This window comes from Dermacentor silvarum, chromosome 1 (assembly GCF_013339745.2).
Source record: "Dermacentor silvarum isolate Dsil-2018 chromosome 1, BIME_Dsil_1.4, whole genome shotgun sequence".
Classification (NCBI taxonomy): Eukaryota; Metazoa; Arthropoda; class Arachnida; order Ixodida; family Ixodidae; genus Dermacentor; species Dermacentor silvarum.
The window spans coordinates 42,946,989-43,361,622 of record NC_051154.1 but is presented as its reverse complement, the minus strand read 5'-3'; the positions used below and the strand labels follow the sequence as shown (position 1 = coordinate 43,361,622).

The following is a 414,634-nucleotide window of genomic DNA, read 5'->3' as shown; positions in this document are numbered from 1 at the left end:
GTGTTTTTGCTTTTGTGTTGCTTCCGTCATTATCAAATAGTTTTATTCATAAGCATCAGATGTGATTAATAGGTACGAGCTTTTCTAACGACCTTATTCAGAGCGGCAGGTTTCGCCAAGCTTCGACATTTTCTGCTCTATTTTTGCCGTCTTTGGAGACTGTCGATCTCCTTTCATTGGGCTGAGCCAGAGTCGCTGTAATTAACTTAAATGAGGACGCGTGAGGGTGCATCCCGTTCTGAAGATATGTGAACAATAATGACCTAGAGAGCTTATTGTAAACTGAATTCATGTTGTATCGTTTTATTCTGTGAACTTCCTTCATGCTGTACACAGATACGGATCATGTCGAGAGAGTAGTTGGTAGACAGGAAGCAGCAGAAACCCGGACCATGCGATAAACTCGCGTCGGCGAGTTTATCGCCAATGTCAGCTTTCTTTGGTAATTTTCATTGTCTTGTTAAATTACCGTAATGTAACTCATAAATTTGTTTTGAGATTATTCTTCATTGTTGCGCTTAATAAAAAGTAATTCTATAAAAACATACTTCGCATAACTTACTTATGGCTTCGTAAACTTGGCTTGCAGTAGGCTCTGTGACTGTACCATCCCACGAAAAAAGGAGCTCTCTGGCGCTCAAACTGAGCGCCATCTGGCAACAGTGAAAAAAAAAAGCACCTTAGTGACAATTTAGAAAAAATGCCTAAGCTTTCTAGCTGTTTGTCAGCGACAAAAGCCCGGCCAGTAATTCCGACCAGTGAGGCCTGTGAAGCTGACCAAGCAGACCATGCGCTCAGTGAGACTGTTTGTGCTGAAGCAGACGCAAGCGAAGCACTCTCGTCAATGGCTTTAAAGTCAACAACCTCAACGAGCATGTTCGAAGAACCAACTCATCGCACACTACGATGAAGCCTGTTTCTCCGGGGACGAGCAGCCCGACCGAGACAGACTAGTCATTGCATGGTGAGGGTCCTTGCATGTCTGTGGATCCCGCTGACTGGTTTGCCCTGCGCGCAGGCACTGTCAACTTTTGGGTAGCACAAATCAACGATGTGTGTGAAAATGCTAGAAACATGCAAGGTGATTAATCTCGCTCGAAGAGGTACTTTCAGCCAATTGACGCGGCACCGAAGGGCTACCACCGCCACTTCAAGCAAGAAATTTTCTATGCTCAGCGCACCAACGGCGAAGTCGTCTTGCGCGAATGGCTGCTGTACAGTCCCTCCAAAGGATCCGTATATTGATTTCCTTGTACTCTGATGTCGGCAAGAAAGGACCAATTTTCAGAGCCAGATGGGTTTAGCTTATGGAACAAGGCATTTGTGAAGTTAAAGACACACGAGGAAAGGGAATGTCATAGACAATGCGTGCTTGACACATGTGCAAGCGACGTTCTCTTAGAACCTCAGTCATTCGATTCTTTGAAGAGCACTACTCGGAGCTGGCAACTTACTGGAGAAATGTCCTTCAGCGCGTAGTTGCGGTTGTAATGTTTCTGGCAGAACCAGGGTTTTCTCTCAGGGGATCTACCGATTTAATCGGGTCTTCCCAAAATGGCAACTTCCTTGGGTGTCTTGAACTGATCGTCAAGTTTGATCCTTTCCTTGCTGCCCACATAAAGAACTTTGGGAACATTGGACGTGGCAAGACATCCGACCACTCCTCAACCATTGTGGAAGAGGTTATGGCAGCTCTTGCAACTGAAGTCCGAAAAAAAATCACTTGCGATATTGCAATTGAGTGCCAAGTACTTCTCTCTTTCGGTTGATTCTACACCTGATTCGAGTCACAGGGATCAACTTACAGTGGTCATTTGTGGTGAGCCTGAAGAACATTTTCTCTGGTTTTTGTCCATAACCAGTCACAAAGGGGAAGATCTCACAAAGGGGAGCGAAGTCAACGCTCGACTTTTTAAAAAATCTTCGAGTTAACTTCCAAAACCTGTCGCGGCCAGTCATACGACAACGCGAGCAATCTGGCTGGCAAATACTCCGGCATGCAGGCTCATTTAAAAAAAATCAATCCGCAAGCAAATTTTAACCCTGGCGCTGCTCACTCTCTTAACCAGGTCGGGGCGCATGCTGTAGATTCTTGTGGGCAAGTCGTTAGTTTTTTCGGGCTTGTACAGCGTATATACACTTTCTTGCTGCGTCTACTCATCGCTGGGCTGTACTCCAGGCTCACTGGAAACAAACCGCGACAGCGGTAATCCCAAAGCATCTCTCAGGCACGCGGTGGTCAGCGCGAGCGGATGCAGCGAGAGCTCTCGTGGCAGGTTCTAAAGAAGTCAAAGCCGCCTTGATGGAACTATCCGAAGATCATGATGATCGAGCAGAAACGAAGCACGAGGCAAATTCTTTACTGAAGGCAATGACAACGTTGGAAACTGCGCTGATGGCCGAGTTTTGGGATAGAGTTTTGAAGCGCTTAAACCCCATCAGCAAGGCACTTCAGAGCCCAACACAGTCATTGAATGCTGCCGTAAGCCTGATGAAATCGTTGTGTGATTATGTATCCGGCTTAAGAGAGAGGTTCGATGAAATTGAAAAGCTTGCGAAGGAAGCGTCGGACAATGCTTTGTACAAAGCAAGCACCCAGAGAAAGCGAAAACAATCGACAGGATACGACAGCACTGAAGGCACGAGCACGCCAGAGCCACAAGATCCTTCAGCTAAGTTGCGCTGTGAAACCTTCTTCGTCATGATTGACAATCTCCTGCAGGCTCTCACAGTTCGCCTGAGCGCTTGCACCGAAGTCTGTTCACAGTTTGCTGTTATTACAGATTGGAACTGCTTTTCCCCAGCGCAGAAGCGCCTGCAGGCAATGGACCTCGTGAAAAAGTATCCTTCTGATCTGGCTGGCACATTTCCCGATGAGCTTGAACAGTTTATTTCATTTGCGAGCAACTAAGGCTGTTCTTCTCTGGCAGACATGCTGAAACTTCTCATTCGTGAAAAGTTTGAAGGTTCATTCCCAGTTGTTCATGTTGTTGTTAGAATTTTTTTTGTGCTTGATGGTCACAAATTGCAGTGGGGAACGATCAATCAGAAAACTGAAATTGATCAAGAACAGACTTCGATCAACGATGACTGACAGCTAGCCGCCTCAGTGATTTGTCGCTGCTGAGCGTGGAGACGGAGATTCTTAGAAGGGTCAATGTTGAAGATCTCATCGACAAACTCCCAGCAAAAGGCACGAAAACGCTTGTAGAAACGTACATACCTTTCTTTCTTTTCTTAAAAGATGAATAAAAAGAGAAAACGTGTTATTACGTATACACGCCCCATTTCAAGGTTGAATTTCTGCGAAATGCATAAACTATTTTCTACGCTGTGTTGAAGTAGAAAATTTCTGTAAAAATGTAAATTCATTCCACAATTTAATAACAGAAAAGGCGTGTGCAATATGAATGTGTTTCCTTCTGTTATCAAAGTTGACATTGCCTGCAAAAATGTAAATGTATTACCTGGTTAAAAGTGAAAGATCTGTGCATAAATGAAAATATGTGTGATTGTTTATTCTAGTGTTATTAAGACATTTTTGTGAAAGTTCGGTATCGATCTCATTTTCTATAGGTGCCACCATTTCTAGAATATTTAGCTCCCCGCATGATGAAAACATTTTAGTAATAAACCATTTAAATTATTTGTTGTGCTCAGTCGATCAGCATATACAATATACATAATATCACTGTTTGTATGGAAACGCTACCTTAGGAGAGCTTACATTAGTGTTGCTGGATGAAATCACAAAATCACCAGACGATTGGTAGCGTATTTACTGTAAAGATGTGCGAACAGTTTCTGAAAAATGCCCACCTGTCTACTTCGACAGTGCTCACACAGGCAACCAAAGCATGCGCTGCCGAATTAGTGAAGCAGATAGAGGAAGCCATTTTTCACGAATGTGCTTCCAGATTTTCGAGGGAAGATGGTATCTATTGAAACAAGGGTAAACTGCTCTAAAGGTTAAGAGGAATGAAGAAACACATACGACACTTAGACTGGAGTTCTGAGTGTCGTATGTAGTTCATCCTTTCGTCTTAACTTCTCGCGCAGTTTACCCTTCTTTCAGTATGAACCAACTAGCCAGATAAATCTTAATGTTGCCTATGTCTGTTCGTCTCCTGGTATAGTTCAATTTTAATGACAATGTCTCCACGTGCTCTGCGAGAAAGTAGCCCACGAAACACAAAACGTCTTAAAAACTTCTCGGAACGGCTACAAACGGCTATAGACGTCTTGGTCTACGCGAAAACGTTAAACAGATGTTATTGGAAACAGGGGCGGATCCAGGTTTTTTCTGAGGGGGGGTCAGCTTTTGATGATGATGATGATGATGATGATGATGATAGTAGCCTCTCTCATTTACCGAAATTCACCGTTTCTGCTCACGATAAACCCGCGTTTTATACGGCTAGAGCAACACCTGTAGCCCGCCGTGGTGGCTCAGTCAGCTCAGGCGTTGCGCTGCTGAGCACGAGATCGCGGGATCGAATCCCGGCCGCGGCGGCCGCATTTCGATGGAGGCGAAATGCAATAACGCCCGTGTGCTTACGTTGTAGTGCACGTTATAGAACCCCAGGTGGTCAAAATTAATCCGGAGCCTTCCACTACGGCGTGCCTCATAATCAGCACTGGTTTTGGCACGTAAAACCCCAGAAAGATGAAGAAGCCCTACAGCGAAGCCAGGTATCGGTTTCTCCGAGCTTATAGGAAAATGACATTACCCAATACAGCCATGTGTTTGGCGGCTGTGCCTGATAATACAGGGTGTTCAAAACTAAGCTTGATGCTTTTCTTAAAATTAGGCACTGGGAGGCACGCGAAGACCACCTGTGCAATTAAGTTATGTGGCCAGGGGGGCACAAAGTGAGATGATAATTATCGCTGTGAGCAGCCCAATTAACTAAAATTGAACAATTATTTTTTGTCGACTGCAGTAAGTGGGTATGTTTGTATTGAAAACTTAGAGGCAGTCGTGTTTCTACACAGTATCAGTCGGAAGAATTATTCTAGCGGGTTCGTGCTTCGAGATATCCGACTCCAAATTTCCATTGTACTGCGCAGAGTTATCGACTCGACGCAAGAGCGGTTTATGCTTTGCGTTGCTGTGGAAGGGAGTCATTTTGAACATTTTTAGGACATTGACATCTTGATGGGTGAAGTGTTGTCATGAAATTTGTGCATGACAACACCAAATTTAAAGCGGCAGTATGAAATATTCTGCTGGTTTCTGCTGTTCATGGTACCGTTGTTGCTTTTGATTTCAATAAAACTTTCAATACTTGGAAATCGGCAGTCACTTTATTTGCGTAGCCCAGGCAAGGACCATGCCCGGTCGTCTAGTCACCATTACGCACGCGCACTGCCCTCCGGCTTCTCTGCGCGCGCCATTATTTCGGCATGGCAGCTGCCGCCATCTTTACAGGCTGCGCGGTCGCGTGTTACGAAAGCGGTTACGGGTTCTTCGATTTTTATTGCGATAGCAATTATATGGACACTTCAACCGGATTTCTGCCGTCGGCGTCGCCGTCGCCGTCGCCGTCGTCGTCGCCGTCGCCGTCGTCGTCGCCGTCGCCGTCGCCGTGAGGTTCCGTATAGATAATATCTTCACCGCGCGCCGTATGCCCGAGCGCAAGCGTGCTGGGACGCACGCTATCACGGAGAGCGAACGCACTCAATCCCCCACGCGCAAGCAACGAAGCGGGAAGCCAGCGCCGGAGGGAGCGGGGGGGGGGGCACTTCTACTGTGCCAACAACCGCGCTCGTCGCTCGGCCGCACGGTCTCTTATCTCTCCCGCGCGCAAGCAAGGAAGCGGGAAGCCAGCGCCGGAGGAAGCGGGGGGAGGGGGGGGCGCACTTTTCTTCTGCCAACAACCGCGCTCGTCGCTCGCCGCACCGTCTCTTATCTCCACACGGCTCTGACCTTTATGAGCCGTGCATTCGCGGCTCAGTTCCTGTTGAAGCGATAGACCGCACGTACCTTCGCCGGCAGCGGCGTATGCTTGCTGCCAGCGTTTTGACAGTCGTTGTCCGCAGTCATTCAGTGTGATCTCTACATGTTTGTTTGTGCGCGCTCACACCACGCTTGTTCATTCAGTTAGTAATAGTCGGGTCACATTGTCCAACGCACGCTACACATGTAATGCTGCCCGGATCGGCAGTGCAGCGCTACAGGTGTGTCCCTTCGCACGCGCGCTGCCCACGGGAATCGCTTCTCATCAACACCACCGTTTCACACGCGCCTTCTCGTGGTTATCGAGTCTCTCTTCATGTCGGTCTACTTACGCCGCAGCACACCTGCTTACTTAATCAGCTCATGTTTACTACAATTCATATTGTTACCAAAGCCGCTCACCTTACTTCGTATGACATTGCTGTGTTGCTATCGCATTCATTGCTTCGCCCTTAGGGCGAAACTGTGACATTTTTTTTTCTTTCGCCAGCCGTGAGGGGAAGGGGGACAGTTATTATCTTTGCCAATGCCTCCGCCGCGTTGTCAGACTAAGCGCCGTACCCAACAGCCGCGGCACATCAGGGAGGAGCTTTGCGCCGATCCTCACTCTCTTGCATGCGTAATCATGCAAACGACAATTAAAGTTTGTAGTTGGATATCTCGGAGCATAGACACGCTATACTCGCGGACAACTTTCTGTGGCAATGAAGGGAAAGCTACGGGCGCGTGGATGCTGCACATGTGTTACCGCGCCAAGTAGTCCGGCAGCCTTTGACAGTGCTTTTGGTTGCTCGGAACAGACGCTGAATCGACGCAACTTCCACGTGCGACGATTTCGCGTTTGCCCAGACGCGGAAGGGAAAAGCCGCAAAATGAGTAAACTTTTACACTCAGTGGTGTGTTCTGTCTTATTTAACTGTTACTAATAAGCTGTTTATGTTTACTCTTCGCCAACATAAACCAACGTGGATTAAAACGCGGGACTCTTTTCAGAAGCACCCTCACTTGTGAGCGCTTTGCCTCCGTAGCTTTCCCTTCATTGCCACAGAAAGTTGTCCGCGAGTAAAGAAGGATTCTTCGAAGTGAAACTGTGTAGAAACACGACTGCCTCTAACTTTTGAATACGAACATACACACTTACTGCAGTCAATAAAATGTTAATTATTCAATTTTAGTCAATTCGGCTGCTGACTAGCGATAATTATCATCTCACTTTGTGTCCCCCTGGCCACATAACTTATTTGCGCAGGTGGTTTTCACGTGCCTCCCAGCGCCTCATTTTAAGAAAACCATAAAGCTTAATTTTGAACACCCGGTATATCTAGCCTGTATTGTTTCTTAAAATAAAATTTGGGATGATCTGTCGCAGGTTCGTTATAAACGTGTAAGCACGGGTCCATCTTTGGAGTTCTGTTGGGACACCTTGATTTCCTTAAGAAGATTCCTTGTGTTCGGCTGAGACACCTTCGTTTGCTTTGGAGCAACGCTCCGCTCCAACGCGGCAACCACTACGCTGGTTGTTTACGATATGCGAATCACCGCGTATGAAGACTCACGACGGCACCTACAGGAAGAACGATGTGGCGTAGTAGCCGTGAGTGCGAGCCAGCTAGCGTCTTGATATTTTGTTTCCCACGCGACGTCATCCTTTTACACAAGGCGCGCATCTGCTCCCGTTTCTCTAACCACGCGACGCCATCCTAAGCCCGCGCAATTCCTTTCTCTATGCCCGCGCGCTGGCGTTGGCCGCTGACGTCATGCTCCCCCATTTCGCAGCCGCTGCTCGAGGTTTCGCCCCGCTCCGCGAGCACGGCCACTCAGATAAACGGATCTGGCGGCTTTGAGCCTCCTATGCTTAATGTATGACAATACAGCTGCGAAATTACAATGAAAAACTTGTAGCATACGAACGGTATTGTGCTCGTACTGGATATTGTCAACGTGTAACTGTGATCACAATTGGTGCTACAGTTTTTAAAAAATCGCTTATGCGTAGTCCTTAGTTTAGCTGTTAGTTGTTATTATTTATATATGAACACTTCAGCGAGAGAGATCTTTCATTAAGCAGGTTGGTCGCGGAACCGATGACAGCCAATGAGGCAACCGTTGACACCCCAATGGGGAACTAAGTTGATCAGGCGCGAAGGCGCTCGCGCGGACATCGGCATGCTTGGCAAAAGGGACGTCCGCTCGTTCATTCGACGCCACCGACGGTACGAGTAAGGCACGGCCGGCGCCAGGAGGTCCAAGGTGTGCATGAGAAAAAATAACTACGGCAATCTCGCGACACCACACCCCTACGGAATACAACTAAGCTTGTGAGCGAGCTAGCTTTACTTTTACATGGCTGTTACCACTGGTACTCGCGAAAAATAATTTTGAAGAATGCTGGTGGCCATATTTTTTGCGACAGGGCCATCCCCCTGTCAGCGCGGGGGCGATGCAGAAATCTGAGGGGGGGGGGGGGGGGGTCAGGACATCCGGACATCCCCCCTGGATCCGCGCCTGGTTGGAAACATTATGTAGCAGGAAGTACGGTTAATCAAATATGCTATTGTGTTTCAGCTGTGGTAACAGCCCACTTCTGGCGTCACCGGAGTATACTTTGGTGAAGGCCTTGAGAGCGTATAACTCAAGAACCTTTTTAGATGCTTTTGTCGGAAAATGTGCGATATGCTTGGGCGTGCGCGTGAAAGTGAAAAAGATTTAAAATGCGCGTGCCCAACGCGCAGCGTTACATTCCGTGCGACTTTAACAAGCTATATGCAATCCGTTAACGTCGCATCATATATAGCCTTTCGCTGCTTTCCCCCTTTGGGTGAACAAGCGGAAAAAGCCTGCGGGGTTATTTGATTCCTTTCCGATTTTTTCACTCGATGAGTCTGTCACGACAGTCAAAGTTTAGAAAAAAGAAAAAGAAAATGGCCGGGCGCACACGTGCGCGTCCGTTCAGCATCCTTATCAGAGCCGTGTCTTCCTTTCCCTTTGCGTGAACAAGCGGTGAAGAAGCCGGAATTGCGATACCAGCTATCGTCATCAACATATCTGGCCACGCGCAGTCGCAAACGTGCGCTCCGTTTGAGCGAACTGCTATCTGCTCTTAGACCACGTGTCTTGGACCACACCAGGGGGGCGCGCTGAAGTTTCCGCGAGCGATTCAAAGGGCCGTGCGTTCGCTCGCCAGTGCTCATGCTTCTCTTCCCAAGTCTTTTGCTCACGTTCAAGCCTTGACCAGCGCCTGCAGATACGGTGCAGTTCCTTACGGTACGTATACGTTTACCTGCTACAACTTGCACGCCACTTTTGTTTTGGCGGGCCCGTGCTGGCGCGAAGTTTAGACTCGAATATATTTGCATGCACGGTATGTAGCAGAACTTTCTTTTGTGATCTGGGAGGTAAAGCCGGAGTTTCACATAATATTGGTTGAATGATTACAGAAATTCTAGCTCTGTGTGGCCTTTAAGATGGCAGCAGCGTGCTGCATTGCGTAGTATATATCGGGGCTTTGCTCTCTTGGCTTAATTCTCCTCTGTGTAGCTTCCAGCACGCTAGCAGGCAGGAAAATAGTCTTGCATTGGTGTGGTAACTTCACCTATAGTTGGAGGAGTGGAAAACTTTTTGCGGCATGAGATTCGTGAGACGACGTCCTTTAATATAGTGAGGCCATTCTATGATTAGTTAAGTGCTTTGGGTCCCTTTAGGAAGAGAATGGTTTTATTGACATGTGGTACAATAACGCAGGGATATTGTAAGAGACACTCGGAAGGAGCAGAGGCCGGCCTTGATAGTCAGGCTAAGCCCACCTGTTGCTACAACTCACCAACACCACTACTTAAATAAAAGTAGCAGACTCTTGTAAGAGATTTGTTCGCAAACCATCTAACTGCTAATGCCCTACTGCAAGTCGTGTGTGGATCAAACCAGTTGCCAGTTGAATTTCACTCTACATTAGCTTTTTCATATCATATCTGCAACATAATTCTGAACGTCATCGTACAGCATAAGATTTTGAGAGAAAGTACTGCTTAACTATAAAGTAAATGTGACCGAGGTAAAACAATGGCACATATGTTGCTATTTGAAATACCGAATCGCACTTCTTTATTGTAAATCAAGTGTGGCTTACTCACTTTTTTCTTCACTGTTGTATTACAGAGCGAACTTCTGTGGGCAGCCAGTGGTATCCAAGAGGGAAGGGACCTGGATTGCTGTGGTTACTGCAGCTACGTCTTATTTTCTGTGGTCACCTTTTCTACTGTATTAAAAAAAATTGTAAAATAATTCTGCATGTCCTTTAATTTATTAGTCAATAAAGCCGCGTTCTCACAAGGTCAGGTAATTTTTTTCTGCATGTTGTTATGCTCATTTGCTTTGGATGTGTATTGCACATTTGATATATGTTAAACAATTTTATGCAAGTTATTATAAATAATATAATGTAATGCTTCAATTTAATTTTCAGTTATATATAGTAACATGTGTACTATGTAGCTAGCATACGGATGCATGGTATGCGGAAGAAGTGGCCAATAATTTTGCTTACCACGGCACTGTAGAATGAATCTATAAATGCTACTTTAAAGACAGTTATAAAAGCCTGCATATTGTTTCTGAAGCCATTATACGTTATGACTTCGGAAACAATATGCAGGCTTTTATAGCTAAAGAATTTTGTTAGACGTCCCCAGAATTCTGTTATAATTTACAACAGAATTCTGGGAACGTCTAATAAAATCCTTAACTTGTTCTTGTCAAGATGTTTTATAAAAGCCTGCATAATGTTTCCAAAGTCATTATTACAGAATTCTGGGAACGTCTAATACAATTCTTGAAGTTGTTCTTGTCGAGATGTCTATTAGCCAACTTTTAGCGTAACGTTAGCAGGGCTTACTGAAGTACCTGTAGACGTCCACGGCTAGAAAATGTCTTGACCAGGACAGCTATTAGACTTTTGAATTATCCGTTCAAGACATTTTTTAGACATCAAATAGCTGCTTGTGTGTTTCGTGAGAGATGCCCATGGGCGATGTTCATACACCCTAGGCCTGCAGAGATTCTTCGAGTAAATACGGCGTGTGTTCTTTGTAGCGAATTCTAAAAAGCGTCAATTCTCAAGAATGACGAGAAGGTAAGGCGGGAGGGAGAGGGGGGGGGGGGGCTTTTTTTTTAACCAAGCCCTCAGCACTGTTAATCCGGCCCTGAAGGTAGTGCAGCGTTCGTGCAGCAGGTGCGTGCTGGTTCCGCATGCACGAGCAAGGACTGAAGGATTGGCGGGAACTAGTTCAAAAAGTGCAAAGTAAATCGAATGGACCTGAAGTTCTACTGTATATAAACCGGATGCCTTTTTTTTTTTTTCAGTGGATTTTTAAAAAAATCGCATTGAGCATATAACACTACTCGGCCTGTTCAAGTGGATTACCTAAAGAGACGGAGATTACTTGCACGCCACATCGCAATGTCCAAGTATCTAATTAAAGATATTAGCTAATGAATTATTTTAATTATTCCCTTCAGGGAACTCGTAATTGCAAACACTGAAGCCGAACAGCAGTGAAATCATTATTGCTTAGTAGAAATATTAACACTCTAGCTCCACTTTTGATATATTCGATTTCGTCCCCATAATCTGCTAAAAAATGCATTGGAGTTCCAGCTAAGTTTGTCTCAAACCGCTCAAGGGGCATTTTTGGAAAACTAATTGGAGCTAGGGCCAGTATATCTTAGCACATTTTAATGACGGATATCTTGAATAAGTAAAAAGTTACTCATTGAATCTTTTTAATTAGCTACCTCTGATACATACCTCTTAGCTACCTCTTATACCGGATGTTTCAGCGAACACTTTCAAAGATTTTTAAAGCTTGCCTGTGGCAGATAGCACAATTCTAGTTCATGAGCTGGTCTACTCGAAGAGGCGGGCATTACTTGCACGAAAAATTGAAATGCATAATCGACTAATTAACACAAAATGTGCTAATTAAGTTCTTAACTAACTACCTTGCGGCCCATATTGCAATTTACAAATTGTAGCCTTGGAACGAATCCTCAGAATGACACCAGTTTCGAGATATTAATTCCCGAACTTTGCGGAGAAATGCATTGGCGTTCCAGTTACTTTCTTAACAAAACGTCGTTTTATGCATTGAAGCACAAAAGTAACTAGAGCGCCAGTGCACTTCTCCGCAAAGCATTTCCCCTCTTATTTCACGTAATTACCACGTTTGCAACGTTCAATATCGAGAGTGCGCACCGTGACTTATTATTCTAGTACCTTTCCCCAATCGATCTGCGTGCGGAAAGCCGACGGAATTAAATAAAACGCATTCTAGGACGAAACAGTAACTGCTTTATATTCAGCGAGTTTGCTTGAGATTTGTTTCCATCGAAATAGAAACCTGAAATGATGTGCATATATTTTACTTCATTCACGTCTTCGTCGCTCTGCCATCACCATCTTCCATTGCAAAAGCGAAAGCGCCGTCTTTCGATTTTCGGTTTCGTTTCTACGGTAGCCAATCAAAAACTACCAGCAGAACGCTCTTGAGGTGACGCCACTCTCTATTCTTACCCAGCATTCACTTTGATACACGTGTATATCACAACAATGGCGTCACCGGTGCTCGGGTTGCTGACTTGCTGCGTTCTCTTGCTTCTAATTGCTCAAAGTTTAGCCGGGTAAGCGTTCAAAACCCAGTGTTCTGCGTCGATTAAGCTTAATTCATGGTAGTGCCCTCAGTGCGTTCGCTGATTCGTCTGTTTGAGTTCGTACTGTAACTTATTGGAATGAATGAGATGGTCGGCTTGTTCTCGCCCCTAGCGATGGTTTGCTGTCAGATCATATATTGTTCTCAAAAATTAGTGCATGTACCGAAGCAACTGCACATTCCGCAGTAATATTTTGTGCGCCCCTCGGCTACGTGATTACCATTTCCTTGCGATATCGGCTTGATCTGGTCGCTCAAACCTCCCACTACACTTTGCTTCTGGCTTCACACCACGTCAACATTTGCAGCCGACTCGGTGGCTTTTATCAGTTCTTGAATATGCTGCTGTTGTTTTAGATAGTATGTTACTGAAGACGATAGGATGGTGTTTTGTTGGTGTATCGTACACGCGTTAGTAGCAAATCCGTTGCAGCAGCCTTGTTTTACGTTGTCTACACGGAGGGTGTTATGGAAAGTTATGCTCGAATTTTACTACAGCTTGCTTAGGAAGGTGCGTTGGCAATGTTTGCGTGTACTGGTCCTGCTATAGGTTTGCCAAGAAACAGCGCGGAGAACGCGGACATAACGAAGTGGCACGCAAGCGCTGCTTTAAAAGCTTATCTCTTTTGATAGGTATTGGTAGACGTTAACACATCCATCTTTCGTTTCAGGAGGGACTTTTACAGTATTTTGGGTGTGTCACGTAACGCTAATACAAACCAAATCAAGAAAGCATACAGAAAGCTTGCCAGAGAGTTGCATCCTGACAAGAACAAGGATGATCCCCATGCACAAGAAAAGTTCCAAGATTTGGGAGCAGCGTATGAAGTACTCTCAGACGAAGAAAAGCGAAAAACGTACGACCGGCATGGCGAAGAGGGATTGAAGCATGATTCATTTGGTGGAAGTGATCCGTTTGCAAGGTGACATCTCTTTTTTTCGTATCTTTTCGTAAATGAACTTTCTACAGTTTGTAAGCAGCAAAAAATTGCTTCTTCTGCTGGTTACAAAATATGTTTATAATGTTTGATTACCGTTCTTTGTAGGTTACAAATATGTTTATAATGTTTGATTACCGTTCTTTGTAGGTTACAAATATGTTTATAATGTTTGATTACCGTTATTTGTAGTTAAATACACATAGCAGTTTTGAGTTGTTGCAATCCAGGAAATTAGCATTGTGCGAGTTCTCTTGGGTGTGACAGCCTTGGATGCTATGTTGGAGATGGTGTTCTAGCGAAAATAAGTAATGTTAGAGCTCCAAGACAATGCTTTCTCAACCTCAACGTTTTGTGCCACTATGAGCATATGATTGCTATTCTTAGCACTACTCCAATTGAATGCTTCAAATTTTTTTATGTGCTTAGAATGATGAGCAGTATGTAAGCATACTTTCACATATTATTTCTTGTTTTCTTGTGATCATGTCAAGACTATTAAAGAAAACTTGACTTTGATACCCGGTCTTAGCAGTTATTATTATGCTTTTGATACATGTTGCCAGTAGTATATACAGAATTGGTGTATTTGTGGTTTTGTGTAACTTGTTTGTGGTGTACCTAACATATGACACTCCAAATTTTGGCAGTTAGTTCAAAGTCATTTGTCTACTTGTGCTTTCTGCAGCAGCAATGAATATACTGTAAGGAAATTTTCTAACAGTATGCTCTTGGTGCCTAGTGTATCAATTTTGCTTTTTCAGAACTGTAGTTTTGGTTGCTTCTTGCTGTGCTTTCCTCTCACTTTATCGTTGTTTCACTTCCTTTGGGCAGTTTCTTTGGAGATTTTGGCTTCTTTGGTGATGGACATCGGAATGAGCAACGGGAGATCCCACGTGGTGCTGATGTGGTTATGGACCTTTGGGTCACTTTGGAAGAGCTGTATCAAGGAAATTTTGTGGAGGTTGTCCGCAACAAGCCGGTGGCAAAACCAGCCAAAGGCACTCGCCGTTGCAACTGTCGCCAGGAGATGGTTACACGACAGCTGGGCCCCGGACGCTTCCAAATGATGCAGCAGACAGTCTGTGATGAATGCCCCAATGTCAAGTAAGTTTGTATGTTTATGTTATAGTTAGCAATTTTAAACTGGGAAGGTGGACAATCGCATAGTGTGAAAGCTGAATTTCAATATAAGACAACCAGAACAATAGGGCAGATAACTTTTAATTTTATTGTGATAGCAATTATACAGACACTCCAGCAGCACTTACAGGATTTGCGTCATGTCCTGGCTTCGTGCAGTGAAAGAAAACAAATTGTGGTTCTCAACATGCAGTGAGCCCTCTCTCCCCTTCTCGTCTCATTGCCTGCTACCCATAGTCTGTTTGCAGTTACTGGGTCTTTGTACATTGAGTAATGCAACATCCCAGCGAGCACTTGATGTCGGGCTGTGTGTGTGATGAACAGTGCAGCTTACTGCCGGAGGCACCAGGACATGGCAGTGCAGGAACATAAGGCAAAGCAAAAATGCCGACAAGGCCCTGTAGTTAGGAAATGGGAAGTCGATGCGCATTGTGCCTGGCATGCCGCTGCAAAAGTGCCCATAAAGAAAGCAGCCTTACTTCGTGTAATATTCTAATACTTGGTTCAATACTTATCGCTGTTATGCTTCATTCACCCTTTGAGAGAAACCGCGGTGCTTTACAGAATTTCTTCCTTGCTTTTTTGAAAAGCCCATATGAAGAGCAAGTGATGTTATTAAAGTGGTATTGACATGCTATTTTCGACTTAATTTTTTCTTGCTAAGTGAAGGTCCTAGAGCTCTAAACTTAGGAAAAAACAGTGACAGACCTCAGAGCGCCTTATTATACTACAATTATTTAGTATAATTGCTTTTCTACAGCCATTCTTGATTTAGCTTCCAGAAGGATACTGTGTCGTACTATCACAATACAGTATTTGGGAGCAGGACGTTGCAATGTTTTGACAGCTTGGTCCGGCTTGCTAAGTCTTCGCTTTGTGAGCGCTGATGTAGCAGCCTAGTGGACGACCGAGCAAGCCAGAGTGAGTGTCAAAAAGTTGCAGCGTTGTGCTCCCACGTGGCCACATACTGTGTCATGACGTCGCAACACAGTATCCTCCTGGGAAACGAAAAAAGAAGAAGAAAGGGCCCATGTTTGTTTTAGATATAGGCTAACAGTTTACATTTGAAAATTATGAATTATTATGGTACAGCTGAATGATATCTCTCTGATTGGGAAAATTAAAGGGACACTAAAGAGAAACAGGAAGTTGAGCTGGAATAAAAGAGGGACCTTCAGGAATGCATGCAGTTTTTGTTGGGTGCAAAAATATGAGTTATTAGTGGAGAAATTCGTAAACAAAGACCAAATATCTCTTCGTCAATTTCTCTCACCCCAGATTCGGCGCTGAAGCAGTGTCGGCACGTATTTCATTGCTCTCAGCGAATCAGGGCGCCATTATATGTCACCGCTTGCGTAAACGGTCGAGGCGCTGGCTCCATCATAGGCTGCATGGCCACTGTGTTTGCGTTCGCTGCAACTTTTGCTTAGGTGTTCTGTGGCCGCGATGGATACCGTGGCTGATGCTGAACCCTGCAACGAAGAGCTCGCCTGGGAAGCAGGAGTGCATTTCAGCGACTTCAGTGAAACGGAGCGCGAAATGATTCTCCGTGCTTAAGCGGCAAGTGTTTCCGCGTACGATGGCGGTGAGCCGCCTGCTGCGCCGACGGAAGGCAAGGCGTCTGGTTCGCCAGGCAACGATCTTCCCGACAGAACAAGCATAGGAAGTTACGCGCATACTCGGTGTAGCTTTTACGTGGCTTTTTTTAATGACATTCAGCACTCACCGAGCCACCAGTTCACTGCTGCACGGGCACCAGTAAGGGATATGATGAAGGCGACATTGAGGGGAATAGCTGCTCGAGAAAGGACTGGTCTCTGGGGAACGCCAAGAGACTTTCCGAGAGCAGGATTGTATACATAATCCGAGGGCGAAAAATGCAGAGAGCACACCATCGGTTTCCCTGGCTCTTTTGTCATTTTATCATCGGCAGAGCACTGAGCCATTGCGAACGCCGGGGCTCATCGCGCGGCACCACATGAAAGGACAGTCAGGTCAAGACTGCCGCTGCCCCTGAGCAAGCGCCTTGGGCTGTTTATACAGCCCTCAACACTACACACACGAGGCATTTTCTGGCTGTTTCCCGCAAAGTCAACGTTTTTTCGAGCCACTGCAACACTGTAAAGCGGAACAGGCGCGTGTGATGATGCATAGAGCAAAAACGAAACTATCACGACTGCATGTAGCGCCATGCCATTTTTTTATTTTTATTTATTTAATTTTGCGTTAAACTTGTATTTCCTCACCTGAGACGGTTTTAAAAGTTGGCAAGTGCTGTTTATGTACGTTTAAGGCGTATTTCATTTTGCGTTTTATTAACTGTGATAAATCGCTCTCGACCAATCGCGACCGGGCTGCGTTTATGATCTCCGACGTCACGAATGTGTAGTGCGGGAAATACGAAGGGGCGTCAGCACCTATCCTTCAGTTTTTCGCTATTTTCTCGCTTATTAAACCTCTGTTAGCAGTAAGAAGGATATGACTGTGATCATGAAAGGATAATCTACCATTAAAGCTCAACTTCCGGCTTTTCTTTAGTGTCCCTTTAAGCACCGAAAGGGTTAGTCGCCATGTCTCTTCTTAATGCTATTATGTGTGCCGTTCTTTTTCAGGTTGGTGAACGAAGAGAAACTTTTGGAGGTGGAAGTTGAGGCAGGCATGAGGGATGGCCAAGAGCAAGTCTTTGTGGCAGAAGGTTAGTAACAAATGGAAATGCTTATGTAGAAATTGTGCATATACATAAATACCCAACAATGTGGACATGGGAATATTCACCGCTGTAGCACCATTGGTAGTGCAACACACTCATAATGCGGAGGTTATGGGTGGAGCTCCCATCAGCGACAGGTTTTTTTTTTTTTTTGTCCACTTTCATTTCCCTTTAGCTTGTCATTTCTGCACTTCAATTAGAACTTTAAATAATTTCCTCTTTGTTTTCCTTGGCTTCATTATCTGTTGGCTTCATTTGTTTGTGACTGACAAACATTGGGCGCTTCGATTCCCCTTCTCGTTCACATGTAGAAGCAAGGCATATGTGAACCAATTACTGCTCAAAGCTTCTCTTTGGCTTTCTTTTTTTGCCAACACTCCAACAGCAGCATTAGCAATTTGCACTTTCCAGCACCTTTCCAGCAATGGTGCTGCAGAAGTTCCACATGACTGGAATAGATGTAGTGAAGGGTTCAAGGAAATGCACACGTCTTGAGAAGCAGATGACTTATAGGCCTTTAGTATCTCTCAGCACAATGCTTGGTATTGATAAAGAAGCGCAGAGGGGTCTCCTCAAACGTCAAATTGCAGTTGATGCTAACCATGTTATGGGTTGCAAAATTAAGATGACTACGAGCACCGTAGTCTAAGGTTGTATCTCTTTGCTTAGATACAACGAAGGTTAAAGTTTGCAACATAACTATTTTCTCGTCAAATGTGGTGCATTTGAGAATTAATAGAACGAAAGACAGCACATTGTGCAAGAAAAAAAGTGACAGGCAATCACCCGATGTCAATCTAGATGATAAGTGAGCTTGAGTCACAAGAGTGCACATTTGATGTGGCAAGCGCCATCTAAAACATCAAGAGTTACTGAAGAACATGCAGTGCTTTGCTTGTGGTCATCTTAATTTCCAGAAAACTCATTTTCGCGACCTTTTGGTTTGGTTATCAGCTTATATTAGAGTAAGTATGTGCTTTGGCTCCTAACACAAATAATAAATGCATGAAGTCTGGAGGGTCTTATTAGGATAGGTGATTTATTATTTTACTTTATAAAAACGTTTTCATTTCCTCTTAGTGTGTGTGTGTGTGTGTGTGTGTGTAATGAGGAAGAATAATCAGGAGCCGAAGGGCTTGATTTATAGTAACCACCAAATGAAGCCAGCAGATAATGAAGCTGAGCCTTCATACAGGAAATTAACTGTTTTTAATTGAAGCGTTGAAATGTGTGTGAAATTGAAATGTGTGTGAAGGAAAAAAGAGGGTCTGCAATGACAGGGACAATACAGTAGTTGCAATGATTCATAACATTGACCTGGCATGAGCCATATGTTAGTTATTTACCTTCTTTTTCTTTGTCATTAAGTGTGCTTTTAATATGTTTGATTTTGCACCTTGATAGTTTATAAATATTTTTTTAAAGGTGCTATTGAACTGAAGTCAGTAGCTCATTCCTAACTTATCTTTTCCTATGCAGGTGAACCTCATATTGATGGCGAGCCTGGGGACCTCAAGTTGCGAATTCGAACTATGCCGTAAGATTATTCACTTATGTAATGTTGATATTTGTTTACTTTAGAAAATCAGTCTGAACATAATTTACATTCCAGAAAGTGGGGGAAAAAGAATATTATACTATATAGGAAAAATACCATGTAGCTACAGACCCACACACAAGAGATAGCAGCACCATCAAATAGGTTTTGTGGGAAAGCAAGCTGTTCATCTGTTACTGGGCCGAGCGGCAGCAATAGCGGCATGATAACCTAACCCAAACTGAACTGTCAATGAGCGCAACTGTTACGTCCTTAGTAGACATCCTTGAGTGATCATAATGTTCACGTCTCACTGTTGAGCTAGCATGAAGCGGGCAACATAGCAACTTGATAAATATGCTTGTCCAACGGTGATAAGGATGCTTGTCCAACAATTATTGCATATTGCCTATCTATATTTAAGAATTCTAACGCATTTTCTGAAACCCTGTATACAATCGCACGCACTTCGCAGGTGGCAACTAGATCGGTGAATGGGAGTGTTGATGCACAGAGATGCTTTGGGCTTGGCATAAGAATTCAAAGATGACAACCAAGCATCTTAGAGGGGATTGGTTAAACAGAAGCAGCTGGAAACAGATTCAAATGAAGGCACTTGATCAACAGGCTGTTACAATGTTTTCTACTTCCTTCCTAACCCCAGCACTGATCCCCATTCTTTTACTCTGTTGTCATGGCCTAGTGTGCTGACATAGCAGTATTGATGGTAGTAACGAACTATGTTCCTTTCAGGCACTACCTTATTTTTTCCGCATTTAACCTGCGCTCCTAATTACAACAGCCCGGAAAGAAAGAAAAATTTGCGCGTATAACCCGTGGAAATAACTGCATACAACGGTGCTAAAATCCTTGCATTAAGTCTCCATTCGCGGATGCACGACTCGTCCATGTTGTATCTTCGGAAAGCAGCTCCTTGCCCCCACTTTTTCGGCGATGCTGATAATGCTGGATTCGCACAGCGGACGTGATCATGGACAAATCAGTCACGTGACATGCTACGTGATTAGGGTCACTTTGCAGCTAGCATTCGTGTGACAAAGGATGACAGCGTGGACAGAGCAGCCTTCACATAAGCAGCGGCGACGGAGCAAACGCGACTGAGCCGTATTGCGAAGCGCTTTGCGCAGACTGATCCAGCACCGCAGGCACCGGTGACATAGGTATGATCACATAATAGGTAATCAGCAAGCTCAAATAGCGATTTGCTTCATTGTGTAAAATTTTTATCAACGGCTTTTGCTGCGGTAGGATGGCCATTGAGCACAGGTCATCGTGATCTGAGTTCTAGTTTGCCGGTGCCACGTAACTATTAAACGCAAAATGTCGATCTTGTAAAGATGAGGAAAACGGGTGACCATGGAAGGGAGAGGGGAGCTTCAACACGCAAGGGTGGGTAGAGGGTGGGATTCTTTAGGAGATAACGAAACTAAATGGCGGTGAACCTGGCCTTAAGGGGCAATGTTTCTCGAACAAAGTTTTCTTGCTATTATTATTTGTACTAAAGGTTTAAAAAATTGATCCAGTTATAAAGTTCTTCAAGCAGAGTTCGAATATCTAATTTGTTTTTGTCGAGCTACTATATTTCGTGAATTATGTCCTACACAATGGCAAAATATAGTGACCTTTGCGGGCACTTTCCTGTGTATAAATTTTCACAAGAAGTATCATGCTGTAGCTTATTTAGCTCCTTGTAGTTTTCAAAGTGCCAGTATCTATCCAAACAACATGTACAATTGGAACTATACAAACCCACCGGGGTGGCTCAGTCAGCTAAGGCGTTGCGCTGCTGAGCACAGGGTCGCAGGATCGAATCCCGGCCGCCGCGGCCTCATTTCGATGGAGGTGAAATGCAAAAACGCCCGTGTGCTTGCGTTGTAGTGCACGTTAAAGAACCCCAGGTGGTCAAAATTAATCCGGAGCCCTCCACTACGGCGTGCCCCATAATCAGAACTGGTTTTGGCACGTAAAACCCCAGAAAGAACTACTATACAAAAAAAAAATTGTACACTTATAATAATTTTTTGCATAACCCCATGAAAATATTTACCTTATGCACTTATAACTGTCTCATACTAACGAATTTGGCCAACAAACTCTTCAAGATATGTACAATGCTGATATCTACTTGATATTGCTACATCTCTCAGCAGTAGTTGCGAAAGTAGAAGGTGGGATTTCATGGAATTTTGAAAAAATTGTTAAAATGTCCTAATTTTTTTGCATGATTCCAGCCATAGTTCAGCACGGTACATGCTGTTTAGATACATATCGGCACTTTGCGGTCTACAAGCTAAATAAGCCACAGCACAATGCTTTTTGTGAAAATTTAATACACAAAGTGCATGCAAAGATTACTATATTTTGCTTTTGTGTAGGACGTAACTCAACAAATATAGCAGGTACACAAAAGCTAATGACATATTTGAACTCTGCAATAAAAACTGAATAGGAGGCAGAATTGTCAAATATCTAGTACACATAATAATTTTAAAAAGTGTGCGCTGCCGTCAATCCACACTTCAAGGCGAAATTTGCGTCCCACGCTACCTTGAAGCACACTTCAAGACGAAATTCGCATATAACCCGCCTATAACCCGCAGCCAGACTTCACTGTTTAATATTTTGTGTTTTTGTTGCAGGTTATATGCGCGAAAATACGGTATGTGCAAGTTGTGCACTCGAAGATAGTGCGTCAAAATCAAAAGCACTGATTAAAATTACATTTAAAATGTCTCAAACATATCGAAACACTTCTGATCAGACCTGTGCTGCAAGTTTGAATAATCAGTATAAAATGCTTCAGTAAGTTGAGTTGGAAGCTGGATATTTGCCTTCGGTGTCACTTTGCCTTCATGAAAGGGGAAAGTTGTCATCCACCCGAATATAACACGAAGCTACAAAGGAAACCCTTCTAGGTTTCTGAGAAAGCTTTGCAGTTGAGACAAAATTTGTGCTGGTCCGGAATTCGAATCCAGGACCAACACCTTTTCAGGGTGGTCGCTCTACTATCTGAGGTAACCATGAGGCTAGCAGATAGCAGCGAGAGGGTGAATTAATCGACAACGCAAAGCACAGGGACACCGAATAAGGCAAATCATTCTTCATGTAGTGAGTTCACTTCTTTCATTGTTTTCACAATGTTTTACATCATGCGTATATTTTATGTCTGGATAGGTGCTTTCCGAGTGTGCTAGACATGAAATGGTTATTCTCATATCTGACGTTCCTATAGGGAGTTCTCGCATGGAGTCCTCGTTCTGTAATCTTGACAAAACTTTCACTCAAGAATTGAAAATTCCTAATTCGTTCGGAAGTTCTGCAGTTTTCATGATTCGGAAAGTACAAGAAATGGGATTAAACTCAATTTTAATCGGACAGAATAAATTTGCGACTGAAGGGGATACATGCGGATCACTCATGGCCGATTGCATATGTTTGTTTGCAGTTATAGGGCAGTTACTGTATAGGGAAAATGAATCTATAAAAAAAATCATTGACCTCATTGAAGTTCCAACTCATTATTGTTCACTTTCGAGCCAGGTTTTGATCCACGGACCTCTGGGTTGTTGGCTCAGCACGCTTCCACTGCTTTGCTTTGAACCAGGCATTACAAGCATTAGTAGATTATACGCAGCAGTGGAAAGGTCAGTGGCAATGAGAAATGCCACGTCATGCCTGCTTCGTGAATGACTAGAGCCTATCATTACAAGCACTGGAACGCTATGCACTGTAGTGAAAAGGCAAATTTATTTCTATGTGCAGCAAGGTTGCTCCCGTGATGGATAAACCTGAAACAGTCGGAGAATGTTGGTGAATAAACAGTCTGTACGCATCGCAGTAGGGTGCTAATATATTGTAAAGGACTAGCGCATTATGAAGTGCTTTTATAAACACAGTTATCAGAAGAAACATGGCTGTCCCTTAGCTATTAAAAGCAGTCCCATATTTTATGTTTTTGTTTTTTAAAGATAAATTGAGTAATTTGCTGCTTATACAAAATAATCCAGGAATTATTTCATTTGGAATATTGTTTATCATATGTACAGTCTGCAAAAATTCTGCCATTTCAAGCTGGGCATATTTCACCTGACTTGGATCAGCCAGTTTGCATTGTTTGGCATCAGAAGCAAATTATATCTGAGTTACACTGCCAAACTCCATCAAACTCGAAGGAGTTGTGTTGCTGCCACACAGCAGTTTTCAACAGTCAAGAGTTTAAAGTTACAAAGGAGTGATGCGAAGGTCGCCATACCAAAGCTGTACAAAAACACTGTAAAAAATGAATTAATAATTTGTCGCGCTATTGGCACATATATTAACTCGATGCTAATATTTTTTAGAGAATGTTTGGTGGCAAATGTTTTATTTTTCGTGTTGGTTAAAAAATGCTGCTACGAGAGGGCGTACACCGGCACTTAAGGGCCTTTGAGGTTTTCAGAGAGTTCCATGAAACTCTGTCGACTTTTGACTCGATGGCTGTCAAATCTGCCCATGTGACAACGGTATTAGTCTTGCTTTGATGCAGGGGCATTCCCTCAACACAGCAGCAAATAGTTATTGGCACTCTAGGTTAAAACTTTAGGCTTAGTCATCTACACCAAGTTGCTCCCATTTTTGCTGCGGTTGAGAAATATACCACAAATTTCCTTCGACATTATACATAACCGAATGGAACTCACTTCCATCTAACATCACTGACATAACAAGTCCATCATTATTTCACTCTGCATTACTAGGCTAGTTACAAACATAAAACATGGTGAGCCTGACATCCTTAGTCTGTCTTTGTCTTGTTTGCTTTGTGCATGCTCAATTTTTGCATTATTTTCAATGCTGGTATACAGTTAAACCTGGATATAAAGAAATTGACAAATTCCCTGAAAAACTTCGTTATAAAGAGGATTTCGTTATATGCAGGTTCGGCCCGAAAATTCGAAACAGAAACACTTACCGTAATTAGTCGATTCTTACCGCTTACCGATGGCAGTCGTAGCGTCGTATAAGGCCCGTTTACAGTCCGACGTTATCGGCGCGTGGGCCAGCGTCGTTTGCGGCCAGTCGCCCTACATCCAGTTGCGCTGCGCCAGCCGAAACGCCATCTCCTCTATACTCCGACACGTGCGCCGTCGGCTGTTATCTTCAGAGCATGTGCAGAACGATCCCATGATCGTCGGCGAAGAAGTATGGTGGCTAGCCGTAGAAGCGTCGTGGGCGCCTGTATTTGTTCGTGCGAAATGGCATTGTGGATCGGCGCGAATGGGTCAGGAGCCAATTCGGCGCCGGGCGCGTCGGAAGCCATCGCTTACGTTGGCTGCGCCAGTGCGCTCGACTATAAAGGGGGTTCTTTTCGCCAACGTGACGTGACGTAGCGTGCTCGCGTTACGTCGAACTATCAACGGCCCTATAGTGTCACCTAGTGTCAGGTTAGTGAAGTGAAGCGCAGAGTCTTGCGCAGTAACCAAAGAGTGGCACTGCCAGCACGTTAGGAAAAAAAAAAGGTTTTTTTTTTCTTCGGCAACATCAACAGGAAAAGGAGAGTGCCGGATTGGTGGGCTAGGCCAGCTGCAGCAAGCGGCTGGATCAGGTTTGAATGAAGGGAGTGGGAAAGGTCACACCTGCGGTGGCAAGATCGCCGGGTCGAGGGATGCAGGGCCGCCTCGCACACGCACGCACGCATGCACACGTGCACTCGCTTCGCATTCCGTCGCGGCGGAGAAGGTGCTTCCGGTTGCTGCTCGCGCAAAAATGACAGAATTTGGGGCGAAATCTCTAGGTTGTCGGCGGGGAAAATTCGTTATTTCGAGGGGGTCTCCCGCTGCCACTTCGTTACGTAGAGGTCTTAAATACATGTGCTTCTATGGAGTATCGGCGGGGAATAGAAAAACTTCGTTATAACCAGGAATTCGTTATATGGAGGTTCGTTATAAGCAGGTTTAACTGTAGTAGAAGTTTGCACTGTTTTATTGCCTAATTGTTAATATGGGTTTGGTCTGTGCCCATATTTATTGTGTCCAGTTGCATGAATTTTTGTTTTCCTTTCATCTTTGCACTCCCAACTGTAATGCGTCTTAGCCCTGTATTCTGAAACGATCCCTGACTTGAAGCTGTTCCTCCACTCCGCCGAATTGAGCACGGCGCCACCCCCTTGAATGAATTACACTTCTCGCAAATTTCTGTGGTGCATCATTGAAATGCAGTCGCCACTTCTGTTGAGGGGCAGTGCTGCCATCCACTTTCTCAAGCCGAGGTTGAGTAGAGGAACATTCTAGAATACGAGAGCTAGGGTTAGCAAGCACCTTGAAGTTCTAGTTCTTACATTTGCTTCATTGCTCTGTTACAGGCACCATGTTTTTGAGAGGAGGGGTGATGACCTTTACACAAACATAACCATTTCACTGACTGATGCTCTGGTGGGATTTGAAACTGAAATAACCCATCTGGATGGTCACAAGGTAAAGCAATGTATTTTCATAGCGCTCATTGCTGTTCCCTTTTGCATTTGTGGCCTGCCACGGTTGCGCTGCTGAGCACATGGTCGCGGGATCAAATCCCGATCACGGCAGCTGCATTTCAATGAGAGTGAAATACAAAAACTCCCGTGTACCATGCATTGGGTGTACATTAAAGAACCCCAGGGGGCCAAAATTAATCTGGAGTCCCCCACTAGGGCATGCCTCATAATCATATCATGGTTTTGGCACGTAAAACACCAGAATGTTTTTTTCGCATTTGTGTAATTAGTAGTGTTGATAACAGCACCAGCTTTATGTACAAGCACATGCAATGCATATGAAACTGAATGCATTTCTTTTGTTGTTTTTTTCCTTGCGATGTGTGAGCCTTGCACAGTTTTTTTTTTTTATTATTATTATTGTTATAACAGACATAGTGAAATCATGCAACAATAAGTGGGCATTTGTAACATTGGTAATGTCAAATTCAGAGCAGTCGGGCAGTCCTTATTACACATTCAGTAATTTCACCATCATACCCTTTGTCTGCTTTACAGCTAATGACCAAGTGAGAGTTCTTGTTATCCAAAATACTGTATTTGTGCATATATTGCTTATATAAAAATTCAAGAAGTGCTAGTTAAAAGTTGGTCTGTGACTTCAACATGTATTTTGCCTTGCCATGAGGCCTTAAAGCTGTGCTGTGTACTGTGATCAGCAGCTGTGAAAGTGGCGATGACTAATCATAAAAACAGTTGTTTATGGAGATTTTCTTCGTGCCTATATTGTGCGACATTGTTTCTAGGGAGATATGTGCGTTGTATACAGTTATATGGCATTTCCTCCCTTTTACGAGATGTTAATTGCAATTGAGGCTGTCGGTTACATTCCAGAGAGAGTTCATTGAGCTGTACAAAAACATCAGTTTCTGCTTAATGTTGTGCAGTCAGAACTGAATCAGGTTCTATTGAGGCTTGCATGAACTGTTGGAATAGGTTAACTTAGCCTCAGTTTAAAAAGGACATATGCAGTGCTCACTTCTACCTGTTAAGGAGTGTTCCATTGCCTGTTTCATAAATATCCTCCTGTGGTCTGGCAAAACTTGTCCAATATATTGGACAGGGGATGTTTGGGCTCTGGGGCCACAGAAGCCTTGACCATGTAGGTAATTTGTCGGGTACTACTAGGACTTGCACTGCAATCTAATGAGTACAGCCGAGTCTTGTTCCTTTATGCCAAGGAACTTGGCATAAAGGAACATGGTTATTACTGGCATGGAGTCTTTGTCATCCAAAGTTGAATCGCTCGCGTCTACATCATCAGGCAAGACAGCAAAGCGTGGCCAATTCAATGCCAACAAAGTACGAGACCATCGCAACACAGCAAAATGTGCAAAGCGAGTTGCTGCAGTGAAACAACGTTCACCTCCCAAGTTCCCGACAATGTAAAAGGCAGAGCGAGCATGGTGAGCTGCAGCGAGGCAACACTAAACTCAGCGGCACACTTGGCGACAAGTAATGCTCTTGCATTTACCCATCGTAAGAGTTGCTTAGGTGCCCCAATAGTTTTGTCTGCAACTAAGCTGGCTCTGCATAGAACAAATGTTGATAATTTTTCAAGAGCAAAGTGCAACACTGTTTTTTCATCTTTGGCTTCCAACTCCTTGGGTCACCGTGCGCATCATCTCGCCCTTCATTGAACCACCCAAACTATAAACAATTGTTATAACTCTAAAGCTTTATCAGTACTCTTGCCACTCTCTGTGCAGAATTTGATGCTGTCTGGATTCCACCAGTGCCAGAGTACAAACCCGGCACATCTTTTTTTTTCTTCTCGATCACGAGTGGTGCGTCAGTTCTGCATTTTAACTACACGGACACTGTAGCATACCTAGACATCGTCATGTATAGGTGTTCCTTTGACTCATTACTGCCGAGCAACATTATGGCCATTTTGGGAACTCACTTGTCACACCTTGTATTTTATTGTAGTAAATTGTTTATCTGGGTTCGTATGTCTAAAATTGGAGGCATGTGAGCGTACAGTTATGTCTCTGAACATGTGGCTTGCCTGCACAAATCATCACGCAGGTGAGCCGGGTTTCACGTGTGCTTTTCCAATGAGGTCAGGAAAATTGACTAATTCGTTTTAAAGTGGTCAACTTATGGCTATAAGTAAGCCTGCTGCCCATCTGTACATTGCATTGGTCTTTGCTGCTTCCGAGTAGGTGTAGTTCGGTACCAAAGTTTGTCGCATATTTTTGTGTGAAGCTGTATTCTTCAGATCATTGTGCTGTATGCATTATAGATAAATACATATATATATATATATATTTTTTTTTTTTTCTCTGCAGGTACCAATCACACGTGAGAAAATTACATGGCCTGGAGCAAGGCTACGCAAGAAGAATGAAGGCATGCCAAACTATGAAAACAACAACCAGAAAGGAACCTTGTATGTCACCTTTGATGTGGACTTTCCAAAGGGTGACCTTAGCACTGAAGACAAGGAAGGTATGCCTTCCAGTTATTCCCTGCTTTTTCGAAAATGGGCCTGTTGCATGGTGTATCAAATGCCATAATGTAGAGCTAGAAGACTTGTTGAGCTTTGATTGAAACATAGTGGATGTCACGCAAATGGGCTTGTATACTAGCATCATGTACATCCTTCTCATTTAATTTATGTACAGTATTTTCATAAGTGTCAAGGTTAATGTAAAACAGCGTTTTGTTGCAGAGTGAATGAACAAGCAAATTTACTGAGAGCTAGTGCTTGCAAGCTCTTAATGATTGTAAGAGTAGGCATAGAGCCATAGACCATTGTCAAATCAGCATTGTCTTTTATAAGCCATGTTACACCAAACACATATACGGTATAGACCACTTATAACGTAACCACTTATAGTGCAGGACCGGATATAGTACGGTCTTTTCAGACTCCCGTTAATTTTCCCATAGAACTCCATATATACGCATATCGCTGACAGTGCAGCCGCGTGAGACGAAATACCGGTTATAATGCGGCTTCTGCGGGAAAATCTCACCGGCAAGGACGGCAGCGAGCACGCTTCTCAACAAGGTGCACCCACCGATGGGAGAGGAGATCAACGAGGGCGATGCAGAGGAGGAGCATGAGATGCGGAGCAAACGAACGGAAAAAAATACGCGCGTAGGTTGTCTAGGCGACGGAGAAACCTAGTGCTCGGCTGGTTATCAGCGGTGCGTTTTGCACTGAACGCGGCTTAAGTTTCTGTGCACCCGTCGCGATGCGTGTCGTGAAGTGCAGATATATCACGCCAGCGACGCTGTCAATTTAAGCAGTGTTCCGCAAATTTAGTTTGGAGCTACAGTAAAACCTCTTTAAGTCAACCATCGTTAATTCGGAAAATAGGTTAATTCGGACTACTTTCGGAGCGCCGCAAATGTGCGACGCAAAAGAGCCAGAACGGTGCTAGCGTCCAACCGAAACGAAGCGGCAGAGTCCGCATCGCCACAGCCATTAATACAATATCGTACGTGAATGACAGCAACGCCGGAACGCTTCGAGCCTATTTGTGTTTTTAAAGCCTGTATTCTTGCATTTGCCGCCACGTGCTTTCGTAACTGCATAGTCGTAATCCACGATCGCGTCGATAGCGGCCGCGGTTTTCTCCGCAGCAGTTGCGGGGAACAGTAGTTTCGTTTTTACACGGTACACGCGTCGGCCGCGTGCCTAAAAAAACTGCGTAGTCGCCATCGATGATCGCATAGATAGCGACCGCGGTTTCAACTGCAATTGTTGCAGCGAATGGTAGTTAATTCGTTCAGACTCGGTGCGTGCGTCGGGCGCGTGCCTTCAGCACTGCAAATTTGTCGCCGTTTATAATCGCGTCGATAGCGCTCACGGTTTTTTCCGCAGCGGTTGCGGCAAACAGTTGTTTCCTTTTGACTCGGTGCAAAGCTGTCGAGCTTGATGAGCACCGGCTACATCGCGATTATGTTTTCGCCAGCTCAATGGCGAAATTGTAATCACGATGTGCGCGCGATAGTACAAAGCGTGTCTACATGCTTGGTTTACATGTTCTGCATACGTGCAGGGCTTGAAAATCGTTGTTTTGGTTATAGTGCAGTACCGCTTATAGTGCAGATATTCGAAACTCCGGCGACTTACGTTATAAGCGGTCTACACTGTACTTCCACTTCATTTAAGCACGTAGTGACAACAGGTGCAGTGCAGGAAAAAAAAAGCTGAGAAAAGCAAAAAGAAATAAAAAGAAAGAACACGTTTGCCATTCCTACTTTGTGAGGTGAAGGCCTTGCAAGGCCTTGGCAAAATCCAGTTTGACCCTAATCTTGCTCCCTAAGCAGGTTTTATGTCTACTACTTTTTGCTGTAAATTTAAAGGGCAACAAATATGCGCTTCTTGTCTCCACTATAAATATTGTATAGCCAAAGACGTGTGTGACTGGTGCTGCCACATATTTGAGCTGATTATACCACATTTTTATAATATTTTTTCTCTTTTTTGCAGCCATCAAGAAAATACTTAAAGAGGAAAGCAAGACAAAAATTTATAATGGGCTGCGGGGATATTAGTGTTTCCTGGTGGACTGCTATAGTTGTACAGATTTTTTTTTTTTTTCACACATTTCTTATCCCTTCTGTGGAGGGCACCAAGTGGCATGCCAAGCATGGTTTTAACATGCAGTGTGCAAGTGTACAGACTGTTTGAAACTGGCCACATTGTTTGTATGTGAGCATTTTCTGTTTTTCATCTTTTGAGTGGTTGCATCTAGAGGGGGAGAGTGAATAAAATAAAGTGAAACCTTTGGTTTGCCTGTTAAAATTCCTGCGAAGTCCAGTGCTGGGGGGGCGTATTCTGTAAGAGTCCACCTAGTGGACTGTCCACTTCGGCTGTCGCCATTGGCTTCCACTTCACGAGCGTGAAGGTGCCAGCCAGTCTACTTCGCGCTCTTGAAGCGGGAGCCAATGGCGACAGCCGAAGTGGACAGTCCACTAGGTGGACTCTTACAGAATACCCCCACTGTTCTCTTTTGTATACTCAAGCAGGTAGAAGTTTCTAACCAGGAATATTAAAAAAAAAAAATACTGGTGAACAGTACTCTTGGCATTATGATATGAGGCAGTGTCATCAGAACTGTGTTAGCTCAGGCAGTCATCTTAAGTTATTTGCACTAATTTTCCTTTGTCAGAACGAAGCATCATATTTGCAGGTGTGAAGCGAAATGGTATTATTTATATGAAAGCCTCTGTACCCCTACTCTTTTCCCACTTTTAAACTTTTTTCTGGCAAAATTTTATGCAATTTAGGATATTTATCACATCATTCATGGCATGGTTTTGTGCCATTTACAACACAAATGGAGCAGCTGGAACCCTTTGTGATGTCCGGTGAAGGGTTCCCTTGACAGCTCTGTGCAGGATTGGAGCGTAGCTCCTGTTGTACAGTCAGAGTTTTTGCTAAGTCGCACAACTCGTGTTCATCACATTTTTGAGCCCATTGTTTTGTATTGTTTCACACGAGTGTTTCATCACAACTGCAGTGTGTGTTTAAAAAGAGTGAGGAGTATGTACTATGCCTAGGAATTCCAAGTCATGTGAAATAAATTATGCTTGTTATACAGAGGACCTGTGTGATAAGGACATGAATGCTTCAGTGCATTTGTGTGTGTGTGTGTGTGGTGTTCTGCATGCCAGAATAGCTGCAATATTGTGAAAATCAGTGGTGCTGTCTGCGTTTCACTTGGAGATAATGAACCAGCGGGGCTATGGCTAAGTTTAAAGGCCAATTGCAACAAAATTTTGGGCTGTGTAAAGAGCCTAGTTTCAGAGAGTGCAGATATAAAGAAGCCTCAGTGCAAAATTTTGTGTTTGAATTACCAGTGAATGTGTCATGAAAGGCTCGCAAAAGTAGATGTTTTTGATACCGAAACTGAAGAAAGCACTACCATTACTGCTCACCGGAAGTTTTGCATTACTCCGAACACACAGTTCCGCAGCATGGCCTCAGCAAGATTTTTCAGCACACCCACAGCACGCTGAAAAATTTGTGAGGTGACATGCTGGGACTTGCGTCATATCTGCTAACTACCAGGGGCACACATCGTCTGCTTATGTGCTATCTAAAGGCTGTTAATAAGAAAATTAGACAAGTGCCAGCCTTGTAGCTTTGCCTAGGCTGCTTCAGTAGCATGTACTTCTCATTTACTACCTATTTTTTCAAAGCGACATTTTGTTCAATTGGCCTTTTATTGTAAAGAGCTTGTTCTCACCTTGGGGATGTTCAGAAGGCTGCTTTCAAGTTCACCCGTTTCACTCCTTGCTTTTGGGAAACAGCGCAGCAAATTCCTAGTGTACAGATTTTAAATTGAATGACTGATACAGTCATGATGCTTTGTAGGCCCCCAGGGTTTTCTGTTTTATCACCTGCAATGATGGACTTAATATTAAAAGCTGTCTGCTCTGCTTAGCCCTTGCTCTGCTAGCCCTTGCTAATGGTATCATAAATCTGGTGGTCAAAATGTAATGCTTCTCCCTCTAGAAGTTCGTTGGGCCTCGGCATAAGCAATTTGTGTCTCCCTTTCGAGCACTTATGAATGGGACTGCATTGCTTACGCTCCTATTTTCAGTGCCTATCAAAGCACACAATATACAGTGTGTGGTGACGATAACAGTAGAGAACTTGATGATGCTCAAGTCAGCTTTGCAAGCAATGTTTGGTCATCCATGTATAGCTTGTAGCAATATATGACGAGGCCCTATGGCCCATCGATACAGATACATTGTGCATCACTATAGATTGCACATAGAAGTGTGGAAATCTTGGTGAGTTGGCATGTAATTGTAATGCAAGAACAGTGCAAAACTCTCAAAGTGAATTTTGCGGAAATTATATAGAGAGATGGCTTTTAAAAAAGGAGTGGCAGTTTCCAAAGAAGTTCCTCGGTCCAGGGTTCCAGCGGGCATGCCTTGCAAGAATTAAAGGAGGGCAGGACAACAGTTTGTGGGAGGAGACCCATTGGGATGACCACAGCACTTGGGGCATCAGGAGGTGGTTCTTCCACGAATGTGTGAAGATGTAGATGAGTGGGAGAAAGAGACTCTGTTTGAGCTTTTCAGATAAGGACACTGTGCTCAAGAAAAGCTGGGTTGTAGAGGCAGAAACACGTGGCCAAGTTGTCAGGGCTAGTGAGATATTCGAGAAGGTTAAGAATCGTTTGGGCTTGGACTGGGAAAGTTGGGATCTTGGCAGAGTCATAGGTGAGTAGGTTAGCTTGTTCATTCCCTTACAATCCCCGAGATGACCAGGTATCCACATGACCTTAGCAGGTGTGGGGAAATAAGTTTGGAAAATGTATGCTAGAGAAGGTGACAAGCAGCCATAAGTTCGTAAAAATGATAGGCAGATGAGGGAAAACATTGTGGAAGACAGCAACAAGCAGCTGTGATGGCATGTAGTTCAGTAAGCATGGGGTCTAACCGAGAGAACTTCCCTATGAAGGATAGCGTAGGCGTTCGAGAGAACCACTATGGCAGAATTGAGTGGGGGCATGCTAGTGTTGGTGTAGTAGAAATGACTGTTTGCATGGTCACTGATGAACTGCATGTAGTAGCTGGTTACAAGGTCATGCAGCATTGTGTGTGCACATTAGGGTTCATGTTACGAGGTAATCGCACAATTTGGAGAGGTGCTGCGCCGGATGACAAGGTGCAGTAGGGGAGGGGAAGCCAACACTTGCCAGTATGTGGCGTCCCCGAATGGTGGTGCTGAGGTGAAATTCTTGATTGTGACGGTGAGTCAGGATGACTTCTTCTGTAGCATTGTAGGCACCCAGCTGCACTATGCGGTTGTTGCTGGCACTGATTGGGAGGCCCAAAGCAATTTTTCTTGCTTTTTGCACAAGAGGTCGAGACGATTAACCCTGTAGGGCCCAATGCAGTTCCACATCAAGGAAAATTCAAACATGTTCACCTTTATCTCTGTACCAAAAAAAAAAAAAACACAATTACACGTGTTTTTGAGTTATAACTTAATTATTACAGTACTTTGTAATTGGTACTGTCACCGAAGGGATAAATAGGGGAGCTGGTAGTGATAGCAACAAGAGTGCATCCCAAACATGAGGTTCAGGTGTGTGTAGGCCTCTAGCATGGTTAGTGACAGTGCATGAGGTGTAAAATTTGTTCAACTTGTTGAAAAATGTGGCCACCATCACATTGCATGTGGAGGCCAAGAATTTTTAGGGATTTGACCATAGAGGTGGGATGACGATTCAGATAATGATCCAGTGTTATGAGAGGTGGGTGCTATCAAGGATGATGGACAAGGAGGAGAACAGATTTAGCAGGGGAGCACGAAAGCCCAATTGTTTGGCTGGTAGTCCTGTAGGTGACCTTGTATATCCTGGTGAACCTAGAAACGACCAGATGGTGATGTCATTGCATAGTGTTGTGCATGGAGGTAATGGATGACTTGCATGGCGAGGTTGAAAAGTTGGGGAGAACTGAGCCTTGCGGGTATTGCCCCATTACAGGTGCAAATGTACAGATGACGGAAGGAGTCAGTGAATCATTGGTGGAGCATCCACGTAGGAAGGAGTGAACATAATCGTAGTACGTGTAAGCGAGTGCCTGCAACATGGCATCATGTTCACATTTTCAAAGGCTTTTCTAAGATTGAGAGCTAGCATGGGCACGCAATTGTGAAGTGCTGTGTTCGAAGAGAATATTATGTTGAAGTTGTTAAAAGGCATCTTGCGTGGAGATATGTGCACAATATCCAGTGAGAGTAGAGGGTAGGTAGGATGCATCCTCTAAAAATCGTTGAAGAAGGTGAAGTACTAAGCATTCCATGAGCTTACCGATGCAAGAGGTGAGGAATGGGTTGAAGGAATAGCAGTGCAAGTGGTTTCCTTGGTTTGGGTATGTAAATGATTTCCGTATGGGGGGGGCTTCCATGCCGCATTACTCCAATTGTTATAACAGGGAGTAGGAAATTGTAATTTGAATTGGAGAGATTGCGAAAGTGACAGTTAGTCATTTACATGCTAGTCCAAGTGTTGCATATAACAGGGAGTAAGAAATTGTAATCCGAATCAGCGAGATTGCGAACGTGACGATTGGAGAACCTTATCCTGACTCGGACAGGTATTTATTTGAAGGGCCAAAACAGCTGCATGGAGTTCGTGAAAAGTGAAGGGATATGAAAAATAGGGATTCTTCGAGGGGGGGTTCCCGTACGTAATCAAGATATGTTGGTTTATTGTATGGAGCAATATAGTTGTGGAGACCTTGATAGAGAGCCTTGACTGTGTCGTAGGACTTGAGGTTAAAACGTGCTGGCTGGCTGTGTGTGTGGTGGCAGGATTAAGAAGAAAGCGAAGGAGACACCATGTGGAGCTGAGATGCCTGGTAGTGGCTCAACGATTGCTAGTTGGAAACCAACTTTCCCACATAAGTGTGTTAGGACAATCGGCAATTTTTTTCATTAAGTTGGTTAATTCGAGCACGTAGACGGCAGTTACGTATGTTGCAGCGCAATCATTGGAGAAGCACGCATCCCATAGGTGATTGAGGTGAGTATGACGAGAGCCCAGGAAGAGTGAGAAGTTGAGCTGGTTGGAGAAAACATATATGGTGCTGATCGAGGGTGTGTGTGTGTGTGTGTGTGTGTGTGTGTGTGTGTGTGTGTGTGTGTGTGTGTGTGTGTGTGTGTGTGTGTGCACGCGCGGCGTGCTATATAGGAGGAGCCCCTGCTTTCGCGCGAGACCCCTATAGTTCTACTCGTACATGATTAAATCCGATGTCGTTGTGGAGACCGCGAATTCAAAAGTCGTACCGCTTGACCCATAGATATGGGTGTGTGGCAGCGACTACGTGCACGGCAGGAATGATCTGTGTTACAGGAACAGTGTGCCAGACGATCGTCTTCGCGTGCATATGAGATTCAGAATAGTGGTGATAGCTATATACGGTAGACATGCAGTGGCCAACGCAGTCTCGACCCTATAATGTGGTTTTAAAGCATTTTTAGAGTTGTATCAGCTTTCACTTCCATGAAAGCAGCAGGAGTGGCGAGAAGAGGGCTAGCCTCAAGGCAATACTACTCGTATAACTCTTAAGGCAGGCCCCAAGATGAGTGGCGTCTCCAGAGCAGATCCATCTGCGTGAGCATATATATGTGATTTATAAAAGGGAAAGTTAATTGGCGCATCCAATAGCACATAGCTAAAAGGAAACCCATACGAATTCTTGGGAGCGAAAGCTTCAAAGTTGAACTTGCCCTTTTATGGTGATTGAACCCAGCAGATAGATATGAGCCGTGTTCAATTGAATTTTTTCTGTTGTTCGACCCTCTAATCTGTACGATCGATTTACGTAGCTAGTATATGACCTAGCGATTTTCCATAATTGTGTGTGCTGTAATTAAATTTAAGTCAATACTGAGCTGTTTCAACTACAGTAAATTGTGCACAGATGCAGTAACAGTAGAGCAGTGGACAACTTGAAGACAGCATGCACGTACGTGTCACTCCTTGTGTATTCTAGCAGACTAGGGAACATGGGCACGCTTTAGCGTGCACTATCATGTGGCGCTTTCGTTTTAAGAATTGCCAGCCTGGCGAAAACAGCCCACGTTGCATTCAGAACCATGCCCGCAATGTAACACGCAAATTGTTTTCTTTTGCGTTTCAAAATGGAACGCTCAGTCACTAGGCAACTAGGCTAGGAGGGGAAGCCGACCGCTCGGCGGCAGGAGGGTCTATGCAGTATACAGCAGTCAAAAGGGGGGTGTGGGGATTGCAACTCAGCGCCAAGAGGATAAATTGATGGATCAAAGATGCCCAACAATAGTAAGAAGGTTTATTAATGTACCCTTGATTCAGTTGTGTCGGGATCGCCATATTACGCATCGTTATAGATCTCATTCTGGGCGAGTTGTAATTTTGTACGGATGCAATATAGCACGAAAACAAAAGAAGAAAAAAATAACATTTCTTGCTTTTGTTTTTCGTGGTGTTTTGGCATTATCGGTCATTACGCGAAGAGATTTTTCGCTGAGTGTTCAAATTTAAGTGTCATTTTGAAATGTTGCCCTTATAAATTTTGAAGAGCATCCTTCGTGAACTATATATATAGCTGTTTTTTGGCTAAAATATTTGCAATGAAAAAGAGTATGGGATAAGCGTGTGGATTAATTCTCATAAGACTCAACTGAGGCAGCGAACGTGAACTGACCTCTGATATTATCACGATTACATGAAGTGCGCATATCTGTGAACAGATTTGCACCAAGTAGCTGCAATATATAGTAGTTTTATTTCTCAACTATAACACTGTAGCTAGATGTCACCTAAGCCACATATTTTATTAGCTAACCACTCTTTCGGGCAGAGAAATCATATCGAGCCTTGCTTTCGGGGTAGCGATCGCATGCCGCGTGTGCTCGTGGTGACACGTCGATATGCACGTACGTCACTAGGTCGTCGTCGCTCTCTCATTGGTCAGGTGCAGAAGTCCGAAAGGTCCGAACCGCCGGCCGTGTGGTCCGAATTAGCAGTCTGAACTCCGTCACATCGCAGCCAGCTGCCGCACAGGGTCCGTTTCTGCTAAAGTCCCTATATAGTAAAAGTACCGCCATCTATTCTTTCCTGCGCCGTCTCCTCTCGTAAAGCGCTTGTTTTTATTGCGATATATATGGACACTCCAAGCGCATTCCTGCTGTCACCGTGAGGCTTCCGTATAAAATCCAACGGCGATAAAATCGTCGCCGCGATCCCGGCCACGGCGGCTTCCTTTCGATGGGGGTGAAATGCGAAAACACCCGTGTACTTAGATTTAGGTGCACGTTAAAGAACCCCAGGTGGTCCAAATTTCCGGAGTCCCCCACTACGGCGTGCCTCATAATCAGATCGTGGTTTTGGCACGTAAAACCCCATACTTAATTTTTTCAATTAAAATTGTCGCCGGGCACCGTATATGCTGTATGTGTGAGTGACAGCGCACGAGCTAGGGACACGCGCTTTCATGGAGAGCGAACACACTGCGGAGGGCAAACGCGACATATCCCGTCATGCGAAAATTCGTGGGGGGATGGGAGGGAGGGAGGGAGGGGAGGCGCCGTTTAGCACCAAATGCGTATCTTGCAACCGGCGCAAGGGGAACTGGCGACTCAATCTCCCACGCGAAAGGAGGAAAGCGGGAAGGCAGCGCAGGAGGGAGGGGGCGCGTAGCCGTGCCCCCTCCCTCCGGAGATAGTGCCAACCTTTCCTTTCTCAAAACGAACCAGTTAGTAGGGCTGCAGAAGATAGCGGCAACCTTTCTCATAACGAACCACTGCCACCAACTGCATACATGTACTTTGCGCGGCTGAGGGCTGTCGCGCGCATCGTATATCTTGAAAGCGATCTTCACACGGCTCTGACCTTTGTATGCGCTTTGCTTTCGGCCGCTCAGCTTCCGTTGAAGCGATAGACTGCACGAACCTTCGGTCACTGCTCCTGCCGCGCTTGGTCACGCCAGCGTGTTGACAGTGCTTGTCTGCGGTCATCGAGTGTGATCTATTCATGTTTGCTTGTGCGCGCTGACACCACGCTTGTTAATTCAGTTAGTAAGCGAATGTGTCCAAGTTTATGCAGCCGATAAAACTACTATCCTTACTCCGTATACTCTACTAGTAAATTTGATATCGCAGCTGATGCTTCGCCTTTCGGGAGAAACTGCGGCTTTTTTTATTTACTTTTTGCTTCTGAAAGCAAGTCGACGGTGGTGCTCTTCGAGAGCCCCCTTTGAAGCTTTCAGGCCGGGCGCGCGCCGCCGACGACGGCGGCTGCGCAGAGCGAATTTCAACATGGTGCTGAGGCGGAAAAACAAAACAAAATATAAAGAAGTGAAAGCCCGCACTATCATCGTCCAATTGGAGATACAGGAGAGAGAAAGCGGCGTTGTTCAAAGGATGGCGGTACTTTTCCGAAGGTATAGGGACTTTAGTTTCTGTGGCTCTGCGATCGGAATATATCTTTGTGAAACGGGCTTATCACGTGAAAATATAAGAAGACGGGGGTCGCCTGTCTAAGTTTGCCTGCGATATCATAAACTATACTGCACGTGCCATATTTATTTTGTTCCATACGTACCGCAATACTTTAGGCAGGTTTTTTTTTTAATTATGCATGCATACTCAATTACCAAATGCATGAACTTACTGCACGGAAAGGTACACGAACCATGAAGACTTCGTAGCCCACATGAAAGGATATATATGCTATGCTATGTTAAGCTATGCAGAGAAGTCTGCTCTTCGTAAGCAGACTTCTCTGCATAGCTTAACATGCACATCCGACCATTCGCTTTAAAATCATGCAAGAGGCCCCGGACTGTGGGATCGAGTCGGTCTTAGCGATGATGTGGTGCTACGGCACTGATACAAAACGGCGCATCTCGGCAAAATATGCGCAGCGGGCTTGGGCGACGTACGCGCCAGCAACATTGGTTTACAGCTATATGTTTTAATAAAAGAAAAGGTCGGGAGCTAGCTGCTATCCAGATTAATCCAGATGGGAATATCAGGTTTGCTACCCTGCACTGGGGGAGGGAAAATATGAGGGATATAAAAGGAAAGGGAAAGTACGACACCATCCGGGCGTAGCCAACACAAGCGAGTGGAAAGGGATAATGATGCCTTAATTGTTGACGTGTGATGTGCAGGTGTAGGACTGTGATCTCAGCGGGAGGGAAGGTGAGGCTGTGCTCGTCTGAGTAGATCTGGGGATGACGGGCGCCTGAAGGTGAGTTGCTCCGGCGAGCAGATTTGTCCCTTGCCCTCGGGCATGCCCTCATGTCCTGAGATCGACGATTTCAGTGGGTGAGTTCACTTCTATCGAGGTATATAATGATAATATAATATAATATAATATAATGATATGATGATAATGACCGATGAAGTGGAAGCTGAGGAAACGTGGGTGACGACACAAAAAAAAAAAGTCCCATGGACGTCTCAAAAAGACCCACACGTCCCAATGAAAATGTCCTGTGGGACGTCTTATGTCTGCAAGGTCTGAAAAATGCGCCATCATGGACATGATTTGGATGTGTAATGCGAAACATTTTCTGCGAACGTGCATCATGAGACAGCCTGCCAGATCCATGGCTGTGTGTCGGCTTCCCAGACGGGCGCTCTAGAAAATTTACTTATTATTTTTGTGCGATAGCAATTATATGGACACTCTAAGCAAATTTCCACCCTCGGCGTCGCCGTGATGTGCGATAATTCATTGCGGCCACGCGCCGTATGCTGTATAGGTACGAGAGAAAGCTTCCGAGGGTGAGCCGAGAAGAGTAGTGGCTTGATGCGTGTTCTATGGCGGCGTCTTCTCGCGTGCGCAAGGGACGAAGGCAGGGGGAAGGTGTGCGCTGTCTTCTCACGCACGTAAGGGGGGGGGGAAGGGGGGGGAAGGGGGCAGGCTAGTCTGCAAAACCCCTTCTACTCTGGCTGAGCCAGGTGTTGGCCGAGCGCGCGCCCTATCTTGGTGGTAATCTGCGGTGGGTTCGAAGGCTAGGCAGCCCGAGGATATGTGATGGCTTCGCGTAAGCTGTGTTCTCGGTTACCTAGTTTGCATTGAAGCAAGAGACAACACGAGGGGGAATTCTCTCGCCATTGCTGCCGCTCTTCATCACGCCAGGGTTTTGACGGCGAGTGTCCGCGGTAATCGAGCGAGATGTGTTCGTGTTTGCTTGTGCATGCGTGACAATGTGCTTATTAATTTAGTTAGTAAGCCGATGTATACAGCATTTTATGCAGCTGATGAAACTACACACTTTACTTCGTATAGCTGTTTTATAATTCGCTGTCGCAATCAACGCATGCTTCGGCTTTCGGGAAGCGATCGACACTACAGAGCGCTTCCTAACGGACACGGGACTCCGGTGCTCCCCAAAGAAATCGGAACTCCTTCTCTACAGCCCAACTAGAAAGGTCCGCAAGCCACAGAACTGGAGACCCCCCACCGAAATCGACATTAATCTCTACATCAAGTGCGGAGATCCGATTCCCAAAGTCACGTCCATTCGAATCTTGGGAATGACACTCGAAGGGGCGGGCACAAATAGCATCACCATTCACAAACTAGCAAAGAAGACGGATAGCGTCATCGGTCTAATCAAGCAGGTAGCTAACAGAAGGAGAGGCCTGAGCGAAGAGAATCTGATAAGGCTAGTCCACGCTTTCTTGTTATACCATTTCACGTACGTAGCGGCCATGCACGTCTGGAAGGGGGCCGAGCGAGACAAGCTAAATGCCATGATAAGGAGGGGGGTCAAGAACGCACTCGGACTACCAAACTACACACGCACCGACCGACTTCTGCAGTTGGGTATTCATAATACACTGGAAGAAATTGCAGAAGCACAAGAAAGGGCACAGATTCTCAGACTCTTCGGCACCACGGCGGGCAGACGACTCCTAACAGAGATGGGCGTCCCCACGGCTAAGGTCGAAGACTCCTACCAGGGCCTTCCGAAAGAGCAGAAAGACCACATCATCATATCCCCCGCCCCGCGCCATATGAATCTCGAGCGAAACGTGGAAAGAAGGAAGGCCAGGGCCGTGGCACTCCTACGCCGGGCGACAGAACTCCCTGGCGGCAGCTGCTTCGTTGACGCGGCCCAATATGGCCACAGCAAAAATTTCACCGTAGTGTCGATCAACCACAGGGGTTCGACCGTTAACGCAGCTTCAGTACGAAGCACGTCGTCATGTGCGGCCGAGCAAGTGGCCATTGCCTTGGCCCTCCTGGACGACAAACATGCCAATATCTTCAGCGACTCCAGGGCAGCCATGCATCCGCGCCTTCAGCATTGGCGCCGTGTGTAACGAAGCCTGTCGCATCCTCGACGGCAAAAGCATCGCCACCCACACTCTCACGTGGTTCCCCGCTCACATATAGGATCCATCATGGGAGGCCCCACAAACCTCAACGAGCTGGCCCACTCCAAGGCGCGAGGTCTCGCTTTCCGGGACCATGGAGAACTCCCCGGCCGGCCCGCAGTGGTGGAGAACAGAGATCAACCGACCACATATAACGAAATTCGCAGCACTTTTATCTCGGGAGGAGAGACTTTCCCCTTCCTCACAAGAAATTAAATAGAGCGCAGGCATTGACCCTCAGATTATTGCAAACAGGCTCGTGTCCCAGCCCGGCTTTACTACACAAGCTTTATCCCGACACTTATGCCAGCAGTTCTTGCAGGCACTGCAATGACTTCGCTAGCCTAGACAATATATGCTCTGGCGTTGCCCCTCGTTGTAAGGCACGGAACAAATTAATGAGGACAAGTGGCTCTCCGCTATCAAGAGCCCCGATGCTGGGGCGCAACTATGGGCTGTCCAGAGGGCCCACGATGCGGCGGTCGGGCATGGCCTGACTGTCCCAACGTGGGAGCGGCCCGCTGCGCGCTGAGTCGCGTACCACAGGACTTTCATTAAAGTTTTACATCCATCCATCGCCTTTCGGGCGAAACTGCTTCGTTTAGTTATCCTAGCAGGGACGTCCAAAGAGCATCCCACCCATACCTTTTCTTGGCTCAGAGATTTTTAGTCAACCTCCTGTAGGTTCGGCCGGTGTTTCAGTCTCCGATAACGATTACATATTTTCTGATATGTTCAAATTAAAACATAAAACTAGCGTTCAGTCCATTCAGTGCATGTCTACCCCGTGCGCTGCGCATCTCTGAAGTGAACACTGTAAGCAGACATTGCGAAGCTATTTTTATACTAAATTCTATGCACGTTTTGGTGTATCTGTGATGAAAACGTAGGACAGCTTCGCTATCTTTTGTTGTAGTATGAGAATAATGGAGACATCTAACATCCCAAGTAGCTAGGTGCCACATGCAGCGACTTTCGGACATCCTAGGAAGGTCGTTTTTTGGTATATAAAAAGCTCGATTTTACGATCACGGCTAATACGAATTTCCGGATGCTACGAATTTTTCTGTAGTCCCGGCCGAGCCCCATTACTTTGCAACGTGCTAGAGAACGGTTGTTACGAATCGATTTTCAGCCTGCGTCGGTTGATACGAATAAACGCCGCTTCACCGACGGCCGCGAAAGAGAAGAGCGCGCAGTCACGCGCTTTCTCTCCTTCTCTTTTGGTGCGGAGGCGTGGCGCTGGACAGCGCGGACTCCGCGACTGGGCTCGAAGAGTTTGAAGCGGTGGCGCTTCAAGAAATAAATGCTTTTTACGTGAATGTGCCTAAGTGAGTTCACCTCTGACTCTTTAATTTAGCTACAGTCGAATCTCGTTAATTCGAACATACCGCGCACCGACAATGCTCTTAGCAGCGCTCCAAATAACGCGGCGGCGCCTCCGACCGGCATTGCTCCGACACCGCCGTAGAGCAAACGCTCAGGAGAGACCTCTCAATGCCGCGCGCGAAGGAACGGGGGAAAAACAAAGAAAAAGAAAAAGAAAAGAACCCGCGGCGGAAATTTCCCCCTCTCTCAAATTGCAAGGTCGCCGTTTCTGCATCGCGCCGGAACAAGCGTGTACGTGCCGACTAGAGTGTTCTAGACAACCGTATTCTAGCACACACTAGTGCCGACGTCTCAGCCACGCGGATAAAATGGCAGTGAACCCTTCTCCTCTATTTTCTAGTCACATGTTGACCTTGCACGCTGCGGCAGCAGCGCAGAGGGAAGCAGCGGCGGAGGTACAGTCGGGCCAACGAAACTGCCACGCCCACAAACGCCCGCTTCTCGACAACGGCAGAAAACGAAACTTCAGGGGGCGGCTTAAAAAAATGTCACAGTTTCGCCCTAAGGGCGAAGCAATGAATGCGATAGCAACACAGCAATCTCATACGAAGTAAGGTGAGCGGCTTTGGTAGCAATATGAATTGTAGTAAACATGAGCTGATTAAGTAAGCAGGTGTGCTGCGGCGTAAGTAGACCGACATGAAGAGAGACTCGATGACCACGAGAAGGCGCGTGTGAAACGGTGGTGTTGATGAAAAGCGCTTCTCGTCGGCAGCGCGTGCGAAGGGACACACCTGTAGCGCTGCACTGCCGATCCGGGCAGCATTGCATGTGTAGCGTGCGTTGGAAAATGTGGCCCGACTATTACTAACTGAATGAACAAGCGTGGTATGAGCGCGCACAAACAAACGTGAATAGATCACACTGAATGACTGCAGACAACGACTGTCAAAACGCGGGCAGCAAGCGCATATATACGCCGCAGCGGGCGAAGGTACGTGCGGTCTTTCGCTTCAACGGAAACTGAGCGGCGAATGCACGGCGCATAAAGGTCAGAGCCGTGGGGAGATAAGAGACCGTGCGGGCGAGACGAGCGCGGTTGTTGGCAGAGGAGAAGTGCGCCCCCCCCCCCCCCCCCGCTCTCTCCGGCGCTGGCTTCCGGCTTCCTTGCTTGCGCGTGGGAGATTGAGTGCGTTCGCTCTCCGTGATAGCGCGCGTCCCCGCACGCTCGGGCGCGCGGCGAAGATTTTATCTATAGGGAACCTCACGGCGACGGCGACGCCGACGGCAGAAATCCGGTTGAAGTGTCCATATAATTGCTATCGCAATAATAAGCTGGCGCCAGCACGGCGGCGGGCGCGCACGGAGTCGAAGGTGAGAGAGCTACGAGCATGGAGGAAGGAAAAAAACTGGCTACGAGGGAGTTGAGAGGGAGGGCGAGGGGAGCCACCGAAGCGGCGGAGTTGACGCGGCCAAATCCGCTTCCCAGCCGCCCTCCTCCTTCACCTTCGACGGTCTCCGCGCGCACCCGTGTGCAATGTCATACAATGTCATACGCTCGCTCCCTGAAGCTTCGTTTTCTGTCGTTATCGGAAAGCGACCGTTAGCCGGCGTGGGCAGTTTCGTGGCCCGCGCTTGCTATGCGCTTGCGCGCCGCGATATTTCACGACTCGCACCGTTCGTGCATCGTGCTATGGTGCACGAATACTTCAAAATACGTCCTTTTAATTCGAACAAATTTTAGGGCCCCTTCGAGTTCGAATTATCGAGATTCGACAGTAGTTTTAATTGTGTTTCGATGATACGAATTTCGGCTAATACGAATATTTTTCGTGACCCCGTGAGATTCGTATCATCGAGCTTTTACTGTAGTCTCGACCATCACAAGGACAATATCCCGTAGGGGAGATCCTTTGAACATCCCTAGGATTCCTGCGTGTTGTTGGGGCAGTGTGCTCTCTAGCTCACCCCCATGGGATGCACGGTCTATAGGAAACCAGAAGAAAAAAAAAGTTCACCGACTATTACGATACTCCCTAATGCGAAATTTGAGCGCAGCTCTATACGTTTTTTGATTTCGCGATATATTGGCTGGCGCGGACAATCTGTTTCGTGCGGTGCATTGCAAGCCGAGCGAAGTGTGGCGCGGCTGCCTCGCTAATCGGGTGATCGCGAGAGGCAGCGCGTGGGTGCGATTCACAGCAGCCGCCGCAGACAGACCTCCGCTCATGGAGGAAAGAATGTCTTCGCTCATGCAGCGCTTTGTTTCCACATATGGTATCGCTGGACGCGCTCGCCGCATGCCATCGGTGAACAGACGACAGCGGTCGTCGCCGCAGAGCCCGTCTCGCGCGGCACTACGCTTTTCTTCTCACGCTTTCGCCATATTCTCCGCTTTCCTCCTCGCGCTCTCTTCGCTATCGCCGTATTTTATCCCCCGCGTTCGCTCTTTCATACTTCGCTGTGCTCGTTCGCTCGGTTACGCCTAGGGACGCCGCCGCCGCGAAATGCAGAAACGGACACCTAAGAGCTGTGCTCTAGAATTTCAACAATTCAAAATAAATTCTGTAGGATTTTACGAGCCAAAACCACGATCTGATTATGGGACACGGCTTAATGGGGGACTTCGGATTAATTTTGACCACCTAGCTGGAGTTCTTTAACGTGCACCCAATGCACGGCACACTGGCCTTATTGCATTTGTCCCCCACCGAAATGCGGCCGCCGCGACCGGGATTTGATATCGTGCCCCGGACTTAGTAGCAGAATGCCACCACGGCGGGGATTTCAACGATAGATCAGCAGTTGTTTTCCATATAAAAGTTATCAATTGCGCCTAATGAAAAACATATGGTTATAGGTTTCATTAATTTTTTTTTCGCGTTATATGATCCCTCCTCGCCCTTCACCGTAGAGCTTTTTCTTGCCGCCATGGAAAGATGCGCACTTCGAGTTGTGCTCTCCACAAGTGTGCATCCGCTCACATAAGTGTTTGGGACGTGGGATCCTGCAAGAAGATATATGCTTAATTATTTCAAACGTGCTGTCGGGATCCAAGAGGGGCGAACTCTGGACTTGTGACAAGCACATATGCCTCGACAATTAGCCGCGAGGAAATTCAGCTTCTGTGAAGCTGAAACCAAAATTTTTTGTAAGCATGCAGATGCACACATTATAGTAGGACGAAGACAAAAGTGGGAGTAGTAAAAGTATTATTGAAACATATTAATTATAAAGATCTAGAGCGGTATACTTGTGAAGAAAATGTATATGGTTTACACAGGAAGAACAAATTTGGAGGTATTAAAATAATTTCGAATACATCAAAAAATTTGGAAGGATATCGATCCAATAACATTATTATTTCATGTAATTAACACGAATAACAACATGGTAACCACCGATTTCTGGACTCCCCAACTGTGAGTTTTCGTTTCCATTAAAAAAAAAAAAAAAAAAAAAAAAAACATGATTTCGTTTACTGACCCATATGAGCTCAGGATGCATGCTGACCACGGTGGAAGAACTGAGCACTTTTCAACGGCATCACGTACGTTTTGAAAGCCGTGGCAATGTTATGGACATGATCTGTAACATATGCTGAGCAAAACCTTCTGCTCGGGAGACGCATCATGAAACACCGAATTTTTACCTTAAATCAAAGCATCCTTGAATGCAGCCTGCAGGTCACTTCCCGAGGTGCAAGGAAAACAACGTAGCAGTTCCGCAAGGTAGCTTCTCTGCACGGTTAGCATTCAAGTACCTATCGTTTAATTATTTTTTTTCCCGGATGCAGTTGCTTATAACGTGTATAAGTGGGCGAGGAGTGTTGAAATTAACAAAATTTTCCTGTATAACGATTATGATAGCAAACAAATATAGCTTTAACAAACACGTACTGTGGATTCCCGCTTCGTGCGTGCTCAAACATTAGCACGTGCAAATAGGCTGTGCGGAGAAGCTTAACTTTGACCAGCAGCAGCTCGATCGTCTATGTCCGTGCTCCACAAGCGAACTTGTGAAGCCGCGCAAAAAAAAAAAAAAAAAAAAAAAGCGGCACGAGCTCTAAGAAAATCAAAAGACGAGGAGATGGTATTCATGATATTTTTTTTGGGAGACGTTAACGTACGTTGCGCTTAATCACTTGTGCGCGCGGCATGAGTCGCCCACCGCGCGAGTGCAGTATAGCTAGATACTTGGTAGATATGGCACAAATCTATCCACGGTACTTAGTCTGCGTACTTCGTCCAGCATTTGTGAAAATTCTTCCAAGTCTCATTTTGCAGCATGAAAGGTACGTGTATCGTACTAGCGCCCCATCCCAAAACGCCCGGGTGACGTTTTTCGATGAGGATGCTGTTTCTGTTCTGACTGGACGCAATCGCTAGATGCTACTATCACGGCGATGGTCAGTCGAATGTGTTTTGAAGCAAACCACCGACGATCTGCCTATGCGACTTTCCATATTCTGGACAATTAATTGATTTATACAACAGGCAACTTCACAGTTCAGAGAAATAAAGTACAATCGCGAACACGGTCAACAAACATACAGTTCGCGCAATCCGTGCCGTCCACTTTTTTTTCCCTCACCAGACTTTAAACTGTTTAATATTTCGTTGCAACACCTAGAACAGGCATGGAAAGCAATGATAACAACAAAAAGCCAGTGGAAACGCACCCAATTCATACAGCTGCCAGTGATCAACGCGGCACTAAGGCATTCAAAACACCTAAAAAATCAAGCTAAATGTGAATAGCGTTCATATGAAACGCTAGAAATGTAAAACGTCCGATTATACAGCGGTTAGAAAGGGTTGAATGCCGATAAAACACAATTACAGCTGCACTAGGACCCGCATCACAAGTGTTTGGTATTTTTGGTTTCTGATGCTTATTGCCAGCAGCTCCGCACCTAATATGAATCGTGCTTCCGAGAATATGGGATACCGAGACATAAAAATGCGTTTTTACTGTCTAATTATTTAACAGCAGTATTTAACACAGTTTATTGTTTTGATATTTGCTTGGATATAAAACAAGTCTTTGATTTATCGACCAATGGTGACAGGAGCGGCGATGGATGTAAACATGGCCGATTAGTGATGCTGTATTTTGAAGTGCAATATTGGAGCTCTCCCTATTTTCACGCGTCATCATGATGTTTTGGTTAACATAGATAGGTGATGTGTGCGACCAAGTCATCTACTGATGGTCCAGTCGACAGCGACGGAGCTTTTCGCTACAAGCCTGGTAAGGATCTTTTGTACAGTGAGGAGTAAGCGCAGAGTTCTGCTCTAGCCTAACGGTACTACATGTCAGATCGATCCTTCGTAGTCTGATTTGCCTTCCGATGCAGAGGCGAACTGCCTTCTTAACAGGCGTGCAGAAAAGAAATGTACGAGAAGTTTCTACTCGCTTATTTTCTCTGTACAGTTGTTGCCATCCATTGTAATCACATCATGCATTTATGGTGTTGACAGCGGTAAATACTTAGCTAAGTTGCACATGACGAGAGAGAGAGGGGGGAGAAAAAAAATGCAATAGTCGCATGAACATTTTACACCGTCTGGCGCAAGTACTGACGCATAAATTGTGGTATTATGAAGGTAATGTAACGGCTAATGGACGTGTAGTAGTTAATATTAAGAGGTTTCTTGTGGCGCGTTGGAATACCGTTATGCGCTTTTACTGCTGCTGCCGTATCTTATTTCGTTCAGCTGTTCTGTGGCTTGCGTCTGTCGCTACATTGCTCCTATGTGTTGCGCCTGCTCTTGACACACATCTTGTATTATCGTGTTGCTTTGCATTTCACTAGTATATGTATCTGGCAAAATCGTGCGTGCAGCTTTGTGCTGTATTCGACTTTGCAAACGATTAAATTCAGCTGTCGTGACGCAGACGACGGAGCGCGCAGCGTGATTAAAATTAATAAAATTGACACGTGCGTTTTTCCGTTTGCAAAATGTCAACTGCTAGAGTATTTATTAAATGACAGGCTGCAGTTAATACTTTCGGCAACGTTGGGTTGAGGTGCAGTGTTGTCCATGTGACGTCTGGCATTGCCCGTGCAGACAGTGTCAAAGCGCACCTGTTCTTGGACAGTTCTTGAAATTTCTTTTCATCTGTTGATAAATAGCTAAACGATATCTACTTCCTCGTGAGCCTGTGACAATCTATATTCTTAGTGTTCTTCCAGGAATAAAATTTACATTAACAGCAGGGAGTATTTACTCATTAAAAGTTCATTATGTCTAAGGCTAATGCTGAAGAGAAGACGCACCGGTTTGTGCTTTTCTCAGGGTCCTCAAGGATGATGGAGGGAGCACATGAACTACTACCCCTCTTGCAGGAGCGGCTCATCATATTATCTGGTCAGTGTTCATAGCTTTCATTTTCTCCTGATGAAAACAAACTTTGAGACCCATTTACACCTTTTACTGTGTTATGCATAATATGCTGCATTTGACTTGAGCAGTTTTTGTTGCAGACAGGTTGCAGTTGACCTTGTGCAACCATTTCATTCTTGCCTGTGTTGTTGGTCATCATAAAAAAATCACTCTGTTATACCATTTCACAAGATTGATGAGTGCATTCATAATGTGACATGCCAGGCCAAGGAAAGTGTACATAGCAATTAGTGAATGGTCCACAATAATAGTATCTAATTGTAACATATTTTTGCACCTTAACAACATTCAGGAGCGTACATGTGTGACGATTATGACTGCACAAGGGGGCTGCTTTTCAGCAATGTTCCTGTGGGGCTTTTGTTGCTACTGTCATTTGCAAATCTTGTATGATGGTGTTGACCTGTATGTAACTTCTGTACGGAACTGCACATGCTTTACAATTGCATATGTTGGCAAGTTGTGCCTGAGTGGTTGCTTGAGGAAAACTGTGACAGCATTTGATTTTTGCTGCTTTTAGCCACTATGGCTCTGCTTTTAGTAGTGGCATAAAGTGGCTTATTGATAAGTTATATCGGTGTCACATTGCCACTTCGAGCCAGATCCTCATCGAAATTCTCGACCGCGATTGGCTCCCCCCTGCAGCTTGCATGAAGCAGCCAGTCGTGACTGAGAAATTCGATCCCAATTGGGCTCAGTTGTGATCGAAATTGTGCTATGTGTCACCCATATTAGTATAAACTCTGGCAAAATTTGAAGTTACGAAATTCTCAACTGCGATTGGCTCCCTCCCACAGCTTGCATGAAGGAGCCAGTCGTGACTGAGAATTTTGATCCCGATTGGGCTCAATTGTGACCAAAATTGTGCCATGTGACACCCATATTAGTGTAAACTCTGGCAAAATCTTAAGTAACAGATTTCGCACTCCATTCTAACTATGCACATCAATTTTAGTCACTTTGTAGGGGCAAAAATGGGTGTGTATTAATGCTGCATGACAAAGCGCCATTTTCACTCAGAGACACGGCAATTTCCGGTGCTCCATGACCATCGAGTGCTCTCCGCGTCTGTTATTCAGCAAATGAGTCGCTGAGTATCAGTGAAGTTAAACTTTTTTTTTTTATTGATCTGGAATAAATGTAATATATTGAAGCAATCTTCATCCTTGAATGATAAATATTTCTTTTGAATGCTGACATTGAATCCTCAAAGTTTGGCATTCGGTAATTTATCTTTGCTGTCTATCAGCAATTACACTATTGCACCTTGCTACTGCCAGACATAGTAGCTTGAGCCAGGTAAACATCTTTTGACCCTTTGGAGCCTTGAGAAACGTATACGATAAATGTTTGCTTTTTATTTTTCTATTTCATGGAGTGAGCTTTTGTCACTATTACGTTTGCTGTTTTCCTTTATGTGCTTGGCTTCCACACTGTCAAATTAAAACTGATGGTTTTGTGTTGCGTACATTCACTGCATTTGCATAACTAATTTCTCTGTTTTTGAAGGTTGGGTTCCTTATGGATTATTGGAGGCAGTTGAGATAAAACACATTGTTCAGCAGGTTGTGTACTCCCAGGACTTCACCATTTGAAATTGTTGAATGAAAAAAAAAATGATTGATAACAATCTCGAGGAACAGAGATTGATACAAGTGAAAACTGTTATGAACGATTCTGTTGCAGGAAAGCAGTGGTTGCCATGCAGAGGCACCAGTTTCTGAGTGAATGCATGGGGCAGATAACTTCTGCTCAATAATTTCCAGTCATTCAATAAAATGGCTTGTGTTTAGGGAGCCTATATACAAATTTGTTTTCTCAATGTATTATTTGACCAGTCTCACCATATTTGCATCCTCTTTTAGCCATGTTTTTCTTGTTGGCTTTATTTTATTATGAAGGAGTTGTATTGATTGCACCTCTTCATCGACAAACACAACACTGTACGTCACCTGGTGACGTGCTGTACCCTTTTTTTCATTGTAGCCGTCATGGTGGTCTAGATAACTGAAAGTAGTTGTTTCTCACTTACAAACTCCTCAATCGTCTGGATGTTCAATTGTGAATGGTATTGCATACATGTGTCAAATAATGCATATAAGCCTCATTTCTTACCAAATGGACTCCATGAAATGTGTCAAATAATGCGTATAAGCCTCATTTTTTACCAAATGGACTCCAGGAAAAATTTATATTTCACTGTGCTTGTAAGCGAGAAAATATTCTGTATTCAATTCTGTATTTGAATATCAGTGTTCTGAAATACTCATATTTGATCTGATTAGGAAATTCCACTATTCGAACATCCCTAATGTTTACATGTCGGGTTTGAATCTACACGTCCAAGCAAGCTTGATGTTCCCATTGCTAACGGGTGTACCAAATGCTGACAAATCTTATCCTATGTGTGCCCAAAAAGAACATTGTGGTCCAGTGAATTTAGCAAAGGGCTTAAGTATTGGATTGACCATGTGTCAGCTGAAAGGGTGAAGGCTGGAGTTTTTCAGCATTTCTCATGAACTAGGGCTTCTTCAAATTTTGTCATTGTGATTAGCATGTGTGTAGAACAGTAATGAAATTCATGCTGTAACACTGTGCAAAATTTTTGCTTAGCTGATATCAGTATGTTTAGTTGTGAGCATTATCAGATGTAACAAAGGTATTTTTGTGTCAATTGCAACTTCATCATATCGAGGTTCAACTATTGACCAGTAAGAAATGTGTGTGTTTTCACAGAGTAAATTGGTTGGTGGCATTAACAGTTGCTGTGCACAGAATGCAGGTTAATGCATCTATTGTCTATCAAAGTTTTCTTCTGCGATGGCTGTTGTACCCTAATATTGTCACATACCTTCTCATGATCACCTGTTGGTGGTGGCAACAGAAGGAGATAAGCTCAGAAATGCAGTAAGGGCTATGTGTGGCTTGGTGAGACAATCTATCAGGTGATACTTGTGCCAGCCTGTGATTTGTATTCACATGCTAGTGGTCGCTGATTTTGCCATTTATTTTTAACCGTAAGGTTCTGCCTCGCTTTCTGGCTGGTGCTTGCATGACACAGAATAAAAGAAAAGAAAAAAAGAAAAAGAAAATGGGAAGGTGGTGCATCACCTTGGTGGTCGTGCTCATGCCAACAAAAGAATGTGGAATGCATGTTGTGCGCATCATACTTGCCAAATAGGGCATGTTGCTTTATATTCTACTTTTATTTACTGTATCGTACCCCTCAAATTACGAGCATACTTGTTTGAAGCCCTTCTTGCTGTGTTTTCATTGTTGACTTTATTTTATCATAAAGGAGTTGTATTGAACTTGTTTATTTCGACATGATTGTGCTGCATGTGAGGTGGCTAATCTAAGGTTAATGAGTGTTGGACTTAATTTCTCTTCTTTGCACCTTGCTTGCTTTTTCCAGGTGGCCGAGACCTTCGAGGAGGCCCAGTCCTCACCTTCCCAGCTAGGTCTAGACCGGATCGGCTAAAACCGGAAGAAATGCGCAAGGTTTTAACCTACCTGTCTAGCATTCCTTGGTAAGGTTGACATGACGCTGTGCTCACCATACATGTTTTCTTGAAAAGGGATTGTTTCTTTCTAAAGTCGCATCTCTTGCTCTTTTTCAGTGAGGAAGCTAGAGAACTTGGCTTCTCTGTAGTAATTGACATGCGAGGAGCCACCTGGGCTACGGTGAAACCAATCCTTAAAGTTCTTCAGGCATGTATCTGTGTTGGTACATGTACAGGGTGTCCCAGATAACATGCATGAAGTTACAAGAAGCCTCCTATCCTGACGAAACTAGCCGTATGTTGTTAGCAGCCACCTGAAGAGGCCTGAATTATTTTTTGTCTTCTCCTTAATTCTAATTTGATGATGAACTGACTTTTTAATGGGGAAATTTACAGTCAATATGTCAATGCAAGGTATTTAGAGCACTTTAGAAAACATACATTTTGATTGTTTGTGGTGCTTTGCCTTTCATAGCCCTTTTTTCTGCATCCTAAAAAAAACAAGAAAAAAGAAGCCTACAAAGTTTTTGAAAAACTCGATGCAGCTTTCTATTGGCATGTCACAACAATGCTGTCATCAGATGCATTGTAAACAAACTAATTCAGTCTGTGCGATGGCCAGTCTCATTCATAAATATGACATGTCTCCTATTTTTGAGGTATCCGCAGCATTTGTGTCGATATTTGGGTTGGTTTGATGGCAGATCAATTGTCTCTGCTATAGTTCTTGAAAACGTGGCTTTGATAGATTGCTTATCACTCTCACCAACTGTGCTATGCTCAGGTTAAACGCAAAGCTTGCCACTAGCAAGAGTTTACTGACCATACCAATATAAATGCGCTGCCAAATTGATTTTATCCATCCAGTTCGGCATGGAACACATTTAAGTTAATTCATGTGTTTGAGTGCAATACTACTGGGAGGTGCAAGAGTGCAGCCACGTCAGTGTATGCGAGATTTTGTAGGCTTTATTTCAAAAGCAGAAGAAAGGGCGACACTAAAGATAGTGCACCATAAACAACTGAAAAATGTTTCCAAATGCTCTCTAAAAGACTCCTGTTGACATATCAACCATAAATTAAAAAATTATTAAGTTAACCAATGATTATGAATTAGTTAATTGACGAGAAAAGAAAAATTACTGGAGGTTTCTTAGGTGGCTGCAAGCAACACACACTGACTGCTTTGAATGTCAACATAATTCAGCTGCATGTACTATCGACCAAAAAAAGTTTACGGACCACGGGATCTCAGAAAACGCTAAATATCTGAGCAGCCTTTAAAAGTAGCCAGTAAAACCGTACATTACAATGTTGTTCGCATATACCAGTAGAGGCTCGAAATGCGAATACCAGGCTGCGTTTTGAGGCTGCGGAGATATTCAGCTATTTGTCAGATCCCTTGGTCCGTAAAATTTTTTGGTCAATAGTACATGGCTATAATTTCCAAGTTCTCTTGTCTATTCTTTTGTGCTCACTTTCAATATTGGGTTCTAACATATTTCCCTGTTCTCTTTTATCCCAGGAATACTTCCCTGCAAAGATTCATGCTGTGTATATAGTCAAACCTGAAAACTTCTGGCAAAAACAGAGGACGAGTATGGGTAGTTCAAAATATAAATTTGAGGTATGTAGCATGTCTGTGCCCTGCATTAAGTTTGGAAAGGTGGCCTGTGAGTGTTTCACGTTGATCTTCTAAACCAACAGAACTCGGACATGGATTTTGTTTTCTTCAGTGCAGAGACTTCTTTTACTTTATAATACCGACTGTTGTTTTTATTTGGTACAATGTCTGGAGATGAACCTTCATTAGTGTAAGTGTGCTCAGCTATAAATTTGCAATATATTTTTTGTTTTATTTACAGACTAATATGATATCTCTAGAAGCACTGTCAAAATATATAGATCCATCGCAGTTGACAGCCGACTTGGATGGGATGTTACCGTATGACCATGGCCAGTGGCTTGAACTTCGAATGGTAAGAAGGGCAGTCAAAGTTCTGTGCCACCTCCTGTGCTTGTTATTATTCTGGTGTTTGCGAATAATTTTAAATTTCTGCAGTCCGTGTAATACATAGCACTGTGTCAGTACTTTGCATGTTAAAGCTTTTTTTTTTAACAAGAAAGTGGGGCCATTATCAATTATTGTGGGTTTCAGCAGGTGTAGTTAAGTTGGTTGTATGCGCAAATATCAGCGCTAGTATCTTCACAAGTGCTATTATCTTCATTATATCTTTCATACATATTCTTGTAACATGACGAAGGACTGTGCTTGTTAGAGAAATGTGTGTCAGCATCTATTTCACACTCTGTACAAGGACATTTATTTTAATAATACTTTGATTAACATCGTCGAAAATTCGATGTATGTGTGATGCGGAATATGCGAGTTTTGTTTACAAGGATCCTAACTTACGTTTAGAACTTGAACAGCTCATACCGTTGGCTGCATTACACCAAAAAGTGAAATAGCGGCATGAAAGTAGCAAATCATCTGGCTTTGATGACGAGCTCTTGAGGCATTTGAGATCAGCCCAATTATGCTTTAAAATGTTGGTTATGCATTGGTTATCTTTGGGAAAGTTGTATTACTGTTTTATCATTATTCATCGCAGCTGAGTTCCTATAGCATTCTTCTGCTAAGCACGAGATGGTGGGTTCAATTCCTAGCCACGGCTACTGCATTCACTTTGGGGCAGAATGCAAGAATGCTTGTGTACCAAGCTTTCAATTCACATTAAAGAACCTCAGGTGCTAGAAAATTATCTGGAGTCTTCCACTACAACTTTGTCTCTTATAGCATGCATGTTGCTTTGGTACGTTACCCACCATCGATTCATCAATCAACCTTGTTTATCCTTGTAGCGTAATTTGAGAGGATTGTGCCAAGTCATTTGTTACTGTGCTAAATGCATTATTAACTGATTGACCTAAATGTGGAGTCTAGCTGTCTGATACAAGCAGGACTGCATGCGCAGCGCAGGATAGTGTCCTGCACTTTATGCAGTATCTTTTGAGGGATTTTATTTTATGCTGCATGCCAAATGTAGCACTACTAATACCAGTTGGGTTACAATTAGTACCAGTAACCATTCTACTTCTTTATGATGGTACCGAAAGCACATTCTTTCACTACCTTGCCCAAGCATTGAATATTGAGCCTGGCAGGCAATACTTCAGCTGTGAAGTGCATGCGGTCGTGTTCAAAGATGGTAAAGTGGCATCTGCGAAAGTTTTCTTGGCCCTTTTCCTTTCGAAACGCCAGTTTTTCTTAATCATGGTGTTTGAATCTCCTCAATTAGTGACATTCTTGGGGCTTATTAATGGTTCGATAGTCCAAATTAAGACATTAAACAAAGAGGATAAACAGTGACAGTTGTGGTAACACTATTTTCCTGTCTCATACTCATCATGCCTTATTTATACACACTGTAAAGTATAAGTGAGGAGATAATGAGAGTGGTTATCTTCCTCACTATCAGTTTCATGATTATTTGAACTTCTGCTAACATAATTATCGGGAGAGTCAATTATTGCGTGAGTAAATTTTCAGTCTCTTCTACCTCATGTATAACATGAATGTATATTTATTAAACAGTTGGTTGGCTACAATATTTGTACTTGTCATGTATTATTATTCTTTTGCTCTGACTGGCCGTATACTTTCATTTAACCCTCATATTACTTGTTGGGAGAAAAAAAAAAGTGAATTGTCATCTTTAAGAAAGTCATGTTTATAAATGGTACTAGTTGTAAAAAATCACAATTTATAAATGGTACTAGTTGTAAAAAGGCTTTCTTTGTGTACAATATTTCACGTTTTTTTCCTGTAAGGCAAATTGTGTCAAGGCTAACCTCTTGACTCAAGCTGAACTATTTTTGACTATAGGCTTTGGAGAAATTTCTGTGGAAAACTAGTGAGCTGCTGGAGCGGCTAGAAATGATGAAGGAAGACCTGGTGAGCACGAAGTTCGCTGAAGATGTGGCAGGAGCTAAACGCATGATTGAGGACCACGTTAACGCCAAGAAGCGTGTGCTACAGATTCCTGTGGATGAGGTGGACCTAGAAGGCCAGCAAGTACTGCATAGGTGGGTCCTAGTTCCACTTGGTGTCACTGTACTGTGACTTCTTTGGTTATGTATGCCTCACTGGCTTCTTTGGTTAAGCATGCCGCATGCCTCATGCTTGTGGAGTTGGAGCAGGGGCTGTTGTGTGCAATAATGATTGAATCTTGCGGTACCTGTCATAGTTTCTTACAAAAATTATAGAGAGGACTCTCACGCTAGTGTCAATGGGAGCTGAAAGCATGGAGCTTCAGAAGAACTTTCTGTGGGCCTAGTTGGTGCATACTTGATAAACTTTTTAAAGCGCAAACAAGGGACAAGGCACAAAAGGAAGGTAAAACACAGGACAGGCGCTACTTTCAACGTTTGCGCTTTAAAAAGTTTATGGAGCTTCAGCCAGCACGAAAACGATGGCTAGTACATGGATTCGCCTAAACTTTGTCCCTGTGGCTGCAAACAGTTTCCGTCTCATGCAATCACCACACATTAAAATGTGTGTTGGTAACTTCAGAAAGAAAGAAAGCAAAACATAGCCTTGGTTGAGCCATATTTGGACTTTATAGAGAAATATTAGTGAAGTGTGGGTGCAGTAAACGAAATGCATTGATCTGCGGTGTAGTTGAGACGTACAGTCAATTTATTCCTTCTGGGGGCTTTTTTTGGAGGCCAGATTGCAGCCATTTTTGTTTTGAAGTTCGTGTTTAGTGTAGTGTTAGTTGTCATGGTGACAAGTGACAGATGACAGCAGTGGTGTATTGTTCTTCCTTTTTTCCTGGCTCTTGTGTGCACCGTTTCCATTGAAGAACCCCCCCCCCCCCCCTGCTCTTGGTAAACGGCAAATGTTTCAAGATGTGGGATCTAGCTTTTAGCATTCTTTTAATGTGGTCAGCCTGATTGAGTAGTGTGTGCCATTTTGGGCCTACAGGTTGGGTGTGAGCAGTGGGGGCAGTGGGAGCAGTGACTCTGGCTACTCTGGTGGAGGCGACCCAGCTGGACCCCAGGTGGGCCGACTGCTGGAGAGCTTGCGGCTAGCGCGGCAGCATGTGCTCCAGCTTTGGCATGTGCGTAAGGTGCAGCTTGACCAAGCCTTACAGCTGAGCCTCTACCAGCAGGATGCCCACAAGGTAAGTGCCAGTGCTGGCATTCTTGTGATGAGGCGACTCACTGATTAGCTTCTGCACCTCATTGTGATTGATGTTGCTGCCTGATTTGTGGGTACACATGACCCACCGTGGTTGCTTAGTGGCTATGGTGTTGGGCAGCTAAGCACGAGGTTGCGGGATCGAATCCTAGCCACGACGGCCGCGTTTCAATGGAGGCAAAATGCGAAATCACCCGTGTACTTAGATTAAGGTGCACGTTAAAGAACCCCAGGTGATCCAAATTATTCCGGAGTCCTCCACTACGGCGTGCCTCATAATCAGATCGTAGTTTTGGCTCGGAAAACCCAATTTAATTTTTGTGGGTACATATGTCTGTAGCACGTTACGTGAAGCTAAGTGCAGCATGATAACTGCTACTGCTACATAGCTGTGTTTTGCCTGAGCATCATTACATTGTGATAAATTTTATGCAGAGCTGGGAAATTTTGAGTGCTGATGTTGATGTAACTGGGAGGAGCAGAACATATGCATAAGAAAGGTGTGTTTTGTGTGTTAAACTTCATTTGTTGATGGCATGTTTATTGCATTTTTGCCTCACTCATGTTTTGACTTCAGCAAGCTGACCTCCACTGAAGTCAGACTTGAGTGAATGAACCTGATGCTACCTAATTTGAGAAAAGTGACTTTAGCAACAGTTTTTTTGAGGCAGTTGTTGGAAGTGAGCCTGTGTACTTGTGATGCGCTTTTGCAGTTTGTAGATTGTGAAGCAAAGGAAAGATACAAGGCTTGTCACTTCTGTGCTTTTATCAGCTTTGCCATGGCAGTGTTTATGACAACATAAAGCTGCCACCTGAATGAAAAGAAAAGATGGCTTGGTGTGAAGAATGAACAATGCAGCTTGTGTGCACAGGGGCTGATTGTAGAAATATTTAACCACCAACCTGTTGTGTGAAATTCTGCCCTTCATTAGAAGACATTTTTGTAACTGTTTCATGCTCCTTGCTCTTCCGTGCAAGCAAAACTCAGTGTACTTTCTTTTAGCAACACTATTTTTGTGCAGCTGAAAATATTCATAGTGAAGGATAATTTTACACGGCAGAATTTTAGAACAGAAAAGTGCTCAAGAAATTAATTGAACTACTTGTAGCAAAGCTTGAAATCCTAAGCCATGTTGAATTAACCCATGCTGAATTAACATTGCGCTGCCCACATTCTGTGATTGTTGCTTCAGGCTCAAAGATATTGCTGAAATTCCTCTTGATACAAGTTCTGAGCAGTTCTTATTATGCTTTATGCACAAGCAGTCATTTTTATGTAACAAGGTCATGCGAACCGTTTGTGCTTCGGGAAAATTGATTACTATAATGCTTAGTTAAGCATGATTTGCATGGTGAGCCATGTATAGTAAACATTTGTGATATCAGTGGGACACCTGCACTTCATATTATGGTGAGATGAGAAACACACTCCATCTCTGCGCAGTTTTTCAGAGCAGACATTGAAACAAAACGACAGGCATTTGATGGGTGACATGAGAGAATTCTTCGTTTGCAAAAGAAAGTGCAAGTAACTACCAGGCACTACTGCCAGGAGATTTGATGCACTGTATGTCTTTATTAATTAATTTGTTTATTTCATTATTTTTGTCATTTTGTTACTTTTTTTGAAGTAAGCAATGATTTTTACTTGCTGATGATGGTGCATACTGTGTTGCCTAAGATAAACACAGCCACCCTGTTCCTGTCTTCATGTTTATTTTTTTGCATGTACTCCTCTCTTCATGTCAGATTTTCTGTTCCATTTACTTGTTTCTTGCGTTTGTCTGACAAAACTGAAATCGTGCAGACATCCGTGTCTTAGCCGCAAAGAAATGTCATGACTTCCCTCTTCCTACTTCAACCTTGGTTATCATTGGATGAGACAGTTACTCTGCTGCTCCTTATTGTGGAAGGAGAAAAGTTCAAGAATCTAATATTGTGAAACTGCGTCTTTTTTTGAAATGCTACTTGTCCTGCCTGTGTGACATGAGGAAAGGAAAAGGATCACATATGCAGGGCTTAGCTTGTTTATTATTCCGACTTTCCTGCTAAGAAGGGTCTGCTGACCACTTCACTTCATATAACCCAGCAAGAAACTGTTGCACTCACATATCAAACTTTCAACAAAATAATAATTTAACCCTTTCAGGGTCAATGCCGTACATGTACGTCCTCCGCGAACACCTTCAAAATGGTCAATGACGTACATGTACGTTATCGCTTGTACATTTAAAGAGCGCGCCTCTTTCGATCATTTCTTTCACTTGGTATGTGCCGCCACTTGACGGGAACACGGGGAATTTTTTACTTGCGCCAATGCCTCTCCGTTTTTTTTTTTTTTTTTTTTTTTATGGCAATAGCGCGTCAGCTATCACTTGCGCACCCGGGCGCGCGCGTGTCACCGGCGGCACGTTACGTTTTTCTTCTGCGGCGGATCCCGCTTGTTGCACACGCTAAACTGATGGCTATCTGGTTTCAAATCTCTCTAAGGGTGACCACTTGTTGCTCGATCATTTATCGCCCACTGCGGCGCGATTACACCTGTTCCCAGGCAGGCGTGTTTATACACAAACGATGCTACCGTTTTTGCGTTTCCTTTTTTGGAGACCACAAAAGCTCTATCGCACCTTGCTGGCGATAAGAAATTAGGTGACTTCATTACTTGACACTTCATTTTTGCAGCTGTCTTGTAACCCTTTGAGGTGATACTTATTTCTGCCCATTGAAAAATTTAGTTTCACCACATCTCTTGCATCATCAGAATCATGAATAGCTTATAGCTGCAAAAAGAATTGAGCATCTTCATTTCTTCAATGAGTTTTGTCAACTTTGCAGAATGTGGACTCCATGTGAGAACTCTCTACAGGAATGTCATATATGAAAACATCAATGATTTCATGTCTAGCATACCTGGAGAGCACCTATCTAGCCACTTGAAAATATTTATGATGTAAAACATTGTGAAAACTGGTTAAAAAAAGGGAAGCCACTAAATGACTACATACTGACACCGAAATCAATCACCCAGCTGTCTTACCTTCCGGCATGTTTTACTAAAACGGCTTATACATGTTATTCACACTTGCAGCACAGGTATGATAGATGAGCTTCAAGATGTAGGCAACATGTTTTGCATATCATTATTTTCATTAGGGATTGTACTTATCATGAATTACCTTGGTGTGCACAATAGTGTACAGAGCGCCTTAAAGGGTTAATCTAGTGTTATGGTTCGAAGCAAATGTTTACAACACTGCCATACTTCAAGCATGTATGGGAGTCTTCCCGCTATTGATGCCTGAGCCCTATGTGATTAAAAGCTGAATTCTAGCATTTGTAGTCTTTTTATTGACGGGGAGAAAGTTGGGGGATTTAGCAAGCCCTAACTATGTTTCTCCCAGTTACTCATCATATCTGGAGAAAGGTACTGGTTGTTGCTAAGTAATATTGATGCCTGAGCCCTATGTGATTAAAAGCTGAATTCAAGCATTTGTAGTCTTTTTATTGATGGGAGAAAGTTGGGGGATTTAGCAAGTCCTAACTATGTTTCTCCCAGTTACTCATCATATCTGGAGAAAGGTACTGGTTGTTGCTAAGTAATAATGTGTGTAAAAGCAGAGATAGGCATGTGCACAACACACAAAATGTGCAGCAGCTTGGTAGCTTTCTTGACGCCTTACTCGTCATGTTCTTGATCTGCATTGTCACTATGTCATGTAATATTAGACTGGGCTGCAAGCATAATGGCTTAACAGACACAGTCAAATATCAGCGACGCTAGCTTGCAAACTTTGTTGTGTTAGAAGTGGCAATTTTTACTTTTTTATTTAGTATTGTTGGGTTATGTTGAGGGGGGGGGGTGGATATGTTTGACTGTTTCATTGTCTGCAGTAGTGCTTTCATGCAATGCCTTTATGGGAAAATCGCCAAACTGGTATTCTTAATTGTGCATTCTTTACAGATGCTAGAATGGATTTATCACAATAAGGAACGGTTCTTAATGAATTATGTGGAAATTGGACATTCCATTCAAGATGCAAAAGTTCTACAAGAAGAACATGATCATTTCACGATGGCTTCGATGGTGAGCATGTTGCAAATTGTCTAATTTGTGCTTTTGTTTCTGCTTGTTGGATCCTAATGTGAACTTGTTATTTGCAGAATGTCTATGTGAACATTAATCGGATCTTGGTAACAGGATCGCGGCTAATTGACGGTGGCCACTATGCTGCTGGAACTGTGCAGCAGATTGTGGCTGCACTTGACCATGCTTGGAAAGAATTTGCAGCAGGCCTTGATGAGAGAACCACAGTATTGTCCCTCTCTGTACTTTTCCACCAGAAAGCACAGCAGGTTAGTAAGAGATAGGGAAACCTCTTTCCTCACCTGTATTCGTTGCAATGCTATGTTCACGAAATACTAGTGTACACTTGGGCTACGGGGAGGTAATGATGACGAGCACAACTGCTTGTTTTCACCTCTCTGTTCTGTGTCTTTGCACTCATTGGATATTAAGCCTGTCATTGAACACTGCGTTAAATGACTTCCAAGTAGGGGTGTGTGAATATACTCAAATAATTCACATACAAATCAAACAGTGAACGTTCGAATAATTCGAATGCACAAATTTGTTTGATGTGAATTATGAACAATTAATTCATATTCACGTACCATGGCTTATGATTAATATCTTTCATTTTTTAATATAAATACATATAGAATAGTGCACATAGGGGAATCGTATTCATCTCCCTTAGTTTTATGGATATCCTTGTTTCTGTTATTGGAGGACTACATACTTGTCACAAAGGCTGTTGTAACTTGTATTGTGCCTGTTTCACTGCTTTTTGTTTTCTCTAGTATTTGGCAAATGTGCCATCTTGGAGCAAGTCTAGTGAAATATCCAGTATTCCACGTGAAGTTGCTGACTTGGAAGAGCTAATCCATAAACACCAGTCCCTCTATGAAGCCATGTGCCAAGCTTATACCGAGGTAAGTGATCTGGTGCTCGGCTCATTTGTTTCTCTTGTTGCTGATGTTTTGGTTAAAAGGAAGCATGGGTCTTGGAAATCAGGGATTGGAGAAATACTCTACTGTTGTTTGGAAGTTTTTAATATTTACAGATATTAGTCCTTGTCTAATGGATATACTCCAGCCAGTAACGCTCGTGCTAACTGCCTGTTTACAGTTATAATGCTGGAGCAATGCCTTTATTTGTAGCACCCTTCTTTTCTAAGGTCAAGGGGGTACACAGATATGCCATGCTGGAAGGCAGTGAAAATAAAGATGGTGGTTCATGACAAACGTGGAGGAACGACACGGCCGTCAGAACGGTCTTGGGCAGCTAGCAAGTCACACGACTGTTCTCACAGCATATAGAACCATTCCTTGTTCTGCAATAGACCTGAAAGGGCAAGACACAGCATTAATGCATATACTTGTTAGCTACTGCTTTGAAGATATTTTAATTCTGTAAAAAATGCATAGTGCTTTGGTATAAAAACAAAAGGGCTGTGCTTCAAGAGGCACAGGCACCATTGCTGTACATAGTGCGTGCTGGTTTCTGAGGAAATGTACAGTGCCAGCATTTTTTTTTTTTTTCAGTGTGCTATCTTGTGGTTACTTGCTCAAGGATATTTCATTTTTATGCTGCCTACTGCTTCATTATCTCAATTCATGTGAAGTATTGTCTTGTTTCCTTGGTGGCCCTTACTATTGACACGTGTATGAATTGTTTTTGTTTTCGACGAACATTTTTTTACAACGAGCCAATTTTTGTTGCAATGTTATCACTCAGTGCAAGATGCGCCTTTCTGTATCTGAAGCTTCTCAAATGCTATTGCTGGTTCTATTCGTTGTCTGTTGTAGGTCACAGAACCTTGTGTAATCAGATTGTATAGGGGTGTGTGATTAGTGAGTTTTGAGACCGAATCAAATACGGAACAAATAGTGCCAGAAGCGAATCAAATTGAATATCAAATACTTTTCGAATAGTTTTAGAATAATGAATAGCCATTATCACAGTTATAATATAAATGATGTTCACATTCCAGTATTCTTAAAGTTAGCAAGTTTCTGTCAATACATAGTAGCATACCTGCCAACTCTTCCAAATTTTCCCTAAAGTGTACGAATTTGGACCCGTCTTTCGATTTTATGAATGTCGGCTCAATTTTTACGGAAAAGTGGTTATATTCGCAAAATATTTTAATTCCTAATAAAGTCACATTGTTGCTGGTGGGCGGGGGCGCCACTTACATAGGAGATGGGGGTAGCGCCGTAACCTTTATTGTCTGCAGAGTAAGGACATTTTTCACTCTGTGACGTTGCCTTTGTCATCAGGTCGTTGGACGTCCTGACGACGGCCGTAAGTCACTGGTTGTCGTTACTTCAATGCCCCCAGAGACGACAGCGATTTCGGGTCGATGCGGCAGGCACTGTTTCTGTATTGGAGGCTGTGGCTTGTCGTCTCGCCTGTCACCTTCACTAGGCTTTGGTCGCGAGTATGACCTGTTTTGTGGGCCTCGCTTTTTTTTTTTGTGCGACGTGCTGCTGCATTGGGCGCAGTGCGACTCCGGCACTCTGGTGTTTCGTAGCCGTAGCGGCTGCAAAGTATGATGGCGTGCTCGAAGCCTCATCAGTACTAGACTCTATCAGTACTTTCAAGTGTGTTTGAAGTCGTACTCCTTGGCAGAATTCCCGTGCCTCCCCCCCCCTCCCGGTCGCGAGTTTACGAATTCGAACGTCTTGAGGTTGGCAGGTATACAGTAGGCTACGAAACGTTGTTTATTAAAAGCAGAAATGGAGCATTATGAGCAAACAAGTCGTTTCTTTGCATGCACAGGGCTCTTCAGAGAGTGCGAATGATTGCTATACAGCCTGTAAAGTATGGCTACCTTTGTGACATACTAGCCTGCTGCACTACACAAGTTCTCCTGTTTTATGTCTGTATACTATGCCTACGGGGGGGGGGGGGGGGGGGGGGGGGAATTTACCATGCTTTTGCTCCAATTTTATGTTTATTTTGGCACACTTTAAGTTTTGAAATATTCGAAAAGGATTAAAAAAATATTCGCATTTTCGAATATTTGATTCAAAGACCGAATTGAATAGGACACTATTTTATTTGTTATTCGGAAATTTTGAATACTCCCACGACCCTACATTGTATGCGCAACACAAATTGTGCAGTACTCTCTGGAAAGCAAGTGGGCATCAGTGTTTGCACTGAAACCTTCCAAAAGTCATGTATAAAAGTCGACGCGCTTGACCCGCAGATCAGATTTCACCGATCGCCGACTGCACTCGCTGCTATCATTGTGCATTGCCACTTGCACTTCTGGGCACAGGTGTGCACAATAAATAATAATTTTTTTTTGCCCACAGTTTTCACTACGGTCTGCTTCTTCACCGCCACTACAATATGACACTATATTGGCATCACTGAAGTGATGTGTTCTTTTCTTTTCTTTAGAAACGAGGCAATATTCTGTATATTTTCTTTAAAAGTAGAAGCCAGCCTTCTTTCTTTTTTTTTTCTCATTTTTCAAATATTTGTTTAATATAAAAAAAAATGTCGCCATTTGAACACCCCTAGGCAAGACCCATACATGCTAGGATTTACGTCTCCCGTCTCAGCCTATTCAGCCAGAAATGCCTAGATATTCTTGCAATTAATGTTCTTAGTGATACTTTTCTGCCACTGAATGGCATTGCTGCTGCACAGAAAAATTGGTTGTGCAAAACAGTCTTTGGTTACTTTGATCCAATTCATTATTAAGTGGCTGTACTATGGATCAATTGAACCCAGTTATATCGAACTCGAAGATGATTGCGAAATAGTTTGATATATCAATAATTCGAAATATAAAATATGCCTATCTGAAAACTCCGCACGTCTCAGACAGTCTCTTGAGAATCTGAAAAGTGGGAATTTACCGATTGCATGCCCAGAGCCACTCATTGAAAACATCCGAGTGCCATCCATTTCTTGTAGAACACATGTATCGGACTGAGAGGCCTTTTGCGATCAGGAAGCAGCGTGGCGATCCTCTTTCCGATAATGAACGGCCGCAGGCAGTATGCTTCACTGCACTGCAGTTAGTTTCTTTCGCTATGAGTATGCTTAATTGCATTACATGGGTGTAACACTGTGAAGATTACTAAAGCAAATTTGGCATTATGGAGTGCAAATAAACCCTTGCTGCATGAGCCCTTCGTATTTTGAGGCATACACCTTGCTAATTTTTCTTCCGTGGCATCTACTACTACCTTTCATATTCAATGTCTTGACGGCATGTGCCAAAGCAGTTCCCTTTCATCAACATGAATATTTCTGATGACATGAGAAGTGATGTGAAAGGTGATCGCAGTCTTGTTAGGCGAAGCACACTTGCAGGGGCACAGCGTTCAATAATTAAATGTGGCGGTGAATGGGAGTTCTACTACCTTTCATATTCAATGCCTTGACGGCATCTGCCAAAGCAGTTCCCTTTCATCAACATGAATATTTCTGATGACATGAGAAGTGATGTGAAAGGTGATCGCAGTCTTGTTAGGCGAAGCACACTTGCAGGGGCACAGCGCGGCACAGCGTTCAATAATTAAATGTGGCGGTGAATGGGAGTTCGATATATGCATAGTATAGTACAGTGCTATACTTTTGCATGGGATTTCCAAGGAGTTGTTACAAATGTTCGATATAAACAGTAATTTGATATACCCGGGTTCAGTATATTCAGGTTTCACTGTACCTGATGTTTAGGCTGTCTGCAGATTTATGTTTATGTAAAAACAAGTTTTGTTTGATCAATAGGAGCTTGCCATACTCGCAGAATTAACAATAAGCACTAGACGTACTGTTGTACAGTGGAATCCCGATGATACGAATCTCACGGGGTTACGAAAAGTAGTCGTATTAGCCGAAATTCGTATCATCGAAACACAATGAAACCTAGCTAAATTAAAGAGTCAGAGGTGAACTCACTCAGGCACACGCACGTAAAGAGCATTTACAGTACAGACCACTTATAACGTTACCGTTTATAGTGCAGAACTGGCTACAACACGGCCTTTTCCGACTCCCGTTTACCCTCCAATAAAACTCCATGTATATGCATACCGCTTAGAGTGCAGCCGCGTGAGATGAAAAACCGGTTATAATTCTGCTTCCGCGGGAAAATCTAGCCGACTAGGGCGGTAGCGAGCACGCTTCTCAACAAGGTGCGCCCAACAATGGGTGAGGAGATCAACGAGGGCGATGCGGAGACGTGCAGCATGAGTCCAAGGGCGATAAAATTGTCGCCGCGCGCCGTATGTGCGAGTGAAAGTGCGCGGGGGACGCGCGCCTTCACGGAGAGCGAACGCATAGCCGACTTCCGTCGTGCGAAAGGTATGGGAGGGAAAGGGGGCGACGCTGTGCTGCGGCACCAAATGCGTATCTTGCACGGTGTAAGTGGTATCTTGCAACCGGGTGCAAGGCTAACTGGCGACGCAATCTCCCACGCGAGAGGAGCAAAGCGGGAAGGCAGCGCGGGAGGGAGAGAGGGGGGGGCGGCTTCTAGTCTGCCAACAAATGCGTTCTTATACACTTGGCCATAAAATATTGTGGGGGGGGGGGGGGGGCGAGTGTGTGGCGAAGCGGTCCTCCTCTCCTTCTAGCGGCGCAGCCCTGGTGTCGAGACCGACGCTTGCACGAATGCGCGTCCCTCCGTGACTGCAAGCGTGCATGTTCCCGTGCGGGAACATGCAGGCTTGCTCAAAGCGCCGGTGATATGCGAGTGTAGTCGCGAGGTGGAGGCTTCGATGGGCATAACTATGTGAACAGTGAGCTGGCGTGCGTAGCTGTGGCCGCTTTTTGTCGCGTCACGAGCGCGGATCTCCCGGTCGCAAACGCAACACCGCAGTTCTTGTTTCTGCGCTGCGCCTTTTCGTGGCCAATCTCCGTTCTTTTTCTTTTTACGAACGGGGTGTTCTCCCACAGAAGAGCGTGGCAGAAAAGGCGCTCTATAGAAAGTGACAGGCAAGATGAAAATGAACCTATTTCCGTTACATCAGCTAAGTTTTGCCCGTCGAAGCCACCACAGTGCCAATCGCAAGAGGGGCACCTCGCGGCGACACTGGGATATCGTCGGCGCGCAAGGAACAAGCGTGGAAACATGCGTGCTTGCCGTCACGGAAGGACGCGCATGCGCGAGAGCATCGGTCTCGACACTAGGGATGCACCACTAGGAGAGGATGACCGCTTCGCCACGCGCTCGTGCTCCCGGCAATATTTTGTGGTCGAGTGTACTTTGCGCCTGTGCCTGCTGTCAGTGTTATCGCTCGCACCGTATCTTGAAAGCGATCTCCACATGGCTCTGACCTTTGTAAGCGCTGTGCTTACGCTGCTCAGTTTCCGTTGAAGCGATAGACGGCTGTGCTTCCCCACGCCTGCGTGGGGAAAAGCAAAAAAAGCGTCACCGCTTCAAGCTCTTCACGCCCAGTCGCGGGCTCCGTGCTGTCCGGCGCCACGTCCGCGCCTCCGTACCAAAAGAGAAAGGGAGAAAGCGCGTGACAGCGCGCTGTTCTCTTTCGCGGCCGTCGGTGGGGCGGTGTTTATTCGTATCATCCGAAACGGGTTGAAAATGGATTCCACTGTATATGATTCCACTGTATACAGATTCCACTGTATATGATGCCATATGTACTGAGAGATGTGTATTTGCTGTGTTGTCCCTTCCATATTTATTCTACATTTAGAAACTCATTTGAATTTGATAAGCAAAGCAAGCTTATTCCAAATATTATGCCCATAACTTGTAGTTATCTCTGAATCCATTGACTTGCTGTGGAAATACAGTAAAACCTTGTTAATTTGACTCCCAGTTTGTGAAAAATCGGATAATTCAGACTTGCCATCTGATCCCAACAAGATTCAGTGGCATCATAAACTTGTTAATTGATATGTATTTGGCCATGCACATTCTAATTTGGGTGAGCACAGAGCATGATGAGCTGCCATCACTCGGAAAGGAAGAAATTTGCGACAAGAACTGTAGGAACCAAGAGCAAGAGCTGTACCAAAATATATTTAGCTTTTTTTTTCTTCCACATTTTATGTTGTGCATGACTCGGTGTTTGCTATGTGCCTGTGGAGCACCATAGTTGCTATCATCATGGTCGCATATTCTTCTACTGGGTCGTGACACACATCTATTATGATAAAGGTGCATGTGTCCGGTTTGCTGCCATTGCTGCATTGTGGAGAAAGTCACGAGGCCCTTACTACTGTGAATGTTCATCATTTGTATGAGATGATGAAAACCATAGTTTCTGTGCTTTTCTTGTGCAAAATCTAAATGAAAGTAATGAATTTCTTCAATAAGTATAAGCATATTGATGCGGTAAAGTTTTCGTTAGTTTTCTTGGTCCATTCGATAACTCAACATTAAGATAATTCAAGCATATTTTCTGGTTTCATGAACATTTTTTTTGGTTCTGAATTAAAAAGACCTAACTACAGTAACCACGTAGGTCAGATCAGCGTGAAGAACCTATGCCTTGGTTACACTCTGCAAGTGACTATTACTGCTAATGTTCGACTTCAACAGCTGCATGAATTGTGTTGGGCCGTTCGTTTTACAGGTTCACAGTGCCAGCAAAAAGTTGCTCTATCAGCTCGACCATCTTGTTCAGGTCTGTCATCCATCCAAGACAGAGGCACACAAGCATGTAAGTTACCTCTCAATTCATCATCACCATAATTTATTTTCCCTTCAAGGGCCCATTGAGGGGTATTGCATTAGTGGGAAGAGGTGGGGGGAGGGGGGGGGACAATCATCAAGGAATGTAAAATACAATAAACGTCACATTCTGGTGATATTGCATGACAAAACAGAAACACACTAGGACATGCAATCGTGGTCACATTCTGGTGCTTATTGGTTGTCAAACAGAAACATGCTTGAACACTTATACGTAAACTAGATGCTGCATTCAAAATGTACCGAATAAACTCGTGCAAGAGCTGCACTTTGTTTTACACAATTTTGACCAGGTGTGGCCCTTACGCGGGACCTCCTGTGTAAGGGCCGCTACTAGATGGCATCTAGATAGTAGATGCCGCTACGGTGTAACGCGGAAGTACACAGTGCGCAAGAATTCGCCACTGCGCGCTTGCGGCGTTGGGGTACCGAACGCGATTGCTTCTCCATTGGAAGTTTTTTTTCCCCCAAATTTTGGGCTGCCAAGTTGGGAGTGTGGCCTTTTCATGTGTGCGGCCGTTACACGAGTCTATACGGTATTAAGATGTGTCAGTCACTGAAATATATAAAAAGTGGTATTCTAAATTTGATGGTGTCTTGTTTGGTAACTATGTGATTAGGTTAGTCATTCCAGTCCTGGGTTCCGTCTGGCAGGGGACGATTGGTTAAAAGCATTAGTTGAACTGTGAAGTTGTACATTGAAAGTGTTGAAAACCCGATGGGATGTGTGATTCTATGGAAGCAGTAGTGTGCTATAATGTTTCGGCAAATTATACTATTGCTTATGAAATAAACAAATCCTAGTATTCTTTTACCACAGTGACAATGTGTAGAAAACAAGGAATGATTTTACATTGCACGTACTGATAAGTGTAACGGTGTACAGATGGACAGTAGACGGAAGGCAAGGAAGTTAGTTCTGGCAACCATGTTTGTCTCTGTCTGCAACCTCCTGTTCGCGTCACATACGGTTATTAAATGAGGAAATAATGAACAGGAATGCAAGGTTTTGAGAAGCCTCTAACATTTTATCTATTGTTGTGTAATTGTACCATTATTTTTGTTCCCACACTAGTGTGATTGAAAAATTAAATTTTGTTGCAAAGATTACAGACGAACACCTGCATAAATCTGCACAAACTCCACCTGATCTACCCCACGGCATACAGAGACATATGCCCGTGGTGTGGAGCAACACCAACACTCTTTCACATCACGTGGGAGTGTGCAGAACACGAAACAAACGGCACATGGAACGAATGGGAGGTGCTGCTGTCTAGCCCGGCCCTGGAAGATCGGCTACGACTGATCCAACGAGCCGAGCGGATGGCTTGTGCTTGTGGGGCCTTGGAATAGAGTGTTGCCCTGCTGGACAAACTCTGTCTTTAACCCCCTACCCCCTCTGGGGGACTGGGGTAGGAGCCTGTCTGGTTTCTGAATATAATAAAGTTTTACTACTACTACTACTTTATGACACTGGTGTTGTAGCTTTGAACGGTTTGGGCTAGTGCCACAGTCACATGCTCATAATCACACTCATGGCTCTGCGAAGGGAGTGTGAGCAACACATGAATAATTTTGAATTTTCCAGGGAGCAGCTGAAGGCAAAGGCTTGCTGTTGGGCTGCCAGGCTGGCGACTACTCGGAAGGGGCCAAGCACGTCCTGTCAGTGATCCACGAAATTCTGGGCCAACACCGGGCACTCGAGTCCAAGTGGCACACCAAGAAGCTGAAGTTGCACCAACGGCTTGCACTGCGTCTCTTCCAAGAGGATGTTCGTCAGGTGGGGTCTTCCTGGCTACTCCACACCTCCTCCATGAGTGAAAGTCATATTTGAGTACAATTTAACTTTGTTGCAATAAAGGTGTATCCAAAACAGAAATACCTTCATGGTATCCAATACTCATTGTAAGCGTACACGCTGAAATTGGTGGGAAAAAAAAATTCATATCGAGCCCATGTGAAAGAAACAGAAGCTTGATGCCTTCAATGAAACGGCAAAAGTCTCCTGTCAATTTGTGTCGTCCATCAACACACTGCTGTGACTACACATGACTTGCAAACGTTAAATTACAAACACTAAAGCGCATTTGTAATTTAACATTAGCTTGGTTTGGCTGGCCTCCAGCCAACCAGCCAAACCCAGCCATTAGCCAAAATGTGCATGCACAACCAAAATTGCCCGCTTCAAGTTACTTTGCCGAGTGACATTCTTGCACTATCGGTATACATATTTTAAGCTGCGAGTGAACTAATATTCACTTAGCTGCAATCGATATTGTTTCAGATCTTGCATTTTCGGTATCGTTATGAACAGCAGAATACTCATTGCAATTTAATATTGCCAACCAAATTTTAGATTTACTTCATTATATTTGATAATTTTTTATATCCATGTTCACTATAGGCTGTTTCAGCAGAGCGTTTATGGTCTGCTCCGCTCAGACTGGTGTGTGTTAACAATTTGCATTCAGCTGTTCTGCAGAATGCTTGCGGGAGGGAGCACTAATGCGCATGTGCACAACACTCATACCGACAGCGGAATGTAGAATGCTCCCCACGTTCTGCTATGAAACTGATTGTGTTGAGCGTTAGGGTGTGTCTACGTAGTTTCTTCATTTTACAGCCAAGCTGAGAGCGCGTTGCTGGTGCCTTTGGGAGATGCGCTTGTAAAGTAAGCGAAATCAACACAGTTCATGCAGCCACCGGTGTGCGTGGAATGGGAGTGGAGCGTAAGCGATGCTTTGCTAAAACAGTCTTATATTCAGGTCTGACTGCACGGCAAGATAACTTTCATGCTGCAGTAAGCTCTAGATACTTCTTAACTGAATCATCTGTAGCTTTGGACATTTAAGGCAAATCTGAAAATGTAGTTGACCGATTTATACTGGGCCCCTGGTCAGTAGAAGCTTTTTCATTCTCTGAACAAAACAGTACCAAAGTTTTGTAGTTTCTGTGGCCAGAGGCAGCTAAAGAAGAGGCATTTGTAGAGTGCTGGACAATCAAATTAAGACATGCATGGAAGACCTTGTGGTGAAATGTGTGTTGGCACAGCATTTTGCTAACATATTTAGAACATGTCGTAGAGGATTTTTGCGGCTATCATTACTTTTATGCATGGTGTTAGTTATCCCGAAAGCAAGCTTTGATTGGCCATAAAAAAATTTATTACATTTAGTGTAATTCGCTTTTTGTTATACTCAAACATATTATTCTGCGCTGTTTCTACCATTATTAAGGCACCTATCATTATGTGGCATGCAGCACTGCATCATCAAATGGTGCTACTCGTGATGAGTGCTAGTGACCATAGTGTTTTTGATGTTATTGTTTTTGTGGCTAATGCTGTTAAATGCTGTAGGTAAAAGATTTGTGAAAAATGTTACCAGCAGGGAAATTGAACAGGACACAAAGAGCAGACACAGCCACCACAAACGCTTGGAAAGCCACAGAAAGTAGTGATGATTTTGATGTCAATGTTCGTCCTCATAGACTTTCTGTTGAGCTATGTGCAATAATTCAGTGTTGGCAAATGTCACTGTCAATGTTGTCATTGTCTTTTCTGGTTATCACTGAATTGCTCATTAATACCCTAAACACATTCCTGATGAATCTTTGGTGCATTCACATGTTTTTGTATTTTCATAAAACAAAGGTTATCTGACATTGAGACACAGCAGGCTGTTCTTTAAGACATTCTATGTTGTAAATACAGTTTGCTATAATGCAATCTGATTATCATAAGATGGAGTGCTTGGTACTTGCCACTAGATAGATTTACAGTTTGTGTAAAATTATTTCGCTGGTGATGCAAGTTTTGTAAAAGTTATGTATATAAATTTGTTTAAATTTTTTACCATTTCAAGATGGGGAGAGAAGGGGAGGGGTGGGTGGGGGTGAGCATGTGGTGTGATCAAGCGTGCGCTAGGGGATGCGGGTGAGCGCGTGTCTCCTCTACTTGCCCGGCCGTGGTTGTTCATGGCTGTCCGCGTGGCTGAGCACATGCGCCACCTGTGCCCTATCTTGTTGGCAATCTCCGGCGGGTGAAAACTTTGGGCTCGCTGGGATGGCTGGTGGCTGCATGTGCGCTCTCTCTCCACACGCCTAGTGCTAAAGGTCGCGTAATCTCAAGTTTTGGAGTAGCAGAAGCATTCACCCTCATTTTTCTGTGCTTTCATCATGCCAGCGTTATGACTGCGATTATTCGTGGTCATTAAGTGAGATTCTTGTTCATGAATGTGTTCATGTTTGCTTGTGCATGCGTGATACTGTGCTTGTTAATTTAATTAGTAACTGAATGTTTACTACAATTTATCTGGCCGATAACACTACAAACCTTACTTTGTGTAGTTGTCTAATACTTTGCTATCCCTATCAATGCTTCGGCTTTTAGATGAAACTACAACCATTTTTTTATTTTTTACAATTTTCATATCATGTTTTTGACTCTCTGCGGTGGTTCAATGGCTGTCGTATTCTGCTGCTGAGCACAAGGTCACAAGTTTGATTCTCAGTTACAGCGGCTGCATTGCAGTGGGAGCAAAATGCAAAAATACTTGTGTACTTATTTTTAGGTGCACATTAAAAATACCCCAAGGGGTCGAAATTAATCTGGATTTCTCGAATACGGCGTCTCTCATAGCCCATGTTTCTTGCTTTGGGACGTTAACCTTTCAAGTGCCCCCAAAAAATGAAAAAAAAAAAAAAAAACGTTCAGAAAATGATTTTATTTTAAATTGCACATCTGAATAGCAAACTTTTTGCAGATTCGAAATTACATATATTACACAATTCACAACTTGTGTCTGAAAATACGAAATAACAAGAACCATGTCCGTTGGCCAGAAATTTCAGAGTTGATGGGAGTTCAGTTATGTCACAACCGCTTGATGTTACAGGTACATTTTAGAGCAAACATTTGTTGAGAAAGGCTTCAAAATATGAAAAGTCAGTTTTTGAAGTGTGGCTATGGAGGATTAGAACATTGCTTTCGTATGAGAGATCTCAAAACACGGTATGAGGCAGTGTCCCAAACTGCTGCGCCATATCAAAACTATTGTTGTAGTTGGTGACACCAGAGTCATTGGATGCATCTACAGCACTAAAAACACTGCCGTCACTGTCAATGCTTTCATGCAGAAGCAAAGAGCAAAGCATCTTTCGAGCTTGACGACTCAATCAAATGAAAGCCGCGCTTTCACAACGGGCGCGGCAACACTCGACTGGCTCCCGCTATTCTTAGAATTTCTGCTGGACAAATGGAGTCTGTAGGCCCAATATAGGGTACCAAAGAGGGAACTCACCAGTGTGTCAAAATGAATTGGATGAGCCCGGCCACTTACCGTCCCTTGAAAAGAGCTCCCAAACATGTGGATGAGACAGACTCATCCTTAAGAACCCCACTTGGTCAAAATTAATCCGGAGTTCCCCACTGCGGCGTGCCTCATAATCAGATCATGGTTTCAGCATGTAAAACCCCACAATTTTTTTGATTTAGACTTGTCCTTGGCACTTTTTGTGAAAGAAATTGTAACTGAGTAAGGCTCGTCCACAGCACTTAAAGTGTTAAACCCCATAATTTCACTTTGAATTTCATGTTTTTGTGAAGCATTAGCTCGGGGGGCTAAAGTAGTGGTGGCAATGCTATTTGCATGGTCTTGGTTTTCTTTGTAGGCGCGTATGAAGAGCCAGGCAGCTTACCAAAACACTGGTTCAATAAAATATGTTCATCCTCTTTCTCTCTATGGGTGTATAGGTGTGTTGAAAAGTACTTGTAAGTGTGCATGCAAGTAACAAATGCTGTTTGGTCTTAGGTTTTGGATTGGTTGGAAAAGCACGGAGAGGTCTTTCTGCGGAAAAATCCAGGAATAGGGCGGAATTTGGCTCGTGCCAGAGTTCTGCAGAAGAGTCATGAACACTTCGAGAATGTTGCTCAGGTAGGATAGTTTGTAACCTCCGTTGTCATGACAGTTCTGTACATTGTAAAACTTACCATGTTGCTATATCTACTGCCTTTTTTTTTTTCATTAACAGGATAATGTATGTATTGGTTAACTTTTACTGCTTGATGTGTGGAAATGAATATGGTGTTTGCAGTCTGGCGGTGGTGGTTCTGGTGGTGGAGTGGGAAAGGATGCATTTATTTTTCACTTTTGGGAGCCTACTTTTTGGTGTCATTACATGATATGTTGCATGTTTTGCTCTTTGTATAATGAAAACTATTTAATTAGACTACTGAGATTGACATAAAGGAAATTGATGCTATGAGTGCTGTTGGGAGTGCAAGTGGTACTTCTGCTATGCTAACATGTCGCATTCTGCCAGTTGTAACTGAATGATGAATGGAAACATTGGTGCCATCCTGTTATTGCTCACGTTTGCTTAGCGAGGGTTTGCATTTATTTAATTAGATCACCAATGCCAATACTGCACTGCTGAGCACATTGTCATGGATCTACTTTTCAGCCTCCATGGCTACTTTCCATTTGGGGAAGAATGAAAATGTGTTTGGGGTGCAAAGTTCTAGTGCATGTTGAAAAATATTGGTATAAATCTAGAGATATCCATCATGATGACCCCTGTATTCCAGCTGCCGCCTAAATGTGAAAAATCAATTGCTCGGAACTTGTACTAGAGTTGGTTATGCTTTTGCTTTTTCGCTACAAAAGTAGGGTACAAGTAAAAATGAAAGTGCAGTTTCAGTACTAGATAAATGGGAAAACTAGTGCTGTTTATGCTCGGATTAACTAGAAGTTTATTTGGGTGTGACCGTTGCATCTATTTAATTAACGTTCATTGGCTGAACTGATCTACAGCTGTCCTGTGCCATATATGTTTTAAGGCAGAAACAGTTTGATGGGGGGGCAGCCTGTATTAAGCCTGGACCGCTCTGCAAGTGCAGGAAGTGCCATGAATGAGTAGATCTGTGTGATGCCTGCATTTTTCTGAAACAAGCCTGATACAGGTGCCGCATGTTTTGCCACTGAAACAAGCGGTGACCTGGAGCACTTTCGGAACTAGTCTGGGAAGTGCAGGGCTGCGATTTTGTAGCGATGCCTTCCGCTCGATTATATGCCATCTTATCATCCACCGTTCACGGCTGGCTGATCGCTCTGATAATGCGGGCGGGACGTTGATCTGACCACTGACAAAAGCGCGAAAAGTGCGAAAAGGAATATCATCGGAGAAGGAATCGCTACAAAATTGTGGCCCAGGCATCATCTCTTTTTATGCTCAGTTAATTCACACTTAATTCCTGGTATTCCCATGCTGTGCCTTTTATTTGGATTGTCATTCTATTCATTTGGATTGCAGAACTTGGTAAAGAATGTCTCATAATGACATGATGGCTAATTTTATACAGGACTTGTAAAGTTCCTAGGGGTCACTGCAGTAAATGAACAATTGATTTTCGCCAGTAAAAGATGCACTGCACGAGTGTGCAGTAATGTTTTATTACAGGTGATTCTTGGAATTTGCACTTGCAGTGTGTTGGCATGTGGTACGGGATATCTGTTTGTGCACAGTGCCTGGGTCCTGCATGCTTTGAAGTTTGACTGTTGTCTGTAAAGGGGAATAAAACATTTGTTCTGAATAAATTTTTAAGCCAATATAAAGGGACTAAGGAACTGCGGCACTTGTTGGTGATGTTGACAGCGTTTTTTGTTCTTTTTTAACACTTAAGGGGCTCCTGAAACACTCTTGTTCTTCCTTTCGCGTCTTTTTGTGGCTTCACAATATTTCAATGATCCTGCTGCATAGAAAAGTGAAAGCCGCCAGTGGTCAGCTTTCTTGACAAAATGAAGTGCATTTGCACTTGTATTAGTGAAAAAGATTGAAAAGGCATAGCATTGTTGCACATTACTGGCTGAGCATTACAGGCATTATTTCCCATTTTGCACTGGGCCTGTCCCTCTACAGCTTGGCGCACTTGCTGTGAATAAAGGAAGTGGGAAAGCCTGACAGACAAGTCGCAGCTTTGTAGTAAGGTGCTTCAGGGCCCCTTTGTCGTAGAGGTGAAGGGAGTCGAACAACAGGTGTGCTGATTAATACACATTTATCCAGAACACGTACACAAATGCGGAGAAGCTGCTGGCAGCTGCAGAAGAGCTGGCACAGACGGGGGAATGCAATGCAGATGAAATATGTGGTGTGGCCCAAGATTTGGAAGACCAAATCACCAGCTTTGCGACCCGTGTTGAGCAGCGGCGGCAGCTTCTGCAGCTGGCTGTTATCTTTTTTACACATGACAAGGAGGTAAGCTGTCTCATGAATCTATCGGAACAGTAAGAGTTTGTTGGAATTGTGCTATTAGTTGGGCTTGCAGATAAGCCATAAAGGTTGACGTGAATGCAAGGTGAAAGCTGTAATCGTCGATCTTAACTCTAACTGCTTGTGCTGATATTGTATCTTTCAGCAAATACTGAATATGTACCTAAAATGAGAGCACTAAATTACTTAGGTGCTTGATTTTTTATCTGAATTAACTGTTTCATTTCTGAGCTTTCCATTTTCAAGGAAGTTCCTGCTTCCTATTGTTATTCCCCTGGCCATACTTCTGCATCACTGTGGTCCTGTACTTGAATGAAATAACATGATAGAGGACTGCTGCGTCAGCACATAGGAGTTCAGGTTGTAGTGCTAAGGGAGGCTATTTGCTTGTCAACACTTGAGTGTTTACTTTTCATTGACAGTGTTTTTGTGTATCAAATGCAGTTGAGCAGTTGGTTTGAAGAACTAAGGGCAGAGCTTCATAGCAACAAAGTGGCTGACTCTGTGGAAGCTGCAGAGCAGCTGATGGAACAGTTTACTCAGCAACGTGATTCCACCATTGATGCTGCTGTCAGTACCATCAGTGAAGGAGAGACACTGCTTGAAGAGCTAAGGTTAGTCAATGCCTTAAAATTTCTAGACAGCTTCTTATTTCATGTGAAAGATGAAGATCCTCTTGAAAATTGGCTGCTGATTTCTTTTACTGGCTGGAGAACCTGCTATACAATTTCTTTTTGTCATAAAAACATTCCCAGCAAATGTTAAAATATTAGCATTTTGTTGTTGTAGCAGCCAAGGGCTATATCATGTCTATTTGTGTCTCGAAATTCTTCACAGGAGCCTTGGCATGAATGCTGAAACTGACACCACCGGGTCATACGTGGCGGTCGAAGGAACTCTGGAAGCTCTCACACGAACTCGGCATGAGTTGGAGGCACTATGGAGCAACCGAAAACTTCAGTTAGACCTGTGCCTTCAACTACGCCTTTTCGAACGAGATTCAATTGAGGTACAGCTCTCAGCACAATTTTCACCAACCAATTGTGCAATGAACATAGGAGGGGTCATGAATTTGCACCTTCATAATGGATCCGCTTTGGAGCATTCGATTAGTGGTGTACTGTCTGCGGCACAGTATTCACTGCATGGGTTGCTGTTTCTCTGTTTCTGCGGAAGTGTTGTTATTGATCAGGAGTGTTAATTTGGTATTTTGTGGTCAGGTGCCAGTGGTATCTTATGCCGCAGCTCGTTTAAGAGAATTTATATACTGACCAGGTATAAAACCGAATATCCCTGGGTTTCAGACTAGTGAATTATGTGTGTGCCATCAGTTGTAAACACTTTCATGTATGTTGTTCTGACTGAACAACATCTTTGCTTTCTCTTATAAAATTATGTGGCGTGTTTATGCACAATGCATCAAATATAGGTGATAGGATAATTTTTATTGTCTACACACCATAACTCCAGCTTTTCTTGTAATATTACTTGGTAACTGTGCAACAAACATGAATAAAGAACATACAACATAAGTGCCAAGTAACAACAGGCTTTTGTGTGAAACGCAAGGAGTGTACACAAATAGTGGGTGCTCCAGTGGTGCCTAAGAACAAGCTTGTGTGCAGCTGAAGAGACTCTGTCTGGCACTAAAACACTGTGAACAAAGAGAACTGAAAGCAGAAGGAAGAAAATTAGACTGGCGTATAACATAACTACCCAAGTAGGCCATCTCTTTGTCAAGCTGATCAAGGGATGGTTCGCTAACCCGTGTCGGGCTCTTCTTGTGAATTGTGTAAGGTCTGAAAACTTAACGTGCGCTTCCTATGCGTGAGACATGTGGGAAGCAATTGTCTCATGCATTCTCCTGTTCTCACTGGATGTTAATTAGTGCCAGCAAGCTCAGTTCTTTACCCTATTGCTGTTCTGCCATGCTTTTATGGCATTTGTCTGACCCAGTGTTCCTTGTTTCTTCTTTCGAGTGCAGCTGAGCTCTCAGTTTGAGCTGTGGATGAAGGAGCTGAACCAGATGGAGCTGAGCCGGGAGCTGAGCCAAGCAGAGCGGCATCTGCAGCTGCATGGAGACAGTGTGGCCCACATGCAGCAGGCGGTTTTCCAGCTGTTGCAGCGCGGCCAGGAGCTGTCACAGGCAAGGCTCCATGGCTTGTTGCTCAAATCTGCTGCATGGGCGTTGCAACACACTGCCTACAATGGATCCTCTTACAAACTAAATAATCTCTATACTTCTTAATGGGCAACATACAAATGTGCACATGTTTTCCTTTGCCATGGTGCAGCAGAAGTCAAGAAGCACTATACTCTGTTTCAGTAGTTTCATGCAGCAGAGCCAAGGCTACGCGAATCGCGAGCGCAGTCTCTTGCGCAGTGAGATGTAGTGCCAGAGTTCGGAACCCATTGGACAACTAAATGGTTTTGACGATTAGTTTTGTCGGCAGGTGTTAACTTGGAAGCATCTCTGCAGGTCACAGGGCGATTTATTGCTCAATTTTGCTTCATTCTCTGATAAAATATTTATTGAGGCTCTATGATACTAAAAATAGAGCTCTCCACTTATTCGAATGAAAATGAGCAAAAAACAAAAAAATTAATGCAGCGCTGCCATACAGGCATTAATTTGCATTTACGAAGTACAAACAATTAATTGCTAGGTAATTGCTACGTGTGCTGTCTACACGAATGAATCACATGTAGACAGCACAGCCACAACGCCGCGGAGAACTCCCTCCTTGGTAGTGCTTCGTCATTCGCAAAAGTGGCGTCCGCAGACTTGCTCGTGTGGTATTGTTGCAAGCTGCTCTTTTATGTGAAAGGAACGAATAAGTCAGCGTTGAACATGCTTGGAACATTGCGAAAGGAGTGCGGTAAACATGCACAAATTCTAATTAAGAAAATGGTGGCACTTACGAATGTCGGCGAGCGCACCATGTGCAAATGGATGTTACAAGAGGGATCAAGGGATGTTGCCACCATCCCGTGCGAGACGCTGGCCGAGTGCTCCTTCTGAGCGCTCCTGCTTCCACTGTCTATGCAACCCTCCTCCTCCTCTGTATCTTGAAATATCTTGAAGACTCGCACCTTTTTGGTGTCGGTGCAAATATGGAACGAAATTTGTACTGCTGCTATCACAACATCTGATCTCGCTGCACAATTGCAGTGTTAGTAGATGCTGCCGGCGTAGGCCCTGCAGCGCTCGCCACTAGCAGATGACAGGGTGGGGGAGGGTAGCTTAGATGGGTTCGCCCCCCTGAGTGGTCGAAGAAGCCTGTAGCTTCCACAGTGCTGCACGGAACTACTGAAACAGAGTATAAGTGCATTCAGATGAAATTGCCGATAGGGTTTCTAAGCATTCAGGGCAGTTGGTGTAGAGTGACCTTTGTGATTGAACGAAGGAGAAATATGGGGACATTTCGTTGCTCTAGATTTTGGATTGAAGGAGGCTAATGTGGTCTTAGTGTGTACACCTGACATAAAGCATCTTTTAGTAGAATTGAAAGTTGGGTAGTTGGTAATTATTCATTGCTAAACTGCAGTGTATAGAAAAGACGAAGGACACAGGCAGCGCCTGTTTTTTAATTTGCCAGTGTTACTTGTCTTTTGTGCCGACTGCAGTTGATCAATGAAAGCATCTTTCCCTACTTGTTCTGTGCCCTGTGCATCTTCAAAGCCTTTTAGTGCTGTGCTACTTTTGATTTCATTTGACATGCCTTTACTATATTCTGACTTGCTTTCAATATCTTTTGAATTGCTTTTCATGTAGTCATTGGCACATCTCCGAGATTCTTGCAATTTTCATTTGTAGTTTAGACAACCATCAAAGCTTTCTTCAGACTCCCTCTGCATGCCTGTGGCTGACTGCGACCACCTTTGCTTATTTTGGTTACCATCCTTTCTAGCCTCTCACCTCTTATGTCACTAAAATGGTGCGATACATCACATTGCCTGATCTGCACCATCTTTGAACACTGCTACTCTTTGCTTGCCTTGCGTGGAGTTCTGCTGTCATGATCTTCTTGCCTCTTACCTCATTGGGAACAGTGGCTATTGGCTTGGCGTTATGACCAGAGGCAATTGAGAGCTGCCTTCTATAATGCACAAACAGCTGTGCATGAGTGCACGTACAAGAACAGGTGCCTGTGTGCGTTCATGCTCACATGCCAGTGCTCTATCTCGAGTAGTTGCACATAGTACACAGCTTTCAATACGAGCTTAAATCACCCCATGTAGCCCAAGCAAGAATTTTCTACTGGTATTTCAAGTGGCATCTAAGAGGTTTTAGTCTAAATGGTTTATGAAAATAATTTTCTGCTGCAGCTGGGACCAGTTGAAACTGGTTGAAACAAGTGAAACTGGAAGGAAAGTAGGGTAGGTCCATTTGGGACTCGCCTACCCGATGCACCTTCGTTTTTCCTTCCTGTTTTGATTAGAAAAGCAGACAAGATGAGCATTCAGTTTGTTTGCCTCTCATTTCTAAATGTGTGTTTGTGCTTGATGTCCATTTATCAATATTTTACCAAGGCTCACTTGGAGAGCTCTTTTATACAGAAGAGCTTTAGTACGGTACTGAAATGGCTGGACGAGAAGAACTTCAACAGACCACTACTCCTGTTTGCTGTTTGCATATGAGGTTAGCAAACTGAGTAAACTGGTTGCTTCCTGGCTCAGTCAGGCTGCAAACTGTATCTAACCAGAATTCACAACATGCATAGAGGCAACATGTTTAGAAAGTGAAACTTGCCGAAATGTTTATAGACAGTGACGCCACACCAATAGTGCTAAGTGACAAGTTTTACAATACCAGGGATGAAGAGGCGTGTGCAACACTGATAACAGAAAAAAAGCTGTTGTTTGACAGCACCAGCAGACCACTTATAACGTAGCTGCTTTTAGCGCGGGACCGGCGATAGCATGGGTTTTTTTGACCACCGATATATCTTCCGTAGAACTCAATGTATAGGCGGACCGTTCATTACGTAGGCGCGTGAAGCAGAATACGGGATATAGAACGGTTCATTTAAGCGTGTGACCATGAAATCGGCGCACGGAGCACAGCTTTTTCTAGGAGGCGTTGAGCACGGCTCGCACGGCCGCACGGTTGCCGGGTGCACAAACGTGGAGGAGTGGGAGCACGGGCGCGCGTGTGGAGACCAGTGGCGAAAAGTGAAACAGAAAGTCGCAGTTTCCCCCAAAAGAAGCATCAATTGCGATAGCATATTTACTAGTAGAGTATATGGAGTAAGAATAGTAGTTTTATCGCCTGCATAAACTTGGACACATCCGCTTACTAACTGAATTAACAAGCATGGTGTCAGCGAGCGCAAGCAAGCATGAATAGATCGCACTCGATGACCGCAGACAAGCACAGTAAAAACGCTGCCGTGAGCAAGTGCGGAAGGAGCAGCGACCGAAGGTTTGTGTGGTCTATCGCTTTAACAGAAACTGAGCGGTGAAAGCACAGGGCGCATACAAAAGTCAGAGCCATGTGGAGATCGCTTTCAAGATACGGTGCGCGCGACAGCCCTCAGCCGCGCAAAGTACAAGTATGCAGTGGCTTGCAGAGTAAAAGCTGCCTCCCCTCCCTCCTCCCGCGCTGCCTTCGCGCTTTCCTCCTTTCGTGTGGGAGATTGAGTCGCCAGTTCCCCTTGCGCCTGGTCGCAAAATATGCATTGAGTGCCGCAGCATCGCCTCCCCTCCCTCCCATCCCCCCCCCCCCATCCCCCCACGGCCTTCCGCACGACGAGAGTCGTCGCGTTTGCTCTCCGCCGTACGTTCGCTCTCCGTGAAAGCACGCGTCCCTCGCATGCTTTCACTCGCACATACAGCATACGGCATACAGCATTTTTTTTTTTCAGGAATGGGAGCATGGGCGTGTGCGTGGGGACCAGCGGCAAAAACCGAAACAAAAAGGAGAAGGGCAGTAGACTTTGGAGGAAGGAGGGCGCGTGTTTTCATCACTATAGCAGTGTCCAATAAGGGTGCGCGGAGTGCGGGGTCGAATCGTAGCGCACTCCTTTTTTTTTCAGGAGTGAGAGCATGGGCGTGCGCGTGGAGACCAGTCTCCAAACGAAACAGCATTCCTCCGCTGATGCCGCACTTGTCAGGAGAACTTGGTTTCTGTGCTGTGTTGCGATTGTGTTGCATGTGCGTGTGGGTGAAATATGTAATAAATTGTGTTTGAAAGGTGGGTTGCCCGTTTGGCATAAGCAAAAGCCGAAAAAATAATGCTTTGGTTATAACGCGATACCGCTTATAGCGCGGATTTTTACAACTCCCGCGACTTAGGTTATAAGCGGTCTACACTGTACCAAAATCTATTCTGAATGTATTTGCCTTGCAGTGCCATATTGAAGAACCCATGATGGCGTACAGTCACCCACAAAATATGGCAGGGCATGCGAATGCGTGGCTGCACTCTGCACAGGACCAGCGCAGCTGCAGCAGCCATGCATCATCGAAGCAAATCTGTACAGACAAGCAAATCTGTACCTCGAGGCGTGGCTTCGTGTCGTCTGCTACAATGTTTGGGCATACAGATGGAAATGTTTACTGGAGATAATGACACAGTGTACTGAGCTTGAGGCGGTGAAACTGACATCTTTTCGCATGCGGCACACAAATGCAAGGCTGCCTTGCTGCGATGGCAATATGCTACTGAAAACATAATTTGTTGTGCTTCACCGAGACAGCCTTGGTGGGCCCAGATAAAGTAGCAGACTACATTAAGCCACGCCTCTATGTTGATATACATTACTACTATTACACTGATATAAACTGTATGTCTGAGAAGACTGCTCTGTGCAAATTATTCAGCATGTATTAGCTACAACAGCTTGTAAAACACTGTTTATTTGATGCCATGGAGCTATGACAGTTTGAGTACAGTTAAAGCATTAGCACTCAAATTTTTTTCAGTGAACTACTACTTTTTTCTAATCAAAACCATTGCCACGCAGCGTGCGATGGAATAAAATGCACACTTAACTCCTCTGGTATTTTTACTATTGCAGTCACAAGAACAATTGGTTGTCAGTGATGTGTTGGTCGCTCTGTAGATGCACAATGAATTTCACCTACAGGAAGAATTATATGTTCATGACATAACCCTGACAACCAACTAGTTCTGGTAAAATGTTAAATCTGTCCAGATGGAAAGTTTTCAGGATCCACATCAAGCTAGTGTGGGCCCAACTGCCAGCCAAAGGGTCCTAAGTAAAATGTTGGCTTTGTCCAACTGGTCTGACCCCAGGTTAGCTGGTCTCAGCTAACGGTAAAACGGTCCTAGGGATGATGTCAGCTGGGCCCTTTTCGCTAGCAGCTTAAACTCGATGAGCTCTAACTGGTCTAGCCAAACGAATTTTATTCCTAACTGGTCCCAGCGAAAAGCTTTCACTTGGGAAGCTGTTATGTGCAAAATTGTCCGGGTCATATTGCTGCTTATTGACTAGTTGTGACTTGGTGCTCCCTTATGTACACCAGGTTTTGGAGTCATCAGGTGTCCAGCTCATGGCAGACAGCCAGTATGATGCCCAGAACAGGATCCAGACCTTGCTAGAATTCCTGCATGAGCGGGAGATGGATATTGAAGACCTGGCGGAGGTGAAACGAGTTCGTTTGGAGCAGTGCATTCAGCTGTGTCAGTTGGAGAAAGATGCCAATCAGGTAAGAGGTTTTTATTGTAGGTTGTCTGACATGCTTGAGCTGATAATTAATTCACAGCCTTACATTGTATTTTGATCACTTGTATGTCATGACAGTTTACAGGATTTTATAGTTGCAAGTTTTGTATGTTGTAATTTCTTAAAGCGAAGCTTTCTTCGTCTCTTCCCTCAATTTTTCCACTGCTGCTGCTGCTGTCGCTGTCATGCACACCGTGTCGGGCTGGTGGTTGAGAGCGTGTAAATGTACATAGTAGAGACGCAGGGTGAGGTGTCCGAGCCCTTTCTAGCGAGAACTTTGTGGGCATCGCCACAATGCCCTCTGGACGGCTGTAATTACACGTGCAACAGCCCAGAGTGGAGATAGTATGGTACAAAGAGGAGACAGAGAATGCGTAAAGCTAACGCCCTGACGAAACGGGTGAATAATAGCCACTTTTTGCTTGGGGCAGCTTGCATACATGGGATGATCGTGGGAGAAGGGAAAGGCGCCATCAGAAAGCGTGCTTCGTTTGAAAAGAAACGCTACTGCTTGACATGGCAACAGCTGCGGACAAAGTGTAAAAATTTTAATTCTAGATATGATACAGCATGTTTCTGCGATTTCTGAAAAATAAACACTATGCAAGTTTGTACACGAGAAGCCGCACTAAAGCACCTCGTATTTAGCGTAACGCTAAGCCACCTCGGTGAGTTCGTATGTTTGCTGTTTCAATAATTCTTGTAATCATGCACAGGAGGTCCCAATTCAGTTTCTAACTATGGGACCTCCTTCTGTATGTACAACTCTTGTAATTCTTTCTTCATTACTGACATGAATAAACTGATCCTGGTTCTGACGGACCATTCTTGAATAACATCTTTGACAGCTGCAGAACACTGTTCCCGACAGCCAATGCGAGATTGCAGGTTTACAATTCCCACTTTTTGCGACCTGTTTTAAAAGCCATGTCTATTGTTTTAGGGATTGTGTTGGTCTTGAAGGTGTAGTGACTATTTACTGTGATTTGGCCAAATTTTCTGTTATGCCTGAAAGTGCTACTTATAGTGCAGTGCCATCAGTAGCCAAGGTAGACAGTGTGAATACATGTATGAAAATGTTCTGAGGATCTATATGGGTACAGGAAAAGTGAGGCATTCAGAGAGGATTCGACTTTGCTGTCTACATCATTTTTTTCTTCCATAAATAATTTCCGTTTCAAAGGCGGGAAATTCTCAGTGTGTCTGGAGGAAATACACGCAGAACGCCATTGATATGTTTCTGGTCAATGGATGCTCCCAGATTTTGTATTGGTGGCTACATTTCATGGAGCAAAATGCTGGAATGTTTCTGTACTGAGCTTTCAGTCTGTACTTAAGGCCACCAAGTGATGCCCTCCACTAATATGTCCCTCATAGCCTGTGTGTTGCTATAGGACAGTGGTTCTCAAATGAGGGTCCGCGAAGCCATTTTTAGAGGTCCCCGAAACCCACGCCCGCAAAGTAGGGGTGTGTGAATATTTGAAAAGTTTGAATATTATCGAGTATTATACTTTAATATTAATATTCGATTTGAAAAATAGATATTCGAACGGGGGGGGGGGTGGGGGGGGGGGATCGAATATTCGGTAGGATACGAATATTCGAATCAAATTGAATATATTGCTGGCGGTGCGGGAGCAAACACAGTTCTTGGCATTTGTGTCTATCTAATATAAAAATATTGGGGCGATATTGGGCTGAATTTTTGTGATAATTTCGTGCTGCTGGCGAAATTTCGCCTGTAAAGCATACTTAGCCACTAAATGTCTAAACTATGCGAGAAAGCCAGTCTCTCAGTAGCAAGGGCACGGGTTTGCAGACAGCGGCGCACTTTGTAACATTTTTTTTTGAGCGTCACCCCCAATTCTGAGCTTATTGCTTGAAAATAACTGCGATGAGTGACGACTGGCACAGGGTCAAGTGCCTCCGAATTTACGAGCATTTGATGCGATATAATAAGGCCCAGGTTAGCAAGGACAGCTAGTGGGAATTATTTAATTTTGCAAGTTAGCATGAGCCAAATGCACAATGTTTTAGCATAATGGCTTACTAGTCTAGTTTTGTAACAGTGAAAATGTAATTGCAATGTTCCAACATATCAAATTAACCCAACTTACTAATAAATGCATGTGCATGCTATTATTTGATATTTGATTCAATATTCGAAGCTTAAGTGTCCATATTCAATTCGTATTTGAAAAGTTTGATATTTGCACACCCCTAAGAAAATTTTTTTTTAATTGCCTGTTTTTTGGAGCACAGTTTAGTCTTGACTTATTCCCAATTCTGGGACCTGCTCCCGGAACTGCGGCAGCAATCCGCACAAGATAATAAAAAAATAAAAGACATCACAGTGTTTGTTGCCAGTTTTGTTCGTTGAAAAGAAAATAAACCTTTGACCCCCCCCCCCCCCTCCCCCCGCCCCGTCACTGCAAAGGGTCCTTTCCCCGAAACATCCATTGCTGAGAACCACTGCTATAGGACAATAAACTCTATCCATCATCATCATCATCATCATCATCATCATCATCACTTACATTGTTGGAAGCTATATCTGTTAAACACTGACATCCTCATGGATTCTGCCCCTCCTAACATGTTGGTGTACCTTGCTACTGTATTTGCATAAATATAGTGTAAACTTTTCTTAATGTAAATATTGTACTTGCTTTAGGAGAGCTTGCAGTTTGGCTTGTTGGTACATGATGTTTAGAACAAAAACATCATTTTTGCATCAAAATAGTGACCTTGACTACTAATACTTGACATCAATATAGATACTAATACTTGACATCAGTATAGATCTGACCTTGACTACTAATACATAGAATGCGAGGTGGAACTTTAGGCAACTCGAAAAATTGATAAATATTATTTCATTTCATTATATTACCTTAAAATAAGGGATGGTTAACATGTATATACAAGAAAAGACAGGTGTTATGGTGAAATACAACTTCGAACAGTTTCAAAAAATTCTGAATGACATGTGATGGCAGCGGCATTGAAGGGTAGGTCATTCCAGTCTCATTTATATTGTGAACCAACAATGTGTAATGCAGCCATGACCATAGGCATACAATAGCATGATGGGTGATTTGTTACCACGATGTGATCGTGTGGTGTCACCTGTAAATGTGCTGGAGCTGACATAGGCATGCATTGTGGTAAAGGGTTACCCATACCGCTATGTGTGTTTAAACATTCGAACAGAAGTGCAATGCACAGCACCAAGCAGTCATCTGTGTGAGCGCATCGAGGTTGCTGCTTTTGTGCATTGAGATGGTGTGGTCGCTTATTATTTTAGTGGATCAATTCCAAGATAAGCTCTTTTGCAGTAGTTTGGCACCTCTGTGTCATCACTCCCATTCCCTTTCGTTGTGCTGAGCGTCACTCTCATTTTACAAACCCACACCATCTATCATTGATAGGTTGGCTATTCCGCAAAACTTAAGCCACTTGGTAGCCGAGTTTGCCACATGCTAAAGCACAAAACTGTGAGAAAGAAAATCTCATGTTATATTTTAAGCATGGTTCTAAATATAGCACATGGTGCTTTTACAGGTTGGTAATTCTGCAAGGACTTGTCTTATTTGTTCAAACACGGTTCAGCTTGCGAATCCTGCTCACAGGCTTTTTATTTTATTATTATTATTTTTTTTACAGCTTCGTGTTTCACAAGGAGAAATGCAGGTGCTTATACAATGAGGGTGTGCAGGTGTGCAGTAAACTAAAGCACAAAAGTAGGAAAAGGCAGAGACATTGCAAAGTAGTCCCATTACTGGATACACTACCGTGATGCATATCTGCGTAGCATCAGCATCTGCCTGGACGTGATAAAAACTGGCTGCATCTGGCCCCTGAGCGCAGTGCATTGATGTTCTTTCATAAAATTTTGTCATAACACTGTGCTTCATCTATAACTACAATGTGCCTTATGTGAGTCCCAGCCCTTGTACAGCTGGGAATAGTTTATGGCACATTATTTTATGCTAAAACATTTTATTTTAAGTTTGTAGCTATAGTTGCATCACACATTGTAAGTTTGCACAATGGTCATACATTTGGTTAAAAAACATTAAACTTGTTCGAATACGCCAGTTGTGCATGTTATGTGCTGTTTTAGATTTAGGAATTACGTAAAGTTGTTAGTGAAAATCTAAGAAAAAACAAAACATATTTTCCCTTCATAGGGGTGTGCTTCGTTGCTGATGTTGTTGGCATGTACTATGTGACACCACATGACATTGTGTGGCTTGTGTTTTCCAGGTGAACACATGGATCAGAAATGGAGAGGCGATGCTCTCTGCCACGTTTGCGATTCCAACTTGCCTCACTGAAGCTGAGCAGTCACGCTCCCAACATGAACAGTTTCAGCTGGCAATAGAGGTGAGCAACTCATTGTTTACCTAATGGCATCAAACTTTTCAAGGGCCTCCAAATAAGCCTAGGCATTGCCAGTCAGCACGTGTGCTGGTCAGAATACATTGTCTTGTTCATTTTAGCCAAATATTCATGCTATGTGAGCAGGGAGGAGGCCGTGTAAATTATTAAAAGCTTCGGGTGCCCAGTTGCGCTGTTGCTGATTTCATTATTTCCCAGCAATGACATCATTAGTATTATTGTCATATATTGGTAGCAGTGCACTGCTGCAATAAGACACCTTGCTGAACTGCGTAGATCTGATGAAGAACGGCTGATTCGGCGAGTTGGTGGTTTTTCATGTTATTTAAAAACAGCGCTACCGACACAGAACATGGAAAAGAGAGTGGACACACACTGCGCTGCGTGTCCTCTCTCTTTTCTGTGTTCTGTGTCGGTAGCACTCTTTTTTAACAATGTAGATCTGACCTTGACTCACTTGAGGTCATTCAGAAGACTGCCATGCCACTGTCAAGTTGAGGGTGTAATAGTGAACGCTAAGCTTTGTTTTGATACTGCAATGCAGAATGAATGTCACAAGACAATACATAAACAGTGCTAACTTTCACCTGTTCTTAATTTTTCATGTGAACTATTCACTCTTTTGATAACATAAAAAGCAAATGATAAACAACGAGCATGCACACAGGAACTGTACAATCGCACTCAATATGAGTTGCAACACGGTATGCTACACCTGCCAACATTCTTCTAAACGTGGGTGCTACCAGTAATTGAAATGGTGTTCAGTTGGTGTTCAGTTCACCAATTTTTTGTGTGTTGGTACTCCCGTGCAGCTCTTTGGGCCACAGGCTCCCTTATTTCAACTCGTATAGAGCATGATGGTACACCACAATTCAAAAAGTTGAAGAAACCACTTACATTATGTTTGTAAAATAATAACTACGAATGTAAATATAATTTGGCTGTGTTTATCCTTTTAGTGTACTGCTGTATTTTTGTTGCTTTATGAGTCTGCTAGCCTGTGTTGCAGCAAGCAAACCAGGGGAATGATGTCATGCCGACCCAGAAGCTGCACGGACGATCATCATCATCGTCATCCTATTTTTATGTGCAGGCTGCAGGCCGAAGGCCTCTCCCAGCAGTCTCCAATTACCCCTGTCTTGCGCTAGCTGATTCCAACTTGCACCTGCAAAATTCTTAATTTCATCACCCCACCTAATTCTGTGCCGTCTTCGACTGTGCGTCCCTTCCTCTGACACCCATTCTGTAACCCTAATGGTCCACCGGTTAGCTATCCTACGAATTCCATGGCCTGCACAGCTCCATTTTTTCTCTTAATGCCAACTAGAATATCGGCTATCCCCGTTTGCTCTCTGATCTACACGGCTCTCTTTCTGTCTCAACGTTAGGCTAACATTTTTTGTTTCATTGCTCTTTGCGTGGTCCTTAACTTGTTCTCGAGCTTCTTTGTTAACCTCTAAGTTTCTGTCGCATATGTTAGCACCGGTAGAATGCGATGATTGTACACGACAGTGGTAAGATTTCGTAATGCCTGCCGTATGCACTTCAACCCATTTTTATTCTTCTGTAAATTTTCTCATGGTCAAGGTTGCCTGTGAGTAATTACAGGCCTAGATAAACCTAGATAAACATCCTAGATAACAACAACTAACCTAGATAAACATACTCCTGTACAGACACTAGAGGCTGACTGGCGGTCATGAATTCTTGTTTCCTTGCTGGGCTATTGAACATTATCTTTGTCTTCTACATATTAGTGATCTTACACTCCACTCTTGCACTTTCTCGGTTAATGTCCTCTTTTATTTGTTGCAATACATCTTCAGTGTTGCTGGACATTAAAATATCATCTGCAGATCGAAGGTTGCTGAGACATTCGTCGTTGATCCTCACTCCTAAGCCTTCCCAGTCTTAGAGCTTGAATAGTACTTCTTCTAAGCATGCAGTGAATAGCAGGTAACTTTCTACATTTCTTGTGGAGAACCAATGTAGCTGTTGATTCTTTGTAGACATTTGCCAAGATATCCACGTATGCCTCCTGTACTCCTTGATTACGCAATGCCTCCATGAGTGCTGGGATCTCTACTGAATCAAATACCTTTTTATAATCTATGAAAGCCATATAGAGAGGTTGATTGTTGGATAAGTTGGACAATAAGCATTTCTACCCGAATGCCACTTTTGTTTGCACTTGTCACATTGTGAAATAGAAAGTACTTTGCTTTGCTGCTGCCAGTGCTGTGTGTGTGCTACTTTGTCTTGTGACCTACCTGTGCTACATTGTCTGAATAACACTATACAACTAAGCCTTGATATAATGAAGTGATAAAAAAAGGGGGGTACTGCGCTATAAAAACACAGACAGCAGAAGTATAAGTGGACAGGACGCGCGCAGGACAGGACTGCACGTGTCCTGTCCACTTATACTTCTGTTGTCTGTGTTTTTATAGCGCAGTACCCCTCTTTTTTACAAGATGAACATCCACCAACTAGCCCAACTTACCGTTCTATTATAATGAAGTGGTTAAAAAGCTTGCTTCGTTATATCAAAAATTTTTTTATATTGAAATTCGATCGTTTATTCAAATAAGTACAGTCGTCGATGAATTTTTCTTACTTGGAATCTGCCGAAAATGTTTTTGCATTATCGGGCAATCGGCAGTACGAATTGAAGCCAGCCACGCTTTCGCATCCACTCCGCCCCCACGGCTGATAGCGTCGCCCGCAGTGGGACGACGCTATTATGAAAAGCGCTGGCAGTGGGGAGCGAATGCTTCGTCTGCCTCTCTCTTCAAAGCTTCACGGAAATTCGACATTACGCAATCATCAGGCAGTGTTGCCAGATGGCGCAGAGCGACATAGCCAAAACAGACGGATGTTATAGCCCAAAAGTATCCAACCATGCAGTCGGGCCTCGGTAGCATGTAGCCAAAATGTAGTCATTATTTCTGCTAGCATAAAATGGCAATAAAATGAGTCAGGGAAATAAACTAGTAACATTTTTTTATTTGAAAGTGAAAGTGCTATTTGAGAGCATCAAATACACGGCCAAACCATGTGTTTGACTAGATTGTCATACGGCAGAAAAAGTAAAAAAATATCACTAATGAAAGTATCAACCACACACGCCCAAGCAAAGTGGTTGACTAAATAGGTAAAACACACGAACAGAAAATATCACATACAAATCATTCACCATGCTTTCCCAGTGGCTAAGGTATAAAGTTATCTGAAGCTCTACAATACAATGTCCCTCATATCACATTTTGAAGTTTAAGGATTGTAAACACCATCAATTATCACATAAATAAACATCAAATATAAGAACAAACAGTATCTAAAAAAAATGTCACATAGTTTATGCTGCTGCTGATGTTGATGATCGTATGGTACTCTTCCCTTTGTAACGGGCGGACATAGAAATGAGATCCTACCTCAAAAGTACAAAAGCCATTGCATCGCGCCTCGCCATGGATGCAGATGTGGAAACAAACAGAAAAAGGTAGCACCAAGAGCTGGTCGAACGTACCGCGAATCTTGAAACACAATTTTTTATGATTTCTGATGCACATAACAATGTAGCCCAAAATAGCCACATAGCCAGCTCACCTAAAACAGAGCCAAACAAAAATTTAAGTAGCCTAATCTGGTAGCACTGCCATCAAGACTAAACGTGCGGGAAGACAGCGTTTATGATGCCATGTCATCTCGGCACACCCACTCTTTGCACACGAGGCAGATTACCTGTAAAACGGCATCCGGGCTGTGTGTGCGCTTGACCACACTCTCAGCCATGCGCAGTCACGGCTGCTCTAGAAACGCAGACACGTGCCAACCTGCACCCCCCCCCCCTCTCTTCCCCCTTATTGTATGGGAAGACAGAAGCCACCATCTTTCTCGGCTCACCCTCGTACACTCTCACTCGCACCCAAATTGTACAGCGCACAGGGCGCGAGAATTTTATCGCACTTGGATTTTATGTGGAACGTGATGCTGCTTCACTTCGGTGATCAGTCACTCTTAGTCGCATGACATGCAATTTGAGAGGTGCGTTCCAACTGCTTGTAATTCAACCATTTGATTATCTGCGTCTGCAGAGGTTTCCATTTATTGTCTCGGTATTCCTTTGCGATGGCAGTGAAATTTCGTTATATTGAAATCGTGTATAAACACACTTCATTTTATTGAGGTTCTAAATACATGGTGTTCTATGGACATAAGTTATAAAAAGTATGGACAGTAAGTTATAAAAAGTTTAATACTTCGTTATATAGAGAATTTCATTATAATGAACGTTTTTATATTGAGGTTTAACTGTACAAGCATTGCCCAAAACACCACTCTTGTGAATTACTGTACCATTACGAAAATTCCTCGCAGGACTTTTTGGAGGGTGCACCTGTATGAGCAGCGTATAAGCAGTTTTGATTTCGCATTGGGGGTCCTGTTATATGTGTCTCCTTTTGTCTTTTTTTTTACATGTATCTCGTTTTTTTCTCTTCCTTTTTTTTTTTTTTTTCAGAAAACGCATGCGAGTGCCATTCAGATTCAACAGAGGGCAGAGTCTCTTGTACAAGCAAACCATTATGATCCAGCAGCTGTGCGGGCTGTCGCGGAGGCTGTTGACACGTGGTGGCATCGTATGATGACGCATGCTGAGGATCGACATCGCATGGTCACGGCTGCTTTGCGCTTCTACAAGACAGCGGAGCAGGTGATCGCATATTCTGTGAACAGCTTTAGGGAGTAGTTCCATGTAGTTCCGTGTGTGATCTGGTGTGCTGGAGCCTATTTTGGGTGTTTTTGTTGGTGTTACAGACTCTCACAGTGCTGTAACGAGTAGCGTTGTCGCAGAGTGAATGTGTGCTGTTTGCTATCTTCGGCATTAAATTGAATCAATTTCCACTTTGGGGCAGCTTTGCTACAGTGTAAATTCGTGCCATAACGTGAAGAGCTGTAATGCAGTCTTTAGGATGATGCTGGCAATTAAAACAAATTCAGAGTGTATTTCTGAGGAATTTTATTTCACTGCCTCTTGGTGCTTAATGGTGCTTCCTGGTAAGCGGTGGCAGCACTTTGAGGCCTGGTTGGGTGTCCTGCTGGCAGGTCTACTCTGTCTTGGATAGCCTTGAGCGGGAGTACCGACGCGATGAAGACTGGTGTGCTGCCGGGGAGGAGATGGAAGGCACAGATCGAGGTGCCCAACTGGCCCAGCTTCTCGCCAAGCATCAAGAGAAGAAGGAGGCATTTCTCAAAGCATGCACCATGGCCCGTCGCAATGCCGAGACCTTCCTCAAGTACACTGCCCGGTGCAGCCAGCATTGTGCAGGGCATGGGGATGCAAGTTGCCGGGGTCCTGAGGCCAAGGTGAAAGGTGGGTGGTGCCTTGCACCCGGTCACAAGTGTGCCTATGATTACAGGCATCGCAAAATTCTGACACGGAAAACACACATTTTATGTTCTCCGTGTTGTGTTAAATATTTTTGCAAATACATTTTTATTAGACTGGGATTCAATTTACTTTATCTCATGAATAAACTATTATTAAGTCATTGTACAGAATTGGAACATGTCCCAAATACATTATTTACTTGTGTGCAGAGAAATGGTGAGAAACCCAAAAATGTCAAAAAATAGTTTAAAAATGAATATGGACAAAAATGAATAATGACACTAAAAGCACTCTAACCATGAAAGATTAAAACCTGTGTGTCAAGACCCCAAGAATGCACGCCACCACATATAGGACATTACAGTCAGAACTCGTTATATGAAGTTGCATTCAGAATGAAAATGCCTTCATTATATCCGGTATTTGTTATAAGCATACATTCAATACACTTGATACCAGTGAGAACATTCTAAAATTACTTTATATTCTATAATTCGTTACATCCGTGATCATTATATCGAGGTTCGACTGTACTAGCATGTGCACCCACTTTGGTAATGTCTGATGTGCGGCATTGTGAATTCTCAAGGTGTTGACAGGTGGCCTTTACCTTTCTTAGTTTCTATGTTCTTAAACTCCTTGTTTTCTTCATTTCTTCTTATTGTCTACATATATGCAAGTAATTTTTCCATTACAAGTCAGTTTGAAGTTAGCATGAAAAGTTGGGCTTGTTGGTTATTCATAATTATCGGTACAGTGTGAAGCAGACAAGACGGACAAGAGCAGACACACAGTGCTTGAAGTTAACACTGCTTTTGTCTGCTCCTCATCTCTGTTAGTTTTGCACTGCTGGTAACCATAAATTCGTATGAAGAAGCCCATTCACATTCCTTGTTACATGACACGTTTTAGGGCCTCCAAGCACTGTGTCATTGAGCAGAGCTTTGTAGGCATGGTGACATTTTGAAATGCAGCAACAAATAGCAATAAGACAACAGCATAGTACAGAGAAAAGAGCTTTGGGACAAACTTTTACCCTTTGTATTTTTTTATCTTAGTTTCTATATTGCTTAGGTGTGTGAGCTCACAAGCACCTATTAATACTCCACAGCTCTCATGGAACAGCTGCTGAAGCAAGAGAACAAAGTCCTGGAGTACTGGACTGTACGTAAAAAACGACTGGACCAGTGCCAGCAGTATGTGCTCTTTGAGAGAAGTGCAAAGCAGGTAAGTTGTTTGGGCAAGAGTATTGCTGAAACTGCGCCCAAAATTGGGCCACCTTCCGGGACTCCACGTGCATCTGTCAATCAGTGTGCCATTGTTAGCTTTAATCTATTTAACCTTCTTTTTTCTATTTTGCCACCAAAGTTGCATCCCATTTTCATCTGTTAAAGATGGTTAGGAACGTCTTAAACATTTGCTAGCCTAGACTGTGCCTTTCCTCTTTTGAGAGATTTTTAAGCCGAAGAATGGTCACTGCACTTGGGGGATGCAGCCATGTCTTCTATAATCTGTTGCCATTGTATGCTTTTCAAATCGAAAGGGCCACAGCAACGATAGGGAGAGTAATAAATTTATTTCTGTGTGTGTGAAGAACACTGAGCTCCTACATCCCACTTTACTGGCATAAACTGTCATTGCTGCAATGTCTCGCGTGGCAGTCAAGCTGTTGAGCATCCTCTCATCCTTGAAGCTGGTTGCGGCAGGTAGCAATGATGAGTGGTGGATGGGAAATGTCGGTGCACTCAAGGATAACGTGGCCGAAAAATCCGTCTTTTGTTTCTCACAGGGAGCGTGCTGAAGCATGCACCATTGGATTAATTAAGGTGCATTCTTCAGCAGTTTCTAGCATATGCTTGGGTGCTGTTGGAGCACTTGCAAACGGATGCCATTGTTAAAGGGACACTAAAGCAAAACACTAAAGCAGTTTATATGGATAAAGCGTACTTTTGAAACTCTGTTGTCGTTAATTTCGAAATGATAGGTGGACTTTAGAAGTGAAAATGAAGGTCAAAGTTTGTTTTTGAATTCTGCCCGGAATCCCCACCGATGGTATGTCACTGTGATGTCAGTGATTTCAAAGTACTTTTTTTTGTAATTAAGCCGCATTGGCTCAGAAAAAGTTCCCGAAACTCGCCATGTTCAATCTTTGGCTCCTTTAGAACACAATGTAGTCTATCTTTACTGCTAAAGAATTAACTAGGCCCTAGAAGGTGCTGTCAAAATCCATGACGTCGCAGCGAGCTGTTGTAAAAACCACAAGGCGGCATCGCACCCGTCTTTTGTTATTGCACTTTTTCTGGCTTACCAAGTGTCTTATTATGGTAAGAGTGGTGTTTTTGATATTGTAGAAGGGTAATTTACTGATACAGAAGAAATCATTTTTCTCTTTAGTGTCCCTTTCATCCTTTCTTGTGGGAAGTTTTTATACATGGGCAGAAGCACATTATGCACAGGCAAGTCTGTTCAATAAATGGAACAGATTATGTAATGTGTTTCAGGCAAGGACACAAGAAAAAAAACAAATTATACACACAATTAACACTGTGTTTATAATTTGTTTCTTCCTTGTGTCTTTGTAATACACTACTTAATCTGTACCAGTGGCACACCAACAGGCCCAAATAGCAATCTTAGTCAAAAAGAAAAAAAAAAAAAACATTTTAGAAATTGAACAACTGGGACAACCTGTGAAGTTACAGGACACAGCTTATAGAAAAAACAACAAGAATTGGCGGAAATGCGTGCCTCATAATCAGATTGTGATTTTGGCACATAAGACCCCAGAATATAATTTTTAAATTTAGTTGATGACAACCAGGTAGCAATTACTTGTCCAAAGCTTGTTGAAAGCTAATGATATTATTAAATCATTGCGCAAAATTGGGACATGTCCCCAAAATCCCAGCGCTAGTCGCATCTCCATTGCCCAGGAGACTCTAAAAGCATTTTGTAAAAATATGAAGCTCTGTAGATTTTTGCAAAAATATTTGCTGAGCTTAAAAACTCGTGTGACACCCAGATGTTCAAAAAAAGCCTTTGTGTTACTTCCACGATGCTTCATATTAGCAAAAGTTAATTTCTCTTATGCTTTCAAGGCTGCCTTCAGTTTACACAGGCTTTTTCAATATACAGTGGAATCTCGATGATACGATCACGGCTAATACGAATTTCCGGATGATACGAATTTTTCCGTGGTCCCGGCCAAGCCCCATTACTTTGCAACGTGCTAGAGAATGGCTGTTAAGAATCGATTTTCGACCCGCGTCGGTTGATACGAACAAACGTCGCCCCACCAAAGAGAACAGCACGCAGTCATGCGCTTTCTCCCTTTCTCTTTTGGTGCGGGCGCGTGGACGCGGCGCCAGACAGCGCGGATGCCGCGACTGGGCGCGAAGAGTTTGAAGCGGTGGCGCTTTTGTTGCTTTTGTGCTTTTCCTCCTTTTCGGCGGCCCATCGGACGGAGTGGCTGCTGTGCTTCGGGCCGCGTTCTTTGTTTTTGTGCTATTTTGCCCAGTCGCAGCGAGCTATGTCTACCGAGATACGATCTCGGCTGATTTGCGCGGCCATACGGCGAGGCGCGGGAGTCTCCGTTAGCGCGTCTTCCGTCTACTGCGTTATTGGTGCCGATGGTACAGGGTGATTGTCGGTTTTACTGCCGGAGTCACACGGTGCAAGATAGCGCGGCACGTAATCCACGGTTCAAGGTAGCGCGGCACGTTCAGTCGGGTGCTCCTCCGCATCTCCCGCTAATAGCCGTATTTTTCTTGCCGTAGGAGGCTTGCGCTTCCGTATTTCGAAGGCGTGCTTCATCCAAAATTTCTTCTCCAACGAGCGACGATCCATCACTAACCTGGGAGGTCTCAGTAACCCGAATTCTGCGTGTCAAGTAAAGATGCCGGTGTGTTTTACGAAGCAGACAACTGCGGTTGCCATCTTGCCCCTGCCACAGCAGCAACCACTGGAGAGAAGCCTTTCAGCACGGCAGCCAGTCGGAGGCCTGCTTTCATCGGAAGGCCCGTGTGACTACCTATCGCAGACCCGCGCTTCTTTTGTGTTTGTGTGTTTGTTATAAGATGGCGACGACGGAAGAATTGAGAAGCGGAACAGCGAAACTTTTAGCTTTCGAACGATACCAAGATGGCGGCGCTCGGTGGGGGGGAAATACGAGATATATCTCCGTGAACTGCGGTGATTTTGCGCGATTTAAAGCTGTTTTCTCGCCCTGCACACTGACGAATTAATTTTTTTCGGCCACTTTTAGTGCGCTTTCAGCCAAACCATTTTGATACAGCGTGGATTAGGCGGCGTTGCAGATACCGAAACGCGTGGTTTTCAAGAATAGATTTTTATTGCGATAGCAATTATATGGACACTCAAAAGCAGATTTCTGCTGTCGGCGTCGCCGTCGCCGTTGCCGTCGCCGTCGCCGTCGCCGTGAGGTTCCGTATGACGTCAATGGAGATGAAATCGTCGCCGCGCGCCGGCGAACGCTGTATGTGCGAGTGAAAGGGCACGAGGGACACGCGCTTTCACGGGGAGTGAACGCACGGCGGAGAACAAACGCACGTTCTTTGCTGTGCTCCCTTAATGGCTGCAGAAGTAGGCGTCTCTTTCCTCCTTTACCAACACCATATATGTAGAGCAAACGCGCCTTCTTCTGACGCACGAAAGGCCGTGGGGGGGAGGGGGAGGGAAGGGAGGCGACGTTTAGCTGCGGCACCAAGTGCCTATTTATATCAGAGGCTCCGGCAACCGTCACCAACGCCGCACGAATTTTGTGCGAACGCGGGCAAAACGCCGAGGGCGTCGACAACAGTTCTGCGTGTTGCCGGTGCTGCTGCATGTCCAAGTTTATACAGCTGATAAAGCTACTATCATTACTCCGTATAGCTCTCTACAAATTTGTTATCGCAATTGATGCTTTGCCTTTCAGCTGAAACTGCGACAACTTTTCTCACAATTTTCGTGATCTGCAACGCCGCCTAATCCACGCTGTATCAAAATGGTTTGGCTGAAAGCGCACTAAAAGTGGCCGAAAAAAATTAATTCGTCAGTGTGCAGGGCGAGAAAACAGCTTTAAATCGCTTTAAACCCCCCATAATTTAGCTAGTTTTAATTGTTTCGATGATACGAATTTCGGCTAATACGAATGTTTTTCGTGACCCCGTGAGATTCGTATCATCGAGATTCCACTGTAGTTTTGACATTGTTGAGGCGCCCTTATGACATCATATAACAGATATAGATGATAAGTCAGTTAGGTATTTTTATAATCAACAGCACACAATATTGGTTGTTAAACTTTGGCAGCAGAAACATGCCTCTTGTGTCCAAGTACTGAGTATCTCAGATCATACCGCTCCTGTTTCATGTGACAAATAAATGGTGGTGGTAACATTTTATTCTTGAATGAAAAGTTCACCTTCTGCTTGTAGGTGACCAATGAACTGTGGGAAAAACCAACTTGATTTCTCCAGACCAAGATTTGTAGTTTGATTAGCGCTAAGAAAATTTGCATGGTTTCCTGCATTAATTGCAAATCGCCTTTGTTGGCTGTGAAAATGTTCCTCGCATTCATTGGAAGTGATTACTAAGTAGTGTTAAGCTTCCTTTCATGGGACTTGGTTGCCTTTCTATGTGGCGAAAACTAGCTTGGATGACGTGGGTTGTATTTTCTTTGATGTTTGAAACTGAAGGTGTTACTGAAATCAATATATGAGAAGAAGAGAAACATAGGGGCTCGATTTTTGTTAATCACGACCATATCATGCCAACAGGCAATGAAGCCAAGGAAAGCATAGGGGTTATTAGCTGTGGTTGAAATTCAAATGTATAAAGTAATGAAGAAAAGGGAAATGAAAATGAACGAAAAAAAAAAAAAAAATTGTTGCCAGTGGGATTAGAACCCGCAACCTTCTCACTACGCATGCGATGCACTACCAATTGGGCTACAACGACAGCCATCTGTTCGTCCACTAGCTTGAGTATTTATATGTACTAGATCTAGCCCTGGGAGCGTTAGCCAGTGCCACTCAGAGCCATGGTGAGCAGATGTGGAATACCCTTTTTTTGCCCGATGGTGTCATGTAACATGTGAACTTAGGAGAGCAGCCATGTGGCTAATAAACCCTCATATGCCACTTAATGGCATCAAGGCTGCCAGATTCAAGACCCTCGCTATGAATGAATGAGAAGACGAGGAAGAGCAGGGGCTCAATTTTGTTAATCACGACCATATCATGCCAACAGGCAATGAAGCCAAAGAAAGCATAAGGGTGATTAGCTGTGGTTGAAATGTAGAAAATAATGAATAATAGGGAAATGAAAGTGGACGAAAAGATAACTTGTCGCCGGTGGGGACCAAACCCACAATCATCGCATTGATCAAGATAAAAGGGCAAAATGATGAAGCATAAATATTAAAGGAAAGCTTGCCTTTCTGTTAATATTTTGTTTCAAGTATTGTGTTAAGCAACCACATTGCTTTCTTTGTAGCTGTACAAATACATTCAAACTTGCTTAGCCAAGGGGATTTTGATTCCCCCTTTACCCGTTTGGTGACACCACCATTTGGTTACATTGCCATCTGAACACTTTGGTAACTTTGCAATAATACCTGTATCACTCTTATGATACTGTACAGCTGCTTGTAAAGCACAAACTAGTACTCAGTTTTTGAATACTGAGGAAATGAAGTGCAAAGTAATTCGAAAAATCTTTAGCTTATCGTTCTTGTTTGAGGCTTTTCCTTGTGGGCAGTCTATGTGCAGCGAAGCCAGCTTGCTGGTAGAGCAACCAAATGTGTTCAATTTCTTCAATGTGCTGATACTGGTGCCATTGTATGTTTAGTTCCTCTAAACGGGAACATATTCTTTCATAAATTATGTGAGGTTTGGTGTGTTCATTTTTATTGCAGCAGCAATTTGTGCACTTTGCACCTTTGGAAAATGCTAGGATGACAAAATGTCATTCTAACAAATGGCATATCATGGCATTTTGCTCACCATTACTGTGTGCATTTCATGGATGCTGCAGATATGCGGTGTCATTAAATTCGTGCGGTTAACCAAAAATAAAGATTCAATAAATCGGGGGAAATAATGCTCCAATTCGTTCAAATACATGCAATCAAAGGGAATTAGACAACTAAACATTTCATGAGATGGCTCTTTGTTAGGTTGGGATACAATTTACTTTAATTGTATTGCACATAAACTCGTCATAAATTTCTTCCAGGCTCTAGGGTGGATAAAAGAGACAGGAGAACATTACCTAACCAGTCACAGCAGTGTTGGTGAAAGTCGGGAAGAAACGGAAAGGTTACTCAAGGAACACAACGAATTCAAGGGAAATGCCAAGGCAAGTGCTCTTGCAATGCCCTATATTAAAATTAATAGTTGTGCATGTTTTCTTCTTGTTTATATGTCTGGTTACAAAGTGTGAAAATAGCATGTGAGTGAGCTTTCTGTGAGAATATTTTGATGTAAAGCCATGAAGACTTTCACAGTACAAAATTTTTTTTTATTATGCTAGTTGCAGCAAGCAGTTGGGGTGTGCTTTATATATATATATATATATATATATATATATATATATATATATATATATATATATATATATATATATATATTTTACTACTACATAAGAAATAAAACAGTGTACACGTAATAGTGGGTGGTGGTGCGAGCAAATTTTTTTTTAGTACCAACGCAGCAGTTAATGAAAGTTGATAGGTGGAGGAGTACATGCATCTTTTTGTATGTTTATGAACCTGCTGTACCTTGTGTTTCTCAATGTGTAAAGTTCATACCTTTTCTGTGTGACTGCCTACACCAGGTTGTTATGTAATCCTTGATTAATTCTTTGGCATGCAGGAAACGCGGGAGAAGGTGCGCCTGCTGCTTCAGTTGGCTGACAGCCTTGTTGAGCGGGGCCATGCTCATGCCAGTGCCATCAAGTGCTGGGTGGCTGCTGTTGACAAAGGCTACAAAGACTTTAGCCTTCGCATGGACCAGTATCGTAGTCAGCTAGAACAGAAGCTAGGCATCCAGGTGGAGGTGTGTGCCCACTTCTTCCATACATGTGTAGTTCATGCTATGAACATGGACATCATAGCGTGATCAAGCTCACTAGTACAAAATGAGGTATTTTCAGTGCTCATTGAAGCTGGTCCTCATTAGTCTTTCAAAGCCCAGTATGTGTCAGATGTCACTGTGTGCATCCAAAGTAGATAGTAGTCGTTCATAAATGTAACATCTAGCCTTTGTGAAAAGTGACTAAGGCCCTGCTATATGACCGTACCTGTTGCAGTGTCGCATGCTGCGGCCCCTGTAGTACTTTCATTGTCTCAAAGGTCTTATGCTTTACTTTAGTGTCACAATTAGTTATTCACCCTACTAGTCGGTGACTGCAACAATTTCTAATATTGGTTGAAAATCTAAATCGCAATTCACAATACCTCATTACAACCGACCATGTAGCTGTGCTAATCGACAGTTTTAGCAGAGTGTTGCTTCCGCTCCGCTAACATTTCACGCCCACCGCTGGCTGCATGAACTGCGTTGATTTCGCTCATTTGACCAGCGCGTCGTCCAGAGACGCCGGCCACGCGCTCTCAGCGTGGCTGCAAAACTACAAAGCAAGCAGTAGACGCACCTTAACACTCCGCTCAAACGGCTTTGTAGCGGAGCGTGGGCAGCGTTATTCGTTCCGTTGCAGATATGAGCGCTGTGCGTACGCGCTTTAGCGTTCCCGCTAGCCTTCCGCTAAGCGGCTGTGCGCAAATCGTTAGGATACGACTGTCTGAGTGGAGCGGACCGTAAACGCTCTGCTAAAACTGTTTAATGAGCGGAGTTTAATGGTTACTTGTCCATTAAATATCAACAATGACCTCATGACCATAAATAAGCCCTGCTTATTCCATTGAATTATAACGGGCTGGGGTACTTTGGATTTTATTATGAATAATATAGATAGGATCAGAATTCAATGAGAAAAAAAAAAAGAACGAAATAAGGACATGTACAGTGGAATCTTGTTGGTACGATCTTCACGAGAACTGGAAAATAAAGTGTATCATCTGAAAATCGTATCATCCAAAGTATTATCCAATCAAATCGTATTATCGGGAAAAGAAAAAGAAACATATTATCCTGAAGCATGTATTATGCAGAATCATATCAGCGAGATTACACTGTAATTTGAATACAGGGCTTTGTGTGTATGGTGAATACATTAAGATGTACCGTATTTGCACAAACCTAATGCGCTCCTTTTTTTCTGAGAAAAGGTGTTAGAAAATTGCCTGTGCGTTACAGTCGAATACGAAACCAAACCCACGTTCACGGTGTTGGCAACAGCCTGTCGTCAAAGCCATCAGATGTAGCGTCTTCGTCATCACAAAATGGCGACAGAGCATGTTTTCGTGAAGTTTGCTGTGGGTTCATTTTGTGCGCGGCTACCATCTGGAGCATCATCCTCGGTCAATCACTTTTTGATATAGTACTGTCACTTCGGCGAGATTTTGCGCGACTCGGCATCAAATGTGTTGGCGTATATGGCCGCCAGCGTTTCTTGCGCAGTGCCTAGCTCGCTATCTGCTCACAGTGCTAGGAAAGATATCGACCGCATACTTGGACAGGTCCGATGTTAGATCAAGCAGAATCCCGTGAAAGTGATACTAATAGTAGTATCTCTAAAAGTGACTGCTCGAGAATACCGCCCCTGTGTTCTTGTTACCTGTGGCCAATAAAACGCGAATGGCTTCGATGACACGCCGCTTTCATTACAAAAGCTCATTAAAAAAAAAAAAGTTTTCCTTCTATGAAAGAAATTCTGCACTGATCTCTGATCTCTAAATTCTGATTTCTAATGTGGGGGGCATGCTATTGTTTTCTTTTATAAATCGGGCACATTTTACAATCAGGTGCACTTTTACTTTCTTACTCGAAAACTGGGTGTGCGTTAGATTCGGGGACGTGTTAAAATCATGCAAGTACTGTACATCCTATCATAAAAACTAAAGACAGATGCATGTTGCCAGCAATATTGAACTTGCTTTTACATTATTGCAATAGGATTTATACATTGTTAGCATTGCTATATTTCTGAAAATGTCAAATTGAGGTTCTGATAAAAGACAAATGTTCTTCTGTACCTGCTTCACTTTCTCATTTTCCAGGAAACCAAGGAGCTTTCTTTAGACCGCAACAGTGACCCGAATTTAGAAAGCAAAGTGAAAGAGTCAGCAGTGAAGGAACTCAATGAGGAAAAACGCAAGAGTGCCCGAAGAAAAGAGTAAGCTATGGCGTGTTTTTCCTGCATGATATTTGGGCCCATCTATGTTTGCTTACTAGCATTGTTTTTCGTACCAGCAGCCTGTGAAACAACCTGCACTCCATTAGTTTTAGTAAGAACCATATGAAACTAAGAGACAGTGAAGCCACAGAAATACAAATATAAGCTAAAGCTTTTTAGAATTGGGATTGAGAATGATTACAAATGAATGAAATTATGAAATGGCACCAGGGGACAGCTGTTGGGCCATAGCTCGATTGGTAGAGCAACACACGTCATGCAAAGATTGTGGGTTTGGTTCCTGCTGGCAGCAAGTTGTCTTTTCTTCCACTTTCATTGCCATGTTCTTCTTTATTAAGAATGTGGAGCCTATCACAGATTTAACCTTAATTCATAATTATTCTACATATCACTTTAAAAAAAATTATTTCCCCTAAGCTTTGTCACCATCATTGCATTAATTTTAACCATTAGACATACACACTTTGCCTCCATGCAGTGCTTTTGTGAAAATATATGGTAACCTATCTTTTTTATGTGGCACAATACACAAGTGTTTTTATCCCACTCTAATACACCAATAATCTGTTTATTTAATATTAAAATTAAAATAAATTCTGGGTTTCTTGTGCCCAAACCAGATCTAATTATGAGGCACGCCGTAGCCTGAGACTCTGGATTAATTTTGACCACCTGAGGATCATTAACATGCACCCAATGCACGGTACACGGGTGTTTTTGCATTTCACTTCCGTTGAAATGTTGATCCCGCAACCTTGTGCTTAGCAGCGTAACCCCAAAGTCGCAAAGCAGCCACGGCTGGTGTTCATTATCATTACCTTGAGCCAACAAATCACCAGTGCTTTGATGCGCTATGGCCATCACAGCCTTTGTGCCAATAAACTTCTAATCGTCATCATCCCCTAATCTTTTCTTAGCTTTATTGTCTGCTGGCTTCATAAGGTTGTTACTAAATATATTAAGTCCCTCGATTCCTTCGATTCTCCCCACTCATTAGCTTTAGTAGTTATTCCTTGTTTTTAATAGAGTACTCTTTTTTATTACATAACTTCTGGTTCATGTGGACCAGCCATGAGGTCTCCTGGTAGCAAGCTTTGATGTGTGGAAAGTGACGGCAGTCAATGGAAGCAGCACTGGCATGATGGACGTACTGAGTAATTGCACACTTTACAGGGACATTTAGGGTTCTTTCGACATGTGTCAATACTTCACTGTTGCCTCTTGATGCTGCCTCACTCACCTTCCTCTCTCACCTTCCACTGTTTTTTGCCATGAACTTTTGTCATTGGTGCATTCACAAAGCTGCTTGCTCTGTCTCTTAGAAGAGGCTGTGCAAGGCAGGTCATGTGATCCACTATCTTACAATTGGGATTTTGAATGTAGGACTACGAGTGTTGTTTGCAGGGCCTTTGCCAGTAAAGTGTGTGGAAACAAATAAACAAGGATAATATTGTATTCTTCTTTAGCTGAATACTGAATTTGCGCAAATAAAGTCAACTTCCGTTAATTCGGCCCTGATGGGATCGACAAAATTGATTGAATTAAACAAGATGCAAAGAAAAGAAAAAAAAGACGGGGAAAAAAAAAAAACGGGGGAAACACCACGACACATCGCCGACTTATTTGACAGTATTTGCTCGAGTCTAACACGCCCCCGAATCATGCGTGTGCCCACTTTCCATCTGCCCAAAGTAGAAATCTAACGTGCATCTCATGTTTTAGCGAGAAAATTGGGCAAGGGTCTAATATGTGTTGCAAATGGCTACTGGTTTCCTGGTCAGCTTCGTCGCAGTACATTTATGTTGTGCGGTAAAGCATATGAACACTGTATCCAATTGCGCCACACAGGCAGTTTTTGGCCCTATTTTATTAAAAAAGAATAAGAAAGATGCGCTTTAGAATCGGATAAATACCGTAATCGGACATTGTGAGCTATGGCTATTTTTTGAAAATCTTCCTAGGGCAGGCCGAAAATAGGCGTTTTTGACGGAATAGGCATTTTTGACGTAGGTTAAGTGCATTCACTGTCCCTTAAGTTCCGCCGAGACAGACACTGCCACTAAAGGTGTCGCTATTGGGGTCACATAGGGGTCACATAGAGCTCAGGTGCATGCATGCTGACTGGTCAAATTTGAATTATCCAACAAGGGCCAATTGTAGGATCGAAATAATGTAGGTAATTATGACGAAATGCTAGTTATAACTAAATGCATGGGCACCAGGCTAAACCTTCGGATCGGATCAAATTAATCTAAAAATCTAGTTAACCGTGTCAAATTAACGCAAGTGTACTGTATAATGCAAAATATTTTTGGGACGAAGTTCTAGCTTGTGAATTGTATATTGTGGGAAATTCAGAACTGTGGCTTGAATATAGCACGAGATTTTCTTCCCACCATTCTTGCATTTCAAAATGTGACAAGCCCAATTGTGGGGTGACTGAGTCTTGTGGAAATACCAACCTGTCATCTCCTAGGGAGAACAGATGCATGTGCAGGAGAGCGTGCATGTCGGTAAGGAAGCAAGAAGACAATGGTGCAGGACAGTCTAGTGACCTGGTGTGCTACTGTTGTGACAGGGGCACACTGCTTCATCTATGCTGTTGCAGCGGCTTGAGTGCATGCATCTGGCAGCACAGTCCTATGCTTCATAGTTACTTAGAATGTTAGTGTAGTCAGAGATCCTTTACTATGACGTGTGCCCATGCCTTTGTATGTGTGTGTGCGCATGCATCTCTAGCAAAGTGTGCATCTCTCAATACATTTTATTTTAAGATAACAGTTTCAGTTGTAACTCATCTTCAGTTCGCGATATAGCCGTAGCGGGGTTAATTTTTATTTTCTGGGTTGTCAAAGGACCCCCCTCCCCCCTCATTTTATATTATGATGTGTATAAAATTAGTTTTTGGCATAGAATGACGCTTCAAATGTGGTAATGAATCGCTGATTGTGCTATGCTAGAATCTTCCAATGGGACTAGATGCACTGTCCTTAGGAGCAGTGTTGCCGACTGTTTTTTATGAATATTCTTGCAGACCTCTTGAATTTTCCATATGTCCCTATGCAAAAAATAGCAAGTTGCTGTGCTGTCCATATTTGAAGTAAACATTAGAAAAGCTGCACAAAAGTTATTGTGCACTCACCAGAATTACCGTTCACCAAGATGATCGCATTCTTTTTCTATTGACATGTTTAGGAATTTGACAGCTGTGCTAGTTACACCATTCTGATAGGTGCACAACGTTTTGCACAAAGTTGAGCTGGAAATAGGAAATTGACAAAAATTATGCTTTGTTGCACCAAACCAGCAAAATATTTACTGGTGATACAGCTGTCAGTAAGGGAAATAGCTTATTCATGCCACCTGAAGAAGGTTTGGCTTAGTGGTCAGAGCAGACATTGCATTCTTCCTCCATCATTGGAAGGCTGGCTTTCCTGCACATAACGGTCATCTGATGGTTTAGCTTGCAGTTAAATTGAGGGATGAAAGGGAGAAAAAGAAGTTCTCACTTTATTTTGAGCATGGTTACAAATATAGCAGGGAGTGCTCTCCATGAGCTTTTAAAAGACGCTTTATAGAACAGCATATAATTATTTACAACAAACTTTACGATTAAAACTTTTAAGATTTTACGTGGTATGAATAAATGAGGTGCTTAGTAGTAGTTCACAACAAATTTGACTTCTATGTACCGAGCCGTTTATTTTTAAAAAGTACATGTTTGTCCCATTGACCCTCTATGGTCTCAGTGCAAAATTATTTCTGACCACTTCTCTCGTGGACCGAGAGAAATTCTCTGAATTTTTTAACCTTTTTTTCTGAAATTTTTTGAAATTTCTGAACCGAGAGAAATTCTGAAATTTTTTGTGTGGTATAACTAAATGAGGTGCTTAGAAGTAGTTTGCAATTAATTACACTTCTGTACAACTTGCTGTTTAGTTTTAAAAAGTGGGACATATTTGTCCTACTGACCTTTGAGGGCCTCAATGAAAAATGACATGTAACACTTCCCTCGTAAAATGAACCGAAGCACGATGGACAAAGTGGCACAGCAGAGGCCATAAATAAAATGTTTATGCGCAGTTCTTGCCAGAACGTCAAACACCAACGGCACCAGCACCTTTTTGCATGTGCATTCATAAGGGCAAGTTTGTTGGTCTAGCTTTCACCTGAAGATACAGAAATGGGTGCTTACTGTGAGCTAAAGGTGTAAATCTAAATGCAGGAAAGAGGAATTGCTTATCGAGCATCTTGAGAATGTTTTTCTCGCGAGCAAATGTGGGCCAAATTCAGGAAGCGTTCCAACAATGCAAACAATTTTTCTAGATTTGGCACGCTTATTGCCAGTTAGTACACATTCCCAAACTATTCTCGCATGAAGTACTATTGAAACCATTAGATAGAAGGCAGCATGAAACAAATGAGATCAATGCACCCCTTTGCTTGTGAGAAGTGTTTACGGTTATAAAAAAGTGGGATGTATATGTTCCATTCTCCTACAAAGGGTTAACCTCACAAAAAAAAAAAAATCGCATTATATTTGGGCAAACACAGCATATGTAACAAATAAACGTTCCCACATACATCTTGCTTGTGGGCTGTTGGTTCCCTTGTTCAATTATTTTCATTGTTATTATCTCATAAATTTGTGGCTCAGATATGTGCTGCTTGCTTAGGCACACCTTCATTTACTTCCACTATTAAGCATCTTCACGTGTTTTCAAGGATATTTGAGCTGTCTTTATCATGTCCTCATGTTCTGGACAATATGTTACATTTTATATTACTATATGCAAAACTGCTATTTTTTTAATATTCATGTTTAATTCTGTTAGGGAATTTCATTAAAGTTTGTGTGCCCCCAACATACAGATTTTGCCTCTGGCATTTTTAGGTAACAACCCAGTGAAGTAATGTTAATCCAAGCTTCCTTCCTGGTCTTCTTTTTTTTCCATCACAGGTTTATAATGGCTGAGCTGCTGCAAACAGAAAGGACCTATGTGAAGGACCTCGAGACGTGCATTCATACATACATGGCAGAATTGAGGAACACGGAGGCCAACAGACCTTCAGGCGTTGTAGGCAAAGAACATGTATTATTTGGCAACATGGAGGAGATATTCGAGTTTCACAATAGGTGAGTACGTATATGTAAAGCATCAATTTCTGCTATTATCTGCACACTCATATATGTCTTCAAGGGCCATATTTTGTAATGATTCTTATCTTTCTATTTTATTGGACTCTATTTCTTATCTTCCATCATGCTAAGTGGTTGATCCCAGCGGTGCGCAAGCCTCTGACGAAGGGCAACAAAAATTGGAAGTAAACAATCGTTACAGAATTTGGCCCCAGAACTTATTTTGTGGTGTTTAACTGCCATCAGGCTTGACCTGAACACGCCTTAAATAATTTTTTGTTTCTCCAGCAGACACTTCTAAAATTAATAGCTTACAGTGCATAGAAACTACTAGCATTGTCCACCTTTTAAGAACCGTGGTGTTTTGCTTTGTACAGGCCACAGCCATTGAATTGGGACATTTGTTTTAATAAATCTAATGGTGTCTGTACTTCAGTGCTGTATATTGCCCTTACTGAAGCTTCAAAGTTATTGTTTAGAGCAGATTTCTGCTGAAACTGATTATTTCCCCCAATATTAGATAAGCTGATTGTAAGTCAAGGTAATGTAACTGTGCTATGTTTCTAAAAACTTTCTTTTCACTTACCTGATTTATACATTTTCAGTATATTCTTGAAGGAGCTTGAAAAATATGAAACAATGCCTGAAGATGTTGGTCACTGCTTTGTCACATGGGTGAGTTGCACAATGATTGCATTGCACACTTACGCATGTTTTTATGCTTCGGCTTTCAATTTCCGTGTTTCTTCCTTTACAGGCACAAAAGTTTGAAATTTATGTAAAATATTGTAAAAACAAACCAGAGTCAAATGCCTTGCTTATTCAACATGCTGGTGCATTTTTTGAGGTGAGCACATTTTTTTTTCTTCACGTTTTCACTGTTTGCTAAGCTTACCGCCTGTCTCATTGGAAGTCAAAAAACCCGTCGTAATGACTTAGTGGCTATGGCAATCTGCTGTCAGGCATGAGGTCATTGGTTCGGTTCCTGGTTGCTGCAGCCACATTCTGATGAGGGTGGAAACCAAAAAATGCATGTGTACAGAGCATTGGATGCACATTAAAGAGTTTCAGGTGTTTGAAATTTATCCAGAGCGCTTCTTTTTTGCTCCATGGCATCACTCATAGACCCTGCATTGGTTTTAGATGTTAAACCCCATCATTAAATCAAAATCAAGAAGCTGAAATACAAGATGCACATATAATTCCCCCCCTGCAGTTTGCGACAAGCTGTTGTAGTGCTTGTTCCAGAGCCATATGCCAATTTCTGATGAGTATTCATTTGCTAAGTGATGTTCTTTCTTTAAACAATTTCAGGAAGTACAACACAAGCATGGTGTTCCTCACCCCATCCCGGCATATTTGATTAAACCAGTGCAGCGGATAACGAAGTACCAGCTGCTTTTAAAGGATTTGCTAGCATGCTGTGAAGACGGTGTACAGGGTGAAATACGGGTTAGTGGTCATCCATCAGCCTTCCTTAGTTACATTTGGTAGCTGAATGTTTCCAATATCTCTTGCTGTTTTTTGTTTTTTTTTCCAGGATGGGCTTGAAGTGATGTTGAATGTACCAAAGAAGGCAAATGATGCTATGCATTTGAGCCTTTTGGATGGCTGTGATGTAAGTTCTTTTCACTTGTATTACAGTGCTCTCCACTGAGAATAATTATCATGAAATTAGAAAATTCAGTTGTTCTAAAAGCACAACCACAAGGGAAAAATCTTCGACGGATTGTCGGCGTCGGCGCCAACCGGCGGCACACGGCGGCAGCCAGCGGCATGGAGAACAATGCGCTGCCGGTTCACGCTCGCTCGGCGCCGCAAGACCGAGCATGCCAGACTGCAGCGCCGACAGCGGAAGTGGCGGCAGACGCATTAGCCAAACAAACTATGGCCTCCGAGACGGCACAACGCGCAATGTGAGCCAGCTCGGAGGCTATTTACAAAGCGAGCTTCCGGCGTTGCCGTCCGCGAGTGCCTCGTCCGCGTCCTAAGCAGCCGATCGCTCACGCGTGCTCCGGCCATTGCAAATGGTGCAGCTTTGTACGGTATCATTGATAGTGATGTACTCTTTCCTGACAGGAACATGCAAGGAACACCGAACTGCACACTTAAGGCCCGTCCACGTTACCGGCATGGCAACTTGCCACAAGCCGTTTGTCGTTCACGGGCTGCCGTTCGCGGGCTGCCGTTCGACGGCGGTTTCGCTCGCGAGCGGCGAGATTTCCTTGCCGTATACAGGATGGGACTGGGACCCATTTGAGGGCAGCCATACAGCGAAGTGACCAATCAGTGATCGAGGAGTAGTCTCTCTGGCACCGACGGCAGCCTCACCGCCGCTGATCGTTCGACGGTGCCAATATCTTTGCTAGGCCTTCTCCGGCTCACTCGAAAGCTAAAGCTGACGGCGCTTCGGAATGAATCACCGACGCTTACAAGCCGCAATATTTTCTCACCGTTGTTGTCGCTCTTCGCAATAATTTTACACAAAGAAGAAAATGCGCTGATATTAGCGGCACTGTCTGTTGCGATGCGGGCACAACCCAGCCGCTCGTCTGCCGTTGATAGCCGTGCACTGCAGCTGAGCTCGACAAGTATCGGAGCTCACGTTCGTGTTGAACGTTCGACAGTGAATATCATTTTTGATACAATGTACAATTTACGCATCATGTTATCTAGCGGAAAGTATTTTGCTAGGAATAGAAGCTGCTGGTGATGCTATTCATGCTATGTCACTGGTGCTGCGTTTTTCAGTACAGACAACCAGAAAACACTGTATATGGTTGCACTAGAGCTACGGACAAATTTTATGAAGCTTTAAAACTACAAGAAGTCCTTATGAAGTAAAAACAATTGTTCTGTTACGCAACATTTTGCAAAACTGACCGGCTAAATTCGGGGCCAAGGATCTGGCCACATTGCGCCACGCTTGAAATACGTCGAAGCCGAGAGGCTCTTGTGGTTGAAAGCCGTTAATAAAGCTCATTGAACGTCCACACCGCGTGCCGCCGGCCGGCGCCGACAATTCGTCGAAAATCGGTTCCTTGTGGTTGGGCCTTAACAAGTTAGCATTGTATCCTGACTTGCCTTAAATCTAGTACCCACAAATATTTGTGCACTCCCACAAGCGTGGCACATCTTTTACACAGTCTTGGTAGTACACATTGCCAGAAGAGCAGGCCTCTGAAGGCAGTTCAGTTCTTTGAGTATGTTCGTGTACCTGTGTTTCAGCTTTGAAGAGATGACTTAGTTTAATGAAAGCTGAGTGCAAAACTTTGTTTGTTTGTGTGAATGTGTGTGCATGTGTGTGTGTGCGTGTATGTGCGTGCGTGCTTTGACAGCTTCGTGAAATGATGTAATACTAGGAGGTTTAAGAAGTCTCATTAAATTTGAAGCCTGTACTTGGTGTTCTGCAGCAGGCAGAGCTTGACGATTGCATAGCACATTCTTTGTAGGTGCTTCGTGTACGGCAGGGGCCAATATGAAAGGAAAGACCTGGTTTGCACTCAAGATTGCCATATATCCTTGTTCTTGCACTGAAACCAAGAAAGTACAAAGGGGCAGGTTTTTCCATACAAGAACCACCTGGCAATGAGTAATGAGATGTCTTGTGCGCTCGTAGATTTGTTATTCATTATGCGAAATGCCCTGAAAAAAGTCTGGAAATTATGTACGCAAGCTAAGCAACATCAAAAAGGTTAATTCTGTTGAGACTCAAGATAGCAGTGCATAAAAAAAAAATGTTTTTAAATGCAACAGGAGAAATGTGCAAAACATTGTGCATATTATTTGACTAACAATGATGTGCTAGCTGATAGCAAAGTGAACAGTTAAACAACAGTACGCAACAGTAGCCAAGAGTCGTCAGCAGTGCCTGCTCGGAAGCCTCTTTGGTCACAGATTTCATCACTTGCATGGGTAAGGGCAAACAACCCGATTGGGCCGGTGTTGTCAGTTGTGGAACAGCTGTGCCAAGAGCAGTCCTTTGTGACGTCCTGCTCCAAAATGGCATTGTAGGAAAGCATTGTGCGAAGCCTGCGCCAAAGAAGCATAAGAACGGAAGCTCTGTTTTGTTCATGCTCCCTTACTGATAGAATTGAAACCAAAATCTAAGGTATGCATCGTTATCATCCTGGAGGTCGGCGGAGCGGCCGTAGCCATGGATATCGCCTATACGGTCCGGTCCTCCATTTGCTATTTTCGCTCATTTGTTGCATTTATCTTCGGCGGAGGTTCTAGTGTACGGCCGGTGTGTGGTCTTGTTGTTTGTGCCATTTGGTGCTGCAGTTGCGTATTCCTCGTACTAATGGGGCATGGAGCTTACTCAAGGAGGTTGTCGGATTAAAAAAAAGTATCTGATAATGCCCGGCCGCGCATTGTTGTTTAGCATAGTTGTTCGCGGCGCACTTTAGAAATATCGTGTATCACGGTTAGCCAACCGCTGGCACATAAGTTTGCTATTAGTGGGGATCTTCCTCGCAAACCTGCACGATCGAAAGAGCAAATTGCATGGTTGTGATTAAAGCAGATTTCACATGATGCAGCACAGTTATATGCGGCCGAGATTTTGTCTGCCAGAAGTAAAGAAACCTCTGCATGTCTTCATTGTAACTTAGGTTTAGGCACGCAAGACCTATGGGGCATAGTATTCCTTAGACGCCCTTGTTGCGCGATGTTTTCCTGCTCAATTGAAGCACGAGGAATGTGCAAATGGCTGTTGCAAATCTAAATGTTAGAAGCTGTTTTATACCACGATATATGCAGAGGGAAAGCCATTCTATGAAAAGTTAATGAAAACTAGTCTGATAACTTTGTCCTGAATGCTGCATTGATGCGTATTAAACCGTCTGCCGTATTACAGTGAAGCTGTTTACCTCTAGCCCCTGTATGCATCCCTTGCATGCGTTCCCAGGGGGGTTACCTTGGGCGGCTTACGTCCGTTTCATAGCGTGTGGACAGGAATGGAGACAGGTAGGGGAGAGGGGGAAAGTGTGTGGCGATGGTGCTGCAGCAATGGAGACGGCTAGGGGGAGAGGGGCAAAGAGTGTGGTGATGGCACCTGTGCACGTGGTCTGCGCTTCTGTGGTTATAACGTCACGCGCGTCAGAGGTGCCGGCTCGGTTTCAGCAGCAATTGCGGCAGATACATAGGAGGTATGGTGACCGTGGCGGTGCTTGTGTCAGTGTAGTGGGTTGCCGTATGAAAAAAAAAAATGTATGATTTCATGATGTATGCAGCCCATGTATGCAGCCCATGTATGCAGCCCATGTATTCAGCCAATGTATGCAGCCTAAACAGCTTCGCTGGTAATCCGTCCCCATATGAATGTTGCGACCCAACAATTTTTTTTATTGACTATTTCAACTAACATTGAGACCAATGGTGTATAGATGTACATTCGACACTGTGTCAAAAGTGCTTATTGCTGCGCCAAATTAGCCTTTATTGCCTGTGCCGAGATCTGTGCCAAAAGGTCAAATGGCTGTTCCACCACTGTGTTATTCATAGTCTATTTATGGATCTCACACCTAAGTGAAGTGTTGAGCTGAATACATGGTAAGCAGTCGACCATAATGGGTTATCTTCAGTGACCTGTAGGAATTGGCAGCAAAGGTTTAACGAAGTAGCGAGGATGACATAATGGAACGCTTGGGTGGGTGGGGGTACATCTGCTGCATACAATAGCTTGGCAGGCTATGTGTTTGGGACCAGGGTTAAAAGTCTTAATCAGTCCTTCAAAGAAGCCGAAAACAAAACAAAGTGTTGTATAGTACTGATAAGTGCCATCCAGAAGTTTGTGGGCTTTGAATTGAATTGAAAAAATAAAGTATGTTTGGCAACCGTTGTATGGTGGTGTTCTTTTTGCAGGTTTCCCTTGACCAGTTAGGTGAAGTTGTGTTACAAGATTCCTTCCAAGTTTTTGACTCCAGAGCAATTATCCGCAAGGGCCGGGAGCGCCACATCTTCCTTTTCGAATTATATTTGCTCTTCAGCAAGGAGATGAAAGATTCCAATGGCAAAGTAAAATATGTCTACAAGCAGAAACTCATGGTGAGTGCCTTTTTTTACCCTGGTTGTCTTCTGACTTTGTGCTTGTGTACAGAATGCCTTACTTCCAAGCATTCTTCAAGAACTGAACCTGCTGCATGCATGTTTATTTCCAGACATCCGAAGTTGGCATAACTGAGCACATAGAAGGGGATGAGTGCAAATTTGCCGTGTGGACAGCCGTATGGACAGAGCATGGGCCCACGTCTGAGAACAAGATAATATTGAAGGTAAGCAAAATTTCTATGATATTGAAATGATAAATAAATAAAGTAAACAAAGCATTTATTTTTTTTTTTTCAATTAGCAGGAACTTGTGGGTTTTCTTCTCTGCCTTCTATTTCGATGCTTGGTAATTGTGTCCTTGTATCTGACGTGCTAGGCCACATGAAAGGACGAAAAAAAGTGCAGTTAGTTAAACCACAGTGTCTGTTAATGCATTCTGCAAACACTGGGGCTATAGCATTCGTTTGAGGCCTTGTGGTATCTACTAATTGAACTGCGATGCATAACTGGACAATAACTCAGCTATGGAAATATTAGGCAAGCGTGGTTTGTTCTTGTTAGCACTGTTTCAACTCCCAAGAATATCAAATGATTGCTGGTATAGTTGCTTAATTTAGATATGCACATTCAATGCACATAATTGACTTTTCTTCCACATGTTCTAATATTTTTATGGTGTTGTTAGATGTCAATATGCTTAAAACAAGTAGCACAGCATGTTTTTTTCGCATTTGAATTCCTTGGACACAGGCATCTTCACTTGAAGTAAAGCAGACCTGGGTGAAGAAACTGCGGCAGGTGATCCAGGAAACATGCTTCAACTCAACCTTGTCAACGCTGAACCTGAACAAGAGTACCAAGCTTACTTCCAAGCTTTTCAGCAACCGGTCAAGCAGGTAATGTATCGGGGCTGATGTGAAAGTTTTGTGCTAAAAATAAGTTTTCTGCTCTGAGCCTAATCCAAAATGTCTTGATAGGTTAAAGTCTGTGTGATATTATTCAAGCCAGTGTTATTTGATTCTTGATGGTGTATGTTGTCAGCTTCACCGATTCGGCCTATACAGCTTGGATGGTTATGGTTGCTGAGTTTAGGAGAATGCGGGAAGAGGAAGTATTTTGATTTACTTAGATATTTAATGCCGTTTGTTGTTTGCTGTTGTTATTTAATGCTCTTTGTTACCCATCGAAACTCCATCCTGTCAAAAACTTCCTCAGGGAAGGTACTTTTTAGGCACTGCAATTGAAGAAAAAAATGTTTTTAGCCTAATAGCGGGATTTCCTGACCTTATCAGTATTGTTATACTTGTTATAATACCCTGGAATGGGGGGGGGGGGAGTATTCAACTTATATCAGCGGCGCTTAGCGCTTTATCAAGAAGTTGTGGCTGTCTGTACTGGACGTTTCAAGCACAACTGTCTATAATTTTGAAAAATAGCAGATTCGAGACACATTGATAGTTATTGCTGACTAAGATTCACAGCAGGAGTGCACATAAGGAAACTTCATGATGGATTATGTATTAGTTTAATTAGGGTTTTCAAATGAACATTTTAATTGTCAATGTTAGGCTGCCAATGACCATTGGCTGTTTGTAGATAATGATGAGCGCATAGCAATTAAGCTTTTCAAAATGATAAAAAGCCCTTTTTTTTTTGCACTCAAAATAGGGCAGATCTCTCTGTGCCTATGTATTTTGAATAAGGTCTTTTTATCGCTTTAGCTGATTTGTTACCACCATTAGCTACAAATGACCGATTGGGATTAGTGGCCTAGGTAAAGGTAAAGCATCGATTGTGATAGCAAATTAGTGGACAGCTATACAAAGTAACGATAGTAGTTGTATCGGCCGTATAAACTTGTAAGCATAGGCACACTAAATTAACAAGCATGGTGTCACGCGCACACAAGCAAACATGAACGCATCTCACTCGATGACCGCTGCAACTCGCTGTCATAACGCTGGAGTGAGTCAACGCAGCGGCAGCGGCGAGTGAATTGAGTTGAGCTTCGTGCCGGCGCTCGCATCAATGCGATCTTAGCCACAAATACAAAGAGGGCAGACTCTGCCCTCGCTGCAGATGGTTTTCAAGATACAGCCGCCCAGAGCCTTCTGGCCCGGCGGGAGCGCGCGGGCCCCTCCACCCCCCTACCCTCCCTCCGTAGCATTGTTCACAATTGGAAGACTTCGTGCTTTCTTCCCGCTTCCCGCCCTTGCGTGCGCGAGCCACGATTGGCGGCTCACCGTCGCATGTGTTCACTCGCACATACAACGTGCGGCGCACGGTGGCAATTTTAACGCCCCTGCATGGCGACGGCAGAAATCCGCTTGGAGTGTCCATATAATTGCTATCGCAGTAATAAAACAATAATAAGCAAATATTAGGTAATTTGGCCATTACATCACTCGTTAAGGTAGCTTCCTTTTGTCCTCCTCTGCTGTGAATCTTGACCACCAAAACTTATAACTGTGTCTTGAATTCCCTTTTCTTAATAATAAACCATTTGCAGAATTCTGTGAGCTGCCCTGCAAGGTTGTTTTCCAACCAGAAATTCTTGTCCATGGACTGCATTTCACCTTCTAAGTGCAGCCCTACCAGGGAGGAAGCACAAGCATGAAGGCTTTCCGAGAATTATCTAGAAAATTTCAGGTCCTTCTAGTGCACACACAAATGTTCTCCTGAGCAACAGGAAAGACAAGGCTGTTGAATGCAAACGACAGTAATTTGTTCTGCTAGTCTATGGATGAGAGTTTTGGAGTAGAAAACAGCCTCTCTTGTGCATGGACAGTATATTTTTGTAAGTGGGTTTTTAGAGACGGGCGTCGTTGCAGACACACCCAATATGTTCTACTTTGCCTTATGCTTTCATGGCTGTCCCTTCTAACTTCTTGTAAAGCTCTCTGTATGGCAGTGCAGTTGTGTAGTGTGGTCTATGTTTGGCTTAACTTGTAGTGTTATCTTTTACCTTTTTAGGGACTTTGAGGACTCCTCCCAGGATGAAGGCCTGACTGACATGCAGGAGCGCGTGTCAGTAGCCTCTTTTGGGTCCAGTAACACTACCGACAGTGAAAAGGTGAGTGATGCATGATGTTACCCCGGATTCTCCCTGGATTTGAATCAGTTTCTAGTTAACCTACAAGTTCTGGCATATTGTGACATAATTCTGCCCACACATTGCTGCATGAGGGCAGATCACAGCACCCAAATTTCTGCACTTTCTTTTTACGGAAGACTGGCTCAAATTTTATCTCAATATGTTCTAGAAGCACTACAGAGTGCAAGAGGTCTGTGATCTTAATTTAAGGTTTATCTACAAAATAGTGATATAATCTCGACCGGGTGAGGTGGGTCGTCACCGCAGGAATCAGGAGACGACGATGAAGGCGGGCATCGTGATGATGAAAAATAGAAAAGATTGTATTCACTTCATTGGTACATGGTTTTGACTCTATCCGAGTCTCGAGCGGTTCTAATTAACACGGGGGCCAGGAGGGCCTTAAATCCCCTCGTGGTGGCCGGCGTTTCCTTCGGGGAAGTCCTCTCTCCGGTGGTCAAGTTGACGACCTCCTCGCCCTCGGGTCCTCCTCCTTGGTAGCTCGCCGTTTTCGTCTGCTCCGTAGAGGTGAGACGCTCTCTCGGGGCTGAAGGGGATTACCTCGTCACGGGAAAAGCGCTGGGGCTTGCTTCCCACATTGGAGAGATACAGATTCCAGGCATAACCTGCAGATGACTCCTTCGGGGAAATTGTGCAAGTGTCAGACCTCTGTCGGGCGGTCAAGTTGGCGACCTCCTCTCCCTCGGGTCTTCCTTCTTGGTAGCTCGCTGTTTTCGTCTGCTCCGTAGAGGTCAGACGCTCTCTCGGGGATGAAAGAGGATTATCTCGTCACGGGAAAGGCGCTCGAGCTTGATTCCCACATTTTACAGGTGCAGTTCCAAGCCGATCATAACAGCCCGTCCACCGCCACAGGAGGTCTCGTAGGGGTTGCAACATCCAAGCACCTCGAAGAGACCATAGATCCCGTGCCTCTGCTTTGTTTCGCCGTTCGTTCCAAGGCAGGCCAGGCGACACCCTCTGGAAATAGACCACGCCAAGCCCAAGGCACAACAAACAGAGAGCACCCAACTAACCATGAGAACTGCCAGGTTCACACATTCTTCACACAAAACCTTATCATGATTAAACCTGCAGCCCTCATTCGAGCTTCCCGAAAATAACAAAAGGAAAAAACCAGACTTAAGTGCATATTTCAATTAGCCTAATACCTAACGTTTTTGTTTCTCCTGCCCGGGAAAGCCACATTTATCGAGAGACTGAGAGTGCATTGAAAATGATCAGACGGATAAATGCTGCGCAGTGAGTTAGTTACTCGTTGGGTCAATAGTATCTGCCAGTACCAGCGCTTCTAAAGCAAAATGTACTGCGCTCTGATGACCGCTTGAACTCCTAATTAAGCTGATTTATAAAGTGGCATTTAAAGCCAGAAAACAAAAAGCCATACTCTATCTGCAATGGCAGCCGATAAACGCACCTACCCTGTAAGCATTGAATTACCCAAAATGGTTTGTTTCTACAAACCTCCATATCAATGCCTATCTACAAAACAGCGCGTTCACGAGCCACCACTGTCGCAAAACCTGCTTCGCAGTTTTATTCGCGTAACTGGCGCGCATAACAATCATCACAATGAATCACCGAGATTAACGCGGAACCTTTGAAATTAAAAGAAATAAGGTCTTAATAACTAACAAATGAAAAAAAAAATGCAACGTGCTCTATTTACAAATTTACAAACGGGAACCTTATGGAGGCGCCCAATTCGACAATTACTACCTCCTAATGCGCACTCGACTAGGTCGCAGCCTGAAAGTCATTGGGCCTCGCCATGGGCAATAAAGGGTGCCAGACATACACTGCCCCCTCCCGTCACTTGTCAATTCGTGTGGCCGCGGCTTTCTTTCGCGTCTCAGAGAGGGAGGCCGTAAACGCGAGGAGAATCGCCATTCTTCCTTTGTCCTCGCTCTCGCATCGCATTCCCCCTCATTGACTGTTTGACTGGCCCTGTGCGTGCGCGCATACCTCAGCCAGGTTGCCCCTTTCAGCCGCAGTCCTACTCGCGGAGACGCGCCCTTTTTTGATGTAATCCGCCTTAGACGTCTCCGTTTTCTTAACCACCATAACGAGCCCTTTGACGTTCTGCATGATGGCCTGTTCCCTTTGCTTACGGGCTGCGGTGTGGCGTCTTTCTCGAATTTGCGCTGCTCTAAATACTTCGCTCGTTTGCGCCGTCTGAAAAATTTTTGCATTGCCAGGCGGCCACTGAATGTGTCTCTGCTATCCCCGAGTGTCATGTTCCTGCTCTGCTTGGCCACCATGTTAGTCTCCTCTCCTTTGCGCGGTTCAGGACTGTCGCTCAAATGCGGAAGTACAAGGGAGTTTTTCAGCGCCTCCTTGACCTTTTTAGGGCTGCTGAAACAAGCCTTGTCTCCGCAAGGAACGGCCTCCGGAAGAGCCACTGTTTCCACTTTCGTGGCGCAATCGTTCTCTTCTACCGCGATTTTCTGAGCCGTGTTACGCGGGAGAGCTTGGACCGTAGGGTCGCCAAAACTCAGACCCTTCTTCTTTAACAGCATCTCCGAGCGATTTGAAAATAAGTAGGGGCATTGCTTGGACAGATTTTGTGATACTGCGGCTTCAATCAGCAATATTCCGAATGGCCCCTCGATCTTTACGCTAGCTATGGGCAAACAAACACTATTTTCCTCAACTACCTGCCGGATCCATGCACATTCCCCGGTGAAATCCTCAGGTTTCACATACGCGGGGTGGACAATGTCCATTGTCGCAGCTGAGTCCCTAAGTACCCTACATGGCGTTCCGTTCACTCTGAGGTCGCGAATGTAGGGTTCTAAGAGCGCCAAGTTGTCGCCGTCATTCATGAAAGAAAAAACAATTCTAGGCTTTCTACAGCCGATCGCAAGGTGTCCAGGCTCCTGGCAACGGAAACAGACAACCGGTTTTCTAGCCTCAAACGCCTTTTTTGTTTTTCTTTCGTCTTTCATTGTGGTTTCATTCTGGCCTAAATTATCGGTCGTGCCGACCGGCACGTCTTTGGTCTCACTTCCAGCTTTCTCTTTGTGAAAAGGTCGCCTGTTTTCCTCTTTGCTGAATTTCGTCGATGGCCTGACGCGCATTTTCTCGGATTCGCGACGTGCGGCAAATTCATCTGCTAGTACTGCAGCACGTTCTAAGTCCTTTTCGCCCGACCTATCTTGAATCCACAGGCGCATCTCTTCGCTCAAGGACCCATAGAACTGCTCCATGCAGATTAGCTCAACAACCTTGTCGTGACAACCGAACGCGTCTTCCCCTTTAAGCCACTCGATTAAATTTACTTTCAGTTTATAACTGAAATCTTGAAAAGACTCGGCCGGTGTCCTAACTGCCTCCCGAAAACGGTGGCGGAAAGCCTCCGCTGAGAGCCGATATTTCCTTAGCAACGCAGCTTTTACTTTCTGATAATCCTCTGACTCGTCCTTCGTTAGCCTTGCAATTATTTCGGTTGCTTCGCCAGGAAGAACGGTCAGAATCTGTTGCGGCCAACTCTCTAGTGCTAACCCGTTTCTCTCGCAGGTTCGTTCAAAAATAACTAGAAACAATCCCAATCCCATGTCATCGTTAACCTTGTACGACGGCATGAGATCCCTTATTTTCATTCTTGCTTCACCTGAATGGCTTTCATATATTGAGAGGTTATTTGCTGATTGCCTGGCCAGGTCCCGCTGCACGTCTAGTTCTTTTAGCTTTAGTTCGTGAGCTCTCTGTTCCTCTCGTTCCTTTATTTCTGCAGCTCTCTGTTCCCTCTCTTCTGCAGCGTTTTGCTCAGCTTTCTCAGCTTGTTTCTCTATCTCTTCCCATGCTTCTGAAATTTCGTCCTCAAGAGCCCCGCACTTCTCAATCGCCTCAACAAGCTGCGGCTTTCTCTGACTTTTCCCGACCTCAATTCCCAGCTCTTCACAAAGTAGTAACAACTCTGGCTTTTTCCGTTTGCCCAAATCCATGGTCAATCCCGAACGAGGACTTTCTTACTCTGCTGTGACGTGAGGAAGCTTTCAACAGGAGCCTGCACGTACAGAAACTAATTCGCCGTTTTAGAAAACACACAAGCTAAAACCTGGCAAATTCTCAAAGAAAGTCAAGCGCTCACCATTCTGCTGAAGCCAGGACGAAGGGTGGAGTATCCCATTGCTGCCAACCAGCTGATATAATCTCGACCGGGTGAGGTGGGTCGTCACCGCAGGAATCAGGAGACGACGATGAAGGCGGGCATCGTGATGATGAAAAATAGAAAAGATTGTATTCACTTCATTGGTACATGGTTTTGACTCTATACGAGTCTCGAGCGGTTCTAATTAACACGGGGGCCAGGACGGCCTTAAATCCCCTCGTGGTGGCCGGCGTTTTCTTCGGGGAAGTCCTCTCTCCGGTGGTCAAGTTGACGACCTCCTCGCCCTCGGGTCCTCCTTCTTGGTAGCTCGCCGTTTTCGTCTGCTCCGTGGAGGTGAGACGCTCTCTCGGGGCTGAAGGGGATTACCTCGTCACGGGAAAAGCGCTGGGGCTTGCTTCCCACATTGGAGAGATACAGATTCCAGGCATAACCTGCAGATGACTCCTTCGGGGAACTTGTGGAAGTGTCAGACCTCTGTCGGGCGGTCAAGTTGGCGACCTCCTCTTCCTCGGGTCTTCCTTCTTGGTAGCTCGCTGTTTTCGTCTGCTCCGTAGAGGTCAGACGCTCTCTCGGGGATGAAAGAGGATTATCTCGTCACGGGAAAGGCGCTCGAGCTTGATTCCCACATTTTACAGGTGCAGTTCCAAGCCGATCATAACAATAGGTACAGCCATGCAAAGTATGTGTGCAATAAAAGATGTGAAATTGCTCACAAACATCATTACTAATTATAGTTTTAATTAGAAATATATATGATATTAGTCTTACTGCACCAGGCAGTTCTTCAGCTTTTAAATGCAGTGAGAATTTGGGTCTGGCTGTTCCATAAAAAAATTCTGCAGGAAACAGTAAAGGGACACTTACAAGGAATGTTAAGTTAGACTCGTAAATTGCCCCTTAAGGAGACCAAAAATGTCAGTCTTGTCACGTGTGGAGACTTAGTAAGAAAAAAATGCACAAGAGCAATATGTGTGTGGCGATTCTGCGTTGAAGTTCTTGCTAGAGCATTTCGTGCCGTCATGGACAGGGTTGGGACTCCTGCGCCAATTGCGCATTTTTGATACAGACACAAATTCCTGCGCCAAACTGCCCCAAGCACAGAAAATTGATCGAAATTGCACTACGCTGCGCCTGCATGGCTTTGCCAGTGGCCGCCAACAGCTAGCGGATTCGTTCTCTAACAAAGAGTACAGTGTAGACCGCTTATAACATAAGTCGCTGGAGTCGTGAATATCCGCACTATAAGCGGTATCACACTATAACCAAAGCAACAATTTTCAAGGCCCGCACATATGCAAAACATGTGCACTGAGCCGCCACGCGTATGCGACAGTCGAGGAATGCGGCTAGAACGTTTGCATTAAATTTACAGTCGAATCTCGTTAATTCGAACCAAATCACGCGGTGCGCCTCCGACCGGCATTGCTCCGGCACCACCATAGAGCAAAAGCTTAAGAGAGACCCCTGAATGACGCGCGCAAAAAAAAAAAAAAAAAAAATGCGCCAGAAATTTCACCCTCTCTCAAATGGCAAGGTCGCCGATTCTCCGTTGCGCCGGAACATGCGTGTACGTGCCGACGTCTCAGCCACGCTACCGTAGCCACGCGTAGAAAATGGCAGTGAACCCTTCTTTCTCCTTTATGCTTCCTCTACTTTCTAGTCACGTGTTGACCTTGCAAGCTGCGGCTACGGCGCAGAGGGAAGCAGTTGCACTGTCCCAGGCCGGCCAACGAAACTGCCCACACTGGCAAACGCCCGCTTCCCGATAACGGCAGAAAACGAAACTTCGGGGAGCTGGCGCAGGGCCGGCTGGAGCGGCGGCGCCTGTACGGCGGCGGGCGCGCACGGTGACAGTCAAAAGTGAGGGAGCTACGAGGGAGGGCGAGGGGAGCCACCGAAGTTGCGGAGTTGCCGAGACGAAATCCGCTTCCCTGCCGCCCTCCTCCCTCACATTCCACGGTCTCCACGTGCGCCCTTCGTCGTGCTGTGCCGGCGCTGCCCGCTCCCTGAAGTTTCATTTACTGCCGTTATCGTGAAGCGAGCGTTGGATGGCGTTGGCAGTTTCGCGGCCCTTGCTCGCTCGCTATGCGCGCCGTGATATTTCACAACTCGCACTCAAGATTCTGGTTTCAGCCTCACTGGCTGTTCATTCGCACCACGTGCCCTTCTCCTCCACTTCGTCTCTCTTTCTTCCTCGAGCACTCCTCGTAGTGCCCATTGGAGACGGCGTTGGAGGGGAGCGTTCGCAGTCTCCGCTGACTTCCGCACACCCTGGCAGCCGCACTGTAACCGGTGTTTAGTTTCCCGCAACTGCACTATAAGCGATACGTGTATACATGGAGTGCTGTGGGAAAATTAACGGGAGTCTGAAAAGACCGATCCGGTCCTGCACTATAAGCGGTTACGTTATAAGTGGTCTAAACTGTACAACCATTCACATTACTCACACCTGCGAGACAGCACCTTCCGCAGAGTTTCTCCTAATTTTCATGTTCATAACACTGGACTTTTCAGCGCTTCCAGCAAGTGGCGGCGTGCTTGCAGCCACTGCCAACTGTTGTTGCTGCTGTTGGAATGGCTAAGGCGGCTATGTTTAGAGTGTACCAGAATACGGTTGAGTGGGCCGAGCGGCGCAGCGCTCCCTAGCTGAGGTGTAAAACAAAGAGTAGGCTGAGAGCGCTTTCAAGATAAGGCCCGCGCGGCTGCGCGATACATAGTAGCCGCTGGAGTAGAACGACCGCTCCCCCCGTTGCCTTGCGTGCATTGGAAGACGGCGCTCTTCGTCTCCGCTTTCCTCCCTTGCGCGCGCGAGAGATTGAGCCGCCATCGTCGGCTCACCATCGTCGGCTCACCATCGTCGGCTCACCATCGTCGGCTCACCATCGTCGGCTCACCATCGTCGGCTCACCATCGTCGGCTCACCATCGTCGGCTCACCATCGTCGGCTCACCATCGTCGGCTCACCATCGTCGGCTCACCATCGTCGGCTCACCATCGTCGGCTCACCATCGTCGGCTCACCATCGTTGGCTCACCATCGTTGGCTCACCATCGTCGGCTCACCATCGTCGGCTCACCATCGTCGGCTCACCATCGTCGGCTCACCATCGTCGGCTCATCCTCACGCTTTCACTCACACATACAGTATACGGCTCGCGGTGATGATGTTATCGCCCCTGGACTTTGTAGGGAACATAACGGCAACGGTGACGCCAGAAATGTGCCTGGAGTGTCGATATAATTGCTATTGCAACAAAAATGGTTGTCGCAGTTTCACCTGAAAGGCGAAGCATCAATTGCGATAGCAAATTTGAAGAGAGCTATACGGAGTAATGATAGCAGCTTTATCAGCTGTATAAACTTGGACATGCAGCAGCACCGGCAACACGCAGAACTGTTGTCGACGCCGTCGGCGTTTTGCCCGCGTTCGCTCAAAATGCGTGCGGCGTTGGTGACTGTTGCCGGAGCCTCTGATATAAATAGGCACTTGGTGCCGCAGCTAAACGTCGCCTCCCTTCCCTCCCCCCCCCCCCCTTCCCCACGGCCTTTCGCGCGTCGGAAGAAGGCACGTTTGCTCTACATATATGGTGATTGTAGAGGAGGAAAGAGACGCCTACTTCTGCAGCCCTTAAGGGAGCACAGCGCAGAACGCGCGATTGTTCTCCGCCGTGCGTTCACTCCCCGTGAAAGCGCGCGTCCCTCGCGCCCTTTCACTCGCACATACAGCGTTCGGCGCGCGGCGACGATTTCATCTCTATTGACGTCATACGGAACCTCACGGCGACGACGACGGCGACGCGGACGGCAGAAATCTGCTTTTGAGTGTCCATATAATTGCTATCGCAATAATATATTGGAATAGTTTTACATTATACCAGTCCAGGGTTGATTGCGGCTCTCTTGGTCTGCGGTGACATATGGTGACACAGAAATTGTTACAGCGTCGATACGACTGCATAATTAGAGAACATTTTCCGCTATCGTCATGAGCGTAGGCGCGTAAATATATAGTTTGATCATTGTGCAACCGATGTTTCCGGCTTTACAAGAAAGCATGCGCCGATCCGCCGCTCCACCCACTCTTCCATATTCTAGTACGCTATAACTACAAAGTGCGCTTCTACTACGAGCTTCAGATTGGTTTATTCTGTGTTTAGTCGTGGTTGCAAAGTGCACTGCCATATTCGATTATTCCACCAAAATTCAGATTGGCGTGCTCCAAATTGCTCCAAAATGAAATTTAGTCTGCTCCGAGCTGCTCCAAGCTGCTCCCCCCCCCGCCTTTCGTCACATGTCCGAGGTCACCACTGGTCCGGCCCCGCGAGCAGCTTGTGTTATCTCCTTGCTGTCTGCGGTGTTCGCAGTCCACGCTACAGCCTGATATGACGTCGTGCCCGCAGTATCTAAAAGCCCAAGGAGCGGGGCTGGTGCTACAACGCAACGTGGTGCCCGACGGAATGACGAAGTAAATTTGGTGGCCCGCTGGCATTGAAGTGCTAGGCCAACCCGCCGCGGTAGCTCAGTCAGCTAAGGCGTTGCGCTGCTGAGCTCGAGATCCACCGCAGGCAGCAAGGAGATAACGCAAGCTGCTCGCGCGGCCGGACCAGCGGTGACCTGGGAGACGTGACGAAAGGCGAGGGGGAGGGGGGGGGTGGCGACATCCACGACACAGACGCTCTTTTTGCGGCCAGTTTCGGTTTCAAGGAGCCTGCCAAGGGGAACTAATTGTTCGTGTAGCTCCCACGTAAGCTCCGCTATTCAGAATTTGATGGTTGGGATAGTGTCGAAGACGGGCTCCAAAGTTCTCATTTGCTGTGGCCACCTATTTTTGATAATTAGAAAGTTAATTAGCGTAACTTCGCTAATTACACACATAAGTGCGGAAATTGCTCTGTATCTAGAGGCCGCCAATCCGTACACTCGAATGGTAAACATGACGTGACCAAGATTTATATTTTTCTAATTTTAAAAATTTGGTGATCATACACTGTGGCTGGTGATGTACGTCACATATTTGCGCAGCCAAGAGCTCCCCGCTTTCTGTAGTTATTACTGCAGCCGAAGACTTCAATGGGGTTCCCCGGACGTCCTTGTATGAGTTGACATCACAGAAATGTTTTACAGAACGAGCTAAAGCTTCTCCAAATCGCTCCACACCACGGGATGGCAACACATTCAAGCAGCACCGTGCCCGTTCGCACAAGCCAGAATGGAGGAGGGCTGATTGCCAGACCTTTCCTCCTCGTCCGATGAAAGTGACTTGAAATGATGCGATCGCTACACGTATCTTTTCGGAACGACGAAACATCAGCAGAGGCCGCTGCAGTATCGGAGCAGACGACGCATTTATGTCCTAACCAATTGTAGCGCTCGTTCAGGTGATGTGGCACCGGCCGCCTCAACAGAAGGGATCACGGTGTTGTGCAAGTAGAGTGTAATAGACCATATTCTAGTACACTTTAGTGCCAGGTTTTGCGTTTTCCCCATGGCTTTTCGTTATGTTGCCGCCCCAGAAACACGGCATTCCCTTGCACCCTAAAAAAGTTTATAGCCTTTGGGGACTATCTTGTCCCCAAACAATAATCACCTGTCTTGCTTGCGTTTCTATTCTTCAGAACTCTGCACTCACTGCGTTCAAGAATGTTATTTTACACTGATAACGCGCTTGTTTTGTCAGGTGTCCACTGTGCGCATATTTCTGGGAGCCTATGCATTTAGTGATTAAATTAGGTATAGGTAGGTTTATGTACATTGTGGCACTTATGGCAAGTGTTCGCTGAAAAGCAGCATAAACTGCGTTACGTATGGCCAGCCTTGTAAATTCGGGTTCGTCATTTCACTTTGTCGCTGGCGTTGGGCGACACGAAACGTCTGCAACACTTCAGTCGGGGTTGGAGTAATTCCACTTGGAGAGAAAGAGGGCGATGGGTGCGCGTGACATTGTGAGGAAAGCGCAGGATGCGGGCTCATGCCGTTTTGGCGACTGCAGGCGAAATCGCTCTTTGGGGCTACTTCCGCAGCCACACCGAAAAAGACACTTATGGCTGCGGCAGAGGATCGACGTCAAGTGGACTTTACAGGCGGCACCAGTAGCTAAAGAGCGCTTTCATCTATTCGAGCCGATGCTCCTTGCGGCGCGTTCCTTGTTGATGTGTATGTGCTTGCTGCTCTACTCGTGAAGGCGGCTTAGGCTGCGGTGTCATTCAGTGGCCCGTCGGCAGAGTGGAAGCGCGCGCATCCCGGCGCGCGATGCGGCAGCCGGGGTGTGGGCTTTTGTCTCGCTCGCACTTGTGTGGCCACTGCAGAAGATCGAGACAACGTGAAACGGAAGCACATCCATTTCTGCTGCAGGCCTCACTGGTAGCTGCCTCTCCGCAGTCACGTTCCCGGTGATCTGAGCGGTCGGCTGCCGGCACTATGCAGTTGCGTGTTTGGAGCTTCCGTGTATTCAGATACCAATCAGCACTTATCGCCTCGGCGGACTCCGGGCTGCTCTAGACATGCTGTGTCTTGTTCTCGAGTGGCAAAATGATTTCCAGAATGACTGAACACCAGGACAGAACACACACGACACATCGATCACTTTTAAAAATTTATTTATTTATATTTTTTGTTTATGTGTATCAGGGGTGTCTCGTGTGGCTTCTTTCCTGGTGCACATTTTTCTTTTCTAGCTGCCGCGTTAGCCCAGCGACTATGGCGTAGCTGAGCTCGAAGTCGTGGGTTCGATCCTTTTTCGACGTGGTCGAAATGCGCAAATGCTCGTGTACTTAGATTTAGGGGCACATTTACAGACCTCCAGGTAGCCCGAATTAATCCGGTGCCCCCATTACAGCGTGCCTCATAACCAGATCCGGGTTTTGGCACCGGAAACCCCAGAATTTAATTTAGTTAAGGTTATTTTCTGCTGTGTGCAACCAATCAGTTCAGGCACAATCCATTTTCATGAGAGAAGTGGCGCGCACATGTGCAAGCTCCCCAAAATATTTCGTAGGAAGGCATCGGTCTTCGAAAAACACATCGACCACTGCGATTCGCGCAGCGACTCTGTGGTTATGGCGTTCTACTCCTGGGAACGAAGTCGCAGGTTCGATTCCCGACAGCGGCGGCCGCATTCCGATGGGGCTAAAGTGCAAGAAAGCGCGCGTACCGAGAATCCGAGATTCGGGTGAACGTTAAAAGCGACACTAAACAAGCACTAAATCAGTTCAGACTGATAAAGTGTTCTTTCAGAACTCTTTATTTTCTTTAATTTCACTGTGATAGGTTGATTAGAAAAGAAAACGAAGGGCAACGCTCCATTTTTTTCGAATTCTGCGCTGAAACTCCAGTGCCGATGCGTCAGTGATATCACGGATAATTTCAAACATTTTTTTTTTTCGTATTTGGGTCGTTGTGGCTAAGTTCCTAAAACTTGCCAATTTCAGTATTTGTGGTTCCTTTAGAATGCAATGCAGTCCATCTTTACCGATAAAAAAATCAACTAGGTCCGAGTAGACCATGACGTCACAAATAGGTGGTGCGGGTACTTTAAGGCGGCGTCGGTACCCGTCTTGTTTTTAACCTTTTCTGGCTTGCCGAGCTCCTCTCACTCTTAGAGGGGCTCCTTTAATGTCACTTTAAAGAACCTTAGGTGATCGTAATTCTTGAGAGTACGGCGTCTGTCATGTGTTTACTTGGGCCGTTAAAATGTTTTAATGTAAACAGGGCTTTCCGACCACGCTTATCTACGATCACCATATAGAGATCAGCCAGAGTCAGTGCTTGTTTATCCGTTGCTTAAGCTTGGTGTCATGCAGTACTTGGTAAGCCTTGGCATTTGATTCAAAACACGCAGTAACTTTTGTCGGTATGTGCGCCATCGGGCTACTGTGGAAAGATCACGCGTTGTCAATCGCCTCACTACCGCCAATCACCTAGTGCCGCCAATTGCCCTTGGCGCCTCGTCTTGTGAGTATTTCTTCGCCGGGAGGGGGTCACCGTTAATTGACTGCAGCCGTGCACCGCCTCGCTGCCATATTGGATCAAATAAGTGTACAGTTGATGTTACCTGGCCCTGGATGAGGGATGAAACCTCATAAAGAATACAAACTGGACTGCGATTTTGTAGCGATGCCTTCTGCTGAATTCTATGCCAATCATACACCGTTGACGGCCGGCTAATCGCATTGATACTGTGGACGGACCGTCGCTCTGACCTTTGATGAAGCGCGAAAAGGAATAGCATCCAAAAAGGCATCGCTACGGAATCTTGGCCCTGCACTTGTAAAACCTTGTAGTTTGGTGATGTAAGCGTGGCTTTGCGATAATTCTGACCTCTCGCAACTGCGACCCTATGGGCGCCCCGCCATGTCGGTCAGTTTAGCCTGGTACGTGTAGCGCCTCTCTAGGAGAGGCGGTATCGAGGCACGCTATACACGCCGTATTCGCAGCATTTGTCGCTGCCTAGAAGGCATTCGAAACATTCTGAAAACATGACAAAGCGTTTTGTTCAGTGCTTGAATTAAAATATCAGCAGTGATCATATCATTTATGTTCCGATCTCTTTTAAGCGGGTTCCGCCTAAACACTTTTTGTGGTGGCTCAGCGACTGCCGCTGAGCGCAAAGTCGTGGGTTTGAGTTCCGGTCGTGGCGTTCCGCAAGAACGTCCATGTAGCGAGACGTCGTTGCAATCCTACAAATCCTTATTGGATCCAGAACAATTCACTGTGGCGTGTTTCATCACGCCAAGTGCACCCATTGCGAAGTACAACCCCAATCAGTTACCGTAATCGAATAAGCTCATACCCCCAGTTCACAGGCGCCGCCACCCTGTATGCGTGGCTGGTAGCTAGGCCAAGGCCGATCGAAATCGAAATAGGTCTCGAAGCTTCGGGCGAAAAGCGGTTCAGAACAAAGTATCACCGACATCAGCATGTAGGAGCAGCGATTGAAGCGCGGTACTAGAATTCTAGTACACTCTAGCGCGACTATGTGAGGAGGGAACAAACACTGGAAAAGAAAAAAAAGTGCGTTTTTTAAATAAAACGAGACAGTTTGATGCATTGAACCACAATAAAATTCCTAATCAATTTTATATACGCGTGGCGGGAAAAGAAAAGACAACTCTACTTTACTTTATCATTATCAATAAATACCTTTTTTCAGCGCCCACCATAAGAGGGGGCGTTTACGCCACTATGACTTTGCAATGCAATGCAGGTCATAAGGTTTGCACAAAAGCGCGCTCGTAAAGTTCACGTAATACAATACGCCCCCCTCACACGTTGTGCTGTTTTGCTTATGACGTTTGTCTGAATTTGGTAGCGCGGGATGTTTTATCGTCTCTTAACCTGTTTAGTCAAAAGTAGAGAGTCACGACCGCCAGGTAATTGTTTACTTTAGCTATTTTCTTGGGGCTGCGCTGTCCGACGGGTTGGGCTAGGGTGGCTAGAATGAGGAGGTGTGAATACTGGTGGCGCAAACGTGACCCCCCAGCGCGCTGATGTCGCGGGGTGGCGCTGTTGTCCGAGGCGCGCAGCCGAAATGAGCTCATCGCCAGCCTCGGGTATCGCACGCTTTTTGCGAGCGTCAAGGAATACGTCTTTCTCATGAAAGCAACGTTTTATCAGCCCACATCATTACTCCTGTGAGATTTTACGGGCCCAGTTCGCATGGTGTCGATAGATTCAAACGCGTTTTTTTTCCCCTCAGGATCAGGATCATAGGGGCGGGGAGGGGCTTTGGAATAATTTTGACCACTTCGGGTTCTTTAACGCGCACTGACATCTTACAGCACATGGGTGCCTTGCATTTCGACTCCCTCAAAATGCGACCGTTGTCCTCGAGGTCAGTAGTAATCACCCTATGTATGCCGTACGTACGACCTGTAAACTGCAGTCATTGCCTGATTACTTCTCGACGTACAAACCACTTTTTGCCTGCGCTTGCAGACCTGTAGCATGTCCTTTCGACGCTCAAATAAGCAATTTCCTATGATTGCAGACAGCAACAGATCTGGTCATAAAAACGTTTATGAGGAAAACAACTATGGGAAAATTTGATCGACAACACGCAAGATTTCAGTGTTTTTAGTTTATTCTCAATGCCCTGCTGATTGACACCTTTAAGCAAAAAATGAATCCTTGTGACGCAATAAAAGCGTACAACTGATGCTGTCAGGGCAGCAGAATTTTTGGCACATCACCAATTGATTGATCGACTGCATAAACTCTGCCACAGCTTTGGTATGCAAACGTGATAGACTGAATGCACGAGTGAGTTTGTTTTCAAGGGCATGAACCAGCTTGTGGAATGATTTTGATGGATATAAAAGACCCCCAAGGCCCCTTCTGTTTCTTTAGATTCCACAACGGTTTCCTTGTGAAGCTGCCCAGCCAAGTAGATGCTACAGCTGCCAAGTCCTTCTCCAATGAAGAACACTACCATTTTGGTTAACACAACAGCCGCGGCATTTCGTTCATTGCAAACTCTGCAGTCTGGTAACGAGCAATGTTGTTTTGTTTAAACTTCTGCAGTGACCACAGTTCCGAAGGTCGCTTAAGCTCGGGCAGTTTGCAAAAATCTGTAAGTTGGCTTTCCTGCAAGGGCTTATTCCGACCGAACACTCTCGTTCGCAGACTGCGTTTCTAGCTCTAAGTGCATTCACCCCTGCACATTCCAGCGAAGGCGCACGAGCACAAAAAAGGCATTTCAAAAACTTTCTGCGTAATGCCCCTCGTCATTGTAAGCTCCGTGGTGTACAGAGAGAAAGGGGGAAACGAAGTAAAGGAAAGGCAGGGACGAGCGTTGAATGCAGAATGATCATTTCTTTCCATTCAACGCGTGTCCCTGCCTTTCCTTTATTTCTTTCCATCCGACGCTCGTCCCTGACTCCGGGCGGCCCGAGCGGCTGCCGGCGCCGCAAGCCTCCGCAAGGCTCCAGGAGGAGGGTCAGGGGGGGGGGGGGGGGGGGGTCGCTCTATGTCGCGCGCGCCCGCCGCCCGCCCGGGCTGCTGTAACTTGAAAGCCACTTGAAAGCCATCTGCGGTGGGCAGAGTCCACCCTGCGCTGTGGTTTCGTGGATTAGTTCGCGTTGATGGGAGCGGCAGCCCGAAGGTCAATTCGCTCGCTGCTGCTGCCGCGCTTACTCCAGCGTTCTGACAGCGAGTTTCCGCGGTCATCGAGTGAGATGCGTTCATGTTTGCTTGTGCGCGTGTGACGCCATGCTTGTTAATTTAGTTCGTATTCCTATGCTTACAAGTTCATACGGCCGATAAAACTACTATCCTTCGTATAGCTGTCCACTAATTTGCTATGCATTCGATGCTTCGCCTTTCGGGCGAAACTGCGACTTTTTAAAGGTTGCCTGTGGCACATAGCACAGGTATAGTTCATGAGCTATAGTCTAATCGAAGAGGCGGACATTAGTTGCGCAAAAAATTGAAATGCATAATAGACTAATTAACAAACATGCACTAATTAAAATTTTAACTAATTACCTTGTGGCCCATATTGCAATTTACAAATTGTAGCCGTGGAGTTCGCAAGGCGGATCCACTTGGAACGAATTCTCGAGATGACACCAGTTTCGAGATATTAATTCCCGAACTTTGCGGAGAAATGCATTGACATTCCAGTTACTTTTGTGTTTCTATGCATAAAACGGTTACTATGCAAATGCACCGGTTACTAACGAGTGCGGATGAAAGAGACGAGCGCCGTCTGTGCGTCGGAATTCCGCACGGCCCGCCCGTTTGAGCCGCACAGGACGCCACTTGGTGTGGGCGGCTTCCGTTGCCAGAGGCGTGACAGGGCTGACGCGTTGACAGACGCGTTGGCAGCGGAGCCGCGGTTTAATCGGGGAGCCCGTTTCGGGGAGCCCTCCGAGGCCGCGCCCTGGCTTTTAACGAGCCTCGACGCAGGCAGTGGTGCCGCGAAACAGAGAGGTCGGAGAGCGCGCGCGCTATATACTTTTTGGTGTGAACGCGGTTGCCAAGTTGCAGCGTTTGGATGGCTGGCGAACGCTTTCGATTAGGGATTACGAGAAAAGCGCTCGAGATTCGGCCATTTCGCCCCTACTCTTTGAAGAAGCGAAAACTCGTTGTATTCCTGCGAACGGGGACGGTACGTGGCGCTTTGTAGCATCGACGACATTCTACCAGGTGTTTTTCCTGCTGACAGGAGTACTTGTACTATAACTGACTTCTGATCATTTAGTACTGCTCTGTTTTTTTTTTTTTTTTTTTTTTTTTTTTTTTTGTACGTGGAAATACTTGCAGCCACAGTAAGGCGACTTGAGGCGGTCGGTTCTTGAGATGCATTTCTTTATGCTTACGCTTCTTGCCACACTAAAAATCACTTTCTGAATACTGTATGATATCTGTCAGAAACCCTCCCCGGTGACTCGGTGGTGTTCTGCTGCTGAGCACAAGGTCGCTGGTTCGATTCCCGGTCGCGGCGGCCGTATTTCGATAATGGAAGAAAAAAAAAAATAAGAAACGCTTGTGTTTCAGAACGCTAAGTAGTATATAAATTCATTCGGAGCTCTTCACTATGGCGTCCCTCATAACTCGCTATGCATTGTAAACATCACAATTTTAATTTTTAACTATGATAAACATTATTTTTTTTTCGAATTAGCGAGAATGTGCGGGCACGAAGTTGCGGAGTGACTGTATACCAATTAAAGTGTAATGACGGGTAAAACACGAAAAACTGTTTGTGGTGCTCATGTGCATTGACAAGCATATTCCAGCTGGAAACAACTTGGCCATTTATTGGACGGTCAAAATCCAATCATTGTTTTATCGCTCACATCCAGTTTACCCCGCCGCTATTTCTTCTTGTGATACGTGTGAGGCGTGCCTTTGGAGGGGCATACTTCGTTGCGACGGTCGATTTAATGAAACAGCGAACTGTTTTTCAATGTGAATGCGTGAGGTGAGTCGGTATTTGCTTAGAAGAATGGAGTTATCAGCATCCGCTGCCGATGCAAGGTGAAAAAAAAAAAGTAGACAGTTTTAGCCTATAACGGTATATGTTTTCCCGTTTGCGAAATACCGGTACACCGGGTAGCAGCGTTGGTAGCCGCAACTCGTGACGCTTTATAACCAGAACGTGTTATGGATGTCCTAGCCGAAAGAAAAAAAAAAAGTCGCTATATGTTTAATAATTGTTACTGCCGATGCTTTCACGCCTTGACCGCGATGTTGTAACGATGCCTTTTCCCGATGCCAATGCTTTTCGGCTCTTTTCGCGTTCGTGAGTGGTCAAGCGACGCTCTGCTCCGGGCGCCGCGGAACGCCGAAGGCTTCTACTCACGAACGTGAAAAGCGCCGAAAAGCATTGACATCGGGAAGAGGCATCGCTACACAATAGACAGTTTTAGTTTAGCGTGGTTACCGGAATAGCGGGCGTACCGGAATAGCGGGATCGAAATGCGCATGCGCAGAACGCTAAACGAGCCATACCGTTTACCGTGCGCACGCTATTTCTCAGAGTTAACGTTACCGTGTTAGCGTGGTGTACGTAGTGTACGTAAAACATGGCGGCGGTCCCGGTCGCCCGCTTCGAACTGAATTTGGCGTTGCTGTTGAATAATTCACTTCGTTGGTAGGAAATGATTGCGTAAATGGCTTTCGCTTACCTTCAGGCAGGATCGACAATATGTTTTATGGATAATTTAGCGGAGTTTTCGAGATCGCTTCTCGTTTAGAACGCGCCTAAGCCTAACGAAAGAAATTTTTTCCGAGATGTGAGCGCCACCTGTCGATAAAGTCGAGAGATAGGCGCGACGACGGCATATGGCCTCTGAGATGGGAGGATTTCGGAGGCTATGGTAGACAGCTTGTACTGCTTGTCTGTTTCGTTGCAGATCGACGGACATGGGAAGTAAAAATACAACGCGCTCCTGGCTTCCATTGCACTGCTTATCGCACTTTCCGGACGCACACACACATATCTTAGGTGCCCTAGGTATGCGAAATTCAAAGCCTAATGGAATAGCGTCCCGCACGTAAACTACGCTATCACGCTATACTAAAACTCTCTTTCTGCAAAGTTCGTTTGCGGAACGGTAACGCTATTTCCCGTAACCCCGCTATTACGCTAACGCTAAACTAAAACTGTCTAATACCGGCCGGGAAGCTAAGTACGTGGCCGTCGCAATTTTAATTCGTGTGCTCTAGTTGAACTCGCCATTACAAGATCGCGCCGCCAGCTCTCCGCATGTCCAGTATTTTGTTCACGGCAATAGCTCACGGACAGGTTAGAATGAGTTATACCTGTCCGCCAACGCATTGCAGTTCGCGGTATACCGGGTTACCGGAGACATAGATGCCAACGGTCGCGTTTGTGGCGCCATCTTGTGGAGCAAAGTAAAGCGACACATGTTTTCGGATGAAAGTCGGACGTCCGGGCAAATTTTATAGAAAAGTACGGCATCAATATGTACTGAAAAAAGATATCAAAGAGTACTGGCGTGCCCGGTGTTGCAGTATGCGCAAGGGCATTTACGTAATACTGGCTTACCGGACGCTGCTAGCGACATATATATTAGCCCTGTATACTGCAAAAATACGGGCTGATCCCTAAGCTAGCGCAGTCTAAACAAACCACATGGTACACTAATGGTCCCCAGAAGACCTTGCATTTTTGCGATGTCAACCGCTGACGAGTCGGTTTTTCTTTTCTTTTTTTCTTCTTTCTTTTTTTTTTTTTTTTTTTTTTTGTGAGCGTACTAGGGGAGAGCCGCCCTCCGCCGCATAGCACTGCTAGAGAACATGACTCGCGCCGAAGCGGGTACCTCTCACTTCACAGCGATTTCGCTGATATCTTCTCGGTAAAATTGCACGCACGCACGCACGCACGCACACACGCGCACGCACGCGCGTTTTCTTTGGCCGCGTTATGCGGCGAAGCGCCGCGGCTCTCGTTCCACCGTACGCTCATAAATAAGCATACCGCGCACTCGCATTTGCGTGGCTGCTCGCTAAGTGAACGGAGTGGCCTGCTTTACGCTCTCAGCTACACCTGTATAACAACATACTATTACCTATGTCATGCTTTATTATACATATACGGGTGTGTGTGAAAGATGAAGCGAAGCCTCCATTTCACTCATAATTATCTTTAGATAAATATTGATGTAGTTTTCTGTAAAATTTGCCTAAATGTCCGAGTTTCATCCGAAAACATGTGAAACTCATAAGCCGAGCAAGATCTATACGTAGCGAAAATGTGCTAATTCATAGCCGCCGGAAGCGAGAAGAAAGCGCTTCCTTTTCTGCGCTACATGTTGGCGTTTCTTTGCGCCCGTGGTTCACAGGTGAGGAATGGTTTCGAGAGAGGGAACTGGACAGCGCACTGTGCGGTCTCATATTACTCTCTTTGCCAATAACTTTCGAAACTGTCGTGTATAGGCAACTATCTAAAGACTGCTCCGCATAGAGAAAAAAAACTGTCAGGTGGAAGAGCAGCGAAGCTGTACTATGGTGGGAATTATGTATTTCCAATTATGACTATGAAGATGTGATGGTGTAATTGGTTATTTGAACTAATAAAGAATGAGAAATATATATGATCCGGTGGTTTTAATTCATTTAGTGACCACAGGGACCATGGCCTTATGGCCGCTACGGTACACCTCCATAGGGTGTACGGCAAAGGTTGCCACGTTCTTCATAAACACGTCACCAACGCCGCGCGCGTTCGGTGCGAACGCGGGCAAAACGCCGCCGCCGTCGACAACAGTTCTGCGCGTTGCTGGCGCTGCCTGCTACATGTCCAAGTTTATACAGCTCCTCAGAATTTTGAGAATGACAGCCCATAAACAACTGTCATGAAACGAAACACCGGCAGCGCATGCCTTTTATGTTAAATCTTCTCAGACTGAAATATTAAAAGGGCGAAACAAAACGCCAGGTCGCAAGATACGCATTTGGTGCCGCAGCTAAACGTCGCCTCCCCTCCCTTCCCTCCCGTACCCCACGGCCTTTCGCGCGACGGAAGTCGCGTTTGCCCTCCGCCATGCGTTCCCTCCCCGTGAAAGCGCGCGTCCCTCGCGCGCTTTCACTCGCACGTACAGCATACGGCCAATAAAGAGTTTTTTTATTGCGATAGCAATTATATGGACACTTCCACCGGATTACTGCCGTCGTCGTCACCGTCGCCGTGAGGTTCCGTATAGATAAAATCTTCGCCGCGCGCCGTATGCCCGAGAGGAAGCGTGCGGAGACGCACGCTGTCACGGAGAGCGAACGCACTCAATCTTCCACGCGCAAGCAAGGAAGCGGGAAGCGAGCGCCGGAGGGGGGGGGGGGGCGCATTTCTACTCTGCCAACAACCGCGCTCGTCGCTCGCTCGCACCGTCTCTTATCTCCACACGGCTCTGACCTTTATGCGTTGTGCATTCGCCGCTCAGTTTCCGTTGAAGCGATAGACCGCACGTACCTTCGCCCCGTTGCGGCGTATGTGCGCTTGCTGCCAGCGTTCTGACAGTCGTTGTCTGCAGTCATTCAGTGCGATCTATTCATGTTTGTTTGTGCGCGCTCACACCACAGTTAGTAATAGTCGGGCCACATTTTCCAACGCACGCTACACATGCAATGCTGCCCGGATCGGCAGTGCAGCGCTACAGGTGTGTCCCTTCGCACGCGCTGCCCACGGGCAGCGCTTCTCATCAACACCACCGTTTCACACGCGCCTTCTCGTGGTCATCGAGTCTCTCTTCATGTCGGTCTACTTACGCCGCAGCACACCTGCTTACTTAATCAGCTCATGTTTACTACAATTCATATTGCTACCAAAGCCGCTCACCTTACTTCGTATGACATTGCTGTGTTGCTATCGCATTCATTGCTTCGCCCTTAGGGCGAAACTGTGACATTTTTTTTTTCTACACGCGGACACGACTATCGGAGACTGAGCCCTTAACAGCTTCGCTCTAAAAACGGTGTAGCATCAAAGAGTTGCCTATCTGGGCCGCAGAACTCTGAAACTGTAGTCCGATTTTCGCTTCGAACGGTATACTGACGGATGGGGAATGCTTGAATTAAAAAAAAAAATGCTCGGAGCCCAAACGCGTCATTTATGAGCCGTGTACTGCAGCCGGGCACCTCTCTCGCGCTTAATTACCTCTGGACACGCTGAGCCATCTAGCGAAGCGCCCGCGAAGTCCGGGCGTGGCCTCCCGAGATGCGTGGTGCGCGCACTGAGAATTAATCCCTACATCCCAGCGGGCGTTCGTGAGGCAGCGCGCTGAAGCGTCAAGTTGCTGGGCTTGAGGAACCAGTGTGACGCGGGTTTGATTCTGTACAGCACCGGATACATTTTAAAGGATATATATATATATATATATATATATATTCATCGAAGAGCGCAGTGAACGAAGTTAGGCCCACATTGTTAGACTGCGCTATCTTCGGGATCGGGCCATATTTTTTGTTTATAAAATAGCCGGGAAAAAAAAAAACTAGTCTGACAATGCCAAGAATGCTGTTCGCATTAGAAGAAAAAATAACCACAAATGAAGCGCGCACGTGAATATTCGGGAGAGCTCGTCGCTCGCCGCCCGATGTGTTGCTCTGGCTCGTTAAACACGCGCGATTTATGTGCAGCAGCACGTGAAACGAGGCTTCGCAGACCGAGCCGCTGATTGAAAGCTACCAGCAGTAGCTGCATTGGAGCAGCTCCTTCTGCCGTGGACGAGTGCGAATGAATGCGACCAGATGGCAGTCGGCTGCCTGCTCTGTTGTGTGCTTCATGCCTGTCGATCACTTTCGCCCTTGGTTGAGTTAATCTTTGTGTTTCCAAACAGAGTGTTTATTTGGGTTGGACTGCTCAAACAAAGTGCTGGTTGCGTTCGAGTTTGACTAAGGATAGCGTACGGTCATAGGAGGTGGGGTTGAGGAATGAGTGGTTCTTATCGTCCTGCATTGTGCGCTATTTGCTGCGAAGTGGTGCACTTACCCGAGATCAGTTGCACTCCTCTTGCTGATGTTGAATCAAACTTGCGACAGTGGAGCGGGATAGTTTGGTGAGGTCTATGTATACATATACGTTGTCGATGGAGGGCCACACAACCGCGTTTCTCAATCACTTTGGGAATTTGTCGATGAAAAAAAGAAGAAAACGGAAGCGGCGGCGAGGGGGGGGGGGGGGGGGGGCGTTGCTCTTTCGGTGAGGAACAGTCCGGACGAAGTTTCATGCGCCCACGCGATATGCAGAGCTCTCCGCAGGTATCGAGAAGGCCTAATAATTAGTGTTCATGCCAGCATATATACATATATTCAGCATTAGCATCTAGCGTGTTGGATATACGCGCTAGGGAGGCGGCTACTTAAATATGTAGCCTGTTAGTCCTCTAAAAGAATCTGAGCCGTAAACTTTGCTTGAGAGTAGAAAGCTCTAGTCTATGGAGTAGCTATAGCTTGTACATAAACGTATTTTAGTTTACGAATGTGCTGGAACACCGGAGACGTCATCTACAACGTTGCGAGACGGTGACAGGCAGCAGCAGCGCTGGTGGCGCTGCTGTGGCACTTAGTACAATTTTAACGATTGTGTTGCATGCTGTTCTCGTTGAGGAAAAAGAGAGGCTGCCGACGCTTTAAACCATTAGATAAGTGTCACATGGCCCATCATTGCGAGTACTTTTCTCTTTTTGGTTTTCGGTCTCCGCGTCACAAGATGGTGCCACTAGTGTTGTCAGCCAATCAGAAACGAGAAGCGGCTGCGTGTCTCAGGGAAGAAGCAGGGATGTTGCCAAGTGGGCTCCGCTAATCGTTAAATGAACCTTTAACCGGCGTCGTGTTCAAGCTGGGTAACGGCCCATGTTCTCGTACCTTGGTTGGCTGACGCAGCCCGTAGCATTTGCCGCACTGCGTTGAGTTGCTGAGACGGGCATTGTAGTTAGCTGTTCCCATTAATTGTAAGCTGTTGGTGCCTATAGTATATGGGGCCGCTAACAGTAACCATAAGCGGTAACCTTAACTTTTCGGCCAGGCACTGGATTTTATTTTTTTCTAACTGCGCCCACTCAGGTTTGTGCCACTGTTCCTGCCATATCGAAGGGGAAGCGGGTTGATTTATCGCGCATTGCCGTCTCCTAGGGGCGGGTGGACCGACGCGGGAGTCCGTCTCGGCCGGACAGCCCGGAAGAGGCAATTTGACGCCAGGCTGGCGGCCGCGTTCCCTGGCTCATTAATCCGCAGTTGAGCTCGAGCACTCAAGTAAACGATTGGCCCGCTGGACGCACTGCGCCTGTATATACGCGCGCCGTGTACCGGCGGCGGCCAAAGGGTTATTGCGTTCTTTCGGTGCACCCGCCGAGCGCGCGCTCGTTGGCGAAGATGACGGCCTCCGTCCAGCTCCTGCGAGGAGCTCATATTGCCGGCGACCCTTCGGCCGCGCGATCGAATATCGTCGTGGGCGCATCAACGCGCGCCCGAGCCTTTCTTGCGCGTTTTGTCTCTGTTTTAGTGCGGCCCATTTTATAGATGGTATCAAATTTCCGGACTCGAGCTGCTTGTTTTTGTTTCGGCGTGTTCCGTGAAGGCCGCGCCCTCGGAAGGCCGCGGTGCTCGGGCTTTTTCGTGCTGCCTTGATATCCGCTCGCTGTTTCCTTGCTGGAAGCGATCGTTCATCCGGAACGCGGCTCCCGGCCGCCTTCCTCCGTCCCAGCGGGGTGGGGGGGCGCCGGCGGCGGCGCGCACACCACGTCGCCTCCTAGACTGCGCCGGCAGGTACTGCGCGCACCCAGAGCTGGCTACCGAACAGGCTGCACGGGTAACGTGGCTCTTCTCCTCCACGCAGTCTCTACATGGGCGCGCCTTTTTTTTGTTTCTCTCTTCATCCTCGGCCAAGCGTCTCGGTGCTCGCGCTTCTTCGAGTGCCGGCCTCAATCTCGATGCAAATTTGCACTCGGAAGCGAAACTACTGTGCGACTTGGTCTTGGGACGTTGTGCGCGGGTGTCGGGTCTTGCTTATTGAATCATTCCGCGCATATGTAACTGTGTGTTCTTGTTCTCTCGTCGTGCCCCGTAGCTGGCATGCGCTACGACCTATTCACGGCGCTTTCTCTTCGGGTCCGTGTTGAGCGTCGGCCGTATGGAAACGAGCTGAACGTGCCGGCTTCTTTGAATTCGAAACGGGAGTGGGGGTGCTCGTGCGGCGACTAGCGGCGCGTACGCTCTCGTCTGCGCGCCGTCGTCGCGCGCTTTGGGGCCAGCGGGGCGCCTTCCCCCGGTGGTTGCGCAATCGCCTTGCACACACGCACCTGGGCGGCACGTGCCCGGCCGGCGCGCGTTCTGGCCGCGGGGAACTCACTAGGTAGCGGTGGTGAAGCGCCAGTGCCGTGCCCCGTCCCACGCTCGGACCGGCATGTCGCTAGTGTCGCGCCGCCTCCCGTCGGGCGCGGGCCATGAAGAGGGTCGGCTGGTTCCGAAGCTTCTCGTACAGCCCCGGCGTCGTGCCGGCCCCAGCGGCGCCCACCAAGGTACTCGGCGCCTGGCCGCGGCTATTTTTGCGCGCGCTCTGGGCTTCCGGCCGGCGAGCACGGTCTCTCCGAGTCACGACATCGCCGCTTGCATGCGTGCTACTTAGCGAGAGACGTGTGGCCGTCGCTTGCCGGCAGCCCTTGTGTGGTTTACCCATTGACCCGGAGTCGAGCCGCGGTCCACATTTTGAAGCACGCGCGTGACCGCGTCCGCCGCACTGCTGCCGCCGTTGCGGCAAAGTCGATGATTGTCCGTGCCCGGCGAGCTTGCCTTCCTTGCCCCTCGCCGATGGGTCTGTCGCGGCGACCGCTATACAATACGCCGGAATCGCGTGCGCCGTGTTCTTTTGTTTTTTAGCCCGCTGCTATAATACTGCGTGCTTCGTCATCCAGGGGCATGTCTTTCGATAGTTCGCCCTTGTGCGGCGAGAGCGCCGCCAACGTTCGTGGGAGTCTAATTTTGACAGCAGCTTGTCCCCTCCCCCTCGGTGCTGCTGCACATCCGAGCGATTACGACCTGCACCTCCTTCACTTTGTCGTCGTTTAAATAAGCTCCCGCGGGGCCGCTTGCACGAAGCATTTTGCCCGTGGGTAAATTTACGCGCGTGACAGAAAGTTGTGCGTGACAGTTTCGCGCTAGTGTCACTCGACAACTCACCGTATACGACAACTCAGTGCCACTTGCGCGAAGCTTTTTGCGCCTTTACCCACGGGTAGTATGAGTCGTGCAAACATTTTTTTTCTTTTTTTTCCTTTTTTTAATTTATTACCGTGATCCTACTTCGATCGTGCTCACGGGAATTTCGTTTTTCGGGGTGGGTTCTCGGGGGGAGGAGGGCAAAATTGTGCTCGTGCTTTTGTCATTGCATAACTATAAGCACGGCAGAGCATCGTTACGCATTTGTACCGTTTGACGCCTCATTTAAGGTATCCGTACCTGCGACGATTCACTTGCGCGTGCACCCCCTTTTTCTTCTCGTTTGGACATATTAAATACTTACGCATCTTTAGTGCGTCGTTATTCTGTGCAGAAGAAACGTTTTGTTCCTCATGGAAAGCTTATCGTGTTTCTGAGAATACAGCCAGCAACATTTCCGCCTTGTGTCTGCTGCGTTATATCTTAATCTTTCCAATGCACACGTATTCACACCACGAGCGGCTACTTCGGCAGTCGAAGTTATAAGTGCGCGTGTGCGTTGCGTCGTGTGCTACGTACCTAAACCGATAATAGACAGTTTTAGTTTCATGTACGCAGAAGCGCTGCGGACGCAAACATGTAGAACTCTCATGTTCGTAGAACTCTTATGTTTGCGTGCGCAAAGCTTCTGCGTACGTGAAACTAAACCTCTACGCCCTTCGTGTATGCGCCACCTTTGCGGCAAAGCGCTAAAAACATGCCGAGAGGTGAATGTTTTAGCATCATCATCGTGTACCGATCAAGAGCGTAGAACTTATTTAATGATGCATTGAAGAATTACGCTTTCGGAGCGTTCCGCATGCACGGCCAACGCATCACCAATGCTGATGTTGTGGCGCGATGCACCTTCCAGGTCGAAATGAACGCTGTCCCGGCTCGGTGCCGTCTCTGTGAAAAGTTCGCGTGCACTTCCGGAAAATGCTGGGCTACGATTGCCCAGCTCCGCTGTTTCAAGCGTTGAGCGGCCGAGTGCAAGTAGGCCTGCCGTGCCAAAACAAACAGCTGATCTCGGCAATAGCGACAGAACATCGCTAATAATTCGTCCTCAGCGTCAGACGGGACTAAATGATGGCTGATTTTATCATTTTATTCTTGCTGTCACAACGAAGATCATATAGCAATGGCGAATTATTATTAAAGCGGGCGGTCTGGCCGGGTGATACCATATTGTTATGCATTTACGATGCGCCCTGGACCTAACGGATCACGTATCATGGTAACGCACCGCGCAAAGCCAAAACACTGTTGTGTGCTGTATTGTAAACGAGGAACCCGTAAGGGTTGCAATACATGAATTAACTTGGTCACTGGCCGCTGATTAGGTTTTCTCTCTGACGTTCTACCTGACCAGCGAATGTTTGTCAAACTCTTGACGATGTTCCGAGCGTCGTGGTCCAAAAACACGCATCACGTTTTGCGAGACATCTAATAGCCTGCATATTGATGACAGTCGTGTAAACGTTGCACAGCGTCCCCACATCATTAGCGCCTGTGCACGCGTGCAGGTTTTCCTGCGGTGCCAGTGTTGCTTGCCAGAGTGCGTTTCAATACCTGGAGGTTGCTTTGGGGAGCTGATATCATACGAGTATGTAGATGTGCTTGAATGAAGATAGTGATGACATTCGCGTCTTCCATCTTGAACAGCTTTAGGGAGCCGTGATTATCGTGGTCTCTTAATGAATATTTTCCTGTTTAGGAGGAGCGGATCATTTGAAACTAGAAGAGGTATAATTTATCGCCGGCGTTTGGAATAGATGGCACCATGCGCAGAAACAAGCGTGCTTGACAAGATGGCAGAGGCTATCTCGGAGCGGATGAAGCACTGTTGATGCTCTCTCGAGCCACTTTGGTTTCTGGAGCACCTTGAAGCCCAAAGAAATCATTTTCGAAACGTTAGTCTCTCAGGGGCGCCCACTTGGATGCTGTAAACATATTTTATTGCTCGTTTTTTTTCTATTGAACTTCGATGAAATACTTAATCTACGCACAAACGATCAAGTGAACAATTACTAGCGTTGCGTCCTCATTTTGTTGCCTGACCAATTTTCAGTCGGTGCTCGCGTGCCGAGGGATGCTTCTTCCGGTACCGTGATAGCCAATGTGCCTACGAAAAAAAAAAAAAAGTGCCGCTGTTTTTGTTTTTCTGTAGAAAGGAACGTGTGCTATCGCGCTCAGTATGATCTACAACCTGCGAGCGCTTTGCCACGCCCTTTCACATTGTAGCTCATACTGAGCGCGGTAGTATAACTTTGAGTAAGGGGTAAGTTTGCGAGGTATATGGTTGGGGGTCTCAATTCTTGCGACGCGTACCTCAGGTGAGGGATAGTACGTCTATATTGTGTGTATTGGTTACTCTTCGTGGCCGTTTCTGCTTCGATCCGGGCTCCTAATTGCCGTCGTCCGCGTCATTTACCTTGCGTAATAAACGCTTGCCTTGCGTCTCCTTCGCGCAGGCAGTGCGCGATCGGTTGATGACGATTTCTATTTGCCGCGTTCCTGAAATACCCGGACAGTAGTTCTTGATTGCTTTGAGCAGAAGGCTTGTGCTGTAGCCACTTACGAGCGAAGTATTCGCGGGAAGCCCCTCTCACAAAAGCGTGTCACCTGTCTTATACGTATACCTCCGCGCTCCAAAAAGGCAGTTGCGTAACGGCTCGCACGGACACGCAGTGGTTCGGGAGTAAACAACAAAACACACCGCGTTAGCGCTCGCAGAGCAAACAGCAATAAGTTAGACGTAGTGTGCAGTAAGTTTTTTGTTTTGTACGGAATGTTGTCGGGGAAGATTCGTATCTTTCTGGAGGGAACTTCGCAGCTCGGGAACACGTTCTAAGAACTGTTTGCATGTTTGCCTGCAAGTTTTTTTCTTGTATTTTCTTTTATTTATGTGGCGCAAGGCCATCTTATGTTCGCCTTGACTTCGTACCCTTGCTTGTGTGGGCGGCGATCAGCTGGGCCCTTCTGGGCAGGGAGCTGGGCAGGGAGCCTATGGCGGTAATGCTTTTTTTTTTCACCTGTGTGAGCTCTCGCGTACAGTACCTGCAGAGTATTTAAAATTTAGACTTCTCCGTACCGAGTGCGGCCTATTCTATTTGTTTCTGCATTCTTTACACTTGCACCACGAGCATAAATTTAAATGGGAACGAATAAGAACCATCGCATAAAACAGGAACATTTTTGTTTCCGCTTTGAGGTTTACTGTGGTCGTATTTTGTAAACGTCCTTTTCGTTCGATTTTATTCTTTTTTTTAATTTTTACTTATTGGCCTCCCCTTTGAAACGGGGCGGTGACAAATAGTCACCTAGCCTGCTTGAGTTACTCAGTTATACTGTACATGCTTTTCATTCTAGCATTTTTGTATACATCTCTTTAATCTTTTTTCTCTTCATCAGAACTTCTCTATCTACCTTGCACCGCTACCTGTTCCTGTAAGGGATCCGGTCGTATCAACCCTTCTTTTTTTCCACCAATCCTCTAAACGTCTCTTGTTTATCTCGACTACTTACCGGTTGATGCTTCCACCCACTTTAAATCCAAACGCGTCTGGAAAGTGTACGTTACGTACGGATTTCACTGGGTAAATCCCTTCGCATTCCATTAGGATTTGCTGAGTGGTCTCCGGATTTTCGCTGCAACATAACATTGCCTCAACCAATTGAGAATATTTGCTCCGGTATGTTTTTGTCCTTAGGCAACCGGCTCGGGCCTCAAATAGCAAGGCACTGCCCTTTGTGTTATCGTACACACTTTCTTTCTTCTCAATTTCTTTCTTCAATTTCTTTCTTCTTATTCTTGTAAATCTCCATGGTCCTTTTCGTTTACATAATTTGCATCCAATTCACTGTCTCTATTTCTCTCAATTTCTTTCTGATGACTCCTGGTTGTTTATTTACAGTTTGAATTATCCTGTACTTGGTTGCAAACTTTCTTGACCTTTTCTTCCATTCTGTGTCCACGCTTTCCAGGTACAGATACTTGTGCACTTTAGCCGCCCATTTATTTTGATGCATGTTCCTCAGTCTTTCTTTAAAACTAATTTCGCTCTGCGCTTCTCTGACTTCAAACGAGGCCTGACCCATGTCGCCCTGCACTGCCTCATTTGTGGTTTTGCCGTGCGTGGGCTCCCAAAGCCAACCGGCCTCCCGATCTTTGGTTAACTTCCAACCCCGCCCAGATATCTGATTTTAAGCACAGAAGGGCATTTGCGAACGTTAGCGCTGGCACTATTACTCCTTTCCAGATTCCACCTACCACCTCATACTTATTGTGTCCCCACAGTGCTCTGTGTTTCATTATTGCTGCATTCCGCTTCACCTTTATTTTAAGATTATCTTGGTGGGTGTTTGAGTAAGTCTCTCCTTCGTTTATGTATACGCCGAGGTTCTTATATTGCTTGACCATGGGTATGACTTGTTGTTGAATTGACACCACATAATTACTGGTCTCTTCATTAAACATAATTCCCGATTTCTCTGTGCTAAACTTAAGGCCTAGTGTTAAGGCCTGGTGCACCATTTCTCCATTACGCATGTTCTTGGAACACCTGTTCTTGGAACCTGACCAACATGCTGGAATGAGTGCGATGCCTTTCAATGAATATATTCCAGAAGAAATTTTCGGAGGCTACCTAATAATAGAATGACGTATAATCAATGCTGTGTTCCTCAACTAATTCGAGTTCCTCTCAGCTGAGGTGGCCTCGAGAGCGCGGTGCCCTGTCTACGGTTATTTTACTTTCTTTGGTTCCCGCGGTGCGCTTATGATTACGCATCGACGTTGGCGTCTCGCGAAGGTGCACGAGAGCGACGAAGCAGCGCGATGTCAGGACAAGCAGGATGCGTTATCAAAAAAAAAAAAAAAAAAAAGTGGTCTCGAAAGCCGCAGGAGAGAGCAGGCAATTTATTGTTGAGGTTGTAGGCCTCCTGCTGCATTCAGCGCAATAATATTCGTCTCAAATGTCCACGGCAGCATTGTGTACAGATCAGGAACGTTTTACCATATTCAAAATGTGCTTCAGTGCACATTTAACGCCTTTGTTGCACGGCGTATGATTGATCGATCGTGTGAGTGAGAGTGATTGGGTTTAGCGTCTCGATGCAGCAGCACACACGCTTTAACAGACACCGTGGAGTAATTTTGACTGTCCGGGATCCTTAAACATCCACAATCACGAAGCCGCGACCTTACACCCGACAGGTATGGACGCACAAAACGAAACGATCCACAAACGATGACATAACACCACGCTGTATACTTTCTCTCATATATCAGTGTATATTGTGGCTGGGCATCGATTAAAAATTTTAACCTTATTAAATAGGAAGATAGTAATTGAGTAATTAGTTGTTTAATCGGGTTTATGGATTTACGTACCTGAGCATAAATAGAATAGAAACTGGATTTTCGTACATAGAACTCAAAGAATAAACAAACCGTACGTGCTATTTGAATGGGCGGGCTACACATCGCTCGAGTGTACGCTTGTGTATAGAGCATATTAGCTCACTCAGTCGAAACCACAAGTCCAACTTGCAGTTAGCGTATTCGCTTGACGACTTGTTCCGCTGGATTAGAAGTGTAGCGCGCGTGGGTGGTTTTTGTCTAATGCACTCAGGTGCCTTCCAATAGTCTGTACATTCTAGTTGAACTTGTCAATCGTTTGCAAAGTGGTTCATGAATGGGGCATCGTCATGCTGCCAGAGCTTCAGTGCCAGCATAGAGACACTCTCCCTCATTGCTTCAACTATATTAGGGTGGCTAGAAAACTTATATGCCTCGACTAATGTCGATCCGCGAGTGACATTCCTTCCCTGCCTCCTCCCATTGGCCGCAAGACCGAACTATTGGGGGCGAGCTCGACCCACTGACCTCGACCCACGAACCCGTGCGATCGCTGCATTGAGGCTTCATTATTTTATGCTCATTCTGTTATGCTCCATTTGGTTATACAGACAGAGCACTATAAGGACATATTTCACAAAGTCTGCTCTGAGCGATTGCCTGCCTTTCACGCAAGAAGCTGGTTCTGGGGACTCCTTCACGGCGACCGCGCGCAATGGACGTTCATTGTACGTATTCGGTAAAGAGAGAGCGCCTGTAAACTATTCTGCGCTTTCTGTTTTCCCAAGATGATTAATTTTACAGTAACAAACGTCCCTCGTTTGGAGAATACTTACAGAAATGGCCAGGAGCGCTCCCGCGTGTTTTTTTTTTTTTTTTTTTTTTTTTTATTGCGCGCCGGGACAGCCAAACCTATGAGGAGCGCGCCGCGTTACCCCTCATACTACGCAAGCTTCCGACAGATGGCGACTCCGTATGCCCTCGCCTCCAATAGGTGGCAGCACAGCCGCCGCACGCATTGAAATGTTCTTTATAAAACCTTCCTATTACGCGTGAAATAATTCAACGGGAGATTGGAAATCTGCCGCACAATGTGTTTTGGTATTTCCTCGGTGTTTTTTGTGCGTGTTCGGCTTGCGTTCCGCTCGTATGTCGGTATTGCTGTTGCTAATCTTTGCACTATTTATATTAAAAAGTCCGTGCGTCTCATTTGTGCGTGCGACCTTGACTCTGGTTGACTCCACTGCGGGATCTACGCGCCGCGCTTGCCTGTTTTCAATGCCCAAACCTGGTAGGGGACCCTTTATGCAAGCGAAGTGGGTGCGTCGGCGCCGATGCTTGCCCGATTTTATTTTGTGTGACCTCACCCGTTTAATCGCGATAAATAAGAATGACCGTAAAGTATTAATCGATTAATAGGAATGATAATCGTCCAGCTCTGGTATATAGTATAGGCATGTCTATCTACTATACATATATACATACAACACGGCAAGTGAGTTCCATAATATCCGGGCAATATGCCTCATATTCCCCGGATTTTATGGAACTCTAAACTTGCCGGGTTTTGTCATTGCATTTCGGTAATATGTGCGGAACTTTGTGCATTGGGTGACGTGATTAGAATGTCACAAATTTTGTGTTACATATTGCTTCGCACTACAGAACGTCGTGAAATGTCACCGGGTTTCAGTCGTTTTTCCTGTCGTCATATTGCGCCTGAAGCGACGAATCCTTTCCCTTACGAATTTTTCAATCCGTATGCCTGAAGATTGAACGGACGACCTTGTCCCCAAAACAAAGATTTCAGTTCTTTGCAGCATGAAACTGTTAATTTTGTTGCATATATGCGACTTTTATGTGATGCTGGATCAAAATGAGGTTTAATGTGTTTTTCTTTTGGGTTTATAGTTTTCGGCTGGGCGTATGTTTTCGTCTTTTCTCGAATACATGCAGGACCCGCCGTAGTGGCTTAGTTGGTATGGCGTTGCACTGCTAAGCACAAGGTCGCTCGATGAAATTCCGGCCGCATTTCGATGGGGGCGAAATTTAGAAACGCCTGTGTACCGTGCGTTGGGTGCACGTCAACAAACACCAGGTGGTCATAATTAATCCGGAGTCCCCCACTACGGCGTGCCTCCTATAATCAAATCGTGGTTTTGGTACGAAAACCCCGTAGAATTGATATCTACTTATACCCCCCCCCCCCCCCTTCCACACACATAAACATTTTTTTTTTTTTTCAGAGTGTCGGTTTTCTTTTTCTATTGGTTTACATGACGTTTTACATGCCTGATTTGTGCATTGTGCTCGCCTGCATTTCCTTTAGCTTGATTTCGCCTCGTGTCTGTCAAACTCTAGTTTCAGCCGGAAGCAGTCTTTCCGCCTTGTTCCCTGGCGGATAAAATGGCCTGAATTGGATGCAAAGTTTAGGCCGAAGTGGAACGGAGTGAAGGTCACCTTCCTTACGGTAGTTAATATTTAAATACTCTCTGGAAGTGGGCCGCTGTTTGCTCTGTCGCGAAGGGAGCTTTTGTCCGGGGCTCCTTTGTCCTGCGTTCGCTGCCTTGTTTACTTATCGCCTTCTGAAAACGAGATAGCGTTGGCGACCGAAGCAGGCGCGTTTCCGTTCGGAGTATTTGGACCTCGGCCGTCGTCGCCGAGTCGTTCTCGCGACGACATTTGTCATTTAGCGCCGCCCAAGTTGTCGCCAAGCGGACGCTCCTTCCCTTTATTCCCGGACTTAAAATGTTGCCCAGACGACATTTCTACAGCTGTCAAACACGCGCGTCGTCTGCGGTGTGTTCGCTTATACCGCGCTATCAAAACTTTTGCTAAATATATATCCTACTAAGCTTCGTTTCATCATTCCCATGCGTAGCCATAAGTTCGGGTCGCATAGTATTGTGGTTCAAATAATACAAGCGATCATTTGATTGCACGCTTGTATGCTTGGCGTCGCGTAAACTCGCGCCTGCCTCGCTCGTGAAGGGGGCTGGTGGTAGCAGCGCGTCATGCGAGTTGCACTATACTATATAGGAAGCCTTCATACGCACATATGATATGTGGTTTACACGACTGGTAAATCACACTATCAGAGCTCCCTTGTAGGAGCACTGTATCTGCGCTGTGCGAAATTTCTGACGTCACAAGAAGTTCGCTCTGCGTCGAACCTTGTCATGGCTGCCATCGTAAGGCTTCACAGCAGCGGTAGCACATGGCGCACCAGAGCAGGTCGCATTTTACGGCGAGCTCACGTGACGCACCCAACTGTGACGACTCGGTGCTTTCCGAACGCCTCCGCATGTCTGTGGTGGTTCTCGCTTCCGTAGGACAAAGAACAGGCGGATGCTTAGAGAAAAGGAGTATACTCTGTTGTGGACATCTGGACCGTTGAAAGACGGCTGCTGCTCGGTTTCTTTAGCGGAACCCGCCTGAACGCCACTTGCATCCGCGAGAGACAGTTGGGGTTCGATTCTTTTCCTCCGATTCTATCCATTTCTCGTCATCAGTCTTGCTGTGTGGCCGACTCCGTCGGTAGCGGACGCTCGGTTTTGTATACGCCAATGACGAAGGCCAGGAACTATGTAATGTATGGGAAATGAAACGAATCGTTACATATGATATACGGCCCCCGTAACTGGCGTTTGTGGATAACCAATTATATAACTGCTACTGCATTTGCGTCACATTTATAGTGGTGGCCTTCCAGCGGCCACCCTGTGCTCGAGTGTGCTAATGTACTATCGCGATGGAAAGAAACGCGAACAGCGGAGCGCGTGGCCGAAGCATAACTGAAGATATAGTGCGCGCCGTCAAGTCATCACAATTGACAGGCGCGCATGTCCGGTTTGATTGCGCTGTGCGATGATGCACCCCCTACACTGCGATATTTTTGTTTCTGTTAATACAGTTTGAGCTGTCATCATTACTGCGCCGTCACCTTTTATCGTTTTCAAATTAAAGAGAAGTAAAATAGAAACAAAAATATCTCAGTACAGGGGGTGCATCATCCCACAGCGCAATCAAACCGGACATGCGCGTCTGTCAATGGTGGTGACTGGACGGCGCGCACTATACCTTCAGTTATGCTTCGGCCATGCGCTCCGCTGTTCGCGTTTCTTTCCATCGCGATAGTACCACCGTATGGACACTCGATCTCACCCCCGCCTCAAGCCAACGCTACGCGGGTCCTGCAGTCACTGTTGGATTTCGCCCGTACAGCAAGAATCCTCGCAAGGATATAATTATACTTTTTTTTTTCTGTTCCCTCTTTCCCATAACATAGGCTAGCGTTCCATCAAGTTGCATTCCTTTCCATTTCGAACGATGCAGTACGATAAAGGGCGGGGGGGGGGGGGGGGGTGTAGGGGAGACGTGGTATGAAGTCTTGCGAATATACAGTGAGCGCACTACTCGGTGTTATGGTTCGTGATGAACCAGCGCTAAGTTTAAATTAGGGCAATGCAAAAGGGATAAAGCTGCTTTCGTTTATTTTCTGACGAGGGGGAGGGCACATTTGAGCGGCTTAAGCGTCAGGATGTGTGAGTGACACAGGATGGTTAAAACTGACCTTATTGAGATAACTGAAACTGACCTTATTTGATAACAGAAAACTGACCTTATTTAATTAATATGTATTGCGTATTTTCAGATAACTCCCACCAAAAATAGCCTGCTTCTGTAAGGATAGCTTGTCGGCCTTATTTCGCCCTGAAACGCGCTGCGAGACATAAGCGAGCGAATTCGGCGCGCGCGGGTGGGACGGTCTCGTATAGTTGTGTGCAGCAGCATCAGCGGCGGCGTCTTTCTTCTGCGCAGGGTGGCACGGACCCGGATGACCAGACCCCGAGCGGCAGCCAGGGCGAGCCGTCGGCATTCACAGAGTGGCACGTCCCGCTGGCATCGCGCGACGGGCCCGGTGGTGGCGGCAGCGGCGGCGGCGGTCGCCGCCAGGAGCTGCTGCCACCGGCCGACCTGAGTCCCGGCGGCGGAGCGTCATCCGTGCCACCGTTACCTTCGCCGGGCAACAAGCGCCGGGGCACTTTCCGGTGAGCTGATCCAGCAACTCCCTCCTCCTCACCGCACTTTGAAACGCCAGCGCGGTCCCAACTACGTTCCTTACTCTGTATCAATCTGGTACGTGCTGCACGCGCTTGTAGTGTCGCACAAGCTAGCCCAAAGAAACGTGTTAGCTCTCTAAGTCGTTCGCCAGAAGGGGAGATAGTTTCCTGAGATCAAGGTCAATAAGTGGGGGAAAGGGAGTGAGCACTCAGGTGGGCCAAAGATATGTGGACAGCTTTAGCTGAGTGTTGTATACTATCCGTAACTATGCGTAATTCACTATTCACGCTCTCTCAGGCAATGCAGAGAAACACGTTGATTTCGCATTTTTCGTGAGCGCGTCTCCCAGAGACACTGAGCGACGGGAAGTCAGCTTGACTGCAAAACGACAGCTAAGCCAAGTGGACGCACCGTCATGCTCCTCTCGCTTGTCTCGGCAGCCAGAGCGAGGCCAGCATTCTATCTTCCACTGCCGGCATCGGCGTTTTGCGCACGCACAGGGGTGTTCCCGTTGTGTGGCTGTGTGCATTTATTATTATTATTTTTTTAAGGATGCAATGCTCTGAGAGGAGTGGGCCCTTAAACACTTAGCGAGAACTCTCTGTTGGAGTATTTTATTGTTGCGGTATCATTCTACCGTGGCCGAAGCCGCCTTCCGCCGACCACGTATGCATTCTTGGGAGGAAAGCGGTGTCGCAACAATTACGCTATGCTGAAACACTCTATAGAAGCCCAGTGGGTCGTGTATTTGATACGCTTGTTCTAGATCGTCAGATTTCGCACAATATTATTTGCGCGTGCGCACTCTTAAGAAAAAAAAAATTGTGATCTAAGGGCTTTCTGGGGGTAAACTGTTTCTGGTATGGTTTGTCTGTTTCCTGGTATATCACAATGCGCTCGCCTTCCCACTCCCCACCGTGAGGACAGCAGGCCAATGACAAATATGGCGGACGTTGCTGAAGATTTCCAAGCCGGCAGAAAGTTACATAGTGATGTGTTTTCGATGGTTAATGACCAGACGCAGATGCTGTCATTCAGTTCAATAACTTATCAAGCGTGCAAGATGACTGTTTGCTTTTTGTCCCTGATTTAGTTGTATTTTTCGAATGGCTGTGTTTGTGAGACTTCATTCATTCAATTTTTTTTTGCCCTCTCCTTGTGAGACTGCATTGGCAGACAATAAGGTGGTTACTATACGGACAATGAATCACTATACAACAAATAACAAAATACACGTAATAACATAGCATGTGTGAAGAACTGTTGGACTATGTAATATGCTAATTATTCATATCGGTGAGCCCAGGTTATTCTGGAGTACCACTGCCCTAATAAAATTAATAAAAATTGAACAGTCCAAGCATAGACTGAATGGAGCAATGTTAAGGTGGTGAATATGACTGGTTCTACAAGCATAGCGGACTGCATGAAACCAATTAGCTAACTTTGTGCGAGCAGAGGCTTTATGGTGGTATGAATCAGACTCGACATGCAGCAGACTGACAAATTAACAGGCACAAACCCGCAAGCACGTCGAGAAAACTGTCAGTGCTTGCTTTTATTTCCACCTTTTGAACTTCTATAAGCACCATTGTCCCCAAAAGCCTCTCTTGTACTGTGTTTTCTTTTTTCATAGTCTGTTTTCACAGTCTACATGATTTCCTCAGGCCTTTTGGGAGTTTTAATCTTTTTTATATACTTTCAAGTTGTTCAGCTGTTCCTTTTCCATGTCGGTGCAAGGACACACACCTGGAAAGTCAATTTTTCAATGACAATCAGTATCATCAATAATGTTTGATAACCTTTAAAATTATATGTTGCATAAAAACTAAATAAAAGGTGAGTGCATGCCATATAAGTCGTTACCTGTAGGCATTTCTGTTTATTTTTGCTGATTTGGTCCGCCGTGTTGGATAACCGTCAAAAAACGACGAGCGGGCGAGCTGCTCAGAAATTTTTGCAACCATGAGCATGACAATCCCCAGTGCAAGTGATAGATTTAACTTGGTATTCGGTCGCGTATACAATTATAAAGCGTTTCTTGTTTTTGTTAATGTCGGGGCTTTTGCGCACAAGCAGGCAAGTTTACATGGTTGCGTGTTTTCTCGATTACTGTACTGCAAAAGCGGCCAGTGCAGAAGTTTTTGCGTCAGCAGTCGTGTGGAGGTAGTTTCCAATGTTTAGTAATTGCTGCTCGTAGTTTTCGCTATATGTCAACGGCCGTTACACTACGAACGCTTCTGCAAAATCACCTCCGCTCTCGCTACTCGTGTACACGGATCGAGATCCTGTTTGGGAACGTGTGGCGTAGTTAGGAATGGCTAAGGGGTTAGAAAAGGTATCACCAATGACGTTTAGTAAAACAATGAAGGGGGCTAGTTGGTGGAGATTCATGAGCACGGATGGACTGACTCGCTCTTTACCGTCTTTTCGCGGCTGTGAAGTTACGCCGTGATGACATTTTGAAGCTGACGTTTTAGAGCGAAAGCTCCACTACGCCATTTCTCGCAAGGTCATTGATCGTGTCGCAATGACCTTGAGCGGCCGGAGCTCAATTGTGGCAGGTGTGACGTCACGCCACGTGATCCGCTGCGGAGAGGCGTCGCAGCTGCGCTCGCCCGGTGGCGTATTACTATTTGCGCACCCGTACAGCGCTCGACCGCTGGCGCCACGCTGCGCCGCTCGCGCCACGCTGCGCCGCTCGCGCGTACCGCGTTTTTAGGTGGTTGCTTTCGCCGAGGGCGCTCGAACGCAATCATATGATTCGCATGCTTGCCGTCTTTGCAAATGTGGCTGTATGGCCGAGTGGTTACGGCGCTCGCTTCGGGATTATGTGTACGCGGGTTCGAATCCTGCCTTGGCTCGGTTTTTTTTTTTTAAATCTTAATATCACGCTTTTTCTTTTGTTTTCCTCTCTGTTTGCCAGCGCGGTCGTTTGAACCCCGGCACCACGGCGGAAGCCGTGGTGCCGGGCGCCGACGCGAAGCGGCGGTCGTTGGGGTGTTGCGGAGCGCAGCGTAGCAACACCCCAAATAAATAAAAAAATACTGCTCCAGTCAGGTAGACTGCTCCCTCCCTGATAGTGAGATTATATTTGGATCATCAAAACAGTGATGCGTTTATTTAGGAATACCACCGATCCCCTAACAGCAGGCTAGTCACCCCCAACCCAGCGTGTTCTCCGTCAACGCCTCCTCCGTTCCAACGGCGGCGGCTAGAAACGTGGTACGCGCGAGCGGCGCAGCGCGGCGCCAGCGGTCGAGTGCTGTACGGGGGCGCAAATAGAAATAAGCCGCCCGGTGCCTCGCCGCTGCGGTACCACGTGATTAGACGAGTGTTTAACAGCTGCTTCGCCGGCGCCATGGTCCCTCAGTCTCGCCATGGATGGAGCGCCGGCTGGTCTGTCTGTGCGTGCGCTTCAGCGCAAGCGACAGGCTGAATCCAATTATCCAGTAGATGTAGCTAGATGGCAGGCTGCGAAATGTCGAGCAAAGACAAAGTTGGCTTCTGAAACACCGGAGCAAAGGAAGGCCAGATTAGCACGTTATAGAGAAGCTTACTAAACGCGGAAGCGTGCATTAATGAAACACTGTGTGCATAGTCTTTGCATAACCAAGCCAAATAGACATTCATTGAAGTCTGTTCAGCTGTTGCTTATTGATAGCATACGTGTATTTAAACGAGAGAATCGGACTTAACTTCGAGCGAAAGCCTCGTCCTATAGTTTAGTTGGGAATTGGAAGTGTAGCAACGGCAGCGCAGTAAAAACTGTTCCAGTAAAACCAAAAACGTCGACACACAAGCAGATTTCGTCCTCTACTACAACAGAATGCAACGACGAAATAATAATAATTAGTAATAACTTGCACTTCGCGTTAATTCACATTTCTTCTCGCCTCTTGTAATGCGCATCGCTAACTAGCGTGGCCCAACGCAAACATGTTCGTCCGGTCCTGCCCGTTCACAGCTGCACGAGCGCTCACTACATGAAGTTCACGTATTGTGCGGCAACGAAGAAGACTTACATTGCTACAGCCATCGGGTAGATGCATACCGATTGAGGCAAAAAAAGAGAAAGAAAAAAGACGAACGGGACGTCGAATTCTTGGCTGCTGCCGTCTCGTGCGAATTTGAATCATTTTTGCGCGCGCTCGGTGCTTTCTTTACGCTCCGGCTGGCCGGCGCGCGCGGGCTATATATGCCAATACTGCGAAACTGGTGCTCCCGAGTTTCGGGCTTTGCGGCGCCTTCGGCCGCTACCGTAAAATGAACAGCGATCTTGTCGCCGATATTGTTTGCTGGCGATCGATAAAAAAAAAAGCCTGTATATATATTAAATTTACCCCGGTTGCTCCGCCTCAGTTCGTGAAGTAAGTTACATTTGGCATGCTTTACGCGCAGGTACTACAATAATGGTGTGCGAGCTCGGCGCGATGCACCCGTAGCATTTCTCGTTTTCGCGTTTAGCCCGCATAATGCAGTGCACGCACGAAAAAAACGTTTCCGCATTGCCTCGCTCCCGCTGCCTGTGCTTGAGTCCTGCGTGAACAGTCTGTCACATGTCATGCGATGCTATATTGGAGTGTCGAATTTGGGCTCTTTCTATATATGCCTTCGAATATTGAAATAAAGGAAACTTAATTTGAAGGAAAATTTGTTGCAAGTTGCGCGCACAGTGTTTACATTGTTCAACCGGCCCCACCCCCCAAACTGTGTTGAGCAAACATTTTGTCCTGAGATGAGCTAGAGGTGAATCGAAGGATTATATTCTCCTTTCTGCTTTTAAAGGGTCGGTCATTTACGTTATTACGCTTGGATAACCGACTTACGAGTGAAAAGAACAAAGCGAAATAAAACAAAGAAGCACTGAAAAAGCGGATCTATAGCACAGCCACAGTTGCCCGAGGAACCACGAATTTAGTCGGCCGAGCGCTCGCCATTTGATACACTGCGGCACCGCGGCCGCACTGCCACTCGGAGAGAAAGCCGGCTGCTATTACGCTAGCTTCCGTCAACCTCGTATTTCAACAAACAGCAGCGAAAGAATGTTTTTATGGCTACAGCTGTTCTTTTTGGGTGCTCTCGTCTGGATGTGTCCGCGGAGTCTCGTCGTCGTAACACGTGCGCTCAATAGACATGTAGCCTCGCGCCGCCGTATACTTGTACGTGTAGTGCTGACCGGGAGAATTGCCGCTAGTTTTACGCCGGTTTACTCTGCGTTCGTTTTACGCGTCAGTAGCAACCCAGAGCCGCTTGAGTGCGTGTGAAAGGGCTGTGTGCTGCACGTGTTCTTTATTCAAGGCGCGTGATTTGCGACGGATGCGGAGAGAAGCCGGTCAAGCGTCAATAAGGGCAAAAGGGCTACCACGGCCGCCTGTACTGTCAGTTAAATAGCACACGTCGTCACGTGCCCTCGGGAGCGTTGAGTGGGCAACCCCTTGGGGTAGTGCACTTAGAGGTGTAGGTCCATGTGGGCTGATCTCCCGTTGGCACAGGCGTAACAAGTCACAGTTCTCGTGTGGATAGCCAAGGAAGCACCTCACCAGGTTTGACGATGCGCGTGCAAACCCGCTTGCAATGAGTAGGTCACACCGTGAAGATCGTGTCTGTAATGCACTACGCCGGCGGACGCCACGAAAACAGCTGCCAATTCGAACAAATACCCGCGAACCCTTGCTTCTCGAGGAAGCCCCTCGACTCGCTAACGAGACGATGTCACACGCTCCCAGTCGCGCGCAGCGCACGAATAGCGCAGCACCAACAACTCGAGGATTCCCGTGAAACGATGAGCGCCTCGTGAAATGTGCCGCGAAGCAAGTTGGGCCAGTTGGCCGGGACATTTCAAGCCCATCGTACAGCGCCTGCGGAGAAGGGAAGAGGCGAGAATGTCTCGACTGTGCTTTGAGATTGTGGTTAGCACTAGCTATAGCTGCCTCTGCTGCGGAGGTATTGAAAAACAGACCACTACCAGTGTCTTCTCCGTGAAGTTTCCATTGGCAAATTTTTACTGCAGCTCGTTTGGCATCCTGTGCCTGCTTGGTAGCAGTGTCGAGTGAGGCTGCTTCCGTCTAAGCGCCCTGTGTTACGCAAGTACGTCGGCGCTAATTCTTTTTTCCGCTTCATCTCCTCCTTACTTTTTAAAAACTTTTCTCGCAGCCAGAAACCGTCAAGACGGTCGCGATCGATGCTTTCTTAGGGAGTCGGTGTGCATGGAATTGGTTATACTTTATGCGTTGGCGACTAAATATAGCGACTCGCCGCGAGTGCTGCTGAGGTGTATGCAGGGCGTCGGAGATGACCGTGGGAAATTGCAGACTGTGTCCAACGTTGGGCTCTCTAACCCCCCCGCCGGGCCCCGCGGTTTCGGGCTGAGAAACCCAGCCGCGGCGGTGGCGGGATTTTTGAGCGGCGCCTAATGCGCGGCGGCGGCGAGCTCTTCGCGGGGATAATCCGTTTATCCCCCGCTGTGTGTGCCGGCAAAAGGCGCTCGCGCGCGCGTGCGTCCGGAGCGCGAACAGCGGCGTCCTTGGGGGGGGGGGGGGGGGGGGTGCTCGCTACCTTGTGGCGAAGGGGGTTGTTTGTTTGCCAGGGGGGGTTGTGGCTGGGCTCATTTTCGCGCCCGTGGGCGTGCGCGCTCCGGGGTCCGGGACTCTGTGCCGCACCTCCCTCTTACCGTGCGGTGCGTCGTCGTGCGAGGTAGACGACGCATAGACCCCCCCCCCCCCGTCAGCGTTCCTGAAGTGACTGCTCTATGTTGTGTGTGTGTGCTTTTTTTTTTTTTTTTTCTCTGTGGTACTTTATCGATTGGCCCGGGACAGCCTTGGATCGTGAATACGGGTCCGCGCGCGTGTAGCATTAGGGAATTATATATCAGACCGTTGCCGGTTACGGGTTGTAGCGCGCATGCGCGATTAACTGCATTCGAGATGGCGCTGATGTCGTACTCCTCTACACCCTCTGGTGGCCGAAATCCTTTTTGTTCCTTCTTATGGTTGTTATTTTTTTTTTTTTTGCGCGCACGATTTTTGTCTTACGTAAAATTGAACACTTGTTTTTGTTTGTTTGGTGCCGATGCCTTGGCATGCATAAGAGTATTGCGTGGTATACGTGAGACGCATATTTTCGCGTGCTGAGAACTTTGCGCGTAGTTTTGACTTAGTAATTCCCTCCTTGTAAGGCAGTATCACGTTTTTCTCCTATTTATCGCCATGTATAGTATACCGTTACACTTCAAGATTAGCCTATCTGATGTCGGTTGAATTAGAAGACAACGGCGTGAGCGGCAAATGTCTATGGCTGTAGCTCCCCTCAGATTAAGTCATTTCAGCCGAAATTACAGGCCTAAATCTTCTTTGAGCGTTTAGACTTTGCTCTGAATTTGAGTAGCTCGTATGCACAAGGGCACGGAGTCGGCCCTTGCGCGGTGCACAGTGACCTGCGTACTTTTGTACAAAGACTATCGTGAAGGCACGCGCTTCCAGCCATTTTCTTTCCCCGTTAAGTGCCCGCCTGTAGGAAACAGGTGAGCACAATCAGAAAGGTGCCTGGATTCTTAATTTGTGTGCATGTAGCCATGACATTATTTAGCTTCATTCTCTGTCGTTCTCAACACTTTAAAGATAACGTTTGCTACAGATGCGGAAGTTTTGTCTCTTGCACGGTGGGCGTCGGACTTAGGTTTGTTCTATTGTTGGAGCCCCTAGTCCTACATTATTTTCGACTGGTCTTATCGAGATCCCTTATCCTCCAGCCGCCCCAAATCCCAGCCGGAAGAGCTGCCGAAAGGAGCCGAATGCTTGTCTGTGACAAAAGAGAAAATTGGAACCGCGTGAGACTTCCGGCTCGCGGCGATCCGCACACACCTTTTTGGTTCTCTTTTATTTCCCATCATATTTTTTCCGCGATATACATCCGGACCTGCGTTGTCAGCCCAGATTCCGGCGATGAGAGCCGTGTGTACTTGTCTCCACAGCATTCGTTTCCCCGAACGGCGCTTGTGAACGCGACTGACTGCAATCGCTATCGCCGTCGCCATGCGCTTGAGAGAACTGCGGCTCATTTCCGACACAGCCCTCTCTCTGCCTTTGTTGCTCATTATTGCTTCTTTTTTTTTTTTGCGCAAGGGCGCTTTGCGGCAGGGCCTTCCACCAACTTCCTGCCAGAACCTATGACGGAATTCACGTCACCGCCGGCACAGACAAAACCTGCGAGGAACATAAAGAAGCGAGGTCCACCACAGACTGTGTCTCAGTTGCTGCCGATCGTGGATGGTCGGCTCGCAGGCGCCTCTGCATACGCGCTGTATAGCTGACGTTATTCTGCCAGTTTCGCACGCAATATCCATGGTCTTCATGCCACACCTTTCCATAGCGTAGCTCTATGGAAGAAATTGCCAGCCGTATCGACTTTGCATTTGTTTCTCTTCTCGCCTTCAGTTTAGACTTTGCGCTTGGTGACTGCTTTGCCTCGACCGTTCCTTTGTGTACAACTATGGTACTGGGTTTTCTATTTAACGCGCTTGCCATTTTACGGCCGCGTCTTTCACCGTCATAAAGTCCGTAGCGGAGCTTACATGGCCGCTAATTCGCATTTGAATCGTTGTCCTTACCTTAGGACACCCGAAAGAGGGATGCGAAATAAAAATGCGTGATGGAATGATCACCAGGCGTGTGGTTTCAGCTGTCCGTGATTCTGAAAATAAGTGATAGTGTACGCTTCTTTTCTTTTTTCGCCCTCTGTGCGCGACAAAAAAAAAATACAAATGAATAAAAAGCAAATCGTGATTGCGCCGCAACGAAGTCTGCAAAAACGCGCCATGAATGCAGCAGTCCCGTTGCCCCATCTTGCCTATCGCCAAGTGCGCCCGTAAAAAATTCCGATGTAATCACGTCTTTGTCCGATCTTTGATGTTATGCTCAACGAAAACACGTGGTGCACGAGATTAATACAAAGTGTACGCACGCTCCAAAGAAGCACCACTGCCAGCATTAAGACGGTCATTAAGCGAGTACTTTGACGGCGACGCACTTACCTAAAGGGAGAACCGCATGGAGCACATTTCCGACATATTTTCGCGCAACGTCGGCGCATCTATTGCTTATTACGCTGTGACCTGCCAACGTCACGCTGGAACCGAGCTGCCATGGTGAAGTGGTTAGGGTACCCGACTTGTGAGCGAGAGGACGTGAGTTCGAATCCTACTGGCCGGCGCGTTTTTTTTATTTCAGCCCAGTCATGTTTTTTATCAGCGTATAAATGGCTAATTTAATTAATTCCATCTTCGAGGAGCATCAGAAAGAATAACCGTTACTCCCTTGAGGAGCATCGGAAAAGAGCAACTGTTAGTCCTCCGCATGGGGAGTAACAGTTCATCCCCTCTCACTTACCCCCTAAAGGGAGGAATGGTTGTGACAGATCATTTCCTCCCCTAAAGGAGTAACTTCGATACCCCCTTTCCTCCCTTTCTTCTTAGAGTGTAGCCCTCTGCGCTCGTGGTAGTTCACCTAACATGACACGAGACAAAGTGAATACGTTGTCATAAAGCATTGCTCATTTGGGCTCTTTTCAGTAAAGGAATGAGTTGAATGAATGACACGTCTATCTGTGTGCTGTGTACTACGTAGACGAACGCAAGTGGTGCAGGCAAGGTAACATTTAACATCACATTACGGCTGTCGTATGCCGTCAACATCACCACTTAGTACCGTCAATGAACGCAAACAGCACAGAAAGCGTCGCTGACATCGATTCCCACAGTGGGTGGGATCTGCATATTTTTCTCCCTTGTATGTGAGACAGTCTTGACACACAAAATGCTTCCCCAGCCACGGCTGGACTGGAGTACGCGCAGCGCCCGTGTGTCCGCGCGTGCTCAGTCCGGCCATCCGAGGATGCGGGGACATGTTCACAAAGGATGAGGAAGGACAGGACGGCCAGGACGAAGCGATTCGCTGGCGTGCATGTATGCATGTTTCTTTGAGGAGCACTTGCCGTGCATTCTTGACCTGTCACTGATATACACAGTCGGTCTCACCGGCTCCGTGAAGTGTAGAAACTTGAATGTCTAGGATAAATTTTATGGATGATCCTTATATCCTTGCTCAGCCAAAGTTATTATTTTAGTTTGAAACAACGAAATCTTTCATTTCTTAATTAGCCCTGCATTTACATTAGAGTCACATTATTTACAAGTCACTAAGCTATTAGTGGACTCCAGCTGGCTCGGCTCTCTGTTAGGGGTGAACGGCAGGTGCAAAGCGTTTTCGTGGGTGGAGCAAGGTTTGTAATTCTTAGGTTGTCACCAACTATAATCCTTCCGTGACGCTTCAACTTATTCGGCGTTGCTCGGAGGGCGATCAGAGGTTGACAATGGAGGAGCCATTTCTTATCTTTTCTGGCTGGCTGACGCGATACATAGTTTTCATTGCACAACGCAAAGTTGGTCACATGAAGATATGTGCGCTGCAAGCGCGAGTCCCGTAACCTGCACGCGGGAAATCTGACGGCGTCTCTGCTGCTGGGGGGGAGGGGGGGGGGGGTTGGCTGGCTGCTTTAGAACAAGGGTGCGCGGGCTTTGTCCGTTTCTGCGCCGACCAAAGTTCCCGAAACTTGCTGTAGGTTGAGTCTTCTGTTCCTTCGGAGAGCAATGCATTGTATTTCTTTGAGATCATGCAAATCAACTCTAGGCCCGAGTAGATAATGTCGAAATCCATGACGTCATCACTTCAAGTTCCTGCGAGAACTTCAGGACAGTGTCGTTCTTTCGTTTTCAAGCGAAGCTTGTATACGCTAGCCTGCGCCGGCGATGCAACGATAAAAAACCAGCTGCTCTCGGCTGCTCGAGCGTTGTCGTCGTCTTCCGCAGCTGACTCGTTGGCAAGTGCTCGGCACGCGCTCGGTGCCACTGCTCCCGCGTTCGTCGTCGTCCACAGCCGGCTGCGTTGCCGCTAATCATTCCAGCGTAGAATTTCACTTCTGTGGTCGGAATGGGTAGGTCGCGTTTACTGGGGTATGAGCCATTGCTCAAGGATGTATGAACCATTCATTTTCTTACGTAATGGAGAGGTTTAATTTTTTAAGCAATTTAATTTCGAAGAATCGCAAGCGGAAATGGCGGGCGAAGTCTGCTAACCACGCCGCCGAGCAAACTCGAGACATCAACGCAAGCGACAACGGCGGACTGTGGGCATACCGTCAGTGACGTCGTTCGCTCCGTCGCAGCCGAACGTGTGTGTAACCTCATAATTCAGAAATACTTTAAGGAACCCTCAGGATTAACGCAGTGATAAACACCGGGGCCGCACGTTTCAGCTTCGCTGGTTAACCATCTTCACGGAGTGGAAGTCTTCCGCAGCTGGCTCGTTGGCGCCCTTGGTTTGCGCTCGTGCCACAAACGAGTCAACACAACTTGTACCCTCTTTCACAATAGTGGAAGGGCAATTTTTTTTTTTTTTGCTTACCAAGCCACCTCGCAATATAGGAGCCTTGCTGTTTCAGAAACGTACGTACTTTACTAATATAGCTTAACTTAATATCCTTTAACTTACTCTCTCCCTATTTTGCTTTTAATTATTCTTTTTTTTTTTCTTTTTGTGTGTAAAGCACAGCCGGCAAATTATTGCGATAGCTTTATGGACACCCCATGTGGATTGTCGCCGTGATGTTCCGCATATACAGTCCAAGGGCAATAACATCGTCTCCGCGCGCCGTATGTGCGAGTGAAAGCGTTCGAGGATGAGCCGATGATGGTGGCGGCTCAATCTCGCGCGCGCGCAATGAAGGAAAGTGGGGAGGTAGCGCGCCGTCTTTCATCGCGCGCAAGGCACCGGGGGGGGGGGGGGGGGTCTACTTCGGCGGGCCCTATTTTGAAAGCTATCTGCGAGGGGGAGAGAGTGCGCCGAGTCCTGATAGCTTTTTGTGCGCTGTGTTCTCGCCGCTTAGTTCGTGTTGAAGGGAGAGGCAGCACGAAGGTCAATTCGCTCGCTGCTGCAGCCGCGCTTCCTCACTCTAGCGTTCTGACAGTGAGTGGGCGCTGTCATCCAGGGAGATGTGTTCATGTTTGCTTGTGCGCGTGTGACATCATGCTTGTTCATTTAGTTATAGTAAGCGAATGTTTACGGCCGATAAAACTACTATACTTCTTATAGCTATCTACTAATTTGCTAACGCAATCGATGCTTCGCGTTTCGGACGAAACTGCGACTTGCCTTCCCCTCTTGTTTTATTTATCCACTTAGCGCACCTTTTGAGACTACAATTAGAGGGAACACAGAGCGCTGGTCACTGACTGCGTTTATATGACCTCAGTAAACGCAGTTGAATGACAGCACCGTGTTCTGCTAACAAAGAACTTCTATGTTGATTAGAGTGCTTCTACGTTGAATAGCGCACAAAGTTCGAAGTTGTTTTTGTTCTTTAACTTTACTGGTGACTTTTGATTCAGATTACGCATCCGATACGATCACTCTTCCCCTCTGATACTTCCGCGCTTTAGCGACAATTTTGCGACTCCGGGCCAGCGCATTGGACACGTTTCCGGGCTCAAGTTGCCATTAGCAACGAGAGGTGATTTTGTATCACGTTTTAGCCGAGAACCGCGAAGCGGCAGTGCCGCATCGTCGTTATCCTCCACGGTGGGCCCTCAGTGGAGGAATTGATTTCGACAGTTGAGGAAAAAATATATATTTAAGAACGTAAAAAAATCGAGGAAACGAACGCTCTTGGTCGCCGCGGAGCGTGCGAACCAATCTTTCGAGAGGCCGCGATGTCGGGCTAAAGAATAATGGAAGCAAGAAAAAAAAAAAAAATGCTCACACGGGGTAGTGAAAACGCGACGAAAGCGGGCCGCGCCAATTTTGGCGCGTAATTAGTTTGCGCTGTGGGCGCGGCCTTTAATTTTCAGTGTCGCACATTCTTCCTCGCGCCGTCCTTGGGGTGCTCTGTCGCGGCCGCCGATTGCTGTGCCTCCACGCGCGCTGCCGCTCGCGCGCTCTTTTAGTCGCGCGCTGCTATGTGCCGAGCGGGGCAAAATTGTGTGTCCTGAATTTTCCCCCTGTCCTTTATTGGCACCGTTCGCTGGGGGCAGACAAGTGGATGCGTCATTTGCGTTCGCCGGGCACCTTCATTTTGTCCGCGACTTTGAGTAGCATTCCTATTTCTCTCTTTTATTCCCCCCCCCCCCCCCTCCTCTGTAATAGGAAATCGAAGCTTCTCCTGTGTGTGTGTGTGTGTTCCTCCTCTGCGAACGGCGCTGTAACCTTGAACTAGCTCCGTTTTGTTTTCTTTGGGCCGCGACCGGAGCGCGATAGTATCGCCGGGCGAAGCCGGACGCTGTGCCCTTTGAGCTGTGCGTGTACGGGCCAACTGGGGACCACTCGCTCGGATGAGAGCCCCGTTTAATTTTGGCCCCTCTTGATGAACGCGGCGGTGGCTTCGCTGTGGCAACTGTTTGCAATCAGCACTGAAACGAAGAGCGCCCTATTTACAGACCACTGTGTGTAGCCGGTCCTTCGCGCAACCCCCCAAGCGCGCGCGCACATACAAACGCACGCACACATTTCTTTTTCATTTCTTTTTAATGTGCTTTAATTACGCATCGCTGCGTTAGCCTGAGTGTGAGCGGCAGAAGGCATTTAAAAACGCCATAGAGTCTTGTAAGCAACCGCGTGCGGTTGTTGCCTGTATACAAGAAGTTAAAGGTAAGGAACAACACTTGGTCAGTTTTAGACAGGCAAAGTATTCTGTCAATGACCTACTTTCATTAATTAGGCGGAGAGGGTGGTTGGCTATACTATAGGGGAGAAAACGAACACCCACAGTTTCCTTTCCTCGAATCTCGCGCCGAAACCTCAGCGCCGGCTATTCGTTGTGAGGTCACGCATTTCCAAAGTACTTTCTCGAATTTTGTCCGTTTCTGCGTCGAAAAAACAGTTATCTAAACTTGGTGTATAAGTTGTCTCTTGTGTTCCTTCGGAGGGCAATATTTATTTATTTTTGCACTTCTTTGCCAACAGAACAAATCGACTATATAGTAGACGATATAGAAATCCATGACGTCATCACTTCGAGTTCCGGCAAAAACTTTAGGACTGCGTCGCCATCCGTCTTCTGTTCTTGCCTTCTTTTTTTGGCTTACCATGCGAGCCTACTGTCGCAGTGTCGGAGCCTTGCTGTTTCAGAAGCGTAATTTACTAATATAGCTAATCTTAATATCCTTTAAATTGCTCACTCCCTCTTTTGCTCTTAATGTCTCTCTCTTCTTTTTTAATGTGTAAAGCGCAGTCGGCATATTGTCCTGCCCACGCGCGACACTTTCCTCTGCCGCGTTGCATCATTGCGCCGTCTCGAAGCGGAATGAAGTGAAATTTGGCTGCCCGACAGATCTTGCTGATAGAATTGCAGGCGTCGACATGACCGGCGCGACGACTGCCGCTGTTTGACAAGCGCGCATGCGCTCGGGTATATATAGATATATGAAGAGGGTTCAGCGTTCCTTTTACCTTAAAAGGTAGATTTTACTAACTTGCTAAATTGACTTACTTGTCCGCTAGTTGTTTCTGTTTAGGGCCATATAAGAGACGGTCACGTGTAGCAGAGTTGCAGTGCACCTGTATATGTGCTCCTCGAAAAGTATATCCTGGGACACTCAGTTTAACTGCGCAGACGTGTACTGGAATACCTGGAATACCGGTGACTCTCGGCAAGAGCCGTTGGTGTTTATTCGCCACGATGGCTATGTTATGTCTCTGTGTTGAATATATCTATTTTTATTATTCTGCCCCTTCTTTTAGCACCGTCAGGTAGTACAGACGAGTCGCTACTAAAATGCGTGAAAAAACAAGAACAAGAAAAAAGAAACATTACATGACTACAATTTAATAATTTGCTATGACGCGAAACAGGTAAATGATTACTATGCAATGTTGCACTCTTTCGCTGCATGTGTGAGCAGCACGACGAAGGCGCACGCCGCTGTCTCGCCGCGGCGGCGCTCGCCGCCAAAAGTTCGTCAGGTTCGCTCAATGTGGGTCGGCCCTAATGGGAAGACGTGGGTTCGTATCCCACCTGCGGCAAGTTGGTTTTTTTTTTTTCATCCACTTTCATTTCCATATATTTATAATTTCTTTAATTCAGTTAAGAACTACAAGTAATTTCCCCTATGCTGTCCTTGGTGTCATTGTTTGTTGGCTTCTTATGCATATACCTGCCAAGTGTCCCGGATTACCCGGGAGACTCCCGGATTTGGACCATTTCTTCCGGTTGTACGGTTGACAGGAAAATCTCCCGGAAATTGCACTTGTGTCTCGTTTCTATGCGCGTCTAGCGCTTTGTCAGGCCACATTGGCAAAAAGAATCCAACCCAATCCAATCCAGTTGGAAGGTAATCCCGCAAAACATTGTTCAGAAAGTAGTAGGGAAACCCTATACACGCGCTATTTCGTTAACCGCGGAGCCGCTCCTTACGCTGACGTGGTTGTTGAGTGCCCTAGTCTGATTAAGCTAGCGAGCGAATGCCGCGTTCCGCAACTAGCAACACTCGACTCTCCATCGTTCTTCTCGGCGTCAGCCGCTCTGGCATTGTGTAGGCCATGACTTTAAAAAGCAAGGAGCGCTAGCGCGAAAAGTATCTTCAAGTATTTTTAATGTAGTGCTCAGCCGAAGTGACGCTGGGTATTTTGTTGATATCACAGAGCAATGCAGAGTGCGAGCGGCAATTTAACGTAGGGAGAAATATGAGGACGTAGTGTCGCTCGTGTAAGAGGCTGGGAAACTTCACCCTCGCAAAATGTGAAAGTGGAATTTCTTACAATCAAACATTATCTGAAGAATTTTTGAACACCCGCCGTGGTTGCTTAGTGGCTTTGCCACGAGTTCGCGGGATCAAATCTCGGCCGCGGCGGCCGAGTCGCATGCCGTGCTTGCGGAGAGAGTCTGCGATGCTGCGCACTGCGTCGACGACTGCGGCATTCGCGTCAGCGGCTGCGGCGTTGGTTCATGGTGACGCGATGACACATTCTTGCATGCTGGCTGCTTCTGACAATGCGCGTGAAAGTGACGGCCATCTGCCTGGTCGTGTAGTTGCCCGTTGCCAGCATACGATCCGTGCGTTCCTTTTTTTTTTTCTTTTATTCAAAAAACGTACGCCCCTTTCTTTCCTTGTTTTCTTTTTTGACAGAATGCATGTGAGCGTATAGTGAGAAACGCAACTGCAACATGACGTTCGCCGCGCATGATAAATGCAACGCAGCTCGAGACGACGCTCCGTTGCTAGGCGTTCAGCGTTTTTTTTTTTTTTTTTTTCGTTTTCTTTCCTTCCTCTTTTTCAACTCTTCCGCGCCGTGTGTACGCCGCTTCAAGAAAGTCCTGCACCGTGACAGCGGCCCGTTGCCCGCGTACGCCTTCTAAAGCACGCCGGCGATAGAAGTCACTTCTCTCGAAAAGTGCCGGTGTGCATGGTGCAGCCTTCCTGAGCCATTTTGCGTGCTTCCCATAGTTTGGGGAACGCGAAAACTCCGTGGTGTTGGGCTGCTAAGCACGAGGTCGTGGTATCGAATCCCGGCCACGGCGGCCACATTTCGATGGGGGCGAAATGCAAAAACGCCCGTATACTTAGATATTGGTGCACGTTAAAGAACTCCAGGTGGGCTGGTCCAAATTATTTCGGAGCCCCCTGTTACGCGCCGGGGTTTGGTGAACCTTCAACACCGTCTGCTTGGAGCTCGAACCAGGTTGACCATCGGAGAGGGTCCGGCAGGGAAGACGAGGTGACGTAAAAACAAATAACAAAAGTTTAATACAAGGTTACGGGTGAGCGGTGTGCTCCAAAGAACAACGAACAAGAAACGTTCAGCGTGCATGCACCTGCACGCTAGGTCCAAGCAAAAGTGTTCTCCCCATGGCTGCTTGCTGGCTTTCTTAAACCCTCCACCATCCGGGCAATCTTCCCCGCTCCTGCCCCCACTGCAGGACACGGCAAACCAGACGAAGTAGTGAGGGTGGGTGACCGTAGCAGGGTGAACCTCCCCAGCGGGGGCGAGATGGTCGCAAGGCGGCACGGCGGGTTTCGTCTCTGACGTATCTCTGACCCTCGCGACGGACACGTCTGTTCAAGTTGACGAGCGAGATCATTAGGCACGCCGTTTCCCATGCGTTTGCACGTGGTCCGGGCATGGCCGCTCTAAGTGAATCGTAGCAGGGTGCTTGGGCGAGACCTCGCAACATAACTTTTAGAGCAGTTTTGATTGGGTGTCTGTCTGCTTACCCGAATGCGAAACTAAATAATAAAGGGGACGCCTGAAAGCTCTGAGCCGCGATGATAATCTAATGGTTGAACTAGTTTTTATTGCGAAAGCAATTAAGGACGAAAACGTAGAGAGGTACTCAGATTTACTCGTTGCTTCTCCTATGCAGTGCCAGAAATGAAGTCGTTTTGTTCTGTTGTGTGACGTGACTCCACCGTGGTCCGGGCATGGCCGCTCTAAGTGAATCGTAACACCCCCCCCCCCCCCCCCCCCCCCCCCCCCCCCCATTACGGCGTGCCTCATAATCAAATCGTGGTCCTGGCACGTAAAACCCCATATTAAAAAGAGAGAAAAAAAATATGTAACCCAGGAAAAGGAAAAGTATTTGCGGCTTGAACATCCAGCTTTACGGATAAAGACGTACGCAAGGCCCCAACTAAGATGCAGAATGTCCTTTCTGCGTGTTAACGGGGCTCGAGAGCTGGTATGGTGGTGCTGCTACTCTAGAACAACCAGCACCGCGAGTAGCGGCCGTGCGCGTAAACACATCGCGACTTGTTGCAGGCGCTCTCCCCGCTTCTGCCGCGCACAACGCCGGCCTACGGGAAAAATGGCCGTGCAAAACTAGCAGCGCGTTTTATTTTGAGCATTTCGCAAAATTGAAAGCGTGGAACAGTATTTCAAACGAAGCAGTTTGCTCCGCGGCAGTGATCTTTAACGCCAGCAATCATGTTGACGGCGTTAGAGAAGAAATTATGAGTGCAGCGGACCCCTCCGACGTTGTTGGTAGGCGTGTCGCCTAAATGAAAAGCGTCGACTACGACGTGCGGCTTCAGGTAAGCAAAACGATCGTTATTTCATTCGCTCTCTCTCATTCTTTCGTTATTTTTTTTTTTTTATTACTCAGTCGTCTTCACGCCCAAGGCACATTGTGGGAACGAGCTGCACATGTAAGGCCGGATGCCGAGGGTGGTGTAAACACGCCGCGGCCCTGGCTGTGTTTGGTTTGGTTCTTCACTGGCTGCCAAAGGCCCGGTTCGGGGCTAAAAAAGGCAAAGTTCCAATGATAAGAGTAAATTTCCAATGGTAGCAAAAAAACAACAACAACAAAAACGTAAAAAAAATTTGAACAGCGTCGTTGTTTGCCTCGCCCGTTGCACGGCGCGGATCCATGCGCACCCGTCGCTCCTCCTCGTAAAACTTCCCAGGAAATTCATAAAATTTTATCTTTGGGAGCTTTACCGGCAGTGTTTCTGTAGCTGTTGTTGTAGACAGTTCCACTCTTTTTTGACCGCAATTCTGAGTCGTTTTTTCGAGGTGCCATGCTTTACACGCTCGCGCTCAGCAACGACTGATTAGTAGCGCTCCGCGCCGCAAGCGGCGCCACTTGTTCAGCTCGAAGCTGCGGCTCTCGAGCCCCATAGCTGCGCACGAGGTCGCAGATTCATTGCCTGGCCGCTTCGGTCGCAGTGAACAAAGAGTTGAATGCAAGAACGCTCCTGTACTCAGATTTTTGGTGCGTGTAATAAGGAAGCCCATTTAATGCGGAAACTTCCGTAGCCCAGAGTTGAGCTTTTGCCGTAAAACTCCCCGGATGTATGTACTTCTTTTTGTGCCCCTCAATATATGCAAGCAAGCTCTGGCTGCGTTGTACTGGAGCTTTGTCGTGACCTTTCTCTTGGATTATGCACTTCGGCACCTTTTGTGACCAGGTGTACCTGTGCAGAAGCCGCGGTAATCCAACCCTGTGCCCGGCAGCTAGTGCGCATGCGCTGCACTGCGGGACTTGCCAGTGGTCTGCGCAGGATTGCGCCCCTGCCCTTAGCTATATAAATGCTGCCGCTGTTTGTGTGGGTCGACCTTGGTTCGGCCTCCGGCGAGTGGGGATCTCGACGGTGGTATTGCGAAGTAACAATTGGGGCCTAATTTTCGCCCCCATTCTCTATGTGTTTACTCGACGAAGGGACCGCGTTGTGTGCCGGCCGACAAAATTGACTTCTCGCGTGCGTCTTCGAGAGCGTATATATCGTCTGTCGAATTTCACAAATTGGATTCCGGTCCCGCGGCTCTCTCTGATATTGAGGCGCGTGTCGAGCTTCGACTGAGATCCGGCAGTTTCTTTTTTCCTATTTTCACCTTTGTGCACTTCTTGGTGTGCGCTTGCTGCACTAATTGGCCGCCGCAGCGAGTTTTTCTTCTATACCTCGGTCGCGCCTCGGAAATTTCAAGCGGGTGCGTCAAGGGAAGAAGCGTGCGCGCTGCTGTTGTCGATCAGCTTTGGCTGTGAACGAAAGAAACTGCAGTATATAGATGGCTTGCACTAACGTACGTCATCCTAGTCGCTATGGGCGTCTCGCGTGGTGGTTCTGCCGTGGTTCTGGCACAGATGCCAGCAGTGCCCCGACCGCGTGTCTATAACATTGAAGCAGGTTACTTGCGGCAGTGAATAAGGTATACGCTGACCTCATCCTAGCCGCAATGTTTGAGGACCAGCAGGGTGATATCACCGTGACGTCACGTGCGAGCTATCTAAAGTCTCATTGGGATTTTGAAAACCGCGATCTATCTAAAGTCTCATTGAGATTTTGAAAACCGCGATCAACTTTTTTTTTTTTTTTTGAGCTCCTCAATTTTGTATTCTGTGTTTCATTTCAAATACCCTGGGTAAGCGTACTTCGGGTGACAAATTTCTTTTTTTTTTTCTTGACTGCGAATGTTTACTGAGCAAAACGTTATACTTTTTTCTTTTCTCTGTCTCCTTTTCTTCAACTTCGTGGTACCTTGAGGTATAGATGCCATCTTTTCTTATCGCGGGACGCGTTGTGCATTTTTGCACAAAATGTGCATTGAGTTTGCACATTCTCTTCGCACTTAAGGTAGTCGTATAAATTTCAGAATTTTTTTCTTCAACAGGCACCATTATGTGGATGTACCGACCAGCGTGAAATTCTAATGTGTGCTGCCTTTGGACATGTGGAAGGATGGGCCTTGCTGCCTCGTCGACGTAAAGGAACGCACCGTGTGCTTTTTTTTTTTTCTTTTTTTTTTCCTGGTGGCATGCGCTGGCAAAGTTCCTGGCCATAAAGTTACTGCAAGCTGACTTTAGGAGCCATATTACGACAGCACGTGGAACAATCTCTCAAATGCTAACCATAATAATAAAAAAATGAACATTCAGTTTGTCAACTTATGTAGTTTAAAAAAGTAAACAATGAAAAGACAGAAGTTGAATAGTCGAACAAGACAAATAAAAGATTAACCAACAATAACTTGTCGAATAGGTGGATAGCAAAATGACGATGTCGTCAGCTAGCGACTTCCGGTTCGAGGGTTAGCGCCTCTGTTGCTTCGTTCAGCCATGTCAGCAGTTTCTGCAGTGCGATTTCCCGCTGTTCGCGAAGAAAACACGCTTCAGCAACGTGATTATGGTTGGCTGCTCGGCATTTGAGTACGCGAACTCTTCCGTGAAAGGAAAAAAAAAAATGTTTTGTTTTCCATGGAATGAAGCGCACAAACGTAAATGGGCAGTTGCCGTCAAACGAGCGACCGTGAACGGCGAGCTATGGGTACCGAACGTAGGAGCCCGAATATGTGAAGATCATTTCGTCACAGGCAAGTGTTTTGGCGAATAACTTCGTCTACTAACGTTCCAGTACAAATTCCCCCTTTTTAACAATCAGTTAAATACACACAGGTGCATCCAGCAAGGATCCTCATTCACATTGATTATGTGCAGTCTTTATTCCGATACAACGAAAAGGCAACTGAGGCTGCACGAGAGAGGGAGGAGAGGTAACGTCAAAATAATTCGTGCACTTTTCAGATACTTAAATCAGTGCTTTCTCTCTGGAGTTATACACGACATGCGTCTCTTGAGAAAGAACGGGAGACTGCGAGGCGCAGCAGCCGACGACATGGCGCGCGCTATGCACCGCTGCAGACAAAACAGCGAACGAAGCGATCGACTACGCCGTTTGTTATGGGAAGCGTTACAACGATGGCGAATATATTTTGTTGCACGGGCTCACGCAACAGCAAGCAAACAGCCACTTATTAGGTTGACTTACCACTTATTAAAAACTACTTCTTAAGTTAACGAACGTTTATTTGCGCTCGACAAACGTTTGCGCTTGATAAACGCGTTATGACTATTTGACGCGACACAAACACGTTAGGGCATGACATGTCTGCCACCTAAAAATACACGACTCTAAGGGCGCCAACACAAGTACAAAGGAGCGATAGCTCACACCCACAATTGCCCAGCGGTGCTTGCATCGTGGTTTTTCACCAAGTTCCGCAGTATATAAAAGACCAAGCGCGTGAAGCATGGGCATGAAGTGACGGTGGCATAGACGGCGTTGTGGTCTCGAACCGGAAGTTGTAGCAGAATACGCTGTACCCCACAATCCCTTGCGACAATCGAGATTTTGCTGTCCACCTATTGAGCTTAGACTAACCAAGAGCCCATTTTACTCGGTATTTCTTTAACCTGCCGAAGGCCGGTGATCTCGGTACGTGGCAGCCATTTTATTGCTCGTGCTGCTTCTGAGAATGCGGCAAACGTGCTCGCATTTTCCGACCCGGAAAAGGTCTGTTTTAACGCCTTCGGTTGATGCAAGGTGCTGGATGACTTCGTCCCCTTTCCTGTGACTTTGCGCGTCTTTCTCTCCCGAGCCACCGCTCGCCACTAAATAGGTCACCACATAGTGTGCTGATCTCGCCACACATGACATCGATGACGAACTCTAGAGCTTACAGCGTTTACATTCTAGAGAGAGAGAGATAGAGATAGAGGAACTAAGGGTATATAGGGTATATGAGCGACGAAGCCGCAGTGAGGTGCGTGAAACGTCTCGTGCGTGCTGCAGACGGTGCGGGGGCATTAAGGGGCAGAAATGACGTAACTACAAAAGTTGTCTTTATTAACGCATCGAAAAGGTTACATGCCTAACTTTATGTTACAGCTAGTGGGGTCCTACGGTCTAATTTTGCAATCGTGCTTGCTCCCTATTTGTAGTGGGCCCGTTTGTTTTGCGGAGTTTGTTTGGACACCTGGGGGTAAAGAAATGACTCCCCTGTTGGTGGCGCCCGAGACTATATCTGCATTGCATCGCTCGAGCCCGCAGCACTTGTAGATGGTTGGGGCTCCTGCGCTTGCCTCAATCTCCTATGCTTGCGCTCCCTGTGGAGGCGGACACGCTCCGCCGTGGTCAGAAGGGTCGGATATCCTCCTGTCTTGCTGTGTCTCTTCACACCATTTCTGGACCGTACGTGCCGAAGGCGAGGGGGCCATAGCTGACCGAGCAAGCGTGAAATTTCTCCAACAAATAGGCCTTATAACTCCCGGTGAGCACCAGTTTGATAAATTATACCTATACTGTGTCATTGTGAGCTCTCTCAAACGCGGCCATTCCTGTTCGGATGGACAAACGTACTGCCGAGTTACGCCTCTCTGAACGCCAAGCGAGAGACTAAATTTAGCTCCGGTCGCGTCATGCGTGGCCATCTGCGCACGCGACACTTGCGCGATCGAGTAATGGTTTTTTTTTTTTTTTTTCTACACAACGATACCAAAGTAAGGGGCGTGGGTAGCACGGTTGCAAAGATATAAGCAATCATAGCATTACGTGTTTTCGTTACTTGCAGTTTTAGCAGGCGACCCCCGAGGAGGGCAGGCGTCGCATGTCGATGGTGCACGAGATGAGGCCGGCGGGGAACCGTCGGCGTTAGTGCAGCGCCCGGTGAAATATTAGATGACGTCACCTTGACCTTTACTGTCCGTTCCGCTCAGACCAGCTGCGTGCGCACAACGCTCGTGCCAGCAGCCGAACGCTGGTAGAATGTACTATACGCTGGCGTGCTCCACCACCGAGATGATTGAGCGGAGTGTAGACGGTGCGTCCGCTTCGCTTCGTTGTTTTTGCTGCCAAACGCACTCCTCGTCTCTGGAGACCCTCAAGTCCTCCGAGCATAAAGAGTGCGCTTTGTGACTGGGTACAGTAAATATAAGCCCGGTGGTATGGAGAGGCAGTAGTAGTAGACACGGTATCTGCCTCACTAACTGTGGACCTCTCAACTGTGCCGGCCGGCCGCATGGGAGCCGCAGAAGCCTCAGCCACATTTGTCTGGAATGAACCTTTTCACATCTCAGTCAAGTTGGCTGACCTGAAAAACTCCGGAGAACCTCAACAACTCTCGTTCGTAGACTGCATTCCTACCTCAAGCGCAGAATGTTGCGGCTGTCAAGGTGCATTCGGTCATTGTTTTGGTGGTCAAAGCGGCCAGCGATGGTTGAGAGCGCTAAGTTGCTCTCCAAGGCAAGTTACCATTGACCTTTCACTTTTGACTATAAGTGCGCAAAATGGATCGGTAGACAAGTTTTGGGCGTCGGCGAAGCTGTGCATGGACGCCAACACGGAAAACGTCCATTGAAGTCCTGCAGCCCTTACACCTACCGTCACTTCAAGCTGTGGTCCACCGTCCGAGGTGTTCTGCGCCTGCTTCTGCATAGCAGCATTTGTAATAGACATTCCAGGGGGCAAAGGTTGTCAGTGAAAAGTTGTTTACGACTGTTAGGCTACAAAATGACCAACAATAGGCTTCAATTTCTCGTTTCTCCCTCATTTTTTCCCCTCCCAATTGCTCGCGACCCCTGCGTGAACGAAGAATCTTTCAGCGTGCTCCCCTGGCTTTGTTGGGCGACGTTCTTCACAGGCCCCAAGAAGAGAATGCGGGGTGGGGAACATTTGGGCAAGGGTTAATGCGCGGCTGTAAGTAGTAAGACATTTTTTTCTGCCAAGCCTGCAATTCGGTCGTCGTGCGCGTAGAAAGCAAGACGCTCCGTCGTCGTCGACTCGTCGTAGACACCGGTTGTGCTAAAGTCTCCTGCGCCGGCGGTTGTCTCCGAAGCGTCTTTGTTGTCTTGCCGTAGTTTTCCCGCGCTGCGGCGCACGTGGTGCCTTGTGGAGCCGGCGACATGTATGTTCTGTAAGTTTTTTTTTTTTTTTAACACTTATCTCATTTGTCTTTCACTTGGCGTCGGTAACCTAGCTTTAATCCTTTGTCGCGATCGTCTAGACTTCTTACGCCTTTTTTAATTACCTTGCATTTCTTTTTGTCTTTCTCCGAGTCTTGTTTCTCATGCTTATCGATTTAAATAAGAACAGTTTAGAGTATATTCGTCTTGTCACTTTCTCTATGCTATGCGAGATCGCCACACGTGGCGCCGCTCGAGTCCATTACCCTCAACAAAAACTAAACGTAATGACCTCCGTAGATTGTGCATCGGCGCTGTTGAGTGGCAAGTGTCATAGACATAAATTTTCTTCGTGCAAGAGCTGTGTTCGGGGAAAAGATGGGTAGGGGTCCGCCGCCTTGGCGAACGCATGTTTAGAGCTGACGTTATCCGTACTGGTGCCAGCTGCTGAAACGTTTCTTGTTCAGTTATCGCCTGACAGAGACCGCAAAGGAATGCGGTGAGGTGACAGTACGTTAACGCGCCTCAACTGACACATTAATCATGAGGCTGGAATCTATTTCGTGTCAGTACTTGCGTGCGTCTACAGAGCACGGCTCCGCTCGGCATTTTCGCGATTGGTCATGACTTCGCGCGCCCGTTTGAAACGCTGCAGCTAGTTCACGTGACATAGTTCTGCTCCCAGCTTGTTGCGCGGCGGTTTACTGGTTTGCATTTCCGGGGCATTCGATCGTGAGCCGTGTGCTCGCGGGAGCAGCTTTAGTAGAAAGCGTTGTTGCTCTCGACGGCTGCTTTCCCGGAGCCATCGCCTGTTTCAGTTCGTGCGGCTCGCAGCTCGGGCGCGGTTTAGAAGAGACTGAATTGATGAGCTCCGGCGTCCCGGACTTTAGAGGGCTGATTGCGACCGCTCGTTAATCACTCGCAGCGCAGGCGGCTGTGCCTTCTTTGCGAAAGCGGGCCGGGTGACGGGAGGAAGGGGTGCGATGTTTTGGATTTCTCGCCATGGGCGCGCGCCTTCGACTCTCGGAGTGCGCGCTGTCCGCGTGCAAGCCATAAGTCGAGCAAACCGGTGACTGAGCCCGTAAAATGGAAAGGGTGGCCCGGCCGACGGCACAAGAGATCTCCCTAATACCGCATTACGGCCGCGTCCTCAATAAGGGATCGCGCGCTTCGCTTATGTGCGAGTGCTGGCCGGGGAATGTGCGGCCTTTCCCCGGTTTCACTGCCACCGTGCTGTTGTCTGTCACAGCGCGCGCGGAACGAGTTTGCCGGCACCTCGGTCGTTAGTGCCGTTCTCGTTGACCGCTGACGGTAATTGTATGAACGGCAGTGACCGCCTGCGCGTCGTGCGAAGGCCCCGCATCTAGCTACCTGCCACGCATTTCTAGTGCTTCTCGTGCTCTCGCGTAAGCGGAGCCGCCTGAGTGGCGTAGTGGCAGCTGAACTCGTTGGGCACTGATAACTATACACGCACACATTGACGCACAGCTTCGAAACGTTCATCGCCACTTCGCTAAGCTTTCCGCACTTCTCAACCTGGATTTTCAAATCGCGACTTCGACATTCCATTTGTAACCATTCATTTAACCCTGTATTCAAGTGATGTCATGAAACCAACCCCCCCTCCGCCGTCCAGAAACCTTCGTGCTTCATCCAAAATTAGTATCTTACTGCCGATTCGCAACATCGTGCTCAGTTCGTGATGCAGCGTTTCCTGTTGCAAACGATTTGCGCGTTGCAGCAGCAACGATGTTTATTCGGCACAAAGTTATTTCGCACTGCACGTGCCGTAACGCGTGCGGCCATTCATCGAATAAAACCTGGACAGGCCGGTGTAGGAACGCCTGGAAGTGTGGCTTCGTTTCGTGTGCTACATCGTTGCTACAAAGCTGCGTGCGCTGAATTGAACTTCGCTCGCAGCAGTGTTGCACAAGCCGAACCGTTGCTGCGAAGCCAACCCTGGGTTCGCTCGTCGCATGTAAACGGCCGGCGGTTGCCCCATCCGAAGCAAAATGAACTGCGTCGACTACATCAAACTGTTCGCTCTTGACGGAAAACAAAGATTTCGTTCCTTTCGTGGACAGCTGGAGGTAACGAAGTGGGCCAAAGTGTTTTTCCGCAACGGAAAAGTTTACCGCCGTTCTGCATTCCATTAAGGCTCAAGTTGGTGAAGCCGCCGTCGTATGACATGCTGTATACAAACACAAGGCTGGCTTTCCCTCGACGGCGATATGCTACTGAAAGCAGAATTCTCTTCGATGCAGGCTTGGCGAGCCGAAAAACGGTAGCAGACGACACGGGGCCACGCCTTCGGGCATCACTGCGCCTGCGAGGGCTTCGATGCGCGGCCACCCTGGCGTTTCACTGAGCGGGGCCATGCGAGCTAACTCTGTTTACCGCTGTACGCGTTCGTCTGGTTTCGTTATAGCAGCCCTACCTCGTGTCTTCTTTTCTTTCCCCTCGCCGCTAGGCCTAAATCACATTGTCCGATAGTCGGCACCCGCTGCTCGAGCTATAGTTAGTGTTTCACGAGTCGCAAAACCACCAGTCCGTATGGCCGCGTTGAGCCTCGCGCATACGCAGACTGCGACAGCTCATGGCCTCGTTTCAATCTCACCCCAATTTCTGAAGCCGAGGCCTGTTCAGCGGCGAGGTCGACCGCACAGAATCGAAGCGAGCCTGCGGGCCCTCGGGCTGCCGCGTATTGAGCGGAGCGTTGCCGTTTCCGTCGCACCGGTGGCAGGGTGCTTACAGGCCGCAGTACTGCGTCGTAACAGAGGGCGATAATTGAGGCTATTCAGGTGCGAAAGGGGTCTCTAATTTCGTCCATTGTCTGTCAGCATTCGGGTAAATGAAACCCCGAATTGTGCGTATCCGCGGTACTTTTTCCGTGGAGAAAGGAAGCTGCGGTTTTCGACACTTTCCTTTCTTTGTTTCTCAACCTCTATTCCGAATGCTCGACGTGAGATTACTTTGTAGCCTCCAATTGGGCTCGCCGTGGCTGTGGGCACCACACTCTGTTTGATAACCACTCGCTCTTCACGTGTAAGCACTGTTATCTCAAAGCTATTACAGAAATATTTTTTAGCACACGTCGAAATATATTAGAATTGTTGTTATCGCATAAGTACATTGCTGCAGTGGGCATTTATTTTGGATGCCTTCAGAGATGCAACAGCTTATAAACTATGTACGTCGTACAGCACTACAACTGCGCTTCTTGTTCTGCCGCTACCGTATCCGATGATGATGACGGTGTCTATTGGCATCCCCTTAGAAACGGGGCGGTGACAAATCACCTAGCCTACTTGAGCTAATCAGGCTTTACTGCATCTATGGAAGTCTACTAGAATTTTGCTTATCTCTACTTTCTCTTCGTTAAAACCTCAATCTCTGTATTGTAAAGTTGCGTATGCCTGTAACGACCCCAGCTCTATCGGTCCCCTCCAATGCATTTTTCCCCACCGATACTCAAAACGTCTCTTGCTTATCTCGACCGCTGACCAGCTAACGCTCCTATCCGCTTTTAATCCCAGCCCTTCTGGAATGTGGACGTCTCCTACGGTCTTTGCTCTGTGAATATCTTGGCATCCGATTGCAACGTGCCGAGTTGTCTCCGGACTTTAGTTGCAGCCCACGCGTGACTCATCCTGTTTCGACTGTTCGTTCCGGTATGTCCTCAGGTAGGCCAGCTCGGGCCTCAAATAGCAACTAGAGCTACAAGGCAGCGACGTACTCGAGCGCAGTGTAAACCTGCTTGGCGGGATAAAAGTAAAGCTGTTTGTCGCTTGTGACGATTCCGAGTCCAGTCCGTTCAACTGACGCAAGAAGGGTGGCTCTATAATGAGCGCCTGGCGCTCACTTGTCGCGTCGGCGTGCCGCCGAGTCGTTCGTATGATCCGCACCACGGGTTAGCCTTTTGCTTTGCAGCTTGTTCGTGAGTGCTGTTCTCGCCTTTTCGCGTCGACCATCGGATTTTCGTCACCACCGACCGGTGGAGCCGGTCAAGCGGCGAGATGGCGCGCCACGGCGCTTTCGCTCACCAGTTGACGGGCGCTCATCAGGAGGGAGTCTCACGCTGCTGTGCTCATTGCCGGCGGCTGACACTCGCGGCGTCCATCTTCTGCGATGCACGATGCGACCGCTGAGAGACGGCTCGCCGTTTCCGACGTAGCTGCGCTGCCCAATCAAAGTGGACAGGAGGTTCGTGGTCAGCCGGGTCTTTTGTCTCGATGCTTTCTCGGCCGCTGCCACTCGTCATCCGCGCTCTCTCTGCACTGCGGCCTTGGTGTAGGTCGCGAACGTGCCGTCTCGGTGCCAACTGTGCGTTCTCGGGTGCGAAACCTCTCCGTTCCCTGCGTGCGCTCACGACATCGATGTTTCTGATGAAGAAAAGTTTGAAGTCGCGTTGACTAGCGAACTGGCTTGAAGCTTGCTAAAGCTAACGGACTTAAAAAGGGACGCTAAAGAGCAACACTGTATCAGTTCAGTGTGGCTTTCTGTATTAATTTGGCGGAAAGACGAGAAATACTACTGGAGAAAATAAGTGCCAAACTTTTCTTTTTCAACATCGCGCCTTTGAAAGCTTGGCGCCGGTAGTTCAGCCTAACATCAAGGATTTCAATGTGCTCACTCGTATTTGTGCAGTCTTGGCTCAGGGGGTGTTCTCGAAACGTGCTAGGTTGAGGCTTTGATTCCTTTAGAATGAAATGTAGTCATTTTTAGCACAAGCAATTAACAGTACACGTAAATTGCTATATGTACCGTAAAGTAATAATTAAGCAGTTATTAATTAGTTTCGTCAAATAGTTAATTATGTCTTTCGATTTGTCGTGCAAGTAATGTCCGCCTCTTTGAATATTCCAGGTCAAGGAATAGAATTATGCTATCTACTACAATTTTTTAAAAATTATGTACAACTTAAAAATTATCACCCCGCATATAAATAAAGCAGCAACCGCTTACTGCTACCAGCCGTCGCTACTACTACTACCACCAAAAGTCAGCAGACGTTACAGTGGTAGAGCTGGTGGTGCGCGAGCCAGGAGGTAAAATACATGTAGCGTGTGCTTTTAGAGAGTGACCTTGCAATTGTCACGTTGTGCGAAATGTTATATAGAATTAGTTGGCGCGCTTAGTCGGTAAATGGGTGGTGTATGTGCAGTCCTCGCCCATTAATCATCGCCCGTCGTCATAAGGAAATGTCACTCCTGTTGTTGTGACTTGAATTAATATTTCGCGTTTGTGCATGCGCGTGCAAAAACTCCATAGCGCAAGAAATATTGTGAATTCCCTCTCCTGTGCACGGTTCTTATAAGTGAGACGTGCGGAGAAAAGCTCCTTACGGTGCAAACAATGCATCATATACCCGTCGGCACGCGGATTTGGGATGATAATACGGTCACATTGCAGTGAAGGCTGTTGTTGCCCCCGGCGAGAACTTATCGATAGTGCATGAGTGATGCTCTCAGCACACATGCGAATGCCTTTTAAGACGACCGTGCGCGTCTCCGCCGTGGCATTAAGAGGGGGGGAGGGGGGGGGGAGAATGCTGATCTCCTGATGCGTGCTCAGCGGCGCGGAGTGATGCTTGCGCGGCGCGTCACCTTTTCGCGAGCTCGGAGCCGACGTCCGCCGAATGCACCCGCGGTATGCGGCTTGCACGTGCGTCGCGCGACTTCGTCTTCGCTGCACAGCAGCCGCGTAGCTTCGATCGGCGGCCTCCTGTTGCTTCTGCGGCTGTCACCCGTGCTGCTGCGCGCCGTGATGCGTCGCGCGCGAGACTCGTTTGCGAACGCCGGTGCGTTACTCGGGCTCGCGTGTCGCCGTTCCACGTCCCATGCCATTGCGTGTATGAAAAGCAATCGCGCGGTTTCCGCGGCGCGATTGCCCGGGCGCAGCGCGCGCAGCTGTCAGCGCTCGGCGAGCATAGGTTCGCTGCAGTGCAGTGCTTGCGTCCCGCTGCTCTGCTGCTGTTGCCCGACGTGCAGCTGCGCGGTTGGGCCGCGGCAGTCTTGCGGGGCCGCCTTTTTTCCCGGGGCTCGAAGACGCCCGCTGTGCTGCACTGGTCGCGCTATGACTCCTTGTCTTTCCTCGGGTGCCGTGCGACGGCCCCGGACGCTGAGGGCCCCGCGGTGCTACTCTCGTCGTTGCTAGGCGGCGGCGGCCCTTTTGGGCGCCCGGCCCGCGCATGGAGGCGGCAGGCGGGCTCCCGACTAAGGCAAGTCCGTGGTTCACATAAGCCCTTCGCTATTTGAGCCGCTTTGACGGGCCAGACTGCGCGACGTATCGGCGTGATGCAGAAATGCGGCGGCGGCAGTTTCACGGCGCACGTGGATACTTGAACTCTTGCTGCGGCGCAGTTATTTGCGTATACTTCCTCGCTGGCCGCGGAGTAAACACGGGGGACGGACATACACTTAGCCCCGCTGGGCAGAGAGCTCGATTCGTAGTTTTATATTTATCTAGTGCTCGAGATTTTAGTATGGATTGGTGCTTTGCTATAATGCCGCTCGAAAGCGTCGCTCGATATCTGTTCCTCACCTTAGTTGATGTTGTTTGAACAAGCTCATTCCACGTAAGTAACGAATTTTTGCTACTATAGCTTTTCATTTTCTTTTTCAGCTTTATCGTGTGTAGTACGGTCGAAAGTCGCGTAGGAAGCACTATGATCCATCAAGAAAACCTTCGCGAGAGCTAAGTGCCTCTAGTTCTTAACTTGCTAGCTTGTTGTCCGGTTGTAACGTAACATTTCTGTTGACGATGGCGCGCCTACCATTACTTTCTGTTTTTCCGTTCTATCCTTTTCACAGCTTGTGGTATTTACACAGCAATTTCTGAGGATCAGTTTGAAGTGCACGATAGCTCGGGCTGGCGCATCTCACAAAGCTTCTTTCCGGAGGAAACAAGCAAAAAAAAAAAAAAAAAAAAAGAGGAAGTTCTGTTTCCGTAAAGCTTGGCGCTCTCGGAGTCCGATCTGGGGCTATCCAGTGGGCAAATCCTCGTCCGCTAAAGCGGCGACGTCACGTCCTGTTTGCCTTTCCTCTTTGTGTGTGTTTGTCTGTTCGACCTGTCGCAATGCGTTGCGCGTATGTTTAGGTACCGTTGGAAAACACGCTTCGTTTCTGTAAACACGATAGCGGCCATGCATTGAGTCAGTCGTGTCGCGGAGCCCTGTCGAAACTCGGCCGAGAGCGTCACACAATGACTGTCTCAGTGTGTCGTTTCCTCGCAGCTTATTCGTCGGCTTCATGGTATCGGCGCAGGAATCAAGATTCAGAGTGGAAAGCTTCGTTTGTGCTTGATGTTGTATACACCCCGGCATGATCCTTCAGTAGCGGCTTTCGCGGGAAAAATGAACAGTCTTTTCGTCGGTGGTCTGTGAATATACATAGCTTCCTTTTTCATTTCACAAGCGTTAATGGATACCATTTTTGTTACACTGTGCACCCCTTGTGTGTCAATGCAGCCTATAAACGCGAAAGGTGTGTGTTTGTTTTTCGCCTTTTGGGGGGGAGACGCTGCCCGTGAACGCAGAGGCACTTTCTGTTCTAATCGCTGCGCTTGACGCTCATAGAGTTTGCCGCTCTCAACGTCATAATTCATCTGTTCAGGTACGCGAGGAAAGAAAACACTATTGCGATGCTGATTTAAAATTCCCCAGTTCCCCTTGCGGAGGATTATTGAGTCGGTGGTGTGTACCGAGAGATTCTCTACATGGCAGAGCGAAAGGCTGCGGAGGGAGCACGGCGAGCTGCAGCCGCTCGGTGAGCCTTTCGCGTTGTCGGGGGCCCGCAGACGCCGTCGCCGGAGCCCATGGACGGCGACGACGAATAAGATGCAACGCGCTTCAGGTACTCGACGGACGACGACGACTACGACATCACCCGAGAGTATGAATTGGCATTCACCTACGAACCCGCTGAAGCACTGTATAGTGTCAACACCATGGTGCCGCTCGGAAAAGTGGTGTCATCGAGAAAGCACACTCAACCCAATGTGCCGTGAAACACTACTTTAATGAGAACTCCGCAAGTAAAACTCAGCTGACAGATCGCAATATGGCCGGTTTGTCGTCTTGAGTTGTTGCGACCTCATGAGTAGCAGCATGTATTACACTCGAAAACATAACGCAGCAGCACTAAGCAACATTTCGCCTCAACACTATAACTCAGCGACACACTCAGCGACACACTCAGCGACACACTCAGCGACAAGTAATGCTCTCGCATTTACACATCATGAGAATAGCTTAGGTGCCCCCATAGATTTTCTCTTTTTTTTTTTCCCCCTGCTGGACAAACTCCGTTTTTAACCCCCTACCCCCTCTGGGGGACTGGGGTAGGAGCGTGTCCGGTTTCTGAATATAATAAAGTTTTACTGCTACTACTACTTCACACCGCAGCTTTAACTTCAGGGAGCATTTGTGATGCGGCGACATTGTATACAATGTGACTGGCCGACGTTCTACGAGACGTTTGCCGAAAATTGCCTAAGAGCAGGGCCTTTTAGCTATTGGAAAGCCCAATTTTCTCTGCTTCAGCGCATTCAAGGTAGAACGGGAAATGACGGGGGAGTAGGGAAGATGCAAAAGGGAGGGAAGGGGGGTGGGGAGGTGCAAAGGCGCCGCCCACCCACTTGTGCGGTCACCGCGACTCAAGAGTTGCGTGCGGCGCTGATTGCGTTTTTTTGTCGCTCTCCCCGTGCAGCCGCCGAGTGAACGCGCGAGTTCGCGTGCACACAACGCTCAGCTGTGGAGGAGTCGGCGAAGATGAAAAAAAGCTTCCGCTTATCTGTTTTTCAATGAAGTCTATACGGCAAGTGAGAGGATCTTCAAGAAACATTGCCCAAAAGATTTTGTTTTTGTTGGAAGGGGAACTTTGTTTATCCTATATGCAATTTCGCGGGAGGGAACCGGCGAAGATTGCAAAAGTTATAATTCATCTGCGTAATGAAGTCAATACAAAATGAAAGTAAGCATACACATCACACGGAGAAAAGTTTTTGATGTAGCGGAAGTAGGGCTTTGCCGTAATGGTTTTGGTAGGCAACCTCGATTCCTTTCAACTGTTAGAACGGAAAATGAGTGTGTCTGCGCTAGTATGTGCTTTGCGCCGACCGGGTTGAGATAACGGACGCGTCCTCCTTCAGTAGTGAACAAGCGCTTTGATCAGGTATGAACGAGCGCAGGTCTCCCCGCCGCCTCCTCTCTCCGCTTTGCGTTTTTCCCCTCCTTCGAGTAATGGTTGTGGTGAACGCGGTTACTAAGGGGTTAGTGAACTAGATAGGGGTAGTGGGACGGCAGGTGAGAGCGTCGCGGAGGGAAGCCGGAAGTTCGGAAATTTCCGAGACGCCGCGCAAGCTTTCACTTGGCGCTTGCGTGCGCCGCGCTCGGAAACATAGCCTGTTTGGCATGGTCCCGCATGTTTGTGTGCTGGTATTGTCTCACTTGTGTTGTGTGTGTGTTTTCCTTCATGCGCGAGTCATGTTATGAGCAAGCCGTGGCGATGGAACTACGGTTGACTCCCTTTAAGACGAACTCGAAGGGACCATGAAAACTTGTTCGTCTTATCAAAAGTTCGTCTTAACGGAAGTGCCCTCCAAAAAAATAATTGGCAAAATGACCAGGCAAATACAAATATCTTACTTCAAAACGCTAAATGAAGTAGACTTACAATGGGGGGAAAATGGCATAAAAATTATTTATTTAGCTGAACTTCATAGAAAACTGTCAAGTGGTACTCCTGCTTGGTTTCATCCAGTCCGTGATGGACGTTTGTCGTTTCTGTGCGAATCGGCGAGCAGCCACAAACTACGTCATCTCATTTAATGACCTTAAAAATCTATCTGTGCCTTCGTGCTGCTGGAAAAAGTTCACTAGAAAGTTCACTAGACAGCCTGTAGGACCCGTATGATGACGCGAGGTCACATGCTCCCGCTGAGAAACGGCATTGGCCAGGAGAGTTCCTCCGTTCTTACTTTTTGTTTTTCTTCCTCTTGTTTTTCCTCTGTCCATGGCCAATGTGCGCCGCAAGCCTCCAGTAGGGTGCCTCGATACGGGCGCCCCCGGGCACAGCGCATCGAGGCACCCCAAAGCCTCCAGGATCGTTAGCGGTGACGGCCACTCCGAATGTTCGTCTGAGGCGTCTGAGTACGTCTGAGGCGGTCCATCTTAAGCGGTTTTTTTTTTTTTTTTTTTTTTTTGCATTGAGTCTATGGAAAACCAAACAAACGCTCCTATGTTGTTCCTGATATGCGAGAATTCGGCTTAACCAAGTTCGTCTTAACGAGAGTTCACTGTATTGTTTTGGCCCTGGTTGCAAGACGGGGGGGGGGGGGGGGGGGGGGGGGGGGGTACAGTGGATGCATGGAAAAATGCCCCAACACTCTCGTTGTTTCGTGTCCTTGAGGGCGAGTAACGTTGTGTGTGGGATAACTGGATATCAGCCGTGCAGACAAGCCTTCGGAAACCACTGATGTTCTGCGAGCTGCAATTTGAAACAGAATATATTATCAGGGACTACGTGCATGTCTTCAATGGGCGGGAAGTTCGTGGTGCCACGTGAGAAACCCTACTTGTCGCCAGAAGTGGTGCCGACGATTTTCCCAAACCTCCCCGCGTACCTCACAAACGGCCTGCGAGAAAGAGGACATACCCGCAAGATGTCAGCAACCATTAATGAAAAGGATACGCTTACACCAAGATGCGTCACCGATGAGACCGCTGTCTGTAAAACCTGCGGAAATCTGTGATTCTGACCAGGGTTCTGGTGGCTTTAAACTGAAAGACATAGGTTGTCATTGTGGAAAGCGTGTGCATGAACTACGCTGACAGAACAGATGCAGTGATTTGTCGCATGCGAAACAAACTTCTCTGCGAAAAAGTGGCCAACGCATGCAGTGATTGAAGCGAAGCAAGCGTTGGACGAGGCAGATTCTTTGTACACTTGCAGTCGGAAATGTCCCCGCAGAGAAAATCTTTATAATTTCGTTCTACGTTCTTACGCGCCTGAACATTGTAGCTAATTGCCTGAACAGCGCTGCAAGCACTTAAGAGACAAAGGGATAATAATAATAATAAGCTAAGTAGGACTACTTAGATTAGAATTCGCATCATCTGCTCCCCCACCCACGCACACTCGAGTGTGCTGATGTTTGTATTATATATTCTGTTGTAAATAAAATGCTTGTCCTTATTTACAGTAAGATTAAATAATTTTATGTATTCCCAGCGCGGTAAATGATTGAAGTGAACGGGCCACAGCTAGGGTATTATTGAACACCTTCCGATTACAGTTGGGCAAAGCTAGCGAACAAAACATGGACACAACAAGCAAGAGGACAACACAAGTGGTCTCGCCAATTTGTAAAGCTACGAAGGACCAGTTGAAATCAAAGAACTCCCGCAAATTGACCTGAATATGCTGGCTTGATATTCGCGTGTAGTGCACTTTGCGCGCGGACCACACCAGGTGAAGACTTCTGTGGCGCCATCTGCCGACATCCAAGCGCCTGTCAAACTAAATCAGTTAGCCTGGTAAAGTATTCATCCGAGACCCCGTTTTATTCATTTGGACGATAAGGGGTACTTATTTTTTATATATTGTCAATAATGCCACTCTCAGAGCATCGCAGGTGGGCATTGCGAAGGGATAGTCATGTCTTAAAGAAAAAAGGATCGACATTTTGAAAACAAGTCTCATAGCAACAAGAGGCCTATGAAAGTGAGAGTGCGCCAGTTGCCCCCCATATTGTAGTGTCCTCGGTATTAGCCCAGGTCGTAACAGAACAGGTGGTTACGTCACGCACGCACGCACGCACGCACGCACGCACGCACGCACGCACGCACGCACGCACGCACGCACGCACGCACGCACGCACGCACGCACGCACGCACGCACGCACGCACGCACGCACGCACGCACGCACGCACGCACGCACACACACACACACACACACACACACACACACACACACACACACACGCGCGCGCGCGCGCGCGCGCATGAACAAAACATGGACACACGAGAAAAACAATGGCCTTCTTGTTTTTGTAATGCGAAGCGTTATTTGCCTCTTTATTTGCACTTTGTAAGCGACGGTCAAACTTAATCAGTTTAGTCTGGCAAAATATTGGTAATGGTAAATTGGTAAACCCCATTTTTATTCATTTGGAGGAAAGGGTTAATTATAGCGAAAAAACAATGACTAAACTTAGTCATCTTTCAGTGTCACTTTGTCATCTTTCCTTGTGACAACTTGCGCTCTGGGACCGGCCCACATGGCCCAGTACTTTCCTCGTAGCAGATTACATTGCGTAGAAACTGTGCGACGTTATACAGATTTCATGATCGCCCAAATTCATCAAGCTTTAACATTCATTCGCCGAAGTACGAATTCCATCGTCGTTATGCTTCATCTTTCTGGGGTTTTACGTGCCAAAACCAGTTCTGATTATGAGGCACGCCGTAGTGGAGGGCTTCGGATTAATTTTGACCACCTGGGGTTCTTCAACGTGCACTACAACGCAAGCAGACGGGCGTTTTCGCATTTCGCCTCCATGGGAAATGCGGCCGCCGTGGCCGGGATTCGATCCCGCGATCTCGTGCTCAGCAACGCAACACCTTAGCTGACTGAGCCACCGCGGCGGGTCCATCATCGTTCTAGCATACACCACATGAAATAGCCACGTGTGCGTATGATTGTATGAGTCGTAATCACTGATGACGTCACAATCCGTGTTTCTCTCGCTTACGCTCGTCCATGCAGTATACCTATGTAAAACCCAACAATCGCCACGTCGTAGGCTCGCGTCGAGCCTGAAATCATTCCGCTGCCGTCATACAATCATCTACGACGTGGTTGTCGTCGTGCTGTTGTCACACGCACGTACGCTCGCGGCCCACACACACGACTCAATTTGCAGGAACACGTTGGTCTACCTGGTATCATTTGCGGAACCCCAAACAATGCTGGATAGCCAGGTACCTGCAAAATGCTTCGCATAACATGGATTCCCTGAGTGCGTGAGATCTGCACATGTTTATTATTATTTTGCGCTGAAACATTGGCGCCAGTGCGTCCCCGTGACGACACTGATTTGAAAGCCCTTTCTCCCGTTTGGAACGTTCTGGGGATATGGATGTTCCCAGAACTTTCTTGGTGAAGTCATTGTGTTTGTTTAGAATGCGTTTTCCTTCTTTACTACTGTGCAGCTAACTAGACCCGAAAAGCAGCTGTCAAAATCTGTGAAGTCACGCTAACCTGGTGCAGGAAGTTTAGGGCGGCGTCTGCACCCGTCTTTCGTTTTTGGGTATTTTCCTGCTGATACCAAGCCTGTGCTCACGGTACGACTGACCGCTTTGCCATCCCAGAAGCGCCATTTAAAGGATAGTATACCTTCTTTCTTTCTGTTTATTGCGATAGCAATTATATGGACACTTCAAGCGGATTTTTGCCGTCGTCGTCGCCGTGAAGTTCCGTGTAAAGTCCGAGGGTGATAAAATCGCCGCGCGCCATATGTGCGAGTGAAAGCGCGCGCTTTCACGGAGAGCGAACGCACGGCGGAGAACGTGACTTCTTCCGTCGCGCGAAATGCCGTGGGGGTACGGGAGGGAGTGAGGGAGGGGGGACGACGCTGTGCTGCGCCACCAAATGCGTATCTTGCAACCGGGAGCAAGGGGAACTGGCGACTCAAATCTCCCACGCGGAATGAGGAAAGCGGGAAGGCAGCGCGGGAGAGAGGTGGGGCGGCTTCTACTCTGACAACAGCGTACATTTGCGCCGGTGCGGGCTGTCGCGCGCTCCGTATCTTGAAAGCGATCTCCACACGGCTCTGACCTTTGTATGCGCTGTGCTTTCGCCGCTCAGTTTCCGTTGAAGCGATAGACCGCACGAACCTTCCCTCGCTGCGGCGGCCGCGCTTGCTCACGCCAGCGTTCTGACGGTGGTTATCCGCGGTCATTGAGTGTGATCTATTCATGTTTGCTTGTGTGTGCTGACACCACGCTTGTTAATTCAATTAGTAAGCGAATGTGTCCAAGTTTATTCAGCCGATAAAACTACTATCCCTATACTCCGTATAGCTGTCTACTAATTTGCTATCGCAATTGATGCTTCGCCTTTCGGGCGAAACTGCGACATTTTTTTACTGCGGCTACCGATCAGATTGTACAATCCTACAGTGGTAATGCGGAAAAGATTGTGGAACATTTATTCTCACAATTTTTCGATCTGCAGTCGCGTTCGTGTTTATGAAGTCGTATGCTGGAAACAGTCATAGATGAGCGCGATAGCGATTGTACGTCGCCATTGGTAGGATGTGGTAGGGTATGTCAGTAGTGCTATTCATGTACAGTGCTGTCACCCGTTTACGGCAGAATTAGTCGATGGTGTTTTGTATCTCACAGAACTCGCACGCCTACAAAAGCACTCTTTGGCGCCGCCGTGCAATTCTGCCGTTCAACTCGTTGCTGCGAAGGCAGCGCCGCGTTTTAGCGAGGACTTTTTATTGCGATAGCAATTATATGGACACTTCAACCGGATTTCTTACGTCGCCGTCGCCGTGAGGTTCCGTATAAAGTCCAAGGGCGATAAAATCGTCGTCGCGCGCCGTATGCGCGAGCGAAAGCGCGCGGGAGACGCGCGCTATCACGGAGAGCGAACGCACGGCGGAAAGCAAACGCGACTTCCGTCGCGCGAAAGGCCGTAGTGGTATGGGAGGGAGGGAGGCGGGGCGACGCTGTGCTGCGGCACCAAATGCGTATCTTGCAACCGGGCGCAAGGGGAACTGACCACTCAATCTCCCACGCGAAAGCAAGAAAGCGGGCAGGCAGCGCGGGAGGGAGGGGGGGGGGGCAGCAGCTTCTACTCTGCCAACAACTGCGCTTGTACTTTGCCCTGCTGTAGAGGTCGCCCGCACCGTCTCTTAAAAGCGAGCTCCACATGGCTCTGACCTTTGTATGCGCTGTGCATTCGCCGCTCAGTTTCCGTTGGAGCGATAGACCGCACGAACCTCGCTCGCTGCGGCGGCTGCGCTTGCTGCCAGCGTTTTCACAGTCGTTGTCTGCGGTCATTTAGTGTGATCTATTCATGTTTGCTTGTGTGCGCTGACACCGCGCTTGTTAATTCAGTTAGTAAGCGAATGTGTCCAAGTTTATGCAGCCGATAAAACTACTATCCCTACTCCGAATAGCTCTCTACTAATTTGCTATCGTAATTGATGCTTCGACTTTTGGGCGAAACTGCGACATTTTTTTTTCTTTTTCGGATCTAATACGCATAGAATAAAGCGCAAACGCCTATAAATACTGAGATTTTAAACAATACATAGGGTGCACTTAATAACAGCCGACTTATGTACAGTAATCTGCGGTTACATGGTCAGCATATAGCATCCGTCTAGTACCAAGGTGTCACCGCAAAGGGGTGCGACTTATCGTTTCTGACGGCTCTCCGTGCTAATTTAACCGTATAATTCTTATAACTAAACCGCGAATAGCATGCTCAACTCTATAACAATAATTTATGGTCTTTTCATTAAAAAAAATCAAAATGCCATGACACATTCTGGGTGGCTCTTTAATCTGAAACATCAATGGCGAGGCTGCCTGCTCGTCAGCTGGGAGCGAAGCGGGCTGCCAAAGCAATCAACTAATAAATATACAATAATAAAATTGCTTCGGTGAAACATAATCAAGCACCGCTCGCGTAGCATTCGACGGACAGTGTTGCCTGCCGGCCGTGCACGAAGATTATCGAGCACGTGTGCCGTCACATGGAGATTGGGTGCGGTATTGATCCGTTGGTGTTGACTGTGCTCTGAGCAGTCCAAATGCATCGGCTGTACCTGCGCAGCGCGGCTGAATAAGAACGGTCGGTGAATGCCACCCTTTTCTGTTTTGGCGTGCTGCTATACTCCTCTACGTCGCGCGAGCCCGTTTCCATAGCATTCCTAAAAATAAACCTGCGACAAGTTAGGCGACATTTGACATAGGATCGGGGCGCGGTAAGATTGATCGGGTGCACATGTGTTCACTTCGCTAGAATATTATTTTTCGAAAGGAGAAATGTTTTACCCTTACAGATATTTAGAAATATATTTAGCTGAGATCAGGAGTCGTGTACAAAACATTTGCCTGCTGTCGAAAAATAGTAATGGTTTGGCAACGTGTTTTCGGTTCCAATAATAGATCTCTAGCTTGTCTGTCTAAACTATTCCAGTTGGCGGAATACCAGAACACCGAATGGCAGCAGCGCTTGTGCCGACATCTCGTGGGCATTCTATCAAGTGCAACGTGTTACGAGCGTTTGTGTTGCACGGGAGTCCTCGTCAAAAGGGAACAAAACTAGTCACTATACGTCAATGATTGTTGACAGCGGGCACCTTCCTTTGCAGGTCGCGTACCTTCCGTGTAGGCAGCTCAAAGACGACGCTTGCACGAAAGGACCTTCTTACAACGTGCGGGGTATTTACACGCGTATGTACTTGGAGCGCCCGTTAGTACGATTTGATTTCAACAGGGGGTGTTTGTTGACTCTGCCCGAGCCAACTTTTTTTCTTTCTGCGTAAAGTTTCGTAAAATCGAAGCGGAAGTGGAGTTGCGATGATGATGATGATGATGATGATGATGGCATTGAAGTATGTATTTTCCGTTGGAAGCAGCAATTTCTGAAGCTCGACAGGAGCCTAGGTAAGCATGGCTAATCGATTGATGCCTTGTCATCACTGTTCAGGCACAGATTTAAAAAAAAGGGGGGGGGGGGTGTAGCGAATACCCAATTTTTGCACTATCGAACGCCGGAACATCCGGCCTTCTAAGGCCTGCTCAGTGACGGGTTTGATCCAGACGCTAGACGGCACTGCTTTCCGAAGACGGCGGTGGCATTATTGTTCAGCCAGAAACAGTTGCTGTAAGTAATATTGGTTTTCATTCTAGGAGGAGCAGATGCGCACGTGGCGTTTTCTTCTGCTCGCCGGAAACTTCCGAGTGTGTATATGGCGCACACCAAAAAAGTGCAGCTGAACAAGCCTCTCTGAAAGCAAGGCGGTTTTCTTGCTGCAGGAGCAAGCGACTGTTGCAGCGAGGTTCTTAAACAGCTCTGCAGGCGTACACCTGATTGTCCCCGCTTCTTTTGCCTTCTTCGCTGTGTTTGTTTCTCGCACAAACGTGGCACTGAGCACGCCATCGTTGCTGCGCGTGGACGACCGCGTGCAGTGGCAGCAGCCGTCTCGACTGTTGCCCCCTCCTTCCTGCTTTCGATCCGGTTTCTCTTGTGTTGCGCCTCCCGAGGCAGCTTACGTAAGGCGCTGCTGCTCTCCTAGGCAAGCGTCGTTGCCGGAGGCGCGTTAACGGGATCCGCGCGTGCCCCAGGGCTGACTTTCGAGAGCACTCCAATAAGGGCGTCTCCAGAGGTTTCGTGTCTAGTTTTTTTTTTTTACTGCCAACGAGAACTGTACAAGGTACGGCCGTGTCGTCGTGCCCCCGCCCTGTTTGTCTTCTTGTCCACGTTGGGCTCTACGGCGCAATAAAAATTACGGGACACTGGGACCTGGCTCCGCCGCTGAGCAGAGAGAGACGAAGATGGTTGTGCTATGGCATAGCAGGCAGCGTCAACGCGGCTGCGTCGCTTCCGGCGCGGTCTGCGGTCGGGCGACCGCACCAGCCGGCACCTGTTTTGTTTAAGTGCGTCGACAGCGCGAGCATAGTTGTTTACGCGTTATTCAAGTGTGAGTGCTCAAAGGCGAGGTTCGCTGTACCGCCCGGAATTCAATGTACAGCACGGTGTTCCTGTCCGGCGTGAAAAAGCGAGCTTCCTCATCACAATGTGGCCCCTTCGTTCCTCGCTGCACGCTGTTCGGACCGGCGGCTTTCCCGTTGCTCCTTTGCCCAGTGACGGCTTGCAGACGTGGTTGCCTGTGCGAACTGTCCCAAATATCGTTTGACTCGCTGTGGCCAAACCAGCGGTCGGTCAGCGCTCGCCGGGGAAGGCCGCCTCCGGCTCTCCGGTGAGCTCAATCGACCCAACTTATCGCAGCATCTGCGCCCGCCTGCTCGAACAAGCAGGGCAGTCTAATGCTCGAGCTGGTAACACGATTGCGGACGTTCTTTCTGCCTTTTGACTTGCAGAGGACGAAATGAACTCTGCGGAGTCGTGACTGACCTGGCGGTGCTTATAAAAAATAAAATAAAAACAATCCAGGAACATGACACGTCGACACGAGGTGTCCTACTAGAGAAAGTCGTCTAATTTCAAGTTAAGACCGTTCCGTGTCCTCTTTAAGCGGCTAAGTGAAAGCAAAATCGTTGCGGTTTCTCCTTTGTCGGAACGACGACCTTTGTAGGAGAGATAGACGGTGTAACGGCGCGCGATTCATCGACGAGGAAATACTTCAGCGTAGTCTTATCAGTGCGTGCCGCGTTCGGTGCAGCTTCTCTATGTGTATCGCAATTTACTCTTTGGAGTCATATACACTAATTCTAACATCCTGTAACGTCGAGCGCCATGCAGCGTCCAGCGATCGTGGTTGCCTCTGGAACTTGCGCATCTCTCTTTATATCGACAGGCAAGCGTGTTGCCCTTCTCCTGTGTCCATGTGTTGCGCGCCTGCCTTTCCGTACCGTACCATGCACTCCTCTGCCGAGCTTGTCAGCGTGGGCCGCGCGGTTTGCTTTGCGTGCCAGCGCCGCGCGCCATGTTTGCGGTGAAGTGTGTCGTTGCGCCCGTCTCGCCTCCGCCGAGCAGACCGCGACACGCCGGCACTAATCGCCGATCAACGGTGGGGAGAGAAACGGGCCCGTCCCCCGGGCTCGTAAAGTAATTGAGCCTCGATAAGGCGGCGTCGAGGAGCGGCCTGCTGCTGACGCCGGTGATCGCACGCTCCTGCAGTTTTGACGCGGTGGATGGCGCCTCGCGCGCCTTTTCACTGATAGCCGCGTCGCTGCGTGCGTTCTCTTTATGGAGGGCGTCTGGTGTTGTTATAGAGCCGATCTTGCGTGTCGAGAAGCCAACGGTGCGTTTGCGGCACGCGTGCAATGATGCGCGCATCGCGTGCGTGCGTCTCGTGCTCGCGGCTTTCGAACGCTGGCGGTGGCCTCGTCCCACGTTGTCCCGAGTGAAATTTGTTGCGTGTACACTAATGCGCTTGCTGTTCGATGATACGATATAGGGGCGTGGACGAAACTGGTCACACTTTGGTTTCTGGAAGAGCCGTTTGCAGGTTCTTCGTGCTGCGTTTTCACGGTAAGCACACCTCCACCACTCCACACGTTCTCGCTGGTTAAATGGTGCCGTCTTTTGTCGCTCTAGTAATGTTAGCGTGGTTCTGGTGTCGTACGTCACTCAGTAATTCGAGGCCTGTACTGTATTAGATTAAGTGAATGCGTATAGTTAAAATAACGCTGCGCTTCGCGGAAAACGTGAAAAGTTTGTCGTTATACGTTCGAAAGGTTACCTTAACGCAGAATTCTGACCATATGCTGCCGGCCGCGGTTTCTTGGTGTCATTTACTGCGGGGTAGACTTTGTACTGCTGACGCGCCATGTTGAGGTATGCCCAGGTCCCACGCTCGCGTTGGTTGTGACAGTTACCGTACTGAGAGGTGAGGTGGTTCTCACGTGGTTATTCCATCGCTTAATATCGCCTTTCCCTGTTGAATAAGTGTTCCAAGACGGATGTCAAGCTGTTTATTCTTTTTGAAATATACATTTTTGCGATTTCTGCTTTCATCTATTTGTCCTCTTCCGTATTCGTCAATAGCATTCTTTTCGAAGGACTGTCGCCGAGAAAAGTTGAGTGAATAGTACCCTGCTGCTGTTTATGTAACCAAGCATGGATTGTCAGCAAAAATCACGCTGTAAATGCTCCGAAAGTCTACCATTTAAACACAATCTAGAAAGCAGTCATTTGTTTCCTGGAGTTAGCGGATCAGCGGATTTAACATGAAGCACTCATCCCCGATGCATTCTTCGAGAACGACGTGAATGAGCGTTCGAAGGTGCAATATATGCGAACATGGAACTCGCTGCATGCATCACATAGTGAAAAAAAAGTTTTCAGGATAAACAAAATTTCCTTGCACAAATCTTGCGAGGTATTCGCTGATGTGTTGAGAGAGATGTACCGTGCGTTTGCAATTATTCAGCGTGGCACGCTGTCGTTAGGAGGCTATTCTCTAACTGAAAACTTGGCGCAACTAAGGCGTATACTGCAACAATCAGAACGACACGACATTTGCGTCATATTCCCGCCAGAAACACACAATCGCTTACCGATGCGGTGATAGGAAGAGAATGAAAGATTTAGCCAACGACGCTGGCGATATTAATTTGTTTTCATGCCCACATATGTGTATATGTACACACACGTACACAAAACCCGTAAGTTTATCAGGAGGGCGCTTAAAACTTTAGATCATTTCTTTTTTTTTTTTTTTGAGTCCATATTTTTTTTCGAAGAACAAATATTGGACGGGCACAAGGTTGTGTAAGTCCATGTCGCAACAGTTGTCATACAGGAAAATGCTCTGGGAGTGCGCTTGCAGTTTGATATCAAATAGGCGCAATTATGCAACCACCTTAATAACCACGTTACTTTGCATACAGCCGATTGAAAATGCCTGCGCATCGATCGAGGCGTGCAGTATTGTCGGCGCATCAGATATTGAGCATCCAGTCGCCCCCGCTTTTTATACATAGGCTTTTTTTTTTTAAGTTGTAGCTCTGTCTTCGTGAATGCTTTCGTCAAACGTCTGAGAGCTCTTGTTGCAGTTGTCGGCGAAAATTATGAAATGTACTGCTCAGATATTCTTTGCCGCATTGCTTTTGACAAGCAAATTGCCATCTCCGTCCATCTTGTTTCACTTGCACTTCGTAAAGTTGGCTCCGAAATTTGTCCGCACCCATTTTTCTTGTTCGTGCAGCGTCCTATAGGCCGACCTCACAAAGCTTTCCGTTCGCAAGGGCAGTTTGTAGTTGGCCGGGCGCCATCGCTAATAATATGTCTGACACCGCTATTGGCTGATATATCTGCCCTTACGAACAATTCTAGCTACTCTAGTACTAGCGTCACCCTTTGGTGAATACGGGTCCAGATGGCTGCATGTTTGCGTAGCTTAAAATTAAATTCTTGGACCAAAACCACGGTCTGATTATGAGGCACGCCGTAGTGGGGGACTACGGATTAATTTTGACCACCTGGGGATTTTTAACGCGCACCCAATGCATGGCACACGGGTGTTTTTATGCATTTCGCCCCCATAGATATGCGGGCAGACACCTCATGCCATGTTGTAATGATATGCAATGGTCAGTCAAAGCCTTTTAAGCGAACCTCAAGATATACGTAAAGATTCTTCCGATGCAGAACTGCTCAGTGTCGAAAACTAGGGAAACAGTTAATTGAAACGCAGTAGGCAAGTGGGCAGGCACGCTCAAAGGAAAATACACATTCCATCAGGGCAGATAACTTTGAGAAACAGATATAAGACAATTGATTCAATTGAGATTGACAGGAAAAATTCCTAGGTAGCACAGTCTGACAGTATAAATGTGTTTGTGCTTTTAAATCGCTGATGGCTTAATTCCTTTAGATTCTGTAGTGGTAATGTTTTGCCGCTCGCCGAATCGTGCATGTTCAACGCAGCATGACTTGCGCTTAGAAACAGGACGAGGCCAAGTCACGGCGCAGTACCTGCCAAGGCCAGGGAGCGTTTCTTTCTTGCACAATCACTCTCGGATATTGTCACTGCCATTTTCTCTCACTCAGACTTGCATGAGTTGCGGCAGAGCCGTATGCCGACAGGAACGAAGATATATATAGGCAGGTGTCGTTGTTGCATAGTACGCGCTTCGAATTCGGTGCGGCCGGAGTCTATAGTTCGCTACGAGACCCGACGGGTTGGGTCAATGGATGATGGCGTTCTGCTGCTGGGCAAGACGTGTGGGATTCAGTTGCCGGTCCGAAAGGGTGTACGAAGGGCAAAGACGCTCGTTACCATGCTTTGGGCACTCGTCAAATAACTCTAGGTAGTCGAAATTAGTCTGGAGCCTCGCGCTCTCTCTCTCTGTAAACCCCCGCGGGTCACTTAGTGCGGTGTCCGTTAAACGCCACGATTTTATTTAATTCGCTACAACCAATTAAGCAATACAGCCACGTTGTACAGATATGTCGAATTCAGAGTGCGCTGAATGTGAATCGTTCGATACGTAGGTAAGTGGTTATTAATAAATGGGCTGATACAACTTCTAATGGAAACTATCTGCGCCAGCCTCGGTGACCGCAACTGTTATGCTGCTCCGCGTTCGCCGAGTGCCCGTGGCCAGCTCAAGCTTGCAATATACGACTTGACGTTGAGCACGCTATGCACGTTTTACACTAATAATGTTCGCAGATCTGTGGCTGTTTGATGTAAGGCGTAATTCGCTTGTCTGAGCTCGTTATCAACGTGCGCCTGCGCGCTCGCTTGCCGAGAGACGTGCGTGACCTTGGCATTCTACCTCCTGGTGAGGTGTGCGTGCGTGTGTGACCTTGTACCTCCTGACCAAGGTGTCGCCGATCAGCCGGCATTAGAGCCACGGTGTGGGCGAGGGGTTTGTGTGCGGGATCTCGGGGAGCGCGGCCGTTCGCTAAACGGACCACGCAAAGCTCCTTGTATGCTCGGGACGTAAGCCGCTCCGGCGTGTTGTTTGTCGCGGGGGTCAAGTGCGCGCGATTTCCCGCGAGGCGAGCGTGGCCCGCGTCCAGCCGTGATTGGTGGCACCCTTTGGGCACCTGCTGCCAGAGAGGCCTCGGAGCCGCGGGCAATCGGAGCGAGCGGCCGCGTGCCCAAACTTGGGACGGCGCGGGAATGGTCCGCTTCCCTACGGGGCCCGGCTTAACACGGCCGGACTTCATTAAGCGCAGCATTATTTGGGCCAGATTATCTGCCCCCTGGTTTGTTGTCCGCTTGTCAGGCCCTGTTTTCGCCAACGCTCCGCGGTACTTCAAGATTGAAGGTCGGCATTAATCAGGAGTGGAGGAGGAAGCGGGGCACCGCGTAGCTGTCCCGGCCGCATTCGGACGACGCGGGCGGCAATTGTATTCCGGACGCGAGGGACAGTCGGGGACTATAACGCAGAAGCTGTTTTCTGTTTAGGATAAAACTCGCGTAGAAGCGAATTACGCCGCTTTTTATCTTCGCTCCCAACTGAACTTGTATGCGCGCGAATGTCGTCTTCATTCCTCAAAAGCGGAAAGGGGTTTAGAAGTAGCGGTCACAGACGACTTTGCATGTCCAAAAATAGCATCAGAGGTACTTGGCGTGTTCAGAACGCAACTCTGCTTGGGTTCTTTCAAGCTGTTTGGGGTTGTGTCACGCTGGGCCGATAGCGTTCGCTAACTTTTGGTCGTTCTCTAAAACTCCCGAATTGCGGACGGTACTTACGACGAGAAGTAGTCGATCGGCACTAAGTTTCTTTTGGTTTCTGAAGTGTCCTACCTTTAAGCTTCGTCCGCCTCTCAGGAACGTTGAAGCGGCAAGTAAGAGCCGCGCTACTGCTTCGTCATCTTCTGGCTCTGAGCATCGTCTCTAGCTCAGAACTATAGCTAACCGAAATCTCAGGAGTACTGGCGTTCATTTTCCCCGCCATGTTGGTCGTGATTGCCCTCTATCCACATCCCGACGTGTCCTTTAATCCTGCTCAATATAGGAAAGGACGAAGCGTGTACGTACACCCGTGAGCAAAAGGACCACAGGCTCGCCGAAAAAACAACAACAATATATTCGTAATTCAGACGCACAAACTGAAATTGTCGAGTGCACTGGAAAAGTTCGCGTTGTCAAGTTTCGGCTCAAGTCCTCAATTTCAAGTTAAAGAAATCGTCGGAGGAGAAAATAGGCTTGATCGCGGAAGCCATGGACCGTATACGTTTTGCTCAGGAGAGTACATGTGCGTAATAGCGCAGCGATAAAAAAAAAAAAAAAAAGAAAGAAAAAACCAACGCCCTAGAGATAAGCAGACTACGTTGTCGGGAAGCAAGCGTGGCGGTCTAACCTGTCGACGAGAGTAAATAAATTGCGCAACACTATTTCTGCCTGTACGTGGACATGTGTCACGGAGCGGCATATTTTCGAATGGTTTGGACGCTGATTAACGACACGCCGAATTACGAGCGTCAAACACGTGGGCTCCTGACTGTGCAGCGTATAATGCATTCGACATCGACACGCCGAATTACGAGCGTCAAACACGTGGGCTCCTGACTGTGCAGCGTACAATGCATTCGACATCGACACGCCGAATTACGGGCGTCAAAAGCGTCGTGGCCGCTCGGGCTGCCATCTCGATTCCAGACGCGTCACGCCGATTACGGACCCCGAAGTGTGCGCGTATGGCCATGTGGTAGTGCCGGGATCAACCTTGGCCCTTGACAGTGGGAGAGAGGCTGATCTGCGGTTCTTCGTCCATAGTGGGAGTGCGGCCAAGATTGTTGAGAGCTAAGAGCGCTGAATTCGGAGAACGCTACATAGCGGCAGTTTCCCTACCTAGGGAACTAGGGAAAGGAGAGGCTATTTAAGCGCATGTTTTGGGCCCTGCTGATTAGTCTAGAAGCTGAACCTATGCGCTGCTGAGAAGCCGTTGGGGGGCTAGTGCCGTCCAGTATCGCCTGGGCCGCCTGGCCACGTCGGAACGCCGAGGAACTTGTTGACGTACGAGACGTCAAACCAGCGTCTGCAACGAAGCTCACGGTAGTTCACCTCAAGTTAGCTCAACCTGCTTGAGGGAAGTCGTCAGATCTAGACTCCCGGGAACCCCAGCTCAGCAATTCGCATCCACCTCGACAAGATCGGACCGCCAGCCTTCTTCGGGAAAGCTTTGTGCACCGACTTCCACGGTTTATGGACTTGCTGATGCTGCCCGGCAATGCGTATGACACCATTTGTTTTCTTTTGAACTTTGCTTTAGTGAAATACTGTTAAATGTATTCTTGTATATCTGATCCGCGCCATGTTTCATATGTATATGTTCTGTTAATTGCTCGTATTTATTGGTCTTCATCATTGTGTGATATTAAGTTCAGGTGTGTTAGTCTGTCGTGTGTTTTTTTTTTTTTCTTGTTTTATTTTATGAACTTGTGTATATTTATCAGCCGATAAATATCTTGTTTTTTTTTTTTTTTGTTTACTCCCGACTCTGACTCTCTTCACTGTGCTCGCTTGCGTACGGAACGACCAACCAGCTTGTCTACCCCGTCGATCGACTTCGCGCCGACGACGAATCGGGGACAGCTGTGACAACATGACATGGGTAGTCCCGTGCCGCGGATGTCACACCGGTACGGCGCCGGTCTCTCGAACAACACTATAAGACACTATAGAGACGTACCAACCGCGGGCTTCGAGATCGTGTTGCCGCACGATCTCGGATCTTCGAGACCGCTGTAGCTTCACGGGCTCGGCATCAAAAAGTGTTCAGGTTGTGTACTCTTGAACTTTTGAACAAGAAATTCGCTTCCCGTAAAATTCGCACATGGAACTATAGCTAACGAAAGAGTGCTCCGCCTCTTTGGTGTGGTTCTCGAGGTTGTCGACGCCGGTCGTTGTGGGTTTCTATAAAAATGCGACTACACTACGTCGCAGCAGAAGCTGCAGACAGCCAAAGACATCAAGAAACGCGGAACACCTGCTCATTGAGGGTGTTATTCTATTCATCTGCATTTTGTCGTCGGCACTATATCTTCTCGTGTTACGCCAGCAAAGTACCGATACAAAAACACTTACAATGTGGCCAACATTTGCGTCCCTTTAAGCAAGATGAATGCGTATCATGTTACCACGATCAACTCTTCGCGTTACGCTGTCTGCAGTGCGGCATCTGAAGAGACCGACAACCACCCAGATCGTGTCATGAGACGTTGATGGAAATGACAAGGCCATGATTTGTAGTGACAGAATGGAGCATGCTGTTCGCGATGTAAGTAGGAAATATAATTTTAATTTGCCACCGACAGTCGTGAAAAATGGTATGTCGCGCTAACTGGCCTTGAAACCTTGGTGCAGTGCACTAGATAAGGATGCACTCGGATTACTGTGCGTAAGTTGGGCTGTTACCAAGTGCATCATAATGGTCGCTTAAAATCGCAGTCTTCATATTGCTACACGCGTGTGGTATTTGATTGTTTGACCGAGGTGCGCGGGCGCCATCACTCGAGAAAAGAAGAGGAAGAACGAGCTGGGCTCGCGCTGTGAACCTAACCGGTCAGCGCTGCAACCGCTGTTGTAAATACATCCTGTAAATAGTTGCCCGTCTTACTGACTCGTTCTTCGCGTAACATCGTGGTGGAGGTGGAACGTTCCCCGTCCTCGCCACGGAGCTCCGAAGCGGCCGCACCGTCGTCTTCTCAGCCATGGCTTCCGATGGAAACACCCCGTCGCGTTCGCGCTTTATTCTATGCCTTTTATAAGCTAAAGAAAAAGAAAGTTCGCACTAACAATCAGCGCTGCCTGATTGCTAGTGCGGCGCACATGATTGCTTTTGTGTATAGAGTTACTGTATGGGCTCCGTTTGACTTTTGTACGAGTGCGTGTTTGTGAGTGAGTAACCCGAGTTCTGTGGTCTCACTGTGACATATAAAATGGCATCTACTAATTGTGTCGTAAATGGGTGCCGGCACGTGAAATACTACTGGTGCAAAAGTGTCCTTTGGCTTTCGAAAACTTTGCTTGGCTTGGCTAAAAAAGAACGCCTTGACTTGTATATGGCCGAAGCAGTTAGACAGAAAACCACGGAAGCACGTTGCTGTATAATTCAACCCTTCAGAAAACACGAACCGCGGGAACGTCGGCTTGGTAAATAGAACATTACTGTCTAAAGCTAGGGCCGCACTTGTCTGCTTCCCACCAATGCCGGCGCACAATCGCTATCGCGCTCACCCATCACCATGGAGGAAAGAAACAAAACAGGAGAGGCTCTGACGTACATCCATGTTGCTGTGCCACCTCCCTTTGCGCCTGCAATCAAGGGTTCTGCAGCTCACCGGAGCAGATGGGCGCGTACTTTGAACTTGCATTGTTGCGAGCCGCCGGAAGTGTGTGCTGCCGATGCGCTTCAAAACAAAGCCCGCGAAACTTCTGTAGCAGTTTTAGTGAAGCAGACGCACTCCTGTGTTTTTCCGTGGCACGTTGAAGAAGAAGACGGAGACCGGCGCCGCGATTGCTTTGGTGTATCTGTTGCTGGTTGACACTCACAGACCCAAAACACAACTTCCACGCTTACACACCACACTCCAAAGTCAGCTTTTCTCGCGAAGAAAAGGGGCTGCGAGAAAGACACCGGCGGAAAAATCTTATCTCACTTTTCAGAGACCGAGAGCAGCAGCGAAAGATTCAGGAGCGCGGTTGCTATGGCAACGTTGACATTTGGGGTACCCGTCCCAGTGCTCCTTTGCGAAAAACAGCACGTGACTTCCGCCTCACTTTCTCCAATACGTCCGTGCGGCCCGGGGCCTCTCCTGGGTTTCCTTCCTCCATGCCTATAACTGTTTCCAGCATGTTTCCAGCTATAGCGTATGACTTCATGGTCACGATCGTGCTCGCACAAAAAATTCTGATCAAGAATGTTCCACGGTGTTTACCGCGTTACCACTGTATTATTGGACACTCTGACCGGTAAGCTTTCCGTTGCACGGAAAAAAAAAAAGAAAGAAAATGTGTACCATAAAGTTGGTTGTGAGCCGCCGAGACGTGACAACATGGCTTGCTAGGCTTAGGGATGCTTAATGTCAAGTTGTAGCCGGGAACCGCGCGAGACATTTTGTGTCAGACCTTCTTGCCGAGGTGAGGTTGGGCGCGCGAAAGCAACACGCAGGGTACAGTGTACTAGAATACGCAGGGTGTTGGAATGCGTTAGCGAGAGGCACAGGTGCCGCCATTTTCCTACACGGACTCGGTCTTACGGTTGTTCACAATTTCTGGAACAATTGGTTGTGGGGTTAAAAATTGCTTTAATAGAATTCCGTGCATGCATGAAATATATTCGGATGGGTGCACGTCTGCGTTTATTTGCTCGCGCTTAGAAAAATCAAACGGAATGTTCTTTTGCGGCTTTTGGTTGCCAGAACCTGGACACCCATATCTACGCTTAAGCGGCAGGCGATTCTCAACCGCGGCGGCCGCATTCCGATGGGGGCAAAATGGAAAAGCGTCCGTGCATTGGATTTCGGCGCACGTCGAAGAAGCCCCCGGGCGATCAAAATTAATTCGCTGCTCGACATTACAGCATCGCTCATAACACAGGGGCGGCTCTAGCCACGTGAAACCCCGCCGATTATTCATACGCAGTATTGTTTTTTTGTTTTTTTTTTTCCGGTGAAAAACGTAAACTTTGACCTTTTGCAGAAGTGAACGACCGGTGCAAATGTGACACCCGACTCTGGGTGACCGTATACGGGAATGCATTCGCGCTCTCTAGATTTATTTGGCTTCCTTTGGACTCCGTTTGGCTCAGCGGGAAGCCGTTGGATTACATAGATGATCATTGCCCCCGAAAGAGTATTTGGTTTTCCGGCGGCGCTTTGTAGTAAAAGCTTGTGTGCCGTTTTAGGATTTCATCGTCGAAGCCGCGCTTTGCCGTCCGAATGACTTGACCGCACTCGCGGTCCAGTGATTCGGCTGTCAGTGCTCTCCTTTCAACAGGGAAGAAGCCATGCTAGAAGCACCCGATGGTGGCCCGCTCTCATCCGCTCGCTCACGTGCAACTTCCGCTTGTGATTTTTCTGCTACCGCCTTTCTTGCGGCGTGCTATACGTGTACGGAAGAATAGACAGTTTTAGAAGTAGCGTTCCCAAGCGGCTCAGCGTATGCGCAACGGTCAGCGACATTTTGCACGTGCAAAAACCCCCAACTCGGATTGGGTTCTTTTGTATAGAATGTGATTAGCGTCTGCTAATTCTGGTACAAGAGGGAGTTTTAGGTTTTGCGTATGCAGACGGGTTTTAGTACCCAAAGGGACCTTTGCGTTTGGGTATTCAAAGGGTCCTTTGCTTACGCAAAGCCCCACGCCCGGCTTGCGTTCTTTTGTAAGCCCGGCGGTTTGTGTTACCTGACTTTGCGTGCGCAAAATTTAAAACTCCCTATTGTTTCTAAAGCTCCCTAGTATTGTGTCTATGCTTGTCGGTAGTCGCGTTTATATAGGTGAATTTCTACGTTGCTATTAGCTGAAAGCTTTATGCAGACCGTTCTTTGCTTGTTGTTCAGTTAAAGAAAAAAAGAAAAGGCGCCAAGCTAGAAAAACGCAAGCAAAACCCGTCTTTAGCTCCGCTTTTTTTTTTGCATTTGCGAGCGGCTCGCTGCTTGGCAAATAACAATGAGGATAAAGTGATTTAATGTGCTCACCGCCGACTGGCGTGTCTGCCCTCTCGATCCGCTCGGTTGTACTCTGAATTCTGGGGCGTAAATCGATTTTTGTTTGCCCTGACGTCACGCTGACACGGCAGAGCCTTTTATTGGTCATCAGCGCTCTCGAGTGCTTTGTGCACTTACTTTGATCAGGCGTGCAGGGTCAGTTACTGGGGCTGCCGAGAATAACCTGGCGAATTTTGTCGAGGTCTTTGGCGAGGCCACTTGAGGCTGCTTGGCTTCTCTTGGCGCCGCCCGAGGAAGAAGGGAAAATTTGGTTTAACGAGCCCGAATAAAGGATGCGTATGCGCCGAGCTACAGGCACGAACGAGCGCGCCTTTTGAGCGCCGCCGCGTCTTTCTTGGTGACGAGGGGCTAACCAGGCTGCGTGGGTCGTCTTTATTTGCCCTACCTTACCTATTTTTTTTTTTCCCCTGCCTTTTCTCGCATCGCGCGTTTCTCAGTTTTCTTATCCGCGAGCCCTTCACGAAAGCATGTTGTCGCCAAAATTCTCACAGCCACGTCGGGCCTAGCGACTTCTTTATTCGAGTTAGTGTAAACGAAGAAGTTTTAGCAAGTTTTGTATCCTGTCTTCTGTGCTCACGCGCCTTTGGGACTTTCGTTCCGCGCGTCTGGAAAGTCTGCGGCGGAAGTGGCCGACCACTGGTTGGGAGAAAAAAAAAAAAAAAAAAGGTAGCCGTAAAATGTAAAAGGAAAGCTCACCCAGAAAAGAAGCGAGGAAGGATCTCTTATATAGGTTCAAACTTAGCCGTCGAGTTTTGGAGGCTGTGGTTATCCGAGAACCGTATTTCCAACGTGATGCATATAGCTGCGCGAGATGCATCCGGCTCCGCGTGATCATGGGATTGTGTTGTTTCCTTAAATATGTTCCCGTCGTGCTTTAACGTCGTTGAGAGGGGTCGTTCTTGCGAGGAAGTTTTAGTTCGATCCCTTCCTGCTTGAATCCATGCGAAATGGTCATTCGGAAACCGCTGAGCTGCTTTGAGTCGAACTTGTTACATTTAAGGGGAACAAATTCCGTTTATCGGTGGGCGCAATACGTTTAAATTTAAGCATCCGAAGATTTTACAAAGAGTTGGTAAGACAGGATGACTTCAGTACCAATGAAACACCCAAGTTTACGACTCTGTAACTCAACTCCATAATAAAAACGGATATCACCGTTCTGTGAACGCATGGTAAATTACGGTTTGGCGCGCAAATTTTGCCCAGGCCACATGAGTATTGCAAAAGTTTAGCTTATGAAATGCCGTGTAATTTAAAGCCACGCATAATGCTCAAAAATTGTCCGATACAAAAGCTCTTTTGAGCGCATTTTTACTATATTGACGTGTTTCTTGTTGCGGATTGAGTTTTAAACCAGCCGTAAAAAAACACTAAAATGAAGATAAGATAGCGAGTGCAAGGCGCAGCATTGTCTTTTTTTTTTTTTTCCTCAGAGTTGCTTTTCACTTCGTGGAGGAATTTGCCCTTGCAGGTATAATTTCACGTAAAAAAAGAAAAAAGACAAAAAATGAAACTTTTTGCGCAACCAGAAAATCGACGCGCAGTATGACGCACACCCCACCCTCCTTTTGACCGTACTTGGACATAATACGAGATAGATGGATCGCGTGAAATTTTCATGAGGCCACGAGTTTTTTTTTAATCTGACATCAGACTGGTTGCCCCCATACTCGGGAAAAAATACTTGCCCTGCCATTATATCTGCTTGCCAGCGTGCCTGGATTTCATCTCCAAAGCCAGAAGAAGCTATAGAGGGTCGGGCGCCCTTCTATGAAAACGGTGTTGGTGGAGGTTCATATGGACTTGGCGGCATCAAAAATAACTATTGAAGCATTAAAAAAAGAAATAGAAAACGCCAGTTCTTTCAAAGAAGTTTAACATCAGGCCGCATAGATACAGCGTGGCTGAAAATTGACCGGATGAGCTTTCATAGACGCCCAAATAGTCGGCAAAACGACTATCGCGTTCCATGTCGCGTTTCGTCGTACCTTGTTGTGGAATGCAGTTTGCGTCTTTCTGGTACGATTGTATATAGGCTCTCTTGGCTCCTTGGTCCTCATGCAAACAATGGAGGAATGCATGCAATTACACCATCACATCTTAATAGTCATAATTGGAAATGCATAATTCCCACCATAATTGGAAATACATAATTCCCACCATAGTACAGCTTCGCTCGTCTTAAATGTCCGCCCCAGTGGAAGGGCTTACATTTTTTTTTTTTTTTTTTTTGCTTACTTCGGAGACCATCGAGTACAAGCACGCTGTTGGACATGCAATGGCGGAAAACTTGGCTCGGCTGTCAAGCGCAATCATTACTGGCCGCAACAAGCAGTCGGCTGTCTCTGCAGTAACTTTTGCTGCATTACGACGATTACTCGAAAAAAGGGAAATGGCCAATGTCGAGAATGCGAGATTTATGCGGGTGCGAAGATTGTGCGAGTGAATACGATAGATCTTCCCACCGAGAAGACCACCTGCTGTATAATCACGTGTTTCAAAACTCGGTGATAATGTGCATTCGCGCTGGGCGTCCGAACACGTGACTTTTGAGCGCAGCTGGGAATGCTACAGGTCACGCAGCCATCCACACTCTTTGCTGCAGTTGGAGAAATAACGGCTCACTCGTTGCGTGCTGCTAATCCTATCGTGATTCTTGCGTTCAACCGGCGTCGCGCAGGATAGGGCAAGCAGCGAACACGTGACGATACGAGCCGCGGTTCTCGTTGACGGCACGGAGGGGACTAAGGCACGCAGGCTTTCGAAGCTAACATGATCAATCAGACGAGTCTCCGGGTGCATCAGTCTTTCTCCCTGTAGACAGCAAGAACCATTGTCCTTTTTGTATTCGAACGAAGCGAATATTCGACAATGAATGTTGAATTCTCGAATCGAGCACGAATCGAATAGCAAAGACTGTTCGATTTGTATTCGAAATTTCACATATTCGCACCCTCCTATCTGAAAATATCCGCCCGAGACGTATAAGTGTGTGGATTTCGGCTTTTTCGAGCGCGAACTTTCACATTCACAACCGAATTTTTATGGTAAGGTGTTTTTTTTTTTTTTTTTTCCTGCTGCTTCTTCTTCTTAAATGGCACATTGCAATTTAGCGATATAACATTGGAGGAATAATTAAACAAAATCTTTGTCTTGAACGTATAGAAAAATTAAGACATATTATTAATTCTAATATAGTATACCACGTGCACGGGGTCGACAAGTTACGATATTGAAGTACAATGACGTAAACAGTTTCGAACGTACAATTCAAAGCACCTTATTTTTTTGTGCACCACAATCTCTGCAAATGAACTGAAAAATGACAAATGAGCAGGTATTGCGCGATCATCGAGTGCACAGCTGCAAATTTCTCGCGGTTGGGTTGGCTTTGACGATGCAGCACTGTTCGTGCGTTGAGATTCCCACAGCGCAAACACGATCCGCACGGTGTTCCGTACTGGATCGTGCTTCGAACAAATGTTCGAAGCATGATGCGCGCCGCTTGGATGAACTTTTTGCGTTGCCGCCATCACAACTATTTTCGCGATGGATCTTTCGAAAGTGAGATATCGGAAATAAGCCGAGGCACCCTGATAAGATTGAATGAAAACGCATTTCTCTACAATGTATATAGTTTACGAATGAATTGCGCAGACACGGAGAAATGTTTATGTACATATCAGATAATGAGTGAGAATGATGATGATGATATTTGGTGTTTTGTGGCGCAAGGGCCAAGTGTGGCCAAAGAGCGCCAAGACAATGAATTAGTGAGAATGCCTGTGTTTGTATGGGATGGGCTTAAGTTGACAGCAGTATAGTCAGTAAAGTCAGTTAATTTTTCTTTTGATTCTAGTAATTACTACTGCATTGGTGGTGAGTGAACAGTGTGGCATATGATCTGTGGCGTCGCAGACAGCGGTGATTTATATCGTATTACAAAAAATACCAACTTCAAACTTCTAGTCTGTAGCACAGAAAAGAGCCGGAAATTCATATTTCGCTCAGTTTTCTTTCTTTAAAAAACAAAACAAAACAAAAAACAAATCAGGTTATATGCTTCTGAACGATGAACTAGGACAGTTTGTGTTGAACACCGCGACGATCTTTCTTACGTAACTGCATGTGGCGCAGAGTCTTGCGCTGACTAAGCGCGGGCAAAAAAGTCTAAACCACGAAATTCGTGCCCCGGGCATGGTTTGTAGAAATCTGAGCGCTGTACTCTGCTTGGAGGTGTCAAACATGCGATGAACCAAATAGCATGCAACAAAAGCAGATTTGTCCTGTCGTTTACAGCCATTTTTACCGCGCACTGAGAAGGTTACTGCATTCATTAGCTACCGCAGTCTTATTATTACTAGAAAACCGTGCTGATGAACTAGTTGGTTTTCCTGTTGTCCTTTCTCGCGAACGGCGTTTTTTATTTTTTTTATTTTTTTTTAAATCTCCGTGCATCCTGGCGTTTGCGCGTTTTATCTAGTAATAGTAGCGAGCTGACCTAACGGCTGAATTGGGAGTTTAACAAAAACGCTGATTCTTCGGAGCCGCTGAAACAATGTTTCGGCTGCGTAACACAACTGGCATGAGCGAGTTCAGAAGTGCAAGCGTCTCTGCTCAGGTGACCGAATAATACCAGTACATACCTATCGGGTATCCCCATTCTCCCACACAACTCAAAGTGTGAGTGGTAAAAATCTGCTAGTGCGGTGCGCCTACTGAAGAAGTAAATGTGTTAAAGATTCACTTACCTATTGCGCACCCGTTTTCACCCCTTTATGCTTGAACCGTTTCGTGCTGAACCGGTTCGCGCCGCAGTGGCTCAGTCAGCTAAGGCGTTGCGCTGCTGAGCACGAGGTCGCGGGATCGAATCCCGGCCGCGGCGGCCGCATTTCGATGGAGGCGAAATGCAAAAACGCCCGTGTGCTTGCGTTGTAGTGCACGTTAAAGAACCCCAGGTGGTCAAAATTAATCAGGAGCCCTCCACTACGGTGTGCCTCATAATCAGAACTGGTTTTGGCACGTAAAACCCTAGAAAAAAGTGCTAAACCGGTAACCGTTATCTTTTTGGGTTCCGTTTCAGTTCTGGTTCAGGCACGTGCGAAGAATATCGGTTCGGGTCCGGTTCGAAAACTGGTTCGACAGATATTCATTCCCAAAGTGCTCGGCAAAATATATGCGCGTTGCAGTTACTTTTGTCCTTCAGTGCATAAAACGGCGGTCTGTTAAAAAGAACAAGTGGAACAATCGTACATTTTTAGCGCAAGTTTCACTGCGCATATCTCGAAACCCGCGGCATCCTTAGAATTCGTTCCAAGTTGATATGCCTTGCAAACTCACCGGTTGCAATTCGCAAATTGCAATATGTCCCGTGAAGTAATGAATTAAAGAGGTAATCAGTAAATTTTGATAATTAGTTGATTACGCATTTAGATTTCTCGTGCGAGTAATGTCCGTATAGCGTCGAGTAATCTAGCTGAAGGACTGCAATTGCGCTATCTGCCGCAACCAACTTTAACCAATTTCTGTGAAGATATATATATATATATATATATATATATATATATATATATATATATATATATATATATATATAGTATTTATCTGTCCGAAAACCGTGCGTGTTTCACGCCTTTGCTAATCGGCTGGCACATTTTTCTTTAGTAAGAGAGTCATTTGGCCATTGGTTGTGCTCGAGGATTCTGGTGGATGTCAACTGCCTAATGCGTGTCAAGAACGTACGCCTGTTTTGAAGGGTGTTTCACTCTTTCCACTTTCCTAGGAGAGAACTAAGTAACGGTAGAGCGGTGAGTCTATGCTAAAATACCGTACACTGTGGATTTCGTATTCTTTGCGGCGCTAAAAATCGGCACATTTTACCTGTTTTGCTCCTTCGTTAACTGCAGCACTGTCACCTTGACTTCTGCGACTTGCGGTATACAGCGAGGGCTCTTCGAAAAGCGCTGCTGCTTCAGTAGCGCTAATACAGGTGTGGGCGTCGCTCGTGTGTATACAGAGTTTGTTCCAACACTGGCACCGTCTCCGCGTTTCGCGGAAGTAGACGGAGAGCGGGAGTAAGGGACCATTGGCATCGTTAGTTGGCTGCTCGGAATCGGCCTCCATGCAGCTCCGCGCGCAAGGCTTACCTCTCCCGTCTCGTGTGCCCGCTGTTGGTACGACTCTGGATGGCACTTGCGATGCCGCTCGTTGCTACGTTTCGCTTCATTATTGTCCTTCGAGTAACAAACCGAGGAAGGGACCTGCGACTGAGGCTCTAATTCTGCGCGTGTTTCAAGTGGAACATTGGTGTTCAATTGGGCTTCCATTGTTCGCGCTTGCACGATGCGTGCGCGCCACATCCCGCTTCACGGTGAACACAATGGCTCCGCGCTGTTTTTGTGCTGTGCGAATATGTCGTCGCGCAGCGAGAATTTTTTCCATTGTTTCGGTCCTGGGCTGTCCGAAAGATGAAAACAGCGTAAGAGTGGGCCAAAGTCGCGCCCGCGGTGTCTGTCCGAAAGGGATATATTCGGACTTAAGTCGCGCGCATCTTCATTCATATGAGTCTTGTCGAACTTCTTTCCCGCCGAAAGCGTTTAATTTAATTGTGCTCAATATTGCTGGAATGTTCGTTCGCCGGCCCTGTATTCGCGTAGGGTCTACTTCTGTAAGGCAGCGCCAAGAATTTTATCATGGATCAGGGCATGTATAATGTAACGACTCCTTTTTGCCCAGCTCACTTCATTCTTCTGATCCGCCGCTTCAGACCGACCTATTCGGCTGACAGCGTAGGTGGTTCACTATAGGACTAAGAAGCATGCGAGGGCATGAATGGAATTTGGAATAGAATAGTAAAATTTTTCCGTCCTTAGGTGAAGAAAATTAATCTCCGGGCGCGCTACATGTGAAACATCTTTTTTTGTCAGCGACGCAGAGGAATATTGTGCAGGTTTTATAAAAGTAATCAGATGTAGCAGGTTTCTTAATTGGTTGTGTGGGTAAATCGGCCTGGCGGCACTCGTAGCAGCAACGCCAAGGTTATATCCGAAGCGTGGACATTTCTCCTGGAGCGTGAAGCTGCAGGTAAATGCGTGCTTTCGATGACACATCAACAAGGTCACGCATCAGATTTGGCGGATTTGTCGAGTGTTGTGGCTCTGTCTTTCGTGGAGATGGCTACTGCGACACGACTCTTGAGTTGCCACCGAATTAAGTGTGCTGGGGCTGGCGACTCTTGGCTGCCAAGTATACAAGCGACTCGTAGCTGGCGTTTCATGCACTGTCACGGTGTTGAGACAAACTGCCTGGTTCACTCATGACGGCAGCAGTCGCCGCCGAGGTCCGCTTGCTGGCATGTTTAGCGTAACTAGCGAAACCATGCTTCAAATTTTCTAACAAAAATACTTCATTTATTGAAGAATGTATCCTCCAAATCTCGTGCCGAAACGAGCACTTGAAGTGCTACAAATGTGCCGCCAGAGTTACCTAGAGCCTATAAAAATCGGCTATAGGCTTCATAGCAGTTTGACACAACCCACCCAAAAAAGCTAGAAAACATGCAAAAAGCTGCTATCTCTCTATCTCATATTTTTTCCTTTACAATTGTGCTTTGTTATTTTATAACTGACTTTACTTTTTCTGAGTTTTGAACATTCACAGAAATTGGCATTACTGACCGTTGCGGCAGCGCGCGTTTGTGCATCAGCGATTTTGTGCGTCGTAGTTCTAATTCTCTAAAATATTTAATACAAACAGAGTCGTCGTCTTCACATGCAACCCTCGGAAAACGAGAATGCCTCATTTATTCCCCTTGCGCCAGTTCCCCTGCGGCACCAACGGCGCAAGGGGAACTGGCGACTCAGTCTCGCACGCGAATAGAGGAAAGGGCGGCTTCTACTCTGCCCGTAACTGCGTATTAGGCCGGCTGCGGCGATCGCGCGCGCACCGTATCTTCAAAGCGATCTGCAGACGGCTCATAGCTTTGTATGGGCTGTGCGTTCGCCGCTCAGTTTCCGTTGAAGCGATAGACCGTACGAACATTCGCTCGCAGCTGCGCTTGCTCACGCCAGCGTTTTCACAGCGGTTGTCTGCGGTCGTCGAGTAGGATCTATTCATGTCTGTTTGTGCGCGCTGACACCATGCTTGGTAATTCAGTTAGTAAGCGAATGTGTCCAAGTTTATACAGCCGATAAAACTACTATCCTCACTCCGTATAGCTCTCTACTAATTTGCTATCACAATTGATGCTTCGCATTTCGGGTGAAGCTGCGACTTTTTTTAGATAAAACTTAAACTTAGTGTGCATAACGAGCAATTTTACTAAGCACCTGCAAACTTTCAGAAATTTTCTTTCGGAGGGACTTGAGAAAATTACAAAAATCTCTGACGTCCCGTATGTACCCACCGTTAGCCAGGTCACTGCAACAGGTTCCCAATGAAAGGAAACTGCTTCTTGCTTTGACTCGGACAAGTCTCGAGCAAAATACGTGAGTTCCCTGCGCCTGGACCTTATTGAGGTGATTTCGCGGAAGTACTTGGGCGAGGGACCGCGCCGGGACGTGTGTCAACGCATAAGGTGTACGCAGGCGACGCGACGACCTTTAATGGAAGCGGCGCGGCTGCTCGTCGGAGGTACACTTTGTTTGTTCGTCTGGCCGGATCGCTTGTCACTACAAACGGCCGTGATGTGGTGGCCGAAGGGCGATTGCACGCGCACCGCCGAGATAGGTCACCGCCGCTTTGACTCGTTCTTTGCCAGCTAATTCGTTTCCTCGCCGTCGAGTCGAGTGCATGTATGCCAAGGCTCGTTGACAGGACGCGCTGCTATAATAAGAAGTGTGGAAGAAGGAGTGCTCTCAGCTTTGGCTAAAACAGCGGCATTGTGGTGAGCAATGGTTTGCGGAACTTTGGTGCCGGCCATCTGTGATTTTTTTTCTTTAATGCGAAGTATTGTTTGCCTCTTTCATGGCACTTTGCGGTAGGTATGTCGGTTTCCGTCTCGCATCGCTTAAATAAAAAGAAAATAATGTATGACCGACGGTGGGATCGAACCTCTGCCGTCGAGCACGGCAGCCCTGTGCTCCAACCATTAGGCCACGATCGCACGCATACTTCTATCTTTCCAAAGCCAGCCAGCTCTTTGAAACGCTCGGCACGTGACACTTAATCGTTTTCTTTCCTTGCGACAGCTCGCTCTCAGGCGCCGTGACATCTCCGGGACCGGCCCACTGTCCTCAGTACTTTCCCCGTAGCACGCTTCGTAGAAATTGTGCGACGTTGTACGGACGACTTCATGATCGCCCAAGTTAATCATGCTTTAACATTTCTTCGCTGGAGTACACCTGTCATCGTCGTTTTAAATACACCACATGGCAGCCATAGATACGTACGATTGCATAACACGTAGTCGCTGATGACACGTTTCTCGCGTTTATGCTCGTTCACTAAATAGTACGTGTAAAAAAAAAAAATCTATGTAAGCTCGAGTCGAACGGCGGCGTAAAAATCGATGCCGTTGCCGTCATATGATCGTCTGCAACGTGGTCGTCGTCGTGCTGCTGCCGTCACAGGCACGTCCGCTGACAACCCACACACACTTCTCAATTTGCACAAACACGCTGGTGCACTTGATAATCGCATTGCGGTACCTGAAGCAACGCTAGGTAGCCAGGTACCTGCAAAATGCTATGCGTAACGTCGATTCCCACAATGCGTGGGATCTGCAATTTTTTTTTTTTTTTTTTGAAACCTCAGCCGGAAGGGAGGCTCCTACTTCAGATAGGAGAGGCCGTCTATCCATGCATGGTCATTCCATGCATGCAGCTGGCCGACTGTCATTCTCAATCTCGTCAGCTGTTCAACGCGACTGCTTGCTAGGCTGTAACCAAAGTGCACACTGCGGATCCCGTGTCCGAACACTACCGGTGCCCCTCTCCCCGCTCTTGAAAACAAACAAATTTATCGAAGTCCCTTATGTTCCGACGACGTTGGCTACTGAGGAGGGGCTACATGTTGATCAATGAGTTCGTAGTGCGCTATGGGAAAGGGCGCCGGCCCCGCTTCCATGTGACAACCTTCGGTGTGGCCGGCCTTTTCGGACAGCCGACCGCGACTTTTCACGCGGGCCAGCGGCCGATGTTCACCGCGGCATTGATTGGCCGAGCCGGCCATAGCTGCGGCGACGGGGCTACTGGCGTTCCGCGCAGGCCCTCGCGTCGGCTGTAAATAATTGAGCGCGCGCGCGTAGGAGTACTGCGGCGCGGCGCGCGGAGCATGCGCGGCCGCCAGAGCCCCCGCGCGGCCCCGCGGCCGCCTATGGTGCGTCATGGCGGTCGAGCGGCCAGGAGACGCCCGCCGACGCTCGCGCTGAGCGAAGCTCGCCGGCGACGCTGCCGCCGCCGCCGCCCCGCCGGTGAGTGTGTGTGTGCCCCTTTGGTCGCCGCACGTGCACGCCCCGGCGGCTTTTCGGCCGTGCAGCCGCGCTCGCTGGGAAAGCCCGCTTCTGGGCGCCGCCACCGAGAGGTTGCACCGCACGGGTCCCGGCGGCGTGCGCCCTGCGATGCCGGGGGCTGCGTGCGCGGGCCTGGGCGTTGGCGCTCGATTCACCCTCCCCCACCTCCGCGTCTTGAATTTGTCAGTGGTCCCTTCTCGGTGAGGACCGATTTTGTCTGACGGCCCCTGTTGCGTTGCCACCCCCCCCCCCCTCCCTTTCCCCAGGGAACCGCAGAGAGGGGGCGGGGGTTATTTTAGAGTGGCCGCTATTTTTAGACGTTAAGTGCGCCCAAGTGGGTATGTAGTGTCTGTTTGCCGCCCTATCACGCTCTGCGCGTAGTGGTGGTTTATTTCTTCCGCAGCGCGGCCGACCTACCACGTGCTTGTTTGAGTGGCCGCACAAAGATCGACTCCCCTCTGCTTTTGTTTCCCGTATTTCTCGGTCCACAGGACGCTGCCGGGATGGTGGGCTGCGTTAGTAGGCGTCTGGTGTGCTCGGCTCCGAAGAGCATTGCCCGACGCCTTTTTTAATGCTGAGCCTCCATGCCTGCCCTGCTGCTGCTTTGTCGGTACAATCGCCTTCGTTCGATGAGCCCGCTCGGCACTTTTCGGTCGATCGTTCCTTCTGCGCGCTCCACATGCTGCTCCGAATCGGCTGGACTGGCCACCACTGCCGGCGCTGCGCGAGGCTGTTGCTCTCGATGAGAACACGGCGACCACTTTCGGCTTCGAGTATTGATCTCATTCAATATCATGTGCCTATGTGTGCTCGTTAGGCTGTACGACGATACGCTGATCGCATGCATGCAGTCACTTGTGGCTAGCGTCACTGGCCACTACTTGCCCGTCTGTATGCATGGGGCACCCAGGAACAACCGCTGCACGCCGCCTTGCACCTGCCAACTTATTGCGCCGACGAGAGAAAACCGGCAGAAACGCGCTGCGCTAAGTGCCGCTCTATACGTGCGTGCGTGTGTGTTATGTAAACAAGCAACCGACTGTCGTTTCTGTGTGCATGAGGCGTTTGCTTATCTTTCAAGTTTGCCTGCTCAGCCAGATTCTTGAAAGGGGGCAATAGAGAGCTCACAGTGTCCTTCTGGCGGGCCGATATGATGGGTGTAAATGTGCAATTTAGTGACTTCGGTAAAGCTTGTTCTTTTGGCAAAATATGTAACTTTTCCAGAGTGTTACAGGAACAGCTGTGGTGGTACAAGCTTTCACGGTTTTTTATTTGGGCTAGTTTTGCTTGACTGTAGACATATTGTGACTGAACAAGTTAGTGCATTGGCATGGTTTCACTTATTTGTGGAAGCACCTAGTGCACTGTAGGGACACATCCCCGTTTTTTATCTGGATGAGGCTGCAGTTTAATTCCCCCCCCCCCCCTTATTATTGGGAATTTTCACTGTCCGCAATGTTGCCTGTGAGTGTGCTTGCAATAAGTGTCAGATCATTCTTTAAACTCCAACCTTTTTTTTTTTTTGTCATCGCACAGTTAGTGGTTATGTTGCTGAGCACTTTAATTTTCCTGGCGGCACACTTGTAATGCATTTGAATACACCTTCTTTATTGGTCTAAAATTAAGTATAGTGCAGAATGATTCACAGCATTACTGCATCACATATTTAAATATAGCATTCACTGTGCTGATAAAGAGATTATTCAGATTTTAATGCAAGCATTAGTTTAGTAATGGGTCAATATTCTATTCCTGTTATTCAATTTTTTAGTTGGAATTGGGAAACAAAATTAAAGATCAGCATGGTAAGTTGGGCTAGTTCGTAGGTTAACATCATTGAAATCAAGCATCAGGAAATGAGTGAAGGAGGGCAGACTTGGACAACATGGGGCGCTGACTCGCAACTAATTTATTACACTGACAATATATATACAAATACAAAGGCACATGGTGTATCTAAGGTATACAAGGTGCATCAACAAATCATGCCATTCATGATTGCACTACTTTGTTGTGCAAATTAGATAGTATACAGGGTGATCATTTCTAAGCTTTATGGAATTTTTGAAAATCGCGTGGGGCAGATAGCATAATTCTTGTCCTTGAGCTGGATTATTTGAAGACACAGACATTACTAGCACGAGAAATAAAAACACATTCATCTATTTAATGAAAATTCACTAAGTACCTTCTTAATTACTTTACGACCCATATTGCAATTTACGAATTGTAGCCGTTAAGCTTGCAGGACGTATCCACTTGAAATGAATTTCCAGGATGACACCAGTTTCGATATATTATTTCCCGGAGTGTGGGACAAGATACAAGGGCGTCCCAGCTACTTTTGTGCTTCAGTGCATAAAAGAGCATTTTGGTAAAAAAAAAAAAAGTAAGGGGAACAACAGTGCATTTTTACGGTGGGTTTCACGGTACATATCTCCAAACTGGCGTCATTCTGGAAATTAATTCCAAGTGGGTAGCCTTGCAACCTCACTGGCTACAATTCGTAAATTGCAATATACCGTAAAGGAATTAATTCAAAAGATAGTGAATTTTTGTTAATTAGTTGGATAGGTGTTTCGAGTTTTCGTGCAAGTAATGTCCAACTCTCTGAATAATCCAGCTCTAGGACTAGAATTATGTTATCTGCAATAGGTCATTTTTAAACTTAAAAATGATCACCCTGTATATCTCATCAGTGTAATAAAGCATTTAGTTGTGAGTTTGCACTCAGTGTTGTCTGAGTCTGTTGTATCTTTGCGCATTTCGTGCTGTTTGACTTCAGTGATGCCAAAATGAAAGGTTTTGTGAACTGTAGTGTGGCCATGTGTGCTATGCTACCTTCCTGTGTTTGTAATAATATATACCCAACTTGTTATTGCTCTGGGGAGTCCATGTGGATTGCATGAAAAGGCAGACACTACTTGCTTGATAAATTGCAACGCCCCAACAGCTAATTAAAAAGGTTCACTAATTAACTTTTAAACTATTTACTTGAGGATACATGTTCGAATTGCCCAATTGAAACCAGGCAGTAGTGAATTTGTCTGCTTAGCAGAAGTCCTAAGACTAGCACCACTCTTGAGATATCCATTCTTAAAGGGACAGCCAACTGCTCAGAACATGAATTGAGATAACCCCGCTAATGGACAGATCATCTATCCCTGTTTGTCCCTGAAAGAACAGGCCCAGTTTTTCTCATTAAATGTGGATTTATATTTTTAATTCTTTACTAAAAGTCACGAAAAATCACCTTTGGGCTCCACGCGGCAAAAACATGAACATACTTATGAGGACTTTGAGGTTCCTGGTCTTTTTATTTATATTGAAATGCAGTAACATTCTTTTTATTATAAGTTTTTTCTAACTTACAATGTGCAGATAAGCCTTCGTTTGTAGTGAGCAGAAAAGTGGCGCTGCCTTCGTTTTCGATAAGTTGGCTTGGCTCACCTATCGGCAGAATAACGACGCCGGGGGCCAGCCAGCCATGACGTAGGCATGTACTTGGGAAAAAACACGGTACAACTATAAGAAAGGTCTGTGCAACAATGCAAACTTATTGTACCAGTCTGTTTACCTTTAAAAGTGGTTGGAAAGGTGACAATATAGGTGTTTAACCACTGTTGCACTCCCTCCAGTGAAAGAGTGAAAGCAGGACGATGGGCCGCTTTCACAATTTTCGAGGCAGGCTGTCGGCATCGCTATCACTTCTCAGTGTTGCTGGAGGAGGGACTCTTATTTTTAGAGGCTGCTCGGATCAAAAAATTTTGCTTACAAAATATCCACACACTTTTGGAAGTAACCACCGCAGGTGTAAACACTACCGAGGGTGAGCTTTTCGTTGTGCCATAGAAAACTTGGTACATAAAAACCTATTGTCCGTCCCTTTAAAATACATTTGCATTCCAGTTAAGTTTTCCAAGTGAGTCCCTCTAGCTGTTTGTGCTGATCTTAACTGGAATGCCAATGCCTTTTAGATTTTGGTAATGAATATCTTGATAGTGGTGCTAGTCTTCAGATTTCTGCTAAGCAGACAAGACTTCACTACTGCTCGTTTCCAATTTAGCAATTGCATCATGGGCTCTAAAGCTAATAAAAGGTAACAATTCTTTCCTAATTATCTACTTGGATATTGCTATTTCTCATGCAGGTAATTTCGGCCTCCTCGAGAAATTCACCTGAAGATGTAGAAAAGCACTGTCACAGACAATTACAAAAAACATTTTTTTTTTCTAATTAAAGTGGCATATATACTGAAGTCCTCTTTAGTTAGTCTTGTAATTTGTGTTATTGGCAGCATTTTTACTTGGTATATGGATGACGTCTGTACACATGCTTAGTATTTCTTCGTACTCTGTAAAAAAACTATTTCGATATTGAAGTTAGTGAGTTTGCCCAGTGTTCTCTGTTTGGCACACTAATTTGTTATTTCCTGTGTTTTATGTTATCCTGTTGTCAAACATATATCACAATGCTCATATTGGTGCATGTAAAGTCTCCAGTAAGTTCAGGTAACCTTTAGAAGCATGTCTTGTGTGCATTGTGTTACACATTCTTTAAAATTGATGTTCATTTATTGTTCAATTACATTCATTTGAGTAAGCCGTGTTGATGACATTTAGTGATTTCTTTTCCCTGCTGAAATGGAGGAGCAGCAGATTAAGGCACATTCAGGAAGCAGATTTGAGGGATTAGGATTGTCCAATTGTTGCTAGCACCGCTGTTTGGTTTGGCCACATAAAGCCCCAGAATTTAATTAAACGGTACATGTGCAGCATATTTAGCAGACTTTAAAAAAAATGTGGGATGTTCATCATCCTCAAACTGCACATTGGGTTGTGAAGGACACTATAGGGTGGGCCTCCCGATTAATTTTGACCATGTGGTGTTCTTTAGCATGCACCCAAATCTAAGTAAAGTAGAGGAGCATTTTTGTACTTCATCCTTATTAGAATGTGACTGCCGTGACCAGGAAACTAACGGCCGTCAAGATAGTGCGGGAAGTCTTGAGGCAAGAAATGACTAGTGGCGGCGGAAGCGCTATTTTATCTGTAGTGTGCAATCTAGGCCAATGAGAAAGGTTTATAATAGTAAAATTGAATATGATGCACCAGCATAATGAGTTGACAGATGCAGAAGGATATGTATGCAATAGAGCTAGAAACAGTCCTTTACTCCCACTATTGTGTGTCAGATCTGTTTGCTGCCACTGACATCCCCAGGATTCTGGGACATGTACACGTCGCGCCATCTCTCGGCGGCGGCCTCGCGCACCGCTGTAACTGAATGGGGAAAAAACAAAAAAAAGTTATATCTCACTAACAAAATTAGTTATTGAAAATGACTTGCGGTTATATACACTAGTGACACACTGGGACATTCTGGTGAAATTCCAGTGGTTTGCCACAGAGTAGGTTCCCAGGACATTTGAATAGTTCACAAATTGTATTTTATTGTAAAATATCCAAATGTCTTAAGAACCTGTGTGCTTTGCAGCACGGTACTGTAATTTCACAAGAATGTCCCAGTGGGTCTCTAGTATGCATTACCACGAGTCATTTTCTATAAATAGTTTTATTCATTATATATATATTTATTTTTTTGTCTTTTCCCCATTCAGTTACGGTGGGGGGCACGCACGGCTGTCACCGAAAGATGGCATAACGTGTACTTGTCCCAAAATCGTGGCCATGGGTGACGTTCTGTTGCTCCAGCTCACTCTTAGGCACGCTGCAGTACCACCCTTGTGAGCTCTTGTGCACGCATGATGTAACAGGATGGCTGTGTACTTCAGGAGCTCAGTGTGCTCACTGCATTCCTTCCCTTTGCCTCTCACCAGAAAGTGGCTGACCAATCCAGTGCGGAAGCTGAGCCATGGGCGCCTGGATAAGGCTGATCCTGCTTCTGCAAAAGGCAATCCCACACCACCTTCCAAAAAGCTGGCACCTCCTGCTGCTGTGGCACAGTCTTCAAAGGCAAGCACTCTGCTACTCCTACAGGTTTTACATGCATGTGGCTAGTATGCGCTCATGGCACACTATTAATGAGAAATTAGTATGTTTGTCTTTCAAATGGACACTAATGAAAAACATGAAATTTACCTAGGTCAGCTACTCCCTGTATTATAGAATGTGCCTCCCTTCAACACTTCATCTTGGCTAATTCATACAGGGGACGGCGTATCCAGGGGAGGCACACCAGGCATGTGCATCCTCCCCCCCCCCCCCCCCCCCCCTTCCTGAATTTCAGTGTAACAGCATACATGCATGGCATTCAACACCCAACAACACCCGCCTACCCAGCCACTCCTCTCCCTGGTCATATGTGTGTGTGTACCCCCCCCCCACCGCCACGGTAGACCAGTGGCTATATAGCATTGCGCTGCTAAGCTTGAGGTCATAGGTTCAATTTCGGCCACGGCAGCCGCATTTCGATGGCGGCAGAACACAAAAAACCGCGCATTGCCGCACATTGGGTGTGCCTTAAAAGACCCCAAGAAGTCAAAATTAATCCAAAGCCCCCTACTACGGCATGCCTCATAATCAGATCATGGTTTTGGCACGTAAAACCCCAGAATGAAATTTAAGTTTTCAGTACCTAATTTTAAACTGCCACTCTATAAACTAATTCAGTGTTCCTGTTTGATGTTACTTTAGGAAGGAAGCTCACATTTCGGTTTATTTGGCTTTTTTTTTTTATCTCGACATTCACATTGAGCTGTATTTTAATATTTTATACCACGTGTTTCTGTGGAAACTGTTTCAGATTAATAAAAATGAAGGATTTGAAACAAATTGTATTTACTGCCCAAGTTTCGTACCACTGGCAGAATTCACTTGGTAAAATTGCCGTCACAATTTGCATGGCAATAGCTAGCTGATGTCTAACAATGGGTCAAATTATTATTTGACTGATGAACTCTTAAATAATTACTTTAGGTACATGTAACAACAGAATTTAAGTTAGCCAGTACTAGAAGAATAACCCTGTGCAAGTGACTTGTGCCCAGCACCATTTTTGACAAATAAGGCCTCAAAATTAGCCATTAAAGGCATTGCTGTACCATTTACTGTGTTTCTGCAATGTGAAAAAAATGCAGTACAGAAAACTGTTAAATGTAACAGCATAACAAGGCACTTTCTGAGCCCTTATTTCTTGAAAATGGTGCTAAGCACTGTTTCTAGCGTAGCGTCATGCTTTGAGTGCTGGCTGACCTCAATTCTGCAATTACATATTAAAAGGTTAATAGTGAAATTTTTAGTTAAATTTATTGGCAGTTTTGTGCAAATTCTGATGCATGCCACTGATATGAAGCTTAGTCAGCAAAAATTATTTTATCTCTAATCTCGTATCCTTAAAGGGCCCCTCACCAGGCCACATAGCAAATTTTGGTTATATAACCAGTGTCGTGTTCTTCTTTGCTTAAGTCCTTGTCCATTTAGCGCTGTTACTTTTCAAAACATGAATTATCACCAACTCACCCAAGTCTCCCTTCTAGTATACGTGGAAGTTGTTACGTGTCCTCTAGGTAGTGTTCTGCCGAAATAATTTTTCAAAATGGTTCATTAATAGCCTAGATAGAAAAATTTTCAAGTGTCATGAACCCATGATTTTAGGAGGCGAGCATCACCGTCAACACGACACTTTCTCCACTTGTCCTCGTCTTGCCTCCGCAAGCGAAATTCCTTCCCTCCGTTCTCCCATAACGGAGCTGGAGGATCGCGTGATGCATACGTCACGGGCCCTGCCTTCTTTTTTTCTCTTTTTTTCTTTTTCGCGCTTTTTCGCTGTGCAGTGCAGTTCTGGTGACATTCTCAAGCACACGCTGTTGCGTTTTTTTTTTCATTTCACACAGCGCACAATTTTGCACGCTGTGCACGAGAACATCTGACTAGCGGTATAAGTCAGTGCTACACGAACTCTGAGGCAGACACAAGCGGATCACAGAGCATGATCACACACTGGAACGCTGCAGAAGATGACATAGTTTCATTCTTTGTGCACGCGACTGCAAGTCATGGGAACAAGCAGACGAAACAGAAGTACATCTCTCTTGCTGCGGTGCGAAGTAAAAAACAAGACGCACATACATTTGGTTCGTGGGTTTTATTATTTATCTAAACTTTAATTCGTTCATTGAAGCAACAGATCAAACATATAACTGCTGTTGCCTTGAATTATTCTGAAAGTCGCGTGTCACTGTGAGTGGCGTCACAGCACTGCATTTACGTAGGCACACTTGTGCGATTTACGTCGTCTCTCCGGTTGGGAGCGCGGCGCCCGCAAGTAGAAGGGTACATGGCATTTGGTTTGAAATTTCAGCTCTTTTTGCAACGTGTAGCTGTGTGATACTTCAATCGTTAGTGTGCATTCTATGCACTGTGCTTGTCAGTTCAGAACGGCCAGACCTTGTGAGGGGCCCTTTAAAATATGACACCAAGTTCGGCAAAATATTTTTGGGGAAAAGTGTAAAAATACAGATTATTGTCTATCTTATGAGCACATTTTTCTAGGCAAATGCAAGTGTTATGTAATGTGTAAAACATTTAACTAATTCTTGTTTAAAAAAAATTGTTAACAAATATGGCTCTTCCGCCAGCACTCATATTTAGCCCACCATAACGGAACAATTTTTGGCAGTCACATAGGAGAGAGATTGATCTGTGCAGGGGAACCAGAACTAACGAGATCTGAAGAATCTTGGAAGTGTAATGTGCTCCAGAAATCCCCAAGCACTCGTAAAATGCATTCAGGAGGGATAAAATTCTCCAAATTTGTAGCTGGTCTCCTCCAGATCTTTGTTTTTGTCTAAATTTGCCCATGGGGCACCTCATATTTATTTTTCTAGCTTGGGTTGCAGCGTCAGTACCTTAACAAGAGGCCTTCACATTAAGCGGCCAGTGAATTGTGAGAAGTTTTTATTGTGTAAAGGCAGGGTTCTATTATAATTAGGTTCATAATATCAAGTGTACCTCTCCTGACATTGCAACAGTGACAGAGATCATCAAATACAGCAAACTTGAGAGTCGGAAGGCACACATAGGTGTCTTTGGTTGCTCTTTGCCAATTTATACTCAATTGAAGCACTCATTCCAGGCAAGAAGACGTTTGACAGAATGCAAAGATCTATTATTGTTTCCTTCCACTGCAGGGCTTGATTCTAGAATGCTGCAGCCACCGTCCACATTAATTACCAAGTTTCAATGCACTTTCTAAAGCGCTCCTGTCACCGGGTCCTTCTTGCACTGTGACTTTTGTGCATTGATTGCTGCCAAACATTTGTTTCCCTCACCTTTGCTCTCTGAACTTTGCCATACGGTAGCTACTCTCGTATACATGAGAAAACAAAAGTGTATAAACACAAGAAAAAAAAGGCAATTCATTGTTCATATATTGCACAAAAAGCCCTGAGTGTGTTCACAACAGTTTTCAAACAGAGTACATCCCCCATGTGAGTTTATCACAGATGGAATCAAGCTGCAAATGCTTTTGAATTTTATTTTTTCTTGAACCTAATTTAAGCTTCAAAGAAAGAAAAGTAGTACAATATTCTAGCATTTTTATGTTACACATCAAACCGGTACCTTCAGTATCAGTTTCACTGACTCTGGGTGAAGTTTCACTGCACCTTTTAAATGAAACAGTGCAGGAAATATTTTTGCTGTGCAATGTTCTCCAATGAATTGCACATCTGATTAGATGAAGAACAGAAAAAAAATCTTTTTTTGAAATAGATTGTGTTTTCAACTTTGCGTCATACTTTAATAATCTGGGGCAGTTGTCACAAAAAGAAGTGGCATCTTGGTATACATTAATTATGTGTTCAAATAGCTTGTGCAAGTTCACTGTTATGTGTATCATATTTCAGTCACTAGAAGTTTTGGTTTTCAGGAAAGATGAGGGAAGCAATGTTCATCCTGTGTAAGCTGGGCTACTCTCTGTACACATGAGACCCTTGTGACAAGGTTTGGTGTAATTATAGGCACATTTGTCATAACATTTTGCTCAAATGTGTAACATTTATGGTGTGCTTACTTGAGAGCCACCTCACAGGTCATAATAATGTATAATTGGAACTGGCAGACAAAACATAAAAAAAAAACAGTAATCTCCAGTGTTTTATTTGCAGCACAGGTTATGGCAGCTCGTAAATAATCGCACCTTCTGCTGGTTGTTTCAGAGAGCTCTGGAAGCACTCTAAATGTACTGCAGTAAAGCATACAAGCTGCAATGCGAGAATACATTTATGGTCTCAAATAACGGTAATAGGGCTTCATTATTGCTGTTTGAGCCAACCTATCCTTGCAATAAATCCTAGTTACTATCATATATGGCCTTTCTAGCTCTTTCTGAGGGCTGTGAAATGACCAGTCAGAGGTCCCAATAAGTGCTCTTTGCATTTGATGATGATGGCAAAGTCACACATTTACTGTTTGTTTGGCATAAATCATATTCCAGTTGTTAAACTACAAGGAAGACATGGGCAACAAGTCATCTTCTCCAGGACCTCCATCAAAACCAAGTGACAGTACTGAGGTTAACAAAGCTGAGGTAGGTGTTTTATTGAGTTGCATGTGAATTTGTGCTGATAAGGAAGACCGCATTCTAAAGGTAACGGTTGCCAAACAAAGAAACCCGGTTAGCAAAACCGCTCAATGCCTCAAATATAAACTTCTCTGAAGCTACTGCATGGGCCAACATGCACATTTCTCAAAATTAGCAACACCTGATGTTTTAAAAAAACTTTGCATCTGTGAATTAGGTGAGCATTGTATCATGGCAGACTCTGCATTCCATCTAAATGGAATGGAGAGTCTAAACAGGGACATTCCTACTTAGGTGTTGGGGCAGTGTTTTGTGCTGATTCTTTTCTTCATTCTTTTCACCCTCCATCATTGGCTCACATGCTTCTGTGCCACCAATATTGTCAGGGTTAGCAGCACGGAATTATGGGTGATAAGAATAGGATTAAAGGAAAATTGTTACATAATACAGTCTCTCTGTTGAAGAGGCACCAAAAGACTTTTCTTTAAACCTCAGAAACAAGCTGTTACAAATGCGATATGAATTGGGGACATAATGAGCACTATGCTATTTTCTTCACTCCCCCTTCAACTGATTAGCTCCTCTCAGCTGGGGCACCGTAGATTGCCGTGTCCTGCCTACCGCTTCTTTCATTCTTTTTCTTCTTCCTTCGGTGTGCTTATACTAACCTTTCAAGCTTGACGTCTAGCAAAAGTGCCTGCGAGAGCGACAAAGGAGCAGTAGCAGGACACGTTAACAACCGCCTTTTCCCCCGTTTCCTAGAAGTGCCTGTATAAAATGAATGTCCCGATGCAATTCTTTTGTCAACCTTTTTTTTTGGCTTTACTGTATTGAAAATGAAATCAACATAAAGCTTTTCCTGCTACAAGGCATGAACTGAATACAGTACTCAACAACTCAAGGCATGGCCTTCTGTCTTAATTTTGCAGCCAGGACATGCTGTTAAACTTGTGCACAATGGTGCTTGGGTGGAAAATGATTATGTGTTGACATTGAGAATGCTCAAAATGCTTTGCAATAACTACAGTTCATTTATTCTTGCATCCAATAAAACTGACTTATTATAATACTTTGGGTTCATTGTGTTTGCAGATGGCATAGCATTTTTTAATATTAACCTCTTAGTTGATCATCTGTAAGCACTACAAATTCATATGATGACTATTGTAGTAGCACAATCAGTAGTTAATGCGCTATCCCATTAAACGTACTGAACTTCTTACTTTCTTACCGAATTGGGCAGCTGTCGGCTGCATTTAACAAAAGTGCAGACTCAAAACATTTGAGAAGTGTTGTTTTATTTACATATAAACTAGAATAGTGGATCATTTTGTGGTAGAATGTAGGTGTTGGTGCTGATTTTTTTTTTTTCTCCTCCCCTTCGTTCTTTTTAGTAATAAAATTTGCCTAAGTTGTCTCCTTCTCAGTTACTTTTTCGTCGTTGTGGTTGGCATAAGTTGCATGTTTGGCACATCAATAGGAACAACTTCCTGCCTGACCATAAACATTATTAATAAATCCAAGTATGTTTCCTGGTTGAGGTGCCAAGCATGCTGTATAGGGGTACATTATTGTATTGAAATCAAAAGTGTAATGTTTCATTGCCTTGAAATCTTGGGTAGGTACACCATAATTCATTTCTTTCTTTCTTCTGATGTCTATAAAATAAATGCTTCCCTTGCTTATTGTTTCATATTTCTTCTTCTTGAAGAAGTCTGCTGTTTCTTTTTTTTTTTTTAGTTACTGTTATTAATTTCAGACCTGTAAAAGTAATATGTTGCTGACTATTCATCGACTTCTAAGTAACTCCTCGAGTGGAGCACTTTGTTATGGCAGCAATAATTTTTTACCTTTCTTTTCTATGACCTTGTGTGCACATCTGTTTGGAACGAGTCCAGCTGTTCAGAGATTAGTTTAAGGTCAGAGTGAAAAGCAATTGTTCTTGTCAAGAGAACAATCATTGTGTCGGTGAAGGCAAGTGCATCTTGTGCTCGTCCATAGCCTCCTATCATGGCTGGTATCATTTGAGGCTATCAATATAGGGGCCATTTGAATGCGTGATTATTTATTTGCAGTAGGTGAATGCATGTTTTACATCAACATTTGCCTTTCTTCCTGAAGTGACAAATGACATTAGGGGTACTATGGGAGCTTTCGCTCATAATGTTATTTGCCAGGAATATATTAATAATGCCAAACCACTGATAAAATGCAAAGTTGTATGCTTGGAAAGCAGTTTGTATTGCCTGCAGGTTCCCTTATTGTATTTTTGATGTTGCTTAGTCGCTGCAGCAAGGAATTGTAATTCAGTTCCCTTAGTGCATAGTCCTTAATTTGTGAAAAATCTGGGAATCTTGAAGTTTCAGCTGTAATTTGATCCAGTTACTTTTAGTAAAAAAAAAAAAGGGGGGGGGGGGGTGTAAGAACAACCTAACATCATCAGTGAATAGCCCATCAGTGATAGGCTTGTCATCAGTGAATAGTGAATAGCCCATCAGTGATAGGCTACTCACAATTCCTGAGCCCTAGCTAGGCATGTAACAAAAGCAACACAGTAAAAGCACATTCTTGCCAAGCATGAATATGCTTTTGTATTTTGCATAATGTGGTGAGTATTTTAGGCAGCACAATTTCAGTTTGCTTGATTGTTTTACTCTTATAGAAACAGTACATTGAAGAAAACCACTATCACTCGATTCAGAACTTTTTACCAAATATTATAGTATATGTTCATTGTCTACTGCCCTTGTTCACATATGCCACACTCTTGCTGAGGGACATCTACTGTCACTTTTATTGAGAGTGATTACAGGTAGTCACACAGAAACATGCGGCAAAACATGCGGCATCTAAGGAATTAAAAAAAAAAAAAAAAAGACCCTGAAAAGTGCAGATTAACACAGGTGACCTTAAGAGAGTCTACCGTAGAACTAAATTTTTCAGTGTATATATATCCAGGATACAGAATGTTTACAAAACTTATTGCATTGGCAACTTTAACATTTATGTGGTCCTTAAAAGTTAATGGCAGGTGTTATTTTGTAGTTGCCCATTTCAGTGCATGTTGGTTCAAAACGTATTGCAGAGGATAGCTCTTCTCTACAGCTTTGGAGAGCCTGCAGTGCTATAAGTGGTCTTCTATATGGCCCTGCATTTGTTGTTGGTGGTGAAACTTTTATGCATGAAGTGGTCATTGCTGGGGAACTTTTGTGCATTCTGCATGTTCACATGTTTTGCACTCTCCTTTTTCTTTTTTTCTGAGAGAAGATGCATCTTTATCACAGTAGGCCCGTGTTGAGAGTTTTTCATTTTCGTAAAGGTATCTTCACTTAGCTTAGTATTTGTTGTGGCACCTGCTGCGGCAGTGGGTGCCACCCCTGTCCCGTTGGTGAAATTTGATGAAGGATCCAGACTACGCATTGTGTAACAAAATCATGGAATTAGGGACTTTCAGATACATCACTCCTGCGGAGTGATTGACTTAAATTTGAATCGTTGTGGATCTCTTGATCCGGGCACAGGTTGTTCAGGGACCCACCCAAATATATTCTCAGTTTGTGTTGTGACAGTCTGGTGCTTGGAGAAATTATCAGAGACTAAAAAAGTTTAACTGACTTGGGCCACGCTTTGCACTGACATGTTCACTTAGCACCTTTCACATGCATTAAGCCAAATTTTTCTCTGCTGCTTGCTGATGGCATAACTTGACATCACATTAATTTAATTTCTGGTGTACAGCTTTATCAGTCATTGCTGTGCAAGAAACTTGGGCTATCTTTCTAATCTGTGAGTGAGTCAATGATGGTCAACACAAGAGACACTGTGATTTAGATGAGATTTGTCATCTTTCAGCAGCCAGCACAGCAAAAAGTCTGTGTTAGTACGAAGTCGTCATCTGTGGATGCTGATCCTGGTGCAACAGCTGAGGAGGAAGAAGTGTGTGAGCTGCCACCTCCAATGGAAATTCAGGATCATCTTTTTAAGCCTCAGCAAACTCCAGACTTCACTATTGATCCTGCAGTAAGTGCACTTCCTTAGCCATATGTTGTCGTCATCATCCTAATTAAGTCCACTGCAGGATGAATGCTTCTCCCAGCGATTTAAAATAAACTTGTCGTGCAGGAAATGGACCTATTATATGCCCACAGATTTCCTCATCTCGCCACCCCATCCGATTCTCTGCCACCTTCATTGCATTTTTCTTGCTTTAGCAACTTCTGTAACTTGTTCTGCTTGCACTCAATTCTCAATCCGCTAATGTTATACTATTCAATGCATGACACAATATAGTTAAGCACTTTTATTTCGAGGATACCGGTAAGCTGCCATGCATGAGTTGGCCGTGTCTGCCAAATGAACTGCAACTAATTTTTATTCTACACATTGGTACAACATTAAATATCTGTTTTCAGGAACCTGAAGAAAAGGCATTGGCTGGAGAAGTTGAGGATGCAGCAAAAGAGAAGCAGGTAATTTTTCCTTGCAGCATACTTGACACAAGATCAATACCAAATTGTTTATTTCAAACAGTCAACTACATAATGGTAATTTTAATCCTGAATAAGTGGTTGTGACAGGAGTTTCTCACTCTCTCTTTGTAACATGTGGCATAAGATCTTGTACAATTTTGAAGAGACCATATATTAAGCTGTGATTGTTTGCTTTTTTGTGTGTGTCTGGTGAAAATCTGCATACTCATTTGTCACATTCAAGCACACACACCAGTGTTGTCAAGCTAACATTGTGTACTTGGGTGCGTAGATAGCTCATGAGCAGATAAATTGCAAATAAATTCTGTGGAAGTTCTCAATTTCTTTTCATAAATAGCATACTCTGAGATATATCAAGTGGAAAGGAGACTGTTTTCATGAAAAATTAACTTCTATTACCTGAAGCTTGAACTAAAAAAAAAATGTTAAAGCATGGGCACATTTTGAAACTTTTGACACAGTTAAAAGAGAAGGAAATTTAACAGGCCACTGCTCCTTAAAAAGGACAGCATGTGCAGTAGCTGAGGCTACGGTATAGTAGGCAATGTGGAATGTGAAGATTTCTGCAAAGAAGCAGGTGCTTTCCAATACCTGCTGTCATACATTCACCACAGAGCATTTGAAAGTTCATGTTGATGTTGATGATGAGCACATGCGTTACTTTTGCTGCAGGCACTGATCACTCAGGATGATGACTCCGAGACCACAACTTCGCAAGAAGATCCACACGAAGGAAGCCTTGAAACAACAGTACCTGATGGCAGAGAAAGGGAGAAGTCCTTGCAAAAGCGCAGGCATGTACAGCTCGCATGTGCATAGTTTTTTTGCACTTCCGATATTTAATTGGGTCATTAAAGGCAGGCCAATATCATAAACTTCATTCAGTGATCATTTACATGCACGCACACATTTATAATTGCAGGAATGTAGAAACATTGCTTTTTGCTCCAACTCAATAGAAAAAAAACTTCACACACTGGCATGTATAAGTATCTTAACATTGTACAGTATGCCCTATGACAAGTATTTGTAGCACATAAGTGAAATCCAAATCCTGGTTTGTATGCCTTTAAGGTGTTGTGTGTCCTTTCCTCTCTGCATGAAAAATGGCATCATTGGCCTTACAAATTAAATTTAATTTCACCAAATTCTATGTACTACTACCGTACTAGCTTTAGTAGAGGCAGGAAGTGGGACTTTCACTCTTTCAGGGGTGTCACTGACGAGCCTGTACGTTCTCTCTCTCCCCTCGGATACTAAGAGTGCATTTTTCGTTAACCAAGTCATGTTTTCCCCTTCTGCATGACCGAAAATAAACCGTCGTGTCCATTTTATAATATCCAAGAAAAAAACTTACACTGAGGTTGCGTCACCTCCGAAAAAACCTGACACTGAAAGGGTTATAGCAGCATAAATGTGCACACAAATGAGGCTCAGTAAATCACCAGCAAATGTACTAAAGTCATAACATTAAAATGTATTCAAAATTTGCGGGCATATGGCACAATACCTTGAATGGTAGAATCCTAGCACCATTAAAAAAAAGAAAAAAAAAATACGGCAAGAGTGACAATAGTAAAATAATGGAGTATGCATGAAAGATAATTCTAAAAAATCTTAATAGGTCATTGGGAGATTATTAGTAAGTCTAAGAACACTGAGTCATTGTTCAGTATATTTAGCACGTAAATGCAAGATTAAAGCAGGGATAAATGTAAGAAAAATAGGGAGCTTTTCTGTTTATTAATAATAAAATAAAAACTCGGGTAGAGCCCCACACACACACTAGCAACAAAAATGCAACCAAGTGTTATTACGATAATGGATCTTTCTTCAGCACTGTCGTGCTACTTGAGCTTGCTGCGGTGTGAAATTGCATAATGAAGCTACAGTCATTACCTTTATTTTTTTATTAACATTGATCAGACTTGAAAATTATCACTTCTGGCAGATAGCACAATTATGCCCCTCCAGGAGAGATACGCATTACTCACATGGCTAATTGCAATCTTTACTTAGATAACAAACCAAGTTTGACTTGATAATTTTTTTAATTATTCACTTAGGACCTGTGTTGTAATGAAACTTGTACCGATTTAGCACTTATCCAGAGATCAGTACCAGTTTTTGTGTATTTATTCCCAAATTCAGTGGGAAATCCATTAGTGATACTAGTTAAGGGGATTGCGCAATGTACGAGTGAGACTTCTGGGGCGCGATCTTGTACGCGTTCCAAAATGGAACGGAGGCAGTCCGTTCCATCAAGCCGCACACAATTGGTCAATTTGATCGTCACGGTTCAAATTGACCAATAGTGTGCGGCTCACGGTTCAAATTGACCAATTGTGTGCGGCTCGATGGAACAGACTGCCTCCGTTCCATTTTGGAACGCGTACAAGATCGCGCCTCTGGCTAACTTGTGCTAATTTTGTAGCAGAGTTTGGAGACTGATATTTTATAACAAGTGGTAGTATCAGTATTTCTGCTAAATGAACTTGACTTTATTACTGCCTTGTTTCAGTTATCCAATTGCATCATGTTTTCTAGTGTGAATAACTGAAGTTAATTAGTGAAACTTTGTTAATCTCTTAATTGAATAGGGTAGCTTGTCATGCACATGTTCCTCTTCAAGTAATCCGTCTGGATGATGAAATTGCACTGTCTGCCACAGGTATATTTTTTTGTAATGCTTGAACTAAAAAAAAATCATGTACAGGATCTGTCTTTACTAAAGGGTGCAAATGACTTCTTTAATGGCATGTGCATTTTTAAAAAACCAGTGAGTAGCTAAACATCTTGTGCGGAAAAGCTAAGGCTTCAGGCCCCATCACTTTCAGTGATGAAATGGTAACAGCTGAAGTAAGTGTACAGTGTTCCTTTGGAAAAGTTTGCATTAAGAAGAAATCCAGTTGAAAAATTTTCCTTGTTGCATCAAATGAAAACCAAGTTGCCTCACCTTCTTTGGTGCATGTGAGAATTCATTTCTGCTGGCCCGGCTTTATGCGTGTGCTTAGTGACAGGTTTTCCTCAACATTCTGAAAAGCTGTTTCTAAACACATACTGTTACCTCGTTATAACGAAACAGGATATAACGAAATAATGAATATACCAAAGTAAATGAAATTCCCCTTGAAATCCCCATAGAGATCCATGTATATCAAACGTCGTTTTAACGAAGTGAAATTGTTCTGCCAATAGATATCACGAACTAAATTCATTTCTGAAACCAAAAATACCTGACCGTTGCGCGCCAAGTAGATAGCTTTCCACGGGGTTCGGCACTCGTTCGCCGTGGCAGTTTAAAACTCCCACGTCCCCGCGTCGAATACGTCGTCTCAGCAACACTGCTATTTCTCACCGCTGCGCTTAGCTGCGCACAAGCCGCAGCTAACTATCGCACTTCTCCGCTGACCTCTCTCTCTCTCTTGTGCGTGCCTGGCTGCACGAGCCACGCCACGCTGCGCGGCCACTCGTTGCGGTGTGAAAGATTAGTGTATTCACTTCCACTCGGCGCGCCGCACAGGCAGGCGCAGCTGGGCGTGGCCTCCAAAATCTCCCGGCGCAATCTCAGGAGGTCACGCGCAAGCCTGCGCGAGTCGCACCATGCTGCGCGGCTATGCAGTGCGAAAGATTAGTGCATTAACTTCTTTCTCTATGGCGTGCTGCGCAAGTAGCTGCGGCTGGGTCTTGCATCAGAGACCTCCCTGGCGCAATCTCGTGGGTCACGCCCAAGCCGTGCATTCGCCTCTCCCTCTCCCTGCGGTGCGCTGCACGTGCTGGCAGCCGGGCGTGGCGTCTGAGGTCGCATTGGCATCGGTGCAATCTCGGAGGGCGCAGTGAATTCGCGGCCAAGCCGGAGCGGCAAAGTTCACTTGCATCCACGATCACACAGCGGAGCACTGTGTTGTGTGCCACATGCTGCTCGACCGCGATGAGCCAAGTGGAAAGCGGACGTGAAAGACCATCATAATGGAACAGAAGGCAGCTCTCTAAAGACTGTCGCATCAGGTGCTAAGTCGTGTGTTGCACACACCGAAAATTCTTTTGTTGTTTTATTCAAATTTCATCGCATGCACGGCTATGTAGCGGTACTGCAGGCTGAAAGCCGTCTTCTTATTTCCATGTTTACAATTGTGCACCCCATTGGTCATATGTTGCAGTAAATGACAATGATGGGTATAACGAAGCAATTTCGGCTCCCTTTGAACTTCGTTATAAAAGGGCTCGAGTGCTTTTATTATGACTAATAGGGCTTTGGCATTTCTGTTTCCAAGCTTGTCTACAGAGCCGTGGTTTGTAGAAGCCATGGAAACAACTCAATATCATACCATTTTCAAGGCCTTGATAACCCTTAAAGGGGCCCTGAAATGCTTTTTGAACATAGTAAGAAAATGTTTCCGATCTGTAGATGAGGCTCCTGTAGATATGTGAGCCAAATATTATTGCACTGAATGTAGCAGGGAATTTACTATCTGTGTCATTAACTGTAAAAGATTGCTTGCTCTCTCTTTTGTAATGTTATCAACAGCTACATAGACGGCAGGAGCAAGCAGCTGAACAGTTATTCGAGGATTTCATGATCTCAAGAACATTCTCAGTAATACTAAAATTAGTAATTTTGATTTAAATAAATGAAAAATACATGTCTGTGTTCTGAACGAGAAGAAAGGATGTGGAACATCCTTTCTGCCGCAGGCGTCACGAGCCCGCCCCAAGGTTTGCGAGTGGTGGTGCTGGCTAACACTCCCAGGGTTAGTTCTAGTTGTAAAACATAAATACCCCAGGAAGTGGATGGAATAACGGTTCCGCGGTAGCTCAATGGTGAGAGCATCGCACGCGTAATGCGAAGACGTGGGTTCGTTCCCCACCTGCGGACAGTTGTTTTTTCATCCATTTTGATTTCCATTAATTTATTATTTCTTTAATTCAGTTAGTAAGTACAAGTAATTTTCCCTATGTTGTCCTTGGTGTTAATGTTTGTTCGCTTCTTATGATATGATTAATAAAAATCTGGCCCCTCGGTTCCCTTTCTTCTCGTTCATTACATAACGAGGGCTCGAATCCGGCAACATTGATGCCTTCAGGTAGCATATGTGGGTTTATTGACCAGTTGCCAACACCCAAAAAAGATCACGTGCTCGTGACGCCTGCGGCAGAAAGGATGTTCCACATCCGTCTCAAGGTTTGCTAGTGGTGGCTCTGGCTAACACTCCCAGGGTTAGTTCTAGTTGTAAAACATAAATACCCCAGAAAGTGGATGGAAAAACGGTTCCGCGGTAGCTCAATGGTGAGAGCATCGCATGCGTAATGCGAAGACGTGGGTTCGTTCCCCACCTGCGGACAGTTGTGTTTTTCATCCATTTTCATTTCCATTAATTTATCATTTCTTTAATTCAATTAGTAATTACAAGTAATTTCCCCTATGTTGTCCTTGGTGTTAATGTTTGTTGGCTTCTTATGATATGTCTGTGTTCTGAAACATTCAAAAAGAAATATGTCATCTTTGCTCTTCCGGTCTCGATTGACGGTCGTCTGCTTAATGTTGCATTTTCTCCTCCAATCATGTGAGGTGGCACCTGGCACACATCTGTGCTCTTTCAAACATTACATGCCTCAGTTGATCACTTGTCTCCTATGGAGTTTGTTGCGACAGTACTCACCAATGCATATCATCATCTCCCAGACCACACGTACACTTGTCTGCTCACTCTTGGCTAGATGCGTTGGTAGATATCGCTCCATATTGAGCTATTGAAAGTGATTAAAAATGTGCAATCTGGATTTGGCGGCTACCCATCGGTAGCCGACAATGTGTCAATGGCAAGTAAAAGGTTAAGCTGGAACCAAATAGCATGGCCAGACGAGCACATGAGCACAAGTGTGCCCTCCAGCCGTGCCGTGCTCATAGCAAATGTTTCACATTCTGCTATTCGCATGACATTTGTGCACAGCTGCCTCTGCTGCGTAGCGTAGATACCGCAGCCGTCACAGGGTGCCATGATGAGCCCTGTCACTGGTGAAGCGCTCTGACAGTCGCATGCTGTGATAACCATGTGCTCTGATTGATCTCTGTGGGTGATAGGCGCGTGGCGACATGATAGAGATAAGTGGCCCGCGTGTCCATCTTGCGTCGAGAGAGTGTAGCACATGCCTGAACTGAAAGTGCTATCATAAAGAAAAAAAGTAAAAGGGGAAATGCCCAAGTTTTGAGCGGGGCCTTGCCCTCTTGCCTTCTACCCTGTCCAGCTTCCAGCACCCTAGTGGAGCTGAAAGGAGAGCGAAAGCTTTACATTGGTGGGATAACTACCGTATTTTGCAGTCGCATCTTTGTATAAGTCGCACCCCCTCAAAATGGCAGTTTTTCAGGGAAAAAAAATGTATATTAGTTGCACTGGTGTATAAGATGCACTTGTTCATTCAGTAAGCGATTGAAAAAAAATTACAGTGACGTCTCACTTCGTGAATGTGGGTCACACGCAAGCATATGGGTGCCATTCCTATGTAATTGCGTTAACAATATAGACACTCCAGGCACATTTCTGCCGTTGTGGTTGCCACAATGTTCTGTATAAGGTTTAAGGGCGATAACATCGTGCCCGCGTGCTGTATGCTCTACGTGTGAGTGAAAGCATGCGACGATTAGCCGAATCGCGCACAAGGTAGAAAAGCGGGAGAAAGTAGGAGGGGGGGGGGAGTTGGCTTGTACTCTGGTAGCAACTGCGTAGTTTGTGCAGTGATGCTGCATCTTGAAAGCGATCTACAGATGTGACAACTTCGAGGTCGGTCGACTCGCGGTCGGCCTGCCACTGCTTGCGTTGCTGCTCTGTCCTTCTCGCGCGGCGCGCGGCAACTCGATCATAAGAAGTAACTGGTACCTCCATAGCATGCACACAACCCGTAGTAACTGCTAGAGGAGGTCAACCCAGCGCTCTTTGTGTGTCCATAGCATACAATCCAATTTCGACAGCAGTTTTTGACAGCAGTGAAGGGAATATTTAGTTTTAAAGGCATCAAACTTAACATTGCTTTGGTTCTTTGCTGTCTGGGCCTTAGGAGTCCTTAAATGCCATTGAATTTTATCGACAAGCACTGCTTAGAAACCCTGTCTACTGAACAGCACTAAAAAAGATTCATTATGGTAATAACACTTCGATGTATTTTTTCTGTTAGGTGTGCGAGGCTCCATGTACAGTTAAACCTGGATACAACGAAATTGACAAATTCCCGAAAAACTTCGTTATAAAGAGGATTTCATTATATGCAGGTTCGGCAGGAAAATTCGAAAAAGAAACGCTTACCGTACTTACTCGATTCTAATGCACCCTCGATTGTAACGTGCACCCGTTTTCCGTGACCAAAAGAGAGGAAAAACAATCCTTTACAGTACCGCGCACCTCATGCTTTCATACAGAAATACAACTATCGCTCAAGATTTACTCCCAATACACTAAAGTTGCGATGAACAAAAAATCCCAGTTTCGATCGAAAGGCGAAGCATCGATTGCGACAGCAAATTAGCAGACAGCTATACGAAGTAAGGATAGTAGTTTTAGGAGCCGTATAAACTTGTAAACATTCGATGTTTAACTAAATTGGTAGACTAATGCCTAAGCACACGTACTACAGCACAGGCTCAAAGCTACAGGAGCTAGGCTCGAAGTGCGTAGGAGGCGGCCATATTGAAATGCCGATGGTGATATGGTAGCGCAAATTTAGGGTCGTACTCGATTCTAACATGGAGGCAATTTTTGGACCCGTTTTATCGGAAAAAAAGTGTGCATTAGATTCGAGTAAATATCTTGCGTTTCTTCGTCGAAGCACTCATCCTTAGAATGTCACACCAGGTACTGGATGCGTGTACGCGTGTCGTTTCGCACAAGTGCGAGGCGTCGGAATCGAAGAGCGAGCGACACGGTGGCATCGTAACATCGTATAGTGTCACCTAGTGTCAGGTTAGTGAAGTGAAGCGCAGAGACTTGTGCAGTAACCAAAGAGTGGCGCTGCCAGTCCGTTGAAGAAAAAAAATTTTTTCCCCCCTCTTCGGCAACATCAACTGGAAAAGGAGAGTGCTGGCTTGGCGGGCTAGGCCAGCTGCAGCAAGCGGCGGGATTAAGTTTGATAAAGGGAGGGGGAAAGGTCATGCCCGCGGCGGCAAGATCACCGGGTCGAGGGATGCAGGTCCGCCTCGCGCACGCTCGCACGCACACACACGTGCTCTCGCCTCGCAGTCGCCGTGAATTCGAGCGCGCCAAGCGGGACGCCGCCGTTTCGCATTCCATCGCGGCGGAGAAGCTGCTTCCGGTTGCTGCTCGCGCAAAAATGACAAAATTTGGAGTGAAATCTCTAGGTTGTCGGCGGGGAAAATTCGTTATTTTGAGGGGGTCTCCCGCTGCCACTTCGTTACGTAGAGGTCTCAACTACATGTGGTTCTATGGAGTAACGGAAAAAACTTTGTTATATCCAGGAATTCATTATATGGAGGTTCGTTATAAGCAGGTTAAACTGTGTAACACAACTGTTTAATTTTATTAATGATTAACTGAAAAGGTCTCTATTTTTCTTACTTTTTCCTGATTTAGTCTTGCATTTACATGCTAAATATACAGCGTAATGATTCAGTGTTCTCATACTTATGCCAATGACCTATTAGATTCTTTAGAATTATCCTTCTCATATATATAATTATTTTGCTATTGTTGCTGTGTTTGCCATTGACTTTTAATTTGCATTTGAAAAATGAAATATTGTTTTAATGCTTCATCTCCAGCTTCGTGTTGAAGGAGCTTGTTGACACAGAGCAGCAGTATGTGACAGACCTTGGCTACGTTGTAGAGGTATGGCATCTTGCTTGTTTTTAAAACTGTTATTTTATAACTGCTTCCAGAAAAGGCATGAATTCTCTTTCATGTGCACGCTGTTACAGGGATACATAGCTGTGATGCAGTCAGGGGAAGTGCCCATGCCGGAGGACTTGAAAAATGGAAAGGACAAAATTATATTTGGAAACATAGAAGCTATCTATGAGTGGCACAGGGAGTGAGTACTTGTTCAGCAGCAGCATCTTGCATTCATATTATGTATCACGTCTGAATAATCCAATTGCTTCTTGTTTCTTTTTTTCTTTTCGCCCTTCACCTTTCCAGCCTGTTTTTAGCTGAGTTAGAAAAATGCCTAGAAGAGCCAGAACGTCTGGGTTTACTGTTTCGGCGCTATGAAAGGAGGCTCAACATGTATGTCGTTTACTGTCAGAACAAACCCAAGTCTGAATATATAGTTTCTGAATACATCGATACTTATTTTGAAGTAAGTACTCCTTGCTTATTTTTCTTCTGCAAGCTGTTTTTCTCCTTACTGAAATTTTATGCTGCCAGTCTGGTACTGTGAGACATAATTGCTGCTAGAAGAATGTGCACAACTACAGACACAAAGAAAAAATGTCGCAGTTTCGCCCGAAAGGCGAAGCATCGATTGCGATAGCAAATTAGTAGAGAGCTATTTTGGGTAGGGATAGTAGTTTTATCGGCTGCATAAACTTGCACACATTGACTTACTAACTGAATTAACAATCGTGGTGTCAGCGCGCACAAGCAAACATGAATAGATCACACTGAATGACCGCCGCCAACGACTGTCAAAACGCTGGCAGCAAGCGCAGGTTCGTGCAGTCTATCGCTTCAACGGAAACTGAGCGGCGAATGCACAGCGCATAGACAGGTCAGAGCCGTGTGGAGATAAGAGACCGTGCGGACGACCGGCATCCCCGGGAAAAGCGCAAAGGAGAAGTTGTTGGCAGAGGAGAAGCTGCCCTCCCTCCCTCTTCCCGCTTTGTTGCTTTCGCGTGGGCGATTGAGTGGCAAGATGCGCCTTTGGTGCCGGAGCACAGCGCCGCCCCGCCTCCCTCCCTCCCTCCCATACCCCCACGGTCTTTTGCGCGACGGTCATGTATGCTTTTCGCCGAGCGTTCGCCCTCCGTGATAGCGCGCGTCCCCCGTGCGCTTTCACTCGCGCATAAGGCGCGCGGCGACGATTTTATCGCCCTTGGAATCTATATGGAACCTCACGGCGACGACGATGTCGACGGCAGAAATCCGGTTGAAGTGTCCATATAATTGCTATCGCAATAAAACAGCCACGACGACACGGTCGTAATTGCTTTTCTTTCATGTCTGTGGTTTGTGTTCGTTCTTTTAATGGCAGTTATGTCTCACAGCAAATACCAACTAGGCCAACAAGAAATTCTTCTGCGGTCTGGTACTATCATGCACATTGAACAGTCGGGGATGTCTTGGAACAAAAGCAGGGGGGAAGAATTGATGTGGATGTCAGAGCCAAGGACAACGGGACCCAGTGCTTCTCTCTTGCATCCTGTTGTCCTTGCTTTTGTGCACCTTCTATTTTGCGCTTTTGTTCCAAGGTGAATATGTTACAAGTCGCATACTTCCAGTCATTGTTTTATGTAATAGCTTTCTCCCACTGCTACTGTTCTTTACTGAATGCAGGTTGCATAATGGAGTTATAGAGTTTGTGCACATGGCTTAATATAAAAGTGCTGTCTTACATGCTGATATTGGCAAGTAAGCTTCGAGTTTGTTATATTTGATAATTCATTATATCCATGTTCGTTATAATTGAGGCTCAGCTGTTTTGGTGACAGAAGCATAGGTGGTGCGTGTTCACAAATTGCTCATTTGTTTATTTTCCAACATACACAAATGTTGGTCGCCTCCTTGGAAAGGAAGCTGTCAAAACAGCTTGACAGGGACAAGGAGCCACTGGCAGGTGATGAAGCATTGGTGGAATAATGATGTAAATAAGAACAAAAATATTTAGCCATACATACGTTCAGTAAGTTTGTGCTAAAAAATACAGACTAAAATAGTACACATCATCATCATCATCATCAGCCTATATTTATGTCCACTGCAGGACGAAGGCCTCTCCCTGCGATCTCCAATTACCCCTGTCTTGCGCTAGCGTATTCCAACTTGCGCCAACATTTTCAGGCATGGAGTGGTGCCTGACACCGGCAAAGAAAAAAAAATACATATTGCCGAGAGCTAGTGGGGCTATACTAGTTCAGGTGCAACCAAACTAGGCAGGCCCACTAAGCTTCATCAAAGTCACTCCCTCACCAGAACAGGAATTGGCCTCCCTGGTGCAGTATTCGGCCACTACCTCCCTGATGACTCCGACAATTAAAATAGTACACATATATATCTATAAATTGTAGATTATACACAGGGGCGGATCCAGGTATTTTCTGAGGGGGGGGTCAGCTTTTGTCGATGATGATGATGATGATGGCTCGGGCGTTGCGCTGCTGAGCACGAGATCGCGGGATCGAATCCCGGCCGCGGCGGCCGCATTTCGATGGAGGCGAAATGCAATAACGCCCGTGGGCTTACGTTGTAGTGCACGTTAAAGAACCCCAGGTGGTCAAAATTAATCCGTAGCCTTCCACTACGGCGTGCCTCATAATCAGAACTGGTTTTGGCACGTAAAACTCCAGAAAGATGAAGAAGCCCTATAGCGAAGCCAGGTATCGGTTTCTCCGAGCTTATAGGAAAATGACATTACCCAATACAGCCATGTGCTTGGCGGCTGTGCCTGATAATACAGGGTGTTCAAAACTAAGCTTGATGCTTTTCTTAAAATTAGGCACTGGGAGGCACGCGAAGACCACCTGTGCAATTAAGTTATGTGGCCAGGGGGGCACAAAGTGAGATGATAATTATCGCTGTGAGCAGCCCAATTAGCTAAAATTGAACAATTATTTTTTGTCGACTGCAGTAAGTGGGTATGTTTGTATTGAAAACTTAGAGGCAGTCGTGTTTCTACACAGTATCAGTCGGAAGAATTATTCTAGCGTGTTCGTGCTTCGAGATATCCGACTCCAAATTTCCATTGTACTGCGCAGAGTTATCGACTCGACGCGAGAGCGGTTTATGCTTTGCGTTGCTGTGGAAGGGAGTCATTTTGAACATTTTTAGGGCATTGACATGTTGATGGGTGAAGTGTTGTCATGAAATTTGTGCATGACAACACCAAATTTAAAGCGGCAGTATGAAATATTCGTTAGCATAGCTAAAAAGTTTTCTGCTGTTCATGGTACCGTTGTTGCTTTTGATTTCAATAAAACTTACAATACTTGGAAATCAGCAGTCACTTTATTTGCGTAGCCCAGGCAAGGACCATGCCCGGTCGTCTAGTCACCATTACGCACGCGCACTGCCCTCCGGCTTCTCTGCGCGCGCCATTATCTCGGCATGGCAGCTGCCGCCATCTTTACAGGCTGCGCGGTCGCGTGTTACGACAGCGGTTACGGGTTCTTCGATTTTTTTTTTTTTTTTCGCCAGCCGTGTGGGGAAGGGGGACCGTTATTATCTTTGCCAATGCCTCCGCCGCGTTGTCAGACTAAGCGCCGTACCCAACAGCCGCGGCACATCAGGGAGAAGCTTTGCGCCAATCCTCACTCTCTTGCATGCGTAATCATGCAAACGACAATTAAAATTTGTAGTTGGATATCTCGGAGCATAGACACGCTATGCTCGCGGACAACTTTCGGTGGCAATGAAGGGAAAGCTACGGGCGCGTGGATGCTGCACATGTGTTACCACGCCAAGTAGTCCGGCAGCGTTTGACAGTGCTTTTGGTTGCTCGGAACAGACGCTGAATCGACGCAACTTCCACGTGCGACGATTTCGCGTTTGCCCAGACGCGGAAGGGAAAAGCCGCAAAATGAGTAAACTTTTACACTCAGTGGTGTGTTCTGTCTTATTTAACTGTTACTAATAAGCTGTTTATGTTTACTCTTTGCCAACATAAACCAACGTGGATTAAAACGCGGGACTCTTTTCAGAAGCACCCTCACTTAAGAGCGCTTTGCCTCCGTAGCTTTCCCTTCATTGCCACAGAAAGTTGTCCGCGAGTAAAGAAGGATTCTTCGAAGTGAAACTGTGTAGAAACACGACTGCCTCTAACTTTTGAATACAAACATACACACTTACTGTAGTCAATAAAAAGTTAATTATTCAATTTTAGTCAATTCGGCTGCTGACTAGCGATAATTATCATCTCACTTTGTGTCCCCCTGGCCACATAACTTATTTGCGCAGGTGGCTTTCACGTGCCTCCCAGTGCCTCATTTTAAGAAAACCATAAAGCTTAATTTTGAACACCTGGTATATCTAGCCTGTATTGTTTCTTAAAATAAAATTTGGGATGATCTGTCGCAGGTTCGTTATAAACGTGTAAGCACGGGTCCATCTTTGGAGTTCTGTTGGGACACCTTGATTTCCTTAAGAAGATCCCTTGTGTTCGGCTGAGACACCTTCGTTTGCTTTGGAGCAACGCTCCGCTCCAACGCAGCAACCACTACGCTGGTTGTTTACGATATGCGAATCACCGCGTATGAAGACTCACAACGGCACCTACAGGAAGAACGATGTGGCGTAGTAGCCGTGAGCGCGAGCCAGCTAGCGTCTTGATATTTTGTTTCCCACGCGACGTCATCCTTTTACACAAGGCGCGCATCTGCTCCCGTTTCTCTAACCACGCGACGCCATCCTATGCCCGCGCAATTCCTTTCTCTATGCCCGCGCGCTGGCGTTGGCCGCTGACGTCATGCTCCCCCATTTCGTAGCCGCTGCTCGAGGTTTCGCCCCGCTCCGCGAGCACGGCTACTCAGATAAACGGATCTGGCGGCTTTGAGCCTCCTATGCTTAATGTATGACAATACAGCTGCGAAATTACAATGAAAAACTTGTAGCATACGAACGGTATTGTGCTCGTACTGGATATTGTCAACGTGTAACTGTGATCACAATTGGTGCTACTGTTAAAAAAAATCGCCTATGCGTAGTCCTTAGTTTAGCTGTTAGTTGTTATTATTTATATATGAACACTTCAGCGAGAGAGATCTTTCATTGAGCAGGTTGGTCGCGGAACCGATGACAGCCAATGAGGCAACCGTTGACACCCCAATGGGGAACTGAGTTGATCAGGCGCGAAGGCGCTCGCGCGGACATCGGCATGCTTGGCAAAAGGGACGTCCCCTCGTTCATTTGACGCCACCGACGGTACGAGTAAGGCACGGCCGGCGCCAGGAGGTTCAAGGTGTGCACGAGAAAAAATAACTACGGCAATCTCGCGACACCACACCCCTACGGAATACAACTAAGCTTGTGAGCGAGCTAGCTTTACTTCTACATGGCTGTTACCACTGGTACTCGCGAAAAATAATTTTGAAGAATGCTGGTGGCCATATTTTTTGCGACAGGGCCATCCCCCTGTCAGCGCGGGGGCGATGCAGAAATCTGAGGGGGGGGTCAGGACATCCGGACATCCCCCCTGGATCCGTGCCTGATTATACACTTGATACTGTGCTGTTCGCTGAATTACAGGCATGGGATGCGTAATAAACTGATCAAAATGCTGTTTATATGTATATTGCCAAACACAAAATGGTACAGCAAGAGAGTTTTATGCATGCATTTGCCATTTCAGTACATTTCAGAAGTGTTCAGTTGACATCGCTGCCTAAATCTAGAATTTCAGAATTTATGAACATGAATAGCACAGAAATATCCTACATGCTTGAATATTTGTATGGACCACAGGGAAATGCGTTCATACTGACAGTATAGTGTTTTCATGATGGTAGCGTCCAGTCAGTGGAGACGAAATATGTATATGGGGTCTGTCCCAAGACTTCATGCAGTGAGTCAGCAAAGAAGTGGGAGATGGTGTGGGCGTGTGGCTTTGACACTCTCCCTGCTCAAGAGCACTCTGTTGACCTTCAGTGCGAGCTGGAGTGGTTTACGACGTGCCAAAATTTATTCTTACATTTTTTTCTGCAAACCATTTCCAGTCTTTGTCATAATGTAGATTGACCATTAGATGGAACAAAAGATGAGCATCGCATTTCATAAGAACAGGTTAGAAGTTAATCAAATGTCTTGACAGGCCTATGGAAAGGGTGCCCCGAATAAAATAACTGTTCAAGTGGTTTCATCATCTTTGAGAAGGCCGTGAAGGTTCCCAAGGACAATGCAAGATGCACCTCACGTGAAAGTGTAAACATCATTTGCGTACATTCTGTCACGCTCAGTGACTGTTTAATCACTGTTATCAGAAGCACTCGGTTAGGAAAAGTAATCTGTTCATGATTCTGATCGAAAATTTGGAAATGAAAAAGGGTTGTGCCAGGGTGGTACCAAAACTGCTCACTCCAGAGCAATAGTTTTGATGAAAACATTTCTGCATTGATTGGAAAACTTTAAATGAAAGAGATGAATCATTACAAATAGTTATGACTGGTAACAAATCTTTTATTTACAAATACAACGTTGAGCTGAAGTCACAGAGCAAAGAGTAAAAAACAATCAACATGAGTCAAGGTAAAAAAAGTGTAGAAGAGCAAAACAAATTCAGTCATGTTGATCATGTTTTTTGACTGCTATGGAATCGTGCATTATGAATTTGAAGCTGAAGGTCAAACTTTCAATGCAGCTTTCTATGTGGGTGTTTTGACGCATCTTAAATAATGTATGCTTCACGCGTGACCAAATTTGTTGAAAAGGGGGCACTGGATTCTGCACCACAATGCTCCTCCTGTGCACTCTGCATTGATATACATTGCACAAGTTTTGGCACCTAATTCAATAATTGAACTTAGGTTATGTTAGGATGTCATTACAACTGAAAAACATTGCCGCTAAAATGCTTCAGAGAAGCCGTCTTTCAGGGGGGCTTTATTGTAGAATTGGAAGTATATTAAAGGTGACCACATTGATGTATCTGTGAATTTCTGAACTGACCTTTCTCTTTTAATGTTCTGCATGAACATGTGGAACAGACCTCATATATATGAATGAGGCAGTATGTAGTTGCCTTGATGCTGAAGAGCCATTTTGCATGTTGTTTGGCCTGTTATGAGATGGTCTTATTATATGGATATGTATCGGTTTCTTCTGTTGTCAAGCATAACATGAAGCAGGTGCCTTTATATTCCACTGTATTGTCTATAATCTTTTCTTTTTTGTTCTTTTGTCCTTAAAAATACTTTCTTTCTGAAAACATTTTCTATTGAAAATAGTGCTGAGTGTTGTATCTGAATGTTATGAATGCTCACTGTTTTTGAAACAGCAATCATTACATCAAGTGTCCACCTAAAGTGTACACTTTAAGTGTAAATACCTGTGATGCATGTGCCATGAAAGTATCTCTTGTTGTGCAAGCACATAGGTCCTTGTTGACTAAATCACCTTTTTCTCACGTTGCTGTGTTCAATCCCTTGATTTCAGGAAATCCGTCAGAAGTTAGGGCAAAAGTTGCAACTGCCCGATTTGCTCATTAAACCAGTTCAGCGCATCATGAAGTATCAACTCCTTTTGAAGGTAGGCAGGCACAAGTAAATCGTAGGTCTTCCCATGAAATATCATTTGCTATGAAAAGTAGAACTGTATCTCAGTTGGCACAGTGGATACCCTTGCACATACTCTTTTTTCTTTCCAGGACATACTGAAGTACACTGAAAGGGCACAGTTACATAAAGAAGCCGAGGACCTCCGGAAAGCCGTGCACATTATGCATGTGGTTCCAAAGGCAGCCAATGACATGATGAATGTGGGAAGGCTACAAGGTTTTGACGTAGGTTCTCTTTCTCATTTTTCCTTCTGTATTCTGGTTGCCAAGCTTGTAAATCCGGCTTTGTAACTCTGAGGGTTTTTTTTTTTCTTCTTCTAGGGCAAGATCACTGCCCAGGGTAAGCTGCTCCTGCAGGGGCTTCTTTTAGTGAGCGAGCCGTCAACGGGTGCCAAGTTTCGGGAGCGTCAGGTGTTCCTCTTCGAGCAGATCATCATTTTAAGTGAAGCAGTTGGCGCAAAGACACCTTTTTCGAATCAGGCATACATCTACAAAAATCACTTGCAGGTTGGTACAAAAAATCTGGTTCTTGCATCAGGTTCACTTACAGAGTTAAGCTGTGAAGAAATAGTGCATAATTGTTCGTGATTACTATGCAAAATCTGCTACTTCCTATATAAACTAGTGAACACAAAAAAAATTTGATGCTGTGATTTTGCACGCTTTACCTCTTCACACACTGAATACACACAAATTTTGAAAGGCAGTTGAGAGGAAGCTTTAGCTCAGGTCCAACTTTGATGCGGCCTATTGAAATAGTACATGTAAAACACATAAATGCTTTTGTGAGATAACCCGTCAACCGATTTGTAATTCATTTTTTCGCGTGTGAGAGAGAGAGTAAAATTCTAGTGGCTGTTGGAAGCGGAATTTCGATTTAGGGCCTGAATGTTTTTAAAAGGATTTTCAAAAATTCGGATGTTCAAGAAATATAGAAGCACAAAGTTTACAAATTAATAGCTCTGCATCAAGAACTGATATCGCAGTTCTGTAAACGGCATCCATTAGATCATTACAAGCAGACAAACTCGATATGTCAATTTATATCTTACTTGAATTCGTTACGTTGTGTACAAGGATTCTGCAAAAGCTGTATTTCCATCGTACTAAATTTTTTGAGATTCATGTGTAACATATCAATTTTGTCTGCTTTAGATGTACTATTACATGCAATTCACAGAATTGTGATATCATTTCTCATTGCTGAGTTAGAGTTGTAAACTTGACAGTTTCGTTTCCTGAACATTCTCGATTTTTGCCATTATTTAATAAAAAATTGACAACCTAAATCAAAAATTCGAAACCAACAGTCACTAGATTTTAAGTTTTCTTTTAAATGCAACAAACCTCGTCAAAATTTGGTGCAGTGGTTGCCGCAAAAAACGAATTCTTCTTTTACATGTATTTAGATAGGAGCACCTGAGCTAAAGCTTCCTCTTAAGGGCCCCAAGTAGTGAGAAAGTGGTTGCTTCTGCGTGTGATGCAAAAGGTCTTGGGTTTACGTCTGAGAACTCCTAAACCACCCCGAGGTCGCAAATTTTATGTACTGGCAATTGTGTACTACTCTACAACGAACATGCAGCTGCAAGAATTTTGAAAATTATGACGTAAAAGCAGAGTTGCAAGTATTTAAAGATTAAGAATGTGGCCGCCACTCGTTCCTCTTTCTCCTTCACATCTCTTCTCCTTGCCATCTACTCCTCTAAATGGCCCGTGGACACATCATAACCAATGTTATATTCGCACTTCTTTTTTACCTTGTTTCAAAACACTGTCCACATCCGGTTACCACGAGCACGAGGTCGCGGGATCGAATCTCGGCCACGGCAGCCGCATTTTGATGGGGGTGAAATGCGAAAACACCCGTGTATTTAGATGCACATTAAAAACCTCAGGTGGTCGAAATTATTCCGGAGTCCCCTACTACGGCGTGCCTCATAATCAGATCGTGGTTTTGGCACGTAAAACTCCATGATTTAATTTTAAATTTAATTTAATTAATTAATCCGGTAACCACGACTCCGCATTTTTTCAGCTACCTACTGTCGCTGCCATGCTGGCCCGTCCCCCATGCTCCTGCGAAGCAGTGCCGCAAAGGACCCTGTGTTGTGAATGATATGCGATCACTGCCCTTTTTGCTTACTATTAATACATTGTTAGAGTCCCTACAACCCACCGTACAATGGATTTTACACAAATATGTGTTATATATTTAGGCTGCTTTGGAAATGCTCATTTTGAAGTTCACAATGCTGTAACATGGTTTCTTGGCACTCTCGGTACTGAGTTAGAGTTGCGAATTTGGGACTTTGGATTTTATTATATATCTGTTTATTTTGATTTTTCATTTAAACGCAAAATTCAGATTGGTTCACCAGTGGCAAGTTCGAGCATTTCGAGGTACATCTTGAGGGATACAAGGCCACAGGATCATCCACAGACTGTTGTAAAGATGTGGCATTTTTGCTGTATAAGGAAAAGTAAATTGAGTAGCCTTACAGTGCAATAAGGAAGCAAAGCAGCTTTCTTTTTTTTTCTCTATCTCTGTCTCTCTTTCCAAATGGAAGTGCCACCTATCTGCATAAATACAGTATAGACCACTTATAATGTAACCGCTTATATTGCAGGACCGGATATAGTGCGGTCTTTTCAGACTCCCGTTAATTTTCCCATAGCACTCCATGTATACACGTATCGCTTATAGTGCAGTTGCGGGAAACGAAATACCGGTTACAGTGCGGCTGCCTGGGAGAACGGAAAGCAGCGGAGACGGCGAACGCTCCCCTCAAACGGGCGCCCCAAGGAGTGCTCGAGGAAGAAAGAGAGACGAAGTGGAGGAGAAGGGCACGTGGTGCGAACGAACAGCCAGTGAGGCTGAAACCAGAATCTTGAGTGCGAGTCGTTAAATATCACAGCACGCATAGCGAGCAAGGGCCACAAACTGGCAACGCCGGCCAACGCTTGCTTCACCATAACGGCAGTAAACGAAACTTCAGGGAGCGGGCGGCGCCGGCACGTCACAGCGAAGGGCACACGCGGAGACTGTGGAATGTGAGGGAGGAGGGCGGCAGGGAAGCGGATTTCGCCTCGGCAACTCCGCCGCTTCGGTGGCTCCCCTCGCCCTCCCTCGTAGCTCCATTACTTTCGACTGTCACCGTGCAGGCGCCGCCGAAGTTTCGTTTTCTGCCATTATCGGGAAGTGGGCGTTTGCCGGCGTGGGCAGTTTCGTTGGCCGGCCTGGGACAACGCCACTGCTTCCCTCTGCGCCGTAGCCGCAGCGTGCAAGGTCAACACGTGACTAAAAAGTAGAGGAAGCATAAAGGAAAAAGAAGGGTTCACTGCAATTTTCTGCACTTGGCTACGGTAACGTGGCTGAGATGTCGGCACGTACATGCATGTTCCAGCGCAACGCAGAATCGGCGACCTTGCCATTTGAGAGAGGGTGACATTTCCACCGCATTTTTTTTTCTTTGTTTTGTTCGCGCACAACATTGAGGGGTCTCTCTAAGCTTTTATTCTATGGCGGTGCCAGAGCAATGCCAGTCGGAGGTGCCGCTGCGTTGATTTGGTTCAAATTAACAAGATTCATAAATTGAATGCAAACATTCTAGCCACATTCCTCGACTGTCGCATACGCGTGGCGGCTCGGTGCACATGTTTTGCATATGTGCAGGCCTTGAAAATTGATGCTTTGGTTATAGTGCGGTGCCGCTTATAGTGCGGATATTCGCGACTCTAGCGACTTACGTTATAAGCGATCTACACTGTATTCCTTCAGATTTATTTTTGGAAGTTTTAAAAGTGGGTATTGCACTGCATAAGTTTGGTCACTATAAGTTGGTTGAAACGTTTCAGGGTACAGCGTAGACCGCTTATAACGTAAGTCGCCAGAGTCGTGAATATCCGCGCTATAGGCGGTACTACACTATAACCAAAACAACTATTTTATTGTGATAATGGACACTCCAAGCGCATTTTTGCCGTCGCTGTCACCGTGCTCTAGGTTCCGTATTCGCTTGCTAAATAAATTAACAAGCACGGTGTCACGCGCGCACAAGCAAACATGAACATATCTCGCTCGTTGACCGCGGAAACAAACTGTCAAAACGCTCGAGTGACGAAGCGCGGCGAGCGAATTGACCTTCGTGCTATCATGCCTCTTGCTTCAACGCGACCACTTTCCCCGTCACAGATTGCTTTCAAGATAGGGCCAAGGCGATCGTATCGCCGAAGTGGACCATCGCAGATTACATTCTTCGGTCCACTGAAACCTTTCCACATGCTTTGCTGGCAAAAATCCTCTTGTCTGTTTGCACCAGTCCCGAACGCCAGTTTCGAATTCTCCGAACGCCCGTGATGCGGCCCGATTTCTGTCCGTGTCCGCACACATGATCTTTTAAATGCGTCATCATGATGAACTCGGTACTTCATGCTGATAGAGCAGACGCAGAGAACGTGAAGACAGACGGTAGACTATTGCCTAAGCATGTGTACTGCAGCTCACAGAGGAAGCTACGGTAGCTAGGCTCGAGGGTAGCTAGGCTCGAGGGTAGCTAGGCTCGAGGGTAGCTAGGCTCGAGGGTAGCTAGGCTCGAGGGTAGCTAGGCTCGAGGGTAGCTAGGCTCGAGGGTAGCTAGGCTCGACGCGCGTGCGAGGTGGCCATTTTGAAATGCCGACGGCTATATGGTAACGCAGATTTAGGATCGTACTCGATTCTAACGCGCAAGCAATTTTTGGACCTGTTTTATCGGAAAAAAAGTGCGCGTTAGATTCGAGTAAATACGGTATTTGTGGCTTGAGGGGAGCATTTGCCGTCTAGGTTGACTGCCAAACATCAAGGCAGCCGCACTGTAACCGGTATTTTGTGTCCTGCAACTGCACTATAAGCGATACGCGTATACATAGAGTGCTATGGGAAGATTAACGAGTCTGAAAAGACCGTATTATATCCGGTCCTGCACTATAAGCGGTTACGTTATAAGTGGTCTGTACTGTACCAATAAATTGTTCTGTTTAATGTTGGTTTCCTTGTTTAATTCACAATTGTAGCACGCATTGCCTGATGATTGCTCTGTGGTTTCTGAAAAAAAAAAAAGCAGTACATTAACACCAAACTTGCTTGCTTGTTGGCAATCAGGTGAACAAGATGTCGCTCAATGAACATACAGAAGATGGCGACCCACTCAAGTTTACGCTGTGCTCCAAGGACCCACATCAGGAAGGCGTCTATTTTGTCATCCAGACACCTTCTATAGAAGCTCGTAACAAATGGGTATCAAATATTCGGGCCATACTGGAAACCCAACTGGACTTTCTTCGAGGTATGGTTTTCTCATTCTTATTTGTTCCATGCTTGAAAAATTCTGTGTGTTCATTTGTGAGGATCAACTTAGCTGAAAAAGTCGGGATCAGAGAATGGGTTGAGAAAACATGTCCAGAGAACATTTTCTTATTTCTTGTTTCCAAGTTTGAACACTTACGTGGAAAAGGATAATTCTCAGTGCTGCCTATCCAGGAACAAAGGCTCCTCATGCAATTACAATGGTATGCATGCTGTGAAAATGCTCTAGGGAGACATGATTGGCAATGAAAAATACATTAGAGAATGTAATCATGAATGTACCAGCGTATCCTGGAAACATGCCTTAAAGAATAGGGCATGCATGACCTTGGAGGATTACTCAACAATATTGATTTTAAGTTCATAAGAAAAGTGACATACTATGATGAAAATTTGTCACAATATATGGCAGATGTCACATGGTCACACATCATTCTAGATGTCTTAGCCCTTAATGTGCCTTAATGTAACTTTTTTGTCTTTTCATTGTTCTCGTTAAAATACATGCCAAAGAGCGGGAAAATTGCGTCAATGTAATTTAAAGGCTCCAAGCAGTTCTTCCTTCCTTCATTTGATAGTTTGGCAACAAATAAAAAGTTTGACTAAATGAGTTGTGCTGTTTGTGCTTATCAGGAATGAGGGTTTTAAAACATTGCCATCCAACATCTTTATTTTCCCTTTCTTTTTTGTGTGTTCTGCTGATTTATTGGCCTCTGATCAGGATTGAGTGTTGAGTGACAAAGGTGGATACAGCGAATTTTATGTTTATGCTTTCCCACTTACTTTTTTGGTGTATCTGGAATAACCAATTAATCTATTCGGCAAGTCTAAAGTAGATAGGCTATATAGTATGTCTTGCAGGGATATTTTGTTTTAGTTGACTTTCCATATCTCACCATTGTCAAACATTGCCACATATCTACATTAAGTAATATTATATTCCCTACTATTATATACTATTATTTACCACAAAGGGCCCTACACCACTGTATTTAAAAACCACTGATACATATAGAGTAAACAGTGCTCAATTCAAAAAGGGCTAAATCTTTTTCAACAGCATTTTGAGCTTGGTTCACTGCAGGGTTAGATGTACTTTCAGGTGTGGGTATTGCATGACCTAAGAAAGAAACATCATTTGTATTTGCATTTAAGTGTGTGTTTTATATAATTGAATTGCAGGCTTGAGAGTGTCATTTTTTATAAGTGGGCTCATTTTGCATTTGATAGACTGTTTTGATAACATTGTGGTGTATTGTTTTGTAATGAGCAAGTGAGAACCATTTATGCAGCTGAGCCCTAAGATTGCATTGGTGGCAGGCAAAGGTATTAATGATACCATTGAGCCAGTTTCAGGTATTAATAATACCATTGAGCCAGTTTCAGGGGTAGAGCTGGACTTTATAATGAATATTCTTGACATGGAGTTTCTTTTTTTTTTTATTGATTTGTATTCCTTTCTTTCATTCTTTCTTTTATTCTCTTGTAGCCATACAGTCTCCTATAGCTTATCAGAAGGAGCTCACTAAGGATATGTAAGTATTAAAGTGTTTAGTTGTCTTTGGCTACATGATCCTTTACATTCATGTTATAAATAGTAGTGTCAGCCTGAGTAACCACCTCTTTCATAGGCAGGCATGTCACAGTATGAAAACACCGCACAGTGTCACTGTCTCAGTGATGTCAGTTAATGAGCTTGACTGGGGATAATGCAAATATTGTGTTGCATTTTCATATTATAGCAATAGTTCGCTTGTGAGGATTTTGCTTAAAAGTCAATTAAACAAACATGCCAACTTTTTCATCGTAATTCTGGTTGTCAGCTAAAGCATTTCTCAGATTGCTAAAGCTAACCTTATCATAAGAAGCCAGCAAACAGACACCAAGGACAGCATAGGGGAAATTACATGTACTTATTAATTGAATTAAGGAAATTATAAATTAATGGAAGTGAAAGTGGATGAAAAGACAATTGGCCGCAGGTGGGGCACGAATCCACGTCTTCGCATTACGCGTGCGGTGCTCTTACCAATTGAGCTACCGTGGCGCCGTTTTCCCATCCACTTTCTAGGGTTCTTATGTTTATGCAGTAGAGGTAACCCTGTTAGTGTTAGCCAGCGCCACCACCACTTACGGCCTTGACCTTGTATTTTATTAGTCTTACAAAATTCAGCAGCCATTTAAACAAGTCTTAACACGTAATCAAACATAAAACTGATGTGCTAACAGTATATGTGGTATTGGGACATGGCAGACATTGTTTGCTTTCTGCATTGAAAGTGGTGGTAACTTAGGTGGCTTTTTCATTTCTATTTTGCTTTGTCATGCAAATGTAGTAGTAACAGTGGTCGTAGTAGTACCAGTAGTTAATAATTGTTAAAGGAGGCCATGCAAGCCTATTGAACACAGTTGAATAAACCCACCGCCTAGTTTATTGGCAATGCTGCTTTTAAGTAAAAGCTCTCTGCTTGTACAGCTTTTCCCATAGGACAACTGGTCATTTCTGGGTGGATTATTGACTGGACAGGCTAGATTTCTTTAGTAGCCGCGACCAGTCTGTGCTAATTGAAGGACCACCAAAGTGGCTGAAATTGAGAGAACTGAAAGTCGATTTTGATAATGTAGTCACGTTAGCACGGGAACACCAATGGGGCCCAAGAAAACTTGTGGAATCATGGTTTATCCGTCGCAATCAATCTGCATGTAATTCTAACCGTGGCCCCCTTGCTGGATGTTTACGGCAGTATCATACATAAATAGGATGTATTTTCCCATTTGTTGCCATTTGTGTACTGACGATGCCACCCACATGGGTGGCGAAACGTCTATGTTTTTTGTTATATTTTATTGTTGAGTAAAGCTAGTGATAAAACGTTGGAAGTATGGAAGTCACAGAGAAAATTAATTGTGCAAGCACATTGGTTCACATGCCTAAAACTCACCATATCCAGGTTAAAGCATGCAGGGTAGGAAAAAAAGGGTCACTATGTGAAGTACCAAGACCCACAGCTCCCAGTGTGATAAACATAACAAAAGAAGGGGGGAAAGCCACAGCATTGATAAAACCAACTTTTGGTTTGTTAACTGTTGCAGGGCCCCTTTAAAGTTTAGAAAGAAGCACTTTTTTCTTGGTCCTGGTGCTCTAAAAATTTCACCAGAAATGAAGTGCACACAAGCCTTTATTGTCCGTGTGCTATGTACAAAGGTTAGGCAGGTCATCAACTTCAGTATTGGAGAGGCTAGTACCTGTTCAAGGAGCCAGATTAAGGGGCTTTTTTCATGAGAACGAGCAGTCAAGCCTAATGACCTGCTTAAATCTTTGTGAAATATTGCAGACCATTATTATTATTGTATGAAGGTGGAGGATCAATATTATAGCCATGTCACGATGCTGCGCTAATGTACACAGCAGTTAAGCCATTAAGCATAAATGGTACATTTCTTTATTGATCGTCATTGATCACTTCAAATCATCATTTTTTGTCAGTCAAGCTCCACATTTACTAAAAACTTGACTTCTGTATTTAATGTAAGTCTTCTTATATTGTTAGACTTGTGTGCTTATTGTCAGTGAAATAAAAGAAATTGTGATGTATTGTGCACTCGCCCCTGAAGGTCTGTGCTGTGCATTGCCTGTGCAAGCTTGAGTTAATATCCTTTTTTATGCATCAATTTGCTGACCTCTAAGTTTATTTTATGTAGCACTGAAATAGCATTGTGCTGCTTACCCTAGGCAAGATATACTGGCTGGCTTACCCATGGTCTTTGTGGAACTATAAAGTGGTTTTAAGTTTTGCTGTTGTAAGCATTTTGTTTGGCATTTTGTCGCGGAGAGCAAAGACCCACGCAATCCTTTCCCCACTGTGCCTGGCTTTCATCCCAAATGAGGATGCCTTGTGTGAGGTTATCTCTGTGCTCAAGGAACTTGCATGTCATCTGTATTGTTGAAGGTTCCTCTGCTTCCCTGGCATTCCTTTTGGAAATGTGTAACCCTGGCTTTGTTTGCCCCCTCCCCCAGGCTACCTTCCCCAAGCAAAACATTCAAAACTTGATCTCCTTCCAAAAATCCTGTATAGCCAACCCCATGGTTCTATTTTGTAAGTAAGGTTGTTGTCTCTGCCCGACATTCTTTCTGTGAGCTTCATAGTAAAGCCTTGTTCATCTGGCACCTTCAGCATCTTCTCAACCTGAACTGCACTGCGAAAAAGTTTACAATCAGCTGGGCATTCACGTTATCTTGTTTAATTAGCCGTTAAGAATTCTTGTGTGCTGTTGTAAAAATATGGCATTACACACCAATTTTTCGAGAAGCTGCAGATGGGCATAATGTAAATCGACAAGGACAATCTTCCTCTTGATATTGCATGCGTAGAGAAGCTGCAAAATGTTGGCATTGTTCTTTCATACACCACCTACTACATCCCAAATCTTGGACTTTTCACTACGTAACAGATGAGGTGAATAAATCTTGCATACGCTCACTTACAGCACATTCGGTTCCACTCCATTGGAACAGTACAATTAGGGATTATCACAGTGATTATATTGAGCATTCTTCCTCTGGCTTATGAGCACTGAAGCTTTCATGGAAAAAAAAGATAATAAAAAAAAAAGTGATTTCAAGCTTAGATTAGACAGTGGGCCTGCAGTTTTGTTACCTATGGCCATTTTCTTCTCAGCATCAGCTCACATTCAGCGAGTTTACGTTCTAGATAAGGAGGTGTTGTTTGTGGATATTTGTTACAGTAGAAGGCTTCTTTTTATAGTTGTACTGGTGCTTAGGAACAAACTGTGCTTTCTTAAGTGGGCAAGTAATGGGCCATCATTTAGTAAGGTGTGTGTATAAATAGCCAAAACAAAGCCATCAGCAGTTTTAGGGAAGTTTACATTGCTCCTTGTTCCCAGTGTGCATGCTGTTAAAACTGCATGGGTGGATAGTAGTTGTATGTCTGATAAACAAGGCTTGACTTGGCTCTTTCTTTGCTAGCACAATGCTTTGTACCCAACTTCTGTGGTGCATCTTTTTTTTTTTTTTCTTTCTTTGCATTGATTAGTGCTACAAATTGTGCCCAGCTTACATTCATAGCTTTAACTTTTTTTTGTCAGCTTTATCTTTTATTTATCTTTTTACCGTATTGCTTTTATGCTTACTTGTAAGAGCCATGCATTTTTGCAATGCACTTCTGAGATCGATGCATGCTTTATTTCAAGGGTGCTCATTGTAATACTAGAATTAGCAGTTTTCTGCATGTCATTTCACTGCTTAACAAGTTTGTAGTGTAAACATTGCTTTTCACATTATTTTGAATTCACATTGAGAAGATGAATGTTATATAAGGTATAAACATTATGATCACATCTGACGCATGTATATCATCTAAACTTATTTATGGTTGGTGTGTATTGATTGCGAGGTGCACATCTCTGTGAAGTCTACCCTTCTCTGGGCTGTGTGAAAGGCACAAGAAATAATGTAACATATACAAGATCAGTGAGCTAAATTTCATTAAGTCTATAATGTTAGCTTAGAACCTATTAGCATTCTAGCAGTAGGAGAATATGTGTTGGATTGCCTGCAAGCTTGTGCAAGATGGGGGGAAGTACAGTGTGTGTGTGCCTCTTGCAGCTCGGCCCCTGAACTGAGCTCACTGTGGAACCCATCACTGCGCAAGACATTGTCACATCCAGCTGCAGCGCACAAGTGTACCCGGGGCAGTGTGTCAGTAGTGGACAGTGGTACGTCAAAGTCCATGCGTCAGCGTGACAAGAAGCTGGTACGACCCGCTGAGGCAGAGGATCGCAAAGTACCGCAACACAGCCCGGGCAAAGGCAAGCGCACCTTCCTCGAAGGCTTCCGCAACACGCTGCGGCCCAAGGCAGCTGCCAAGCCCGAGGCTGCCCTCTGCTTCAGCCACAGCTTAGACTCGGCCAGTCGGGCAGCAACAACACTCGAGCCCACGGCCGATGGCCGTCGTTGGTCCGAGACGGTAAGGGCTCCCCTCGAGGCCCCGTTGGCCACTAGTGCGGCCCAGGACTGATGTGCCACGCTTGTAGATATGTACAGAGAGCTGCAAGGTGATAACTGTGTTCGAAAAGTGTGCCCAACTTACCATGCATGGTTGTTTGTGTCACCAATGCTCTGTGCAGGGGCACCCATGCAGGACGCTGCATGCGTGCGGCTACTCACAGCATTGCTAACCCGAGTCTGAATGTTGTACATAGGTGTAAATGACAGTCAATGTATCATGGGCACGAGACGTCCGGCAGGCTGTAGCTAGGCCTAGCTGTTGTTTGACTCACATCGGTGTTGTCCAACGCAAGTGCTGCCCTGTGACGGGTTGCGCTAACCTGGGTTGGCCGACTGCAGGTCCCTCCAAGAACAAGGAAAAATGCTCAGCTTCCCTGAAATGCTCCATGCTAGTTGGGAGTTTGTTCGTTCTGGCTGTTGTGCTCTGCATTGTCGCACCAGTTGTTTCCTCTCTTGCTCTCCTCATCAAGTCTCCAGGACCTGTGCTTGAACGATGAGTTGTAAACTAGCAATTCAGCCAAATTGATATGGTGGAAGATGAGACTACATGAAAACACAGTACCTTGACAAGCAGCGCTGCGGCCAGAGTTTCCCGGCCAGCCGTGATCCTTTCCTCTCCAGTCTTTCGAAGGTGGTTTTGAGCAGGTGGCTTGGCTGCAGTACTTCTGTGACTGGGCAAAGCAAGGGAGATGCATAATATTTTACACCGGCAGGAGAATGGCTTGTTTGTATAGTGTGAAATATGAGCTGTACATTATGTGAGTCTACTTCAAAGACCCGTGCAGAATGGAAGAAGCAAGGGATGTATAAAGTACTAGTCAGTATTTATGGCTAAATGATTTTATAATAAACTTGTTCACTTGCATGTTGTTTGTCTGTCATAATCATCGACTACCAAGTGACCCTTCTGTACTAACCATGCAAGTGCATTTCCTGGAGGATGGGCATGTGTCACGAGCAGGTAAGTAGCAACCTTGCATGCAGCTTTGTCACCCTTGCTGTGAACCAGAAATAGCAACAACCAGAAGTAAGTTTTTGTCTGTGTGTGCTTCCTAGTGCTTTTAACAACTTACATCCAAAGCCTTGAAATTTCTTTGCTCATAGGCTTTTGGTGAGAAGACTTTACATCTGCACATGAAGCATTCATCTTTGATGACTGTTTCACTGGTATTTCGTTTAGTCTATTCTGCAAGGCAGAATTTAATGCTAGGTTGGTTTCATCTTGCTGTTTCATTTGCATTGCCAGTGTAAAGTCGTTACAGAGAGCAAATGTAAAAAATGGTATTTTCTCACTAAATCAAGGCATGTTTTCAGCTGAGCTGCCTAGTGCAAGTGATCCAAAAGAAAACCTAGTATATATATATATATATATATATATATATATATATATATATATATATATATATATAATTTAAGTATGCTCACATTCACATAGGTTGTCATTTTTCTGTATATACACCACCATGAAGTTCAACACAACTGTTGCATCTATTTGAAAACTGATTCCAGTCGACAAGCTTTTTGGCCTTGAATGTAGGTATGCGTGCTCCGCAAGCTCCACCTCCTACAGAGGCTTTAAGGATGTTCCTTTCTCAGTAGTGAGGCCAATGCAATATTCCCGTTACATTTGTTGTGCTAGACACCAATTGACACATTGTGCTATAGTGGATGGATGCATGTGGCCTGTGGTGAATGAATCTTAGGAGCATCCCATTTGAAATCGGGTGGTGGCTGAGAAGCCACCAAGCTCATTCCTTAACCTTTCTTCTTTTTAATATCGGCCCTTAAGACCCATGGTTCATGTTAACCTTGAACCTGAAGGAAATTTATTGCCCTAAGTACCTTGTCTTTTAGTATTCTCCACTGCCAATTCATTTGTTTGTTTTTTTCTCACTTAGCTATCTGTTGGTGATTCTAGCCTTTATAGCGATTCGTTAGACCACACCTACCTGTCTTTCCACTTTTGGAAATTGTGCTGAAAAGGAAAATTAGCATCTGCATGAAAATAGCATGAAACTACAAATGAAATTCATTCTCGGAACAAATTTCACAACTACAAAGCATTCTTTGTTGGGAAACCTGGTTTGTTTGCTGTATACTGCTATTTTCAGGATGTTTGTTTTCCGTTTCAAATTTCTCCACCTTGGTAGACTTCCATTGAACTCATTTGCTTATTACAATTGTCTGTTCCTTTTAATTGCTAGCAAATTTTCAAGGTTTTGATTTGAGTAACTCTTGTATGTTGCAGCATCGGGGGTGCTTGCACAATTAATTTTAACCATGGTTAAAAGGCTTTCGCACAGGTGACAGTAATTTGCTGCCCAGTAAGTTAGTGCACATTTCGTGTCGCACCTCCTCCACTCTAGAACTCGCCGTGCGGGAACTGACTGTCATTTGCCTAAAGCTTTTGTAGTTGCATGTAGACAATTATCGACGGGTAGAGCTCTATGCAGGCCGCTCCTGATAGCTTCTGGTACAAAGAATTGGTACAAGCAGCTTTCCATTTGACTCCTACCAAGCCTTTGAAGCTACTGACTGATGTTGGGCTGCTAAGCACGAGGTCGCGGGATCTAATCCCAGCCACGGCAGCCACATTTCGATGGGGGCGAAATGCAAAAACACCTGTATACTTAGATTTAGGTGCACAAACCCCAGGTGGTCCAAATTATTCCGGAGTCCCCTACTACGGCGTGCCTCATAATCAGATTGTGGTTTTGGCATATAAAACCCCACAATTTATTTCTTTTTTTTTTTAAGCTACTGACATGAGCTCAGAAAAGCTGTGCAAGAAGTGCAGGTACATAGCATCTTGGCATTTATGGGCTGGAAAAGATATGAAAATGAAGGATAGCAGAGGTGCTTGCCAAGGCCCCGAATATTAATGGCGCTCATCGCTGGTGTTCTGATCGCCCTTTCGTCTCATGCACAGGAACACGCATCTTTGCATTTGTGCACATTTCAACTGCACTTGTGTTTGTACTCTGACAGGACTAGTGCATCGCGAGTTGTTAGATGTAGTAGCTGGGGTACAGTTGCTCAGAGGCAGAGGTGTTCGGTTGCTGAACACATAGCTGTAGCACCGTGGGCTGTGAGGGATGCTGTAGTGGAGGGCTACGGACTTTGGCCTCGGGGAAACTAACATGTCGCACAGCCATTTACCCGTGTGAACTACCACCGAACTACCCTATGTGCAGTCACGCGGCCCAGTGCCTTACACGAGTTTGAGGCTACAGGCCCGCGGTTCTTTAACGTGCTCACCATTTTATTGCGATAGCAATTATATGGACACTTGAACCGGATTTCTGCCGTCGTCGTCGCCGTCGCCGTGAGGTTCCCTATAGATAAAATCTTCGCCGCGCGCCGTATGCCCGAGAGGAAGCGTGCGGAAACGCGCGCTATCACGGAGAGCGAACGCACTCAATCTCCCACGCGCAAGCAAGGAAGCAGGAAGCCAGCGCCGGAGGGAGCAAGGGGGGGGGGGGGGGGGGGGTGCATTTCTACTCTGCCAGCAACCGCGCTCGTCGCTCGCTCGCACCGTCTCTTATCTCCACACGGCTCTGACCTTTAAGTGCATTCGCCGCTCAGTTTCCGTTGAAGCGATAGACCGCACGTACCTTCGCCCGCTGCGGCGTATGCTTGCTGCCAGCGTTTTGACAGTCGTCGTCTGCTGTCATTCAGTGTGATCTCTTCGTGTTTGTGCGCGCTCACACCACGCTTGTTCATTCAGTTCGTAATAGTCGGGCCACATTTTCCAACGCACGCTACACACGCAATGCTGCCCGGATCGGCAGTGCAGCGCTACAAGTGTGCCCCTTCGCACGCGCTGCCCACGGGAAGCGCTTCTCATGAACACCACCGTTTCACACGCGCCTTCTCGTGGTCATCGAGTCTCTCTTCATGTCGGTCTACTTACGCCGCAGCACACCTGCTTACTTAATCAGCTCATGTTTACTACAATTCATATTGCTACCAAAGCCGCTCACCTTACTTCGTATGACATTGCTGTGTGGCTATCGCATTCATTGCTTCGCCCTTAGGGCGAAACTGTGACATTTTTTTTTTTTTTTTTTTTAATGCAACTGTTGCTGCTTTCCGCCGCCGTGGGATGCGGCTTTCGCAGCTGGGATTAGATCCTACAATTTCGCACTCTGCAACAGAACGGCATAGCCTCTGAACCATAGTGGCAGGTGGGACGAATTATGGTTCTGCCTGGGGGGACATGGCATAAAAAGAAAATTATTTAACAGTAAAGAGAAAAGTTATTTGAGCTGTATTAGCAAACCACTGTTACCGTAAAAAGCAGCTTGGTAAGCAAAAACAAAAGACGGTGGCGACATCGCCTTGAACTTCCCATACCAGCTCTCCCTGACGTCGTGGATTTTGACAGCCTCTGCTCGAGCCTAGTTAATTTTGTTATATGGACAACATTGTATCCAAAGAGAGCCGAAAACTAAACTTGGCAAGTTTCCAGAACTTGTACTAAGCCACAATGGCCTAAATGCAAAAAAAAAAAAAAAAAAAAATACTTTGAAAGCCGAAGCTCTGATTAGGTGAAGCCTGTTTACCAATCCATGGAGTACCCTTGGGTAGCTACACGAGTACCCTTTGGCTACCGGCCGTAGGTATCTAATTCTAAAGATTCTAGCAATAATTGGTGCTCTGCAACACCGCGGCTCGGTATTATGGCGCCATTTGCATTGTTCCTCCGGTGTAGTGGCGTGGTGTGGCGCGCCGTAGTGTTTTTCGAAAGTAATGGTACAGTATAGTGTTAAAGGTTTTAAATACATAAGATCGAGATCAGATCGGCAAAAGGCTAGATCACGATAGATGCAGTATAACCTTATTTGATCAAGCGGGCTAGGTGACTCTCCGCCCCCATTTTAAAGGGGATGCGAAAGAACATGCTGACGCAGGGCGTTTTCTCCATTGCGGCACAGCAGTAATAAAAAGTGCACAGCAGACGTTAGACAGTCCTTTGCGATTGTTTTGAAGGTGAATAGCTCTCTAAAGAACGTCATAGAGATCGCTTGCACTGTGCGATTGTAATTTATCCATCAGCGCTATACTTACATGCGTTCTTTCCAATCGTTATGTGTTCAACGCAGCATATGACATACGTACTACGTCGTGAGGTATCATTAGATTTTTACAGCATGTACAGAGGGGTCCACTGTTAAACGGAACACTGGAGCGCTGATGATGATGATTTATTGGCATCCCCTTTGAAACAGAGCGGCGACAAATAGTCACCTAGCCTGCTTGATTTAATCAGGTATACTATACCTGTTCTTTATCTAGCATTTTTGTATACCTCTCATTATTTTTATTTTTCAAAAATTTACCTTGTACTGCTGCCTATGATTTTAAGAGATCAGGTCGTATGCATCTTTTCCCTGCTTTTTTTCCACCAGTACTCTAATCGTCTCTTGCTGATCTCTACGGCCGATCTGTTTGTTTCCTTCCACTTTAAACCCAAGCGCTTCTGGGAGTTGCACGTTACCTACGGTTCTCACTGGGTGGATACCGTCGCATTCCATCAGGATGTGCTGAGTGGTTTCTGGATCTTTACTGCAGCATACACATGTCTCATCTAGTTCCGAATGTTTGTTCCGATATGTTTTCTTCCTTAGGCAACCGGCCCGAGCCTCAAATAGCAAGGCACTGCCCTTTGTGTCATCGTACAGATTTTGCCTTCTAATTTCTTTCTTCTCATTCTTGCAAATCTCCATTGTCCTTTTTGTTTCCATTCTTTGCATCCAATTCACGGTCTCTATTTCTCTCACTTTCTTTCTGATGACTTCTGGTTGTCTATTTACCGTTTCGATTATCCTGTACTTGGTTGTCAACTCCCTTGACCTCTTCCTCCATTCTGTGTCCACGCTTTTCATGTAGAGATACTTGTGCACTTTAGCCACCCATTTATTTTCATCCATGTTCCTGAGCCTTTCTTCAAAACTAATTTTGCTCTGTGCTTCTCTGACTTCAAAAGAGGCCCAACCCATGTCACCCTGCACTGCCTCATTTGTGGTATTACCATGGGCTCCCAAAGCCAACCGGCCTACTGATCTTTAGTTAACTTCCAAACCTGCCAATATATCCGATTTTAAGCATATAATGGCATTTGCAAATGTTAGCGCTGGCACCATTACTCTTTTCCAGATTCCACGCACCACCTCATACTTATTGTGGCACCACAGTGCTCTGTGTTTCATTATTGCTGCATTCCGCTCCCCTTTATTTTCAGATTATCTTGGTGGTTGCTTGAGTAATTCTTTCCTTCATATATGTGTACGCCGAGGTACTTATATTGCTTCACTATGGGTATTACTTGCTGTTGACTTGACACCACGAAATTACTCGTGTGTTCATTAAAGATCATAATTCCTGGTTTCTCTATGCTAAACTTAAGGCCTAGATTTGTCGCTGCATTCCCACAGATATTCGCAAGTATCTGTAAATCTTTTTTATTGTCCGCTAGTAACACAATGTCGTCTGCATACATCAGTCCAGGGACCTTCTGTTGCACCATTTCTCCATCACGCATGTAGGATAAACCAAAACTTAATTCGCTGTTTTCCAGTTGTCTTTCTATACCGTTGACATAAAGTATGAACAACAATGGTGACAGAGGGCATCCTTGCTTCAATCCTTGGTGAATTCCCACCATTTCATTTCCTTTTCTACCTTCCCATACCACTTGTACTTGGTTGTCTCTATATATCTCCCTCAGCAGCTCTACGAAATCGTCCTCTATGCCTTCGTATTGAAAAATATCCCACAGCAATTCCCTGTCTACGTTGTCATAAGCTCCTTTAATATCTAGAAATGCTATCCATAAACGCCTTTTCTGAGCTACTGAAATCTATGCACTGAGTTAGTACAAACATATTGTCTTCTAAGCGTCTGCCTGGCCTGAACCCATTCTGTAGTTCCCCCAATACATCGTTTTCCTCCACCCACTACCCGCCGTGGTTGCTCAGTGGCTATGGTGTTGGGCTGCTGAGCACGAGGTCGCGGGATCGAATCCCGGCCACGGCGGCCGCATTTCGATGGGGGCGAAATGCGAAAACACCCGTGTACTTAGATTTAGGTGCACGTTAAAGAACTCCAGGTGGTCCAAATTTCCGGAGTCCCCCACTACGGCGTGCCTCATAATCAGAACTGGTTTTGGCACGTAAAACCCTATAATTTAATTTTTTTTCCTCCACCCACTTCCGACAGTTCTAATTTTATGGCTTGCATTGCCATCCTATATATCACCGACGTTACTGTAACTGGCCTGTACGAGCTAGTCTTATCCTTATCTCCTTTGCCTTTGTAGATGAGATTCATCTTGCTTTCACGCCATCCAACGGGAATTTTCTTTGTTCTAATCACTTGCTCTATGGCATTAGTCAGCAGTGCCTTGCTTTTTGGACCGAGGTTTTTGATTAGCTGTATTGGGATTTCATCGGGTCCTGCTGCTGTGTTGTTAGGGGCATTTTCTTCTGCCTTTTTCCGCGTGGCGTCTGCTTGGCGCCACCACCGGCCGACGGCTGCAACAAGTTTCGCGCAGTGAGCGCCGTGGGCGGTGCACTTTTGTCGTCTGCTACCGTCTGCTGCCGCTCTTCGGATAGTAAAGAAGCAAGCCGATCACACCTTTTCAATGTTGACCGATGAGTGCATGGCCACACACTGATAGCCAGCCATTGCAAAGCTGGAGGAAAATTAGACGAGGCAAAATATTAACAAGCAGGTATTCTTGCCGTTTCAGTTTGCGAGACAAACATGGTCATTTTTTTACGGATGTCTCTTTGTAGCACATCTATATCGGAGAATAGTTCTCCGTGTGTAGTGCCCATCTCACTTGTACTACTGCATATTCGAGTCGCTGCAGTGGGTAGGTTGCACAAATAATCCACAAGCGCCTTTAACGAGCATATTAATTTATAAAGAGCTATCACACGAGTTATGGTTGAATCTTGGGAATCGACGTGCACAGTAAAAAATTTTTGAGGCGGGTAAATCTTTATGATATGAGAAGGCGAACCAAAGACTGTACGGTCATTGCTGCTGATGTTAAGGGCATTTATCTGATTTTACATCAATCCAGTCACTTTCCTTCCCGCTGGAAGGAAAGTGGCTGTGTCCAAACACGAATTACGCGAGCTGCTTGCTTCGCGACGATCCGAAGCACGGCAGCTGACCGTAGCAGACGACGAAAGAGCACCGCCCACAGCGCTCACTGCGCCTGCGCGACACTCGTTGCGGCCGGTCTCAGAATCGAAAGTGTCCGTTATATGTACAGAGGGGTCCACTGTTAAAGGGAACACCGGAGCGCGTGGCGTCTGCTCTGCGCCACCGCCGGCAGGCGGCTGCAACGAGTTTCGCGCAGGCGCAGTGAGCGTCGTGGGCGGTGCTCTTTCGTCGTCTGCTACCGTCTGGTGCCGCGCTTCAGATCGTCGCGGAAAAGCAGCTCGCGTGGTTCGTACTTGAAAGCAGCCACTTTCCTTCCAGCTGGAAGGAAAGTCACGGGATTGATCTATAATCAAACAAATGTCCCCCTGCACACCAGCAGCAATGACGCTGCTGTCTTTTGTTCGCCTTCTTGATACATACATAAAGCACTGCCCGCTTCAGAAAAGGTTAAGTGTGCACTTCGTTCGCCACTAATCCACGATGGCTCGAGTGCCATACGATGAAAGGCAGCGTATTTAACTGTGGCAAGGGAAGTACAGACAACGCGCTATTGCAGAACTAACGCAGAGGCCGCTCAATACAGTTAATCGAATAGACAGTCGTCAGCGTGTGGGGCTGCATGACAAAGGATCGCCTCGGGCCTCTCGTCAGCTTAGAAGGAAAATTCACGGCCGACAAATACTGCGATGTCATCGAACAAGTTGCGCTCCCTCATGCTGCAAATGGTGCTTTCCAGCCGCATGACTTCCTCTTCCAGCATGCCATATCCCATGTGCACACCACAAAAAAGCTCGATCAGTTCTGCTGCCTCACCAAGTGGAAGTTCTGGGCTGGCCACCGCAGTCTCCCGGCTTGAACCCCATAGAAAACGTTTGGGGTACCATGAAGAAGGCCTTAGCAAGTCAATGCCTGCACGGGCTCTCCGCGGACAGCCTTTGGAGCGCGGTCAAGGCCGAATGGGAGCGTTTGAAGCGAAATGCCTAATTCTGTGAAGCCTTGTATGCAAGTCTTCCTTCTAGAATAAAGGCAGTGCTGGAGGCAAACGGCGACGCAACCAGATATTGAGCGACGCACAGGCTTTCTTTATTTGTTTTGACGCATGTTTTTCTTGAAGCCCAAGATGACGGCAGTTTGTAGGAGCACATTTTACGTCAAGTCCTAATAAAACGGTTATAGCACTCAGTGTTTTGAAGGCGTACCCAAAAATGCCTACCGTAATCAGAAAGGAGCGATTTGTAAACGTAAACAACCTAAAGGTCTAGAAGAATTTGGCATGCTGCTAAACTTGAACATCTACTCGTAACTAAAATGTCTGCAACTGCGGGAGTTCAACTCGTTACGTATGCCAATACATTTCTCCATCGATCTTACCGCTGTGAATTCTACTGAATGAGCTTCAATGGCGCTTGTGGATTCTTTGTTCAGCATATATACCCACAGCAGTGACTCCAATATGCCTTAGCGCGCATGAGATGGCCACTATACACGCAGAAATACTGTCTATTATTGTTGTATCCCAAAGAGACAGTCCGCCAAAAATTGTCATGTTTTCCTTGCGAGTTCGAACGGCACAAGTACCTGCGAGGTAATATTTTGCCCCGTCTAATTCTCGTTCAGCCTTGCAACGGCTAGCTATCCGAGTGTGACCATGCAGCCTCCGGCAAACTTTCAGAATGCGTGAACGGGTTGCTTTGCGACGATATGAAGCGCGGCTGCAGACGGTAGCAGACGACGAAATATCACCGCCCACATCGCTCACCGCGCCTGCGCGAAACTAGTTCTAGCCGCCGGCCGGCGGTGGCGCAGAGCAGACGCCACGCGCTCCGGTGTTCCCTTTAACAGTGGACCCCTCTGTACATACCCCTAAATTTGTGATTGCGTGAAGTGAATGGAAGCGCAGAAGCAGGCTTCTCCTTACGAGGCCTCACGTTGTGGAGAAGCCAGCTTGGATGAGCGCTATGCGTTTCGCTGCACCGTTGACCAAGGCAAACTGGTAAGGTGATTGTAATTTATTTGCACGAGGGGCGAGCCTGTGCTCGGTGGCGTGCTAGGCAAAAGCGGAGAGGTAAGAACCCTTGTGCCTGAGCACCTGCAAGCCTGCCGCCGAGAACAGGAAATGAGTACAAAATGATGAGGGTGAGGGAATAAGGGGTGAGAGGAAATCAGAGTGGAAGTACATAGAAGGATTAAGCAAGGTGTGAGGGAGATGACAGTGGTTAGAGAATGAGAGGGATAAATAATAGTAGGAGGATGTTGGGTCGTGATTTTCAATTCTCGCAACCAGAAAGGCGGAAAGATCGGCTGGAAGAGCGCGTCTCTGTAGCCTGCCTACCTAGCTTAGCTCCGTCTTTAGTGTCAAATTTTTTGAAGTGTCCATTTTAGCACAGAGTGCAGTGTTCTTGTGAATCAAGAGGAAACTTTAGATCGGGCCCAACTCCGATGCCACCTATTCAGTTACCTATAAAACGCAAAAATGTTTTTTTCTGAGATAACCCCTGGACCGATTTTAATGAAATGTGTTGCGTTAGAGAAGTAAATACAAATTATATGACTGTTGCAAGCTGAAATTTTAATTTAAAGTTTGGAAGAAATAGCAGCACGAAGTTTACAAGTTCGTAACTCTGCACCAAGGATAGATATTGCAGTTTTGTAAAGAGCACAAATTTTGTGTATTATTTTTATCTAACGTGAATTCGTTATAATGTTTACAAGGGTTTCGCAAAACTTGTAATCGCATATTAGTGGTGTACTTAAGAGCCGTGTATGATACTCGTACATCAATTTTGTCCGCCTTAGATGTACTATTAGATGCAATTTACAGAATTGCGATATCGTTTTTCGTTGCTGAGTTACAGGGTTGTAAACTTGGTAGTGTCGTTTTCTGAAAATTTTCGATTTTTAATAATTGTTTAAGAGAATAGATGGCCTAAATCATAATTTTGCTGCCAGCAGTCACTAGATTTAAACTTTTTTAAATGAAACGAGTCTCATCAATTTGGTGCAATGGTGGACGAGAAAAACGGTTTCTCTGTTCCTATCTATTTAGATAGAAGCGCCCGAGCTAAAGCTTCCTTTTAAGTCCCTTCCCTGCTCGGTTATATGACCCTTGAAAACGTCAGAAAGTGGAACATATATATGCCTCATTTTTGAAGTTTTGATTGGTACTATAAATACGAATAATTTGACACTAAAGGGAAATAATTTATGCAATTCGGTATTCTTGACTTGTCTTCAGCAACTCGGCGTATTTTTTTAATGAGCATAAGTCACGAACTTGCAAAAATTAATTCACCAACTTTTATTGTGTTGATTTAAGCGCAATACATTCAATGGAAAAGTTGGAGAGCATATTGAGAAATATCCAAATGAATTCTTCCCGCTGTAGTGGTTACATGTTTTCGGAGCTCTGAAGAAAGCGCGCGAAATCTGGAAATGTACCACGTGACTAGGCGCTTACGCGCAATGACTTTAGTGCCCGCAAACATCTTCGAACGAATGATCACTGCTGCACGCAAACCGAATGTAATGAATAGGCCGCAAGCGAAAATTATTGTTTCGAGGCGACGGGTCGTCTCAGATGCATCTTCATCCGCCGCAATAACCTCCTTGGCCGCACAGTTTGTGGACAGCAAAAAAGCTGGCAGCGCTTTAAGAATGTATGTGCTCTATTTATCGCTATACTACATGGTTCCATTTACTCGATCGCTTCAGCAGGCGAATTGTCTTGGCATAACTGGAGGCGAAGACCGTTGTATTAAAAGCGTATCGTTTGCTTACGGCCTATTCATACATCCTGTCAGCTTGCAGCAGTGATCATTCGTTGAAAGCGTGTTTTCAGGGCACTAAATGTCACTGATCGCATGCGCGTAGTCGCATGTTACGTTTTCAGATTTCGCGCGCTTTCTTTGGAGCCCCGAAAAAAAAAATGAAATCATAGCAGCTATGTTCAAGGAAAGAATTCAGTTGGATATTTCTGATTGCGATCTACAACATCTCCATTGAAGATTTTAAATGCGTAAGCCTTTCTACGCCTACCTAACGAGGAAACCCGTCCGTCACGTAAGACGAATCGCTATAAATAATGTAAAAAACAAATTTGAAAGGAAAAAGCGTTGGCGGTGGTGAATTTCGAACCTACGACCCCACGCTCAGAAGCCGAGTGCCTTACCCAATTGTCTAAACAGCCACGCTTGCAGAAGGTGAACATACCTGATCAATATGAATGGGTTGTACCAGCGGTATACAAAACAAATGTCACAGGAGAACAGTTTCTATATAGGCTTTGTTGAAAGATTTGGTGATGGTGGTATAAAAGCCACCTGTAGGACCACATGTGCACATGCACACGAGTGCGCGGTGATATAATCTCGACCGGGTGAGGTGGGTCGTCACCGCAGGAATCAGGAGACGACGATGAAGGCGGGCATCGTGATGATGAAAAATAGAAAAGATTGTATTCACTTCATTGGTACATGGTTTTGACTCTATCCGAGTCTCGAGCGGTTCTGATTAACACGGGGGCCAGGACGGCCTTAAATCCCCTCGTGGTGGCCGGCATTTCCTTCGGGGAAGTCCTACTAAGTGGTTCGTTGGGAAAGGGAAAGGTTGGCGCTATCTTCTGCAGCCCTCGCCCTCGGGTCCTCCTTCTTGGTAGCTCGCCGTTTTCGTCTGCTCCGTAGAGGTGAGAGCTCTCTCGGGGCTGAAGGGGATTATCTCGTCACGGGAAAAGCGCTGGGGCTTGCTTCCCACATTGGAGAGATACAGATTCCAGGCATAACCTGCCGATGACTCCTTCGGGGAACTTGTGGAAGTGTCAGACCTATGTCGGGCGGTCAAGTTGGCGACCTCCTCTCCCTCGGGTCTTCCTTCTTGGTAGCTCGCTGTTTTCGTCTGCTCCGTAGAGGTCAGACGCTCTCTCGGGGATGAAAGAGGATTATCTCGTCACGGGAAAGGCGCTCGAGCTTGATTCCCACATTTGACAGGTGCAGTTCCAAGCCGATCGTAACAGCGGTGACTGGGCGGTTTTGCGTTTGGCGGACACGCCAACTCAGCGCAATCTCTTCGGTGCCGCCGAGCTGGCCAGCATGCTGCCGGCTAGGCAAGATAGCTCGAGCGGCCCCGGCGTGAGATAGGACATGCTCTATTCCCGCGCTGGCTACGCCAAAGTGCGCCGAATGCTGCCAGGCCCCCTGGCTGCGAGGTAACGTTTAACTTAGACCGACCACTTTGCGCATGCGTAGCGTAACTGCGCCGCGCGTGACGGGCGCCCGCGTTGCGCAGGACTATATTCGCGCCTTTAATCCGGGATGCGCTGATTCACAAACACGGTAATTAGAGCCACGGGGTTAGCAGCTTCGGCTTTTGTCTCTTTCCCGCCGCCTACAAATGTCAATCTACCATCTGCTACAGAGTTGGTCTACTCTCTACTAACCCCTCCACTCTCGAGTTACCATAGACTACCGATTGTGCGAAATTTACACATTATGCCAAGGTGCTGGAAACTGCAGTTAAAGCAAGTGAATGTTGTAGGATGACGCTTTGTGGCATTTTTCTAGTGAGTCGTAAATGCAAACTAATACTTATTGTGCAGTCAGTCATATTTCATTTCTTATAAAAAAAAAAAGAATTGAACGCCCAGCTCAAAGCGCATGTACAGGTTATTTTTTTGCTGCAAGCATTACGAGAGAGGAAAGATTACTCTTGCCGTTGCTCGCTGAACGCGGCACAGTCGAACATCTCGTTAAACACGGTAGTGCCTTCATCTGTGTGGCCGGCCAGTCTGTATAGCGATACACTGCACTCAGAAGTAAAATGGAGCACATTTAACGTAAGCAGGGTGTTCAATTTTATCTAAGCTATACGAGGAAGCTCTTAAGGAGACCAACTCCGATGCCACTTATTCAAATGCATATAAAACGCAGAAATGCCTTTGTAAGACAACCGCTCGACCGATTTGAATGAAATTGGTTGCATTTGAGAAAGTTAACTTCTAGTGACTATAATAAACAGAAATTTTACTTAAGGCATAATATCGTGCGCAAAAATTTTCGGAAATCATCAAGTTAAAAAAATATAGAAGCACGAAGTTTATGAATCCTTAACTCTTCACCAAAAACAGATATCGCAGTTCTGTAAAATGCATCCGTTAGAGCAGTTAGAGCGGACGAATTTGATATATCAATTTGTAGCTTACGCGAATTTGTTACAATGCTTACGAGGGTTTTGCAAAAGTCCCACTCACGAATTAGTGGTATATTTCAGACCGATGTATAGAACACCAATTTTCTCCGATTCTGATGTATTTTAAGTATTTTTTAACATAATTGTGATATCGTTTTTCTTTACAGAGTTATAGAGTTGTAAACTTCATAGTTTCGTTTTTTGATACTATGCCATTTCCAACATTGTTTATTAAAAAATTCGACGGCCTAAATAAAAAATATGATTCTTATAGTTACTAGGTTTTAGATTTTTCTTTTAATTTCAATAAAGCTCATCAAATTCGGTGCCGTGGTTGCTGAGAAAAATGATTTATCCATTCCCATATATTTAGATAGGAGCCCCCGAGGTAAAGAGTCCTCTTAGTGTCTGTGGTTAATTCCTTGCCACCGCTGAACAGAAATGACACAAGCTAGTCGCGTACACATATGTGCACACTGATTGAAGGGGCTAACCACGCGAATGTCTCCATGTGCCTTGCGCTCTTAAGGTCTCGTGGTCGCCACCTCCAGATCCTCCCGCCTTTTTCATCCTTCTTTATGGCACTGAATTCGTCCACCATCTACTGAGCAACGGAGGTCACCATTTCAAGAATGTCGCTAAATGTGCAAAAAAAAAGCAGTTTGTCGAAATATTCTTCGGCAAACCATATTGTTATCGGCCAGCGCTCTAGCAGCGGCCATTCGCTAATCCTTTATCGAGAAATGTGACGCTTAGAGCGCACTGGCAAAATAGGCAAAGACTAGGAAGGATCTTCAGCTGCTTCATTTTATCACGGCGCGCGTTAGAATTCTCCGCTTACATGTGACTTCATCGATGCTGTTTTGTAATGATGCCATGGACTCAATGTGGCCACATCCAGGAGATCGACCCTCCTATATGCGCAAACGAAGCGCGTAGCGTTAGACCGCGCTACCGTGCATTAATTCCCGCTCATCAGGCGTTTCCTTCTCTTCTGAATGGGAAAGGCATCGCCAAGCGGTTCTGCGCCGACCGGAAGAGTCGCCGCCGCCATCGCCCAGCCAGCAGCTGACACCGCTCTGCAGCCCCTGCGACGAGCGGCCGTCCCCGTGGCGGCGGGTGGCCAGCTTCACGGCAGTCGGTCACAGGGCAGGACCCGAGGACGGTGCGACTCTGCGTAACGGGTGAGCAGTGCCGGCCCGGCCACCGACAACCGCATCAACATGCAAATTTCGCGCTTATGACAGAAGCAAGCAGCACCTCTACATAGGCGGAGTTGCACGCGACACAGTAGTGAGCCTGCCAGTTGCTACTGTGTCGTGTGATCTCCGTGTTCGGTTTCATTGCGCTGAATAATTGAGTGTCTTTTGCCGCGTGACGTCATTTTTTGCCCCGTGTAAAACGCTTAAAGTGAAGTTAAGTGTTGCGTGAGTGCACCAACCGAAAAAAAAAATAGAAGAAACGAATTAAAAAGTCTATAGCCTTCTGATGTACTTAGACGGGTTAAGGACGTTCAGACATTGGTGTTCTAGTGCACTTAACTTTTTTTTTTAATTAGCAGGTAGTATACGCCTAATATTCTGGAGGTTTCGTGTCTCCAAGTCATTGCCTTGTCTGGGCCGAGAACTTTTCAGCATGCCCGTAATTTGAACCCGCGCAAGTGCTAACCGAGGTCACAAAGATGTGCTAATCACGCTATATTGCGCATGCATTTCATCTGGAACGTCTGTAGAATACTACCTTGTGGGACAAAGTCAGCTTGCTTTCTTTGAAATCGCTCGGACATAGTTTTCAGTTCGCGGGCATATTCACAATAAGCGTTGCACATTTCAGGAAGCACATTGAACTTGTCTGGGCTCTCGGTATCATGACTTTTGTACAAAAACGAAAGAAAATAAGGGGGTGGGGGAGATACTGAGAGCGCTCATTCTACAGCTTGTGCATATATTAGAATCATCACGAGGTATTTTACGCAGGAGGCCGTGGTCTTTGCGGTTGAAGAAGACTTACAAGACTGACAAGAAGCACCGAAAGTCTCAGGACGAGAATTCTCTCTCCACTGGAGGAAACAGCCCGACTGAGGCGAGTATACTCTTTCGTGTACCTACAGCTAACGAAATATCTTGCACTCTTCACTCGTGTATACGGATGGTCTTTTATTTATTTTTCAACTTTGCGGGTGAGGCTACTGCTGTCTTGCCGATTATGCAACCACTTAATTGAGCACTTGGATATTTACAACTGGGCATGTTCACGGGTATGTGAACATTCTCGGGAAATCCTCTAGAGCGGGTACGTGCCCCTGCTATAGGAGCCCGAATAGACAAGTAGAACAAGATGCAAGAAGTGAACAAGTCGGCAACAGAAAATTGAAGAAGTCACCTGCAGAGAATTGAAAAAAGTTGGCATCAAAAGCAGCTGAGCGAGGCGAAAGAAGTGAAGGGAATACAGAATGGTACCACAGCGTGCACTGACCGAGTGTGCGTTGAGCTACAGAGAAGTGAAGTTGGCAACGAAGCGGCCGAGCAGTAGCGCACCCAGGATCTCTGCCAGGGGGGGGGGGGGGTTGACAGTTTGCCAATACCATCTAAACAGCACTAATTTCGATTTCTTCACGGGAAATTGTCAAAAAAATGCGCTTTTTGCGAGTGTGCAGACGATTGCGCGTCTTACATCTTAGTTGCAGTACTCAAATGCGTAAGGAAAGAAAAGGGGTTAAACAAAAGGGGGAGTTAAGTCGGCCTCAGGGGGGGGGGGGGGGTTCAACCCCCCCCCCCCCCCCCCCACCCCCCGTCGGTGCGCCACTGCGGCCGAGTGTGTGGAAACGAGTTAATTTAACAAAATCGATTCTTGGCCAATCCTCCATAGCGGGTATATGAACCGTAGATTGAGGCAAACCAACCAAACAACCAACCAAAACGGAACCAGTGCGTGCGAGGAGCGTTGAGCTACACAAAAGTGCTCGAAGAAGGGGATATGAAGTGAAGACATTTTGCACGAGCCATGTTATGAGGCAAAAACAACATTTCAGCAAACATCAACGAAAGCTTCGCCTATAACCGACTCCCACATTTACGTGGGATCCGCCGATTTTATTTTAATTCGGGGTATTTGCCACGAGGCATATGCAGTAAAAAAAAATTGGCTATCGATTGGCTATCGATGACTGACTAAACTTAAGTAGTCCCAACCATGCTTAGCTAGACTTGGCCAGGCTCAGCTTCGCTAGTTCCATGGAGGAAGGAAAAAACTGAGGAGGGGCCCTGACGTCACTCTTTGTGAAGCCAAGTGACGCCGGAAGTTGGCGTTACTCCGCCATCTTGTCGTGGCAGATTCTCCTCTGTTCTCCTCTCTTGTTTACATTTCTCGCGAAACCATGCACGCCGCGCTGCGCGCAACCGGGCTGCCCGGGCGCACGTGCTCCGCAGCGATCCTAAACCGAAAGATGTAATCGCAATGTGTAATCGCATTACCGTCGTCGACGTCATGTTAAAAAAGTTCGTAATGAACTTTGCAAATTCGACCGTGCGGTCGAATTCGCTGCTTTTGCCGGCTTTTATAAAAATAAAGATGCTTTATCAGCCCAGCTAACTGAATGTGTGCTTCCGTGAATGGTGCGCCGTTGCATGAATGCAGCGCTTTGAGCGCTACTGTAAACGTCATGCAACGTGCACATATAGGTCATGAAACACTACAGGTGGGTAAGCAGGCATTGTGAATGCCGATGTCGAGGGCAGCAAACTGAAGCACATATTCCGCGTAAAACTCCACCGGCACACCTGTGCAGGTGTGTATGACCCTCGAAAGCGCTCTCCTTAAACGAACTCGTGCTGTCGCGAGTACTGCGAGATACAAGTAACAGTTGAGCAACATGTGTTTTAATATGTGCAAAAGCAAGTTGTTACTGAACACAAAGTTCTAAAGTCAGGATTGTGCATTCTTGCATAACATTCTATGTTATCATCGTTATACGTATTATCACCCGCTGTCAAAAGCGGGAATACTGCACGACTGTCACTGACCTGCAAGGCGTTCATTGTACAGATTCTGAAACAGTGGTTTCGGTCTACAATGGCAAGTTAGTATGATTCCGCCGAAGAGGGCAAAATTTCCGCAGATATTCCTTAGTCCGTGACCATTGCCATGGCACGGTACATAGCGTATACAGCGTTGCATGCGCATTCATCTCACGCGTTTGAGTTCCTTCAGTCCCACCTGGCCACAGCAACATACGGGAGAGCACGGTCCAGATAAAACAGCGGAACAAAATACAGAGACTAACGCAAGCCTGCCAACACGACGCCTTTGCCACGGTACGAAACCTATGGCGCAACATCGTGTGAGCGCACACACCATAACAAAGCCGCCATTGTGCCACGACAACATGGCCGCTACAGCGCAAAAATCGTGAAAAAATAAAGAAAAATACCATGACTACATCACTTCCTCCACACTTTTTTCCTAGCGCGCGGATGGGGTAGGGCCTCTCCTCAGTTTTTTCCTTCCTCCATTGCTAGTTCACAGGGGTATGTGCCATTGCGCTTGGACCCTTTCTGCACTGTGGCCAGGATCGGCCCACATTTTTTGTGGACGACTAACGGAATAACAGCCGGCGTGGACTTAGGTGCTGCAGCAAAGAGTTTGTGCATTTATTGTTCTATATCGAACGGGTAGAGTCTTCTGGAAGATTAGGCTTTAGTTTGGCCTCCCAGAGCATCTTGTGCCTAATATCCCGAGTACCAGGGCACTGCCACAGAAGGCGATGATTGTACGGTTGGGTGGTCTAGACTATTTACGTTCCACGTTTTATGTAAAATCGTGGTCCAGGACGAAGAAAACGCCTCGTTCTTCGTTCATCTATGCGTTTGAATGCAAATATTTCAGCACACTATCTGACTGCTGTACAAAGTTGTACGCGCTGATTTCGGTCTCGTTTGGAAGATTGAGCATATTGACCACAAGACCGCGTGTCGTGGTACGCCTTTACGCCGGCGTGACTAAAGTATTTGCGGCTATTGATACTCTGGGTGAGGTCATCCATTATGTACACTCGATGTTCCATTTTGCGGCCTAGAAGAGTCGCGTCGCACATGTAGCGTTTGTTGATGGCTTGTCATGCAGATCTCCCGAATAGGAAACGCAAGTGCCTCAACGGCCAGCATGTGGCAGCATCAATGGCAGCGAGAGCGTAGACTTTCGAAGTACATATTCTAACTGCGCATTCTGCTGTACGTCTCACGAATGAAGCACTACATTCGGGTTTTTAAAAAATGTCGCAGTTTCGCCCGAAAGGCGAAGCATCAATTGCGATAGCAAATTAGTAGAGAGCTATTCGGAGTACGGATAATAGCTTTATCGGCTGCATAAACTTGGACACATTCGCTTACTAACTGAATTAACAAGCATGGTGTCAGCGCGCACAAGCAAACATGAATAGATCACACTGAATGACCGCAGACAACGACCGTCAAAACGCGGGCAGCAAGCGCAGCCGCAGCCGCCGAAGCGGGCGAAGGTTCGCGTGGTCTATCGCTTCAACCGAAACTGAGCGGCGAATGTACAGCGCATACAAATGTCAGAGCCGTGTGGAGATAAGAGACGGTGCGGGCGACCGCCACCGCCGGGCAAAGTGCAGAGGAGCTGTGCAGAGAAGTTGTTGGCAGAGGAGCGCTGCCCCCCCCCTCACTCCCTCCCTCCCTCCCGCGCTGCCTTCCCGCTTTCTTGCTTTCGCGTGGGAGATTGAGTGGCCAGTTCCCCTTGCGCCCGGTTGCAAGATGAGCATTTGGTGAAGCATCACAGCGTTGCCCCGCCTCCCTCCCTCCCTCCCATACCCCCACGGCCTTTCGCGCGACGGTCGCGTTTGCTTTCCGCCGTGCGTTCACTCTCTGTGATAGCGCGCTTCCCCCGAGCGCTTTCTCTCGCGCACACGGCGCGCGGCGACGATTTTATCGCCCTTGGACTTTATACGGAACCTCACGGCGACGGCAGAAATCCGGTTGAAGTGTCCATATAATTGCTATCGCAATAAAAATAAAAGCGCGCCGCGTCATTAACCTATGGCAGACACTCAACGAAGAAATAGTGCGACCAAAATCCTTTAAAACAAAAACAAAATGTCAAAAAGTGATAATATTATGTAGAAGTTAGGAGCAAACATTGTCTGTGGTATAGTGAGTATAGAGAAGCTAAGGCGCGCAATTTGGTTTACCAGTACCGACAGCGAACCACCATTGATACTCTTCCTACTCTGCTCCAAAGCGAGCTGGTTCATTGAAACAGTATGGCCGCTGTTTGTCTTGCCACAGCCGACGCCGGCCAGCGTGGTAGCGGCAGCACCAGGCAGCCAAGCCGTTCTGCGCTGCCAGCTCGACGTTCCTTCCCTCCGGTCGGCGGCTGGGGCGGTGTCGTGGCGGCTGCCGGACGGCAGCTGCGTCAGGGCTCGCGCCCCGGGAGACGGGGCGCCCGTGCTCTTCCGCATGGGAGCCTCCGTGGACGACGGCGAGTGCCGCGGCGTCGTGCCGCGAGCAGTCGCTGGCCGACCGCTGCGTAGCGCGGCTGCACACCGACGGCTCGAGCAGCCTGGAAGTTGCCCAGTGCGAGCCCCTGGACGCCGGCCTGTACGTCTGCAACCATGTCGTGGACGGCGCCACCCGGCTGGCCGCCTCCACGCGCCTCCTCGTCACGGGTGCGTGTGTATACTTGTCCCGAGCGAAACGAGTATAGTTTAATACAGTCAGCGGGAAATTGAAAACAGAACAGGCAAATTAATATCAAAACAGGGAAAACAGAAGACCGTGCCTTGTGTACCCCAAGGTATGAGACACATCTTTGAGACAAATTTCAACTTATCTCTTGCGATGTATGGACCTTGGCTGTGAAAAATGAACGGAATCGGGATCCACTAGAGAAACCTGCAATAACTGCATTCTTGTTTGAATCGATTGTCATGGAAATATCCGTATTCCATCTAAAACGCTGTGCGATGGTTCGGATACACACCACTCCTGTAGCGTCGCCACTTAATTGCTTGAACGTCACGGATTAATGTCCGAGTGTTTCTAAATGTATCTATACAATTGTAGGGTTTTCTCACGGGGATAGAAGCACGTTCATAGTGTTGATCCATCTGGGAGTGTCGTGAGGTTTCACTACGCCTAACCACAGAACTCGCAAGACTGTGTTCGCAGCTCCCTGACAGAGCATGCCACAAGATGAACTCGGGCACATTAAAAAAAAAAAAAAGTTCGTGGTAGATGCCAGCATTCGCTTAACCGGAACGGTACCTGATACATAATGGCGACACCTTTTCAGGGACTAAAGGAATCGTCATATTGTGTTAGATGGCTTTTCTAATAAACGAATGCTTCCATCTATTTCCGAGTGTTTTCCATGCGCCCGAGCATGGTACGTGTGGTATGTTCGTCTTAGTAAATAGTCAGGCTGCTGTTACTTTTTTAAAACACTCCTCCTCCTCCACCTAATACTAGCACTAGTTTTGAGACATCAGTCCGCAAAGTTGTGGCGCAGTGAGCATATTGCCGTTATACATATTTTCCAAGAAAACCTTCCTGAAGCGCTTCAGGAAGGTTTTGTGGAACAAATGTTCGTTATACAAAAGTAAGGAGGAAGTATTTTAACGGTGTATTTAAAGTATTCTTTATACAGTAAGAAAAAAGCATTTTGACGGTGTATGAACAAATGTTACTAGAATGTAAATGTAAATAGACTGTCAGTAAAGTAAATAGAAAGTTGGTAGGAGTTCTAAATAATGTTACTAGGCATTTTTTAAGGGGTAGAGCTACAATGTATTTCATGGATCTGCCACGAGACGAGACTATCGGAACTCATGCGAGATTTCAGGACTCCTACTACGTGGAAATACATTGAGAACAAGTGCTTTAATATAATTAATTAAATTTTATTGGTGAAATTTGCCAAATAATTATTTTAAAAGGCGGTCACCGCCAAAATTTTGATGTCCGGCACAGCTACGAACATCGATGAGCAAGATTATTACTTTATTTCGCGTGAAATAAATAGCATAATTTTCTTTTCTACTTTCCTTGTGGTTAAATGTTTATTTGTTCCTTTGTTCGTTTGTTTTTAATGGGTTTTTCTAGCGCAGCTGATAGTCTGGTACCTTCCGGTAGCGTAGTTCCCTTGTTTACTCCTCAAATAACGGCACCAGACCACTACAGAGGGTACACACCACAAAGTTTGCAGGAAAACAAGCTTCTTTGTTGTCATTTGCTAACTCATTCTTTCACGCGCGGTCGTCGACTTGCTTATACCGTGCGCGAAGGAAGCCATATGGCACTGACATCAGGATCGTGAAGGTCCTGACTGCAAGAAAAGGTAGAAGAAAAAAGAAGCAAAATAACCCACGCGTTGTAATCTTCTCTCTTTCTCTTTCTCTTTATCTCCCCTTTTCTTTCTTTTTTTTTTTTCTGTTAATGCCGACTCGTCCTGCAGTGCACTAAGAAACGATGCCGTGGCAAGACAAAGAAATGCATTTGTCGCACGCAGCTGTCGTACTCGTGAAATTCTCATCCGCTGCGCATGTGGGTGAGGCAGTCGAGGCCGCGCCAGACGGTGAGGCTCCGCGGGTTCCTTTGATGTCTCTCATTTGTTACGCCGTGTTACGTCACCGCTACAAATGGCACCTTCGTTGATTCGGTAGCGGTTCTCACATTTGACAGAAGAAGAACAAGGAGATGGAGCCACAAATTCCTATCTCTTCCTTTTACAACGAAGCTTTAATGCCTATAATAGGCGAAACGCCCGTCCGGGCCCAGGAGGACCCTGCGCCGGAACCAGTGCGCATGCGCGAAAAAAATATTATAAACGAGTTGGAGAGGACTTAGCAGCGAGAGGAGAGGGAATGTCTGGGTCTTTCACTGCGAATTAACACGTGTTGGTGACGTACACCCTTCGGCAAAATAAGCCGGGTATGAAATCTGAGAAAAAGCTGAATATCTCCACAGCCTCACAACGCAGCCTGGTATTTGCATTTCGGGCTTCGATTAGAATATGCTAACGACATTGTCGTATACAGTTTTACTGGCTACTGCTACAGGCTGCGGAGATATTCAGCTTTTTCTCAGATTTCATGCCCCGGCTTATTTTGTCGCCGGGTGTACATACACCCTCGCAGCGTCTCCGTGGAATGCACACGCGCCAAGCTTAAGTGTGAGGGAGCAAGAGGAAAGGGGCCGTCTGGTTTTTTCGCAGCATGCGTGTGACGTAGTGCAGCCTGCGTGGAGTGCGCACGCGCCAAGTGTGAGGGAGCAAGGGGAGAGGGAACGTCTGGCGGTCGGCATAAAGGGGCGCGTAAAGTGGCACATAATTTCGCAACACAGTTCAGAAACAACGCGTGATAAGCCTTAAGATAAACACCGTGGCCGCCCCTTTTCAGCTTCGCTGGTCAACCATCTCCACAGGGTGTAAGGGCGGGCCGAACATTTTTAAAAAAATTCAAGTTGGCTTTTAATTATGAAGGAAAACAGAGAGACAGCTGGGCGCCGCTCTACATATTGCACCTGCAAATTGTCACGTTGTCGAAGCCCCTTGAGCAAGGCGAACGATTTTCTTCCAGGCAAGCCAAACGAACCAGGGCGACCGGAGTTGTTGAACGCCCAGGGGACCAAGCTGCAATTAAAATGGGAACCAGCGCAAGCAACAGACGACTGCCCAATGACTGGATATGTGGTTGAAAAAACTGTCAAAGGTATAACGTCTCTCAGCTCTGGACGGGGCCCGCTCTCATTTGTGTTGGTTGCTGTGAAATGAACTTAGCTGCTCTTTCGCTCAGGTTTGCAGTTCTGGGAGCCGGCCGGGCCAGCGACCACCTTGTGTACGCAGGTGATCCACTGCGATCCAGGCTCTTACATGTTCCGTGTCGTCAGCCATTCGGAGCTTGGAACGAGCAATCCGGGCCCACCTTCTGACGCAATTACGGTCACAGGTGCATGCGCATTGTTTTCGCCATCCAAACTTCCAAAGTGTGTATTCAAAAAAGAGAGTATAATATTTGAACTGTCGTCAAATGATTAGGGGTGTGCGAATATTCCAAACTTTCGAAAAACGAATCGAATACTCCCCTATTCGATTCGGTCCTCGAATCAAATATTCGCTATTTGGAAATCCAATGATTTTTTGAATAGTTTTCGAATATTTTACCTCGTCGACTGCGCATGATCAAACATGGAATTGAAGCAAAAAAAAAAAAAAAAAAAAACATGCACAGCGGAGATACTGTGCCAGAGCACGCTGTCGCTCACGGAGCCGGGCTTTTCCGGTAAAACCACAATGAATCAATAAAAGTTTATTTATACATGGCACTATAGGTAGTGGGTATTGTTTGGATTATAGATGCAGCACATGTGTCCTCCCGTCGTATTAAATATGAAGGCGTTTCATTGCGACATACTTGATACAATGGTGGCACCATATGCCGCGACCATTCGAAATAGAGAAAAAGGGCTTTTTTCTTTTCTTTTTCTTTTTCTGCTCGCTCCGCCATCGCGCAGATGGCGGCCCGCATTTCTGGTTTGGGCACGAAGGCATACACAAATGTTGTTTGGGACCGCAAGGCTGCGTTTCTAAACTTAACGTGATAAGGGATGACCGCATATGCTCAGATGAGCGCTAAGTTTGCGAACAAACCTTTTAGTACTTGCCGGGTTGGCGTAGCTTTGGTGTTGTGCTGCTAAGCCCGAGTTTGCGGGATCGAATCCCAGCCCACGCCATAGTGGGGGACTCCGGGTTAATTTCGACCGCCTGGGGTTCTTTAACGCGCACCCAATGCACGGGTGTTTCTGCATTTCGCCCCTATCGAATCCCGGCCGCGGCGGCCGCATTTCGATGGGGGCGAAATGCAGAAACACCTGTGCATTGGGTGCACGTTAAAGAACCCCAGGTGGTCAAAATTAGCCCGGAGTCCCCCACTACGACGTGCCTCATAATCATATCGTGGTTTTGTCACGCTAACCCCAGAACATAACTCTTTAGTCATTCCTAAGGCTTTTTACTCCTAAGACGTACATCGCCTAATGCGATGTGTGCTTTTAAAGTAGAGCATGCTTTTTAACAGTGCAGTGTAATGACAGAAACTTTCTAGTGTCGCGTACCACGACGTGAAAATTGTTTTGATATAGCTGGTGAGAAGGCTGTATATTATTCGCAAACTATTCGATTCGATTTGATTCGACCCGATCTCAAAAGCTACTATTCGCACACCCCTACGAATGATTAATGGCGCACTATGTAGTTGGGCCGTCCCTTATTAGAACATCAACCCCTTGAAGCACCGTGCATGTTGTCACTGTGCCCGTCTGAAGATGTCGCGGGAACGCTCTTCTGCTCAGTGCGAAGCGAGTAGATCGTTCTGTCCTCGACTGCCGATCTACTCAGCTCCTAAACACTGCAGACCTTGTCGTTTTTATTGGTGCTGGAGCAAGACGCACGGTGTTGAGGCATTGTCGTTTTGCCGCGGAGTCAATTCGTAACGCAACGATTTAGGCCAATCTGCATTTTGTCCCGAACGCCACACAGTAGCTTATCCCCTTATACGTGGTCACGTGCGACTTTGCCGTCTCCGTAGACACGCAGAGCTCCGTAAGCAGGCATGGTGCGCATCATGTATCGTTGCCAAATGTAGCAGTCATTTCCCTGACGAAGCCAAGTCCCCATGTCGAAACGTTGGCTCCGTACTCAGGATTGTCTTGTTCGGTCATTGTTGATAAATTCGTCTGCATCTTCCTTGACCTCATTTGTCCTGTTTGCATGCGTGTAAAGTGACAGAAAGAAAGGCATCAAGATACATGGGCATAAACTCTATCGCACTTAAAACGTTGAAAAATAACATTTCTGGCTTGCAGCCAAATAAGCATGATCGGCAGCGCTGTGCAAGCTACGGGAATACCATGTACTCCTTGTATAAAAGTACACTTGTTGCCCGTTCGCGTGTACAGTAAAACAATTCGATAAGATTGACGCTCATGCATGTATCGACGCAGGTGACACAACGAAATCCCAGTCAGGTGTGGTCGAATGGAAGAAGAACTTTTCCGGATACATCGAAGTGGGAGAATGTGGAAGGCAAGTTTTTTTTTTTTTTTTTTTTTATTTCTACGTACTGTGTAATTTTTTGTTAGCTTTCTTGAGCGGAAACCTTTTCTTTATTTGCTAGGGGAAATAAGTTGGGAATTTCGGTGGTTCTGGGGATATTCAAGTTAAAGTAACGATCTAAAAGTTATCAAAGCGTGTTCGCACACGCGTCAGTTACGCCTGTATATTGAGTCGATTATCTTTAATTCAATTTTAATTCAATTTAATAAGTTGTCGATGCCGGCGCGTATAGCTACTTCTGTCGCTGCGGAAGACAATGAAAGAGTGCGTAACATCCTTCTGCAGTTTTTTTTATTAGGAACTAAATAAACCGCGAAGACAGCACACGACACTGCCGCTGAACGCTTGTTCACTTTCATAGTCTCTGTATTGTGTCTCCGCACTGTTTTTCAGTATAGTGAACAAGTTATCAATTCGCCAAGCTTGTGACATCTCCACAATACGCTCATTAGAGTCGCCTCAATTAATGTTTCGAAGTTTGAGCCGGGGGACGATCGAAATAGTTTGTTGTACCTGATCGAATATATATAGTCGAAGCTGATTCAACAGGTGACGCGTGGTGCCCCCCAATGGAAGATTCCCGAACTTTCATATGACCGGATTTCAGGATCAATTGGCATCGCCTCGCCTTGCGCTTCCTTTGCACTTGAAGAGATAATTATTGTATACATCCACCGCGTGGATTACTGACTATGGCGTTGCGCCACTAAGCACAAGGTCGCGGTTTTGGTTCCCGGCCACGGCGGCCGCATATCGATGGGGGCGAAATGCAAAAACCCTCCTGTACCGTGCGCTGGGTACACGTTAAGGAATCCCAGGTGGTCAAATATAATTCGAAGTCCCCCACTCGGTGTGCCTCATACTCAGACCGTAGTTTTGGCACGTAAGACCCCAGAATCTATTTTTTTAATAAGCTTTGTTTCGTGGCCTTGCGTGTCGTCAGTGAATATGTATACTGCCCCGTTATTTCTCTCGTCTGCTCACTGAGCCCCCATTATCGAGCTTACAGTTTAATGTTATCTGCTCTTTCAGGGGACGATTTTCCATCGTGAAGAAGTGCATCAACAATGTAACAGGTGAAAGGGTAAGCACTTCCCTCCTTTTATTACTTTTAGAAAAGCATCTCATAGGTCGCTTTTTTTCGCGAGCTGGCAGCTCAGGAGGAAGTATTTAGTGCGCAGGGTGTCAGATTGTAACTTGTCCAATGTGAAAGCCCTCCATTTTCTCTCGTGTTGTCCATATTTGTCTCGCGTCCCGATTCAGCTGCTGACGCAGCAGCCGATACGCTTGCAGAAAAGGCGATCGAAACCTAGTGAACTTGCGACAAACTCCACTATTAGAAGTTCTCTTGAAAAGGAATATCGACACGCCGCTTGTTTAAAACTTCACTTGACAAATATAGATTGCAACAAGCGTGTTGGATATGCGTTATTGTGTTTTTATTTATTTTTATTTCGAATGTGCACAGTTCACTTATGACCTTACACTTTTTGTCCGGTATTATCTGCGGACTTTCTGCAAACCACCCGTTCGGAAGTCTATGGACTATAGAACAAAAGAACCATAATTCTTATATAGTATATAGACAGTATATAAACTTCACATAGCCAAAATGAAAAGTCTGCAAGAAGTCGATGTTTTTTTTTTTTGTTTTTTTTTTTAATATAGCGGTAACGTATGACGGCACAGTACTCTTCATCTTGTAATCCTTTATAACAATCGTCCCCATCAAAAAAGCGCTTGGGGGATCGCGCCTTTGCTTCAGGTGCGCGGGCTTCGCATTCCTGCACCGTCGCTTTTCTCCCCACAAACGTGCGAAGACCCCAATGAGCGATACTGAGCCTACTTCTCGAAGTAAAACGCCGGCACAGAGCTGTTAGGCGTTGCCGGAATGCATTAACATTGCGTCGCTGCGTTGAACGCAGCGACGTTTATGTTGCCTGCAGCTTATCTTCAAGTTGGCCAGTCGCTCGTAAACCTATATACAACATTATATCAGTGGAGAAACAAACATTGGAAGGGCGCTAATTTGTCGTTGCGTGACCTGCACTTAGTTGCCTTCCTCTGCCTGCAGGTGGCAGCCAAGGTCATCGGCTTCCAGCAGCAATCACGCGCCACAGTGGAGCACGAGTGCCATATGTTGGCCAGCCTCCAGCACGACGGCATTGTGGAGCTGCTCGAATGCTACCGCACGCCGAGCAGCCACATCCTAGTGTTCCCATTGTGCGTAAGCTTTGGCGCTTGTATTTTGGCAATGCACGAGAGGTTTCCCTCGCAGGTAACGCAAAAGGACTGTACTCCGTGCTGACATCCACCTCGCACGAGTATCGGTTTATTATGAGTCATTCCAGAAGTATATCGTTCAAAAAAAAGTTTTGGGAGTTCTTTAAAAAACATGCCATTCCTCGTAGAAGTCTTCTTCTTATGCATAAGCATACCGACCTTGTTTCAAGCACTTTGTGGCACCTGCATTTGGATGTTATGATAAAAGGGTACTCATCACCAGAAATTATGTATGTATATATATGCATGCATGCACAAAGGTAATAAAGTTTCACGGCTGTGGTGTAGTGGATAGGGTTTGCGTTACCGCGGTCGCTGTCCGCCGGAAGGAAGGAATGCGGAAGGAATGTCGATCGTGTTCTTAGCGCGTTTCGTGCGCTTTTCTGCAACAGCGAAGACGAGAACAGCGGGGGCGCAAACGCGTAATAGCGTTTTATTGTTTTGTTCTGATGTATTTCTACTGTTCTACTGTGACCACCCTGCCGTATATATTGTACTATTTATAAGAAATAAATAAGTTCAATTTAATACAATTCAGGGAGAAAGCCAGAGGAGAAGAAATAAACTTTATTTAAGGAGCCGGCACTTTGCTTTTAGTGGCCTCAGGTGTCGGCTCGAAGTCCTTGGTCTCGGGCGGCATGCTCTTTATTAGAAGGCAGATATTTTTGCCGGTGTGTATACAACCGCTGACATGCTACTCTGTGAGAAAAAAATGGAGAATAAAATATGGACCGATTCACTATTTAACTTCTGAATTGATCTACGGCACGCATTGCAACTTAGAATTCTAGCCGTTGAGACTTGAAATGAATTTCCAGAATTTTTTTAAAGCCATGTTTTCGCATATGATAACACTCGTAAAAAAAGTTTGCACCCTTTCTGGCTTATCTTGTCCTCAAACAATAATCGTAATGATCTTTCTTGCGTGTATTTCCTTTGTTTCAAGCTGTGCGCCCGGTACTTCGTCACGAATAACATGAGCGTTATCAGCGTTCAGCGTATCAACAACTCTTTTGTCGAGAAGTATCGATCTTTATCCCTTTAACTTTTCCGTGGTACTTAAAATACACAGTTGAATTAAGCATAAGTTGATTTGAGCATTTGAGCATAAGTTGAGTTGAGCTAAAGTGATAGATAGGCGCGAAGACGGGCGATTCGAGTTTTCTTCACATAATTTATTTATATATAAATTATTACGATCCAACTAAACCACGAAATAGTTTTATCGAAGACTTTTGTAGAGGCGCACGGAGTCTCTGCCACTAAGTCCCGGGAGGCTCGAAAAGATGCTATTTCACACGCCTGTTGTTCAGCGCTGATCAATATGCGACACAAAACGAGTTGGGCTCGAGTGCTCCAGATGCGGAGACTGGGCCCATGTCCGCGTTGGGCGACAGGATGGGAGTTGTGGACAGGACGTCCTTATACCACGCGGGACCACTGCCGCCACCGCTGATCTCCTGAGCTTGCAGCAGGGCGTCTTGTTTACCAGACCATCTTTGCGCTCCCGCACCTGAGCCTCAACTACAGCCTTACACATTCCCACCTTCTAGATCTTACGCTGAAGGCCTTCCAGCTTCTGCTTGTACTCCTCCATGAGCGCGCTGTACATGCATGGACGTGCGCACGCTCACATTGAGCACATTCTCCTTGGCCTGATGCTCGATCTTCACGGCCCGCTCAGCGTATACCCCAGGGTGTTGTACGTTTGCGTGTAGCTGGGCTTCAACGCCGTCGCTGTCCCAATCATGAGGATATTGCAAGAGCCACCCAGCGAGTCCTTCAGGACGTGGGTCAGCTTGGAGTCCAGGTACGGCACGTGCTGCTTCCCGTTCTTCGAGCGGGCGTCGATGCAGTTGCCGAAGGCCAGTAGCGACAAGTTGAGCTTGGTACCTTCGCGCATCTGATCCTTTATGTTCCTGCTAACCGCAGCTGCGCGAGCATTGGCGGCAAGGTCAATAGAGCTCCTCGAGACGCGAATTTCCGTGCTCGTGCTTGTCACGTTCTCCGTCAGTGTGACATAGCTCTGGAAGATGGCGGGCGGCCATGAAGACTGAGCATTGGCGTCGCTGGCAGGCTGCGTCCGGTTCTTTCCTTTCAAGAGCAGCTCGACGAGGGTGCCATTCTCCTTCACCTTGTGTATGGTGTGGTTCAATATGACAATGCCCTTGGCCGGGTCGAGGCACAGCAGGTCTCGAACAACTTTGTTGTAGACTTCCATGTAGGCGACTGCTGCGTCGCATGTCTGGCCCTCTGACCGGAGCTTGTCCACGCGTTGGTACAACTCGCTGGCCATGAGGGAGACCACTCCGTGACATTCCTCGGAGCCCAGCATTGTGAAATTTTTGTCAGCGACCGTCGAAATGCACGCGAATACAGAGCAATTGCAACTATCAAGGAGCATCGTCAGCATGTCCCTGGTGGTGTTCTCACACACATACACATTGTCTTTTGTTTCCTCAAAGAACTGATCAAACATGAACGTTTGCTCTTCGTTGGGCTTGACGAGACCCCCGCATGCCCGCTGTTCTTGAAAATGGAAGGACTCGAACTTGGGGCTGAACACATGGCACCTGTCTTCCACCACGCGGACACTGCTGACGGTCTCAGAGTCACGATCGCTCAGTAGGCGCACACGCACTGCCACGTTCACCCGTGCCCCGGGCGACGGCGGGTCTTTGTTCGATTGGCGGCGTTTCAGGGCTGACGACTGCGCGGTTTCGTCAGAACGATTCTTGCGGTTTGGCGACACCATTGTAGATACCTCTGGTGTAGGATGCCTCGATGTTGCAGGAGTTGGCGTGGCCATGGACGCGGGCGTGATGACCATGCGGACGATGCTGGCGGTCTTAGAGTCACGATTGCTCTGTGGTCGCGCACGCACTGCCACGTTCACTCGTGACCCGGGCGACGGCGGGTCTTTGTTCGATTGGCGGCGTTTCGGGGCTGACGTATGCGCTGTCTCGTTAGAACGCCTCTTGAGGTTTGGCGGCAACATTGTAGGTTCCTTCGTGGTAGAGTGCCTCGATGTTGAGGGATCCGACCTGACCAAAGACGCGGGCGTGATGGTCTAAGATGGCGATCGTCCAGTCGGGCGCCGGGCGCGTTCTCCGCCACGCGCTCGGCTTACTTCGTCCTCTTCATCACCGTTGGAGCAGTGGGACTACAGAAGGGCATCCCAAGCCCTGCGCTGTAGAGCCTTGGTGGTGTCACATACCCGCCCTGCATGCGCTTCTTTCAGGGGTGGCGACGACCCATCGTCTTCCACGGCCTGCGCCATGTTAGTACCCACTCCTCGGCAGCGAACGGCTGACACTCGGATATAAGGTGTTCAGAGCAAACAAAAATATTTTGTGCCGAAGACAATGCGAGTAAACTCACCAGGTAAACGTTAGCTGTTAAGGGGCTCATTGCTGGCCGTTTACAATCTTACAAAATTGTGAAATAACAGACCTGATTTTTTTTTTCAATACATGTACAGTGTGTTTCAAGTACTTTAAACCATCGTATCTTCCGGGTGGGTAGGAAGGGCAATGCCCCCCCCCCCCCCCCCCCATGCCCACCCGGCAGCGTATATTAAAAATTGAAAATCTAGAAGGCGCATGCCTTAGCAACCGCGGTTGGCTGCGATTGGCTGAAATGCCGTCGGCGACGCTTTGATGTCACGCCGTGAGGATTATGGCCTTCGCGTGTCGCCCGCGATAGGTTAGGTTAGGTTAGCGTAAAATATGTTAGGTGGCGCTGGGGTACTCTCACAGCGGTTGCAAAGGCCGTCGAGCGTCGCCGGCGGCATTTCAGCCAATCGCGTTCAACCAGATTTTCAATAAATGCCACCCGCTAGATACGCCTATGGTTCAAGTTACGTGAAACCACGACCTACTGGAACTACAGACCTCCACAGATGTCCGGCTTCTATGGGAGCAGCTTGCGCCCACTTTTGTTCAACCGGTGGCCATACGTGGCGCTTTTATAACCTGTTCGTCTTCTACTCGGCGGGTGGCTGGGCGGCGTTCGAATGTGTGCGCCTGCTCTTCTGTAGCGGGCTGCTAGCATATGTGACAATTTCTTACGAAGACAACAGCTATAGTATGTCAAAATTGTTTAAGTGTACTCATTGTAGTGGTATGTAATAACGCGTAAAATAGTACATGAATTCTTTCTAGGTTCGGAAATTTCGCGCCGCTCCACACAAGAAAAAAAAAAAAAAACTCACTGGTGGCGTGATTGCTTACGTGTTTGTTCGGCCCGTCAAATATGCATCGCAAAGCTTTTATGAAACTGTGAAAACTGATGCTAGAGTCCTTGCGTTGTTCTCGTTTACACGATGGCACACAGCAATATACCACAATGTGATCGTTTACGTTATCCCATCTGTAATTAACTCAAGCAAGCTGCGTGTAGCTATGGCTGAAGTTCCATGCCTTCTGCAGCGTCTGCAGATTCACGCAGTTTGTGTATAGTCTGCCTATACATATCGTCTGCGTGATTCTTTTAAATGTCCTTGTTCATATCAATACATCAAGTTCTATATTATTGTATTTCTTTATTACTCCATTGTACTATATTTCATCCTATGAATCTTCTGGTAATCAGATTTTTTCCCTCTACTGTGAAGGCAACGGGAGGAAATGCTATCGTTTGCCGGCTGTACTCGTTGTTTTCCTTTCTTGCACCGCTCTTCCTACTGTACCTCGTGATTGAAATGAGAAGCAATCATTCGCAAATTTTGCTTTCTTGTTTATTTTCATGAATTTATGCATTTACAAACAATGTAAACGATCTGTGGCTGCAGAAATAGCGGCACGAGCGCTGGAACAGATCGCAGAAGCAGACGACAGCGAACAGGTTATAACTAGCGCCACTCTGCTCGAACGTTCTGTCCCTAGCGGCAAAAGGGGTGAACTAGACCAGGCGTGCTGGCGCTGGGAGATCTGTGCAGGTCTGTAGTTCAGTAGGTCGTGCGTGAAACACCCTGTATAAGGAATCTGCGTGCTCACAGCCCACTTCCCCCACTTTTTCGATTTTATTACGTAGCTGTGTCTGAACGCAAAGCAACGCGGTCCGGTACTCAGGTTACCCACTATTTAGATAATGAATAAGTATACCATTCAAAAAAAGTTTTGGGAGCTGTGTAAAAAACATGACATTCGTCGTAGAAGTCTTCTTCCTCAACCTAAGAGAACCGACCTTGTTTCAAGAACTTTGTGGCACGTACACTTGGATGTTATGATAAAAGGGTACTCATGGCCAGAATATATATATATATATATATATATATATATATATATATATATATATATATATATATATATATATATAATATATATATATCGATCTTTATCCCTTTAACTTTTCTGTGGTACTTAAAATACACAGTTGATTTGAGCATTTGAGCATAAGTTGAGTTGAGCTAAAGTGATAGATAGGCGCGAAGACGGGCGATTCGAGTTTTCTTCACATAATTTATTTATGTATAAATTATTACGATCCAACTACACCACCGAATAGTTTTATCGAAATACAGCATGTATAGACGCATGCACAAAGGTAATAAAGTTTCACGGCTGTGGTGTAGTGGATAGGGTTTGCGTTACCGCGGTCGCTATCCGCCTACGATGCGGAAGGAATGTCGATCGTGTTCTTAGCGCGTTTCGTGCGCTTTTCTGCAACAGCGAAGACGAGAACAGCGGGGGCGCAAACGCGTAATAGCGTTTTATTGTTTTGTTCTGATGTATTTCTACTGTTCTACTGTGACCACCCTGCCGTATATATTGTACTATTTATAAGAAATAAATAAGTTCAATTTAATACAATTCAGGGAGAAAGCCAGAGAAGAAGAAATAAACTTTATTTAAGGAGCCGGCACTTTGCTTTTAGTGGCCTCAGGTGTCGGCTCGAAGTCCTTGGTCTCGGGCGGCATGCTCTTTATTAGAAGGCAGATATTTTTGCCGGCGTGTATACAACCGCTGGCATGCTACTCTGTGGGAAAAAAAGTGGAGACTAAAATATGGGCCGATTCACTTTTTACCTTGTGAATTGATCTACGGCACACATTGCAACTTAGGAATTGTAGCCGTTGAGACTTGAAATGAATTTCCAGAATTTTTTTAGAGCGATGTTTTCGCATATGACAACACTATAAAAAAAGTTTGCACCCTTTTGGGCTTATCTTGTCCTCAAACAATAATCGTAATGATCTTTCTTGCGTGTATTTCCTTTGTTTCAAGCTGTGCGCCCGGTACTTCGTCACGAATAACATGAGCGTTATCAGCGTTCAGCGTATCAACAAGTCTTTTGTCGAGAAGTATCGATCTTTATCCCTTTAACTTTTCCGTGGTACTTAAAATACACAGTTGAATTAAGCATAAGTTGATTTGAGCATTTGAGCATAAGTTGAGTTGAGCTAAAGTGATAGATAGGCGCGAAGACGGGCGATTCGAGTTTTCTTCACATAATTTATTTATATATAAACTATTATGATCTAACGAAACCACGAAATAGTTTTATCGAATACTTGTCTAGAGGAGCACTGAGTCTCTCCCACTAAGTCCCTGGAGGCTCGAAAAGACGCTGTTTCGCACGCCTGTTGTTCAGCGCTGATCACTATGCGACATAAAACGAGTTGGGCTCGAGTGCTCCAGATGCGGAGACTGGGCCCATGTCCGCGTTGGGCGACAGGATGGGAGTTGTGGACAGGACGTCCTTATACCACGCGGGACCACTGCCGCCACCGCTGATCTCCTGAGCTTGCAGCAGGGCGTCTTGTTTACCAGACCATCTTTGCGCTCCCGCACCTGAGCCTCAACTACAGCCTTACACATTCCCACCTTCTAGATCTTACGCTGAAGGCCTTCCAGCTTCTGCTTGTACTCCTCCATGAGCGCGCTGTACATGCATGGACGTGCGCACGCTCACATTGAGCACATTCTCCTTGGCCTGATGCTCGATCTTCACGGCCCGCTCAGCGTATACCCCAGGGTGTTGTACGTTTGCGTGTAGCTGGGCTTCATCGCCGTCGCTGTCCCAATCATGAGGGTGTTGCACGAGCGACACAGCGAGTCCTTGCAGGACGTGGGTCAGCTTGGAGTCCAGGTACGGCACGTGCTGCTTCCCTGTCTTCAAGCGGGCGTCGATGCAGTTGCCGAAGGCCAGTAGCGACAAGTTGAGCTTGGTACCTTCGCGCATCTGATCCTTTATGTTCCTGCTAACCGCAGCTGCGCGAGCATTGGCGGCAAGGTCAATAGAGCTGCTCGAGACGCGAATTTCCGTGCTCGTGCTTGTCACGTTCTCCAGTCAGTGTGACATAGCTCTGGAAGATGGCGGGCGGCCATGAAGACTGAGCATTGGCGTCGCTTGCAGGCTGCGTCCGGTTCTTTCCTTTCAAGAGCAGCTCGACGAGGGTGCCATTCTCCTTCACCTTGTGTATGGTGTGGTTCAATATGACAATGCCCTTGGCCGGGTCGAGGCACAGCAGGTCTCGAACAACTTTGTTGTAGACTTCCATGTAGGCGACTGCTGCGTCGCATGTCTGGCCCTCTGACCGGAGCTTGTCCACGCGTTGGTACAACTCGCTGGCCATGAGGGAGACCACTCCGTGACATTCCTCGCAGCCCAGCATTGCGAAATTTTTGTCGGCGACCGTCGAAATGCACGCGAATACAGAGCAATTGCAACTATCAAGGAGCATCGTCAGCATGACCCTGGTGGTGTTCTCACACACATACACATTATGTTTTGTTTCCTCAGAGAACTGATCAAACACGAACATTTGGTCTTCGTTGGGCTTGACGAGACCCCCGCATGCCCGCTGTTCTTGAAAATGGAAGGACTCGAACTTGGGGCTGAACACATGGCACCTGTCTTCCACCACGCGGACACTGCTGACGGTCTCAGAGTCACGATCGCTCAGTAGGCGCACACGCACTGCCACGTTCTCCCGTGCCCCGGGCGACGGCGGGTCTTTGTTCGATTGGCGGCGTTTCAGGGCTGACGACTGCGCGGTTTCGTCAGAACGATTCTTGCGGTTTGGCGACACCATTGTAGATACCTCTGGTGTAGGATGCCTCGATGTTGCAGGAGTTGGCGTGGCCATGGACGCGGGCGTGATGACCATGCGGACGATGCTGGCGGTCTTAGAGTCACGATTGCTCTGTGGTCGCGCACGCACTGCCACGTTCACTCGTGACCCGGGCGACGGCGGGTCTTTGCTCGATTGGCGGCGTTTCGGGGCTGACGTATGCGCTGTCTCGTTAGAACGCCTCTTGAGGTTTGGCGGCAACATTGTAGGTTCCTTCGTGGTAGAGTGCCTCGATGTTGAGGGATCCGACCTGACCAAAGACGCGGGCGTGATGGTCTAAGATGGCGATCGTCCAGCCGGGCGCCGGGCGCGTTCTCCGCCACGCGCTCGGCTTACTTCGTCCTCTTCATCACCGTTGGAGCAGTGTTGTTGTTGTTGTTGTAGCCTATCACGCCTGTGGCTCCTACCCACGGAGGGGGATTGGCCAAGAAATGGGTGGATTATTCCAAATTAATATTGAGGATACATTTCCGAATATCTATGAAATTAGTATTCAACAGCGTAGAGTTATATGTTAAAGTAAATCAAGAAAGTCATATCGAATGAGTAATCAGTAATTTGAAAGTACAAAAAAAAAAGAAAAGGATAGAATTTAGCAGGGTATTCGTTTGGAGTCTGTAAGGAACGTTTGGACGGCGAAGCAAGCATCCCTGTGGCTGAATCCCAAAGTGGACGCCCCGAACGAAAGAATATTAGGTTCTGTTAAGTCCAGGCCAAGCCTTCGAAAAGGTATTTCCAACAATCGTTTTCTTGCCGCAGTAAAGCGGCGACAAGATAGAAGAAAGTGGTGTATCGTCTCTTCCTCATTACAAAACGGGCAGAGGGGGGAGGGAACCAAACCCGACCTGTGTAAGTAGAAATTTAGGGAGGGTATACGGCAACGTAATTTGGTGAGAGAGACCTCAAGCATCTTTGTGTTACAGGATTCGCTACGCCAGGGAAATATCAGGTGCTTATAATCTGGAGAAGCAGTCAGAACTGGGTTTGATAAGGCTTTTCTAAGTGATCGCATCCGAAATCTAGCCGCCGTGATGTGTGCAGTCACTGGTAGAATGGGAAGAACAGGGCCGGAAAGAGAGGTCTTTGCCAGTGAATCGGCAGTTTCATTAAAAAACAACCCTTTATGACCAGGTACCCAAATCAAATGAACACATTGCACATGGGCAGGAACTAGCAAGTAAAATAGTTTTAGCATAGGTGAATCATTAGAGGCGGTAAGGGAAGAGCAAACAGAAAGGGAGTCAGTAAGAATAGCAGCTGTTGTAGTCGTTTGGTCTAATTTACGTAAAGCTAGGATTACTGCTAAAAACTCGGCCAGAAAAATAGGCACAAAATCGGGCAATCTTAAAGAAAAAGACCAGTCGAGTGCAGGACAAAATATCCCAATGCCAGTCTTATCCTCGCTCTGTGATGCATCTGTTGCAATGATAATGTTTGTTCCTAGGGAGCTTAGGTGGTCTTGTAACATGGCGTTTAAGATGCTGTAAGGTAGTAGTTTTGCGTGGTTTGGGAAAATATCGTCGAACCTGATATCCAGGTAATTTGAATGAGTATTGTTAGGAAGCACATCGCGAATTTGCACATTTAGTGGTTCAAGTAATGTTTGCACAAATATAATCTGTGGTGTATGAAACCTGGGCCAATGAACGGGAAAAAATAATTGTGGATCGGAGATGAAAATTATTTGAGGACGGCTTAATGGTGATTCATATAGTCGTAAGAAGTCTGAACGGTCAGAAGGTGAAATCGGCATATAATAGGTGGGACTCTCGCTTCCAGATATAATACGGCATTTGCAACGTATTTTGGAAGGCCTAAGCACAGACGTAGCGCCTCTCGCTCTAATAAAACTAGCGGTCGAAGCTTGTATGACGGAACACCTGAGAATAAAACACAGCCAAATTCTAATACTGGACGAACGTACATTTTATATACCATCAAAAGGGATTTTCTTCGCATACCTGTTCTTCGATTGCTTAACTTGCGCAAGATGCCCATTGTACGAGCTCCTTTTGTTGCAATATATTCAATATGCGGCCGCCAGTTAAGATTTCCGTTATAGATAACTCCAAGGTACTTCAGTGACTGAACTTGTGGGATATCTTCGAGATGATAGTTAAGCGATATGTATACTGGGTCTTTAACTGGAAAAACAAGGATAGCACACTTATTTGCATTCAGGTTTAAGTGTAAGCTATCCAGCCAGCCTTCCAGTTTCTTTAGATAGGACTGCAAAATTTCGTAAAGGGAGTATAGGTCACTAGCCATACCAAAAAAGGCGATGTCGTCAGCATAAACGTAGGTACTGACACCTGGGTGAACGGGGATTCCGCTCAGTAAAATATTAAATAATATTGGTGAAAGTACCGATCCCTGAGGCACACCTCTTGTTTGCTTGTGTTTACCAGATGAATAGCCGCTTCGAAAACAAAAGAATTCCCTGTCTTTCAAAAATTCATGCACCCATGCTACAATATATCCTGGAAAGCCATGGCCCTGTAACCGATTTGTTAAAATTGCATGTTCAATGCTGTCATAGGCTTTACATATATCTAATGTAACTAACGCCGCATATTGTTTTTTCTGTCTGGCGATGTTAATGCGACTTTCAAGGTCTACATGCGCGTGCCATATTGAATAGCCAGATCTAAATCCAATTTGACAAGGACTCAACAATTGATTTTCATCAATAAACTTCATTATATGCCCGTGAAGCACTCTTTCAATAAGTTTTGCTATGTTTGATGTCAACGCAATTGGTCTGATGTTGTCGATAGTATACCCTGCCCCTTGCTTTTTAAGTAACGGAATAATTTTGGCGATCTTCCATTCATGTGGAATCCATGCATTGCTAATAGAGTAATTTAGCAACCTCAGAAGCTCACGTGGGGCTTCTTGGAAGAAAATTTTTAACATTGCATTTGTTATTCCATCCGGGCCAGGCGCTGTAGTTGGTAACCGTAACATGACCTGTGCTAGTTCCGAATAGGATATCTCTTTGTAGTCCGAGAATGTAGGAGTAAGAACAGAATTTTGAAGACGCGTTGTGAACCGGCTCTCCAATCCTTTAGCCAATAGGTCTAAGGACTCCTGCATTTCCTGTGCGGTATAGACAATTGAGTCTACATTAACGCTCAGTGGGAGTCTGTTTCTAGATCGAAGGAAATAAAATAAAGCACGTTTGTTTTTGGATTCAGATAGATAATCAAAATGTTTTTTATCGTACTCATCTTTTGCGTGTTTGACAGTGCGTTTGAAGGTTGCCGAAATAAATTGATAATCTTTCCAATTTTGTGGGCTCTGATTATGTAGAAGTTTTTTCCAAGCAGCTTTTCTTCTGCGATAAACTCGTGAGCACTCATTGTTCCACCAGGGACTAGATGATGTACGTTTAGCTGTCTGAATTACGAATTCAGACTTTTGTCGGGACATCTGTAACGCTGAACAAATTTTCAAGCCAATGTCTTCGTCATTAGTATTAGTCAATGACGCAATGGAAGAGTTTAAGCAGTCTTTAAATTTTTTGCAATTAACAAATATTCTGTCTTGTCGCTCAACTGATGTTAATGGGCATGCAATTTCGAAGTATACTGCGAGATGATCACTGTTTGTAGAGAAATCAATCGTAGTCCAAGATGTCACGGCAATACTTGTGCTAGAAAACGTCAAATCTAACACTGAGCGAGATTGGCCACGGACAAATGTGGGTCGTCTCATATTTAGGCATGAAAGATTTTTATCTATGGTCCAGTCCCATAGACGCGTTCCACATGCATCTGTTCTGTAACCCCATGATACGTGATGCGAGTTGAAGTCACCAGTAAGGATGACTTGATTTTTGCAGCTAGCAAGCGCACTATCCAATTGATATGTACTGTGTACGCCCGTAGGGAAATAAGCATTTATAATCGAAAAAGTACGGTAGCCTGGTATGCTAAGGTGTACTGCCAAAATTTCACATTCCGGAGACATTAACTTGAAAGCTATTTTAGCCTTATGACAGAATTTAGATGACAACAAAATCATTAAACCACCTCCTAGTGAAAGGCGATCTAATCGAAAAAGTCGAAAATCTTTAAAATTAAAATTTTTCTCTGGAGTCAGCCAGGTTTCTTGTAAAATTATTACGTCAGGGTTAAGATGTGTAGTTAAGCAATTTAAGTCTATTGAAGCAGAAATCAAGGAACGACAGTTCCACTGTAGCACTTTTAAAGAAGCTATGGTGATGATCTAATTGATATAAGTACTTCAGCGACTACCGTCGCAATGTACTTTCTTGGATGCCAGAATGAGAAATAGGATTACCCTTTTTGTTTTTGGAATAGGGACAAGACGCTGTTACTGGAGAACCAGTTCGCTTATGCGGCCTGGTATCATGACCTGTTTCCATGTCATCCTGTGTGTCTGTCTGACGCGAAGAACAAGGATCGGATCCAACAAACGTTGGGTCCGATCTGGTATTCGGCGCTAGGACTGAATTGGCTACCTGTTCTGCAGCACAAGCAAGCGATTTGGTGATTGGTGTTGCGGCTGTTTGCAACAGCTGTGTCATCTGAGCGGTAAACACTTGGGAAATGCATTCTGTAACAGTTTCAACAATATGTTGCATAGCCTTTGTCATCGCTTTTTCCACTGCTGACTCAATGAGTTTAGACAAGTTGTCTTCATTTAAAGTCGACTGCCTCGCAGTGACGCCAGCGTATCCAAAAGCTCTGTCCTTCACGACTGCAATAGCCTCTTGCCGCGAACATCTTCGCCTGTCAATTACCTCGAGGACCTGCACTTCATTAGCTTTTGCCGAGCAGTTTGCATAGTCCGCCGCATGGTTTCCTCCACACAGGCAGCATGTTTCGGTTTCAGCTGTGCACTCATTAGGGGAATGATCCTCACCACAGACGCGACAGCGTGCATTTGATTTGCAGCCTCCTGCACTATGGCCAAAACGCCAACAGTTCCGACACTGTAGTGGACGGGAAGGGAGAGGATCCACTCTAAAAATAAGTGGCCACACTTTTAGTTCAGATGGGCAGGACATACCAGCAAACGTAGCTATGACCGATTCAGTGGCAACTTTTTCCCCGTTTACGAGTCGGTTGCATCGGTATACGGCTATGACACCAGCATCAGACAACTTCTCCAGAGTCTCAGTTGGGCTCAATCGAGAGTCTACGCCCCTGACAATGCCTTTAGTGCATGCTAGATGGGGAGGAATGAACGCACTCACCGGCACAGATGCAAAAATCTTACTCTTTAGGAGGTCTGCAACACAGGTCGGATCTGATGACCTACAAACTATCCCACCTCTTCCAAATTGTCGGACATCGCTTATCATTTGGAAGTGACGCGTCATGGCTTGGAGCTCGGCCTGGACAGCCTGTGGGTTGTTCAGCCGGATGAATCCACCACTCGAGGGCACCAGCGCGACAGGGATGCTGCTAACACCGCTGCGGAAGAAAGATTCCAAAGGTAAATCATCAGGAGAAAGGGAGGCTGACCAAGGGCTGGGCCCTTGCCCAGGAGAGTTTTTAGACATCAGCGCTGCTTCAAGCACTAGGTAAGTCCTGTAAATATGAGATGGTTAAGATGAGTAGGTCAAATCCACCCAAAACTCAGCCAAACCACCGCGCAGTGAGCTTGCCAGGAGACTTCAGCGTGGACGTCGGGACGCCGATCCAAACAAAGAAGCCGAGCCCGAGTGAGTCACGGCGAGGCTGCCATTCTCGTCCTCTACTGCTCGTTCACTGATAACCCGTGGGAACACGCCAAGGTGGGCAGTACAGGCGGCGCGTGAAACTCGTGAAACTCGATCCTCAGTGGGACTACAGAAGGGCATCCCAAGCCCTGCGCTGTAGAGCCTTGGTGGTGTCTCATACCCGCCCTGCATGCGCTTCTTTCAGGGGTGGCGACGACCCATCGTCTTCCACGGCCTGCGCCATGTTAGTACCCACTCCTCGGCAGCGAACGGCTGACACTCGGATATAAGGTGTTCAGAGCAAACAAAAATATTTTGTGCCGAAGACAATGCGAGTAAACTCACCAGGTAAACGTTAGCTGTTAAGGGGTTCATTGCTGGCCGTTTACAATCTTACAAAATTGTGAAATAACAGACCTGATTTTTTTTTCAATACATGTACAGTGTGTTTCAAGTACTTTAAACCATCGTATCTTCCGGGTGGGCAGGAAGGGCAATGCCGCCCCCCCCCCCTGCCCACCCGGCAGCGTATATTAAAAATTGAAAATCTAGAAGGCACATGCCTTAGCAACCGCAGTTGGCTGCGATTGGCTGAAATGCCGTCGGTGACGCTTTGATGTCACGCCGTGAGGATTATGGCCTTCGCGTGTCGCCCGCGATAGGTTAGGTTAGGTTAGCGTAAAATATGTTAGGTGGCGCTGGGGTACTCTCACAGCGGTTGCAAAGGCCGTCGAGCGTCGCCGGCGGCATTTCAGCCAATCGCGTTCAACCAGATTTTCAATAAATGCCACCCGCTAGATACGCCTATGGTTCAAGTTACGTGAAACCACGACCTACTGGAACTACAGACCTGCACAGATGTCCGGCTTCTATGGGAGCAGCTTGCGCCCACTTTTGTTCAACCGGTGGCCATAGGTGGCGCTTTTATAACCTGTTCGTCTGCTACTCGGCGGGTGGCTGGGCGGCGTTCGAATGTGTGCGCCTGCTCTTCTGTAGCGGGCTGCTAGCATATGTGACAATTTCTTACGAAGACAACAGCTATAGTATGTCAAAATTGTTTAAGTGTACTCATTGTAGTGGTATGTAATAACGCGTAAAATAGTACATGAATTCTTTCTAGGTTCGGAAATTTCGCGCCGCTCCACACAAGAAAAAAAAAACAAAAAAACTCACTGGTGGAGTGATTGCTTACGTGTTTGTTCGGCCCGTCAAATATGCATCGCAAAGCTTTTATGAAACTGTGAAAACTGATGCTAGAGTCCTTGCTTTGTTCTGATTTACACGATGGCACACAGCAATATACCACAATGTGATCGTTTACGTTATCCCATCTGTAATTAACTCAAGCAAGCTGCGTGTAGCTATGGCTGAAGTTCCATGCCTTCTGCAGCGTCTGCAGATTCACGCAGTTTGTGTATAGTCTGCCTATACATATCGTCTGCGTGATTCTTTTAAATGTCGATCCTTGTTCATATCAATACATCAAGTTCTATATTATTGTATTTCTTTATTACTCCATTGTACTATATTTCATCCTATGAGTCTTCTGGTAATCAGATTTTTTCGCTCTACTGTGAAGGCAACGGGAGGAAATGCTATCGTTTGCCGGCTGTACTCGTTGTTTTCCTTTCTTGCACCGCTCTTCCTACTGTACCTCGTGATTGAAATGAGAAGCAATCATTCGCAAATTTAGCTTTCTTGTTTATTTTCATGAATTTATGCATTTACAAACAATGTAAACGATCTGTGGCTGCAGAAATAGCGGCACGAGCGCTGGAACAGATCGCAGAAGCAGACGACAGCGAACAGGTTATAACTAGCGCCACTCTGCTCGAACGTTCTGTCCCTAGCGGCAAAAGGGGTGAACTAGACCAGGCGTGCTGGCGCTGGGAGATCTGTGCAGGTCTGTAGTTCAGTAGGTCGTGCGTGAAACACCCTGTAAAAGGAATCTGCGTGCTCACAGCCCACTTCCCCCACTTTTTCGATTTTATTACGTAGCTGTGTCTGAACGCAAAGCAACGCGGTCCGGTACTCAGGTTACCCACTATTTAGATAATGAATAAGTATACCATTCAAAAAAAGTTTTGGGAGCTGTGTAAAAAACATGACATTCGTCGTAGAAGTCTTCTTCCTCAACCTAAGAGAACCGACCTTGTTTCAAGAACTTTGTGGCACGTACACTTGGATGTTATGATAAAAGGGTACTCATGGCCAGAATATATATATATATATATATATATATATATATATATATATATATATATATATATATCGATCTTTATCCCTTTAACTTTTCTGTGGTACTTAAAATACACAGTTGATTTGAGCATTTGAGCATAAGTTGAGTTGAGCTAAAGTGATAGATAGGCGCGAAGACGGGCGATTCGAGTTTTCTTCACATAATTTATTTATGTATAAATTATTACGATCCAACAAAACCACCGAATAGTTTTATCGAAATACAGCATGTATAGACGCATGCACAAAGGTAATAAAGTTGGACGGCTGTGGTGTAGTGGATAGGGTTTGCGTTACCGCGGTCGCTATCCGCCTACGATGCGGAAGGAATGTCGATCGTGTTCTTAGCGCGTTTCGTGCGCTTTTCTGCAACTGCGAAGACGAGAACAGCGGGGGCGCAAACGCGTAATCGCGTTTTATTGTTTTGTTCTGATGTATTTCTACTGTTCTACTGTGACCACCCTGCCGTATATATTGTACTATTTATAATAAATAAATAAGTTCATTTTAGTACAATTCAGGGAGAAAGCCAGAGAAGAAGAAATAAACTTTATTTAAGGAGCCGGCACTTTGCTTTTAGTGGCCTCAGGTGTCGGCTCGAAGTCCTTGGTCTCGGGCGGCATGCTCTTTATTAGAAGGCAGATATTTTTGCCGGCGTGTATACAACCGCTGGCATGCTACTCTGTGGGAAAAAAGTGGAGAATAAAATATGGGCCGATTCACTTTTTACCTTGTGAATTGATCTACGGCACACATTGCAACTTAGGAATTGTAGCCGTTGAGACTTGAAATGAATTTCCAGAATTTTTTTTAGAGCGATGTTTTCGCATATGACAACACTATAAAAAAAAGTTTGCACCCTTTTGGGCTTATCTTGTCGTCAAACAATAATCGTAATCTTTCTTGCGTGTCTTTCCTTTGTTTCAAGCTGTGCGCCCGGTACTTCGTCACGAATAACATGCGCGTTATCAGCGTTCAGCGTATCAACATCGCTTCCGTCGGAAAGTATCGAGCTTTATCTCTTTAACTTTTCCGTGGTACTTAAAATACACAGTCAATTTGAGCATAAGTTGCTAAAGTGATAGATAGGCGCGAAGACGGGCGATTCGAGTTTTCTTCACATAATTTATTTATATATAAACTATTATGATCTAACGAAACCACGAAATAGTTTTATCGAATACTTGTCTAGAGGAGCACTGAGTCTCTCCCACTAAGTCCCTGGAGGCTCGAAAAGACGCTGTTTCGCACGCCTGTTGTTCAGCGCTGATCACTATGCGACACAAAACGAGTTCGGCTCGAGTGCTCCAGATGCGGAGACTGGGCCCATGTCCGCGTTGGGCGACAGGATGGGAGTTGTGGACAGGACGTCCTTATACCTCGCGGGACCACTGCCGTCACCGCTGATCTCCTGAGCTTGCAGCAGGGCGTCTTGTTTAGCAGACCATCTTTGCGCTCCCGCACCTGAGCCTCAACTACAGCCTTACACATTCCCACCTTCTAGATCTTACGCTGAAGGCCTTCCACCTTCTGCTTGTACTCCTCCATGAGCGCGCTGTACATGCATGGACGTGCGCACGCTCACATTGAGCACATTCTCCTTGGCCTGATGCTCGATCTTCACGGCCCGCTCAGCGTATACCCCAGGGTGTTGTACGTTTGCGTGTAGCTGGGCTTCATCGCCGTCGCTGTCCCAATCATGAGGGTGTTGCACGAGCGACACAGCGAGTTCTTGAGGACGTGGGTCAGCTTGGAGTCCAGGTACGGCACGTGCTGCTTCCCGTTCTTCAAGCGGGCGTCGATGCAGTTGCCGAAGGCCAGTAGCGACAAGTTGAGCTTGGTACCTTCGCGCATCTGATCCTTTATGTTCCTGCTAACCGCAGCTGCGCGAGCATTGGCGGCAAGGTCAATAGAGCTCCTCGAGACGCGAATTTCCGTGCTCGTGCTTGTCACGTTCTCCGTCAGTGTGACATAGCTCTGGAAGATGGCGGGCGGCCATGAAGACTGAGCATTGGCGTCGCTGGCAGGCTGCGTCCGGTTCTTTCCTTTCAAGAGCAGCTCGACGAGGGTGCCATTCTCCTTCACCTTGTGTATGGTGTGGTTCAATATGACAATGCCCTTGGCCGGGTCGAGGCACAGCAGGTCTCGAACAACTTTGTTGTAGACTTCCATGTAGGCGACTGCTGCGTCGCATGTCTGGCCCTCTGACCGGAGCTTGTCCACGCGTTGGTACAACTCGCTGGCCATGAGGGAGACCACTCCGTGACATTCCTCGCAGCCCAGCATTGCGAAATTTTTGTCGGCGACCGTCGAAATGCACGCGAATACAGAGCAATTGCAACTATCAAGGAGCATCGTCAGCATGACCCTGGTGGTGTTCTCACACACATACACATTATGTTTTGTTTCCTCAGAGAACTGATCAAACACGAACATTTGGTCTTCGTTGGGCTTGACGAGACCCCCGCATGCCCGCTGTTCTTGAAAATGGAAGGACTCGAACTTGGGGCTGAACACATGGCACCTGTCTTCCACCACGCGGACACTGCTGACGGTCTCAGAGTCACGATCGCTCAGTAGGCGCACACGCACTGCCACGTTCTCCCGTGCCCCGGGCGACGGCGGGTCTTTGTTCGATTGGCGGCGTTTCAGGGCTGACGACTGCGCGGTTTCGTCAGAACGATTCTTGCGGTTTGGCAACACCATTGTAGATACCTCTGGTGTAGGATGCCTCGATGTTGCAGGAGTCGGCCTGGCCATGGACGCGGGCGCGATGACCATGCGGAGGATGCTGACGGCCTTAGAGTCACGATTGCTCTGTGGTCGCGCACGCGCTGCCACGTTCACCCGTGCCCCGGGCGACGGCGGGTCTTTGTTCGATTGGCGGCGTTTCAGGGCTGACGACTGCGCGGTCTCGTCAGAACGATTCTTGCGGTTTGGCGACACCATTGTAGATGCCTCCGGGGTAGGATGCCTCGATGTTGCAGGAGTCGGCGTGACCATGGACGCGGGCGTGATGGTATAAGATGGCGATCGTCCAGTCGGGCGCCGGGCGCGTTCTCCACCACGCGCTCGGCTTACTTCGTCCTCTTCGTCACCGTTGGAGCAGTGGGACTACAGAAAGGCATCCCAAGCCCTGCGCTGTAGAGCCTTGGTGGTTTCACATACCCGCCCTGCATGCGCTTCTTTCAGGGTGGCGACGACCCATCGTCTTCCACGGCCTGCGCCATGTTAGTACCCACTCCTCGGCAGCGCACGGCTGACACTCGGATATAAGGTGTTCAGAGCAAACAAAAATATTTTGTGCCGAAAACAATGCGAGTAAACTCACCAGGTAAACGTTAGCTGTTAAGGGGTTCATTGCTGGCCGTTTACAATTTTACACAATTGTGAAATAACAGACCTGATTTTTTTTTTCAATACATATGCAGTGTGTTTCAAGTACCTTAAACCATCGTATCTTCCGGTTGGGCAGAAAGGGCAATCCCCCCACCCTGCCCACCCGGTAGCGTATAATGAGAGTTGAAAATCTAGAAGGCGCACGCCTTAGCAACCGCGGTTGGTCGCGATTGGCTGAAATGCCGTCGGCGACGCTTTGATGTCACGCCGTGAGGATTATGGCCTTCGCGTGTCGCCCGCAATAGGTTATGTTAGGTTGGCGTAAAATGTGTTAGGTGGCGCTGGGGTACTCTCACAGCGGTTGCAAAAGCCGTCGAGCCGTCGCCGGCGGCATATCAGCCAATCGCGTTCAACCGCTGTTGCTAAGGCCTTCCAGATTTTCAGTAAATGCCACCCGCTAGATACGCCTATGGTTCAAGTTACGTGAAGAGAGAGAGAGAGAGAAACACATTTATTTAAACCATCGAGATCGTTGATCTTGAGGACGAGTGGGTGGTGTCCTCATTCCAAGACTCCACTGGCCATGGCTGCTCGACGTACTTGCTGGACGAGAGCTTCTTGTCCCGCCAGGGTATCGCCGGTCAGCTGTACCTCCCACCGCTCAAAGGACGTGTTAGGCGTCTTTAAATGTTCAGGTTTGCCCCCGCACCCCCACGAGATGTGAAAGAGTGTAGGGCGTGTGTCGCCGCACCAGGGGCAGATGCCGCGATATGATTGAGGGTATATTTTGCTGTATCTGTATAGGTTTGGGAATGGGTTTGTTTGGATAAGTCTGAGGGCTATTGCCTCTTCAGTGCTGAGCTTTTTGTGAGGGGGAGGATAAATCCTGTTAAGTCGCTGGATCTCGAGTCGGTCGCAGTAATTTGATGGCAGGGGCACAAAGGTAAAGGGTGGGGATTGATGAGACGATTGGTTTTGCCCCGCTCGGTTAATTAGCGCTCGAGCTAAGGCGTTCGCCCTTTCGTTCCCCTCCAGTCCCGCGTGACCCGGCGTCCACGTTATTTGATGGGATTCTTGCAGCCTCGGGCCTAGAATCTGAGCCGCCAGCACCGGTGTTCGTCCGTTGGTAAAGTTGCGGCAGGCCTGTTGCGAGTCGGTAACGACATGAACTTCCCTGCCCACCCTGTCATGTTGCTTTATTACTAGCGCCGCGGCTATGGTCTCAGCCGCAGCTGGGGTCTCTGCCCTGACGGAGGCCGCGAGGATTAAGGAGTTGTCTCTCCCGTTCACGGCGGCTACCGCGAAGAGGCCCCCTGCAGGGTACGCCGCCACGTCCACGTACGTTACGTACGGGTCACCCTTGAATTGTCGGCGCCGTCTGTCGACCCGCGCTTTGCCTCGTCCTTCGTGGAGTTCATGGCTCATGTGCTTTGGTATGGGGTTCGCCGTGATCTTGCTTCTGACCTCGGGCGGGAGTGATCGTTGCCTATCGAGGGCACGAAGCTCCGTTGCCGTGCCGGTCCGGTGGAGGATGGCTCTGCCCGCCGCCGTGTTCTGTAGTCTGGCTTTTTGCGAAGCCATAACCGCGTCCGACAGCTCAGCGAAGGTGTTGTGGATCCCGAGAGCCGCTAACTTCTCGTTTGTGGTGGTAACAGGGAGACCCAGGGCCGTTTTGTACGCGCCTCTGATGATTGCATCGACTTGTTCTCTATCGCGTTTGTTTAGCGAGTCGTAGTGATACGGCATGCTAAACGTTACTCTGCTGATCACCAGAGCCTGGACGAGGCGGAGCGTGTCCTCTTCTCGCATGGCCTTGCGGCTTCTTGTTATTCGTTTGATAATCCGCAAGATCTGGTTGGTGGTGGACCTTAGGGTTTAAAAACCGGATGGTGTGGGAGGCTTTCAAGTTGCTCTGGATCCAAAAACCCAGAATCCTAGTCTTTTTGCTTTCCGTGATCTTGTGGTCCTCTAGATAGAGTTCGATAGTGCCGGGTGACTTGTAGATTCCTCCTCCGTGCACCCGGATCACCTTGGACTTCTCGGTAGCGCAACGCATCCCGCTCGCTGCCGCAAATCTCTCCACGGCCGTCGCGGCTTCCTGAAGGGTCGCCTCCGTTTGCGCGAGGGAGCCCTTGGTGGCCCAGAGCGTGATGTCGTCTGCGTATAGGGCGTAACCTAGGTCTGGGATCTTCCGCAGCTCTTTGGTCAGTGCTAGCATCGCGATGTTGAAGAGAATCGGGGAGACTGTCGCCCCTTGCGGCGTTCCTTTGTTCGGCACGTCGATCGTATTCGATCGAGTCTGGCCTATTCCGATGGTTGCCGTCCGGCCCGTCAGGAACGATTATACGTAATTAAAGATGCGCTCCCCGCAGCTGATATCGTTCAGTCCCTTGAGAATGGCCTCGTGAAACACCCTGTATAAGGAATATCTGCGTGCCCACAGCCCACTTCCCCTACTTTTTCGATTTTATTACGTAGCTGTGTCTGAACGCAAAGCAACGTGGTCCAGTACTCAGGTTGCCCACTATTTAGATAATGAATAAGTATACCATTCAAAAAAAAGTTTTGGGAGTTCTATAAAAAACATGACATTCGTCGTAGAAGTCTTCTTCGTAAACCTAAGCAAACTACCTTGATTCAAGCACTTTGTGGCACGTACATTTAGATGTTATGATAAAAGGGTACGTGCCGGCGACCGGGCCGGTGGGCAAGACCTGCCGGTCCCGACGTGGGATTAGCCGAGTGCGCGACGAGTTCGCGTCCTCGCTGGACCTCTAATAAAAGTTATTTCACTCACTCACTCACTCACTCACTCACTCATCACCAAATATATATATATATATATATATATATATATATATATATATATATATATATATATATATACTACAGCATGTATAGACGCATGCGCAAAGGTAATAAAGTTGGATGGCTGTGGTGTAGTGGATAGGGTTCGCGTTACCGCGATCGCTGTCCGCCTATGATGCGGAAGGAATGTCGATCGTGTTCTTAGCGCGTTTCGTGCGCTTTATTCTACAACAGCGAAGACGAAAACAGCGGGACTAATAAAAAAAAAACGCGTAATAACGTTTTATTGTTTTGTTCTAATATATTTCTGCTGTTCTACCGTAACCACCCTGCCGTATTTATTGCACTATTTATAATAAATAAATAAATAAATAAATAAATAAATAAATAAATAAATAAATAAATAAATAAATAAATAAATAAATAAATAAATAAATAATAAGACGGGCGATTCGAGTTTTCTTCGCATAATTTATTTACATATAAACTATTATGATCCAACGAAACCACAAAATAGCTTTATCGAAGAGTTGTCTAGAGGCGCACTGAGTTTATCCCACTAAGTCCCAGGAGGCTCGTAAAGACGCTGTTTCACACGCCTGTTGTTCAACGCTGATCACTATGTGACACAAAACGAGCTAGGCTTGAGTGCTCGAAATTCAGAGACTGGGCCCATGTCCGCGTTGGGCGACAGGACGGGAGTTGTGGACAGGACGTCCTTATACCTCCCGGAACCACTGCCGCCACCGCTGGTCTCCTGAGCTTGCAGCAGGGCGTCTTGTTTACCAGACCGTCTTTGCGCTCCCGCACCTCATCATCGACTATAGCCTTACACATTTCCACCTTCTAGATCTTACGCTGAAGGCCTTCCAGCTTCTGCTTGTACTCTTTGATGAGCGCGCTGTACATGCATGGATGTGCGCACGTTCACATTGCGCACATTCTTCTTGGCCTGATGCTCGATCTCCACGGCCCGATTAGCGTATACCCCAGAGTGTTGTACGTTTGCGTGTAGCTGGGCTTCAACGCCGTCGCTGTCCCAATCATGAGGGTATTGCACGAGCCACCCAGCGAGTCCTTCAGGACGTGGGTCAGCTTGGAGTCCAGGTACGGCACGTGCTGCTTCCCGTTCTTCGAGCGGGCGTCGATGCAGTTGCCGAGGGCCAGGAGCGACAGGTTGAGCGTGGTACCCACGCGCATCTGATCCTTTATGTTCCTGCTAACCGCAGCAGCGCGCGCCGTGCCGGCAAGGTCAATAGCGCTCATAGAGACTCGAATTTTCTTTCTCGTGTTTGTCACGCTCTCCGTCAGTGTGACGTAGCTCTGGAAGATGGCGGGCGACCATGAAGACTCAGCATTAGCGGCGGTGGTAGGCTGCGTCCGGTTTTTTTCCTTTCAAGCGCAGCTCGAGGAGGGTGCCGTTCTCCTTCACCTTGTGTATGGTATGGTTCAATATGACAATGCCCTTGGCCGGGTCGAGGCACAGCAGGTCTCGAACAACTTTGTTGTAGACTTCCATGTAGGCGACTGCTGCGTCGCATGTCTGGCCCTCTGACCGGAGCTTGTCCACGCGTTGGTACAACTCGCTGGCCATGAGGGAGACCACTCCGTGACATTCCTCGGAGCCCAGCATTGGGAAAGTTTTGTTGGCGACCGTCGAAATGCACGCGAATACAGAGCAATTGCAACCTTCAAGGAGCATCGTCAGCATGTCCTTGGGGGTGTTCTCACACACATACACATTGTCTTTTGTTTCCTCAAAGAACTGATCAAACATGAACGTTTGCTCTTCGTTGGGCTTGACGAGACCCCCGCATGCCCGCTGTTCTTGAAAATGGAAGGACTCGAACTTGGGGCTGAACACAAGGCACCTGTCTTCCACCAAGCGGACGATGCTGGCGGTCTCAGAGTCACGATCGCTCAGTAGGCGTACACGCACTGCCACGTTCACCCGTGCCCCGGGCGACGGCGGGTCTTTGTTCGATTGGCGGCGTTTCAGGGCTGACGGCTGCACGGTCTTGTTAGAACGATTCTTGCGGTTTGGCGACACCATTGTAGATACCTCCGGTGTAGGATGCCTCGATGTTGCAGGAGTCGGCCTGGTCATGGACGCGGGCGTGATGACCATGCGGACGATGCTGGCGGTCTTAGAGTCACGATTGCCCTGTGGTCGCGCACGCGCTGCCACGTTCACCCGTGCCCCGGGCGACGGCGGGTCTTTGTTCCATTGGCGGCGTTTCAGGGCTGACGACTGCGCGGTCTCGTCAGAACGATTCTTGCGGTTTGGCGACACCATTGTAGATTCCTCCGGTGTAGGATGCCTCGATGTTGCATGAGTCGGCCTGGCCATGGAAGCGGGCGTGATGACCATGCGGACGATGCTGGCGGTCTTAGAGTCACGATTGCTCTGTGGTCGCGCACGCGCTGCCACGTTCAGCCGTGCCCCGGGCGACGGCGGGTCTTTGTTCGATTGGCGGCGTTTCGGGGCTGACGAATGCGCTGTCTCGTTAGAACGCCTCTTGAGCTTTGGCGGCAACATTGTAGATTCATTCGTGGTAGAGTGCCTCGATGTTGAGGGATCCGGCCTGACCAAAGACGCGGGCGTGATGGTCTAAGATGGCGATCGTCCAGTCGGGCGCTGGGCGCCGGGCGCATTCTCCACCACGCGCTCGGCTTACTTCGTCCTCTTCATCACCGTTGGAGCAGTGGGACTACAGAAGGGCATCCCAAGCCCTTCGCTGTAGAGCCTTCGTGGTGTCACATACCCGCCCTGCATGCGCTTCTTTCAGGGGTGGCGACGACCCATCGTCTTCCACGGCCTGCACCATGTTAGTACCCCCTCCTCGGCAGCGCACGGCAGACACTCGGATATAAGAAGGTGTTCAGAGCAAACAAAGACATTTTGTGCCGAAGACAATGCGAGTAAACTCACCAGGTAAACGTTAGCTGTTAAGGGGTTCATTGCTGGCCGTTTACAATTTGACAAAATTGTTAAATAACAGACCTGTTTTTTTTATTGCGATAGCAATTATATGGACACTTCAACCGGATTTCTGCCGTCGCCGTCGCCGTGAGGTTCTGTATATATTCCAAGGGCGATAAAATCGTCGCCGCGCCCCGTATGCGCGAGCGAAAGAGCGCGGGGGACGCGCGCTATCACGGAGGGCGAACTCCCCCGCGCGCTATCACGGAGAGCGAACGCACGGTGGAAAGCAAACGCAACCGTCGCCCGAAAGGCTGTGGGGGTATGGGAGGGAGGGAGGCGGGGCGGCGCTGTGCTCCGGCACCAAAGGCGTATCTTGCCACTCAATCTCCCACGCGAAAGCAAGAAACGGAAAGAGGGGGGGGGGGGGGGGGGGCAGCTTCTCCTCTGCCAACAACTTCCCCTTTGCCCGGCGGTGCCGGTCGCCCGCACCGTCTCTTATCTCCACACGGCTCTGACCTCTGTATGCTCTGTGCATTCGCCGCTCAGTTTCCGTTGAAGCGATAGACCGCGCGAACCTGAGCTTGCTGCCAGAGTTTTGACAGTCGTTGGCGGCGGTCATTCAGTGTGATCTATTCATGTTTGCTTGTGCGCGCTGACACCACGATTGTTAATTCAGTTAGTAAGCCAATGTGTGCAAGTTTATGCAGCCGATAAAACTACTATCCCTACTCCGAATTGCCCTCTACTAATTTGCTATCGCAATCGATGCTTCGCCTTTCGGGCGAAACTGCGACATTTTTTTTTCAATACATATATAGTGTGTTTCAATTAAGTACCTTTAACCATCGTATCTTCCGGGTGGGCAGGAAGGGCAATAACCCCCCCCCCCCCCTGCCCACCCGGCAGCGTATATTTAAAATTGAAAATCTAGAAGGCGCACGCCTTAGCAACCGCGGTTGGTCGCGATTGTCTGAAATGCCGTCCGCGACCGCCGCTTTGATGTCACGCCGTGAGGATTATGGCCTTCGCGTGTCGCCCGCGATAGGTTAGGTTAGGTTTGCGTAAAATTCGTTAGGTGGCGCTGGGGTACTTTCACAGCGGTTGCAAAGGCCGTCGAGCGTCGCCGGCGGCATTTCAGCCAATCGCGTTCAACCGCTGTTGCTAAGGCGCTGTGCCTTCCAGATTTTCAATAAATGCCACCCGCTAGATATGCCTATGGTTCAAGTTACATGAAACACCCTGTATAAGCAATCTACGTGCTCACAGCCCACTTCCCCCACTTTTTCGATTTTATTACGTAGCTGTGTCTGAACGCAAAGCAACGCGGTGCGATACTCAGGTTACCCACTATTTAGATAATGAATAAGTATACCATTCAAGAAAAGTTTTGCGAGCTGTGTAAAAAACATGACATTTGTCGTAGAAGTCTTCTTCGTAAACCTAAGCGAACGGATCTTGTTTCAAGCACTTTGGGGCACGTACATTTGGATGTTATGACAAAAGGGTACACATCACCAGAAAATTCATATATATATATATATATATATATATATATATATATATATATATATATATATTACAGCATGTATAGACGCATGCACAAAGGTAATAAAGTTGGACGGCTGTGGTGTAGTGGATAGGGTTTGCGTTACCGCGGTCGCTATCCGCCTACGATGCGGAAGGAATGTCGATCGTGTTCTTAGCGCGTTTCGTGCGCTTTTCTGCAACAGCGAAGACGAGAACAGCGGGGGCGCAAACGCGTAATAGCGTTTTATTGTTTCGTTCTGATGTATTTCTACTGTTCTACTGTGACCACCCTGCCGTATTTATGGCACTATTTATATATAAATAAATAAATTCATTTTAATACAATTCAGGGAGAAAGCCAGAGAAGAAGAAATAAACTTTATTTAAGGAGCCGGCACTTTGCCTTTAGGGGCTGACGGGGCTGACCAATGCGCTGTCAAGTGTCGGCTCGAAGTCCTTGGTCTCGGGCGGCGTGCTCTTTATTAGAAGGCAGATATTTTTGCCGGTGTGTATACAACCGCTGACATGCTACTCTGTGGGGAAAAAAATGGAGAATAAAATATGGGCCGATTCACTATTTAACTTCTGAATTGATCTGCGGCACACATTGCAACTTACGAATTCTAGCCGTTGAGACATGAAATGAATTTCCAGAATTTTTTAGAGCGATGTTTTCGCATATGATTACACTCTAAAAAAAAAGTTTGCACCCTTTCGGGCTTATCTTGTCCTCAAACAATAATCGTAATCTTTCTTGCGTGTCTTTCCTTTGTTTCAAGGCTTCCGCCCTGTACTTCGTCACGAATAACATGCGCGTAATCAGCGTTCAGCGTATCAACATCGCTTCCATCGAGAAGAATCGATCTTTATCCCTTTACCTTTTCCGTGGTACTTAAAATACACAGTTGATTTGAGCATAAGTTGCTAAAGTGAGAGATAGGCGCGAAGATGGGCGATTCGAGTTTTCTTCACATAATTTATTTATATATAAACTATTATGATCTAACGAAACCACGAAATAGTTTTATCGAATACTTGTCTAGAGGAGCACTGAGTCTCTCCCACTAAGTCCCTGGAGGCTCGAAAAGACGCTGTTTCGCACGCCTGTTGTTCAGCGCTGATCACTACGCGACACAAAACGAGTTGGTACCCTCGCGCATCTGATGCTTTATGTTCCTGCTAACCGTAGCTGCGCGCGCCGTGCCGGCAAGGTCAATAGCGCTCATCGAGACTCGAATTTCCTTGCTCGTGTTTGTCACGTTCTCCGTCAGTGTGACGTAGCTCTGGAAGATGGCGGGCGACCATGAAGACTCAGCATTAGCGTTGGCGGTAGGCTGCGTCCGGTTCTTTCCTTTCAAGAGCAGCTCGAGGAGGGTGCCGTTTTCCATCACCTTGTGTATGGTATGGTTCAATATATGACAATGCCCTTGGCCGGGTCGAGGCACGGCAGGTCTCGAACAACTTTGTTGTAGACTTTCATGTAGGCGACTGCTGCGTCGCATGTCTGGCCCTCTGACCGGAGCTTGTCCACGCGTTGGTACAACTCGCTGGCCATGAGGGAGACCACTCCGTGACATTCCTCGGAGCCCAGCATTGCGAAAGTTTTGTCGGCGACCGTCGAAATGCATGCGAATACAGAGCAATTGCAACCTTCAAGGAGCATCGTCAGCATGTCCCTGAGAGTGTTCTCACACACATACACATTGTCTTTTGTTTCCTCAAAGAACTGATCAAACATGAACGTTTGCTCTTCGTTGGGCTTGACGAGACCCCCGCATGCCCGCTGTTCTTGAAAATGGAAGGACTCGAACTTGGGGCTGAACACATGGCACCTGTCTTCCACCACGCGGACACTGCTGGCGGTCTCAGAGTCACGATCGCTCTGTGGTCGCGCACGCGCTGCCATGCTCACCCGTGCCCCGGGCGACGGCGCGTCTTTGTTCGATTGGCGGCGTTTCGGGGCTGACGAAGGCGCTGTCTCGTTAGAGCGCCTCTTGAGGTTTGGCGGCAACATTGTAGATTCCTTCGTGGTAGAGTGCCTTGACGTTGAGGGACCCAACCTGACCAAAGACGCGGGCGTGATGGTCTAAGATGGCGATCGTCCAGTCGGGCGCCGGGCGCGTTCTCCACCACGCGCTCGGCTTACTTCGTCCTCTTCACCGTTGGAGCAGTGGGATACAGAAGGGCATCCCAAGCCCTGCGCTGTAGAGCCTTGGTGGTGTCACATACCCGCCCTGCATGCGCTTCTTTCAGGGGTGGCGACGACCCATCGTCTTCCACGGCCTGCGCCATGTTAGTACCCACTCCTCGGCAGCGCACGGCTGACACTCGGATATAAGGTGTTCAGAGCAAACAAAAATATTTTGTGCCGAAAACAATGCGAGTAAACTCACCAGGTAAACGTTAGCAGTGAAGGGGTTCATTGCTGGCCGTTTACAATTTTACAAAATTGTGAAATAACAGACCTGTTTTTTTTTTCTCTCAATACATATGCAGTGTGTTTCAAGTACCTTAAACCATCGTATCTTCCGACTGAGAACAACGGGGATCAGAGAACAAACGGGGATAGCCGATATTCTAGTTGACATTAAGCGTAAGAAATGGAGCTGGGCAGGCCATGTAATGCGTAGGATGGATAACCGGTGGACCATTAGGGTTACAGAATGGATACCAAGAGAAGGGAAGCGCACTCGAGGTCGGCAGAAAACCAGATGGGATGATGAAGTTAGGAAATTTGCAGGCGCAAGTTGGAATACGCTAGCGCAAGACAGGGGTAATTGGAGATCGCAGGGAGAGGCATTCGTCCTGCAGTGGACATAAAATATAAGCTGATGATGATGATGATCTTCCGGCTGGGGAGGAAGGGCAATACCTCCCCCCCTCCCCCCCCCCCCTGCCCACCCGGTAGCGTATATTGAAAATTGAAAATCTAGAAGGCGCACGCCTTAGCAACCGCGGTTGGTCGCGATTGGCTGAAATGCCGTCGGCGATGCTTTGATGTCACGCCGTGAGGATTGTGGCCTTCGCGTGTTGCCCACGATAGGTTAGGTTAGGTTAGCGTAAAATGTGTTAAGTGGCGCTGGGGTACTCTCACAGCGGTTGCAAAGGCCGTCGAGCGTCGCCGGCGGCATTTCAGCCAATCGCGTTCAACCGCTGTTGCTGAGGCACTGTGCCTTCCAGATTTTCAATAAATGCCACCCCCTAGATACGCCTATGGTTCAAGTTACGTGAAACACCCTGTATAAGGAATCTGCGTGCTCACAGCCCACTTCCCCCACCGGACCGCAAAGCAACGCGGTCCGGTACTCAGGTTACCCACTATTTAGATAATGAATAAAGGAACTAAACCCCAGCATTTCCGACACTAAATGAACATTTTTTACCGCTCTAGTTAGTGCAAAGAAGTCGGTAATGGTTATGAAATGCTTTTGAAGGATGACAAAAAATTCACCGACGAGAACAATAATCCCTAATGTGAAATTTGCGCGCTGCTCTGACGCCATATCATCGTCGCCGCACTAGGCTTTTTTCACGCTTTCGCCACCCCCTCCTCCTCTGCTTCCCTCCTCTCCATGTTCGCCCTTTCATGTTTCGCTCGGTTAAGCCGACGCTCGCCGCATGAACGGGCACCTGAGAGATGCTCTCTAAGAAATAAATATGAAATGCGTGGTTGAAGCTGATAATGATATTTACAGGTGAAACAATGGGCGAATTCAGGCCTTTCTATGTCATAAAGTGATATTTCCTTATACCTTTAAGAGAAGAACAATTTCTGATTGGTTGAACAATAAATTCAAGACCCGCCTTTGTTCTGAAGGGCCAGGCATAGGATCTAAGATGCTGGGTAACGTTAGCGGAGTGTGAGAAATCAAGTCCGTTTGGCGTTCAAAACAATATCTGTCGTCACGGTACGCGGGGCATTCAAGTAGTATGTGATCCATTGTCTCTGAGCTGCCACAGTTATAGTGGTACGCCCTGCGCGATACAGATAATTGTTCGTGAATGCTATGTTCAGTCGAAGCCGATCGGTGCAATGTCTATGACTGGCGAGGAAGTAGTCGTGGAATTCTTGATCTTACTCCGGGTATCAATCTATCGCAGTAAGTTATATTGGTGAAGCGGCAGACTCCGGAGGCCATCCCTTTCTCATAGGCATATTGTTTTATATGTTCAAAGTGTCTAGTTTTGTAAAAAAAAAATATTATAAAATTTATGCCGCGTATTCAAGTCCACTTGAGCTTCATTCGATTTTTTTTTCCGAAATACCGGAGTGGCCAGGTATCCATGGGAAGGTGATGCAATGCCCAGAAATTGTTGGCCTTGTCATGAAGATAGGCAATGTCACAGGCTGCGGGTTGGTTGTTACAGCACTTGTGCCTGTTCCACATGCATTATAAGGCTGCTTTTGAATCCGTGAATATCACCCAGCGCCTTAGCGGCTGCTGTCGACGCAAATACACAAGGGTCTCCTTAATGCCATGTAGCTCGGCTTACGTAGATGATGTTGCTCGCTCAAGACGGAACGAGGGGCCAGATTCACAAAACTTTTTTTTGTAAGTTCGCTTTGCCATTGGCTGGCCGCCTTCGCTAATGATGTTTCTGGCATCCGGATTGGCTAAAATTCTTTCTTCCGAAAAATTCTAACGTAAGATGTTTTTGTGAATTCGGGCCGAGGATCGCTGTCCTGTAGACCGCGCAAATCAGTTTCAAATGTGGTTCATTTGTAGTAGTTGATAAATTACTTCTCTATGAGACTCATTGCGAAATTATGAGCTGATCAGTTGAAAAAAAAGTCGCAGTTTCGCCCGAAAGGCGAAGCATCGATTGCGATAGCAAATTCGTAGAAATCTATAGAAGTAAGGATATAGTAGTTGTATCGGCCGTATAAATTTGTAAACATTCGCTTACTAACTATATTAACAAGCATGGTGCCACGCGCACACAAGCAAACATGAACGCATCTCACTCGATGAACGCGGAAACTCGCTGTCAAAACGCTGGAGTGAGGAAGCGCGGCTGTAGCAGCGAACGAATTGACCTTCGTGCTGCCTCTCGCTTCAACGCGAACTAAGTGGCGAAAACACAGCGCATACGAAGCTACTGGCACTGGGCAAACTTTCTCCACATCGCAGATCGCTTTGAAGATGAGGCCTGCGCGGGCGATCACTTTGTCCACGTCGCAGATGGCTGTGAAGATACGGTGCCCGCGCGGATGTGCCGTAACCCAATGGGCAATGAAAGTCCGGTGGACATCCACTGGTCGCCAGTTTTGGACATATGGATGCCCGTCGGAGATCCACAGAAATCCACCGGATTTACTACAGATGTCTATAGGACGCTTATGCGCAAGAAAAGGGGCAGTCCGTCGAGCATCCGATGGCTGCCAGAACCGTACATTCGGACGTTACAGGGACATGCAAAACCATGCACTTGGGCCTTTTCTGTACATCCATCGGACATCCACAAGAACACAGTTACTGAAACTTCTGCAGCGACGAGGTTGCAAATTCGAGGCGCTTGAACTGTGGGCACTGTCTTAACGCGACAGCGTTAAGGGCCCCGTGTCGCAGAAAATCTGGTGTCGGCGTTGGCGACAGCGTCCACCGCCGAGAAAATCATCCCCAACCACGCAGGGCCTCCAAATATACTTTGGTATATAAATAGCGCACGCCTTCTTATATGAAGTGTGATATATGCGAGTTATATTGCCACACCATTCTATCACTAATGTTGCTCATCCCTTGTCAAAAATGTTGCACATTCTTGACAAGGCTATTCCTCGGAATTTTGAGAATGATAATTCACAAACAAATGTCATGAAACAAAAGACCCACAGCGCATGTCTTTTATGTTAAATCTTCTCAAACTGAAATATCAAAAGTGCAAAACAAACACGGAAACTTGAAAATGATGCAATTTCTTTAGCGCGATTGTGCACTATCTCCGGGATCCGCCCACGCAAGAGGCCGCGTTTCTACCAGAAACCTCGCCTACGTGCATAGCGTTCGCCGCCAGTGTTTGCCAGTAACCATTACGGTTGAATAAGCTGCAGTCGTCGTTAACCGTGAGAAGCAGTCAGGGATCTTTGAATGTTATCTCGTACCACTCATAAAAGCGAAGCTTAAGCGTCCTCAATTTTTTTTTTTTCTTGTGGAAGCGTGCAATTTCGTCACGAAAAATTCTGTGAATTCACGATCAAGACTTTACGCGATGTCCATTGCAGATGTCGTTTGCACCATACGCAGAGCAGAAACTGTTGAGAAATAATCAAATAGATGATGTCCCATGGATGTCCCTCTGTCGTATGAAGCATGACGTCCGCTTAAAATCCGGTGCAGATGTCCTTAGGACGTTCGAGATTAAAAACAATACGGACGTTCAAAATAACCGGAACACAACGTCCCTGGTTAATCCTGGGGTTAATCGGTTCTGGACATGGACGCCCGGATATGATTCGGATGTCCACCGGATTTTCATGGCCCATTGGGAAGCAGCAGCCGCTAGCCGCCGCCGCGTGCCTGACGCGCGACAGAATCGGCGCGATTCCGCCCCGCCTTTTCCATCGCGCGCGCGAGATTGAACCGCTGTCACACGTCATCACTCGCACGCTTTCACTCGCACATAACGCATACGGCGCGCGGCGACGATGTTATCGCCCTTGGAGTTTGTACTGAACGTCACAGCGACGGCAACGGCAGCAGTGCGCCTGGAGTGTCCATATAATTGCTATCACGATAATAAATGAATTTCAGCGAAAGACAGCCGTTGTCTTCGTAATCGTAATCGAGTCGGATGGCTCCAACTCGATGGACCAGCTTAACCTGGTCAACTGAGCTCGAAGGGCAGCTAAGGCCGCTGGACTCCTGGACTGAGGGGACCACCCACTGCAGAGCGGAGGAGATATACCTACGCCCACGTGCTCTTTTGCATAAAGTTTATTCCCTCTCTCTCTCTCTCTCTCTTCGTCACCAACTACACTAGCCGAGATACTATCGTGGCGGAATGTGCGCTGTCTTTCCGCGCGCCTATATAGTGCTGATCTCAACTTTCGCGGATGCGTTGAGGCGGCAGCAGAAGCGTTCGCTCCCCTCGGTTTACGCTCTTCATCACGCCAGCGTTGTGACCGCGAGTGTTCGCGGTCATCGAGTGAGATCTGTTCGTGTTTGCCTGTGCACTATGATTGTTAATTTAATTAGTAGGCGAATGTTTACTGCAACTTATTGACCCTTTTCGCGGAGCAGTTTGCTCTAGAAGAACGAGAGGGCGCTTTCGGCGGCGCGCCATACGTTGCCTCAGTGAATGCGAACGAATACGAAACCATTACTGCTTCTGCCCTGCTACTGTGCGATCAGGTGTCGGAAATGGAACTGGGTGTTCGCTAACGCACTCCATGTGCTCAATTCATGCTGCAAAATGTGTAACGACAGAGGGAAGACGTACGTGTGCGGTAGTTAGCTGCAAAAATAATGATTCGCATATTAAGGAATGGAATCAGCCTGTGCCGCCGCTGCTACATAAGGACTGCTTGTGTTGCCGGCCCTTCGCGATGCACGGCTTTCCCCGAGGATAAAAAAAGTAATTCCTCCACCAGCGCTGTATCGCTAACCTCCAAAGAAATGACTTCAACTCTGGAACGTCGGCACTTAAGAGTGAGTACCGCTCGTTACAAAAGGAAGTAGCGCCACTTATTGGCATAGTAAGTTTCTCGCACGTTATCTACGCACATTCACCCCTACTCACACGCAATCTTACGCCCACTCTATCGCCAACGTATCAATAATACGTGAACGGGCGCACACTTGAATCAAGTGCCGAAGCATGAGTTGGAAGCTGAATGTTTCGTGACGATGCACAGGTGGGCGAGGGACTAGCGATAAAACGTATTTGCTGCAAGCTACTAGAAAGTACAGAACATTTGCATTCCAAGCCTTGTGCGCAACAAGAACATATCTATCGCAACAGAGCACTCCCGCGAGCGATTAGGCTGAAAATAAACAATCAGGTAGTAACCACACCGAGGAACTTTACTGAGTCAGAAACATGACAAGTCACTGCTCCAAAATGTTCTCCAAATAAAGAACGAAGAGCACACTGATCCTGATTTAATTCATAAGCGGAAAGTTTGCACAGCTTGGAATAGATTTCTAGTCCCACTTTAATACAAGCGCCGTATATGGTGCTCGCGCCGTTTGGACAAGGCGTAATGATTTCCGAGAGCTCTTACGTGTCCTCTAAAGCTGTGACCGAAGCACTGTGTTGCCCACACTGTCGCCGTCTACGATATCCGTCGAAACGGAGGTCTGCTGCGCCGCACCGGCGTCATGCGCTTGCATAACACGGAGGTACGGAGGCAACGTAGGCAGCTGAGACAAGAAATAGCAATGGACGCGTCACCACGTGATCAAGCATGGCAGCGCCCACGGGATCACCCGGAAAAGAGTCAATACAGCCGATAAAAAAACTGCGAACCTTACTTCGTGTAGTTGTCTAATAGTTTGCTATCGCTATCAGTGATTCGCACTTAGGGTGAAACTGCGTATTTTAAAGCGAATAGCTTCCTTTGGCTCTTTCGGTCGTCTTTGTGGTTGGTCGGTGGTTGGTGGTCGATGGTCGGACTCGGCAAGGAAAACATTCGCTCTCTCTCGCTCGCTCTCTCGCTCTTTCGTTGGCCCTTTTCTCATTCGTGCGTTCGTTCGGGCTATATTCACTTACATTGACAATCATCGTCGACGGTCTCCGCACAATTTTTTAGATGCGAAGCAGCTTATGGCGGGGGCTTTGTCCGTCCCTCCCGCGGCGTCCCACACCCCCACAGCGCATGCGCTTCCCCTCCCCCTCTCTCTCCTCTCCTACGCTCCCCCCTTTCTCTCCTCTAGGAATCCTCTACTGTACGGAGCGGCGCCCGCATTCCACACCCCACAGCGCGTCCCCTCCCCCTCTCCTCTCCTACGCTTCCCTCCCTTTCTCTCCTCTAGGAATCCGGAGCGGCGCGCACGACAGGTGGTGCGACAGCTGCATACTCCGCTGGGGGCGCCACGGTAGTTCCGCGGTATGAAAATGACGGAGCGTGCGCGCCTCATTCTCTCTCCTGTGCAGCGCCGCGATGAGTGCTCGGGCCGCTGCTGCGAAACCATCTCCCGCTCAAGCTAACCATCTCCCCGCTGCTTCGCATCCACACATGGTTCCCTCTAGCGGGAGATGGAGTAATTTTTAAGGTCTACAGCATTTTGAAAGCTTTAAGGTGCAGGTGCACGCATGTTAAACCTGGAAAATTGTCCTTGATAACTTATTTTCGGCCGCCAGTTTGTCTGACATAATATGCCATGAAATTTTGCGGATGAAATTTAAGGAAGTATCGGAGTACATATGACTTGCTTTTCCGCATCGTTCTGCGTACGAGAATGAGCTTTTATTTCGTTAACCCACGTGGAACATCATCGACGTTACTTGCTGTCAAAATTATATAAGGTACGCAAGCGTGCGATATACCTTGTCGTTACTGACCGTTTACAGGCAATTGGGGCCGCAAAAAAGTTGCTCTTATTCGTCGGTACATTACATTGAAAACGGCGAATTATGGTACAGTATATATCGACTCACTCGCTATATAGATGGAGATATGCAGGTGTAGCTTAGTGGCACTTTGTCGAGGTGCATTGTGCTAAACGCGTCTGTTCGAAAACTAACGAAGGTGATCGTTGAATGGAAGCACGATGAATGGATGGATGGATGGATAAACTTTATTTAGTCTGTTTGAAGGTAGTTGGAGTTGGACCCCTAGATGTCCGCGGGAGCCCCCTGGCCGACATCTCCAGAATGGCCCGGCCCACTAGCCAGAGCTGGTCATACCGGTGGCTCGAGGAGCGGCCTCCCACGAGAAAAAGAGTTGGGGATAGGGTCTACCGCCAGGCGCTCGGGTTAGCTCCACAAACAGTGGAAGAAATCTGCCCGGCGGCGCGCCTGGCAGGTGGTGCAATGTGGAGAGTGGAGACCGGGGTGTTATAGATGTGCAAGATATAGGGGAAATAAGTGCACTAGTCTGGATCTGCCGCCAGACCGAGCTCTGCTGGGGAAGGGGGGGGAGTGAACGAGGTTCAAGAACCTGTGTGCATAATGATTTCAGTGTCCAAGGAGAATGGTTGTACTTGTGGAAGATGCCTGTAAGCGTAGTTCTACTGCATTAATTTTCAGTACGACGTGCCGGTTTCTTTGAAATTGAATCTGCTGACGTACGAAGACATGCGTGTCTACGGAAGTTTTTTTTTTTATTATTATTATTGCCGAGAACGCTAAGTAGAAACGTTGTGGTTTGTCTTCGTTTTTTGCAGCATCGAAGGACTCCGTCTCTTCGATCACGTCTGCGTGCAGTGGAGCTTCTACAGTGAGCACACGGCGTCGCATTACTTGGCTCAGCTGCTCAGCGCTCTTGATTACATTCACCTCTGCGGCATTGCGCACCTTGATGTAAAGGTTAGTGAAAACAAACTATTATTTGCTCCATTCCTTCCATACATTAATTTTTTAGCTAATCATCAAAGGCAATAAAGAATTGCGGAATTTTAGTTTTCGAGGAGTATGTGATGAGCAGTGCGCCATTTGTTATACGTGCCTGTTCTCCTGAATCTAGTGCGCCTGTCGTCCTTACTTGCATGCTCCGAGCTGAGTTCATTCCACGCGACGTTTTCATTTCATGGTAGCAACAGAAAAAGGCCACAAAACACCGGAGTAGTTGGCAAAGGACTAAGTGAAGGAGGTCCCACAATCTATAACACAAGTAATCGAAGCTTTTCCTTTTCAACGTAACCTACACTTTGATCTATATATACGCGCTCCTCCGTTGGAAATTAGCATTGTATACCTTATATCTTGCCAGTAACCTGCAGGAACCGTGGAACTACCCGTCACCTTCAACTACCTTAGCAAAATCCATACCACTTGTCCGAAATTTATTTTACGAAGCGCACATGGTGGAAATGGTTCTTAATTGTGCAGAAGGCTATGGCCTTCTGCTGAGGACGAGGTCGCTGGTTCAATTTCCGCCAGCGACAGTCGCATTCTTGGCGCGGAACGCGAAAGCGCTCGTGTGCTGTCCTTTAGTGCACGTTAAAGAACTCCATGTGGTCTAAATTAACCCCATTACTTCCTCTTTCGCGCATTTTCTCGCCTCCTCTCCCAACCAAAACGGAAGGAATCCTGGCGTATAAAAGAGCTACGAAATATTTTTACAAAAAAAAAAAAGGGGGGGGGGGGGGATAGAATTTATTTTACACAGTCTTCGTGCAGCGGCGCGGATATGCTCCGGAGTGCCCGTCTGTCAACTCCTATGAAGGTTGTATCACACCCAGAAGCAATAAAGCCATGCAGTGGCACTGACGCTCCTGCGATGCTATACTATATACGACTGGGAGACTGGGGTGTTCTCCATCACATATGAGGAGACTTCTGCCACCGGATTCCCAGTGTCACCATTCTCCCGTTCTCTAAACCCGTGCCCCTTACGCCAGTTAGCGCCACGAGCCGTCATCTGCGAAATAAAATGATTTATTCGTTCGTTTATATACAGAATTGTGTAGATGGTGAGCTGAACTAGCTTACTCTGGGCATGCTGCACTGCAAAATTCACAAAGAATTTAAATGCAGGAGAGGGGGAACAAGTTCGCGCTTTGATAGCGTCAGCTAGAGCTAGGTGTCTAAAAGTTGATGCAAGTCCCGTTTACTAGTCTGTTTTCTCGCTTTTACAGCCGGAGAATCTGCTCGTGGAAGAATGCAGCGACAGGCTGAAGCTGATTGACTTCGGTAACGCTCGTAGAGTGCTCGGTGACGAGTGCAAAATGTCCGTAATCGGCACGGCGGAGTTCATGGCGCCCGAGGTGCTGAAAAACTACCCTCTCAGCACCCGCGCCGACCTCTGGTGAGATTCTTACTTATTGTAATTGTGCATGAACGTGTTCTCAGCGTCCTTTATCTTCCAGGTTTTGTGCTCTCTGAAATTCGCCAGTCTGCATATTTATTCATAGTAGCTATGAGCGCAGAAATTCACACGCGGACAAAAATGAGTAGAACGTAGATAGAGTGCCGGAAAAACATGAAACTACTTTAACAAATGTACCAATGTTTGGAAATTTTTCAGGATTCTTTTTTTTTTCTTTCAATTTCGTTGCGTACACTAAAAATATTGACACCTTTAAAGGTGCTGGTTTGTCCCATTGCACACCACAGCGAGCTCGTACTACACCGGCGATTAAAAAAACTGTAGTTAAAAACTGTTTATTAACCTTGACCACCTGGGGCGCTCACCTATAGTTGTCTGACACGAAGGTTTGATAGTGATAGCTTTAAGGTTTATTTCATGCATTTTTCGTGTCATCTGTCGCAGCTATCGCCATGCTTACTTACCACAAAAGTCGCCTACTTGTTTTATTTTAATGTTCACATAATTTTTTTATATCGCCAGTGGCATATAGCACAAATCTGCTTAATAATCTGGGTCACTTGAAGAGGAGCAGATTACTTAGACTAAAAATGATAATGCGGAATTATCTAATTAACAAAACTTCAGTAATCAACTTTTAAAATTGATTACTTTAGGGCACATTGCAATGCACGAATTGAAGCTAGCGATTCCGACTTGATATTTCCGGAATCGCACACTTTTTGTACATTGTAGCTCAAAGGTTATTGGAACACCAATGCATTTCATCGCAAACTTTGGGAACGTATACCTCGAAACTGGTGTCATCCTCAGAATTCGTTCCAAGTGGATGCGACTTTCGAAATTGCAATATGTGCCGTAATATAATTAGCTTAAAGGTTAATTAGCAAATATCCATTAATTAGTCAAATATTCATTTTCATTTTTCGTGGAAATAATGTCAGCCTCTTAATAGTATATAATAATCTAGCTCAAGAAGCAGAATTGTGCTAGATGCCACTGGGGTATCTTTAAAATTCTGTTACCATTAAAAAATTACCCCGTATGTATGTATGTATGTATGTATGTATGTATGTATGTATGTATGTATGTATGTATGTATGTATGTATGTATGTATGTATGTATGTATGTATATGTATGTATGTACGTACGTATGTATGTATATGTATGTATACGTACGTATGTGTATGTATGTATGTATGTATTAGTATGTATGTATGTATGTATGTATGTATGTATGTACGTACGTACGTACGTATGTATGTATGTGGGCAAAAGAAATAGCAAATAAGCAAATAATAAAAGCAAATAAAACCTTACACAGGCATCATTCTTGCATAACCTGTCGCTATTCGCATACGTTCATTTCGCTCTCTAGAACAGGACAGCTTTTGCAGGCTAGGGGGCACCGAGCCCCCTCAGAAAGTTTGGTCTCCTTTTTTGGTCTACTAATAGTTTGGTCTACTAATTTGCTATCGCAATCGATGCTTCGCCTTTCGGGCGAAACTACGAATTTTTTTTTTCTTTATCCTCGAGGAAAGCCGTGCATGTCGAAGGGCCGGCAGCACAGGCAACACTTGTGCAGCAGCTTGGTCACACAGATTCATTCCATTCCTTAATATGTACCAGTCACAATTTTTGCAGCCAACCACAGCACACGTCTTACCTCTACCTCTCCACATTTTGCAGCATGAATGGAGCACAGTGCGTTCGCGAACACCCAGTTGCATTTCCGATAGTTGATTGCACAGACGCAAGGCAGAAGTGGTAATGGTTTCGTATTCGTGCGCTTTCGCTGAGGCAAGGTGCCGTGCACATTTCACTAAGCGTGGAGGGCTGGGGGCGTGATGCGACAAGAGTGTCAAAGTAACACTTTTGTACAAAAACTGCCTTGCATGCACTAGATCGGGTGAAACTTATTCTCGAACAAATTTTAACCCGCCTTAATTGGTGGCGTAGTTGCTATGGCGTTGTGCTACTAAGCCCCGGGGCGCGGGATCGAATCCCAACGGCCGCATTTCGATGTGGGTGAAATGAAAAACGCCTGTGTGTACCGTGCATTGGGTGCGCGTTAAAGAACCTCAGGTGGTCGAAATTAATCTGGGGTCCCTCACTAACGCGTACCTCATAATCAAATTGCGGTTTTGGCACATAAAACCCTTTATGTTAATTTTATTTTTTAACAAATATTAATTGGTGCAAGCTCAAACATTGGTGTCAATTTAGTTACCGAGCGCAAACGGCTGTGAAGGCTGACTGGTTACCGCCGTTATTTATCAATTTTTCGTCTTGCAAAGTAGAAATTATTTTGACTAATTTTATGGCATCGTATTTTCGAGTATTGTACTTCATTATACAAAGCTGCGCGTAGCTTACAGCTTTCTTAGAGGATTTGCTTTATATAACGTGCCCTCCATCAAGCCTCCCCAACTAAATGTCAACAAGAATATAAAAAAAAAAAAAAAATAACGGAGGGCTTTACGCGAACGGCGCCCACTGTACCTTGATAGACGCGTTGTTCATGCTAGTCACGAGAATTTTTTTTAATTGTGCACAATTAATCATTTGATTAGATTAATTAGCTAAACATTAATTAATTTCACCGACAAGTTGTCAATTCAATGTTGCAGAGGATACTGATAAATGGGCGATAACAGTGTTTGCAGCAACCTATAGGTCCTTGGTGGGATTTTTTTTTTTTTCGTCAGAAAAAAAAAAAAAAAGAACGCCCGCGAGATTTGAGAAATTGCGTGACAAATATGCGTCCGCGCGCCAGCAATCGCAGCTGTCTAAAACGTAAAGCCCGCATGCCAGTACGTTGTACATCTTACGTACGTTCGAAGTCGGGGCTATGCGTTAGATAAGGACCGAGATGCGCGCCGGAAGCTGCTGCCGCGTAGAGCGCGGCCGCCTAGGCTTACGTTGACGAGATTTATGTTTGAGACCGCTGCAATCGTTCGCACGTGGATGCGTTGTGACACGTACTTTTCTTTTGTTGCGATAGCAGTAGCGCACCCAGGATCTCTGCCAGAGGCGGGGGGGGGGGGGGGGGGGGGGTTGACAGTTAGCCAGTACCATCTAAACAGCACTAATTTCAATTTCTGCACGCGAAATTGTCAAAAAATGCGCTCTATGCGAGTGTGCAGATGATTGCGCGTCTTACATTTTAGTTGCAGTACTCAAATGCGCAAGGAAAGAAAATGGGTTAAACAAAAGGGGGGTTAGGTCGGCCTCAGGGGGGGGGGGGGGGGGGGGCTTACAACCCCCGAGACCCGCCCCGTCGGTACGCCACTGTGCGATAGCAATTATATGGACACTCCAAGCGCATTCCTGCCGTCGCTGTGGTCGTCGCCGTGAGGTTCCGTATGAAGTCCAACGGCGATAAAATCGTCGCCGCGCGCCGTTTGCTGTATGTGCGAGTGAAAGCGCGCGAGGGACGCGCGCTTTCACGGAGGGCGAGCGCACTGCGGAGAGCAAAAGCGACGTCTGCCGTCGTGCGAAAGGCCGTGGGGGGGGGGGGGGGTGCGAGGGAGGGAGGGAAGGCGACGTTTAGTTGCGGCACTAAATGCTTATCTTGCGACCGGGCGCAAGGGGAACTGGCGACTCAATCTCCCACGCGCAAGGAGGAAAGCGGGAAGGCAGCGCGGGAGGGAGGGGGCGCGGCTTCTGATCGGCAAGCAATTGCGTACTTTTCGCGGCCGAGGGCTGTCGCGCCCACCGTATCTTGAAAGCGATCTCCACACTGCTCTGACCTTTGTATGCGCTGTGCTTTCGCCGCTCAGTTTCCGTTGAAGCGATGGACCGCACGAACCTTCGGCCGCTGCTCCCACCTCGCTTGTTCACGCCAGCGTTTTGACAGTGCTTGTCTGCGGTCATCGAGTGTGATCTATTCATGTTTGCTTGTGCGCGCTGGAGCCATGCTTGTTAATTCACTTATTAAACGGATGTGTCCAAGTTTATGGAGCCGATAAAACTACTATCCTTACTCTGTATACTCTACTACTAAATTTGCTGTTGCAATTGATGCTTCACCTTTTGGGGGAAACTGCGACTTTTTTCCTTTCTTTTTTTTAAATTTCATAGGCTTTATTATTATTAATTTTTGCCAGAACAAAAGACAACACAAGACAGCTAGGTTGCTTTAAGCGCTGCTTTAGGTAATATCTCGACATCCTCTTCAACTTTTGCATTGATACTTAATCGATTAAGTAAGCCCGATAAATATTAGCTAATTGGCCTAATTGCATAATTATTTGTACACAATGAAAGATACTCATGACTAGCACGAACAACGTCCGTTGATGTACAGTGGCGCCAGCGGTTCGCATAAAGCCCTCCAGGTTTTCCTTTTTTTTCTTTTTCTTTTTTTTTTGCATTGGACATCGGGTACATGTATATTTACCGGTTATTTCTACGAAAACGTCAAATAATATTTAAAAATAACCTGAGAATTCGTTCCAAGTGGATCCGCCTTACGAACTCCCCATTTAGAATTTGTAAAACGCAAAATGCGCCATAAGGTAAGTAGCTGAAAACTTCATTAGTGAACTTTTCTGAATTAGTCGATTATGCATTTCATTTTCTTGTGCAAGTAATGTCTGCCTCTTCGAGTAGACCAGCTCATGAACTAGAATAGTTCTATCTGCAACATTAACTTTTTTTTTAATTTGAGAGTGTTCGCTGAAACACCCGGTATATTAAAGCACCAACGTAAATAAGTGGGAAGCTGCTTGCTAATGTTTCATTTATTCGGTGCTATGTTATATTTGGACAGGAGGGACTACTATTCAAACACAGCGAGTCCTCTGTTCATTTTGGTGCTTGTCATTTTGAACTTACCGTATTTACTCGATTGTAACGTGACCGTGATTATAACGCGAGGGGTGACTTTTCATTGCGTCTATCAAGAAAAAATAAAACCGCGAAAGTAACGTGAGGGGTGACTTTTTGTTGCGTCCAGCAAAAAAATGAAGAAAACTGCTAAAGTAACGCGAGACCACCGGGTGCATAAAAAATTCACAGTTTCGCCCGAAAGGCGAAGCATCAATTGCGATAGCAAATTAGTAGGCAGCTATACGGAGTAAGGATAGTAGTTTTATCGCTTGCTTAAACTTGGACACATCCGCTTACTAACTGAATTAACAAGCATGGTGTCAGTGCGCACAAGCAAACTTAAATAGATCACACTCGATGACCGCAGACAACCACTGTCAAAACGCTGATGTGAGCAAGCGCGGTGACAGCAGCGATCGAAATTTCGTGCGGTCTATCGCTTAAACGGAAACTATAGCGCATACAAAGGTCATAGCCGTGTGGAGATCGCTTTCAAGACACTGTGCGCGCGACAGCCCACAGCCGCGCAAAGTACAAGTACGCTGAGTAGAAGCTGCACCCGCTCTCTCCCGCGCTGCATTCCTGCTTTGCTCCTGTCGCGTGGGAGATTGAGTCGCCAGTTCCCCTTGCACCTGCCCTCCTTCCCATTCCCCACGGCCTTTCGCGCGATGGAGACGTCACGTTTGCTCTCCACCGTGTGTTCGCTCTCCGTGAAAGCGCGCGTCCCTCGCACGCTTTCACTCACACATTTCACTTGTTGATTAGAATTGGGTGCATCATTGCACTTTTATCTTTAGACAACTTGAATTTTGGTATTCGATTGTAACGTTAGGACCGACTTCAGGTAGCAAAAATCTGGAAAAAAACTCGCGTTACAATCGAGTAAACAAGGTATTTTGAACATAACAAAACCTTTTTTCCAAATCAGCACAGGTTTAGGCAGCGCCTTTCTACCACCATGCAGCTAATGGAAACCATCAACGACTTTTCTAGCGCTTTGAACAACAAAAGGCAACTTAATGCGATTTGCTTAGACTTTTCTAAAGCCTTTGACAGAGTCGTTCACTCTCCGTTAATCAGCAGATTGGCACAAATGGGAATTAATCTCAATTTGGTGGAATGGATCCTCGCATATCTGTCCGGTAGAACGCAGTATGTAGAAATAAATGGCATGAGATGGAGCACCTTAACTGTGAGCTCAGGCGTACCGCAGGGGTCTGTTTGAGGTTCTGTTTTATTTTTGGTATACATTAATGATATCAGTTCCGGTATTAGTGAAGACATCACCGTTCGTTTGTACGAAGATGATTGTTTACTTTACTGGGAAAATAACGAAGTCAATGATGAAAAATTGCTGAGCAATGCTCTTGCTGCCATTTAAATGTGGTGTGAAAAGTGGAAAATGAAGATAAACGAGCAAAAAACAGTTGTCTTCAGGGTATCGAGCAAGATAAAGAATGTTCTGGATCACAAATACTTTGTGAACTCCTTAATACTCGCTACAGTTGATACACTGCAATACCTAAGGATAACTATCACCGAGAACCGAAGCTGGAAAACGCATATCACAAGTATCATGAGGACTGCCGAAAAAGAACTTTGGTTTCTGCGCAGAAAGTTGAAGCTTGCGCCTCAATCAGTCAAATTAGCCACTTTTCTAACCTATGTGAGGCCAACGTTAGAGTACGCAAGCACTATATGGGATCTGTGCCAAGTGGGTCTAATAATTAAACGAACTCGAAAGGGTACAAAGAAGGGCTGCACGGTTTGTTTTGCCCAACTATTTCTATGACGACTCGGTAACAGAGATGTTAAACCAGCTTCAACTACCCCCTCTATCACAGCGGCGCCTAGTGGCAAGACTGAAATTCCTGTTTTTGCTTTCTAAACACCATTTTAACATTGATATTTCAGATTAGTTAGCTCCCCAAAAGAAGTGAACTTTTAGGAAAAACATGACTCTATGTTCGTTTTGCGACGGCTACATACCAACGCATATGCAAATTCATTCCTACCTCGAACCATAAAAGACTGCAACGCACTGCCATCATCAGTTATGCAGTGCACCTCAGTTGAAACCTTCGAAATATGCATATAGACATCATTACAAACCTGTATGTTTATGTTTGCTTCCATTCTTGTACATATTACACATGCTTCTTTTTTTCTTTTTTATCAACTGCTACCATATACTATGTATGGTTTGTTTTATGAATTCGAGTATTTTTTATGAATTCGAGGCTAGAAAATTGATTGCCGAGCCAGTAAAACAGTGCTTATGAAGGCTCCGCAACAATCTCTTTTGAGCTGATACTTTGAAGCGGCACAATTTTTTTTTTTTATTTACGATAGTGTTGGCCATAAGGCCGTTACAGGGTGGCTTTTAAGGCATCACAAGTACAATTTCTGTGTTACAACAGTAGGTTATCAAAAATACAAACTGGGTGTTAGAACAGTAAATTACATCAATGAAGTGTCAGTCATAGAAAATGGGTAAACTCATCATTTGAACAGTAGTTATCAAAATAGAAGCTGGGTGTTACAACAGTAAATTACATCAACGAAGTGTCAGTGATAAAAAAACTGGTAGAATGAACTTGTACAGTAGTCTAACACTTTAAAGTGTTAGACTACTGTACAAGTTCATTCTACCTGATGACTGACACTTCATTGATGTAATTTACTGTTCTAACACCCAGTTTGTATTTTTGATAACCTACTGTTGTAACATAGAAATTGTACTTGTGATGCCTTAAAAGCCACCCTGTAATGGCCTTATGGCCAACAGTATCGTTAAAAAAAAAAAAAAAATGTGCCGCTTCAAAGTATCAGCTCAAAAGAGATTGTTGCGGAGCCTTCATAAGCACTGTTTTACTGGCTCCGTGCTTATGAAGGGTTCCCAGAAATGATTCAATCGGTCACTTGAATACTTTTCACTCCTTTTTTGTTTGTTCGCTCTCTTGTGGGTTTGTTCCTTTGCTTACTTTCTTTATTTCTAGCTCATTTTTGCTTGCTTGCTTGCTTGCTCCAATCAAACCAGTGCTAAGCAGTGTGATTTGTTGGCTGAACGAAAATCATAGCTTCGTCATCACCAGCAGGCAGTTAAATACTGGCGTGCTGTTGAGCTCAATCGGGGTGTCAGAACTCTGCACTCTGCTTGAATTCCTAGGGCATGTTAATATGGTGCAATTGACAGAAATTGCATTCTAAAGGGATCCCGAGTGCATCACGTTTTCTGTTAAATGTGTATATATTTGTCTCTTTTGGTTGAACTTAGCCAATGTATTATTCTGGTGATCATTAAACATCGCGTCTTTTACAGGAGCACAGGCGCCCTACTATACGTGTTTTTGGTTGGCCTCTCACCTTTTCTGGGTGCCACTGAGAATGAAACATGTGCGAACATTGAAGCTGCTACGTATACCATCCCTACTTCAGCTTCCATCTCTGAACATTCACTTGATCTTATATCCAAGCTGCTGGCTGTGGACCCACAGAAGCGTCTCTCCGCCAGTAAAGCTCTAGCACATTGCTGGATGAAGGCAAGTGATCCGGAACGCAGTTTCCTTTACATGACTTCATGGACATTTACCTTCCTTGTTGCTTTTGTGTAGGAGGCACCAAGAACTCAGAACTTAAGCTCTTCTCCTCTGAGAGACTTTGTGAAGCGAAGAGATGAACTGGTAGGCTATATGAGTGCTAAATGCCTATATGTGAAGGCAAATGCATGAATACGCAAATTTCTTGTTTTTTGACAGGTGCTGACAACTGGACTGACACCATCATGACAAAGATTAGATTCAAGGACAGTCATCGACTAGTGTATATATGGGCACCTGCCGCAGAAGATTTTTAATTTTTAAAATGGCCAAGGGGTGGAGAGACACAGTCAAAAAGACTGTGGGATGGCCAATTCCATTTATACTATGTAAAATAAAGATTGTACTTGAAGAATGTACAGAAATTTCCAATGCAACATACTATGGCTTGAGTTGCAATTCCATGACATTGTGCCCAATAACATGGCTAGTTGGCGTGATTTATTGCAATCTATCAGCTTTCATGTTTCAAACTATGCATGTACAATAAAATCATTGTTTCATCTTTCTTATTTATGGGATTGAGCCACATTCCCCTACGTTTTGAAACTGATTTCTACAACATTAAACTTTCTTAAAAGTTATCGAAGTTGCAGGTCTCGAACTCCCATGTCCCTTAACATAGTTTTAAAAAGTGATATATATATAATTTTTAACAGGATGTTCTGTGGGTTCAGTATGTATGTGGTTTAGAAAGAAGGAGCATACTTATGAAAAAAGGATGTTTACTTGCTAACGATTTGACCATGGCACTGGCCTTCGTCAGAGTAAGCCAAGATACAAAAGTGCAGCCGCTTTTATGGGCATCCACACGTGGGCCGTACAAAGAATACAAGATTGTGCAAATGCGAGAAAAGAATATAACAGAGTGAAAGTTGTAAATCCAAGTGTGCCTGGACCACACACATGAAAAAACTGTTTGAAGTCACGCGGCAAACTACACATTTCGTGATGCTTGCAAATGAAATAGCAAGTGCTGCATAAGAAGAATTTGTTAGAGTAAGTACACCCGTGAAAAGAAGTATGCGGACCAGGGATTGCGTGATGAAGCCGATTTTTTCAACCGCCTGCGAATGCAACTTGAAATTGACGACTGCAGCCCAAACTTGGCATTGCAAACTTTGCAGTGCACTCGTCAATTTCAGTTTATACGTGTTAATTACGAAGAAATTCAGTTTTTTCGGCGACCCTACAGTCCGTATACTTTTGCTCACGGCTGTACATTGCAGTAAAACAAACAACACCATAAACAATTAAGACTCAATCATCTTATAACACAAAGACGTGGCACTTTTCCTGTGCTCTCGATAATACCAGTCCATACAGTGCTAAATTAATGAATTAGGAAAGATATCCGCGTACCCACTTCCTGATCATGGTGTGATTTGAAACCTGATTGTAATATTGTTCCTTTGATATTGTCAAACATATGACCCGGCAGTGTCGAACATGTTCAGACAACGAAGATGTGGCAGGCTGTTAATGTGTCACCTGTGGTTGCTAAACCTGATGCGAAAGGATGTTTCGGTCTTACCAATGTACTACTGCATATGACTCAAGTAAGTACCCTAGATAATGTTAGTGCTGCTGCAAGTAAAATCGTCATTGATATAGACAGAACCCTCCCTATAGAACAACCCCTCCCTGGCAGATCTCTGCCAGGGAGGGGTTGACAGTTTCCCAATATGCTGTGCTTATATGGTAGTCTTTGATGTGGTCATAAGCACACAAACTTTACAACGCGGTTTACTGCACGGATGGAAACCGGCAGGAGCAGAGGCCTTATATAGTCGGTTAGCATATCGCGCAGGTTCCGGGAGTGGCAATAGACCACTCTTGGCGATTCCGTGAAACTGTTCTTCAGGCGATTGCTCTGGGTCAGTACATTATTCTAACAAATTATTGTTATGCATCATCACTGCTTGGGCCCGGGGAGGTCCCACCTCGACAGGTCAACTGTAACACTGTGGCACCCATTCTACAAGCACTGGAGGTGATTTTATTACTAGTAGTGCTTGTGTAGGGCAATTCTAACTCTCCAATTTTTCGATTAATTATTTAATCGCGATTAACCGGTTGATGTTGCATGAGCATATATATATATATATCATAAGATGCCAACAAACAATGACACCAAGGACAATATAGGGGAAATTACTTGTACTTACTAATTGAATTAAAGAAATGATAAATGAATGGAAAGGAAAATGGATGAAAAAACAACTGTCCACAGGTGGAGAATGATCCCACGTCGTCTTCGCATTACGCATGCGATGCTCTTACCTTTGAGCTACCGCGGAGCCGTTTTCCCATCCACTATCTGGGGTATTTATGTTTTACAACTAGAACTCACCCAATTATATATATATATATATATATATATATATATATATATGTGTGTGTGTGTGTGTGGTGTGTGTGTGTGTGTGTGTGTGTGTGTGTGTGTGTGTGTGTGTGTGTGTGTGTGTGTGTGTGTGTGTGTGTGTGTGTGTGTAAAACAATAGAAGCACGTAGGAAAAATGCCAGGATGTTACTGACGCTTTGGCCTGGGACCGGCCTCCGTCGGAGTGAAGGATGGAACTTGGCCGAAACGTCAGTAAAATCCTGGTAATTTCCTACCTGCTTCTATTCTTTGACCTGTTTCACTGGTGGATCCTGTGATTCAATGTTTCACTGATAGTTATATATATATATATATATATATATATCAGTAGCACACCCAGGATCTCTGCCAGGGAGGGGTTGACAGTTTCCCAATACCATCTAAACAGTACTAATTTCGATTTCTTCACGGGAAATTGTCAAAAAAATGCGCTTTTTGCGAGTGTGCAGACGACTGCGCGTCTTACATCTTAGTTGCAGCACTCAAATGCGTAAGGAAAGAAAAGGGGTTAAACAAAAGGGGGGGGTTAAGTCGGCCTCAGGGGGGGGTTACAACCCCCGAATCCCCCCCCGTCGGTGCGCCACTGATATATATATATGTGTATATATATATATATATATATGTGTGTGTGTGTGTGTGTGTGTGTGTGTGTGTGTGTGTGTGTGTGTGTGTGTGTGTGTGTGTGTGTGTGTGTGTGTGTGTGTGTGTGTGTGTGGTGTGTGTGTGTGTGTGTGTGTGTGTGTGTGTGTGTGTGTGTGTGTGTGTGTGTGTGTGTGTGTGTGTGTGTGTGTGTGTGTGTGTTTGGTGTGTGTGTGTGTGTGTGTGTGTGTGTGTGTGTGTGTGTGTGTGTGTGTGTGTGTGTGTGTGTGTGTGTGTGTGTGTGTGTGTGTGTGTGTGTGTGTGTGTGTGTGTGTGTGTGTGCACACTGCACTGGTTGCCACCCTACGAGTGCCCCCCTCCACTGAAGGGAAGCTTTAGCTCTGTGCATCGTTTGCTATCTCAGTGCTGTTACTTCACTTGCAAGCATCACGAAATGTGTGGACAATGTATAGTAGTCTGCCGTGGGATCTGTAACTGCTTTTTCATGTGCATAGTCTAGGCTTTTGTAGCACACTTCAATTTACATGTTTCACTATGTTTTTATCTTTTCTCACATTTCCACCCTCTTGTATTCATGATATTGCACACATTTGGATGCCATAAGCGGCTGCGCTGTTGTATATCGTGGTTTACTCTAACGAATATTTCTTGTTTATATATATGTATATCCTTCACAGACCCGAACACAAATATGGGACATAATCACTCTTCAAGATGGTTTTTATTGTCTACTGTTATGTTATGAACTTGAAAAACAATTTTTAGTATTTTAATATCACCATTAGATGCCAAAGCAGCATCTTCATGTATGTGGTATCTCCATCTCCTCATGTTTGCAATGGTAAAAATTGCATTTCATTGCTTAAACGCAGAGATGAAGAGGGAACTACGTGTAGTACATTGCCACGTTGCTGTCACGTCCGGTATTCTCACGAAATCTCGGTGAAATCTCAGCCGTCTGAGACGACACAGAGGTCTAGATCAATTTAGTGTCAAATTTATCAAAAGCAAATGACAGGAATATGAGTTTACCACTTCTTTCCAGTTACACATGCACTGTACTTTATACCAGAATGAATGTTTTGTGTAATCACTTCTGAGTGAAATTTGAAAAAAGTTGAAGGCAATGGTGCAATATGTTGCACAAGGGGTCTTAGGAAGTTGTATATTTATAGAAATTATGTACTTTCAACATGCAATAAAATAAGACACCCACAGCAGCACTGCGACCAAATTGCACGATGCTTCAAGTTTGAGCGCTTGTATAAAAATTGCCGACGCATATGCTTCCGCCACGGCGACTCATGGGCTTTGGCATTCAGCTGCTAAGCGCAAGGTCGCATGTGTGATTCTCGCTCACAGCATAACCACGTAGTCAGAATGCAAAAATGCTCATGCGTATTTAGATGGATGTGCTACACGTTAAAGCGCGTGCGGTGGTCAAACTAAAACCAGAACCTCGATCGCACTATACGTGTTCCCTCACAGCTCATTGCGCTGCTTTTATGTGTATAATCACATTGATTCTCGTATTCTATTGCATTGCAAGTGCCTATATAGATGATCATTTCGACAAGGTAAACATAGTCTCTTGTTCTAAATGATTCGACGTGATGTCTTGCACGACAGGTGCTTAGGTTTTCCAAAGACCCTTCGTTCCTTTCTTTGCAAAAAAAAAAGGTTGTCTCATATGGTGCTGTAACAGTGCGCAGCCTGAAGTTGACAAAAGTGAGGCAGAATACGAAATCAAAACGCAGAGTTCAGAAGTGCTCACCGTACCTGTACGTGGCACCACTTCAATGCATCTGAATCACAGATATCCCTGAGGAATTTCGGCTTCTTTATTGCAACTAATTGATTGCATGTTCAAGAAGCTTCTGTGGGCTATCGTACAGGCGAGTCAAGAAACACTAACAGTGGATGTATGGCCACCCAGTCAAAAAAAGATCGCTCAAACCAGTTGGATATTTCCAATTCTGTTTCGGGACACCCATTAGAAATATCCAACAGAGCCAATTGGACCAATCAGATTTTTGAACACAATTGGACCCTATTGGTCTGTGAATTGAACTCATTGGGACCAACATGAAAAACGAAGGAAAGAAAAAAAAAAGCCTAGATGGACCCTAACCTTGACATGACACGGATATACTTGAAACTCCTTTCGAGAACCATATATACTCATGCATGAACACACTAACTACAATTCTCTTCATTGACATACCCAACACTCACCACTTCACTATGAGAGATGCATGGCAGGTGCTATATATATATGTGAGCAAACTTTGGTTGACCTAGTGGTGCCAGTGATTCATGAGAAAATTGTAAAAATTCAAGATAGATTTTTAACTTGACAGAAAGCTAAATGCTTTTCTCCATTGATCACACCAAAAGACAAAAACCTTTTACTTTAAAATTAACATTGAAATTGTGCTATTATTATAATCAACTGTTCCATTGTTTCGCGTGATTACACAGTGGCTTCCAATTGGGTCCAGTAATTGGGGCCAATTGGCATACCAAGCTCCAGTGATGTCCAACTGGAACCAACTCGAACTTCTCAAGAAGCCCAATTGCAACTTGGGGCTCCGATGATGTCCAATTGGAACTAGTTGGGTCCCATTGAAAAATCCAACTGGACTCAATGGGTTTTTTTGACTGCACGATATTCTTGAAGTGACGCAAGACTTTGTGATGTCTCACATAGTGGTGTATATTGGACGAGACACGCTCAAGCTAAAGATAACTACAGCAACAATTTTCGAGCACTGCTCGTGTCTAATGCAGCCAATTACCATAACACGCTGACTCACCTGTCATAATATTACCCCAGCTGCCTGTAATTGAACAAATTTATTATGTCCCACAGACACTGTGTTCCCATCTAAGTAGACAGGAATTAAAAACTGAGATTTGCTGATCAGTGGAGGAAAATGGGCATGAAGACGACGAATAAATGGACATGAAGCTGCCATTGCCCTTTCCCTCAACTCTCCCACTGTGCTCCGTCTCCCTTTCTCAGAACCCTCCTCCGGCGCTGCTGTTTCCGTTTCCCGGCGTGCTCCAATTTTCTGTACCTTACAACGCTACCTTGAAACAGAGATCTAAGGCCTTAAAGACGTCCTTTTGTTAAACTGCACCGCGTAACAAAAGCGACCAAAACCGTTTTTGTTAAACTCCGTGATCGGCACACATTCTCCAGCACTTCACTCGTAGCGTCTAGCGCTACGACAGCAAAAAACCTTTTACGGTGGCTTAGCGGCTATGGTGTTGCGCTGCTAAAAGCACGACATCACAGGATCAAATCGTGGCCACGGCGGCCGCATTCCAACGGAGCGGGAATGCAAGAACGTTCGTGTACCATGCATTGGGTGCATGTTACAGTACCCGAGGTGGTCAGATTAATCCGAAACACGCGAGAACGCTTAGTAAGTTATAACGATATCACCAAGCACTACCAGTTAGGCAGGAGGATATTGCCCCCACCTCACCCCAAACTGAAACGTTGCCAGGCAGTCGTCTGGCGACAACTGCAGACACACACCTTCCCCAGTCCGGTGCGATTGCAGCACATTTTCCCCACGCAATACCCGAGTGCTATTTGCAAATTATGTCAGGCAACTAGAGCGACACTCTCACACATGTTGTGGGAGTGTCCTGTTATAGCAGCGAAAATGGCAGTAGCTCCGGAGGCTCTTGCGTCGAAGTGGGCCGCCGCTCTGCGCAGCTCCAACCTCAAGACACAAGAGTGGGCAGTCCAGCGGGCCCGGGAGGCGGCGACGAGGCAAGGCCTCGAAGTCCCCTCATGGGAGACCTGAGCCCGGGTCATTAAACTTCGCCGGATTTGAATAAAGTTGTTTCCATCCATCCATCCAGATTAATCCGGAGTCCCCCGCTATGGCCTGTGCCTCATAATCAGATGGTGGTTCTGGCACGTAAAACCCCACAGTTTAATTCTTTTTTTGTATGTTAGTATAGTAGGGAAAGAAAAATAAGAAGGAAAAAGAAACTGTGCAGATCCGTACTGTGGAATCGATGTTATGCGAAGCATTTTGCAGGCAACTGGCTCTCCAGCATCGTTTGGGGTTCTTCAAAGAGTTACCAGATGGGCGAACGTGTTTCTGTGAATTAAGCAATTTGTGTTTTAGGCGAGCCTCCGTGTGACAATTGGCAGAAGCAAGACAACAAATTATGCCATGTCATGCATGTCATGACATGTTATGTATGCATGCCATGAGTCATGACATACGTCATCTTATGAATGCGTGCCATTCTTGTCATATCATACCATTCATGTCATGGTATACATGTCGCATCATGAACGTCACATGTCATTACATACGCATGGCATATGTTGATGTATGGGGTGATAATTTTCAAGGTTTACGGAAATTTAAAAAGTCACCTGTCGTAGATAGCATAAATATAGTCCTTGAGGGGGATTATTTAAAGGTGTGGACACCCAGACAATGCAAGAACATACCCAGTAAGTCTCTAGGATGTCTGCATCAGGACATTCGTACATCCTAAGGATGTCCTGCACTAATCCTAAAAGGCTCCTGATCAGGTCCACTTGTCCGTCCCAAGTTGATACTGAGAACATACCAGGTACATAATTGGAGGGCCATTTTAGGATGATGTGAGGACTTGTTCCAAGGTACTATAGCTGTCTGACACTGTAATTAGAGGGTCATTCATTATTTACATATTGGGTTAATATATGCATGACACAGCTTGGATATGAGAACCCATATCCCGTTTTGATATTTTTGTGCTTTATTGTGCTTTTTATTTATTTTTGTGCTTTTTGTGCGGTATAAAACAATTATGCTACCTCAGGCGCAGCCCCACCTATGCACTTACAATAGCATAGCCTTCAAGATTGGCTTTTGTTACTTGAAGAGAACCGTCCGTGGAAAGTGCACTTTTGACACGATGACCAATAATAATAGCATAATAATAATAATAATAATAATAATAATAATAATAATAATAATAATAATAATAATAATAATAATAATAATAATTATATATATATATATATATATATATATATTAATAATGTTTAAAACAAAATAGTTTACAAATAAACTTTTTTTTTTGCAGTGTGCCATTTGTATTTCTTTCTTGGTTATACTCATTTTCGTTCGGGCAAGCATGAAGCTCCCAAATAAACACACCTGGAAGCAGCATCCTAAGAATATCCTGCTGAGGATATGTTGCTTGGAGATATGTCAAGTTAGGTTCACGATAAGTCCTACAGTAAATGTGTTTAAAATTCATTGTGGACATGGTGCTGTGGCCATCTTCAGTGCGTCCCATAAAAGGCTAGAACGTTCCGATCTTTCTGGGATATCCACAGGATGTTTTGTGTTGTCCGGGCACGATAAATCGAAACACATCATCAACTAATTGAAGAAATTTTACAAATTAAATTCTTAATCATTTACTTTATGGCACATATTGCAATTTACGAATTGTAGCTGGTGAGATTGCGAGGCGTATCCACTTGGAATGAATTTCCAGAATGACACCAATTTGCATCGAGATATGCGCCATGCATCAAACTCACTGTAAAAATGCACTGTTGTTCCATCTACTTTTTTAACAAAACGCTCTTTATTATGCATTGAAACACAAAAGTAACTGGAACGCCCATGTATTTCGTCCCACACTTTGGGAAATAATGAAAGAAGTGAACCCGCTACATACAACGACATAGTAACGCACCCAGGATCTCTGCCAGGGGGGGGGGGGGGGGGGGGGGTGAATTTTTGTGGTTTGGGGGGAGGGGGGAAGCAAGCATTTTGCATAATATGCTATTTCCTTGCTTTAGCCAGAGGAGTCCAACAGCAAATAAAATGCCTAATAATTATAATAATAATGACACCAAGGATGCTGACAATGTTTATTTCTTCAGCGATTTACTCAAGGTAATACAAGAGTGAATGAATAAAATAAATACAAGACAGTGATAGAGTGTTTTTGTCAACCAGGAAAATTCGACCTCAAGCCACCTCCCGAATCGTAATGACAATGTGAACAGAGCACTGAAGGTACACGTTGGACTGGTGGGGCTGGACGCGTGGGGGGAGGGGAGTTTAACCCGGCCTCAGGAGGGGGGGGGTTACAACACCCGATCGACCCCCCCCCCCCCCGTCGGTGTGCCACTGCAACGACATATTCACACCAAGCAAAAACACCCACCCATCTACGTTCCGACTCATTGTACTAAAGCATTTTGAAGACGTTATTCAAACTTGCAGCACAATTCCAATCAGACGAAGTGTATGTTTCAATATGTATGCGACACGTTTTAAATATTGATCATTACTTTCATCAATGCTCTTGCCGTTGATGCAATATCTTGTCCTACACAGCTGTGTACACATCTTCTAAAAGGGTTAAAAGAAAGAAAATTATATTTGATGTTTCAAATCGCCCTCCTCGTGCTCTAGTCTGAATGAGCTGCATTGGTCAGTGGCGCCTGCATGCAGACCGATGAGAATATTTTTCACCGGCGAAGATATGAGTTTCAAACTAAAATCGGTTAATAAGTAAACATTACCTACATCAAAAATTTTTGCCCCCCACACTGGAAGCCGGTCTAATAGCATGGGAAGATAAACTTTTGATGTGGGTAGCTTTAGCTTGTGGTGAACTGCGATTTCCCTTTTCAAACACACGTAGAACTATGGAGTGCATTTATGAGAAAGCCGCGCTAGATTGATATGAATGAAACTTCTACTTGAAAGAGAAAGTTAAATTCTAGTGACTAAAAGCAGAATTTGGATTTGGAGCCCGTAATTTTTTAGAAAAATTCCCGATAATTGGCAAGTTAAAAAAAAATTAGGCACGAAGTTTACAAATACGCAACTCAGCACAATATGCAGATTTTGCAGTTCAGAAAAACTGCATCAATCAGAGAATCTGAAGCACACAAATGGGATATGTACAAATTTACAACTCACGTGAAATTGTGACAATGATTACGAGGGTTTTGTAAAAGTCCTACTCACAAATTAGTGGTATATTTCAGAGCGGTGTATAATCCGGTATATTTACATCAATTTTGTCCGCTTAGATATACTATTAGATGCAGTTATATCGTTTCTTATTATAGAAAAGTATGTTGGGCCTGTTGGTACATACTTGGAGAAACGATGGAACCCAGCCTTAAGACGCAAACACCAGGAGAGAAGTAGACGGACACAGGCTGGGACTAGCAACAAGTTCAATGAAATAACCACACAGAAGTTCGCAGGGAAGCCAGAGCACGTATGCGTCGTACATACTACGTGAATAGCAAAGAAAATTGTTGAGAAGAAAATTCTTATTGCTGAATTACAGTGTTGTAAACTTCATACCTTGAGTATTTTTTTTCTTCAATGATCATTCTTTACAATATGGCGGCCTAAATTAAAGACCTGCTTCCTACAGTCCCTAGATTTTAACCTTTCCTTTCAAACGCAGCAAACCTCACCGAAATCGGTGGAGGGGTTGCCGAGAAGAACAATTTTTCCATTCTCTCGTATTTAGATAAGAACTCCGGGCCACTGAAAAATTATCTCATAGGCCTAGGGATCCTACATACGCCCGCGTCTCGGAGTCGCGCGCCTATGTACAGCTCCCTACATCGGCCTGTACGATGACGCTACACTGACCGACGTAGCTAATTCTGGCTAGTGTAAGCATACTACGCTTAGATGTGTCACGAAAAAACACGAAGAAATGCTTATAGGACGCAGTACGTAGAGGCACAGACGCCAATGAAAGGTGCGCATTCAGTTCCTGGAGCGTACGTAAATACGTGCACGTTTGCGACCGGGCGGATGATTCCTAACAATCGTTTCTATGACGGTCAGTTGGTCTGTAACCTGTTCAATATTTGCCAATTAATTAGCACAAGTGCTTCGCAAACTAGCGCGAGGATTCATTTGCTTCTCGCGGGTGACGGACCACTTTCTTAATTTCGACATTCATTGGTATCTTAGTGACAGTGGAGCACCGACCGGGGCGAGGTCGGGGGTTGTAACCCCCCCCCTGAGGCCGAGTGAACCCCCCTTTTGTTTAATCCATTCTCTTTCCTTGCGCCTTTGAGTACTGCAACTAAGATGTAATACGCGCAATCATCTGCCCACTCGCAAACTTGCGCAGAAAGCGTATTTGTTGACAATTTCCCGTGACGCAATTGAATTAAATTAGTGCTGTGTAGATGGTATTGGCAAACTGTCAACCCCCACCCCCCCGGCAGAGATCCTGGGTGTGCTATATTGCTTAGTGATGATATAAACTGCTGTGAATTACGCGTTATTCGCACAAACACCGCACCCTCGAATTATTTGAGCGCTGCACAATGAATGCGACATACAGGGTGTTTCAGCGTACACTTTCAAAATTTATTTAAGGTTGCCTGTGGCAGATATAGCTCAATTCTAGTTAATGAGCTGGTCTACTCGAAGAGGCGGACATTACTTGCACAAAAAATTGAAATGCATAATCGACTAATTAACAAACATTTGCTAAATAAGTTTTTAACTAATTACCTGATGGTCCATATTTTAATTTACAAATTGTAGCCGTGGAGTTCGCAAGGTGGATCCACTCAGAATTAATTCTCAGGATGACACCAGTTTAGAGATATTAATTACCGAACTTTGCGGAGAAATGCATTGGCGTTCCAGTTAATTTTGTGTTTCAATGCAAAAAGCGACGTTTTGTTAAGAACCTAACTGGAACGCCAATGCATTTCTCTGCAAAGTTCGGGAACTAATATTTCGAAACTGGTGTCATCCTGAGAATTCGTTCCAAGTGGATCCGCCTTGCGAACTTCACAGCTACAATTTGTAAATTGCAATATGGGCCATCTGGTAATTAGTTAAAAACCTAATTAGTGAATTTCTCTTAATTATTCGATTATGCATTTCAATTTCTTGTGGAAGTAATGTCCGCCTCTTCGAGTAGACCAGCTCATGAACTAGAATTGTGCTATCTGCCGCAGGCAACCTTTAAGAATTTTTGAAAGTGTTCGCTGAAACACCCTGTATATAAGATATACTTTTGGTGTGGTCCTTAGCATCTATATGCGACTTAGCGCTTTAACTCAGTGATCGTAGCTAAAACCCGATATCGTCGGTATAACGGCGCAGCTAGCGCTGAAAATGATAACTTTGCGCGCTGTCAACGGCATTTCTCGGTCGAAACTCTAGGTTCATTTGAAGTGGTACGTAGTTATAGACGTTCTCGCTTTTTTGTCAACAATGGCCGTATCGCCGTCATATTACGGCTGCGCATTATCTCTATCTGTGCTGAAAAAGCTAAGGAAGGTTAGTTGGTTACGAGTATTAGGCATGTATCTCGCTGTATCCCGCTTAAATTCGCGCCGTAGAACCTCGTTTCATAATACCTCCATATGTGCATGCGAATACTGAAATAGTTCTGGTTGCCTGAGTCAATGCTAGAGAAAGAAATAACTTGGGGAATCATTCCGTGTCGGCCCTTACAAAGCTAATCACCGCCTGATAAGTGGCACTGTACGTTCATTTTCTTTTTGTTCAAGGATGGTCTCTGCCTTGTTACAGTTTTGAAAGTGGCAGCCATTCCTCTGATGCTTGTGCACAGCTGACTCAGCAAGGGTTGCTGCAAGGCAGTAGTTACATGTGTTCACCTTTAACGCTTGAATTTGAGCAGCCAACGGCTGAGCAGCCGACGATGGTTTTGCTAGGCACCTGCAACCGGGTAATTTTCGAGTGGGTCAAAGCCGGACTGCAAGCGCAAGTGGCTCAGTCAGCTAAGGCGTTTGCGCTGCTGAGTACGAGCTCGCGCGATCGAATCGCGGCCGCGGGGACCGCATTTCGATGGAGGCGAAATTCGAAAACGCCCGTGTGCTTGCGTGTGCATGCGTTAAAGAACCCCAGGTGATCAAAATTAATCCGGAGCCCTCCACTACGGCGTGCCTCATAATCAGAGGTCCTTAGCATCTATATTGCGACTTTAGCGCTTTAAAAAGAAAGTGTACGGTAGCGTGCAGAAGCCCGTGGAATGCATCTGCAATTTCGCGAATATGTGGTGGCGTTTCAAGATAGCCGGCATGTCAGTTGTTGATTGGCTGAAAGAATATCCCGTGAAGAGCGTCACAGGAAGGGCTGTTTCGTAAACGTCAATTAGACGTTGCGTGACGTTGCGCTGGGCTGCCATTGCACAGATTTTCCGCCATAATTTGTGGTGCGACGAGCCGCGCGAATTATGGTAATGAGCGGCCATATGCAGTGTCAGTCGAGAGTATAGTGAACTAGAAGACGTTGAAGTCTTCTAGTTCACTATAGTCGAGAGGCATGCGTATCGCCGCATTTTCCCTGTCATTTGGGGCCATGAAAATATTTTGTTCACAACGCGTGCTCATAGCATTTGCATCCCTCTCGGGTGGTGTTGGCCTTTGTGTTTTGAACCATCATTTCTATTAAAAACACGTTTATTTGAAATAATATTGGTTGATACTAGCAAACTTTCTGCGACATTTCGCACTTTTCACTATTGTGTTTGTGTTGTAATCAATATTAATGACTTTTCGCGTCATCAAAGGCTATGACAACGGTGACTTCTTAATTTACAAAAAGAAATGTACGCAAGACGGCGCCTTGAAGTTTCCTCTCGCGGTGCGAGTAAGCGGCGAAGTGCACAAGAGATGACAGTGCCGGCGTTTGCGTCGCTCAAGCGGATACCTGTGGCGCGCGCAACGCTATCGATGATATTCGGCCGCTTCTCAGCCAGACGAGTCGGGCTGAGTCACTTGCGGATCACGAGATAGCAATAACGCGGCCTAGAGCGGGCGCAGTTCATCACTGGCAGGTCGCGTATATTGTCTCAAGGTAGAAAGCAAGCGCGTGCGCGCCAATATACGATGACTCATTCCGTTTCCCGAGGACACGCATCCTAGCTAATGAAGCAGACGACAGCCTGCGCGCATGCAGACGACGGAAGCGAGAAACGATTTTGATCGAATAATCGTACGCTTTGAGCTAGCTGCTTTATTTTCACTGGGGAGGAAAACTGTTTTGCTTTATCAACCACGCTATGTTCAATGCCTACATTACAGTTTCTTAGGCGAAACGTCAAATTTGCGGCACGTTACGAAAGCGAAACGGGGCTATCGGCGCCATTTTGTAAGCGTCGCGCCTACGTCACGCCTCGAAGAAAATGGCGGAATGTCCAGAATAGCGGCTATTGTTGACTTTTCGCAATTCACGTATCTTAAGATGATTTTTGAAAGTTAACAAGTAAGAAACAAATATATATAATATACATTACTTAAAGAATAAAGGTATTTTTTAAAAGTCTTTACCCGTGGTCTTTACTTTTACAGATAAATTCACAAGTTAAACAGAACACGGAAACTTCCGCTTCTTTTCTCTGCTTCCGTACGCGTTTAAACTAAAGTCATTCAATTGCAGGAAGTTTTTCCCACGTTCGTGCCATTTTAATGCAATTTATTCTGCTCGATTAATGTGTGAACAGGAATGGACAGTTATTGACTATTTGTGACTTCAATCTGGATGGGGCACGGCGAGAACTAATTGTCCTACGTCGAATTCCGACATCCGGAGCGTCCTGTGCTTGACGCGAGCTCGTATCAGAGCGCTAACGTAGTCGTTTGGTTGGTTTATTTCGCTACTTGCTTCTATGGATATAGATAGGCGAGATCGAACTCTCTTCTGCGGGAGTCTCGATTCTAAGGTAACAGAAGAGCTTCTGCGTGAGCTGTTTGTTCAGGTATGTACTAATGTTCCTTAATGTATGCTTGCACATTTTCATTGTACTTCTTTTTGTGCTTGTTAGGCAGGGCCTGTGGAAGACGTAAAAATTCCAAAGGATAACACTGGCCGGACCAAGAACTTCGCTTTCGTCACATTTGTCCATCCGGAATCGGTCGGCTACACCCTAGCACTCATGGATGGCATTTCGCTCTACGGCCGACGGATTAGAATGGAGCGGAGGCCGCATGCAACTGTCGATGACACATACGTGAACATGATGAAAAGGCACTACGAGTACATGGATTCCGTCAGAGCGAGCGCCTACACGTTTAACCATCCTGGTGACATGTGGAGCTCATCTTGCACACCTCAGGTCCAAGGACCACCGAGAGTTCAGATGGCTATGGACGGGCCAATGTCATTTGCTTCTGAGCGTTCATTCGGGCCTGAATCTGCCCCATTTCGTCGCGAGTACAACCGATCTGAAGTCTACCCGCCTGTCAACGATTCCAAACGCTACGATCGCTACCATGGTCAAGATCGCCATGATCGACAAGGTCGCCATGATCGACAAGATCGCTACGATCGACAAGATCGCTACTTTCAAGCACCTGACCACTACAGAGGATCTTTCAGGGAATTTCGCTGTGACACAGAAGACCCAGACATGCACAGCAAGCACCGTGGACAAAATGGATACGACAGAAGGTATGAGGAGCCAAGGCACAGAAGGCCTGAAGACCGAGGTGACTATCTCACGAGGAGACGCCGTTATTGATAGGTGAGTAAGTAAACTGTTCCTGGTTAGCTATTGTGAGGCATATAAATAGTGTCCTTCATTTTTGCGTAAAACCCAATAATTTGAGGTTCTTGCACCCCTAACAAGTTTAATGAAAATCGTGTTAAAACCTAAGGTCCTTCATTTTTGCGTAAAACCCAATAATTTGAGGTTCTTGCACCCCTAACAAGTTTAATGAAAATCGTGTTAAAACCTAATTTCACCCTGAAGCTTCGCCATTCTTAAAGGGTAGGAATAAATGCCCGCATTACAAAACCAGTGAACACTGCTTGACTTGTGCGAGCAAGTGGTCAGTATATATCGTTAATATTATTCGTGTATGATTATGATATATGCCCCCTTTTTGTTCAACACTCAAGCAAAAACTAGCATATATAGTCTATTCAGAGCCTGCTGGTTTGCTGAGCGAAAGCTTGTTACCCTTTTAGTAGCTGCATTTAGTATCTGAATACAACTGAGGCATCGCAATGTAAATAAGGCCTGCCAGCAAGGGATTGTATAAATACACCCTTGCAATTTTTTACGATATCATGCAAACCTCGACCACACAACGTGTCAGTTGTAGCGGTGAGGGGCACTCCTGAAAGAAACAGCGCAGCATAATACATTTGAACTAGAATTCGTCTTGCACGACTGCACATAAAGTTGCCAATCCCAACCTTCTTCGCTGCTACAAGGCTGCTGACACGCTGTGCAGTCGACGCTCGCGTGATATCGTGAAAAAATTGCAAGGGTGTACGTAACGTAACTTGCAAACAGCTACCTTTCTCATTACTGTTCAAATAAAATGTTTGTGTCCAAAAGGAGACCATTGCCTGTGTTAATGGTTTGTGAAAGTTACCAGAAAAATCCCCGGTTTTCCTCTTCAAAAATAACATCCAGTTATTTTCCCCCTCGAATACCAAAACGAAGGACCCTGCAATAAACTGATTACACATGATTTTTAATTGTATTTCTGAACCGTAAAGGGTTTTTGAATGTGCTGTTTGCTTGAACCCATGACAGTTCACAAATGTGGGTTTGTTTTGTTTAGAGTGGCAACTGTTCCTTCAACAGCTTGACATTCTATAAACCATATTTCAAGTGTAGCATTTGGTTCATGGTCAGATGTGATGTGCTGTTGATATGTATTGCATATCATGTTTGTTGGACAGTGTTTGTTTACCTAGTTATTTAGCAAGGCCTTACAGTCCAGAAAAAACAGCATTTTGTGAGTGTGTACACAGAAAAATGTTAAAATACACTGATGATGCAGTTAAAAAGATAGTAAAGCAGTCCAACAAAAAATCCGTCAGAACAAATGCCTGCTATGCTGGTCAGTAGCTCCTTACATAAGATTGAGAATTGGGGAATGCTTGTTTTTGCAAGGTGGCAGAAACTAATTCAGTCATTGGTCAGCATGTGAGATAAAACTTTATTGTTGCTCTGCGACGACTGATAAGCAGGAGGCCTCAGTCCAGGCCTCCCCTTTCAGCCTACATCAGAGTGGATGTGATGTATGCTGCCAGATATTCTTGGTCCCAAGGTGTGGCGGCCACAGTCAGGCACCCAGGGTTGAGGGATAGAGACAGGGACGTGAGATCTGGAAGTGAAGGAGGTGGAGAATGACATGAGTATATGTAGAATGCAAAACATAGTATTTACAAAACATTCTGTAAATAGGTATGCCATGACTGTTCTGGATAATGCGCTGGCTCGTTAGCCCTGAAATTTCATCCAAAGGTAACATTTCGTAGTGGCTGCATTTAAATGCCACATTTAGGTGTATCACTTGCCTGTTTCATTCATAATAAGTGCCAAACATCAAGTGTCTAGTTTATGGGAACGGAATGGTGATGCTGTCTGTTATTGTTTGAGCGATGCCATAGTCTATGAACAAAACAAGGTTTACACATTGTTTTGCCATTATAGTGACAGACAGATTCCTGCAAATTCCACACTTTTCATTTGGCATTGTCATAACGATACAAACTCGTTTATTCTGTGTGAAACAGGCAAGTAATGCTCCCAGACGGTATTAAAATATATTCACCATGAAATGCCACCTCTCGGCAAAATTTAAGTGTGAACTTAATTAAGACAGGAGATTAGTCAGAAGTGTTACATATACTTGGTGCTCCTGTTTTCTCTATGTTCACTGTAAATGGAAAGCAGTGCTGAGTTGAGCCCATGATACCGTTTCAAAAAATCCAATCATATGTGGCATGATTGCTCAAGTATTTGCAGGGTTCCACTGCTTTCATGTATAGTATTCTTCAATATGAACCGATAGGTGCAGTTATGTGGCTTAAAAAAGTACCGACACAAGCTTTTACAGCAGAGCTTTTAGAACCTCGCTATAATGATAATTCCGTCGTCCGCAGCTTCGCTGAGCTGGGGGACAGAGAGCTGAGAGAGAGTGAAAGCAAGCAGAGTATAAAAATAGCATCGCGCAGCATAGCGGATGTGAGGTAGAGAGGAGGAGTGAGGCAGGTGGTAGTGGGACGCAAGAGCTGCTGCCGACGCCGACCGCGTTTCCCCGCGTTCACGCCGGACGCGCCCGTTGTCCGTGACCGCAGCCAATGCCTCTGGCGGCGGCTCGGCAGGTTTTGACCAGAGAACTGGACCCTCGTCGCTTCCGAAAGACTGAAGCGAGAGCTAGGGAAGCTGAAACCAAGCGTTGCAGAAGAGAACACTCAAGTTTAGATTGAGGGAAGCGGAGAGTGAAGTAGGCGAAGAAATGAAGATCCGGAGGCTCGTGAACGTGGCCGGTTGAATTCATCGCGATACTAGGCAGAACATCGCAAAGAAATCCTGAGCGCCCAGCAAAAGTTAGACTAAGTGTGTGGTTTGCCACTACTTTGCTAGGCTTTCCCCTGCTCAGCTGGTCTCTAGTGTTTGTGATAGCAGAGCCACACATAATTTTTGTCTTACTTTTCTCGCTGTACTAGATAGTGGTCGACTCCATAGTTGCGGTATGAGGCGTTCGTGGCTTGTGACCACTGCAACAAGCTGACTGGCGCGTGCATCAGGAGTTTGTGATACCACATTACTACCTTCAATTGTTGTAGAGTTGCAGAATTGTGTAGAGGAACCCTTATGAACACACCCTACGCCAAGAATCCGCACTCCATTTGGCACACATTTTGAATTAGCCACATTAAAAGATGGTCTAATTCATTTTGCTGCTTCGAGGAATTGAGACCTCATACCGTGATTAACCCTGTAACTGGTAGCTCAACAATATTGTTGACCTAACAAAAACATCTACAAAAACTAGACAAATCCAAATATTAGTCTGTGCCTTTCAATTTACCTTTATGTACCTGCTCAACAGTGGCATTCACTAAAATGTTGAGTGTGAGCAGCAGCACATGTGTTGGTCACAAAATCTGAAGGCTTTGGCGTTATCTTAGCACACGCGGGGGTCATCTTCTTGCCAAAGCGATTTTTGTTTTTCCTTTTTTAAGCAAGCTCTTATTTCTTGACTCCATAAAGGTACATCTCAAGAACACACGTTGACCTTGCCATAGCAAGTGCCAGAGACCAGTTTTGGACCATACATTTTCCTTTCACCACCTGGTGAACAATAATTTTGACCTACTGTATCTCGCTTAGTTTTTAGAGAAACCGTGTAATATTTCAATTGGTATGTATTTGAGCAAAGTAAAGAAGAACTAAAGCAATAATAACCATTCTAGGTCAAGTCTTTCTTATCTTGCCAGTTAAAGGGTTAAAGAGACACTAAGGAGAAAAATAATTTGACCTGGATTAGTAAATTGACCTTCTACAATACCAAGAGTACCACTCTTGCTGTGAGAGGAGACTTGGTAAGCCAGAAAAGATGCACAAACAAGACAGGTAGCGACGCTGCCTTGAAGTTCTTGCACCAGCTCGCCGTGATGTCATGGATTTTGACAGTGTCTGCTTGGGCCTAGTTAATTTCTTATTGGTAAACTGACTACATTGTATTCTAAGGGAGCAAAAGAGAGATCTTAGCAAGTTTTTAGAACTTTTACTGAGCCTCAACTGCCCTAATATGAGAAAATGCTTTGAAATCCATGAAGTCACACTGTCATACTGGTGCTAGGGTTTCAACAAATAAGAAAAAATGGAATCTTAAGCTTAGTTTTCTTTTCTAAGAATCTACTTAGAACCGTGAAATGAGCGGAAATAGATTTAAAGAATACTTAATGGTATAAACCGACTTAGCGTATTGCTTTAGTGTCTCTTTAAGAGTTGGGTGGTATCTAATGAAGCAAGAAAAGAGGGATGTACAAAATTCTTTGTGTCGGTACTTTTTTTTAAAGGGAATATGTTTAGTGTAATTATTGATCCTTTCAGATGAAGAACACAAAATCTTCCAAGTTAGGATTTACTAATGTCCTGTGTGGGCAATGAGCTTTATGGCAAACCAGTTCTGCGGAATCTTGCAAGGTGGAGGAAGTTTTATGAAGGGGAAGCATTGTCATCAAAGTAGCATGAAGCTGCAAAGGAAACCCATATGTGTTTCCTTTCTGAGAAACCCGCACGGGTTTCTCAGAAAGAAAGCTTCAAATCCGGCAACAGTGTCTTTCCAGGGCAGTCGCTGTATCATCTGAGCTAACCAGGAGGCTAGCGGATTGTATGGCAAGGCCAGTTAATCGATAACTCGAAGCGTAGCCACACTGAATATGGGAAATCAGTTCTGCAGAAGCCCGCAAGGGGAAGGAAGTTTTATGAATGAGCTTTGTGTAATGATTAGCCATGTGCAGTATTTTACACAAGGGTTTACATGCACTCGTACCGGATTTCTGCTTGCACTGCTAACCATGCATTCATTGTGTGTGCCAAACACAAAAAACGAGTAAGTTGTGAACAATGTAAGCATTACACTAAGAAACATGCACCACCAAATTACATGATAATACAATAAAAGGCACTGTAGGCTTGAAGTCATTTTATGTGAATACTGGTCTCTAGTTACCGCTACATAGTGCCATCATTGAGCCACAGACCTCTCATTTTGCATAGTGTGCTGTTTTTTTTTTTTATGTCCCATTTCATAGTTCAACGATGTGGCCTTTATTTACATCTTTGAGCTGCATGTTAACAATCCCATGAAAGCAGTCGTCTCTTGTTCATTTAATGCTTCTGACGAGCTTGTATTTGTGTAAGTGCTTCTTGAATATTGCTTGTAATTAAAAAAAAAATTGGCTCTTAAGTCACATAAGCCTCTATGTGATAGCTAGAATATTAGGGAAGGACGGATTAACTAGGCAGTCATGCTTATTTCAGATTTTCACTTGCTTACTTTGTTTTGATAATCTTACATGACATGATAATCTTACATTCTTCTTGTTTATCTTCCAGTGCATCTTGCTAAAGCACCGCTACCACGTCTACTGGCTATGTGTGTAATTGATTGGTTTTCTCATTGTGCTCTCGTTATTCATACAAGAACATTTATTCATATTCATATTTGTGCCACAGGTGCTGCATTAACAATGTACTTAAAAATTTCATTGTTTGCTCATTGGATTCACAGTTTCCGTTTCACCAGTTGTTTTATCACACACATGGCACATAGAGCCATTCGCAATATTGAAATGTTAACAGGCTTTTGTACGGGCAGTGAATGCCATCCTAGAAGGTACTTGGGCGGCATTTTGCTCACCTTTAGTTCACTATGGTATGTTTGCTGTTGACGCGTAGAGATTTGCATGTGGTGAAAAATAATTGACAATTTTTGTGCAACATAAATGAGACAGTCAGTGATATTACTGCCTGTGTTACTTATTCACAGCTGGTACCAACAGTATATTTTATGTGCTTGGATTACATTTTGAGGCACAGGCATTGTCAAGTCAATTATGAAGCAGCAGCATCTAGCATGCTCTGCGTTAAATTTTCATGGGGCTTTTCGTTTCGTTTGATATTGTTGTAAAAATACTTTGTGACAAGAGCTGAAAACTTTTAAGGCAATCTTTAAAGCAATCTGATTGCCTTTGTCATGTTAATTGGCTTTGTAAAGCTTGTATTGTGAAGCTTTTTATTTAAGGCTTACAAAACTAAGGCTAGTTCCCCTAAATCTGCCTCTATTGTTTAGAATTTTTAGGAAGTGCACACTGTAAATAGCTGTTAAGAAATTGTACCTGTGCATGGCTTGTGATGTATATCTTCCTCATTGCAATTGTAATGCATTTCACTCAAGTGTAGTGCATGCTATTGCAGCAGTCTTACATGTAGAGAAGTGGGACTCTCTCAGAGAGTAGTCCTTCTGGGTGAGGAAATATGCTCCTGTACAAATCATTTCATCTTTTCAGACCGGACACCAGTCATCTTATCACTGCATATTTTGTGGTGATATGCAATACAGAGTTTTAATGGGTCAGCTTCATTCGTACAAAATGTAACATCTTCACTTTGCACTTGGGCATTCATTGGTTTGACGTACATTTGGACTTGGCAAAATGTCACTACAACTTGTTGTCACTAATTTTTATGTCATCATGTGTCATGGAGAAAAAAAAACAACTAAAAAGTACCTGAGCACACTGCTGTATATAGTCTTTTTCTTTTGTAGTTGCTCATCATCAGATCTCACTTTTATTTTTGGGAACATGACCAGTAAGCTCAAAATACATTCTTGTGCCAACTGTTATGGTTTTATTTGAAAGATGAGTGTATCTTTTATTTTTATTTTGAAAATTGTGTGCAGTGTTTTGGCAACTTGACTGTCGGAAGGCGTTCATGAAAAGTAGTTAATTGAACTAACTGATTTGCTTGGTTAATGCAGCCTTATTTCAGGCACGAGGATAAGGGTTTTTGTTTGTGGAACACAGATGTCTTAATAAAGATGTGAGCTCTACTCCTTCACTGTCAGTTTCACTTCTGTATTTGCATTTTTAACACAGCTTCTACTTCTTGGAGCCATCATAGCATGTCAGTTGGGACATTGTGTGAATTTTCGTGGCGCATGCAGTAGTTTTACTGCAGGAAGATGAGAAGTCATATGACGAGTTTCATGCTCTTAAAACCATTAAACTTGTAGAATAGCACTCACAACTCTTTGCTTAAGCATGCTGAAAATTTGCTGGTGAACTGCCTTTTATTCATGGTTGTTGCAGCCTTTCGGGTCAGACCCTTTGCATACTGGAGGAAATGTTGAAAATTGTACCACATTCCTAAGCATTTTCCCAGAAATGCAGCCCTCGAGCAAGCCACAATATGAAGATAAACTTTGCACAATGCCACTAACATTGACAAATGCTTCTGTCTAGTGTCGAAAACTGCAACCGAGCTAATGGATATACTTGTCATTGATTCACACTGTGATAAATTTTTCCTAATGATGGCTATACTTGCTAGTGGTAGAGAAAGGGTTAAATTACTTTAATGCTTTGTTATATTTATTTGAAAATCAGTGGACATCCCTGCAAAATGAATTGTAGCCTGTCTTGAAGATTGCAAGCTCTGCATTAGGTAGGGTGACATGCATATGAGACATGAGGCTACTTTTATCTTAGTGATCTTCACCATTGTCTCTCGCAGAATAAAAAGCAAGAATTGATGGTTGTGAACTTTAACAGAGCCCTTGCTCTAGTTACTTTGTTGGGTGCCCACATGACATTATCTAACATCTCTGTTAAAGCTTCCAGGCCACAGTGCACATGATTGAAGTTGCTGTGTAATTTTGCTGCGTTGTCCCTACTCTCTGTTCTTGGAGTAAAGTGAGAGTCCCCCACACTATTTAAAGGGGCCCTGAACCACTTTTTAAAGAAGTGGAGAAAGGCATTTGAATTGAAAATAGGTAATTTCACAAATACTTCGCTGCAAAAAGTACTTAAATGCGTTTGGCAGAAGCAAAGTTATTGGCAATCAAACACAGTCTCTGCTGTGCTCCCGTTCCTTCAATGCCTTGCCCTGCGAAGGCTATGGCGGAGTGGGACGTGGCCACAGCTGCGCCACACGGTGACATTTAGAAGGTGAGCACCTTCTAAATGTCACCGTGGCGTGCAGTTCAGATTTCATTTTGGATGTTAACGTAGACATGACTTATGATTTTGGTGCCTGCGGTGTGCTAAGTGTAGGCCAAACGCAGTTGTCCTCAGCAAGCCGCAGTGCGTTTAGCCAGTGGACTCGTGGAAGCCGCGGTATCTACACTACGTAGCCGACCGCAGCTACCAATAGCAGCCGCGTATGAGAATCCGGTTTATTACGATATAAAGTACCCAGAAAAGAGTGAGAAACATGGCTTCTGTTGAAAAGAGAGCATTTGAGAGAAAGATGACTTTGCGCTACGCTTGTGAGCTCCATGCACCGCATACTACAACAAAACTTGGCTGAGATGTTCACAGCAGCGTATGCTACCTGCGGACTATGTTATTTCACCAAGCTCGAAGGGTGGTTTGGGCCCCTTTGGAGCTCTGGGTATGCAGATACAGTATCCATTGCATGTCCCGCAGTAGACCTTGGTCTACTCTACAACTGCACACTTTGTTTTGTCAGTGCTGAAGTGCCAGCACGTCACAAGGGGTGGGTGGGTATGGAGGGTAGGGCTCTTGCTCTGGATCCAATAATGCTGTGACACATTTTCTGGTTGGGATCACTCTGTCAGTTAATGGGTGCAGCCACATTAGGTATATATATATATATATATATATATATATATATATATATATGGGAGCTAATAACATTGCTACCACACTTGATTACATATTTCTCTAATGGTAATTCTGAAAATTCTTGCAGGTGGCAGATTATTAAAGAATGCCCTGTAAGTGCTAGTATACAATGCAGCTGTTTATATAGTGGTACCAGGGCTTGTTAATTTGGCCAATTGGGCAGATGTTTGCAAGGTTTCGGCCTTTGCCATACAAGTGAAATAAAAAAGAATGATCTGTGGACTGGTGTACAGTGAATAGATGTTTTACATGCCAATCCTGTGCAGTTGTGTGAAGAGTTCAGGCAGTTTCTTGTAGGGACTGTAGTGGTTGAATTGTGCGAATTGGGCTTTCAGTTCATAGTGCATCTTGCATCATATTCTCTTCGTATTCCTTTTTTAAAACCGAAATGTGAGGCTCATTGGCAAGACAATTGAATCACATGACCGCATAATCACTGGGTTGATGTATCTATATGAACCGAGACAGACAAATTTATTTATAGAAAGTCTGAGTGGTTGGCCTGATCTATGGCTTGTTTTGACCTGCTACTCTACACTGAGGAAGGGGAAGAAAATGAGTGATGATGATGAAAAGAACAAAGTGTGCATATACAAGTCTACCACGTTGTGACATCTCTAAAGCCAAGTGTCCAGCCCAGTGGCTTGTCAAAAGGCTAGAGCTGCCCTAATAATCATGGCTGCGCCGTTTACGTTGGGCCATTAACTCAATACAAAGTCATCGCATAGTAGTTGGCTAATGGTGAAGGGTATGTTCAAAGCAAGAACGGAAAAAATAAATAAAAACAACCAAAATAAACCAAATATGTGGCCACTGCATGGGAACTATGCTTAGAAAATTTTTTTCACGCATAAATATTATCCCCTTCCTCCTCTTTTTCTTCATATATGTTTGACAATTCTTGTTTGTAGTATTTCCGGTTTTTTGCTCTAAGCCTAAATTATCTGCTCATGTGACATGATTTTGGGAACCATTTTATGTTCACGTTCACTCTATTGCAAGAAAGTAAACACCAGCCAAGGGTTGCTGGCATTGGCAAACTGGTCTTTACTTTCTTTTACATCTTAAATATTTTTGCATTGCTTATAACGCTTTCCAAATGTATACTGTAGCACTCGGTAATAAGTGAAATGTGTTGCCAGCAATCGGTACACACATTTGTCACAGAAGTATATAATGCAACAAGAAATGTTTATAATTACATGAGTGTGAACAGCGTAGGGAAGCTTTATGGAGCGTAAGGATTGAAAGCTAATCGAATTGTTACATCAACATGTTCATGGTAGTTTAGTATGCAGCACTCGGAGTTAGGACAAAGCATGAAAGGAAAGACATCGGATATGAGCTGTCCTGTATGGTTCCTTTTGTCCTTCGCCTTAATTATTAGCGCTGCATGGACTACTACTATAAGCATTGTAGATGTATTGAACACAACGTGCGCTATCTGTTGGTACCATTACGGTAGTACTGGCCTTTAAAGTGATGGTCCTATTTGTGCTGTGGTACCTGTGAATTTGTACACACTGGCAGAAAACCATTTAAGAAATTGCTTCGACACTAGTGTTATAACTGCGGCCTAGTAAGTGGAGGGGGCCATTCTTTAACAACATGATGCAGTTTTGCGGCAGCAGCTGCCATCAATTTTCAAGATGCGAGTGTCCAGACGCTGTCAAGTGTAGCTGCACATGCCACTGAAAGACTGGGCATAAAACATACTCTAATGTAGGTGCCCACCTCCCGCATTAAAATGTGGCAGTGGGCTGTGCAGCAAGTGAGGAAACATGGTCTCTTCTCATGCTATTTTGAGTGCCCCCTTTTTTCTCCTCTAAGCCCAAGGGGCTGACGTCTGCAGAAAAATGCAGTGTCTGCACAGCGAAATGGTTGGACTGCCTGGGCAGCGCTGGTTCCCATACCAACCCATCTCATGCTGCTGCATTTCATAACCATTCCGTCTCTTATCGTATGTTGCCACACTCCCATCCAGCACTGGGGTTATCGGGGTAACTGTGGCGGTTGCCTAGCTCCACAACACAGTGATAATGCCATTAAAACGATGGAAACTTCCAGCAAAAGTCCACAAAGTATGGACTGATTATGGCAAATAAGCTCTGCAGAAATCTGCAAGGTGGAGGAAGTTTCATGAAAGGGTAAAATTGGCATCACTGGGACACGAAGCTACAGAAGGAAACCCATATGGGTTTCTCGGAAAGAAAGCTTCAAAGTTTAAAGAAGAATTTGTCCTGGTCCAGGGCATTGAACCTGAGACCAACTGATTTGCCATATTCAGTGTCCCAGTGCTTCGAGTTCTCGATCGATTCGGCCTCACCCTTCAGTCTGCTAGCCTCCTGGTTTGCTTGGATGATAGAGCAACCGCCTTGGAAAAACGTTAGTTCCAGGTTTGATCTTGGATCAGGATGAATTTTCTTCATTCTTCAACTTCGAAGCTTTCTTTCTAAAAAACCTGCGTGGGTTTCCTTTGTAGCTTCGTGCTACCGCCCAGATAGATGCTAATATTTCCATTTCATGAAAGTAGGCTCTGGTGATACCTTGTCTTCCTAAGCTTCTACAACTTGTGCGGAGATCATACATCCTTTCTTACCTGACGCAGATCCCCTTCAGCACGATTCAAAACTGCTCACTGATTTCATCCTCTTTTTTTTTCTCTCAATACTTTCACACATCACAAAGAACTTCGTGCTTTTATTATTTTTCCTCGCATAATTTCGTTTTTTAGATCGCATACTCAGTTTGTGTGTTATGACTCAATAAAAGTCAAAGAAGCACTTACGAAAAAAACATTTTCCCTTCGAAGTTCAGTTGAAGTCTATTTGAACATGAGCAGCCATGTGAATAATTATTACTTGCGCAGCGGCAGAGGTGAAAGTTGTGTGTCAGATTCCAAAAACAAAAATATGTCCCGATGTGCAGATGTATTTCTAATCAGTGGCTTAGTTCTTACAGTAAAAATTTATTGCTTTATATTACTTGGGGCCATACAAAATGTTTACTACGGCACAAGGTTTACTGGTTCTGTAAGGGGAAGCACTGAACACTTCATAGAGCCATCAAAACTATTTACTGTATTTATTCAAATTAGGCCAATAGTTTTCGGTTGGCTTGCATTTGAGGAAAGTTTTATTTTCTGGCTTTCCTAATTTAGGGCATGCCTTAGAATCGAGGCCGTCTTAAATTCGTACAAATTCAGTATCAGCCCGAGAATAGACGGCAAACAGTACAAGGAGGGAGGAAGAATATGGAAGGGCCATCTTTTTTTGCACTTTGTTATTTACACTATAGCTCTTCAACAGAAACTGTCGTGCAATAGTTCCACAAAGATCCAACAAATCGGAAGGCATGTCGCAGTGGTGCACCGACGGGGGGGGGGGGGGGGGGGGATTCGGGGTTGTAACCCCCCCCCCCTGAAGCCGACTTAAACCCCCCTTTGTTTAAATCCTTTTCTTTCCTTACGCATTTGAGTACTGCAACTAAGATGTAAGACGCGTAACCGTCTGCACACATCGCAAAAAGCGAATTTTTTGACAATTTCCTGTGAAGAAATCGAAGTTAGTGCTGTTTAGATGGCATTGGCAAACTATCAACCCCCCCCCCCCCCCCCCCCCCCCTGGCAGAGATCCTGGGTGCGCTACTGGCATGTCGGGATTAGGGTGCCTCGATGCCAGCGCCGCCGTTCAGGGTGGTGCCAACCTTTGACCACCCCCGCGCCGCCGCTTTCTCGCTGCGACGCCATATTGTGTCACAGCGAGCCGTTGCGATTGCTTGGTGCCGGTGCTGAGTTCGAGGCACAGTGCGCGCGGATGCTTCGCGGACGCTTCTACTTGCTAGACAGTGTTCAGCCGCATGACTGACAAGCTATCAAGTGCATCGTGTCGACATGACGGGCTGTTGTGTTCCCAAGTGCGCCGGATCGACGCGTAAAGGACTTCGTTGTTTTCGCTTCCCCCGGGACCCAGAGCGACGGAAGAGATGGGAAGCCCAAGTAAAGCGCGATCACTGGAAGGCAACGGATAACTCCTGCATTTGCGAGGTAAGTGTCAAGAATGTTTAGACTACCGCACCGTGTTTTTCATTTAAATAAGAAAGTATTCTCTGATCCTCGCTCACGTACCTACGTTCGCTCACGAACTAAGGAAGCACTGCACCGATGCTGTCTGAGTAGCGTATGGTTTGCGAGCGCGCGTCGCATAGGCTTTTTTCGTTTTGATGGGGCAGTCTGTACCCTTATTTTAAGGACTGACGAAGATGCTTAGCCGCGAAATAGTCTTACATTAGCTACGAATCGTCACGTAAGCCACCTATTTTCCTTTTTCACGGGAAGCACACATCGTGTGTGTCTCTTGTTTTTTTTTTTTTTTTTTTTTTTCGGTACTGGTTATTTGGGACTAAAGAACGCAGTGCTTCGTCTGGGGAGAGCGGCTGTTTTGTACGTGGTAAGCGAAACATTGCGATTTTCTCTGATTTCTCAGGAGATATCTTGCGGACCTCAGGGTGTTACGTTACATAGCTGATTTTTTAGACTTGTACATATTTGTAGCGTGGTGATCGTAAGCCGATGGTCATTCGTGCTCATTCCCGATCGTAGTGGGTACTGTGACGGTCTTTAAATGCCTGTGCACGGTATGCCCAGGTGTAGTAGAGTTAAGGGGCATCATGGGACCAAAATGTTTCGGCGCTTTCTGGCATGGTGTCTGTTGTAGCCTGTGCATTTCTTCGAAACGTGTGAAGCGAGGTAATACAGCATTGCTTCTGCTAAAATTTATTTTTAAGCACTGTAATGGGTTCTCTGTATTTACAAGGCAACTTTTCATATCAATAATCACTTTTGTTGTTTTACCTGTACTTAGAAACACTTTGAAGAGGACCAGTACGAGAGAAATCGACAGGATGGGCGCCGTCTGTTAAAGTCAACAGCCCTACATCATCATGGACTATATTTTCGATGTGAAAAACATTGCTAATCTGTATTTGACTGTCTTAGTTTCATTTACGGTTTTTGTACGCGATATGTATGCAGTGTTGTTTATTTTTTCAATGTAGTTATCAGTGTTTTAATGGTTATTTATGAAATGTTCTGTACTCGCCATCGATGTGTTTGGCTGATGCGACGTATTCGATGGTAGCTGATGTATGTATTCTGGCTGGATATCTGGTTGGATATCTTGATTAATATTACCCGCGGTTGCGTTTTCTTGTTTGCATTCTTGTTTTCGATTTATATTGTGTGTAATAAGGTTGATGTACTCACTTGAACCCCCCCCCCCCCCCCATGTAATGAATAAAAAAAAAAAAAAAAAACTCTCTCTATCCCGAATTGTGTGTCGAGCCTACCTTGCGAATTAATTTTTTTTATCTCGTCTTTCAACATAACCTTCAGGCGCCACACAGTACATATAATTTTTCATGTACATATCTCTTTCATGATTGATTGTACTAGACATTATAAGTAAATGTATTTTGTGCATCGTTTGATTTCTTGTGTGTACTACGCAAGATTGACACAGACAAGTTACGTTACATTTTTCTCTACAGCACTAACTAAACCTTATTTTCACATCGCAGTTATTTTTACACCAGCTTAATCCTGTCAGCACACAGTTTTGTGGGCAAAAAAAGCAAAAATTGCGCGTAGATATCGTCAAATAATTGCAACGAACGCGAAGAGCACGCGCAACGCAAGGGAAACTAACCGCCGTGCGCGAGTGGATGGCTACGGTAAAGGAGGCGTGACGTGTAAACCAAAATACAACAGCGAAAAAGAAAAACTTCCACACATAGGGGGTCGCAAACCGTATATACCAAGCATCGAAGCGCAAAAAAAAAATAGTGCGTATTTTAAACATACACACGGCATATTAAATGTGATTGAATTAGACAACTTGGGGCATGTTCCCGGCGCCATACATTTACGTCTTCGACCTTCGACGAGTTAACGGCTATTGGTTATAAAGATATGCAGATGGGACACCGATAAAAAAATCCTCATCAAGGCAAAGCACTTGGAAGCGCGCCGCGAGTAACACTTTATGAACGCAAGCGTAGCTGAGTCTCAGCTCGTGTGACACAATATGGCGGCGCCAGCGGGGTTGTCTCCACCCTGGACGGCGGCGCTGGGCATCGAGGCACCCTAGTCGGGATTCCCGGCCGCGGCGGTCGCATTTCGATGGGGAGGGGAGGGAATGCAACAACGTTCTTGTGCCGTGCTTTGGGTGCGCGTTAAAGAAACCCAGTTGGTCAGAATTAGTTCACATTCCTGCACCATGGCGTCGCTATAACCCAATGCGCAGTTTCGGGACGTTAAACCTATAATTTAATTTGTGTACCCTCGTCCATAATTACCGCACGTATGTTCAGCACTCTATGGACAGAAGTTAAAAAAAGTTCACTTAGGTTACTGACGCAATAAGTCTGTGATTACACTTTATTCAATCGGCGATGCGCACAATTTTTTAGAATAGTGTTTGCCTCAGAGCTCGTTGGTTGCACATAGCACAAATGGTTTCCAGCAGAACTATAGTGAACTAGAATATACTCTATATTCTAGTTCACTATAAGCAGAACGTACTGACACGTACAGAAAGGGACGACACACGCTTGACTGGCAACTGAATGTTTATTCTTGGTTTCCCACACCTTTTATGGCACAAGACAGCCAACGCTTCTTCCTTTTGTCATGCCGGTTATCCGTCTCTTAGAGCGAAATATCGTCTTTTTTATTTCTATTTTTTATTACAATAAAAACAATTTTTAGTCCAATATGTTTTATTTCTGGTCCGTATCGCGCTCGTGCCACAGCAATCGTCATCTCTCACCTTTGGCCCTCTACGCCTCATTCTGTACAATTCTGCTTCGTCGTTTCCGATATCGATCCTTGCCACATTTGCTAATGATAGTGAATGCAACCAGTCAACGTTACTCTTAGTTAAAAAAATGCAGCAGATCCAAAAAGTTGGAATCTATAAACAGCGAAGCTTTGTGTGAGCTTTTATTCTATGGTGCGAGTGAATAAAGGATCAGAACACGAGTACACGCACGCGCGGGCGAACGCAAATCAGTTGCTGGCTGCTAAAAAAAAAAAGAAAAGCGAGCACGACGGACTCCTGGAATGCATCATGGTTGCAGAGGCGGCATGCGCATGCGTACGTAGCGCAATTCGAATCCATTCTATCCGCAAGAAGCGTTTAATTCCTCATAGCCATGCTCAAAGCCGTACAGCTGCGGATGTGCGAAGGCGAGCTTGTTCTTTTTATTGCGATCGCAATTATATGGACTCTCCAAGCGCATTTCTGCCGTCGCTGTCGTCGTGAGGTGCCTCGCACCGTACGCTGTGTGTGCGAGTGAAAGCGTACGAGGGGAGCCGGCAATCGCGGCTCCCCTCGTATGCGAGGAAGGAAGGCAGGCCGTAAACGCGCGGTTGTCTTTAGCGCGCGCGCGGCACGGACATAGAATAAAGAACCAACTTTAGAGAAGGGAAACTGTACCTTCCACAGTGATACGAAAACAAGAAGCGGCAGCGCATGGAAATGGTTTTAGCACAAATAAGCAACCAGCATAAGTGTACCAACCAATAAATCCGTGCTTGCCGTGTACCCGAAAATACCGGTAAAAATTTTAAATCTAGGCGAGGGGTCGCTTGGGAGGTCGATGATGAACGTTATTTAGCGTTTATAATGGCAAAAAACAATAGTGTTACTACTCAACAGTACAATGTATAATTAGAAATAATAATTTTGTACTCTTTGTCATAAAATAAAAACACTTCGATAGCCACCGTAACTTCGATAAGTGTGGGAGGAAGTTTGTATGTTGAAATGGATGGATGGATGGATGAGGCTGAACCCCTTAAATCGGGCGGTGGCATACGCCACCTAGCCATGACTAGTAACATATTTTGTACTTTGTGGTGAGTGAAATTTCACCCCTGGGGCCTTGATTTTGGCCACCAATCAGATAACCTCCGTTTGGTTATTTCTACCCGCTTAAAGTCTATTTTGTCTTCACTGTCCTTAAACCCCAATGCTTTGAAAGAATCAGCCCCGTTGCTTTGCACTGTAGGGTTAATCCCTTTACAGAAAAGTATGAGGTGTTCAGCCGTTTCCTCTTCTTCTCCACACGCACCGCACAACGTGTCTATACCTTGGTACTTGACTCGGTACATCTTAGTCCGCAATACTCCCGTCCTGGCTTCAAACAACAACGAGCTTCCCCTAGAATTATCATAGATATTTTCTTTCGCAATTTCTTGCTTGAAAGTTCTGTATGTTTCCAGTGCTGATTTCGTCTGCATCCCTGTTTTCCACAGACCCCTCTCTGTTTCTTTAACCTTTTTCTTAACCGCTGTTTCCTGGTTTGCACCCCTCTTGCAGTCCAAATATTTGATTGACAATTTTCTGGTCAGCTTCCTCCATTTTGTGTCAACATTCCTCATGTACAAATAACTGAAAACTCTCCTTGCCCACAGCTTTTCTGCCATTTCTCTCAATTGCTCCTCAAATTCTATCTTGCTGCTGGCTTCCCTGCCCTCAAATGACGGTCATCCCATGTCATCCTGTACCCCCTGATTTGGTGTATTTCCATGTGCTCCCAGAGCCAGTCTACATACCCCTCGCTGCTTAACTTCCAACCTTGCTCGAACTTCTGATCTTATGCACAGGACCGCATTGCCGAAAGTCAAACTAGGGACCATCACCCCTTTCCAAATCCCTCTCACCACTTCGTACGTATTGTAATTCTACAGTGCCCTATTTTTCATCACAGCTGCATTTCTGCTACCTTAAGCCATCACATATTTTTCATGTTCCGTTAGATACTCAGCCCCATTGTTTATCCACACTCCAAGATATTTGTACTTATCCACCACCTCCAGCGTAACCTCCTGTATCCTATGCTCGCTGCCCTGATTATCATTAAAGTCATGACTGCCGATTTTCCTTTACTAAACTTCAAACCTAAGCTATCTCCCTCTACAACAGATGTCCATTAATCTCTGCAAGTCTTCCTTGCTGTCAGCCATAAGTACAATGTCATCCGCATACATCAGTCCTGGTAATGACTGTTTAATCCATTCTCCTTGCTTGAAATAGGAAAGGTTGAAGCCAAGTTCGCTCCTCTCTAATTTTTTCTCTAATCCTTGTAAATACAGCATGAACAACAGAGGTGACAGAGGGCACCCCTGCCTAAGCCCCTGCTGTATCTCTATAGGCCCAGATACCTTATTTTCCCATTTTATAAGCACCTTGTTACTTTTATAGATATCTTTTAAAAGATTTCTTACTCCATCTTCCACATATAGAGTGCCCAGTATGTCCCACAAACCCTTTTGGATTACACTGTCATAGGCTCCCTTGATATCCAGAAAGGCAAGCCATAGGGGCCTGTGTTCCTTTTCTGCTATTTCAATACACTGTGTCAATGAGAACAGATTATCTTCTAACCTTCTTTGTTTCCGGAACCCATTTTGTAGTTCCCCCAGCACCTCCTCGCTCTCCACCCATGGCTGCAGTCTGTCCTTTATAATCTGCATCACCACCCTGTAAACCACTGACGTCACTGTTATGGGGCGGTAGTTTATGTCGGCTTTGTCCCCCTTTCCCTTATATATCATGCTCATCCTGCTCAGTCTCCACCCGTCGGGGGCTTTACGGTCCATTATCATTTTGCTCACTGCCTCTCTTAATGCTTTCTTAGATTTTGGGCCCAATGTCTTTATCAACATAATTGGGACGCCATCAGGACCTGTCGACGTGCTACTAGGAACCCTCTTCTCTGTGCTTACTGCGGCGCCTCTTACAGTGCGCTTACTACGGCGCCTCTAGCGGGAGACTACGGCACTCACCGGGGCAACTTTTTGACGACGTACTACGCTTGGTTTATTAGCCGCGCCCGGCGTGGTCGATTTTTTCGCCCTCTGTGGCCATTTGTTGAACTTGAGAGTGTGCGGGCACGGAGGCGAGGCGCGACGGAGAACGAGGGGGGGGGGGGGGGGGGGCGGGGACAGCGTGACCGCGCCGTATCTTGAAAGCGATCTGCGATGCGGGCGAAGTGCGCGCCCGCGCGGGCCTCATCTTCAAAGCAATAGATCTGCGATGGGGACAAAGTGCATGCGCCGAGTGCTGGTAGCTTCGTATGCGCTCTGCTTTCGACGTTCGTGTTGAAGCGAGACCCGCGTTTTCACAGCGAGCTTCCGCGGTCATCGAGCAAGATCTGTTCATGTTTACCTGTGCGCGCGTGACACCGTGCGTGTCTATTAAGGCCAAACCCCATATGCGCGAAAATGCACGCGACAGCGACGAGCGACGCGACGTAGATCGCCTTCGCGCAAGCTGTCTCTTGCACGGGCAAACCCCATTCACGCGACTGCTTCAGCGAGCGATCTCCATTGTTGCTAGCATGAGGGCGTCTACTCGTACCAAATGGGGCGCGTTGTCAGCGGTATGCAGTGTAAAATAAGATGGGTTGTTGCACAATAATACATAAAATTTTTGATCGTTGTCCAGCAATTATTTTTTTTATATGCACGTGCATAAACATTACTGTATTTGCTCGCTGTGTGCACGTTGCTGCGAGTCGAAAAGCACGTGGAGACAACCGGCAGTACGTCACTGATGTACACCCCGTTCCGGTGTTTTACTATTGGCTGCTTGAGCACAGCACTTCCGGGCGATGGGCGACAGATTTCAAATGTGAAAAACCGAGCGATCGCGCGATTTCGACCACGCGACACGTTGCGCGAACGGCCCTTTTCATCGCTCATACCGTCGCTCGTCGCTGTCGCGTGCATTTTCGCGCATATGTGGTTTGGCCTTTATTGCGATAGCAATTATATGGACACTTCAAGCGGATTTTTGCCGTCGGCGTCGCCGTGGGGTTCCGTATAAAGTCCAAGGGCGATAAAATCGTCGCCGTGCGCCGTACGTGCGAGTGAAAGCGTGCGTGGGACGCGCGCTATCACGGAGAGCGAACTCACGGCGGAGAGCAAACGCGACTTCCGTCGCGCGAAAGGCCGTGGAGGTACGGGAGGGAGGGGCGACGCTGTGCTGCGGCACCAAATGCGTATCTTGCAACCAGGCGCAAGGGGAACTAACGGTTCTGTCTCGCACGTGAAAGAAGGAAAGCGGAAAGGTAGCGCGGGAGGGAGGGGGGGGCGCAGCTTCTACTCTGCCAACAACTGCGCTTGTACTTTGCACGGCTGCGGCGGTCGCCCGCACCGTATCTTGAAAAGCGATCTCCACACGGCTCTGACCTTCGTATGCACTGTGCATTCGCCGTTCAGTTTCCGTTGAAGCGATAGACCGCACGAACCTTCGCTCGCTGCGGCGGCTGCGCTTGATGCCAGCGTTTTGACAGTGGTTGTCTGTGGTCATCGAGTGTGATCTATTCACGTTTGCTTGTGCGCGCTGACACCACGCTTGTTAATTCAGTTAGTAAGCGAATCTGTCCAAGTTTATGCAGCCGATAAAACTACTATCCCTACTCCGAATAGCTCTCTACTAATTTGCTATCGCAATTAATGCTTCGCGTTTCGGGCGAAACTGCAACATTTTTTTAGTTAGTAAGCGAATGTTTGCAACTTTATACGGCCAATTAAACTACTCTCCTTGCTTCGTTTAGTTCTCTACTAATTTTATATCGCAATCGATGCTTCGCCTGTCGGGCGAAACTGCGACTTTTTTTTCTTCTTTCTTTTCCCCGCATGCATGGCCGGCGCTGCCGCTGCCGCGGTGATGTTGATGTGGCTTCATCCTTTTGAACGGGCGGGCGCTAGTGCTGCGCCCTAGCCGTGATAATAATTAAAACAATAAAATAACAGTGTGACGAAAGAAAATAAACGATTGAGGATGATGATGATGCACGTAGTTAAAAATGCAGCAGATCCAACGAGTTGGAATCTATATACACCGAAGCTTTGTGTGAGTGCATAAAGATTCGAAACACGAGTACGCGCACGCACTCGTGCTGCCTTGCACAGGGTGTGGGAACAAAATGTTTTTCGTTCTGGTTTTAGTTTCGTTCCACTGGAAAACGTTTTGTTCCGGTTCTGGCTCTGGAACGAAAAAAAAATTGCCCGTAATGGTTCATAACGCTTTTGGTTCGCATGCAAAAATTTTCGAAGCAAAGTAACGATAAAAACATAGCATTAATTTTTCTCAATAAGTGAATTCTGAATTCTGAGATCATGGCTAATTAAGTGCCTTAAGTCAAGGCACTGAGCATCATCTCAGAAGCAGCACATCATTGAGTGTACTCGCCGTAATTCGAGACTGCTGTTCCGATAAAACGAACACAAACGAAGGATAAAACTTCGGTAAAAAGCGTTGTATCCGCAGAAAACGAAACAATAAGCTCTTAGCGCGCGAGCCCTGAGTTTTGCTACGATGCCGACCTGCTAGTGCACCGAGTGGCAGGCTTAGATTAGTGGAGCCAAGAGTGGAGCGCTCGACTGGCTATCGCTCGCACTATGCCTGCCTGAGATACGCGCTAATTCTGACGTTGCCTGACGTCCGTCGTTTCGGATTGCTGACTTTCTCCTTGAACCAAAAACCGATAAAAATTATTTCGGTTTCACTCTGAAACAAAATAATAAATAACGTTTCGGTTACGTTATCGTTCCGGTCAAAAATATCGTTTTGTTTCGTTTTTGTTTTCGTTCCGTTCCGACACACTGGCCCCTTGCACGCCGCATCGGGGAGTGCGCGGAGGCGAGCGCCATCTGGTGGTGCTGCAAGGAACCCAGCGGCGCGCGTGCTCCGCTATGATTGGTTGGCCGGGCCTACTCGGCAAGGGAGCAGCCAGGGCCGGTATTTTGTAGCGATGCCTTTAAAGTAATAATGCCTTTTCGCGCTTATCGCGCTTTGTCAGTGGTCAGAGCGACGGTCCGCTCACGATATCAACGTTGATAACGCGAGCGGACCGTCGCTCTGACCACTGACAAAGCGCGATAAGTGCGAAAAGGCATTATTACTTTAAAAGCATCGCTACAAAATACCGGCCCAGGCCGCAGCTCCCACGGCCACGAAACCACGGCCGCGATTTTGTAGCAAGGCATTATGACTTATTCTACTCTAGTCTTATCATCCACCGCTCACGGCCGGCTGATCCCGTTGATAATGCGAGCGGACCGTCGCTCCGACCACTGACAAACCGCGATAAGCGCGAAAAGGCATTATGACATTAAAGGCATCGCTACAAAATACCGGCCCAGGTGAGGTTCGCAAAGAATAGCCTGGCTTTTAATACCCAAATCCAGCCTATACGTCCAGTGTAATGCATGAGAATATCGTCGGCGTATATGGTATACAGAAGCCTGATTTTCGCTACCGTGGCTACCGTGGCTACTGTGGGCATATATGTCCGGTTGATTGCGACCCCAGCTTTTAGTTGTTCTGCGCATCGTGACGGCGTGGGATGATAAAAAAAGCGGGCAAGTTTGCACTCGGTCGTGCAAAGCTTATGCACAGCGAAAGTGTCAATCCTCAAGTCTTACTGGCTGCTACTGCTAGATATTAGAGAGTTTTAGAATAGGGGCCCCAAACGTTTTGGGGCCCTAAAGAAATAGCGTCGACACCACTGCGCATGCGCGAGACGCTAACTGCGTTTAGGTTTTGCGTTGGGCACGCTATTTCGCCGATTTAGCGGGAGCTCCAAAAGCAGCCCCAAAAGTTTTGCGTCAACAAACATGGCGGCACCCATCGAAGCGGCGGCTCTCCGAGTACCAAACTCGGCTTGATTCGTGGTAACGCGTGAAGTTAGTAAGCTAGGAGAAGTGACTGCGGTTATCGCTTTCTCTCAACTAACGTGTGTAATGAAGATTGATTCATTAGACGCCGCTGATTCTGAATCCGATTGTCGATTTCATGGCTCGTAGGCCTAACGTGGATTAGCTTGGCTGGTAAAGGCACGTCAAGTTGGTTACTCAAAATTAGGCGCAATAAATCGCTTGCTGCTAATAGAATAACACCTTAATTGCAATTAAACGCAAAACCACGAAAGTCAAAATTACTCTTCCTATCATAAAATGGTATAGTTTATTTTAATATTTATAATACCTTTTCTTTGACACCGTAGTGGCGCTGCAATCGCAAGACGGTATTCGCAAACGCAAAGCCCTATTCTAAAACTCATCGCTCTTGCATGCCCCAACGCTAACACCCGCAAAGCTCTTTGGGCCCCCAAACTTTTGGGGCCCCTATTCTAAAACTCTCTAGTTTAATTGCAATTAAGGTGTTATTCTATTAGCAGCAAGCGATTTATTGCGCCTAATTTTGAGTAACCAACTTGACGTGCCTTTACCAGCCAAGCTAATCCACGTTAGGCCTACGAGCCATGAAATCGACAATCGGATTCAGAATCAGCGGCGTCTAATGAATCAATCTTCATTACACACGTTAGTTGAGAGAAAGCGATAACCGCAGTCACTTCTCCTAGCTTACTAACTTCACGCGTTACCACGAATCAAGCCGAGTTTGGTACTCGGAGAGCCGCCGCTTCGATGGGTGCCGCCATGTTTGTTGACGCAAAACTTTTGGGGCTGCTTTTGGAGCTCCCGCTAAATCGGCGAAATAGCGTGCCCAACGCAAAACCCAAACGCAGTTAGCGTCTCGCGCATGCGCAGTGGTGTCGACGCTATTTCTTTGGGGCCCCAAAACGTTTGGGGCCCCTATTTAACTTGGTTGCTGCTAGGTCTTAACTTGGTTTAACTTAACTATACGCATGTAAGGAAGGTATTCTCGAGCGATCATTTTCGGAGGTACCTTCCCTTTCGCGACATTTCGCAACTAGCGCTGGACGCGTCGACGCCTACGAGCGACATGCAGCGTTCATGGCATGCCACAAACGCAGGCAGGCAGGCAGGAGCCGTCACCCGTGGCGAAGCGAGCGCGCACATGCGCCGGCGGTTACTAGGCAACGTGAGGAGACGTCATCGCTACTGCTTCGGCGCATGCGCTAGGCAACGCGGGCGGCGTCGGCAGCAGCAGCTCTGCGCGTTGCTCGTTGGTGCTGCTACAATTTCTTTCTCTATCTCGCTTTCATTTTCTCTTACCCTCTTCCGAGCATTACGCGCGCCGCGCTCATGCTCTTCTTCCATCTCCTTAAAGGGACACTAAAGAGAAACAGGAAGTTCAGCTGGAATAAAAGAGGGACCTTCAGGAATGCTTGCAGTTCTTGTTGGGCGCAAAAATATGAGTTATTAGCGGAGAAATTCGTAAACAATGACCAAATATCTCTTCCTCAATTTCTCTCACCCCAGATTTGGCGCTGAAGCAGTGTCGTCACAGATTTCATTGCTCTCAGCGAATCAGAATGCGCCATGATACGTCACCGCTTGCGTAAACGGCCGAGGGGCTGGCTGCATCATGGCTGCATGGCCGCTGCGTTTGCGTTCGCCGCGATGGATACCGTTGCTGCCGCTGAACCTTGCAACGAAGAGCTCGCCAGGGAAGCAGGAGTGCATTTCAGCGATATTCAGTGAAACGGAGCGCGAAATGATCCTCCGTGCTCGAGCGGTAGGTGTTTCCGGGTGCGATGGCGGTGAGCCGCCGGCCGCGCCGGCGGAAAGCAGAGCTTCGTTTTCGTCGACGGAATGCGTGTGTCCGGTCCGCCAGGCGACGATGCTCCCGACAGAACAAGCGTAGAAAGTTGCGCACGTACTCGGTATGGTTATTTCGTGGCTTTATTTAATGACATTCAGCACTCACCGAGCCGCCAGTTTGCTGCTGCAGGGGCACCGGTAGGGGGTTTGATGAAGGCCGCATTGAGGGAACAGCTGCTCGAGAAAGGACTGGCCTCTGGGGCACGCCAAGATACTTTCCGAGCGCAGGATTATACATATAATCCGAGGGCGAGAAATGCAGAGAGCACACCATCGGTTTGTCTGGCTCTTTTGCCGTTTTATCATCGGCAGAGCACTGAGCCATTGCGAACGCCGAGGAGCCGGGGCTCACCGCGCGGCACCACATGAAATGACACAATTGAGTCAACACTGCCGCTGCCCCTGAGCAAACGCCTTGGGCCATTTATACAGCCGTCAATACTACACACACGAGGCATTTTCTGGCTGTTTCCCGCGAAGTAAACGTTTTTCGAGCCACGGAACACGCAACCAAACACTGTAGAGCGGAACAGGCGCGCGCGATGATGCATGGACCAAAAAACGAAACTACGAAACCGGATGTATCGCCATGCCATTTTTTCTTATTTAATTTTGCGCTAAACTTGTACTTCCTCGCTTGAAACGGTTTAAAAAGTTGGCAAATGCTGTTTATCTACGTTTAAGGTGTATTTCATTTTGCATTTTAATAACAGCGATAAATCGCTCTCGACCAATCGCGACCGGCCCGCGTTTGTAATCTCCGACGTCACGAACGTGTAGTGCGGGAAATTCCAAGGGGCGTCAGCACATATCCTTCAGTTTTTCGCTATTTTCTCGCTTATTAAACATCTGTTCGCCGTAAGAATGGTATGACTGTGATTGTGATAGGATAATATACCATTAAAGCTCAACTTCCGGTTTCTCTTTTGTGTCCCTTTAACGTCCCATGTCAAGGCAACATGTGCATGGCACGCAGAGGAGGCGAGGCACACGCCGCTCCGCGAGGTGGTTGCTAGGCAACGCAGTGACGTCATAGCTCGGCGAGGTTTTGCGACAGCAGGCGCCACTTTTTACGGTTAGCTAGAACAGCTTCGCTGTTAAAATATAGGGCTCACGAGGAGGGCGAGTGCGAGCATCACCTCCTTCTACTGACGGCCGCTTTTGTAACAGTCTGTTGCGTGAACTCGACGAATTCTCATCGAACCGTATTGTTAGGATGAAATTTGCCTGTTTGCATGGCTTGTGTAAGGGCTTGTGTGCATGGCTTGTGAGTGTACATTTGCAATACGCGCGGCTGCGTTAGGAAGCAGCCTCCGGCGATACTCGCATGTGTCCTTTGCAATGCAGCTAATTTACTGCCATGCAAAAAATTGACTCGCCATCCCGGCCCTGCGAATGTCCAGCGAAGCTGTTGACAACCACCACTACAACTGCTGAGGGTGTATATGCAATGCTTTATTGCTTTATAGTAATGGTAATTTTGGCTGCACGCCGCCGCTGGTCGTATTGCCGTTTCTTTTCCCTTTGCGGCCGCTCCTCGTATTCACGCTGCTCTTCGGGACTCCTAACTTTGCGTTGCCTACCCATAGCGGTGCTGCAACAACCACGAAATGAGTTGCTGGGCTGGTTCCTTTATATATACGAAAGGCTAGTGACGTCACTCACCATGTCGCAGGCTGCCGTCGCCGCGGCATCTTGCGCATCAGTAATCTTTATCGGGAAACGTACGCGGGGAGCGCTACGTGCTTCGCATTGTTATCAGGAGCACCTTATCATCACTACTGCGATTTGGATGCTTGTTTTATGCTTGTTCTTTATTGAAACGAATGCTGTGCTGTTGGTTGTATGCGTGATGCCAAAGAATGTATGCACTTATCGCTTCAATCGCTGATGTTTTTTTTTTTTTTTTAAATCGCTGAGGGTATTTGTTTTTTCCATGAGGACGCGCCGCGAAAAATCCAGCTAACAGCTTCGCTGTAAAAGATACTTCTAGTGCATTGCATTTCAAAATGCATTGCGGTGCCTGCTGAAGCGCCGTCCTTCGAGGCTCTGCGTCTGATGAGCAACGGTTGCCCTTTACGGTTACCCTTTATAAAATGTTCGCATTCATTTGCCGACGCCTGAATGCCGTGAGAGGGGAAGACCGATGACTCGGCGCTTGCGTTAAACGAATAGATCGGGAAACTTAAATGCGAGATTCTGATTGCTCCCCTGCCCCTCCCCTTTCCTTTCTTTCTTTTTTTGACTCGTTTGTTTTCAGAACAAGAGAAATTCCATTGCTAATAATGGAACACAACTCAGAATTGCTGAACACTCTACATATGGGGTGCTTTTTATGAAAGGGTCTTCTTACCCAGGGGGTTTTGTATCAGTTTTCTGAAGCTGTAACTGACGTCAGGGTGTGTTTAACGACGCAAATGCAAACATGGTGCACGGCAGCCCGTGGTTTTATTTACTGGCTGAGTACTGCAGCTTATCGTCCCCTAGCAACACGGACGCTGCACTGATTTTAGCCTGCCATACGCGTGATTGGTTGCCACATCCAGCTGTAGTGTCATATAGCGTCGTATGGATATTACAGCAACGCGTTAAGAAAAACACCAGCACAAAAAAAAAAAAAAATGAAGACGGACGTTGGTGACTCTCAGTGATGTCGCACCAACTATAGCCCAGTCGCTATATGTTATTCTAGATCGCTCTGCGTTGGACGTTTTCGTAATCTGGAACTACTTTTAAAAAATACGCGATAAAATTGAACTACCGAGCTGTCAAACGGATGAGACAGGAGCACCAAAGTCGGATTTTCGTTTTTCATCTACAGGGCAGCGTAAATGGGGATGGGAGCGGGTGAGTGGGCAGAGCCCCACCTCTGGATCCGCCAGAGGTGGGGATCCGACTGAACATTGTTCAAGTTTCCTTTATGGTGTCTTGGCATGCTAATTCACTCATTGAGTACCAGAAAACGTTAGTGTGTTTAAAATTAAATTGTGGGATTTAACATCCCGAAACTGCATAGTGAATGAAATGAAATAAATGAAAGACACCGCAGTGGAGGACTGCCACCTAGGCTTCTTTAACATCCACCCAAAGCACAGTGCACCAATGATTATGCATTTAGCTCCCACAGAAATGCAGCGGCTGCAAGCGGCAGTCGGACCCGCGACCTCGCACACCCATGTCACGATTTGTGTATATTACGGAGACGATTATGCGCGTGTGGGAGTGCATGTTAGCAAAAAAAAAAAAAAAAAAAATGTGCTGAAACCATCGACGAAGACTGTCAATGTAATAGCCCGAACGAGCGCGCGAGCGGCAGTTCACCCTCCCCCTCCCTACCACCCTCTCCCCGCAATTCAGTTGCGCGAAAGCACACTGCCTTTTCCTCGGCGCCTGTGTATCGCAGGTCCGACCACCTATCGCCGCCAACCACGAAAGCGGTAGAAAGAGCCAAATAAATGTATTCGCTTTAAAAGGAAAGAGAGGGTTGTCCAGTCTGTTCCATCCTTCCAGGCGTCCGAAAACGGCATGATGAACTATCGGTCCGCTGTATGACTAATAAAATAATGGTGATTATGTACATAGACGCTCTATTCCCGACTCGGAAGGAAACAAGGTAAGTTGGCCCTACAAGTCTATAGGCACCCTGCGCTAAAGCTGCGCAGAGTAGACAGCAGCGCCAGAACACACAGCCTAACGAGTGGTGGAAGCAAAACTGGAGGGACGCTCCATACATTCGCCGTGACAATTTCGATCGCTTATCACGGGGCAAGAGTACACTGTAGCAAGAGTGTCCGAGATGTGAAAACGTCGAAAGTGCGCATGCGCAGGGCATAACACTCAGACGAGCGACAAAATGACCGCTTTCGTTTGGAATAGCGTACCATTTTCATCACCTCTCTAGCGGCCGGTGTCAGCGACGCTGAGGTGAAAAACGAAAAAAAAAAAAAAAAATAAATAAAGCCCGTCGTAGCGCCCTCTGAACAGTGCGTGCGCCTATAGAAGCATTGGTGCACTCGCAAACAGGCATCGCACCCGTTAGACATCGGCTCCAGAAGAGTATGCTCGAAAATAAGTTAGCTCTTTGTGAAGACGGCGTGAAGTTTCAAGTTGCAAGTTTATTCATCAACGATGTCAGTTTTACAGAGAAGTGCATACATAATTAGTACATACACAGGGAGTCCCAAAGTTAAAAACTGTCAGGGGGACTCTCATAGATGAACAAAATGAAAAAAAAAAAAAAAAAAAACGAGATTAGATCAAGCATTGGTTACGGTGATTTTACAAACAATTAAAAAAATAAGGAATAGTGCGAAAAACAAGAATATAAGGCTGTTTAGTAAGACAAAAAAATGGCAAAGAAAACTTCTCTAATAAACAAGCAATTCAAGCTTACAATGCAATAAAAATGGGGGTAATATACCAAGTAGTATTATAGTTACGTCAATTATTAATATTGCAATTAAAAAAGTCTGTTGTTAGGATGAAGAGAGTTGTTGTAAAAAATATTTCTTAACTTGGTTCTTGAATATATGTACTGTGGGTGATGATTTAATGGTATGTGGAATATAATTCCACAGTTTGATTCCCGCAAGTGTGGTAGTTAACTTACCATAGTTGGTGCGCACTTTAGGTAAAAATAAGGCGGTTATCGAGTTCAGAGAACCTAGTAACGTTAGTATTTACAAAAGTTTCAATGACAAAGCCATCTATATATGCAATATTACGAAATAACTTATATATCACGATTGTTAACTTGAAGTGCGGACAGATGTCCTGATCTTTCTCGACAACGCTTCAAAAGAACGCAGCTAGACTAGCGGACGTTTGGAAACAGCGAAAACAGCTGCGGCACACCCGTGGAAAATGGACTCTTTGGCATGAGGCAAGCGGCTAGACAGCAAGACCAGCGTTAACAGCAGTGTCGACAGGAGACCACATTGAGCGGCGTTCTCGGGATGGAGGGTACACCGCGAAGAGCTCAGTCAGCTTCAGACTTAACCGCAACTTGCCAACGAGAAGTAACTGGCGTGTACTCCGCTCGATTATGAGCATGCTCTCCGTGTGACGGCCTCAGGAAATAGAACCAGTAGTGCTTTGAACTTCAAAATGAGGTTCTCAACAATTGCAGCCTACATCACTTGACTGGTTGTACATAGGTAGTCTCAAGGGGCCACAATGTGTGCGTGCGTGCGTGCGCTTGTGTGTCAGAGAGAGTAGAATTAAACAGCGATGGAGTACTCTGTATGGGAAATTAACGCGTCAGGTCACACAACAGAGCGAAACGACTTAATTTATGGCACTGCACAGGAGAAGCAATGAGTAAATCTGAGTACCTCTCTATGTTTTGGTCCTTAATTGCTTTCGCAATAAAAACTAGTTGAACCACTAGATTATCATCGCGGCTCAGAGCTTTCAGGCGTCCCCTTTATTATTTAGTTTCGCATTCCGGTAAGCTGGGCCGGTATTTTGTAGCGATGCCTTTCCGATGCTAATGCCTTTTCGCGCTTAGTCAGTGGTCAGAGCGACGCTCCGCTCACGTTATCAACGGAATCAGCCGGCCGTGAGCGGTGGATAAGACTATAGTATAGAATAAAGCATAACGCATCGCTACAAAATACCGGCCCAGACAGACACCCAATCAGAACTGCTCTAAAAGTTCCCTGTTCCCTGCTCCAAGCCCCCTGTTACGATTCACTTAGAGCGGCCATGCCCGGACCACGTGTAGTCTTACGATTCACTTAGAGCGGCCATGCCCGGACCACGTGCAAACGCATGGGAAACGGTGTGCCTAACGATCTCGCTCGTCCACTTGAACAGACGTGTCCGTCGTGAGGGTCAGAGATACGTCAGAGACGAAACCCGCCGTGCCGCCTTGCGACCATCTTGCCCCCGCTGGGGAGGTTCACCCAAGGAAGTTATAAAAAAAACTCCTCCTTGGGTTCACCCCGCTACGGTCACCTACCCTCACTACTTCGTCTGGTTTGCCATATCCTGCAGTGGGGGAAGGAGCGGGGAAGAGTGCCCGGATGGTGGAGGGTATAAGAAATCCAGCAAGCAGCTACGAAAACACTTTTGCTTTGCCCTAGCGTGCAGGTGCATGCACGCTGAACGTTTCTCGTATGTTTTCTTTGGAGATAGGGCAAGAAATAACTTTTCAGTGGCTTCCAAGTCACTGTGGAATTATCGGCAATGAACGGGCCGATTAAGCTGCCCGCACAGCTCACAAAGAAGATCACCAACGGCCCATACCACTTTGTATATAGGACTGACGCTGCACGGAAGCTCTGCGTGCTTGCTCGTCAACGCACAAGGTCACAATGGAATGAATCGCACTTCAAGCACGCTCGCTTATACTCTCTGGACCCAACCCTAAGCCTTCGAGTACCATCAAGGCTTTGCCGAGGAGACGCAACTCTTTTGTGCAGATTATGGTTGGGCGTTGCGTTTACCAACGCCTATGCGTTTCGCATAGGAATGGCCGACAGCGCAGCCTGTGACCACTGCGACAATGAAGAATCGATTGTACATATTTTGTGCGACTGCCCGCAGTACAGTGCGCAGAGACATTCTCTTACCAACGCGTTCAACCAATTGGACGACCGGCCTCTGTCGGAAGAAAAAATTATCCACCACAGACTAGACTTAACGTCACAGATGAAGGCCGTGCATGCAGGCGCTTCTGCGCTTCTTGCGAGCCACCGGCCTATCTGACCGACTGTGATTAGAACGCTCTTCCGGTGGAACGAAACAATCGTACACCTTCTTTGTGAGTGCCCTCGTTTCAACCCGCAGAGAGCAGCTCTCTCAGCCGCGATAGATCAACTGGACAAACGCCCAATAACGCAAATCAACATCCTTGGAAACTGGCCTACACGAACAACAGCGCGAGCCGCCCTGAAGGCACTGCTGCGTTACTTAAAAGACACCGAACTCAGCGACAAATTGTGACTCTACACTCTGTGACGTTGGATGGGACGTTGACACTATGCAACACTATATAGAACGCCTTCGCAGACTGCGGGACAGTGCCCACAGAAACAGTTCTGTTTTGTGCGTGTGTGTGATTTTCTTTTCTTTCCTTTTTCCCCCTTTCTTTATACTTCTTTTTTTTTCTCTCTCTCTCCTGTCGAATCCCTTTACCCCTCCCCCGGTACAGGGTAGCCAAGCGGAGATGATCTCTGGTTAACCTCCCTGTCTTTCCTTTACCTTTTCTCTCTCTCTCTTGAAGCACACCGCTCACCCGTAACCATGTATTAAATTTGTGTTAATTGTTTTTACGTCGCCTCGTCTTCCCTGCCGGACCCTCTCCGATGGTCAACCTGGTTCGAGCTCCAAGCAGAAGCTGTTGAAGGTTTACCAAACCCCGGCCTGTAACACCCCGTAGAAGGCCGACGCTTGGGCCACGCTTCCAATCAATTCTTCAGTCGTCCTGCTCGCGTACCGCACGTTCAACGCACGCCGGTGTGAAAGCAAGCGCTGAGGGTATGGTGCGGAGTAAAGCTTCGAGCAAAGCCTTATTCTTTCAGAATAATTTAGCTCGGTCGCAGCGTTGAAAAGCTTAAATATTTTATTCTACACTATAGCTTCCGTTCTTTTGGGAACATAACACGTATACATGTTCTGTCCCCAAAAGAACGGAATATGTAGGTGTGGAGCATGATTCTATGTAATCTTGCGCCATCCACAGTTTCAATATGCACAAGTCAGTTGTACCTAATTGTGCAGAGATGATATTGATATGTCTTTTCATTTTTTTACAGAATAAACAACAAACAAAATCTGCTACATGTTATCAACAAGAAATATCAATAAAAAAGCTCTTGAAACTTGTAGTGTTGCTTCTCGTCAGAAAAGAGACGCTCCAGTGTTTATTAAGGCGAAAGCCTAAAGTGTCTATGTTGCCGGTGACCTTGGGGAAACTGCGCCGTGACGAAAAATGGCCGACGCCGCAAAAAATGCTCGAGTTGACATCACATTTCTCAGGGAGTTTCCTATAAATAACGTAAATTATTGGCTTTGAAAAGAAAATTTGGTACATTTAGGTCTGGGTGGGAATCGAACGCGGGCCTCCGGGTTGCGAGACGAGCGCGCTTCCCTGAAGCCACAGCTGATCCATAATGCTGGCTTACTAAAGGTGTGCCTAGTGCGTGCGTGATTGCACATGTCGCGTCGCAGCCATCTCACTGACTAAAGTGTGGCCGAGTGCGTGCACTAACATGCCGCACTTTAGGTACTACGTGGCGTTCAGGAGGTCGCCGTAGTGCCACACGTGTACTTCCCATTGCGGCTCGTTACGTCTTGCAAGAAGTCTAGCCCCGATTGTATAACTTAATGCATTACCAATATGTCTTACAAAGAAGTCTAACACCGATTGTATAACTTCATGTATTACCATATGTGCAGCAGGCTTTCGCCTCCTTGTGTTACAAGAGTGTAACACCTGCCGAACTTTTCCTTCAAGGAGTATAAACATTCGGTTGTTAGCACCGTTGTCTGTACCTTCCTTATGGCCTGTTCATCGCGCTGTTCTTTTTTTCTCAAGTCTCATCTCTACTTTACTCTTTATAGCGCTTCTCATTATATATATTTCAGCACTTATTCCCCCCGTTGCCGTCCTCCTTTCCCATAAGTCCTTAAAACGTTTTTCTACATGGTTTGTAATCCTCAGTTTTCTTTTATTTTTCGCTGCTTTCTTTCTCGTTTCAGGCAGCTGAAGAAAAACTCTTTTTGCAGGGACCCATTCTACTGACAGCCTCTGCCACAGAAAGAAGCACTCGGCGCCTTACACCCACAACAGCAATAACCTTTACGCCCTTTTAGAACACATATTTCACCCAGTCTTAGAAAGCGCCCGCCACAACGCTTTCTGGACGCATGCTCCCGAGCACAGTGTAAGCTATCACTTCTATCCGCTGTGACCAATGTCATATGCGGTTGCTCTCTTTGATTAGTTTACTCCACTTCGGTAGTTCCTTAAATAACGTATACTGCTTTAAGAGTTGCTTCGCCTTAATATATTCCTCGGTAGTATCTTGGCACGGCTTGTTTCGTCTTGCCAGCAGTGTCGGTGCTTATTGCCTTCTTGCTAATGAAGCCCTCGTCTCGTACTACGTAATTGAACCAAACGTCTTCCGTCTTGAGCCTTGAATCCGATGTTCACGACTGGATGCAGTTGTCTCAAACTTCGTCCTTCCTTGACGTCGCTCCACATCTATCTCCGCATCCACATTTCAGCCACTTAGATATTCTGAATGTTAGCGTTCTTCATTGGAGGCCGTTTTGGTTCTATACAGTAGCTTGTCGTAACATCGTGTTGTAAATTTGACCTTTCGACATGGCTGATATCAAAGAAACCCTTGAAAACATACTTCCAGTTCTTCCATCCTACCTGAATTCTCGTGTCGCGCAACTTGAGTTTTCACGTGAATCAGTTGCGGCGTCGTTAGGCCGTGTGTTCTGTCTTGCTTTTGTTGATCCTCAATTTCTCGAATTCGGTTTTACGACTCTGCTTCAGCACATTATGTCGGCGTTGCACATGGACCAATGCATCTGAGCAAATTACGCTCTAAGGTACATCTCCCGTACGGAGCTCCATCAAGATATCGATCACCGTGCTGAAGAAGAGAGGGTTTAGTGCTGATCCTTGGTCCCACTTGACTTCCAAGTACGCAAGAAGCTGCTACGAGTTTTATTGAAGAGGGTTAACAACTTTGCACTTGGACCCGAGTCAACAACGTTGGTAGAGCACAAATGTAGGCGACAAACGAAGCGCTGTCATTGCTATCGACTGTCTTTTATTGCGCACGAAGAAAAAGGGAAGAGAAAGAAGCATGCAGGCAAACATATGCACAATAAGGACAGAACTCAGGCACCTCTCATACGCGTGGCGCAAATGAGATTTCTTGGCGTACAGCGGTGCTCATGGCGCATTCACACAGTATTGGCCTGGCGATCAATGCAAGAAATCCTCAACGAATTTGCCTGTGGTCTGGTCTCTGTAAAGTCTTAATATGTTAATCGTTGCAAACAAGAGCGCCCAGCCGCATTTCGAACCATAGGATGCTATCAAGACACCTCTTCAAAGTGTGAGATGTTACCTAAGACTGCCCTTGATACACTAACCTGTTTGGCTAATGTTGCAGCGTCCGTAAGAAGAGTGAGTGCTGTAAACAGCACACTTGCGACAGAAAAAAAAAAAAAATCCTTTCGCGTTTCGTTTCACGTCTGGGAACCGCCTTGGTTAACTAACAGAGGCTAGACAAGGAAGCTTGTTGCGGGCTGGAAGAAAATGAAAGAATAAAATGAACTACGGCTTATTCTGCAAAGTTTTATGTGGTGTGATGCCTAGTGAATCGTAAGGCACTATTGAAAGATGACGGTTGTGCGTGACAAGGGAGCCGTCCTCCCGTTTATTTTAGAGCGAAGCTCTAAGGCGCCCGGTCTTGGGTTGAGCGTCGGCGTCCCTCGGCGTAACCGCGCGAACGCGCTCGGGCCACTGCTCGCGCATTCGTTGTCCTTCTTCCACAACTGGCTCCGATGCCGCTCATCATGCCAGCGTTCCCATACTGCCCCTCCCTCTGCGAAGGCGCTGACGGCACTGGTCCACTGAAAGTCGGTGCGGTGATTTCGGTCTCAAATTATTTGCCTCAATATATCGCGAAATGAAAACACGTATACAACTGCGCTCAAATTTCCCATTAGGGAGTGTCGTAATCGTCGAACATTGTTTTCTTTTCTTTCTTTTTGGCTGTTGCACCAACGCACTTCGTCACTGTAAAAAAAAAAAAAAAAAATGTTATTCCCTTGTTGTAGATTACGCGCTGCAATTTCATTCTTTGAAGGGTTCCTGAAGCGGTTTGGACAAATTTTGTAGACGCGTAAGGTACAGCTACAGTAAAACATTCGCGCCAGAATTTAAGTGAAGCGCCTCATTTTAAGAGAGCTGTATACGGACGATTACAAGTTACCCTCCTCCCTAGCCATGATTTTCCTCCTCAACTCGTTGGCCGAGCGATCGGGTCGAAGCTCCGCCTTCACTGGCTCTGCATGATGATGTGACGTCGTGTCGTCTACTTTCGGTGTCTTGGGGCCAGCGCGCGAAGCCTATATTTTCTCCAGTAACCGCCTGGCCGTCGATCCGGGAACTTTTTTTTTTTTTTTGTACACCTCCGTTGTTTGTGGTTTCCCTACTTTTCTGCCACCAAACCTCCTTTCCTCTCTTACTAATCTCTACTGCGGACATGTTTACTTTTCCCCTGTTATCCCTGAATCCAAGGGCTTCAAGGAGGCCAGAGGAGCCTAAATAATGGAGCCTAATAAAACATGTTCCATTGTTTCCTTAGCTTTACCGCAGCAAGCACATGCTTCCTCTTCCTTGGTGTACCTCGCTTTATAACTACGCGTTCTAAGACATCCTGATCTCGCTTCGAAAAGTAAAGAGCTTTCCTTTGAGTAATCATAAATTGTTTATTTGCTGATTTCGTTTTTTCCTCTTAGATAGTTATTCATCGCAGGTTTCTTTCCCATTGCCGTCACCCATGAGATCGTCTCAGCCTGACTGACTTTGCGTTTGACCTTCTTTGTTGCCATGTTACATGTATGGGCCAGTGCACACTTCATATTGTAATTTTTTTTTCTTCATGATGGTAAATGTAGATAATCGCTTTCGTAAAAACCTGCGTTATATCGCTTGATCAAGGAAGTCACGACGGATATTTTGTGTACGGACGCGCGACCAGTATGTTCTATGCGTAGGAGACGGTGCGAAGAGACAAACTTTTATTTGTACTATACTATTGCAGTGCCTTTCGGTGTGGCTTCTAGATCGTTCTGAGTACAGTGCGAATCGCCTCTTCAATTAGTTAACCGGAGGCTAATTACTTTCGTTCATGAACTCCAGGTAAACACTCCATCCACGGTGTCTGGAAAAAACACAGAAAGCGTTAACCGCAGCGATTGCACTAGTTGGCCAATGCATGAAGTTTGCTGTATCTATATGCCCCTTCACAGGGGTTCGGCCGAGAAATATTCTAGCGGCTGTGATGTGAAAATAGTCTATTTCCGACACAAATAACACCAGAAACTGTTACGTAAATTATATATTGGCCAATTCGACCTTCATTCCCTTTATTCAACTTCTTCGGATGCAAAAATAAATTGACACGAAACCAGGCCTAGCTCTGTAAGAACCACAGCGGGTAAAAGCCAGTTGTAAATTAAATGACAACCCGCCGTGGTTGCTTATAGTGGCTGTGGTGTTGGGCTGCTAAGCACGAGGTCGCGGGATCAAATCCTGGTTACGGTGGCCGCGTTTCGATGGGGGCGAAATGCGAAAACACCGGTGTGCTTAGATTTAGGTGCACGTTAAAAAACCCCAGGTGGTCCAAATTATTCCGGAGTACCCCACTACGGCGTGCCTTATAGTCAGATCGTTCTTTTGGCACGTAAAACCCCATAATTTAATTAATTTTAAGTGAATGACAATGACTAATAACTAAACTACAGTTTAGTGAAAATTGAAGAAAAATGAGAGTAATGTTCCACGTTGTTCTGGTGGTAGAAGAAAGCTGGCAGCTGTCATAGAAATAAGAAAAACAAACATAAATCACGCCTCTGTCTGGAACTTCATTGGAAGTGGTTTGGTGATTCCGGTTAGAGGTGGGACGAGGGAATATCCAAGAGAGGAAGAACTGAATTAAAATGCCAATAACTTCCAAGAATGTGAACAGCAAATGGGAAACAGAATAGTTTTTTTTATTATATGGTATTTAGGAGATGTTGACTCCTTTAATTGGCGCCGGCTACTCCTTTTCACATAGAGATATGAAAGAAAAAAAAATAACCTACACACTTTAAAATTAAAAGTCAACTCCAAATCACAATAACACAAAGTCCAGTCACATAAGTACACTATTACCACACTAATACTGGAAGTCAACTCAGAAACACAGCAAAACAAAGTTCAGTCACAAAAGCGCATTAAGGTAAATACAAAATCCAGTCACATAAGTACACTAATGCCACACTAAAACTGAAAGTCAACTCAGAAAAACGAGACATAAAGTTCAGTCTCATAGGTGCACTAAAGTAAACGTAAAGTCCGGTCTCGTAACTGTATTTAAATCACGGCACATAAGATAGCATGGATTCGATTCAAATGAAGGTACATGAACCCAGGTGTTGAATTGACCAGATTCAGATTTAAAAAAAAAATCCCATAGACTTAGTTTATCACAGATAAACATTATTTTCAATAGTTTTCGAGAATATTGAAACAGAATAGTTATAAAATCAAGTAGAAAAAAAAGAACTGCAAGCAAAAAGTGATAACATGAGACGCAAGGTTGAAAAAATGATCTTTGTCACAGCGACGCAACATTATGGATCACAGATAGCGGTGAAAGGCAAACTCTTAAAAGCTCAAGCATACCTTGACTGACACGTGGATGCAATGAGTCGGCGAGAGATAGTAGCATTAATGTCGCATTAAGACATCTAGCTCATGAAAAGAAACAAGTGGGCTCGCCAATTTCATGCACAAGTGACGAATACTAAAATATATTAAATTGCTTTAAATAGCAGATGAACTGAAAATAAAGTGTAGATGTAAAACGTATGAGGTGCACTGAGTAATTGTGCCCTTTTCACCACCGAAAGGACGGACATACCTTAAAGTTGAGCGATGAGTAAACCTGCAGGTGTTGTAGACGGCATTTGAGATACACTTTGGGGTGAAAATAGAATAAAAATGTATAAGATCTGGCAAAAACATCATACGAACGTGAACTTGACGTATGCGCATATTCAAGGGTTGTAACTGTGCTTGCACGAATATTACCCGAGGGCTGTACTATACCATGATACGTAAAGAAAAAAAGAAAAGAAAAAAAGTCGCAGTTCAGCCTGAAAGGCGAAACATCGATTGCGATAGCAAACCAGTGGACAGCTATACGAAGTAAGGATAGTAGTTTTATCGACCGTATAAACTTGTAAACTTAGGCATACTAACTAAATTAACAAGCATGATGTCACGCGCGCACAAGCAAACATGAACGCATCTCACTCGATCACCGTGGAAACACTGTCAGAACGCTGTAGTGAGTAAGCGCGCCAGCAGCAGCGAGCGAATTGACCTTCGTCCCTCCGCTTGCATCTACGAGAACTAAGCCGCGAAAACATAGCGCAAGACTGTATATTGTGGTACTTTAATGATATACTTGTTGGTGTGGTCTCCAAAGACTATAGAGGAAGAGATTGCGCGCTTTAACTATATGACATGTTGATTCATTTTGTGAACTAAACACCTGGGGGACGTTCCAGAAATGCACAGTTTGCTATCGTTTCGCAGCTCACTTTGTCCGGTGTGCTATTGGCGACATTTTGCCGAACGCTTACATTTCGCTCCTCCCTGAGGCGTTTATTCCGTTCGACTGAATGCTCAGCGAAGCGCGTTACGACTGCTATTCTGCAAGCGCTGATTAAGTGTGGCGCGTGACTCATGCCTTGCATATTCGGGAGTGGATTGATTTGGGAGTGGATGTACTTGGAATATGGATTTCTGCAAGGTGTGTCCATTGGGTTTGTGTAGCGTGGTGGGTGGTTGAACGCTGAACTCAATGCCTCGCCCATCTACGAAAGATCTGTTGAATGTCGCGTTGCCAGGAAGAAAGGAATTCCTGTCGACAAGTTTGTCTTTGAGGGTGACAACTACTAGACGGCGATGAAGAACGTCCCTTGCGGCCAGCAAAAAACGTGCAATTCAAAAATGCACAAGTCAAAAATGCACAAATGTCACCTTATTGCAGGAAAAAGAAGAGGCTTGTCAACTCCTCGCAGAAAAAAAAAAAAAGAGTCTTGTAACGTGTCGCCTTTGTGATTAACCAGAAGGAAGGCAGCGCTTCTTTTCAAAAAAAAAAAAAAAAAATCCTCACCCGCACGAGGTCCGATGACTGCTTCTATTGTCCCATCGGGGCTACTTAAACAGTCCCGCCATTGATCCATTACTCTCTCTTCTTATCTCAATACTTCACTATGTTATAAGTAAATCACTAAAGTTTTAGAACGCAAAGTCGTCATTCCTGCCCAGTCGGCTGATCTCCTAATGGCCATTGCACGTCAAGCTAGGACCATTACCATTTTAGTAACGCCGTACGGCAAGCTATGAGGAAAGAGAATCCGGCGTCGTAACAAGCGAAACGACTGCAAGGCTCCCGAGCTGAGAAGCTGAAAGCGAAGCTTGGTCCTTCATGGTTTCTCTGTCGTTTCGCACTCAATCAAGCTGCTCGCCGCTCGTATCTCTGAGATAAACGCTTGTCGAAAACGTGAAATCTGCGCTGCTCCCTGATGGCCCTTAGCGCCTGAACAGTGAGTTGAGCGTGCGGTAAAATAGGCTAATCTGAAGCACGTTATTCTTGGTTCGAGTAAATAGGTGACGGGCGAAGTTACGTAAGCAAGATTGGGTCATAGTTCTTAGAAAAATAAACCAGTGCGAAATAACGCATACATAAGGAATACAGAAATGTAATTAACTAAGATGAATAACCTCACTTGCGCAAGTCCGGCGGTTTTCCTGCATGTATTATTTTTCTGCGCTGATTTCTTTTTCTGGAACTAAGTAATAGTTCTGTTAAACATATATTTTAATTATGGTTACCCCTAAAAATAATTTTTTTACTTTGTAATGACAATATGTTACTGTATGGCTGAACAATTATTTGATAACAGTAACCATATGCAGTAACTGTGAGTTAATATAGGTGAATTATTTTTCATTTCAAGTTTATTTTTCATGATTATAAGGATGCATAAGGAGCAGCCACATAAAATTGACTGCACTGTCCGGCTTGGTGGAGGCAACCGCCCCCTACTTCGGCAGCATTAGACAGAGTTTTACATGGAACATACTTAATACAGAACAAACAAGAAAAGCCGTACAGGCACATATGCATTTATGCCCAATGTGTCCAAGTATGGGGACATTTGGCCAACAAATTTGGTCAGTGGTTACGGAAAGAAAAACAGTCTGTCGAATTTTTTACTATCACATGGGCACTGTCTGGGCGCACCTCTCTTTCATTCGGTCCGATAGCACGAGGTCCTTTGTGCAGGTCCGGCCAAGAGGATTGATAACGTGACGACTGGGACAAAGGGATCCTGCTTGCGGCCTCAGCGGGAAACCCCGTACTCTCGGAAGCGCCTGTCGCGGGCGTCGGTTATCTCGTTTTCAGCCGACCGTAAAGTACGCTACGCGAGGACGTTCTGCCGGCACGCAGCGAAAAGAACGGGTCGCCTCTCGGCAGTCGCCAGTGTGCTGGGATTCTTACCAGGTAAGCATTCTGCCAGTACTTAGAGCTCCACTGTTCCTGGCGCAGGCTGACGCCGCCGCTATACCAAGGTTCTGCTGTCTGCTCCTCAAATGGGTGCGAGGTCAGCCAGCCCCCACTGGTCCCATGTGTGCGGAATGGCTGTTAAGAGAGACTGTGTCCTAAGTAGATCAGTGGTGGACAAGTGACCTCCCCCTGCTGATGCTCCGCCACCCATCTACTTAGTTCTTTCAGCAATACCGCTGTGCAATCTCCAAGAGAACAGTCGCGTGGAGCTGTAGAGTATACCGTTGACGGATCTCACTCTCTGTTCGTCTCTGATATATAGTGTTTGAGCAGTGTTAACGTTGTTATGTTGTTCCTGCCATCCCGCACCTTTGATGGTCTGTAAGTCACTATCCCCAATGGAACTCTTCCGATGGCATAATTGGGTGCGCAGTGGTCGGATGAAGTACTGAACCACAGTTGTCAGGATTTCTCCGCTTGTTTATGTGCGCACGCGATTCGTATCGGTTGTGACGCGTGGATCAGCGAGCGCACAACCAGCGATATGGCGACGAAACTTCCAAATCGCAGGCGGGCGCGTGAGCCTGTGTTAATTCTCCGTATATATGCGCGCTGCGACGAAGAAACACGGTCGACAGTCGCAACCACGGTCGCAACTGTCGGAGCGTTTCCAAGAAGTTACGTAAGGACAGTTATTCAGCTACTTAATTTGCTGAAAATAAAAATAGCGCGAGAGACTGTGACAAACAAAGAAAGACACACTTGTCCCTGTCTCTCGCGCTATTCTTAAACATGAACTACCAACATGCCAAGTCTCTACCCTTCATAGCTTTATTTTGTTGTGTAAGACCCCCTCCCCTTACCGTCCTCTGGAAAAGTCTCCAAGGTCTAGCGCACTGTATTTAGGGTAATGAAAGTTGCAGAAATGGGGTATTTATGTAAATTGCGGCATTTCGGGAACAGCGTATCATCTTCACTCCTCTTTATCAATCTTAGCCCCTTCTTGCACATTTAAGATCAGGACGAAACAGGAAAATAATGTCCTCCCTCATTATCAAGTTATCGGATACAAATAGAATGGGGCTGGCGCGTATGTGAATGTCTTTCAGCCGTATAGGTCTCTCCCGTGAGAGCGTTGACCGAATGCGCATCTGATGCAGAAGTTCGCGCTCGTTCTTTCTCTTGACGTTGCTTGCAGCGCATGCAATGTCCACTTTAGTAGCGTGAATTGGTTCAGCGTTATAAAAATCAATTTAAAAAGTCGTAACAATGATGGCGCTATAGAGCGGCCGCAGGTTGTTTTTGTGCCAGCCAGCTGTACGGGATGGCTTTCGCAATAAACCTTGATACGATCATATCGATATTGCAGTAATGTTGGAGTACCAGCCATATCAGTCATAGCGGGTTATTTCGTGTTAGATAACAGTGATAAGCAGCATGCAGAGATATAGTGAAACCTTACTGCAACAAAAGGAATTCCGCTCCCGTTTCAACATAGCAGGTTCTGTTGTAATTAGCTAATGGCTGTGATGATGCTCGCTCAAACGCAGCGGACACTCAGTGGGGCATGGTGCGTAAGTTACTTATATAAAGGTTTCGATTTCTGTGGTAATAAGCGTTGTTTACCGTTAGAGTGTAAGGTATGTATTGAGACGTGCTCAATGTTCGCCAGCGGGACGCTTTCCGTAGAACTCATTTGGGCCATGAAATAAGTTTTGAAGCAATTATCAAGGTAGAGGAATGGTATCATTCAAGGAAAATTTACCATCCACGTGGTCAATTTCAGAGGTCAATTCGTTAACTCATTTGGTTATGATTATTCGTTCAAGCTCACAGGCCGATTGATTGTTTCTCCTGGCGTTTCGAGTATCTGAATAATTCGACTCAGTGCTAACCACGATATACTCTAGCCCGTCAGTTATAGCTATGCTGGCAGGAAGTGCCTGGTCAGGTGGGAAGTCAGAGTTTGAAATTTCTGCTAATTAAGAAGTTTAATTTTCGATGAGGGCGATCTACTCCTCTGCACACAATTCTGCTACCTTCAGCCCGATGGCAAACTTCACTTGCCTGATTTAAAGCGACGAATCTGTTCCCGTCCGACGTCATCACTTCGGACAGCTGTTCGGCGCTTGACCAGCTAAACAAACAAGGTATTCTCGAGCAAGCGTTGTCACGACGAAAAAAGTAAAGGAGCTGGGGAAAAAAAAATTAAATCAGTTGGAGGAGAGGTAGGGAGGAGAGGAAGGTGGTTTGAGCAAGCACTTGCGTCTCTCAAGCGCTTCTTTCAGCCAGGTCATGCTTTTGGTTGTTTCTTCTCACTTTTTTTCCCCGTCATCGAGTCTACATCTGAGAACAACGTGGACAATCTAAGGTGGGAAAGTGTGAAAATTTCTCGAGCGAGCGGTCCGCTAGATTTCTTGATTAGCCCTTTAATGTGTCCTCGTGCCACTCGGTGCGCAGAAAAACAACCCCATGGACTCGACGCAGGTCGACAGCGAGGAGGGTGCTCTGGAAGGGCGTCCCCGCAGCGTCGTGCTTCTGGGCTGTTCGGCGGCGTCGATGGTGGCCACCGCAGCCGGCCTGTTCGCCGGCATCTTCCTGCACCCGGCGCTGGTGCTGCTGCTCGTTTTCGGAAACGCGACCAGCGTGGCACTGGCGATGCGCTTTGGCTACCGGACTCACGAGCCGTCGGCGAACGAGACCAAGGCTTCCGTCTGCAGGCCCGTCGTACCTGTCATCCAAATCCACCCGCCCAAGATAGTCACCGAACTCTAGCGCAGCCGCCGGACCCCGGAACGCCGACGAACGTTGTGTTCGAGCCTGTGCATTCGGACTGCGCTGAGAACACGTATACGCAGTGTTCTCGTTTTCTGATTACGTGACGAGTGTGAGCAACTTGGCGGCGCGAAGTTGCTTGCGCTGCAAACCCGCGTATACAGGTTAGCGACAGCACACGCGTCGTCACTTGGATTTTATTTGTACTCGAAATCCCTTTGCGAAACTTCGTGCGCGATAGTATAAGTACTGCGTCGGTACGCTGGCGTTAGTTGCCCGCGAAGTCGGTTTTGCTGCAACCCAGGAGAATTCTGAACTTCTCTCAGAAGATCTTCTGAGAGCAGTTTATTTGTCATCCTCCTGCATCTGAAAAAAAAAAAAAAAAAAAGGTGCTCCAATTCTGTGCGTGTGGCACGTGCTTCATGAATGTTTTAATTATTTGCGCTTTTTGTTTAAACAAGGATCAGTTCGTGTATTGCCACCGTGGAAAAAAGGAAGGACGAACCAATGATGCTGGATCAGTCTTTCAGCTTGACAAATTACGTTTCATGCTTCATTTCTCTCTGTTTAATGCGGTACCATATGCCGATATTTGGGTATGCGCTATTCGCCCGTCTATCCAGGAAAATAAACTTAATATATATATATATATATATATATATATATATATAACAAGAAAGGTACAAAATATTATCTGCTCAATTCTTTTTCTAACGGTTCTTGCCACACGATATGAGGGATCCGCGAAAGAATTTAGGAAGAAAATATTATCGAAATGAAAGTTCAATGTCCTCTGGAAGCGATTTTTGCCCTATGTAGGTATGATTGATTTAACATTTTGTTGGACTATAATTGAGGAAAATCAATAAATCAGTATCAATAAATCAATTTTATTAATTAATTATCAAGGAGCGCGTACATATAATGTGCGTACTTGGGCTGGCAGTCAAAAGGTTAGGTGCCGCTCCAAAACAAACTTCATCAGTTCATCAAACAGGTGAGTCAAATGGAGAAACGAACTGAACAAAAATTTAAAGGAGTCTCGAAGCAATCTCGACACGCCCTAATTACAGCGTATCGTAATTGGTTTACCGCAAGATTAGTGGATGTGTCGAGCGCCTGTCAACCGCAGCAAATACGGGTGAGAAGAAACACGCGCAGCCGCGCTGTTCTTGTAGACGCACGTACGACATCGTGCCACCCAGAGGTAGACAAAACACGACGACACTCGAGTAGTACGGTGTCAGGAAAAGGCGACGCGGCACCCGCTATACAATACGCGGATGCAGCAGTAGAAACGTCGACATTGTGTGGCTTCCGCAAACAACACCGTGTTGCAAGTGGAATGCCAAATCTGACACTATAGTCGCAGCTTGCTTCGGCGTGGTTTTCCTGTCGGAGCCCCCCTTTGGAACAATGTGGCGGCGATAGCGCGCGGGAACCACTCCGGCGGACACGGACGGCAGCGGTGGCTGCTTACAGCACGAGCGGCGGAGGTTCTGTTTACAACCTCGAGGTCCTGAGAGTGAACGCCCGAGTGGGCTCGAACGGTTCTGGTGGTGCTTACATCGCGACGGGGGGAGATAGAGAGAGAGACAGATAGATAGAGAGAAAAAGAGAGACACGTTCTTATGCTGCGCCTTGACCGCGGGGGAACTTGAGACAGCCATGAATAAGAAGTACAAAAGGCCTCGTGCAGGGAGAATGCTTAAGCAAACCTAAGGGTTTGCTCGAGAGCGAATTCGGAACGCGCTTAGTGCGCATCTTGCAATAAACCAGCTGCATTTATCCCCAGTCTCCTCTGGGGGACTGCAACAAGCAAGTCTATATCAGAGCCGCGGCTTGCTAAGTAGCAGTCTGCACTAGAGATCTCCTGAACCTCACTTATGCGGTATATGTCACCACAATCCACACAGCGTTGTTTTTCCACGCGCCTATGTGCAAACCGCCAGTTTGCTTTCCGCTTGCGAAGCACATACACACCAAGTGCAGGCTTTTGAAGAGGAATCCTGCCTCTGTTTGCCGTTTCTCTCCAAAAGCGGTCCGTGCGCGCGCGTTTCGGTGCGCTTTCTTTTCCCTCCGCCTACTGCACAACGCGCGGCGAACGAGGCGATTGACCTGGTTGCCGGATAATTCACTCCGAAAAAGCATATATACGGGTGGCTGTGCGCCTTGAATGCGAAGCTTATGAAGACATCGCGCGTAGCCTTCGGACTTTGGCAGCGCGCCCGATGAGTGCTGCTGGCATTGACGATGGATTCTTGAGACTCGGACGCCGCACCGCGAGTGAGCTGGCCCCTTTAGTGGTGGCGGCGCTTTAAGGACCGCTGTGCAGTGCGCAAGTCGGCAGCCGCCCTTAGCTGGCGATGCGAATCGGTATTTCTTTCCAAGCGCGAGCGTCGGAACCATTGCGTTTCTTTGCGAACGAGACAAGGCAACTGCCTACGCTGCAACGTGTAATAGTGAGTGCTTCACATTTTTTTTTCTCATATTGCCGACCCGGTTATAACGAACAGGCTTATGCATGCGCTAAAAATAGTTCAATCTATCAAGTAATTCGAAATACCTAAACTCGCTATAACAACTTCAAACGAATCCTTGTGATGCGTTCGTTATATACGAATTTCTTATCTCAACTGGCACTAAGAAGCAAGCAAGGAATCTGTTGATTGGAAACAAAACTACACGTGCAGTAGGCAGTAGTTTTTGCCTGTGCCTTGAACTGTTTGTTTGTCAGGGTCATTGAGAATGGCGTTCTCAGTGCGCGAGATTGTATACACATGCACAGTCCACTCAATAAAAACATTAAATGAAAAAAATAAAAATAAAAATAACTCCACTCAACACTACGTTCACGACATGCAAGCAGATTTATGATGCTTGCAGCGGGCGCCGTCAGATCGTTATATTCAATGTATAGCCAGGTATACTTTGGCGTGTTCGATATACAGAATGGTGAAAGGTAGGCAAAACCCGGGGCACTACGTCGACCAAAGTCCCGACCAGACGGGCTTCCGTCAAACCTTAAACTTCGATATACAGAATGATTCGCTTTATTCGGGTTCCTTATATTTGGGCTTGACTTTATAGAAATCGAAGCCAGAGCCGCGTGGCCCTCAATTCGCACACCATTCCGGACGGCATCAGGTGCACCGTTCCGCCTTGCGGAAGGCCGTGCGGACGTCTTTACAGGTGCACTCAAGAAGTTTGTCAAAGAAGCTGTGACGATAGAAGATTATCTATGCGAAAAGGGCCAGACTGTATGCACTCCACGGCCGTGAAACTTAGCACATCTCTGCGAGAGCAGCTGACGTCACAACAGACACGCATTTTGTGACGTCATCGCCGCTATAGTTTTGCGCAGAACGTAAGACCTCCATTTGCGGTTCTCTTTCTCTGACGTACGTACGTCAGCATGGTTTCTAAGGGATATTATGCTAGCCTAGCCTTAGTTAACGAAATTAGCATCTGGCATGGTGAGAAATTACAGAGAAATTACGCATATATTTCTCTATCGTTAGCTTGTGTGATACTGCAACAAATAACTTTGTCTTGACGGGGGCTTTTAATGCAGTTGCCTGACTGTGCGACCTCATTATGAAAATTAATTTTATAAAATATGTGACGAATAAATGAAATACAATTTAAACGAAAGAAATATAATGAATAAAGACGAATTTACAGAATCATTGAGCTCACATGTTAAGGTAAATATACCGGCAGCAAGTATTTATTCTCCGCTAGCGATCTCTGACTATCAGGGAAATAATAACAGGGCAACCCACTCTCCTGCCTCGGACAATTCAGACACTGTACTGGTAACGCCAGGATCCTCACCTGCGTCATAGCTACGGTTCCTTGTTCTCAATGCACGCAGCGTCCTCAACAAGACTGGAATTTCTGTTGCTTTCACAAAACCCTCACATGGTTTTGATAACAGAAACGGGCCGCTCTGGTTGCTTAGTGGCTATGGTGTTGGGCTGCTGAGGATGAGGTAGCGGGATCGAATTCCGGCCACTTCGGCCGCATTTCGATGGGGACGAAATGCGAAACCACCCGCGTACTTAGATTTAGGTGCACGTTAAAGAACCCCAGGTGGTCCAAATTATTCCGGAGTCCCCTACTACGGTGTGCCTCAGATTGTGGTTTTGGCACGTAAAGACCCATAATTAAAGTAAAAAAAATAACAGAAACGGGGCTTCCCTGTGGTACGCATATTGACGTAATAATTCACCCTGGATATAAATATTTCGGAAGGACCTTGATTCATGTACATGGCGGAGGAGTGTGTATTTTATTGAAGAATTCTGTGCACGCGGGGCCTTAGTTGATAGTGACGTCCCCGAAACAGTTTGGCACAATAATACTTTTCAAAATGTTGATTATCTTGTTGGCACAGTGTATCGGCCACCCTCGGCTTCCCTAGATTGCTAGATGGATCGAGCACATTCTTTTGTACCCATCTGAATAGGAACACGCGTCTAATTATGGCCGGATACTTCAATCTACCACATATAAATTGGTTGAACCTCGTCCACGGCGGCGTTGAAGTGTCCAGTGCCGATAAATTATTAGATACAATGTTTTCTTTTAATCTAAACCAAATCGTTCATCAAGACACAAGAATAACTTCTGCATCACGATCATTGTTGGACATAGTGCTCCTATCTAGTAAAATAGAAAATTATTCGGTTGCAATAGAGGATGGTATATCTGATCGTAAAATGATTGTAGTGAGTATAGTCATTAGCACGATGCCTAGCACGATGCCTAGTACGAAACGCTTTGTATACAGTAACGATAAAAGACTACAAACGCGCCGATGACAATTCAATTCTTGATTTTTTAGAATTCGCGCTTGGCGATTTTGAGCAGAACGCCAACAAAACAGCAGACGAGCTGTGGAATGAATTCAAGGATATAGTAAATCACTGTGCGGACCGCGATTTGTGCGATCGCATAGAAAAAAAAAAAAAAAAAAAAAAAAAACACCAACACAGCGACCTTGGTTTAGCCGCGGCATTATTCGCATGACGAGAAGCGCCTGCGCAACAAGAACAAAAAAGAAAAAAAAAAAAGGAAAAAGGAAGCCCCCCCCCCCCCCCCCCCCCCCCCCCCCCCCCCCCCGATGAAATATCGAGACTTCGCACTGACTTAAGACGTACTCTGACGCAACCTAAGAAACAGTTCTTCGACCAAACACTGACCGGCTTCTTAAAAAGTTCCCCACATATGTTCTGGAGGTGTTTCAGCAACACAAAAGATAAAATTGAGAAAGTAGTAACTGGGACTAAAACTTTGACAAAGACAGCAGACATTGCCGAACATTTTAATTGTTGTCTTTTTTCAATCTGTGTTTTCTAGCGATATTAACACGACGCTAGGGGAACACCTCGAGTATGTACATGATACGCTTTGCAATGGCATAACTCGAGAGGGAGTGCTTCAATTAATCCTGAATTTAGACGAAAAAAAGAAAAGTCTAGTGGACCCGACGATATTTGTGCTGAAGTTTTGAAGTGATATGCCGAATGGATATCCTATTATCTAAAGATAATCTTCGAAAAGTCACTGCACACGCATTCTTTGCCACAGGACTGGCGCATGCATTGCTGCTGTTATACCGGTATTCAAAGGCGGTGATCGCAGACTTGCAAATAATTACCGTCATATTTCACTCGCATCCATATGTTGTAAACTCATAGACCACAGCATCGCAACACATGTTACATTTCTAGAAGAAAGTAGTGTAGTTTACTCCTGTCAGCATGGATTCCTTGTTGGGCTGTCAACCATTAGACAACTAATCGAAACAGTTCATGACTTCGCCGCAGCCATAGATGCCCAGCAACAGATTGACGCCATTTGTATAGATTTTGCAAAAGCCTTTGATAAGGTGCCTATTGATAAGCTCAACTTGAAATTTCGAGAAATTGGTATCGATGAAAACATAGTGGTTTGTACAAAAGAATATATAAATAATTGAAAACAGACAGTGCGTTTGAATGGCAGTTTATCGAGTCCACTTCGGGTACTATCAGGTGTTCCTCAGGCTTCAGTGTTGGGCCCGCTGTAATTCTTGATATATATCAATAATATTCTTAGTGTAGTTGAACAACCGGTTAAGTTGATGATTTTCGCAGATGACTGTCTAATTTATTCTACCGTAACCAACGTGGAGGATCAACTCAGAATTAGCCGTTGTCTAGATAATTTCAATCATTGGTGAAATCTTTGGTGCATGGAAGTGACCTACACTAAATCAACATGTACACATATCACTAAAAAAGTAAACGTGATGCCTTTTCAATATTATATTGACGGTAATTTATTAGTTCATGCTAGTCAACTTAAATATTTAGGCATTGTAATTGCAATAACGCAAACTCTGGCATGACATACGCATATACAGGGTGTTTCAGCGAACACTTTAAAATTTTTTTAAAGGTTGCCTGTGGCAGATAGCACAATTCTAGTTCATGAGCTGGTCTACTCGAAGAGGCCGACATGCACAAAAATTGAAATGCATAATTGACTAATTAACAAAATTTACTGATTAAGCTTTAATCTAATTACCTTATGACGCATATTGCAATTTACAAATTCTAGCCGTGGTGTTCGCAATTGGCGGATCCACTTGGAACGAATTCTCGGGATGACACCAGTTTCAAGATTTTAATTCCCGAACTTTGCGAAGAAATGCATTGGCGTTCCAGTTACTTTCTTAACAAAACGTCGTTTTATGCATTGAAGCGCAAAAGTAACTGGAAGGTCAATGTATTTCGCCGTAAATTTCGGGAATTATTATCTCCAAACTGGCGTCATCCTGAGAATTCGTTCCAAGTGGATCCGCCTCGCGAACTCCACGGCTAGAATTTGTAAATTGCAATATGCGTCATAAAGTAATTAGTTATAAATTTAATTAGTGATTTTTGTTAATTAGTCGATTATGCATTTCATTTTTTTTGTGCAAGTAATGTCCGCCTCTTCGAGCAGACCAACTCATGAACTAGAATTGTGCTATCTGCCGCAGGCAACCTTTAAAAAGTTTGGGAAGTGTTCACTGAAACAAACTGTAGAAAACGCGTGCTCGAAAGCGAATCAGAGACTTTCATTAGGCCATTACTAGAATACGCCTCGGTCGTTTGGTGCTCTCATGAGGAAAGATTGAAAGAAAATTTGAAAAAAAATCAACGCCGCGCTGTGCGCTTCATATGCTCCAAGTACCGTCGGCTAGATTCAGTCACACAAATGCTGCAGTCCTGCGAATTGGAACCACTAAAAGCGCGAAGGCAAAAGAATCCGCTCAAAGTCTTTTTTCAGGTGCTGCATGGACGACTTCAACTTGATGAAGATGTGTATGTAACACTGCCAGGGAAACGAAGCGCTCGTGTTAATCGCAATTATGTTTTACAGCCATACTTTGATCGCAGGGATGTGTTTCGCTATTCATTTTTTTCCAGCCATAATTGAACTGTGGAATGCGTTGCCAAGCTTTGTTGTTAACTTTGTTGGAACAATCCTTAGATAGGTATTTAAAGGATTAGATATGTATTTAAAGATATGTATTTAAAGGTGCGCGACTTAAGTGTTGCTTCGGGGGAGTTAAGTGGAACGCTCGAAAGGGCTTCGGGAGGATGGACGAGTGGCCTTCCTTGGCATGGCCGACTATTGTAGCAGAAAGCGTTGAAGCAAAATGGCCTTAAAGGGACTGGCCTCTTTAAAGAACCAGAAATATATATCTCTCGAGATTACTCTTATCCCATCCTCAGCGATATCACTCAAGGGTTGGACTGCCTGCAAGGCTGGATTGCGCGAACCTCTGTCAAGGAGGAAAGGGAAGAGGTCGCATAGAGCCGACAATATCTCCGCCCCAGAGCCAATTTTCAATTCAGTCGGATGCTGAGCGCTCAACGAATATAAAGGAAAGGCGTGCTCGATGATTGCGCTAATTGATAATTACCCTTCGTGGGGTCGTTATGTCCCGAGAATAGCAAGGCGTTTAAGCTGAGGCTTCCGCGAAAGTGGTCGTAAATAGATAGACAGCGCGAAACACACGGGTCCTTTAGATGCAATCACTTTACCTACGGCTCTAATTAGCCAGATAATTCGCTCAGTTGCACCCATGAACTGTTTAACTGGTGCGTTGATACTGCTCATCGTAATTTCGAACTGGTAAAGAACACCGAGGTAAATTCATGAGTGTTTGTGATTTTCAAAAAAAAAAAAAAAAAAGAAAGAAAGAAAGAAAAAACTATTAGAGGAAACACTTCATCGGTGTCCGATCCTGCATACTACAATTGAATAGTTCCTCATTTAGCGGGCAATAAAATGGTGTATACGAGTATACAGCGCAGAAATGCATTGATGAAATAATATAACCTGGATGGCCTTAATTTCACATATAAGCGGCCATGACGATGACACGCGCCAGTGTCGCGTTACTATATCGTCGTGTAATCGGAAGCGTCACAGTCGGCCGCCGTTGAAACACTCGCAAGGCTCCTGCGCAGCCATGTAATTGACATTGCGCTGTGACCACGTGCGCTACACGCCGCGTCGGGCGAGCATGCATGGTTGTCGAGCAAGGACGACCATGACCAGATAGCGATTGTTGCGAGACTCGAAGAGATATCCCAGCGACAGGCCTTTCATTTGGGCCCGGAGGTTGCACTTTCTCCCGCTTATTTCCGGTTTCGAGCGTAAAACGGGCCGAAATTAATCGGGCGCAGCGGCTAATTGCATCATGCTTTGTAAAATATAAAGGCGCTTGCGGATTAGGTCGAGTTTCTCTTTACAGTTAGAAACTCAACTGACATGTGAAGATAGGAACGAAGGCCTACTTAAGGAACTTTGTTAGCACAATAAAGCTGATTAATTATCAAATTACTGTGCCTGGTAATTTTTATATGTTCTTCACTTTGGTTAAGTAGCCCTGTCGAAGTTCAAGACGCCCAACTGCAGGGATTTCATAAGTGAACAATGAGGGCTTCGTCTCTGCATTTTATTGAGGCAAGGCGTCCTGGCGTGCTGACGTCGCCGAGTCTGACCGCTCACGAGAACACGTTCAGCCTTTCTCACTCTGTTCTCACGTGGCCGTCTTTGGCTTTGCCAGCGACCAGTGTTGCCAGGTTCGACGAGGTGGCGTGGCCAGAAGCTAGAGAAGTTGTAGCCCAAATGTAGCCAAACAGAAAAAAAGTGCAAAATATTTCGTAGCCAAATTTAGCCATTTTTATTTGCAATTTTATTTGTGCATACAATTTCACATTCCACTACAGCAATCCTTTCTTGCAACGCCCGTCGTAACAAAATGTCCGTGCCGCCGTGATGGTCGGCCCTTTACATCAACAACAGCGACATCATGCTTGCGCAGAACACTTTTTGGTTGGCCCCGGAAGCTCTTAAGTTCCAGCGAATCGCTGCAGAGGGCGAAATCAGTGCTTTTATTTTATGACAGATAGTACTAAGTTATTATTTTTAGTTATTTAGAGTAATATTAACTACGAACTCTGCTTTTTAGCTGTCGTGAACACAAAATAATGTTCAGCGTCATCGATCTCTCACGTTCAGCTGTCCAGCGATCTGCGACGGCGACGTGCTCACGGCTTATTTTTTTATGATCTAAAACAAGTCTTTCGTGCTATGATATCTCGTGTTATTTGTCTCATCGTCCTATCGTGTTTTCTCATTTTCTAGTTTTTTTTTTCAATTAGCTTGGCCCGGATTAGCTGGGACACACACTACCTGTATAATGTCAATTTACATCAACCTGGCCGCCATCTTAGGTCTCTAGCACGCCAAGAACATGCGTTAAGAAAAGGGACAGGCAACATATGCCACTCACTGTCTGAATCGGAGCAAGCGGAGCTTTAAAAGATTACTGCGCAAACCGGCACACTAGTGTAAGAAGCGACGAGCACGTCCCGAACTAACTCGCTCGAAATGGTAAAAGCCGCGACGGCGCACAAAGAGCAATGGTAAACAACAAATTGATAACAGCGGTAATGCTGTGAAAACCGGTTACTGTCAAAAAGCAAACCATGTTGATGGCTAATAAAGTTTCAGAATAGGGGCCCCTAAAGAGCTTTGCGGGTGTTAACGTTGGGGCATGCAGGAATTAAGAGTTTTGGAATAGGCGTTTTGCGTTTGCGGATAGCGTGTTGCGTTTGCAGCGTCACTACGGCGTCCAAGAAAAGCTGTTATAAATATTAAAATAAAATATACAATCTTATGATGAGAAAAGTAATTGAGACTTTCTTGTTTTCGCCTATAATTACAATTTAGAACTTATTCTATTAGCAGCATGCAGCTTGTTGCGCTTAGTTTTGAGTAACCAACTTTACGCACCTTCACCCAGCCAAGTCAATTCGTGATAGGCCGACGAGCCACGAAATCAACAATCAGTGGTGTATAATGAATCAAACTTCATTACACATGTTAGTTGAGAGAAAGCGATAACCGCAATCACTTCTTCTAGCGTACGAACTTCACGCATTACCACGAATCGAGCCCACTTTTGTGCTAAATTAGAGCCGTCGCTTCGATTGGCGCCGCCATGTTTGTTGACGAAAGCTTTTGGGGCTCCCGCTAAATCGATGAAATAGCGTGCTCGACGCAAAACCCAAACGCAGTTGCCGTCTTGCGCATGCGCAGTGGCTTCGACGCTATTTCTTTGGGGACCCAATACGTTTGAGGCCCCTATTCTAAACTCTAATAATTGCTGGGGTTTTACGTGCCAAAACCACGATATTATTGGGTGGCATGATGCAGTGGGGGACTCCGGATTTATTTTGGCCACCTCAGGTTCTTTCACGTGCACCTAAGTACACGGCCGGGTGTTCCTGCATTTCGCCTTGATTGAAATGCGGCCGCCGTGGCCGGGAATCAAACCCGCGTCGTCGAGCCAGCAGCACGACACCTCACAAGCTAAGCTAACACGGTGGGTGAAGTTCATGTGACGTGGTGCACTGATGTCATCGTGGCAAAGATGTTTCGATATTAGCAGAATGAGTATCTGCATCCATGATGTTACGGACAAACCATCTATAGAAGTAAAAGCACCAGAACCCACCTTTGGCTCGGGGTCTTGCTCCCATTCTTTTTTATACGTTCTCGCATACTTGGCCCACTTCCCCATGTTTGGATTCTCCCCTCTGAGGAGGATCCGATCTTACGTCCAACCTATCGCAATGAATCTTGGAATCTAAGCACGAAAATTCATCTAGCTGGAAAACGAAAATGGCAGTAAAGCTTCGCGCCAGAAACGTGGAGTAGGTCGAAAGCTGTGCCAGGCGCGATACTTCATGCGGAAGACATGGCCATGAACCCACAGGAGCGTGTCATCCACCCGTGCTTCCCTTCTTTCATGTCGGCGCCACGATCGCCCGACGGCCCCGACCCTATGTTACTGCTCTCCCTTCCTGAGTATAGGCATGTTAGTACAGTGTACTGTGAAAAACCCACTACTCCCAGCTTCATCCCGATGCCCGGGGATCGGGTACCTGACAGTCAAGCAGGGTGTACGTTTAAGTGCATCAAAGATGCAAGCCACCGGCTCAGACAACGGCACAGAGAGGGAAGGAAAGGCGGGGGGGGGGGGGGGGGGGGGGGGTCATTTCGCGCGCTCAAACACGCACAGCCACGTCGCCGGCTCAGCTAGCTAAAACACAGGCTTTAAGATTTGCTTTTACCTGATCAGAGCCACCTCTGGAGCGTCGATTAGGGCGCCACCTATAGCCCAAACACAGCCAAGTCGCAGATTTTTAGTAGCCCAAATATAGCCACGTCCAAGTCGACGCCAAAAAAAGTTTTCCCGTAGCCCAATTTGGCTATATATAGCCAAACCTGGCAACACTGCCAGCGACCCCACGACTGAAGGCGGCGCCGCTACACCGGCTTATTGAGGGAAAAAAATTACGACAAGTCCTTCGAATTTATTGATGCCTTGATAGGGTTTCACGTCGCAAAGCACCGCTGTCGGGCTAAGAGAAGCGTCGTAGTGGATGGCTCCGTATTAATTCTCACTGCCTCGAGTTCTTTAACGTGCCTAGAGCTATACGAGCGTTTTTGCATTCTATTTCCCAGTGGAATGCGGTCGACGTGGCCGGGAATTAAACCCGCGACCTCAGCATCAGAACAGCATGGTCACCGAGCACCGCGGCGAGAGAGAGAGAAAGAGAGAGAAAAGAAGAAATGCTCGAAAGGGAGCATGGGAGACACAATTTCGTTCGATCTCTTCGACGTCGGTCTCGAACTTTTTTTCTTTTAAACATAAAATAAAAATTTAGTAACGAATTTTTTAGATCGAATACAAAAATATGGCTAAAGATGGCTGTTTCCGAGCACAGTGAACAAGCTTGTTTAAACGACGACAGCTATTTAGCAAACCTCCATGTGCATCGCGTCGGTAAAGCATCGCTCCGCTGGAGATGCCGACGTTTAAACAACGCACTAACAACAAAAGAAAATATCTTCGGTGCTCTGAACCAGGATTCAGCCCTTCCATGGCTTGATTGTGAGCAACTGCTGTTGGGGTTGGAGCAGGCGGGGCTTGCTGAGAGGTGATGATCGGAATTCATAATTAGCACATGCGTAAATGTTACTGGTGCTCGTTTTGATTGAGCAGCTGCCATCGGCAGCTGTGAACGATCTACGGAAGCGCGAGTCAATGTCTTGAACAGGCATTTACGCTGAACATCTGGGCATACATACGTCGGATGAGGCAGACGAGCTTCCAACCCAAGTACTGCGTGCGGAGTGCAGAAAAGAGAGCGAATGCATGGGTAGAGGCCTGTGCGTCTAGCGGGATTTACGGATGATCACCGACTACTGGTGAGCCTTCTTTGCGCTGCGCCGAGCGCGCGATATATGATCCCATATGCACGTGACGAGCTCGCGATATGTGATCGTAACGTTCTGCGTTAGCCACAATCACTTCAATTTTGTTGCCGCATTGTGTTTCAAGCCCATCAGGAAAAGCATTCTGCGTCGTTCTAAACAAATGAGCTGGTCCCAGCGGGACAGTAGCGCAGCGCTTTCGAGACTTTTGGGTGATTTCGAAATCTTTGTGATATCACGAAACATGAAGCGGCGTGAGAGTCAGTCCATCAGTAGAAAAAAAAAAATACTTTCTTAAACACTCATACCATATATGCACTTCATCTGGGTAAAGGTGCATGATTGTCGCTTAATGGTTACGCGATCAGACTTACCTGTGCCTAAGGTCTCCTTTTATTATGCGGTTCTGATCCCATACGAAGAAATAATTTTCTGTCGAGAATGAATTAAGGCACTTTAGTACTTTGATTCGCTGTTACAGAAAGTAAACCAGCATAGACTGTGAAATGGAGGTCATGTGTGGCATGGCAGTCGCTACACACAGGACGTTAGAATATTGATTTGCCGTTGGCTATAACTATACGCTCTTTAGTGTGACGTTCTTATAGCTGGACGGAAGGTAGCGGCCATTATTTGCTTAAACAAAGGAAACAACATAATATTTGGCCCTTAAAATAATTTGAAATCTTTTGCCTCACAGCCGTGCACGCGGAACCTTGTCAATACAGCTTGTGCTTAAATGGGATGTTTTTACTGTTCCTACAATATGAAATAACGTCGTGTGAAGCAACACGGCGATCATAATACCACACTGTCACTCAACTTGTTTACTGAAGTTATGTTTAATGATCTCGACTTAAAAAAAAAAAAGCAATGCGTACAAGTGCGTACCAGCGGTGAAGTATTTATTGCACACTAACAGTGGACACATTGACAGACTTTCTTTTTTCTTTAAAACCAGTGCAAGAATAGCAGGAAATGCTGCATTAGTTGAGTTTCGCAACATCAATGCCAACTCATCCGGCAGGATGCAAGCGGAACACGCCCAATAACACCAATGAAGTGCCGAAACAGACTGTGTGGCTGAGTATACCAGTCCCACTTTGAATGGCAATGGGCGCTTCCTTCGCTCAATGTCAATATGTGTCGCTGGATATTACCGGTTGACCGCAATTAGCACATTTTATTAGCGTATACAATCGGCTGAAATGGCCAGGCAGCGAAGCGTCACCGTTTACATTTCAATGCGTGCCGCCTACCACATATATCCACACTAATGCGACGACCGTGGCTGCCACCGATCTCGCGGCGATGTGACATAAGAGGTACCAAATCATGAAACGTAGCTGTATAAATCTGTCGTATAGTTCTCTGTGCGTACACCAGTCATCGCCATTCTTGCCCCGACACATACATCGCCTTCGTCTTCGTCACATCGAGTGCGTAGACATCTTGCACTGCTCATCGGCCTGATTTGGGGCTTGCATTTCGGCATATACCCTTGAACGGTGTAGTGCATAAACGTAAAGCTGGCATGGGATTAGAGTTGTGATCTTTGGGGTAGATTAAAACATAAACATTGCATGATATTTCACGTTGCAAAGGGTGAAATCCTATGTCATTAGCTGCAAAGCGTGTAATTATAACTGCTTCATCAAAGCTTCGCTTCGCATAATGCGCGTTCTGATATGCGTAATTTTATCTCATTTTGGTTCTTTTTCTTTGGCGCCTTTGTTTTCCTTATATTTCTTTCATTTCTTAGAGGCCCGGATTTACTACTGTTGACCGAGGTGTACTTGGTTCTTTGGTGACGCCAGGTTCGTGTAAATTAAACAACAGGGAAGAAAAGAAGTGAGTTCGCAGCAGTGACAAACGATTTTGTATATAGACTCTAGAAATGCAGTGGCAATAGGTACACAGTGCTTCAGATGTATGGTTTTATTGACAGTCATCTGAGAATTGCCCTGAACATGAATGTAATGGCCGTTATAGACCATGGTCGATTTTGTGAAACTACAATTGAGGCAAATGTCTACGCTTCAGTAACTTTTGGTAAATGGTTAACTAGGCTGCGTAAAACTTGGCGCTGTATGTAGCCGAACTACGGTGGAAGGCTATCGGTCGATCCTTTCTTTTTTTTTTTTTTTTTTTTTTTGCGGGAGAAAGCAGAGAACAGGAAGTATTTCGCAACAAAGCGTGGTGATATAGCTGAAAGGTTCAGTAAACACACTTGAGTAAAAGCGTGTCTAAGTCGTTGTCCTAAGTCGTTGTTTTCACATTCTCCCTCTGGTTCATATCCTATTGTTTCTCTCGTGTTTTCTCTTGTGTCCTGTAAGCATCACGATTATTTTTTAGAAATATTGGTTTGCTGACATATTTCACAAAAGGAAATAACTAGGTACTGCTTCCTCCGTCCGTGTTTGCTGTCGACGTTCAGAAGGTAGTTCACAGCACCTTGACGAACTATACAGTTGGTTAAAGTTAGGTTTAATTTAATATCACACTGGGTGAGTCCTGGAAAGCTTTTATTTAGTGACATCGTTGAACTAAACTATACTCTTAATTGTTACATTAAACATATCACAGCTGCTGCCAGTTTGCAGTTCAGTGGTCGATAAACATTCGTCACAAAATAACTGAACACGGAAAAACGGATCAGATGTTTCACTTAATTAAATCATCAGGTTAATTAAAGCATTCCGGTTTTACGCATTCGGTCACCGCATGTTGTTTGTAGGACATCATTTTCAAGGAACAGCGGTTTATCTGTTTTGTCGATGCCTCACGCTGCATGCCCTCCACGACTTTTACGCGTTCCCAACTGGCTGCAGGCACGCATGTTCCAACTTTGGCGAGCCCGTGCGATGCTCCCAAGTACAGAGTTGTTATTTTGGCAGCACACTATTCTCTAGTCAGATTGGATCAGTTATTACGCACACACTTCTATGCCACTTTGTTTGTCCCCAGCATCTTGAATTCTACACGGTATGTGTTGGACCGAGAAGAAGAAGAAAGAGAAGAGAAGAAGAAGAAAAAGACAACGCTGCGAGTTTCGGCGCGCCGGGCAGGCAGCTCTGTCGCACACCCCATTGCAACCGCGACTCTTTCAGGTCGTCAAACTCGGTGCCCCTTCTTTCTCCCATCAGGGTTGGCAAAAACACGCCGAGCAACTCGCTCAGACCGCTGCCTGGAGTCAATGGTCATGAGTCCGGACATCAGTTCCACTGATCACCGCCGGTGGCAGTCTCGTTCGGGGAGATGCGCTAAAGACGTGAGCCCTTTCGCTTCGCTGGCAAGGGAATTCAGTCGCGCAGGCCTCAAACGCTCGCTTTTTTTTTTTTTTTTCATTTTTCTTTCTTCGCGGCAGCTGGCAGAGGACGCATCATGTTGTCCACTGCGTTGCGGAAATATATGGCCGGGCGTCGACTGAATGTAAAGCACCCTTGCGTGAAATAAATACGAAAACAGTGTAGGCATCGCCGATAAGGCCGGCCTTGTTCTGATGCGAGCTTCGGAGAGCACACGCAGGGGCCGTGTGGCGCAGATGGGAGTCCTTGGGGCCCAAACAAGTGGGCGGTGTCGGCGGCACACTCGTGCGCGCTCCCCCGTTCGCGAGCGCGCGGACTTCGTGGTCGTGCGCGCGCGCCGCGAGAGAGGTTTCTGTTTCCAGTGTCGCACGACGGTCGCACTCTCTGGCCGGACCGAACGTGATGTCACCGCTGCTCGTGTGAAGCGACACGCAAGGGGTGCGTTTACACCTGCATCGCGTCATCCGGCCGTCATTTTCCTTTTCCTTTTTCTTCCCCCCTGCATTTCTTCGTCATTTTTGCACGCTTCCCATGTTCGGTGAGTTTCTGCCTACTCGTACTGCTACCGGCTGCGAGGCTTCGGTAGATTGAAGTGCGTGCATTGTCTTATCACCCCATTCACGCCCACCTCGCTCTGGAAATGGAAACACGCAGGCGCGTGCATTGTTGTCTCCGATCCGGTGGAGTGGGCGAATTAGCATCTGCACTTCCGTGTTGGGCGGTCCACGCTGCAGACGCGACGGGATAAGGGATTGCGGCTTGTCAGTGCTAGAAGGGGTGATACAGATGGGGCTTTATTTATACTGCAACCCTCGCGTTCCAGATGAAGTCAAAACAAGGTGGACTTTGGAGAGGCACTGCAAAAGTGCAAAAGTTGGGCGAGTTGATTGTCTTTGATACTAAACACTGTACTAGCGAAAAAAAAAAAAAAGGAACAGGACATGGACGTCGTCCTTTCTGCACAAGCTTTCTTTCCGATAGAACAGTGTTTAGTCACAAGGCAATACACACGGGATGCGACCGGTGAAATAAAAGGGACAGCGCGTCTGAGTCGGAAACCAGCGCTCCCCATTTCCGTTTTCGGCTCCAGCATGTCAAGGATCCGTAGTCTTCGATGGGCGATGGTGCTTTCCATTTTATTACATTTTTGCCAGGCATTTTTTGTTTTGTTTTGTTTGTTTTTCAGCTATATGCGGAACTCGTTTATCGCGCGGTGTGCGGCAACGGCGAGCCACCGTACGTGCAAGCCAGCAGCGGGCGCCCAGCGCGAACTATTAGTCATGCATTGTGAGAAAAGGA

General features: G+C 45.9%; 7 protein-coding genes across 9 annotated transcripts in view; 6 read left to right on the top strand and 1 right to left on the bottom strand.

Annotated features, from left to right (window-relative positions):
* Nucleotides 1-12,490: 12,490 nt before the first annotated feature.
* On the top strand, nt 12,491-31,088 carry LOC119461810 (dnaJ homolog shv-like). The gene is made up of 8 exons (XM_037723189.2): nt 12,491-12,634; nt 13,335-13,586; nt 14,436-14,708; nt 17,357-17,439; nt 18,934-18,991; nt 25,353-25,464; nt 27,818-27,977; nt 29,974-31,088. The coding sequence occupies exons 1-8, from the start codon at nt 12,564-12,566 to the stop codon at nt 30,036-30,038; spliced, it is 1,074 nt and encodes a 357-aa protein (XP_037579117.1). The 5' UTR covers nt 12,491-12,563; the 3' UTR covers nt 30,039-31,088.
* A 16,707-nt stretch (nt 31,089-47,795) lies between these two features.
* On the top strand, nt 47,796-263,423 carry LOC119461783 (triple functional domain protein). 3 transcript variants are annotated; one of them, XM_049667194.1, is made up of 51 exons: nt 47,796-47,973; nt 49,023-49,094; nt 52,546-52,660; nt 52,751-52,841; nt 54,159-54,260; nt 54,499-54,612; nt 56,523-56,722; nt 57,624-57,822; nt 61,801-61,923; nt 62,001-62,192; nt 62,700-62,831; nt 69,465-69,551; nt 71,175-71,366; nt 75,397-75,519; nt 77,648-77,839; nt 78,299-78,468; nt 78,692-78,863; nt 79,839-80,000; nt 85,346-85,528; nt 89,815-89,934; nt 94,475-94,666; nt 95,059-95,326; nt 96,456-96,571; nt 102,584-102,706; nt 103,222-103,404; nt 105,528-105,643; nt 110,625-110,801; nt 111,410-111,479; nt 111,562-111,651; nt 112,119-112,256; nt 112,345-112,422; nt 116,670-116,852; nt 116,966-117,079; nt 117,606-117,751; nt 119,829-119,928; nt 155,417-155,646; nt 225,569-225,704; nt 230,188-230,280; nt 234,127-234,294; nt 234,687-234,743; nt 235,437-235,558; nt 243,532-243,598; nt 243,688-243,800; nt 243,908-244,067; nt 251,069-251,161; nt 251,280-251,414; nt 251,511-251,696; nt 256,327-256,510; nt 258,020-258,065; nt 260,549-260,627; nt 262,157-262,296. In XM_049667194.1, the coding sequence occupies exons 1-50, from the start codon at nt 47,907-47,909 to the stop codon at nt 260,580-260,582; spliced, it is 6,726 nt and encodes a 2,241-aa protein (XP_049523151.1). In that variant the 5' UTR covers nt 47,796-47,906; the 3' UTR covers nt 260,583-260,627; nt 262,157-262,296. The 3 variants fall into 3 exon arrangements, with proteins under 3 accessions (XP_049523151.1, XP_049523145.1, XP_049523139.1); XM_049667188.1 differs by lacking the exon at nt 260,549-260,627 and having other exon boundaries at nt 47,797-47,973; nt 234,130-234,294; nt 262,157-263,423; XM_049667182.1 differs by lacking the exon at nt 260,549-260,627 and having other exon boundaries at nt 47,797-47,973; nt 262,157-263,423.
* Nucleotides 263,424-263,498: 75 nt separating this feature from the next.
* Nucleotides 263,499-338,812, top strand: LOC119461798 (kalirin-like). Its single transcript, XM_049660823.1, is given in 15 exon segments — nt 263,499-263,519; nt 277,862-278,100; nt 278,893-278,998; nt 283,222-283,421; nt 283,423-283,601; nt 286,512-286,643; nt 286,728-286,880; nt 288,934-289,015; nt 290,078-290,129; nt 291,120-291,268; nt 328,264-328,405; nt 329,677-329,846; nt 338,024-338,243; nt 338,316-338,384; nt 338,460-338,812. Coding segments are annotated over 15 exon segments (1,944 nt in total). The 3' UTR covers nt 338,490-338,812.
* LOC125945449 (kinesin-like protein KIF18B) lies at nt 292,863-315,677 on the bottom strand. Its single transcript, XM_049667205.1, has 2 exons — nt 315,354-315,677; nt 292,863-293,901 (listed from the first exon to the last, which is right to left on the bottom strand). The coding sequence occupies exons 1-2, from the start codon at nt 315,608-315,610 to the stop codon at nt 292,998-293,000; spliced, it is 1,161 nt and encodes a 386-aa protein (XP_049523162.1). The 5' UTR covers nt 315,611-315,677; the 3' UTR covers nt 292,863-292,997.
* Nucleotides 338,813-352,690: 13,878 nt separating the features above from the next.
* LOC119461764 (RNA-binding protein 7-like) lies at nt 352,691-360,296 on the top strand. The gene is made up of 3 exons (XM_037723146.2): nt 352,691-353,055; nt 353,122-353,820; nt 359,170-360,296. Exons 1-2 carry the CDS (start codon nt 352,966-352,968, stop codon nt 353,815-353,817), a joined length of 786 nt encoding a protein of 261 aa, XP_037579074.1. The 5' UTR covers nt 352,691-352,965; the 3' UTR covers nt 353,818-353,820; nt 359,170-360,296.
* Nucleotides 360,297-394,036: 33,740 nt separating this feature from the next.
* On the top strand, nt 394,037-398,074 carry LOC119461756 (uncharacterized). Its single transcript, XM_037723136.2, has 3 exons — nt 394,037-394,081; nt 394,175-394,412; nt 396,876-398,074. Exons 1-3 carry the CDS (start codon nt 394,037-394,039, stop codon nt 397,295-397,297), a joined length of 705 nt encoding a protein of 234 aa, XP_037579064.2. The 3' UTR covers nt 397,298-398,074.
* Nucleotides 398,075-414,341: 16,267 nt separating this feature from the next.
* Nucleotides 414,342-414,634, top strand: part of LOC119461748 (uncharacterized) — a 63,585-nt gene continuing 63,292 nt past the window's right edge. Inside the window, exon 1 of the mRNA XM_037723124.2 lies at nt 414,342-414,634. This exon is cut by the window's right edge and continues 80 nt beyond it. The gene's annotated coding sequence lies outside the window, so the exon portion shown is untranslated.

Bases quoted from the DNA above. Each gene is read 5' to 3' on its own strand.
- LOC125945449 (XM_049667205.1), bottom strand. From the start codon at position 315,610: ATGGTCATCACGCCCGCGTCCATGACCAGGCCGACTCCTGCAACATCG. The intron at 293,902-315,353 runs GTGCCTTGTGTT...GGTGGAAGACAG, and splicing joins GTCCGCTTGGTGGAAGACAG to GTGCCATGTGTTCAGCCCCA.
- LOC119461756 (XM_037723136.2), top strand. From the start codon at position 394,037: ATGCCCAATGTGTCCAAGTATGGGGACATTTGGCCAACAAATTTG. The intron at 394,082-394,174 runs GTCAGTGGTTAC...TCGGTCCGATAG, and splicing joins ACATTTGGCCAACAAATTTG to CACGAGGTCCTTTGTGCAGG. The intron at 394,413-396,875 runs GTAAGCATTCTG...CTCGGTGCGCAG, and splicing joins TGTGCTGGGATTCTTACCAG to AAAAACAACCCCATGGACTC.
- LOC119461810 (XM_037723189.2), top strand. From the start codon at position 12,564: ATGGCGTCACCGGTGCTCGGGTTGCTGACTTGCTGCGTTCTCTTGCTT. The intron at 12,635-13,334 runs GTAAGCGTTCAA...CTTTCGTTTCAG, and splicing joins ATTGCTCAAAGTTTAGCCGG to GAGGGACTTTTACAGTATTT. The intron at 17,440-18,933 runs GTTAGTAACAAA...TTTCCTATGCAG, and splicing joins GCAAGTCTTTGTGGCAGAAG to GTGAACCTCATATTGATGGC.
- LOC119461783 (XM_049667182.1), top strand. From the start codon at position 47,907: ATGTGTGCGACCAAGTCATCTACTGATGGTCCAGTCGACAGCGACGGA. The intron at 77,840-78,298 runs GTAAGCTGTCTC...TATCAAATGCAG, and splicing joins TTTTTACACATGACAAGGAG to TTGAGCAGTTGGTTTGAAGA. The intron at 251,162-251,279 runs GTAGGCAGGCAC...TTTTCTTTCCAG, and splicing joins AGTATCAACTCCTTTTGAAG to GACATACTGAAGTACACTGA.
- LOC119461764 (XM_037723146.2), top strand. From the start codon at position 352,966: ATGGATATAGATAGGCGAGATCGAACTCTCTTCTGCGGGAGTCTCGAT. The intron at 353,056-353,121 runs GTATGTACTAAT...TGTGCTTGTTAG, and splicing joins TGCGTGAGCTGTTTGTTCAG to GCAGGGCCTGTGGAAGACGT.